Source organism: Amphiura filiformis, chromosome 15 (assembly GCF_039555335.1).
Source record: "Amphiura filiformis chromosome 15, Afil_fr2py, whole genome shotgun sequence".
Classification (NCBI taxonomy): Eukaryota; Metazoa; Echinodermata; class Ophiuroidea; order Amphilepidida; family Amphiuridae; genus Amphiura; species Amphiura filiformis.
The window spans coordinates 42,150,175-42,726,890 of record NC_092642.1 but is presented as its reverse complement, the minus strand read 5'-3'; the positions used below and the strand labels follow the sequence as shown (position 1 = coordinate 42,726,890).

Genomic DNA, 576,716 nt, shown 5'->3' with positions numbered 1-576,716 from the left:
GCTTATTTCAAAAGAGGCAGTTGCTTATGTCAATAAAAGCGGGAGAGACAACACCGCTGTTTTTAATGGCCTAGCGCCCTCTCGTCTTTGATGCATGCCAATCCGAATGACAAAGTCCACTTTTTTCTGTAAAAACGTTGAAAATAAGCTTTAAAATCACAAAAGGCCCGCTTATGAGCATATCGCACCCCAATGCACTTGTGCAGGGCCACAGTGTCGCCCTTCCCTCGTATCAATGTATATCTCCTATTTTGCTTCCTCCTGCCCCCCCCATGATCAGTCTCCCCACTGCCCCCCCGGTCCCCGGTCCCTACTCTCTCCTCTCGAGTTCTTCTCTTTCTAGTCTTTCCGTCTCTCCTCTCCTCTCTTTCTTCCTCACCCCTCCCACTCTCGCTTGTTCAGTCTCAACTTAAGTATCGCCCTCCCTCCCTCCCCCCTCGCGAAATTTATCAGTATGATCCATGACTGAAAATAAGCTCTGCAAAAATAAACATTTAAAATAAACCCGAGTCTTGCATATAGGCCCAACCAATTATCAGATTAGCTTGCCATGAATAGAATAAATTATCTTTGCTCCAATGCAATTCTTTTGTATTGCATTTCAATATAAAACATGATTACCAAATCACCACTTGTACGCGCCTCATTGGGAGATATTTGACTATTTTAGACGCTCGTTTCATCGCCAATATGAAAGACTTTTGCTTATAACTTGGCAACATGGTTAGTATATATTTCAATGCAAGACTTTTTTTACGAGCCACTTACGTCTAGGCGTAAGTGCATATACACCAAACACAAGTCAATTGAAGCCGTACAATTTACCGCGAATTTAAGACCGTAAAATTTAGACTCTTCTTTTGTCTAGATTGGCACCCAACCGCACATCTCAAGGACTTATGTAAAAAATCAATATAACTTACCAAAACGAAAACTGAAATTCATGAGCTTCAAATTTTCAGTAACTAACAAAAGGCTAGAATAAAAGATTGGTCATACCTGGGAGACTACCACTTCAGAATAACAATGACTTACAAAAACTATTACGGATACGGAAACAGAAACTGAAAAGATAAAACGACGGTAAGTATTGTTGGTCGAAGCAGACAAAAAGATCGATTTTCATTATCTACATCAAAATATTATTGGAAAAATAACACCTTGATGTTTTGCAAAACTTCATACTTCGAAAACTTGATTTATTGTTGTTACTGAGTTATGTACGTTTTACAAAAGTGATGCTGTTTTATCCCTTTTTACAACATAACTCGAGAACCACAGGACCTACAAAAGTATATCTGTAAATATAAATGCAATTTTTGCCAAAGCTCACTACCATTCGCAATATGATGTGAACTACCAAATCGCAAATAGTTTGAAATTAACTCCCAGTGTTGCTATAGGTAGGAGATAACTTGCCTGATCAGCAACTATGCCTCTTTTCTGTTATTGATGTTGTTTATCAATTTTTAAATAAATGAGTTCTGGTACAGATTCAATAAAAATGAAAGTACTCACTAGATATATTTCAGTTCCTATCAGGAACCTTGTTCACTCTGCAATGACTGTAGTGTTTCTAGTTGTCGGCAGTCCTTGGTGGCTGTGATGGTGTTGCCACATTTGTAGGACTGCCGACAACTAGAAACACTACAGTCATTGCAGAGTGAACAAGGTTCCTGATAGGAACTGAAATATATCTAGTGAGTACTTTCATTTTTATTGGATCTGTACCAGAACTCATTTATTTAATTTGACTTTGAACGATCCTGATGAATCTCATCAATAATATCAATTTTTGTTTATTTAACCATCAATACTATCACCTGGACATTTCATTTTGAGGGAACTTCTTTTGAATCAAATATTTCAGCCACTTCAACATAAAGTTCAGCCCTACTGTTGGTTGACTAATGTATGTATAATAATAAGTACATTAATTACATATCATTAAATTTATGATGTTTACTTCGAGGATGATTAAATATCAAAAGTTCAAAAAATATGAAATAAAAAACAACAACAATATTTGATATCAGAAGAACATTCCTCGTATTCAGAATGCAATTCGATATGTCTGATGTGTTCTCAGGTCCCACAAAAATACTGTGCAAATGTTGCTATCCGAGCCCTTAACCCAAAGAGAAACGTGTGAAAAACATTCTTTAGGAGATTGATTCATTGATTGATTGATTTTGAACTCCTACGCAGCAACACTTGGCGTTTCCTTTTATTTCTTTTATAATAAACTGCACATTATTGTTAATGTGTATAACCCCATTGGAATGGTCCAAAAATTTGTCTATTTGTACAAACTTAATTATCTCAGTGACGCGTGAACGGATTTGGATTATTTTTGCACCATTCTTTAGCAGACACTTCATGGTTTCTGAATCTTTAAGACATTTTTTATTTTACTGCCGATATTTTAAGTTATGCACCTCTTTCCATAGGGCCTATTTTTATTGAGACCCCCTGTATAACGATTCGTGATACCCAATTGTAGCACATTTGATGTCGTTTAAGAGGCAGAGAATTTTATTTCAATTTTATATACGCCAAAATTTTTTTTTAATTGACCAAGAATAAGGATAGAAAAAACTTTGAAAATTCTATGTGAATATTACATTAGACCCAACCAAAGATTACTGTTTCGTTTTTATGGTAATCTAATCTTTTATTTCCTGAAAAAACATTAAGGGTCTAATGTCGATTATTCACATACTTGATCAAAACATCGAACGTTTATTCAAGAAAAATGGTAGGTTCCTCTATAGTATTTTACTGACCATGGAAATGTACTGACACACGAGCACGTGTCAAAATCGATATAATGTATTGTCCATATAGACGCCCATTTATCATGTTTATTGTTGGATTTTTTTGTATAGGCCTATAGAACACGCATCAGTTAACAACAATTGAGCGCTAATAATACACATTAATGTTTTTAGGTAAATAAAATTCCAAAATATGGTACGTTTTCTACCTTTGCTTGTCACGTGGTAGGCCTATGTTGAAGTTGCGATTATATCTTCAAATATGTTTCAAATAGATTGCAACAAGACAAGTGGCCGAGTGGTCTAAGGCGCTGGGTTCATAGTGTGTCCAAAGTAGTGCGCCGTGAGTTCGAACCCCGCCTCCGCCAAACTTTAATGAAGTAAAATTAAAATTAAAATTTTACTTTTGGTGGTGTGGGCAAGACTGCCTCATCAAATGGCAAATAAGATCTACCCAGGTTATGAACTATAAATTCTTGCTATTCCTGTGATGCATTTGGAAGAAGCGGGCTTTTCAATAAACACCAAAACCAATGGGTACCAAATATTTTAATACAGCCTGTATTTTATTAGAGGAACAGATCACCTGTTTCCGCTTTAAGAAGGGACTCCATTCCTTACCCTTACCCGCTAGTGTGGTATAATTGGTATGTAGTTATAATTGAAGACCGAATTAAAAAGACTAGTTTGCGTGTGACGTCCAGTCAACCAGACCAAAAATTATGCACTGCGCAGGTCAGCACTCAATCACGTCGCGCCTTTGCCATGACGTCAGACGCAAACTAGCCTTTTTTAATTCGGTCTTCAATTATACCTGTGGTATAATTTTTTCTTCTACAGGATGAGAAGAACCAGATTATGACAACAAACGTGTGGCTGAAGCAGGTATTTAAATTGATTTTATGTTGTTAAATATGACACGATCTGATCCAATTGTATCCAGCCAGGTGAGGCGAAATAGTCTTGATGAAGTCAGAGGCGCATCTGACGAAAGCTCGACCACTCACACAGTGACCGTATGTACCGGCACTGTGACACCCGACGACGTACTTATAACTGAAATCTATAATCACTGAGTTATTATCTGTTCCAAGCCCGGTGACACCTCATTACAGAAATTGGACCTGTCGATAGGTTGCAAGAGGGGATAGCCTTTTGCTTGATAAAATCAATATAACTAAGAGTTTTTGGTACTACGAAACACATGGTCACTCACCAATCAATGAATAAATTAAAGACATTTTGAAATCTAATGTACTCGCTACTTGACTTGTTTTTTGTTTTTTATTGAAAGGCTTGGGTTGACTACAGATTGACGTGGAATCCGACTGAACACGAAAATATAACCGTTATACGCGTCCCATCATCCCGAATATGGCTACCAGATCTTGTTCTCTATAACAAGTAAGTTCCAACATGATTACCTGATAATTATATTATGAGGTTGGGGAAAATATTGAGAAACATAAATGAGACATGTGCAAACAGACAAAATGCGACATGTTGCGATGTTATTTAGCGAAGTGATTTTGATTTCAATTTTGTTACGTGTGCAAGAAAACTGATCTGCTAGATTTCTGTAACATTTTGAGTATTTTGAGATATAGCCAAACAAAGGAAGTATTTCCTCTGTTTCCTATTGTTTTGGAAACTCTTTAACTGTTCACATCTTTTGAACTGGTTGTCCAAATCCAATGGGGTTTTCTGCAAAATGTAGCTTTGCAAATGCTTTACAGTCCTGTAAGAAACTGAAAATTGAATGTGTTCGACTTTAGACTGAATTTGCTTGATCACACCACATAGGGTGTCCCAGAAAAAATTACCGGGCAAATAAATTTGGACGTAAGTCAAAAAACAGACATCAGAATCCAAAAATCTAAACATCAGCGTGTAGCCCATCTTATTCTGCATCTTATACGCCAATTTTACTGGAATCAGTTGACTGATCGCGAAGAAATGAGAGATTACATAACGCATGTGTCAATTCACTTCATTCCAAGTTTGAAAGAAAGATCATTCAACACAATGCGCACGAGTAGTTAAACTGTCAATGGGCTTCATATTTGAAATCCTTTTCGTTCTTTTTAAACAACCTGTTTCTTGCAAAACATTTAATTAGGTTTTGTTCAAATTTGAAAACCTGCACGATATTGAAAATGAAAACTTGCATGTGAGATGATGCTCGGTATTTGTAAATATCTTTTTTCGTTAATGTTGAATTAAATGTTGCATGAAGAATACTACATAAAGAATTCCAGCTGGCTTAAAAAATTCTCACACACATATGTTTTCGGAATATTTCCAAGAAATTGTATTGCAAAGTTTAAATCTTTTAAAACTTCAACATTAATGTTGCGTGGTATCAAAAATCACACGTAAAGCTGTAAGCACTTGATCATTGTCATTCTTGGCTCAAAATGTTCTTTGTAAAGTATATTTGCACAGCTTAAAGAATTAAAGTTGGAGAGCTTCCAATTATTGTAGAGATCAAAGTTTTCTCGGACAAACTGTTATTCATCTTCAGTGAAAGCATGAATGACATAACACCGTCTGATTTCAATAGATAATGTGGACTAAATTTAATGAGATACACAAACTTTAGGAAGCGGTGAGCGAGTATGAAAAAAGCGCCTGTTGATCAAACTTGGAATGAACTGCATTGATGCAAGCATTAGGCAATCGTTCATTTCTTCGAAACCAGTCAACCGAATCAAATAAAAGTTTCGTATGTGATGCACAACAAAATAGGATATGCGCTACATTTTGAATTTTTTGATTCTGATGTCTATTTCTCGACTTACGTTCAATTTTATTCACTCGGTAATTTTTTATGGGACACCCTGTATGTTGTTTTTGTTGTTAATTGTAGCAAAGATATGACTTCCAACTTCACAATTACTGTTATCATAGCTTATATGATGCCGCTTAAACTGTTAATAGTGCAAAGTCAAATAAGTCGTGGTTTCAACTAAAAGCTTTATTTTTCATTTCAGCGCTGATGGCAATTATGAGGTCACGCTGATGGTGAAGGCTTTGTTGTACTATTCGGGCGACATATATTGGCTTCCGCCAGCAATCTACAAAAGCTCCTGTAAGATTGATGTCAGATATTTTCCATTTGATCAACAAGAGTGTATCATGAAATTTGGATCATGGACATATGATGGCAACTTGATAGATCTGATATCTATGGGGTCTAGTCCAGAAGGAGGGACTGCCAATGTTGATCTTGAAGATTATTGGGAGTCTGGTGAATGGGATATTGTGGATACGCCTGGGGAAAAACACACAGTGAAATACCCTTGCTGCAAGGAAATTTATACAGACATCACGTTCCATCTTAAAATTCGAAGAAAACCTCTGTTTTATACAGTGAATCTTATATTACCGTGTGTACTCATTTCATTTCTTACTGTTTTGGTATTTTATTTGCCGTCAGATTCAGGAGAGAAAATCACATTGTGTATATCGGTACTTTTGGCACTTACTGTGTTTCTGTTACTGATTGCCGAAATTATTCCTCCAACATCACTTCTTATTCCACTCATCGGACGTTATTTACTATTCACTATGGTTTTGGTGACATTATCTATTGCGATAACAGTTATAGTTTTGAACATTCATTATCGAGGACCCAGCACTCACACAATGCAACCATGGGTGCGAAAAATATTTCTAGAAACACTTCCACCAATATTGTACATGAAGCGACCAAACAAGCCAGAGATTAGGAAAACTAAGCATAGAGACTCAAGAGCTGAAATCAATCCAAATTTATTTGAAATGAAAGAGTTGTACCATCACAAAGAGGTTGAAGCGACGCGAAGTAATGGCAGCGATATGTTTGAAAACCACAACCCAGGAGGGTACAGACTTCGAACACTGTCTGATGACGTAGGTGGAATTAATGCAGAGGCTGCCACGCACTCTGGTTTAAAAAAGTATTCAAAAGAGTTTAAGCAAGCATCTGAAGGTGTGAAATTTATAGCGGACCATCTAAAAAGTGAGGATGCATACAATGCTGTAAGTATGAGCATCTCTAATACAATTAGTACATCTTGGTAATATTTTGATGTATCAATATCAAAAAGAAAATTATCTTGCAAGCGGCAGGAAAGTCTGACAGGGGCATACTCCGACCCAGCAACACAAAAATGTTTTAAAACGTTATAAACGTGTTTGGTTTTATTTAAAACGTTTTAGCATTTAAATTACGGGTTATATAAAGGTCATGAAAACGTTGTTTCAAAACGTTTTATCTGAAACAAAACCGATACAACAATATTTTTTTTAAAACGTTGTACAAATTTTATTGCGAAATATTGTTTGTAAACATTTTGGCAAAATATTTTGTCAATTCTTAAGGAACATTATTTTAGAATGTTTGCATCAAGTGTTCAAAAAATGTTTTATGAATGTTATTAAAACGTTTGTATGCCCTTTATATAACCAGGCATATAAACCTTTTCTGGAAAACGTTTTGTGTTTGCTGGGGATGTATTACAGACGTAAAAATCCATTAGTTAATACGACTATACATGTCAAATAAACTAAATGAAGAGGGGTAAAATGAATGTCTGGATTTGATCACAGAAATTTGAAAAACGGACAGTTACTTGACACTACTTATCTCTTCTGAATGAAGAGGGGGAAATGTATGTCTGCATTTCATCAGAATAAACAAAAAACTGACAGTTACTTGACACTACTTATCTCTTCTGGAAGCTGATCCCACATTGATGGAGCAGACACGGTGGCGGCTTTACTTCCATACGTTGTTGTCTCTGGCGCGGTTGGAACAGTCAAAAGCATAAGTGAGGAGGATCAATGCCCCAATCAAAGCTAATCCTTTGGAATGATCTAATCAATTTAAACGATTACTTTGTTTGGAGTTTTAGACCTGTGTGGATCAGGGTAGTTTTCGACGTTTTGCGCATCTAAAACAAACAAAGTTGCCCAAGCAATTACAACATGTAACATTCTCATTCGTGTCCTTTCTTATTATTTTCCAGATGACAGAAGACTGGAAGTATGTTGCCATGGTGATAGATCGCATCTTCCTCTGGCTATTTTTGATTTGTGTCATCTGTGGTACCAGTGGTATTATATTATCTGCACCGTTAATATTTGCACCAGTTGAAACACAAAAAAGCGCCAAGTGATGTCTTTAATAAACCTTGACAATGTTAGACGGCAGTGACGTCATCAGACTGATCTGTCCTTGCATATAAACTTAAAAATAAATCTTACGATTGGGTAAAAGCTACTGTTTGTACTTAAGAGTCCAGCAACTGATTGGTGACAATTTTTAAAGCAAGGAACAATTAAGCGTTAGTATGTAAATACAATACGTATGTAAAATCAGTATCTAAAAGCTGAATCTGGTACAAAAAATCTCAAATCATCGTGTATGTTATATTCATTCTGGAAAACCTCGTTCATTTGAAGTTAAAAAATGACACAAGGGCTAGCTTAAGGGTTCGGTCACCCAACTTTGCACAGTTTTTTTTTGTGGGTCCTAAGAGCACATTTCATATCAAATAATTTTGATTTTTTAGAATTTGCGATATAACACAAATTTTATGGCAAATAATTAAAAACTAGAAATTGTAGGTCTTTTGGGAAACTTAATGTATATCTTCAATACAAAGGGTTAAAATATTGTCAATTGATGGTCGCTTTTCATCCCAGCTACATACACATATCATTAGATTTATCAAGCTTCCTTCGAGGACTGTTATATTTGCTCACAGGTCCCACGAAAAGCATGATGCAGTCATGTCTACAGTAGAATTCATCTCGACCTTTGCAGGACTTAAACCCCATTAAAAGCTATTAAACCAAGATAACACTCATTGAAGCAGCTCAACTGAATAAATCAGATCTTCTCTGGTTGTGCACAAGTGTCTGTTTTCAATGTGCGACATCGCAATAAAGCTGGTATTATAGCTTCAGTTGGTTAACCGATTATAAAGGAAACGAAAGGAAACAATGGTATGTGTAGCTTTGTTCACGAAATGAGACAAAGACCTGCTTTTTGTTAACCAGCATTCTTCAAAATGAGCAACATAATGATTGTTGACTTAACACGGTTTGGAAATAATTTCTTCATATTTTTGGTGTTATCTGTCGTTTACATATCCTTCCTAAAACACAAAAGTGCGACCCTCTCCAAACATCTAAATTAGCTAAAAATTTAGGACATGTTACAAAACTATATTTTCTAGAACCTATTTAGAATAGTTAAAATGTAGCTTGTACCGTTTTTTTGTGGCATCCTTCAGAAGTGATCGGTCCGATACCAATATTTTCGGTCAAATCTCCATTCAATTAACACGGGGAGTTGGCTAGCTATGCATTGCCCTCATATTTTACAAAAGTGCGACTATTTCTGAACATCTAACCTAGCTGTAATTTTAGGTCATGTTAGAGAAATATATTTGCTAGAAGTTTGGAGAATAGCTAAAATATTGGCTGGTTATTTTTCACACAGTGATGTTAACTAGGCAAGTGCCCATTCTTCCAACGTACATCATTTTTAGAGGTCACGCGTCAATGGTGAGAGCACTGTGTATTGTGTATAGGAAAACGGACAGTAACTGCAGTATGGAATTGTGCTAACGTCGCTATCCGAGCCCTTCATCTTTTTAATCATGTTAATTCTTTATTAACTTTTAATCAAAGTGACGGATCGCTATTGCAAAAAGTTAGAATATAAATTAGCTTCCGATTTAGAATCTGAATGGCACAAGCGGATGTGGATTAAAGGAAGTCTCCGGTAATCACAACATTATGCCTTATAATGTTAACAAATAATCATGAAACACGAATCACGTGCACTGAAAGCCAAACTGGAGTCTAGGTGACTCTAAAAGTAGAGTCCAGCCATTCTGTGACTCTATGTCTAAAATGACTCCATATTGGGAGTCATTTAACTCCCTTGAAGAGTCATAAATTTCTTGACTCCGCTGAAGAGTCACTGTTGATGACTCTACACAGGAGTCATTTGACTCCCAATATAGAGTCATTTTAGACATAGAGTCGCTCCGAAATAATGATACACATAGATGTACATCAAGATACAAATTCAAAGTATAGACCTACCCGAATAGGAGACTTTACTCTGAGTTTCACGCTATTGGTGATTGTCAGACGACACGATGGAGAAAATTTGGCTTGACCACCATCCCCTTGGAATGGGGGAATATACATTCCGTGGTGTCAAGAGCCAAGACATTACAGAATGTGACTCCCTTGAAGAGTCATAAATTTCTTGACTCCGTCGACGACTCTGAATGTAGAGTCAATTGACCCCACAGGTAGAGTCAACTGACTCTACTGTGATAATCAGGTGACTCCTTTGGAGAGTCAGTGCTAGTTTACTCCACTTATAGAGTCACTTGACTCCATTCTGGCTATCAGTGATGGTTTTATATTATTTAAAACAAACTCATATTGACCAGTAAAAACAGCAGACTTTTAACATGCGATATTCAAAATTCTCGGCCACCAAAATTGTCTGAGGCAATGATGTTCCAGCAATGTAATGAAGAGTGATGACGACAATTGAGCACAAATAACCATGACGTCATTGCCCTAGACAATTCCGGCGCAGGAATTTTTAATATCGCGTGTTGAGAGCCGGGTATTTTTTATGGTCAATATCATGTGAGTTTGCTTTAAATAAAACCACGTGTTTTTCTAACATAATTATATGGCACATTATTATGATTGCCGGCGACTTCTTTTAAGGTCTTGAGTCATTTTATATTGAATCATTTTGTATATCATTATGTTCTCATTTTATTGTTTATCGCCCTGTTTTAATCAATTGTAATATATTTAATTGTTGTGAATTTTATAATTTTAGTGGAAAAACAATAACTTTCATATCGTTTGCTTGATGTAATATATCAACACTTTGATATAATGGCCTATTATATCAATATCAATTGATCAAAATGGTGTGTGTTCATAATAAGCGGAGCTGGTCCTGCGCATATATATTCAAAACCGTTAAATAATAATCATTATACAATATATAATATAGTATTAATTGGCTCAGTATAAGCATATTGCCAATGTGTTGTGATTTTTCCGTATGTCTTATTCCGCAAATTTTGATGGATTTTATTTCAAATTGGATTTAGTCCTAGTTCAAACAATCATTTAAAGGTCATATTTTATCAGCTTATTGAGAAAATGTTTTGAAATCATTTCTTAAAAGTTTTAAAAGTTTCGAGCATCTCAAACTTATGTGTGGGTAGAGGAGAACGTATTCCTCATTGGATTTCAAAATCTTCCAAATCTCGGAGACATACTCATAATTTTATTTAATACTAGTAACGTTGATATTAGCATAACCCAGCAAACACAAAAAACGTTTCTAAAACGTTTTAAATAAGTTATATTTTGGGTTTTGGTTTAGGTAAAAACGTTTTAATAACATTAAAATGTCGGGTTATATAAAGGTCATGAAATCGTTTTAAAACGTTTTGTATGAAAATACGTTACAACAATATTTTTCAAATGTTTTCGATTTTTTATCAACACTTAAATAACATTATGTTAAAATATTTGCACCCAGTAAACACAGAAATGTTCTTAAAATGTTTTTTACAAAACGTTTTAATAACATTTAAATGTCGGGTTATATAAAGGTCGTGAAAACATTTTAAAAACGCTATTGTATTGTAAATATTTGGGGCAAACATTTTTTTGCAAAATATTTTGTCAACCCCAAAATAACATTCTGTTTAGAATGATTTGTACCAAGTTTTCAAAAATGTTTTTGGAATGTTATTAAAACGTTTTTATACCCTTTATATAACCCGACATTTAAATGTTTTCTGTAAAACATTTGTGTTTGCTGTGCAGTAATGTTATGAAAACGTTTTATACCATTAATGTACCCTTTATACAACACGACATTTAAACGTTTTCTGACAACCTTTTATAACCATTTGCGAATCATGTCGAAAACGTTTTGTGTTTGCTGGGAATGTAGTAAAATAAAAATAAAATAATCGTATTTTTTCTTTCTGTTGTTGACATTTATGTTCTCAGGCTCGTCCTATGCCGTAGTTGGTATGATGTAAAATCAGGTCATAAAACAATCGAAAGTACACCATCAAATGCCTGTGCACTTGGTCGACACCAGAGCGAGTGCTCGAAATTACGCCACTCAGTCTAGGATAACTACAGTTTGATGACGTGCTTTCAAATTTGGCGCAAATCATTTCACGAAATACGATTTAATGTGCAATAATGTTGAGCCCCCCAATTTCCAAACAGCTCGCCAAAAATTGCTTGCCCCCCCTCTCGGCCTGCCAAAATCCCCCCCTCTCGGCCGGCCAAAAATTCTTTGCCCCCCCCCCTTGCGCATGCCAAATTTTTGGGATCCCAATTTACAAACCTTAAATGGTCTATATACCTGTTGCGAGCAGGAAAATTTGCATATTTAAGCGTTCCCGTACTGTTATCCTAAGCCTTTTTAGAGCGTTTTATTTAAAAGGCGCCCCATGAAGAAAAATCGCTTGCCCCCCCCCTCTCGGCTTGCCAAAAATTGCTTGCCCCCCCCTTTCTGGCTCGCCAAAAATTTCTTGCCCCCCCCCCAATTTTACCCTCCCCCAGGGCTCATAATTATTGCACAGCCCCTGAGAGGTTGCGATTTATTACGCATTGGGCTATTCATTGGGCTATTCTATTTAAAATACACACTACCCCTGTGTGTATATCTGTCACAGGGGGAGTATGAACTTCAAATGGAATTAATGCAGTAGGCAGCCCCATTTAAATTTCATACACCCTCTGAGGAAAAATTTGCCACAGGGGTAGTTTGGATTTTAAATGGAATAGCCCATTGGTGCTTTCGACCGACCGAATTAATATATTATTCAATCATTCTTTATTAATCACATCATAAAAATACATCAAAATTAACAAAAGAATGTACGATCACCCCCAGGACACGCTGAAAACCTGCGTTAGCAGGCCATCAAGCAGGCAGGAGGGCCTTAAAAAGGCAACACAAAACACAATATAAAATACAACTATTATAAAATACAAATGCCAAAAATGTTTTTAACACAGCAAATGAGGACGTGGGGAGAGATGCAAAGCTAGCAGTAAGCAAAGGGGTGGGAGAGCTAGATTTTAAGGTAAGGAGCCGCCTCCCAATGGGGCTCATTACGGGCGTTCCAGATTGTAAAGCTGCTGACTTGCGCAATCTTACTAATCTCCCGGACCAATTGCTTGGAGAATTTGGCTCCTGCGAATTTGAAGGTGTCGTGCAATCTCCCCACGTTCTCACTTGTAACGAGACCCCTTGACCCAATTTCAAAACAGTTCAGGTAACATTTGCAAATAACAATAGCAAAATCGCCACAAAATTGTTAATATTCAATTATATATCATGAACGTCAGTACATCAAATGATTTTGAGATAGTACTGACGGTGTTGAGGTAAGTTTAAACTGGTCACACAACTTAAGAAAAAATTTGACTTACTCAAATTTTCGTCCGTCATCCGACGAGACTTTTTCAAGAGTGGTTGACTGGAGCGGGATTTTGGTCATGTGACTTAGATATGACGTCAGAGTCACATGACAGGATGACAGGTTGGTAGACGGCTGGTAGGTGGTGGCGGCCCCTGTCCTTATTGAGATCTGGGTTGTGAGCGTCGAGCAGCAATGTATATGGATTCTTTCACCCCCCGCTGGAACCATCTAGAGTCTGTATTTAAGATGTCCACTTCTTCAGGCTTGAATTGATGACTATGAGTTTTCATGTGGGACCCAACCGGTGAGCTCTCGCGATTATGTTCTTTCAACCGTTTGCAAAGGGGTCTTTCTGTCTCTCCAATATACCGAGAGTCACAGTCTTCACATTGAATGTCGTAGACAACACATGTACGGTCGGATTTGCTAACTTTGTCTTTAGGACTGACAAGCATATTGCGGATAGTGTTAATAGGCCGGACATGAACAGTTACCCCTGCTTTCCTGATCTTCCTGCTGAGGGCTTCCGTAACCCCTGACGGTATTTTTCTGAATTTCTGCAGCCTTAAGGTATTATATTATCTGCACCTTTAATGTCTGCACCAGTTGAACATTTTGCAGTAACGTCATCAGACTAACCTGTCTTTGCATACGAGACCAGGATCTGTGTTTGGTGTCCATTTTTAAGTAAGGAACAATTAAGCGATAGTATTGAAGGCATTTTTGTTTAATATCTGCGGCTTTGTGTATACAAAGTGCAAAATAATATTGTTACCATAATTACAGCAAACTTTGCTCTTAAATTCACTGTCGCAGAATCCAGAAGCTTATAGAAGCATAATGGAATCAATGACTTTAATAGCAAATATAGCAAATGTTACCGCTTCTTTGCATGTCTTCCTTTATTATTAATGCATAAATCGCTTTACTACAATTAAACTTTTTACATCAACATATCGTTTACCCCAATATTTATGTACTTTCCTTATTGCTATGTATATATGATGTAAATTGTGCATGATGTAATAAAATATTCAAAAATATAAATCTAATAATAGCATAAAAATGTACATTCTTGTAAATGTTAGCCTATTTTACAGCAGTTTGGAAGATACTGTATGTTCAATATGTTACCAATACAGAAGGAATCGAGACACTTGAGTGGTCCTCCAGAAGCCCTGATCTTAACCCCTTGGAGAACCTTTGGGATCAGCTCAAGAGACGAGTCAACATGAAGATAATGGCAGATACATCTCTAGTGGGATTGCGTTGCATCGTTATCAACGAGTGGAATGGGATTGAGCAAGGTAACATTCGACGCCTCATTAGGAGCATGAGACGCCGCGTGGCTGCTGTAAGGGAAGTCAACGGTGGACACACAAAGTGCTGAAAGAAAAAGAGATTAATCTCAACTGAAGCTGGAAGCGGCAATATGATGCCTGAAATGTGTTCAGCAAGTAAACAAATGATATCTGCATGTTTGTGTTCTTTATGCTGGAAACCTGAATAGGCCTTTTTGCAATTTTCATTTTTCAACCTCGTGTTACTTAAACATTTTCTTAGGAGTGTCGTAGGGTAGTGATTGAGGTGTCAAAATGCGCAGGACAATCACCCGCATGTGATTATTTAGCAAATGTACAAAATTAGTCGTTAGATTTTAATTGTGGGTACATTTCCTTACCATAAAGAAACTTTTTTGGCGTAGTGTACATTGCATCCTGTACGAGATGTATAACAACTCTGAAAATATTATAAACATGTTACCTTCACTAAAACTGTATGAAGATTCAAGGCGATATGTTTATGAATCCAATAAAAAGGTAGGTTTTGTCTGATTTTCAATCCAGACACCTGCATATACACTTACACCTTACTTTCACTCAACGAACGCACAAAATAATATGCCTACGCACCCCTGCACATAATAAATTATGTGTCTTTGTTAAACATATAATGGTAAATAATATTACAATAGCTTACAATCAGACTGGGAAAAGAGTCTTGCAAGCAAAAGCAATTCTCGTGATCCACAAATTCCTTCAATTCTGGCTATTCTTAATGCATGTAAATGAAGAATAAATACAAAATATTTTTTGTACACAGGCGGACATCCTACATTCACACAAACAGATACCTACCTGCGTATTTCACAGTGTTGTAGTCGAGAGATCGGCCTTTTCGAGACAAAGGCCCAAACCAGCAGGCCCGAGACCGATACCAAACCGAGACCGATATTGGGCTTGAAGTACAAGTACATGACCAATATTCTTTTATAAGTGTTAATTGACTTAAAATGCGACACAATCAAGCTGAATAAATTTTTACCATGGCTACTAAAATTGGCACAAAATATGACCAAACAGGTTTTCTTTTTTATTTTATTTAATAGGCACTCTATTCTGTAGAGAAGTCAGCTGTTATTGTTAGTTGTGGAGGCAGAGATTTATTATAATACGCTAATAAAAAGTTATTAAAAAATATAATGTATGGTTTATCACAAATACAGTTATTAAATGGAGTAGTTAATTGTGAATTTTGTAAACATTATTTAATTTTGTAAACCACAATCACAAATCTAATCACTCATCAGAATTATGCAGTTGTGTTTAGTCGAGTGTCTTTGAGAAAGGAACGCCGAGTCCTAGACCAAGACCTTGAGACCAAGACTAAGACCAAGACCAAGACCAAGACCAAGATCAAGACCAAGACCAAGACCAAGACCAAGACCAAGACCAAGACCAAGACCAAGTCCAGGTTAAACTGGTCTCGAGACCAGTCCCGTAAGCTATGCAATACTGGTATTTCAGCTCTGGTATAATTGAAAACGATAGCGACCATTGTCGGCCGGCTATGTATTTTAACCGTCAGTCATGCAAAAACAGTCCCTATAGTGGGTTCACTCTCAAACGTAAAAGGATTAAGAATGAACAAATATTGTTTCATAACATACCACTCCTTTAGAATTATTTGTCAAAATTCCGTAATTACGTGTTAAATGAACTTAATAATAATGATAATGGAGGGTTCTTAGTAGGCGCACAATCTTCAAAAGAACTCAAGGCGCACAAACAATAAAGACAAACAAGTTACATATGTGAATCCGGAAAAGCACGAAGAAAAGATGCGTTTTAAGCTGCTCTTTGAATTGAGTAAGCGAATGTATGTTACGGAGGCTGTTTGGAAGCGAATTCCAAACAGCCGGAGCAGCGAAATGAAATGAGCGCTCACCAGCCGATTTAAGATTAACACGGGGAGATTTCAATAATCTTTCAGTAGAAGATCGAAATGATCGAGCTGGTTTGTATGTGCAGAGCGTAGCAGACGGATAAGTTGGTAATGTATCTTCAAAGTGCCGAAAAGCAAGAACAGCTAACTTATACTGAATCCGAAATTCTGAAGGCAGCCAGTGAAGCTCATATATGACGGGGTGATATGCTCATACTTCCTTTTCTTCATGATTAAACGGGCAGCGCAATTTTGTATTCTTTGAAGTCTGTTAAGTTGGTCGGTGGTGATACCAGTCAAGGATGAGTTACAGAAGTCAAGACGAGATGTTATAATTGAATTGACAAGACATGATGTAGCTCTATCAGACAGATAAGGCCGAATACACCCAATACGTCTTAAAGACAAAAATGATGAACGGCAAACTTCACTGATGTGACTGGACATGGATAACGTTTGGTCTAATCTCACCCCAAGGTACTTAACAGACTCCTGTATTATGATATCAGAATTCAAAATTGTGATGGAATTACTAGCAACCTGCTTAACACGAGAAGTGGTGCCCACAATCATAACCTCGGTCTTATCCGTGTTTAGCATTAGCTTATTGCTGTCCATCCAACATAAAATGTCACTGATACATTCCTGAATTGCAATCTTAACTACCTCAAACTTCTCAGGTGGACCACTTTGAAATACAACGGTATCATCGGCATACTTATGGAAAGAGCAATTGTGAAGATTAATGACATCTGAGAGGGATTGGGAATATAATGTAAACAAAACTGGCCCCAATACAGAGCCCTGTGGAATCCCGTACAAAAGTGGGCACGGATTTGATGTAGAGCCATTAACAATGACAGATTGGAATCGTTGCGACACATATGAATGAAACCATTTGAGAACATTGCCACTGATACCGAAAGTGATTTCAAGGCGTCTAAGGAGAATTGAGTGGTCAAGCGTATCAAACGCAGCACTGAGGTCAAGGAGGGCAACGAGTGAGACAAATTTCTCATCAGAGTTTGTAAGCAGGCTGTCCATGACACTCAGTACTGCGGTTTTAACACTATGACCCTTCCTATACGCAGATTGGTTTATTTCTAAGAGGTTATTGTCAAAAAGGTGTTGCTGCAATTGACGAAGAACCACTCTTTCAAGAAGTTTTTAGATAAACGGTAGATTGGATACCGGTCTGAAGTTCTTCAGATTATTATAGTCAAGTCCATGTTTCTTAAGAATGGGAACTACAACAGCCTCTTTAAGTTTAGATGGAACACAACCTGATAGAAAAGACTCATTAATGATGCGAGTGATGAGAGGAACCAGACTCTCGGCACATTGTTTGACAAGATCAGTTGGCAGTGGGTCCAGGATGCAGGTTTTATTGGGCATTTCCTTCATCATAGCAACAATATCCTCTTCACAAACCAGAGAAAAATTATCAAACACTGGCAATTCATCTACAGGAATATTAGATGGAAGGGCACGAGATTTTGATTTGCCCAGAAGCTCACTTGACACATTAAGAAGTTGTTTGGTGGAAAAACCGACAGAGTCTATTTTACTTGCATAGTAGTCTTTCTTCGCGGCAGTAACATGCTTGATAGTATCGTTTCTTGCATTAATATACACCTCTTCGTGAACAGACTGTTTTGTCTTGCGCCAGAGTCGTTCAGCACTTCGTCGTCTACGTCGCGCATTCCTGACTACTGTGGTGAGCCAGGGGCGGATGGTCGGTCCTTAACACTGCGAGTGTTCAACGGAGCATGCTGATCGAGTGTCTGTCGGAGGGTATCATTGTAGGTATCAAGAAGACTATCGACTGTCAAGTTATTCATACCAAGGGACAGCACAGACAAGTCCGCTTTCAGTTGATCCGTATCAATTGCCCTCAGATTTCGTGAGGTCACAACACGTTTAGCAGGAGCAGGTCTTAAGATGATAATCTGTCCTAAAATAGCGAAATGATCCGATATCCCCCGATAAATACGAACATCATTAAAAGTTATAAGAGATCTCTCATTTCATACTACGGCCCAATCAAGAATATGATTTTTAATATGGGTAGGTTTATCTACAAGTTGCAAGAGTTGGAAGTCGGATAACACAGCATTAACGCGTTTCACACAAGATTCATCAGGCTCATCGAAGTGCAGGTTAAAGTCACCAATGAATGACAAATCACTGTTTGAATCTGCGTACGAGGAAAGCATATCGACAAAGTCGCACATGAAACCATTAAAAGTTACATTATTCTTATTGGTATGATGAATTCTATATAAACAAATGCATGTAACTGAAAGTTGGTTAACACACAACTTCATTTCAACACTTTCAAATGAAGAGTAGTTCAACGGAGTAAATTTGACATATCTGGATAAGTTGGATCTAATGATGAAAGCAATTCCACTTCCTCTTTTTCCACAACGTGGGAAAGAGTATGACTTGTAACCATATGGGGTCATTGTACTTTCATATGCCTCATCACCTTCAGCGTATAGCCACGTTTCAGTTAACATTAAGATGTCTAGGTCATTATCGAGGATAATTTCAGAAATGTCAGTAGCCACTTCGCGACATGATTGAGTATTAAAACACATCCATTTCAGATGATCACGATTAATTTCCATAGGCTTACCATTTTTGCGGTGGTAACGTTTACGTGGTAGGCCAGTGCCAATTTCTAGCGATCGAAGTTTGGAAGCCAAATCTTTAGTCAAGCGTGCAGGTTGAATAGCGATCAATTGATCACGATTGTAAGATATTCGTTGATCACGATCAATGATTGATGTCGAATTACTCGGCCTTGGTTCAGCTTGTTGGTCTGGCATGTATAATGGCGTATGCAATATAGAGGTATGCATCGCGAAGAAAATAACACTGCCAGAACCAAGAGATGGTATCGTGCTAGAACCATAAAAGATGACCAGGAGAATGAGACCGCCATGGCAAACCATATATCCAAAATTCACAGAGCAACACACAGTACAAACACCAAAAATAAACGCAAACAGGCGGAGCATGAGATCGCTCAAACCTCGCGACAAACGACCCAATGACCCAGTTGCAGAGCGATCTGTTGATGAGGACCACAAAGTTCGTAAAATTGTCTGAAGTCACTTTTAATGTTTGATAAATCAGGAAATATCCTCGAAATAAAAAAGAAAACTGAAAAAGTTACGTCCGTCTGTTACGGTCTGTAAGATCGCTATTGGATTCGCACAGAGTTCCTTATACATGTATGCCCTAGCATAAATAATTAAGATCTGTCTCTCTTGGTAAGAAAGCTAGCAGTGTCTAGCATATCCATTGTAGAGTTTAGTTACTTTACTGTAAATAAATGACATTTGAGGTGAATGATGTAGTTTGGTATCACGGATCTCTGAATGTCCATTTAAACCAAATGGTGACGTTATAAATCATGATATAATGCCCCCAGAGTATGACTAAAGCTGCATTTATACTCGATCGCTTTCGCAGAAAAGCAATTCGCACGAATACTCAGTGTCTACCTACGTTTCCAGAGCGTCGAGCCGATCAGTCGATACAAATCGCTGAAGCAAGAAGGTGATACCCAAGTACTATAACCTTTGCCGAAAATTCAGCGCTCCGATATAGGCTCTAAACTTTGATAGTGATTTTCCCATATGTGGCCTTACAAAATCGAATCATCCCTTTGTCGAGGACTGCATTGCGGCCACCCTTAATAGTTAACATATTACTATCACAAGACCTGAAGGTGAACTCATGATAATAATGATTGGAATTTGCAGCATATATGCCGTACAAAAAAAAACAACGTGATTGGCCCATTTTCACATTTTGAGATTTCCCAGTGACTATCTCGGACATGCTCTGCAAGATCGACATCACCATCAAGTTCCTGAAATACACAAGTAGCAGTAGCATATCCATGTTATTATAATTTGACAATTCCACAAAATATCTCTATTGTTGGAATACCCATTAGTCACAAATTTTACCTTGCTTTATCTTACTTGTAAGTCGACATCTTGGCATCTTGCTTTCGGACGCAATGTTAGAGCAATAGAGCAATAAGAATTATATTGTTATCCATAAAATGCCTAAGAAAACTATTTTCAACACATTTTTGACACATAGCTTGTTTACAAGCAAGGTGAAATGAATAATTTGATTTCTTTAAACAAATAAATTTAATTTTTATTTTTAACCAACATTTTTAAATTTAATCTCAAGCTTTCCTAAATGTTCTATTTCTCACATCTTTACAGATGATTTCACATTAAAATATGTGCAATTTTACTATTAACACTAACACAAAAATCAACATCTTGGTATTTGGAGCCATGCATAAAACGTTTTTGTTTTCTTTTTTATCATTTTATTGAGTGTCAAAAAAAAAGTGTTACCTTCAAGATTGTTATTGCTTTCTGACTGCTTCTCATCAAGACAGGTAAGGCTACTTGATGAAGGTAGTGCCAACAGTTCTAGCAAATAATGATAATAAAAAAATCTACAATTAGAAGGATATATTATGCAATCATATAAAACAAGTGATCCTTCAAGAACAAGTGTCGGGAAAAAATTAAAACCGACGAAAATCATAAAACAGTTGATGGAAAAGACCATTATTTACCATATTTATTTATGTGATCTATATCACTTCCGAAAAGTATCCGTTTTTACAAAACACAACTTTTACATCTGTCTTTGTTTCATAACTAACATCTTCTTTACATCTACACATTTCACAGTGCCGGGAATAGTGTTCCTCCAAACACGGATGCAGTATTAAATCAATTATTATATCGGCCTATTAAACTTACCATGAGGGTTGCATGACAGTTGCAACTGTTGAGAGCCATCAGAGGTCGTCTTTCCTGTACTGGGTGTGGCGTCACTAGGAAACAATCTCTCTGTGTTATAAATGTGGTGACAGTGATGTTATTCTAAGTTACATGGCAAGTAAAATCAACTTAAAGTGAACTAAAATTGTTTGGAGAATAGCACTACTAACAGAAAAATAAATCGTATAACCATATAATTACCTTGCATGATGTCCATGACAACTTTATAAAGTTCTTCTTTGTCAACTTCCCACAATGCTTCCATAAATCTCACATATGCTTTCACTGATTTCCTTTTCAATATGAAGAGAAGCTGCTCCACCCTTTCTGCACGATCTGCTATACTTTTTATGTTCGCTACATCGCTATCATCCAAATCTCGATGAGATTGTAATTTGCGTATCACTTTTGTCGGTTCAAGATTTTCACAGAGGAACTCGGTAGCAGAACTTAAAATGTACCTCACTATTTCACGTTGTTGTTGGTTATTGGGAGTGCTAGTTATGAAGAAAAATTTTAGTAAAAACCAAACAAGTAACTATATTTTTGACTAGATGATTGTGCCATGTTCAGCATGTGTTCTCGTAAGAGTTTGCTTTACAAGATACAGCTACTTTTATCCGCTATCAATTAGTTTTGCTTTTATTATTATGATAGAAACATATACTAGTAGTTTAAATGTTCATAATTTTATTTTACTAGATACTATAACACGATGGACATTGTATGACAGGTATTTTACATCCAGATCTTATCCAGATTGGAACACGACTACTTGTGATCAATTACCATGAAGAGCATTAAATATGTGGACTTGCTCAAAGAATCTCGTGTGCATGTTACCTGTTTTGCGGAAGAAGAACATATCAAAGTAGATTTGTTTAGTAACAGTAGTGCAACTTTTTCTGAAAGAATCATTTTTGGACAATGTGATTATTTTTTGACCAAAGAAATTGTTTTTAGAAACGGTAAAACTTTGGGAGGATAGAAAATGATTCCTCTATTCGCAGGTTTTTGAATTTTTAAATCAACAAAATTCAAGTCAAGTTATGCAAAGCAATTTTTTCAACCCTTTATATACACTAAGCCAAAAAAGAAACTTTTCACAAGGTCATATCTTAAAATCCTGTCCATCAAAATTAACTAAAATTACACACAGGATTGCCTCAATACTCTACTCTAAACACATGTCAGTAACCAATCAGTTGGCCAACTGACACAACTGACACAACCGCAAAATGCACTGATATGGAACAACATCTTGAACCACATTTACAGCCCTATTGGCACCCAGCAAAAGAAATCTGTGAGAATGGCATCTTGAATCACAGGTCACAGCCAACAATTTTAACAACATTAAGTTAAAAACATTAAAGAGAGTCAAAACAAACTTACCAGGATTATCATGTCACATGTCCAAACAAATAATGAAGTCCTTTAGTAACGGGAAGCATGGGGCAATCTTCCCCAGGATATCATCAGGAACTTGGTTGGAAGCATGAGAAGCAGGTGCACAGCATGCGTGCAAGCGCACGGTGGACATACCCGTTACTAAAGGACTTCATTATTTGTTTGGACATGTGACATGATGATCCTGGTAGGTTTGTGATCTGTTGGTAAGTTTGTGACCTGTGATTCAAGATGCCATTCTCACAAATTTCGTTTACTGGGTGCCAATAGGGCTGTGAATGTGGTCCAGGAAGCTGTTCCATATCAGTGCATTTTGCTATTGTGTCAGTTGGACAACTGCTTGGTTACTGACATGTGTTTAGAGTAGAGTATTGAGGCAATCCTGTGTGTAATTTTAGTTAATTTTCATGGACAGGATTTTAAGATACAACCTTGTGAAAAATTATAAGTTTCTTTTTTGGCTAAGTGTATAAAACTGGATGATCATGATGCTATTCAGTACGATTATAAAGTTTGATTGGAAACGAAGAGAGGTGGATGAAAGCCGATAACACATATAATGCACGATATATTGAGACAGGGGAACACCAGGAAGAGAGATGAAAAGACAAACAAATAGAAAAAAAAGATGTACTTTGTCCATGCATATTGTCCTCCCAAGTTTGACCAAAAGGCAATCTCTGTAGAGAAGTCAACACGTCCTTGCAGGTCTGCTATTATTTTTCAATATTTGTGCCAGACAGAATATCTCTTCCCGGTGAGCTGGTACCATAACGTCATGTCAGGTGAAACCGCCGCCATATTGGCTCTTTGGACTTCTTCCTGCACTTCAATTACAATCACTTGCAGCACGTTATTGTACACCATGTAAGGTAAAGGTAAAGGAGTCGATCCTGTATAAACAGCGATCGGAGTGCCCATCTCTCTTTCATTGGCGATTGGGCCAGACTCCTCCATGTAATCTTGCTATAGGGGGATCGCTACACCTCCTCTACAGCGAGTCTGTTACCTTCCCAGCATTTAAGAATGCCGGTACCCATATAAACACCTGGGTGGAGAGGAGTAATCGAGATAAAGTGCCTTACTCAAGGGCACAACACGATGGCGTCGACGGGGCTCGAACCCGCAACCTTTCGATTATGAGTCAGTGCCCGTTCCGCTAGGCCACCGTGCTCCCTACCATAAGATAGATTAGATGGACAAGCGCTCGGAATGTGTTGCAAACCTCCCTTTCCACCACGTGCGAGACGGTTGCCTAACTTGCCGTGGTATACCAGACGATCATGTTTGCTGGAGTAGGGAGCCATTCACAATACAGATCTCCATAAAAATGAGATTTTCCACAATACTTTACAAGAACTTTGCTGTTCCGTTGATTCTCATATTGTACATGATCCCTGTTTTGAATGACCTAAAGAGCTAGGGAACATCTCTCCTCTGCTACTCGTATCTGTGGGGCAATCAGCTCACGTTGCTCTCTTTCACTGGCAGAAGACTACCACTTGTAGCTTGTCCAACCAACTTGCTCTGTCTGTGTAGCTCCTACCATCACTTTGCGCATGAGTCTGGACTCTTCATCATCCACTGCATTCTCTGCAGTCCACTTCTGCCAGATCTACCCTCAGGTTGGGCGTCTCTAATAACAGAAAGTTCTAGCTTTGTACACTTTAAACATTACTGCGCTACCAGAGACTTCAGCGACATCATCTACTTTGCTTGGCTGTTATGAATAGCTACGTTGGTCAGACTATTGGGAGGTTACAACCATCTCTTCATGAACAGTCACGGTGAGATGCCACATGATTCTCGGCATTAGACCATATTGTGAACACCAAAACTTCAGTTCAGTTTTCTGGGCAGTCCATGTATGTCAATTGCATCCAAGCCCTCTGATATTTGCTTGCCACCGCCTGCACTCTCCTGGGGTCTTTCAATTTTTCAGAATACCACCTTTTAATGCTTTTTACTGGCTGCTCCTGGATTGTTGGAATCTCCTTAACACATAAATCGGTCGTCGACCAGCTTCCCTATCTTGAGAGCCTCCTTGCTGGGATTGAGAAGACTGATAAAAGATCTTCTTTCTCATGAAACATTAACTCCTTCTCAACATATAGAATGATTTGTGTTCATGGCACTTGCATAAAATTAGGGCTTTATTACAAAATTCTATCGCAGCAATGGAGGTAAGTTTTGCAAATTCTCACCTGTTCTAGCTTCCACTAGTGACTTTGTCTTTTCAGAGAACGGTAGGAAGTCTGAGTCTGTAATGAAAGATATGACATGTTATTGTAAACAGGTTCAAATACAATAGCAAATATCTCACTAAAATCAGAGTCACACTAGGATTAAGTATAGGCCCTACCTCTCGAATAAACACATCAAAAAAGAAAGTCCTCATTTGATTGGATGGTCACAACTTTGAGCACAATTAATTAAAAGCAATAAAATCAAGGAAACAGTTCGTTTTATAAAAAACATTTTATAGGATTGATCGAGAAAGAAATTAATGAGTGAATGATATTTGATGTGATACAATAAATTTGTGTAAATGGATGTGTTTGACTGGGTATCGACCATGCAAATGCTCTCCAGATTGGGATATGGTTATTTACCGATCGACGGCACACGATGAGAGACTTCAGGTGAATGGAACATGTTATATGCTATGCAATTTCACATTGTGCAATCTATTTGAATTTGCACTTTCAATTTCAAATTCACAAATTACACAAATTGTATAGATACCATACTGCGGCTAACGAAATTCTCCTCGTATTTATATCAGTTGTATTGCTTATTTAAATATGTTCATAGTTATGACCACCTAATATAAGTGAGAAATCTCCTTTTTAGAGATATTTATATCAATATCGCATAACCAACGGCAAATCCCGCGAAAAAGATTAGAATATAAACTAGAAGGCTATATATTTGTACACAAATACGGCTATACCCGCATGTTATCGGTGTACCCAAACTTACAGTCCTTATTTGCTGAGGACTTAAAATAAAGAAATTGTAAAAAGTCGCCCAATTGGGCAGAAAATGTGTAAAAAGTGAAAGTCCAAGTCACAAGCTTTAATTCTCGCTATTCACAATAAGGGCGCCGCCAGCGGTTTGCGATGTAATCGTGATGTATCATGGGAAAAGGTCGACATCCAAGTCCGCGCAATACGAATATTACCATGCTCTTACATAGGAACACGTGACAATATTTTTTTAGTTTGTCAAAATAAAGGTGTTACACGCGAATCGAGAGTCAATAATACTTAATAATGTGATTTGCGTGTAATACCGTTATATTGACAAACAAACAAATATTGTCACGTGTTCCTATGTAATAGCATGGTAATATTCGTATTGCGCGGACTTGGATGTCGACCTTTTCCCATGATACATCACGATTACATCGCAAACCTGCTGGCGGCGCCCTTATTGTGAATAGCGAGAATTGAATGTAGGTTGCACTGTCGTAGCATTTAAAATAAAGAAATAGTAAAAAGTCCCCTCCCAGGGGAGTCGTCTCTCTTACTCTCCATAGGTTGCTGTTGTCAGTCTCTCTTACTCACAGCGAGGCTATACAATATGATTAGGGGAAACTATTCCAACGGGAGTATGGAAATTAAACGGAACAGCCATTTCAGAGGGAGTATGTAAATTAAACGGAACAGCCTTTTTTGGGGCCATTTCAGAGGGAGTATGTAAATTAAATGGAACAGCCAATGGGTATGTAATTTAACTGGAACAGCCTTAACGCTTCACGCTGGTATTTCCAATTATGATATAATACGGTCTGTCTGTTTAGTCCTACGTGTGTGGGGTGGATGGATGGGTGCGTGCGTGGGTGTTAGTAACAATATAATTCTCAGGTGCTATCTGTGTACAAATTGCTGAGGACTTAAAATATAGAAATTGTAAAAGGTCGTAAAAAAGTGTAAAAATTGAAAGTCCAAGTCACAAGCTTTAATTTCATGCAGGTTGCACTCTCGTAGCACTTAAAATAAAGAACTTGTAAAAAGTCCCCTGCCAGGGGAGTTGTCTCTCCATAGATTGCTGTTGTCAGTCTCTCTTATTCACCGTGAGGCTATGCAATGTGATTAGAGGAAAACTATTCCAGAGGGAGTATGTAAATTAAATGGAACAGCCATTTTAGAGGGAGTATGTAAATTAAACGGAACAGCCTATTTTGGGACCATTTCAGAGGGAGTATGTAAATTAAATAGAACAGCCAATGGGTATGTAATTTAACTGGAACAGACTTAACGCTTCACGCTGGTATTTCCAATTACTAGTATTATATTAATAATTATAATACGGATAGGTCTGTTTAGTCCTACATGTGTAGGGTGGGGGGGGGGTTATGTAGGTGTTAATAACAATATAATTCTCAGGTGCTACTGTGTACAAATTCTGAGCCCGGAAGCTTCTTTATTTGATGAGAAACGGCGGGCCCTTTGTTTTAACATTTGGGGCCATGGGGCCCATAATATTTGACTTATGAGGCCCATGGACATATGTTGAAGTTTAATTCTCTAGTGCTATCAGTAGACTCAAGCTGGGCACTGTAGCTGCTTTATTTACTGAGTAACGGCCGGCCCTATGTTTTAGCGTTTTGGGGCCCTGGGGCCCATATAATGTAATATATGGGGCTCACATGTACATATAACAATGTGATTTTCAGGTGCAATCTGTGTACTAACTCTGAGCCCTAAAGCTGCTTTATTTACAGAGTAACGGCCGGCCCTATGTTTTAGAGTTTGGGGCCCTGGGGCCCATATAATGTAATATACTGGGCTCACATGTACATATAACAATGTGATTTTCAGGTGCAATCTGTGTACTAACTCTGAGCCCTAAAGCTGCTTTATTTACTGAGTAACGACCGGCCCTATGTTTTAGCGTTTGGGGCCCAGGGGCCCATATTATGTGACATATGGGGTACATATATACATATGACAATATAATACTGAAAACCTATCTGTGTACCAAATCTGAGCCCTGTAGCTACTTTATTTGCTGAGAAACGGCCGGCCCTTTGTTTTAACATTTGGGCCCCTGGGGCCTCTAGCCTTGTACATCTGGGGCCAAAATGGGCAAAAGGCACATCTACAATTAAGGGCTTATACATGTGCAACATATGAGCCCTAGTGCCCTTGTAGCTTTAGAGCTAGGTTTGTCAATCTGTTGCCCCATATTTTTAACATTTGGGGCCCTGGGGCCCATAATATATAACATATGGGGCTCATGTATTCTTGTATTTATAGAGTACCTTTGGGACTATCAGTGTACCAACTTATGGCCCTGAGGCTGCTTCATCTGATGAGAATCGGCATGGTTTGTGTTTTACATTTGGGCCCCTGGGGCCCGTGACCTTTGACCTCTGGGGCCGAGATGGGCAAAAGGCACATCTACGGGATAGGGCCCATAAGTGTACCACATATGGGCCCTGGGGCCCTTGTAGTTTTAGCGCTAGCCTTGACAGAATGATGTGTTTGATAGGAGAAGAAGGAGGAGGAGGAGGAGGAGGAGGAGAAGAAACCACAGGATGGGAAGATACCCTGCATGCGCTGCATGCGGGTATAATTGAGAATGTTGGTGTTCCTTCGTATTAATGAATAAAAATAACACAAGTGAAATACCTGACTTTGAAGGGCTTGGTGTCATTTCTTTATTGGCATCTAGATCAGGTTCGGCATCTTCGTCTAAATCTGAAACTTGAGGTGATAGTGACAGCATACATGAAATAAACATGACAGCAGTGTTTTATGAACAAAAGTAAGAAATTCGTCGTCGTTATTAATTTATCCGTTTTTTCTACTCGCATTTCTCGATGCGACAGACGTTAGGTTTCTATGATCAAACACTTGAAACAAATTATTGTATCATTGCATTGTGCTTTCGCTTTTTTTTTTTTTTTTTTTTTTGTATTTGCAAATTGTGATTGCCACTATATACCAAACTAATGTTTTCTTAAAATACACTGTTCCAAAATGTAAGTCCTCCTTAGACATTTTGGTGTAATCCAAAAACTATTATATTTTAATAAAATTTCATAAATGGCTGTATCTCTCAATGAAGATGATAAAAAAGTAGCAACAAAAACTCACTCACTTGATGCATAACCAATCAGTCTATGTTCCAAACTTTAAAATAAGAAAATTGGTCAAGTAGTTTTTGGATTATACCAAAATATCTTAGGGAGAACTTACATTTTTGGAACCGTGTAGTTCTTTATAGCACCCAATAAACTTATGAAATACGTACGTTCATCAATACTTGTGTTACCATGCATCTCGTAGGAAAAATTTGTATTCCTCACGCATGGTTTTGGATCGTCACCTTGGTTACCCCTGATGAATCCATGGATTGAGTCAACCTTTTTCTCGATTTTCTCGTTTTTCACAAAAACAAATTCAGACATGCAATGCGGCATCTCTTGAAACTCCTTTGTGAGTACCACCTATTTGAAAGGGTAAATTATGTTTATCAAATAAACTTGACAATTGACGAAATAAAACACATGATCCAGGGGCGTAGCCAGCTTTCTAGGTCAGGGGGGGGGGGGGCAAACATTTTTTAGGGGGCACAGACGAAAAAAATTGTAGTTGCATCATACAATACATAGAGACTGTATGTCTTCGAGCTTCCTGAAAAGGGCCTTATTGGGATGATGTGCGCGCGTATCGCGAAAAAAATGGTATTTTACACTATTTTCGCCCATTATCCGACTAAAAAAGGGCTTTATTGTTACAATGTGCGCGCGTAGCGCGGAAATTTTTTGTATTTTACACTATTTTGGCCCTGAATTTTGCTAGAAAAGGGCTCTTGCCCTTTTCTTTTCCTTTGCCCTCCTGATTTTCTCTTTCATTTTTTTGTCAGAGGGCACTTTTTCTTTCATTTTTTTGTCAGGGGGCACTCTGCCCCTGCCCCCCCACCCCACCCCCCCCCCGCTGGCTACGCTACTGACATGATCAAGTAACTTTTAATTTCTTCGTTTCTTTAATCAGGCTGATCACTCTCGTGTCCCTTACTTCTTTCAACGCGTCTCTAAAATGTTTGAGTCACACGCTTTCAAAAATTAAATTTCAACCAAACCTAGTAAGAAAAACTGCCGAACCTAGCTGGTTATAGCTACAGAAATAGCTATCAAAAGGTTATCGAAGGAACTCTCTGAACATGCTGTAAATGATTGTTGTTGTTATAACGGTAAGGAGGCCAACCCCGTGACATTTTTATGTCGTTGGAAAATTAACATATCATAAATATCAAAATGCTCAGAAGAGTCAGGAGAATCTTTCTGAGAATTTTCATAAATGACTTCTAATAACCTCTATGAGCATGAGTTATAAGGAACTTGGGCCATGGGTCGGGGGTGCGAACGAAAGAGACATACGCATGTGTTTACCTCATCATTATTTGCCTGGTTCCATTTGTTGGATAAATATGTATCTAATTCCACATGATAGATTAAATCGTGTCCAGTACTAAGATCCAGTAAAAAGGGCTTGGGTGGTGCCCCCTTAACACTGCTAAACTCTGCTTCGGAATCAACAACTTTCTACAGTAATAAAATAATACAGATGTTTGCATGGGTTAGAATGAGAGTGTTTAGCATGTCAATGCTAGTATAAATTATGAGTCCGAAATGACATGTAGACGAACTGGTGGATCCAGGTTTTTGAAAGGGGTCGTTTAAAAATCGACTCGCTCCGATCGCCAAAATTGGTGGACCCATATTTTTATAGGTTTTGAAAAACTGGAGAATTTTATTAAAGATATATTTTCATAAACTAATCATGCTGATACTCACTCCCGTCCACCCCCACGTATGCGCGCTTAAAACTGCGGAAGAAATTACACCCCATGAGCTGCCCGGAACCGCGAGATTCCATATCATTTTCTTATCATTTTTCATCTCTCTCTTTTTTCCTATCCTCCGTCCTATTTTAAGAGAGGGCCCGGGACCCGCACCCAAATGCGTCATGGTCATTACAGACCCGGGTACGGCGCGACAATTAAAATGTATTCGAAATGATTAATATAAAGACGTGACTGCATGACATGGTTGGATATACTGATAGGACTGACCTTCCCGCGACATGTCTGAAACCCCATGCAATTTCACTGCCGAAATGCATCACTACCGCAATACGCCGTAGAAGTGACGTAGTTAATCGGATTAACTACCATAGCAATAGATGAATACAATTTTGACTATACCGCCCTGCACTACAACGTTCACGTGGTAGCGATGCATTGAACCATACATGTCAAAGAAAGGCTGATCGCTCGCACACCACTCCACGCCATACATAAATTCTCTCAGTCACATTTCCCCAATATGAAATTTAAAAAAAGTTAAATTTTAATATTACTTCTATTAAAATTTGGCAGAGGCGGGGTTCGAACTCATGGCGGACCATGCCGCTTTGGATATGCTCTACATGTATGAGCCTAGCGCCTTAGACCACTCGTCCACTTGTCTTGATGGAATCCATTTGAAACTTATTTGAAGATATAATCGCGACTTCAATATAGGCCTACCACGTGACAAGCAAAAGCAGAAAACGTACCATATTTTGGAATTTTATTTGCCTAAAACATTAATGTGTATTAATAGCGCTCAATTGTTGTTAATCCGACAATAATAAATGATAAATGCGCGTCTATATGGACAATACATTATATCGATTTTGACATGTGCTCGCACGGTGTCAGTACATTAGCATGGTCAGTAAAATACTATAGAGGAACCTACCATTTTTCTTGTATACACGTTCGATGTTTTTATCAATTACATAAAAAATCCATTTTAGACCCCAAATGTTTCTTCGGGAAATAAAAGATTAGAATACCATAAAAACGAAACAGTAATCTTTTGCCGGGTCTAATGTTATTTATACATAGAATTTTTAACGTTTTTTCTATCCTTATTCTTGCTCAATTAAAAACATATTTTGGCGTATATAAAATTGAAATAAAATTCTCTGCCTCATAAACGACCTCAAATATGCCACAATTGGGTATCACGAATAGTTATATATGATGTGCAGTTAATATTCATATTTTCTTTTATACAGAGGATGCTTCAGTTTTGACAGGAAAAATATTTTCTTGAAAACCCTCTCACTCGGTTATTTCAAAACAGTAACCACGCTTCCCTAGAATGTGCAATAATTTAGCATTAAAATTTTTCTTATTCTAACAGCAAGCGTTTCTAGAATGAATTATGGCGAAATGTGGTGTAGATCGCTCGCATCTGTAAGATAGGTATCTTTGAAAAGAGCGGTATTGTATTCAATCTATATTTGCTGACATACACAGGAGATTAGTGCAATCTGCTTGTAGTGCAGGGCGGTCTATTCAAAAATTATATTCATCTATTGCTATTTCATTTCATTTCATTTCATTTTATTCGCCAGAAAAACATATAAAATACATATATTGCACATTTTATAAGCACTACATCAAAAACAATTAGATATTTAAAAACGTTTATATAAGCCCCTTGAATAAGTTCATCAGGACTGTTAGATATCATACCATTGGTAAAACCTGCTTCACGAGTCCAACAATTCACTCCCTCTCCAGACGTCCCACCCCCAGACCGGAAGACCCCGTCAGCAACATCGGTGGCGGAACCGGGGGCCAGTGGCCCCTCCACTTTTTTGACCGGGGGCCTGCCTCCCCCCCCCCCCACTTTTAACCCATAATGTGTTGTGTGCTATGGTAGTTAATCCGATTATGACGTCACTTCTACGGCGTATACAATATAGCGGCACGTTTGGACTAACAAAAAAAAATCAAAATGATTCCAAATATATGTAACGCACAATGTCCTCCAACCATTTCGATATGCCTAATAGCAACAACAACAAAACTCGCATATTCATGTCATCCACATCATACGGACGAAGGTCTTATCTCTGAAATCAGCCCCCTCTGTAGACTATGCCATAGTCGAATTTTATTAAAAATATGTTATTATTAGTCATGATAAACCCATTTCGTTGAACTCAAAATTATACTGTTTATTAAAATTAAAGTATTCAATAGTAAAATGGTCATAAAGAGTTACAAATATCAGATAATTAGTGACAATAAAAGTAACTGAATGCAACATTATCTTGCTCACTTTAATACTGAACAATTCTGATTTTGGAATCTACCAGTTTATTGATAGCGAACCCCGAAAATCCGACTATGGACTTTGAATTTTAAGCAGAACTTTACCTTTGGACTTTGCTCTCTAAAAACACACAGTCAAGCATACTTGTTTATCAGTCCATTAACCACAATTCTATTACCCCCACGACCCATTATTCAAAATCGCGCACTGTGATTTGTTGAAACGCGTCACGTGACAGACCATTAATTAGCGATAAAGTGTCAAGGGCAACGAACTTTGTGTTCTTCTATCATCACAGCGCACAGCAGAGCGCACAGCACACCTGCTTATGTAGGGGAGAATGGAATGTCAGGGGTGTGTTATTGTATGTGCACCCCTGCTTATAGGGGAGAATGGAATGTTAGGTTGTGTTATTGGAATGTGCATATGCTTTGGCTACACGTATGCGCTCCACCTTGAGGTAAACAACTTGAAATATTTGGGCAAAAAAATTGATATTTTCTCTTTAAATCGCACTATTTTGTGGTAATAGAATAGAAATAAAGGGTGCTGCATTATCCTTTACACGCAAATAATGTGTCCTCGGCAGTAAAAACGTTTAAATAATGGGTTCGGCTGCGCCTCACCCATTATTTACGTTTTTTACTGCCTCGGACACATTATTTTCATGTAAAGGATCATGCATTACCCTTTATTTCTTAAGTACTAAGCATGGTATAGTACAAGACGCGCTAGATGTTTGATGAGAGATTAACTTTCGCGTCAACACAAAATCGCCGCAAATACCACAGATAGTTGTGTACGGTGTAGTTAATGGTAATGGCGCGGACCCAGAAGATTTTTAAACAATAGCGAGATATGGGCGACCAATCATAAGGCAGATCCATTTAAAGATGCATTACATCATGGCCAATTTTAGTTAGGCCAGAAATTGGCCTAACTCTCCATAGAGTCCCGTGTTAAAAATCTTAACCGCAAGGCAAAGTCAGTAGTCCACTTGGGAAGCTAACAAACAGAGGGAGTGCGGTGACTGAAAAGATCAGATACAGATGCTTAAATGTATTGGCCAGAGTATGCAAAATGGGCAAGTGGACTACGGAGAAGTCTATCCCCTCTGTGGACAGTTTTAAGGCAATCCTCAAGACGCATCTTTTTAATTCTTAGTGTATCTTTTTATTATGTTAATACTGATTATGCACATGTTTGGCATTTGTTTTTAAACATCAGTGCTGCAATATTTTGTTTGTTTATAGATTACTTTTAAGGTGTATAGTTTTTAATATCCAGTGTCATCAATCTTGTAATTTTAATCTGTTGTATTGGTAAATTTCATATTGTTTTTTCTATGTGTGTGCATTTGCTTTTTAGTTGTGGGGCTATTATATTTCATGTCATTGATCAGTTGATGCACACATTTTACAATAAAAGGGTGTCAAACCCCCCATTATTTCACGTTTCATAGAAATAAAGTTGGTCATTAATTTTAGGCTAATTAGACTATCCATAACCCAAAACAAAATTGTTTTTTTTTTGTTGTTGTTGTTGTTGTTCTTTTGCATAGACTACTCAGGGGCCCGGGTCATTTAGAACAATAAAAATGACACACTTTTCAACTAATGTCATTCTTAACATAATGCCTGCAGTTCTTTTGACAGACTTCATTATTTACCCCAACAAAATTGAGCCTTTGTCCTCGGAAGAAAGCTCATTTGTTTCTCGTAACCCAGTAAATCTTAGGATGAATGATTCCGTTAGAACAAGTAGTAACCTTATTCTCCGTGGTGTACTGTTCACCCATACTGTTCCATGGGCAATTGCAATAATTTTGTCTTCATATTTTTTCAAACCACTTAAGCAAATGAACTAAAAACTTGCTTAAATGTATTGATACAACACACCACATGAGAAAATGGAAAAGGTGGTTAGCTTAGCCATGGAGGAGCAATAGTTTGGCATGTCAAATGCAAGTGATTTAATATTGTTTTTCGCTCAATATTTAAATCACCTAACAATGCGCAGCGATGAAGCGGTAAACATGTTCAAATAAAACTCAATTTGACACTAAACACAAATGTAAACTCTATGTACCTTCTCTGCATCCTGTCTGGCTGAATAAATCCTGAGAACTACTTTCCGTGTGGCTTTGGACAATGTTTTCGGTGCCAAGAAAGGTAACATTACCATACGAAAATATGTAGGGGTTTGCCGTCCTGTAATATAATCCATCAATGCTGTGTACCAAGTAAAATGCTTGACTCGAAGCTTTATCACGTTATCTTTCAACTTGATTGTAACTGGTGACTGCTGCATGTGTTTTTCGTCATACAACACTTGCCATGTATTTCTCGGTCCTGTGAAAATGTATTTAATAATATTGCAAAATTGAATTCTGTATGAGTATTAAAACTAGTTATAATTATATGTAAGGTCCTACAGATAATCAGGTTTACTGTATAGGTTCCCCTGATTAAATAAGATAAATAAATAAATTAATTAATTATTTATTTAATCAATTATAAAGTAAAATACATAAACCTTCCAGAAATATTTTCCTATATAGTCTTTTGACTCACCATGTGCATTTGGTTTGGAGATAATGATGACATCACATGTCGTGATGTTGGCTGCTGAATGTTCAAGTGAAATAGTGACTGGTTTGTCAAACTGAAGACCATCTGGTTCACATTGCATAGATGGTCCGATTACCCATTGGTTATCTTGCAGGGGTGGTTCTTGCATCCAGTCAAGGCCAATCGTGATCAGTTTCCCTTGGCCTTTGGGCAGTGCGCCAGGTGGAATTTTGAGTTTTGCACAGGAGCCGTCTATGCTGAGTTGACCCCCACGTTCATCAATATAGGCAGATTTCTTCCACTTGTTGCTCTCTTGCTTTTCAGCAATTGGGGTACTGCCGCCTATAGGTATTCATGATAAGCAAATCATTTAAGGCTGAGTCGGAGCAGAGGTTTAAAACATAGTTTAAAACACAGCTTGCGCTTAAAAAATAAATATTAGGTATTCATATTTGGAAGCCCACTACATTCGGTTCATGCATATTAAAGGGGGATCATAGGGACCCATTTTAATTATTCAATTAAAAACACATTTCATCTATAGATGTTAGTCACAAAACTATTTTTACACAATGATTTCTTTCACACGTATAGAAACCAAAAATGTGAACCTTTATACTACTAGAAAACACGTGTGACGAAGAAGGTGAACCTTTATTACCCTCTTTAAAAATCGTTATAGGGCCTAACTAAAAAGAGTGAATATCTGTGAATCAAATCAGGTTATTAAACCAAGCAAGCAAACGTGGTCAATGTCTTACCATGAAATGGTAAATGTCTTACAATTAAGTATCAATAATGTAACATGGTACCAAAAATAAGATAAATTTCAAACAATATTACCTTTTGTAGAGTATGCCATTGTGGCAGCAAGTCCCACTGCTTTAGGTATACGTTCACCAGTTATTGTTGTGTTTCTATCAACAACTTGCAACATTTCGTCATCATCATGTCTTGCATGTAATGAAAAAGAGCATTGTTGTCTGGCTGTGACGTTACTTAAAGGAGATTCTACATCAGTCCATAATTTTTCACATTGATATAAAATGAAAGATAATGTTGTTATTAGTAGTAGTAGTAGTAGTAGTAGTAGTAGTAGTAGTAGTAGTAGTAGTAGTAGTAGTTGTTGTTGTTGTAGTAGTAGTAGTAGTAGTTGTTGTTGTTGTAGTAGTAGTAGTAGTAGCAGTAGTAGTAGTAGTAGTAGTAGTAGTAGTAGTAGTAGTAGTAGTACGGGTAGTAGTAGTAGTAGTAGTAGTAGTAGTAGTAGTAGTAGTAGTAGTATAATTTCTTTCACACGTATAGAAACCAAATAGTAGTAGTAGTAGTAGTAGTAGTAGTAGTAGTAGTAGTAGTAGTAGTAGTAGTAGTAGTAGTATATCATCATCATAACATCCCTGTATTCACTTTATTTATTACTCTCTATGCACACACTAAAAAAACGTATTGCAACATCCCTGAATGGCTGTGCAATAATTATGAGCCCTGGGGGAGGGTAAAATTGGGGGGGGGGCAAAGAAATTTTTGGCGAGCCGAAAGGGGGCAAGCAATTTTTGGCAAGCCGAGGGAGGGGGGGCAGGGGATTTTGGCACGCATTCATGGGGCGCCTTTTTAATAAAACGCTCTAAAAGGCTTAGGAAAACAGTACGGAAATTTAATTTCCAGTTAGTGTATCAAAAATAAAACCTGTGATTTACGTGACAACAAATAAAATTGTCTTGCAATAGAAATATCATATGGGATACGCGTAGCTGACTTTTTGCTCCGTGGAGCCAAATTGACCAATCATGTTAGAGTTTTTCATTACTCGGAGGTAAATCTGACCAATCAAGTACGACTTACTCATTACTTGAAGCGAATTTATTCATTAAGAATTTGCCAGGCGAGCTTCACGTAGTTGCAAGATATCCTCGGTCACGAAAGTTATGATTCAAAAAGTAGTTTATGAAAAGTACGAACCGACTTATTATTAAGATGGACATGCACTCATAAGAAACTCATACAGTATTTGTACATAACTATATAGCTAGGCCGAGTGGTGGTAAACCATGCACTTCTGCGATCTGCAGTGTATCGCCGGGAGCTAATTTGTACAACTTGCGCGGCGTGGCCTGCGCAATAAACTGTCTGGTATCATGCTTGATACGAGGGAATTCGACCTTTAGCAAACCAGTTCGGATTTACTTTATATACTAGTAGTAGGCCATACATACTGTAGTTACTGTCCGTTTTCCTATACACAATACACAGTGCGCTCACCATTGACGCGTGACCTCTACAAATAGTGTATGTTAGAAGTATAGGCCATTGCCTAGTTAACGTCACTGTGTAAAAATAACCGGCCAATATTTAAAGTATTCCCTGAAATTCTAGAAAATATAGTTTTGTAACATGTCCTAAATTTTTAGCTAATTTAGGTGTTTGGAAATATTGGTACTTTTGTGTTTTAGGAAGGATATGTAAACGACAGATAACACCAACAAATATGAAAAAATAATTTCTAAACCGTGTTAAGTCTGCAAACCATTATTCTTCTAATTTTCAAGAACGCTGGTTAACAATAAGCAGACTATTGTCTCATTTCGTAAACAAAAGCCCACACAGTATTGTTACCTTGCGTTCGCTTTATAATCGTTCACCCAACTGAAACTATAATACCAGCTCATTGCACAAGTAAAACAGAAACAAGTGCAGTGTGTATTTAACCAGAGAAGATCTGATGTAACATAGTTGAGCTGTTTTCAATGAGTGTTATCTTGGTTTAATAGCTTTTAATGGGGTTTAAGTCCTTCAAAGATCGTGGATGAATAGTACTGTAGACATGACTGCATCATGATTATTTTAAAGTCAACAACATTCAACAATCTGATCACCGTGATAGTATGACAGTATCAGTACCGTGGGTGTCAGTGATCCTGGCCTGACACAGTAGACAAACAAACAAACAAACACGCCACACACATGACACGTGCATGCAAGGTAACATTGACAGTGCCGCCGACAAGGGGGGTAACCGGGGGCGTTACCCCGGGGCCCGGGGTCCTAGGGGGCCCGTAAAAAGTGAAGAAAAGATACTTTACTATGGAGCAGTAAAAGCAAGGAAAAGGGACATCACGGGCCCGTAGAAGGTTCAGAATAGATACCTTGCAATTGTGAAGAAAATATACTTTACTATGGGGCAGTAAAAGCAAGGAAACGGACATCACGGGCCCGTAAAGGTTCAGAATAGATACCTTGCAATTAAGGCATATTTTCTTTGCTTTAGGCCTACTATATACGGGTCGACAAAGATTTTATTAGGCCTAAGGTATCTCTTCTTTGCTTTTTACGGGCCCTCCGAGGTCTTTTTTTGTTTCTTTTTATGGGTTCATTATTATCTTTTCTTTGCTTATTAAGCTTTTTTACATACTCACTAATTTGTAAAATTCTCACTAATTTACCACATAGATTAAACTTTATTTCTCCGTCTCGAAAATAATTTCGGAATGATTTCCAAACCTCTTTCTTGAAGCTTCTTGGATGAGAAGATGATAGAGGGCGGGTATTGAACTGAAGGCCTATAGATAATAACATCACTGCTCTTCTCCATCTGACTTATTAGCTCAGTTGGTAGAGCATCGGTCCGGTGATCCGAAGGTCCCAGGTTCAAATCCTGGATAGTCAGTGAAATTTTTTCACTGGCTGTCATTTATGTATGTGTTGACTTGACTTTAAAAAAACCTTGCTCATACTCACTAATGTCTCTTTTCTTTCCTTTACGGGCCTATGGTATCATTTCTTTGCTTTTTACGGGCCCACTACGGTCTCTTTTGTTTGCCTTTACGGGTCCATTATAAGGTCTGTTTTCTTTGCTCTTTTACGACCCATAAAAACCAAACAAAAGTAACGGGCCCGTAAAGGCAAACAAAAAGAGACGTGCATTTTATAAAAAATACAAGATAGCCTTTGAAGCACACACTCTAATAAATATTTCACTTGAATTTACTCTTTGCTTTTGCCAAAATGATCATCCTCGATATAATGAAATCTTCGAGAAATTAGGGGAGTGCAGCTTAATCGTGGGAATCCAAATTGAAAATTTTCGCGCGCTTCGCGCTTTGTGCCCTTAAAATTGGCAATTTTTCGGCGCTTCGCACGGAGTTTGTTTCAATACGTCCAATCTGGGAGCAAAAGTCGCCAATTCGAATTACAAATTTTCGCGCGCTTTGTTCAATTCACCGGTTCATACTTGGATCATTTTAGCTTCAAATTGGCTTTAAATTGGCAAATTTTTTGCATTTTTTGCGCGTGGAAGTTGTTCAGAGAAACTTAATCTGGGAGCAAAATGCCGTTCAAATTGCAAATTTGTGCGCACTTCGCGTGCATTTGTCTCCTTCAATGTTTATATTTGATTATTGGCAGCTAAATATGCTACTTTCACTCCGCTGCAATTATGTTCAAGGAATTTACACCAACCTCCTTCCCCCATAAATTTATGCCACTGTTGCCCCTCCACCCCCCACACACACACACACACACTTATGAAGTCCTGCACCGTCATCACTGATCAAAGGGGCCCGTGTGTTCACATTGCCCCCGGGCCCGTAATGGCTCTCGGCGGCACTGAACATTGACTATACACTAATCAAAAGCTATCAAACAATAGTATTGATCCTGTACAACTGGTCGTGGTTTATTTACATTCGATTCATTTAAAATCCCCATAGTAAACATTCAGTTTGGCAAGAGTTTTCTCTCACTGGAACGAGGATGCATCCACTGGCTCCGCGTAATGAAAAGATCTAACATGATTGGTCAATTTAGCTCCGCGAAGCGAAAAGTAAGCAACGCGTAGCAGCTCCACGTTGTGGCGGTTACGGCCAGCCATATACTGATCATGCGAAAATCGTAAAAACATAGAATAGAAACAGTGTGGCAGGTTCTGTGGGAATCTCAATCGAGTTGCTCGGCCTATCTCGAACAAAATCACCATGCGTAGCTGTTGAAAAACGTGAGGATTCATCGTACTATCACGGCAATTTTTGACACGAAGGTATAGGGATGATGACGGTGTGTGATGTTGCCCTCCAATTTCACCAAATTCATATGCGCCAGGGCGAGAAGGGATTTGAATGTGTATTTTAAAAGTCAAACAAACTTGTACTAAAGTTCGGTAGGTGACAATTACAGTAAATTCAAGATGCTTCGGTTTTATTCAAATGTTCATACGCTGCTGTTCCCATCAACATGCAAACTTTTTGGTACCATAAATTACAGCTATCACATCTTACATCACATTAATGAATCAATGGAATGGAACGGAAGGGTACACCAGCGATGATATCATGGGCTTATTCCAGTGCTTAGAATGACGGGTAGTGGAAATTCGATTAGACTCAAAATATGACGAATGTCACAAAAATGAAATACAATATAATTAAGATGAATATTAAGATGAGTAGTAATAATAATAATAATAATAATAATAATAATAATAATAATAATAATAATAATAATAATAATAATAATAATGATAATGATAATAATAATAATAATAATAATAATAATAATAATAATAATAATAATAATAATAATAATAATAATAATATGAATAATAATAATAATAGTAATAAAAATAATAATAATGATAATAATAATAATAATAATAATAATAATAATAATAATACTAATAATACTAATAATAATAACACTAATAATAATAATAATAATAATAATAATAATAATAACACTAATTATAATAATTATAATAATAATAATAATAACAACAATAATAATAATAATAATAATAATAATAATAATAATAATAATAATAATAATAATAATAATAATAACACTAATAATAATAATAATAATAATAATAATAATAATAATAATAATAATAATAATAATAATAATATATATTAAACAAATAAAACGGGATAACTTTAAAACAAATTTACCTTGGGCCTGGGCTGACTCTTCTAAATCACCGATATCCAACATTTCGTCATACAAGCTTATCCCTATATGAATCAAATCGAGTTATTAAACCATGCAAACGTAGTTAATTTCTTATAATTAAGTATGATATGGTAAATATCTTAATGTCAATTAAGTATTAAATAGAGCTTCGTTGTGTGATTTTGACCTTATTAAAAAGAAGCTAGGATGGTACCACAAAAAACATCATCCACACTTTTTATCTCCATCAAAATGGAGATTCTGCATCAGTTAAATGTCCATAATTTTTCACATTGACCATGGAACATTACATCTTTCTCCGAGTGATTATATTTCGACCATTGCATGATTTCTTTATCCCCTTTACATGACTTCTATTACTTACAGATACTATTTAATGTAGGAAATCCATTTTATTTCATTAACATACCACTATGTTTTGCCGTCACACACTTAACATTTTGTACTCAACTTTTTTCACTCAAAAAATCACTCAATGCAACCGTTAAACAAAAAGTAGCTAACTTAGGCACGGGTTCATCCTTGTTGGTGTGCAAAGAAACCTGAAATCGTTATCTTTAATAAACCAAAACAATTATTTCAATCGGCTCACAATTTTTGACGATATGCCCTCTTTAAGAAATATACCCGTTTGTTACTCTGTCCACTGATGAGGTTTGGCTACATCAAAGATTAAAACGAAACACGGGGGTAATGACATAGATAGATAATAGCATTAGGCGTTGGAACGCTTTGGAATTCACTCTGCTCTTGACGGATGGTACGTCGTTGTCAGTTACGTATCCGACTACTCCATCTGGTAGGCTATTCCAAACGTAAACTGCAGTGTAGATGAAGGTCCTGCCAGTAGATATGGTTCTAGAAACTGGTACTGTGAGAGCATGGCAAGGCATGGACAAGCTGGAGCGGGTAGCTCTTCTGACTACAAATCGTTTTGGTAGCAGTGCCTTCAGTTCTGGTGGGCACAACCTAGTGTGCATTTTGTAGAGGACTGTTGCTGCAGCAACTTGACGTCTAGATATGGAGAGATGTGATGTTCAGCTCTGTAATCGCACACCTATGATTCGAAGGGCCTTAAGCAGAGTTAAATATAACCCACATCCAACCCAAATTCTCGAAATTTCTAGAAATAAAACCAAAACCTCATACCATTGTACAGGGTGAGTAAAAAAAAAGTGCAATAGATAAAAGAACCCAGCCTAGAAACTGGTACTGTGAGAGCATGGCAAGGCATGGACAAGCTGGAGCGGGTAGCTCTTCTGACTACAAATCGTTTTGGTAGCAGTGCCTTCAGTTCTGGTGGGCACAACCTAGTGTGCATTTTGTAGAGGACTGTTGCTGCAGCAACTTGACGTCTAGATATGGAGAGATGTGATGTTCAGCTCTGTAATCGCACACCTATGATTCGAAGGGCCTTAAGCAGAGTTAAATATAACCCACATCCAACCCAAATTCTCGAAATTTCTAGAAATAAAACCAAAACCTCATACCATTGTACAGGGTGAGTAAAAAAAAAGTGCAATAGATAAAAGAACCCAGTTTTATTAAGGGATCTGGAATGAGCGTTTTGAGCGTTTCGACAGTATTTTTTGTGGGACATGAGAGCACATCAGACATATCGAATTGCATTCTGAATACGAAGAATGTCTTTCTGGTATCAAATAATTTTAATTTTTCTTTAAATTCACGATGTAATACAAATTTTATGACAAATTATTAAAATTTGATATTTTTCACATTTTTGATATATAACAGTCCTCGAAGTAATTTTTAAAAATCATATGATATATTCTTAAAGTGTATGTAGCTGCGAAGAAAAGCCGACGATCAATTGAAAATTTTGACCTTTCATATTTCCCAAAAAGACCTAATATTTTTTTGGTGTTTTGGAAAAAAATCCATATCTTCAATACGAAAGGTCAACATTTTCAATTGATCATCGGCTTTTCATCCCACCTACATACACTTTAAGTACATATCATCAGATTTATAAAGTTTACTTCGAGTATTGTTAAATATCAAAAATATCAATTTTAATCATTTACCATAAAATGTGTATTACATTGCGAATTTCAAAAATTCAAAATTATTTGATATCAGTAGGACATTCTTCGTATTCAGAATGCAATTCGATGTCTGATGTGCTCTAATGTCCCACAATAAATACTGTCCAAACGTTCATACCCCATCCCTTCAAGAACCGAGTTGAACCTTTTAGGTTTGAAAACATTTTATATATGATATATTCATCAGCAACCTTGTGTGAAGAAATAAAGGAATAAGCATTTACCGTTTTGTTTTTATGGCACGTTTTATAGCGATACCCAACTTCAATGTTTGTCCAAGAGATATCTAAAATTTGAATGTCAGCGCACTCTGTGTAAGGTAGATTTGGAACAACCGCCATTTTCTAAACCTCATTGGCATTGAAATTAAATGGAGCACCCAAAGTGTTATTGCCCTTGGTCTTTTTTAAGGAAAAGAAACATTATTTGTTGTTATTTTCATTTTACCTTTAATTTAAAGATGTTTATTCTCAATCAAAAACATACAAATTTGTAGGCGGGTTTTTGCAAATGTCAAAATAAAATGCGCACAAATTGAAGTGGAGTGAATTACAAAATATCCAGTAAGTTGGACATATCATGCATATTGGGATTAAAAAACTGGAGTTGGAGTCGAGTGAACTGGATCTGAAGGACTTAAAGTAATGTTAGAAAGTTTGTTTGAACAGAAAAAAAATAAATTAAAATAACGCAAAAATCAACCTTTTTTAAGTTGATGTCAGTTTCAGAGCTGATGCCTTTACCGTACATTGTGTGTTCTCATTCAAAATACATGGTATCTCGTGGACAAATAACGAAATTGGGTATCGCACCAAAAGGACTTATAAAAATTAAACGGTCGTCACGATTCACTTCATATTTTCACAGAAGGTGACTTTTGAGTGTGGCATTTATACATTTTTTTCAATAATGGGAAAGTTTGACTTGGTTCTAGCATAAATATCGATTTTTTGCTCTATTGCACTTTTTTTTTAATCACCCTGTACTTAGTACCAAAGGATGGTTACGAGCCTCTTCTATCAAGTAATACCAAAATAACTACAGCATTCTACAACTGAGGTCACTATGATCAGGGTTGACTATGACGTCAAAATGTAAATGCGCCCTCTCAAACTTGGAAAATATTGGCTAAACAAAACAGGAACAAATATCGATAATCTTTTTTCTTAAAATCGTATAAGCATGCACTTTTTACTGGATTTTTGACTAAATAGGAAAGGACATTAATATTCCAATATAAATATCAAGTTTCAACTTAATATTATATCAGTTGGCCTCACCGAAAAATCCTCTTCGAAGATTGATCGTCCACCCTGGTAGGTCATTTATTATATTAATATTATATTATATTATATTATATTATATTATATTATATTATATTATATTATTATAATTAATATAAATTATAGTAGATAGAATCATCACTTACTTTTGCTTATTCTCTGTTTCACGCAGGATACATTACCGATGACCAACATAGAATGCAATACCTCCTATAATTGCTATTATAGATGATGCATCTGCTTGTGTATCTGGGTCACACATAAATTATAACAATTCAGGCCAACTAAGCTTAGTTTTGTTTTACATTATATACAGTGTATATTATACACTCAAATAGATATACCCCTACACCAGGATTATTGTGGGGTCCAGCATTATGTGTGTATAAAATAGGCCAGTGGTTCTTTCTGGGGTAATTTTCTTATCACACAATTATTGTGGGGTACAAGAAACGTACCACCAATAGTTTGTGGGAAATGTTATTTAACACAGACCCACCTTACTACCCCTGTGAGGTTTGCATTCAATAACTACGGTGTGTAACAAACCAAAACTTCATTTTCTGCCATGTACAATTTGCTCCTTGTTGGTGACAAATTGATGACATCGGTTTATTACCAGATATAAAAGTTCGTAAGCAAAATAACATATATGACACGTACTGACATATTCCCCATAATCTTCAAGGGGTAATTCAATGACCCGTATATAATTCATTTGTCTTATCTTATATTACTAAACATAACTTCTGCTATTATGAATAAATTACAACCTTGTTTTAAACCTTCATCTTTTAAGGTGGTACTACACCCCTTGATAAATTTGTGACTAATTTTGCATTTTTCTCAAAAACTAATAAAACAATGGTAAGAAAAGTTATATATACTATAGGGGCAAGGAATCCAGTTACTACCTGGGAATTTCAGTGACTCAAGACAAGTAGTTATTGATTTATCGATCAAATATTGGTTTTCCCTCATTTTTTACTGTAACTCCACAACTGTTGTCTGTGTTGAAATACAATTTCCAGTGCAGTGTAGTTGTAGTCCTTGCCCCTATAATATACATATCTTACTTGTCGCCAATGCGCTATATTTGAGAAAAAAGAAAAAATAGGCACAAAATTGGCCAGGGGTGTAGTACCACCTTAACAAGATAATTTACATAACGACCATTGTATAATGCATCTTCCAGTATTTTTAAACATAGTAGATATCCTGGTTGATAGGATGAACAAATTTTAATCTTTACCCAGACCAACCAGCGCACATAAACGTTGAAAGAAAAACCAGTGCATCTATAATCAAATTAAGTAATTCTTGGCCACACTGGAACATTGTGGACGCTAGTGGCTCCGCGATAAACACACGCGAATATAGAAGAAAGTATACACGCGCCTTACACTGCGTACACGCTTAGTACACTACATGGACGCAACGCACATGTTCCAGCTTGGCCAAGAATTACTTAATTTGATTATAGCCGGATTCGAAACGGCGACCTTCGTATTACTAACACGACGCTCTGCCAATTGAACCACAGAGGCACACTGGGAAAGAGCGGAAGAGTTTAATCTATTGGTATTAGGTTCGAATGGTGTTCGGTGCATTCCTAGCGAAAGGCATCAGAACTGCATATTTCTAAGAAATATACAAAATATATACTTAGTTCTCTGGGTTGATAGGATGAACAAATTTTAATCTTTACTGACTGCTCTGGGTAAAGATTAAAACGTGTTGGCTGCTCTGGGTAAAGATTAAAATTTGTTCACCCTAAAAAGAAAAAAGCTCTCTTCTGAAATAATTAATAATTAAAATGTAAACATACCTTTATTCTTCAACTGCACACAAATTGTTAAATCGGGTGTATCACAAAGTTGTACTGAAGTATCACAACATAGTATGGTATCATTTTTCGCTGCAAATTGAAATTCACTTTTAAAATTAGAAAGCAGTGGATCAGCATTCACCTCTGTGGAATGTGTAACATTATCACTTTGTGGTTTATCTCCAACTGTCCATTCAAATTCTGATTCTGGTCTTGATCCCATAGCATTACATTCATATGTATATTTGACTCCAAAACCAACAGCAATGGAATCTCCATCATTAACTGGGGTGCGGTCCCCATCCTGGATCCTGGATGTCATACTTACAGTTGGACATACTATAAATAAAGTAAACAAAAAAAGGTGCACTAGGTGTCCTCAATTCTGATGTACAAGGGCAGGGGCGTAGCTAGCTTTCTTGGTCGGGGGGGGGGGGGGGAAACATTTATATTTCACACTATTTTGGCCCATGATCGGGATCAATTTTGGTGGAAAGCGGGCTCCATGGCCTTTTTTGTTTTCCTTTTCCTTCAATCGTCTCTTTCATTTTTTGTCACAGGGGCACTTTTCTCTTTTACTTTTTTTTTTGTCAGGAGGGCACTCTGCCCCCCCCTGCTACGCTGCTGTATAAAGGGGCAATTTAGCTCGATGATATCCTATAAACGTTACGTTGTTAAACTAAAATCGGAGCCAGAGATAAAAAAAATACTATTTTGTGTCTGGCGGCACCTGTCGATCAAATGCAAAAACGACTTGTTTAGGAGTTGTCGTTATTGTTATGATTCAGTTTCGGAACACTGTAAATGTTCTCGTTTTCTCACATAGATGCATAAAGGGGAATATATTTGAAATTGTATAAAGTTTGAAGACAATCCATATCCTAAACCTTGCTTGTTGCTTGTTGCTTCACTTTCCGCTGCTCCGCTTCCCAATTTCGATTCCAATCATCTTTCCACTTGGCTTTCCACCTTTGCTTTTTCCCATGCTCCTCGTCTCACCACGGTTCCCACTTGTCCCAATCCTCGTACTTTTCTCGCATCTCCGCTTCCCACTTTTCCTCGTCCCGCTTTCTCGCTTCACACTTTGTTTTCCACCACGTTTCCCACCCCGCTTCCCGTCGCTCCGCTTTTTGCTCCGCTTCCCTCTTCGCCTCCGCTTTTTGCTTCGCTTCCCTCTTCGCCTCCTCCTCTGCTTTTTGCTTCGCTTTCCGCTTCCGCGCTTCTCGCTATTTGGCTTTCTGCTTCGTCTCCCACTCCGTCGCTCCCCTCGGAGGGCCGTAGTCTTCGCTGCAGGCTCCGCTCCCCTCCAGACCCCTCTTCTCCGCGTTGCGGGGCAGCTCCCGGCGAGACATCGCTCTCGTTCGGCAAAGGGTCCACTTCACGACGTTCTTCCTAGTCTTGATCGAAATCTCTTCGCCCACCGAACAGGCGTAGAGCGAAACCTCCACCGAGTGCAGCCCCTGGCTCGGACGTCGGGGTGCTCGAAAACCTTTCGCAGCCTCTCGTTGCGGCCAGGTGCCCTCCAAAATCCTCTCCAGCACCTCTCCAGCCTCAAAATTTGAAACGATCTTGTTGTAGATCTTGACTCGAATAGCCCCAATTGGAGACCAGGTGTTGGCGGAGAGCTCGTCTGTTAATGGTGCCGGAGAAATCCTGGGTGTAGTCGATGCTGTAGATGCCGTAGCCCAGGCTGTAGAGGTTCTCCTCGAATTTTTCCACGCCCTCGTGCAGCTTTCTAATCGGCACGGTGGAAACGTCGATCTTGGCCACCACGTAGGCGGCGGGGTCGGTCTTTCGCATCCTCTTCCAATTTTCCGAGTTCTCGAATTGGTGTCTCGCTCGATGCGACCGATCGTCTTGCAGATGCTGCCCTTTCCGTCGTAAAGCAGCGTGTGAACAATTCGCACGTGCACAGGTTTCTCGCCAAAAGAGCTTCCGATGCAGGTCTGGATCGCGGCCACCACCTTCTTGGCCTGGCCGGATTCGCCGGTCGAAAGAGTCGCCTTCCTTCCGCGGAGAACCACCTCGGCTCGTTCGAGGTAGCCAAAAACGTAGAGATCGTCTACGAATAGGTCGAGACCCGAGAGCGGTTGCAGCTCCGTCTCGCCCAAGTTCCCGCGGGTGTAGTCCGAAACGAGATTGGAATCGTACGCGTTTTCCAGCAGAATGTGCCGGGCCGCGGACTTGGAGGCTCGAATGCCCATCTCCCGAAAAGAGTGTCGAATCGTTGCGTTCGACATTTCTGCGTTCGCCAATTTTGCGTGTGCCATTTTTTTCTATCGCTATTTATTTCTATACCCAAAAAAATAGGGGGCTCATATAATTTTTGTCTAGGGAAATATCGAAAAATTTGAATATCTAACGTTCTGTAAGAGTTAGCATAACCAAACTAGGTATGTTTGGTAAGAATGACAAAAGGACTCATTTACAGGGGCCAAAATGTCAAAAGGTCAACGAACTTTTTAGAATTAAAGAATGAGCTTTTTTGTGCTGACAGCTTACGAAGCACGCTCCGCTTTTTTTTCTCGTACTTTTCTTTTAATTTAGTACAAATTCTCTTTGTTATTGTCGTAGTATTTCTTCTGATACTCGCGATGCTTCTCTTTGTTTTTTTCATACCTTTCTTTTGAATACCTTACAGTCATCGTATTAATCCCAGCTCTTTACACAGTCCAGATCTGTAACGAGTCTGCAGGGTTGTCAAATTGTAAAACTTAGCAGAATTTTGCATCGTAGAGGACAAAGAGGTGATCCATTTCTAACTTTGTCTCAAGGTAACAACTTCATTTTCTCCTGAAGTCACGGCTGTGTCTTTTTTCTTACAGGATCTTCTTTCTTTCTTCTGTCGACCTTTACATTTGCTCTAGCACTGACATGCGAACACCGATTTTGACCTAATTTGGTCACAATCATTACTGACCATGCCCCTACATGTCACATGAAATTCGTGGGGTCAAAGGTCACGTAAGGGTCACAGGGGTCAAAAACGTGATTTCAACTCAAAATGTTACTTCTCCCACACATTTCGCAGGACAGTAATGCCACTTGCACACATGCATTGTTATTACCCAGTGTCTATAAATCATACACAGATTTCAGGTCAAATGTCATTAAGGGGTCACTTCCGGTAAAAAAGCAAATTCTTTCAAAAAATTTTATTAGCTAAGAAAATTATAGGAGAGTAACATTATATGCACATATGAATAATTTTGACCTAATCTATATGTGGTATTTTTTACTTGGGGTCAAAGGTCGTTAAGGGATCACTTCCGGTATAAAACAAAATACCTTCAAAATGCTACTTCTCCCACAAATTATAAAGGACAGTAATGCCACTTGCACACATGCATTGTTATTACCCAGTGTCTATAAATCATACACAGATTTCAGGTCAAATGTCATTAAGGGGTCACTTCCGGTAAAAAAGCAAATTCTTTCAAAAAATTTTATTAGCTAAGAAAATTATAGGAGAGTAACAGTATATGCACATATGAATAATTTTGACCTAATCTATATGTGGTATTTTTTACTTGGGGTCAAAGGTCGTTAAGGGATCACTTCCGGTATAAAACAAAATACCTTCAAAATGCTACTTCTCCCACAAATTATAAAGGACGGTGATGTAACTTGCACACATGCATTGCTATTACCCAGTGTCTATAAATCATACACAGATTTGAGGTCAATGGTCATTAAGGGGTCACTTCCGGTATAAAACCAAATTCCTTTAAAAATTTGTATTAGCTAAGAAAAACATAGGAGAGTGACGCTATTTGCACACATGAATTATGTTTACCTAATGTATATGTGGTATTTTTTATTTGGGGTCAAATGCCATTAAGGGGTCACTTCCGGTCCAAGACGAAAAACATTCAAAATGTCCCTTCTGTCACAAATAACATGGCAGAGTGATACTATGTGCACACATGCCTGTGGAGTTTTCGTATATTTTGGGATCAAAGGTCATTAAGTGGTCACAACACGGCTGTGTTCGTGGTCTTAAACCACAGCTAAGTCTAGTTCCCCTTGTTTCAGCTGATTAATTCGCTCCTGCTTCACTTTTTCAAGACAAAGAGCGTCGTACAGACGACTCCGTCCTTGGAAGGATTTTTTTTATCCATTCTATATTTTTTATACTACAAAAATTACAAATCATTTTTCACGCCCGCCCGGACGCCTCCAATTTTTTTTTATCACGCCACACGTCGGAAGGTGCTAGTGCATGCTTCTGACAGAAAAATCCCGTTTGGTGAGGGTGCGTGGGGAATACGTGTGTGTTTCTGACAGGAAAATACCGTTTTGGTTGGGGTCTTCAACGACCATTTTTGATGTGCGTTCGAACTGGTCTCCGTGAACAAAATCCGGGACTCGAAGAATAGATGTGTGTTTTCTAACAATAAAAAAATACCGTTTGGTGGGGGTGGGGGAAAATGTCCCAGAAATCCCGTTTGGTGGTATGGAAAATACGTGTGTGTTTCTGACAGAAAAATCCCGTTTTGGTGGGAGGTGGGAAAAATGAGCAAGAGGTAGCATTATCTATCTACTCAGGCGCCAACATTGGGGGGATGATTGTATGGACCATCCCCCTGGGCAAAATATTGGGGGGGGGATTTATCCCCCACCCCCGGGATCTGCGCCTATGGTGCCCCCCAGGAAATAATGAACTCTATTTGAACTTGAAATGGAGTATATGTATACTTACCACTGACATTTGCAACACCATTATCTATGGATTGTGAATCGAGTGTAACAATTTCACACCAATAATTCTTCACATCTTGCTGGTAGTCTACAGACAGTATGGTTAAAATGCCTTCTCCACTATTTCTGTCAAATGTTGCTACCATTCTTCCTGATGTATGGTCATCCCATGTATCAGACACAGGTCGATATGAAAGGAGCATGTCCTCAGGTTTGAATTCATCACCATCTACTTCACTTGCATACCAATTAAACTTTAGGAGGTCTTGTATATAGTCATCAAAACTACATTTCATGGATGTTACTGTTCCACTTAGCATCCATTCAGGTATCTCAGCATTTGCTGCACTTTCCACTGTTTAAAAATTTAAAAAGATTAGTAATTAAAGCCATAATGATAAAATATCACCACTAACGTGGGGACTCGAACCAGTCGCAAACTATGTATTTCATGTGATGAAGTAACATCGATCATTTCCGTAATTTAGACCATACTCTTTTTACAGGTTCTATTAATAGACTCATTCGTAAAAAGGCTGGAAATATGAAGCTCACGCGTAAGCCATATGCAACCATTCTTTGTGCCAACGTCTTGGGCTGATAAAATAAACAAACTATACAGCCTGTCTCAAAACAAAATTGTGCAAGTGAACAGCGCCCTCTCTGGCAATTAGAAAATACCGTTGTGACATAATGCTTAAATCAACGTCAAGGGTGTAGTCTTAGCTCTCAAATACCGTTTGTTCTGTTCAATTTGCTTGTTTTAATCTCGAGATATGTTTAGTTAAAGACGAAAGGGTAAAATCACAATTGTGCCACTTTTACTACATGTAGGGAAGAGGGCTTTACATGTAACAGTGATAGCATCAAGTTTATCAAGAGTTCCTTCGCGAAATCAAAAGAATGCATCAATTACACAATACAATTTTTTTTACTGTTTTATCATGATGCAGGAATGATGATTCTCTTTTTCCACTTACAAGAGATTAAAAGATAAATAAATATTTCACATTCTGCTGTAAACATTGATTTCACATTCTGCTGTTCTGCATGTGCATGGCAATGATTTTATCATGATAAATACTGTTCTTTTAGTCACGTAAGACATGTTTAAAGACAAACAAATATTGCGCACTTATACATGTTATAGGTTAATGAACGCGTATTACTTTGTGGGAGAGATATTAGACAAAATAATGCATGTGTGCTGATGTCAGGGGCAATTTTAACGTGCCTCACTGTCACGTACGTGCCGAGATAAAATATTCGCACAGTGACAATTAACAATCCGTGTAGATATGCTTTAATAGTAGACAATGGTAGAGCCTTTCTTACGGTCACATTCAGGTAAAAATGTCAATTTATTTATTTTTGAAACGCACTCTACTTCATCAACACTTTTATCTCATTGCACGAACGTGACAGTGAGACACGTTAAAATAGCCCCTGTTGATGCGTCTAATGCATGCGCCCCGAAAGGGGGAGTGCATTAGACGCATCAACATCAGCTATCATTGATTTACATGTACAGCTCTCTTCCCTAGTAAAAGTGGCACAATTGTGATTTTACCCTTTCGTTGTTAAATAAACATATCTCGGAATTAGAACAAGCAAATTGAACAGAACAAACGGCATTTGAGAGCTAAGACTGCGCCCGTGACGTTGATGAAAGCATTATGTCACAACGGTATTTTCTGATTGTCATAGAGGTGCTTTTCACTTGCACAATTTTTTTTGAGACAGGCTGTAAATCGGTCTGGGATCGAAGTTGCATTCATGGCGATTTCAACGTGGAAACCTCGGGTTTTTTGCAATAGTATAGCTTCAATTTGGTTAGAAGTTTAAGTGGGGTAGCATGATACAGAATGTTGTGAAACAATGTAGGTAGTCAGATAACGTCTTACAATCAAGATATCGATAATCTAACAAAACACCATTTTTCCATGCGATATTCGCCGAATTAGCCCTTAAAACGGGCTTCTAAAGTTGAATTGATAATACATTTTGGCTCTGATAAATGGTGACATTATTTCTTTAATCGGTTTGTATCGTAGAATAATGCAAACGTTACAAGGAAAAAGCAATTGTTCCGACGTGAAATTTAGGAGGCACACATTTGAGCGCGACCATGTTTTGAACGCATCAACATGGTGCATAAAAGGCTGTAAATGAAAGGTATTTAACGGATAACAAGTAAGTATAAACATATAAGAATAATGTCTATTCGAGGCATCAAAATTTTTCTCATTAGGATATCAATTTTTGAGGAAATCAAAATTGTTTTTATAATGTTTTGCAAATTTCCTTTTACAAATTAAGCGCAAAGCTAACCGTCCAGGGCGTATTATTTTGCTCAAGGCCCTGTGCAGATAGGCAACATGTTAATGTTTTATACACTTTTGTACGTTTCCTTCAGTAACCTTAAGGGACCGTTCATTATTTCCACCGGAGGGGGCCGGGAGAATACATGGGGGTCAGATGGTTTTGGTCAGGCAAAAGGGGGGAGTCATATGGTTTTTTAGTTACTGAAAGGGGGGGGTCAGATGGTTTTGCATCTCAAAAATCCTGGAGCTTCCGGGGGCTTCGCTCCCTGGACCCCCATCTAGGGCATTGCCCCTGGACTCCTGACCATTGGATTTGCGCTTTGCATGTCGGCCGACACTTTGTTCCTAGTCAGGACTTAAGTCTGGCCTTGGAGGAATCTGCTTGTTTTTCACCCCCATTGTGTGAATTCACATAAATTTGCACCAAAACAACATGATTTGGATGCATTTCTGTGTTATTATATAATAGGTTCACAATTACACCCACTTGGCACCACCAAGGGTCTAAATTCTATAATTGTAAACTAATTATTATAATGTCAATTTTTACCAATACACATAGGTCCTATTGAAATTCAATTACAAAATTTGACTAAGCTGTATTACATGTATCACATGTCAACAGTCCGCTGCGGGGGTATTTGTGGGGGGGGGGGGTGTGTGTGTGACACACTATATGTATCTGAGTTGTGGCCAGGGACAAGCAATGACTGGAGAAGTGTCACTAGGTTGCATGTGCCAGCATACATTGTCATCATCATCATCATCGTCTTCATATGATATTATCGTCTTCAATGTGATATTAATAAATTATTCTAAACATCTTTTTAAAAATTGGATAAATGTCGCGGACAAATGTTCAGTGACTGCCAGTAAGTAGTGAACACAACACATACAAACCACAGCCGCCATAGCCCTAATGATGCTGCGTACATGTCTCTGTGCATGTTTTCTCTCTTTCAAGAGTTTAGAAAGCTCCATGAAAGAAGTTTTACACAGTCAAAATATTTATTAAATTATGTATAATCATCAATTATATCATTAAAGATAACAGTATTGATTCTGGGAAGTGACAGATAAATCTAAATAATTTGGTGGATATAGGATATTATGACAGATCACAGATTTGACAGCCCCAATTAATTAGGAAAATGGGCAAAAGTGAAGTCAACAATTTTGAATCAAATTTGAGATCTATTTTGACATTTTTAGATAATCATTTCACATTTTACATGGGACCTTTTGTGTCCAAGTCTGAGCCGAGCCAAGTTTGTTTGTGTCCGAGTCCAACAAAAGTGAACTTGAGTCCGAGTCCGGACTCGAACAATACATCACTGATTTATGGTAAGATGTCACAACCTACTTTATATTCCTTTTAATATTGATGAAGTAGATTTCGCAACTCATTTATTTTACACCAAAGGGCTATTCAACATGCAAGCTGCATTATGTTGAGAACTGGCATAACTTCACTGTGTACCCGAGCTATGTGCTTCACCCAGTATCAACAGGTATATTGAGAAGTTGATGCATATTTACATTTAAGAGACTGAAAATTAATAAATCAGCCGCTTGATAGCTTGATAAATGAAGAAATTAAACTTATTTGACTTTTTACATTCTGTATGATTTGTTTTAATAAATTACAACCTTTTTACAAAAGAAATTTTGAACTCAATGATTTAAATTCATTAAAAGTAGCATTTCATCCAACCCTAAATTGTCAATCAATTTACAGCCGTTTTTGCCTAATTATATATTTTTTAAATAATGAATTGTAATAATTTTGACCCTAAGTTTCCAAACCTGCCACTTGAAAGATTTTTCTTGGTGCAAAAAAAATTAACTTTAATCAATATCATGTGTGGTTTGTTTAGGGACCTGTGGTATTGAAGTACACATACAGGGTGTCAAAAAAGTGCAATAGATCAAAGAATCGATATTTATGCAAGAACCAAGTCAAACTTTACCATTATTGAAAAATGTTATAAATGCCACACTCAAAAGTCACCTTCTGTGAAAATATGAAGTGAATCGCGACTACCGTTAAATTTTTATAAGTCATTTTGCTGTGATACCCAATTTCGTTATTTGTCCACGAGATACCATGTATTTTGAATGCGGGCACACAATGCACGGTAAAGGCATTAGCTTTGAAACTGACATCAACTTAAAAAAGGTTGATTTTGCGTATTTTAATTTCTTTCTTTTTTTCTGTTCAAACAAACTTTCTAACATTACTTTAAGTCCTTCATACCTCACTCGACTCCAACGCCAGGTTTTTAATCCCAATATGTCCAACTTACTGGATATTTTGTAATTCACTCCACTTAAATTTGCGCGCATTTTATTTTGACATTTGAAAAAACCCGCCTACAAATTTGTATGTTTTTGATTGAGAATAAACATCTTTAAAGTAAAGGTAAAAGGAAAATAACAACAAATAATGTTTCTTTTCCTTAAAAAAGACCAAGGGCGATGACACTTTGGGTGCTCATTTAATTTCAATGCCAATGAGGTTAAGAAAATGGCAGTTGTTTCAAATCTACGTTACACAGAGTGCGCTGACATTCAAATTTTAGATGTCTCTTGGACAAACATTAAAATTGGGTATCGCTATAAAATGTGTCATAAAAACAAAACGATACTAGATGCCACAGTAATGTGTTTTACCAAACACGAATATCTATGCCCGTGACCACACCTAACCCCCTTCCCCTATTCACAAACGAAAACTTGGTGAGCACCATGTGAAAGCACTTGTTTTAAGCTTTCATTTGATATACATATAATGCTCATAACACTGGACTGGCCCACACTCTCTGTAATACCCTACCAAGCCTTCACTCTCTTTTATACCCCTATCACACCACCACTCTCTCTAAAACACCACCAGACTGGGCCACACTCTCTCTTATACCCCATCAGACCCTCACTCTCTCTTATACTCCACCACACCATCACTCTCTCTCTCTGAAACACCACAAGACTGGACAACACTCTCTCTAATACCCCACCAGACCCTCACTCTCGATCTCTAATACCCCATCAGACCCTCACTCTCTCTCTCTCTCTTATACTCCATCAGACACTCACTCGCTCTAAAACATCACCAGACTGATCCATACTCTCTCTAATACCCCACCAAGCCTTCACTCTCTTATACTCCATCAGACACTCACTCGCTCTAAAACATCACCAGACTGACCCATACTCTCTCTAATACCCCACCAAGCCTTCACTCTCTCTTATACTCCACTATACACACACTCTCTCTGAAACACCACCAGACTGGACCACACTCTCTCTAATACCCCACCAGACCCTCACTCTCTCCTATACTCCATCAGACACTCACTCGCTCTAAAACACCACCAGACTGGCACACACTCTCTAATACCCTACCAAGCCTTCACTCTCTCTTATACCCCATTAGACCCTCACTCTCTCTAAAACACCACCAGACTGGACCACACTCTCTTTAATATCCCACCCCTTAACCAACCACAACCTTTTGAGGTGGTCCAAAATCAAAAATCAAAATGCCTACACATTCCCTTTTAAGGGAGTTTTTGTCAAGTGACCTTTATCATTGCAAACACAGGGAGCTAACAAAATACTACCTATTGCGCTACACTGTGTTAATAGGTCGTACCTATTTGGCTTTTTAAAGCCTTTAGACTTTGACTTCTGGGGATGCTGCTAATATAAAATACATCAAGGGTCATGGGTCATCATTGTACCAATCAGGAACCCTGAGGGCGCTGTAGTTCTTGAACTAGAGCTGTTTGAAATTTTACACATATTGCTCACTGTAGCCCATTACATTTGACCTCTGGGGTCGATGTTACTGCAGGAAATATCTACGGGTAATGGGTCATCATTGTACCAAGCAAGAACCCTGAGGGCGCTATAGTTCTTGAGCTAAAGTGGTTTAAAAATTTACACATATTGCCCCCTGTAGCCTGTGACCTTTGACCTCTGGAGTCGTGGCTACCATAAGTTACTTCTAGGGGTCATGGGCCATCATTATACTAAGTATGAACCCTGAGGGCGCTATAGTTCTTGGGCTAGAGATGCTTCAAATTTTACACATATTGCCCCCTGTAGCCCATGACCTTTGACCTCTGGGGTCGTGGGTACCATAGGAAATTTCTAGGGGTCATGGGCCATCTATGTACCAAGTTTGGGCCCCGAGGCTACTTTGGTTCTTGAGCTAGAGGAGTGCAAAGGGAGCGTGAGAAGAAGAAGGAGGAGGAGAAGGAGAAGTCGAAGACTAAACACAACAAATACAATATCTATGCCCCGTTGCACGGGCATAGATAAGGAGAAGGAGAAAACTAAACAGAACAAATACAATATCTATGCCCCGTTGCACGGGCATAGATAAGAAGGAGAAGGAAAAGGAGACTAGATGCCACAGTAATGTGTTTTACCAAACACGAATATCTATGCCCGTGACCACACCTAACCCCTTTCCCTAAATAAACGAAAATTGGTGAGCACCATGTGAAAGCACTTGTTTTAAGCTTTCATTTGATATACATGTAATGCTCATTACACTGGACTGGCCCACACTCTCTCTAATACCCTACCAAGCCTTCACTCTCATTTATACCCCCATCAGACCACCACTCTCTCTAAAACACCACCAGACTGGACCACAATCTCTCTTATACCCCATCAGAACCCTCAATCTCTCTTATACTCCACCAGATCATCACTCTCTCTGAAACACCACAAGACTGGACCACACTCTCTCTAATACCCACCAGACCCTCACTCTCTCTAATACCCCACCAGACACTCACTCTCTCTTATACCCCATCAGACACTCGCTCGCTCTAAAACATCACCAGACTGACCCATACTCTCTCTAATCTAATACCCCATCAAGCCTTCACTCTCTCTTATACTCCATCAGGCCCTCACACTCTCTAAAACACCACCAGACTGGACCACACTCTCTCTAATATCCCATCCCTTAATCAACCACACCCCTTGTCCCATCATGACAACCTTTTGAGGTGGTCCAAAATCAAAAATCAAAATGCCTACACATTCCCTTTTAAGGGAGTTTTTGTCAAGTGATCAATTTCCTTGACGTACGATTCAGACCTTTATCATTGCAAACACAGGTAGCTGACAAAATACTACCTATTGCGCTACACTGTGTTAATAAGTCGTACCTATTTTGCTTTTTAAAACCCTTTAGACTTTGACCTCTGGGGATGCGGCTAACATAGAATACATCTAGGGTCATGGGTCATCATTGTACCAAGTATGAACCCTGAGGGCGCTGTAGTTCCTGAGCTAGAGCTGTTTGAAATTTTACACATATTGCCCCCTGTAGCCCATGACCTTTGACCTCTGGGGTCGATGTTACTGCAGAAAATATCTAAGGGTCATGGGCCATCGTTGTACCGAGTATGAACCCTGAGGGCGCTATAGTTCTTGAGCTACAGCTGTTTTAAAAGTTTACACATATTACTCCCTGTAGCCTATGACCTTTGACCTCTGGGGTCGTGGTTACCATAGGTTACATTTAGGGGTCATGGGTCATCATTATACTAAGTATGAACCCTGAGGGCGCTATAGTTCTTGAGCTAGAGCTGTTTGAAATTTTACACATATTGCCCCCTGTAGCCCATGACCTTTGACCTCTGGGGTCGATGTTACTGCAGAAAATATCTAAGGGTCATGGGCCATCGTTGTACCGAGTATGAACCCTGAGGGCGCTATAGTTCTTGAGCTAAAGCTGTTTTAAAAGTTTACACATATTACTCCCTGTAGCCTATGACCTTTGACCTCTGGGGTCGTGGTTACCATAGGTTACATTTAGGGGTCATGGGTCATCATTATACTAAGTATGGGCCCCGAGGCTACTTTAGTTCTTGAGCTAGAGGAGTGCAAAGAAGTGGTCTTAAGGAGAAGGAGGAGAAGGCGAAGACGAAGGAGAAGACTAAACACAACAAATACAATATCTATGCCCCGTTGCACGGGCATAGATAAAATTCTAATTCCTTTATTTCTTCACACAAGGTTGCTGATGAATATATCATATATAAAATGTTTTCAAACCTAAAAGGTTCAACTCGGTTCTTTAATAAAAATGGATTATTTTCTCTATTGCACTTTTTTTGACTCACCCTGTACAAATGTACTAGCTGGAGCATCAGAGCTGGAGCACAGGGGTGGCAGTTTGAACCAAAATCTGTGTACATGCATGTAAAACAAATAATATTGTAAAACACACTTTAAAATACCCGGCGTGGGGTTCTACCTGGTTGCAGGTATATGGGGATGTGGCATGATTTTGGGGTCCTTTTGGAGACCATTATTTCGGGAAAAGTGCCAAATTAGGGTAAATTTGGGTGCTTTTTGTGAAAAATTGGTATACAGCAAGAAGTAGGCATAATTTTTCAGCCTGATGTGGCAGTGACGTAATGCGTTGAGGCAGCTGATCCATGCGCGCATCTATTGCGCGTCTTTAATCACGTGTGTGCGTATGCCAGCGCTTTAAGCGTCCACCAGCTACTTGAAGCTATGTAAATGAAATGCACACTGCTACATCCATAGACATACCACCCAGACCTATGACTGCCCATCCCTGACCGTGGCAGTAGGTGAAGCCACGTATCCAAGTTGATTTTGGTCGGGTAGTCGGACGCTGAGAAATAAGCGTTCATGTCTGGAGAGAAAGACGCGCTCGTTTGCGTGATTGTTACGCCATTATCGCTCGCGTCAAATGCAACATGTTCCATATACGCGAACATATCTACTTGCTTGCGTCCGGGTATGCGTCCTTGTCAAAGTCGTTGCTAAGCAGTGTCGGCTTCACTACGCGAACCAAAGTCATTGGTCTAGGTACTTGTTTGTCTGGGGCTACATCAGGGTGAAAATGGTATTGAGAAAGAGCTTTTAAAGGTCTGTGTGGCACATCCCTAGCCCTGTAATCAAAATTACACCCCCTCCTTTAGGAATACCTTTTCTTGTTTGGTTGGCGTTTGTGTGTGGGGGTGGGGGTCATATGATTTTCATGTAGCTCGGAGGGGGTCATATGGTTTTTATTATCGGAGAAGGGGGATCATATAGTTTTCGGCAGTGATTTTCTTTCTGCTCCCGCCCCCCCCCTCCGGTAGAAATAATGAACGGTCCCTAAGTCTTATTGGTATAACAAGTTTCCAGGGTGTGCGTGTACCGTGTGGTTAAAAATCAAAGCGCCCCAACACACAATTTTATAAACGGAATAAAACAAATTTAAGCATAGTGCAGTTATGTCTACAGTAAATTTTCCATGACCTTTACAACTCTTATCTGGTTTAAGTGCTGTTTGTCAAGTGCCAACAATAACCCAGTGCTAACTAGTTCCATCTACCACAGTCACAGCCAATTAGCGCCTAGAATGGGCCACTTGACTGTCATGGTTACCATTTCCGGTTGGCATCACACTGGTTTGGGCTCTCTCTGACTTGAGTTTCATGCGATCTCTGTCATTTTACTTATCAAGGCGGTCCCCCGTTATTATATTGAATATGCTAATGAATTAAAGGCTGGCATAAAGAGTATAGATCAAGCTTGATTGACAGAAAGTACTAAATTCGTACCTCAAACAGTTTCGCGACACCCGCCGTCCAACTGCGGCAAACCCAGAACGGTTCGTTGAGGTAAAATTAGCATTGAATTTGCACGGGACTTTGGACAAGATTTTGGGTTTTCATTTCTCACACAAATGTATATTCTCCCGTTACCGAAACTTGTATCGGGTTAAAAATACAGAAACATTAAAAAGAATAAGTAATCTCACTATAGAGCAAGTACTAAAATCATAGGTCTTATAATTTTTGATATATGATGCTAACTAGTTGCCGTCCTATACCTACAACACAGCGCTATCAATAGAGGTCAATTACCTACCTATTGTGAGTGCCTCTGTGTTGTGTGTATACAGTAGGCAACAATAACTGCATGATGGGCCTAAGCTTAAGAAACCAAATCTAGTCAAAAGGTTAGAAAATGAGACATTTTGCTCACCATGTAAACACGGCAACCACAAATATGCAACTGCAAATAATATCAACTGCATGACAACCCTATTTATTCCTGGTAGTACTGGTAACTCGAGAGAAAACGTCACGATGCTACGTAGCAGGTCCATGGCTCAAATCTAAAAATATGGCAGTCCGTATTGAATGGTTTTCCGTACGTAGAGTTACCTCATTGTCAAGTGTTTACTTAGTACCAGGGGTGATACTAAATTCACGTTTGTTCTATTAGCAGCCAAAACCAATTACTGTGGTTTGCGAGCTACAAAGTAAGGCAAGGTATCGATCGGTTATGAATAATTCATACTTGACTCCTTGATTGTTATAATTAATGTTGTCACATAAAAGCCGCCGTTAGTTAACTTCGGCTTATCGTGCATGATTCATTTAGAATTGGGTAAGTGAATCATGAGAGTGCTCCGTTCCTCGGAGGGGACGTTAAGCCGTCGGTCCCGAGTTTCCAGGGTATATGTATATCACAGTCAGTTTCGCAAAGGGTATATGTTTACCCCAGACTATCCCAAATCCGCTCCGACGCTGTTTGGATATTCACGATCCAAGTACAGACAAGACGTGCGTTGAAAGCTGTTGCTTGGAAGAAGTGATCTGATTCTGATATTCACCAAAAACAGCGGCACTCTGTGTTTTGCAGAACGCCATGTAAATGACTGAAATAAATAAATAAATAATAATACACCACAAGGATTCACCCGAGCTCTACACTTAAGATGCTAAAAAGTCACGCAAACTTCAAAGTTAACACTTAAAAAATTAACACTGAACAAGTTCGACATGCTTTCCACTTTCGAATACTATATCTGTATGACATTACTAGCGCCCTTTATACTAACATAGCACAAATTTAAATAACAATACGTTATTTTAATAACAGTATGGCACATGCTAATTAACAGTGCCACTTCCTAGAGATTATTTTATGTGTGCACATTGTACGGTCGTACATTGTACATTGTTCAGGCGTATCTTCTGTAAAACCACTCCAATCTAGTTAGATTAGGTTATAAATCTTTGCAACTGGACTTACTGTTTTTGTTGACTACAGTATCACGTCATATCTCTGACGCTTCATCAGGCCTAGTGATGTGAATTGGCTCTGTGTCAAAACACGATGTGGACCGCGGCTAATATCCTTAGAAATACTACAGTAGGAGCCAGTGGCGTAGATTTCTTTTTGACATTGGGGGGATGGGGTTGGAAAAATTTTGGAAATATAATGAATGCAGTACTTTTTGGCGACAGAATAAGTTCATGGTGCAAATGCGCGAAAAAATTTGCTATTTTGACATATCGAATTGCATTCTGAATACGAAGAATGTCCTTCTGATATGAAATAATTTTGATTTTTTGATATGCGCAATTTAATACACACTTTATGGCAAATCATTAAAATTGATATTTTTGATATTTAACAGTACTCAAGTAAACTTTACAAATCTGATGATTTATACTTAAAGTGTATGTAGGTGGGATGAAAAGCCGACGATCAATCGAAAATTTTGACCTTTCGTATTGGAGATATGGATTTTTTTTCCCAAAACACAAAAAAAAAATAGGTCTTTTTGGGAAAAAAATCCATATCTTCAATATGAAAGGTCAACATTTTCAATTGACCGTCGGCTTTTCCTCCCAGCTACATACACTTTAAGAATATATCATTAGATTTATATAATTTACTTCGAGGACTGGTATATATCAAAAATTTGAAAAATATTAAATTTTTATAATTTGTCATAAAATTTGTATTATATTGTGATTTTCAAAAAATGAAAATTATTTGATATCAGAAAGACATGCTTCGTATTCAGAATGCAATTCGATAGGTCTGAGGTGCTCTCATGTCCCTCAAAAAAATACTGTCGAAACGCAATAAACGCTCATTCTGTATTTGTATTACATTTCAAAAATCAAAATTATTTGATATCAGAAGGACATTCTTCGTATTCAGAATGCAATTCGATATGTCTGATGTGCTCTAATGTCCCACAATAAATACTGTCCAAACGTTCATACCCCTTCCCTTAAGTTATGGAAAGTCAAGCATAATTAGAAAGAAAGAAAGAAAGAAAGAAAGAAAGAAAGAAAGAAAGAAAGAAAGAAAGAAAGAAAGAAAGAAAGAAAGAAAGAAAGAAAGAAAGATAGATAGAAAAACTAGTTACTAGTCTATAGCGGCATTGATTTATTTCACGACAGATATCATCTAAGGATAATTTTTTTTTTTTTTTTTTAAAATTTATAAAATACCATAGAAAAATTGCAGAAACCGTATTCCCTCCACCCCGGCAGCCCCTATCATGGTTGCCCCCTCCCTATCCCTGCAACATACATATGGATGACTCACGTGCCACGGTTTCATAGGTTCGTGGTCATTTTGCATGTAGATGATACAACAAGTAGTACGCTTGAGTTCATTTTTGTCTGCATGGCTGTTTCTATTATTAACTTACGCCCTCTGGAATCAAGCCTTGAAAATCCATTGTATTTAACCTTAAGTTATATTATGTTGGTAGACTACTGTCCTAGTCGGTTTGTGCCCCTTCGTCATTATGTTTATTGACGAAAGAGCACAGGCCGACTGACCTGTCAGCACAGGCTGACTAGTATAGGAACTGCCTTCAACGATGGGTTAAAGACCACTAATTATGTATTACACGGGTTTCAATGGGAAAATGCCTAATTTCGGGTGGAATTTTCTCATATTCAGAACTCTCACAGTTCAATGCCACTAATATCAGGTGAAACTATATGATTTAGATGCCAAATGATCAAAAATTCAACATAGGTTGACCTGAGACTTTTCTTGTTTTAACGCACTGAACCGTAAACACCTTAAAATGACAGTGCGCCCTCGAAGCAGATAGTTACAATATGATAGGGCGAATGTTTACTAAAAACCGAAACCGTGCGTATGAATTTTGGTACTATTACAACAAAAATGTCATATAATGAGAGAAAATGTACCATTTTGAAGCATCAAACTCTAAAAAGTACTTTGTTGGCTATATAACTTGATCAATTTCAGCGATTTTAATGCAGTCTTTTCGAATGCCATGAAAACAAATAGTTCCTCGTCGTATTTCAATGTATCGCCCAGGCCTATTAGTGGTCTTTAACCTATATAAGCACAAAAGTGCTCCAATCTCGGGTAAAATGCCATGAATGTAAACATTGACATTTGCAATACATGTTTTAACAAGAAAATTTCTGGAAAACAGCATGAAGAGTAAAATATCAATGGTTTTCGGACACCCTGTATGATGACTGTTTCGCTGTTTTTGCTTCAACCTAGGACTATATCTGGAGATTCGTATCTGCAGCATGTCCTAGCACGATCAGATCAGATTAAGATTGATTTAGGGTTAGTGTTCCGATTTAGGCTTGCTAATTAGTGTTAGAATTGTTGATTAGGGTCAGGTTCGCATTAGGAATAGGGTGTTTTATAGGGCTAGGCTCGTGGATAGGGATAGAGATACGGCTAGGTCCGAGGATTAGATATGGGTTTAAAATAGAGTTATAGATCAAGTAAGGGTTTCGGCTTGAGTTAGGATAGAGTGAGGCCATACATGATGCTGTAGAGGCCCATAGACAACGTGTACACAAAGACTAGGTTTTATTTTACACGCGACTATAGGCCTTGCATGCGCCTTAAAGCTTAAGCAAAATGCCTAGCCTAGGCCTATACTGTATTTACACGTATAGGCCTATGTACGATATTTAGGGCAAGGAAATCACCAACAAAATGTGCATGTGGTTCTTATTAACAAAGTGGCATATCTATATGATCATCAACATTGATTTTTCGTCATCATTAAGCTTTCTATATGTATACGCAGGCAAGCGAAGGTTGTTGAATTAAGAAGCCCTGAAATCACAGAAACCAGCCGTAAACCCAATACTAATGCCACAAGTCCCCCCCCTCAACCCGTTACTACCTCAACGGGTTCTAAAAACATACCTTAGTAGTCGAAGAAGATGCACGTTTTCTTGCCAGGGCAAATACAGTTAAATATTGAGAAATGTAAGCAAAAATAGCTAGAAAAGTCTCCATGACGAATATCAGATCCATAGAATTCAGTGTTTCTATAGGTTAAAGACCACTAATTATGTATTACACGGGTTTCAATGGGAAAATGCCTAATTTCGGGTGGAATTTTCTCATATTCAGAACTCTCACAGTTCAATGCCACTAATATCAGGTGAAACTATATGATTTAGATGCCAAATGATCAAAAATTCAACATAGGTTGACCTGAGACTTTTCTTGTTTTAACGCACTGAACCTTAAACACCTTAAAATGACAGTGCGCCCTCGAAGCAGATAGTTACAATATGATAGGGCGAATGTTTACTAAAAACCGAAACCGTGCGTATGAATTTTGGTACTATTACAACAAAAATGTCATATAATGAGAGAAAATGTACCATTTTGAAGCATCAAACTCTAAAAAGTACTTTGTTGGCTATATAACTTGATCAATTTCAGCGATTTTAATGCAGTCTTTTCGAATGCCATGAAAACAAATAGTTCCTCGTCGTATTTCAATGTATCGCCCAGGCCTATTAGTGGTCTTTAACCGATGTGCCCAAAACTCGACCTATACGGTATATTTACTATAAGCACGCTATATGATTTTCAACAATTATATTATACAGTAGGAGCCTATTTATACACACCTACATCATGTAAGAATTCAAGTTTTTACACCACATAGAATAATAATCAACACACACCCACACAGCAAACACACCGCATTATAACTGGCAAAAGCCCCATACCTTTATACTGACTTTATCATTATAACATTACTACTATTTTTACACTCAATTATTCAAATTAAGTTTCGATGTCTTGTTTGTGTAAATGATAAACTTAAAAAAGATTGATGTGTTTTTTCGCGTCAAGAACGAGTTTCACCTTTAAATAGAAATTCTTTACATTAGGTGCCATTGCCCTAACAGCGAATTGATCACACCTTCAATTCCCTCCCGAGGTTTACTCTGATCTGTCACCGAGATGACCAGATCACCAGGCTGTCATTATACAAAGATTCAGGAAGTGAGTTTTGACTGAGGCAATTAATGGTACAAGTTTGACAGCTCACTGCCAGAGTTATTACCGTTGATTTGCTTGAAAAAGGAGATGAAACATAATCAATTCTTTTAAGGCAATGGCTCCTAATGATTGGTTGGCGAAATAAAACGTAGTCAACGAAAGTTATGGTACACTTCGAAACAGACGTTCTCGATACCATGACGTTAACGCAAAAGCGGACAAACAAGTAAACAAGATCCCAAGGCCTGATATAAGGGTATCATTTCCGCCTAATGTGCTTGATTTTTTCATGACTTTTTTATGTATAAAAATGTGAAAGCACCTGTGTCGGGAATGCATCTCGGATCCAGCTGGCTTGCTCCTTCGTCATTTTAGTGGCGAAGGGGCACGCCGAGACATGTATATAAACTGCTCAAATAAAGAAAGTCCGCAGTCATGTAACCCGTCCTACACCAAAACCTGATCTTGTTATGACAATTTGATTGATACGGTCGTATGCAGAATCTTGTTAGCTCTAATTTGATATCACATTTGCTACCAAACACTCAAAAGTGACAAAGATTGATACCAGTTTATGGCATTTGGTGCATTTTCTAAAGTTGCAAATCAAAACGAAGCACGCGGTCGAAATTGCTTAGCGTGACAATATGGTCAAGCTTGCCTGCCGTCTATCCCCTGTCGATTATCCCAAGTGCGCGCTTTATTCAATTGTAAATTTAAAACGCATGGATTGCTACAGTGCTTTACTGGTGAATACTAGGGCACGATGCCGATCGATATGACCTAGCGGTTGTTTCGGGCTATGTCAATGGTCGCGCTCTGCCATTCACCTCTACAGGTCCGCGTGGTCCATTTTTAATTTGCAACTTTTAAAAATGCACTAAATTTCATATACTGGATCAATCTCTGTGAATTTAGAGTTTTCGGTAGCAAATTTGGTATCAAATTGCAGCTAACAAGATTCTGCACACGACCGTTTCAATCAAATTGTCATAACAAGATCAGGTTTTGGTGTAGGACGTGTTACATGACTGCGGACTTTCTTTATTTGAGGTGTTTATATATATAAGAACTGTCTTCAACGATGAGCTCAAAACTCGGCATTATATGGTATCTACACGCTATAACATCTGATTTTCAACAATTACGGTATTAAAGATCATGTCAGAATCTAAATTTTTACACTACACCAAAACAATAATCAACAACAACAAATCATTTTAACATTTTAACTGACAAAACCATAATTTACGCTGCACTACCGTAGAATTCCGTCTAGAAGCATAATTATGCCTCTAAACGAGGTTTTTTTTAACGAAAGATATGAAAGGCCAATACCCCATATAAATATCAAAAACATTGTATAGTTTGGTCTTACAAATATACATGTTTGTACAGCCGCCTTTATCAGTAATATAGTTGTTCAAACTCCAAATAACGTTTTTGTTGAGAGTGTCTGCCTCTTGTCTCGTGTGTCAAAAAAACCTCGTTTAGAGGCATATATATGCTTGTAGACGGAATGTTACGGTATATCATTATAAAATTACTACTACTTGTATTACAATAAAATTAATCATTAAAGACATATTATAACATTTGCTGAAAAGAACGCCCTCAAAAAATTTAAATTCAGGTTTTTACACGATTGTAATGTACTTTAGTAAACAAAGATTCTCTGCAAAAATCAAGACTTTAGGTGCTGTAGTTTCGTCAAAATCCGAGATTTTCAACGTTTTATCATTACGATAGAAAAGTTACTCGAACGCGTATGCGATGTCAACACAGTACTACGTACACGGCGTGCGGGACACACACAGACACGCCACAGGATCGTACCATATTACAACCGCCGGAGTAACATGCATTGGCGCTAGTTGTAAATTCCAATTTTCTTTGCTTTACCTCACTTGTTTGGCTCAAAATTAAAAGGGGACATATCTGACAGTAAATGCTAACATTTTATTGAAAATGAATACTAATCTATTTTTAAAGAAATGTTATAATATGGCTTTAAATTCAAGTCTCGATTTATTAAAGATAAACATGAAAAATGTATTTGTTTCACGACAAAGACGAGATTTTTCTATAGAGCACGGTGGCATAATGGTTAAGGCACTATACCCATGATCATAGGTTTGTGGGTTCGAACCCTGGCATCGCCAACGTGTTTAGACACTTCCTCGAGTCCGTGGATAACGACTGGTAATGTAGACTATACCATTGTTATTCTATTAAAAACACTTGACGGATCCTTCGAATTTGTAAACATTCTGCCGTCTATCAGATCCGTGCTCTCACTGCTTTGAAATTAGAAAGAGCTTCACCATGGAGACATTTGTAGATATAACAGGATCTTGTACTGAATTCGCTTATTTACAGGGAGCCAATGCAATTCCTGCAAAAGCCGGCAGAGTTCTGGTCTCGGCCACAACTAAAAACTAACCGTGCGGCCTTGTTGTCATGGTTGTGGAGACGCTGTAAACGCTTTAGATCTACTGCACGTGCGCCCAGGAACAGAAAGTTTGCGTGATCAAGGTGCAAGAGGACAAGCACCCTGACAGCATTGTGGCAAGCTTCACGGGTAATGAAGCGACGAATCCTCCAAAGGTTCCTTATATGAAAATTTAAAGATCTACATAGGGAGTTGATTTGGTCAGACATGTTGAGCGGAGCATCACGAATAACGTTCAGGTTCTTAGCTAATGCAGAGGGATAAATGCAGACATCGCTAAGTCTGAGCTCTAGATTGGCAAGATATGGTAAAACACTTTTGCTAACAAAAACGATAAACTCGGTCTTGGCTTGATTGAGTTGGAGTGCATTAGCATCCACCCAGTCATTAATCTTTGATGTACAAGAAGTCAAGCTAGTTAGGGCTCGCTTACAGTCACCCTGAATCTTTGGATCAAAATCAAGGTATAGCTGTATGTCGTCAGCATACACATGAAACATAATACCTTGATCACGTATGATGTCCCCAACAGGGGTTGTGTAAAACTCAGTGAGCCGATGATAGAACTTTGAGAAATGAATATTTCAACATATGATCTCATTTTTGATGGTAACCTTGGTGGTACGATCAGATAAACTAGATAAGAAAGATGCAAACCAACGATTAACAGTCGTTATGATACATCCGATCATGGTTGCCGACCAGCTATCGTAGGATTTTAAAAAGAACCACCTACGTATATAGGCTCCGTGTACTAAGTAGTCGAGTAAAACACTGAAACTTTGATCTGCTGGACACTTTGAAATATTTGCCCACAGTGACTTTTAAGTATTTACTTGAATCAGGACCCTTGTTTTAAGGACACATGCCACTATTATTATTATGATTATAAGTATTATTATTGCTACTATTATTGTTACTATTAACCCTACGGAAAGCTGCTTAGGTTCAACTGCATCTGAAGCATACACTATGCGCTTGACAGGAACTCGGCACATGTTATCCACACTAGATACCTGAATTTGAAGCAGTGGCGATTGTGCGTTCATACCACCTAGACAAGCTTGAAGCACGGGGTCTCGTTTGGCTGGGTTTGTCGACAGTTTAACCTGTATATGTATATACCAGTTTTCACCTGTATCAATCTGAAGAAGAAGAAGAAAAAGACCGGTATAAACCTATGTTTGAGGTACAATGCTGCCCAACTACAGTACAAGTGTGTACCTCTACTATACATGTGATTTCGATGTGTGTACTCTGGAGTACCCACCCAGGTACTCTAGAGTACCAATAAAGCAGCTAGGCAGGCAGTAGTGTACCCCTGGCGCGGTAGCAATGTGAATAGTGTAATTAATTATATGAATATTCATTACAGTATAGGCATATATTTATTGCTTCCATTTTTCTCACCTTGAAGAGAAAGTAGTGATATCCTGCCAATGGATCCGTTCTAATTCGATATTGAACAGGAGTATACTCTGTCAAATTTCGGCGGGATGGTCGATTGAATAAGTCCAGAAGATGTTGTTCAGACTTGAATAGTGATTAATAAAAATAAAAAGAATAACATTCATCAATTATAATTAGCTTTCCCATCAAACTCAAAACGTTTAACAGAAAACGTTTTATTGTCGGGTTATATATTTAAAGATATAATACATTTTAATAACGTTCTAAAATCATTTGTGAAAACTAGATGCTAACGATTTTAACATAATGTTATTAAACCGTTAACAAAATATTTTTGCCAATGTTTGCTGAAACATAGTTTAGATTATTACATTTTGTCAACATTTATAAAATGTTGATGTAGTGTTTTGTTTTTTCATATAAAATATTTTTTGATAAAAAATGTCTGGGTCTGAGAATATACAATACTAAGAAATAATAACCAAAATAAGTTTTGTATTATTTTGGTTTTGGTACATTATGGTGTATGTACCTGCATTAGTATTTTGTTCGCTTCCTCGTAAACATCGACAAGAATGTTCTCAACGTCGCCCACTCTTTCTTCACTCCAAAGAAACGCTGTAAGTAAAATATCAAGAGTGAATTACACTTAATTATGTTGCTGATGATGACAATGATTATGACGATTATAATTAAAAACTTAAATATGACATTGTCAGCCTTTTGTTATAGGTTAATTGCTTCATCATACCTTCGCCATCCATAGCTCGAGGTAATGGCCAATCACCACACTCTGGGAACGAGTCGGGCTTTGGTGGGATAGCTGAAGACTCCCCTCTTTCATCTTTGTCTACATGTATTAGAAGAGACATCCCAAGCTATCAAAGGAATACAGAGAAATATTTTATAGGTACACATGTGCATTCATGTTATCATCAAGATGAAGACTAAAACTAAGAATCAGATTTTGTATTAGTTTCGATCTATAATGAGATGGAGATTAAAGATGAACGGAGAAAAGAACAGAAAAAAAGAATGAAAGAATGAAAGACAGAAAGAAAGAAAGAAAGAAAGAAAGAAAGAAAGAAAGAAAGAAAGAAAGAAAGAAAGAAAGAAAGAAAGAAAGAAAGAAAAAAGAAAGAATAAATTACTTACTGCTAAATGTATTTCGAAATGGCAGTGCAGAAACCACCAGCCGGGATTGTCAGCACGGAATTGAACAACCGTGTATCCGTTGGTAGGTGCAACCATTGTATCTTTCTGTATAGCATCAGAAAGACGTTTCTTCAGTATTTGACCTGCAATGAGACATGGAACAATTATGACAAACTATTAGACAATAATTTGGCGAGTTCAGATGCAAACGCGATCAACGCCATTTTCAAACTTTTTGATATAACATAAAGCCCTATTATACTGTCTTTAAGGTAACTGAAACGTTAAAAGTAGCATATGTTTTATTACTATCATCAGGCAGAACCAATATGCTCTGACAAGTATAAGAACAGCAGCTTTTTCTACAATCCAGGAAAAAAATAGTTGGCACACTTGCACTTAACAATGGAAATGCGTGCCCCATCAAAATTGGAGAGGCGAGTGAAACATGCATGCAATATTATGTGAAGTACAGACTCCTCCTATATCTAACCCTTCCCCACTCCCCATCTTTCAATGTTGGAGGGTCTCACGGACCTGTTGACAACATGGCTTGGTCCGTCATTGAATTAGGGGGAGCGGGGGAAGAGATATACCAAAAGAGAGGCAAAGTGTGCCAACCACTATATATTTACAGAGCATAAGGAAAATAACACAGCAGGCCACACCCACGTTCTGGAGTATTGCCTTATAAACATAGAGCAATCCTCAGTTGCCATGATTATATTTCATCTTCCAGTATTTCTTTACTTAGAGCACATTATGACGTCATACGTTCAAATACCGCAAAAAATCCTGTCATTTGCAAGCATGCGGCATGAAAAACATTTTAAATGATGTGTTTGGCACAGGATGGGCTGTTTACAAAGGCTATGGTAATTGAAGGAGCACGTACCTATATGCATATATGCCATTGGTTTTACTGAATGGTGTAAAAAATTCAAATGGGCAAGTCATACAGGGTGAGTCAAAAAAACTGCAATAGAGCAAAGAATCAATATTTATGTAAGAACCAAGTCGAACCTTCCCAATATTGAACAATTCTATAAATGCTACACTCAATGGCTACCTTCTGTGAAAATATGAAGTGATTCGCGACTACCGTTTTATTTTTATGAGTCCTTTTGCTGCGATACCCAATTTCGTTATTTGTCCACGAAGTACCATGTATTTTAAATGAGAGCACACAGTTCACGGTAAAGACACCAGATCTGAAACTGACATTAACTTAAATAAGGTTGTTTTTGCGTTATTTTAATTTCTTTTTTTTTCTGTTCAAACAAACTTTCTAACATTACTTTAAGTCCTTCATACCTCACTCGACTCCAACACCAGTTTTTGGATATTTTGAAATTCACTCCACTTCAATTTGCGCGCATTTCATTTTGACATTTGAAAAACCCACCTACAAATTTGTACCTTTTTGATAGAGAATAAACATTTTTAAAGTAAAGGTAAAATGAAAATAACAACAAATAATGTTTCTTCTCCTTAAACAAGACCAAGGGCAATAACACGTTGGGTGCTCCATTTTATTTTAATGCCAATGAGGTTAAGAAAATGGCAGTTGTTCCAAACCTACTTAACACAGAGTGGGCTGACATTCAAATTTTAGATGTCTACTGGACAAACATTAAAATTGGGTAGCGCTATAAAATGTGCCATAAAAACAAAACGGTAAATGCTAAATTCTTACTTTTTTCACACAAGGTCACTGATGGATATTAGACTGCTGCCCTCAGTCGTCAACCGTCTGGATTGACGGCTGAGAAAACTACGTGGAAAAAAAGTGACGGATTTTGCAACAGGATTCCTGTGGCATAGAGCATGCGCAGTTGTGTCCAAAATGACCTTTTGACCGAGTTTGTTGTTTTTAGATGTTCAGAGCGCGATCTTGTCACAGCGGCGCGGTACAGCGACGCGGTACACGGGCGCCGCTAGTCAGTCGCGCTACGGCGCGCAACCAAAGTCGCATTGAATAGTTTTCAGAAGTCCGTCATGATATTGGCTGTAAGATAATCAGTCGTCACTACGAAGCATACACAGTACATGCGAAGTGTAGACGGCTGATTGGAATTAGTCTAGATGGATATACCATATATAAAATGTTTTAAAACCTAAAAAGTTCAACTCGGTTCTTAAATAAAAATGGATTCTTTTCTCTATTGCACTTTTTTTTACTCACCCTGTATGTTCGTATGTCAAAAGCACTCAAAATTCTATTACGCCATTAATGTTAATAAATAATTAAGAAAGGAGGTGTCCTAAAGTCATAATAATAAAAGTATAATTAAGCCCTTAAACGATACCTTTGTCATTCATATCTCTAACTTTCTGCATGGTGATATCTCCTTTTTTGATTTTTCCTTCGGCAACAACTCGGTAGTTATATCCATGGAGATGCATTGGATGACAAATACGGGAGTTCACATTCACAAATACTAGCTCAACAACCTGCAAGTTAAGAAATTAATACAAATAATTACACTCGCATTCGGGCTTTAAATATGTTTTGGAAGATTTCCATTGTGTAAGCATCACAACACTACTTACTGTCTACTCAACTAGATTCGAACACAAGGCCTCGCACTTGGCGTATTCGTGGGTACTCATGCGCGTTGGAAATTTCAAGCGAAATATGTAATGATTTCTCCTGAACAAACGCGATTCGCGAAACACACAAAAAGGGTCAATTTTCAAAACACATTCGCAACAAAAAGGAGCTATTTATCTATGAATCAAGTTAAATAATGTGCATTATCAATTATACAGTATTCTAATAGTATTTCTTGAAATTCTTCCTTTGGAAAACAAAAATACGCAAACTTCACTCACTTTTTTTTGTTTTTCCATTTTTATTGCCCTGTACTTGGGACTGGTGGGTGGAGAAAAGTTACAGAAAACCACCAGCCCCCTTCTTCATGTCAGCCATACAATATTATAAACAAATATGCAATTATTCTTTTAAGCCCAAATTAAAGTTTGATATGCAGCTACACTTGTAATTATTGACACCCACCACTCACAATTGCTGTGATGTATACACCACCCAATCTGAAGCCAAGACATAAGAAAAAGAATGGAAAAAAAGCAGAATCTGAACCAGGCCTGACAAAAGCACTCACTTTTGGGGCTTGCCGTAAGCCATTCTGTCCGAAAAGGGGCATCTTTCAAATATCGTTCGCGTTTTAACAAAAAAAAAGAAGGAAGTATTGAAGGACAAAAAATAGCGAAATTGCTAAGGTGTTTTTCCTCTCAAAAATGTTCGCGAAATGAGATGCAAAAGGGGATGTTTTCAAGTTCGCCAACGAGCAGGAGTACCCGCTGATACACGAGTGTGGGAACTGGGGCCTATAAAATATTTCACTTGAAACTGGGGCCTGACCACTAATGAAGACCTTAGCATCGATGGATTTGTATGTTTTTACTTAGAACAAATAATTTTTGGCAGGTCAAAAACGGAGCAAGCAATTTTTAGCAAATATAGTTTGGGCAACGTTTCGATATTATGCCCAAAAAGGTGTAGAAACATGTTCTAAAAACGTTAAAGTGTGAAAAATTCCTGCTTGCTGCGCTTACACCATGCATTATATGATTAGACAATTTGGGTTTTCCACAATATGGCATGTGTAAGGGAGAGCAAACATTTTTACCAAAAAAAGGTGGGACGACTTTTTGGAATGTCCAAAGGGTTGGCAGCCATTTTTTGGCATTTTTCTTATTGAACACTCCATAATAACTCGTAATAACCGTACGTCAGAGATAGGTCAAATTATATCTTTTTTTAAGATATTAAACCCGGATTAACCTTTGACACCATGTTTATGGTATAAATATAATAAGACAATGGAAATTATTACCGTGCCCAGTTTGACATTCAGAACATGGGAGCAGCCACAGTATCCTTCTCCACAGGAATCTATAAATCGTGTTCCTTCAAGTATGGGATCGTTTTCAAGGTCACACCTTTCAAGTCTTTCTAAAGGATGACCAGTTTGCAAAAGGAAAGGCCTTGAAGGCAATCTGAAGGTCACATTGTTGATTCTGGGAAGATTTCTGACAGCAAAGTTCTTACTATCAGTTACAATATGCTGGATCCCAATATAGAATGTTGCTTTTGGTTCGGTCCCTTCCCAGTCCGGTGCAATTGCTGGAAAAATAAAAGAACATCGTCATGTATTTGTTTGTTTTCTAATTTACCCTTATTATTTATATTGACATATTTGTTTTTTCTTACGAACAATAAATTTATCCTGTGAATATTACAAATGTAAAATATCAACCACATCCCTTTGCACTTTGCAAACGAGGTTTGGTATTTTCGAGAACACTGTTCCTATTTCCGGATTAATTATATATATATTATAAGCCATCAAAGTTGTTTATTATTTTTTTAGATCGCTAATTCTAAGGTGTATTTTTGCTTTATTTAGGCCTAATTGTTACCATTTGAGCTGAGCTGGTTGATGAATGCGAGAGCTGGTTCAGTATTGTTATTGTATCTCTCACATGGATCTATGTTTACATCTGGAACATCCGGGGACTCGGCTTCATCTTTCGGTAGTTCTAATTCCGACGCTTCGTAGTGAATAATGGCAAGAGCACTTAGAAATTGACAGCGATCGTCTAGTCCCTATTAAGAAGAAATCGAGACATGAGACACAGTCCAGACGGACAGATTATTATGCGTTTGTTATTATTATTATTATTATTATTATTATTATTATTATTATTATTATTATTATTATTATTATTATTATTATTTATTATTATTATTATTATTAGTATTATTATTATTATTATCATCATCATCATCATCATCATCATCATCATCATCATCATCATCATCATCATCATCATCATCATCATCATAAACAACAAAACAGATAATTGACAACCATCAGCAGATCTACATAATATATACATTATACAAATATCCAAAATAAGATTCATAAAATATAATGTCCATCAAAGAAAATTACCTTAGGTTGCCGAATTCAACTTTCTTGCATACGGAGTCATTTCCTAATCAGAAAATGTATTACTAGTCACATTTCCTAATCTGTCATTGTGCCCGGAATGATTAACTAAATTGTCCAACTCTTGTGACGTGCTTCTTCTTTTTGGCAAGAGGTTATCATAATCACTTCTAACCCCAATGTACCCCATCCACAAAATCAAAAGAGTATGTTGTAATAATCAAGCTTACCTTCACACGCAACCAGTAATTACCAGGTGGCTGATTGGCATGCAAAACAAAATCGTATCTTTCGGCGTTGAAGATGATAAACGATTTGCATGGGAAAGGTTTGGTCGGAGCACCATCAGTAGCAACTATGGTCATATTGTGATCATCGATAGATACGCGCATTGAACACTGTCTTTCAACTGACGCACTGATCAGACGAAAACGAAATCGTTTTCCTTCCTGCACATTGAATTGGCTATATCTTGGTACTTTACAATTTTCAGGATCAGCAACGCCTTCACACCAATGTGTTTTGTCACCAAGCTGTTCTTTGCTACTAAGCTGAGTTTGACCTCCCCTTCCGTTAATCAATATGACATCAGGTCGACTGTCAATATTTGCAGCGCCGTAGAAGTTGGGAACAAAGATATTCACTCCCACTTCATGAGACCAGTCTTGGAGAAAGATGACATGCTCTGGCTTATCGAAATCGTAGTATTGCCAATTTGGTTCATTTTCTTTGGGTTGGCGAACTATTAATGGACCCGCGATTCCATCTCCAGATTGTAAACCAGCATGGGAATGCCACCTGAAATAATCATAACAAAATATAAATTAAACAGTGCCGGGACACACTTTGATCCCGATGGGACCAGGCTCAAGCACACGCCTCTCGCAACTTTGGTCCTGATGGGACCAGGTTCAAGCACAATCCTCTCGCAACAAATTATGTCGGAACCATTTTACACCTAGCCTTGTGGTCAAGAGAGAGAACATTCTTAATCCACGCTCAACTATATTCTTGGATTTTCGGACAAAATATAATAAAAAAGAGTGATTAGTTGGATAATACTGTACCTAATCTCCAGTGGTGTATTTGATGGAAGATTTTTCCAAATTGTTAGTGCTTATACTTTTTGTGATCCAATTGAATTAATACGTACCAGTGAGTTCCGTGAGGATATGCCGTGAAATCGTAGATGAAAGCTTCGTTAATTGGTATTGGACATTGTGTTACCATAAAAGTACCGTCCATATATGGCGTCCCTTCCTGGAACATTCCATGCCAATGTATAGTTACCCCTCCTTGCGGATCCTTGCCCATTTTATTAACAACTTTAACTATGATTTTATCACCTTCACAAACCTACAGAAAGTGCAAAACGTAATAAATAAGCGTAAAGACGATATTACATGTCACGTCATACCAAAACGTCATTGGTCTTTGACTGCCAGTAATGGATCCGTGTTAAACTCGCCCGAAAAAGGAAAGTTGTAACATTATACCTACCATATAGCAAGAAATTTTAATCTCACTCAGATGATACCCATCATTCACACATTTTTATGGGACTTTATACTTATTCTGCTTAAATGTAAGATTAAACCACATGCACCGGACCTGCACCTGAAGGCCGGATACAATCAACACAATAAACAATTTCAACCTTATAACCTTATAGCCAGAATAACCATAATGACTGTAAGGATATTTTCTTTAATTTGAGATATCAGTACGACAAAAGATGGAGAAATACCCAAGTTATGAAACTAAAACCTTTGGAAGGTACAAATTCAAAACACTGAATCATACGCGTCATGAGCTATCACTTTCCGTCAACATGGTCAACATTAATGCTGGTTTCTTACTTTCTGCCGCTTGCCGCTGAATGATGTGACGCTTCATCATGCCGCTTGTACTTTTCTTAAAGCGAAGCGGCACACCGGTCAGCGGCAGCGGCATGACTATGAAAGCCGCTATGATGCCGCTCAGCATAACCAAAATCGTATCTTGTTCTCATACGTCAGAGCGGCACCGCTCTCGAGTTGACTTGAATAATATTGAAGTCCTAGCGATGCTGCCGCTTGTCGCTGGTCACCGTAGCGTTTCTGGTGCAACTGCGCAGTGAAGCAAAATCGTCGTCAGAGCGGCAGGAAAGTATGAAACCAGTATTACCGTACCTAGCCTCATTATCTGCGGCACTCACTATGATTGAACATGTTGAATAAGCCAATCGGGATACAACTTTTGAATCTGTACCTTCTATCGGTTTTAGTTTCATGACTTGGTTATTTCTGTTTATTTTGCCGTCACTAATATCTCAAATTAAAAAAAAAACATCCTTGCGGTCATTATGGTCAACTTGATTTTCGAAATCTGCTCACTTGTTTATTTTACTGACCGAACTGTTTCCCTTACCTGCACCAATGGTCCAGGAACCATCCTATTAACCACTGCGGCTGCGCGTGGAAACCCGTCTAGCGGCATACATTGTGGGCATGTTTGTTCTTGCGTTTCACTGTTGTCGTATGTTTCATTTATCTGGCTATATTGAAAAAGGCAATTCTTGCAGAATTCAGAATTACCCCCGACAAACCATTCAACTTCCCAAACTCCTAAATCGCACGTCATATTTTTAGGCGGGTATTCACATTCTCGATAGCACTCATGATGCAAAGGTGGAGGCCCCGTTTCTAGAATAAAAAAACGAAATTATTGTCGCGATGAATTCACGTAGTGTGTTATTTTATTTAAAATTTTGTGAATATTCGGTTAGGCCTACATTATAAGTTACATTCACTCTTTCACACTTGTTTGGTTTCAGCACAACCATCACCACCAAACCACCACCACAACAACAACCACTACCGTCATTCCATCACCACTACCATCACCACCAAACCACTGCCATTACAAACCCCACGCTCAGCACCTCAACCTACATCACGACGACCACCAGCCATTGATCATGCGCGTTATAATAATATGTATGGGTGTATGTAGGCTGTATTTATGAATGTAAATTGGGCATTTTGCATAGTTGTGGTCCATGCAAAATGTACCACATTGTGTGTGCCCCTTACGGACCAACCTAGGTAAACAAACACACAAACACCACCACCACCACCACCACCACCACCACCACAACAACAACAGAAACACAAACAAACAACCAAACCACCATAGCCATCACGCCTACCATGCACCAGTTGATCGCCATTAAGATCTTACGACTTACGTTTGCAGTAGTTGGAATTAGAATCACAGAGCCAGTCACCCTTAGAAGAGCACGTACTGTAAAGGTATTAAGAATTTATATGTCATCAGCTCGGTATCAATAATATATTCCATCAGGTATAACTTTTGCTTTATTTTAGTTGTTTTAATAATTAGGTTATGTTTGAAGATACAGTATTACTTTTCTCGGACCTCTTAACGCAGCGTTTTCTATGCGATGAAATGGGAGCTAAACTTCTTTCTTTTGTGGAAAGAACATTTAATTAAAAAGCAGCAATAACATTTTTTTAAACCACAAAACTACGAAAGAAAACTCTATGCACTGGTACAATGAGCTTCCATTAGAACCAAGGACTGTGGAAGTGGAGCATTTTGGATATACAACTATTGAAGTCAGCATCACCACCTACAATCTTCAGTCCAACTTTGGACTGTGACTAGTGACTCTGAATTTGAAATTAAAGCTATAATTACTGAAATGATTTAGAGCATAAGGAGCTGAATCTGCTTTACTTTAAAAATGGCGGTTTGGACGTTTTTTGTGCTCCCAGTGAAAATATGCATTTGAAAATCAAGCTGCTGGTTGACATTATATGAAGAAATACTGCATTGTCTCAAGATGTCTGTGCTAAGCCACATGGAAATTAGCTCAAAATCATAGAATAAACTGTTATGGACGAAAGGGACTTACCAAGCATAACAGTCCTTAGTGTCGGTATTGTTTCTCCAGGTGCGTATTCATAATCATTCTCATCAGTACACAAGGCAGATGCTCCTGAATCAATTTGAATTGCAAAAATATCAATCAGTACTAGTATATCATAATCGCTAGTAATCAAACGTTGGTAGCGTTTTTAAAATCGTTACCAGCGTCCAGTCGTTACCAGTGACGTAGCGGCAAAGTTTTTGCGACTTGACATTAGAGCATGCTATAATATCTCACACATTTATGACGACCTGTTGATGGAAAAATCGTTTGGCAACTCCGTTGCCAAGCAGCGATCAACAACAGCTGTTCAACGATCATCACATCAACAGTAGCATTGAGAAAGATGGTAGCTATCGAAATGTCTGCACGTAAGTTTGTTCAGCTAAGATTATTATGAAAACATATACAATTTTCCCGGGACAATTTTATGGAACAGTCCTGATGAATTTATGAGCTTTTCTGATAAACGAGGTTAATTGCTTCACAAAAAAAACATTACGCTCCTAGCATGCCTAGTAATTGCTTAGTATGCTATGTTCATTACGCTATATATACCTCAATGTTTTGACCTGCATATAATTGAAGACTAGTTTGCGTCTGACGTCAGGGCAAAGGCGCGACGTGATTGGTTGCTGACCTGCAAATTACAGCATTTTTGGTTTGGTTGACCGGATGGTTGACATACGCAAACTAGTCTTTTTAATTCGGTCTTCAATTAGGAGTTGGGCCTTTCTTTCTTGAACACCATGATTAAATGTACTTGGAAGACTATTTGGAGAGTGTATTCAATGGTATTTAGGCCTTTCTTTCACACACAAGGAAGAACAGTCTGCTCCAATATAATAACATGTAAAAAAGTGGAGTTGGGCCCTTCTTCCACTTTGGCCATTCAATTACCTTGTTGATTCAGACACCTGACTTTAATTTCATAGTTCCTGCATCTTGAGTCATTCTCTGGATTACAAAGAAACCCCAAACGCCTATCGCATTCTGTAACAAGGGATGGTGTGTTTCCGCCAATTTCCGTGCACTTAATTTCAGCCGGAATTGTACCCACACATAAACCAGTGCTGCAAAATTGAAGTGTAAAATAATATTAATGCAACTAAAGTTTAGATTTGACCAGACGTTTGTGGTTAATTATTTACTGGTTATATGCGTGAGGATACTCAATGATGTACCCGCCAGAAATATCTAAATCCCGCAGTTGTGGCAAAATGTCCTCTCAAAGTGAAAAAAGAAAATAATCCGACAACTCGGATTTGTAAGTGTTTGTTACTTCTTTTTCAAAATCAATTAACATTTTTAGACATATTTTCTTAAATTCTATAATCAAATAATATTCGGTTAACGTTTACACATACTCCCCACAAGTGCCACTCTCTCTCAACATAAATTAATCTAACATTCTTCCGTAACCATGGTAACGATTCATTAACATATGACATGTCTGTGATGTATGGAAAGCATGATATTTACCCACACCTGTTACCATGAATAGCATCCATCTCTCAATTACCCAAATGGTATCAACTAGTATTAGAGCCTGTTAAAATTATATTTAGGCCCCAATATTATCATAGCGATTCATTCAAATGTCTGCGATGTGAAGAACGGAAATCATGGTATCCCCAGATAGCAACACTACGTTGGCCCAACGTTGGGCCAACGTGAGCGAACTGACCTTACCACGTTGGGTCAACGTTGCTTTTCGACGTTGGCCCAACGTGATTTTGGCCAGGCACCCAACCACCACCACGTTGGGCCAACGTTGGGCCAATGTCGAGCCAACTTTGACCCAACCGCAATACAAATGTAATTTGCGACGTTGGATCTTTGATGTTGGGCCAACGTTATTTGACCAACGTTGATCCAACCAATAGCCAACGTTGAGCCAACCATTGGCAAACAAGCCCAATGAGAAAAAAAAATGAAAACAATTAGTTACTTGTGTATACTGTGCTTACTTTAAGTCTTAAATTACCTGGCTCTCTATTTCACAACGAAGACAAATTAACTACCTTAATTTTACACAAGTCACTTACCTTAGTACCTACCGGGATTCGAACCAGGGACCTTCTGTTTAACAGGCTGATGCTCTACCAATTGAGCTAACTGGGATTACATAGTTGAATAAGTGTTTTAAGTTAATATAAGCTATATTTTCATGACTAAACCTGCCAAAGTGCATCTTTTTAGGGATATTGATCAAATTTACTGTGAATATTGATAACATTTTCTATAAATGTTGATTTAAAAAAAAAGTAATATAAAAATAAAATTCTTATTGTTGATTTAATTCCAAAGCAATATTGTTAAATATAATTACATACCTAGGCTATAAGCATTATCATTATTATCATCATCATCATTATTATTATCATTATCACCATTATTATTCATTAGGCCTATTATTATTATTATTATTATTATTATTATTATTATTATTATTTATTATTATTATTGTTATTATTATTATTATTACTATTATTTGATAATATTTAATATTATTATAAGTTTATCTAGTGGGGCTTTTATAGTCTTTATTTAATGTCACTCTTACGCCTTAGTAGTAAAAAGAAAATAATTATAAACATGACAATTTCCATGACTTGAACAACAGTTTATACCATCGTTGGTCCAATGTTGGGATTCCAACCGTTTGTGCGACGACGTTGGCCCAACCTTCACGTAACAACGCGTCATTTTACGACTGGCTGGCTACGTTGGTGCAACGTTGGCATACCGACTATCATTTTAAAGTTGGCACAACAACGTTGGTCCATCCTAGGCTTACCGACCGTCATTTAAAGGTTGGCTTGCTATGTTGGCTTGACGTTGGCATATCGACCATCATTCAAGGTTGGCACAACAACGTTGGCCCAACGTTGGCATACCGACGGTCATTTTAAGGTTGGCTGGCTACGTTGGCTCGACGTTGGCATACCGACTATCATTTAAGGTGGGCACAACAACGTTGGCCCATCGTCGGCTTACCGACCGTCATTTAAAGGTTGGCTTGCTATGTTGGCTCGACGTTGGCATATCGACCATCATTTAAGGTTGGCACAACAACGTTGGCCCAACGTTGGCATACCGACCGTCATTTTAAGGTTGGCTGGCTACGTTGGCTCGACGTTGGCATACCGATCATCATTTAAGGTTGGCACAACAACGTTGGCCCAACATTGGCATGCTGACCGTCATTTTAAGGTTGGCTGGCTACGTTGGCTTGACGTTGGCATACCGACCATAATATAAGGTTGGCATAACAACGTTGACCCAACGTTGGCCTGACGTTCCCATACCAACCATGACTAAAGGTTGGCATGTCAATGTTGGTCCAACGTTGGCTTGGCGTCGGCTTACCGACCGCGACCATGCCGACCATTGCCAACGTTGGGCCAACGTTATCTTGCTATCTGGGTCCATCAACACCTGCTATATTGAATACCATCTATTTCTAATGAAATCACCAAAACGGAATGAACCAGCAGAGAATGTTGAAATCATGATCAATACAAGAATAACATAAATTAAGATTATCCTATACAGTAAGCCAAAAAATTAAGGTACCAGTTAAGTTCACCCCTGTAAATCCTAAACAAAGACATAATTGGAACAAGCGATCAATAGCTGCGTCTTTTAGCTCGAATTTAAGACCTCATTCGTTGACATTGTTTTAAGAAATAAAGACATGACATTCAAAAACTCCAGGAAGATGCCAATTTAAAAGTTGCAGTTTGCTCCATTGCAAGCCCTATTGATTTGTATACAAGGCGTTCTCGAACAATTAGAGAACTAACGCCGTCCTTTAAAACTAGCGTCGTGCTTTCATTGATTAGAACACAAAATTGCAACTTTTGATTTCGTTTCTTCCTTAGATTTGAGATTACCGTTCCTTTAATTCTCAACAAATTTCAACAAAAGCTAAAAAGTACAGGTAGTGGCTGCTTGTTTTAATTTTGACACTATTTGTCTTTGTTAAGGATAGGGTGAGCATAACTGGTTTTAATTCTTTTGCTTACTGTATTTTACTTATATATACCTTTCCTGATAACTTGTAGAGTTGCCTGTTTGTTACCGGATGGATGAATTGGGGTGATGAAAGATGTATATTTATAATTAGCTGGATTATATAATGCATCCGCCAGTGAATCTGGTAGAGAAAAAGTAATAAGGAATAAGTGATCATTGAATAAAAAGTTGTGAGTGACCCTAGTGACCATCAATTACCCAACACATTATGACCAAAGATATGATTAACCTAAAGTTAATAACAGGAGCGTTTACAGGGTGAGTAAAAAAGTGCAGCAAGGCAAATAATCCACCTTATTTTAAAACTTTTTAGATTTTAAATATAAATGATATATTCATTTGTGTGACCTTTATGTGAAAAAATGAAGTAATTAGCATAATACTGTTCTGTTTTTATGACACATTAATACAGCGATACCCAGTTTTAATGTTTGTCCATGAGACCTCTGTCAGCACACTTTATGTAAAGGTAGACGCGTGAACAACTGCCATTTTCTTAACCTTCGATGGCACTGAAGTAGAATGGAACACCCAAAGTGTTACTGCCCCTGGACTTTTCAAGTAGATATTACATTTTGTTGTTATTTTTATACTTACCTTAAAGATGTTCATTCTCTATAAAAGAATGTTTTTCAAATGTCTGCACAATGCATGCAAATTGAAGTGGATTGAATTACAAATTATAAGATTAGGGACCGTTCATAAATACTTTGGTGGGGGGACTGGGCAAAGTGTAGGGGGGGGGGCACAAAAAGTTTGGAGTTGCAGAATGGGGGGACCAAAAGTTTTGGTTACTAAAGGAGGGGGGTCAAAAAGTTTTTAACAAGAAAATACCAAAAGAACAAGAGCATACAAAATTTTTGCGCGCGCATATGTGCCAATAAAGCCCTTTTTTACCCCGATTATGGCTCAAAATAGTGCAAAATAGACCTACATTTTTTGGCACGCTACACGCGCTCATTTCCAGTATCCCATTAAAGCCTTTTTGGAATCTCAAAGACTTTACATGTATGTATTCTACAGTCACCATAAGAAAAAGGTATATGTATGTATCCCACTGATAAAATGATGCAACCAGCATTTTTTTTGTCTTTGACCCAAAATTTATATTTTGCCTCCCTGACCAAGAAAGCTGGCTATGCCCCTGATAAAACAGTATTAAATTGAGTATGTGCCCAGATGTTGCTCTCAATTTCCAGTGGCATAGCGACGGGGGGAAGGTGGGGGCATGTGCCCTGGGCGCCACTCTTAGGAGGCGCCAAATTGACCAATTCAGCATTGATTCTGCGCCCCTCTAAGCGATGAAAGTCAAATTTTTCGCGCGCTTCGCGCACATAAAAGGTCAAAGTCATTTGAAAGATCAATTTAAGACCAATATTCAACTTCATTATAACCAAAATTAATTAATGGTAGGCCCTTTGTGCTCCGGGCGCAATAATTATTTCAAGAATCGGGAGCAACACCCATCCTTAGACCTGGGTGCCACAAGCCCTAGCTACGCCACTGTCAATTTCCCTTTTTTGTGTTACTTTTATTTATTTAATTATTGGTTATAAGAATAAAACATGTATTTTCAAAAAATTAGAATGCATAAATTGAAATTAAACTTCATAAAAGTCACAGCATGTGAAAAACACCTTCAACTTTCATGTTTTTTGGAAACAGGCCTATTATAAATAAATGTATGAACAAACATGCAGGCCTATAAATTGTGACTGAGTTTGCACAAATGGAGTAGCCCCCCTCCCCAGACCTTTTTTTAACCTCATGTAAGGGGGGGGGGGTCAAAAAAGTTTTGTATGTCTAAAGAGGGGGGTCAAAAAAGTTTTATGGTTCTCTGGAGGGGGGTCAAAAAAGTTTTGACTCAAAAATTTCCAAGTGCCCAGCCCCCCCACCAAAGTATTTATGAACGGTCCCTTAAGTTGGACATATTGGGAATAGACAAACTGAAGTTGGAGTCGGATGGGGTATGAAGGAGTTAAGTAATGTTAGAAAGTTTGTTTAAACCGGAGAAAGGAATTGAAAGAAGGCAAAAATCAACCTTGATTTTAGTTAATGTCAGTTTCAGATCTGGTATCTTTATTGCACACTGTGTGCTTTCATTCAAACTACATATTCAAGTTGCCTCTTGGACAAAAAAAATCAAAATTGGGTAGCTGCGTTTTGCTCCCTTTTTCACAAAAGGTGAATATTGAGCATGCGCGTATTTTGGTGGTGGCTTTGGGGACGCAAACCCCGGGGGAAAAAGCAGGGGCGGCTGAAGAAGAAGGGGTGGCATGAAGAATTATTAAAGAAAAAGGGCGAGGCAGAAGGGGTGGCAAGAAAAATTATTAATGAAAAAAGGGCGTAACAATTATGGTAAATGTTTATAATATTGTGCCACGAATGAAACTATACTTCAAAATGAAGAGGCGGCCAAATTTATATTTTCTGCCGCCCCCCCCCCTCCTCCGGGTAGGAGCGGCCACGGTACGCCACTGTTGAGTGTGTTATTTATCGAAACTTTCAACAATATAAAAGTTCATCTTGGTTCTCACGCCCCATTTTTTACTCACCCATATGTTTGAAATTAAGCAATTGGAATATGAATTATACATAAGCATAAGCACTGCAACTTTTACATGCAGAAAATGTTAACCAAACAGGGTTTTTTCTTTCATATCTTGGGATATGTGATTTTTTTTGTCGGAGACTAGGGAAGCGGGTGGACAGGGTGGACGAAGTCCAGGGGCCCAAACGATACCGAAAGTGAAATAAGGGGTGAAAGAGTAAAAAATAAAGGGCTCCACTCTACTCCTTATCTATGGGCCCGGAGGCTCCTAGTGCCGAAGCTTATTACAAAATAACACTGATGAACAATACTGAACATAGCTCTGGAGTATAAATTAACCTTTGGATTAGAGAAGCTTTGAATCCCACTTGCGAGTATGATGATTGATAACACTGCACCTACCTGGAATAGTCTTGCTACATGTAACATTGACGGCGTTTTTAATATCGCAATTGTTTGCCAAAACCTCGAACTCGATAGAACATTCACTTAGTGTCGCTTCATTTCCGTTACACACTACTTCCGGTTCATCACTTGGATTTGGGTTGTAGAAGTCAGTTGCAGCGGTATAACCAAGCTGACGGCATATTACGAGAGATTCGGTAATTCCCCAGCTAGGATTGCACACGTATATCCATTTGCGTTTATCATCATTAAACAATTGAAGGATTCCTTCATTTTCGTGAGGTTTGCTTTCATGTTCAATCAAACGCACGTCACCCTGTACAGCTTTTGCAAGGATAAGAAAGAAAACAATAATAAGTATTATCTTATCCGTGCCTGGAACAACAGTCACTTTTGAAACTCGACCATTTGTAATTCAAATAAGTGCAGCTTAGTGGAATAAAATCGCATCGTGCCGAATAAGGTATCAAAGTACGCAAAACAAAATTTTCCATATATCGACGACATTATTTTGCAATTTAGATTTAGTGTCATTAATATATGGCTTTTGTTTTAAGTGGTCAGACCTCGGAGTTCAGACACTTTTTTTGGGCAGTATATACACCATATGATTCCTGGCGACAGTGCAACATTTTGCTGCACTGGTACTTTGCAGGTACTATAGCGCTGCTACTACCGAGTACCCTATCACGTTGTGGACGACGTAGGTATACTCTGCTACTCTCATGGGAATCCCGTAGTGTAGCCTTAGATGCAGGAGGAAATCAGAAAACCTGTGAAAACGAGTATGGAGTTGAACCCAAATTGTACGTAAAGTCGTAATTGGAACGGCGCGGGACTCGAACCCGAGAACTCAGTGGTGCTAGCGATGACAGAACAGCGCCCCACGAGTGTAAAACGAGAATGATCAAACAATGGGTACATTACTCACCTCCAACTTGGCATTCAACTGCTGAATCTTCAGTATGGTTGGCAAAGCAGTTGTGGGATCCCCATGGATAAAATACGCAATCCACAAGTCTAGATTCAATGCCATCACACCTTACGTTATCCATCCAAATCGGACCTTTTTTGCTACCACTAATATCTTTGTGTTTAAAGGCCTTCAAAGCTGCAGGATAACCTAGCTGACGACATACAACAGCTGCATCATCTAAATCCCAGTAATCGTTGCATACTGTTCCCCATTGGTTATCATGGAATATTTCAACTCGACCACAGCCTTTCTTACTGGTGCATTCATCGCCTGGGTCAACTAGCCGCACGTCGCCTTCGGTTTCACCGTTTACAGAAGTCATCATGGAGATGAAAACGATCACCCAACATAATGGGTGATACCCACCTATTAAAACAATATTTTAAAATTGTAAGAACTATCAAGGTTACTCATAAAATACTGGTACAATCATGGCCTCGTCATCATTCGTGAGCACTTTTCAGCAATTTTCCTCATTACAAGGACTGGACTTCGAATCAATTTCAGTTTAAGAAAGGTATTTTCCAGGGCGACCCTCTTTCACCGTTAATTTTTATCCTCTGCTTTGATCCTATTGTTCAAGACCTCATCGCCAATTCCAATTTTGGTTACGATCTGAATGGTACCAAATTCATCACCACCCCATTTGCTGATGATTTTTGCCTGATCACAAGACATAAGAAAACCCATCAACGTTTCATTAACCGCATCACCGACCATTGTTCTTCAATGGGTCTCAAATTAAAGCCTTCCAAATGCAGATCGTTATCCCTTTCTGCAGACTCCCCCACTTCCATTCTTTTCAACATTGCAGGCGTTGAGGTCCCAACCGTTGAAAATGATTCTCACAAATTTCTTGGTTCCCTCATTACTTTTCGCAACAATTCCTCGGATATTTTTGAATACCTCAAGGACAAAATTTCTTCCGCCCTGGAAAATATCGAAACTTCTGTTATTCGTAACGAATATAAGATTCAAGTTTACACAAGATACTTTCTTCCCTCGTTACGCTACCATTTGACAGTCAATGATCTCTGCTTTTCTCATCTCCAAGCGCTGGACGCTATGTGCAATCGCCATTTGAAAAATGGTTTGGTATTCCAAAACCCGGCACCCTTGCCTTTATTTTCATGCCTAATGGGCTCAACATTCGATCCATTTCTGATCTCTATCTTGAGAGTCATGTGATGACTCATATTTCAATTAGAAATAGAAGTGATGAGCTTGTTAACCACTGCATTGATTCCAAATTGGATAGAGAGCGAAAATGGACTCGGAAGAAATCAGTGACTGTCAGGAGTGAAGAAATATTTAAAGCAGTTGGGGAAAAGTCAAACAAGGTTACCATTCAGAAAACTTCCGCCAAGAAAAAGTTGACCGATTCAATTTCTGAATTTTGGCATAATCATGTTCGTTCTCTTGCAGTGCAAGGACGTTTTTATGATCTCCTTTCCAAGGAATCTTCCTGCACTCTCTGGCGTAGCATCATTTTCAATCTTCCTTCGAGAGTCAGCAAATTTTTGGTTAACGCCCTTGGCGACTCTCTGAACACAAGGGTCAACCTTGCTAGGTGGGGTAAATCTGTTTCCAACAAATGTTTACATTGCTGCAACAAAGAGACTCTCAATCATGTTCTAAATAACTGTAAAGTCTTCCTGGACCAAGGTCGTTATACTTACCGTCATAATAGTGTTCTGAAATATTTTATATCTGTCGCACGAGCTGGCCTCAAAGATTCGGATGCAACCATTTTTCATGACATTCCAGGTGAAGCTGGCTTTACCGGTGTCACTACCATTCCTACTGAATGTTCTCCAACCAACCTCAAACCTGATCTAGTAATTCTTTGGAAAAATCTCAGGAAACTATTGATTGTGGAACTGACAGTTCCCTTTGAGCATGGTATTGACAGGGCCCATCAGTTGAAACTCAATAAGTATGCGCCTCTTATTTCTGATATTCAGGAAAATGATTTTGATGTTACTTACATTCCTGTTGAAGTTGGCTCTAGAGGTTTCATTTCGCAAGATAATGCTGACAGGCTCAAATCATTCACTTCTTTAGTTCACTCCCCGATTTGTTTCAAGGAATTCCGCGACAAGGTTTCCAAATTGTCCATCATTGCCTCTTTTGTCATTTACCATGCCAAAGACGAAAGGTCTTGGGACCAGTGCAATTTGCTCAGTGCATAATGTGATAAATAATGAAATCTTATATCTTTTTATGTCTTTTAATATTGCTATTTCTAGTGCTTATATGTTGTTATACTGTATTTGTCCGCCCTGCATGATCTTTTATACGATCTGTCCTGGGCTTATTGTATTCCTTTATTGTTCAATGGTTTTATATGTATTTTGATAATAAAGTGATTTGATCTCTCTCTTGATGTGTTTGTCTATACAAATTGTATTTTATTATAAAATACAAAGAAACAGAATATCACGTATCACATTTGTCCTAAATTCAAAATGATGACGACTTTCATTCATTCATTCATTCATTCATGTTTTATTTCATATATCACAAAGAATATATACACTCAATGGCATACATAAATATAAAATAACAATATTGGATCGTTGCGACCGTAATACAAGGTGCTTTGAGGTGGTCTGCAACAAGTAAATTGCATAGTAAATTGCCTCGTGTATTTTGGTTTTGGCCATATCGAACCTTTTGCTTTCGAGGAGCGGCGAGGGAGGCAAACACGATGCCGTTGACGTGAAATGCCATGAGCCATTAAGCGTCAACACTGAAGGGGTAATTCCCCTACCTTACTTTACTTCCTTATTGCGCCCCTGTAAGCACGAACAATATGTAAGCACGAACAATATGCTTTGCTTTTTTCAATTTTACTAATATTAACAATACCCTAGTGACGTTAGCTAGCTCATTATGTCTATTACATTTATTGAGCGCCTCACAAAGAGCTGAGCGGTTTACTAATTCTAAACACAACACTATACCTTCATAAATAATTGGAAAACATTGCAATGTATACTTAGCATAAAAAATTAGCTAAAATTTTTCTGGAATAAAAAAAATCATATAGACAATATTGTACTATCGTTTACATAGTAAATAAATAATCATTCATTAATCTTACCCCCTAAACACCGCAACATCTTTCAGTCAGTTGTAGGTTTCCAGCAAGACACGTCTAAACATATCTACCTCATACTAATGCAATAATACCAAATATCATAATATTGCACGCACGTTTCTGATCATGCAACTTCATTGCACGACACGCTCCACAGCTTGTTTGATATACATGTCTGCCATTCAACATGTTAAATAAATGATACGAACTTGATTGTTGGTAAGCTTTGGTGCGTGTGGGGTATATGACTGCATTATATTGTAGAAATGTGTCACTATGGTCACTGCACATTATGAGTCGGTGGTAAATTAACTTACAACGAACAACGAGCTACCGGAGCCACCGATCCAGGAGGGGCATACGCAATCTGACATGACACTGTACTAAACCATTAATCGTAGGTACCTAACAATGACCGCGTCAATACGGGCACTATACCTAGGACCTTAAATTTACCGACAAGTTGCCGACTAACAAGGGCATATAGTAATAGACAATATTTATTATTATTCACATCACACCAGACATGTACTCGAGTCAATTTCATCCGAGTCCGAGCCAGACTGATTCCATTTGTTTTCTGAGTCCGAGCCAAGTCCGAGTCCTTGTGAATCCGAGTCCATTTTCGAGTCCAAGTACGGAGTGCCGGAGTACATGTTGATATCGAAGTTACCGTGACTGGTTTATATTGTTTGTCAACATTAACTCTGGATCAATATGTATATAATTGGACTAGACCAAGAACGGACTCTGCTTTGTGTGTGGGGGGAGGGTGTGTGTGAACCTAATCCTGTTGTGTTCGAATCCGAGTGGACCGTCCATGGTGGAAGAGGGGCACAACGCAACGTAAACGAAGAGCAGGAAGAAGTGTATGGTAGCTTATGGTGGTATATACATAAATAACGTTGTGGTGCAACGACAAATTAAATACATTATGGAAAAATGTATTGTCGTGCATAGTCGATGACATTAGACTTACATTAAATCGTTGTATATATTATACACTGGTAGCACTTCATACAAATATCATCAAGGGAAAAAATTGTTTATTTCTTCGTTATTTCGGAATGCTTAAAAGCTATTTAAAGTTGTTGAGAACCACCTTAGTTGAGGTTTCTGACTACATCCTTACAAACATGTATGCCGGTCATCTTGTAGGAGGCATTTTTATTGATCTCAAGAAGGCCTTCGACACAGTCAGCCATTCTATTCTGCTTCACAAACTCAAATCTTTTGGAATTGCAGGTCTGGAGCTGGATTGGTTTAGTTCATATTTGTATGATAGAAAGCAAGCCACTAAAGTTGGAAATGTTGTTTCTGAATTTGAAATAGTCCAGTATGGGGTGCCTCAAGGATCAATACTTGGCCCTCTCCTTTTCACAATGTATATAAATGATCTCCCCCTTGTTGTTCCTAAGCAAACAAAAATCAACCTTTATGCTGATGACACTGCCATATTTTTCTCAAATTTGTGGATGGAAAGAAATAAACTCACTCTTAATGCAAAAAAGACCAAAACCATGCTCTTTTGCTCAAGTCGTAATATTAGTCAATCTGATGATCTTAGTTTATTTTTGAATAATGATGTCTTGGAAATTGTAAATAAATGTAAATACTTAGGCCTCACTCTGGATCAAAAAATGTGCTGGGAGCCTCACATAAATCAAATTTGTTGTAATGTTTCAAAATATATTGGTCTTCTTTGCAGAATTAGAGAGTGGCTATCAGCTGACAATTTAAATACAATTTACAAAGCTCTTGTGCTTCCCAGACTCGGTTATTGTGACATTGTATGGGGTAACTGCAATTATACTCTCCAGAACAGGATAGAACGTCTTCAGAATCGGGCTGGGAGAGCTATCCTCAGGGTCCCTGTTCGCACACCTTCTTCATTTATTAGGGACAGGCTTGGCTGGAAGCTCCTAAGTGATCGTAGACATGACAACTTATGTATCACTGTCTTTAAATGCCTAGCCGGGCTTGTTCCTATAGGCCTAAATGATGTTTTTACTCTTATTAGAGACAATCATGGCCATAATACAAGAGGTAGCTCTCACGGTAATATAGCTCTCAATTTTAAACCCAGAACTGAAGCTGGAAGACGTTCTTTCCTGTTCGGGGGGGCCAAAGCATGGAATAATCTGAAATCTGATCTGAAATATCCAATACCAACCAATACTTCCATTTTCAAAAACAGGTTTTTAAGTGTGTAATAATATTAGCAATATTTAATAGTGTAATATGACCATTTATGTAATTAAGTAGCAAACCTTTTTAAAAAATTGTGTGAACATGGCCTTAGGCTTGTATTTGGCCAATGCTGCAATCAAAATTTTAGTTTTCAAATGTGTATATACATGTATAATTGAAATGCTGATAAAATTTCTTACTGTATCAATTTTTAGTGTGTTAAAAATCTTCGATTGTTTTATAATTTGAGAAATATGTTTATTTAATTCAAATACTAAATGATGAATTTTCTTGTTATGTAAATTCTATTGTGTCATAAATCTTAAACTGTGTGAATTATTTAGTTTCCAAAACAAGTCTTTTATGCTGTATTTTGGCAAGTATAATGGAAATCTGAAATCTTAAATTTCTTTCTTGAAAAAATTCTGAATTCTGAATTTTATATTTGATAAAAACAATTTGTAGTTAAATTTGATGCGTTGTGTTGGTTATGTATTTTATAATATGTATTTTATAATATGTAAAATATGGGTTAGTTTCCCCATTTTAAATTTTGATTGGGTATGCTTATATATTTATGTATCCTATGTATTTAAATATTTTGTTTCATTATTTTGATGTATTTTAATGTATATTTTTTGTGACCCCTGGGTCTCATGGAAGAACAGAGGATACCTTAAAACATCCACTGAATGAGTAACCCAGGCAAAAGAAGAAATAAAACAAAACAAACAAACAAAACAAACACAACTATTTAGTTATTTTTGATTATTAAAAATGTGTAATGTGTGCGTTATTACCGCAATAGTGTGATACATCGTACCTCATTGCGCTACATAAGATCGTATTATTAAAATATATAAGTCTGGTTCATATTAATTTGATCAGTTATGAGTGTTATCCTTTATGCTCCTAGAAGTGTAATTATGCTTTCTATCAATCAGGTATTCATTGCATACTTACTTTGTTAACGTTTCATGAGGCAGTCATGTCTACAGTAGAATTCATCTCGACCTTTGCAGGACTTAACCCCATTAAAAGCTATTAAACCAAGATAACACTCATTGAAACAGCTCAACTGATTAAATCGGATCTTCTCTGGTTGTGCACAAGTGACTGTTTTCATGTGCGATATCGCAATAAAGCTGGTATTCATAGCTTCAGTTGGGTAACCGATTATAAAGGAAACGAAAGGAAACAATGTTATGTGTGGCTTTGTTCACGAAATCAGACAATGGCGTGCTTTTTTTTTTTTTTTTTCTTGAAAATGAACAACATAATGATTTTTGACTTAACACGGTTTGGAAATAATTTCTTCATATTTTTGGTGTTATCTGTCGTTTACATGTCCTTCCTAAAACACAAAAGTACGACCCTCTCCAAACACCTAAATTAGCTAAAAATTTAGGACATGTTACAAAACTATATTGTCTAGAATTTTAGAAGAGTACTTTTAATATTAGTAGGAGACAACAACTCAGAATGGGCAAATGTAATGGGGAACTATGGATATGGGAACATAAACACCAGAGGTGAAAAGCTGTTAACTTTCTGCGCCACAAACGATCTGTGCCTCACCAACACTATGTTCAAACAAAACAAAGCCAGCAGACAATGGACATGGGAATCCCCTGATCAAAGAACTCATAATAAAATTGACTTTATTATGATCAGCAGCAAATGGAAAGGATGCATTACAAACTCAAGGAGCTTTCCAAGTGCCGATGTGGGATCCGACCACCAACTTGTACTAGCAAACATCCAATTGAAATTCAAGACTAAGTCTAAACCTAAATATCCCAAGCGATATGATGTCTTCAAACTCAAGACTCAAGCTACAAGAGAGAGGTATGAGGTCGAAATTGGGGGTAGTTTTGCCCCATTGCTTGACGATGAAGACACTGACATCAATGACTCATGGGAAGCAATAAAAACAGCTTTCAGCAACACATCAAAGAAGATACTGGGAAACAAAAAGGCTCAACGGCCTAAACCCTGGATAAGCGAGGAGGTCATCAGTTTAAGTGAAGAACGTTCAAAGGTCAAGCAGGAGAAACTGATAGATCCTAGCAAAAAGACAAGGTACAACTACCTCACTAGGGAAATCAAACGGAAAACCAAAGGCTGCAAAGACATCTGGCTGAAAGACCTATGCAGAAATGTAGAGAATGCACACCAGGCTGCAAAGTCAAAAGAGGTGTATTCTACAATAAAGAAAATCACTAACAAACCAACCACCAAAATGCAGACTGTAAAGAACAAAGAAGGAAATATACTAACTGAACTTCAAGATGTGAAAAACCGATGGAGAGAAAATTATGAACAACGTTACAACAACCAAAACCCTATTAATGAAGAGATAGTAAACAGCATCCCACAAATGCCAAGCACAGAAGAGGAGCCAGACATTCTGAAGGATGAGATTACCAGTGCCATAAAAAAGCTCACTGATGGCAAAGCACCTGGATATGACAACGTGACAGTTGAAGAGCTTAAGGCATCGGGTGAAGCAGGTGTCAAAATCCTGCACCGGCTGTGCAACAAAATATGGAAGAATGAAGTCTTCCCAGAGGACTGGGGAAAGGCCGTAATAACACCCATATTCAAGAAAAAAGACAAGCTAGACTGTGCAAACTACAGGGGCATCAGCCTACTGAGCCATGCAGGGAAAGTGTTCACCACCATTCTCCAACGTAGAATCATGAAAAGAGCAGAGGAGGTCATCTCAGAATCCCAAGCTGGCTTTCGACCTGGAAGATCAACAGTCGACCAACTTTTCACCTTACGTCAAATCGCAGAGAAATTCCTTGAGAAAGGCAAGAACCTGTATTGCTGCTACATTGACTTTGAAAAGGCCTTCGACACCATATGGCAGGATGGGCTGTGGAAAGCAATGGGATTCTTCGGCTTCCCAAGTAAGATCATCAGGCTCCTCAAAGCACTATACAGTATATCAAACAGTGCTGTGCGTGTGAATGGCGACCTAACTGAGTGGTTTCACACAACAGTGGGAGTGCGGCAAGGGTGTGTGATATCCCCACAACTCTTCAACATACTTCTTGAACTTGTTATGCTGTACGCAACCCATGACACCGACATAGGAATATTGATCCAGGGACATATGATCTCAAACCTCCGCTTCGCCGATGACATTGTCCTGCTAGCTGACTCTGCTAGTCACCTGCAGACTGCAGTGGACAACGTCTTTCGTAGCAGCTCGAACCTCGGACTGAAGATCAATATTGGTAAAACCGAAGTACAGGTTATCAGCAGCCAAAAAGTCAACCTTAACATCAACATTAATGGCAATCTGCTCAAGCAAGTGGATGAGTTTGTGTACCTGGGAGGCACCATATCTCAGAAGGGCACAAGCAGAGAAGACATCAAACACAGAATAGGAAAAGCTCTAGGAGCAGTCCAAAGACTTCATAGCATATGGAATGCAAAGGACATTCAACAGGCCACCAAAATTGAACTATACAGAGTCCTAGTACTATCTATCCTAATGTATGGAGCCGAAACCTGGACCATCAAGAAAGAAGACGAAAATCGACTCCTAGTCTTTGAAATGATGTGCTTGAGAAAGATCATGGGCGTATCACGACTGGACAGAATACGCAACACCATAATACGGGACACACTTGGACTGAACAACACAATCATTGATAAAATCACCCAAAAAGGATCCGCTTCTTTGGTCACATTCAGCGAATGCGAAATGACAGATACCCCAAAATTGTGATAGAGGGCAATGTACATGGAAAAAGACCACGTGGAAGACCTCCCAAAAGATGGATGGACACTATCAAAACAGACTGCTTGGCTAAAAATATCACCTCCATAGCAGCAGCAGGAAGAATGGCCAAAGACCGAGTGGTATGGCATGGATTCACCATGGATCAGATGGCAAGGCAGAGTGCATCAGCATCCGTGCCGACGCCTTAGGTCAAGGTAGGTCAAGACTTTTAATATTGGCCGGTTATTTTTCACACAGCGACGTTAACTAGGCAATGTACTATTACCTATAACATTAACTAAAACACCAAAGTACGAATATTTCCAAACATCTAAATTAGCTAAAAATTTAGGACATGTTAAAAACTATATTTTCTAGAACTTTAGAAGAGTACTTTTAATATTGGCCGGTTATTTTTCACACAGCGACGTTAACTAGTCATATCCCCATACTGTTAACGTAGGGCTATTTGTAAAGGTCACGCGTCAATGGGAAAGAGCACTGTGTATTGTGTATAGGAAAACGGACAGTAACTGCAGTATGTTGCTTTATTTTATCTGGACCTCTAAGGAGACTAGTACGTATGTATTGAAAGAGTCATCAAACATATATATAAAATAAATAGATAATAATGGTACTTGCTTTTCAAACGATACGAATGTTAATAACTGGTAATAACACATGCATGACAACAAGTCTATAGTGTGACCATGAGACTACACAATATTCAGGACCCAAACCAGGGCGCAGAGCGGTTTCAATTTCTTTTCCACGATTTAAAGATGATGAACACTTTTTAGCAGAAATTTGTGTGAGTCAAATAGGTTAAGTCCAGAAGGTATTGAAAGACTATAATATCATGGTAATAAGAATATTGTTATTTTCATTATTTCTTTAGTAAGTAGTCTGGCAGTAAAAGGCATCAGGATTTGAAATGAATGAGGAAAAATAAATCTTGACAAAAAATACAATGTAAGTCACATAGGCCCTAGCTAAAGTCGAGAAGGTATTAAAAGTCTACAACATCATGGTAACAAGGCTATTGTTATTTTCATTATTTCTTCGGTAAATAGACTGGCTTAAACAAAGGGCATAAGGATTTTAAAAGAAATAAGGAAAAATAATCATGACAAAACAATAAAGTACGGATGAGAGAAGTTTAATTTCACGCAATGCATCTGCTTATGATGACAAAAAATACATTCTGTTCTATGATAAAGAGTTCAATTAATGTTTAATGCATCGGTTTTATTGCTACAATTAGCTGCCATTATTAGCTTTTTTGACATTGCGGTTGCTATTACCAACGACCTCCTTTGTAATTCTTCAATGATCCCTATAGCAACGAGATGATATTGTTGAAACACTAATGAGACTAATAACAGTATTTCTATTTCAAAAGAATGAATCATCCACATGTTAGCGATTTTTGCACCTGCTCGTGTTTTGTAAAATAAAGAAAGAAACGATCCATCTACCTGATTAGATCTAAATGTAACGCCAGACGTAATGAACTGTAACGATATAACGCTTACCTACGTACAATCATTAAAATGTTAATTGCATGTCTACGTAATAGTCTGAATTAAGGTTAGCAACTATTTGAAACTGTTGCGATTTGGTAGTTCACGGCATCTTGCGAATGGTAGTGAGCTTTAGCAAAAATTGTATTGATCATTTCATAGCAAGTGTGTAGAAGAAAGCAAAATATCACAGACATGACAGATAAACTTTTGTAGTTCCTGTGGTTCTTGAGTTTATGCTGTAAAGAGGGCTGAAACACTTTTGTAAAACGTACTCATTAACAACAATAATTCGAACAAGTTTTCAAAGTATATGGTTTGTAGAATGAACATTTGCAAAACATCACAGTGTTATTTTTCAATAATATATTGATTTACATAATGAAAATCGATTTTTTTTTTTTTTTTTTTGGCTGCTTCGACCAACAATACCTCGTTTACCCTTAACGTACCCGGCGGGTCGAGTTTTTCGATCGAACAATCGTGATGCATTTGGCCTGTATTTGCCGCCTTTGTATGAAAAAACAAACAAACAAACAATTGACCAAAAAGCCTAAATGGGATGGGACGCACAAAAAGTGCCACAAGACAAAATCTCACTCAATAATTGTGAGAAAGGTTGCAGCTTCTGAAAAAAGGCACCGAAAAAGGACAAATTTGACAAAATGCACAAAATATTCATCAGATTTTACATTAAAAAGATTAATGAATCCCAAGAGATCTGAGTTTCAGTATAAAACAATTATGATGACAAAGCAATGAAAATAGATCATGAAATATAATCAAAGTTATTTCACAAACAACAACGTGTGCATTGGAACTGGAAAGGCACAAAAGTGTCACTTTGATAAAGACAAGTTTATTTTGAGTGCACATGAAAATATACCAAACGTCTACGGTATCGAAAATTGAACAAAGACACCTGTAAAAGTTATAAAACATTCACAAAACAGGCTGCTGTTCCAGTCTTCTTTCATATTAAAACAAATGAACATGACAGTCAATAGTCTTTATTGACCGAAACTTATGGAACAGTTCACCCACCATGCATTGAGAAAACGACAATAAAAGATGAAATGAGCTGGCAAATGCAGAATTAAAGTCATGAAGAACAATGGTGCCATTCACCAAAGAATATCACTTCTCAAGTTGCAATGAAACGCAAGAACTGATTAAAATAATGTTTATGGCAGAGTAATGAGGGATGATCCACTACGATATTTAATAATATCAGGGTACACAAAGAATGGATGTTTCCCCTCCCTTTTCTGCTTAGTGAACAATTCCATCTTCAGTTAGCAGCCTGGACAACCGATTCTTTAGAAATGCTTAGTCGCGCTGAAAGTCGATCGATACATGTTAAAATCAGCACAATTCAGAGATACACCTTTTTGCTATGAAATTAATTTTCTCGGTCAAATATAAAGCAATATTTTTTTTTTTTCTTCAGTAATGTCAGTTAAAAACTTGGTGCTTGGATATACATTTTTTACAAATCCTGGTGTTAAAATTAAGCATCAAATTGTGTCTTTTAGTGTGATATTTTTGATTTTTATAGGCCTTCAGATCGCACGCGAGCTTTTTACGGAATTCATTTTTTAGCGTCTCAAACTAATATAGTTTGCTAAAGAAAGATATTTCCCACCTCTGTAAAGCACATCGTGTGGGTCTATATATGAAGAGCTTTGTTTCAAAACCCCTTACATCCACTTGCCCAATTTTGAGAACACATCAAAAAATCATCAAAAAAATCACTGATATAAGGGGGTTTTCAACAAAAGCAGTTTTTGGCGGGATGCTCATCCTACCCAAGCATCCCGACAAAAACTGCTTTTGTTGCAAACCCCTATATATCAGTGATTATTTTGATGATTTTTTGATGTGTTCTCAAAATTGGGCAAGTGGATGTAAGGGGTTTTGAAACAAAGCTCTTCATATTATAGTTTTGTTAGAATTTCCGTTTTTATTTTACCCTTTTTCCCTTCATACGTCGAAAATGTCTAACTCAGTACTTTTATCTCGAGAGCAACCAACAGAAATAGTCGATATTTCCTTTGTTGTTTATCCAGGTCAATTTTCCATTGAAAGCAAATTGCCCGACCAGCGATTTGGTAGCCCAAATCCCCAATTTTATGTTCTGGTTAAACATGATCAGTAGGAGCGCTATAGGCCTGGGAATTTCTTTGCTATATTGAAGTTCTAGCAACACTGTAGCCATGCCGGTATTCCTATTAAACCCAGGGATATCGATCCACAATGCTAGTATTAGCCTTAGATTTCACTCGTTGATTTTGAAAAATGGTCAGCCGGCAGTTAAAATAGTGAAATGAAAACGCAAATTCTGACAAAACTATGATATATCGCTCACGGTGATGTGCGTTAGAAAGTTGGGAAAAATCCTTCATTAGCGAACTATCTTACTTTGAAAAGCTAAAAGGTTGATCCAAAAAAAGGCTCGCGGACAGAGTTTAAGCCTATCAAAATCGAAAATCTTACACTAAATGACTAGATTTCACGCCTAAGTTTAACACTAGAATTTGAAAAAAAATACAGTATCAAGCACTACAATTTTTCCTGACATTTACTGAAAAAATGAAAATGATTGCTTTTCATTTGGCCGAGAAAATTAATTTTACATCGAAAAGGTGTAACTAAAAATTTAGCTCATTTCAACACCATATTCGATCGTTTGTATTGCCTCATTAAATGACTGAGTGAGCCTTGCCAAACAAAAGAATCGGTTGTGCAGGCTGCTAACTGTCTTAGCTTTCTGCTTCAATTGAATACCTTTCGAGAGGTCATCGGAAACAAACAGCTTGTTGCTTTGTTACGAATCTTACTTGAACTTCTTGACGCAGGCCTTGAAGACTGTTATCTTGTCTTAGCAAGATGACAGAGCGATATGGATGATCCTGGGTTTTGGTCTAGCCCCTGATCCACCAGCAGCAGAAGCGACATTGAACCTAGCTCTAGTAGTGGGTGTGCGATGGACTCTTTTCATGACAGTTTTCACATACTCCTCAATAAGACCCACAAACTTAGTTAACAGATCTGTTACAGACTCCTTACACTTTTCGTTTTCAATCTCTGGAACACCATGGAGGATAACATTGTTCCGTCTCGACCTATTCTCAAGGTCGTCCAGCTTGTCATCTAATTTCTGAGTGTTATCTTCCAGAACTTTAATTTTACCTTTGGCTTGCAAGACATCAATAAATCTTAATATAAATACAGATTTGGGGTAAAAACAACAATTATGAAGAAGTTTTTATGCAAACGTCAAAGTTCACCGTCGTGTTTATCTCCAATTCATCGTCAAATATTACCCATAATGCACCATGATATGGAATTGCGAACTGGCCAAATTCGATGCCTTTTACCACATAAAGTTACAACGTGACAACCAGACGGTGATGGAAGCGATATCGCCAATTTTGAGGTCGCCATTGGATTAACACATAATCATGAAATCTTCATAAACAATTCTAAATTTGTTATGTGGTGTCAAAGCAAAATTATCTTACTCTAAAACCGTCGGGGTACGACCGTGTACCACACTGCAAGTATGTTAATTTTCCATTTGTAATTGAATATATGAATACAAAAGCCACCTACGTCCATACTTTGGCCAAATTGAGTTAAGCATGGGAAATTGTTGCTATACATAGGCCTGTTATATGCATGAAAGAACAACTCAAATTCATCCTCTGTGTCTATTGGGCATGTGAAAAATAGCATGTATGAAAGAATCACCCAATTCCATGATTTGAGTCTTGTAACACATTGATTGAAATCCAGTATGTATAAAAGTCCACTTGTAACACATTCATTGCTGGAGAATGACTTTTGAACAAAAAATGGGTTTAATAAAGGAAAGTGTGTGGTTTATATTACATGGCAGAATGCTTATCAACATTATACATACCTGTGTGCTTTATTTTGTATTATCTTACTAGTGGTAATCTCATTCTAACATTGTTGTCTTTGTATATGATTCAAAAAACAAAATTTAAAATCCCTGAAATGCTAATCGTCATACCTAATACAGGTTAATCCACTCATTTGCACGTAAAACTTACCATATTGACCAGGTAAATCTAACTGAAGGAATTAAAATGATACACAGGTTTTTCTTTCAAAATAACTTCGCATGGACTTAGGTGGCTTTTGTATTCATGTATTCAATTATTGCTAACCGTGTATTTTGAATGGGGCTGTCAGCCCTGTATCTTCGCCAGCCTCGTACGTCACGTGTTGCGCTTCCTATGCCGCCTGGTGACAACCATTAGGTCAGTCAACAGCGCCCTCCATTATTTTGAGGAGGTTAACTAGTGTTGCATGATCAGCCCACACAAAATAAAGCGCTGTGTGATCACACCACTCCACGCCATACATATATTCTGCCAGTCACATTTCCCCAATATGAAATTTTTTTTTAAAGTAAAATTTTAATTTTAATTTTACTTCATTAAAGTTTGGCGGAGGCGGGGTTCGAACTCACGGCGGCGGACTGCTTTGGCCACACTATGAACCCAGCGCCTTAGACCACTTGGCCACTTATCTTGTTGAAATTCATTTGAAACTTATTTGAAGATATAATCGCAACTTCAACATAGGCCTACCACGTGACAAGCAAAGGCAGAAAACGTACCATATTTTGGAATTTTATTTCAAATAAAAACATTTATGTGTATTATTAGCGCTCAATTGTTGTTAACTGCGTGTTTTATACAAAATAATCCAACGATAAGTATGATAACTGGGCGTCTATATGGACAATACATTATATCGATTTTGACACGTGCTTGTGTCTCAGTACATTTCCATGGTCAGTAAAATACTATAGAGGAAAACCTACCATTTTCTTGTATACACGTTCGATGTTTTGATCAAGTATGTGAATATTCAACATTAGACCCAAATTTTTTTTCAGGAAATAAAAGATTAGATTACCATAAAAACGAAACAGTAATCTTTTGCCGGGTCTAATGTTATTTATACATAGAATTTTCAACGTTTTTCTATCCTTATTCTTGCTCAATTAAAAAAATATTTTGGCGTATATAAAATTGAAATAAAATTCTCTGCCTCATAAACGACATCAAATGTGCCACAATTGGGTATCACGAATTATTATATATGATGTGAAGTTAATTTTCTTTTATACAGAGGATGCTTCAGTTTTGACAGGAAAAATATTTTCTTGAAAACCCTCTCACTCGGTTATTTTAAAAAGGTAACCACGCTTCCCTAGAATGTGCAATAAATTAGCATTAAAATTTTTCTTATTCTAACAGCAGGCGTTTCTAGAATGTATTATGGCGAAATGTGGTGTACTGTGTGATATTACTATTTTGATATGAATGTGGTATGTGGTAAATGTGTTCAGACGTATGTCAGCGTGTAACGTCGGGAACTACTAACTGAAAGATGTGGCGCCTGCGGTATACGCGGTATTTGGGGGGTAAGATTATGATTTATTTACTATTTACTATAACGATAGTCACAGTAGATTGTCTGTAGATTGTAGATGCCTTGATATGATTTGAATCAAAAACCTTAACCATTTATAGGTCATTTTCATTCTAAGTATACATTGCGATGTTTTCCAATTTGGGTGTATATGGTTATTTTTAGAATCAGTAAACCGCTCAGTTCGTAGTGGTTTACTCCCAAATATTTTCACTGATTATTTTAAGAAGAGTAATACCTTCCATTCTTATAGAACCAGGTCAGCTGATCTGTATAGACCTCACAACTTCAGAACAGATCTTGCAAATAACACAATTAAAATACAGGGTCCATTAAGTTGGAATGTTATTGATCTCAGTATTCGTAACTGTAGACTATGCCATAGTCGAATTTTATTAAAAATATGTTATTATTAGTCATGATGAACCCATTTCGTTGAACTCAAAATTATATTGATGTTTATTAAAATTAAAGTATTCAATAGTAAAATGGTCATAAAGAGTTAAAAATATCAGACGATTAGTGACAATAAAAGTAATTGAATGCAACATTATCTTGCATAATTATAACGGCTCACTTTAATACTGAACAATTCTGATTTTGGAATCTACCAGTTTATTGATAGCGAACCCCGAAAATTCGACTTTGAACTTTGAATTGTAAGCAGAACTTTACCCCCTTGACTTTGCTCTCTAAAAACACACTGTCAAGCATACGTGTTTATCAGTCCATTAACCACAAGTACTAAGCATGGACGCGCTAGATGTTTGATGAGAGATTTTAATCCTTTCGCGTCAACACAAAAGCGCCGCAAATACCACAGACAGTTGTTTACGGTGTAGTTAATGGTAATGGCGCGGGCCCAGACGATTTAAACCATAACGAGGTATAGGCGACCAATCACAAGGCAGATCCACTTAAAGATGCATTACATCATGGCCAATTTTAGTTAGGCCAAAAAAATTGATAATTATTTCTTTTTCAAATATTGCTATCCTGAACTGTCCGGGTGTTGAACTCGACAGTTTGTAGTACCAAATACAATGTTTTTCAGAAGTTACCATTTTTTTGCTCTTTCTTTTTTACTCAACATTGAGTAGTTTTTATTTAGTCAAGTTTAAATGAGCTGTTGGAAATTGCTTATCCACAAAATTAGCCCATGTAGTTAAATTCAAATTTTTATTTAGAGTGTATGGTATTACTGAAAATCTGCATAACCGCAGTCAGATCCGAAAGTAAAACTCCTGAAGGTTAGAGTAAAGACCTCATCACGCCAGTATTCAAGAATGAGGGCAGATACAGCCAACTCCAGAGCAATCACCACGCTCTTCACCCCAGGATAGTGTTCTGTCGGCTTTCAGGGCAGAATTTGGCACCATCTGGCGAGAAGCACTTTGGAAATAATGCCTAGATACGACCAATGAATTGACGAAAGCCTGCAGTAAATGCGGGATGGACATTAAACGTTCGAAATGCAAAATCAAGACCCACTAGACATCAAACTTGGCACCACGACAATTGATAATGAGGAAAACTCTGATTTTCTGGGTAGTAACATACCCACACACTCTCAGAACATTGGTTAAAAATTTTAACCAACTACTGATTACTACAACATTACGGTAACCAATCAGTTGGGCAAAGCATGTTGGGCAAAATATAACCAATAGTTGGTTAAACACTATGAATGGGTTCATTTATAACTAGTGTCTACTCCTCGGCGTATATACGGCACGATTTAGGGTGTAAAAAATCGGATGTTTTTTTCTACAGCCTCTAATTTCTATAGAACTAAAAGACTGTTGCCTCACAAAACAATCAATAAAAAAGCAGAAAATATATTAAATACATCAATGCAGCATTGGAAATGGTTGCGACATTGTAACCAGTATTATAAATCATAACAAAGACTGGAGGGAAATATAGTCCAGTTTCGATAAGCAAAAAGGTTTTAATGCCCAACCTAATACATAGACCACTCACAAAATAATAGAAAACATAACATTAAGATTTTTTTTCTCTTTCCTAATAACGATCGCCTCACAAAACCATATAAAACAAAAGATAGCCACTCACAAAAAAATAGAAAACATAACATTTAGATTTTGTTTCTCTCTCCTAAAATTGACCGCCTCACAAAACAGTATAAAACAAAGAAAACTATTCACAAAATAATAGAAGACATAACATTAAGATTTTTTTATTTCCTAAAAACGATCGCCTCACAAAACAATATAAAACGAAAGATATCCACTCACAAAATATTAGAAAACATAACAAATAGTGGTTTTTTACTCTTTCCTAAAAATTAGTGATCGCCTCACAAAACAATACAAAACAAAAGAAATCCAATCACAAAATAATAGAAAACATAACATAGTGGGGTTTTTTTGTATCTCTCTGCAAATGATCACATCAAAAAACAATATGAAACAAAAGATATCCAAGCACAAAATAATAGAAAACATAAAACAGTGTTGTTTGTTTTGCCTCTCCTTCAAAGGATCGCTTCACAAAACAATATAAAACAAAAGAAATCAAATCACAAAATAATACAAAACATAACATATGTGACCCGGCAGCACAAATGAGTTACGGTGTAAAATGTGTACGAAGGTCGTATTCATCGGTAACTTAAGCTGGCCCGACATCTGCCTCATTTTGATAGTCAAAAACTAATCAATAATCCTATTGTTGAAGTGGATAATAAGCTTCTACTTAGATGGCTATAGAACTTTTAATAGCTCTGGTCTTTGTTTGCTTTTGCTAAATCCTGTTCAAGTGGTGGGTTACCAGGCATTGTATTTTGTACAGGTATGCATAACAAAAAATAAACAATGAGAGAACTTTCTGAAACCTCGTTGACTTGGGGATGATTTGAAATGACCGCCAATTATGACTGTTTGATATTTATTGTCAGCAATGTGGAAAAAGAGACACATGTAAAAACGTAAAAAGTATAATTTTGTTGAAGGAGCAAAGTTTAACAAAACATAACCCCGCTTCTGGATATCATTTGAAGTGAAATTATATACCATTATTAAGTTTATGATGTTTATTTTTTAAACACGAAATAAAACAAAATTGACCGGGGGAGTAATTTACGGCTCATTCGCCGTGAACAGCCACATATTGTTATTTTTATCTCTCCTGCAAGTGATCGCCTCACAAAACAATATAAAACAAAAGAAATCCAATCACAAAATAATACAAAACATAACAAAGTGGGTTTTTTTTAACTCTCTTGCAAATTATCGCATCACAAAACAATAAAAAACAAAAGAAATCCAATTGCAAAACATAACATAGTGGGTTTTTTTATCTCTCCTGCAAATGATCGCCTCACAAAACAGTATAAAACAAAAGAAATCCAATCACAAAATAATACAAAACATAGCATAGCGGGTTTTTACCTCTCCTGCAAATGATCGCCTCACAAAACAATATAAAACAAAAGAAATCCAATCACAAAATAATACAAAACATAACATAGTGGGTTTTTTTACCTCTTCTGCAAATGATCGCCTCACAAAACAATATAAAGCAAAAGAAATCCAATCACAAAATAATACAAAACCATAGTGTTATTTTATCTCTCCTGCAAATGATCGACTCACAAAACAATATAAAACAAATGAAATCCAATCACAAAATAATACAAAACATAACATAGTGTTTTTTACCTCTTCTGCAAATGATCGCCTCACAAAATATTATAAAACATAACATAGTGGGTTTTTTTTGTATCTCTCCTGCAAATGGTCGCATCACAAAACAATATGAAACAAAAGAAATCTAATCACAAAATAATAGAAAACATAAAATAGTGTTATTTTATCTCTCCTGCAAATGATCGCCTCACAAAACAATATAAAACAAAACAAATCAAATCACAAAATGATACAAAATATAACATAGTGGGTTTTTTTTATCTCTCCTGCAAGTGATCACCTCACAAAACAATATAAAACAAAAGAAATCCAATCACAAATTAATTCAAAACATAACATAGTGGGGTTTTTTGTATCTCTCCTGCAAATGATCGCATCACAAAACAATATAAAACAAAAGAAATCCAATCACAAAATAATAGAAAACATAAAAAAGTGGGTTTTTTATCTCTCCTGCAAATGATCGCCTAACAAAAGAAATCCAATCACAAAATAATACAAAACATAACATAGTGTTTTTTACCTCTTCTGCAAATGATCGCCTCACAAAACAATATAAAACGAAAGAAATCTAATCACAAAATAATACAAAACATAACATAGTGGGTTTTTTTTCATCTCTCCTGCAAATGATCGCCTCAAAAAACAATATAAAACAAAAGAAATCCAATAACAAAATAATAATAAAAAAACATAACATAGTGTTTTTATCTCTCCTGCAAATGATCGATTTCTTTTGTTTTATATTGTTTAGGAGGCGATCATTTGCAGGAGAGAAAAAAAACCACTATGTTATGTTTTGTTTTATTTTGTAATCAAAAAATAATACAAATCATAACATAGTGGTTTTTATCTCTCATACAAATGATCGCATCACAAAACAATATAAAACAAAAGAAATCTAATCACAAAATAATACAAAACATAGCATAGCGGTTTTTTATCCTTCCTGCAAATTATCGCCTCACAAAACAATATAAAACAAAGAAATCCAATCACAAAATAATATAAAACATAACATAGTGGGTTTTTTTACCTCTTCTGCAAATGATCGCCTCACAAAACCATATAAAACAAAAGAAATCCAATCACAAAATAATACAAAACATAACATAGTGTTATTTTATCTCTCCTGCAAATGATCGCCTCACAAAACAATATAAAACAAAAGAAATCTAATCACAAAATAATAGAAAACATAAAATAGTGTTTTATTATCTCTCCTGCAAATGATCGCCTCACAAAACAATATAAAACAAAGCAAATCAAATCACAAAATGATACAAAATATAACATAGTGTTTTGTTTTTTATCTCTCCTGCAAGTGATCACCTCACAAAACAATATAAAACAAAAGAAATCCAATCACAAAATAATTCAAAACATAACATAGTGGGGTTTTTTTTGTATCTCTCCTGCAAATGGTCGCATCACAAAACAATATAAAACAAAAGAAATCCAATCACAAAATAATAGAAAACATAAAATAGTGGGTTTTTTATCTCTCCTGCAAATGATCGCCTCACAAAACAATATAAAACAAAAGAAATCCAATCACAAAATAATACAAAACATAACATAGTGTTCTTTTTTAACTCTTCTGCAAATGATCGCCTCACAAAATATTATAAAACAAAAAAAATCCAATCACAAAATAGTACAAAACATAACATAGTGTTTTTTACCTCTTCTGCAAATGATCGCCTCACAAAACAATATAAAACGAAAGAAATCCAATCACAAAATAATACAAAACATAACATAGTGGGTTTTTACCTCTCCTGCAAATGATCGCCTCACAAAACAATATAAAACAAAAGAAATCCAATAACAAAATAATTTAAAAAAACCATAACATAGTGTTTTTATCTCTCCTGCAAATGATCGGATTTCTTTGTTTATATTTTTAGGAGGCGATCATTACAGGAGAGATAAAAAACCACTATGTTATGTTTTGTATTATTTTGTGATTACCAAAAATAAAACAAAACATAACATAGTGGTTTTTTATCTCTCATACAAATGATCGCATCACAAAACAATATAAAACAAAAGAAATCTAATCACAAAATAATACAAAACATAGCATAGCGGTTTTTTTATCCCTCCTGCAAATGATCGCCTCACAAAACAATATAAAACAAAAGAAATCCAATCACAAAATAATATAAAACATAACATAGTGGTTTTTTTACCTCTTCTGCAAATGATCGCCTCACAAAACCATATAAAACAAAAGAAATCCAATCACAAAATAATACAAAACATAACATAGTGTTATTTTATCTCTCTTGCAAATGATCGCCTCACAAAACAATATAAAACAAAAGAAATCTAATCACAAAATAATAGAAAACATAAAATAGTGTTTTATTATCTCTCCTGCAAATGATCGCCTCACAAAACAATATAAAACAAAACAAATCAAATCACAAAATGATACAAAATATAACATAGTGGGTTTTTTTTATCTCTCCTGCAAGTGATCACCTCACAAAACAATATAAAACAAAAGAAATCCAATCACAAAATAATTCAAAACATAACATAGTGGGGTTTTTTTTGTATCTCTCCTGCAAATGGTCGCATCACAAAACAATATAAAACAAAAGAAATCCAATCACAAAATAATAGAAAACATAAAATAGTGGGTTTTTTATCTCTCCTGCAAATGATCGCCTCACAAAACAATATAAAACAAAAGAAATCCAATCACAAAATAATACAAAACATAACATAGTGTTCTTTTTTAACTCTTCTGCAAATGATCGCCTCACAAAATATTATAAAACAAAAAAAATCCAATCACAAAATAGTACAAAACATAACATAGTGTTTTTTACCTCTTCTGCAAATGATCGCCTCACAAAACAATATAAAACGAAAGAAATCCAATCACAAAATAATACAAAACATAACATAGTGGGTTTTTTACCTCTCCTGCAAATGATCGCCTCACAAAACAATATAAAACAAAAGAAATCCAATAACAAAATAATTTAAAAAACCATAACATAGTGTTTTTATCTCTCCTGCAAATGATCGATTTCTTTTGTTTTATTTTAGAGGCGATCATTAGAGATAAAAAACCACTATGTTATGTTTTGTATTATTTTGTAATCAAAAAATAAAACAAATCATAACATAGTGGTTTTTTTATCTCTCATACAAATGATCGCATCACAAAACAATATAAAACAAAAGAAATCTAATCACAAAATAATAGAAAACATAGCATAGCGGTTTTTTTATCCCTCCTGCAAATGATCGCCTCACAAAACAATATAAAACAAAAGAAATCCAATCACAAAATAATATAAAACATAACATAGTGGGTTTTTTTACCTCTTCTGCAAATGATCGCCTCACAAAACCATATAAAACAAAAGAAATCCAATCACAAAATAATACAAAACATAACATAGTGTTATTTTATCTCTCTTGCAAATGATCGCCTCACAAAACAATATAAAACAAAAGAAATCCAATCACAAAATTATACAAAACATAACATAGTGGGGTTTTTTTACCTCTTCTGCAAATGATCGCCTCACAAAATATTATAAAACAAAAGAAATCCAATCACAAAATAATACAAAAAATAACATAGTGGTTTTTTTTTACCTCTCCTGCAAATGATCGCCTCACAAAACAATATAAAACAAAAGAAATCCAATCACAAAATAATACAAAACATAACATAGTGGTTTTGTTTTACTTCTCCTGCAAATGATCGCCTCACAAAACAATATAAAACAATAGAAATCCAATAACAAAATAATTTAAAAAAAACTTAACATAGTGTTTTTTATCTCTCCTGCAAATGATCGATTTTTTTGTTTTATATTGTTTTCTAGAACGATCATTTGCAGGAGAGAAAAAAACCCACTATGTTATGTTTTGTTTTATTTTGTAATCAAAAAATAATACAAAACATAACATAGTGGGTTTTTTTGTCTCTCATACAAATGATCGCATCACAAAACAATATAAAACAAAAGAAATCTAATCACAAAATAATACAAAACATAGCATAATGGGTTTTTTTATCTCTCCTGCAAATGATCGCCTCAAAAAAACAATATAAAACAAAAGAAATCCAATCACAAAATAATATAAAACATAACATAGTGGGTCTTTTTTTTACCTCTTCTGCAAATGATCGCCTCACAAAATATTATAAAACAAAAGAAATCCAATCACAAAATAATCCCAACGAAGAGATAACACAAGCAGGAATTAAAATGAGAAGTGAAATTTTCATGTCATGGCATATTCTACAGGTTTTCGTATAAAACAAATTGAGGCTGCTACCTTTATTACACATTTAGTGTACAATCATTTCCACAGATACACACACACAAAAGATTTTTAAAGAGTGCAAAAAGTCACTGTTATTAACTTAGTCTTTTCACAATAATGCTTGGTTTTCATTTGAATACATACTTAAAAATAGACGCGTCTTTTATTACCGGTCCTTTATATATTGTGTTTGTCTGTAGGTAAAGGTTCATGGGTGAATGAAACAACATTGATTGACTTTGTGAAAGTGTGACATAGTATGATCCCTAATTGAGGGATATTTTGATAAATAACACAAGTTGTTATTCATATTTGTTCACTATTTATAAAATGTTCATATTTAGAGATTTAGTTTTAATTATAAATGTATACTAAACAGTATACAAATTGATACCACCAGATATTAAGATATAAAGAGAAAGTTAAAAGGTTCACCCTTATACAGAGTTAAAATCCTGGGGTGAGAAAGTGGAACTTCTCACACATTAAGTTGAGGAGATACATTCCTAAAATGACCATGTCCGCCACGACAGATGGTATGTTCAAAAGTAAGGGCCAAATAGATCCTGCTTTCCGACTATTTGGCTAAATAATCATAAATGTGGTTTTGGCCAAGGAAATAACATGTCAAAATATTATTAATTTAGTCCCCTTCTTGGCCAAGCCTTTCCAGGATTTAGACCATCTCAAGGGACACCACCCACTTTATTGGTGATCTGAATCATACCAGTCATATGATTGGTTGAAAGTTGATATCTAAACCTACTTGGAAGTTTGTGATTGGTCAAGAAAGGTTAGTATCAATCACTGTTAGAAAGCTTCCTATTGGATGAGATTAATTATGATTCCTTCAATAATTGTATGTATATGGAGAGACTTCCTCCCCATCTTTAGTCTACCTTTACATCTTGACTCGTGCAGAGACCACCTGACTGAGGTGGTCGATTAAGAAATAAAGCCATCGAAATGTACAAAGCCGATATGAAGAAATAAATGAGATACGCTTAATGATTGAACTACATCAACTGAGTGTACTTTAGTGCTAATGGCCACGCCCACCACTTCGTTACATGGTGGCAGCGGTGGTGGCAGCGGCGTTTCGATGGCGTTTCGATGGCAATGTTTCATCACTAAGGACTAGGGTTGAGGTTCGACTTATTGGTGACGTGATGGTTTTGTTTTTCACAATAGTCAGGACGACTATGTTTATGATTTGCCGCACCGGCACTATTAATGACCACTGGACTAGAAGTTTGCAAAATTTGATGTTAATTTGATACCACGATCTGGTTTGTTATGACAATTTTGAGAAAATTCAGAAAAATATATAAATTTGATTTCATGAAACATCTTGGACATAGTGTTCCAATGGAAAGTAAAGAAACAAAGTAACAGACTAACTTTAATTATTGTAACAAAATTAAAGAAACATAGTAATGTTTTTAATTTAGAATTTGGTTTATGGAACCTCAAGATTATGTTTCAAAGAAACGAGGAAACAAGTGAAGTGTAACTGTAACAATCAAACAAGAAATCACCTATGAATGAAACTATAAGCAACAATTTAATAGGCTACAAATATTGCCTAGACAAATAAAATGAACATTAAAGAATTAGTGATGTGTATAATACATCACAGTTTAAATTGAGTATTTAATAAGCACCATTTGATTGTTATATTATATTTACTAATGGATAACTTGCTTGCAGTTTGCAAGGGGAAGAATTGGTAATTCTAATGCCATGCCGCTTACGTTAGGCATGAACAGAGACGAGACAATGCATTGCTCCGATTTGAATGAGATAACTTTAAGTTCCAGTTATGAACTATGCCGAATTACCTGAACTATATTTATGCTGCTTATAAAAAACATCTCTGCCAGCTTTTTCCTCCAGAGAACTAGGAACTATGACTATATATTCCATATTATATATCCTATATGGCGACATGCTGCATGAAAAAAAAAAAAAACTGTTCCAGTCAACTTTAAATTGTTAGTGCATGTATAACCTGTGTATCCTGCTTACATGTACTACAACCCAATTTATGTGTAAAATGCTAATACACATATATCTATTTAGCTTGTACAGTATTGCAACCAACTGTAGCTGAACCAAGAGCAAAGGTCATTTTGACCAGGCAGATTTCCATGGCAACAGAGCCAAAATTTTTGACATTTCCAGAAATGTTTTATGCCTTTGTAACAAGACACCATGACTGTAACTACAGGACTCCTTGAACTTTTGTTACACAGAAGTTGTATGTACAGTTAACTTTCTATGACCCATATTTACAAGGGCATAATTTACTATGGTTGCTATGGACGCCGAAGATGAGACCAGCTGCATTCAGACTGTGAACACAGAATTGTACCTATGTGAATATTTTGACATTGATGTTATGTCACAGAACTTTCTACAGAACTTTGCATGTTTAAAATAATGCCTTGAAAATGATAATCGCCTGAACTTGATGTCACGCATTGACTTTTTGTAACTTTTGTTTTCAACTTTAATCTGCCCAGAACAAATCTACTGATGGAAACACCGTTCCATTCTTAGAGAAGGGGCATGTGACATAGTATGATCCCTAATTGAGGATATTTGATAAATAACACAAGTTGTTATTCATATTTGTTCACTATTTATAAAATGTTCATATTTAGAGATTTAGTTTTAATTATAAATGTATATACTAAACAGTATACAACTTTTGATAACACCAGATACTAAGATATAAAGAGAAAGTTAAAAGGTTCACCCTTATACAGAGTTAAAAGTCTGGGGTGAGAAAGTGGAACTTCTCACATAGTAAATTGAGGAGATACATTCCTAAAATGACCATGTCCGCCACGACAGATGGTATGTTTAAAAGTAATGGGCAAATAGATCCTGCTTTCCGACTATTTGGCTAGATAATCATAAATGTGGTTTTGGCCAAGGAAATAACATGTCAAAATTAATTAGTTCCCTTCTTGGCCAAGCCTTTCCCCTTTCCAGGATTTAGACCATCTCAAGGGACACCACCCACTTTATTGGTGATCTGAATCATACCAGTCATATGATTGGTTGAAAGTTGATAACTAAACCTACTTGGATTAAGTTTGTGATTGGTCAGGAAAGTTTAGTACCAATTACTGTTAGAAAGATTCCTATTGGATGAGCTTAATTATGATTCCATCCATAATTGTATGTATATGGAGAGTCTTCCTCTCCATCCTTAGTCTACTTTACATCAGGACTCAGAGACCACCTGTCTGAGGTGGTCGATAAAGATATTTAAACGCCATCGAAATGTATAAAGCCAATATGAAGAAATAAATGAGTTACGCTTATTAAATGATTGAACTACATCAAATGAGTGTACTTTTGTATTATTGCCACGCCACCATCGTTACATGGAGGCAGCGGAAAAGCCAAAGAAGATATTATGTTAAAGATGAAACATTTACGCTGCTACAACTTTGTCACATGGAGGCAGCGGAAAAGTTAGAAGAAATTATGGAAAAGAAGAAACATTAAGTTCCATTGCTACCTACATCGTCACATGGTAGTAGCAGAAAAGAAGATATTTTGAAGACAAAGTGCAGAGGAAGAACTGACTGACCCAAGCAACTAAGGGTAAGTTTCCATATGTATTATAATTTAACAGACATGTGGTGCTATTTAAATAGGAAATTTAAATTAATAGTTTTTAAGTAACCTCTGGTAGTATCATAATTTCTTCATATTGGCTTTATACATTTCGATGGCGTTTAAATATCTTTATCGACCACCTCAGACAGGTGTCGAATTTATACATTTCGATGGCGTTTAAATATCTTTATCGACCACCTCAGACAGGTGGTCTCTGAGTCCTGATGTAAAGTAGACTAAGGATGGAGAGGAAGACTCTCCATATACATACAATTATGGATGGAATCATAATTAAGATATTTTGAAGACAAAGTGCAGAGGAAGAACTGACTGACCCAAGCAACTAAGGGTAAGTTTCCATATGTATTATAATTTAACAGACATGTGGTGCTATTTAAATAGGAAATTTAAATTGATAGTTTTTAAGTAACCTCTGGTAGTATCATAATTTCTTCATATTGGCTTTATACATTTCGATGGCGTTTAAATATCTTTATCGACCACCTCAGACAGGTGTCGAATTTATACATTTCGATGGCGTTTAAATATCTTTATCGACCACCTCAGACAGGTGGTCTCTGAGTCCTGATGTAAAGTAGACTAAGGATGGAGAGGAAGACTCTCCATATACATACAATTATGGATGGAATCATAATTAAGCTCATCCAATAGGAATCTTTCTAACAGTAATTGGTACTAAACTTTCCTGACCAATCACAAACTTAATCCAAGTAGGTTTAGTTATCAACTTTCAACCAATCATATGACTGGTATGATTCAGATCACCAATAAAGTGGGTGGTGTCCCTTGAGATGGTCTAAATCCTGGAAAGGGGAAAGGCTTGGCCAAGAAGGGAACTAATTAATTTTGACATGTTATTTCCTTGGCCAAAACCACATTTATGATTATCTAGCCAAATAGTCGGAAAGCAGGATCTATTTGCCCATTACTTTTAAACATACCATCTGTCGTGGCGGACATAGTCATTTTAGGAATGTATCTCCTCAATTTACTATGTGAGAAGTTCCACTTTCTCACCCCAGACTTTTAACTCTGTATAAGGGTGAACCTTTTAACTTTCTCTTTATATCTTAGTATCTGGTGTTATCAAAAGTTGTATACTGTTTAGTATATACATTTATAATTAAAACTAAATCTCTAAATATGAACATTTTATAAATAGTGAACAAATATGAATAACAACTTGTGTTATTTATCAAATATCCCTCAATTAGGGATCATACTATGTCACATGCCCCCTTCTCTAAGAATGGAACGGTGTTTCCATCAGTAGATTTGTTCTGGGCAGATTAAAGTTGAAAACAAAAGTTACAAAAAGTCAATGCGTGACATCAAGTTCAGGCGATTATCATTTTCAAGGCATTATTTTAAACATGCAAAGTTCTGTAGAAAGTTCTGTGACATAACATCAATGTCAAAATATTCACATAGGTACAATTCTGTGTTCACAGTCTTAATGCAGCTGGTCTCATCTTCGGCGTCCATAGCAACCATAGTAAATTATGCCCTTGTAAATATGGGTCATAGAAAGTTAACTGTACATACAACTTCTGTGTAACAAAAGTTCAAGGAGTCCTGTAGTTACAGTCATGGTGTCTTGTTACAAAGGCATAAAACATTTCTGGAAATGTCGAAAATTTTGGCTCTGTTGCCATGGAAATCTGCCTGGTCAAAATGACCTTTGCTCTTGGTTCAGCTACAGTTGGTTGCAATACTGTACAAGCTAAATAGATATATGTGTATTAGCATTTTACACATAAATTGGGTTGTAGTACATGTAAGCAGGATACACAGGTTATACATGCACTAACAATTAAAAGTTGACTGGAACAGTTTTTTTTTTTTTTTTTCATGCAGCATGTCGCCATATAGGATATATAATATGGAATATATAGTCATAGTTCCTAGTTCTCTGGAGGAAAAAGCTGGCAGAGATGTTTTTTATAAGCAGCATAAATATAGTTCAGGTAATTCGGCATAGTTCATAACTGGAACTTAAAGTTATCTCATTCAAATCGGAGCAATGCATTGTCTCGCCTCTGTTCATGCCTAACGTAAGCGGCATGGCATTAGAATTACCTTCTTCCCCTTGCAAACTGCAAGCAAGTTATCCATTAGTAAATATAATATAACAATCAAATGGTGCTTATTAAATACTCAATTTAAACTGTGATGTATTATACACATCACTAATTCTTTAATGTTCATTTTATTTGTCTAGGCAATATTTGTAGCCTATTAAATTGTTGCTTATAGTTTCATTCATAGGTGATTTCTTGTTTGATTGTTACAGTTACACTTCACTTGTTTCCTCGTTTCTTTGAAACATAATCTTGAGGTTCCATAAACCAAATTCTAAATTAAAAACATTACTATGTTTCTTTAATTTTGTTACAATAATTAAAGTTAGTCTGTTACTTTGTTTCTTTACTTTCCATTGGAACACTATGTCCAAGATGTTTCATGAAATCAAATTTATATATTTTTCTGAATTTTCTCAAAATTGTCATAACAAACCAGATCGTGGTATCAAATTAACATCAAATTTTGCAAACTTCTAGTCCAGTGGTCATTAATAGTGCCGGTGCGGCAAATCATAAACATAGTCGTCCTGACTATTGTGAAAAACAAAACCATACATTTCGATGTTATGTCACAGAACTTTCTACAGAACTTTGCATGTTTAAAATAATGCCTTGAAAATGATAATCGCCTGAACTTGATGTCACGCATTGATTTTACGCTTAATGAATGAGATACGCATCGAAATGTATAAAGCCAATATGAAGAAATAAATGAGTTACGCTTATTAAATGATTGAACTACATCAAATGAGTGTACTTTTGTATTATTGCCACGCCACCATCGTTACATGGAGGCAGCGGAAAAGCCAAAGAAGATATTATGTTAAAGATGAAACATTTACGCTGCTACAACTTTGTCACATGGAGGCAGCGGAAAAGTTAGAAGAAATTATGGAAAAGAAGAAACATTAAGTTCCATTGCTACCTACATCGTCACATGGTAGTAGCAGAAAAGAAGATATTTTGAAGACAAAGTGCAGAGGAAGAACTGACTGACCCAAGCAACTAAGGGTAAGTTTCCATATGTATTATAATTTAACAGACATGTGGTGCTATTTAAATAGGAAATTTAAATTGATAGTTTTTAAGTAACCTCTGGTAATACTTTCACTTTAAGATGTGCTGCACAGGCAACACCACTTGCCCGGCATGTACTAAAATTTGCCACAAAGGCACTAAAGATTTGCCACAAAGGCATGCACTAAAGATTTGTTGCACAGGCAATATGACTTGCCCTGCATATTAAGATTCGCCACAAAGGCACTAAATATTGCCACAAAGGCACCAAAGATTTGCTACACAGGCAATATGACTTGCCCAGCATGTATTAAGATTTGCCACAAAGGCACTAAAGATTTGTTGCACAGGCAATATGACTTGCCCTGCATATTAAGATTTGCCACAAAGACACTAAAAAATCGCCACAAAGGCACAAAAGATTGTTGCACAGGCAATATAACTTGCCCTGCATAAGATTTGCCACAAAGGCACCAAGATGTGTCACAATGCACTACTACTTAAGATTTGGCCACAAAGACACAGTTGTGTTTTAGTATTTTAATAACTTTGTAAGTTTAATTTTGGCAGGATGTATAACCTGCTAGTTTGGACATTTCTTAATATCAATTGACAATGTTTAAACGAAAAGATTTAACGCAAAAACCACTTGCAATTTTTAAGTAAACATCATGATATCGCATAGATATGTTTCAGACATACATGTAGAACAAATGGTGGTCTTGGATTTGGTTCCGTTGTTTTTCACTATAGTCCAGACGACTATGTGATGATGCCGTACAGGCGCTTTTGACCACAGATAAGTCGGTTCTAGAAGTTTTGCAAAATTTGATGTTAATATAAATTCATGATCTGGTTCGAGTTGTGACATTTTGAGTGAAAACATATTAAACATTGATTTCATGCAAAATCAAAGTAAATAATTGGGACAGTGTTCCAATTGAAAGTAAACATTAATGAATAACAAACTCACTTCGATTCTAGAAAAATGAGACCATTCAATGGATTTTATATAAATGATTTATAGAACCTCAAGAAGAATAGGTTTAAAGAAAGAGATTTATGCAGAAACAACATTTCAGGCTGTTAAAATTGCCTAGGAATGGTATTGAATAACTTTTAACAGATAAGAGACCAAAAAGCAAAATTATATAATGATACGACAGAAGAATTTAGAGCAGAATAAGGGCACTATAAACCGCCAGCTCAACAAAATAAGAATAAAAGGCCAAAGTATGCCTGATCTAATGAAAATATTAAATAAGTCAGTTACTTTACCTTGGCAGGATGTACCTGTGAGTTTGGATATTTCAAAATATTAAAAATGCTGATGCAAAGATTGAATGCACAAACCACTTATGATTTTAAGTTAGCCATACGTTAACATATTGCATAGATATGCTTCAGATATAGGTCTGTAAGATGGTCATTTTGGTAACCCCAATTGGGTACAATGTTCATCACTAAGGACTAGGGTTGAGGTTCGACTTATTGGTGACGTGATGGTTTTGTTTTTCACAATAGTCAGGACGACTATGTTTATGATTTGCCGCACCGGCACTATTAATGACCACTGGACTAGAAGTTTGCAAAATTTGATGTTAATTTGATACCACGATCTGGTTTGTTATGACAATTTTGAGAAAATTCAGAAAAATATATAAAAATTGATCTCATGAAACATCTTGGACATAATGTTCCAATGGAAAGTACTTAAGAAACAAAGTAACAGACTGACTTTAATTATTGTAATAAAATTAAAGAAACATAGTAATGTTTTTAATTTAGAATTTGGTTTATTGAACCTCAAGATTATGTTTCAAAGAAACAAGTATAACTGTATAACAATCAAACAAGAAATTACCTATGATGAATGAAACTATAAGCAACATTTAGGCTACCAATATTGCCTAGACGAAATAAATTGAACATTAAAGAATTAGTGATGTGTATAAACTATAATGCATCACAATTTAAATTGAGTATTTAATAAGCACCATTTGATTGTTATATTATATTTACTAATGGATAACTTGCTTGCAGTTTGCAAGGGGAAGAAGGTAATTCTAATGCCATGCCGTTTATACGTTAGGCATGAACAGAGACAATGCATTACTCTGATTTGAATGAGATAACTTTAAGTTCCAGTTAGGAACTATGCTGATTTACCTGAACTATATTTATGCTGCTTATAAAAACATCTCTGCCAGATTTTCCTCCAGAGAACTATGAACTATGACTATATATTCCATATTATATAATCCTATATGGCGACATGCTGAATGACAAAAACTGTTCCAGTCAACTTCAAATTGTTTGTACATGTATAACTTGTGTATCCTGATAACATGTACTACAACCCAGTTTATGTGTAAAATGCTAATACACATATCTATTTAGCTTGTATTCCAACAAACTGTAGCTGAACCAAGAGCAAAGGTCATTTTAACCAGGCAGATTTCCATGGCAACAGAGCCAAATTTTGACATTTCCAGAAATATTTTATGTCTTTGTAACAAGACACCATGACTGTAACTACAGAATTTCTCTGAACACAGAAGTAGTTCAGTTAACTTTGGATGACCCATATTTACAAGGGCATAACTTACTATGGTTGCTATGGACGCCACAGAGGACACTAGCTGCATTCAGACTGTGAACACAGAATTGTACTTATGTGAATATTTTGACACTGATGTTATGTCACAGAACTTTCTACAGAACTTTGCATGTTTAAAATAATGCCTTGAAAATGATAATCGCCTGAACTTGATGTCACGCATTGACTTTTTGTAACTTTTGTTTCCAACTTTAATCTGCCCAGAACAAATCTACTGATGGAAACACCGTTCCATTCTTAGAGAAGGGGGCATGTGACATAGTATGATCCCTAATTGAGGGATATTTGATAAATAACACAAGTTGTTATTCATATTTGTTCACTATTTATAAAATGTTCATATTTAGAGATTTAGTTTTAATTATAAATGTATACTAAACAGTATACAAATTGATACCACCAGATATTAAGATATAAAGAGAAAGTTAAAAGGTTCACCCTTATACAGAGTTAAAATCCTGGGGTGAGAAAGTGGAACTTCTCACACATTAAGTTGAGGAGATACATTCCTAAAATGACCATGTCCGCCACGACAGATGGTATGTTCAAAAGTAAGGGCCAAATAGATCCTGCTTTCCGACTATTTGGCTAAATAATCATAAATGTGGTTTTGGCCAAGGAAATAACATGTCAAAATATTATTAATTGAGTCCCCTTCTTGTCCAAGCCTTTCCAGGATTTAGACCATCTCAAGGGACACCACCCACTTTATTGGTGATCTGAATCATACCAGTCATATGATTGGTTGAAAGTTGATATCTAAACCTACTTGGAAGTTTGTGATTGGTCAAGAAAGGTTAGTATCAATCACTGTTAGAAAGCTTCCTATTGGATGAGATTAATTATGATTCCTTCAATAATTGTATGTATATGGAGAGACTTCCTCCCCATCTTTAGTCTACCTTTACATCTTGACTCGTGCAGAGACCGATTAAGAAATAAAGCCATCGAAATGTACAAAGCCGATATGAAGAAATAAATGAGATACGCTTAATGATTGAACTACATCAACTGAGTGTACTTTAGTGCTAATGGCCACGCCACCACTTCGTTACAGAAAGGAATGTCATATTTTATTACTACATAAGAATGGTGAATTATAGTAGGCCTATATGCATGTCTCAAACTTTAGAATTGGTTGTATTTGAAATTATAGTTTGTGCGATGTTTGATTTCGTGTAGAAGTTATGGTTACTGGTGGTTTGGGTGGGTGCGTCATGAATTATATGTTAGCTACATGCTCAGGTTATAATAATATAATAATATTTGTGTCAAGAAAATCTCAGAGTTAATGCCAGATGTGAATGATACAAATATTAAATGTTTATGAGTACAATCATGACAATGGTAAGAATAATTTCATGAGGCGAATGTAACAGTTCATTCCCCCGAATGAAAATATTCTTTCCATTGAACGAATAAAAACATTCAATATTGGTTTATAAATTCTTTATCTTTATCATGTTTATATTCCACTTAATTTTATAAATCACCAGGAAAACATTGTTGTCATGTATTCTGTACATGATTTTGTTAATTAGGATCAGCTTTCTAGATTTCCAAAAATATAATATTTGTCAGCTTGACTTATTCTCTTGTACACTTAACTGTAATTTTTTTCTTTGGGTAATTATGGCATTTCACGCACCTTTCAGGGTCTTTTCAGGATTAGGCTTACAAGTTGTTGTTACAAAGTTTCTGCAACATTTCGATTTTATAGCGCGGAGCAATATAAAGAGAAGGGAAACCATGGACCTTATTGTGTTATGTCAAATGTAAAGACTGGGGTAGTGAAACTTTTACCCAAAGCGTTTACATTATTTGACCGATAATGAACACTGAAATCACCATTGAAATTGACAATGAACCGATTGAGAAAGTAGATAGTTACAAGTATCTGGGCAAGACAGTCAAAATGGAGGACAACACAAGCGAGGAAGTCTTACTGAGAATCAAGGCTGGCTGGTGTTGTTTTGGCAGGTACAAAGACATCCTTTGGTACAAATGAATGCCGACCCCGGAAATTTCAGGACAATTGTTTTTTTTTTGTATTTTCTCAAATTGAAATTTATTTACAGATTTTTGTGATTTTTTGGGTTATTTAAATTTTTTTTATACAAATACCAACCGACCGACCGACCCTGTTCGCCCGTAGAACAGGGTTTCTCTCCTTCTCGCCTTACTTATAATTTTATAAATATTATTTGTCCCCTCCCCCTTTCCCCAAAACCACCCCTCCCCCCTTTTACACTCATAAATTAATTGTTTTTTTGCTAACTTTCCCCTTCCGTGTAAAGTAAAACTTTATAAGCCGGTTGAATCAAACTGAACAAAATTGATACAATTACAATATAATACCATGACAATAATGTGTATGACGAGATTTAACTTACTAGCTGAATAAACCTCAAACCATGCATCACATACGTGATTGTACGTCAAATTGTCATATAACGTATGAGCGTGATGTATAGTATACGAGTCTTCCTCAACATCTTCCAGCCGGGATGATTAGATCATATAAAGTCATCTACGTGTTTATACTCTAAATTGTACGTCAAAGGGTGACAAAGGGTGTACAGATTACCGATTTAGCATGGGGGACACAAAAAGGTGCTTAAAAACACATTTTGAATTTGTTTTTTGTCCATTTTGATACTTAATTGAATGAGTATGTTGGGGTTGAGGAGGTCGGGCGGGGACATCTAGCCTATTAAGTTCGAGAGGGTGATTATTCCGAAAAGGGCTAAAGTTATATAGTTTAGTCAATTTACGTTAAAATTAGAGTTAAAATTAGGGTCAATATATAGTGGCGGCACTACGGGGGGGGTGGGGGTGGGGGGTGGAAATACTTATCTTGACTCCCAAATAGATAATGACAGCCCCCTAAGTTCCCTATCATCACGTGCAAAAATTATCAAATAACATCATCGGCAGCTATATACTAAGTTCTGACCTTAATGCCAGTAAGAATCACATTTCGTCATCAATATGGCCAATTGCCACGCCCATTTAGCACGGAAATACTGAAATACAAGTTTTTAAATCAGCTCTATCCAGCTTTTCCGTCATCAATTTTTTTTGTCTGTAATGGAAAATCTAAATCAAGAGTGTATGTTTCGCTCAAATTATTTTGCCCTTTGCAATCAATGCCACTATTTTGCAAAAGCAATTTTCCTTGTAACCTGTCATTTTCGCCTATACTTTTGCGTGTGGAATTTGTGTACACCCGGGTACCTTACATCGTTGAACACGGTATGGCCCTGGTATGGCGACTTGTAGATGTCACGTGCGCATTTATAAAAGCGCATTTATATATACACCCGAAGTCCACTGCTAACGAAAGAACTTTCGTTTATAGGGCTTCATCGAACTTTTGGGTTGTTCCCTCTTAATACCCGTGTGATATGACACGATATGACACGGGTCAGCGCGTGTGCATCAACGCGATACGCGTGCTCGCTATTTGAACCAATAGCATAGCAACAACGGGCCTGATCGATTTTATAAGCCCTAGGTAGTTCCGTATAAAATGTAGGATTTAATATGATTAAAATTTGTAATATACTTATGATATTTCTATTTGAATTGAAGTGTTTAAGAATGAGAATAAAGGTATTGTTTTTAGCCGCTGTCGTGCATCTATCGTCTCATATAACACGGGCGACATCATTATTTTTGGTGTAAAACAACCCGGCTTCGCCTCGTTGTTTTACTTAAAATAATGACGTCGCCCGTGTTATATGAGACGATAGATGCACTCCAGCGGCTAAAAACAATACCTTTATTCTCTAAATAGTAGATATTGCTCAATAAAATTGATCGTGTATAATCGTTACAATTAATTTCTTCTGGTACGTCCAGAGTTGCAATGCGTCAATTTGCTTCACACTGTTTACCTGAAAATAAATGATGATTTTTCCCATTTATTTCATCTATTGACAGGAATGCTGGGATACGATACCATAGGCGTAGATCCCGGGAACAATATTTTGCCAGGGGGATGGTTCATACACTCAATCCCCCCAATGTTGACGCCATATTTCACCAGTTTTACTTCAATATACTTCTTTTGTTGCCAACAGGTGCTGGATTCACATTTTTTCGAGAACTTTTTCCCAACTCCATCCCCCCCGATGTCAGCAAGAAATCGACGCCAGTGGACGAGACCGACACAAAATCCGGTAAGAACATAAAATATAATTGTATTTTAATTGTTTGTTAAGTAAAAAAGGCATATTTTGTCATTATTTTGTTTTGATGTCTGGATTTCTTATAAAAAATGTATAAATCTTTTTCGAGCCTAGATGTCTCTCACCTATTATATACCCCAGCCCCGACTCAACACAAAAGTGGCTCACCAATGATTTTTCATCAAATTTACTTCCTTGTTCATGAAAGTTTTCAATACTATAGAATTTCAAACACACCTTTTCATTGACACTTACGGGAAGTTACGGACACAATATAGTGGTATAATTATAGTAAAATTGGCTGATTGTTTACTGTCAAACTCAAAGCCCTGACAGCTCCGAATGTATGATCAATCCTTTAGTCGTTGAACAATTACGCATGGTAAGCAACGGCAAAGATTACGTAAAAAGGCACCACAATAAGATGTCTTAAAGAATGCAGTCTACTTTAAATCATGCCACATGCCGAGCTCCTGACATCCTTCAATATCGTGATGACTTAACTTCGCTCCTTGCCTCAGACATGCCTCAGACATGTCATGTTCTTACCTGATATGCCATACAAGGGATGTCAAATTGATTGACAGGAAGTGTCAAAGGGTCAAGAAGCAGAACTTCCTGTGTGGAGAACAAACGGGCTAATTAACTTGGTCAGAGGTCTTTTTGAATAATCTATTCCATTCAGGAGGAAAGTCCACTCCTTTGTCCCTATTGACATGTCCTACTGAGTACTGACAGTGTATATAAGGCGCATTATCATGTTTATTTAGTTGGTCTGAAAATGGCACTCGCTAGAGTTCCGAAAGCTCAGGCCTCTGAAAAAGATTTCTCTAGGGAAAGATTAAATCTTACTCATTACTGAAAATGTTCGTCAGGGCTGTTATTGAATATTAAAAACTAAATTCATAGTTCTAGTTCAATGAAAAAAGCACCTACTGTAGACGTTTCGAAATCTCGTCAGAGTTCTTTTTCAACACTGGTGTGTTGTTGTGAAGACCTTCTGTTTACCGCTGGTTGTTCAGCAACACGGTTGCCAGTTGGTTTCTTCTTCACAAGATCGTCAAATACGTGGTTACCCTGTCTTGACTGCTTAATGACCTAGGCCCTATGGTTGGGAACGCCATCCATTATGTGGTTAACCATGTTAACTCGAAATTGCTGGATGAGGAGTCTGCCATTACTACAACCCCTATCATGTGCAAACCTAAGATGTAGAAGCGCTATGTCGACGACATACATGAGGTAGTCAATAAAGATACTGTACTACTCCTGTTCAAAGAACATTTGATAAGATTGATGATACTGACTCTATATCAAATATACTTAAGAGCAACAAAAGGATAGGGAAACTACCGCTCTTAGGCACTTTAATAGTTCGTCGTGACGATGACACAGTCCAAGTTATTGGTGTACCGTAAAGCCACCTACACCGACCAATATCTCAATGTCAGTTCCCACCATACGTTACACCAGAAATGGGGACTAATACGCACCCTCATGGACAAAAAAATAAAGCTCTCCACACTTGCAACTATCCATCATGAAGTATCGAGAAAGTGAAACAACAGATTGATATCCTAAAGCAGAAGAGGACTAATAAGAAGGATGAAACCACAAAGTCAAAGAGCCTTATCGTAATTCCATGTGCAGGTAGTATCTGAGCATTGCTAGAACACTTAAGAATTACAACGTCTCCACAACGCACTGTCAGAAACATTATTATGCACCCAAAAGATAAGAGGGATCCGCTTAACACCACGGAGGTAATTTATTCAAAACCTGCATGAATTGCAAAGTGACTTATGTTGGTGAGAAATGTAGAAAGTTCGGCAAACGGCTTGAAAAACACAGGGCAGAGGTAGATGAGACAAGAGCGATCAGAAAAGCTTCGAAATCAATCTGCAGTTAACAAATCAGCAATCACATACCATGTGCTGGAAAAAGACCACATCATAGACTGGGAGGAGGCTAAGATTTTAGGCAAAGCGACGGATACATATTAACATTGGATCAAAGAGGTAGTGAAATTTTTAAATTAGGCAGCACGGCATCACCTTGAACAGACATACCAGTTGGTTTCTTTGTTCCGAAGATCGTCAAATACGTGAGTGAGATTATATTGCGAAAACAGAAGATCATCACAACAACATAATCAGTGTTGAAATACTTCCACAGTAAGTGCTGTTTTACTGGACTAGAATCATTGTATGAATTTTGGGTTAATCATCTTATTCGGATTAGAGCCGAGCGAACCTGAGACTTCATCAGAAATGAAAGAAAACTAAGCGGTCCTTGGAAATTATTAGAGCTTTCTTTATCTGAACTTCATATCGAATCTTAATTGTGATGTTAAGAGTATGGTTTGCAGATTCACTGTAATGCTAATTTTATTGCTTGTAGGTTTTATTTCATGAAATCTGATTTACATCACTCGAAAATCGAAAGAACAATTGTGACGATTGGCTGATATACATACCAATATATGGCTATTTACCTCCAGTCGAAAAATACCTTATTGATATTGCTAGTCTCGGTTCCAAACTGGATTGTGCTCATTCGTCACGAAGGAGAACAAGGCGGCTGAAACAAGAACTTTAATATCTGATCTAGGTCGATAGAGAGCATAGAGATTGAAAAAATAATGGTAACCGCAGGCTACCGAGTCTCTGCCAAATTCAAACAGCACGCTTTTGATTTTGACTAAAACCAAAGTTGACATGCTGCTTAAACTTAATTGTATTTTTGTGCTCACCAAATATTATAGTTGCCCAAAAACATATATTTTGGGTAGATTAAGGATCACTGCATCCATATATCATGACTTTACTTTCAAAATGAGACTTTTCGTCCTGAAAATTGGGCGCGTTGCATGAACGAAAGTATCACACACATTTCAATGGGCAATCTCTGCGTATGGACATCGCGTATAAATTTAGTCAATTTTTAATACATCGCTGTACCTTTATTACAATGATTTGTTACAAACAAAAAGGATCATAATAATAATTAGACTTCCCTTCGTATGTTCATTATCCTTGACTGTCTTTAACATATTGTGAAATGGGCAAATTTTGTGCATTTCAACGATGTATCTACGTTGATTTCGCACGTGGAAAATCTTTAAAAACTGGTTAAATACGTGACCTCGCTTCGATACAGGAGAGTAGTTTGGAATAGATCAACGTACGTCCGATACCTACGATTTGAAATCGCAATCTCTCTATACTCTTTAATTTTCCGCATTAAAGTGTTCCCTAAAATAACTGCATCCTATATGCGTCAGCGAGGGCAGTTTTTTTTTTTCGAAGACTTTGTTTATGTATAATGCAACATCAAAGATTTTTCTTTTTTTTTTCATTAGGCTGCAGTTCGATGAACACGTTGGTACATGCCGCGTGCTAATTCTTATGAGGACTTTATGACATATAAAACATATATAAAACATAAGGTGGGCGTATCTGCCCCGAGGGCAAACACTGCCCGCTCACCCCTGTTGCGTAATCAGGCCTAACCCGGGCTGAGAATAAGTATTGTGGTAAATACCGCCCTCATATGATGAGAGGTCAAAAGGTTGTTACTAAGCAAGCCGCCATCTCTAAGAAATAAAGTTGAAGAGCTCTACTAAAAGTTACAATTAAAGTGTCTTAATTGAAGTCTGAACTATTGGAATAAGATAAAACATATCTTATTAACATGGTGTCATCAGCGAACCTACAGACTCGTGCTTGCAGCAACCCATTTCTCCACGTTTAGCGTTGAACATTTGGACCTCACGTCAGAATCGTGATCACGAACATCGTCGACACATGTGCATGATCTGCAAAATTCTGCATGCACACTCGGACTGACGGTAAACATAGTAAACAGTCATGACATGTTCGCGAATGAAAATTGTGTATATACCAGCGTTACGCCGTACAATTCACGAAATTAGTGTCAGTCAAGATCCATTTGCTCTGCTGTGCATATGCTAAATGTGGGAAATGTTATATTGTGTATGTAGTAGAAAATAATAGAAATTAAGCTGAGCAGCTAATTCAGTGTAAACAATTCAGTTGAAAGTGTTTGAGTCAACTAACACGAGTTTGAGTCAGTTTCTAAAATTGTGTTGATTTCATGATTTGTACTGAGTGAATTATGTGCATAAAGGCTGTATGGAAATGATGTAAACTTTGTGAAGAATAGAACTTACAAGCTCAAGGTGTGCGTATTTACTATTTTACAACTTAAAATAATCATTGTCAACAAGGAAGAGTACATACTGCTGTATCATTAAGAATTTATGCATTTGTCGTAATTTACATGTCAATGAAACATGCCGTCAGATGAAGAGGCTAGCTCATCTGGTGGTGGTCATGGAAATGCTAGTAATACGAACAGTAAAAGACCTCACACACGTGTCCCACTACCACGACCATTAGAATTAAATGGTGATTTAAAGAATAATTGGCGAAAATTCAGACAAACCTGGGACGCATATGAGGTAATAACAGGTCTAGATAGTCAAGAAGACAAAGTTCGTATTGCACATTTCATAGTCGCAATTGGTCAAGATGCCCTGGATGTGCACAATGGTCTACCTTTCAAAGAAGGGGAAGATAAAAATTTCAAAAAGGTATTGGAATTGTGGAAAGACTATTGCGTTGGAAAAACAAACACTACTTTTGAGAGATTCAAATTCTTTAAATGCTGCCAGGAGTCATCTGAATCAATTGATGCATTTTATGTTAGAGTAAGAAAGCTAGCATCATCATGTGCACTAGGCCAATTACAAGAAGAGTTGATACGAGATGTCATAGTGTGTGGAGTTAAAAGTAAGACGGTACAAGAATATCTTCTTCAGGAAAGTGATTTGACACTGGACAAATGTTTAGACATGTGTCGAGCACATGAGGCTTCAAAACACACTCAAAATCAATAACAGGTACAGCTGAAGGTACAGCTGAGGTCAATTTTGTGCAAAGAAAATCAAGAAGAAATTACCAGCCTCAAGATATCCCAGAAATACAGTGCAAATTTTGTGGTACAAAACACAAGCCTAGGAAAATATCTTGTCCAGCATGGGGTAAGAAGTGTAAGAAATGTGGTGAGCATAACCACTTTGCTGACAAATGCCCACCAAAGTCATCACAGGGTAAAGTTGATAAATATCGGTATAGTACCGGTAAACGTGGTAAAGTTCATTATGTGGTAGAATCACAGTCAGAATCTAGTGATTCCGATGTAGATGATGATGAAATTCTCACCCTTTCATTAGTCAATGTTGAACAAAATGGTGAAGTGCATGAAGTATTAGCTGTAAACAGTGATAATGATGACAGTAGTAAATTCAGGAAGAAAATTCTAGCAGTAATGCAGGTAGACAGAAGTCCCTATCCTGTTACAATGCAGATTGACTCTGGGTGTACATGCAATGTTATGCCAGACTACTGTCTACCAGCAGGTACTGTACTAACCAAAAGTGTGAGTAAATTGAAAACATACAATAAGAAGCAGTTACCAGTAGTTGGTACATGTATCACTGAAGTGACAAATCCTAAGAATGGGAAAAAATACAATGTAAGGTTCCAAGTGGTGAAACTAAAGGGAAAATGCAAAAACCATTACTAGGTGCTGTAACAGCGCAGCAGATGGATCTGATAGTAATCAAGAATGAAAATATTGCATTCCCAGAATCTTTTCATGTGCAAGAAATATCACATGAAATAGAAAATCAGGAAGTGACACGTACCGGTGAAAACAAGGCTGACATTTTTCATGATTTCAGTGATGTATTTGAAGGTTTTGGTCATATGCCGGGTGTTGTACATCTTCAAGTAGACAAAGAGGTAGCTCCAGTGATTATGCCTCCTAGAAGAGTGCCTATAGCATTAAAGCAGAAATTAAAAGAAGAGATAGATAGACTTTCAAGTCTTGACATCATCACAAAAGTTGAAGGTCCTTCAGACTGGGTCTCTAGCTTGGTTACAGTAGTAAAACCAAGTGGTAAACTGCGAGTATGTATCGACCCGCAGCAATTAAACCGGGCACTCAAAAGAGAGCATTACCCTCTTCCGGTGATTGAAGATGTACTTCCCCAATTAAGTAAGGTACAAGTGTTCAGTAAGGCTGACTGCAAAGAGGGGTTCCTTCAATGTGAATTGGATGAATCATCGTCAGCACTTACAACGTTTCAGACACCATGGGGACGTTATCGGTATAAACGACTCCCGTTTGGTTTGTCTCCGTCACCGGAATTGTTTCAAGCAAAGCTAGACCAGTGTCTTGACGGTCTAACAGGTATATACACAATCGCAGACGATGTGCTAATAACAGGACAAGGTGACACGCTAACAGAAGCATACCGCGACCATGATCGTAACATGTCAAACTTCCTCCAGCGCTGTCGCGAACAAGGTATCAAGCTAAATCGAGACAAGTTTGAGTTTAAGACAGAACAAATACAGTTCATTGGTCATCTCCTAACTAGACAAGGGTTAAAACCAGATCCTAGCAAAGTCGCAGCTGTAGTAAACATGGAAGCACCAACAGATGTTACCGGCGTTCAACGTTTCATAGGCATGACTAAGTACCTCGCAAAGTTCTTGCCGGACTTGTCTGATCTGACTGAACCGCTTAGAAAGCTAACTCACAAAGGTGAACCATGGCAATGGAGTGATGAACAGTCTCAGGCATTCCAGAACATAAAACAGTGCGTAACTTCTGCACCTATCTTGAAATACTTTGATCCAACAGTAGATACGGAAGGTCAGGGCGATGCTTCCGAAAAGGGACTTGGGTTTGCATTGCTTCAGAATGGTCAACCGGTTACCTACTCGTCTCGAGCACTTACACCAGCGGAAACACGCTACTCCCAGATTGAGAAAGAATTATTAGCGCAGGTGTTTGGACTTGAACGGAACCATCAGTATGTGTATGGCCGTAAAGTGAGACTATGGACAGACCATAAGCCATTGATATCAATAGTACGCAAACCGCTTGCGGCATGCCCCAAACGTTTACAATGTCTGCTTTTACGATTCAAGAACTATGATGTCGAATTATGCTACAAACCTGGAAAAGAAATGTTTATAGCGGATACACTATCGCGAGCGTACCTAAATGACACTCAATGCAGGTCAAGTACCGAAGTAGAAACAGAAAGTGTCCATATGATTGACACATTGCCCATATCCAAGCAGACTTATGAGATTGTTAAGCAGGCTACATCAGAAGATGAGAGCTTAATTGTAGTCCAGAAGTACATCAGAGAAGGATGGCCAGAACACAAACGCGATGTTCAGGCTGTCGCACATCCGTATTTTAATGTACGCGATGAACTTTCAGAACAGGATGGAATAGTATTTCGCGGTGAAAGAGTCGTGATACCAAAGACTGCTAGACCACGAATTCGCGAGAGACTGCACAATTCGCACTCAGGACTGCAGAGTACATTGCGTAGAGCCAAAGACTATGTTTATTGGCCAAACATGAACACAGATTTGAAAGACTATATTGAAAAATGTGACCTGTGTAACACATATCAAGCCATGCAAAGCAAAGAACCACTAATATGCCATGAACTGCCAGAGTATCCATGGCAAAAGATCGGAGTTGACATTTTCACATTGGAAAGTAAGGACTATTTATGCACAGTCGATTATTTTTCGGACTATTATGAGATAGATCCTCTTCCACAGACAAAAGATGCAAAAGCGATCATAAAACGTCTCAAGCGACACATGTCTAGCCACGGAATACCAGCGATACTGATATCAGACAATGGTCCTACTTTCAACTCGAAGGATTTTCAGACTTTCGCACAAGAGTATGACTTTGAGCACGTGACGAGTAGTCCAGAATTTGCTCAAAGCAATGGAAAAGTGGAAAGCGCTATCAAGATTGCAAAGACCCTTATGAGGAAAGCATTCAAGAACAACGAAGACCTAGACTTTGCATTTCTTACTTGGCGCAACACTCCAACACAGGGCATGAATAGCTCACCTGCACAGCGTTTTTACAGTCGTCGCACTAGAACGCAACTTCCAACAATGGAAAGTCTCCTGAAACCTAAAGTACAGACAGACGTAAAAAGCAAGAAGAAACAAAAGCAAGAAAAACAAAAACGCAGCTATGACATACACGCGAAAGAGCTTCCGGAGCTCACAGTAGGACAGGTCGTACGCATGAAGCCACAAAATGGCGCTCATGACAGACGCTGGACCAAAGCAAAGGTATGGGAAAAAGTAAACATACGGTCGTATATAGTAAAAACAGAGGACGGTCGAGACTACAGGCGAAACAGAAAACACCTGAGAGCCAGCGTAGAGGGGTTTGAATCAGAAATCGCATGCAGGAAAGCGCAACGGGAACAGATCACAGTTCAGCAGAACTCGCCAGAATTACATGTAAGCACGCATACAGCTGGAGACAAAGAACATGTAAGCAGTCATACCGGAGAAAAAGAACAGTGTAAACAGCCTGACAAACAAACAGTTGAAACAGACACACAAAAAGAAACAAGCACAGCTGTGAGGCACATAAAGTGGAGATACATGTAAAATAAAGGGCAAAAAAGATCCTTTACAATTGTTATGTTTAGCACAATAGTGCTCTCTTTATTTGTACAAAATGTACATACTGTTGAGTTACATGTAATTTTCAAACAAAATGAAAAAAAAAAAAGGAGAAAAAGACTCTTGACACATTTGTTAGTTAAAAGCACAGTGTGGTACAAAAGTGCTAAATATTGTTTTTGAAGACTGTTATGTAGTTTGTGTTGTAAGTCCAACACATTTAAAAAAAGTTTGCTGTTCAATACTCATCAGCACATGATTTGCTGATTTTATTTTGGAAGTTTCAAAATTCAGCTATTTTGGACTCAGTATTTGAAAGTGTTACTCAAAAACCAAGTGTTGGTTAGTTTTATGGGTTTTAAAGAGTCACTCATTTACAGTTCTGAAGTTTTAACAATTGAGTGTTTAAAAGTTTGTTCAAGGTTATTGTTGGTTGCTCTTTCTATTAAAGAAGGAAAGGTGTTGCGTAATCAGGCCTAACCCGGGCTGAGAATAAGTATTGTGGTAAATACCGCCCTCATATGATGAGAGGTCAAAAGGTTGTTACTAAGCAAGCCGCCATCTCTAAGAAATAAAGTTGAAGAGCTCTACTAAAAGTTACAATTAAAGTGTCTTAATTGAAGTCTGAACTATTGGAATAAGATAAAACATATCTTATTAACAACCCCTATGATAATACTATTTAAAAAAAATAGTAATTGACATCTTCCACTTTTATGTCCAACAGTACACAAATACGAAATCAAGATAAATACGGGCGATTATTTAGGCCAAACAGTAAAGAGCAAAGGCAACGTGTGTGTGCAGCTACATGGCACAAATGGAGCAACGAGTGACAAACACGCATATCGAAGTCGCTTCTTTGCACCAGGATCCACGCAAAATATCAATATTTCTACCACTATACCGGTCGTAGAGCAAGTTGAAGTATGGATTGAACGTACGGGAAATGACTCCAACTTGAGTTGGTTTGTGGAAACAATCGAGTTACGCAACTTAACAGCCCGCGCATTTGGCGATCCTGACGTAACCAAGGTGTTTCCATTCCATCGTTGGATAACAATGAGGCGACAGGTAATAAAATAATATAATACATGTAGTATCACTTTAGTATCACTAAAAAGCCTTAATGTACGATGTCCTTCAAATTTTTTATTTATTATTCTATACTCAAAATGCTGAAATAATACTATTAATAATTGTCGGGAAGGGTTTCTGTCCATTTTGAGCTGAAATAACAAGGTAAGGTGAAAGAAACCCTACTGGTTATTTTGGCCGTTTAATATGCAGTTCTATAGGAGGACATGACTTTATGTCGAACTTTGCTCTGTTGACCTACAAACACAACAAATTTGGCTGATTCCATTTAGGTGCAAGTTGGGATATGTGTAAACATTACTAATATGCCAAATATCAGGTTTGATATAAAATTCGATCGATTGAGCCTATATCATTTTATCATCATTATGTGTTGGATCCAATATTTTCGCACACTTGGATTCTTCAAAACATAATAATGAAGAAAAAAAATGACCAATTTCATACTATAAGATATGGCTTAATTTAAATAAACATGTGATGTTGTTATGCTGTCCTATTGAGAAAGCAATCCACTTAAACAATGTATGGCAACATAATCACGATTATAGAATGCAATATACTTTAGCGCTAACATGTAAATTCAACAAGTTCCATGAAAATCGGAGCAACTTTAATTTTTGACCCCTGTACAACTTGAAAATTGACCATCGACCCCTTTTGGCACATAACTCCCCAATCACAGGTCGTACACGCACACAATTTTCAGTTTTGTGAACGGTTACCTTACAAACAGACGGATAATTAGTTATGCTAATGAGTGAAATCGGGGTATATTTAATTTTTGACCCTGTATAACCCTGTGGGGTCATTTCTGGGGTCATTTTGAGGGTCATAGACTCAAAACGCTTGATCACCACCATTTTTGGATTCAGCAGGTCCAAATTAGTAAAGATACGTAGCTTATCAACTTTTAGTAACAAATGCCTTACGAAACCTGAATTATTGAAATTTTGTCTATAGTCTATATTGGTATTGATGAGATATGTAATTTTTTTTTTCATACACTCTTATGTTAAAGCAACCAATCAGAAAAGCGGTTATAAAAGTACGCGGAGTACATTGATTGTGTATAATCTGCACTCCGTGTACTACGCGCAGTGGTTTCCCACATGTTCGCGTCGCGTAGGATTAATTCATTTTTCGGGCGGGTTGATGCATTTATATTTGGTTCTATTTTCCAACATTTTTACTGAGTGATAATTTTGTTGTAAAAACAGCAAAAATCGGGTGTTTTTTTCTCGTGTATGAAATATGGTTAATAAATGCGAATTACTTGTTGCTGGAGAAATTGTACAAAATAGTGCACTTTTCAGACAGATGTTGATACGTCTAATGCACGCCCTCTTTCGGGGATCGTGCACTATAGGCATTTATTAATCTATATACTTCTAGTGCCCGTTTCTATTCATCGTTATGTATTCTTCTCCCGTGCATTATTTTCGCGAACTACTTCGCGTGCAGGTTTATATAAACCTGCACGCTATAAACCCGCACGCTAAACAATAGATTTTAGATAATACGTGCGCGCTCAAATACTAGAAATACTACTTTCACATTACTATATAACTTATATATAATTAAAGACAGAGATAAATGCTGTCAATTACGATCCTTGATTGGTTTACACAGGTTAATCAGCGCGTAAAAGGAAGACCGATCTATCTGGTGCTGATCGGAGAAAAGGAATAGCAGCAAATGGCGAAAAAGTTCGTACTTTTACAAGGCAAAAAGCAGCTTTTCTAGGCGTTGTGGACATGGTGCCTTCACCAAAGAAAGTTTCTTACTATAAAGCCATACTGCAGTTACTGTCCGTTTTCCTATACACAATACACAGTGCTCTCACCATTGAGCTGTGACCTCTACAAATCGTGCCACGTTAAAAGGATAGGCATTTGCCTAGTTAACGTCAATGTGTGAAAAATAACCGGCCAATATTAAAAGTACTCTCAAAAACTTCTAGCAAATATATTTCTCTAACATGACCTAAAATTACAGCTAGGTTAGATGTTCAGAAATATTCGTACTTTGGTAAAACAGTGAGTAAGGGCAAGGCATAGCTAGCCAAATCCCGTGTTAATTGAATGGAGATTTGACCGAAAATGTTGGTAAACGGACCGCTCACTTCTGAAGAATGCCACACGAAAACGGTACAAGCTACATTTAAAGTACTCTCTGTTCGATCATCATGATGAGTTTTTAAATAGTATGCCGAAATTTGGTACTGTAGGTAATTGACAAAGGGTCGTACTTCGCTGATGAGTAAGTGACAGTGAACATGAAAATCAGGGCCCATAACCCAAGTTAGTAGCTAGTTAGTGGAGGCCGTCACGGGACTGATTATTGATTATTGAAGTGCCTTATTAATAGATACGCACGATTTAGGGCAAGAAAAAAAAAACCGGGACACTTTTGGAGACATCATCATCATCATCATCATCATCATCATCATCATCATCATCATCATCATCATCGACATCATCATCATCATCACTTTCTACATTTTTTCTAAACAACATAGGGCCTACCGTTTTAATAAGATTTTTTTCTTGAAATGCATGTAACTATAATTATTGTTTACAGCGTGATGAAATAAAACATCACGATTTTCATCACAAAACAAATATAATGCATAAGAAATCGTTTGTTTTAGAGCGTGATGATGAAATAAAACATCACGGTTTTCATCACGAAACAAAGTAATACATAAGAAATCGTTTGTTTTAAAGCGTGATGAAATAAAACATCACGATTTTCATCACAAAACAAAGTAATAGGCCTACAAAAGAAATACATTTTTCGAGAGTGATTAAATAAAACATCACGATTTTCATCACGGAACAAAGTAATACATAAGACATCGTTTGTTTGATTGCAATCAACCGCGACAGTTCGTCTCACACACATAACAATGCACTGCGATCAAATAGGTTGATGACTAGACTTGATCCACTAGTCCTTCAACTGCTTACGCACGGTCATCGGGTTGTGCTTGCAGGTGAGGACTGGTAACGATTGCGTTCGAAAAGTGTCGAGCGCACGCACTCATGAATAATTAATTAGTTGTGATCACGTGGGTGTAATAACTTTTTTATGAATGAATTTACTACGAAATACGATGAATGGCAAACAAATAAACAAGATATTTAAAAAAAATAACAAATAAATAAAGTGTTTACTATTTTAACCGTATTTTAAATAATATTATTTCTATTTTATTGACTAAAAAATAATATTACCAAGCAAACCAAGCAAATCAATTCAGTATCCCATTTTAATAAATTTCACTACTTTTTCAACCCAGTTTCCAAGAGATTTTTTTTAGTTTTAGTTTTCACCTTTGACTACCTTTGCCGTACGGCAAGTGTATGACTATGTATGAATATGATCACAGATCTTTTTAGGGTCTGTGGACTATGGTATGACTCAATTTTAAAGATTGAACAATATTAGGTTTGCATGATTTTTCAATATGTGACCCCCCCTTCCGAAGAAAATGACATCCCCCTTAGATTATACCGTTTGTAAGTCATGTATAAATGTGCAGTTGGGAGTGGGCCTAGGACTACGGTACAGGATTGGTAGTCAGTATAGTGTTACGGTACTGTAGTCACAATGTTACGCAACTTACGTCACACAACTAACGTGACGTAACTAACGTTACGTTGCATCGTTAATTTACGCAACATAACTTGCGTTGCTTTGTGCAACTTACGTTGCGTAACTTACGTTGCATTGTGTTGTTAAGTTACGCAACGTAACTTACGTTATGCAACGTAACTTACGTTGCGTTGTTAATTTATGCAACGTAACTTACGTTATGCAACGTAACTTACGTTGCATTGCGTTGTTAAGTTACGCAACGTAAGTTACGTTATGCAACGTAACTTACGTTGCGTTGTTAATTTATGCAACGTAACTTACGTTATACAACGTAACTTACGTTGCGTAACTTACGTTGCATTGTGTTGTTAAGTTACGCAACGTAACTTACGTTATGCAACGTAACTTACGTTGCGTTGTTAATTTATGCAACGTAACTTACGTTATGCAACGTAACTTACGTTGCGTAATTTACGTTGCATTGCGTTGTTAAGTTACCCAACGTAACTGACGTTGCGTCGTGCAACTTATGTTGCGTCGCGCAACTTACGTTGCGTAATGTTAGTTTCGTCACACAACTTACGTCACACAATGTTACGCAACTCACAGTGTTACGCAACTTACGTCACAATGTTACGCAACTTACGTCCTAATAACAGTAGGATAACATTAGGCCCACGGCTGTAGACTACAGCAAGTGTAACACCATGCATACATAACGATACGATGTGTGTATAATAGGCCCAGTCTTAGACTAATGTGTGTATGCGTAGATTACGGCAAGTATAATGCCTGCCCCTGACTGCCTGACAGTACGGTACGATGCATGAGGGCCCAGCCATAGACTACGGTAACTTGTAATGCCTAAATGGTGAAATGCGTGCAAGGCCCAGCCGTCTTGGAAAAGGTTAGGTAAACAGGATTACATGTACCGTACAGAGTCATGGTACTACTACTACTGCTAGGCCTAGCAGGACCAGTATTTTTCTTCTAGGCCTACTCACATTTGAATACTCTGTGGCTAAGCCTAAGCCATAAAGCCCGAGCCTAGGCATTCTAGGCCTAGTCATAATTTTGGGACTCCGTTTTTTGGATCGAGTCTTTGTCTTGTAAAATTGAGACTTGGAGATCCAACCCATGATTTGGCATGAAGACATGAACTTACCTTGAACGGTGAGGCAAGTTACAATGTTGAATGTATTGACAGGTTGGCACTAAACTTCCACAGCGGGATTGACAGTCGTGCAGTGACAAGCATACTCGACTCAGATTCAGACATGACAAACACTGGGACATCGTAATCATGGTAATTTAAATTTGTAAACCAGCACCATCACGATCACACTGTTCATGCTATTCCCCGGTGCTATTCATTGTAGGCCTATTCGTGGTTTGATTTAATATGACATGAAGACCTGGGCGGGTTCAAGAACATGACAACATTCTGCTCTTCGTGCAGCATATTTGTCAATTATGCATGTCTGAATCTGATGTACATGATTGATGTATGCCATCGCATACTCAGGATACTATGTATGTCTATCATGTCATGCCATGGTATGCAATCATCATGATCATTCATGCATTCATGACCATCACGACAATGAATTTTTTTGTCTGTCTTGAGACCGTGCATGACTGAGCTTTCTGTAGTACTTACATGCTTAGATGCCTAGCCTGCACTGACCAATGAATAACATACAAATCACTCGGTGTGTGTACAATCCGTATAGTTGAATTTATCAGGCTGCTTGTTGACAGTGCACATCCAATTCACGAATTGCAAACTAGAAAATGCCGATCGCCGTTTGTTTGGCACAAAAATGCCTCCTATTTTGCTCTAAAAGAACCCATGACTTCAGATAAACGGTCTAAAAGATAACAAGCAACGTCACCTTCAACTTCTCCAGCCAAAGTTTCACCATTGACAATCAGGTTTGAAATTAAACATATTTTGTTGTTTTTTCTATGCACTTTCACACAGACAGGCTGATGGCATGGCATCTCTCTCTCTGCTCTGATTTCACAAAAAAATTAAATTTCATGAATAATTAATCATGTAATCATCTCTTTTACAAGCCCTAATACTGGCCGTACAACAAGTATTGCACAGGCGTCAACGATAATACTGCTGATGAGTTTGACTAGTTTCTATTGAGCTACTGCGCATGCACGCCGGAATTCCGTCGTGAAAACAATAAAATACAAAAGAAATTTCTCGACACTTTTTTGCATGTTTCGTTCTCAGGCCCCGAACGAGAAACGGCCATTTTATTCCGCCATTTTGAATTGTTTCGAGGTCGGGGCCAAGGGACTCAGGCTAGTTGATGACAACATTTGATTGAATGGACTGCACTGCGCCATGATTACGTGCACCGGTTCAAATCCTTTGTTTGGAGCAAATCAATAATTTCACGTACAGCCTCTATGCAAATTAGAGTTTACACACGCTGCAGCTGGGGTAATCGACCGAAGCTGGTTGCCGTTAGTGATCGAATGCATGAGCTTATTTGCTTTATTGAATCGATTTACTGGATTAATTTCCTGTTAACTGGGTTTAATGCCACAAAGGTCGAATCGGGCTTGCCATGGACCATAAGTGCATCATGCCTTAACTTTTGAGATGGTTTGCATGTCGAAAGGTGCAAAATCAACAATAAGGCGCCCGGTTATAAATCCGCGTTCAGCAAGTCATCATCACGACACTTGTAAACAAACCGTGCTCGAGTTTGATTGACAGGTGACGTCAGACGCGATAAATTGTCTTTATCTTTGTCTTTCATTATAACTACGTTCGATATATATACCACCAAAAAAAGTACGAATATACATTCTGTGGTGTTAAAATAGTTATAGGGTATGGTATTTTTTCATGCGCACTTTGTAAATCATAGGTTACAAACTGTTCTATTTTGCAACTATCATTGCCATAAATTATGATTAATGAACTCAAATAAATCAAACATCAAATGAGAATAATCGAGCTTCTATTAATTAGAAAGGGCTAAAAACAGGTGGACAATAATTATACAAGATGACACCATTACAAAATATTCAGCATTTTACAAATGAATTACATGTGGGCCTATATCTAAGATAACATAAACACGCCCGGGAAACACACACTAGCGCATAATATCATGATCATGCTTTATAATACTGAACAAATTGAAAAATTCCACTGCCGTGTGTTTTAACAATATTAGTAGATTTTAAAGTTCAAATTGTAGAACTATAAAGTCCAGTTGATATTGATATATAAGTTTATTCTCTCATCTCCATTCACCGTAGTACTACATGTAGTGGGACGTTAAAATCGATCGTTTTCAGGTCAACTGCTTCAGTGCTCTCTGTGTTCGGAACCACGATATTAAATGATCACAACATAAAGTCAATTGGTTACAAACCATGCGTTACTAAAGTATGTCATATGGCGCAATCGATACCATTGATAGCTAACTTATACAGTGATTGATTTTCTTGACCATGCTACCTGGTCAATGACCTGACGGTGTTTTTTTAATTTAAGATATTTTACCTAATATTCAAACTAATATAATGAATGCAGCAATTAATATCGCCTATTGTTTTAATACACTCAAAGTATATGACGGATAATGTACTCGTGCAAATGCATTCGTCAAGATAATCGCACTTGCCATGGAGTTATTGCATTTAGCTCTCGAGCCTATCGGCTCTCGAGCTAAATGCAATAACTCCACGGCGCGTGCGATTATCTTGACTAATGCATTGCACTCAGTTCATTATCCTTATCATAATCATATCCAGGGGCTGTTTTTACGTGCCTCCTGGCACATTCGTGCGTGCAGTGAGAATGAAAATCTGTGCAGTGAAACTTAAAAAAAACGTGCTTAAAATATTTCTATTCTAGTCTCAGCCCAAAAAATGACCAGGAAATTAAACAAGTTCCTCTAAAAAATAAGACTGGTCAAGTCTGAAAATCCTATATGCAAAAAGGTAATAGTTTGTGGTAATCAGTCAAACATTCATTTGGCGGGGGAAATCAAGCAAACATTGCCCCACAACGACTCTGGCAATGCCCTTTTTGCCCAATTTTTTGGTCACTCGTGAGCGAAAGCCTCTGAACGATAAAATCTGCAGCAGGCGTGGGGGGGGGGAGGTAGTGGACCCAGACGACTTTACCGTACTAGCCAGCTCCATCTACTGGACAGAATTTGACCAGAATCGCCCTGTCCATCTTCTTTTTTTAGACCGTTAACACCTTGATTTGGGGCAAAAATAGTGTAAAGTTGCAAATTACTACAAACGTTTTGCGCGCTCCGTGCGCAATTGTCCCAATAAAACAAGCCAAAAATTATGACCACCAGGAACATTTTCATCGCTGCTCACCCCTGATATGCCACTGGGGACAACAATAAAAAAAAAGCAAGGGCGCAGCCTGTAATGGCATGCAGATCTCGTAATGGGGGCATCTTGATAATCCCTCTGGCTCAATATCTTCTTTTAGACCCATTTTTATGATCAAAACTTACAATACTTATGGCCAAATTAGTGTGAATTAGTGTTACAATCGCGGCTTTTTTACCTGCTTTGGCTGAGTGCCATTATCAAAAATGCAAAACACGAACCAAACACATTTAAAAATGTAAAGTATTGCCCAACCAGTATTTGACCAGGTATTTGCAAGTATTTTGAATGTTTTAAAAGTATTTCCATGTATGTAATGGTATTTCTCGCCAAAGCTGGGACATATACATTTGTTAGTAAATTGAAAACCCTGAATTGGGTTCTTCCAACTATAATTAAAATGTTTCCTTTGCCAATTCCTATATTAGAATATGCACATTAAACATGTTAAAATAATAGAGACCCAATCTAAAGGTATAAAAAGAAAATATGAAATAGGCAATATAATTCTTTTAGCATTGATTATTGGGAATTACATCATGATTGATACTATTTTCAAATTTTCATGCTCAAGGAATAAAAAATTCAAATCATGTTTCAAATCTATTAATTTTAGACAAGCAGCTCATTCATGATTTCAAATTCATTTATTTTTGTAGAAATTGCTCAAAATAATTTTAAGGAATAATAATATAGGCCCTAATGATGAATATGTAAGGCCTACTAGGTGGGCAAAATAATTAACTTGGTGGGCAAATGCCCACCCAGTTTACATGTTATTTACCTCCGTGACATACGTAACATACGGATATAAATTAATTTCTAAAAAAATGCGAATTTGATTGCTGACATATTTTTGGAAATATATGATAAAATAAATGTATAAATTTATGTTTTAGATAAAAAATATTACAAAAATCTTTGTGTTTCAAAATCTCACTGTCAGGTTTCTTGTTTCCATTATTCTTGGTATCAAAACCTTTTCAATGACGCCAATTACGTCATTGAATTTGAAAGTTATGTATACACAAAACAAATATTGTCATATATGCCTACAATAAGCACGAGAATAACGAGGTGTACTTGTTTGTACGCACGGTGCAATGGGACTTTTCGCACGTTTTTGAGACATGTCTACGAAATTTACTTCTTTGACAAATTTAGCCATATAGCCTAATATAATCATCCTTTGGTTAATTCATTGTGTTAAAAAATGTATGACCACTCAAACAAGTGAGGACTTCTTCTGCTGAGGCGTTTATTACTTACCACATAATCCCCACTATTTTGAGAACTGAGCAGTTTGTTTGTTTGACGACATGGTAGAAAAGATTCTCCAGACTCTTCTGAACATTTTGATACAATGTATATGATTTGCCCATTTGAAACATTTGTCCATCTGTCATGGGGCTGGCCCCTATACTGCATGTGGCACTCCATACATAATTTCATATTTGTGAATAAATATTCGCACAAAAAAAACATTGCTCTTTATGTGTTTTTAACATTCATGACAAAAGAGTAAGAAAATTTCAGAAAACAAAATTCTATGGAAGTTTTCCACGTAATATTGAACATGTGATACGGTACTGCCATTCATACGCCAGAAAATGAACATGATTTTCAGCTAAAGCATGATTAAATACAAACACGCCATTTCCATTATATATTTTTTACCCTGGGGTGGTGGTGGTTTTGGATTTTTAACAGATACACGTACACTCTGGTGAAGGAGAATTGCGGTACTAGCCACCACAGATATTGGAACACCAATATCTGTGTAGACACTGACCAGGGTGAAAATGACCAATTCACACAAATCTATGTTAGGCCCCTTATATGGGTATCCAAATCAACAGGCCTGATGCCGGATTGTTGTCTTGTTACGGGTAACATTTTGAGAAGGGAGTCTTTGGTAAATATAAAACAAACTTATGAAGAAAATTACTATTCTGAAAATAAAATTTGAACAAACTTTATCAGTAGTACGAGGTCAAAGGCCAAATCCTGGTCATTCGGAAATACCGCCATTCTGAAAGTTCAACCGGAAATACCGACATTTTGAATCAAGAACAAATATTTCCAAAACAAAATTTCCCCCCCCCCCAAAAAAAAATCGGAAAAAAATCTATTTTTTTTTTTTAATTTCAAAAAAAAAAATCAAAAAAAAAATTTCAAAAAAACAAATTTCAATTTTTTTTAACAAGTGACCTTTGACCCGAAATGATCCTCGCGGGGGTGTTTTTGTTCTAGAAACACCGAATTTTTAAAGCGGAGCGAATTGCGTCAAAAACGCGTAATAGCGTCGTGAAATGCATCAAAGGGTAACAAATTGCGTCAAAAACGCGTAATTGCGAAATTAACTGCGTAATGAAACGCGGCGATGAGCTAGCAATTGTATGGATGTCATTGTTGGTCTAATTCACCTGGGCATTAAAGGTGCATGGTTGTCATTTTCCACGAAAATTAGTATTACACATCATGTGCATAGTCTCATGTATGACATAGGCCTATAACATACATACATAAGATATCCAAATACCACAAAGGCCCAATCATTTATGTGATTTAATATGTTTGGTTTTTTTAAGTTGGTAAGATTTGGGGATGCGATACTTCCGCAAAACGACTCTTACCCACAAAGACGACTAGAAGGAATTCTCCTCGACCGGTTCTGGTACAATTTTTCACACAACGCTGCCGGCTGTATACCCGTAAAGGTAATATAACATGATGACTCATAGGTATCATAAGAACAGATCAACACTTGACATTAAAAAAAATGACGATGGGAATTGTACCCTAGACATCTGCCCTTTACCTATAATATGACATATCGATTTTGGAGAAGTGAAAATATTTTATCAATCATGATTAATTGCACTCGAAATTACCATGATTACAAAGATGTCACAAGTAAAAAAGGTTAGATTGTTAGGTACAACAACTTTTTGGTCCTATAGCGCTATCGGTGACCGAAGAGGTACCGATGGCACTTTTTATCGTACCCTGAACATTTATACAGTGCATTCGTTTTTTATTATTTAGATGAAAAACAATAACACTATGCAACTGTTAATTATTATGCTTGCTACAATTTATTACATCTCCACATGCTCCAGGGAGTGATGTTAAGAGTCATCGGTACCTGAACGGGCACCGATAGTTCTATAGGACCAAATTGGATGTGGTGCCTTATAGGTCGCAATGAAAGTACAGTTCCGTATAATATCGTATCCAATGTTTCATGGCATAATTTATAATGAGTTTTCACTTATTTACCCGTTTAGTAACCGCGAAACCCCGATTAAGAGTGTAAGAATCGACTGTGTACATTACGTTTTGAGCAGAGATTTTACCCGAGCACATTGTCTTCAAGATCACATAATTAGCTAAATTTATCATCGAGTGATGTGCTGTCAATCCAACCTTGTATCCTACTAAATTGTCGTATAGTCAGTTTACATATGGCTCTAAACCCGGCTTATAGAGCAGTTTTTACAGGGTGACTATATTGACGCCCTCTGTTGGTCAACGTTACATTAAGGTTAACCTTGCTTTCTTGCCTTGTGGGCCATCCTATATTGGAACTCCATTTGTAGCACTGCAGAATGGTGAAGTATCAGTTCGCTTTTGGTGAAAAGCCCCAAAATTGGCACAGATGTAGCTCTTTATATGCTTAACAAATTTCGACCCGGGCTAATTTAAATTCATTCCAAAATGGCGGGTAGAGGTCATCGAACTTTATACAGGGAAAATATTGAAAGTTGTTCAAATTGTGTTTTGCAAACAGTGTTCCTCTGGTCATAATTTTGGGGCGTTTAACACAAAGTGCACAATATGTTTGATATGATTCACCATTCTGCAGCACTATAGTTGCAAGTCTTCACAATGGGAGTATCTGGCCTCAGCCCTGTCGAGCTTGCGGCATTGATGTTTTTAAGCCCTGACGGGCTGGGGCCCAGTATCAACAAAAAACAGCAAGGTCGCAATTCCGGCAGGGCAGAGGCCGGCAACTCCCATAGTGAGAACTTGCAACTAGAAGTTCCAATATATAATTTTGTTACGAGTAACACTGACTCAAGGCCAAAATCACTTTTTACCCAAATTCACACGAATGCACAACACAAATTTCAATTAGCTCCTTTCTTGCTATACCCGCATGTGAAGCATGAACGGGTATATTGCCATTCTATGGTTATACCCGCATGTGAAGCATGAACGGGTATATTGCCATTCTATGGTTATACCCGCATGCGAAGCATGAACGGGTATATTGCCATTCTATGGTTTCTTCTCCTCCTCCTCTTCCTCCTCCTCCATCAAACACAACATTCTGTCAAGGCTAGCGCTAAAACTACAAGGGCCACAGGGCCCAGATGTGGTACACTTATGGGCCCTACCCCGTAGATTTATCCTTTGCCCATCTTGGCCCCAGAGGTCAAAGTTCATGGGCCCAGGGGCTCAAATGTAAAAATACAAAGCATGCCGTTTCTCATCAAATGAAGCAGCCTCATGGCCCTGAGTTGGTACACTGATAGCCCCATGGGTACTCTATATAAACAAGTATACATGAGCCCCATATGTCATATATTATGAGCCCCAGGGCCCCAAATGTTAAAATAAGGGGCAACAGATTGACAGAGCTAGCGCTAAAACTACAAGGGCCCCAGGGCCCATATGTGGTACACTTATGGGGTATGGGCCCTACCCCGTAGATATATCCTTTGCACATCTTGGCTCCAGAGGTCAAAGGTCACGGGCCCCAGGAGCCCAAATGTAAAAATACAAAGCATGCTGTTTTTCATTAAATGAAGCAGCCTCGGGGCCCTGAGTTGGTAAACGGATAGATCCAGGGGTACTCTATATATACAAGTATGTCACACCAGGGCCCAAAACGCTAAAATATAGGGCCAGCCGTTACTCAGTAAATAAAGCAGCTACAGTGCCCAGCTTGAGTCTACTGATAGCACTTCAGAATTATACTTTAACATATGTACATGAGCCTCATAAGTCAAATATTATGGGCCCCAGGGCCCCAAATGCTAAAAAAGGGCCGTCCGTTTATCATCAAATAAAGCAGCTTCAGGCCTCAGAGTTTGTACACAGATTGCAGATTGAGAATTATATTGTTAATAACACCCATCGTTAGGACTGTTCCATTTAAATTACATACCTTTGGCTGTTCCATTTAATTTACATACTCTCTCTGAAATGGTCCCAAAATAGCTGTTCCATTTAATTTACATACTCCCTCTGAAATGGCTGTTCCATTTCATTTACATACTCCCTCTGGAATAGCTTTCTCCTAATCAAATTGCGTATTGTGAATTTCAATCCATCAAATTGCATAGCTTCACTGTGAATTAGAGACTGACAACAGCAACCTAAGTCCTCAGCAAATAAGGACTGTAAGTTTGTGTATACCGATAACATGCGGGTATAGCCGTATTTGTGTACAAATATATAGCCTTCTAGTTTCTTCTCCTCCTCCTCCTCCATCAAACACAACATTCTGTCAAGGCTAGCGCTAAAACTACAAGGGCCACAGGGCCCATATGTGGTACACTTATGGGCCCTACCCCGTAGATTTATCCTTTGCCCATCTTGGCCCCAGGGGCCCAAATGTAAAAATACAAAGCATGCCGTTTCTCATCAAATGAAGCAGTCTCAGGGCCCTGAGTTGGTACACTAATAGCCCCCAGGGGTACTCTATTATACAAGTATACATGTATACATATGTCATATATTATGGGCCCCAGGGCCCTAAATGTTAAAATAAGGGGCAACAGATTGACAGAGCTAGCGCTAAAACTACAAGGGCCTCAGGGTCCATATGTGGTACACTTATGGGCCCTACCCCGTAGATTTATCCTTTGCACATCTTGGCCCCTGAGGTCAAAGGTCACGGACCCCAAATGTAAAAATACAAAGCATGCTGTTTCTCATTAAATGAAGCAGCCTCGGGGCCCTGAGTTGGTACACTGATATATCCAGGGGTACTCTATATATACAAGTATACATGAGCCCCACATGTCATATATTATGGGCCCCAGGGCCCTAAATGTTAAAATAAGGGCCAACAAATTGATAAGGCTAGCTATAAAACTACAAGAGCACTAGAGCTCATATGTGGCACATATATGGGCCCTAAGTTGTAAATTGCCTTTTGCCAATTTTGGCCCCAAATGTTTAAGGCTAGGGGCCCCAGAGGCCCAAATGTTAAAACAAAGGGCCGGTCGTTTCTCAGCAAATAAAGGAGCTACAGGGTTTAGATTTGGTACCCTATTAGGTCTTCAGCATTATATTGTTATATGTATATATAAACCCCGTGTGTCACATAATATGGGCCCCAGGGCCCCAAACGTTAAAACATAGGGCCGGCCGTTACTCCGTAAAGAAAGCAGCTACAATGTCCAGCTTGAGTCTGCTGATAGTACTTGAGAATTATATTTCAACATATGCACATGAGCACCATAAGTCAAATATTATGGGCCCCGGGGCCCCAAATGTTAAAGCAAAGGCCCGGCCGTTTTTCATCAAATAAAGCAACTTTAGAGCTCAGAGTTTGTACACAGATTGCACCTGAGAATTATATTGTTATATGTACATATGAGCAGAAAGATTCGAGCCAGGTATACCAACTTGGTGTGGGGAACAAAGACAAAGACAAGATAAAAACTAATGCAGTATGTAAACCAGAATGGTGTACATGCACTGTTACGTCTGCATTAGAAAAATCCAAAACCACAGGGATGGTAGACAAAGTTAACAAAATTACAACCGACGTTTCGAGCAGATAAACTGCTCTTCTTCAGGGACAGACAACAAAATATAAAAGCAAACAACGAAAACTACATACTGTAACTGTAGTTAAAAAACAATGTGGTAAAAATAAAATTCAAAAGGCAAGTTCAAATAGAACTCAGTAGCAAACAAAGCTCAGAGCAAAAAAACACGTCTTACCTCTATGAAAGACGGTTCACTACAATGAGAAACAGGAAAGCAATATAATTATGTAAATGAGCAACACCGCAGGACAATAGGGTATTGTCCTAATTGACAGGATGTAGATATCAAGAGGGGTCGCAGTCAATAGAAGAGGAAGAGAATGAATAGAGAGAGATAAGTGGACTAATGTCACTCAAACTAAAAGAGAGAAGAGTGATATGCATATTACAACCCAAGTATTGTAAGCCTACAAAATACATGTGTTAAAAAATAAATAAAATTTAAAATTTAAAAATTAATTTTGTTTTTTGTTTAAGTTAAATTTGCTGAATAAAACAATAAAGTCGTGGAAGTACTCAAATATTAAAGTGTAGCATGCATACAGAAAAAGAGTAGGTGGGGAGGGGTAGAAAAACAGAGAAAAAGTAAAATATGCAAATGGTCCGCACATGCTGCATGATATGGACCCATGGTCAAGACGAACTCCAGCGCTTCATCGAACTTTGCAACTCATTTCATCGCACAATCAAATTCACTTCGGAATCTTCCACAGACAAGATTCCCTTTCTCGATGTTCTTGTTTCTTTCAAGGATGGCAAACTTCACACTGATCTATACTCTAAGCCCACTGATACCCATCAGTTTCTTCACTGGACCTCATGTCATCCTAAACACACAAAGCATAGTCTTCCATACAGCCTGGCCTTCCGTCTTAACAGGATCTGCTCTTCTCCAGAGACCCTTACCACCAGAACTGCAGAACTTAAGGACTTCTTGAAGGCCAGAGGCTATCCTATAGGTGTCATTGACAGACAAGTCAGCAGAGCCCTTACTATACCCAGATCTGAAGCTCTGAAGCCAAGAGGCTCTGCCTCTAACTCCAGTCCAGAACGGGTCCCCCTTGTGGTTACCTTCCACCCGTCTCTACCTAAGCTGTCTCAAATCCTGAACAAACACTTACCTATCCTTCACTCTTCCAGCAGATGTAAGAAGGCCATACCCAATGTTCCCATGGTGGCCTACAGAAGAAGTGCCAACATAAAGGATATGGTTGTACGTTCTACTCTCCCGCCTGTACAACCTCCTCCCAGAGGCTCATTTACTTGTGGCCAATGCAGATCATGTAAACACACAAGCGTTGATCATCATGATCATATTGATGGACTTGGGCCAGTATCACACACTTATGAAGACACTACATTCACCAGCTCATGTACTGGAGACACTCACACTATCCACAAACATCTCAACTGTCAAACTGATAATGTTGTGTACCTAATTACTTGCACACAATGCCAAAAACAGTACGTAGGAGAAACAAGCCGCACTCTTGAACAACGTCTGGCTGAACACTGTGCCGATGCCCGCCACAACAGAAATACACCTGTTGCCAGACATTTTAATCAACCCGGCCACAATGCACGTAACATCTCAGTTATTTGTATCGACAAACCACCCAAAACTAACAGTACTATGAGGAAGAAGTTAGAGAAGGATTGGATCGCTAAATTACAGACCAGTAACCCTCATGGTATAAACATGAAAGAGTAATTTTCTGCCAGTGTTTCCTTTTAGGCCTATGGATCTTGTTAGCATTTACTATTGGATCTAGGCCTACACGTATTGTACATGCTTGATGTGTCAATTCACATTTGGCTTTCTTACTGTAGGCCTACTTGCTTGTTAATATTTTTCCATCTTTCAGTAGACCATGTATCATTTCCTATTTTGGCATATTTCATGCCAATTAGTAACGGTATTTTACTGTGCTTTGGTTATAGTGATTTTTGGCTTACTTTTATCCGTAGGCCTATACTCATGCTCTGAAGTTAATTATAATTATGTGCGGACCATTTGCATATTTTACTTTTTCTCTGTTTTCTACCCCCCCCACCTACTCTTTTTCTGTATGCATGCTACACTTTAATATTTGAGTACTTCCACGACTTTATTGTTTTATTCAGCAAATTTAACTTAAACAAAAACAAAATTAATTTTTTAATTTTTAATTTTATTTATTTTTTAACACATGTATTTTGTAGGCTTACAATACTTGGGTTGTAATATGCATATCACTCTTCTCTCTTTTAGTTTGAGTGACATTAGTCCACTTATCTCTCTCTATTCATTCTCTTCCTCTTCTATTGACTGCGACCCCTCTTGATATCTACATCCTGTCAATTAGGACAATACCCTATTGTCCTGCGGTGTTGCTCATTTACATAATTATATTGCTTTCCTGTTTCTCATTGTAGTGAACCGTCTTTCATAGAGGTAAGACGTGCTTATTTTGCTCTGAGCTTTGTTTGCTACTGAGTTCTATTTGAACTTGCCTTTTGAATTTTATTTTTACCACACTGCCTCATTTCAAATATATAGTTTTAGTTTTGGTTTTGGTTTTGGTCACGTGGTTTCCTATTGTCCTGCCTAACCACTTGAATCACAAGATATCGAACTCATTGTTTCTACCTTTTGTTTAAAACTAAACATTTGTGGCAGGTAGTTTCGGTTTTGGTTTCAGTTTCTTATAAGTGGTGTGACAAATAAAATTACAGGATTTTCGAGTTACCTGATCTAAGTATACAAAAGAAATGTTTAAATTTCGCAGTGCAATATTCACGAGCAGAGAAGACGAACAAAGCAGTCTACATTTGAAAGCATTGATTTAGTTTGAAAGCATTGACAAGAGACTACGAAATCAGCCTAAGCTGATTTCACTGTGAAAATATATAGACCATCGAAATATTTGCATTCGACATTACAAAAGGGCAACTATTGTAATTGTATAGGTGCTATAAACAAAATCGATTCATGTCCTTAATCCCATGTACCAGAATCGATGGAAGGCCATTATATGACCTCTAATAACCTAATGACTTTTACTGAAGCAATTTTTACTGCAAAAGTAGAAGATAGAGGGAGAAGAGATGTGTGATGTGTGTGTGTGTGTGTGTGTGTGTGTGTTGGGGGGTGGAGGCAAGGGGATATGGGCCGGGAGAGAGAAAACATATGAGAGAGAGCATTGGAAGTGAAAGAGAAGGGGAGCAGAGCTCGAGATGAAGATATCGAATGTAGGGGAGGAGGAGGGGAAAGGGGTAATTTAGGGAAGATGTGGTTATATAGGGAGGGAGCCCCCTCTTAAAGAGGTATGGGTTGTGCTTCCCGGGGATAATAAACTAATTCATAATCAAATCATCTCCATGCATCGTTTATGTTTCATACAAACAAACAAATCCCCCACCCCACCCCATCCTTCAATATACGCGCATGTATATGATTTCTAGGCCTACATGTAGAACTCGTGAGTGTAATATGCCACCTACCGTCGACAGAGAGCATCAACTGTCGTCCGCGGATAGATTTCCGATATCAATCATGATAATAATTATGTTAGCACAATAGGCTATTGTATACTTCTGGTTATATACCCTATACTGTGTCCTCCCAGCATAATAGTGTTATGATTACAGACCAGATCAGCTCTACTTTTTAATCCCTTGATTTTTGGTTTCTGAACAAAAGAGAAACCAAAACTATATATTTGAAATGAGGGACTGTTTTTTAACTACAGTTACAGTATGTAGTTTTCGTTGTTTGCTTTTATATTTTGTTGTCTGTCCCTGAAGAAGAGCAGTTTATCTGCTCGAAACGTCGGTTGTAATTTTGTTAACTTTGTCTACCATCCCTGTGGTTTTGGATTTTTTTCTAATGCAGACGTAACAGTGCATGTACACCATTCTGGTTTACATACTGCATTAGTTTTTATCTTGTCTTTGTCTTTGTTCCCCACACCAAGTTGGTATACCTGGCTCGAATCTTTCTGTTTTTATAAATTCTAGGTATCCTCTTGTATCATCCTTTGATCCTTGGTGTGTTTTGTACCTTGTCCGTTGGAGGCACCATTACCTACTTTGTACATATGAGCCCCATATGTCACACCAGGGCCCAAAGTGCTAAAACATAGGGCCAGCCGTTACTCAGTAAATAAAGCAGCTACAGTGCCCAGCTTGAGTCTACTGATAGCACTTGAGAATTATACTTAAACATGTACATGAGCCTCATAATATTATGTGCCCCAGGGCCCCAAATGCTAAAAAAGGGCCATCCGTTTATCATCAAATAAAGCAGCTTCAGGGCTCAGAGTTTGTACACAGATTGCACCTGAGAATTATATTGTTAATACACCCATCCCATCCCACTCCATACACGTAGGACTAAACAGATTCACAGACAATTGCATAATTATAATATAGATAACATAAACGTTAAGGCTGTTCCAGTTAAATTACATACCCATTGGCTGTTCTATTTAATTTACATACTCCCTCTGGAATGGCCACAAAATAGGCTGTTCCATTTAATTTACATACTCCCTCTGAAATGGCTCTTCCATTTAATTTACATACTCCCTCTGGAATAGCTTTCCCCTAATCAAATTGCATATTGTGAATTTCAATAGCGTATTATAATAATTATAGATGATGATTGGAAATACTATGTGTGAAGCGTTAAGGCTGTTCCAGTTAAATTACATACCCATTGGCTGTTCTATTTAATTTACATACTCCCTCTGGAATGGCCACAAAATAGGCTGTTCCATTTAATTTACATAATCCCTCTGAAATGGCTGTTCCATTTAGTTTACATACTCCCTCTGGAATAGCTTTCCCCTAATCAAATTGCGTATTGTGAATTTCAATCCATTAGTGCATAGCTTCACTGTGAATTAGAGAGACTGACAACAGCAACCTAAGTCCTCAGCAAATAAGGACTGTAAGTTTGTGTACACCGATAACATGCGGCTATAGCCGTATTTGTGTACAAATATATAGCCTTCTAGTTCCTTCTGTGTTTCTTTTTTTCCCATCCTTTCTCTCCTTGTTCAGCGCTTTGATAAATTTTAAAGGCGCTATATAAATATCTGTATGTAGGTGTGTATGTATGTATGTACTGTGGTTTTATATGCAATAAAAGATATGTATATGTATGTATGTTTGATATTTTCAGTGACCAACCCATAACAGGCGACTTTCTTGGTACTCAATTTGATTTCCAATACATCCATCACAGAAAACCCGACCTCCTTATTTGTGATCGTCAGACCATGCAAGCTTTTATTGTTGAAATATCTTGCCCATTTGATGCTTTTGTTAACACATGTTATAACACCAAATTCAATGTATACCAACCGCTCAATGAGCACATCACCCTGGACACACCGTATTCATGCAAAACAATTGTCATTATTATAGGTAGTCTCGGAAGTGTTCACAACAAAGTCACCTCCGGACTAAAAATCCTTGGCTTTTCAAATAGGCGGTGTAAGGCGATCGCTAGATACCTCAGCATTAGCGCAGCCATTGGCTCAAATATTATCTGGAAGCAGCGCGCTCGCACTATTTTGCAGCGATAATGGCTTGCCGATTTGCTGAGGTATCTGGCAATTGTCCCAACCATATTAATATTGGTTTCTCATCATTTTATTCGTCTTTTTCATTGTTGCGTATTTATTGCATTACTATGCTCCGCTTGTATTATATATATTGTATTTTACTGTGGTTTATATGCAATAAAAGATATGAATATGTATGCGTGCGTTTTCACCTACGAACGAGGACACCCACTTGACATTTCACTTATAAACTACAGACACACACAAAAACGAGGACGTCCTCGTTTTTTTAACGCTTGCAGAGGGCGATATACAGCTCAAAATTGCATGGGGGTAGGTCCCCCAATGCCGGTAATATGTCGAGGTCCTCGGTTAGTCGATTAATTGTCATGTTTTCACACAAAAGTCCACGATTAGAATGTGAAAATTCAAATGTATAAGGTCCTCGGTTTTACTGTGAAAAGTTAGGTGTCCTCGTTTGGCGGTGGACACGGGTAGGAGTGTATGTATGTATGTATCTCCTTGCGCTGCTTTCTCCAAAAATAGTGCTTCTTTCACCAATCACTCTTTCTCCAGGAAACAGGCTTCTTTCGGCACTACTCCACTGTATTTGACAGGGGCTAATTTATAGTTTGATCGCTTACCTCTTTCTTTATCAAGGGCAACCTTGAACAATATCGTTTTTGAACACTATTGTTTTTACAGCCTAATGCTTTACGTACGTAAGAATGAATAGACGGGTATAGCATTAAGCAGTATGCAGACTCCGAGTATTAGACGTACAATATTGTATGTAACATATCTACGTTATTTAATCTATTGCCATAATGTTTAAGTTCTAACGAATATTTGATGACGTAAAATCGATAATATGTTACGTATAATATCTGGTAGAAATATATATTATCGATTTTATCGACTTACACTTTACTGGAAATAGAATGGCAATAGATTAAATAACATAGATATGTTACATACAATATTGTACGTCTAATAAAAAGTCTGTATACTACTTTAGGAGCAACCAGCATTATTATTTATGTGTGCATGTGTGCGTATATTGCTTTGAAATTGATGATTGATTTTTAAGTAACTCGTACCTTTTTTAAATGTAATTGTTAATTTGCGTTTCTTTGTTTTTGCAGACCGATCTAAGAACACATTCAGAGCGATTCAGTTCATCTTACTTTAACGTAAGTACTTTCAGGTGTCTTATCTTCTTCATGTATTTAGTACAATGTTAAAATATGAATGGGTTTATTAAATGCACTTAAATATTTGTCCCGGATATTTGTCTATTATGTTAATGATTCTTTCACTTGTTCATAACATTTTTATAGCATGTGTTTAAGAAGCAAGGGTTGCTGAACATTATCAAGGAGAAGTGACTGTCGTTTTTCACACCGCCATGGAAATCCTTACAAGATATTGTCAACATATACGCTCGCCCTCTTCTACATTTTGCCAAACCTGAGGTAAAGGTCACAATACATAGTTACATGCATCATCATCATCATCATCATCATCATCATCATCATCATCATCATCATCATCATTATCATCATCATCATCATCATTATCATCATCATCATCATCATTATCATCATCATTATCATTTATATCATCATCGTTTATCTTCATCTTCATCATCATCATTGTTGTCATCATCGTCGTCGTTGTTGTATTCGTTGTCAGCATGGTCATCTTCACCTCTATTTTATTATCATGACCAACTTCAGAATAATGGTAGTTAAAATATCGAATCTTAAGGTGGTACTATACACCCCTTGATAAGTTTGTGACTATTTTTGCATTTTTCTCAAAAAATAATAACACACTGGTAACAAAAGTTATGTATGTTATAGGGGCAAGGAATCCAGTTACTACACTGGAATTTCAATGACTCAAGACAAGCGGGACATTATTTATGATAAGAAATGAGGTACCGCTAGAATGTACCTCGTTTCTTAACATATAATGAACCACTTGTCTTGAATCACTGAAATTTCAGTAAAGTAATTGGATTCCTTACCCCTATAATATACACAACTTTTGTTACCAGTATGTAGTAATTTTTGGAGAAAAATGCAAAATTAGTCGCAAAATTTATCAGGGGGTGTAGTACCACCTTAACCCCAATATTAATAAAATTTAATATCTGGCGCGCGGAATATGGTGTGTGCAACTACTGCCCAATATAGGGACCAGTATCTAAGTATGTGACAATGATACTGTCAGACGTAAAGCAAGGTACGTGGTTTCCATGACGAGATGAGTGAAGGCTAGACGCTATTCCACCCCGCCGGCGTGCCGACGGCCAATAGGCGCTAGTCAGCAAATCTCCAATTCGGTGAGCCCTGCCATAATTTTTCCTTGGTACGTCTTTTTGGCCCGCTGATTTTGTCATCAAATAGCAAGATAACGGGACGGTAATTATTTCAAATAACCGGTTATACAGGAAGATAGATTATTAAAGTATGAATTTCTGCAATTCATTCTTGTATTGGACTGTTATTATGAGTTTGAGGGCCAATTTTTGAAAAATTTTAAGAAGCCGTGACGTCACACCATTGTTTAAAATATTATTATTTGCCCCTGGGGGACCCACTCAGATATACAGGAGCTAGGTAAACCTGTAATAAACACGTGGGAAAAGGGTCGGTTTTTCGCCATCAGACGGCGTTTTGGGAATAAGGGGTTTCACCCCTGGACATCGCCTCATTATAATTTGTATAATGCTACGTGTGACTTTGTATATATCGTGGCTGGAAAGAGCGGAACCAAACGCTGCTGAAGGGACTGCAGTTATTTGAGTTGAATATATCATCTATATATTTCTAAAATTCCCGTACTTGTTTAAATGTTCTCGTGGTTCAGTGGTAGAATTCTCGCCTGCCACACGGGAGGCCCGGGTTCGATTCCCTTTGTAGTTGTTTCAGTAATTTTCTTTCACGTTCATTTTAACTCCCAAATTATTTATTTTTATGTGAAAATGTATACATTACATTGGGAAATATATTTTGTGCACTTTTTTCTGTAACGGGGCCAATAACAGCTAAAAATACACATCGGCTCGGTAAATAAATTACGTCCAACATATTATAGAGGGCGCTGTAATAATGAAACGCTGAAAACTAAAATAAAGAAATATATACATAAGAGGCGAAATAAATACAAAACAAGACCTTATTTTCTCAAGCATGATACGAGGAACATGAAAAAGAAAAAAAAATGCCCCCTCTACAAAATTAATTAATTAGTTAATTAAAACTACAATAATGAAAACTTTTTTTTTTCATTTGCAAAAATCATAAAATAAATGAAAAATGTGTAATGTACATGATGATATACCGTACACAAAATTAAAAGAAAATATTTCAGGGTAGAATTAAAACAAAAAGAATCGAGATATTTTGTCAAGAATGATGGGCGTAGTGGTATGGCGAATCACAATACGGGAATATGGCAACGGTGCTGCATGTTTCTGGATGCCGGACCATAGTGCAATTCACGCAATGATTGGCTTGCTGATTGTGCTAATTATTCACATTTACGCTGAAAAATATTCTCGTTTTCTCACATAGATGCATAAAGGGGACAATATTTGATATTGTATGTGAGTTTGCAGACAATCCATATCCTAAACCAATAGGGTCACCCACTTTAAATGATCGGCCACTGTCTGCTAAACCTAATACCCTTGAACATAGGCGCAATGGCTACAGAGGGCATAGCTCTGTAGCCATGGCGCACCTATACACCCTAATTCGAAACCACCGCTGCTCACCACAAGCCCAAAAATTATTACTCATCTGAATGTTGTTGAGAACCACATTTTGACCACTATTAACCAGGTTGGGTTTAAGTTTAGATCACTAGGAAGAAAGACCTGAGAGGTGTAAACAACTGGGACTTATTATTATTATTATTATTATTATTATTGTTGTTGTTGTTGTTGTTGTTGTTGTTGTTGCTGTTGTTGTTGCTGTTGTTGTTGTTGGTGTTATTATTATTATTGTTGTTGTTGTTGTTGTTGTTGTTGTTGTTGTTGTTACTTACAGATTGTGGAAAAGCAAATGCTTGCAATCGAAACCAAAAACTGGCCACAACTGGATAAGATGTTTGCGAAGCAACGTTTGACTGGAACGAACCCAATTGTCATTCGAGGTGTTAAATCTTACAAAGATCTGAAAGAACGGTATGTTAGCCTGATCAATATTTATTGTACAAATTATGTTACAATCAGGAAATCTAACGAGAAAAGGACGTACACGAAAATGGAATATTCGCCGTAGAAGTGATGATGTAACAGGATGAACAACCATATCAAGAGGTAAAAACAATTTTTGAATATATCGCCCTGCACTACAAGCAGGTTACACTCGTCCCCTGTGTAGTCCAGTATCTACCAGGTTTTAATGTGCATCCCGCGAGGACTCTACCAAACCAAATTTTTACCTTAATTTTATGGTCCTGTAACACATTCAAGATGTTAACAAAAATATTTTCTGGCACTCCGCCATACTCAAGGTTAAAGGTCAACACAGTGGTCAAATTTCAACGTTGCTCAAATCTGGTTAACAAGCAAGCCAAATGATTCCTCTAATTGCAAGGATTCAGAAAAGGTATAGTTTGACCTACCTGCGACACACCATTCTTGAGTTATAAGCAAAAAGGTCAAATTTGGGGAGGGTGGTCAGTTTTTTTGGCCACACAGGGTCCAAAAATTACAAATGCTCCGATTTGAACAAAATTGGTCTCAAATTACTTGTTATGTAAAAGTTTGGTTTATTTGTTCTGTAATTCTGTTTACTTTCTTTGTTAAAGTGAGTGACTACCTGTTACCTTTTTGGTGTTTTTGGCTATTCCTCCATGATTCATTTCATATTGTATTATCTGATTGTAGTGAATATTTTGATATTTTTAAATGAATGAATGAGTGAGTGAATGAATGAATGAATGAATGAATGAATGAATGAATGAATGAATGAATGAATGAATGAATGAATGAATGAATGAATGAATGAGAGAGATTGACATGATTGAATTACCTTTTTCTCTTATGGTAAAGCACTGATGTTGATTATATAGAAAAGAATTTGCCAAAGGATGAGTATTTGAACGGATTAACAATCCAAGAAGCTATCGGAAGGCAACCTGATCAAAGTGACTGTCGTCTATACATGGTAGATTACACAGACATTCTGAGCCATATAGAATGTAGGAATGGCTTGGTAAGTAATTCAATGCTTATTAACGAGTGAAGGGATAAACAATAGTTTTGTATTTGTAAAATAATCCAAAGACATACAAACCCAGAAGTCGCAAAACGTGATTGAAATGTAATAAAACATCCCTCCACCAAGTTGTACGTTTTAATAATATAAAAGTGTCGAGTCTAGGGAAGATTAGAAAAAAACATTTTAAAATAACTATTATCAACAAATGTAATTATTATTATTATTATTATCATTATTATTATTATTATTATTATCATTATTATTATTATTATTATTATTATTATTATTATTATTATTATTATTATTATTATTATTATTATTATTATTATTATTATTGCTATTATTATTGTTATTATTATTAGTAGTAGTAGTAGTAGTAGTAGTAGTAGTAGTAGTAGTAGTAGTAGTAGTAGTAGTAGTAGTAGTAGTAGTAGTAGTAGTAGTAGTAGTAGTAGTAGTATTATAACACATTTTATAAAGCGCATAAAGTTTAACATGATAAACGTAAAAAACATCTCAATGCGCTAAGCAAAATGATAAAAAACAAACAAACAAAGAGTACTCATTACATTACAAAATAAATAATGTGGAAAAAGAAAGCAATTCTGTACAGGTGGGTTTTTAGCTGCGATTTGAATTGAGCCAGAGTGGGTATTGGGCGGCAACAGCAAAAGCCCGTTCACCGTAGGTCTTTGTTCGGGAACGGACAATTTGGAGATGATCATTGGGATGCATATTACCTGCCCTAAGGCCACGAGGTGGAATATAAAGGCTGATCAATTCAGACAATTATGTAGGAGCAATAACGTGGAACACCATAGGCGTAGATCCCGGGGGGGGGGGGGACCCCCCAATATTTTGCCAGGGGGGGATGGTCCATACAATCATCCCCCCAATGTTGACGCCTGATAATGGGTTTCTGACCAAATTAACCTCATATTTGCCCATTTTAGCCCCAAAAGTGCAAATTTTCGCGCGCTTCGCGCGCATTTAATCTACTTTTACACCATATTTCATCAGTTTAGTATCAAAATAGCAAAAATTTTCCCGCGCTTCGCGCGCATTTATATCATAAACTAATTCTGTCGCCAAAGGGTGCTGGATTGACTATACTTCAAGATTTGTTTCCAGCTTCACCCCCCCCCCCCATGTCAAAAAAGAAATTTACGCCACTGTGGAACATCTTGTACGTGAGGAGAAGGATTTTGAAGTGGATTCTTTCCTCAATTGGGAGCCAGTGAAGTTGGTCGCGAAGAATGGGAGTTATGTGATCCCGCTTTTTGGTTCGAGAAATTAGGCGAGCGGACATGTTTTGGATTCTCTGAGGTTTGTTAATGTCTTTCTGTGGGAGACCGTGGAGGCGAAAATTGGACTGATCTAGCCTGCTGATGACAAAAGCCTGGATGAGTTTGTAAGTGGAGTCCGGGTCAAGGTATTTGCGCAGCTTCCCAATCTTGCTCAATGCAAATGTAGCGCCGCGGCACAAGTTATTGACATGCTTGTCCATCCTAAGATGTTGATCAAAAACTGCACCAAGATTTCTCACTTGGGGTGTAGGATTGACAGCAGCTTCACCCACACTGATAGAAATGAGAAGTGAAATGAATGATTTCTGTTTTGCTATTTTTTTAAACAAGAAAATTAGAGGACATCCATGTTATTTTGTTCTTGACACAATTGTCAATTTTCTAAATAGCGCTGTCCTGATTTTTGACATTGAAACTAATATACAGTTGAGAATCATCTGCAAACTTCATACAGGAGAGTCCATGGGCGGTAATAATGCTCTCCAGGGGGCAGTATAAAGACTAAAATAAATGGGATCACACACCGACCCCTGTGGCATACCATAATCTATCTCTACAGGATGAGATAACACACCATCAACAAGGACACTTTGACTCCTGGTTAGAAGATACGAGGAGAACAAGTTGAGTGCAGAGCCCTGCATCTGAGCAATGACTCTGTTAAAACAAGGATGTCTTAATATTATTCTATACATTTCCTTCCATACCAGAGCTTCCATACATTGATTAAAAAATGTCAACTTTATTATTCTTATTCTCATATTCATCTGACTCGATAGAACAGCCATAAAGTTCGGTACAGTTCAGCCCTTTTCTTCGACACTAATGCAGCGATAGTGTTGTTATGTGGTCATTACTGCAGAATTTACAGAAATCATCCCAGCCATAATGCTGTGGGTCATGGTAACTCTGGATTTGGAACGACATTATTGTACCAAACATCGTCTGGTTGTGCGTTCTCATGTTAGCTGGTACTTAGATGGCGGCAGTCCCTCTGAGTGCGCCTGCCTTTTCTTCAAGAGACACCACCTAACATCTGCTACATTTGTGTGAGGCAAATACAACTTGTAACTAAATGCTTCAATAGTAGACATGGCTGCATCAGATGGTCTTTCTGCTACACCAAGCTGTGAAAATACATACACTATTATGAGCCAAGTTCTTTCAGCGCCTGCCAAAACTATGCTGTTGGCAGTTTTGCCTTGCGAGTATATCCAGTGATGTCTGTCTCCGATAGTGCGTGGAATCCAGATAGAGACGCACCTTTCCCAGTACCAAGGCATATTGTAGATGGGTGCAAGCGGATTATCCTACGTTTTCTGCAACTCCTGTCACAAAAGACGTATCTTTACAGACTTTTGGGTAGAGTCTACCCAGCAAACACAAAACGTTTCGACATCATTCGCCATAAGGTTATAAAAGGTTGGCAGAAAACGTTTAAATGTCGGGTTATAAAAAGGGTATACTAAGAGAATAAAACGTTTTCATAACATTAAAAAACATTTTTGATAATCTTCTGCCCAGCAAACACAAAATGTTTTACAGAAAACGTTTAAATGTCGGGTTATATAAAGGGTATAAAAATGTATTAATAACATCCCAAAAACATTTTTGAAAACTTGATACAAAACATTCTAAACAGAATGTTATTTTGGGGTTGAAAAAATATTTTGCGAAAAATGTTTGCCCAAAATATTTGCAATAACGTTTTCATGACCTTTATATAACCCGACATTAAAGTGTTATTAAAACGTTTTGAAAACAACATTTTAAGAACATTTCTGGGTTTGCTGGGTGCAAATATTTTAACATAATGTTATTTAAGTGTTGACAAAATATTTGGCAAAATGTTTACAAAAATAGTTTACAATATCATTTTGAAACATTTTGAAAATATTGTCGTAGTGTGTTTTCATACAAAACGTTTTTAAACGTTTTCATGACCTTTATATAACCCGACATTTTAATCTTATTAAAACGTTTTTACCTAAACCAAAAGCCAAAATATAACTTATTTAAAACGTTTTTAAAACGTTTTCGTGTTTGCTGGGTATATATGGCTAGGACGAGGATATCTGTATATGTCGAATAAACCTTGAGAGACATGGCACCATTTGCCGTGGCTTTGTGTCTGCTTTTTCCTGGGAGCTTGAGAGACCTTCAGCTTCTATGTGGCTTTTGCTTGGTCTCGCCAAGTAATAACAAAACACTTGCCATTTGCCTTTAGAAAGGATTTTGCTACTTATAAATATATGTGTATGTAGTTCATCTTTAGTCTTCACATGGGCAAACATATCTGCATGCACGTCTTGACAAATGATATATTGTTCAACTTGGTATTGGCTAGTCGTTCTACTTGTTGATGTTTTCAGAGACTCACCGATGTCAATGCGATCGAACACGAAATGCACTCGTACAGTGTACTTTTGCCAGTACCGTTCTTTCAACGCCTGCTAAAACCTCTGCCATACCATCGATGCGATGACTGCAACATATTTTCAGCAGATGTATCAGATTGTGCAGCAATCTCACCATCCATTACCTCAGGCAGTGTATGTATTGTCTTTGGTACTCCTTCAAGGATTGACATTAAGCTAGTCTTGAATGTAGCATGAAGAAAGAAACCAACAGCTACAAACAACTGAACACTTATTGGTGTCCACCGCCTCTCTGAAGTCAATATCTCGTGCTCTCGAAACAATCAGCAAGCGATAAAAGAGTGCCCAATTCTCCCTGAGTTATACCAGCTGATCGCCAATCTTGACTTTCACTTTCATCCACATCTTGAGCTGCAGCTTCGTCATTGGAGCCTACAAATTCACATTTCCTGTTGTGATTCTGTCTTGGGCAAATGTTTCTTTTTCGTTCTCCGTGGTTCTTTTGACATCTTATTGGATTTCGCCATGCATAATTACTTTTGTAAAGAAGTTGATCACTTTGTCACATTCATCTGCAAACAAACTTTCTAAAATGGTTGATGATATATGTAAGGGCAGCAGCATTCTCCTCCTGAAGCTTGGCTGTTGCTTTTATGTGTTCATTGTGTGTTTTTGCTTTAACTGTGTGGTTATACCAGCAACTGTCTATCAGCAACTGTCTCTGCTTGTGTTTCTAAACAAGCAAATTCAAGAATTCAAGAGCAACCAGGAAGAACTTGTGTGTGCAAACTGTTACAAAAGCAATTATACCTAACAAGCTGATACGTCTGCTGCCAAATGTGTTGCAGTCATCGACAGTATAGTTTATCTCTAATCACAAGATACACTAAAACTATTAAAACGAGCTCTGACTTAGCATGCTTAGCAAGCCATTTCATAGAACGACACTGGCAAAAGTACAGTGAGTCGGTGACTATGATGAAGTCCATTTGCATTAAAGATGTAGAAGGTCTCTCAAGTTCCCAAGAAGAAAGCTAATTCTACATTGTATTAATGTCTCAGCATATGGAGCCATGTCCATCTAGATTTATTCCCCAGATACAGATGTCCTAGTCTTAGCCATTAGATGCTACTAGATTTAACAAAATTAATGTAGGCCTAGCAGATATTAGGCGGTGGCTCTTGAAGAGGCTGCCGCCAACTGGAGCTTCACTTGTACCAGACATCCTGAGACAATGATTTGATACAATGATGTTGTTCCAAGTCCAGAGTTACCACGACCCAGCATTATGGCTGGGATGTTATTGATGGAAAATTCCTACCAGTGATGACAACTTTGCCTCCCGCTCCATCCAGCTAGCAGCTGCAGTGACCCATTTGTTGAAGTGTGGATTGTTTAAGTCAAAATGAGACAATAATTGCTGCAAGTGCCGAAGGAATAGACTAAACTACTGTACCAAATTTTGTGACTGTTCTATTGAGTCAAATGAATGTGAAAAAATAATGCGTCCTATATATGTGTATGTATGGGGTTAATTACCATAATACCGTTTAATCCTTGATGTGTTACAAAGCAAGTGTACAAGTAGAAACTGTGTACTGAAAGTTGCAAAGTGAAAGTAAAATGCATTTTCAATTCATTAGTAGTTTACAAATATGTTAGTATTTTTCATGACAGGTGAAGAACTTTATACGACATTCAGAGCCAGAGTCATTGTTATCAATAGACCATAAATGGCAGCCATTTTGAAATTCCACATAGCTGTTAATGTGGATATTACCACTAAAATTAGACTCATAAGATATTCACAACTCCAGTTATAGTCAAAAAGGTTAAAATGGCAGCCATTTTGAAAATCAAGATGGCTGCCAGTCTCATTGTACCCCTAGCAATCTGGCACCATGTTTTTTTTTTAATTTGTTGGTATTGACAATGTGGGTATTACTGCTAAAATGAGACTCCTAGGATATTCACAACTCAAGTTATAGTAAAAATGTTAAAATGGCAGCCATTTTGAAAATCAAGATGGCTGCCACTCTTATTGTTCCTCTTATTGTTGGCACCACGTTTATTGGACTCATAGGTATTGGAAATGTGGGCATTGCCACTAAAACTCAGGTTATAGTAAAAATAAATATGAAAACGGCGGCCATTTTGAAAACCAAGATGGCCGCCCTCTGCCACACCTCATATTTTTCCATCAAGACTTTTCTTGCTCTTTGGAACCTATAGAAGGTATCTAAATGGGTGGGATGTTTTAATCATTAAAATGCACGAAACAATATATCATACCACAGTCTCCCTGACTTTGACGTTTTCTGGTAACGAAGAAAACTAAAAAGGGTTTTTTTTTTCTTTCTTTTCTGGGAAGACAGGGATATAGATATAAAATACATTTATATAATGCCGTTTTCATGCTATATGTAAACGACTGAAAGCAGACAAAGCACGCTTAAAATTAAAGAATTATTTATATAAAGAGTACCATAGACTGTGACAAGATTTTCAGCAGAAATTCAGAAAGATGTCACCAATCAGACATGGTAGAAATAGTGATGTAACAGGATTAATTATCATAGCGATGGGTCAAATCAATTTTTAATGTATTGCAGGGTGCACTCATCATTATAGATAACGTACAAACAGATACGGCTTAGTCCCTCATCATAGTTTTCATGCATTGGCTGGACAAACTTAATGGTATCTTATAAGAAGAGATCATTTTAAAAGAATTTCATTGGCTGAAACCCTAAGGCCTCGTATCCATAGGCTGTTCCCTTGTGGCATGTGCCCTTGTTCCGTGTTTACTTTTTCCCATGTGACCTGCCACACAGACAACGAACCTTTTTTTGCTTAGTGGCCGTATCCATAGGTTGTCTGTGTGGCAGGTCACATGGAAAAAAGTAAACACGGAACAAGGGCACACGCCACAAGGGAACAGCCTATGGATACGAGACCTAAAAGACCATTTCTTATTTAGATTGCAGCTCCAATAGCACTTTTCTTTGTGGACGACGAGAAAAACCTCATGCCGATTGCTATACAACTCTTCAAGCCACATGTTAGAAACAATGCTTCAAGTGATGACAACCCGGTAAGTATAGTGGTCATTACAATAAAAGAGTTTTGGTGGTTCCAGACGCAACGTAGCAAAAGTTTGAAACCACTGGATGACTAAGAACATTTACTATAATAAATAATAATAATAATAATAATAATAATAATAATAATAATAATAATAATAATAATAATAATAATAATAATAATAATAATAATAATAATAATAATAATAAAACTAATAATAATAATAATAATAATAAAACTAATAATAATAATAATAATAATAATAATAATAATTATAATAATAATAATAAATAATAATAATAAGAATAATAATAATAATAATAATAATAATAATAATAATAATAATAATAGATTCCGGCACAAATGAACAGTTTGTAAGAAAGTTTGACAATTTGATTGTACTTTACTGCCTCGAGGAAGGCATACCATACGGACTATACCTAAAATGGCAGTACGCTCACGATTCTGTTGAGAGAAGCATGCTTTGCACTCTAAATTACAAGGATTTAAATATAAAGGTTGTAATTTAAGGTTGTAATTAGGGACTAATCAATTTGAGATTTAAAATTAATCTTATACCTTTGCATTTTAAATCTTACAAATTTAATTTTAAATCTGTAAGATTTAATTTTAAATCTAATACTTCATTGTCCCTAATAATAATCCTTTAGGATTTATTTTAAATCCTTGACATTTAGAGTATGGGCAGCGGCGTATACGTACGAAACCCGATGCCGTGCGGATGGATTTTTATAATATTTCAGCATAAATGTCAAATAATGAGTAATAAAAATTCCTTTAGAAAAGGAATGGGGCGCCCAATGTGAGCTTGGACGTGATATGGTGAATTCCATGGTGTTTAGATTTGGTATTATAATGATTTTTTCTAGGGAAGAGTAGAAGATGATCAAATGCAAGAGAAATGTGTTTGATAGGGGAAGGTGTATGACAGGACTGTTTTGGATGAAATAAATTGAATTGGAAAGCTTGCAAATTATCACCCTGCACTTATTATGGTGTAAGAATCAAATATCACAGGGCTCACTGTAAAAGCTGGTCAGAAAAGGTGGTCAAAAAAGGTGGTCAGAAAAAGGTGGTCAGGTTATGGAAAATCCCCTTGCAAAGTATGAAAGGTAAGAAATTGCTGCACAGTAAGACTGCGGCGTGCTAGAATTACACTGTACATAGGACTGACTGTAGAACAACTTTTGATCCACCTCCCGCTCGTAGGACTACACAGTAAAAGAATCCCACTGTATGACTATACTGACTGTAGGACTACTTTATGTCACCCCACCTTTTTAGGACAACAAAATAAAAAATAAAAAACCCTACACCATAGGACTGTACGGTAATACATGTCTACCAGCAGGTTCTACCAGCAGGTTACTTTTAAGTCACCCCACCTTTGTAGGACTACACAACAAAAAAAAGACCTCCACCATAGGACTTTACGGTAAAATAACATTGAATATATGGATTTTATCATGTAATTAACAAACAAAGGCCATCGGTTTAAGAGGCGTTTTACGACCTCGTTATTGATATTAGGCCAATAAAAAAAATTGTTTGCTTACCCTCAAATGAATTTTCAAAATTGGGTCGGTCGGTCGAGATTTCTTTTTTTTTTTTTTTTTTTTTATTACTAGCAAACTCTACTGTTTGTTTGCTCAATATATGAAAAATCAGACAATTTTGGTGTCAAAATGCATCAACTTACATTACAAAACAACTGAAATGTTGAACACAAGTTCTAAAATATATTTTTTTACATCTTCAGAATGCAACAATTTGAAAAAAAATACAGGATAGGGTCGGTATTCTTATGTACAGTAAATAGAAAAAAAAAAACTTTTTTCTGATTTTCAAAATTAGGGTCGGTCGGTTGAGGGCAGGCAAACATATTTTTTTCCTTATGGTCAACTTGCTCTGGGATCCACAACATGCGCATCTATCAGCACACGGTACTTTAACCCCAATACATTTGTACATTCATTGAATGACTTTAAAACTTTGAGTACAAAAACTCATACTCTGCAACTTAGGTCAAATTTTGCACTATGATTGTTTATTTGAGGTTATTGGACTATGCCATTGAGATTAGGCTATTGTGGTCCATAGTGTTGGTCAACGTCTATCGGGTTCTAAGAGGCTGTAAACTGGTTTAAGACATACATATGTCACGGTTTATTTGGTGTTTTTATACGTTCATTAATTTTGTATTTTAAACAAAGAATATACGCAAATTGTGGTTTTATTTTTAAGCTGGGCATATTTTTAGCAATTGCTAAGTAAATCTTGCAAGAGTGAAATTAGAAGCTTTTCACAAAGTCATGCCAATAAGGTGCCCCCTCCGTTGCGGGCGCCCCAAGAACACATTATTTCAAAGTTCAACCTCCAAAATATTATTAGTAAAGCTAATATGCTTTTCAGGTTTTTCTTCCCAGTGATAAATGCAAATACACCTGGTTATTGGCCCAAATGTGGTTCAATAATGCCGATGCTTCGTACCATCAATCCAATTCACATCTAGCCTTCACCCATCTCGTCATGGAAACCATGTACCTTGCTTTACGTCTGACAGTGTCATTGTCGCATCCCATATTCCGTCTGATGGCTCCGCATTTTCTCTACATGCTCAACATCAACAAGTAAGTGTTTCTTAAATCCAGTGTTACGTACCATAGACATTAGTCATGATATAGCAAAGATGATGATGATGATGATGATGATGATGATGATGATGATGATGATGATGATGGATGATAGCAGAGATAGCATAAAACCGCTTATGCGGGATTGACATTCAATGTTGTTCAAATCTGAGTAACAACCATATGTATTTCTTGCATTATAAGGATTCAGACAAAGCAACAAACAAAGAGTACTCATTACATTGCAAAATAAATAATGTGGAAAAAATATGACATAAGTTAAACAAGGAAAGCAATTCTGTACAGGTGGGTTTATAGTTTAACCTATCTCCGATGTACAGTTCTTGAATGATAGACAAACAGGTCAAAGGTAAAATTTGTGGCTCCACAGGGGTCCAATATTGAATATTCTCCCGTTTTGAATCCTGTGTACCTTTATTGGGGTATTACTTATGTAACCAAACATCCAAAACAATACCAACTATTCTTTCTTTTTTTTCACTAAAAGAACAATTTGCGAGCTGTTCAAAATTTTCAAAATCTGAATGATTTTAGAAAGTAGACCTTTCTAGATACATACTATCAAGCCTTTGAGGTTTTTTTTTTATCATATTTATGTGTTTTTATTTTCAGTTCCATTCCATTTTATTGTGAAAATTCTGGTTATAAAGTCTTATTCAATGAATCAATGAAATTATACCATTTCAGAATTGCCTGGGATTTGCTCCTCAACAAAGATGGATGGGTTGATACCAAGATGACAATTGGAGTCCAGGGAATGCTGGAAATAATTCGGCGTCGTTACCAAGGAACGGATAAAGTTGAACCATGGCGGTTAGATGTGGACGGTTTCTTAGAAGCGGACATCAAGAATCGAGTGGTAGAACACCTGCCTGGATACACATTTCGCGATGACGCGCTGAAATTGCACAAAATCATTGAGACGTATGTGACAGCTATTGTAGATCATCATTACAAAGGTAAAATCCAAATTATACTTCTGAAACTAAGCGTACTTCTCCAGGCTCATCGATTGGGCCCCTATTTGTACGAGGCACAAAATGGCACAGAGATGTGCACATGCGTTCTTTTTCTTTACTAAAGTCTCACAGGCCCTTTCTTTGATTTTTTACCCGCCCCTTAGACCCTGAGGTAACACTATCGCTTAAGCTTACCCCTTCTCTCTGTCGGCAGTATACTGCTAGTCAAAGGATAAATTGAGATTCATTGGTATAACGACACGTGCACATTCCCATGGGCTTCAAACCTATATTACCATTACTTCTTCTGTTCTCCAAGTAACAGATATGAGGGTTTAGATGGTTTATTTACATAAAGGTCGAATGCTTGCATATGAATGGCCGTGAAGGATACTTATTTCCCTCATGCTTACGTAATTCTTGCCTATATTACTTGAAACATGGAAGTAAGTCTCTTACTTCCATGCTTGAAATGAAGACAAGTTTGGTGAAAATGTTGTCGGTCGGGTGAATCACGAATGTTTTGATATCTCCTATTTCTTTATCAAACTCATTACAGATGATGCATCTGTTGAAGAAGATTACGAGATCCAGGCTTGGGCTGAGAAGTTGCACAAGAAAATCGATGAAGGTGGTTGTGGACTGCGGGTAACTTTATGCTTCGAAATACTGATTGTCAATGAGGGAGATGGTTTTTTTTAATTTAGACGTACACAGAACGTGCTACAGGTTCACATTACCAATTTGAACCAATTAGGGGGACCCACCCCTGTTTCCGCCGCCTATGGAGAGGGAAGAGGGAGAGAAAAACAGCTTCTTTTTAATGCGTTTTTCTCATGATTTGATTTAAGGACACGTGATTTGCGCGGAAGAAAACGTAGATTGCGCAGACCTTTTGTGAATTTTTTCAAATTTTGGTGTGTTTTATTTCTTCTAGGGTGTCCCATCCAAACAAGACAACAACGATTCGTCCAAGAAAATTGGCCACTTTTCAAAAAAAAAGTCCTCATCAAGACTGTCACGGCAGTGATCTACACATGCAGCGTGCAGCATGCTGCTGTAAATTTTCTTCAGTATGAAGAATATGGGTTTCCCTTGTACTACCCTGCAATTCTGCATGGAGATCCACCGAGGGATAAGGTAGGTCCCCGTAATCTACAATCCCTGTCAAAATTGTTGGAACACTTTAAGTTAACAAAGGTACTACTTCAAATATACTAAATATACCCCATTCTCCCGATTAATATTGTAATTTTTAATTTGGTCATGTACCCCTAAAGACATTCAACATTGATTGGTAGGGCAGGGAGAGGGTTGTTAAGTTTGTTCGGCTATTATAAGGCGGACTAAATTATATACATAACACCGTGTATTGGAATAGAATTGTGTGCACGCAGTTGGGCGCAGTGTGTTGCGTAATGCGTGACTGGCGAACGCGTATGTGAATTTTGCGAGCGTGAGTTGGGACTTTTTATTGACGCGTGCAGTAAATTTTTTAGTAGTTGGACACGATTCAGACTTCACAACAACGAAAGCGAACTTTTAGTATGTCAAGTGTAACGGAGTAAGGTTTAAACAGTCCTACTTTTACACAGGGGAGGGAGTGCCGAGCACTGCCGAGGAGCTGAAAGTTACCCTTACCAGCACCTTTTGGTGCTGGGTTTCCCATGGGTGTTTTTCCCCAATGGGTGCTCCATTTTGTCAGGTCAGGTCTGGAAACCTGCTACTGGAAACCTGTATCCAGTACAACCTGCTCAGTACAACCTGCTCAGGGTCGAGCTGTCGGCGACTGAACCGGCTCACCCCACCAGTTTCCTTTGGATACTGGTGAGGAGGGTGGCTGAACACCCGGTTGAAACGAAATAAAAGATTCATCTGGAGAGCCAACGGCGGCCATTCAGCAAATCCATTAATGCAGAAGGACCCGGCCACCCACTGCATTTACTTTTGGCCAAGATAGTTTATATGAGAGGTCGCAATCAATGTAGAAACCCGGCATCCAACGGTGGGACCCGCAGGCCAGACGATGCGTCAATGGCTACTGGGGAAGAGGAGCATGTTGTTCCGACTAGGCACAGCTGTAATGACCCAGAGTGTACTGTCGACAATCCTGAGCATGAAAGGAGCAGCATGAACCTGAGAAAACATCAAGTCATAGGACCATGGAATGTTCAAGGTATGACTGCTGGGAAGCTAGAGATCGTTACAAAAAGAATGGGAGAGCAACACATTTGTGTACTGGGCATCTCGGAAACATGGTGGCTCAACCAAGGACGTTTTACTACAGACAACGGATACACATTGATATATTCAGGCAAAGATGAAGGAAAGCGGGAGTTCGGAGTTGGTTTCATCTTGGACAGGAATACAGCTAGATCCTTCCTGGGCTTCAACCCAATCAGCGACAGAATCATCTCTCTCAGACTGCATGGTCACCCTTTCAACATATCAATTGTCCAGGTTTATGCACCAACATCCACTGCATCTGATGAAGCGATGGAAAACTTTTATGGTCAGCTCCAAGTCTGACATCAAATCAAGGTCAATTGAAAAGTTTGGATTGGGAGAAAGAAACGATCGTGGAGACAGTTTGGAAGAGTTTTGTCAGGCAAACGACCTGATTGTTGGAAACACCCTCTTTCAGCAGCACCCTCGCAGACTGTGGACTTGGAGGAGCCCTGGCGGAAATGTGAAAAATCAGATTGACTATATTTTGCTTAAAAGAAGATGGCGCTCTTCATTGTTCAGTGTAAAAACCAGACCAGGAGCAGACTGCGGCAGTGACCACCAGCTACTTGTCGTACGGATGAAGCTGAAACTCAAAGCAAAGAAACGAGTGACACCACCAGTGAGATTTGATGTGGACAAAATCCCAGAGCAATACACAGTTAGTGTGGGGAACCGATTTGAGGCGCTTCTTCGAACGGATGAGGAAGAACTCTCTCCAAACGAATTGTGGGAAGAAATGAAGGAAGCAGTGCTAAGTGCAGCAGAGGAAAACGTCACAAAGAAGAAGAAAAAGAAGCAGCCCTGGATATCTAAGAAGACAATAGAGCTTGCTGATAAGAGACAGGAAGCCAGAAAAAGAGGAGATATGTCAGAATGGAGGAAACAACACAGAGAAGTAACAAAAGCAGTCAGAGCTGATCAACGAGACTTTGTTGAGAGGAAATGTGAGGATATGGAAAAAGCAGGAAACGACTCCAAGAAGGTGTTTGCCTTGGTAAAGGAACTGACTCAAAAACTTCAGCAAGATCTGATGTCATAAATGATAGAAATGGTACCACGCTTACAGAGAGCGAAGACATCAAGACCCGATGGGCAGAATACTGCACTGAGCTTTATGAACAGAAAGTAGAGGAGGAACCCACCATCATTGATTCAGGTGAAATTGACCCTGAACCACCACCCCTACTGGATGAAGTTCGTAAATCAATGAAGGAGATAAAAAATGGGAAATCACCAGGCTGTGATGAGATTCCAGGTGAACTGTGGAAGGCATCTGGTGAGCAAGGTGTGATCATCATGTGGAAGCTATGTGACAAAATCTGGAGGGATGCGGAATGGCCTAAGGACTGGAAGAGAGCAGTATTTATCCCGATACCAAAGAAAGGAAATATCAAAGAGTGCTCAAACCATCGAACCATCAGCCTAATCAGTCACGCCAGCAAGATTCTTCTCAAGATCATCAACAACAGAATGAGACAGAGGCTCGAGACCGAGATAGCAGACGAACAGGCCGGGTTTAGAGCAGGAAGAGGCACCAGGGATCAAATTGTCAATATGCGAAATATCATTGAAAAATGCAGAGGACATTCCATTCCACTCTACCTTTGTTTCATCGACTACAGCAGGGCATTTGACTGTGTCAACCATCAAGACCTTTGGAACATCATGCGGGATATGGGATTCCCCAGTCACGTGGTGAAGCTCATCAGTACGCTATACCAGGATCAGGAATCTTCAGTCAGGACGAGTAGAGGTGACACAGAGTGGTTCCAAATTGGTAGAGGTGTGAGACAAAGGTGCATTTTGTCTCCTCAGCTTTTCAACATCTATGCTGAGAGCATCATGAGAGATGATTGTAGACGCAGGACGAAATGACACAGATGCAAACTTTTCCTCAGAGGGTGATTTCATTGAAGAGGTGGAAAGCTTTGAATTTCTGGGTTCCATCATTAACACCAAAAGTGACTGCACCCAGGAGATAAAACGAAGATTGGCAATAGCTCGAGGTGTAGTCTCAAACCTGACCAAACTGTGGAAACGTAATCTTCCTTCATCCCTCACGGTTCGTTTGCTAAAATCAAATGCATTTGCTGTGGCATCATATGGATCTGAATCCTGGACGATGAAACTATCTGACAGGAAGAGGCTGGATTCTTTTGAGCTGTGGTGCTATCGACGAATCCTGAGGATTCCATGGACTGCGAGGAAAACAAATGAGTGGGTTCTCCAAGAGCTTGGAGTTCAGAAGACCTTGCGAGCCGATATCATTTCTAGAAAGTTATCATACTTTGGCCACATCACCAGACATCACTGTCTTCAGAAAACAGTTGTCCAAGGAATGGTTGAAGGAAAACGCAAGAGAGGCAGACCTGCAGCGAGCTGGCTTGACGACATCAAAATTATCACAGGCCTGAGCATCACTGAGGCTACCAGGGCTGCCGCTGACCGCATTCGATGGCATACTCTCATAAGAACCACACCTGCATACGTGTATGCAATGTGACCTTAGAGAGAGACTTTTACACAAGTTTTCCAACTACTTTTGCCGGTATTGTAACTTCAATAGTGTTCAAACTAACTGCAACATAAAAAATATTTTTTCATACAAAGAATTTCTACTAGATCCCCGGAAGGCCTAATTTGCATAAACCCAAAGATGGTCGATTATGTAGGGGTCGTGTATGATTAAAACCATATATGATTAAAACCATAACAACTTATTCTCTTATCATAATGACTCTGAAAAAAAAATAGTTTGACATATGTACATACTCGTCAACTTCTTGTTACCAAGGTAACCCAGTGAAACTGGTCAATGCCTAATCAGTCCTATTGGTTGTAACCTATTTTGCTGGGGTTTTTTAGTTACCTAAATGTCCTAGATAGTGTAAACTATACTTTTTCTTGATTGCTATTACAAGACGAAACATTTGAGACTATTTTCATCTAAATCGGATAACATTTTCCGTTTTGACCTTTTGACCTCTGTGGTGCCCAACTGTTGACCTTGCTCATAACTCTGGAACGAAAAGTCGTAGATAGCTCAAACTATATATTTCGGAGTCCTGATGACCAGAGTTGCAACCAAGTTTGACTTCTGTATAAACTTTGACCTTGTGATTATAATGTGATTCCACAAATTGCTAACTTTGGCTAATATATTTTTCCTAATAAGCGACCGACTAGAAAAGTATATGCCAATCATGTTGCTTGTATCCCGGGCTTGTATCCCCTTTGGCTCAATAATATTGCGACTCCGAAATTGATTAATCTACAATGCTAGTTATCAAACGCCGTGTCTAAGAGTAACAATTATACGTACTAATTTTGCAGCGTGAAAGGGATGAAGATGATATACTGCAAGCTTTGCCTACAAAGCCCGAAACACTTGGCACAATGAACATCACTGGTCTTCTAAGTCAAAGGGAAACAAAAAAGCTTGGTGACTTTGAAGTCAACTATCAGTTTGATGATGTAGGCAGACAGGCAGTTGAGAGGTAGGTGAAATGCAAAATCCAGATAATAACAATCTCCTGACAAGTTAAATGGGTTACTAGTGCTTCCAACGTTGATTATGGTTAAACAACTAAAAGATAATACATCCAATACTTGGTTGTTATTATGAAAGTTCTAAAGACCCAACAATAGGTTAAAAAAGAAGAATAACAAGTTTAAAAAGGGCAAACTTCGTCGCCGTTGAAACACTAGTCAGCCACGATATCCCACCATAGTTTGCTCTCAATGGACTCTGTTTTGAATTCTCCACTAGACCATTACCCATAATGCATTTTGCTTTTAACCTATATGTAAGTCATAGATATAAAAATGGCGGGCAAGAAGTTTGTACCCTACATGTGTACTCTTACTGGCGAAATTACAGCCTATTTAGCATGTTTAGCCAATGTCAACACGAGGTCATCAGAAGAAATATTTTCCTAACATATTGAATATTCTCGATATGACTCTAACAGAAAGAAAAGTGTAAATGTTCGTCATTTTTTGGAAAACTGATTTTGATATATGAAATATGAAACGTGGCACAATCGTATTCCTTTACTTAAAAATATATGTTAAAATTCCGATTCAATCATTTTTCTGAGCCCAAAATATACAACAGCCTGCCCCACAGAATTGTAACAAGACTCTAATTTTAATGAAAATGTCAGTCTGGGTTTTTGCAAAGGTGTCTTATATTATCCTCTATTATAAAATAAAGTAAAAAAGAGTGAAATTATTAGTGATACCAAGAAACATTAGATTTGACGGTAATGACATTAAGTCTCTCGTAAGAATGTTGTTTGTCGATTGCTTTATACTTAAAAGCTACTTAACTTATGTGTATATACCGGGTGTCCCAAAAAAGGTTACATGTAGATTTTTGAATATATGTTTATAGTTAATAAATATAAACGTAATTTTCATGACATAATCTATGTACCCTCTACTAGCACCCCTGTGAATGTCAAGTTCACAACTTGTGTATTTAGCCCGCATTCCACGCATTCCTGAGCAAGCTGTTTACGTGACATAATGCAACACGAGGTTCATAACCACCGTCACAGCCACCATGCTTTTGGCGGGGCATTTGAGTAGGCTCAGCCATAGCATGGCTATAAATTAAACGTCATGGAAACTTATCCTGAAAGGGCCTCACAAGCAAGATTTACACTAATAGCGGCTAGCATAGGCATGGTTTTGAATATTTGAAAGTCTTAATGCTTAGAAATAATAACATACAAAATAGTTTTGGCCCTTTTCAGTTTCTTAAATTGATTGAATATGTAATTTTTATTCCTAGTTAGGATTAGGATTGTGCTTTTTTTTTACCAAACTCTCAATTGATACCATTTTTTTTGCATTGGTCCCTCCCTATACTGTTTAAGTAATTTAAACATGTTGTTTATTATTACAGCTTTAGAAGTGCGCTTGAAGATTTCGAGAAGGACATCAAGAAGAGGCAGAAGGACACCGATACTAACTACGATGTACTCAATCCAGAAAAAATACCCAATGCTATTAGCATTTAAATCAGGGGAATGACGTGGTGCCTCGTTGTATACGTTGTATATGTTTATTATTAGGGGCTTTTCTGAGGAAAGATTGAGAGATATTGCATAACAATGATAATAAGACAAACAGGAACAAATAAGGCTCAAATCAATTGCTTTCATATTTAAGTGCGCAAGGGGAAGTCTCTAACTTTTAGGTACGCTTCTTTTCATGCAAAGAAATTGAAATCGCCCGACGCATTAATTAATGAGATAACTAGGTTACTAATTAAGTATAATTTACCTCAGAACTACGCAATATTTATTAAATTTCACATAATTTAGTAAATATTACATAGTTCTGAGGTATTTAATTAATATTATGAGGTTCTATACCTACATAACGTTATGTTCGAATTTCACTGTGTGTACACGGGAGAAAACATAAAACACAAACTATATGGAAACGTGCGATTGGTGGTACTTTTATATGTTACAAAAGCATGCAAACACACTTATAGGGGCTGAGATTTCACAAAAATTGCGCCCTCTATTTTGGTCAAAGTCCAGTTTTTAACATGTACGCAATGGTCAGCATTATACTAATCAACCCGGCTCTGAAATCTTAATTCAGTTTCTTTCCTGTAAAAATTCATGATTTTGTAATTAGGTTCTGGATCCGGAACTTAATTATTCCACAACACCTTTTAATGGCAGATAAGAATTAGCGCGGCGCTCACGTTATGTCTCGTATTTATTACTGCACGTTAAGGCTCTTTGAGTAGTCAATCTATCAAAATTAAGGAATAATTTCTCATTTGAATTTTTTTTTTTTTGTAAATTCTCTCAGAACCCCTTTTATATTTTGCTCTCACCAAATCGTTCCTTACTGTGAAAGTGCCATCCCTACATCAATATCATTTTCACATTGACGTTCCCAGGTATCAAACTACTATGTCTTGTTCTGTGTTCATCATTCTCAGATGAGTCCCCTGAAGTAATTGATATAATATGTGTAATAAAAATAATACATTAGAACAGTAGACAGTTTAGCGGTAGGGTTTAACTTTGCTGGTGTACGGTAATATTTGTAAATGTACTCGTATAATATCTTAATGTTTGGTGTATTTTGATAGTTTGCAGATTGTTGTTTAATTAATCTAAACTCCTCAAAAGGTTTGGAAAGATTTTTCAAGCATCTATATCTCAAATTATTTGTGACATGTCCATATCGTGTTGCATATCAATGGACAGCTAATTTATTCCTCTTTACAATTTATTCCACATTTGAAACAATCACCTTTTTACGGCTGAGTACACATCTTGTGAATGTAGTGGGGTCTTAAACAGAATGTGCCAAATTGACCAGTATTCTGTGCTCACACAACACTAGTCACTAAACTCATATAGCAGATGGAAAACCATATGCAGTCACAACAGCCTGGCACCTCCTCCTCATGCAGCTCTCCAGATGGCATTCCATTCTTCAACCAGGATTTGTCCCAGGCCATTCAATGTGGTTGCATTGGCTACTATGGCACGCACAGCACGACCATGCTGGTCCCACAAGTGTTCAATCTCTACTCCCATATTCTGTAGGTAATCGTTGATTTATACTCCGGCTCGGGGAGGGGGATGTTGCCATCTTGGAGGATTGTATTAGGTCCCATATTGCGAAGATTGGGTTGCAGCTTGCTGCACAGAATAATGGTAAATTTGGCACATTCTGTTTGAGACCCAACTACACTCACAAGACGTGTACTCAGCCGTGAAAAAGGTGATTGTTTCAAATGTGGTGTCATTGTAAAGGAAAATAACTTAGCTGTCCATTGATATGCAACACGATATGAGCATGTCACAAATAATCTGACATATAGATGCTTGAAAAAACTTTTAAAAAAACCTTTTTTATAAGTTTATTATAAATTTGACCCGTGGTTGTGAAGAATTACTTGTGTATTAATTCAACAGAGCAAAGTAAACGGCGTTCTTGTTTTCCAAAAAGATTCATTCATATCAATGAATGAATGACATAAAGAAATAAGAAAATAAATGAATGAAATAATGAACGAATGAATGAATAAAAGTATGGAAGAACGAATGAATGAATTAAAGTATGGAAGAACGAAAGGATGATTGAATTTTTTTTTTTTTTTTTTAAAGAAAGGAAGAGAAAAGAATTAAAGAAACAAAAAGGAAGAAATAAATTCAAGAAGGAAAAGAAAAGTAAAGAAGGAGAAGAAGAGCAAGAAAGGAAGAGAAAAGAATTAAAGAAAGAAACAAAAAATATATGAAAGAAAAAATAATAAAGAAAAACTTCAAGAAGGAGAGAAGGAAGAAAGAAAATAAAACCTCAAATAGTGTATAATTTATACCTTTTACCATTAAATTCTATAAATTAAGAACTTAGGGTGCACTCTGGGTCACTCTTAAGTGTGAAATTTTAGACATGGTTTTGCATTGTAACTTTAAAAATAATGATGATAAGTACGTAAAAGTATACATTTTCAGAAAGAAAATGATGGAAGGAATCCAGTACTGCAGATTTCTGCAAAAGGAGCAGTTTTTGAGAAAAGCGCCACATTTGATTTTAATGCCATTTTTTAAAAATTTAATTGTCAATTTAGAGTGACCATGCGCGCCCCTTAAATATATAGGCATACAGAATAAATAATTTTAACAAAATGTAGATATACTACACAGATATTACATGAACAAATATAACATATTATCGTCATAATAATTGCACACCTATTGTGATTATAAAGTAGAATATAAGCGTAATTTGTTTAATATTATGCAGATTTATACTCTCAAAACGTCTCAATTTTAGTCGGAAAGATAGATCATCTTACATAAAGAGAATCTTTCAGTAGGATTCAAACAATGCACCTGAATTAAACTTCAAATATTGTAATAATGCTAAAGTCGAAAGTGCTGCATAAGAATAGATAAAATATAACATCAATCTGTAACTAAAGTCAACTAAACTGGTGATAGTAACTTAATAGAAATGTTCCGATTGTTTTGGTAACGAAATATGTTCAAAAGTGGGCTAATGTTAAATAATAAAATTATTTTATTATTAAATTGGTTTTATTTCTGTGAATGAGCAGCTTATTATGAGTCTCCTTTATATGTATTTAGTGATATGGAAATAAAGAATTTATACATGAATTCCATGTGAGGACATTATTATTTTTATAGTCATAAAACTTCACCGCAACAAGAAAATACATTTGTGACCCGGCAGCACAAATGAGCCGTAAATTCCCTAAATTGTATTCTGAGTTACGGTGTAAAATGTGTACGAAGGTCATATTCATCGGTAACTTAAGCTGGCCCGACATCCGTGTCATTTCGATAGTCAAAACTAATCAATAATCCTATTGTTGAAGTGGATAATAAGCTTCTACCTTAGATGGCTATAGAACTTTTAATAGCTCTGGTCTTTGTTTGCTTATATTGCTAAATCCTGTTCAAGTGGTGGGTTACCAGGCATTGTATTTTGTACAGGTATGCATAACCAACAATTAACAATGAGAGAACTTTCTTAAACCTCGTTGACTTGGGGGTGATTTGAAATGACCGCCAATTATGACTGTTTGATATTTATTGCCAAAAATGTGGAAAAAGAGACACATGTAAAAACGTAAAAGCTATAATTTTGTTGAAGGAGCAAAGTTTAACAAACCATAACCCCGCTTCTGGATATCGTTTGAAGTCAAATGATATACCATTTTAAGTTTATGATGTTTACTTTTTAAACACGAAATAAAACAAAATTGACCGGGGGAGGAATTGACGGCTCATTCGCCGTGGACGGTCACATTTCCTCTAAACACGAAAAAGTTATTTCACTATCATCTTCGTAATGCGAAAAAATATTTTAAAATCGCCCTCAAACACGAAAAAATATTTTAAAATCGCCATCAAACTTGCTCATTATTATTCATTACCTCGTGAAAATGCTAATCAGCAACGTATTTATATGCAAACCGGAAGTGTCCCCGTGATCTTAATCTTGTGACCCGGAAGTCATAACCTTTGACCTCCCTCATGAATATGTAAATGCTGTCCCTGTACAGATGATCCTTACTACTCAGCCTATTGAACAGCATGTGCCAGCGAATCCAAAAACGGTATGAAATGGTTGGAAACCATTGTTTCCTTCTTAGAAAAATAGAGATAGTGTGAGTGTGACCAAAGTTTAGAGAGCACTATGTGCATATATCGTGACATTATGTTCAAAAATGACGGCTTTAGATTCAATATTATCATCAAAAAATGTTACCACTCTGTAACTCGGTAGCAACAAAACCCAACAAAATGTTATTGAAACCAAATGAAAGCTAGAAAATTCGTTTGTCATATTTAAATCAAAGTGGTTCCCCATTCTTTGACCAAAATCAAATCTAGTTTTCCTTCTCATTAATTCGAGTCTATAAATGAAGAGATGGTGCCAATAGGCGCTAATTCCAAAGGCTGCTTGTGTCAAATTCACTTGAATATACAGGGTGTCCCAGAACAAAATACCGAGCGAATAAATTTGGATGTCAGTCGAGAAATAGACATCATAATCCAAACATCAAAACATCAACGTTTAGCCCATCTTATTCTGCATCCTATACATTAATTTTACTGGAATCTGTTCACTGATTGCGAAGAAATGAGCGATTACATAACACATGCGTCAATTCACTTCAAGTTCGAAAGAAAGATCATTCAACACAATGCGCACTATAGTGGTTAACTGTCAATGGGCTTCATGCTTTGTTCTGTGAAATCCTTTTCGTTCTTTTTAAACAATATAATAACGGTATGGATGAGACAAATGGTGTCAATTTTACGATGTTTTGGATGCATGCTTTTTATTTGAAGGAAAAGTTTTTGATTAAAATTATAAAAAAAGGTTTCATAATAAAAAAAATACATTCACTCGTCGGAAATATATACAAAAGTGAAAGCACTTATACATATTTTTTTAAATACCAAAAAGCAATGATGCACATAAAAGTACACACAACTTTTGAGTGTCTATGATACTCAATAATAATATACGGTATTTATAACACCTACTCCATGTAGAACTTTTTACACCACATAAAACAATAAGCAACACACAAAAAGGCGCTTTTTATATACAGGAAAAGTATTTTATCTAAATATTTTAAAATTTGTATTAGTAAACAAGTATTGATTAACATTATTTAAAAAAATCATTATAAAAATACATTCACTCTGCTAAAATATATACAAAGGTGAAAGCACTAACGACATAAGAGTACATTAAAAATCAGGTCATAGAAGCAATGATGCACAAAATAGTACACAAAACACTTGAGCGTCTAATGATACGGTACTTATAACCAAAGAGCTTTTAATAGAAATAGAGTCGCAATAGATTATATAATCTTTTGTTCGTTTGATGCCGATTAGAAGTTGCGACAGGCTATTCATAAAAGTGGTACCATTGTTTCGAAGAAAGGGGTTCCGCCATTAAATTGGTCACTGATCCGGCATCATATTAACGCTCTACACAACAGGCGAGTATCAATAAGTGACCACGCTACAGTCAGGTGTAAGGGCAGTCATGTGTAAAGTGGTACCATTGTAGTCATGTATCCCAAATGTGTGCTTGTGTGGGTCTGAAGACTATAAGGAGGCTTTAGCTGTCGATGCCATCATCTTTACCACCCACCTGACGATAGGCGTTTCATTTAAATAAATTGAATGCTCTTGGTGATCGATAACACATTAGAATGTATGAAGGCTGCCATGTCCAGTCCATATATCTGTATTACACTATAATGGTAATCGGTCTACGTATACATGTAAGTATAAGTATAGGCCTATGAAGGTTGTTTTTAAGAAATTTCCATTTAATCTTATTTTAAGAAGGAGATTGGTATAGAAATAGTGGCGTACCCAAAGAGGGAGGGGTTGGGGAGGGCAGATTCCCATCTGTGAGAAGTCTTGGGAGGGAGGAGGAGGAAGAGGGGAGGAGGGATATGGAGAATGAGAGAGGCTGGAGGAAGGGAGAATTAAAAAAATATAATAAAGACAAGTAGATAAATAGAAATATAAGGAAAATGATGGGAATGAGAGAGGGAGGGTGAGAGGGGACAATGAGAGCGAGGGAGTGATAAAGTGTAGGTCTAGGAAAGAATATGTACAGAGAAGGAAAAGAAAGGAATGATGAATACATTTAATAATAATTATTAGGCCTATATAATAACTAAACACATAACAGCACTGGGCAGCCATTCGACGATGTCAATGCTTTTATTCGTTACGTAATTAAAACGCCCAGTCAGATGTATTTCACACCTACCAAACACAACTCACCCAATTTCGCAAACTGGACGTTGAATGTACACTCTCATGAATATTGATTGGCAACATTTTCCAATATGTCAGCGCTCTAATCGGAAACAATAGAACAATAGACCCTGCAGAGCGTTGCTTATAACAGCTAACACAATACAATATAGGAATCTACTTTTACACTACTTAGATCAATAAGCAACACAAAAATAACATCTCAACACTTTAACAGGCAAAACCATCATACCTTGCTCTAATATTACTACTACCTTTACAATAACATTCAATAAAGTCTAGATTTCTTGTCTGCGTATAAATGAATATGTTTGATGAGCGTCAAGGATGAGTTTATTTGCTAATAACTTGTTGAGAGTGAATTTGTACAAAATATAGAATAATCCATGAAATGTTAATGTGTCTAATGCACAGGGGCAGTAGATGCATGAGCATCTCAGTACAAGTGCATCGAGTTTGTACAATTTCAAGTAATACGCATTTTTAACCAATTTTACACGAGGAAATTTAATTGATATAATTATTGTGGTAGGTAATCGAGTAAATACATTGAAACTTTGATCTGCTGGACGCTTTGAAATATTTGCCCACCGTGACTTAAATATTCACTTTAATGAACGAGAAAACTATCAGCAGCAACACTACAGAAAGCTGGTTGAGTTTCACTGCATCTGAAGCATAAACTATGCGTTTGACAGGAAGTCGGCACATGTTATCCGTACTGGATACCTGAATTTGAAGCAGTGGTGACTGTGCGTTCATACCACCTAGACAAGCTTGAAGCACGGGGTCTCGTTTGGCTGGGTTCGTCGATATTTTCACTTGTATATGTATATACCAGTTTTCACCTGTATCAATCTGTAGAAGAAAAATCATCAGACTGGTATAATAGACCTATGTTTAGCTCTTCGAGGCAGCATAGTAAGTAAGATAGCAGTTAATGAATCATGACAATAATATAGTTTGATCCGCTCGTAATCGGCGGGCCTTATAACATCGCGGATTAATATCAATTTTATTTCGGGAATGTCTTTTGACATCTCGCAAGAAACATCACAAATTATTGATTTAAGTCCTATATTATTGTCTACTTTCTTTAACACAAAAATATAGACCAGACAGGTCAACTATGTCACTCTTAGTATGGGTCTACTTTACGGCGTAGTGATAAATGCCTAACAAAATGATAGTCGATTTCGAAAATCAAGGTAACCGTAATGACCAGTAGCAAAGAGTTTTTCTTTAATTTGAGATATCAGTGACGGTAAATGATGAAGAAATAGCCAAGTTATGAAACTAAACCGATGGAAGGGGGGCGAGTTGGCGCAGCGGTAGTTCCTCTCCACCACTGAGTTTCCGGGTTCAAGCCCCGGCCGTGCCCAAGGACTGTATGTGCATTTTGTTTATCCCGATTCCATGTTCGCTCTCGCAGGTTTTCTCCGGGATCTCCGGTTTCCTCCTGCTTAAAAAAAATCGGTGATTAGTTGTTTGGTTATCAAAACTTCCTTCACCCAATGGAATTTGGGGAGCTGCACAGATAATTGGTGGATTTAACAATCTAAGTGTGGATAGGTCTGCGCCAGGTTCGGCTGCAACTGGCCTAGATGGTGCGATCTGATTGTGATGATTTATAAATTTTGTTTACAAAGTTGCAATTCTCACTTTGCGTCAACGTTTATCGTAGCAAGCCCCATGGCACGCGGCACTCACTATGATTGAATAAGGTTGTTGGCATGTGCACTCGTGACATGCATGATGTGTATTTCGAATCTGTACCTTCTATCGGTTTTAGCTTCATAACTTGGATATTTCTTCATCATTTGCCGTCGTTGATATCCCACATTAAAGAACACAACTTTCCGGGCATTATGATCATCTTGATGGTCACGATTTATGAACTGCTACCGTAAAATGGGGTAACTTCGGTCAGCGGGGTAACTTTGGTCGGTCAAATATATTTTATAAATGGTCATATTTTCGTACAGGAATATTGTTTTTAGTCATATTTGATGTCAATTTGTTAAGAAATATATTTGGAAGCAATAATAGTCGCTCATGTCCAATTTCCTCCAAATTTACGAAAATTTTTGACCAAAAATTAGCATTTTTTTACATTTTTTTTTTCAGAAAAAATAAAAATCGATATTTGTGAGCAAGGATGTGTGCTTGATTAATTTTGCAAGGGGTCAAATGTCATAAAAAACAACAACTTGTCCATATACAGCGAAAATCTATTTTTTTTTATTTTTTTTTCTTCATGGAATGTAATACTCTGACCAAAGTTTCCCCAAATGCGGGGTAACTTTGGTCAGGCTATTTTTTAACCCCTAGGGCACCCTTGCAAAATTATTAAAAAATCTTTTTCAATTTCAAGGTGTAGAAGGAAACCCTAATGTCATAATAAATAGATAATTATAAATATAGTTGGTTTTGTTTGGAAGCAATAGTTTAAAAACTCTTAAAAGTGCCCAAAGTTACCCCATTTTACGGTACCTTTATGGTGGTGACTGTATTATGATAATACATTATGATCTATGCATATTTTTATTATTCCATTTTTCTCACCTTGAAGAGAAAGTAGTGATATCCTGCCAATGGATCCGTTCTAATTCGGTACTGAGCAGTAGTATAATCTGTCAAGTTTCGGCGGATGGACGATTGAACAAGTCCAGAAGATGTTGTTTAGACTTGAATAGTGTTTAATAAAAAATAAAGAGAACAACGTTAATCATAAAATCGTTTTGACAAAAGTGTCTGATTCTGAAAAGTTGGCCGAATGCGTGACACTTTTTTATTTGATTTGACATGATATAACTATGGAAATACATAAATACCAAAAAGCATTGTTATTATTTGTGTATACTATCACATTTATTCCTGACATCTGTTGAAATGAATACATTTATTATAATACACTTGAACACTTGTAACTTTTCAAGCTTGAATATCGTGTCTTTACATTGAATTAATTAATTGTATACTTCTCATACTTAAATGTTATACTATTACGGTACCTGATCTAATATTTTATTTGCTTCCTCATAAACATCAACAGGAATGTCCTCAACGCCGCCCACTCTTTCTTCACTCCAAAGAAACGCTGTAAATGAAATATCAGGAACGAATTACATTTAATTACGTACTTATGTACTTGCGTAATATTTGTTGGTGTGTATTGTATATCTCAATTACTGCCTACATTAATACCAGTTTCAACCAGCGTTTATCAGTGGGAGCTGGTGGCCTGGTGGTGAGGGTATCCGTATAATGATCGTAAGGTCGTGGGTTCGAATCACCGCCGGCACATTCCCTTGGGTTTTTTTTTCAAGTTGGGCTGTTAACCGGTTGGAATTTGTGTTTATTTGTTGTCTTGTTTAATTGTAACACTTTAGGTTACTGTAACTGTTCTTTCTTTCTTATGTGTCTGTGATGATTGATGACGGATTATTACAACGATGATGATGACAAATAAAAACTTAATCACGAGACTAATGTGATAAGTTAGTCGCTTCATTATACCTTCGCCATCGTCAGCTCTAGGAAGTGGCCAATCACCACATTCTGGGAAAGACTCGGGCTTTGGTGGGATAGCTGTAGACTCTCCTCCGTCCTGTTTGTCAACATGTACTATAAGAGACATCCCAAGCTTTCAACGGAATACAAAGAAATATTGCATGTTATACGATGAAGAAGATTAAGAATCGGATTATGTCTTAGTTTGGCTCTACATGTATAATAAGATTGGAGATAAAAAAAAACAGAATAGAACAGCAGAGCAAAGCAGAGTGGAACAGCGCAGAGTAGAGCGAGGCGAGACGAGGCGAGAAGAGACGAGGCGAGAAGAGAGAGAGGCGAGAAGAGAAGAGGCGAGAAGAGAAGAGAAGAGAGAGAAGAGAAGAGAAGAGAAGAGAAGAGAAGAGAAGAGAAGAGAAGAAGAGAAGAGAAGAGAAGAGAAGAGAAGAAGAAGAGAAGAGAAGAAGAGAAGAGAAGAGAAGAGAAGAGAAGAGAAGAGAGAAGAGAAGAGAGGAGAGGAGGGAGAGGAGAGGAGAGGAGAGGAGAGGAGAGGAGAGGAGAGGAGGAGAGAGGAGAAGAGAAGACGTGAACACTTACTGCCAAATGTATTTCGAAATGGCAGTGCAGAAACCACCAGCCGGGATTGTCAGCGCGAAATTGAACAACCGTGTATCCGTTGGTTGGTGCAACCATTGTGTCTTTCTGTATAGCATCAGAAAGATGTTTCTTCACGATTTGGCCTGCAATGAGACATTGAGAAATTGAATATAATATTATAAGTATTTGATACTAATTTGACGAGTTCAGATGCAAAACGCGATAAACGCCATTTTCAAACCTTTTGAGATTTAGGGAGTGTTTATAAACACTTCACTCCTTAATGGGGGAATCAAACAAATTTGAGGGTAAAACGGGGTAAAATGTATTCATTCATTCATATTTTATTTTCATCAATCATCAACATCAATATACAAGTGATAGTATGACAAGGCATGCACATGTTAATTTTTGACGCGCTCCGCGCACATTGATATTATGTATTCAATTGTGTACTATTAAGCACACATTGCAATTTGGGTGTAACAATATGACTCCAATGAGTAATAACTCCAAACGGTCCGGTAGCGGAAAGGGTGTGGCCATCTGCTAGTAATAAGTGCTCTTTTAAACTTCATCATTTATTAATATTATATAATAAAATTTGGCTAACTTTTTGCTGATGTGATTGACGACAATTCCCACCGGGAAAAGCCGTTCTCATCAGGAAAGGTCGCACATAAATCCCCTTCACCCACTAGGGACCCCTGGTAAGTACCTGCTGACCAATTTACATAGCAAATCTGAACAAAGATTTGTTGATCTGACAAGACATCTTTACAAATAACCACATTTTTCAAAACATTTTGCGACGCTTTGCACATTTTTTAATTTGTTGCATAGCCTATTGCGGAAGATTTTATTTATCCATTTAAGTATAAATTTACGAGGCCCATAAGTAGACCCGGAGGGGTGTCATGCTAATTATGCCCTTATTTCGCTGCATAGGCGGAGGCAGCGTGGGATGTGCCGGGGATGTGTCCCCTATAAATTTTACAAAGTAAAGCAATAAATTGCCCTGTGCATGTTCCTTTTTAGCATGAAAAACACTGTGTTTGGGGCCAAAATAGGGTAAAATTAAACAATTTTGCATTGGCCTATCAATTTGCCAAATTCACTTTCACTTTCACTTTCGTGTGGGTCATTGGCATACGTAATTGATCCATTATACTTTTATCAACTCAGATATCGCCATGGCAATTTGAATTTGAATACGATCAGCATTATTTGAATTTACTTGTTCTCAGGCCGCGGTAGAGTAAAATCCGTCTATAATAAATATTGACGTAAAATTCGACGTAATATAAACAACATGGAGCTCCAAAAATGAATAGTTTCCGTTTTATTCTGCAACAACTTCAAGTATTGACAAGATCTCCAACTCATTATCTAACAAAATTACGCATTTTATTTAGACAAGATTGTGATACGTCCCCTCTGACAAGACAAACCTGCGTGTATGTCCAACCTTCACCAACTCACAAGAGACCAGATTTAACCACAGTGTCAAAAACAACAAGGTAGAAACCCCCTATATATAGGCCAATACGATCTAACCCAATAGTAGTACAGATATCATATAATGAAGTACATTTCATTTAATGAAGTAATAATTTTATCCTTTCTCCCATCCTTTCTTTCTTACTTCATCCATTAAGACCTGATTTTCTTTTTAGATGTATTATTTATTTATTTTATGATTTGTGTTTTTAAACATGACATTGTTTTTACTGAATGATGTGGAAAATCAAATTGGCAAGTAATTGACCATAATTATTTTAATAAAATTATAATTCAACGATACCTTTGTCGTTCATATCTCTCACTTTCTGCATGGTGATATCTCCTTTTTTAGTTTTCCTTCGGCAACAACTCGATAGTTATATCCATGGAGATGCAATGGATGACAAATACGAGAGTTCACATTCACAAATACTAGCTCAACAATCTATTAAGAAAGTTAATATAAATAATTGCACTCACATTAGTCAACATTGCGTTATTTGTGCAGGTCGTTTTCAACAGATTTACCACATTCGCCTTGCTATAAACATTGAATTGCGTTATCTGTTGACCTAATGAAAAATGTGTTTTTAGGGGGAAGTGTTAGCTTTCGTTCGATATAAAAAATATTCTGCTTGGATTAAGAGAACCCTTGAGGTTTTGACAAAAACCAATCACAGATTTCTATTTTCACTAGATCTCACACAGCTCTTATGATGCCATGTACTGAACCGCGTGGTAAAACACAGTCTGCGTAGAGTTTCGACTCGCTATGCTTGGAAATTTCTGTGTGCTGTGGTGTATCGAGGTGGAAACTGTGCGTAGATGCATTTATAAGATAATCGTTTTTGTAGTCAAACCTTTTCATATGGCACGTAAGAGACATTTTTTAGAAATTTGACCCCTATATAACATTTTACAACTTGTTGGGAAGCACTTGAAGCCGATTGATTTTTGGACCACCCGGAAGTTATTGCCTATGACCCAGAGCCTATGACCCCCTATATATATAGGCCAACATTTTATAACTCGACATGTCAATTGCTTGAACAATGGAAATTATTACCGTGCCCAGTTTGACATTCAGAACATGGGAGCATCCACAGTATCCTTCTCCACAGGAATCTATAAATCGTGTTCTTTCAAGTATGGGATCGTTTTCAAGGTCGCACCTTTCAAGTCTTTCTAAAGGATGACCAGTTTGCAAAAGGAAAGGTCTTGAAGGCAACCTGAAGGTCACATTGTTGATTCTTGGAAGATTTCTGACAGCAAAGTTTTTATCGGTTACTATATGCTGGATCCCAATATAAAATGTTGCTTTTGGTTCGGTCTCTTCCCAGTCGGGTGCAATTGCTGGAAAAAGAAAAGAAAATCCTCATGTGTTTGTTTTTCTAATTTACCCTAATTGTTTATATTGACACACAATTTTTAGAAATCATGCAGAATAATTTTGTCCTGTGAATATTACAAAGCTATGTACTCCAACTCTAAAAAGTACAATATCAATCACATCAATTTGTACTTTGCTAACGAGGTTTGACATTTTCGAGAACTCTGTTCCTATATCCGGTTTAATTAAGCATATTAAGCATAATTATATATAAGTCATCAAAGTTGTTGTTTTTTCAGATCTCTAAATTCGGCGGAGTCAATTCTAATGTGTATTTTACTGATCTAATTGTTACCATTTGAGCTGAGCTGGTTGATAAATTCGAGAGCTGATTCGGCACCCACATTGCCTTTCTCACATGGATCGATGTTTACTTCTGGAACATCCGGGGACTCGGCTTCATCTTTCGGTATTTCTAATTCCGACGCTTCGTAGTGAATAATAGCATTAGCACTTAGAAATTGACAGCGATCGTCTAGTCCCTATTTAGAAGTAAGGGAGAGACATGAAAGAGAGTCCAGCGCGACAGACATGATACAGACATGCGCACAGCGCGACAGAGAGAGAGGGGAGAGGGGAGAGGGACAATGAGATATCGCCCCTGAGGGGAGAGAGGGGGTATAATAAACTCATGACGACGCGATATAGAGGTATGAGCCTTTTAGTCTTTCACGTCACTGGTTAATTAAAGCAATGATGTGTGATTTGCATAAAGAATAGATTCCTATTTAAGTGTTTGTTTTCACTGATCACATTATCCCCTTTTAATTTCGAGCCAAACAAATGAGGTATAACAAAGAAAATTGCGATTTCATTCCAGCGCCTACGATGCGTGTGCTACGCTCGCCGATCGTAACATGTAATAATACACGGAGCATCGCGTTCGACGTGTGTGTACACATAAGCTGACATCCACGGGAGATGTTAGCAAGCAGTCGATCGATGAACTCTGAATAAAACCGGGTCGACCCGGTTTTAATATAAAAAGTTAAATTTTACTGTTATTAAAGCACTTCAGGCTTAGTCTTTACGTGATATTGTAGTTCACCACTGGGCATTATAATTATGCAAAAAGTAGAAATCTGAGTAAAATTGAGGGCGTCGCTGTGAAGCAAATCACACATTATGGCTTTAAATGTAATTCTATCCAAGACAGGAACACGTTTCAACGTATCATGCGGTGTAGTAGACAGTGGCGTGGCTAATGATGGGGTGGACGAAATCATGGACCGATGTGCAGTCAATTTTAACAAAATTGGCCAACCAAAATATGTGACGTGCTTCTTCCTTTTGGCAATAGGTTATCATAATAGACATAATTTCATCTAACCCCTTTCACAAACATGGCAAAGACAACAGAGTATGTTGTAATCACTAAGCTTACCTTTACACGCAGCCAGTAATTACCAGGTGCCTGATTTGCATGCAAAACAAAATCGTATCTTTCGGCGTTGAAGATGATAAACGATTTGCATGGGAAGGGTTTGGTCGGCGCACCATCAGTTGCAATTATGGTCATATTGTGATCATCGATAGATACGCGCATTGAACATTGTCTTTCAACTGACGCACTGATCAAACGGAACCGAAATCGTTTTCCTTCCTGCACATTGAATTGGCTATATCTTGGTACTTTGCAATTTTTAGGATCAGCAACGCCTTCACACCAATGCGTTTTGTTGCCGAGCTGTATTTTGCTACGAAGCTGAGTGTGGCCTCCCCTTCCGTTAATCAATATGGCATCAGGTCGACTGTCAATATGTGCAGCGCTGTAGAAGTTCGGGACAAATATATTGACTCCCACTTCATGAGACCAGTCTTGAAGAAAGATGACATGCTCTGGCTTATCGAAATCGTAGTGTTCGATATTTGGTTCGTCTTCTTTGGGCTGGCGAACTATCAATGGACCCGCAATTCCATCTCCTGATTGTAAACCAGCATGGGAATGCCACCTTAAAATAATCATAACAAAATAAAAACGCTTGTTAAAACGGTCACTCCGTTATTGCAAGCTATATCACGGAACGAGAAATAGGATAATATTTTTAAGTAGTTATCCCTGCTGATCACCTTTAATCTTCATCGATGTATTTTATGGCAGATTTTTGCACATTTTTTTGTTTGGTTGATCCGGTGGAATTAGTACGTACCAATGAGTTCCGTGAGGATATGCCGTGAAATCGTAGATGAAAGCTTCGTTAATTGGTATTGGACATTGTGTTACCATAAAAGTACCGTCCATATATGGCGTCCCTTCCTGGAACATTCCATGCCAATGTATAGTTACACCGCCTGCCGGATCCTTGCCCATTCTATTAACAACTTTAACTATGACTTGATCACCTTCACAAACCTATAAGAATGCACAACGTATTATATAACTGGTTGGGATGAAGTGATAAAAGAGTTCGGCAGTTGTCGGTCTTCAGCGCGCATATAAGTTGTAGTTCATTCATTTTTAAATAAATCAATACAATGATTGGTTAAATGGTGGCGCCGCGGTACAGGCTCTACCTCACAATCAGAGGGTTGACGGTTCGAGCCCCGGTGGTGCCATCGTGTAGCGCACTTGGGGCAAGACGCTTTACCTCACTTGACTCTCTCTACCCAGGGGTGAAATGGGGAGTTGTTATAAATACTGTCCATTGAGCGCCGCATGACCTGGGAATTGCATGGCAGCTGGCATACTCTAACGACTGCGGAATAAATGTAAAGCGCTTTGATACACGTGAAAGGCGCTGTATAGATGCCAATATTTATTTATTCAAACACGTGCAACAAACTATGCCGAATACGCGATCTTTGTTATCTCGGTACCTGATTGGATGCTCATATATATTCATGTTTAGCTAGTGGCATCTCATCTTTTTCTATGTCTGGCATACTGCAGTTACTGTCCGTTTTCCTATACACAATACACAGTGCTCTCACCATTGACGCGTGACCTCTACAAATGATGTACGTTGGAAGAATGGGCACTTGCCTAGTTAACATCACTGTGTGAAAAATAACCAGCCAATATTTTAGCTATTCTCCAAACTTCTAGCAAATATATTTCTCTAACATGACCTAAAATTACAGCTAGGTTAGATGTTCAGAAATAGTCGCACTTTTGTAAAATAGGGCAAGGCATAGCTGGCCACCTCCCCGTGGGAATTGGATGTAGTTTTGACCGAACACATTGGTATCGGACCGCTCACTTCTGAAGGATGCCACAAAAAAACGGCACAAGCTACATTTTAACTATTCTAAATAGGTTCTAGAAAATATAGTTTTGTAACATGTCCTAAATTTTTAGCTAATTTAGATGTTTGGAGAGGGTCGCACTTTTGTGTTTTAGGAAGGATATGTAAACGACAGATAACACCAAAAATATGAAGAAAATATTTCCAAACCGTGTTAAGTCAACAATCATTATGTTGCTCATTTTGAAGAATGCTGGTTAACAAAAAGCAGGTCTTTGTCTCATTTCGTGAACAAAGGTACACATACCATTGTTTCCTTTCGTTTCCTTTATAATCGGTTACCCAACTGAAGCTATAATACCAGCTTTATTGCGATGTCGCACATTGAAAACAGACACTTGTGCACAACCAGAGAAGATCTGATTTAATCAGTTGAGCTGCTTCAATGAGTGTTATCTTGGTTTAATAGCTTTTAATGGGGTTTAAGTCCTGCAAAGGTCGAGATGAATTCTACTGTAGACATGACTGCATCATGGTATTCTTAAACCCTTACGAAGAATTGTCGGGTTCGCGGATTTTTTTCAAAGTATTTTCAGAGTATTAAACATCTAATATTGATTAATCAAGACCATATCTTTAGCTATCTTTGACCCACGGCGCCACGGGATGCATGTGGGGCAAATGCCCCCTCCCAGCCAGAACTCTTGCCTCTCTCTTGTTCGCCCCCCCCCCCCCCATTAAAAACCTAAAATTTCGAAAATGTCCACTTTTTGCTGCAATTTTGCACAAAATGTGTTGATTTTGCCCCCACCTGAAATTCACTTCTCCCATGCCCTCTACCCCCCCTCCGAAAAACACGCCGCCACTGCTATTATGTAATGGAAATAGCTACTATATCAACACTTTGACCGCTGTAGCTTTCTCTAGGTTCCGAGTATTGTTAACACTTATCTCATGATTTGTAGTTTCTGAACATTATAATGGAATATAATTTCCAATATTAAGGGGGTGACGAATTTTAGATAATTTTTAACAGCATTTTTCACAACGTCACCAAATATTAACCGGTATAACATACCGTAACCAACATGACATTGGTAACGATTCGCCTAATGGCGCATATGGGCTCCCTTGAATTAAAACTGGAATTTTGAGCACAAACTAAAAGTGCCATCCCGTAAAATTCCCAGCAGCACATAATTCTTGGGAGAATTTTCAAAGGATGGAGCTCTATATTTGTACGTGAAATTTACCTTAAGGTATAGGAGCCCATGTGCGCCATTAGTCGAATATTTACGGTATTGTACCACATGGCGCCTAGGTTTTTGTAAGTGTATAATTACGCCCTAAACAGCTAGACCTCTGATTGGATCACACTTTACACACTTCTATAATGTCTGGTAATATTAATAACTTTTACATTCTGTCATTAAAAATAACGCCAAATAGTTCTTTCTGGTGATCGAGTGAAAATGCTCCTGTAAAACTCTTTGAGAGTAAATCTCAATCCACTATCACTCCATTGGCGTTACCACCATGGGAACTTCTTTAGAGTAAATGTCACACGAAATCCCAAGTTCATTAAGAGGGTAAAGTAATACGGATCATTAAGCATGAGTTGGATACATTTCATTTTAACTATTCGTGTGGATAACAATGATCTATGAAACTCAATAGTAACAACCCGCACTAACAATGTCCTGAAAACTATATATAGAACCTGTCTGAAAATTATATAGCATGATTGATCATAGAAAATAGTAAAAGGTACCGAATATTTTAACGCTACCATATCCACTCTGTACCCATACTTGGTTGGTACAATTCCATATGTCCATGCAATGCTAAAATTCAGGGCTCATATGTATAGCTTGTGCCTACAGCACTGCTTTGACTACCCTAGGTAAGGAAGCTGTTGTTGAACTTACCTGAACCAATGGTCCAGGAACCATCCTATTAACCACTGCGGCTGCGCGTGGAAACCCGTCTAGTGGCATACATTGTGGGCATGTTTCGTCTTCGGTTCCATATGTTTCATTTAGTGTGCTGTATTGGAAAAGGCAGTTCTTGCAGAATTCAGAATTACCCCCGACAAACCATTCAACTTCCCAAACTCCAAAATCGCACGTCATATTTTTAGGTGGGTATTCACATTCTCGATAGCACTCATGTTGCAAAGGTGGAGGCCCCGTTTCTAAATAATAGAAAAACGAAATTAACATGTCGCCAAGATATCATGTGTTATATACTTTGCTAAAAAAGTATCCTTACACTTGAAAAAAATTCTTTTTTAAATAGATGCACTATCTAATCCTGCACATTATGACACCCAATTGAATCCAATATGACTTCAACAAGTTAAGTTACAAGCATTTAATTAGCCAAAGGTCCAGTTTTAAAAGTGACAAAGTGACCACCACCACCACAACAATAACAACAAGCGCAACCACAACCACTGCCATCACCACCACCAAAGTTTTGCACCAAACTACCAGTAGGCGGCGGGAGCATAAATCGGGGGGGGGCGAGCATTTTGCTCACGAAATGTCAATTTCAGACTATTAATGAGAATTTTTGACGGGCCAGTGCACGCGAAGCGCAGAAAAAATTGAGCAATTCTACCGTAATCCGTATTATTGTAAGTTGGGCGTTATAAGTAATACATTACATGGCAATACTACCACAAACACCACCCCACCGCTACAAACTCCACCACCACTTCAAACACCACCACCACTATCGTAAACACCAGCACAAACACCACCACCACCGCCACTATAACCACCATCAACATCCGGGCATCTTCCTTTTAGCTATAATGGGCCACCACTCTTTTTTAGGCTATAGCTAGCCTGGCTTGTACATGTTGCACAAGACTGGACCATGGATTTTCCATGCACCCATGCGTGTGTCCCTACGCACCAACTTAGGTAAACAAACACATAAACAAATATCACCGCCATCACAACAACAAAACAAACAAACCACCATAAACACCACCCCAACACCATATTCAAACTAAATAACATTTCAATGCACCATTTAATCGCCATTAAGGGAGTACTACACCCATGACACCCCTGGCCAATTTTGTGCCTATTTTTACATTTTTCTTAAAAATGATAGCGCATTGGTGACAAGTAAGATATGTATATTATAGGGGCAAGAACTACAACTACTGCACTGGAAATTTTATTTCAACACAGACAACAGTTTTGGAGTTATACAGTCAAAAATGAGGAAAACCAATATTTGATCAATAAATCAATAACTACTTGTCTTGAGTTGCTGAATTTTCAGTGCAGTAGTTGTAGTCCCTGCTCCTATAATATACATATCTTACCCTTCACCAATGCGCTATAATTTTTGAGAAAATGCAAAAATAGGCACAAAATTGGCCAGGGGTGTAGTACACCCTTAAGATCTTACGACTTACGTTTGCAGTAGTTGGAATTAGAGTCACAAAGCCAATCACCCTTAGAAGAACACGTGCTGCAAAGATAATGAGAATTTCTATGTCCTCAGCTCGGTATCAAATATTATATCAGGTTACACATATCTTTTGCATTATTTTAGTTAGATTAAAATATCTTTTAAGATACAGTATTCCCAGATCATTAACATTGCTAACGCAGAGTTTCCCTTACGATAAAACGGAGGTTAAACTTGTTTCCTTTGTAGAAAGAAATACCAAATTAAAAAAGCAGCAATGCCAACCACATATTAACTACGAGAGAAAACCCTATGACCCAATGCATTGATCTTCCATTAGTACCGCGGATGATAGAACTGTGGAAATAGAGTTTGTTGGATAGTACTTAAGAAATCATCATAAACATAGTATGTGTTTAAGGGTTTTCCGTCGAAAAAGCGCTCGATCGAACATAATTATTTTGTACCGGACCTCATTTTTGAGGTGGGTCGTGAATACATTGGGTTTATAACAAAATAGGGAGGTCATAATTTTTTAACACCAGGGGGTTATAAAATTATTACTCAAAAATTTCGCATTCTTTCAACTTACAATCAAAATGTACAACAATCTTTAGTTATATCAGAATGTTCGCGCTCCACACCCGTTCTCTTATACTTGCGATCACAATTTTTCCGCGCTCCGCCCACTTTCTGTACACTTACAATTAAAGTTTTTGTGGGCTCCGCGCCCTAGTTCCAACAATGAATAATGTGTCTTGAGTCTGTGTGGGTGGAAGGGGGTGGGTTCATAAAATTTTCTACGCGCGATAGGATACGTGTCGTAAAAAATTTAGCCCACGATAGGGGGGTCATAACAAAATTGACTCCGGTCATATTCATGACCCACCCCCTTCCAAAGAAAATGACAGCCCCCCTAAAGACAAAAATATGACGTTTTAAATATAAGTATAATATCTCTGTAAGTAGAGAAATTAACTTTTTCATATCAAAAATATATGACCTTTTGGGGTCACTGAATGGGCCTTTAATGACGGTTTGGAAGTTTTTTGTGCTTCAAATGAAAATATGCAGATGACAATCTCTTTGCAGGTTTACATTATATGACGAACTGCATTACTTCAAGATGTATGTGCGTAGCCACATGGAAAACAAGGAACTTAGCTCAAAGGCATAGAATAAAACATTATGGACGAAAAAGACTTACCACGCATAACAGTCCTTAGTGTCGGGTATTGCTTCTCCTGGTGCGTATTCATAATCATTCTCATCATCAGTACACAAGGCAGGTGCTCCTGAATCAATTTGGATTGTAAAAATATCAATTCGTACTTCGGACAATATCTGTTCACAACAAAACCATATTAGTTAAACTACGCCATAGACTAATAGCTGAATAACGTACAGACCGTTCAACAACAAGTAACTTCCCCGTGCTTTGTATTCAATGAGAATTCTCGTATATACACGAATCCGACTTGACACATTTCTACATCTCACTGTGGGCCATAGATGGGGGCCTTTCATCCATTTTACGCGACGCCAGTATAACAGGCGTGCAGCGTTTACCGCTCCCGTGACGTGGCGCAAGTGCTACCCGCTCCGATGAGCTCGCGATAGTGGGCGTCTTGGATCGCAATCCAAACGAACTAAACTAGTTTGGCGCGGAAGGCCCCCAGCTATGACCGACTTAAACCTGTCCATCACTTGGCTCGTCGGATTTGTCTATAAATAAAATGCATGAGGACCGATCGTCCAATCGATCCTGTCTAACAAATCACGCATGCCTTGCGTCCTTTCGTATTTACGCGCGCGGAAAAATAAGCGGTAAATATGTCAAATTTGTGCGTAGCAGTTTCATATGCCGCACTTCATGGAACGATTGGCCCTCATTAACAGATGATGCTGGGACTTTGCCAGTTGATGATTCGTCTGTAGTTATGATCTGTGCACACCTAGGAATTGTCATTACACTACAGATTCCTCCAAGCTTTAAGCAATTCTTCTTGATAGCTTTAGCTCGAAAAAATTATTTCCCTGTCCCTAAAATGCCACCAGTTTACCAGTTACCAGTCATACGTAAGGCAATATGTGATCTGCTACCGCGAAATGAGAATAAAGTAGCAAGTTGGTAGTTCTAAGACATCCTAGCTGCTGAGTTGATGTTCTTTGTTCGCCGCACACCTATACAAACCAGCAGTATGTCCTCCGCGAATGGCCCATTGTGGTCCCATTTACAAAGGCCACACAGACATACTGTTGGCTAGAACAGGTGCGTGTGAAACAAAGAACACCAACGCAGCAGCCAGGACGTCTCGAAACTACTAACTTGCGACTTTACGCTCATTTCGTGGTAGTCGGTCACATATATGACCCAGATGGGAAATTAGTTACATCAAATGAACTTGTTTAGTCCAGCTATCCAGAATGTGACCTTCGCTTGGTGCAAATGATTGTCTGGGGTATCCATTATTATCCTCTGTTTCGGCTAAAACTTTGATTAAATAGGATTGATTTGTAATGTATTTATATTTTTACCAGAGGATGATTTAAGGACGCCCCATCATGCACTGCAAACGTGTTATCACTAGAGTTTCAACTGCCACTTTACTTTTCAAATCCCATTGAATTCTGTGCAAAAGATGTTGTTTAAGAATTGTGCGTGTGTCATTATTACTTGGTCGATTTCAGAACAAAAGTGATGTATGCATAAAGGATAATTCACACCTTCTGTAGGTAACATAAAATGTGAAATCGATCAGCATTTTGAATGCGTTTTTATTGTAAATATATCAGTCCAAATTCAAATTTAACCATGCCCGTCAATGCAATGTGCGAGCAGTGGTGTCATGTTCACTCACACAGCTATGCTAACCGCAAGTACATGTGCGTGTGTCATTATTACTTGGTCGATTTCAGAACAAAAGTGATGTATGCATAAAGGATAATTCACACCTTCTGTAGGTAACATAAAATGTGAAATCGATCAGCATTTTGAATGCGTTTTTATTGTAAATATATCAGTCCAAATTCAAATTTAACCATGCCCGTCAATGCAATGTGCGAGCAGTGGTGTCATGTTCACTCACACAGCTATGCTAACCGCAAGTCAACACAGTGGCGTGGTGGGAAGTGCTTAAATCATCTAAAAAATAGCTGAAAAGTGAATTGAATCAATATGATTTTGTAATATTTTAGATTCCCTTTCAGAAGATTATCCTAATTATTTACCTTCTTGATCTGGATTCGGACACCTGATCTTGATAGTATAGTTCCTGCAGCCTGTGTCATTCTCTGGATTACAAAGAAAACCCAAACGCCTATCGCATTTTGTAACAAGTGATGGTGTCTCGGGGGTTAGTGTAGTTCCACCAATACACGTAATTTCAGCCGGAATAGCACCCACACATACATCAATGCTGCAAATTTGAAGTGTAAATTAGTATCAATGCACAAGTATCTTTAGAATGCAACTAAAGTTAAGATTTACCAGACTTTCGTTGTTATTTTCTGTTTTTATGCATGAGGATAGACAATGATGTACCCGGCAGGAATGTCTCAACCCTTATTCCATGATTGTATGGGTGTACATCACAATCAGAGTAAAAATACTAATGGCAACTTAAAACTTCTTTTGATGCAAGTATTGCTTCCATCATGATTAATACAGGAATAGAATAAATTAAGATTATCTTTTCAGTTATACCTTTCTCTGATAACTTGTAGAGTTGTCTGTTTGTTATCAAATGCACCCATTCCGGTGCTGAAAGATGTATATTTATAATTAGCTGGATTATACAATGCATCAGCCAGGGAATCTGGGAGGGAAAAGGTAAATAATTATTGAAGAAAAGGTTGTCAAAAAACGTGACACAATTAACATAATTATTAGGGATTTATAACCTCAAGTTAATAAAAGGAGTTTTTGTGTTTGAAATTGAGCAGTTGGAATACATATGCATGAGACCATCGGTAGCTGGATGATGCAACTAATAGTTATTACATAAGCAGGGTGTTAAATACAACCCGTCCGCCCGTCCGAGACGGGCTACTTTGTCTTTGGACGGGCTATTTTTCTAACCAGCCCGTCCGACGTACGCCCTGAAATACTGCCACTATAACTAGTAGTGGCGTACCGACCGCCGAAATACCGGCAGCACGAAATTGGGCAAATTTATGATGTTTATCTTCCGTTTGGCCTTTTTAGGCCACAATTATCCTTATTTTTGCCCATTTCAGCATTAAAATGGCAAATTCACACATATAGTCATTTTGGTAGTGGGTCAGCTGGACGATTTTGAAATTTTGCCCACCTTAGAAATGTGGTCCAATGATAACTAGACACTAAGACAGTGCCCCGAGTACCGGTATATCAAAACCAAAATTGCACATAAAGTATATGGACGGGTTACTTGCAGGCTGGACAGGTTACTTTTAGGAGCAGCTTGTCCTGCGGACAAGTTGCTTTTTTGACATAAACGTTGTATTATCACGTTCTACATAACCAAACAGCTTTTGTCTTTCATTATCTTGGGATACATGTAAGTGGCGTGATCTTTTCGGAGGCTAGTGAAGCTTATTATATACAAGTTAACATTGGTGAACATGCAAGTGTAATATTTAGTTCTGGAGTAATGAGCCTTCAGACTAGAGAACCTTTGAATCGCACTTGCGAGTATACTGATAATACTGCACCTACCTGGAATAGTCTTGCTACATGTAACATTGACGGCGTTTTTAATATCACAATTGTTTGCCAAAACTTCGAACTCGATAGAACATTCACTTAGTGTCGCTTCATTTCCTTTACACACCACTTCCGGTTCATCACTTGGATTTGGGTTGTAGAAGTCAGTTGCAGCGGTGTAACCAAGCTGACGGCATACTACGAGAGATTCGGTAATTCCCCAACTAGGATTGCACACGTATATCCATTTGCTTTTATCACCATTAAACAATTGAAGGATTCCTTCATTTTCGTGAGGTTTGCTTTCATGTTCAATCAAACGCACGTCACCCTGTACAGCTGTTGTAATGAGGAGATGAATGAAAACAATATAAGTATTACCTCACTTCGGTTGACTTCAGCTGGACTACAGCTACTAAAGTTCTACTAATAATGCATTCATGGAAACGGTCATGAAGATTAGGAATAAATGGACCAATTCGATAAATATGTCTAAATTGGGCATCCAGTGGATTTCAATATATTGATGAAGCAACTTACCTGAAGTCGAAACTTTATTGGTAAATGCATTCGTGTATATATATACGTACATATTATGTATAGTTTTAGATGCAGGAGGAAACCAAAGAACCTGGAGAAAACCCGCGAGAGCGAGTATGGACTGGAAACCAAATTGCACATAAAGTCGAAGTTTATTTTATTTATTATTATTATTTTTGAACGGACCCGAGATCTCAGGGAAAAGCGAGGGGAGGACAGAATAGCTCACCTCGAATGTAAAGAGGGAATGATCAAATTACTGGGTAGATTACTTACCACCAACTTGGCATTCAACTGCTGAATCTTCTGTATGGTTGGCAAAGCAGTTGTGGGATCCCCATGGATAAAATACGCAATCCACAAGTCTAGATTCAATGCCATCACACCTTACGTTATCCATCCAAATCGGACCTTTTTTACTACCACTAACATCTTTGTGTTTAAAGGCTTTCAAAGCTGCAGGATAACCTAGTTGACGACATACAACAGTCGCATCATCTAAATCCCAGTAATCGTTGCATACTGTTCCCCATTGGGTGTCGTGGAATATTTCAACTCGACCACAGCCTTTCTTACTGGTGCATTCATCGCCTGGGTCAACTAGCCGCACGTCGCCTTCGGTTTCACCGTTTACAGAAGTCATCATGGAGAAGAAAACGATCACGCAACATAGTGGATGATACCCAACTCGGTTGACTATTTGATTTAAAAAAGTCAAAATTTCAAAACAAGATAAACAATCGAGTATACAAATGACATGTCTACCAGCCGCGAATCTTAAAATGCTGGCCCATGCGATTTCTCAGCCATGTCACTGCAACCTGTAACCTCAAGCAGACTTGATCAAAATGTGTTTCTTTGGTGCTTTACTTTGACGCCGTAGTTGATATTGTGTGGTTTTCTTTACCTACTTATAAAATCAATAATTCATGCCAGGAGCTATGTACGTTATGCCTGCAGATTGACATTTTTAACACGAGGACACAAATACGAACACACAGAGAGATACGGCGTCAGGGTGAAAGGTCATGTGATGTGTCAAAGATTTTTGTGACTTCAAATACTACATGATTGTATTTCATATCTTATACCTGTCACGCATTTTCTTCGTATTACTGAAAGTAAGTTCGACATTACTATATAGCAAAAGGCCATTCCCTTATCAAATTATATAGAAGACTTTCTTGGAAAAAGACACCGCTGCCTGTCGGAATCACAGTATTAATTGACCCATTTCTGGCCGAAAGCCGTCGTGACCTTTCTAGAAGACGTTTTTAAAACGTCTTCTAGAAAGGTCGACTAAAACTTAAAACTTCTTCAACAAGTACGCTTCGCTAAACTTATGAAACATTTATGTGGTGACCTCAATCACATGGGACAAGTAAGATTTGTTGTGAATTATTCATAACCGATTGATATCTTGTGTCACTTTGTTGAGAGCAAACCAACAAAATTCGTCATAAGTGTGACTACAAAAACCGTACAAAACCCTGCTCTTATATATTCAACATAGCTTAACCCATGAAGCACAAATCAGTCAATAGAAGTAGGCTGATTTGTTTTTATTGGTTAAGTACAAGTAAAGACATGATGGAAGTATAAGAGTATGTAAGAGCAACCAGTTGGTGGGCGTTAGATACTGTTGAACATGGGACTCCTGATTGCAGTTGAAAGTGTTTGTATACAGTAAGCAAAAGAACCCGGCAAAAGAATTAAGGTAGCAGTTGTGTTCACCCCTGTATATCATACATAAAGACAATTGTGTCAAAATTAAAACATGCAGCCGATGCCTGTACTTTTTAGGTCTGATTTAAGACCTTATTTGTTGAAATTGGTTGAGAATTAAAGAAACGGTGATCTAAAACCTAATGAAGATACGAAATAAAAAGTTGCACTTTTGTGTTCTAATCAATGAAAGCACGATGCTAGTTTCTCGTGCTAATCAATGAAAGCACAACGCTAGTTCTCTTGTTCGCGAACGCTTTGTGTACAAATCAATAGGACATGCAATGTGGCAAACTGCAACTTTTATATTTACATCTTCCTTGGGTTTTTGGATCATCGTGTCTTTATTTCTTAAACAATATCAACGAATGAGGTCTTAAATTCAAGCTAAAAGATGCAGCTATTGGCTGTTGATTCCTATTATGACACATTATGTCTTTGTTTAGGATATACAGGGGGTGAACATAACTGGTACCTTAATTATTTGGCTTACTGTATTTACCGTCTATGCAGAAAGGGCGGGAGAAAGGGTAACTTACTTCATTATATGAAATAATATGATATCTGCACTTTAATTAGCATAGGATTAGATCTCATACTTCCCTTATTGGGCTATTATATTTGAATCCACACTACCCCTGTGGAAGATTTTGGAAACATCTTTCACAGGGGGAGTATGTTTTTCAAATGTAATTGGTCATGATGAATCATTTTGAAACCCCTACTCCCTCTGTATTATGGCTTCGCCTATATCATTTACAACTGGAGTGAATATTTGAAATATAAGTTACCCAATTTATCTAGTCTAATCAAAATTCATACTCCCTCTGTGGAAGATTTCAGCTAAATCTTTCACAGGGGTAGTGTGGATTTTAAATTTAATAGCCCATTGTTTTGGACAATGTGGTTTGTCTAATTACATTACAGTATATTATTGTCATTTATTGAGCGCCTCACTACAAACTGGGCGGTTTACTGATTCTAGCTAAACATAGCCACATACGATGATACACGTACCTTCATAAATAATTGGAAAACATCGCGATGTATTCTTAAAAATGAGCTAAATGGTTCAGGTTTTCGATTCAAATCATATCAAGACAACTACAATAATGTACTATGACTTTCGTTTATATAGTAAGTAGTAAATATATCATAATCTTACCCCCCAAATACCGCCACATCTTTCAGTCAGTAGTTAGCGACGAGACACTGACATACGTCTGAACATATTTCACCGCTTTATTTTGTGTGAGCTGATCATTCATGCATGTCACAAATCTCCTCAAATTATTGTTCAGCTATACTCTTTGTTAATATCCACAATTCAATACATTACGAACTTGATTGTTGGCGAGATTTGGAGCGTGCATGGTACATGTCTGTATTATATTGTAATTTATGTAAGAAATTAGTCACCATGCTCACATGCACTGCACATTAATAGACATGTTTAGAGACATTATACATGTACAGTAACGTATGTTCGGTGGTAATTTTAATAAATGTACCTTCAACGAGCAAAAAGGGCCACCGATCCAGGAGGAACAAAATTTCCCTATCGTCCTGCTGACCCTCTGCTAAAAACACTCCTCAAAGCAGAACCGTTTTCACATATGCTTACATGATGTGCTACACATTTTTATCGTCCATGCCCTTAGCTTAGTGCAAATCGTAGTGTCCAGTCCATTATGACACATAGCATTGTGATAAAGTGTGCCAAATTTGGTTGTAATACCTGCTTCCGTTTTAAAGATATCAGGCAAAAAAAATTAGATGACATTATTTTTGACAAAATTGGTGAATCACTTCAACATGGGTATAGGCTACTTCAAAATTAATACGCACCATATGCACACCTCTGGATCAATGTATAAGGTAGTTATTAATTTTTGGTTTTTGGTCAGTCATGCACCCCGGGAGACATCCGGTTGGACGGGGAGGGTTGTAGTAGTATATAGTATTCAGACTTTACAAGTGGCAACACTAGGAATGTTTTTTCGGTGGAATGGGGGAGGGGGGTAAAGTGAATTTCAGGGGGGGGGGAGCAAAATATTTATATTTAAAGGAAATCTTTGGTAATCACAACATTATGTTAGAAAAAAATCAAGCACGAATCGCGTATTTAAAACAAACTCATATTAACTATAAAACGAATAAAACTGCCGGCTCTCAATACGCGATATTCAAAATCCCGCGCCGAAATTGCCTGTGGCAATGACGTCATGGTTATTTGTGCTCAATTGTTGTCAGCCTTCTTTGTGTTACAGGCAATTGCGGTGCCCGGGAAATTTGAATATCGCGTGGTAAAAGACGGCTGTTTTCATTCGTTTTTATGGTCAATATGAGTTTGTTTTAACCACGTGATTCGTGCTTGATAATTATTTTTCTAACATACAAGGCATAATGTTGTGATTGCCGGAGTGTCCCTTTAATAGTCCTACTTTTACACAAGTGTTTCAACTACTTTTGTCCAGGATTGTCGGTCTTCTGCCCGCGGTATTTGTTTGTATGGAATGTCGGCGCAGAGACTCCACCAGGGCCCCTATGGCCTTGATGTTATGAAAAGTGCATACTGCTGCTCGAGGCATTTATTTGTATGGAATGTCGGTGCAAAGTTCCCATTTGACCTTCAAAAAGAATGTCATTTATTCCCTTCTTAGCAAACACTTGTTGCTGGGCATCCATTTTGGACAGTTCGTTTGCCCACGCCTTTGCTAACTGAAGATGTTCATTATCATGTTGACTGAGACGTTTACAAGCTAGAGACAGAAGTTCCTCATGCGGATCATCATTCTTAGTGGTCTTCCTCTTCATGCGATTCTTTGATTTATCAATAGGTGCACTATGCGTTGTCTCTGCGACATCGACCTATAAATGAAATAGAAATATTAATTTAAATGATGGGTTTGTATTTTTGTAGGCGTTTCTTTTGTTCTGTTGTTTCAGGTACCAAACACAAAGGATGAATGGAGCAAAAAAAATAAGCAACGCTTTCGAGCAGCAATGGAATTTACCAAACTGTTTGGGATCTATAGATGGCATACATGTCAGACAGTATACGGATTCTGAGCTGTGACACTATATTCAATCCCTGTATAAAAAGTGAGTTCACTTCACTTCGGCAGTTTGATTGACTCATCGGCAGTTTAATTTACAGTTGCTATGCACTTCGAGTTCATTGTAAAATTTACGTACTTGTATACGGTTGTGATACGGACTTATCCCGTATTTGTTACATAGGCCTAGTGGGAAACCGATTACTACCCATGAGCTACTAACATGTGTAGGAGTATTCGCTGTAGAAGTCACGTCATAATCGGATTAACTACCATAGCAATAGATGAATACAACGTTTGACTATATCGCCCTGCACTACAAGCAGGTTGCACTCATCACATGTGTATATCTGCAATCATATATTGAATACAATACCGCTCTTTTCAAAAAATACTAATTTTACAGGTGCGAGTGATCAGCATAATATGAATATTCTATAGATTTATGATCCATATCTTTATCCCTGTTCTCTGAGATCTATGGTTCAAAGCCCTGGTTCAAAGCATAGGTACCGCGTGAACGTTGTAGTAAAGGGCGATAAAGTCATAGCCTTAGGTCACTTATACAGCGAATAGCATGGTAAAAATAACATGATTGTCCCTTGTCTCGGTACCAGCCGGTTTGTGTTCCAGGCTCCGTCGCTAAACAAACCGTCTGGCGACAAGTAGTGAAATGACGATCGCTGATTGGTTAATGAATTTCCGAACAACGCTGTTTCAATTGGCTATAGGAGGTGACTTGTGTATAAAATAGACACTAAACGTCATAGGTCCCCACTATTTTAAAATGCCGCAACTGCAAAATATAGGCCTACGTTAGCTTAGCAGCCACTGCGGCGCCAATCGTCTAATAATTATCGCCTTTCATGTCAGCGACTCGCAGCGCGTACTCACGTACATTATGTGGATTAATGGAACCGCATAGCTGTCCATCAACCGCTGCATGCGCTGAAGCCCAGAGCTGATTGATAGCCAATTTTTATCTTAACATTGTATGATGATGATGATGATTGGCCAATCAGAAAAGACGTACTATGAGGTTGTCGCCAGACGATTTGTACGAAGGAGCACAAACAAGATTATCCCTTGCACCAAATACTCACCATGCCATCCTCTTCTTCGCTGACTTCGGCTTTTACCTCAATAATACTGGATGTGGCTAGTGTGTCCTGGTCTTGCAAGAAACTCATTGCATCAAAGTACCAAAGGCTTGATTCATAGATTTTATCCCCGCTAACACCCAACCTCGCTGAATCTTGCGCCTTTTTAAATTCCTTTCTGTAATTCGTTCGAAGAGAATTAATTTTTTTCTTCGCATCCTCCATCGTAGCTTCATGGTATCTTTCTCTGTATTTAGCAAGTAAGATCTCATACGCTGCATTCTTTTGATTTTTGTCACGATATTCTTTGCTTTTAACCTTCCATAGCGTTGTAAGTTGACGGTATACTTGAATCCACCCAAGAATAAAATGTCTATCTGCCTGTTTAGCCTGAGCCATTGCCATTTTCATGTTATGCCTGTATGATGACTACATGCAGACTGAGAGCGAATATTCTCTGTTGAGACATGTACAATAGTATTGATTGTAATAATACACGGGACAATATTATTGCCCTAACGTCAATAAAATCAAACTAGATTAGATCTCTATTGCGCACGCCATCAGTATCGCAGTTACCATGGTTACGATCAATGATATTGCGCAGAGATATTGTCAATAAAATTGATCGTGTATGGCCCAGCGGACTGAAGCCGCTATGCGGTCCATACACTAAACGTTCAGTTTTATTGAGCAATATCAAAGATCCTGATACAAAATATATCCACTCTGGAAACTCTCTGAATAAAATATAATTTGGTGAACTTCATATAAATGAACGGTTTTATTGAGCCGAGAGCGCGAAATATGGACAAGTGTTTCAGGGAAATTTGCACTTGATTGTCTTTAAAATTAATCTATTACTGGCAGTAAAATTACCATAACTCGCGAACGCGTTGCTCGATCTACATGATTTTTTTCAGTAATTAAAAACAAATTATAGCTCTCATTTCCTGGTTACTAAAATTATCGGGTTTTTTTTGTAAATTAAATTTTTGTAGGTGTCCAAACGGTGCTGTGTACACATTATTTAAGGCATATTTGACACCTGGTTACTATTTTTATCTCAAAATCTCACCTTTGAAACAATTTAAAAACTCATCACAAGTTAACCTATTACTATTTATTAGAAATATATTGTTCATCTGTATTAGATCTATTATTTCATGAACGAAAGCAAAACATCAGAAGGTGAAGTAATTTCAATTTGGATTTATTGCAACAAAATGCATAGGCAGTTATTAGGCCTCTGAATTTCAATATATGACCTCCTTACATGTTATATACACCCTTTTGCTGATAAGCTGTTGACACATAAATTAATATTTCCCATTCATTCGGATGAGAAAATGTTCAATTCTTATCGTTTTGAAAGAATTCTTAATTTAAGGGGGTACTACACCCCTGGCCAATGTTGTGCCTATTTTTTACATTTTTCTCAACATTTATAGCGCATTGGTGACAAGTAAGATATGTATGTTGTAGGGGCAAGGACTACAGCTACTGCACTGAAAATTCAGCAACTCAAAGCAAGTAGTTATTGATTTATTGATCAAATATTGGTTTTCCCTCATTTTTGACTGTAACCCCACAACTGTTGTTTGTGCTGAAATAAAATTACCAGTGCAGTAGTTGTAGTCCTTGCCCCTATGATATACATATCTAACTTGTCACCAATGCGCTATAATTTTTGAGAAAAATGCAAAAATAGGCACAAAATTGGGCAGGGGTGTAGTATCCCCTTAAGTTTCCACTAGTGATAATTGCTTAGACCAAGACGAATCAATCAATGTAGGAATCGTTATAAAGACTGGTTGCATTTACGTCATGTATAACAGAAATATTGTAACATCTTATCTGATGTTTCTTCTACCAAATGTCAGTCACTTATCGCCCGGCTTATCGCCTTCATTATTATTGGGAAATTTGTTTACGGATCTCTTCCTTTTGATACGGTTACGGTTCCTTTCTTTTATATAGTGTAAGTACATTATACTAACTTTAATCAACACAAACATAACGCTGCAATATAAGGTCTGTTTCTGTTCATTGCATCGCGCTCCGTCTTTCGATTCTAAAATCACCTTTAATCGCCACAAATTCTGCTAAAAACAGGAAATATATGCTGACTTCTACAAAATCGTTCATATATTCCCGGTCAAAATTGTTGAAACACATATTAACATTTATTATGTCTTGCGTGAATAGTTAAGATGACACCTTTTACTTTTCGCTGTCGTAATGCACGTTAGTAACCATTGGTTACTGGTCCAAGCCTGGGCTCATACACCTATTCCGAATTTTGATATGCCATAGGCTTTGTGTTGTGATCATTTCGATCAGTGGTTCGTAACAAAGAATGCGTGAGCCAGTTGACCTAGCAACGGTCATATTCTAAAGTGCACTACGACAGCGATATGGGGAGGTTGATAGTAGTATAGGATTCAGACTTTACAATTATGAATTTTAGTATGTCAAGTATGGAAAGTGGACTAAAACCACAACCAATTGAGATCAAAAATTTAGTGTCACTAAACCAAGGCTTCTTCGCCAGACCACAACCACCAAGTTAGTACCAAGTTAGTATTACGCATAGTGCAGTTATGCTGCACAGCAAACATGATTCGACCTTTGCAGTACTTATACCTGGTTAACAGGAAATTACTCCAGCAAAATCAATCGATAAAGTCTAGTCCATCCTCCATATTGAATGGTGGGCTGCACTTATGCCCAAATATGTCACTTGCCAATCAATAATCACCCACTTGAAATCCACTGACTCTCTCCACTGACCAAAGTTATGGACAGATGTGGGAGTTGTTTTTTACATATCAGGGGAGGTACGACCATTTGCAGATGCCCCACCTACTCTCAGTTTTTAGCCTGCATGTAATGTATACATTGTTCTTGATTGACAGCAAGTACAAAAAATATCCGTCAAGTGGTTTAGTTTTAATGCCCTTCGGAAGAGAGCGGTCCACAAAATGAGTGATAGTCACTAACAGTTGAAAGGGGATTTTGCAGGCCATGCCGTGCCCTTCCTTGCTAAAACACAAAAGTGCGAATATTTCCAAACATTTAACAAATTAGCTATAGATTTAGGACATGTTACAAAACTATATTTTCTAGAATTTCAGAGACTACAAAAAATATTGGCCGGATAGTTTTCACACAATGACGTTAACAAGGCAATGCCCTATAACTCTAACATACACTGTTTGTAGAGGTCACACGTTAATGGTGAGAGCACTGTGTATTTTGTATAGGAAAATGGGCAGTAACTGCAGTATGGAAAGTACGGTTAATAGTCCTACTTTTACACAATTGTTCCAACTACTTTTGACCAGGATTGTCGCTACTGCCCGAGGCATTTATTTGTATGGAATGTCGGTGAAGAATTCCCATCAGGGCCTCAGCTGTAATAAAAGACAGAGATAACGATTAATCGCTATCGCGTCTGACGTCATCTGTCCTTCCGATCCTTGATTGGTTAATAGCGCGTAAAAGGAAGGTCGATTTATCTGGTGCCGGTCGAAGAAAAGGAATAGCAGAAAATGGCGGAAAATTACGTACTTTTACAAGGCAAAAAGCAACTTTTCTAGGCATTGTTGACATGATGCCTTCGGGAAAGAAAGTTTCCTACTATAACTTTTTAGATGGTTTGTATGTTTGATGGTGTAAATTAGCAATAAGGTGCCCGGTTTTACCGCCGCGTTCAGCAACTCATATCATCACGAGACTTGTAAACAAACAGTGCTCGAGTTTGATTGACAGATGACGTCAGACGCGATTTAGTCTTTTTTTTAATCTGAAAAATCTCTGTCATTATACCTTGATATTATTAAAAATGAATAGTGCTGCCCGGAGCATTTATTTGTATGGAATGTCGGTGCAGAGTTCCCATTTGACCTTCAAAAAGAATGTCATTTATTCCCTTCTTGGCAAACACTTGTTGCTGGGGATCCATTTTGGACAGTTCGTTTGCCCACGCCTTTGCTAACTGAAGATGTTCATTATCATGTTGACTGAGACGTTTACAAGCTAGAGACAGAAGTTCCTCACGCGGATCATCATTCTTAGTGGTCTTCCTTTTCATGCTATTCTTTGGTTTATAAATAGGTGTACTTTGCTGGCCCATGCGATTATCCGGACACGTCACTGCAACCTGTGACTCTACGACATCGACCTATAAAAAAAATAGAAAGATTAAATTTAATGATGGTTTTTATTTTTATAGAAGTTTCTTTCGTTATTCTGTCAGTTGGCGAACACAGAGGATGAAAGAAGCCAGCAGGTAAAGCTTTCGAACAACACTGGAAGTTTCGTGACTATTTGGGATCTATAGACCTTTTTCCCTCTATCCCACAATGCACTATTCCAGGGGGGTATGACGTAGTTCATCAACCTCATAGATCGTGTGCATCCGATGGTCTTTGCCATACCTTTGCAATTATTTTGTCTTAATATGGGCATACTGATTCCATATATGCGGATTATCGTAAAGGCCATCGATGTTACTAATTATGCAATTATTGAATACACGAGTGATTTTCATCTCCGAAAAAAAAGTGAAACGGACGCCGACAAAATATCACGGCGTGTCCCGTCATTAGTTTATCACCATTAGGTCTATAAAATGTATACAAAGTTAGGTTTCAATAGCAGGAAACTTTTTTGGGTGATGACACCATGTTCATAAGGCATAAAAATGTTGTTTTTGCCCCCGAAAGGTATTAGTGATCGCGGCGCCATTATCGTGATTATCGGGGATTCCTTTTTTGTGATGAAGGCACCAGCCGAAATGTCCGTATTCCAGAATGTAATGAACTTAACTCTGTACACCCCCGGGGAGATGATGTAGTTTGACACTCATACCCCCTGGAATAGTGCATGATGGGAAAGAGGGAAAAAGGTCTATAGGCAAACATTAGGCCAAGTAAAAATAAAAATATGTTTCTCGTCCGGCTTTTTAAAAATTAGGAAGATGAGGGGCTTTTTATTTTCTATTTTTTATTGGAAAACGACGCTAAATACCTGTATTTGGCACCATATTTGGGGTATTCGACATACAGATTGATATCTGTGAAAAAGGAGGAGGCCCTTTTTATTTTATTGTTTTGAGAGGTAGGACCCTCTAGTGATCACAAAACTCTTCTTAAATGATGTATTATGCATTCACAAAGCCGTAAAATGATTTTCAACTTCTGAAACATCTTTTTGAAGTTATAACTGAAAGTTTACAAAATAAAAAGAAATTTGAAAAATCTTCAAAAAAGGAGGAGGGCGCGGACGAGAAACATGTATTTTTTTACTCGGCCTTACTTGCAAACAGTGCACTAAGTAAGCCAGCTGGATCAGAATCATTTTATATAGGTCCAAACACAACTTTACCCAATTTCTCAAAAGTTAATATCTCAAAATTGAAATGTTTTTTGCAAATTCATAAAGACCATCTTAAAGATAAAGAAAAAGGATTGCTTCGTATCATCACAAAATAATCGATAGATATTGATTATTTACTGGATGTAAGAACATGAATAGAACAAAAATACGTGCAAAACTTTTTCCAAATAACTTTGTGCTGAACAGTTAGTAATTTTACAGATTTTCATATTAGGCTGTTTTGTCAAAACTTGGAATTTATTACGCAATACACTGTAACTTCTATTAGAAACGTCCAATCTTATAATCTAAAATTCCTAAGAAAGCTAACTATACAGGGTGTCCCAGAATGATTTATACCGGAAAAGTTGTTTTCTTTTAGACATGAAGAGCATTAGAAGATTTTTTTTAGATTTTAGAAATTGAACGTTTCTTATAAAAGTTACAGGATATTACGTAAAGGTGAATTCCAAGTTTTGACAAAACTACCTATTTTGAAAACCTGTAAAATAACTAACTGTTCAGCAAAATTCACCTTTGCCGGTATAGATCATTCTGGGACACCCTGTATTTCAGAGATCGATATTTTTGTCCAGAAAAGGCTTCAACGGTAACCCTTGCCTGTTTTTCATTCGAGAAACAAAGTTGCTTCGTACATGACATATGATTTTTTTTTTCAGAAAGGTGCAGAGTCGGTCATCTGAATTAGGCATAAATTCTGGTGTTAAAATACTTAACTCGCCATTATTCACCTGTCAAAATTGCCTAACTCACCCCAAAATCTGCTTTGATTGATCAATGTCTATGGCATTATTACATGCTAAGGGACCGTTCATTATTTCCACCGGAGGGGGGGCCGGGAGAATACATGGGGGGGTCAGATGGTTTTTGTCAGGCAAAAGGGGGGGGTCAGATGGTTTTTTAGTTATTGAAAGGGGGGTCAGATGGTTTTGCATCTCAAACATCCTAGAGCTTCCGGGGGCTTCGCCCCCTGGACCCCCATCTGGAACATTGCCCCATGACCCCTGACCAGTAAATTTGCGCTTTGCATGTCGGCCGACACTTTGGTCCTAGTCCGGACTTATTAAAGTCGGGCCTCACCTGTTTTTCACCTGCCACGGTGTGAATTGACATAAATTTGCACAAAGTAAGTAATTTATTATAACATTTTGAAAAAATGGGTCATTGGGTAAAACATTCCAAAAAATGGAGAAAAATTCTAGATTTTGCCAAATGTCAAATGTACAATACAAATTTGCTGAAATAAGAGAATTTTGACCCATATTTCATAAATATACATGTACACTGCCATTTTCGTAATAGAGAATTGCAAGCTGCTGCACAGTAATGCTGTGGTCAGACTCTTCTTTGTTCTTTTACTATAAAACCCCACCCCACACAGGTGTCATTTCCATACCCTAGTTAAACTACAAAGACTCGCCCAAACCACCATGACAGTAAACTTGGGCAATGTATTCAAATACATTATAGAAAAATAACATCATCATCATCATCATCATTATGACAACAAATTTTGAATCACATTTGAGATCTATTTTGACATTTTTAGATAATCATTTCACATTTTACATGGATCTAATTGGACCTTCTGTGTCCAAGTTTGAGTCGAACCGAGTCTGTTGGTGTCCGAGTCCGGCAAAAAGTGGACTTGAGTCCAATTGATACATCAACATATAGGCGTAGATCCCCCAATATTTTGCCAGGGGATGCTCCATACAATCATCCCCCAATGTTGACGCCTGAATATAGGTTTCTGACCACATATTTGCCCATTTTAGCCCAAAAAGTGCAAATTTCCTCTTTTGCACCATATTTCATCAGTTTAGCTTTAAAATATCAAAAATTTTCGAGCGCTTTGCGCGCATTTGAACCATAAACTTATTTTGCCACCAAAAGGTGCTGGATTCACTATACTTTTTTCCAACCCCACCCCCCCATGTCAAAAAGAAATCTATGCCACTGTACATCACTGATTTATGGTAAGATGTCACTACTTTTTATTCCTTTTATTAAAAGGCATAATTTTTCAGTCTGATATGTGGCAGTGACGTGATGCGTTGAGGCAGCTGATCCATGCGAGCATCTATTGCGCGTCATTGCGCATGTGCATACTTCAGCGCTTAAAGTGTCCACTAGCTACTTGAAGCTGTGCCTATAAATGAATGCACAATGACATGGTACAGATGCGAGAAAGTCAGCATTCAAAGGTCTGTGTGGCACATCCCTGTATTAACCAAAATTACAAAGACCCCACACTTCTGCAGCATGCAGCAATACTTTCTATTTTGGTTGGTGGGGGGGTCATATGATTTTCATGTAGCTCGGAGGGGGGGTCATATGATTTTTATTATCGGAGAAGGGGGGTCATATAGTTTTCGGCAGTGACTTTCTGTCTGCTCCCGGCCCCCCCTCCGGTAGAAATAATGAACGGTCCCTAATAGAGACATGTTTAGGCAAATAGCAAATAGCAGCTTTGGCTAAAAAGCAGGATTGACGTTATGCCGTGTTGTGAATGGTAAGATATGTAAATTACATGTACATGTCCAGGGGTACATGTAGGCCCCTACATGTAAGTTACATATACATGTACATGTAAATTATATGCACATGTACATGTAAATTACATGATAGTTGCGTGATGAGTGGACGCTTCTCCACATGCCGAAGGTAGATTTCACCGCTTCTTAGGGTTTCGCCTGAATGATTTGATTTGTGATCTAATAATTTTGTGACATTGTCCCTTCCACCAAATACTCACCACGTCATCCTCTTCTTCGCGGACTTCGGCTTTTACCTCAATAGTACTTCTGGATGTGGCTGGTGTTTGCAGATGGTCTTGCAAGAAACTCATGGCATCAAAGTACCAAAGGCTTGGTTTGTTGAATTCATCCACGCCTGCGCCAACATCCGACCTCGCTGAATCTTGTGCCTTTTTCAATGCCTTTCTGTAATTCGTTCGAAGAGAATTAATTTTATTCTTTGCATCCTCCTTCGTAGCTTGAGGGTATCTCTCTCTGTATTTAGCAAGTAAGATATCATACGCTGCATTCTTTTGATTTTGGTCACGATATTCCTTGCTGTTAAACTTCCATAGCGCTGGAAGTTCACGATATACTTGAATCCACTCAAAAATAAAATGTCTTTCTTCCTGTTTAGACTGCCAAGCCATTTTGATGCTACCTGTATGATTACTACATGCAGACTGTCAGGTTATTTGTACAGTAGCATTATGCGGCATATACACGATCAATTTGATTGATCAATATCAAAAACCCTGGATACAAGAAGGGATACAATAATCTGCAATATTGTGCACTGTACATGCGAACATCAATAACGATTTTACTGTCCAACCGTCAATAAAATCAAACTAGATTAGATCTCGTCAAACAAATTGAAGAGAAATATTATCCTGCATAGTATTGACCAATCAAATTGATTATGTATGGGCCGTATTAGAAAATGTCAGTCGCCAATCAATATTCATGAGAGTGTGCAGTACAATCGAATCAGCCTCCCGTTTTGGGGAACTTGTTTTTGGCAGATGTGAAATATCTTCTGACTGGGTGTTTTAACGCATAAAGGCTTTGGTTTAATAATAATAATAATAATAACACTAATAATAATAATAACCACTAATAATAATAATAATAATAACACTAATAATAATAATAATAATAATAATAATAATAATAATAATAATAATAATAATAATAATAATAATAATAATAATAATAATAATAATAATATAATAATAATAATAATAATAATAATAATAATAATAATAATTTTTGACAAGTTATTAGAAATTGTTTTTCGTTTTTTATTTTAAGTGTTGACCAAATATTTGGCAACATTTTGAAAACAAAACGTTTTAAAACGTTTTCATGATCCGACATAACCCGACATTTTATGTTATTAAAACGTTTTTACCAAAACCAAAAGCCCAAAATATAAACGTTTAAAACATTTTAAAAACATTGTGTGTTTGCTGGTATATGTCCTGATTTCTAGAAATATCCTCATATCATGATAATCCCTTTAGTAATAAAATTATACGCCACTTGTACGTTAAACACAGATCGATTTACGCTAGGTTCATATTGGTGCGTATTCATGGCGGTACATGACGGTCGCTGAGCTTTATGTGCTTGCGACGATTCAAACTCCGCCTTAATCAGGCTGCGTATGAAAACAAAAAGTACCACATGGGTGCTTTCACATGACCGTTTTTTTATCACTTACGATGGCACTTACAAGAAAAGGGCAAGAAACCCAAGCCTGGAGTGCATGACACCACAGATATGTGTTCCAATATCTGTGATGACACCCTATTATTAGTTATATGCCTTGTCCGAAATTTCGAAAGATCAGTGCATCACTAGGGCCTAGGCGTAAGTTACCGACAATACCACTTTGGACTAAGAAAATACCATGAACCCGACTGTAGAAAATGATTGACAACTATCATGATGCAGTCATGTCTACAGTAGAATTCATCTCGACCTTTGCAGGACTTAACCCCATTAAAAGCTATTAAACCAAGATAACACTCATTGAAACAGCTCAACTGATTAAATCGGATCTTCTCTGGTTGTGCACAAGTGTCTGTTTTCATGTGCGATATCGCAATAAAGCTGGTATTATAGCTTCAGTTGGGTAACCGATTATAAAGGAAACAATGGTATGTGTACCTTTGTTCACGAAATGAGACAATTGCCTGCTTTTTGTAAACCAGCATTCTTGAAAATGAGCAACATAATGATTGTTGACTTAACACGGTTTGGAAATAATTTCTTCATATTTTTGGTGTTATCTGTCGTTTACATATCCTTCCTAAAACACAAAAGTGCGACCCTCTCCAAACACCTAAATTAGCTAAAAATTTAGGACATGTTACAAAACTATATTGTCTAGAATTTTAGAAGAGTACTTTTAATATTGGCCGGTTATTTTTCACACAGCGACGTTAACTAGGCAATGTACTATTACCTATAACATTAACTAAAACACCAAAGTACGAATATTTCCAAACATCTAAATTAGCTAAAAATTTAGGACATGTTAAAAACTATATTTTCTAGAACTTTAGAAGAGTACTTTTAATATTGGCCGGTTATTTTTCACACAGCGACGTTAACTAGTCATATCCCCATACTTTTAACGTAGGGCTATTTGTAGAGGTCACGCGTCAATGGGAAAGAGCACTGTGTATTACATTAGCAGGGTCACGTGACACAAAACTTCGGACGCTCTGACAGGTTGCATATCAATCTTCTGTCACAGTTCAATAACAGAGATTCAAGAGTGAAGCTAAAGCAGCAGGCAGAGTTGGGGGTATGAGGCTATTATTGAGTTAGTTTCCAATATTCTAATAAAGTTTGGTTATTTCTTCATCATGTAGGCTTAATTTACACGAAATTAGGATTAGGGTTAGGGTTAGGGTTATTAGAAGGATAATGGTTAGGTTTGGGTTCGGATTAGCGTATACGAAATCATTTACGTGGAGTATCAACTTAAGATTTTTTTTTTTTTTTTTTTTTTTTTTTTTTTTAAGTTATTAAGCATATATAAAGATTTTTAAAAACGAGTTTGAAGAAAATTTATCTTCGAGTCCCAATTTTTTTCTTGAGAAAAGGCAGTTTTGTGATTTTTCTTCCATAGATGACAATGTTAAAACTATTTTTGTTTTTATCCGTTTGTCAAAATGGAGACTCGGATGGCTTTCAAAATAGAGTACCACGTGCCCACGGACATGATGATTGATATAAAAAGTTTGAAATTGACAACCAAAATCCGAAATATTTTTCATTTTATACCAAGAGATTTTCCAATTCAGAACAAAATATTTGATGTGCATTTTACGAAAAATGTCAATTTTAAGCTGTTGAAATCCAAAACGGAAACAAATTTCGTTCCTTCAGGTTGCAAGAGATACGATGTGCATAGAAATGGTCAAAGAGTGTGCTTTTCTAGCACTTTGGAGAAAATCATATTTTCAAATTAATGCAGATATCCCGTTTTGTCGGTTGCGTAGGTCTATACATTTTTAAACATTGGATATTGATAAACTAATGATTGATGATCGATAATTGATTATCAATAATTGATTATCGATAATTGATTATCTATAATTGATTATCGATAATCGATAATTAATTAGCCATAATTAATTCCACGCACAACCCCCCCCCCATACCCAGAAGGAAATCATCCTTAGCGATTCCCAGTTTTGTCGGTTGCGTAGGCCTATAATTTTTTGTTAAATGATTGATTATCGATTATTGATTATCTATAATCGATAATTGATTATCGATAATCAAAAACCCTCACCCCAGTATCCACAAGGATATCATCCTTAGCCATTTGAACATGAGAGTCGGTTGCTAGGCCTATAAATTGTTCAACATTGAATAATTGTTAAATGATTGATTATCGATTATTGATTATCTATAATCGATAATTGATTATCGATAATCAATACCCCTCACCCCCCAGTATCCACAAGGATATCATCCTTAGCCATTTGAACATGAGAGTCTGTTTCATCATTTGCGTGTTAGGGTTTAGAATTTAACTGAACGTTGATCACTGATTGATCATTGATTATCGGTTATCGACTATCTATAATTATATCTCCTCCCCCACCCACACCAACTCAAACACTACTTAACTATGGCATCTACTAGCGTGGTCGGAAATGGTTCTGCATTATGAAATATTTTTTTTTGGGGGGGGGGAATAAATAAATGGGCTATTACAGAAATTAACGGCACCTACCCTATAGAAGACTTGGGATTCCCAAAATAAAATTTTTTTGATTTACGAGGTCAGATGTGTCAAATTTGTCTTCTATAGGGTATGTACCTTTTATTTCTGGAATAGCCCATTGTGTATAGGAAAACGGACAGTAACTGCAGTATGTTACAATTCCGGAATTTTAAGGATTCCTGACTGACGTACTTGTTATCGCAGGCGATTTCCATCGATACGCATTAAAACACATCGTGGATAAAGACACTGACGTAACCACTCCCCCCCCCTCCTTCCTCAACTTGTACTGTCAAAGTGCCCCTCCAACGACGGACCTGAAATATGTTAGCCTTGGTAGTCCAATTCTATTCACTTCTGAAGATGAAAAAATCGTTACTATTATTTCAATAACAATATAATGGAGGTAATTGCTTAGACCAAGACGAATCAATCAATGTTGGAATCGTTAAATGACTGGTTGCTATTAAGTCATGTATAACAGAGAAATATTGTAATATTTCATCTCATGTTTCTTGGGGTTTCTTTTCTACCCAATATCAGTGGTTTATCGTCTTCAGAAACTTGTTTGCGGATCTCTTCCTTTTGACAAGATACTATTCCATTCTTTGAAAATAATTGTAAGTATTACAGTTGCACTACTTCAACGCAAACATAAAGCTACACTTTAGTGTCTTAATGTCTTACTTTCACTATTACTGTTGATTAACTGTTGATCGTAAATAGCATGTAATGTAGGCCTCTTCCTAATACATTTTGTATAATTTAGTACGTGGAAAAATATTTCTTCCATGTTTAGGCCTCGTAGTACTGTCCATTTTGTCGCGCTCAGCCTCAGTTTCTTGTTTAATCTTAGGAGCCGATTTATTTATTCTTCTTATTTGTTCCAAAGTATTCTTGTTCTTATTTGTTCAATCTTTCGATGGGAGAATGTCGTTTATGTACAGAACTATGTAAACTAGTGCAATTGGTAATGTGTACCAGTGATGTGCCAGCCGGGTGTGCCAGGACTTCTTGTCAGGAAGGGGGCAAAGAAAAAATGACCAGTAGTGAGCTTGAGTTCGGCCACAGAAGCTCACAGATACTTAAATATCTGTGGTTCGGCCCAATTGTACTGGATATCTGCGTGCACAGGGTATGAAAATAATGTCAGTTCATATTATTTGAAGTGAATAAGAAAATTATCCTGGGAAAATTACATATTCTTTAAGGGCATGTATGTATGCATCATGTGTGTTTTATGTGTGTGTGGTTGATATTATCATACGAAGACCCCATATCACATGGGGGAGTAACAGGAAATCGACTAAAATCGTCCAGATTGCTATCATTTGCAACACAGTCATGTAAAATCAAATTTCTGTAAATTCAAAATTGCTTAAAATTATGCTACATTGTAACCGATCACTGCAAATCTTGCTAAATTGTGACCGATCACTTCAAATCGTTCTAAATTTTGATAATTTTGTGGCAAATTTTACAATTGTTTTTTCAACAAAAAAATCGTTACTGTAAATTGCCTAAAATTGTGCTACATTGTAAGCGATCGCTGCAAATCTTGCCGAATTATCACTACAAATAGCTACAAATCGTTAAAATTATGTTTTGGGTTTTTTTTTCCAAATTTTGATCAATCTGCTAAAAATCGCCTAATAAATCGCTATAAAATCTGCTAAGAAACAAGAAATATGTGATAAATTAGCAGAAATTCTGCTAAATATGTGCGATTTACCGTTTTCCCCCCAAGTGACATGGGCCCATACAATAGGCATTCCATGATTTCATACTAGTGAGGGGAAAAGGAACTGTGATCCCACTATCCTAAAAATGAAGTGAATTACGGAAGGCTTAAAATATATTCGAGTTATTTTGATATTATGAACACAAATATGATGTAGGCAGGCCTACTCATCATTAATAGTAGTCACATCCCATGTGCTATTGTAAAACGCGTTTTTTCTTCTTGCAGTTGAACTCAAAGCCCGGGAATCCGATTACAGTATTTATCACAGGCTTCAATCATATCAATTTTAGGTACAAAACACAATGCGGACAAAATCTGACCACTCATCTTAAAAAAAAACTGACATGACATGACAAAAAGTATCAGCATCACCTTAAGTGAACGATCACTGTACACTGGTACAGTAGCACTATGAAGTGACTGATTCTATTCATTACGCTATGGCGTCCGGTAACCATGGTCATACAGATTCCAAAGAAGTAATCGATACAATTATTATCTCGAAATTTGGCATCTTATCAATCAAATTCAAATGTCACGTCAACTGAATCTTTTTCACTGAATAGTGACGATCTGTAGACGTGATAAACGCCGTCTGATTCCAGGGGCACTCTTTGATCTTCAAAGATCTGTAATTAAATCACACGGAATGTCTCAGCTGTTATCGTTTTGGTTAAGAATTTCGATTTCTACTTTGGTGACAAAACATTCGTCAAATCATAGACCCTGGAAGATTCTATGGTCAAATATGAACTAGCACGACGCTCTAACCAAACGAGCGACAGAGACACACTTTTTTACCATTCGTCAAATTATGTCAATTTTCTCCGTGTCTCACGTGATCTATCGACGCCACCTGAATCAGTCATCTGATGATACCGATGGTGTCGGACACAAAACAAAAAATGCAAGTTCCAGTTTTTGATTACATTTTGTACTTTTTATGTCTGATTCCGTTATTTCTTTTTCATTTCGACAGAGACGATGTCACTTGCTTATTTCACATGATTATGGGAAACGCACTCATGTCAAATCTTTGAAACACCTTATAGGACAACGACTGGTATTGAAGACCAAGATGAAACCACTCTATATTGTAACAACTTTAACGTTAGGATTACTAGTGACATTAACAGGTAAGAGGAATCTGGAGACAGACAGACAGACAGACAATCGGACAGACAGAACTTTGGTTTATGTGAGGTATGTCAGCTGAAATCGACAAGATAACGCTGACGATTGGCCAGGGCAAGTGACCTGGTGATGGAGGTAGCCAGATAGCGAGTCGGGCATTTTACAGGACAGACAAGTATAGGCCTACCCGACAATCGGGCGTAACCCTTATCGGAACCGACTGTATCGTTTCTTTTATAAAACTGTAATAATTAATCATAGACGTAAACATGAACTGTATTTGAAAAAGACATGCCAGTTGCAGATACATAATGGCCCAATAACGTTCGACCCTGAAGACTGCAACAACATCGTCATATAGTATATACATGTAAGTTTTTGTCTCTTTGTTCTTATGTAGGTATTGACGCATCGAGAGCACAGAAGGCCCTGTTTCGTCATCTTTTTCAAGACTATAATCCCCGCATTCGACCTGTTGAGAATGACACGGAGACGCTTTTAGTTGAGTTCGGCTTGTCAATGTCACAACTCATTGATGTCGTAAGTTAATATCAGTGAATATTGACCTTTTCGGTAAAATATCATAATTCATTGCTGTTAGACCTGACACACCGACATCGCCCGGTTAATAATTACATTATACAGCCAGAGACACTGAAATGAATACCCGGGATCGATACACGTAAATGTGCTATGCACGATTGATTTTCAGACGATAAATCTTTGGATACCGGGGTAGAAAATGATAAATATCTCCCGTAAATGATTTCGTATAAAGAAACCAGATCTGGTTCCTTGCACTTGAACATATGTTCAACGGATATGATAGTCGTTAGCTTGCGTCTTGAGAAAGAAGCGTGCGTCTTGAACTCATAAACTGACAAACATATTCTGATTTTCTGATGTGAGCACTCACTCACATGGCGTATACATGTTCACCCCCACACAGAGGTCACACACAGCGTAGTGTGAGCTGTACTCATATGGCGTATACAAGCTCACTTACACACTAGAGAAGTCAATTACCGAGGTATTGACAGTCACTGACAGTAGCCTTAGTCGGGATGTCCCTCGGCTCATTATGTGTCTTAAAGGTCGGAACAAAATGGCCATGCGTGGCTGTGGATTCAACCTACAATGGCGATTTCTGCCATGAAGATATTGGGGCGATGACACTGTGCCTGAGATGTTGTCATTTGACGTCACGCCGACTTGCATTGCACAGTAGCGATGTCCGGGAGCGATGTTCGTTAAACGATGTGCGCATCTGAGACGAAAATACCTAGGTATTAGGTATTTTCGTCTCAGGTGCGCATCGGCGTGACGTCAAATGACGACATATCAGGTCTAAACGTAATGGATTATGGGATTTACTAAAAGATCAATTCCGGGAATCGGGCGGGAATCTTGGGATTGGATTTGGTAGGACCAAATATGCGGCTGGGATATTTCAAAACCATTCCTCTAGAATATATCAAATTTGACAAAAAAGATATTAAACAATACTAATTTTTGATTATTCCTGTGTAAAATTACGGTAAATATGTCCAGTTCTTGAAAATGATCGCAAATTTTGCGGGGACAAAACCAAGAAATAATCTGCACTTTTTCCAGACTTTTGGAGAAAATTGTGAAGAACACCCCATCTCTAAACTTGGTTGATTGTGCGGCAGAAATACACACTTCGGGTGTTCTGTAAAGGTGTTCAATGCATGGGCAATGTCTGTGTAATTTCCCAGCCCGTTTCAATCACATTTAATTTAACCTGGTTATTGTAATTATTGGCTATTAATTTTTGTTTTTCTTGTACACTGTTTTTCAGGATGAAAAGAATCAAATTATTACAACATGTGTCTGGCTGAAACAGGTAATGATTTTGCTGATACTTTGAGAGTACGGTATGACTTTGACATTCATATAGATTAGTTTCAGAAGACTGAACAGGTCTATCGTCAATGTGTCATTAGGCCTACAGAAAATATTGATATGAAAATGTACTATAGGTAGACAGAACTGAATATTTGAATGATTTATTATGTTATTAATGAGAGTTCTCTGATGGTCTAAGATTTTTTTAAATCATGCAAGACAAAAGACCCCGCAAAAACACTTGGAGCATGGAGGAAGTCTCAAAGCGAATTATACCAAAATGTTTATCAAAATATTAAAACAACAACGGCTTGGCAAGTCGGTTTGTTAAAAAGATTTGATGTGTACATGAAATGTATTCTTTCCCTCGAGTAGGCAAAGGAAGAAAAACTCATCCTTGAACAGGATTTGAACCTGGGACCTCTTACTACAATCCCGGTCATAATTGTTCCAACACTTTAACATTGGAACTCACTTCCCCAGTCTATCAAATCTTGTAGTTCAGTACCATCTTTCAAATCCAACTCTAAAAAAATCCTCATCAGCACATTATGTACAACACTGATTAGCCTACACCTGCAGTTGTTTTTGGGGTTTTTTTTCCTCTTCTCATTTGTCAGGATCTATTTCATAAAATTAATTCAGTATATATGTTCCACATCAGATCGGACCCGTTTGTCTGTCTGTTTGTATTGTTCCAGTCTTTAGTTATTATTATTATTGTTATTTTGTTATATTAAAATTATGCTATTTTATCAATTTTGTCAGCTCGCTTGGCCTTGTAGGCAGATTATCACTTTTGCATTTAATTGTTTTTTGCTCTGCAGAACTATACACCATTTACCATGTTAATTTATCATTGCATTAAATATCTTGGTGTAGATTTAATTTACAAAATATTACATTAAATAGTTACCTGCTATGTAAGTTATAACTTAGCTCATTATATAGACTCGTTGCAAGTGCACGTGCAATCATGTGCTTATGCTTTCACCCGGGCTAAATACATTTTTGTTATTAATGTACCGTAATACCGTAGAAACCCGTCTATAAGGAATAGAAGCGACTGTGATGATAGCATATTTCACGCTAGCGCCCTCCACAATATTATATCATTATGGAATTTGAGCAAATCATTTACCGACACAAGCAGGTATACAATGTATTATTTTATCTTTATTTCGCATCTCACGAGCATAGCTCACTTGGCAAGGCATAAGACTTTGGTTCTTTAGATCAGAAGATGGTGAGTTCGAGCCTCATCACGGTCACACAAACTTTTATAAACAAAATATTGTTCAAACTATATTTTCTTGCATTTTCTAAAGACTCCTTTCGTGATCATTTTTTTTTCATATTTAGTTTAATTTATTCTATTGTTTTTCTTTTATTGTTTCTTTTCTTTGTCTTTTTTCTTGTTTAATTTTATTTTTTCTTTATTTTTCTTTGATTCATATAATATTGGCAGGATAAGGAGAGGAGGGAACTAAAGACCCATTCAGTGATTTGCTCATCCGGACGATCGTAAAAATCATCAAAATTCACCTTTGTCATTGTCATAGATGTGGTAACATAGCCTGCTAGTGGTTCAGCAGAAAACCGTGTGACACATAATATACATTTGGCTACATTTTATTATACGATAAATACGAATTTATTAAACATGGTAACAAATATTCTCTAGCAGATCGGTTATACGATGGAACTGGTAGGCATAGGCCTATTATAAATTCGGGATATTAAATATCTTCCTGACGAGACAGATCTGCGCATGTGGTCAAAGACGATTCCTTAATAGCCACAGACCGTCCGCTGGAATTAGTTGAACATGAACCATTCGCTATGGCTGTTGGTCAGACCTCTCATCTCTCCACATCGATTGTGACCTATAATCCCCGACATTGCCCTTATGAACTCACATCCTCCTGTTTTATTCCAATACGCTGGCGAAGTTACGTAATAATCGGATTAACTACCATAGCAATAGGTGAAAACAATTTTTGAATATACCGCGTTATACACTGATACGTTCAGACGGTACCTCTTCATTGAACCATATCATGCTGCACCTGTAAGATCTTTGAAAAGACCAGTATTGTATTCAATCTATGATTGCAGACATAAGCTGTGTTCACACATGCACTTATTACCGGTAATATTTTATCTAGGCTTATGTCTGATCGAATTAAATATTTCCGCTAATCCCTTAGCGCGTCCACATTTGTCGGCAATAGCGCTATACGCTGTCGAAGTTACGTAATAATCGGATTAACTACCATAGCAATAGGAGAATCATGATGATTGCTTGCACCTGTAAGATAAGTATCTTTGAAAAGACCAGTATTGTATTCAATCTATATGTTCAAAATTGTTTTCACCTATTGCTATGGTAATTAATCCGATAAATTGCGTAACTTCGCCAGCGTATGTCCGACGTGTTATGTCCGATAAGCCTATTACCGGTCATAAATCCTCCTTTCTACATGAGCATCATCAGAAAATTTAACCCGATTTTAAATTTTTTCGCTGAAAATTCACTTTCAATAAACGCCCCTCTTTAGAAAAAATTACAGACAATGCGGTAGGTATGTCATGTAAGAAAAATGCAAATTACAAAGTTCCAAAATTCAGACCAATTTTGTATTTACGTAGGTTCTATTATTATTATTATTATTATTATTATTATTTATATTATTATTATTATAATTATTATTATTATTATTGTTATTATTATTATTATTATTATTTTAGTTTGACAAAGTAGTCCTATTTTACAGTAGACTTTTACAGCTCTATATCGCATTTTATACATGTAGGCCCTACATGGTGGACATCTTTGAAAAAATGACAAAAATAAAAAAAATAACAGACTCCCATCATCATGCTATTTTTTTTTTCTTGGGGGGGGTCCCAAATTTACAAAAAGTCGGCTTCAAGAAAATTGCGACCTCCCTATTTCGTCAGCAAATATTTTATGACCCCCACCGTTTGCACCCCCCCCCAACAGGCATCAGTCTTTTGGAATAAAATAAACACACTATCTGAAGTCATGTTGTGTTGTGACTCCCTACATTTTGGTCATCAAAAATATTTTATGACACCCCTTATTTTTCTTTCCGTATATTTGGGACCCCCTAATCATCTTATAAAATCCAATTACATGCCTTTCTGTTATCATGCTTATGGCTTAATAAATGTCATCTCCATCTACTTCCATGACCATACGGCCCCCCCACACACTGAGCCCTCTGGAGTGTTTACATTTGCTACCCCCCCTGGAAACTCGTGTAGGTCATCCCTATAAGGATGGTCAATTGCTCCTGCTCTGAACTTTTTACCCGATCATGGAGGGTGCGATGGAGAGTTTTCAGTGCCTTTATCTTAGCATGTATCTGCTCACCCGACCGTATGGGGAATCCCCCTTGTCATGTAATAGCGTGGCTATCTCTTCCCAAAGCTTTTTTTTTTATCCCAGAAATACTTTCCGTGTCTCTCCAAATTTTGAGGATAGCCAATGTTCCCTTGTCATTCCAATATTGTATTTATATTAATATTTGCAGCTGCAGCCATGATGACATCACGCAGTAAATTACGCTGCTCAGTGGCGTAGATTTCTTTTTGACATTGGGGGGATGGAGTTGGAAAAAAAATTCAAGTATAGTCAATCCAGCACCTTTTGGCGACAGAATAAGTTTTTGGTTCAATTGTGCGCGAAGCGCGTGATAAATTTTGTATTTTGAAGCTAAACTGATGAAATAATGGTGTAAAAGTAGAATAAATGCGCGCGAAGCGCGCGAAAATTTGCACTTTGGGGGCAAAGAATGGGCAAATAATGAGGTTAATTTTGGTCAGAAACCCATTATCAGGTGTCAACATTGGCGGGGGGGGTGATTGTATGGACCATCCCCCTGGCAAAATATTGGGGGATTTATCCTCCCCCCATCCCCCGGGATCTACGCCTATGACTCTGCTTCAAATTTTGCGCGAGTGATGTACTCACAGTTATATCCGACAGCCCAATAGTGCTGCATGTCCACACGTAATTACTATTACCGGACGTAACGTTTCGATCGGTCTTAACAGCTCTTAACCCTGGTCATCTTCAGCCTTAAGTTTTCGGATTTAAAGCACATTACGTCGGATATAGTAAATTTTTTTTTTATATCCGACGCTCATTCACACTGCCACTTATACCCGATACTATTACCGACGTAATTTAAGTCCGACTGTGTGAACAAATTGTCGGATTTAAAGCACATTACATCGGATATAGTAAATTTTTTTTATATCCGACGCTCATTCACACTGCCACTTATATCCGATACTATTACCGACGTAATTTAAGACCGGTAATAAGTGATTTAAGTCCGACTGTGTGAACACGACTATACACAGTACATGTGATGAGTGTAACTTGCTTGTAGCGCAGCGCGATATATTCAAAATTGTTTTCACCTATTGCTATGGTAATTAATCCGATTAATTACGCAACTTCACCAGCGTATAATGGCCGAATAAATTCTGACCATCACTTGGCTTGTTGGATTCGTCTATACTACAATTCGCTGTCGAAGTGACGTAATAATAGCAATAACTACCATCAAGCAGATTGCACTAATCACCCGCGTATGTCACCAAACATAGATTGAATACCACTCTTTTCATAAATACTAATCTTACATGGCGAGTGATTAGCATTTCTTTGACAACAGTGGTTTAATGCATAGGTGCCACGTGAACGATGAAGTGCAGGGCTATATATTCGAAATTGTATTCATCAATTGCTATGGTAGTTAATCCGATTAATTACGTCACATCGACAGCGAATAGCCTATAGTATGGGTTCAAGTGGAACAAAAAATAGTGTATGTCCATTGCTAGCTATGGTAATTAATCATGTTAGTGTCAGGAGGGTGAAAGTGCATAGGAACAATGCCGGAAACTACGTCACGCTATTGTTCGACCTAGGCTACATATTTTTAACGCATGCGTGTTCGTCAATACAGCTTTAGACTCCTCCACCTTCGCAACACGGTACGTGGAGTGACTGGAATCACACTGACGGCGGAGGAGAATACTAGCTGGTCAAACAGTTTAATTCTATCAAGCATATGATACCTAAACAATCATCGTCATTTGATCTATTTACTACAGAATATACTCAAAATATAATTTTAAAATAGTAAACCTGTTAACTTATATATTTGTGTACTAAAATATAAGGACACGTGAATAAAATCATGTCGAAGACAAAATGGCCGCTAATCCGCCTATTGTGAGACCTAGGATACATATTTCGAAAGAGGGCAGCAGACTAGGATGCCTATCCCTTTGTCTATTATTCCTGTTAGTGTTTACATCACTACTTCGGTGAAGACAAGAGAAGTGTGCCTTCTCTACCAACGCCTGTGATATAACAGGTGCAAGCGAAACAAAATTGAATGACCAGAATAGTTTCCTTTGTCAGATGAATTGATTGAAGTTTTTGAAGACACTCTATTCTTGATGGGACAATAGATTCAAATATGGAATAATTATTATTCCTCATCTATTTTTTTTTTATTGAAAAAACTGCAATTGTGGCAACAGAACAATATTTATTTTGATTTCATTTCAAGTAGAAACAAAATCGTGCTTAAGCCAAAAACGCACCCTACCTACCATTCCTCAAGAATTGGGATGGCATAAAGGTGCAACATAGGTTTTTATTGCAAAGACGAGGACAGACAAGTAGTTACAACACATTTGTCTAACCGTGGGTTTCGCTATTATTAAGAATAAATGCTTTTACTAGTTTCTATAAAACCACAAAATTACTAAAAAAACTATTAAAAAACTAAAAAACAAAAACAAAAACAAACAAAAACACCTAAAATTAAAAGTAGAAAGGTAGATTTGAAGAAAGATAAAAAGAACATGTCAAAAGTTAAAATTAAACGAGAATGAAAAAACGGAACCGGTGCCCGGACCATGCTCTCTTCAGCATGTCTTCAGTTCCAAAGTCTGACGCTCTATCAATTGAGCTATACGATCCTGATATACGAAACAGTCGTTATTATGTCAATACAATTGATTGGTGTTACAACATACTTAGATGGAATGCATAGCCACCCAGTGCCAGTATATATTTGCTCAAACTCCAAATACAACAAGCAACCAATTTTATTGAGGGCGTTTCTTAGGTATATCCTTGTAGACGGGGTTTTACGGTATAGTACTGTAATGCCATGCCTGAACTGTTTTATATTATAATGGGATTTTACAACCCCTTTACACCTACTGTGTAGGTTTGGTTGTTATTTTCACCATCATTACTCATTGATTTATAATTGAAAGCTTAGCTCTTTTGATAATAAGTTTAATATACCTAACCCACAAGGCATATATCTTGCTATTGTATTTATTATTATTCTAAAATTTTGTTTATCATAATTATTTAATACTAACTTTTGTAAAGGGTGCCACAACAACACGCTCTGCGTTCAGTGGCATCCTCATCATTTTCACCATATTATACGATGTTTGTAAAAGCTTTTTTATATTGTAATTATTTAATGGATGGAATTTGATGAAATAAAACTGAACTGAACTGAACTGGGTACCTCAAATATGCCCCCATTCCCCCTGATCAATGTTGTTGGTTGTTTTTTTGGTCATGAACCCCTAGATTGGTGGGGCAGGGGGAGGGTTGTAGTAGTAGGAAATGGTTCAGACTTCACGTCAAATAAAGCGAAATTTTAATATGTCAAGTATATCAGAAATACGGTCTCAAACAGTCCTATACTTTGACACAAGTGTTCGAACGACTATGTCCGGGATTGTATAGATCTCGAGCACAAAGTAACTGTTAATCACCACATCAGAGTGTTTATTTTTCTAAAACATTTAAGAATTTACAGTGCATACGAATTTGTCAGCACTTTATTTAGTATCTTTTAATTAATCTAAAGACTTCACAAAAGTGACTCAGTCGGTAGAAATACGTATTTAAATTCGGAACTATAATGAAATCTCAAAGATAAAGACAATTTATCGCGTCTGACGTCACCTGTCAATCAAACTCGAGCACGGTTTGTTTACAAGTGTCGTGATGATGACTTGCTGAACGCGGATTTATAACCGGGCGCCGTGTTGTTAATTTTGCACCTTTCGACATGCAAACCATCTCAAAAGTTCGGTCCTTATAGTAGGAAACTTTCATAACCGAAGGCACCATGTCCACAATGCCTAGAAAAGCTGCTTTTTGCCTTGTAAAAGTACGGAATTTTTCGCCATTTGCTGCTATTCCTTTTCTCCGATCAGCACCAGATAGATCGATCTTCCTTTTACGCGCTGATTAACCTGTTTTAACCAATCAAGGATCGTAATTGACAGTGACATCAGACGCGATAAATTGCATTTATCTTTGTCTTTAATTATATTAATCGTAACACAATATTTTATCATAAAAAAGGTGGTATGTAGCCCTACGCGCATGCGCATTCGCAATTAATTTTTGATACCGCATTCGCACAATTTCGTTCAATGTTAACAACCCAGCAGTATTTTTTGGCAACTTTAGAGAACCACTGGACCTATTCTGAAGTGCTAACATCATTCACAGGTCATTTCAAAAAAATTTGAACAAAAATTACAGTTTGTTATCCTTAATATGTAAACGATTAACTAGTGTCAACCTCTTCATATATCACATATTATAGATGCATTGGTTTTCCATGCATTTATAATATGTGCTACATGAAGAGGTAAATATTGCTTAATGGTTTGCATATTAAAAATAACAAACTGTAATTTGTTCGTAATTTCTTCCAATTTTTTTTTTTTTTTTTGTGAATGATCCTTATTTATTTTATTTTTTTGCTTTTTCAAAATCGGATTTTTCCGATTTTTGTGACCTTTGACCTCAAAAATCGTAACGAATCCGATTAAATCGGAACGGTTGGCACCCAGGAAACACAAAACGTTTTCTACGTCATTCGCAAAAGGTTATAAAAGGTTGTCAGAAAACGTTTAAATGTCGGGTTATATAAAGGGTATATTAAGAGTATAAAACGTTTTCATGACCTTAAAAACATTTTTGATTATCTACTGCTCAGCAAACAAAAATGTTTTACAGAAAACGTTTAAATGTCGGGTTATACAAAGGGTATAAAACGTTTTAATAACATTCCAAAAACATTCTTGAAAACTTTATACAAAACATTCTAAACATAATGTTATTTTGGGGTTGAAAAAATATTTTGCGAAAAATGTTTGCCCAAAATATTTGCAATAACGTTTTAAAAACGTTTTCATGACCTTTATGAAAATATAACCCGACATTTAAGTTATCATGACCTTTATATAACCCGACATTTTAATGTTATTAAAACGTTTTTACCTAAACCAAAAGCCAAAATATAACTTATTTAAAACGATTTTAAAACGTTTTTGTGTTTGCTGGGCAGGCATGTTACTAATGTAGTTCTAAAGCTTTAGACGTACGTTTTTGTATCGTCTGCGCTCCTTTTAGGGAAGTCTTTATTAGCACGGTTTTTTTTCCACTTTTACAGGCGTGGACAGATTCTCGACTGACATGGGATCCTAGTGAATTTGCAAACATAAACGTTCTTCAAGTGCCTTCGGAAAAGCTCTGGATTCCTGATATTGTACTCTTCAACAAGTAGGTGTTTTTCGATATTTAGGTAGACCTACTAGGTTCATTTATGGAATAGCAGGTTGCATACTATTTGACATACGAGACATACTTATACCTAATGTTTGCCACTCCTGTTATACACCTCTGATTATTTTGAGAATAAAGCGCAGCTTGTCACTGGAGCGGTGTAACGTAATTTCCGTAAACCTAGCCCGATTTCAGCTCTTACCTATAGGTACAGGTATAGATGGGAACAGCCAATAGTCCATGGAAGAAGTAAGACTCTTACTTCCATGATTATCAAAGAGTCATTGGTTCAATTAAAAAGGTTAAAGTTAAGGGTTAGGGCATTGTAGGTTATATTACAGTTAGAGATACTATATGTTAGGGTTAAGATTACCATAGGGTTAGTGTTAGGAATATACAGGTTAGGGTTATAGGCTTAGAGTTGTGGACCTTAGGTTTTGGGTTATAGGGCTATGGTTACAGTACCGTAAAGATTCGCCTAATGGCGCACTTGGGCTCCTTAGTGCCTTGGCGTAAATTTCATGCGCAAATAGGGAGCTCCTTCTCTGGTTCCGTACCCTTTTTGCTGATGGAAATTTTACGGGAGAGCACTTTTAAGTTGTGCCTAAAATTCCACTTATGTCAAGTGAGCCCATAGCGCCATTAGGCGAATCTTCACGGTATGCAGGCTTTAGGGTATTTAAGGGTAAGAATTAACTAAGTCGATGGGTTTTAAGATTGACGACCCCTCTGACTAGCAATCTTATAACCAGGTACTTATAGTAGATAGGCCTATGCATAATAAATAGGCAAGGATATATTACAGTCCAAAATCTTATTGTTTCTCATTGTTTTATTATTTTGTTCTTTGCAGCGCTGATGGCAGATATGAAGTAACGTTAAGAACAAACGTCTTATTGTACCCAATGGGCTATCTTTATTGGCTACCTCCCGCAATTTTCAAAAGTTCCTGTGACATTGACGTAAGGTATTTCCCATTAGACCAACAAGTGTGTGACATGAAGTTCGGCTCTTGGACATACAACGGCGGCATGGTCGAACTAATACCAATGGCTCCAAGAGTAGATTTGGAAGATTACTGGGAATCTGGTGAATGGGATATCGTCGATAGTCCCACGACGAAAAATATCATCAAGTATCCATCTCGCAATGAGATATACTCTGACATAACTGTAAATCTTGTGATTCGAAGGAAACCTCTGTTTTATATAGTATACCTTATATTACCGTGTATACTCATTTCATGCCTTACTATTTTGGTATTTTATCTCCCGTCGGATTCACAAGAACGAATCACCCTATGTATCTCCATACTTTTGGCGCTTATAGTGTTTCTACTCTTGCTCGCTGATATCATTCCCACATCCTCGGTTCTTGTTCCTCTCATCGGACGATATCTATTATTTACCATGAGTTTAGTATCATTGTCAATTATAATGTGCGTCATAATTTTAAACATTCATTTTCGGAAACCTACCACTCATATAATGTCACCATTTATGAGAAAGTTGTTTCTAGAAACACTTCCGCCGATTTTTTACATGACACGCCCTACCAGACGATTATCGGAACAAACTCGTTCCAAGGAATCGCAATCATCTTCCTCGTCATCAAGCTTCGAGATGAATGACCTGCAACTAGGAAGCACATCAAGTAGTGGATGTTCTGTTAATCAACAAAATCATCACCATGAAAATGTCAAATCTGTGAAGTTTTCCGAGATTATCGGGCATGTTGACAGTGGAAATGAATCGGCCTGTTCCGATCATGTTAACAAACCGAACAACAAGAAGAAAGGGTACCAGAAGGAATTTAAACAAACTGTTTCAATCATGAGAAGTATCGCCAATTATATGAAAGCAGAAGAGAAATATGATACCGTAAGTTTGCAGTGTTACACTACACTACATACCGTAAAGATTCGCCTAATGGCGCCCATGAGCTCCCTTGGCATAACTGGAATTTTAGGAACATACTTAAAATCCCACCAACAAATAAGGACCCTTAATTCTCGTTGGGAATGTTTTCAGAGAAAAGGGCTCTCTATTTGTTCGTGAAATTTACTCCAAAGCGAATGAGCCTAAGTGCGCCATATAGGCATGTCTTTACGGTAAGCATTTGTGTCGTTTGTGCCTTCTTTATCATGTTTATTTACGAGATATTTGTAGACCACCAAGCGTAATTAAGGGGCTATAGGAATGCGTCAACCATACACAAGACTAAACACTAAAAAAGATCATACTAAAAGATCGGAGAGGTGTTGCAAGTGATTTGCAACAAGATAAAAGCAATTCAAAATTTTACCCCTGGACTCCTGTATAGTGTCCCTTTAAAATGAGCATTTTGTACATGCAGTGGATTCGAACTCGGCACCATCCAATTGACCAAAAACACGTCTCGGATCTGTTAGTGTATTATATTATCCTGTGTATGGTTTCTTTACTAAGAGGTGTGCAGGCGCCATTGTTCTAATGGAAGGCGTCTTTTCACATTACGTTTTGTTACCTGGAGAGATCATTGATCATGTCTCACCTCCTTTTTCAACCAAATCGACGGTAATAACTCTTGTAGTTCTTGTAGTGAGTGATCAACATTTAACCACATATTGCCTCCCGCAAAACTCACTTCCTGGGAACTAAATACCACACAAGGTCATTTTTATGTAACTCATTGACCTATTTGTGTTATATACTGCCTCTAGCTATAATGACATCCTTGTGATCTGGTCATTCATTTACAGATACGAACCTCGGGAGGGAATTCAATTTTTGATCAATTCTCTCATAGTGAAACGTAATGACGACGATTTTGTCATCCAGAGCCCATACTGCGCTTTATTCCGTACAGTAGGGCATACACGTATAGAGGGACATACTACGGGCTGTATGCATTGTAATGTATACAAAAATTAGGGTTCGGAACAGTAACCTCCGGTCGTGCACTGTCTTACCAATGATCAAGTCAGTGCTGACTTCCATCGCTCCATGGCTCCATATTCTTCAATAACAAACCTTGTATTATGTACTTTAATAAAAAAAATAGGAACTGCAGTAAACTTCCCGCAAACATCATTATAATTATTTTTTTACATTTTTTTCTTGCTCCCCTCTACAGGTTGTTGATGAATGGAAATACGTTGCCATGGTTCTAGATCGCATCTGTCTATGGGTATTTCTTATCTTCGTCATTTGTGGTACCTGTGGTATTATTATGTCAAGCCCGTCCATCTTCATGCCAAAGGTGACTCAGGAAAGTGCTTGAGTCGAGTACCTTGATTTGTCTATTTCACCTTGGCCATGTTGGCAGAAAAAAGTGAGGCCCACCGGATGCAGAACACTAGGATCCACAACATGCTCATCTATCAGGGCACATTTCTTTAACCCCAATACAGTTGCACATTCATTGAATGACCTTTGGAAATTTGGGTACACAAACTCATACTCTGCAACTTGAGGTCAAATTGTGCTCTCTGATTGTTTAGTTGAGGTTATTGAACTATGGCATTGGGATGAGGCCATTGTGGTCCATAGTGGAAGCAGATGTCATCGTAGTGGTTTCGAACGTAACGAGACTTTTAACAGATTAAAAAGTGCACTGGTCTCGCAAACCAGAGGTCGGCGGTTCGAATCCCGCTTCAACCAAATTTTCTTTGCTCTCCTTCTTCATTTCATATTATAAGCTGATCAGTTTCTCTGTACATATTGTTTACTAAAGGTATTTAAAAGTCGCATCTTCACTGATCACTTTAATATACTTCCCGGGTTGTAGCATCCTTGTAGTTTAGTGTGTATGGTGGACGTGATCTATTAATTTTAGATTGGATATAGAAGAATAAATTTCAACACCACGATAGTAATATTATTATACTATTGTACGACAAACATGACAAACATATTGTTGGTCTTGAAAAATCAAAACAGGGAAAACCAAGCGGGACTTGCAGCCTGTATTCCAAAACCGTTTTGGTTGTTCAGCAATGTCATAAAGATTTTATAATGACTGTCAAGTTTAGGCTTATCCACACAGAAATCTATTAATTTTAGATTGGATATAGAAGAATTTCAACACTACGAAAGTCATATTATTATAAATTGTGCAACAAACATGACAAACATATTGATGGTCTTGAAAATCAAAATGAATTATTGTTGCATGATGAAAAAACAGAGAAAACCAAGCGGGACTTGCAGCCTGTCTTCCAAAACCGCTTTGGCTGTTCAGCAGTGGACGTACAGTAGGAATTTTCCTAACAAAATCTTTGGTATATAGTGGGAATTAAAAAAAATGTTTCCGTTCAAAAATAACTTTTATTCTCTGGTTGATTTTAATTGAAATAACCAAAAACTTGGTTCGGTTCAGTATGGATTTTAGGACACTTTTTGTAAGGAGCAGCTGAATCTGGAAAGCACACGGTGGCGTGCGTGCATGTATGCTGCACGGTGTCAGTGATGTTTGTTTGTTTGTTTGTCTGATTGTTTGTGGGTGTTGGGAGAGGATGTGTGGTGCCGCAATACCAATCTTTACAAAGCAGTTCGTTTTCAGTTAACATGTGTGCAATGATGAGTTTTGAAGACATAATTTGTAAATAAATTAAAAAATCCAAATACCGTCTCGTCTTTCTCATTTCTGAAATTTTATTATAATTTTGATGACGATGATGATGATGATGATGATGATGATGATGATGACGATGTTGGTAAGGATTTTGATGATGGTCATAGGCTTAGGAACCGGTGGGGCTTGCGGGAGCTCAGCCCCCTCAATAATTTGGGACTGGGGGATCACCCCCCCCCCCAAATAATCAAGATAAAGTAAAAAATATGACCAGATATGGGTGTTTTTGACCTATTTTTTGCACAAAATTCCTGACACTGAGGGGTCAACCCCCTTCGGCACCCCAATAAAAAGGGTAAACAATTTTTTATGGTATGGTCAGCCCCTCCCCCACCCCACCCCCATGTTGAAAATCTTCCTAAGCCAATGTGCGGTTGATGTTGATGAGGCTTTTGATGATGATGATATTGATGATGAACAACGTCGATATATACTTATGATGATGTTACTGATGACGAAGATGATATAATGCTGGTATCGATGACGATGATGACATTGATGATAATTAAACTGAAAGTCACTTTGCCCAATAACTTTCTTGCTATTTTCCGTTGGAGTTCGTCATTAAGTCTGTTCCTTTGAATTCCGCACAGTGTCATCGCCCCGATATCTTCATGGTAGAAATCGCCATGGTAGGTTGAATCCACAGCCACGAAAGGTCATTTTATTCCGACCTTATGAGACGCATATAATTAGCCAAGTGACCTGACTAAGGCTACTGACAATAGCCGGGGTAATTGATTTCTCGCTGTGTGAGTAAGCTTGTATACGACATTGCGGTCAATGGTCATACTGCCTCCACTGGAGTAGTGAGTGCAGCTATAGCCTGCGCGCTGTAGTCCATACAGGACCAACGCAATATAAAATTAGCGATTTTGGTCAGATTTTGAGTTCAAGACTCACGGCCGTTTCTCAAAGCGCAAACTAACGACTATCATATCTGTTCAACACGTATTTTCAAGTGTATGAGACGAGATCTGGTTTCTTGAGACGAAATCATTTACGGGAGATATTCATCATTTTCTAACCCGGTATCCGAAGATTTTCGTCTGATATCAAAATCGTGCATAGCAATTCACGTATACACGTGTATTCATTTTAGTGTCTCTGCACCAAATAATTATTAGCCAGGCGATGTCGGTGTGTTCCGTAGAATTAATCAAATTAATAACGTCATCGCGGCATTTATTGAACGGGTCAACACTGTAGAAAACTTTTGGAAGTGTACTTAGACTATTCTTTAGTAAAATTATAAAGCCCGAGAAAATTCAACTTTTTACCTTTTTGCTCATAACTCGGGAATGATAAATCGTAGATAGGTCAAACTATTCATATTCTGAATCGGTGTGGCCAGAGGAATGTTTTGCATGGGTTAGGGCTGGGTTATTACTCTTTGATGTTGAACTGCTCGAAATAGTCCCAACGTTCATGCAACATTGTTCTGTTATTATCAAATTTATAGAGTTGAATGATGTTTCCTAAACTTCGTCAGCAATTAGCATTCACCGCAGCTGAAATACACTTGCAATGTACCGATTTTTTGAACATGAGAGGAGCTTAAAATATGGCTTTTAAAAGTGGTACGCGTACTCCGCTAAACGTTTGAATGGCCGTCAGGTCAAATGTTATAAACTAACGGTGCAAAACAACTGCGCGGATTGGTTGTTCTAAAACTCACGTTGTTTCTTTGTGTACAGTAAGTTTATAACATTTGGCCCCAGGGGCCATTCAAACTTTCTGAGTGCGTATATAATTATACTACTTTTCAGAGGCATATTTTTTTAAGTTCCTCCCACTTTCGAACCTGGTCAATAGATTATAAGTGCATGCATTTCAGATCTGACAAACACTTATTGGTATTAAGGTTCAGTAAATATCACCTCAAATCTTTAATAAATTTGATAATATCAGAATATTCTTGCTCAAATTCAGAAATTTTACCCCCACAAAAATACAGTCTCCTTAAATCCGCCATTTTAAGCTCATTCAGGGGGGCGCAACACTAAATCACTACGCATTTTATGTAAGAACGAAATTCGGCTAATATAGTCCATAGTGAGTATGAGATTGTAGCGACCATATCTACCGACATGTTCACTTTAAATCACTTAATATCAGCTCATATGAATTCGACAAGTGTCTTCAATGATAACATGCAGAAAAAAACGGACATTTTATCTCAAAAGCAATTCTCTGTGGCGGATGAAGACAACTTCCGATTTTGAAATGTGAGTGGTGAATTCAATATATTTTTAGGCCATATTTTTGGCACCGCGAAATAGCGAAAAAAGTCAACGGTCATCGATATATGCCGACAAAAGTTTTGGAATCTACAGAAACAGAGCTTTAATTTGATACCAAATTTATTTTGCCAAGTATTGCAGGGACGCCAGGAATGGCGCTCGAAGTAGGCCAAAATCACACGTTATCCTATGGGACGCTTATTTAGTGTTGCGCCCCCTTCACTACATTATGAGCGTCATAATGTAAACTAATGGAAAGCACATTTTCTGTCAAACAATTTCTTTACACCATCTCCCGACACACCCCAATTAATATTTACCCCGTGCGGTTTATGCAGACCCCTTCCAGGTCAGTCTTGGAATTTTGAGAAAAAAATATTCCATACTAAATGTCAAGTCTGTATAATATACTATCTTAGCCGCTTATGGGAATTTAAAGTCATGGTATGACTTGAACTGAATCCATGTAAGTTGGGACATGTGTCAACATTACAAACATGCCAAAATATTGACCAAACTCATTTTCAAAAGATCTTACATTTATGATCAAAGTTAAAAGAAGAAAAAAAAAAACACGAAAACGAAAGGCTTCAGTGAATGAGAAATGGATGAGGTGGGTTAGAGTGGGGTATACGTATAACACATGAATCTGGATAGTCCGACGGGTAGGACCTGGTTTTTTTTTCTAAGTTACCAACTATTCTCTGACTCTGATCGCTCAAGAAATATTAACCACAAGAAATCCACTAACCGCCCCTCCCGAAAAAGGGCGGCGCGGCGCGGTCACTGGACTTTCGCGATTCGCCTTTCTTGCGCCACTAGAAAAAAGGTCCTACTCGTCGGACTAAATCTGGATAGTCAGAGGGCCCTACATCTTAGTCTTGCCCAGGGCCCTGAAAAGGTGAAAATGGTTAATCCGGCCCTGAATCGTTGTGCAAAACGTTTCAAGGAGACAAACAATTACAAATCCTGGGTCCTATTTCATAAAGCTTCTATTCAAGATTAATTTTAAGTATTCATCTTAAATTACTAAGAAAGATTCATATGCAATCTGAAATGAGCGTTTTGAGCGTTTCGACAGTATTTTTGTGGATATGAGAGCACATCAGACATATCGAATTGCATTCTGAATACGAAGAATGTCTTTCATCAAATAATTTTCATTTTTTGAAATTCACGATGTAATACCAATTTTATGACAAATTATTAAAATTTGATATATTTCACATTTTTGATATATAACAGTCCTCGAAGTAAATTTTATAAATCTAATGATATATTCTTTAAGAGGCAGTCTCCCTTATTATGTACGGATTTGCGATACAAAAAAAATAGAATTGTCTCTAAAAAATAATTTTGGCATATATTAGCACCAACTCGCATGTAAAATATGAGCGTGCACAGCGCCCTCGTTCAGCTTGAAAAAATTCTTGAAATTTCAGCCTCTCTGAGCCTTACTTGCAAATGGTAAACTTTGGAGGTGCATAACATTGTGCGCCATCATTATCCCAACCTGCATTTTGCATTTTTTTATATTACCAAATCGTTACATTACAAAACCAAGAAAAAAAAATTGGGATCTTGATGGCGCACAAAATCAACAAATCAATGATTTGATGAAAAGCGCCCTCGTGCAAACTTCAAAGCATCATAACGGGCTGCGCCATCAAGATCCCAAGTCCGAACAAGTTTGAAATTAAAGACCTCCATGGCAAGTTTCATTTTTCAGAAAAAATTTTTTGGGATTTCATTGGCGCACCGAGTTAACAGAGGTCAAAGGTCAAAATTTCCTATTTTCGCACATATTTGCATGCCTGTATTATTGCGCGCCAAAGTCACCTGACCCTCCGAATAGCATTTCATCAAAGAAGAGTTAATTCTCTGCAAGAACTGAAAAAATTAGCTTGGGATCTCTTGATCTTCATATTTTTCTGATTTTTTGAAAATGGACTTAGCCTCATTTTGGAGGTCAATTTGACTTCTTTTTCCCACTCGCTGCACAATGTGGGCTTTTTAATACATCAAAAAAAGATGCGCCAACAAGATCCCAATTTTATTTTTCATCGTCTAGCTTCTTTGGCGACCAGTATAAGTAGACAAAAAACAAGCAACAGCTAATTGGGATCATGTGGGCGCACTAATATAAAGAGGTCAAAGGTCAAGCTTTGTGCCAAAGTGATGCATATTTGCCTATGTGCAGCACGAAAGTGGAACTTTGACCCGCAATAAAAATGTGCGCCAACAAGATCCCATCTTACTTTTTGGATGATTGGATAAAGGGGCTTATGTATAACTGATAACAAGTAAAAAAAAAGGGGGATCATGTGGGCGCACTAATTCAATAGAGGTCAAAGTTCATACTTTGTGCTGAATTGGCATTACTTTGCCTATGTGCAGCACAAAAGTAGAACTTTGACCCGCAATAAAAATGTGCGCCAACAAGATCCCATCTTACTTTTTGGATGATTGGATAAAGGGGCTTATGTATAACTGATAACAAGTAAAAAAAAGTGGGATCATGTGGGCGCACTAATTCAATAGAGGTCAAAGTTCATACTTCATACAAAATTAACCGATTTTTAGCCTAAAGTTGCCGAATTCAGCAACCTTTCACTCAAATTTTGCAAAATATGACAAAGTATTTTGACAAAAATTTTTTTTACTCTCACCAACTCTATGAGACATGTCTGGTGATCCCCATTGAAAAAAAAATTCGGCACAAAGTATGAACTTTGACCTCTATTGAATTAGTGCGCCCACATGATCCCACTTTTTTTTTACTTGTTATTAGTTATACATAAGCCCCTTTATCCAATCATCCAAAAAGTAAGATGGGATCTTGTTGGCGCAAATTTTTATTGCGGGTCAAAGTTCCACTTTTGTGCTGCACATAGGCAAAATAATGCCAATTCGGCACAAAGTATGAACTTTGACCTCTATTGAATTAGTGCGCCCACATGATCCCACTTTTTTTTACTTGTTATCAGTTATACATAAGCCCCTTTATCCAATCATCCAAAAAGTAAGATGGGATCTTGTTGGCGCACATTTTTATTGCGGGTCAAAGTTCCACTTTCGTGCTGCACATAGGCAAATATGCATCACTTTGGCACAAAGCTTGACCTTTGACCTCTTTTATATTAGTGCGCCCACGTGATCCCAATTAGCTGTTGCTTGTGTTTTATCTACTGGTCGCCAAAGAAGCTAGACGATGAAAAAATAAAATTGGGATCTTGTTGGCGCATCTTTTTGTGATGCAGTAAAAAGCCCACATTGTGCTGCGCGTCATTGACAATGTTCGAGTGGGAAAGAGGTCAAATTGACCTCCAAAATGAGGCTAAGTCCATTTTCAAAAAATCAGAAAAATATGAAGATCAAGAGATCCCAAGCTAATTTTTTCAGTTCTTGCAGAGAATTACCTCTTCTTTGATGAAATGCTATTCGGAGAGTCAGGTGACGTTGGCGCGCGATAATACAGGCATGCAAATATGTGCGAAAATAGGACATTTTGACCTTTGACCTCTGTTAACTCGGTGCGCCAACGAAATCCCAAAAAATTTTTGCTGAAAATGAAACTTGCCATGGAGGTCTTTAATTTCAAACTTGTTCGGACTTGGGATCTTGATGGCGCAGCCCTTTATGATGCTTTAAAGTTTGCACGAGGGCGCTTTTCATCAAATCATTGGATTTGCTGATTTTGTGCGCCATTAAGATCCCAATTTTTTTTCTTGGTTTTTGTAATGTAACCATTTGGTACTTTAAAAAATGCAAAATGCAGGTTGGGATGATGATGGCGCACGATGTTATGCACCTCCAAAGTTTACCATTTGCAAGTAAGGCTCAGAGAGGCTGAAATTTCAAGAATTTTTTCAAGCTGAACGAGGGCGCTGTGCACGCTCATATTTTACATGTGAGTTGTTGTTGCTAATATGTACCAAAATTATTTTTTAGAGACAATTCTATTTTTTTTTTATCACAACCCCCTTATTCATGTACATAATAAGGGAGACTGGCTCTTAAGTGTATGTAGGTGGGATGAAAAGCCGACGATCAATTGAAAATGTTGACCTTTTATATTGAAGATACGGATTTTTTTCCCCAAAAGACCTATTTTTTTTGGTGTTTTGGGGAAAAAATCCATATCTTCAATACGAAAGGTCAAAATTTTCAATTGATCGTCGGCTTTTCATCCCACCTACCTACATACACTTTAAGTATAAATCATCAGATTTATAAAGTTTACTTGGAGTACTGTTAAATATCAAAAATATCAATTTTTAATCATTTGCCATAAAATGTGTACTACATTGCGAATTTCAAAAAATCAAAATTATTTGATATCAGAAGGACATTCTTCGTATTCAGAATGCAATTCGATATGTCTGATGTGCTCTCATGTCCCACAATAAATACTGTCCAAACGTTCATACCCCTTCCCTTAAGATGATCTTAAAGTTTTATGAAATAGGACCCTTGTGTAGATTAGGCCTATATGGGAGAAACTAGACTAACTAGTATTAGTATTAGACCGCGTTAATATATAGCGCTATTCATTACGAGTAGATTTTTGTTTTCTTTTCGATATGTTTGCCTGTAGTATCATTTTATTTATACTCCTTGTCAAAAAAAACTCCCTCCCCGTCAAACGTATTAGTTGTGAATAATTGTCGCCTATTTAAAGCCGAACAAACTTTAACAGCGTCAATATCCATGGACTGTGAACAGTCCATGGTCAATCCTTGATCAAATCATGGACGTAGTACTTAACTTATTTAGTACGTCCATGATCAAATCAGCGTATCTTTTTTAACCAGCAGTATTTTTACCGTTATATTTGCATGGTAGTATGTACTTTTTCTTGATATTGATCAGACAATTCAGATGGAACTTATTATTTTCCTACATTGCCTAAGGGTTTGGTAACCCCCTTTCGTCAACTTTGAAAATCGTTAAGGGTCTGGGAGATTATTATTGATTACTTGAGAACATAACATCGTTGTCATTGTGTTTGCAGTATGACACTTTTTATTTGCGCCATGATTATTGATTATTGATCAAATCATGGAAACAGTAGATCAGGGTTACCAAACCAGCGATTTTGTAGTACAAATGGGTGACTTTTGGAGATTTTCCACGCGACTTTTGATCATTTCCTGTGCTATAGAAACCAATGGTTTAGAAACAAATTGGACGATTTTTCAACATTGGCTCCGCGACTTTTCATAGTTTCCATCCCATTATAGAAACCAATGGTTAAGATAAAACTGGGCGACTTTTTGATGATTTAACGCACAATTTGGGCTGAAATTTGTTGGCAAGTTTGACAATGATCAAATGTAACGGTCATGTGAGTGACAGCGAATTAAATTATTGTCTTCTTGTTCTGGATGCTTTACCATGTTTACCTTAGGAATATAGGAAAACACTAAAATATATAGCTGTACGACGCATCATCAAACTTACGATATCTACAACGAATGGTAAGTAATAACTCATTAAATGAACAAAGGAAATTATTGTGTGACATTAATAATGTTCAGAGAACTTACATGACAAAGATGTTGTATAAATTATGATGACACCAAGAATCTTACTTTTAAAATTTGGTATTAACAACATCTCAAATACTACTGATTGTACAAACGTATTGCCATGTTAAATGAACAAAAGTAAATAAAATAAATTGTGTGACATTAATTATTTCATTGTTCAGAGAGCTTTATGACAAAGATGTTGTATAAATTATGACAGCAAACATCTTACTTTTAGAATTTGGTATTAACAACATCTCAAATACTACTGATAGTACAAACATATTGCCATGTTAAATGAACAAAAGTAAATTAAATAAATTGTGTGGCATTAATTATTTCATTGTTCAGAGAGCTTTATGACAAAGATGTTGTATAAATTATGACAGCAAACATCTTACTTTTAGAATTTGGTATTAACAACATCTCAAATACTACTGATAGTACAAACATATTGCCATGTTAAATGAACAAAAGTAAATTAAATAAATTGTGTGGCATTAATTATTTCATTGTTCAGAGAGCTTTATGACAAAGATGTTGTATAAATGATGACAGCAAACATCTTACTTTTAGAATTTGGTATTAACAACATCTCAAATACTATAGTAAAAGCGTATTGATTGATTAAGGTTTGCCTGACGTATAATGTCTTTAGAATTAGGAAACCTTCATGCATAAACAGCCAATTCGATTGAGATCAAACCAGGAAAGTTGAACTTCCGACTTAAAAATAATGGTGTTATCATGGACGTATATAACATTAATGTTGTCCACGATGATCCTGCAAGTAATATTTTTATTAACAAATATATCGGAATAAAGAAAAGACGTATATAGATTCCCGGCGTAGATTTTATATTTTAGTATTCCACAATATTTAATATTCTTATCAGATCCCATTGTCATTCCTAATATAATATCAGATATTATAATACTTTTGGAGCGTCCATAGTTACCATGGAAGCCATTGTCACTGTTGAGTACGGAAACATTTTCATCATTGTGACCCGATCAGTCAAGCAAAACAAGAAATACATGTACTTGATAATGTCGCCAAAGTCTGTCTCGGGCCAAAGTTTTGAATTATAAGTTTTGGGTTGATTTACCAATTTAGTAAAAATCCCGGGTAAAAATTAATTGTTTTTATTAGTACTTAAAATACCCAATGTTTCCGGCTATATATATTGCTTTCATTCGATACATTTTGAAGGAATTTATTTGAAATTAAAGAGTCGATCACGGCCACCCACCTTTGCACAGTATTTTTGTTGTGGGGCCTGAGAACACATCAGCCACACCAAATTGCATTCTGAATACGAGAACGTCTTTTTGATGTTGTTGTGGTTCAACAACTTCAAGAGTTGTTGTTGTTGTTGTTGTTGTCTATTATTTATTATTTTTATTGTTTATTATTATTCATTACTGTTATCATTTTTGTTTTTGTTGTTGTTATTATTATTATTGTTATTATTGTTAATATTATTATCATTATTATACTGAAAGGGAAATGACAATTCTTTTCAACATATTTGATGCCCGTAAAGGGGTTGTGTTACCCTTTATATGAGCATTGTGACTCATATTATCCACAGACCCTCTCCACAATTATAAACTGGACTTACAAACTGCTTGAATACTATGTCTATTGACACATTAACATATAGATTTAAATAATTTCCAAAAGGTTATTTGATCATTTGCTAATTAATAATGGAAAACAACTGCCACCATTAATGGTAACAATGTTTCAGCCTTGTAATGATTTTACATGTTCGATTGTTTTTGTTCTAGGAAAAACGATTGGTCATAATGAGCGCGGAAAATTAATGATGAATATCGGTCATGTCCTTTCGATACCCTTGGAACATCTTTTTGATAGATTTTGTGCAGAATTCTTTAATATGTTTTTTATGATTTACAATATTATGTACATTAATTTTAAAAGTGTTTATTTAAAGTGGGCCTATTTGGTAAATACAATGTAAATAAATAAATGAATAAATAAATAAATAAATAAATAAATAAATAAATAAATAAATAAATAAATAAATAAATAAATAAATAAATATGTAAATATGTAAATAAATAAATAAAATAAATAAATATGTAAATAAATAAATAAATAACTGAATAAAAATAAATAAATAAATAAATAAATAAATAAATAAATGAATAAAAATAAATAAATAAATAAATAAATAAATATGGAGATAGTATCCTTAAAACAAAAATTACGATATTATGAATCAACCAGTAGCTCTGCAGCACTACCTTAAAGGAAAAGCATTGGAACACTCATTTATAAAGCGTAATTGGTATATCAATCATCATCATGATGATTATAACCGGTGATGTCAAATTATTTGACTATTATTAATACTAATAATAGTACATACGAGGTCGGTCATTATTATATTATTATGACAAGACAAAGATTAAAATATAATTTTGAAGACGATTGAGTTTAAAGATCACCTAATAATATTAATAATGTCACTGTTTCTCAAATCCAAATTGCACTTTCATGGACAGGTTGCTTGAGAGTGCTATGATATATAGCTGGTGTTCTGATATACGACGCGACACTTGATGTACTTGTCTACGACGCCTGGTAACAACGTTTAACCTGGTGACAACCGGGGTGACAACGGAAGACTGAAATGGGGCTCTTTTACATCACAACATGTTTGCTGCTTATGGTGGCCAAAGGTAAGATTTGTAAAATTCAAACAAAATGACAGGAACTAATTATTCCTGTTTGAAATGAAAATATCATGCTATTTGGCAGCATGTAGCCCGTGGTAGCGGAGGGGTCCGTAGCACCCGTCTTTGCCTGTTTGCTAGTGCTGTGATGATGATGATGATGATGATGAAATTAATGACGATGATGTCCACATTTATAGAGATGTTTTTGGTGTTTGCTTGTCGTTTTTGTTATTGGGGAACAATTTCCCCAATTTTACGACATAATCATCCCGCAAAAAGTCCGCCGAAAAGGACAGGACACTCTAAAGGACGAGGGGGCCTTTGACCAACTCATCACGCCTTCTACGGTGCATCTTGTTGCATATAAAAAGAAGCAGTCAGATGTGATGAGTTGCCAGTCTGATGAAACCACTAGTGTAGTGGTGAAACGTTACTAAAACGTCAGTAAATCACCATCGTTTTTAGTTGGAATTGTTCATAGCGAACAAAATTCACAACGAAGATACACCGTTTTACATTAGAGTAAACATGGTCGCCATTGTTCTAGGCTGCTGAAAAATATCGAGGGTTCAGAACCAGAAAGCCGTAACTCACTATTCTCTTGGTCGGGCTGACGTCACAAAGGGGAAATAGCCTTGTAAAACCAGTGTGCGCATGTGCAGTTCCCTTTCTCAAGCTGGTTGCTATCCGCGCGCTTGTGCAAAGGGGACGAAGCCCGGGACGAAGGGGACAATGTTCCCGGATGTCCGACCGAGTGAATGACCACCTCTCACAAAATGAGCATAAAGTTGGCTGCTTGCTTTGGTCTTTTGTTTTCTATTGAATTTTGTCATGATTAATGGACTGTATCTTCTATAGTGCCCTGGCAACTTTATACTCATTTTGTGAGAGCAGGGTGATTGTGAGTTTATGATTTCTGGCTCTCAACCCTCGATATAAAACTTTAAACACGTTTTCTTCGTACCTTTGCGTTTGCAGGCGGCGACGCGTCCATAGACGAAGAGCGTCTTGTGCATGATCTATTTCACGACTATAATAAACTAATACGGCCTGTCCAGAATAATTCAGAAGTTCTACTCGTAGAATTTGGGCTGACTATGTCACAGCTGATAGACGTGGTAAGGACTGTATTGTAATGAGTCATCGAACATTTAATGCTAAAATGGGCCAAAATACTTTGTACTGGACTGAGAGTTATACTATCCTAGGGCAAGGAGTTGACTACAATACTGCCAGTGCAGATCCATAATACTGAATATATATAGAAGAAAAAGATCAGACCTTCCCAATTTAGACAGTTTAAATTAAAAACCCTTTTTCTGATAAAATGTTCAGACTCCATATTCTCCGACAACCCCTATCTAAATCGAATCAAATTAAGTCACTGACTGAACAAGTTAAAGGAACATGATGAAGTTAAGTCACTGAAAAAGACGGGTGAGTCAACTTCATTCAAATCATATCATATCCAGTGTCAGCATTTTTATGATTTGCCAACATTTTATCTCCATAAATGTAAAGGAGAATATTCTGATCATCATCCCATCCACTTTTTGGTATATATTAGAGATTCTGGTACCACTGGAAAGTCCAGATTGTTCTCATCGATCGTGTGAAATATTAGGGCTGAAAGGTGCTTTGTTAAGATTTTGTGAGCCAAAATGTGTCTAAAGTGGTTATTTTTCACTCATGATCATGAATTGGACCTTCAAATACACGTTTTGGTTTCCAAATTATATAGGTGTTGGATCAAAGCATTGAGTTCTATGGATCAAGGTCTGCTAATGTGGAAATAGCATTTGATGAGATCGGGCCATACTCCTTTAATAATAGACTGTGAAAGGATGAGAAAAATATGCATAGGAGATACACAATAAGAATATTGAAAATTGGTCTCTCGGGTGCCATGCAGTAAGATTTGTTTTTATATTAACTTTTATCCATAATTTTTCTTTCAGGATGAAAAGAATCAAATTATCACTACAAATGTCTGGCTGAAACAGGTAATGTTGAAGATATTCATTAAGGGATGGATCGGTCACTCAGCTTTGCACAGTATTTTTGTGGGACCTGAGAGGACATCAGATACACCAAATTGCATTCTGAATACGAGGGATGTCCTCCTGCTATATCAAATAGATTTTTTGAAATTTGCGATATAATACAAATTTTATGGCAAAATATTTTTTTTAAATGATATTTTTGATTTTAACAGCCTTGAACTTTGAAGAAACTTTATAAATCTAATGCTATATGTACTTATGTATGTAGCTGGCAGGAAAAGCCGTTCATCATGTGAAAATTTTGACCTTTCATATTGAAGATATATACATACATGAAGTTTCCCAAAAGACCTACACTTTTTAGGTCTTTTATGAAAAACCATTTAGGCATACCGTATGTCTTCAATATGAAAGGTCAAAGTTTTCATAGATTGGACGGCTTTTCATCCCAGCTACATACACTTTAAGTACATATCATTAGATTTATAAAGTTTACTTCGAGGACTGTTAAATGTCAAAATATAATGTTTTAATAATTTGCTATAACATTTGTATATCGTGAATTCAAAAAAAAAATCGTAAGTTATTTGATATCAGAAATCAGAAGGACATTCCTCGTGTTCAGAATACAATTTGGTGCGTCTGGCATGTCTGATGTCACGTGCTCTCAGGTCCCACTGCAAACGTCGTTATCCGAGCCCTTAAAATCAGTATATTATAATAAAATTTCATATTTTATTTTCTTCTCCTTTATACATCCTCATCCTCCCTCTTCTCAAGTTCTTCAAACTTCCTCTTCCTCCTCCTCCTCTTCTTCTTTCTTCTTACTTCTTCTTTGACTTCTTCTTCTACACTTCTTCCATCTTCTTCTGCGCTTCTTTTCCTTCTCCCTATTCATTTTCATTTCAAATTACTTTCTTTCCCTTTCATTTTCTCAGCGTTTATCAATGCTCTTTACCATGATGCCCAATGCATTCTGCAATCATTATATTTTTCAAATTTTATCAATGCAGGCTTGGACAGATTACAGATTAGCGTGGAACCCAGCAGAATATGGAAATATTTCCAGCATTCGAATATCTCCAGACTATATGTGGCTTCCACATATTGTACTCTTCAACAAGTAAGTACGGTATACTTGCTAATTTCGGGTGGTTTTCCCGAATTGCAACAGCTATCCATATCCTCCTGTCCTACATACTAGTTGCCAGGCAGTTGTTTCCAGACCAGTCACCTTGAGCACACAAGGAATGGAACGGTCTACCAGGGTGTCTTGCCGTGCTCCATGCTAGGGTGTCCAATTGATCAGATTGGTGACATGTTCACTCTTACCCCTGAAGCAATGTCCAGCGGAGCGTGTCCTTCTCTCTCTGATTGATCTTCTCTGAGAGTCTCCATACAGCTCTTTGTTCCCGGGTCTTTGTTACTTATGTGCTGCTGCTCGCAGTAGAGGTTGTACACTGCCCTAAGCATTTGGGTATAGCAGCCATCCAGCTCTTAGTAGTTTGGGATACAGGCTTCCCATCCGTATAACACAGACTTCACTGTTGCATTAAAAACCCGCAGTTTGAAAAGTATACACAGTTCCAATATTCTAAGATTCAATGGTATCAACCGCACGGTTTTAGAATGTGTAAGGGTGTGTGAACTGTGATGCGTTCTGGTAGGGTGGGGTGTGGTTGAATGTGTGAGGGTGGATACGGTATGTGGAGTGAGTGCGTGTTCATCCAGATAGTTGGAATGTGTTGCGTGGTATGGTGTGGTGTGGTGTGGTGTGGTATGGTATGGTGTGGTGTAGAGAGTGGATGTGGAGATGTGCGCGAGTATGGGGTGCGTGAGCGTCATACGGTCATATAAAGAGGTCTGATGGATGTGATGCTGCGTGTTGCGGTATGACGGTGTGTGTGGAGGTGGGGTGCAGTGTTGGGGTGGGTGCGTGAGTACGGTGGGGTGGGTGTGTTGTGGGGTACATTACACGTCATGTATACAATGTCTTCAGTTGTGTTTTGGATGTTAGGTGCGGTGTGTAGTGCGTGCATGTTTGTATAGTGCATGTGAGTGTCGGTTTTTCTTTCTGTCTGCCTGTATGCGTACCACTGTGTGTATTTGGTGACTGTGCAACTTGTGTATCTCATTGTCTCTGGTATAAGAAATTCGTAAGAACGGTAAAGTAACCATGTGTTCATGTATTACATTAGTTGATTAAATGTAATTATTATGTGTCTTTCCGTTTGATCATTTTCAGTGCTGATGGTACGTACGAAGTAACGTTACGTACAAATTGTCTAGTCTACAGCAGCGGTTACGTCTACTGGCTACCACCTGCAATCTACCAGAGTTCCTGTCTGATTGATGTCGAGTACTTCCCTTTTGACGAACAAGAATGCAGTATGAAGTTCGGTTCCTGGACATACAATGGTTTTCTAATAGATATTGTTCCAATGACTGAAAAAGTGACGCTAGAAGATTACTGGGAATCTGGTGAATGGGTCATAATAAACAGTCCGGTATCCAAAAATGCTATCAGATATCCATGTTGTGAGGAGATCTATCGGGATATCACAGTTAATCTAATCATTCGCAGGAAACCTCTTTTTTACACAGTGAATTTGATCGTACCATGCGTACTTATTTCACTCCTTACTGTTTTGGTGTTTTATCTACCGTCAGATTCGGGAGAGAAAATCACATTGTGTATCTCCGTGTTTCTCGCATTAACTGTGTTCTTATTGCTGATTGCGGATATCATACCGGCTTCGTCGCTTATTATACCACTCATTGGTCGATACTTGCTATTCACTATGTTGCTGGTGACTTTATCCATTATTATCACCGTCGTTGTTTTAAACATTCATTATAGGCTTCCAAGTACTCATATTATGTCACCATGGATGAGAAAACTCTTTCTTGAAATACTCCCGCCACTTTTATACATGAAACGGCCGGTCCAATTAAGAAATAAATTTTATGACGATGAACCGACAAGAGCTGCTCCAAATCACTTTGAAATGAAGGATATTGATCAACAGGATGTAGAAGCGAAAAGACGTAGCAATGGAATAACCATCTTTGATTTTCATCATTCCGATGGCTACAATACATTACGACCACGCCCTGCTAACGGTAACGCCATACACTCACGCCCAGTAGAGTGTAAAGCTTTGCGACCCCGTCATGTAGAGAAGGAGGCCATTACAACAGATTCTGATAGCTCCAAGTCAGCTGGTGTGAAAAAGTACTCACGCGAATTTAAGATGGCTAATGATCGGGTGAAATTTATAGTGAACCACATCAAGGACGAAGATGACTACGATGATGTAAGTTAGGGAGGGTCAATGGGCTAGTCCATTTTTAAACTCCTCACTACCCTTGTGCAAGAATAGCTAAAGTCGTCCACACGGTTCCACACTTCCAGACAGTTGGGTATCTTCCATTTGAAATACACACTCAAGTTGTGGAAGATATAGGTAAAGCTATAATACAGGGGAGTATAGGTTTCACAATGATTAAGGCAGTACTACACCCACTGATAACTTTTGTGACTAATTTTGCATTTTTTTCTCATTATATAACTACACACTGGTAACAAAAGTTAATTTTAATAGGAGGGTAAGGTATCCAATTACTTCGCTGAAATTTCATTGATTCAAGACAAGTGGTTCATTATATGTGTTAAGAAATGAGGTACATTCTAGCGGTACCTTTTTTCTTATCATAAATAACGTACTGCTTTTCTTGAGTCACTGAAATCCAGTGCAGTAACTGGGTTCCTTGACCCTATAATATACATAACTTTTGTTACCAGTGTGTTATTATTATTTTTTGAGAAAATGCAAAAATAGTCACAAATTTATCAAGGGGTGTAGTACCACCTTAACACTGACCAATTACATTTGAAGATCATACTCCCCCTGTGGAAGATATTTCAAAAATCTTCCACAGGGGTAGTGTGGAGTTCAAATGGAATAGCCTAATACAATGGGCAAAGTGAAATATGGGGGATCTAAAAATTATGGCGTTTGTTAAATCTTTTGAATACAAATAATAGATTGTTAAGGGGGTACTACACCCCTGGCCAATTTTGTGCCTATTTTTGCATTTTTCTCAAAAATTATAGCACATTGGTGACAAGTAAGATATGGATATTATAGGGGCAAGGACTACCACTACTGCACTGAAAATTCAGCAACTCAAGACAAGTAGTTATTGATTTATTGATCAAATATTGGTTTTCCCTCATTTTTGACTGTAACTCCACAACTGTTGTCTGTGCTGAAATAAAATGTCCAGTGCAGTAGCTGTAGTCCTTGCCCCTATAATATACATATCTTACTTGTCCCCAATGCGCTATAATTTTTGAGAAAAATGAAAAAATAGGCACAAAATTGGGCAGGGGTGTAGTACCCCCTTAACGCAATTGTAAGCGAGTCAGTGCGGAGAGATATGCCAAGCCCTATTTCCCACTCGTTTTCTAATACCGTTTACTTTTTCCTTTTTTCGCAGGCAATTGAAGAATGGAATTATGTCGCTGCTGTTATCGATCGCTTATGTCTTTGGCTGTTTCTGATTATGGTCATCTGTGGCACATGTGGTATGATTCTAAAAGCCCCGTTGATTTTTGTGCCTCTTCCAGCTCTATCATATTAACACATACTGATGACAGAGTCTGCATAGTGCCGAATTACCACTTCGAATTTCCCAGAACTTCAAGCATTGAAGTTGCATGCATTTCTTACTAAAATGAGCTCAGACGCCGCCGACAAATTATGAAGACCTAAGTTGAGTGTCGTGTCCAACAACACTGCTGTATAAGACTGAATAAATTTTTGTTTACACAAAAGCAGACTTTTACTTACGATTGACGGTTTCGTCCATCATGGTCGATAGACATCTTCAAAGTGATGATGGTTATTCTCACTTCAGGTTTGCCGACTGTAGATAGTATAACGAGGGGCCACTTTTTAAGTCACTTATTATACGATCCCCTCCTGACTGATTAAAATACACCATCTACAGTCGGGATCCGGCAAACCAGAGTGGGGATCAACCATCATATTCGTCTTACGTCTTATTTATACGTCCCAGCTGTGTGAAGCTCCGCTTAAAAAGAATAGATTCCTATTTAAACATTAATTTTCACTGATCTTGTCCCCTTTTTTTTTTTTTTTAAACAAATGAGGTAGAAAATTGCTATTTCATTCCAGCTCCTACAATGCATGTATTAGCTCGCCGATTGTTATTGAGCGGAGCTTCACGCAGCTGGGACGTATAAATACGTAAAACGAATAGCGATATATACACAGTTTTTGGCGGCAGTGCACATGCACGAGACGTGTTAGCCATCACTCGATCTAAGAACTCGGAATAAAACCGAAGATAATTATGCAGATTTAATATAAAAACTCAAATTTTACTGTATTTAATGCACTTCGGGCTAATAGTTTTTCATGGTATTTTAGTACACCATTGGGCATTACAATCATGCAAAAAGTAGAAATTCGAGAAAAGTTAAGGGCGTCGATGTGGGGCAAATCACCGTATTATGGCTTTAATAAAATCAGGTGATTCCCAGATTTGAATCGTGGACTCATGCTAACATCTGAGATTCTCAGGATAATACGTTTTAAGTATTTTAAGTAGTTTTAAAAAACTACTAAGACACTGCGAACTGATAATAATAACAAAATTTGATTAAATGCCTTAATGTTCAAATGGTGCTCAGAAAGTTTGTACAGCGGGTCTCGGAATACACTAGGGCATAATTGACATCGAAACTTAAAAATGGTGAAAATTGGTGATTAGGGCTGCAGCTGTGGCTGTAAATTATGAATGTTCAGAACTTACTGATATGTAATTATTTGCCACTTATTTTGGTGTTATGAAATACCGGGTGAAGTGAATTAGACTGTTTATAATTGTCAAACAATGACTACTCGTGGCTGTTTCATTGGTATAATTATATTACTTTATTGATGAGTCTTTACACTACCATCACGACACCGTCCATTATTATGCTTTGATGAATCCAAGTGTGTGAAAATATTGGATCCAACACATAATAATGATAAAATTGGATGCTTTACGCCCATATTTATTGGTCGAGCTATGAGTTTTAAAAATATTGGACTCGACAACCTCTCGTCCAATATATTAAAACTCATAGCTCGACCAATAAATATGGGCTCAATTGATGCAATTTTATATCAGTATTGGTTTTAGATATGTTTTGTACGTAGGGAAAATATCATTAAACAAAAGAAGGCAATTGCGTGTAAATAATAGTCTTCTTTATCAGTCGATTATTTTTAAACTATGTTTTATTCAGGTATTTTTTCCGTTTTTACTGTCTTTGACTGGTTTTTCAAACTATAATCCAGAATACCATGACATGTGGTCTATTCCAGTTGAAATCCATCTCATATGGAAGACCATGATGCAGTCTACAGTAGAATTCATCTCGACCTTTGCAGGACTTAAACCCAAAAGCTATTAAACCAAGATAACACTCATTGAAACAGCTCAACTGATTAAATCGGATCTTCTCTGGTTGTGCACAAGTGTCTGTTTTAAATGTGCGATATCGCAATAAAGCTGGTATTATAGCTTCAGTTGGGTAACCGATTATAAAGGAAACGAAAGGAAACAATGGTATGTGTACCTTTGTTCACGAAATGAGACAATGGCGTGCTTTTTGTAAACCAGCATTCTTGAAAATGAGCAACATAATGATTGTTGACTTAACACGGTTTGGAAATAATTTCTTCATATTTTTGGTGTTATCTGTCGTTTACATATCCTTCCTAAAACACAAAAGTGCGACCCTCTCCAAACACCTAAATTAGCTAAAAATTTAGGACATGTTACAAAACTATATTGTCTAGAATTTTAGAAGAGTACATTTAATATTGGCCGGTTATTTTTCACACAGCGACGTTAACTAGGCAATGTACTATTACCTATAACATTAACTAAAACACCAAAGTACGCATATTTCCAAACATCTAAATTAGCTGAAAATTTAGGACATGTTACAAAACTATATTTTCTAGAACTTTAGAAGAGTACTTTTAATATTGGCCGGTTATTTTTCAAACAGCGACGTTAAGTAGGCATATCCCCATACTTTTAACGTAGGCTATTTGTAGAGGTCACGCGTCAATGGGAAAGAGCACTGTGAAAACGGACAGTAACTGCAGTATGCTTGACCTCAATCTCCCACACAATGGTGTATATTTTATATTGACTCGCCCATTTAGGTAACCCCATTTAAAATTCACATTCCCTTTGTGGAAGATTAATGTCATGTCTTTCATAGGGGGGGTGTATGGATTTCAACTGGAATTGCCCATGTGCCTATTAGGACTACTCCAAATCTGCATAATGTTCACAAGACAAGACTATATGTATTGAAGGGTGCACACCAGTAAATATAGTCCCCATTGACTTTCTGTACAATCAGGGTCCGAGAAAACGTCATTTTCATGACCTGAGAGCGACTCAGCTCTTCAAAAATTACACTTTCTGCAAGTTGAAGGTCAGCACAGATCCTGGAAAGACGGAGTCCAGTGACTTTTCGCAAGAAAATTGCCGACTAGATCACTCTGTAGCCCACACCGCTTACGCTAGCTAACAAATAGCTCGGTGTTTCTAAAATGTAAAACATATTGAAAGTTTAGACAAATCTTCATAAAAAGTCGGATCCTGCTCATTTTTTATATACAATCTATTACCCAGGTCTAAATGAGGAATAAATATGAAAGTTGGGTTTTAAATCTTTTCTAATGTATTTTATTTTTGGCAATTATGACACACAAAATTATGCTACATTGACTGCTTTCCTGAGGTACAGTTTGTCCGCCCTTTCAAACAAATCACCCTGTTCTACTGCAGACGGTGATTGAAGAATCTTTCAATTCCATTCGTCCCTGGGTCGATTCATAATACGATGCGCCTCCAGCGTTTGCTGGGAAGAGGTCAAAATACGCCGGTGCACAGTGTCAGATGTGATGAGTTGCCAGTCTGATGAAACCACTAGTGTAGTGGTGAAACATTGCTAAAACGTCAGTAAATCACCATCGTTTTTAGTTGGAATTGTTCATAGCGAACAAAATTCACAACGAAGATACACCGTTTTACATTAGAGTAAACATGGTCGCCATTGTTCTAGGCTGCTGAAAAATATCGAGGGTTCAGAACCAGAAAGCTGTAACTCACTATTCTCTTGGTCGGGCTGACGTCACAAAGGGGAAATAGCCTTGTAAAACCAGTGTGCGCATGTGCAGTTCCCCTTTCTCAAGCTGGTTGCTATCCGCGCGCTTGTGCAAAGGGGACGAAGGGGACAATGTTCCCGGATGTCCGACCGAGTGAATGACCACCTCTCACAAAATGAGCATAAAGTTGGCTCCTTGCTTTGGTCTTTTGTTTTCTATTGAATTTTGTCATGATTAATGGACTGTATCTTCTATAGTGCCCTGGCAACTTTATACTCATTTTGTGAGAGCAGGGTGATTGTGAGTTTATGATTTCTGGCTCTCAACCCTCGATATAAAACTTTAAACACGTTTTCTTCGTACCTTTGCGTTTGCAGGCGGCGACGCGTCCACAGACGAAGAGCGTCTTGTGCATGATCTATTTCACGACTATAATAAACTAATACGGCCTGTCCAGAATAATTCAGAGGTTCTACTCGTAGAATTTGGGCTGACTATGTCACAGCTGATAGACGTGGTGAGAACTGTATTGTAATGAGTCATCAAACATTTAATGCTATAAAATGGGCACTGGACTAGGACTTATCTAAGTATCCTTGGGCATGTTGGGCAAGGAGTTGATTCCAATACTGCTAGTGCAGATCCATAATACTGAATAGAAGAAAAATATCAGACCCTCCCAAATGAGACAAAATTAGACCCCCCCTTTTTTTCTCTCTCTCTCTGCTAAAATGTTCAGACCCGCTTCATATTCTCCGACTACCCCTACCAAAGTATATGAAAGCATTTTATTCAGCTTGATCGAATCAAGTTGAGTCACTGCCTGAATATGATGAAGTTAAGTCACTGAAAAAAGTCTGGTGAGTCACCTTCAATCATTTCATACCATTTATCCAGTGTCAGTATATTTAGGCTCGATATATATTGTGTAAAGAATTGCCATTAAGAAAAGATTTGTCAACATTTTATCTCTTAAATGTAAAAGAAGATGGTATGATCATCATTCCCATCCACTTTGTGCATGGTATTAGAGATTCTGGTACCAGTGGAAGCCCAGATTGTTCTCATCGATCGTGTGAAATATTAGGGCTGAAAGGTGCTTTATTAAGATTTTGCGAGCCAAAATGTGTCTAAAGTGGGTTATTTTTCACTCATGATCATGAATTGGACCTTCAAATACACGTTTTGGTTTCCAAATTATATAGGTGTTGGATCAAAGCATTGAGTTCTATGGATCAAGGTCTGCTAATGTGGAAATAGCATTTGATGAGATCGGGCCATACTCCTTTAATAATAGACTGTGAAAGGATGAGAAAAATATGCATAGTAGATACACAATAAGAATATTGAAAATTAGTCTCTCGGGTGCCATGCAGTAAGATTTGTTTTTATATTAACTTTTATCCATAATTTTTCTTTTTTCTTTCAGGATGAAAAGAATCAAATTATCACTACAAATGTCTGGCTGAAACAGGTAATGTTGAAGATATTCATTAAGGGATGGATCGGTCACTCACCTTTGCACAGTATTTTTGTGGGACCTGAGAGGACATCAGATACACCAAATTGCATTCTGAATACGAGGAATGTCCTCCTGATATCAAATAGTTTAGATTTTTTGAAATTTGCGATATAATACAAATTTTATGGCAAAATATTTTTTTTTAATGATATTTTTTTTAAATTTAACAGTCCTCGAACTTTGAAGAAACTTTATAAATCTAATGCTATATGTACTTATGTATGTAGCTGGCAGAAAAAGCCGTTCATCATGTGAAAATTTTGACCTTTCATATTGAAGATATATACATACATGAAGTTTCCCAAAAGACATACACTTTTTAGGTCTTTTATGAAAAACCATTTAGGCATATCACCGCATATGTCTTCAATATGAAAGGTCAAAGTTTTCATAGATTGGACGGCTTTTCATCCCAGCTACATACACTTTAAGTACATATCATTAGATTTATAAAGTTTACTTCGAGGACTGTTAAATGTCAAAAATATAATGTTTTAATAATTTGCTATAACATTTGTATATCGTGAATTCAAAAAAAAATCGTAAGTTATTTGATATCAGAAATCAGAAGGACATTCCTCGTGTTCAGAATACAATTTGGTGCGTCTGGCATGTCTGATGTCACGTGCTCTCAGGTCCCACTGCAAACGTCGTTATCCGAGCCCTTAAAATCAGTATATTATAATAAATTTTCATATTTTATTTTCTTCTCCTTTATACATCCTCATCCTCCCTCTTCTCAAGTTCTTCAAACTTTCTCTTCCTCCTCCTCCTCTTCTTCATTCTTCTTACTTCTTCTTTGACTTCTTCTTCTACACTTCTTCCATCTTCTTCTGCGCTTCTTTTCCTTCTCCCTCTTCATTTTCATTTCAAATTACTTTCTTTCCCTTTCATTTTCTCAGCGTTTATCAATGCTCTTTACCATGATGCCCAATGCATTCTGCAATCATTATATTTTTCAAATTTTATCAATGCAGGCTTGGACAGATTACAGATTAGCGTGGAACCCAGCAGAATATGGAAATATTTCCAGCATTCGAATATCTCCAGACTATATGTGGCTTCCACATATTGTACTCTTCAACAAGTAAGTACGGTATACTTGCTAATTTCGGGTGGTTTTCCCGAATTGCAACAGCTATCCATATCCTCCTGTCCTACATACTAGTTGCCAGGCAGTTGTTTCCAGACCAGTCACCTTGAGCACACAAGGAATGGAACGGTCTACCAGGGTGTCTTGCCGTGCTCCATGCTAGGGTGTCCAATTGATCAGATTGGTGACATGTTCACTCTTACCCCTGAAGCAATGTCCAGCGGAGCGTGTCCTTCTCTCTCTGATTGATCTTCTCTGAGAGTCTCCATACAGCTCTTTGTTCCCGGGTCTTTGTTACTTATGTGCTGCTCGCAGTAGAGGTTGTACACTGCCCTAAGCATTTGGGTATAGCAGCCATCCAGCTCTTAGTAGTTTGGGATACAGGCTTCCCATCCGTATAACACAGACTTCACTGTTGCATTAAAAACCCGCAGTTTGAAAAGTATACACAGTTCCAATATTCTAAGATTCAATGGTATCAACCGCACGGTTTTAGAATGTGTAAGGGTGTGTGAACTGTGATGCGTTGTGGTAGGGTGGGGTGGGGTGTGGTTGAATGTGTGAGGGTGGATACGGTATGTGGAGTGAGTGCGTGTTCATCCAGATAGTTGGAATGTGTTGCGTGGTATGGTATGGTATGGTGTGGTGTAGAGAGTGGATGTGGAGATGTGCGCGAGTATGGGGTGCGTGAGCGTCATACGGTCATATAAAGAGGTCTGATGGATGTGATGCTGCGTGTTGCGGTATGACGGTGTGTGTGGAGGTGGGGTGCAGTGTTGGGGTGGGTGCGTGAGTACGGTGGGGTGGGTGTGTTGTGGGGTACATTACACGTCATGTATACAATGTCTTCAGTTGTGTTTTGGATGTTAGGTGCGGTGTGTAGTGCGTGCATGTTTGTATAGTGCATGTGAGTGTCGGTTTGTCTTTCTGTCTGCCTGTATGCGTACCACTGTGTGTATTTGGTGACTGTGCAACTTGTGTATCTCATTGTCTCTGGTATAAGAAATTCGTAAGAACGGTAAAGTAACCATGTGTTCATGTATTACATTAGTTGATTAAATGTAATTATTATGTGTCTTTCCGTTTGATCATTTTCAGTGCTGATGGTACGTACGAAGTAACGTTACGTACAAATTGTCTAGTCTACAGCAGCGGTTACGTCTACTGGCTACCACCTGCAATCTACCAGAGTTCCTGTCTGATTGATGTCGAGTACTTCCTTTTGACGAACAAGAATGCAGTATGAAGTTCGGTTCCTGGACATACAATGGTTTTCTAATAGATATTGTTCCAATGACTGAAAAAGTGACGCTAGAAGATTACTGGGAATCTGGTGAATGGGTCATAATAAACAGTCCGGTATCCAAAAATGCTATCAGATATCCATGTTGTGAGGAGATCTATCGGGATATCACAGTTAATCTAATCATTCGCAGGAAACCTCTTTTTACACAGTGAATTTGATCGTACCATGCGTACTTATTTCACTCCTTACTGTTTTGGTGTTTTATCTACCGTCAGATTCGGGAGAGAAAATCACATTGTGTATCTCCGTGTTTCTCGCATTAACTGTGTTCTTATTGCTGATTGCAGATATCATACCGGCTTCATCGCTTATTATACCACTCATTGGTCGATACTTGCTATTCACTATGTTGCTGGTGACTTTATCCATTATTATCACCGTCGTTGTTTTAAACATTCATTATAGGCTTCCAAGTACTCATATTATGTCACCATGGATGAGAAAACTCTTTCTTGAAATACTCCCGCCACTTTTATACATGAAACGGCCGGTACAATTAAGAAATAAATTTTATGACGACGAACCGACAAGACCTGCTACGAATCACTTTGAAATGAAGGATATTGATCAACGGGATGTAGAAGCGAAAAGACGTAGCAATGGAATAACCATCTTTGATTTTCATCATTCCGATGGCTACAATACATTACGACCACGCCCTGCTAACGGTAACGCCACACACTCACGTCCAGTAGATTGTAAGGCTTTGCGACCCCGTCATGTAGAGAAGGAGGCCATTACAACAGATTCTGATAGCTCCAAGTCAGCTGGTGTGAAAAAGTACTCACGTGAATTTAAGATGGCTAATGATCGGGTGAAATTTATAGTGAACCACATCAAGGACGAAGATGACTACGATGATGTAAGTTAGGGAGGGGCAATGGGCTAGTCCTTTTTTAAACGCCACACTACGCATGTGCAAGATTTAGCTAAAGTCTTCCACACGGGCTTCCACATCCACAGAGGGAGTATGAATTTCAAGTAGAATAGACAGTTGGGTATCTTCCATTTGAAATACTCACTCAAGTTGTGGAAGATATAGGTAAATCTATAATACAGGGGGAGTATGGGTTTCACAATGATTAAGGCAGTACTACACCCACTGATACATTTTGTGACTAATTTTGCATTTTTCTCAAAAAATAACTACACACTGGTAACAAAGGTTATGTATATTATAGGGGCAAGGAATCCAATTACTTCACTGAAATTTCAGTGATTCAAGACAAGTAGTTCATTATATGTGTTAAGAAATGAGGTACATTCTAGCGGTACCTTTTTTCTTATCATAAATAACGTACTGCTTTTCTTGAGTCACTGAAATCCAGTGCAGTAACTGGGTTCCTTGACCCTATAATATACATAACTTTGTTACCAGTGTGTTATTATTATTTTTTGAGAAAATGCAAAAATAGTCACAAATTTATCAAGGGGTGTAGTACCACCTTAACACTGACCAATTACATTTGAAGATCATACTCCCCCTGTGGAAGATATTTCCAAAATCTTCCACAGGGGTAGTGTGGAGTTCAAATGGAATAGCCTAATACAATGGGCAAAGTGAAATATGGGGGATCTAAAAATTATGGCGTTTGTTAAATCTTTTGAATACAAATAATAGATTGTTAAGGGGGTACTACACCCCTGGCCAATTTTATGCCTATTTTTGCATTTTTCTCAAAAATTATAGCACATTGGTGACAAGTAAGATATGGATATTATAGGGCAAGGACTACCACTACTGCACTGAAAATTCAGCAACTCAAGACAAGTAGTTATTGATTTATTGATCAAATATTGGTTTTCCCTCATTTTTGACTGTAACTCCACAACTGTTGTCTGTGCTGAAATAAAATTTCCAGTGCAGTAGCTGTAGTCCTTGCCCCTATAATATACATATCTTACTTGTCCCCAATGCGCTATAATTTTTGAGAAAAATGAAAAAATAGGCACAAAATTGGGCAGGGGTGTAGTACCCCCTTAACGCAATTGTAAGCGAGTCAGTGCGGAGAGATATGCCAAGCCATATTTCCCACTCGTTTTCTAATACCGTTTTCTTTTTCCTTTTTTCGCAGGCAATTGAAGAATGGAATTATGTCGCTGCTGTTATCGATCGCTTATGTCTTTGGCTGTTTCTGATTATGGTCATCTGTGGCACATGTGGTATGATTCTAAAAGCCCCGTTGATTTTTGTGCCTCTTCCAGCTCTATCATATTAACACATACTGATGACAGAGTCTGCATAGTGCCGAATTACCACTTCGGGAATTTCCCAGAACTTCAAGCATTGAAGTTGCATGCATTTCTTACTAAAATGAGCTCAGACGCCGCCGACAAATTATGAAGACCTAAGTTGAGTGTCGTGTCCAACAACACTGCTGTATAAGACTGAATAAATTTTAGTTTACACAAAAGGCGACTTTTACTTACGATTGACGGTTTCGTCCATCATGGTCGATAGACATCTTCAAAGTGATGATGGTTATTCTCACTTCAGGTTTGCCGACTGTAGATAGTATAACGAGGGCCACTTTTTAAGTCACTTATTATACGATCCCCTCCTGACTGATTAAAATACACCATCTACAGTCGGGATCCGGCAAACCAGAGTGGGGATCAACCATCATATTCGTCTTACGTCTTATTTATACGTCCCAGCTGTGTGAAGCTCCGCTTAAGAAGAATAGATTCCTATTTAAACATTAATTTTCACTGATCTTGTCCCCTTTTAATTTCGAGCCAAACAAATGAGGTAGAAAATTGCTATTTCATTCCAGCTCCTACAATGCATGTATTAGCTCGCCGATTGTTATTGAGCGGAGCTTCACGCAGCTGGGACGTATAAATACGTAAAACGAATAGCGATATATACACAGTTTTTGGCGGCAGTGCACATGCACGAGACGTGTTAGCCATCACTCGATCTAAGAACTCGGAATAAAACCGAAGATAATTATGCAGATTTAATATAAAAACTTAAATTTTACTGTATTTAATGCACTTCGGGCTAATAGTTTTTCATGGTATTTTAGTACACCATTGGGCATTACAATCATGCAAAAAGTAGAAATTCGAGAAAAGTTAAGGGCGTCGATGTGGGGCAAATCACCGTATTATGGCTTTAATGAAATCAGGTGATTCCCAGATTTGAATCGTGGACTCATGCTAACATCTGAGATTCTCAGGATAATACGTTTTAAGTATTTTAAGTAGTTTTAAAAAACTACTAAGACACTGCGAACTGATAATAATAACAAAATTTGATTAAATGCCTTAAGGGATCTAAAATGAGCGTTTATTGCGTTTCGACAGTATTTTTGTGGGACATGAGAGCACCTCAGACCTATCGAATTGCATTCTGAATACGAAGCATGTCTTTCTGATATCAAATAATTTTCATTTTTGAAAATCACAATATAATACAAATTTTATGACAAATTATAAAAATTTGATATTTTTTCAAAATTTTGATATTTAACAGTCCTCGAAGTAAATTATATAAATCTAATGACGTTTTCTTAAAGTGTATGTAGCAGGGAGGAAAAAGCCGACGGTCAATTGAAAATTTTGACCTTTCATATTGAAGATATGGATTTTTTCCCAAAAGACCTAATTTTTTTGGTGTTTTGGGAAAAAAAATCCATATCTTCAATAAGAAAGGTCAAAATTTTCAATTGATCGTCGGCTTTTCATCCCACCTACATACACTTTAAGTATAAATCATCAGATTTATAAAGTTTACTTCAACTACATGTACTGTTAAATATCAAAAATATCAATTTTTAATGATTTGCCATAAAATGTGTATTAAATTGCGAATTTTAAAAATCAAAATTATTTGATATCAGAATGACATTCTTCGTATTCAGAATGCAATTCGATATGTCTGATGTGCTCTAATGTCCCACAATAAATACTGTCCAAACGTTCATACCCCAGCCCTTAATGTTCAAATGGTGCTCAGAAAGTTTGTACAGCGGGTCTCGGAATACACTAGGGCATAATTGACATCGAAACTTAAAAATGGTGAAAATTGGTGATTATGGCTGCAGCTGTGGCTGTAAATTATGAATGTTCAGAACTTACTGATATGTAATTATTTGCCACTTATTTTGGTGTTATGAAATACCGGGTGAAGTGAATTAGACTGTTTATAATTGTCAAACAATGACTACTCGTGGCTGTTTCATTGGTATAATTATATCACTTTATTGATGAGTCTTTACACTACCATCACGACACCGTCCATTATTATGCTTTGATGAATCCAAGTGTGTGAAAATATTGGATCCAACACATAATAATGATAAAATTGGATGTTTTACGGCCAATATTTATTGGTGTCGCTATGAGTTTTAAAATATTGGACTCGACAACCTCTCGTCCAATATATTAAAACTCATAGCTCGACCAATAAATATGGGCTCAATTGATGCAATTTTATATCAGTATTGGTTTTAGATATGTTTTGTACGTAGGGAAAATATCATTAAACAAAAGAAGGCAATTGCGTGTAAATAATAGTCTTCTTTATCAGTCGATTATTTTAAAACTATGTTTTATTCAGGTATTTTTTCCGTTTTTACTGTCTTTGACTGGTTTTTAATACACACGTCATTCAAACTATAATCCAGAATACCATGACATGTGGTCTATTCCAGTTGAAATCCATCTCATATGGAAGACCATGATGCAGTCATGTCTACAGTAGAATTCATCTCGACCTTTGCAGGACTTAAACCCAAAAGCTATTAAACCAAGATAACACTCATTGAAACAGCTCAACTGATTAAATCGGATCTTCTCTGGTTGTGCACAAGTGTCTGTTTTAAATGTGCAATATCGCAATAAAGCTGGTATTATAGCTTCAGTTGGGTAACCGATTATAAAGGAAACGAAAGGAAACAATGGTATGTGTACCTTTGTTCACGAAATGAGACAATGGCGTGCTTTTTGTAAACCAGCATTCTTGAAAATGAGCAACATAATGATTGTTGACTTAACACGGTTTGGAAATAATTTCTTCATATTTTTGGTGTTATCTGTCGTTTACATATCCTTCCTAAAACACAAAAGTGCGACCCTCTCCAAACACCTAAATTAGCTAAAAATTTAGGACATGTTACAAAACTATATTGTCTAGAATTTTAGAAGAGTACTTTTAATATTGGCCGGTTATTTTTCACACAGCGACGTTAACTAGGCAATGTACTATTACCTATAACATTAACTAAAACACCAAAGTACGCATATTTCCAAACATCTAAATTAGCTAAAAATTTAGGACATGTTACAAAACTATATTTTCTAGAACTTTAGAAGAGTACTTTTAATATTGGCCGGTTATTGTTCAAACAGCGACGTTAAGTAGGCATATCCCCATACTTTTAACGTAGGCTATTTGTAGAGGTCACGCGTCAATGGGAAAGAGCACTGTGAAAACGGACAGTAACTGCAGTATGCTTGACCTCAATCTCCCACACAATGGTGTATATTTTGTATTGACTCGCCCATTTAGGTAACCCCATTTAAAAATTCACATTCCCTTTGTGGAAGATTAATGTCATGTCTTTCATAGGGGGGGTGTATGGATTTCAACTGGAATTGCCCATGTGCCTATTAGGACTACTCCAAATCTGCATAATGTTCACAAGACAAGACTATATGTATTGAAGGGTGCACACCAGTAAATATAGTCCCCATTGACTTTCTGTACAATCAGGGTCCGAGAAAACGTCATTTTCATGACCTGAGAGCGACTCAGCTCTTCAAAAATTACACTTTCTGCAAGTTGAAGGTCAGCACAGATCCTGGAAAGACGGAGTCCAGTGACTTTTCGCAAGAAAATTGCCGACTAGATCACCCTGTAGCCCACACCGCTTACGCTAGCTAACAAATAGCTCGGTGTTTCTAAAATGTAAAAATATTGAAAGTTTAGACAAATCTTCATAAAAAGTCGGATCCTGCTCATTTTTTATATACAATCTATTACCCAGGTCTAAATGAGGAATAAATATGAAAGTTGGGTTTTAAATCTTTTCTAATGTATTTTATTTTTGGCAATTATGACACACAAAATTATGCTACATTGACTGCTTTCCTGAGGTACAGTTTGTCCGCCCTTTCAAACAAATCACCCTGTTCTACTGCAGACGGTGATTGAAGAATCTTTCAATTCCATTCGTCCCTTGGTCGATTCATAATACGATGCGCCTCCAGCGTTTGCTGGGAAGAGGTCAAAATACGCCGGTGCACAGTGTCATCGCCCCGATATCTTCATGGCAGAAATCGCCATGGTAGGTTGAATCCACCGCCACGCATGGCCATTTTGTTCCGACCTGTTTAATAGTTTTGAGACGCATAATGGGCCGAAGGACATCTGACTAAGGCTACTGACAATTGCCCGGTGACTGACCTCGCTGTGTGTGAGTCGAGCATGGTACGCCATAGGTCATATTCTTTTAGACTACCCACGATTGGCCTATACACTGCGCTATATAATTCGGCACATATAAAATCAGAATTATTGTCAGTTTTTGAGTTCAAGACGCAAGCTAACGACTATCATATCTGTTCAACACATATATTCAAGTGCAAGGAACCACGCCTGGTTTCTTTAGACGAAATCATTTACGGGAGATAAACATCATTTTCTACCCCGGTATCCAAAGATTTTAGTCTGAATATCAAAATCGTGCATAGCACATTCACGTGTATTGATCCCGGGTATTGATTTTAATATCTCTGGCGTACCAAATAATTATTAGCCAGGCGATGTCGGTGTGCGGTGCATATCGGGAAAATGTCGACATCCAAAGTCCGTGTAATACGAATACAACACAGGAACATAATGTCATTGTGTGTTTAAATGTCAATATCATGATATAACGATGTTACACGCGAATACGTGGTAAAACAGTAATTTATAGTAGATCCATTTTCTATCTATTGATCACACGGAAAATGGTCCAGCAAGCGCAACCACTGGCGGCTCATCGTATTGTGATTGTGAATCTCCGGCCCGAATTGCCCTGTTATACTTGGCAGACTGTAGAATCTTTCAATCTGTGCGACGACAAAGACCAACTACGTCCCCTTTTGGGATAACTGTGTACTTGTGGCGTATTCCTCAAACTCCCTCTACACTGAAGTACAAATTGACAACGCTCGCGTATACAGCGGGTAAACAGTGCGCCGTGCTGCGTCTCTGCTGAAGTATGCGTGCCTTCAAAGTCGGCACAATGTGTGCGTCCGCGTCGGTACTTTGTACTTCAGAGTAGACTGACTGTACTGGTATGTGTAACACCTTCGTGTCCTGCACTTGCAATATCTCTGATTTCCAAATGCTATAATTTGACAGCTTTTATAACTAGTTTTTCACATCATAATGATATAAATCTCTACAGGAAACCTCGAGTTTGTTTTTGTTTTCCCCTTTTATATCACATACAAATGTGGAACTCCCCTCTTGTCTCTAATTAAACACTTGACCTCATGTTCTAATTAGATCCTTCCCAAATATTTCACATTGCAGTAATGCACTAGGGAATTCCCTTCAGGGTTTGCCCCTATCATGACCGTAATACACATAGATTAGAGAATTTCCCAGAACAAGAATTTCGCGCCGAAATTGCCCAGTGCAATTACGTCCCAGTAATACAATTAAGGCTAACAATTAAGCACGCGTAACCATGACGTCGTTGCACTGGACAATTTCGGCGCAAGAATTTTGAATATCGCGTGTTGAGAGTCGGCTGTTTTATTAGTTTTAGGATCAATATGAGTTTGTTTTAAAAAAAATTAATGTGATCCGTGCTTGATAATTATTTTGAGAACATATAATATAACTCTAACTCTAACCCTAATACTAACCCTAACCCTAAACCCAACCCTTATTCTATATTCGGACTAGCGAACCTCCGGATTAGCGAACTTAATTTGATTTTTGGACTAGCGACCCTTCGGAATAGAGAACCTTCGGACTAGCGATCCTTCGGACTAGAGAGAAGTCACGGCATATTTAGCCAAAGTGCATTTATTCGTGACTTCTCTCTAGTCCGAAGGGTCGCTATAGTCCGAAAAACAAATTAAGTTCCGCGCTAATCCGAAGGTTCGCTAGTCCGAATATAGAATAATGGTTTAGGGTTTGGGTTTGGGTTTGGGTTAGCGAGCCTTATTCTATATTCGGACTAGAGAACCCGATATTCGTACTAGCGAACCATTTTAAGAATTAGGACTAGCGAATGGTAAATTACGTGTTCGGACTAGCGAACCTTCGGACTAGGGAATCGTTGGACTAGAGACAAGCTACATGAGTCACTAACCAGCACTTCCCTGTCACCAACAAGTAGGACCACTATACTGTCTACCCACAGATATTGGTCTACCCTACCCACCAACCGCTCAATTCCACTCACCGAGGCGCCAGCCGGTCTTTACTATAGTGTCAGAGGTCATATGGCATGGTTTTTCATTTTTGCTTTCAATTGGATGGAAAATATGTCGGCTTTGGAGCAAAGGTATATTGTGATGTGGCGGGAGTTTTAAAAACACGAGCCCTGAACAAAATATGATGCCCGCGCATACTGCCAGGCAAAAAACAATGGAAATTGTGTTGACGTCAGAAGTCAACTCATCTACCATATATTGTGGCTCAGTATTAAAAATTTGATCAAATTCAGGAAGTGCAATACTGTCCTCTATTTATCTGCCACAGAAGTTACGAAGTTGTTGTAAACAGTCACATTTTGTTGCTAGAAGTAAAAGAAAACACCCTTTTTTATATTTCCCTATGAATACAAGATTGCAAAAGTCACTTTTTCTGTGTGCCGTTTTTATACTGAGCCACTTTTATCGATAAACCAGGTTTTCAACCCATAAGCCTAGTTGTTCGATTTACATTATACAATCAGTTTTAATTCTCTTGTAATTTGTTTCCAACATTCGGAATACGACAGAAAATTAACGGAATAAAGATTCCCTTTTTTAAGCTGGAAGTAGAAATTGACAAGCCACATTTAAAAATGATTAATATACCCATGTAAAGGTCTGATTTAAATACTCCTGTAATTTGCGATTTAAGGGTTGGTAATACTGGCGTAACATCTCCAGAACCATTTCGTCTATTTCCGGATGTTTCCTCCCTTTAGTTTTGATCCAGTCTGATACACATTTCCTGTCTGGTCGTTCTGTGATGTTGGGACAGTAAAACATTCCATTGGCATCCAATTGAAAATGATCTTCCTGAAAAAATGGCGTGAGACCAAGACCCGATTCCAGTTCCTTTAAAGCAAAAGCAGGATTTTTCTTGAAATTGTCACCATCAACAACAACCACTCTGTGTCTACCAAACTTATTAACAAGCCACTGAATATAACCCATGTAAATGCCTTTCGTGATAAGGATATTACTTGTATTCAGATTGCCATCATGAGTTGTGATAGTTTGTTCGAAAGTAGGGAGCAATTCATAGTTTTTATAAACTTTAATGGTCCTGTATTCGTTTTCGCCGACTCGTTCATTTCGATAAGTCAACGGGAAGGGTCCGAAAGAAAGATCTTGCACATGAAGATAATCGGAAAGAGCCCTCGCAATCGGATCTCGAAGAATTACGATAATTTTCAATGCCTTATCAGGTGAGAAGAAAGTTTCATATGCGTGAAAATCGTATTGAAACTCAGCGACAATCTTTTGTTTAGGTGAAGTCAGTGGCATCCTGCTTGCCCATCGTCTCAAAGTCTCATTCACAGAAAATTCGTCACGTGCTTCTAAGTTCATTGGTTGACCTATGACCTCAACTTCTGGATGGAGATCTAAGAAGTATCTCAATGCACCCGTCCCGCATTTCTTCACACCAATGATCACAACAGACGGAAGCCGACGTTCACATCCCAATTTCTTTAGCTGCTTTTTGGCTTCTCCATTCGTGTTTCCCCTTCGAACATATAGCAAGATAACGATACACTTGTCTTTGGTGTAGTCTGAACAACTTCTCTAATTCGCTTGATATCAGGTACATTTCCATATGTGACGTTCGTCTGTATAACTTCTTGAACAATTGCCTTGATATCACGTACATAGTTTCCAGGCGAATTTGGATATGCTGGATAGATATAAACGAAGAAAATCCACGCAGCAGTGGTGCTGAAGATTAAATAAAGCACAGTTTTCGCTCTTAGAGATCGTTTGAAATTCATGACTGCGTGTAATTCAATATTTAAGACGCTCTACACAGTTTCTGCTATGTGGCTTACTTCCCTAACAACCTGAAACATTATATCACTTGTGCAGTATTTACACACACTTAATATCTTAAGTAGAATTAACGTGATTTGGAGTTAGGGACGCACCATTCAATTTCCAGGGGCTGTTATATTTTTTAAGGGAAATTGACTCACTAAACAAACGTGAAAAGAAACCACATTGCTCACTATCACTAACTTGAACTACTGTGAATGCAATAATACATGAAAGTAATATTTACAAACCCGGCCAAATAAAAAACTTCAAAAAATAGTCACCAAAGATATCGAAAAACACACATTTTGCTCTAAACCCAACTCGCAGCAGCCCCTCTGAAAGTTATATGGTACGACGTCCTTTAAATAAAGAGAGACTTATTTGACATCAAGTATGTCAAAGCCTTGGCTATAAGTGTTGGTTTGCTCTTAGATTATTTGTTCTATATCATTCAATCATAGTTTTGAATGGGTATCAAAACATTCGGTCCAACTGAGAGATGTTACAAATTTGTAAAAGCCCTTTTGTTAATGAAAGTGGAAAGAGAAAGATGGAAAGAGGAAGGTCTGAAGTTGGTACTATTAGGAGATGTGAGCTAATTTGCATAACATAATACATACAATTCAACATAACATCTCACATAATAAAATATGCTTCCCCCATCTGCCTGCGATATGCAGAATAAGAAAAAAGCTTACATAAAAATGAAAAAATAATTGCAATTACAATTTTACAAGATTCCAAGAAGTTCCGTTGTTTTCCCATCAAAAACGTTGGCTCCATTATCAAATAAGTTGCATGTAGTTCATTGCTTTGTGTTTTGAAATAGTGAATAAAAGTGAATAAAACAATGAAAATAATGATATTATACGCATGAGATGACTACAAATTTTGTGCGGCGACGCGCTTCTAAAATCAAGCATCACATTTCACTTCTTCAGTTCAAAACCCGGTTCAAATGGGCCTCCTTTGTATTTAAAATCCACACTACCCCTGCGGAAGATTTTAGAAATATTTCCCACAGGGGGAGTATGTATTTCAAATGGAATGAACACATTAGTAGCTCCATTTGAAACACACCCTCTCTCAGTGAGCATGGTGAGAGATTCAGGTTGAATTTGTCTCAGAGGGTGTGTGAAATTCACATGGAGCTGGCTAATGTGGTCATTCCATTTGAAATTCATACTCCCACTGTGGAAGATATTTCCAAAATCTTCCACAGGGGTAGTGTGGATTTTAAATGGAATGGCCCAATTGGGCATCACCTGGATTGTGCAAAAATGAATTTGAATTAATCCCGGTAATAACATCTGTGTAGTATGCACCGGAATAAGTCGCAGAACTCAAGAGAAGATAAAGTCCATTAAACATGACAAAATTTAATAGAAAGGAAATTCTGAAGGAAATTTTGATTTTGAAGACCAAAGCATTCTAACATGTTTGGTATGATTTTAACATTATGCAGTCATGTCTACAGCAGAATTCACCACGACCTTTGCAGGACTTAAACCCCATTAAACCAAGATAAACCTCATAGAAAACAGCTCAACTATGTTAAATCAAGGATGTGTCTCATAGCCCTGGTTAAATCCATAAACATATGTTTCTGATTTACCTGTGCGATATTTCAATGTGCTGTGATGAAATAGGTATTATAATTTCAGTTGGATGCACCATTACAAAGCAAACGCACACTACAATCCTGAGCTTGGCCTTTGTTTCCGAAATGAGAACAATAGTCTGCTTATTGTTATCCAGTCATGTTGATGGTACACCTCGAGTCAAACTTGTCACAGTTATTGTGATCGTATCACACAGGTAAATGAGAAACATGTGATTTTGGACTTAACACGGTTTGGAAAAAATTTTTCCATTTTTTAGCTCCCTATCGGGCAGTCAGAACTTCATATTTGGGAGGGCTCGACAACAATCTTCCCAAAACCGCATTTTAATTATTTTTAGATGGCCATAGAGGGAAAGAATTGAAGATTTTTACAGCTTCTATGGCGAAAATTGATCAAACCGATCACACGATGGTGCTCGTTCGAAGTTGGAGCTATCGCGAGTCAGCTGTTGAGCACAATTTGCCATTGAAATTACACGTCCGACTGTTATGAAATTTTGGAAGACTCTCTTCGGGAAAACAGCACGACAACAGCTTTCCTGTGACATTTTTTACTTCAAATTGTAGTATGTTAAGGATGAACATTATAATTTACATGTGAGCTTCTATGGCTAATATTGGGTGAAGGGTTTTCCCACCAGCCCACTAACTAGTCCATTGTCTATACCTACAGTACAGTGAGTGAGCTAGAGGTCAATCATCAATTGGAGCGCTGTGTCTGCACTGAATAGGAAAAACGGACAGTAACTGCATAATGAAGGGTATAAAATATGGATTTCATATCAACTTTATACTCATTTTGTTAGAACAGGTCACAAATGTGCATTAGTATTTTTATTATCGGTCCAAAAACCTGGTTTCCGATCGAACAACCTGGTTTATCGAGAATAATTAGTGCACAAACCAGCTTTATCGGTCGATAAGGGTTAGCTATCGGTTTTATCAACGACAAAAAGCCAGGTTTATCGGCATATAAGGTCATGTTTTTTATACTGGGCACCTAAGAAGGGCGGCTCTTAGACATTGGTCTTTCAATTTCTGAAACAAAAATTAATGATTTTCATTTGTACTAATTACTGTAACTCGTTAAGTCTAATTAGTCAGGGGTGGCTCATGTGGCGGAGGATCATGTGGCGGAGGATCACAATGCTGTACAATGGTGATCCTCCGCCACATGATCTTCAATAAACATTATTGATGGATTTCTACTTGTTTCTGTACTTGATCTCAGCCAAGTGATATCATGTTTAGCATTCATTGCCTCAGTATTTTGATAATTAGAGAATTAAAAATTACTAATTACTTGTTGCTACATAATAAAGTTCGTTGACCTCTGGCCCATTTCACGGTTAGGCGCCACTTTTGGTGAAAAAAACTCGAAATTTTCAAAATGTATTAAATTTCATTTAATGAAGGTTTTTTTCCAAAAAGACCAAATTTTCATAAAAATATAATTTCCCAGCTTAAATCTCTCTACTTCTTGAAGAAAATTATGATTTATTATCTCATGTTATGTAATTTTTTAACAAATTTGATAAATATTGAGTAGTGAATATTTATACTTTGACTGTCCAATACATATATAATAGAGATTTAAAATAAACAAGTGTGTCATAGGCTCTCTTCTGACCAAATTTGGGTAACTTTTGTTGTGTAATGACAAATTTATGGCCACTTAAATGTAATTTTTGTGGTTTAAAACTGGAAATTGACATGAAAAGGTTTACTCAACAATTTTAATAATCAATGAATGACTCTGATATTTCACAGCTTTGAAGGTCATCGGGTAATGTTCACAATTAATATCAGCCAGTTTGAAAACACAGGTCAAATTCAAGATTCTGATGTTTGTGCAATTTTGGATGTGACTGATGTCAATGTGAACGGAAACCACACACTGTAAAGCAGAGTATATTTCAGAAAATAATGATTCAACAAGTTTTCACACCCCCAGTAAATTAAATGGGATATATTGAAACATATCAACCTGTGTTAGTGTTCATTTTAAAACATTGTTTACAATTTATAGAAGCGGATGTGACATTTTCAATTGTGAACAGAATATTTCATTATTACAAACAGTTTGCTTGTCAAAAATATAAGCTTTAAGCACTTATAACACATATCTTTTGTTAGATTCTATTGAATTGAGCAATGCTAAAATGTTTTTCCTGACCCTTTATATTTTTGACAAGCAATATGTTTATACTAGAGTCAACAGACGCTGAATACAAGCCGCAATTTGACCCCTATAACTTGACCCCTGGGTTACGGATGGGGTCAATTGCTCTTGCATTGTGCTTAGGATGTCATAAGAAATATTCCTGGTGAATTTCAGCTTAATCGGAACTTAAACATGGATTTTGATTTTTTTAAATTTTTGATTGACCTTTTGACCCCTTAATGACCTTTGACCTCAATGAAAAAAAACCTTATGTACACCGACAAAATGCATTGTTCCAGTTTTAATTAAAAAATTCAACTATGTTCAGTTGTTGAGATAAAAATTCTTGAAGTTATCTAGCTAAAAACAGGAAGTGACCCCTTAATGACCTTTGACACCCAAAATAAAAATACCGTGCATACATCAGGTAACACTAATTAATGTATGTTGGTTATATTATTCTGGTCTGTTTACATTTTGAGATAAAATTTTTTTGAACATTTCTGATAATTTTGGTTTTGACCGGAAGTAACCCCTTAATGACCTTTGACCCCAAAACTGTAGGCATCCTAAAGACCCTGGCTAGTAGCAATGCATGTGTGCTAATGGCGACTCTCTGCTATGTAATTTGTAAAGACAGTGATTTTTTGAATATTTTTTAGACTTTGACCGGAAATGACCCCTTAATGACCTTTGACCCCTTATCTGAGCACACCCTATAGACACCGACTAAAGTCGAGTCACATGATATAACCATGTTCTCATCGCATGAAATTTGTGGAAGGAGTAGCATTTTTTTGTGAAATCACATTTTTGACCATTATAGCTAGGTCAAAGGTCACAGTCAGGTCAAAGTCAAATGAAACGTTTGACCTAGTCCAATGGTCATTTGGCTCAAGTATGGTTGAAATCTGTCAAACCATAAGAGAGCTAGGGCGAAACGTGGCAAGTCACGCAAAATGTCACGAGTTGCCAGAAGAAGAAGAAGAATTGGGAAGAGACAGAACAAGCCGACGTTCGTCGTCGGCTTGTAAATACTGAAATATTCCGTTCACAATTGAAAATGTCACATCCGCTTCTGTAAATTGTATACAAAACTGTCCCCTAAAGACAATCAACAAAGCCATGAAATAATCATATGTGACATGTATGAAATAATAAACCTATTTTAGAAAGTAAAATATCATGTTGTTTAAGTATTTTGACCTAAAAACTACTAATTTTGAGGATGTGACATGTGAATGGAAATTGAAGCTTTTTGAGTCCCCTGTCACAATTAAAGAAGGCATACTGAATTAAAGATTTGGTGTGCCTTTTGATCCCCCACAAACCTGTAATGAAAAAACTTCAAACTGGCATCCTAGTCCCATTCCTGTCTTAGTTCTTTGAAGAAACTATTTTGGATGTGACAGGTACCATGGGATGTGACACATGTGAACGGAAACTTTGAAATGACATCTGTAAGCTAAGTTGATGAAGGAGTTTTCATTAAATGGTGTCATTAGATAGCTCATAGCAGCAGATTTTTAAAAATCAAGGAGAAAAAATTCTACCAAATTATTTGTTAATAAATTATACTATTTGGAAAATTAATCGGATGTGACAAAACTGTGAACGGAATTTGTTGGCAAAAATTCAAAATATCGCTGTATCTACATATTAAGAGCAACAAGTGTAATTTGTTCAACAAATAGTAACAAGACTCTGAACTTTACTAAAACACACTAGTTTGCCATTCTTGTAAAGTATTAGTTGATCTATTCCACATTGAATATGGTACATAGATGTGAACGGAAAATGTCACATCCGAATTCAGAAATTTAAATGGTTCTCATGCTAGTTTAACTGACAACTACAACTTTGTTCATGTATGGCTGTATAGTGCAACTTGTTCACTACATTAAAACAACAAAAGCAGCTGGTAGGCTCAACATAGTTAAAAATGGCAGCATTGGAAAATAAATGTCTGTTTCCAGGTTGGTAGTAAAATGTGGTTTTGACCACTTCTTACCCCTGTGCGCCCTGAAAGATAAAAGCAGAAAGGCCGATTAAGCTAGTGGAGGTAGGTCATACAGAGACAATGAAAAATCACCAACAGTCAATTCTGTAACCCCATTATTTTTTACACACCAGGCCAGATATGTTGAAAATCAAAAAGTGGCGCCTAACCGTGAAATGGGCCCTCTATGTATTTAATAGGGATTTAATGTAGGCAACATTCAAAAGAATGCTACGGACAAACGAAACATGATAAAAGGCTCAAATTTCTTAAGCAGACCTTGGTTGTGATCCTCTTTACTTCAGTAAACTAAAAACTAGTAAAACATAGAAAGTTTGCGACAAATCTGAAAGAGCGCCCTCATGCTCAATTTTGATCCAAAAAGTCCATTTTTACGAAAACGCTTTGTCGAATTCTCTTTTAACTTTCAAAACTGGATTGTTGAGCTTATTGTATACATCTAGTTACATGCCTCAATCATGCAAATTTGCATCTCCAGTGCCAGATAAGGGGTGTTTTAAAGAAATTTATATAAATATTGACATATTTTTGACCACCCTGTATCTACATAATTGAAGTACTTGACCGCTAAAAGTTCCATATGGCTAGGTGGGCAATTAAGTTAACTATGTTAAACATGTGTCAAAACTTTACATTATCAATGTACATCGAGGGGTGACACCCCTAACTGAATTAATATTTTCATACTTATATTGCTTGTTACATCCTGTATATTATATGGGTCACCCTGTATAATTACTCCCATTGTATGGTTTCTGAAATCGTCTGAGTATGCTCTCAGAATATATACATGTACTTTTATTGGGTTTTAATGTAAACTTTTGAAGTTATAGTACCAAACCTGTAAAAGCATGTGATTTGTTTGAAAATACACATGCAACGTAACTGGTGTCCAACATAAAAAACATGACCATAACAGGTTTATTGATCGACGGGTTTATGCCACTGGGCTATTCCAGAAATTAATGGCACCCCCCAAAAGACATGTAAATTTGTACCATAAATTTTGGGGAATTCCCAGACCAAAATGTTATCCAAAAAAAATGGGAATTTTGACAATAAAATGATTTAAAAATTGGGAAGTCCCAGTGTCCCTAAAGAAGATTTTTGCCAAAATTTTTGTTTTGGGAATTCCCAAGACTAAAATAAAATGGTGTGTTTTTCTTGGGAATTCCCATGTCTTTTCTTAGGGTTGTGATAATAATGACCTCTTATTTTGGCGAGTTTAAAACAGGATTTTGGACCAAAAAACTGGTTTCTGGAACAAAAAAAATTGTTTATCAATTAAAAACCCCGGTATATGTATTTGAAGTTTTAAAACCCGGTTTATTGTTGGTAAAACCTGGTTTCTCAAGAATAATTGCATATTTAAATATTTGGCTTGCCGTAGACTACCCCGTAGTCCACTTGCCCATTGTGCATACTCTGGATATTGTATTTAAGCTTAAAACTCTGATTTAATTAATGTGTGCACAATTGATAGATTTTCACATCTGATCTTTTCAGTCACCCTACTCCCTCTCTTTGTTAGCTTCCCAAGTAGACTACTGACTTTGCCTTGTGGTTAAGATTTTAACACGGGACTCTATGGAGAGTTAGGCCAATTTCTGGCCTAACTAAAATTAACCATGATGTAATGCATCTTTAAATGGATCTGCCTTTTGATTGGTTGCCCATATCTCGCTATGGTTTAAATCTTCTGGGCCCGCGCCATTACCATTAACTACACCGTACGCAACTGTCTCTGGTATTTGCGGCGCTTTTGTATTGACGCGAAAGTTAATCTCTCATCAAACATCTAGCGCGTACTTGTGGTTAATGGACTGATAAACAAGTATGCTTGACAGTGTGTTTTTTAGAGCAAAGTCCAGGGGTAAAGTTCTGCTTACAATTCAAAGTCCATAGTCGAATTTTCGGAGTTCGCTATCAATAAACTGGTAGATTCCAAAATCAGAATTGTTCAGTATTAAAGTGAGCCATTATAATTATGCAAGATAATGTTGCATTCAATTACTTTTATTGTCACTAATCATCTGATATTTTTAACTCTTTATGACCATTTTACTATTGAATACTTTAATTTTAATAAACATCAGTATAATTTTGAGTTCAACGAAATGGGTTCATCATGACTAATAATAACATATTTTTAATAAAATTCGACTATGGCATAGTCTAGGCTTGCCGCGGTAAGCAAATTGTGCAATTGATCGATAAACCAGGTTTATCGGTCGAAAACTCGGTTTTTCAGTCAATCGAACAACCTGTTTATCGAGAATCGGTCGATAAACTAGGTCACAAAACCTTACTTTTATGGACGAGAAACCAGGCTTTTTGAACGATGAACCTGGTTTATCGATTAATTGCACATCTGTATAATTATCTGTTTATTTCTCGAGAATAAAGGCACAAATGGTAAATATAAACCAGGTTCTCGGAAAATTCGGAGAGGAAGGAATCATTTTTCTTATGTTTGGATCAAACGTTTTCAACTTTAATCATAAATCATATTTATCAGCCGAATCACCTGGTTTCTAGATCCAACAACTTGGTTAAGGGGGTACTACACCCCTGCCCAATTTTGTGACCATTTTTGCATGTTTCTCAAAAAATATAGCGCATTGGGGACAAGTAAGATATGTATATTATACGGGCAAGGACTACAAATACTGCACTGGAAATTTTGTTTCAGCACAGACAACAGTTGTGGAGTTACAGTCAAAAATGAGGAAAACCAATATTTGATCAATAAATCAATAACTACTTGCTTTGAGTTGCTGAATTTTCAGTACAGTAGTTGTAGTCCTTGCCCCTATAATATACATATCTTACTTGTCACCAATGTGCTATAATTTTGAGAAAAATGCAAAATAGATCAAAATTGGGCAGGGGTGTAGTACCCCCCTTAACTTGGTTTATTGAGAATTGCACAAACCAGTTTTATTGATCGATAAACTAGGTTTTGATCAAGAAATGAAGTTTTTGATCAATAAATCAGGTTTTTTAACCAATAAACTTGGTTTATCGACCACACCGATGATCCTGCACGGGTTAACTTATCGATTAATTGCACATTGGTGCACTTATTCGCAAGAAACCAGGTGTTTGATCGAAAAACATGTTTGTTTGTTTTTTTAGATCGAAATACCCGGCATCTTGCGGGGAAATCTGGTTTCTCGATCGATAAACCAGGTTTTAAACCAAAAAGTTATCATTGCACAATCAGTTTTATTTCTCTTACGACATTTTACAATACGGAGTGTCCATCTCTCTTTCGTTAGCGATTAGGCCAGATTCCACCGTGAATGTTGCTGTGGTTCATCGCCACACCTCCACATCGAGTCTGTTACCTTCCCAGCATTTGAGAACGCCGGTACCCATTTATACACCTGGGTGGAGAAGAGTATCGAGATAAAGTGCCTTGCTCAAGGGTACAACACGATGGTGTCGCCGGGGCTCGAACCCGCAACCTTCCGATCATGAGTCGGGCCCGTTCCGCTTGGCCACCGTAGTTCATAATACGTTTGGAATACGACAGAAAAGTAACTGAATCTCGCTTTTGCAGAACATAAGCCGGCACTACAAATTGACAAGCCACATTTATAAATGGTAACTATTATACCCATGTGAAGTTCTGATTTAAAAACTCCTGTAATTTGTGATTGAAGGGTCGGTAATACTCGCGTAACATCTCCAGAACCGATTCGTCTATTTCCGGATGTTTTCTTCCTTTAGTTTTGATCGAATCTGACATACATTTCCTGTCTGGTCGTTCTGGGATGTTGGGACAGTAAAACATTCCATTGACATCCAATTGAAAATGATCTTCCTGAAAAAATGGTGTGAGACCAAGACCCGATTCCAGTTCCTTTAAAACGAAAGCAGGATTTTTCTTGAAATTGTCACCATCAACAACAACCACTCTGTGTCTTCCAAACTTATCAACAAGCCACTGAATATAACCCATGTAAATGCCCCTCCAGATTATGATGTTACTTGCATTCAGCTTGCCATCATGACTTGTGATTGTTTGTTCGAAAGTAGGGAGCAATTCATAGTTTTTATAAACTTTAATGGTCCTGTATTCGTTGTCGCTGACTCGTTCATTTCGATAGGTCAACGGGAAGGATCCGAAAGAAAGATCTTGCACATGAAGATAATCAGAAACAGCCCTCGCAATCGGATCTCGAAGAATTACGATAATTTTCAATGCCTTATCAGGTGAGAAGAAAGTTTCATATGCGTGAAAATCGTATTGAAACTCAGCGACAATCTTTTGTTTAGGTGAAGTCAGTGGCATCCTGCTTGCCCATCGTCTCAAAGTCTCATTCACAGAAAATTCGTCACGTGCTTCTAAGTTCATTGGTTGACCTATGACCTCAACTTCTGGATGGAGATCTAAGTAGTATCTCAATGCACCCGTCCCACATTTCTTCACACCAATGATCACAAAAGACGGAAGCCGACGTTTACAACTTAGTTTCTTTAGCTGCTTTTTTGGCTTCTCCGTTCGTGTTTCCCCTTTGTACATATAGCAAGATAAAGAAACACTTGTCTTTGGTGTAGTCTGTATAACTTCTCTAGTTGCCTTGATATCACATGGTACATAGTTTCCAGACGAATTTGGATTTGTTGGATAGACATAAACGAAGAAAATCCACGCAACAGTGGTGTTGAGGATTATATAAAGCAGAGTTTTACTTTTTGCTCCTACAAATGGATTGGAATTCATGGTAGCCTGGTGTGTATTATTCAACTTTTAAGCTTAAGATAACCTACACAGTATCTGATATGACTTACGTGCCTAACAACCTGAAACATTATTTGACTTATAATTGTTTAGACTAAGTATTTAATTACACACATTTAATAGGCCTATATAACGTACATTTAGGGACGCACAATTAAATGTCTAGGGGCTATTTGTTTTTTGGGGGAAACACTTCACCCACTAAATGAACGCCAAAAACCATTTGCCTATCATTAAAACACTTGAAACACTTAAACACTAGGCTAGTTTCAAAAAAAAAACCAAAAAAAAAACACGCCGCCGAAAATGTCGAAAAACATACACTTTTCCCTGACACCAACTTGCAGCAGCCTCTCTGGACAATGCTGGAAATCTAATAGTGCGTCCCTTAACGAGAGATTTTCAAAGTCTTGTCAACATGGTCAAGTACTTTTACTTAACAACACTTACTTTTCTATTGTTTGTTCTGTCATTCAATCATAATGGGTATCTAAACATTCGTCCAAAGAAATGCAAACAGAACTTTTAGGGAAGCAGGTCGGATGCAAAAAGCCCGCTTGTTTTTCTATAACCAACAACGGTCCCCAGGCAACGGTCGCACAACATTTCAGTAAGCGGAAGGTATGAAGTTTGTATATAGCCGTCTACAACGTTTTGCATGGCTTATGCATACAATTTTACATAAAATTCAACATAGCATCTCACATGAAAAAATTACTCCGGGGGTCCGGATATGACGTCACAGGCATCGGTCATCTCCTTTGCTGCTCCCGCGAAAATTTAATATAAATCTTCGCAAATCTCTTTTCTTGTTTGCCATCCAATGTTGTTTTCGATGGATTTATGTCCCATTATACCCAGTCCACCCTCGTTGGTATGATTTGTTGGATAATTCATGCGTGAACTTCAATTTTGGAGACTTTTTCCTTCATTGTGACGTACTTCAGAGTGACGTACTACCAATGACTACCTGTTTGCTGTTGTTTACATCGACTGGTCACTTGCAATAATATACAAACATTCCCACATCTTGTGAACTACGGTAGGAACTTTCCATTATCATGATTATTCGAAATGATGTCAACCAGAACTATGAAACACCACCATGTTCTTATGTGCGCTGTGATAGCGGTTTCGATCCTGCTATTTATCCACAATCTGATTGTTGTAACTGATAAACCATTATCACTCACTGAGACGAAACCTGTCTCGCATGAAGGGTTTCCATCATGGCCCTTCAACATTTCCCAATACTTTAAGGTTACAGAAAGAGACGTATAAAAAACGTATAAAAGACGTATAAAGTTGTTCTCTAAAACAGAGTTTTCTCAGTATAATCAAATATCGCAGCGAGTGAAATGTTGATGCATTGGATGTAGCTTAACATTTTTGTGTGTGTTATATACAAATTATTAGAATAAATTTGAAAATCCTTCGTTTAAAGCATTTTTACCCACCATGTTCACAAGATCAAAAACACGTTCCATGAGGTTTTTTTCAAATGTGCGCTCCGTATAAATCCACACCGAGCGATTGTTTTCTTCTTTTTCGTATTGTATTACAAATCGATCAAAGAAATAATGTTGCCATGGGGAAGAACCAAATACAGTACCGATTAAATTTTAAAAGCCCGTTTTGGGGGAAATTTTGGAGAATTTGCTTGAGAAAAAGCTGGTTTGTGAAATTATCGATATCTTGATTACGAGACGTTAATTTAGACATCTGAATACCTACATTATTTCTCAACATTCTGCCAATTGCTATTCCATTTGATTTTCACTCCAAATTGAAGCTAGTTTTGCAAAAAAACGAGGTTTTCCTCCATCAGTTCGTTCAAAATTTCAGCGCCGACATGCGTGTTTATTCTAAGAGCCATAATGCGGACGCGATTGTAATCATGTAATTGCATCCAATTATAGTTATATCATCCGCTTTGAGAACAGTCAATTGCGTAAGCTGATCTATGGCCGAGTGGATAGAGCGTTGGACTGGGAATCTAATATGAACTATTTTTGTGGGTTCGAGTCTCCGTGTGGCTGAATTTTCTTTTTTTTCTCTTTTCTCATTTTTACTTCCTTTCTTTCCTCTTTTCTTTCTCCCTTTCTTTTTTCTTTTCTTTTTTTTTCATTTCTTTCTTTCTTTCTTTCTTTCTTTATCGTTCATTTTCTTTCTCTCTCTTTCTTTCTTTTTCACTATTTCTTTATTCTTTCTTGCTCCTTTCTTTTTAGTTTTATTTGATTGATTCGCTGAGTGCAGTGAATCGTGATTGATTGTTTTTCACTTTATATAATTCAGAAATTTGTAGGCCTGCTAAGTCTGTCTTGTTGATTTTCATCCCAAATTCGATTTACAAATAATTGCTTTTTGATATTGTTGTTGTTGCCTACCCTTACATTGTATAAATCAGGGGAATAGCAGCATTGATTTCATCAAAGATATCAAGGCTATAAAGTCAAAATCAACACATTTTCCAGGGCGTAGCTTGACGAAGTGCCCCCAATCAATTAAAAAATTTATAAAATCCTTGTGAAAATTGCCGAAAACGGCTTGTGCCACCCCCCGGCATCCGAGCTCCGAGCACGAGCTAAGCCAAGTTTCATAGCCTTTTCATGTCTTGACCGTGGATCGATATTCTATTGTAAGTAGGCCTACGGCCTGGTACGCTTGTTCATTTTCTGCATGGCTGTTTCTGTTATGAACTTACGCCCCTCTGAAATCAAGCGCATACAGAAACTGGAAATGATACAAAGAAGAGCAGCGCGGTTTTGCACCAACAACTACAGGAACACCCCGGGCACTGTCACAGATATTCTCAACAAATTGAATTGGCCAACACTACAGCACAGAAGAAAAACGTCACGACTCATCACAATGCACAAGATTCAGCACCAAGAAATATCTGTTCCAATCCCAAACTACATACAAAGACAATCTGCCACTCGCACTCGTCAGTTTCATCCTGCTAAATTTCGTGTTATGGGTCCATCCTCCAACACCTACAAATTCAGCTTTTTCCCTCGCACAATACCGGAATGGAATGATCTGCCCTCTTCGTTAATTGATTGCACAAAGTTGAGCCTCTTCAAAGCAGGACTCTGTAATATTACTTTTTAATTTGTTGTTTAATTACCTTTTCTGAGCCGTGTCTTTTGACGACCGGTGTCGGCAATCATGTTCTTAGTCAGATATTGCCTTTATGGCAACTTTACTAAGTATTGTTGTAGATGTAGATGTGTAGATGCATGAAAAACTCTCGGCTAACCTTAATACCCGTAACACAAGCATGCCAAACATGTGCTTTTCCCGATCACTACAATCTGAAGTATACCACTAGTATGCATACATGGGATTTGGAATCTGCAAACCTGAGGTATATTTACTTGTACAAATATTGTGCATCAGTAAACACAATCATGTCAATCGAATCTATTATTATTAATCATGATCATGTTGATGTTGATTATGAGTCGCACACACTTGTGACCATCATGTTTCCCTTGAATTATACTGAGATTGGTATGCGTACAAGTAGCCTTATTCCAACCACTGAGCAGTCTGAAGGGATAAGAAATTTGCTGTCTCTTGTGACTCTCTACTTAGACTACTACTTGTACAACCATCTCGGTGCTCAGTCACAGCTTGATATAAATCATCACAACCTCCTTTCCAATTCAAATCTTCTGGAATTATGGAGCTTAAACATGTCTGTTAGTGCTGCCAAAAAACAAAGTTGCTCAACCAATGTTTGGAATTTCAATTCCTCAAATATTACCCATCTGCTGCTGATTTTGTTACTCAGCGGCCAAGTTGAGACAAACCCAGGCCCATCTACTGTTGAGTTCCCTTGTGGCATATGCCAGGCTGATGTTGATGACAATGCCAAAGCCATGTTATGTGAAAACTGCCAATTCTGGTGTCACATTAAATGTGTTGGACCGTCTGTCTGACCACTGTTATCGTGATTTTATGAACCAATCTAGCAGCTTTGCTTGGATCTGCTACAAATGTGGTTCCCCAAACTTTGATAGTTCCTTATTTGGTACGAGGTCGATTGAAGTGTCAAATCCCTTTTCCTCATTGAACGAGTCAAGTTTTGATGAGTGTGAGGTTTTGTTGAGTGCTACACATCCACGCACTTCCACTCCCACGGATACATGTACCTCGAACCTGAGGTCACTCAGATTTACACCACCGAAAAACCATAAAAACAAAGTCAAAGTTATGATAGTCAATTGTGACGGTCTAAAGGGCATGAAGAAACAAGCTGCATTTAGAGCAGCAGTTGAACACCACAATCCTGATGTAATGCTTGGGTGCGAATCCAAGATCAGCCCTGACCATGCAACCTATTCCATTTTCCCAGAAAATTATTCGATCTATAGAAAGGATAGAAATATAAATGGAGGAGGTGTCTTCCTAGCCACAAAAGATAACCTGATATCAACTGACATGCCTGAAATGGACGCAAACTGTGAAATTGTGTGGGCTAGTCTTCAATTTTCAAACTCCAAACCACTCTTCCTAGCCAGTTATTATGGCCCCCAAGTTAATAATAAAAGTAAGGCGCTGGATGAACTGGCAAACTCACTTAGCACAATGCTCTCCAAACACAAGTCAAGATTCCCAAATGTCATCATTGGAGGGGATTTTAATTACCCAGACATTGACTGGGACACATGGTCATCAACAAACCCCAAAACAGCTGGTGTTCATAGAAGTTTTCTAAATTTCTTCTTAGAAAACTCGCTTGCCCAATTGGTGACGAAAGTTACCCGTCCTGTGTCAAATAGCATCCTTGACCTGATTGTTACCACAAACCCACAAATTATCAGTGATGTTGAAGTTAGTCCCGGTATCTCTGACCATAGTATCGTAACCTTCAACATAAATCTCAAACCCAAACAGCAATCCAAACCACCCAGGAAAATTTACAATTTCCTCAGGGCTGATGATGTTGAAAACTTGAAACAAAATGTTAAAGAACACACACAGGAGTTCCTAGCCTCTGTCCCCCAAAATAACAGTGTGGACACAAACTGGGAAAAAATTAGAGACAATCTAACTGAAGCAATGAATGCTCATGTTCCCTCAAAAATGAGCAGTGGGAAACGACATCTTCCCTGGGTAACACCTGACATAAAACGCCAAATGAGAAAGAGGGATAAGCTACACTGTCGTGCCAGGAAGCAACAAAACAGCACTTCCTGGAAGCTTTTCCGCCAGTACAGAAACAAAGTTGCATCAACAGTCCATAGTGCCCATGAGGATTATGTTAACAATGTAGTTGGTAACAGCCTGTCTGAGAGTCCCAAAAAATTCTGGTCGTACGTCAAAATGATGCGTACAGAAAACCTTGGCATTCCAACCCTGATGACATCAACCAAACTCTGCACCACTGACCAAGACAAGGCAACTGCACTCAACTCACATTTTCAATCTGTGTTCACCCAAGAGACTGATACATGTAGTATACCACAAAAAGGTATTTCACCATATCCATCCATTTCGAAGCTCATAATTGGAGTTGAAGGCGTTGAAAAGCAGTTATCATCTTTAAACCCAACTAAAGCATGTGGCCCAGATGAGATACCACCCAGACTCCTCAAGACAGTTGCACCTGAACTTGCACCGGCACTTTGCTTTCTCTTCCAACAATCATATGACACTGGCGTAGTTCCCTCTCAATGGAAACAAGCACTTGTTACAGGCATATTCAAAAAAGGTCAAAAATCAGATCCTGCGAATTATCGCCCGATTTCACTTACAAGTTTGTGTTGTAAAGTTATGGAGCATGTGCTTTTAAGTCACCTAGCCAGACATCTGAACAGCAACAGTATCCTACTGGACTCGCAGCATGGGTTCCGCGAAAAACTGTCTACCGTGACACATTTGATCACATCCTGTCACGACTGGGCACGCACCCTTCAACAACGTGGGCAAGTTGATGTTATCCTCCTAGATTTCAGCAAGGCATTTGACAAAGTACCCCATCTGCGCCTGTATGCCAAGCTGGAATTCTACGGCATCGGAGGTTCAACACTGACATGGATCAACTCCTTCCTTAATAACAGAAGCCAGGCAGTTTCGGTAAATGGGTCCCACTCACCCTGGGGGAAAGTAACATCAGGAGTACCCCAGGGCTCCGTGCTTGGACCAGCCTTGTTCTTACTCTACATTAATGACATCCAGGAGGAAATCAGTTCTAGTATGCGCTTTTTTGCTGACGACAGCATCGTATACAGAGATATTGTGAGTCCTGACGATCACCAAGTACTCCAGAAAGACCTCAATGAGCTTGCAAATTGGTCCTCAAAATGGCTTATGCACTTCAATGTGGGTAAATGTGCCCTCCTCCAAATAACTAACAAACGCAAAACCAGCCTCTTTGATTATACCATCCTGGGTCAGCCTCTTGCTAGAGTCGATCAACATGAGTATCTTGGAGTTACAATATCCAGTAAACTTCGATGAGATGCACACTGCAACAAAATCACGCAGAAGGCTAACCGCACCCTTGGTCTGATACGTCGCACCCTATCACCATGTTCTCAAGAGGTCAAGGCCAGAGCATACCAAGCCCTAGTCCGCCCTCAAATTGAATACGCATCAGAAGCTTGGAATCCGCATACCATCACCACTGTGGACCGCCTTGAACGTGTTCAACGGGCAGCGGCACGATTCGTTTTCCGAGACTACCGCAGAACAACATCCGTATCGGCACTAATTAACACCATGGGCTGGGACTCACTGCACAACAGGCGTTTAGCTGCTCAACTGTCCATGTTTTACAAGATACATTATGGCCTGGTAAACATCCAGTTCCCCACCATCATCCAACCAGCTACATACTTCAGCAGACATGACCACCAACTTAAGTTCAAGCTACCAGAAGCAACAATAGACAGCTATAAGTTCTCCTTTTATCCACGCACCGTGAGACTCTGGAACCAACTACCAACTCCTGCAGTATTGGCTCCTTCACTACCAGCCTTCCAGGAAGTCAGCCTGCCGGCCATCCAGCAGATGAGGCTTCCTGTTGGTGCCAAGCTGCTGTAGTTCACCAATCCTTGTATATAATGCACCCTCAGTTCATCACCAGTCTTGGTTTCGTCATTTTGTTACAGTCTTCACCTTATCTTCACCCTTGTTTCTGCACCCTTGCCTGTGACTTCACTTCTGCACCAAGTCCCAGTATAGCTGATGCTGCATAGGGATAGCACCTTTGAAGATTGAAGATTGAAGACATGGAGAGTAAGGCCTAGTAAAAAAAACATGTTTAGCGTCCCCTCCCGCTTCCTTTTTTGAAGATTCTTAAATTTTCTTTTTTATTTTATAAAATTTCAGTTAAAACTTTTCAATGAAGAAGTTCGATCAGTTCTATAGCCTTCTATAGCCTTACAAATGTATAAGAAGCACTTCAGTAAAGTTTTGTGATCAGAAGAGGGGCATAACCTACCAGAAGAACACAATTTTTAAAAAGACCTTTTTTTTTCTAAGTATCATAGAGCAAAAAAGCCCTCCTCCTTCCTTAATCTTCAAAAACCTGGACCCTAAACATTTTTTTTCATTCGATCTAAGAATCAAATTTCTTCACGATCGTTTAGGTTGCAAATAACGAATAATGTGAAATGTTTATTCCAAATTTGCATAAAAATTATGAAATTTTACAATACCGTTGTTTTCCTATCAAAAACGCTGGCTCCATTATCAACGTTGCATGTAGTTCATTGCTTTGTGTCTTGAAACAGTGAATCATTATGCGCTAAATTATTATACGCTAAAACATTGGCACATATTTTTAACAGGTCGATATGCCTCTAAAATCAAGCATCACATTTTAATAATTCAGTCCAAATTAGGCAGAACGTCAACATTGTTACTGCAAGATCTCTTTTTTGACGCGTGGTGGTTGGTATCATGATGATGGTTGCAGTGGCGTAACTACCGGGGGGCAGAGGGGGGCAACGTGCCCCGGGCGCTACCCTTAGGGGGTGCCAAATTGACCAATTCAGCATCGAATTCTCCAAGCGATGAAATTAGTGGTAGGCCTTATTTGTCCAAAAATTTGTCCGCGCAAATGTTTCAAAAATTGCCCGCGTCTAAGATTTCTCGGGGGGGGGGGAGTAGGGGCGCAAATTTTGTTTCTTGCCCCAGGCGCTACCAAACCTAGTTACGCCGCTGGATGGTTGTACAGCAGGGGCGTAGGCAGCTTTCTTGTGGGTGGGGTGCAAATAACACAAAATTGACGGAGATTGGTCTATATTTGGAATTGAAAAAAAATAGCCTCACACACAATCATACACTCTATATAAAAATAGTACAAATTACTCAATGCTGAGTTTATTTATTTATTTATTTATTTGTTTATTTATTTATTTCTTCTTTATCCTGGGGCAAGCAATCAGTGACCAGCACTGTTCTCCCTTGCTGCCCCAGGATACAACACGGAAAACAACAAACATATTTAAAAATACACATAGAAATAATAAATAAAATAAAAATTAATTCATTACCTATACATACTAGCTACAAGAAATTGAAATAACATAAGATTACATTTACAAAATGATGCAAAAGAGTAAGAAAATGTTTGAAATTACCCCAAAAAATTGGGAACAGAGCAATAAACAAAATGGAACCCAATGTTTTACTCAATATGAGTATAATGTGATCAACATTGAGTTTAATTCAGTCATTTTGCTGCTCTGCTTTTTTGTTCTTTTTACTCAACAGTTGAGTTATAATTATTTGCAGTGCATGAATGCAACTCATCTGCCATTCCTCTCACAGTTTCATTAAAGTTGAATGAAGTTCAATGGTTTTTATTAAATACATACAAAATAGTTTTACAAAATATATATTTCGCATTTTAAAACATCACAAATACAAAAACAACACAAGTTAATTTAAAATTCATTCAGTCAGTCATTTAATCATTCATTCATTCATTCTTCATTCAACAATTCATTCATTCATTCCTCCATTCATTCATTCATTCATTCTTCATTCATTCAACAATTCATTCATTCATTTATCCATTCATTCATTCATTCTTCATTCATTCTTCATTCATTCATTCATTCATTGTTAACCTATTGCACTTTGCAGCATTACAATTTAAAGCCATAACTTGTGATTTACAGCGTCGACGCCTTCAATTTTTCTCGAATTTCTACTTTTCTATCAATCTGTACTAAAATACCATGTGAAAGATTAAGCCTGAAGTGAAATTTAAAGTCTTCACGAGTTCAGAAGTGTTCGTTACCGGTATGCTGATTCTTTTCAAACTCCGGTCTCGTATGATATCTCATTCTGAATTTTTACTTCAACCTTGAAAAAGAAAAGAAAATACAAAAAGTAAGATGGTGAGAAGGTGGACTTGATAATAAAAATTCCCTTTAAAAGGGAAGGCCAGCCTCAATGCAGAAGAGGTCTTGTAAATAGTTTGGGTCACCGTGAAAGGCATTTTTAGGATCACGCTTACATCCATGTTACATGACAGTTCACCAAACCATCAATGGTGAGAACATGCACACTGAAACAGCAAAAAACATTAACTCCCAAAAAGGGTAACACATTTAGGTTAGAGAAGCCAACACTGAAACTTTTTGATGTTGAATCATCATTATGAATATAATGCATGTGCAACTTATCTGGTTGCCGAATTTTAATTATGTGCTGCTGTTGGCTCGGGGTGTGGTGGGTATAATCCTGATTATGTGCAAAAGTCTATATTTTTGCTGCATTGAAAGTCTACCAGTATCCCACGGTATTCTTGCTTGACAGTCCGGAATCTGGAAAGTCTACATTGTAATTGACTTCGTGTGCGATCATAAAAGACTTCCTTACATCTACTCTGGTGCGACGCGTGCTCAAAACATTGACATATCGTGTATGAGACAGAATGGGGTTGCGCATCCTGCACAAGAACATATAAACACAATGGGGGAACGATTGCTCTCTACAAGAGGAAACTGAATATAATTAATAAGAAAGAAAGAACAGTTTACCAACCCAAAGTGTTACAATTAAACAAGACAACAAATAAACACAAATCCCGCTCTTGTATTATGCTGGGGAAACGATTAGGCATCAGTAATGATATTCTGTACTTGTGTATTTGCGTATGTTTGTGTGTATTGTATACCTCGACTGCTATAGTACCCAGTTTTAACCACCGTTTATCAGTGGGAGCTGGTGGCCTAATGGCCCTAATGGATAAGGCGTCCGTCTGGTGATCGGAAGGTCGTGGGTTCGAATCTCATGCTGCCACGTTCCCTGGCTTTTTTTTCAAGTTAGGTTGTGTGCCGAACGGGATTTGCGTTTATTTGTTGTCTTGTTTAATTGTAACACTTTGGGTTGGTAAACTGTTCTTTCTTTCATATCGAGTATGGTTAATGAAATCGTGCGGGTGCATGTGTATAATAAGGGACTGATACTGACGACAAAAATATAGACGTATAGCAACTTATATCTATCTACTTACATGCTTAAAATTATCATCTTTCTGTGATGGCATATGATCTGCAACAGCGTCATGAAGTGTTAGGTACATCCGATCTAAGCCAATCGCTTCCTTCTTGTTTAATGTAGCAGATTTAAGCAATGACTGTCGCACAGTTTCTGAATCAAAGATGTTGTCAGAAAGCGATACAAACAGAATTTAGAAATCAAATCAACAAAATGTGTTAAATATGACAATAAAAGACCTTAAATATGACCATGATGACATCTAAACTTTTTTTAAGTGTAAAATTTCTGATTAAATTTCTCCAACCCTGTCAAAAGAGGAGTCAAAATTCAATTTTAAAAGTTTGCTCTTGGTCGGGCTCATTGTATATTTATAGGAGCGGCCATTTAAACCGGGATTTAAACGTATTTTAAATTACTTATGGATGTCCAGTACAAAGACTAGTTCCCATTCCAGCTACAGATACAGTCCTTCACGCATCATTTGATTCTCAGGTTCAAGTGGATTATTTTTCCACCGACGAAGGCTGCATTTTTTTTCAATTTTAAAGTATAACTTTATAATACAGAGTTGGTGGAAAAAATATTTTTCTTACTCATCAGTAAGGCGAAATGGGGTTTTTTATCTCACTATAGTGGGCAAAGTTTTTATTTAAAAACTTCCCCCCTTCCCCTGGAAATCAAATGCTGCGCCCTTACTCCTTTCATAAAGTAAAGTAAGGTAAAGGAGGCGAACCTGTATAACAGTGAACGGAGTGCCCATCTCTCTTTCATTGGCGATTGGGCCGGACTCCTCGATGTAATGTTGCTGTATGGGGATCGCTACACCTCCTCCACAGCGAGTCTGTTACCTTCCCAGCATTTAAGAATGCCGGTATCCATTTATACACCTGGGTGGAGAGGAGTAATCGAGATAAAGTACCTTACTCAAGGGCACAACACGATGGTATCGCCGGGGCTCGAACCCGCAAACCTTCCGATTATGAGTCGGAGCCCGTTCCGCTCGGCCACCGTGTTCCTTTCGTACTTCACTTCATCTGTTTTGTTTTTTATAGACGAATCCAACGAGCCAAGTCATGGTCAGGATGTGGTCGGCCATTATTGGGTCCCCACAGCACCAAACTGGTGTTGTAACTGCCCAGTTGGGTGGATTAAAGCCGCTTAAAAATCTATGTTAGATTCTTTTGTGTTATAAACTGACATCATTCTTTTGTCTACGTGTAACATGGGTGATAGAATGCAGTTTAAAATACCCTCCAAGGCCGCACCATTTCACATTTTAGGTGAGATGGAGCCGACGGGGACCCAGCTTTGGCTGTCATTGAGGTGTAGGAATGCGTGCAATTGGATTCGTCTATATTCCATTCGGACGTGAGCCCAGTATTGTGCAGAAAGCATCTTTATTGGTTAACCGAAAAAGGTAGATGTCTCATTTAAGACAGAAACATCACCATATGCTAATTAGGGTTAGGGGTTAGAGGTTAGGGGTTAGGGTTAGGGGTTAGAGGTTAGGATACTTACCTTTGCAATTGGCTAACACGACACGTATGTCCACTTTATCATAGTCTGTAATGAGTGTTTGCAGTGTCTTTACACCTACTGTATCGATGTAATTGAACATGCAGCAATCAATGATAATAGTTTGAACTTGATGGACATTATTGCGTGGTTCCTCATCACAGTGGCTCTATATAGCAGGGAAAACCCCAAATAAAACAAACAAAAAAACATCGATTAAAATTTCTCATTTTTAGAAATGTCAGCCGAGATAAACAGAAAAATTAGACTAATGGTTAATTCAAACCCGGCTGGCACCTAAAAATGTTACACAAAAAGCGTAACTAGAGCAGATAGACCGATGTGGCCTCTCTACTAAATGGAGAGATTGCTGATTCCAAAAGTCGCAATGATGAGTGCCCTTTTACAGGAGGGTGGTCAAACAGAAATCAGAATCACTTCAATGGACATCCACTTTCTATCGCTGCTGTTCACGTGATATCGTTGTCTGCATTCTGGTCATTATCAGGCACCCGATATCAGGAAAACTTACATTATAATCGGGCAACGGTCCATTATACACTTGGATTATAATTGAGCACCCGATATCAGGAAAACGTGCATTATAATTAAGTACTTGATATTAACGTTTTTACAACTTTTGAATTAGTGAACTCTTTCATTTACGAGGGTCATTCAAAAAGTTCGACCTGTTGGGTCATAACTTTTGTTTTGTTAAAGGTAGCTACTTGCAAATTTGCATACATATAGTTCGTAGTGTCACCTACAGGTGGTGAAAACATCATGCCAAGACCATTTTCAAATTTTTATTGGTGACCTGAAAACCACAGTAAGATATGGTTCACCGGAAACGGTCAAAATATGTACAATATTTACAAAGGCGTCTCGAGTACAGTGTGTTGAAGATCCCATAATTACTCTATTTGGTCATGTTATACAGTAAAAACTGTATAAATCATAAGAATAATCATAAAATTATATGTACTGGTTAAAAGGTTGCCATAAACTGAAAATGATGGACATTAATATGCACAAAACTAATAGAACAAATAGCCAGTATAATAAAATTAGTATAAATGACCAAAAACAGAGTTTATGAAGATATTGACTTTAATGAAACATGGTGTAAAATGGTGGCATTATGTCGCTTTCTTTGGAATAAAATACCACAATAGATCACAAAGGGAAGTAAATTTACTTTTTTTGACTGAAAAATGTGTTATAGTAGCTTGAACTTTTGTATTTTATCTAAAGGCGCAGCTAGAAAAGTCACGCTGTACGGATGGACACTATGCTGATTATCATTACCTTAGATATTACAAGATATCCCTCCAAAAAGTGGAATTCTGGGTAATTTCTGTCTATCAAAATTTTACTTTTTCAGTCACAGATGATGTTTTGGACTGTAAGGTGTATATTCATTCAAACTTTATATTGTTACTTATATGATTTTTTTGTATAAAGAGGGAAGTTCGTACACTGGCTGCACGCATGTTTTCAAGTGCAATATCCAAAGATGTGTCACCGTTTCCGGTGTACCATATCTTACGGTGTTTTTCAGGTCACCTACAAAAATCTGAAAATGGTCTTGGCATAATTTTTTCACCACCTGTAGGTGACACTACAAACTATATGTATGCAAATTTGCAAGTAGCTACCTTTAACACAACAAAAGTTATGACCCAACAGGTAGAACTTTTTGAATGACCCTCGTATGTGTGCTCATTCAAACATGAAGTCAACTACATCAAGTATGAAATCGGTGTCTTTATTGCTATATGAGTCTGCTGATGCAAAACAACTTGAAGAAATACTTTCTGAAATATAGTAACAAATCCAAATGGGTAGTTATTTTTGTTTTACTCTTTATATCACTTACATATTCCAACTTCTTGTTTATATCTCCTTTATGCTTAGCTATCAGAAGTTTTTGAGGATTGATTCCGACTTTTTGAAATAAAGAGTTCTTGAAGTTGTCAGCATTGATGAAGCAGAGTGAGGATGAAAAGCAGAATATCTTAATTCCCGGAATTTCACGAGCCTGTATAAAAATAAATCAAAATCGTCAAGTTAATATTTGATCAATGAGCATCAGATCGCTGTGAGTTTGGCAGACTGCTGAATATCGATTCGTCACTTTGTTAAATTTACTGTATCGTTAAATGAAGTCTCGGGCAATCACAACATTATGGCTTATATGTTAGAAAAATAATAATCAAGCACGAATCACGTGGTTTTATTCAAAACAAACTCATATTGACCTTAAAAACAGCCGTTTCTCACCACGCGAAATTTCCCGGGCACCGAAATTGTCCGTGACGTCACAATAACACAGTGAATGCTGACGACAATTGAGCACAAATAACCATGACGTCATTGTAATTTCGGCGCGGGAATTTTGAATATTGTGTGTTGAGAGCCGGCTGTTTTTATTCGTTTATTCGTTTTTATTCTTACATTATTTGGATACATTATCTGCTACATGTATATCCATACATTCAGTGTCTTAAAAGCTATAGCCCTACTGAGCTCAGTAGGCCTATAGTTTTCTAACTTTATAGAGGTCTACTTTATATGCTTAACCTGCATTATAACCACCATTCTAGTTTATTCTTAACCAATAAGGTTTTGAATAATGTACGTCGTTGGTGTTCGTGTTGATAATGTACTCATTTCAATGGCACAGTTCAATATTAAACCCAACTTCATCAGGGTCAAAGAACGTGAAGGGCCGTGTGTCCATGTCTGGACAGATGAGAATGTTTGACATCCTACCGGAAAAATATACAAGATTGTGAAACTTACATCAGGAACCCTGGCGACATCCCTGTAGATATCTGTATTAGGTATAGCACCAATAATTGAACTGTTAGGTATTTGGGTCCTGAGAACGATGGTGACGAGAGCGATGCCGACACCGCAGAGTAAACCAAGATCAACGCCAAGAAGACACACACACAGAAACGTTAACAACCATATTGCCTGTAAAATGACGGGAAAAGAAGCAGAATGTAAGACATCGGCGTATTAACCAGGATTTTTTCCCATATAGGAGCCGATGGGTCTTTCAAAGGGGGTGGCAACAAAACATTTTACGAAAATGGTAAAAAAGGCCTACAAATCTAAAATAGGTACAATTCTGGTTTACCCTGAGCAACCTGTGTTTTAGGGTTAGGGTTAAGGTTAGGATTAGGATTAGGTTAGGATTACACTGCAAAAACAAGTGTTTATATTTAAACTACATATTGTGTTTATCAGAGCAACACTTAATAAACACATAATTCATGTTAATGGTCTAACACTAATGTTAATTTTTCTAACACTAATGTTCATAAATTAACACTTGGTGTTATATTACAAACATTAGTGTTTGTAATATAACACCAAGTGTTAATTTATGAACATTAGTGTTAGACCATTAACATGAATTATGTGTTTATTAAGTGTTGCTCTGATAAACACAATATGGTGTTTAAATATAAACACTTGTTTTTGCAGTGTAGGGTTAGGGTTGTGCGCAGGGTATACCAGAATACACCACTGTTGTAAAATGACAATTGAAGATGCTTGGGTTTCTATATTTTGTTCAGGACAAATGTTATCGACATTTTTGCTTGTGGATATTACTCACATAGACATCCATTTTAGGATATAATTTTGATACAGTTTAACGATTTTTTAAATCGACACTTCGTTTATTATCAATTATAGGCCTATGTGATACTCACAAAATCCACGTTGTTAACTTTCCAGAGAAGAGGTAGGTCTTTTATTTGTCTGAGTATACCACGTAATGCAACAACTATGATAGCTCCAAGAATACACTGCCAATAAAAAACAGATGCATGAAATGAGGACTACGACACACAACGACAACAGGAAGTTTAAAAACGATGAGTCAATTATGAGAAGAGAAAATTTGAATTATGTAACACATGCCGTATTATCTTTCCTTACTCCCGATTCCAGTAAAATACAGCCCTCATCTTAGGGATTAAAAATGTTAATTATCCTGATTTGCCAAGTGAAACACATTTGGAATTCTCTGGGGGAAGGGGGGTAAAAACATGCAATTGTGTATGTTTTTCTTACTAGCGGTCACAATCTTCAAAGACTTGACATAAATCTAAGCATTCAGAATCTTGAGTGTAGGCCACGATATTACTCTTAATTTTACTATTTCATGTTACTTTTTAAAACTCGTATTAGATTGATTGATTTTTCATCCTAAAAAGTACATTCTATTACCCCCACGACCCATTATTCAAAATCGCGCACTGTGATTTGTTGAAACGCGTCACGTGACAGACCATTAATTAGCGATAAAGTGTCAAGGGCAACGAACTTTATGTTCTTCTATCATCACAGCGCACAGCAGAGCGCACAGCACACCTGCTTATGTAGGGGAGAATGGAATGTCAGGGGTGTGTTATTGTATGTGCATACCTGCTTATTTAATTATGGGGAGAATGGAATGTTAGGTTGTGTTATTGGAATGTGCATACGCTTTGGCTACGCGTGTGCGCTCCACCTTGAGGTAAACAACTTGAAATATTTGGGCAAAAAAATTGATATTTTCTCTTTAAATCACACTATTTTGTGGTAATAGAATAGAAATAAAGGGTGCAGCATTATCCTTTACACGCAAATAATGTGTCCTCGGCAGTAAAACGTTTAAATAATGGGTTCGGCTGCGCCTCACCCATTATTTACGTTTTTACTGCCTCGACACATTATTTTCGTGTAAAGGATCATGCATTACCCTTTATTTCTTAATTAATTGGTCCATATTTCCAGGAATTGGCCATATATCAAAATTTAGGATTAAACTATGTCCTATTTGGAAAAACAGGATAACATTTTTTAATCCAAAAACAATAAGTAACTTTGCTCACTGCTTTATCATAAGCCCTACTATGCCAATTTATCTATTTCTTTTATTCTCTCTTTAAAATTTTGTCTTTCTGTTAATTTCTTGTATATATTACTCCCGTTTTCTTCATCTTCATATTTTATTTTATTCATCTTCATATTATATTTTCTTTGTTTTTGGTTCGGTTTTGTTTCTTACCTGAGGAAGTTGTGAGAACAGAGGCCCAAGTCGAAGTAGAATCACAACAACAACAAGTGCCGATATGATGCCTGCCAACTGCGGAATCAAATATTTAGTTAAAACAATACTTGTTAATCAAATAAGTACAAGGCTGATATAACGACCCATATACACAATGCAGTATCTTATCTCTTCTCTATTTGTCATTGAAAATGACATTGAATATTTAATATTTCAACACTCTTGTAAAATGAATAATAAGAAAACAAATGGTGCTAAATTATAGTCGCGCGTACATTTTGTGCCCAAATTGAGAATAGGCGGGAGCATTTCATCGTGACTCCTGCTGTAACGCAACCAGATCGATGGTAACAAGGGTAATAATATCTCATTTCAAATCGAAGGAAGTGAAAATGCTAACTTCGTTAAAGGCAGAGATAATGTGATGCCTAATGTTAAAGTGTAGCCAGTTTCGGAAAAAGTTTGTAATGATAGATGTTTAAACTACATACACTATATTATACATTATTACCTTATTCTAATACGTATAATGTGGACATAATTCCACTTTTTTGAGCACTCTGCAGATGATCATCGTACAAGGTGATGATTAATTTTGTAGATCAAAACAGCTCAGATTGTAAGCAAACCATATTTACCTGTGTTTTCCCTCCAGATCCTTCTTGAACTGCAGTACGTGACATAGAAGTAGCATGAGGGAAGCACCTAAAGAATGACCCGAAGATGTGACAGCTACCGTATGCTATCAGCTCCTGCAAGGCGACATGAATGACAATTAAAGGAATTGATGCGGCAATTAAACTTTTCTGAAAAGGTTAAAATTTGTGATGAAAAAAGTTTTATGGTTAAAGGTGTGTCGCCCATGTGACTTGATGACTTGACTAAGTTTCACATAGTGACGTATAATATTAGAACTAGCTATATCCGATACTAGTTATTCCTTTTTAACTACGTGTATTAAAGATACAGTTTAGTAGTTTGAACCTTAAACTTAAATTTCAAATGGAATCGGGCCAATTAGAGATAATAATAATAATAATAATAATAATTTATTTCTTATATAGCGCAGTACAATATAATATCTCAAAGCGCTTTACAATATACATGATAATAACACATTATACAAATTTAAACATGGAAAGCAAATATATAAATTACACTGGTTAAAAAGTATGCACATATTTAAAAACCAATTAACATGATTAAGAACAATAATTAAAACCTACATGTATACCAAAACACTGCAAAAAGATAAGCTAACATTGCACATTTAACGAGCGCAAGTACACTGAAACAAACCAAAAAATTATGTGCAAGGTAAAGCTTAAGTAATCATTTAAAAATACAGCATAATTAATTACACATGAAAAAAACAGTATCAAAACGCAGTGGAGGAGTATCGACTCCGTTATTAATAACATATCACTCCGAAACGTTTTTCTAGGAAACATTTACAACTATGTGTTGCAACCGACGGATTGATTGATTGATTGATTGATTGATTGATTGATTGATTGATTGGATGATTGATTGATTGATTGATTGATTGATTGATCGATTGGTTGATTGATTGATTGGTTGATTGATTGATTGATTGATTGATTGATTGATTGATTGATTGATTGATTGATTGATTGATTGACTGATTGATTGATTGATTGATTGATTGATAACTTACCTGATTTGCTTCAACTTCGTATTCATGTTTCTTGGCAAATAATTGGGCCATAGAAATAGAGATAGCGAAACCGACAATAGCCATGGCAAATGCACTACCAAATAATGACATAGAACCTCGTAAAGAAGGTACGGTGGGTACAGGTACTCTGGAAAAAAGGGTCATTAAGTGGAATCAATTTATACCATTATTATGCAAGATGCGTGGTCACCTCGATCCTGCGTATCTGTATATTCTGATGATGTAGAAAGTGATTTCGTCCTCAGGAGCAAAGTTTTTCTTGTCCCTTTCTCCCTATCCTTTTCTCTCACATGACATCATTTCCTCAAGTTTGATAGTCATTTATTTCCTAGGAGGAGCTTTGCTCCCTTTCCGCTCTCCCATGCATGCACTTCTGCATTCCGATTATCTTATGATTAGAATGTGACTAGAGTGTATTCTTGTTCAGCATGAGTTATCATCCAGCCTTTAGACAATGTTTTACCGTTATGCCCAGGACATGGGGAGGGGCACACCCCCATCCCACCGCCCTCATACACCCCCCCAACACCCATATAATTTTAGTAAGTAAACGTGTAACATTCAGTAGCATTGGCGATCTTGGCCCTGGAAATATAACATTCAGTAGCAATGGTGTAATATTAGCATCATTTAAACCTACCCTGTTGGAATATCTCCAACCACTGACAGATTGTATCTCGACTCGAACCTTCCTAAAAATGACGCCAGAGTCGCACAGATCACCTGTCAATGATGAAAAAAAAACTATATCTATTAGAGGAGATCTGTTGCCAGAATAAGTCAGAGAACCATGAAATTTGGCGTTTGGAAACAAACAAATGAAAATATTTTTAAGGTTTTGGTTTTGTTATTGTTGTTGTTATTGTTGTTGTTGTTGTTGTTGCGGGTAACTAAATAAAATTACAGCATAACTCTACCCTATATCAAATGAGTGAATGTTCTTAGTCATCCAGTAGTTTCAAACAGAGTTTTGGAATTAAATCACGTGACCAGTCCAACGGGTCAGTTGCCTGATGAAGTCTGGTGGTTCCAGACGAAACGTCGCAATATAGTTGCAAAAAGTAAGTTCCAGTATTAGATTTAATTCCAAAACTCTCTACCCTATATCGTTACTGAAATATCGCTCTTTTTTAAATTAAGAGTTTACCTCACAACTGACTCAAAATATAACCAATACTTATGTGAAAATTGAAATCGGAGCAACACGCCCTTGGAATAATCGTCCACTGCAAATACGTCCCTTCATACTTACTACAAATAATTCTGATGGTATTGGTAGTTTCTTTCCTTTGCGTCCTTCTCTTCTACACCACGATTTATGAGCTTGTAGATCATTCATTTCAGCTATCAATATCAGCATCATGAGGGCTAGAACCGACATTATAACAGCACACGGATTGGTTTGTTTCAACTTGGTAAATAATTCGATGTACGTCTATAAAAAGGGTAAAACACGAACATTATTTTCATGATGATAAAAATGAAAGCAAATTAGAGGCAATAACTATAAAAACAAGAAGAAAATAATTAAAGAGTTTAACTTCAACACTACACTATTTTACGCTCACGGAACATTTTCACTATTTCGACTAGCGTCTTCAGCAGATGGTGATGCTGTGATGATATCTTGTCTACAATCGGGATATCCTTCACTGACACTACACTGATTGTAGACAAGATATTATCACATCATCTGAAGACGCTAGTCGAACTAGTGCATAGGGCCTGCACTTTGGCTCGACATTTGAAAGGGGCGTGAATTCATTTTTGGATACGCCCCTATTATAATTAGGTAATACTCGACTCACACACATTCCCTATATTAATATGTATATACATGTACCACATGTAGTCAATCTGTCTGCTTTATCTGTATTGTGCCCCTTCTTATAAAGCAAATACGGTAGTTAAACACGATTTCATCAAACATTATAACAATAGCTCTTTTACAGTGTGCAATCATCCCGGGCAATAATTGGGCAATAATAGAGGATGTGCGTGAAATTATTGACTGGCTCCATACAAAGGAATTGAACCGGTTTCCTTCACCGTAATCATGGCACAATGCAGTGCATTCAATCAAACGTTGTCGTCAACCTAGAGCGTGTTTATAGTGAGACAATCTTTGCGTTATTTAGCTAAACTACCTCGTAGTCTAGATTTGCAATGGTTAGTAAAACATAAACAAATATAGACTGCGTGGCAGTCCAGCTAAATACCGCATAATCTGGCTCACTATAAACACGCTCCTATTTGATCGTATTTGTGCATTTGTTATGTGTGTGAGACGAGCTGTCGCGGTAGATTGCAATTCAGTATCGAAGTTACGTAATGTTACTATGCCAACGGGATCACGCGCCAGAGTAATGAACTACGATCGAAACAATCACCACACAAAGTATATGGTACTCGAAGGATATAAAAATAGCGTGATCCGGTAACCAAGAGAATTACGTAACCACTTCGATGCTGAATAGCTTGTAATCATGCTTTTGTTGAATGAATTTGAGTACTCCGCCATATTTACGGTATGATACGTCATAATCTAGGTGATTATTTGCATTGGATATCTTGAATACGCTGGTGAGGTTGTGTAATAATCGGATTAATACTATAACAGTAGGTGAATACAAGTTTTGAATATATCGCGTTGCAAAGCCCCATTCAGTGATCCCAGCGAAAGTGAAAAAAAAAATCAAATTGTTATTTTTATAAAAAAATTTAATGAAAAAAATTGGCACAAAACCCAAGAAAACGGCAGTATTGACGAAGTTGAAGCCCCATTCAAATACATGTAGCTAATTTATATATACTGTCAGTATATAAATTACAGATTCACGTAAATGCATTATTTTTGCCTACACGGCTTAGGGCTGAACCACTAGCAGAAGACACCAAGTTGATGTTTTATGACCTTTGACATTCTTTTGTGGCGAGTGACATGGTCAGTTCAATTCACGCCGATTGTCCTTGACAGGTTTAACTCTGCTTCGGTGGTCATGAAAGAATTCAAAAGATAACCTCTGCCCCAACAATCCCAAGCAATTGTCTGAAACTGCTCTTCGGATGATGTATCATAAGAACTCAGTCGTCAAATGATGATAGTCATATAATGACCAAAAGATTATTACTGACTATATCACTGAAGACTGAGTTCCGCAGTCTTGTACAAAATCTGAATTTTGATGATTTTTACGATCGTCCGGATGAAAAAAAATCACTGAATGGGCCGTTAGTTCCCTCCTCTCCTTACACTGGCAATATGGATCAAAGAAAAAAAAAGAAAGAAAAAAAAGAAAACAAGAAAAAAAAAAACAGACAAAGAAAAGAAACAATAAAAGAAAAAACAAATATGAAAAGTTCGAACAATATTTGGTTTATAAAATTAATGTGACCGTGATGAGGCTCGAACTCACCACCTTCCGATTTAAAGTTCGAAGCGCTAGTGTACCAAATTCTGATGCCTTACCAAGTGAGCTGTGCTCCTGAGATACAAAATAAAATAAAATACTACACTGTATACCTGCTTGTGTCGGTAAATGATTTGCTCAAATTCCATAATGGTACAGTGCAACAGAGCAAAAATGCCCAAAATTTAAAAGCTATATAATTTATGACCACTATACACTACACATAAAAATACTAATACAAGGGAATTTCAACGTAAGAATCCAAACAATTAAGTACCAACATGCACAGCTTTGTCCTTATATCACATTTGGGTTTTAAACAAAATGTTATCAAACCTCTACTGTGATTGGCAGCTGCATAAGGCATCTCTTTGATAGCTGATCATGGCCATCCATTCAGCAAGTGGCTACTAACTGACCTTGACAGGCTTGAATGGCTTGACAGGCTAAAGAACTAAATGCATTCTGCAAAATGCGCTCTGACCAATTTATAAAGCATTTCATTAGCTTTAATTTGACATATTGTTTGACATATTTGGAATTATGGTAAATCATTAAATAAAATATTTATTAATTAATCAATTATGTCAATTATTTAAAAATTTAATGCAAATATGCATATTTTCTCTGACAGAATTGTAGGATTTGACAAGAGGCATCTTTCTTGTAAGTTTGATTCTTATAACATACCGGTATCGTATTGCGTCCCGTTATAGTTGCAGAAAAAAAATACGCGTGCAGGACACACATACGCACACACCCCCACACACACCCCCACCCAGAGGATCGTACCGTTTTACAATCTTATAACATTCATTGGCGCTAGTAGTAGTAAATTTTCTTTGCTTTACCTCACTTGTTAAAATTAAAAGGGGACATATCTAGCTGACAGTAAAAGCTTACATTTTATGGAAATTATGTTTAACTATTTGCTTAAACAGCACAAAACAGATAAAGCAGACAAATTTACTATATATAGGCCTATACATGTATGGTATCATGCCAGTGACTGTTTAAGAATATAACATTAGATTTATGATATTTACTTCGAGGACTGTTATTTATCAAAAATGTGAAAAATATCAAATTTTAATAATTTGTCATAAAATTTGTATTATGTCGTGAATTTCAAACAATGAAATTTATTTGATATCAGAAAGACATTCTTCGTATTCAGAATGCAATTCGATATGTCTGATGTGCTCTCATGTCCCACAAAAATACTATCGAAACGCTCAAAACGCTCATTCCAGATCCCTTAATTTGGTTAATTTTCTTTTCTTGTTTTCTTTCTTTATTTTTCTTTGATTTATATTGCCAGGGTAAGGAGAGGGAACTAAAGGCCCATTCAGTGATTTTTTGATTTTTTTTCATCCCGACGATCGTAAAAATCATCAAAATTTAGATTTTGGATACTAGACTGCGGAACTCAGTCTTCAATGATAGTCAGTAATTTTTATATTTTGGACATTATTATGACTATCATTTGAGGACTGAGTTCTTATGATCCGAGGAGCAGTTTCAGACAATTGCTTGGGATTATTGGGGCAGAGGTTATCTTTTGAATTCTTTCATGACCACTGAAGCATAGTCAAACCTGTCAAGGACACTCGGCGTGAATTGAAAGACCATGTCACTCGCCACAAAAGAATGTCAAAGGTCATAAAACACCACTTTTGTGTCTTCTGCTATCTAAAGGCCTATGGCTGATTTTGTACCTTTCGTCATTGTCATAGATGTGCTAACATAGCTTGCTAGTGCAGTGGTTCAGCCGAAAACCGTGTGTCTAAGACAAAAAATAATGCATTTACGTGAGTCTGTAATTTACATACCGGTACTGACAGTATATAAATTAGCTACATGTATTTGAATGCGGCTTCAACTTCGTCAATACTGTCGTTTTCCTGTTGTTGTTTTTTTGCCATTTGTTTTTCATCAAAAAAATTTATAAACGTAACAATTTGATTTTTTTTTCACTTTCGCTGGGATCACTGAATGGGACTTTATAGCGCGGATTATTCAAAACTTGTTTTTACCTACTGCTATATAGTATTAATCCGATTATTACATAATTTCGCCAGCGTATTCAAGACATAGGTTATGTAGGGATAAACTGTACATGGGTATAGAAGCCCTGCATGCTTTTATCGATTGGCTTCAAACAAAGGATTTGAACCGGTGTCCTTCACCGTAATCACGGCGCAGTAGCCTACAGTCCATTCAATCAAATGTTGTCAGTGTGCGAGACGAACGATGTATAAATCTGGAGGTCACATCATCACTTATCATGTTTATTGTAAAAAGTTTGTCCAATGCATATACTGTGTGTATTGTTCCCGGGTATTGTCAATACAGTCAAGCAAACAGGTATTATATTTTGAAAAGGCCGCTATAGTATATTCACAGGGGTGTCTTGAATGGCCAATCATATGGGACATAATCAAATTGCAGTGACTGCTTCCTTTGTTACCACATGTCAGTCATCTTGTGATTATTGGACCATGTAAACCTGCAAAAAACGAGCCAAAGTGCAGGCCCTATGGAAAACGTTCCGTGAGCGAAAAATAGTGTAGTGTTGAAGTTAAACTCTTTAATCATTTTATCTACCACTACGTATGAATATCCACTCGTATTTAGAAGAAAATAATTACAATAATAGCAAGAAGAACAACGACGTTCATAAAAGTGTGATAATCAAAATAATTTGATTGTTAACTGTTCAAGTTCAAGTTCAAGTTTATTCATCAATCAATAAAATATACATCATATATAATATTAATTGTTGCTTTATATGTCCGATAACACAAGATAGGCGAGGTCTGCTTGTTCACTGTTGACAAGGGGCAGTCTTCAGTAAACGGCTCTTTTCAGAGCCACCAAATACGTTTACATTAACAGATATGCGAGGTCTGCTTGTCCACTGTTCTCTTTGAATAGCATCTTTTGCATGCAGACTTAGTTCAGTTATACTAATTAAGTTTTGTCAAAAATGACAAGGATCACGAAGTCAACAGTGTAAAATAATCAAGTTTATATACTTACATACACCAGAGTAATGACTCCGGTTCGTCTGGTAGTTTTAATTCCAAGAAGTTTGGGAAATTGACTGGTGAATACGTGTACGGCTGCTCCGGTAGTAAATCCGCGCACTAATGGTTCTGAGAGATAGTTGGTCACGAAACCAAGTCTCAATACACCCATAAGAGTCTGAAATATGTAATAATAATTGGTTAAGTCTTGATCGCAGTTTTGTTGCTGATAACGCTGTAAGTATGTTGTTTTTCATTTTGATAACCGATTTAACCGGGCTTTCAACCTTATACATGTCATAGTTTAGCATGCAGTCTCGTTCGTCACGCAACGTGTGTCCTATCCCGCCTGCATGATATCGATGTTACCCATCAACGACAGCAAAGTGCCAATTATAAAAAAGGTCTATGTTGAATATTGAAGTGGTTTCAATTTCAGAAAAGTGTTTGATCAAACCTACACTAACCTGAATAATGCCCACAAGTAAACACAAAGAAGTAGCAATTTGCACTCTGAGCATTGTGTTATCTTCAGCTGAAATTCCCGACGTCATTTCTGCCATTTCGGATGTACCATTATTGATATTACTTAATTCCACGTCTATGACTGCATCTATAGCATTGCCAATCATGATGCTGACCACAGCCCATGTACCTAAATCGCGTTTCATTTGACATGTTTAAAAGAAAAAGTTAAAAATTTGAATATCGAATGAAGCTTTTACGAAGCATAGAATAGTCCTGGACTATGATACGCTTGCGTCGTTTAAGGAATCGGAATCGGATAGCAAAGTTTGAACGGGGTTTTTTTTTCACCTGAGAGCACACATCAAATTGCACTCTGAATACGAGGAATGGCCTTATGGTATCAAATGCCTAAAAAATAGATCTTTTTGGGAAAAAATTTATATCTTCAATACGATAGGTCAATGTTTTTAATTGACGGCTTTTCCTCCCGCATAGTTCTTCTGGGTGAACCAAACCTGCCTGGTTATCAAATTAATCAGTAGCAAGGTTATCTCTGAATTCAACAGGTGCTAATTGATGCAGAGATAACCTTGTCACTGATTAATTTGACTGATAACCGTGCAATGCAGGTTTGGTTCACGCAGAAGAACTTCTCTGGCGGGGCTTCCTATGAGGTTCAGGTTAGAGCTATTTTTAAATAACTTTTCTTGATTTTAAAGAGGATCTTCGGCAATCAATCATAACATTAGGCCTATGCCTGATATGTTAGAAAAATAATTATCAAGCACAAAACAATTTCATATTGACAGATTGACCATAAAAACAGTCGGTTCTCAACACGAGATATTCAAAATTCCTGCGCCGAAATTGTCTAAGTGCAATGGTTATTTGTGCTCAATTGTCGTCAGCCTTCATTGTAATACTGGGACGTCACTGCACTCGACAATTTCAGCGCCCAGGAATTTTGAATATCGCGTGTTGAGTACTGAATGTTTGAGTTTGTTTTAAATATTTTTCTTACATATAAGGCATAACGTTGTGATTGCCGGAGACTTCCTTTAATATAAGGTATCGCGCAAAACGGAACTGTGGGAAAAACGATAACCCCATCATAACAGCAGGAATTTGGCAAGCGCAAATTAGACAGTAATTCAGATTTGAAATTTGTTTGATACGAGAAAGGCTCCTTTAATTTCTTCTTATTTTGAAATGGGCTGTTCCATTTAAAATCCACACTACCCCTGTGGAAGATTTTGGAAATATCTGCCACAGGAGGAGTATGTTTTTCGAATTAATGTAAATGGTCACAGCTAATCATTTTGATACCCATACTCCCTCATATTTATGGCTTTTCCTATATCTTCCACAACTGGAGTGAGTATTTCAAATGGAAGTTACCCACTGTCTAACTTGTACTCCTCCCATGTAGAGGACATTAACTAAATCTTCCACAGGGTAGTGTGGATTTTAAATGGAATAACCCAATATTGATATTTCAATATAGGGGTGATATTTCACTTACCAATTGATATATGCTTTGAAGTACCCAATACTGCATAGAGTATTACTGGAAAGAAAGCTGAGTATAAGCCGTAAACAGCTGGAACCGTTGCCAAAAGAGCATAGGCCATCTCTGGAATAAACAAACCAAAACGAGTCAATCATGTTTTAAAAAGGAATAGGGCAACCAGGGATCAATTAGGGCAATCAAGGCAATCAGGGATCAATAGGGCAATCAGGGGATTGATCCCTGAGTCAGGAACTCATCAAAATAATATGTGAGATAGTTGGTGTGTTACCAACTATCTCAGTTACCAACTATCTCACGTATTTGATGAGTTCCTGACTCAGGGATCAAGCAAATCCTTTGATGGAAAACAGACTGGCAACTATTAAGATCAACACTGGAACTACTTCTAGCGTCGGTTGCCAATAGCAGTCACTACCCATCAAGTGTTGATAAAGACAACAGGTGTTGTTGAAACGTACACAAGTAAGTGAACATTCTGGATCGATCAGATACAAAGAACTTTGTTAACCAATATCGTTGCAACTTCCGCTAATAATCAAATGTGATTACACTAGCCAAAAAAAACCCCGCAAACATGAAATATCTTCGACATTATAGAACCCAGGACTTCAGGTTAACCTACCTTGTGGTATTCTCATCACAGCTGTAGTAAGTCCAGAAATCACATCTCCAATAATATCCTTCCTCCAATTATATTCTTTTAGCCATCCTATGATAGGGAAGAACTTGAGTACAGCGAGGCACAGTCCATGACCACTTATGGACAGGTTACTGGTACACGATCGTCGTAATTTTGCTGTCGCTGAAGAATCTGAGGTGCTAATACGATATCCTTCTTGGAAAGTTTCCTCCGTAAATATCGGTCTGGTTATGGTGATTTGTTTCCGATATCTGGCTTCGTTGTCACATTGCATTGATATAATATCCAAATCACAGTCAGATCGTCCTTTCATGTCCCCAGCCATATTGAATGTTTTCAACGCTATAATAAAATGACAAAAAAATAATATCGATTATTTAGATATTCGATTCTCACAAAAAAGGACATAAAATGCAACTTTTACTAAAACCAATTTCACCGTCAAAAAAGAATTTATATTATTAATGCAGCATCTCGTGTCACTTTCGGTGGGTTCTTTCAGAAAATGTTGGAATATTATTTTGCATTTTTACTATAAATGGAGAAGAATTCGTGCCTTAAATGTATTTGCGGTTTTATTAACTAATCCAAAGCAAATGTTCCACATCCGGGTCCACATAACACACAATTTTTTCAACATTTTTTAATCAATTCCAAATAAGGTCTATACGGTATACCAGAAAAGATTTAAATAATATTGAATCTTGTTAACCTTGACCAATGTTGACACATTTTGTGATGTCACCCTGCAAATAAGGCCTAAAAAGTGTTTGATTGGCGTAACCCGACCGACCTTAAAAATAAGCCCCGCGACCCTAGACTTTATTTATTTTTGCCACAAAAAAAAAAAAAAAAAAGGAAAAAAATAAAAAGAAAATAAAAATAAAAAAGAAAGACAGAAAAAGGTTCAACGGCCTTTATCATAAATGCAATTTACAGCAAAGCATGTGTATAAAAAAATGTTTTAAAAAACGGCTACCGACCTACCCTAATTTTTTTCTGTTACGCCAATAAGGCTCTTCACAATTAATTCTTAGTTTCCTGTTTCAAGTTTGAAAATAAAGGACGAGGCGACTTTTAATTATTAATTATTAATTATCTATTACTTTCTTTATTTTGAAAATATGGTCGTGACTATTATCAACAGTCCATTTGGTCATTTTGACTAAGACTAAAAACAGATATTAGCAAATAAAAGTAATTAAAAAGTCAATTAAAAGATGAAAATACCTAAATAAAAATAAAATAATTAAATATTTTTCCATTCTTGATTTTGGACGCGCGAGGGAAACAGGAAACTAAGGATCAATTGTAATTGGCCTAAAACAATTTTTTAGGATTATTATATGATTCTTTTTTTGTTCCATGCGGAACAATTTGATACCATTTACATCACGGTGTACACAGTCGGTAGAAGCGGAGCACGCCACCGTCCCTTTACCCTGTGCCTCCTCCTTTTTAACCAGAAAGATGGTGTTTTGTGCCAAAATAGGGTAAGATTGCAAAATTGCACACTGGTTCATTAGATAGCAAATTCATTACCATCTTCATTTTGGGCAAAAATAGTTTGAAATTTTAATTGTTGACTTAAAAGTCAAAAATTGTACATCAGAAAGACGACTGTTAACAAAATTCGATCATTAATCGGCACGTCCCCTCCATCCGTGCCCTTTTGACACTACGCCACTAATGGTATTCGTAGTCTCGCATCAACAAGGGCAAAATAAAGCAAAATGACGATGATGTAGGTCCCGTGTAGGCCTATGTAGGTTTCACGTGCATGTCAAACAGCCGATTTAAGCATGGTTCCGTCTCGAATGCAAAAACGCGACAGAATTAAATTGGCCCAACTGCCATCTTTGACCGAGTAAACTCAACACGCACATCGCACACCCCCACACCCCACCCACAAAAAAAACCCAAAAAAACCCCAGTGATTTATACACATGATTGTAGGCCTACATATGATTGTAAATAATTTTGATTGTAATTATTGTAATATAGACCTATATACATAAGTTTGATCTTGTGTACATGTGTGTGAGGGTATATTATGTGTGATATGGGGGTGAGTAAGGGTGAGAGGGATGAGAGCGTAGGGGTGGGGGTGAGTGGGCTGTGTATCTTTTATACATTGTACATTATTTAATATTTATATTGATTACTATGAGTTATTGTTGTTGTTGTTTGAAATGTATTTTTTGTCTTTTATATGAACGCACCGCCAATTTAGGCGTGTGCCGCTGATTCAAAAGCGTCTGTTCAAATAAATAAATAAAATAAAATAAAATAAATAAAATATAGTGCGTTGCGCACAGGCACAACGCCTAGACGTTGATCAACAAGCCTCAGCACACTTTAGTAGGCCTACAGGTTGTCGATGTCGCTCACCACCATGGCCCCATATCATTCCATAAACCATTAACAACAGCAACAACACGGGGATTTTGCGCACACCCTACTTACATTCCATAAATGACCATCGCAACCAGGATCAGCTTCTCGAGTTTCGTTCGGGTTAGTACAACGAGACAATTAGCAGTAAGTTCCGTGTCCAGTGGAATTTCAAGCTAACTCAATTTTTCCACTACCGTACTAAACCACCGCCAGGGTTCGAACCCGCAACCTCTACCATATTAAGTTGAACGCCTACATATGTAATCGACCGCGGAACTCTAGTCAACACTGATAAGGATTCATTTATCGTTAATATGACTATAATAGTGATTATATCAAGTGTGTCCAACTTACGTGTATGGTAGCCGCTGATTTTAGTACTGAAAGGTAGAAATTGACTAATATCCGTGTAACAACATATCCCCTTGTGGTCGGATATAAAGTTACTTCCTCTTTAACAAAATGTATGTGATAATGAAATTATTATACTCTATTCCGAGTATTCGGTTGCGTACCATGTTCCAAATTATTCGATTTCGGTTTGATAAAGTTGAAGGTCATGATCAATAATTCATTTGTTCAGTAAATAACAGCAACAGCAGGCATGCGCTATAAGGTTTTTGATCCGCTCGATCGACGACTTCACGTCAAGGCTTGACGAACCTACAGTAATTTGTTTACCCGGGGCTCACATTTTTATACATTTATCATGTATTCTCAAATCCTGTGGGCACATCGTAAATTTTTGATATGCTCCCCGGAATTTTCAGGTCTTTGGGAGCTAACGGCGCTTGTAAGCAGTAAGGGTGTTTTTTGGAGCTGAGAACAGTCAAACTGATCAAGGGTCTTTCTTTTATTTCTGAAAGACTTTCCTAATACACGTTCTGCTACAGATAGGCCTATAACTATTTTCTGTGATAGGCCCTAAATAATTATATCTTCATTAGATATTACAAAATACATGAAACATTATTTCGTAACACGCATTCTAAAAAAATAATCATGATGCATCATTGAATGCTGGATATAAAAAGGCTTAAATGATTAGGCAGGTGATAAAAATTTTGTAGAAATTTAGTAGAAAGAAATAGATAAAGATCCGGGACGGGTAAATAAGAAAGAAAAAAATCAAAACATGATTTATGTAAACTAGAAAGAGATGAAGATTGACAACGCGGCGGGCCGGCGGCTATAATGATTGACCGATAAAAATAAAAAATCCTAAATGTATTTAAAAGAATCTTCTGCATTACATATGTCCGCTCTAAATGCTATCTTCAGTAGATAGCGAAATAAAAAATCTTGAAACAAAAGATTTTCACAACACGACGCGTTCTGCTAAATTTATGAATAGGCCTACGTTTCCGTATACGCCATAATGCTATCTTCATTAGATAGCAAAAAACAACAACATAAAACATCAACATGTCAAAAGATAGGGGTCTATTCATACGTAGGCCTATGTTTAGCATTTTGCATTTTTATCGTCCAATTATCATTATAGCCAGCCCGCCGCATCATCAAACTTCAATTATTTTCTGTATCAGTAAATCATGCTATCTTCAGTAGATAACCATTTTGAACGGGACTCATATGTACATGTATAGCCTAAAATTATAATAAAAAGAGAAAAATGCTCTGACATAGGGGGCTATAATTATTGGCCGATAAATATAAATTCTAAATGTATTAAGTATAATCTTCTGTGTTCTGCAGGCCCGCCCTGCATGATGTATTCAGTATAGAGAGCGAAAAACAACGCATAAAACTAAAGACATTCACTGGCATGCGGTCTGCTAATTGCTTAATGTAAATATGAATTAATTTCTGCATGTATTAGGCCTATATCATAAGTGCTATAAGTGCGAAAAATATGAAACATAAAAATGATTTTTGATGCTTAAATAAGCAATCTTGTGTCTTGCTTTGTAGATATAATCAAGAGACAATTATTTATGACGTCACAATAATTAATGGTGTGTTGAACTCCAATTTCAGGTATTGACATTTGACATGCGCAAATCACTGGTCTTTATTTTTGTCATTAAATTGTGCAATGAACCTCGAGACTGTGGGGACCAAATCAGACAAAAGAAAGTATTGTGACTAATAATTGCTTGTTTAGTAGATTTTAAACGGATGACTTAATTTGTTTCTGTTAATAATGATAATTCCACTGCTTGTGAAGAGAATTGGGTATAGCATAATAGAGATAGGCCTATACTCCATATTTGAGACTATTTTTAATGCCTGTGAACCAATGGCATAGCTATAGGACCTTTTCAGAGACTGGGGGCGGGGGGCACGGAGTGGCAAGGCAACTTGTAAGGGGCAAATGTAAGCATTTTAATGTTTAGATCCTAAACACACTTCATATGATTATGTGTGTGACTATGTAAATTGGTAAAATGCAAATGTAAAAAAAAAATCTGCCCTAATTTTACATGGGCCCCATCAAAAGTTTCATGAAAAACATTTCTGAAACCAAATACTTTAAAAAAGAATAAAAAGAATATGTCGTTTGGTCATCGATTAATATCTCGATGATTTGATAAGCACGTCTTGTTTTTCATCAGTAAATCCGCTTTTTAATCAGACAACATCGCAAATTTGGTCGATTCTCCAACATTCAATCTGTCCACCTGCGTACATGGATCGAACCCTGGATTCGATCCCTGTACACATTCGATGGGTGTAGGCCTACCACTAGTCCGAATAATCAGACTCAGAACAAAATATTAATTTCTGACATGATCGTGTAAACAAACCAGGAGGTCGAAATCGTCCTCCTCGCCGAATACGAAAAGTCAGCGTAATAGTACGGCACTGGCCTACCACCTGCGTTATAAAGCAATCTTGACAAAAGGTCCACTTTATTAACTCGGTGATATAAGGCGTTCAACAAGTCCAAAAAAGGTCACATTTTAGGAGGTTTAAGCCCGGGGTTTAAGGTTAGCCGAGAGTTTTTCATGCGCTTGATTTCAGAGGGGCGTAAGTTCATAACAGAAACAGCCATGCAGAAAATGAACAAGCGTACTGGGACGTAGGCCTACTTACAATAGAATATTGATTGATCCACGGTCAATACATGAAACTTGGCTTAGCTCGTGCCCGGAGCTCGTGAGTCGGGGGCGGGCGGGGGGGGGTTACATGAGGGGCGACATGCCGGGTCGGATGCCGGGGGAGGGGTACAAGCCATTTTCGGCAATTTCATAAGGATTTTATAAATTTTAAAATTGATTGGGGCACTTCGTCAAGCTACGCCCTGGAAAATGTGTTGATTTTGAATTTATAGACGAATCCAAGTAGCCAAGTCATGGTCAGGATTTGGTCGGACATCTTTGGGTAGCCGCTAGCACCAACCTGGTGCTTTGAGCGTCCAATTGTGCAAATAAAAGCCGCCTAACACCTAGAGAAGATGCAAGGATGAGGAGGGTTAATAGAATAAAAGCTAATAATATATATAATGGATATAATTCCGCAGGTAATCCCGTCGCATCTATTCATACAGCGCACTGAATGGTCTATTGTTCTATTGTGTCCGATTTGAGCGCTGACATATTGGAAAATGTTGCCAATCAATATTCATGAGAGTGTACATTCAACGTCCAATTTTCGAAATTGGGTGACTTGTGCTTGGCAGGTGTAAAATACATCTGACTGGGCGTTTTAAATACGTAACGCATAAAGGCATTGACATCATCGAATGGCTGCCTATAGTGCTGTTAGTGTTAGGCCTTTGTGGGGGGGCTGTGTTTAGTTTCTATAATAATTATTATAAGGCCTACATTTATTTGTTATTCCTTTCTTTTCCTTTCTCTGTACTTATTCTTTCCTTGCTAAAGTATCACTCCCTCTTCTTATCTCCCTTCCTTCTCCATCCCCTCATACTTTTTGTCCCTCTTTCTCTCTTCCTCCAGCCCCATCTCATTCTTCATGTCCCCTCCTCCACCTCTTCCTCCCTCATCCCCTCCCAAGACCTCTCACAACAGAGCTGCCCCCCCTTCAGTACGCCACTGTTTATGACATGCTCCTTCTTAAGATAAAATAAAATATGTCAATTTGTGAAACAACTTTAATATAGGCCTATACCGGTATACTTATTATATGTTACATGTAGGCCTATACGTAGCTATTACCATTATACAGTAATAGACATGCAGACATGGCAGCCTTGATATGTAATCATTCAGCAAGCGCATTCAATTTATTTAAATGAAGCACCTACAGTCAGTGGGGTGACAACGAACTGCATCAGCGGCTAATGTGTGCCTTTTGAGCTTACGGCTACTCAATTACACCCTTGAGTGGTATAACAACAAAAGGTACTTTTCGTTATAGTAAGCGCTTTCACGCGACTTTCGTTTGATCACTTATTGACAGTAGTCTGCTAGGTAAAGCGTTAATACACTGTCTGGTCAGCTTACCGATTTAATGGTGGAAGCCCTTTGTCCCAAACAAAAGGTACCTTTCGATGAATAGCTTCTCAGGTTTCAAATCGGCACAAGTGTACAATGCGTTACATAATCTATTGCCTCTCCATTCTTAATAGCTCCATGTATTCATACATATAGTCCTTTTGTTCGCAAGTACATCAATGCATATACCGCGTGTAGTTAATCCGATTATTATGTCACTTCAACAGCGAATAGACCATGCTGTGTGTTTTGTCGAAGGGAACTGTATTGTGTTATTCCTTTGTCTGCCTGTGTTTTCGCGGAAGGTGTAAAACGGGTGATGGAATGCAGTTTAAAATTTCCGCCAAGGCCGAATCATTTCACATTTTGAGTGCATTGTAGCCGACGGCTACCCAACTAAAGGCTGCTAGTCAGGTGTAGGAATGCGTGAATTTAGATTCGTCTATAGCCTTGATATCTTTGAGGAAATAAATCAATGCTGCTATTCCCCTGATTACAATGTAATAGGGTACAACAATAACATCAACAACAATATCAAAAAGCAATTATTTGCAAATCGAATTTGGGAAGAATATTCAAAAAGACAGACTTAGCAGGCCAACAAATTTCTGAATTACATAAAGTGAAAAACAATCAATCACGATTCACTGCAGTCAGCGAATCAATCAAATAAAACTAAAAAGAAAGGAGCAAGAAAGAATAAAGAAATAGTGAAAAAGAAAGAAAGAGAGAGAGAGAAAAAAAAAAAAAAAAAAGAAAGTAAGAAAGAAACAGAAAGGAAAGAAAGAAAGAAATGGAAAAAAAAGAAAAAAGAGAGAAAGAAAAGGGAAAGAAAGGAAGTAAAAATGAGAAAAGAGAGAAAAAGGAAAGAAAATTCAGCCACATGGGGACTCGAACCCACAAAAATTTTTCATAACAGATTCCCAGTCCAACGCTCTATCCACTAGACCATACATCAGCTTACGCAATTTTTATTCTCGAAGCGGATATGTAACTATAATTTGATGTAATTATTTGATTACAATCGCGTCCGCACAATGGCTCTTAGAATAAACACGCATGTCGGCGCTGAAATTTTGAACGAACTGATGGAGGAAAACCTCGTTTTTTGCAATACTAGCTTCAATTTGGAGTGAAAATCAAATGGGATAGCAATTGGCAGAATGTTGAGAAATAATGTAGGTATTCAGATGTCTAAATTAACGCCCCGTTATCAAGATATCGATAATTTCACAAAACATTTTTTTCTCAGACAAGATTCTCGAAAATGTTACCCAAAAACGGGCTTTTAAAATTTGATCGGTACTGTATTTGGTTCTTCCCCATGGCAACATTATTTCTTTAATCGATTTGTAGAAAAAAAAAAAAAAAGGAGAAAACAATCACTCGGCGTGGTTTTATACGGAGCGAACATTTGAAAAAACTGCATGGAACGTGTTTTTGATCTTGTGAACATGGTGCGTAAAAATGATTTAAACGAAGGATTTTCAAACGGATTCTAAATTTTTTTATAAACACACAAAAATAATGTAAAGATACATCCATGCACCAACATTTGACCCACTGCGATATTTGATTGCTGAGAAAACGCGGTTTTAGAGAACAACTTTATACGTCTTTTATACGTTTTTTATACGTTTCTTCGTGTAACCTTAAGCGCACTGACTTTGTATTCGGTAAGGGTCCACTTTTTGGAAGCCCCGCTCCCCCCCCCCCCACACACCCCGCCCACACCCAAAAAATCTGTACACGGACCTGTCATTGACAGAGCGCGAAACTCAAATGAAAACGTTAGTCATTTGGCCATGACTATATCATTTACTGAATTATAAATTATTTTTGTAATGTTTTGTCCAACTTACCTATATGTAACAGAGTCGCCGTAACCAAATATCAAGGTGAGAAATTGACTTCTTCGGGACAACACTCCTTGTGGTCGAATATCTCTCCAAATTCTCGAAACGTTCGAGGCGTTAAGCGTTCTGTTAAACACGGTGCAATAGACGTTTGTTGTGGATAGTGCGATGTTTAGTTCCGGAGTGAAGTTCACATTTATTCGGTTTTATAACTGGAATCATGCTGTTATGATTCATTGTTAAATAATGTTTAAATACCATAACAGGTGAAATCGATTAACAGTGAATTGCAATTGCGTAAACACGATCGATCGACCAAAAATGTGTGTACAATAACCCAGGGTGATTTAAAATGAACTGTAACCAACTTCAAAAATTAAAATAAAATACTTCCCGACATGTAAATAATTTGTGTTTGTAAGCTGTAACAGGATAGTAATGTTTCCTATTATATTGGTGAAAAAATCATGTCTTTACCTCTAATGTTTTTTGGAAAACACACCAAAAACGATGTTGCACACGGATGAGTATTTTATTCAAACTATCTGTTCTACAGCATTTTGCTCACTCAACTGCCCTCAGACACTTTCAGTTCAACATAAATTGCGCATGTTTATTTTAAAATGAAAATAAGATAAATTGATAAATAAATACAATTAAAATTAAATACATTTAAATAATTTTATATTGCAAGCTGTAATAGGGTAGTAGGCTATGTTTCCTATTATTGGTGAAAAGATCAGGTCTCAGTTACGAGTGTATGGAAATTGCACCAGCACCATTTCTATTTGAATTCAAATTTCCCTCTACAATTTCAAATGAACGGGTCCTTTGTTCTACATGTATTATTTAACATGTAATCTTTGCAAACCTGACATTCTAATTGAATATCAATATTATTGATTTATGCGAAATAACATTTGTCTTTGTTTTGCTGTACATGTACGTAGTCATGATATAGTTGCATTTTGTTACTGCGGTTGAGAACACGGATAAACTTAGTTCCGTGTCAATTAGCTCGAGATTCGGCTAAAATACAGGTTTACATTTACTATCTTACATTATCTTGCTGTATTTCAGCTAGAGCTCCAAACGACAAGCTTCCGGGTTTTTTTTGGAGAACAATACTGTTACGTAAGATGAAGAAGAAACCCGCCTCGGAGCCCGCCCTACTCATTATTTCATTGTACTTATTGCAATTTGCCTCCACACATTACGTAATCAACACAAAGCTTTTGTGAGGATTAGTGAGTGGATAAGAAATTGACAGTGGAGGATACGAAGGACACGCCGATTGTTAGTTGTCAATCATGAATTGCCGCAACGTATTAATATTTTACTGCATGGCATTCCGCAAACACCAAGACAAATTATGCCGTATTTTTCCAAAGATCATCTCATATGAAGTAAGCTGAATGCGATCTGTACTTTTGTAACATTCCGATCGCTTTTGATCACCTATTATCGGCGAATTTGCTTGAAAACACGTGAGTTCATGTTGTGTAAACATGATTAGCATAGACACAAATGAAATTACGATGCAATACAATGCAATTTGAATGCGCAGCAGATCTATAGAAATAACGTTGCCCGGTTTTATGCAGAATTAGACCCTGTCTGGTGTCAATGGGTTTTTAGCGGGTTCGCCGTCGGACAAGTTTAGAACTGTCAAGCTTTCGTCAGGAGTAGCTCCGACTTCTTCAGGATAAAAGTACCTAAGAATGAGACATGTAGACCGCCCCTTACCTACTAATGGCTCTGAAAAGAGCCGTTCACTGAAGACTGCCCCTTGTCAACAGATAACAAGCAGACCTCGCCTATCTGCTAAATTTATAGGTTTGGTGGCTCTGAAAAGAGCCGTTCACCGAAGACTGCCCCTTGTCAACAGAAAACAAGCAGACCTCGCCTATCTGCTAAATTTAAAGATGGCTCTGAAAAGAGCCGTTCACTGAAGACTGCCCCTTGTCAACAGAAATCAAGCAGACCTCGCCTATCTGCTAAATTTAAAGGTTTGGTGGCTCTGAAAAGAGCCGTTCGCTGAAGACTGCCCCTTGTCAAAAGAAACTTGACAAGCAGACCTCGCCTAGGGGGGAAGGTGGGGCATAACGGAACACTTAACTTCGAGGATGCTCTGTGACGTCACCATAAGTAATATGACTGTAAAAAGTATATGTTCAGTTGAAGTTTGTATTTACCTTTAATATACCATTAACCAATATAACTTGAATCTTACAATTTTTAAAAAAATGAAGAAATATTTTCAAAAAAATAAATCCGTTTTGCCCCACTATCGGGGCAAAACGGAACCCCTATGGGGCAAAACGGCACCCTGGGTGTAAACTTATATCAGTAGTTCCATCGGTAGGCCCTAGGCCTAGTTATATGTAGGCCTATATTCAGTTACAATATTAAGTGGGCCTACCATCTCTGTGGAGTGAGTGGTTAACTTCTTATAGACTTATAGTAGGCCTATAATATGTATGACCAATATTTGATTAGAAAGAAATATTAAGTAGGCCTACCCATCTCTGTGGAGTAAGTTAACTTTTAATCATTAATTCTATCTGTAGGCCTAGTTTAATATGCCTATGTTTCAGCAAAGTGTTTACCATGCTCGAGTAGGCCCCTAGATAACGCCTACATTTCCTTGAGTGAATACGTATTATGTCCAATTGGGGCAAAACGGAACCCATCTGTGGGGCAAAACGCCCGGGGCAAAACGGAACTCTGTTCCGTTTTGCCCCATACCTGATTTTTTAGGAATAGGTTGCATGCATAATACATTGTAGCATATAGGCCATGCAGTTCATACAGCTCAAAGCTAGTACCTTAGTGTTTACAATATACACAATTAATTGAGAATCCGATATTAATGAAGTAAAATTTCCGCGCATTAAACATCTACATATCTTACGTCAGAGAGGTTGTAATTTTTTGACTCGATCTTGCTCGGAAGTCAGTAGATTGTTTCAGATCAAATTTTGTGTGGCCATACTTGTGTTCCTCAATATAATTTGCATAGACGGCAGTATTGCCAAGGCCTATTTTTCCGTTGGGTCCGTTTTGCCCCGGGGGTCCGTTATGCCCCACCTTCCCCCTATCTGCTAAATTTAAAGGTTTAGTGGCTCTGAAAAGAGCCGTTAATTGAAGAATGCCCCTTGTCAACAGAAAACAAGTAGACCTCGCCTATCTGCTAAATTTAAAGGTTCGGTGGCTCTGAAAAGAGCCGTTCACTGACGACTGTTCCTTGTCAAAAGAAAACAAGCAGACCTCGCCTATCTGCTAAATTTAAAGGTTTCAGATTTTATTTTTAGAATGTTGCAACAATTTGTTTGTCAAAAGTGATTCTTGAGCTAAAATGTGACGGGGGGGGGGGATCAAAAATGTGATCACTTATAAAGCTCCATGCTTTTGGCCCTTCTAAGCTACCGTTAAATTATTGGCGACATAAATCAACTTTTTTCGGTCAACACTTCCGCCCTAATAAGCTACCGTAAAAATAGTCTCATCTCATCCATTCCCTCCAACCATTGCTTGGCTATATTAGCGGCGCAGTTCTGAGATGAGGCAGTTAAATACGGCAGCGTGATCACCGACACGGGATCGGAGCAACAAAATGAGGGTGGAAAAATGCTATTTCTGCTCTGGTCCATTATATCCTGGACATGGAATCCAATTTGTCAGGAACGATAGTAAGGTAGGGGAATCAAATTGATGTCAGTATTATATATGAGTGCGAGATTTCATGGTATTGACGGATTTGAGTGCCAGAAAACATCGTGTCTACGCGTCCAGGCTGTTGAATTCGGCAACCACCATTGACCATGTTGCACAATCAGTGACAATAAACACCATTTTACACACCACTGTGTTCTTTTATAGAAATTAAATTGTTGTAGACTACTAGTATTTTTATGAAAATTTTACTACTAGTATTTTTTATTTAAAGTAGAATTTGACCGGGAGGATTAAATACAAACATAGTCGATCTCGTAGACAATTTTTATTTTATAGACGTTCGCTTTTTGTAGACATATCTCTGGCTAACTCTGCTTGAAGAAAAGGTATAACATTGTGAAGATAGGACATCCAGGTCCTACTCTGCTATGTTTGGCTGAGTAACGTGTACAGTGATTTCTGATCTCAGGTAGAATTTTGTAAGCTGCTACATACAAGAATCTGTGTGGAATATCGCAGATATTTTAAAATAGCATTTTAATATCGTACACACAGTAGGCCTACAGGCAATCCTCACATTTTGATTTACTTTAGGAAGTGAAATGCATCTTTAATATTTGTCAAATTTAAAACTGAATGACTCTCCTTTTGTAATTTTTAAACATTTTTTCCAGATATTTAAATTTTGTCGTGGAAAATGTCACAAAGCTTTCAAGAAGAAGCGTAATCCTCGTAAGGTGAAATGGACCAAGGCTTTCAGAAAATCGGCCGGAAAAGAACTGGCTGTGGTATGTATAGCTTGAGCTGCATGAATAGCATCTATTTCGAGGGCTCATCACAACACTGCAGGGTTGGCGTGATTTAAATAAGTTGATTTTAAATCACGATTTAAATTGCGATTTTCCCATGATTTAACCAAAGTTTTTTCTTTGAAAATTTCACATGTAAAACATGTTTTGATTTTTTACCACATAAGATTGCGCATATGTTTAGCATTCCACTGGCCTTTTTTGTCTCATGGTGTAGCAGTTCTTGTAATAAAAAAATGATTTTAAAAAAAATCTGATTTTTAAAGGTGGTACCACACCCCTTGATAAATTTGTGACTATTTTTGCATTTTTCTCAAAAAATAATAACACACTGGTAACAAAAGTTATATATAATAGGGGCAAGGAGTCCAGTTAGTGTCTCAAGATAAGCATTACATTATTGATGAAAAGAATAGAGGTGCTGCTAGAATTCATTTCTTTTAAATAATGAACCACTTGTGTTGGGCATGGCTTGTGCAAGAGATTGATATTTATATTGCGAAGACCACATGAAGACCAAATCAATTGTGCCGCAGATGACAAACATTTGTATTTTTCTTTCTTTTACTGTCATATTGTGAAGTGCCAAATAGTGGAAGTGTTAGGGCTCATATTGAAATACCCTACCACGTTTTCACACAGAAAGAAGGCAGGATTCCCATCGCTAAGCGCACGCCTCAGGAAAGCTTGGTCATAAAACGGAAGGATTATGCATCAGTGATACACCCTGCCCAGGATTTTAACAAAAGAAGGCTAGCACAGGAAAGCTGCAGGATGGCGCACACCTTCCTGTGTAAGGGAATTTTAATATGAGCCCTTAGTTCAATACCTTTAGAAAATATTTCTCTGTGATGACTCATGTTGATTTTGGCTAAATATGTTGTATTTTCAAGGGTACATGATTCCGCTTGATTCATATATTGTGCACCAATTTGACCCCCTAGCTTACCGAATAAATACTGCAGTTTTCCAATCTTGATTTGAAAAGGTCTATAGGCTTATATTTTAGATGTAGATGTGGTGTTAAGTTTCTCTGTTCTTCATTATCAATTGCAACATTTTTTTATTATTTTTTCAGGATAATTCCTTTGAATTTGAGAAAAGAAGAAATATTCCAGTGAAATATAGCAGAGAGTTATGGCAGAAGACAATAAAGGCTATGGCCAGAGTTGAGGAGATTAAAACAAGGCGACAAGATCAGTATATTATCAACAGGTAAGTGGTCATTTCAAAGGGGGGGCAACCGTCACTCAGAAGACCCGTTACTCAGAAGGCCTACTCAGAAAACCCATCACCCACAAGGTCTGCTGTTCAGAATTCTGAAGAGCGGGCTTGTTTTCATTTAAAATGACTTACTAACCAAAAGACCAGTTAATCAGGAGGCCCGCTACTCAAAAAATATTTTCTGAGTAGCGGGGCTTCTGATTAACAAGACCTTTGCAGAATCACACCCTCTATTCAGACAACCCGCCACTCAGAAAACCCCGATCTCAGGGTTAGGGCTAAGGTCGGGGCTAGGGTAAAGGTTAGGGCTAACTCAGTTCTTTCAAATAATTAAAACAGCCCACTAGTCAGAATTCTGAATGGTGGGCATTCTGAGTAGCGGATCTTCTGGGTAACAGATACAGCCCGCTAGTCAGAAAACCCGCTAGTCAGAAAAAACAATTATGAGTAGCAGGACTTTTACATAAAATACAACAAAAAGCCCACTATTCAGAAAGTCTGTTATTCAGAAGCCCCCCTACTCAGAAAACTAGCAGGCCTTCTGAATAATGGATCTTCTGACGTTATCGAGGGTTCAGTGCACCACTGCCCTTAGCTCTTAATCAGAGCCCTTGTGATATGAACTAAGTCCAGTTTAGTGACTTGGACACAAAGCATGCACAAACCTTCTGAGGTCCTGAGACTGCCCCTCTCCTCCGATCATGAAATATTTAGTGACCGCTGAGAGCCCTCATGATATGACAAAACTCCAGTCTAGTGACTAGGGTACAAACCATGCACATACACCCTCAGATCACCAGAGGTCCTGAAACTGCCCCTCCCCTCTGATGGTGTAATATTTAGTGACCGCTGCCAGGTAATTCACTAGCACATCTAGAACAGCTCAGAGAGGGTAGGTCATGGTTTTCACATTTTGTTTTTAAGATAACAACTTTATTGAGGACTCATATCAAGGCACAGAAGCTGAGCTGCACTGCCAGCCACATGGCCATTTTGAGAAAAAGATAGGAAGATTTGTTCATATACATGTACTGTACAACCATATGATGAGGCCTTGTTATACTGTAAATTCTGTAATGTAACTTTGAAAGGGTGTGTTATGGAGATGATGCTGAAAGATAATTTTTTTTTCTGAAATTATGTTTTTTCTTTTGTTTCTTCCAGATTAAAGAAGGGCAAGGCTCTAAGGAAAGAACGAGACATCAAGGAGGTGAAAGAAAGCATCCATTTGATAAAGTCTCCTGCAGCAGGTGAGTCTATAATATCCATGTGTCAAGGCTGTACTGTTATATATTTCAAAATCAATATTTCCGACTTCGGTCTGATTTTGTTTGATCACATCACATCACATATGTGACCATCCTCCACAACTGAGCCCGGATGTCGCCAGTGCCACTATTGAATTATGCTCCATTGAACTTAACAATAAACAATAGGAAACAAAGGATTTATTGACTGTTTTATTGATTTTTCACTACTTAAATGTCAAGTACTATAATAGACATGATATACATAATTTTAAAGCTAATTTCAAGCAGAATATTTTGGTTGAATATCTCAAAAATGATGATTGGCGACTTCAGGGCTCAGTTGTGCTGGATGGTCACATATAGTCAAATAGGCATGTAGACATCTACATCAAAAAGTCATGTCAAGTGAAGACAGCTGTAGCTATTCATTGTTTGAATTAGGAAATATATTAATTTCGAACTCCTATTTCAATATGTTTTATGAGAAAAATATGAGCTTTCACCTGATACCAAAATCTTCAATTTGATGGAATTATGTGGAAAAATAAAAGTAGTAAATTTCAATTTGTAAAACAGTCTGGTCCATGGAGGCCAAAGGAGGCGTTTTTGAAAATTGGGTTAGGATAATTATTACCTTATTATATACAAACATTAGGTTAACCATTATCATATACTGAAAACACCAAAGGTCTAACATACTTGATTCTCAAGATTTTCTTGTGTATTTTCTTGGTTTTTTTACTATATATTTTTGCCTTTCAAATTTCGCTGCCTTTGGTCTCCATAGACGAGATCGTGTTGCAGATAAGAAACTTGTGTTTCATTCCAAATTTTTTAATTTTTTTTAAATTTTCACCTTTCAGGTCTCAAGAGGAAAGAAGAGGAGAAACTTGTCCAAGTTGTGGCAGAAAAGGATACAGAGACCAAGATGGAGGAGAGCTAGTTGTAAAACAGAGAACTTTGTATATATTTATTTGTATTTCAACACACGGAACTCGTAAAATGGAGGCACAAGTAACAAATAGGTGTACGAATATGGTTACTTGATAAACCTGGTTATCAGTTAACCTGCACACCTACAATTTTGGCTCCCATTTGTGACAGTTCAATAAAGCATGCCAGCATAACAGCTTTACTTTTTCACTGTACGTACCTTTGAACGGATACGCCATCTTGCTACCGAAACAAGGTCCTCCCTGCAAACTCATGGGCAAAGAGTGCATTTTTGTTTCTCACGCTTTTCTAGTAACAAGCCAGAAGGCTTTTCCAAACTTCTGAAGCATATTCCTTGGTACAGTTGAATGGGCTGAAGTGGGGAATTGCATTATAAACCAGCATTTACTTTCAAGACTGGTTGGTATTTTTATGACAACTTTGGAATGGTACTCTGGGAATGGTACCTTCAAACAAGGTACAATTGTTCATGTGTATAGATAAGGCCTAAAGGTACTAGATTTATGTGGAAACAATTGAATAAAAAATGTTGCTGAACCACCAACTGACCAAAAAAACAATTTAAAAAAAAAAAAAATTATTTGTATGCCTGATGCCTCCCACTTGACAAAAAGATCCACTCTTCCTGGTAACAGTTTTTAAAATGTACCCATGTAGGTCCAAGTATGAAAGAAAAGTTAACAGACGTACCACTTTTTGATGCTAAACTTGTCAAAATTGCAACACAGTAAATATTTGGTTTGGGGTTAAGTCCAATTTGGGTTATATTTTTCTTGTGGGGTTGGGTAAGGTCAATATTTCGGAAATTTCGCACCCTGGAAAAAGGTCCAGGCTGTGTAGATTTTATGTCGTAAATATAACAAGGCAGTGAAAATGCCTTGTTAATGCTTTGGAAAAGTTACAAGACTTTGGACCTCTACCATTGCCCGAATAGGGGACACAATTGGTGACCTCATACTATGGCACAAAAGAACTACTGCATGCCCAGAATTTACCTGGTGTAGCAGAGCAAATACTCTCCATTTTAGATTTCAGCTTGTATGGCACAATTTTTCATAAATGCTAAGAACATTACCTTAATCCCTTTTCGCTAAGTAAGTAAATTGAACCCTGTGCATGCCATACATGTAGTGGAGTAAATGAGCCTGTCAAATAATATCATAGGAGTAAAAAACAGGTTCTTGTGAAAGAAAATGTAGAAATGGCAAAACACAAGGAAATAAAACAGAAGATTGTAATTCAAAGAATTAAGTTGTCTGATTTATTTATTTTCCTGTAAATCTCCCTACCCAATCAACTGTAATGTGGCGTTCTCTATTAGGGTGGCCCAAAGAGACTGGACCCAAGGGGACCGATTCAAAATTGTCATGTGTAATGCTATGGCGAATCTAGCATTATTGGTTAGTCGCACATGAACTTGGAAGTGCAAAATGCCTTCAGCATTTATCGGCCAAAGCCTGAAAAGGAATAACTGGAATCTTAAGCTTGAACATTAAGGTTTGTGCAAGCAGTGCTTAGCATTCTTTTTTGGCCCTGCATGTTGCATGCGCAACAAACTACCACACCAGGCTCATACCAAAATAATCCAGGTAAATCACTATTTTTGCCCTCCATGAGTGACATACAAACATGACAGAGTTGGTACTCTTTGGTTCTACACGAGGTGCCCGTGGGGGCTTCTCAAGTTTGGTTTGGGTAGGGGTATGCTGCTGAGGATCTGAAGGGATACCCATCAATATACCAATTTTGTAGAAAATTTGGCCTTCAATATACCCAAATTCACAATTTTGCTAAATTTAGCACAAATTGTCTTTATTTTTACAAATTGTCCTCCAAATTCTGGGGAAATTTTAAAAATGCTGACTACAGGGAGGCAATCCAAAAAAATTAAGACAACTTTGAAAAAAGACCCATCCATATACCAAAACTGGCCTAGAAAAAGGGTCATTGATATACCAAAAGGCTGAAAATGCTACCCATGTTTGTGGCACATCCCCATTCGGTCCCAGCTTCAACCTCATTGGGTGGTCACAAATCTTCAATTTTGGCTGATAGCTGGCTATTCAAAATTATATTGACACAATCTAATCAAACTAGGCCAAAGAAATGAATTATGTCAATTTTGAATATGTACAGACTATTATAGCCCTTTGCAACAATGTCTAATACTCTTTATGCCAATTTTCTTAATTTATTCCCCTAATCTAATTACCCATATTCCGTTTCCCCCCAACTTGCTTATGTGAAAATAACACATATCCCACATACCGTACCTATGTAATCTGAATGTTGAGCCACGTTCCATTGCATTACCCCTCCCAATTTACCCTTTTTGGCCTGGTTGGATCAGATCATGTCACATTGTGGTATTCCAGTTGAAGTCCATGTACCCCCTATTGAAGATATGTGGTGTAGATTTCAAATGGAGCCACACATTCAGGTAACCCTATTTGAAATTTGCACTCCCTGTGTGGAAGATAAAGGCCATGTCAGGACCGCGACACTCCGGCACTTGTTGGAAGACATATGGTACAGCAGGCAGTACATGTACAATGTGATTCTCTCATTTATAATTAGGATTACGTCATTGCCAGAGCTTGTTTATTTGTTCATTAGAATGATTGACAGCGGTGGGCGGACTTATACTCTAAAAATGTGATTCTCGGATAAATTATAGGTCACTAGGTCAATTCGGACCGTCTCTTCCTCAGATCTCTTATGTAGGACTCTATGGTATCTTCTCATTACACGATCGTAGGAAGACTTGGCCGGCGACGACGCTTGCGAATTGCCTGTCTTCAGCTGCGGTATAGCACGGTATAGGCAGTTTGTAGAGAGTGTCCTATCTCTATATTAAAGGATCTCTGGCCATGTCCTCCATGATTTCATCATAAATACGGTAGCCCATTTTCCTGCAAATATTTATGAAAACTGCAAAACAATGAAACATGCAAGAGAACCAGCCATAATTGTCATACTTGGATATTTCCAATTACTTTATTAAATACTTCACAGAATACTCGGTTTCTACGACTCTGTGGACACTGGGTAACTATGTCTTACATTTTCCAGTTGATGTTGTGGACACTGTAACTACATGTTATGTTCTTAAGTAAGTTTTGCAAAGTAAATTCCAGTAAATAGAGACCTTGCGAAATGAAGCTACTTTAACTTTAACGTCTAGAGGATTATAGAGGATTATGTATTCAAAACACTTTGTTTTGAATACATAATCTTCTATAATCCTCTAGACATTAAAGGAGTATTTTGTGATCCTAGCATCCTCTTTTTATGACATTTTTCAGTACATATCCACGAAAAAAGCATATTCCCAAAATTTCAGTTGATTCTGATTTTGCGTTTGCGAGTTATGCATGATTATGTGTATTACACTGCTCCATAGACAATACGTTGTAATTTCGTTCTGGTGCACCAGAACGAAATTCAAATTTCGCGATATCTTTGCTAAACGAATTAATCTGCAAGAAATATTTTGTACATAAACATTATGTAGCCAGAGTATTCCAGTGATATAAAAATCTCAACTTTTTTTTGAGAAAAGTGGGGGATGAGGCTGTGGATCACGAAATGCCCTTTAAAGTTAAAGTAACTTCATTTCGCAAGGTCTCTATTAACAAATTGTGACTTTATCTGCAATCAGCTCAAGCACATACTGCAATACAGCCATACATAGAAATGAAGGTATTTTAACCAGTCTTACTACATATCCACATGCACAATATCAAGATGCAGTCCCTGAACACCGTAAATCTTCCAGGAAGTCCAACACTGTTGTCTTGACACACTGGATTTATCAAATACTATCGATCTGAGATCTTACGCATCTGGCAATAACAATGTACCCATGCATACTGACATTTTCACTTCATATCTACTGGAACAGGCTCAACCACAATTTATTCACCTGAATATATAAATTACTGCATATTGATGGAATGTTGTCCAGATACAATATACAGGGGTGTGAGAGTTCCTCTTTTCAGCTGATTTCCTCCTTTTTGAAAAACTTTTTGTGCCAAAATTTCAGCTTTTTCTTATATTTTCAGCCTATTTTTGACAGTTTACTGTGATTTCATGCTGTTTTCCTCGTTTTTTGCCTGTGGCCTCTCACACCTCTGAATAGTGTTAGTTATAATAGCCAACATAACATTGACAAAGTGTCAACCATCGCTTGATCTGTGTCAAGACCCTATATTACTTCCTACAAAAGTGCATGAAATGTTGATTTTAAAATTGATGATGAAAAGCAGTTCAATAAAAGCAAATTAAGGCAATATCGCAGAAGTTGCTTAGCCAATCGATCATTTAGAAATCGCTATTAACTTGTTTTTTGTTTGCTTGCTGTGGTAAAACAAATTAAATTGAAACTTGATGCATTTTTGGGCAAATGATAAAAACTGCTAGTCCTTTCACACAGACTTTAATTATGACATGTTTGGGGCTCGAGCAAACTGACATATGAAAATTTTGAGAGAGAAAAAAATCAGGACTCAGCAGGGATTGAACCCTGGTGGCTGGATTACCGGTCCAGAGTCTAACCACTGTACTACTTGCGTTCACAGTAGGTAATCTCAAATTAAGCCCACTTTTTTCTCTCTCAAAATTGTCATATGTCAATTTGCTCGAGCCCCAAACATGTCATTTATATCATAATTTCTCAGGCTTGCATCGTTTATTTCCGATCCTCGCATATATTAATTTGTCTCGCATTGTCTTACGCCCTGTTAGGGTGAAACATATAGGCCGCCCCTTCATTATCTAGACTCTAATTATATTACACCTCTTGACCTCAAAATTGCAGGGGCCTTGAATTTTACTTTGTGTTGCCAGGAATTTGTGTTAACAGGTCATTGTAATAATATGCTTGGAACATTTTAGTTTTATCAAGTAGGTTCCACACTACCTCCATGATTATTTTGGCCACATCATGGCTGACCAATACTACTGTGGACATCATCAACAGGAGCCTCCATGTCATACTGGAATCTTCTTGAATTGACAATAATTGGAAACACTATTATATCCTACAGATAATAATATTCATGATTACAATGAATTTGAAGAGCTTTTGTATTTTAAATTCAAACTAATTTCAATGGCAACTAGTTTAATAGCTTTTGCTCAATGTTTTTGTTATTACTTAAATACAGTTTTTGAGATCATTGTTTTTATAAAAGACAACAATATGTACCGGTAGTTACACAATAAAATACCACCATCATCAAGCTGACAGGAACTATTTAAATAAATAAACCATGTATAAAGAGTTTTTGATAAATAAAAGTGATTAAAATGTATTCTAAAATTGTTTTTCATTTCAGCTATAAATTATCTAGAATACATAACGCTATGGCAAAACATTGCAAAAACTAATTAATGATTGTTTACGAAAAACTCTGTATGGATGTGACGAGATGTGTACACAACAAAACTCCCCCACAGGCTTCTATGGTACTTCTTCAGAATGCAATTCGATATGTCTGATTTGCTCTCATGTCCCACAAAAAATACTGTCGAAACGCTCATTTTCCACTGTAAAATTGAACCACATATAGTGGTAATGGTACCTATAAAACAACCTCATCAAGTATATATAAACTCATCAGTTTCTTCTTTTTCCAAAACAAGACAAAATATTCCTCACTGGGGATGTTCCTTTTTTAATGGAATAGCCCAATTCTGGCCTATTTGGTACTGATCATAGTGTTTATATGGGGAAAAACCTGTGGAGGAAATCTTGTGTACAAAGTGCTACATTTCCCTATCTGAAGATTCAATATTGCTAATGATGTACAATAGGTGCAAAATTTTACTACGGCTACTATTGGTGTTTAAATAAATTACAAAAAAAAAATACAAACTTGGATCCCTCAAAGACAAATAATTTTCAAAATTTTATACAAAAATAGAGCTGCAACCAATCAAGGGTTTGCCTCTACCAAATAGAAGACAGACTGAAAAGGCTATTCCAGTTGAAATCCATACACCCCCTATGGGTGTAGATTTCAAATGGAGCCACCCTTCCAGGTAACCCCATTTGAAATTCCCACTCCCTACATGAAAGATTAAGGTCACATTTTCCATTGAGGGTGTATGAATCTCAAATACAATAGCCCTATATAGAAGTTCTGGGATACTACTATTCTTCTCCGAGTCCATAATAAGTACAATTAAATCCATCAAGGCACACATGATCACGATACTTTGAACAGAAACAGGTTTTATAGTTTTGATGACGATGCTGATGATGTCCGCGGTAACCTTCACGACTTGGATTCAACAAAATGCCACATGTCAACTGCAAGATAAAATAGAAACAATGCAATGAAAGTGAAAGCTTTTACGGATTGGCAAATTATATGTTAGTGACTATTGTTTCATTCCTTACCTAACACCCTTCCTGATTTTTAGCGAAGGAAAGTAAAACGTACGGAAGGGAGCAAGGCATTAATTATCCAGAGGGGTGCCCAGGTGTCATTTGGACACCCTGTTTTCAATTTAGACACCCTAAAATTCTCATTTTTATAATGAGTGAATAGGAAGTGGACACCCTGATTTTGTAGAATAAGGTATTTTGGACACCCTAAAGACACCCCTCTGCCTAATGCCTTGGAAGGAGAAAGTAGATGAAGAGAAAGGTTGTTTGCTTTGGTCCAGTCTCGAACCACAGACCCCTCGGGTGGTGAACAAGACCTTTTTTCCCTTCAGTGAGGCCTACTTTAACCCTAATTGTCCTTATCGGATCCGATCATTTTTCAAAGCTTTTAGAGTACCGAAGTGTGATGTCATAAAATATATTTTTTTGCATTTCAACATTTTCATGACCATATTTCAGTAGAACATGATGAAAAACATCCACAGTCCAAATTTGGTGGGAATCGGATCATGAGGGCCGAGATATGGCATGAATACCTAATAAGCCCATAGAAATCAGTGTAAATTGGCCTGGTTCATAACTCTTTGGAACCAGGTCAATTTACACTGATTTCAATGGGGCTAATTAGGTATTCATGCGGCCACATCTCGGCCCCTCATGATTCGATTCCCACCAAATTTGGACTGTGGTTGTTTTTCATCATGCTCCAACGATACATGGTATTCAAAATGCTGAAATGCAAAAAAGTTTTCTGTAACGTCATCACTTCGGTACTCTATACCAATACTGATTTTCATAACTTGTGCCAGAAAAAAAGCAGTCAAAATTACATAAGCTACAACCCCGTAAAGGTATAATTACAATAATTCCAGCAGAGAATCTGAAGGCAATTTTTGATATGACCCATGCAACATGATATTAACCAATCCAACTTTTTAAATGTGTAAGGTTGGTCATAATAAAACCAAATTTGTGGAAAAAATTTAAAACTGGTTGTAAATATCATGACTCCAGAGTTCAAAGGTCTAGTATATATGTAATGTGACACGATCTTGTCCATGGGGGCCAAAGACGGCTTTTTTGAAACTGAAAGTAAAAATATGGAGTTAAAAACTATAAAATACATAAGAAAATAGGCATGAAAAAACCTCATAACTTTAGGACCAAATCTGCTAGACCTTGGTGTTTTCAGTAAATGATAGCCTATTGTATGTATGTATAATGCAATAATTACACTAAAATGTCTCCTTTGGCCCCCATGGACCAGATCGTGTCACATATGGTTATAGGCCAAGAAAGAAGTATACAAAATAGTGTGTATATCCTTGGGAAAACAACTTGGAATATTTCAAACTAAAAATTATGGCCATGAACTGCCGAGTGGCACAGAAAGCCAGTAAGTGATTGCTCTTTCAGCCAGTTTTCAGGCAATTGCCCGATTCAGCTCTGTTATTCCAAATATCCACAATCTTGTTTATTTTCACCCCGTTTTGAAGCTTATAGCCTAAATTTGCGCACTTTTTCAGGCTTTTCCTGCAAAGTTACTTCAGACCACTGGCATCCTTGTCTTTCTACAAAAGCAAGATAAGCAAAGCACTGGGATTTTATCATTCTCCTGTGAAAGCCTTTTATAGTCCTCTATTTTTCTTAGAGTATTATTTTACTATAATAATCTATAAGGCTTACCTGAGCTAGGGACATCATTAGCAGGACCAGCAGGAGGAGCCTGGAAGGAGGAATGATAACAACAAATTGAGTGAATTAATTACTCCCAAATATTCATTATGGGGTTTACAAACTTGTCATTTCAAATCTCTTGTACTGTGCAAATACAGCATCCATGTTAGCAAAACACAGATTTACACAGATACTCTCAGACCTAGGTAGGCCTGGACACGGGCCTGGGCATCGCAAGCGTTTTCCATATTGTGATATAAGGCGGGAAAAACCCACAATATCAACCCTAACACAATTTTTTTAAAGCTTCAAAACAACTTGAGCACGCAAAAATATGACCTATGAAAATCACTCAACTGTGAGACTATCGCAACCAACTTGTAAGGCACAATATTGCGGTGCCTTTAAACACAGGTGTATGTACCTCGCGTTGTGTCAATGCATGGTTCATTGTTGGTGACGTAAGCAAATGTGAACATAAACGCATAATGTCAATTTGGTGTCATTCAAGAGTGCCAAAGTTGCATCATGTGACATTGCAAGTTTATGTACATGTACCATGTTCACGTTGAGTTCCCTAATGTTGTCTATTATAATTATACATGTAGTATAACACTTACTGCTTCCAGTATGCTCTCGGCTGTTGGTGCATCAATCATATGGGCACTGCTGGCTACATTCACATTCTCACTGCAAGTACAATTAAACAACATACATTTAGACATGTATACTTGTATGTACCTTTTTTGTTGTTTAGATTCTCTATTATATATTTTACTCTTAATTCAGTAAATGTTGCTATGTTTCTCTTTGCATTACCATTTTCACACATTTAAACCCTGTAACAAAGTACATGTATGGTTCCACTACTTGGTAAATTGGGTTGTAACAAGTCACCAAAATTCAGGTCGGATCAAGTCATTTGGACTCCTTTTTAGCTCCAGTCAAGTCACTCGAGTTACTGTACACAAATTCAATAGGGTTGAGTCACCGATTGTTACTGGAGTTGATCACCTCATTTTACCTCCAGTAACAAGTTTCATGACTTGTTGTAAACCTTTTGATAAAAGAAATTATACTTTGTGTGTGCAACTCAGACACAAGTAAAGCCGATAGTTTAAGTGCAGAGCGAATGTATGTAGTTGCACCTAAGCCTAGCGCTATAGTCCTATTCAGCTTATTACTATAATGTATTGTTATAGTGATGACAAATAGGTATTAATTCAGTACTGTCTCAATCCCATCCTGGTGCTGCCTGGGACTGGAGGTACTCAAGTTTGGTTTGGGTAGGGTGAATGTGCCACTGACAATTTGAAAGTGGACCCATCGCTATATACAAAAAGTCACAAATTTCTGTCCAATTTCATGCAAATTATCAAAGTTTTTACTGCTTTTCCCAAAAAATTTCAAAAAAATTGGCTACAGTTAGGCAAAATTCGGCTATTTTTTTTACAGAAAATTGACCTAGAAAAAGGGATCATTGATATATCAAATGGGCGAAAATAGGCCCAATGTTTGCGGCACATCCCCATATGGCGATTTGTATCGAGTACCCCCCTCCGGGTTCAAAGGCTAAGCACATATATGATCTGTTGGTCCTGGAGAAAGTAAACCTATTTTGAAATCCACACAGCTGTTGTCCACTTGGCTTGCTCAAGACAGTAGCATCCACGCCTTCCACGGGTCATACACATCGCCTTTGATCCCACATAGCGTGGACCCTACTCTCTTGAGAAATCCAAATGGACTATAGATGATTATGGCACCATAACAAGACCCAGCAGCCATGGAATGATAGTAGACTTACCAGGATAAACCACCAGCATCAGCCTTGCCTTGCATAAGTTTCTGCCACTGCTCATGAGTTTGTTGAATCACGTTCAATGCAAATGCCTTCAAGATAAAATGTCATATGAAGATAAATTAACAAAATATCATAAGTATCAAACAACATTTTTTATAATTTTGACAATTTGAGCAAAAGATTGATAGGTTTGCACATTGCAAGCCACAATCTTGATGCCACTTGTGAATGACACAGTGCAGGTTTACAAACATAGGGAATCCAAAGGTTGGATCTATACATTGAGATTCCTGGAACATACACATGCATCCTTGACGTCCACATACCTCCAACATAACCTACATTTAACATGCACTAGGGCCTAATGAAGGCATAAGCATACCAGATAATAACTGTACTTGCCAAAGTACATGGAGAAATCTTGTGATCAACTGCTCCGCAGGAAGGAAGGATGATGATTATGAATGAAACTTATTACATGTACATGTTAGTGGAAATCAGCCGATTGAGTTATCTATGATCAAATTACTCAATCAAGAAAACCACATCACCACAAATGGTTGACATTGCTGAACAAGGTCATCGCACTTCCAGCAGCTTAAGGGATCTAAAATGAGCGTTTATTGCGTTTCGACAGTATTTTTTGTGGGACATGAGACCACCTCAGACCTATCGAATTGCATTCTGAATGTTAATTTTCATTTTTGAAAATCACAGTATAATACAAATTTTATGACAAATTATAAAAATTTGATATTTTTCAAATTTTTGATATATTACAGTACTGTTAAATATCAAAAATATCGATTTTCAATGATTTGCCATAAAATGTGTATTAAATTGCGAATTTCAAAAAATCAAAATTATTTGATATCAGAATGACATTCTTCAGTATTCAGAATGCAATTCGATATGTCTGATGTGCTCTAATGTCCCAAAATAAATACTGTCCAAACGCTCATACCCCAGCCCTTAAGGGTAGACGAGGTATTGTTGGTCGAAGCAACCTAAAAATCGATTTGCATTATCTAGATCAATATATTATTGAAAATTAACACCTGGATGTTTTGCAAAAGTTCATTCTACAAATCGTATACTTTGCAAACTTGTTTAATTTATTGTTGTTAATGAGTTATGTACGTTTTACATAAGTGTTGTTGTTTCAGCCCTCTTTGCAACATAACTCAAGAACCGCAGCACCTATAAAAGTATATCTGTGATATGTTAATTCTTCTACACGCTCGCTATGAATTGAGCAATGCAGTTTTTGCCAAAGCTTATTGCCTTTCGTAAGATGCTGTGAACTACCAAATCACAACAGTTTAAAATTATTAATAACCTTAATGTAATGAAATAGTCTGATTGCATGTGTGTAGTCTACGACATGCAATGTGAAGATTGCGACTCATGGTACATTGGGGAGACAGAAAGGCCCGTATATGCAAACAGTTGAAAGAACACAAATCATGAGAGCTTTCCAGTTTGGTCACACATGAAAACTCAAGTCATCAATTTAAACTGGAAGAAGTGGACATCTTAAACACAGACTCTAGAAGGTTCCAGCGGGGCGTGAAAGAATCCATATATTGCTGCTTATAACCCGGATCTTAATAAGGACAAGGGCTGCCACCACTTACCAGCCATCTACCAATTTGTCATCATGTCTTGTAACTCTGATGTGATATCCAAATCACATGACCAAAATTTTGCTCCAGTCAACCACTCTTGAAAATTTTTTTTTTCTTGTTGCGTGACCAGTTTAAATTTAACTCATTACCCCTATACTTTCTTCTTGAGTTTGGCAGTGCTGTAGGAGTGTAATGTAACTGGTCGAAGTATCAAATCTTTTTTTTTGTTTGTTTAACCAATCCGTCTGGGTGGACACACACTTGAAGCACTAACGTAATCCCAGACACATACATTTAGTCCAAAACCTCAACTTTGTGACCATCTCTGGCTAATAAGGTTTGACGGTTGATTCTACGGACCATTCAGAAAAAAAATAGCCCCCATTCCCTTGCAAAAATCCCAGCATTTTTCGCTAGTGGCCAAAAAGTCACTTTTTCAGGCAAGTCGACCCTAAGGATTTTGACATAACTTTTCACAAATCCAAGATGGCGCTGACAACAATTGGTACGCGAGGTGTTATCCCACTTCTGGGGGATGCCGACAGACATCCCTGCTGATCAGGTCGCCTTTCGTCACACTGACTTAGCTCAGTCCATCACAGGAAATCCATACTCATATAAGATGGTCTGGGACATGTGCATCGAATGCACCATGAACAAGGGCAGCAAAATGAAGTCTGGCTAGCTCTCCATCCTCCAGAATAACAAGCAGCTGATGGTGCACTCTAGGAAGGTGAACAATGTAGCACAGACCGGGGCGGCTCATAACGCCTTGGTAAACCGAAAAGCAGCCAAAAGAAAGCATGTAGAATGTGGCCCCAAATGGATATGAGGATATGAGCAGTGTGCACAGGACCTGATCGCATATATGCATGAGTTTAGCCCCTTTCTGTTCGACCCATCCTCACATATCCTCCGCACCCTACAGTCAGCCATGCCTGCTTATGATGAGCTTATAATTGCAGACGTCTTATCGCATTGCTGAAACATCCGTGTTATCAAGGAGTGTATGGCCTATTCAACTCCAATACAGGAAGACACAGAAGAGCAAGCAAGCTCATCTAGAGACTGTATCTGTAATCTGTACATCTACAAGAACCCTACATCACTCCACTCTCATCCACATAGTATGATATGATATATGGCAACTCCATCAGCAGAAGATCAACAAAAGCAAGATGGCACCCCATATAAATGGTCGGTCTACAAGGTATCATTCATCATCCTTACCAGTCATGGTGATGTTGAACATATCAACGACCCGTAAGATGCACCAAACCCAACTAAAGATTACAAGCGAGACCTTCGGTTACAGGGTAAGGCACATATATCCACAACACCTACATAAAATTGATCAACACTTTCCCTTCTTCCAAAGTGTTCACAACACTGCTGTGTAGTGTCATTAACAAGAGGTGGTTGCACAAACTGATATGCACCTACCTGACAGACCTTGCAGAGAGCGACCAGTCCGAGGCTGACAGAGTCCTCTTTTCCATTTACGCAGTTCTGTGCAAGTCAGGCTACAGTGGCCCTGTTGCCATCAATGCCATTGTTTATGTCACAACAGCTTTTTTATTTTTTAAGCCGATTATAAGCTGAACAAATTAAGCTGGATAGCCGATCTACTCACCTTATCCTTGGGTTTGGATTCAAAGGCAAATTCATTCTCTGGTTTGCCATCTGGTACCTTGTAAATTCTGAACCAATGGAAAGTATTCTGTATTGGGAAAATAAATGCATAATTGGGTTAGTCAAATTAAAAGCTAAAATACCTTTGTCTATGGACAAAATTGGACATTTTCAGTGCTGTTACAAGGATAATTTGAAATAAATAAAACTATGAATATTTTTCCCAGCAGGAGGCTACAAATGAATGTAGTATCCAAAATTCGAAAGTGGAAGGAAAGGAAAAACACATTACTTCCCTTTTGCTTGTTTATACAACACACAACAATAGACCCAAAGAGTACCAACTCAAAATTGCCCTTTGTGTAAAGCTAGATGGTAAACATGCCATATTGGTTTGTCGCCCATGGAGGGGCAAAAAATATACCTCTGGCATTTATCGGCAAGATCCCGAAATTGAATAATTATTTGCATCTTTAAGCTTGAGCCTTACAAAGGTTTGACATGCAGCCCTTAGTACTTGTTTTTTGTCACAACTTGTTGCATGCAGAATAAGGCTGGCATTTTCGGTCGGGTAAACGGTACCGCCGAGATTTCATTACCGGGTAGGAAATACCCTCCCGGTACTCGAATTAAAAAAAAAAAAAAAAAAGTTTTTATTTTTTAGGTTTTGTAGTGTCCCTGGACCTAGACCTAAATGCTAGGATCATTCATGGTTGACCTAAAAAAAAAAAAAAAAAAAAAATGATTATTTAAAATTTATTAATGATTTCAAAATGCATTCAAATTCAATACATTTTGAAATCATTAATAGACTATGACATGAATACAAATTATCAATTTTCATATAAAAAATAACAAAATATCTTGAACATTTTTTTTTTTTTTTTTTTTTTTTAGGTCAACCATGAATGATTCTGGCATTTAGGTCTAGGTCCAGAGACACTACAAAACCGAAAAAATAAAAACTTTTTTTTTTTTTTTTTTGCAATTTAGATAAACCGATTACCCGACTGAAAAATGTGCCGGGTACCCGGTACAAAATTACCCGAAAATGCCAGGCCTAATGCAGAATGCAAAAAATGCACTTTGAATTAAATTTTGCCAGGCACATATATCAAAATAATCCGGCCAGAACTTGACTCTACCTCATTGTTCAGAAAAATGACCTTTCTTACCTGTAAAAATCCAGGCATCTCTTTCTCTATATCACCAATATCTGTAAGTTACAAGATTGAAAAATGATTTCTTTGGGGTTTTTCCCTTTAACAAAATCATGTTAATACAAACATACCAACAAAACAAGACAGACTGCATACAGCAACACTAATAATACCAGCATCAGCATGACAATTATGTTAATTTGCCCAATCAAAACGATGCACTTGTCGGCTGCTACATGTGTCTCATTTCACATAATAGCTCGGAATAAATACCAGACTCATCTCAAGTAGTAGTCGCTTCAAATCATCCCCAAGTCACATGGTTAAGGAATGTTATCTGTATTCATAAACCATGGGGTTAATTAACCTCCACTTGAGATGAGTCTGGTATTTATTCAGGGTCGATTTAGCCACTGGCCCGGGCCAGTAGTTTCCTCGTTGGGCCAGGAGATTTTCCCACTGGATGGCCCAGTGGGCAGTGGGCTTGTTGGGATTTTGGCATAATTATGAATTTATCACACATGTTACAATATTAGCAACAAATCTGGGCCAGTGGATTTGCCCTTGGGTCAGCTGTAGAAGGGCCACCCGATATTGGTCCTTATGTATTGTCTACCCCTGTTTATTCCTAGCTATTATGTGAAATGAAAAACATTGGCTGCTACATGTTGTTTGATATGGATGTACACATTTGTCAGTATTTTGCATATTACACAAAGAATTGAGATTTTGAGAAAAAATAAAAACATTTGTTGTTTCTGGACGGACAATTTAAATAACAAACACCAATTAAAATAAGGGTGGGATAACATGGCAGGACACATGTGTTGTTAATTATATCTCCCCATATTATTATTTATATCACATCATTATCAACGTACTATTAAAAAAGCAACATAAAAAAATGCTCTCCCACTATTTTTTCTATATGCAATATACAAGTCTCTACTGTGGGTTTATTCACAGCTGTATGGTGACTCACGATGCTAATATGTTAATTTGGTCACCAATGGTGATAGTAACAAGTGATGAATATGCAAGGAAACTTCAGTTCAATTCTGTAAGCTATCATGGGGACATGATATAATGGCAAAATATTTATTGAGATGAGGTAAACTCATGCATATTCAGTAAGGCTAGCTCATGCATATCCGGTGTGTAATATATCATAAATTGCATGGATGAGAATAAAATCATCCAGGGGAAATTTGCCCATTAACAAAATTTTTACTTTTTTCTCCCAATTTCCCAATTCCCCAGTGAAGTGGTTACATAACTCCCTGGTAACTGGATCACACACCTTTTTGAATGGGTAGAACATGCTATATAGAATTTCATGATTTCAAAACTAACCATTTAATTTGTGGGCTAAAGGATCCTTCACATCTATTACCAGAATCTTCCAATCAGTTTCACCTATGTGCAAAGAGAAAAACAACACATAAAATTTAAAAGAACTTTTTGAAAACTTGATGCAAAACATTTTAAAATTGCTTTCCAAGACATTTAAATGTTACTAAAATGTTTTGACCAAAAGCAAAACATGTTTATAACGTTTTAAGAACATCTTTGCTTTTGCTACATGTAGGTAGTGGGCTGCCCACAATATTCTTGCTGGTGTTAAAAGAAAGTTGATATTAAATTGTACCCATTTGGTGCACAATTTTAATTTTTTATGTTATTTTTTCAAATAGCATACCAACAATTTCATTTTGTATAAATTTTGGTCGAGCTGGCCCATGCCTCCGCTTGAAATTCAGATCTATATGGATGCAGCTACAGTACCAATGTTAACCTACACTATCATAAACCAACAGTACTTTTATGATAAGGAAACATACCTTCATCAATGAGTGCAAGGGTGCCGAGTACTTTCACTTGTATTACATCACCTTGTTTGGCTATCTGTATTGGGAACCAAGTAATATACAGCACTAAAACATATTGAATGTTTCTGATAATACCTACACAAATGTGATAACATCTATCATACTAATATGCAATGTGTAAAAATAACGCCTGTCGGCACATCGCGATGAACTACTTTATCATCAGATGTGCCATTTTCCTATCCAGCCCAGTCTTCAGTGGTTATACTCCTTTTACAGTCTTGTAGACTAAACTAGGAGTGGTGGTGGCCAATGACCTATCAGCCGGTGCGGTGAAACTCAAGGTGCCAGAAACGAAATCACGAAGTGCCATAAGGTGAAGAAGTATATACAAGGTGCTGGTGCTACAATAGATTGGCTTAACAACGGACGCCTTGAAAACCGGACATAATTGTGGTACAAAAGGAAATCCCCTAACAGGCATAAAGGCCCAAGAACTGGGGATCCTAAACTCAAAATACACATTGCACAATACTAGAGGAAAAGTAAATTACTGTATTCGTTCCATTAACCACCCAGGGTGCTTAACAAAATCATTTTGGGTGGGCGCTTAAGTTTTTCATTGTTTAGACCAACATGATGTAAAAAAGGCCCAAAATATTCCATCATCAACATCAGTGTGTCATATGTTTCAGACCATGATTCAGATTTTCATGGGCAGTGAATAAACTAATACCAGTTTGCTTGTTGTAAAGTCACTGGGTGGGTGCTTATAGGGGCATGTGCGGTTAATGGAACGAATACGGTAATTAATGTTAAAATGATCAAAATTGCATTACTACAGCTGTATATCATATTGCACCACATTTTTGCTAAGAAAATCAGGTAAGACAAATATTATTGGGCATAATATAACCGGGCTCGCATCCCTTTGCTAAACAAAATAGCCAAATTGTTATTCAATCACACAAACATATGTCATTATATACACAATTATTGCTAATACAAATAAAACTAAATTATGCCCTGATAATTATTGCACATGGGGTGATTAAATTGCAAGAAAATTATGCATTAATATAAAATTGAAAAGGATTGATGATTGTCATTGTATGATCAGGCATGTCCCATGTACTGCAAAATGCTGTGAAAAAATGTTGGACTGAAAATGTTGGTATTGTCTAAATTTGGAATGAGAGTTGGGCAGTTTGAAGATATATGAATAGGAGGAATGGAAATTTGTATGAGGAAGTTGTAATCTAAATTATCAATCTTTTACTGTTGGTGTTCATAACAAATGCACAGAGACTGCTTTCAGTGTTCTCTTTCAAACCACGATCACAGGAGATAATTGCAAAATTAGAGGTGTTATCGACACGTTCAAATTTCAAAATTTGTCAGGGAAAAATATGACAATCGACACGTTGACACTCTTTTTTCTTTTCGTAAAGTGTCGAAAAGAGATAGTTAATTTTGATGTACGATTTAGGGTCATGTCAATGATAATATGACATATACAACAATCAATAACACCTTTATGCAAAATATTGACTCTTTCTTGATGACAGCTCAAGGAAATGTTAATAAAGGTCAATTTTACAAATGATTTACTTTGTGAGTGGGTTGGACCAAATCCATGCACTGGCATTCTGTGTTTGACACACTGACATTGGTTTATTGACTATTACTAGTAGGTCAAACTGTGCCAGAGATTAAGAGAATTGGTTTTGTCAAATACATGAAAACAAATTATATTTGGATATCAATCTTTGAATCATGTTCAATGTTCAATTGTTCATTAAAGATAAACAGTTGCTTATATAAAAATGCTTTCGGGTAAAGACAATGATCTAATACGATAATATACAGTTGTCTCAGTATGTTCATGAAAAATGGTTTTGTCAAATACAGGGTGTCCCAGAATGATTTATACCGTGTTTGAACAAAATATCCAAAATATATAGTCAACAGTGTATCTAATTTTAATAAGTGCTATACAATGCCACACATGTCTCCTACTTATTCTGTGACTTTCATGGAAATAGCTTGGTTTTGGCGTGACATTGCTATTACTGAAAATGGATGAAAACTGCATGTGTGTAATTTACAGTGCAAAGGCATCACAACACATGGATCCTTTATCACCATCGTCCAGCCGCACTGTGCAATATATTGGAGAAATCCTATATTTTTGATAGGAAATACACCAAATTTGGCACAGATGTAGAGCTTACAGTGCTAAATAATTCTTGATATGGGATTAAGTGAAACATTTCAATATGACATCAGATATTTAGGTTGAAAAACTTACATTTCATGTGATGATTTTACCACAATGTTTACCCAAAATGTCATTATTACAGAGGATATAACTTCCTCAAGGATCCTCCGCGGTAAATTTTAATCTTCGTTACATAACTTGGGGTTTACCCAGGGACATAAATGCATGATGTGACACTGAGGACGAACCTTCTCTATACTTTTATGAAAAATCCATCTCTGCCGGTATTTTAAATGATGAAACTCACACACCTCAATAATAATTGTCTTCAAAACTGCCGCCAAAGAAAGAATAGTTTAAGGTTACTCAAGCGTAGCTAATCCTTTATTCCATACAATGATTGCTTCGTAACATCATAAATAAATGATAGATATCGACTATTTAGTAGAAGTAAGAACAGGACACAGCAATATACTGCATAACATTACTTTGTGCTGAGCGGTTAGTAATTTTACAGATTTTCAAAATAGGTTGCTTTGTCAAAACTTGGAATTCACCATTTTTACGCAATCCTCTATAACTTCTACTAGAAACGTCCAAATTTTAAAACCTAAAAAATCTGAGAAAGCTAAATGTATGTAGAACTTACAATGCAAAACAATATGACTAATACAAATGCCGTTCAGACCTAAAAAATTCCATCTTTCTCGGTATAAATCATTCTGGGACACCCTGTACATGGAAACACAACTCTGAATGTTGAATGTTCAATCAAAATAAACAGTAGCTTCTTCTGCAAAAACAACATTGATCCAATAAAATCCACCTTCGTTGGAGTGCTTAGCTGTGCTAATTGAAAAAAAAACCCACAAAATTATACATTCCAAGCATACATGTAAAGCTAAATGTAAACAATAACTAACTGGTTAAAATTAATTGTACATATACCTACCCTATGTCCAATTTCACACACATCCAATGGATCGTTGTCTCCTTTGCATTTGGTGTTCTCATCTGTGTGAGATGGATCCTCCCAAGTCTGTGAATACAAATCAAAAATGTCAATGTTGCCATTATCAAAATTGAAATTTTATTATACAGGATATTTAAAATATTTAAAAATATTTGTTAAGGAAGAGGAAAAGCCATTTTGGTAGAAAAACTTATTCTTTCAGCAATATACCATATGGAGCTAAATGATAGGTACCATTGTAAAAATATCATATTCACAATATAAATGGTTATGATTTTGTTGTTGTTTGTGCTCAGCTTAAATAAAAGTGAAAATGTGACAAGCATAGTTTAGTCTGACAAGCATAATTTAATCCTATTTGTGTATCAACACACACACCCCACCTCCAAAAATCCACAAAACCCACCCACCCCACACATAACATGATAGGTTATGCTTTCAGATTTCATACCACCAAATAGAATTATTATATCGTTGTGCGCCCTTAATTTCACTTCTTAGAAAAACCCATGCATTCTCAATTTAAGCATTAAAATGAGCAGAAATTTGCATAATCTTAGCCAAATTTGGATTGGTCATGATTAGTAATATTATTTCCTGCAAGTGTACCACAGATGGGGTAGATCAAATAACTTTTAATGATTTTAAGCAGCCTTTTCTTTACAGAAACACTGGCATGGTTTTGCCTGTAAAATAGGCAATTCCCAGACATCGTAGACTTCGAGGGCCAGTCGTAAAAAATAATGATGGTCAACCTATATTTTTTCCCAGCCAGAGGGATCAGGCAAGGGCTGATTTCAACCATCATAGCTGTCGCTTAAAACTGAGTCGCTCCTGTGAAGAAAAATGACGTTTTCTTAAGGCAAATTTAGCACATGGTCGCATGTCATAAGTTGGGTACAATTTCCATTACATGGTCAAAAATGACAAAAAATGTATTTTTTGATATGTTGTATATATTGACAACCTCTAACAATTACCACCACTTTTAACCTTAGCACATGCTTAATTTTTGAGATAATGCTTAATTACTAACTAATTAATACACAGCTCGTTTATGTAAATCTCAATTTTCAAATGCATTTTTCTCAAATCGGACCTCAATTACAAAAATGACTGTAAAATTTTTATTTTATGCAAGAATGTCATCAGATTTGGAAGATATGTTCTCAATACATTAATGCTTGAAATGAACTATTTAAAATAATTGTACGTATGTTAATTACGTTGTGGAGGTCAATGACCTTTTACGAGTAATTAGCGAGATGGTTATTCTATTATTGAGGAAATGAATATCAAGAAGAGAAATGTACATTAGCATATTGCTAAAAATACTGAAATTCAAGTATGGTTTCATTAACAAGAGCACCAATGGCGCTGTGGCTCTGTGCTTTTTTGAATGTGAAAGTAATTGCAGTCGAATGTGCAACAGGTGAAATCATATACATTGTATGTGCCAGATCACACGCAATCATACATCTTGCTGGTTGGTAGCTATATCTTATTTGCAGAGCATAATACATCCATCAATAAGTTTCATATCCACATGAGGTTTTAGTAATTTGACCACAGATGACCCTGAGTGACCTTGGATGACCCCAAAATGACATTCCAAAAATTTGGCTTGAAATGTTGACTGTACCCACCAAGTTTCATGCCCATGCGAGTTTTTAGTAACTTAACCTCAGATGACCCCTGGGTGACCTCGGATGACCCGAAATGACCTTCCAAAAATTTGACTCTAAATGTTGACTGTACCCACAAAGTTTCATGCCCATACAACAGTTTTTAGTAATTTGACCTCAGATGACCCCTTGGTGACCTCAGATGACCCCAAAATAACCGTCTGAAAATTTGACTCTAAATGTTAAGTGTACCCACCAAGTTTCATGCCCATACAAGTTTTTAGTAATTTGACCTCAGGTGACCCCTTGGTGACCTTGGATGACCCCGAAATGACCGTCCGATAATTTGACTCTAAATGTTGACTGTACCCACCAAGTTTCATGCCCATACGAGTTTTTAGTAATTTGACCTCAGATGACCCCTTGGTGACCTTGGATGACCCCGAAATTACCTTCCGAAACTTTGACTCATAATGTTAAGTGTATCCATCAAGTTTCATGCTCATACGACAGTTTTAGTAATTTGACCTCGGATGACCCCTAAGTGACCTCGGATGACCCCAAAATGACCGTCAGAAAATTTGACTCTAAATGTTAACTGTACCCACCAAGTTTCATGCCCATACGACAGTTTTTAGTAATTTGACCTTAGATGACCCCTGGATGACCTCGAGTGACCTTCACCCACTAACCAATACAAACTTGTTCTGTCTGGGGTCAAGATGCACCCGCCCACCAAGTTTGAAGAATGTGCAACCCCTAGTCTCCGAGAAAAAAGGTTTTTGCATATTATGCATAAATTATGCAAATTAGGTAGGTAATTACCATATTTTGCACTGAAAATCGAATCAGGTCGAGATCCTCTGGTCATGCTACCCCCACCACGTTTCATCATCATAGGGCTTAGCATTCTTACAGATCCCCAGAAACAGCTTCACAAGGCGGATTTCTTCAGATTTCCAACCATTTTGTAGAAGCGTTCCCGCATAAATTATGCAACTTAACAACTAAATGCGCATACTTTTCACCAAAAACTAATCAGGTGATCAGCAGGTGTGTATCATTCCTGTCACAAGGTTTCGTTACCATGCACCGCTATCAATTTGCGCTGATATTCGCATAAATTATGCAAATTAGCTATGTTAATTTGCATATTTTCACCGAAAACATACAATTACGGAGCAAACTTGGATACCCTTCCTCCCACCAAGTAGCGTCCCGTAGGTCTTACGGTTCCCCAGATACAGCTCCGGACAAACATTCGGACATCCCACCCCCACACACAGACGGAAATAGTGATTACTAAGTCCCATCCTGAACAAAGTTCAGAAATGAAATTTTATCAATTTGCGCTGATTTTTGCATAAATTAGCTATGTTAATTTGCATTATTTTTCACCGAAAACATACAATTACGGAGCAAACTTAGATACCCTTCCTCCCACCAAGTAGCGTCCACGTACTGCGTAGCCGTAGGTCTTACAGTTTCCCAGATACAGCTCCAGACGGACACACGGACATCCACACCCCCGGACAGACAGAAATACTGAGGCGAGACAAAAATGAAATTTTATAACAAATTTTTGTGACTTGAGATCATTTGCATTTTTTTTTTAAACACCAAAACTGTTCTGTCCTGACATGTCTGTTGTGTCATGTGTGTTGAACCCGGTCCAACCGAACAATCGTAAGTTCTGTTCGGATCTGGAATCTGCCTGGTCTGGATGCTGTACTCCGATTAAGCAGGACTAGCCTACATCACATCAGTGTTTATTTCTGATAGATTTCACTTCATGATTTTTTCTTCAATTTCATCACTTACGAAAGTACAAAAGTAGACAATCTAGTAGTCAGTATAACCTCGGAGCAGTTCGTGTGAGACCTACGTACATGGAATAGTAGTACATGGCTTCCGAATTTGGAACTTCACATGTTCAACTTGTCATGCCGGTCGAGTCCCGCGTTTACAACTAAAATCAAACCACTTCTATATTAAAGTCATAATGTACGATCTTATAATATGAATTTGGTTAATTTTATTCAAACCTGATTTTTTGCATATTTGTAATGTTTACACATGTCACAACTTGCACCTAAATGGAATCAGCCAAATTTGTTGTGTTTGTAGGTAAACAGAGCAAAAGTTAGACATAAAGTCATAATTCAAAAAATTATGCCTTCATGTACGCCCATAGACCTTCGTCTTAAACGGCCAAAATAACAAGCAGTGTTTCTTTCACGTTACCTCGTTATTTCAGCTCAAAATGGACAGAAACCATTCCCAATCATTATTACTAGTATTATTTCAGCATTTTGAGTATATAATGACAAATTTAAAATTTGAAGGAAATTGTACATTAAGCCTTTAAGTCCATCGCTGAATTTTACAAATAACTTAAATAAACATCTTTATATTTAATTAAAAAAATATTATGGTATGCTCGTAAATGCTTCGAATGACATTTACCAGAAGCTCATGAGCTCAGAATGGTAAACAAACTAGCGTATTTTCACCTCGATTATGCACCGTAGCTCTCTGTGGTTGAGTTTGCAAGGTCAGTGGGTCAGTGAACTTAGTCTCCTATGCAGCCAGTTTGGTTACGCTCCCTCCACAAAAATGTTTGTGTGGAAGGGCGGAACCAAACTGGCTGCTAAGACTACTGCAAGAATCGATCAATCACACAAAACTGTTTGCTGATTGGTTCAGAAATGGTGATGTCATCAATCAAGAAAAACTAATCGATTTATTGGTTCAAAATAGCCTCATAGAAAAGTACTGAAGTTTGTTGAGCATCGCAGCTTATCGGTAAAAACGTGACCTTTAACAAAAAAATCGGCACAGTGCTTTTCGTACTGCACTTGCGCAAGCCAAATAGTCCCCAGAAAAGTCATTTGTTCAGATTTATTCGGGATTTATTCAAGATTCAGACATGTTCTTGACTATTTTTTGACATTCCTTACCTATCTCTTTATTTAAATTATAAAGAAATAGTGAAGAAAAGTTAAGAAGTAGTCAAATAATTTCCGATCTGAACTAAATCTTAAGAAATGTACCTCCATTGGTTTCCGTCTGTATTACGCATCTTAAATTATACAGACCAGAATAATCTCTAGCACACACAGGGAACCAAGATATAACTCGATTATCGTGACTATTTTTGTCTTTTTACCCAAAAATAATACTTTTATCGCCTGAATTTCAATAAAATCTGGAGTGCAATCGATTCAAAATAACTTAGCCAAACTTAGAAACGAAACTTAAGTCTTCATGTCACGCATTAAATGATCCTTAGCATAAAAACCAACAGCGTATTGTGGCCTGAAAATGAATGCTAGTTAGTTGCATGACAAAGGCACTGATAAGCTCCGCTCAGAGCCAAAAATGGAACATATAACCCTTTAAGGTGGTACTACACCCCTTGATAAATTTGTGAATATTTTTGCATTTTTTTCAAAAAATAATATCACACTGCCACTGGTAACAAAAGTTATGTACATGTATATTATAGGGTAAGGAATCCAGTTACTACACTGGAATTTCAGTGACTCAAGACAAGCGGTACGTTATTTATGATAAGAAAAGAGGTACCGCTAGAATGTACCTCGTTTCTTAACATATTGAACCCCTTGTCTTGAATCACTGAAATTTCAGTGAAGTAATTGGATTTCGTGCCCCTATATAATATACATATAACTTTTGTTACCAGTGTGTAGTTACTTATTTGAGAAAAATGCAAAATTAGTCACAAAATTTATCAAGGGGTGTAGTACCACCTTAAGTAGTCAGTGATTGTTTTAGTTGTACAAATTCAACATTCAGAGCTGTCAATACATCATACCCTCACTAGATTTGAAAAAGTAACCAGTAGCTTTGACATGCTGACATGTGAATTTTCACATAGGCCCTATTGCACACTCCCGCATCCGCCTGCTCCACATCCGCCTGCTCCTCCACCCCTGGCATTTTTCATTTCAACTGATGTGATTTTTTTACTTAATGATGTATAATTATATGCTTCAGTAGACTGAAAGAGTATAAAATTAGGCTTAAAATGAGGTATCAGTCACTGCTGTAGGATATGGGGTTACGGAAAGCCAATCAAATTTGTATCGCAATTTTCTGAAAAGTGTAATCCCTCCACCCTTTTTGCATACCCAACTTATGACATGCGACCACATATCTCTATGGGACTCTGATTTGGTGGTGTGAGATCTGAATGGAGCTGTGTGTGCGAGTCTCAACTTTTGATTGAGCAAGTTAGCCCTGTTCCAAATTTGCGTTTGCATCCACCGAAGAAGTGCATTGACTGAATTTATGTAATTAAAGGCTAAAATTGAAGAGAACTGCAACATTTGCTACAAATATACCAGTGCTAAGGCGAGTTATGACCCGAAATGCGTGTTTGAGTGAAAGATTCCATTTCGTAGTGTGACTTAGGCCCATGCAATGTTTACAATCATAATATTTTGTAAGCTTACATCATCAATGGCATGCAATGACTCTGTGCCAGATAGAGAAGACATCAGTATGGTGCTAGGGTACTGGTCGGAACTCATGAAATAGGCGCCTGGATCAGGTAAGCTTACGGTTTCGTGTGTGTGTTGGGGGGTAGGCTAAACTTATGATTCCACTACTGGTAACCCATGTAATGTTTACAATCATGATGGTATGCAGTGACTCAGTGCCAGATGGAGAAGACATCAGTATATGGTGGCACATGGGCTAGGGCACTGGTTGGAGCTCATAAAATGTGCCCATGGATCAGGTATTAAAGCTTATGGGGGGGGGTAGACTTAAGATTTCACTAATAGGTCATATAATTCAAAACTTATAATTCAGGCATTGTGGACATGTTCTTCTTTGTTTCTGTGTGTCTGCCTGGCTTCTTGTCCCTCTTGACTGTAAATTGCTGAAAGCCTAAGTCTTGGTGAACTTTTAACATGGTAAGTACAATGCTATCTTCAGTAGATAGCAGATGTCAGAGACACAATGATTCTGCTTGAATTTTTTTTTTTAACCAGCTTCTTGCTCAAATTATGCTAAAAATAAGTTAATTAGATTAAAATAGTCTGAAATTAAGGACAATCAGAAACATGTTGGATAATTCATGAAGTGCCAAGTTAAATAAGCAACAGTGAAGAAAATTAGTCATTAATTACAAGGCTCATAATTGAAATTCCAATATTTTTACTGATTTTTTTCCAAAGCGATTGGTAAACCACTTCATGGCAAGAAAACAATTCAATGACATACCACACATTAACCAGGTAACCATTGGTAACCTACCTGAGGAAAAGCTCCATAGTTCCAGATATAGCCATGATGAGGGAAACAGTTTTTGACATAGCGTATGTTGCCTTTCTTCACATCTTGCTTGATTGGATTCATCTTCTCTGTGGTGTTGATCTGATGAACAAAAATGTAACACAAAGAATATTCACTTGGGCAATGTCAACATTAATTAGTCAGGGTCCGATTCACATTCAGTTTCATCCATTCAATTATACATGTAAACATAATACAGAATGATAGTTTCTTTTGACAGAGTAGTGCGGAACATTTTAAATTATATGAGAACCAGTGGGTGAGGATGCCACTAAACGCACAGCGTGATGTTGTGGCACCCCAAGGTCTTAGCCAGCTATGCGTCCACCCGTCTAATCTAATTTTAGACGGGTGGATTTAATGGATTTTACAGATGTGATAGCTCTAAAACAGATGATTTTAAGGTTATATGAACTTGAGGCTAATTCAGAGTGACATGTAAAGGCCAAATCAGGACATATTTGACCCCAGTGACCCTGCCATGGGTATAGACAAGTTGTTTTATATTTGAGGGTCAAATTTTGGCATCTGCTTGGATGGGTGGTTTCTGATTTCTGGCTAAGACTCTGTGGCACCCTACATGTATGTATGTATATATACATAATGTTTCAATTATACAATACTAAATAAAGCAAAACAAATTTAATACATTAGAAAAAACGAACAAAGACAAACAAGCCTTGTAAGTAGAGAAATTACAAGATTTATCAATGCAACATTCGACAAAAGTATACAATGCATAAATAAGAAACAATTTTGTAACCAGTAGGCATATCTAGAATATTAATTCATTGGCCTGTGTAATGTAAGCATTGGCCTGTGGCCAGAAACATCTAATTTCATGTTGATCCTATCATTGAGTTAACCCGGTGCGGCCAGGTGATTTGAAGATAGATACATATAACTGGCTCAAAATAAGCTAAGGTGTCATAAAAGTGTAACACACAATTATTTTTCCAGCTCTTTTCTTTTGGTCTCCAACCAGGTTTAAATTATAGTATGCACATATATCGTTCATAATACACTAAAAGAAAGATAAGTTATAGACCATTTACTTCACAAATTTAATTTTCTAGCCCTTTATGTGCGTTATATTTGACAGACACAATTTTGATGATTTTCTGCAATCAAATAAAAATTTATAAAGTATTACATAAGGTATTTTGTGGTTATTTAGGTGTAGGACCTACAGCAACTGATTGTGGAAAAAAATGTGTCCAAATATTACAATAAGGAGGATAAATTGTTATAAATAAAATATGTGTGTCTGTCAAGCCATAACATACATAAGATGTCTGTCAAATGTAACATACAGAATAATAATTTGGCAAAAACAGTAGTTCAAGATGGGAAATTGAATAAAGATCACATGCAGTTTATAAATCACATGTTTTAAAACACTTTTATAAACTCTAAACTATCATCATAATGTGAACATCAAGTGATTTTTAATTTTTTTAAACGTATTGCGTATGTTACTTTTGACAGACACATACAAATCTAGCGTATGTTACTTATGCGTACAAATGTTTGACAGACAACACTTAACAATGGATTGTGTCATCAAAAAGCTTCTCCTCACAAAGTGATAGTGCCGCAAAGCTAGGTGGAGCTAAATGCTATGTCATGTAGCATAATTAGCTGTATCACCCTAGTTTAGCAGGAATTACAGCACCGTCTTGCGTATGTTATTATTTGACAGACATTTCAAGAAAAATTTTAAAATTGTTATATGTTCAAAAAAGATGGCAGCCACTTACAAATTGATTATAATATGGAGAAATGAAGTTATTTACAATAGATTTACCCTTTAGTTTATGCTTCAAGTCTTTGTTTATAAAAAACTGAGGGACTTCAAAATCAATCTAAAGTTTGACAGACAATAGTAACATACATAAGGCAAACTTTTAAATCCTTTTTTGATCTCTTAACTTAGAATTCATAATGCCTCTTTCTGTTTTTTTGATTGGTTTACTGCACCATTTTGGGAAACAGGTCACATGAATTTCTATAAGGATCCATAAAAAAAATTAAAAGCTGTTGAAAAAGGTGTCTCTTGGCATGTTACAAATAAAAGTGTAAAAATAGGCATTTTTACAGCTATTTTTTATTATTTTTATTATTTAGAGTGAAGTAATTTTACTTAAGGTTGGTCTGAACCCTGGAATTATGAAAACTTTCGGGCCTCATAACTGCTAAATTATTGGTCTAAAGAATATAAAAGTATACATTTTTAGAATGGAAATGACTTGATGAATTCATCTGTGAGGTCCAATTTGGGCCAAAATGCTCATTTTGGAGAAAATCCCAAAAACTGGTTTTTGGCCCAAATTTTTTTACGTAAGCGTAACAAAAAAAATTGTGTGGCCAAAATTTTTTTTATTAATTTTAAAAACTAGATAAAAATATCTAGGGAGCGTTTTTCATTTTTTTGAATTTTGACCAACTTCACCAAAAATATTTGAAATTTGGGGAAAATCAGGCTTTTTATGATTTTTTGAAAATTTTACATTTTTAACCAATTTTGGTAAAAATTTCTCAAAGTTAAAAAAAATTAAAAAAAATAAAAAAACGGTCCGTTGATATTTTTATCTAGTTTTTAAAAATTAATAAAAATTTTTTTGGCCAAACAATTTTTTTTTGTTACGTTAGACGAAAAAAATTTGGGCCAAAAACCCATTTTTGGGATTTTCTCAAAATGAGCATTTTGGCCCAAATTAGACCTCACAGATGAATTCAGCAAGTCATTTCCAGTCTAAAATGTATACTTTTATATTCTTTAGACTAATAATTTAGCAGTTATGAAGCCCAAAGTTTCCATAATTCCAGGGTTAAGACCACCCTTAAATTGTGTATGCTATGTCTTTACTACCTAAACTTGCCACTAAACTAGCAAATATTCCATTTCTATAATTATTATTTTAAAAAAAAGATGTCAAAATATATGGCTATAATATGACACCTTAGCATATTTTGAGCCAACTTAAGAGCTGGCCTGGTGGTGGTGGGGGGGGGGGCAGTTGATTTGAAGATAGAGCTGACCCAGTGGTCTTGGAACACAAGACACAATATTGTCATTAGGAACTGATTTGTTTTAATTGGGTCTTGAGAACTATTTTTTACAGGTTTGGGGGTCTTAGGAACTGAAATTTGCTAAAAATTGAGGCAATACAGCTGAAAAAATGAAATTTGAAGATCTATAAGAGCTGGCCCGGTGGGGGGCAGTTGATTTGAAGATAGAGCTGACCCAGTGGTCTTGGAACACAAGACGCAATATTGTCATTAGGAACTGATTTGTTTTAATTGGGTCTTGAGAACTATTTTTTACAGGTTTGGGGGTCTTGGGAACTGAAATTTGCTAAAAATTGAGGCAATACAGCTGAAATAAAAATTCCTTTAAAAAAGGAATGGGGCGCCCAATGTGAGTTGGACGGGATATGATGATCATGATATGATGAGAAATGCTTCATGGAATGAAGCTTTCGTGTCAATTTGCGATTATGTGGGGTGGGCAGGAGTTCTGTTTTGGGGCCTATTGTAGTGAGGATATTGCTTTGGATATTGAATATTGTTGAATTTCGTTATGCAGGGCCTAGGGTATATGATGGATAGTATACAAGACACAAATAAGTAAGCTTCCCCCTAGTCATCTATACACACTCATTCTTGTCACACGACGCATTTCCACAAAGTCATGTAAACGTAATTTCGTTTTTCACCCGACCTCCGTCCAGAAACAATCCTGAAATGTTGCAAACCTGGGGTCGGCGCAACTCATGCCAGTTTATCCTAAGGTATACTCTGTGTCTTTTGTAGCCAACCCTGTGGCTAAGAGAGGCTAGGAAATACTAATACAAAAAAATCATACCCTCCTTTCATATCAAACAATTCCAAGAAATTGACAGGCCTGTTAAATCAAGGGTAAGATCGATCGTTATTCTTCATGAAATGGGCACAGCCCATTTTTATGTTATTAATTCTGCTAAAAATTAATTAATAAATAACAAAATTACGTCATAATTATGACTTTAAATGGTCCATAGAACTCTATTTTAAACGGACAAAATAGCCATTGGGGTTTCTGTCACTTTACCTTGCTAGGAACCCTTCCCAGCAGTTAGGCATATTACAATAAATATTATTTCATTCAGCATTTTGGGTTAACACTAACAAAATGACGTAGGCCTAAATCGTACATTATTGCTTTAAACTGCCCAACAACTGTGAACCACGAGTCAAAAATCGCCTAATAGGGCTACCATATCAGCGGGGTTGGCAACTCTGGTTGCAAATACACTTCTGACCTTCAACACAGTCATGTCTTTCAATTTATTCCTTTCTCTGCTGACCATAATTGAAATTAGTTAATTAATGTTTTTATCAGAGATAGTCACCACAAAGATACTGAGTTGTGTTCAAATATTTTTGGTCAAGCACATAAACCAATTAGTGATTTCATGATTGGTCAGTGGTTGTTTTGTTTGGTTTAAGGATTAGGTGTGAAAAGGTCACGGCCCTGTTGCTATTGCAATCACTATGGACCACAATGGCCTCATTCCAATGGCATATTATCAATAACCTCAATTAAACAATCATAGTGCAAAATTTGACCTTAAGTTGCAGAGTATGAGTTTTTTTACTCACATTTTCAAAGGTCATTCAATGAATGCACAAGGGCTATTTCATTATAAATGACACGTTCACAAAAATGGCTTTTATCATATCTGGTTGATATAATTAGGGTGATAATGCAGTGTTATTAACTTAATTCTAAGTATGCCACAAACTACAAGCTACATGAGCATTTTTACAGAATTCTGTCTATTTTTGTATAAAAAATTGCCAAAAGGTACATTTTAACCCAATTTTGGAGTCCCATTTCATTTTGCCCATGTATTCTGAATTAATTCTTTGAAAAATTAGGTACATTCTATGGCAATGTGCTTGTTGCAATGAAAATATGATATGTGTGGAACATCATGCAAGTTGAATGGTGAAAATTGGTGCAAAATGTTAAAATTCAGAGATTCTTGCAAAATTGGCATTTTATGCGTTAAATAAAAAAATGAGTGTCCTCTCCAATTCATGCCTCCATTTTTGTTAACATTAAAGAGGAAATATAAACCCTTACCCTACCTGTATAATCTGTGTTATATTACCAATTGATGGGACAGGGCACTGATTGAGGAATTCATTTATTTTACATACAGTAGACCACTTGTTCTTGATACCACAGTTCCGCGTTAAAAATTTGTCCTCTCCAGAACTGAAGTTAATTACTAATTGTTGAAATAAGAAGGATTATAATGTGAAATTTGTAGAGGAAGAGTGGTCTTCCTTCTACCAAGGTGGCACATGATTTGGTATTTGTTGCATTTTTGCAAGCCTGTATCCACGATTCTGTTTGCAATTTAACAAATGTCCTCTCCAGCACAATTATGTCATTTCCATGAATTGGTAAACAAACTAAAAAATAAAAATTTCAAAGAGCCAAACCCACAAGAAATTTTTGCATTTTATTGCAAATTATGCTTACAAACCACTTTAGTGTTCAAATTATTGTCCAGTTGTTGAGAACACATATGATATTATTCTGCATTGAACTTGGTTAGCTAAAATTGCAATATTCCTAATTTAACCAGAATATTAACCCTGTTTGTAGTGGATTTTAAATGCTGGGGATCTTTTATGCAATAATATTGATGCAATAATATTGATGCAGCTATTTCTAAAGTTAAAGTATGCTTTATTATGTGTTAAAAAATGTGTCCTATCCAGAACAAATGACACAGGAGGGGACTTTTATTTTAGGTTTTCCATGACTAGTACAACAGATTGACGCAGAATACTCACTTATGCATCAGTGTAGCTATTGGGCAGGACAAAATGACTATTTCATGAATTTTTCATGTGAAGATAAAGTTTATCCTTAAAATATGTAGTAATTTTGCACCATTTATCTGGATTAGTATCAATTTACTAATTGTTTTATATTGAAACTGGCATATTTAAGACACTGAAGTGTAAAGGAACATACAACAATTATTACAGACTAAATATGAATAAGTATGAACCCAATGTTGGTTACATATACTCTTTCAAAGTTGTGTATTAAATTGTTTAAAAAATGTCCCTCCAGACGGCAGCTATGTTTTGCACAGCAAAAATTCAATTTAATTTTTTTAATGGTTCCTGAGGGTTTGACGCTCTAATATTTTGAGAATTATTGACACACCATCTGAACTTTGAAATGATAATGAATTTGCATGAAATAAATGAGTTTGAATTTTGACCCCTTTTGGGACTCAATGTTGTCATTTATAATGAAATAGCCCACAAATGTATTGGGGTTAAAGAACTGTGCCCTGATAGATGAGCATGTTGTAGATTCTTCACACTGTAAACAACTAGTTCATGTGCAAACATGTTCAAAACATAATTAGAAAGGTCTAATGTCACCGCTCTATCGGGTTCTAAGAGGCGGTAAACTGGTTTAAACCATACCTGACCATACAAAGGTCACGGTTTATTTGGTGTTTTTATAAGTCCATTAATTTTGTATTTTTTTAAAACAAAAAATATACGCACAACATTTTATCCCGTGCATATCAGAAAACAATAATAAAATAAAATCCAAGCATTATTGTGGTTTTATTTCTAAGCTAAGCTGGGCATACTTTTAAGCAAAACAGCAAAAGCTAAATCTAGCAAGACCGAAATTAGAAGCTTTTTGCAAAGTCAAGCCTAATAATGGGGCCGCCGCCGTATTAACGGGCGCCCCAAAAAATGAAATTTGAAGATCTATAAGAGCTGGCCCGGTGGGGGGGGCAGTTGATTTGAAGATAGAGCTGACCCAGTGGTCTTGGAACACAAGACGCAATATTGTCATTAGGAACTGATTTGTTTTAATTGGGTCTTGAGAACTATTTTTTACAGGTTTGGGGGTCTTGGGAACTGAAATTTGCTAAACATTGAGGCAATACAGCTGAAAAAATGAAATTTTTTGGCAAGCTTGGGTACCAATAATTGAAATTGTCAGTTTTGTTACTCAATGTCAGTATTATCCTTTCAGACTGCGGGTCTTAATAAATGGGTCAGTAGAGAGCATGACCTAGGTGTTTGAACTCAAATATTGGGATAAATAAAGGTGACATACAAAAGGAATGGTATGGATGGGTTTTATAAAGGAGATCCCATGGTTTGGGTTGTTAATTCTGCCCCACATGTACATTATTTCTCACAAGAAAGGGCAACACCTAAAAATTTTGTTTTGACATATTATTGGCCTTCACTCAAGAACTGCAAGACCTACAATGTGTACGGAAATGCAATTATTAGCTTTTTTGACTCATTTCCTATGAGACCATTGTACATGTAAAACTGGGAAAAAATGGCTTCTGCCCTCCCAATCACCTTTAGAACTAAGCCATGGTCCAACACTACTAGATGAAAATAATTCCAATGGGCGTCTTCCAACTTACCTCCATTTTAGCATTGGTCCATCGGGGCACTTCCACCACCATGTTGAACACTGTTTTCTGTGAAATAAAATTATGAACTAATTTAATACTGGTATTCCATTATAACCCACACATGATGTCTTTAAATGTGTAAGCAGCCCTCGAATTAACCCACGGCACCGACGGCATATTGCCGTGGGTGCCCACCCCCATTGCCGTAATGCCCTCAAAATATGTCCTTTACCGACGGCAGTCACTTGCCGTGCCCCTAAATGAAGTTGCCGTGAGTGCCCTAGCCGGCCGGCCCTGCCCCTTCATTATAAAATCGAAAACAAGTACTGGTTAAATCCCCGCAAAATTGTGGAAAATTAAATCGAAAATCTTGAACATGATCGCTATTTTGAGCATCGTAACCCAGCTATCAATCACAGTATACACAATAGTTTGTTGTGAATTAATATTCATTACCCCTACGTAAGCTTACATATTCAGCCAATCACATCGGCTTTTATACATTATCTGGTTGCTATTCATTTACTCGATTGGTCAGAGAAATACCTTCAAAGTACTATCGACCAATCAGAAACGCTGTTAGTAACTAAAGCTTCCTCGACCTCGTGAACAAAATCTGAGCGCTGGTCAAATCAATTGTTCTCTCGATTATCAAACATTGACTTCCCATTGCAAACCGATGGCGATACCCTTCCGGTATCGTCTTATCATGTACATGGTCGCATGTCATAAGTTGGGTATGCAAAAAGGGTGGAGGGATTACATTTTTCGGAAAATTGTGTTACAAATTTGATTGGCTTTCCGTAACCCCATAGCCTACAGCAGTGGTTGATACCTCATTTTAAGCCTAATTTTATACTCTTTCAGTCTACTGAAGCATATAATAATACATTATTCAATAAAAAAATCACATCAGTTGAAACGAAAAATGCCAGGGGTGGAGGAGCAGGCGGATGTGGAGCAGGCGAATGCGGGAGTGTGCAATATAGGGCCTATGTGAAAATTCACATGTCAGCATGTCAAAACTACTGGTTACTTTTTCAAATCTTGTGAGGGTATGATGTATTGACAGCTTTGAATGTTGAATTTGTACAACTAAAACAATTACTGACTACTTAAGGTGGTACTACCTCTACAATTACCCCCTGATAAATTTTTTGACTAATTTTGCATTTTTCTCAAAAAGTAACTACACACTGGTAACAAAAGTTATGTATATTATAGGGGTAAGGACTCCAATTACTTCACTGAAATTTCAGTGATTCAAGACAAGGGTTCATTATATATGTTAAGAAATGAGGTACATTCTAGCAGTACCTCTTTTCTTATCATAAATAACAAACCGCTTGTCTTGAGTCACTGGAATTCAAGTGTAGTAACTGGATTCCTTACCCCTATAATATACATAACTTTTGTTACCAGTGTGTTATTATTTTTTGAGAAAAATGCAAAAATAGTCACAAATTTATCAACAGGTGTAGCGCCACCTTAAAGGGTTATATGTTCCATTTTTGTAATTTTTGATGAAATCCTAGTTGAATTTTAGTATTTTTAGCAACATGCTAATGTACATTTCTCTTCTTGATATTCATTTCCTCAATAATAGAATAACCGTCTCGCTAATTACTCGTAAAAAGGTCATTGACCTTCACAATGTAATTAACATACGTACAATTATTTTAAATAGTTCATTTGAAGCATTAATGTATTGAGAACATATCCTCCAAATCTGATGACATTCTTGCATAAAATAAAAAATTTACAGGAGTCATTTATGTAATTGAGGTCCGATTTGAGAAAAATGCATTTGAAAATTGAGATTTACATAGACGCCTGTGTATTAATTAATTAGTAATTAAGCATTATCTCATAAATAAGCACGTGTTATGATTAATAATGGTGTTAATTATTAGAGGTTGTCAATATATACAACATATCAAAAAATACATTTTTTGTCATTTTTGACCATGTAATGGAAATTGTACCCAACTTATGACATGCGACCACATGTGAGCCCATCTCTAGATATGTTTTGCACGAAATAGTTTTTATCCCGGCGAATTTGATCAATATTATTACCAAAGTTACAGCTGTTTCATCGCTGTTTCGAGTCAGTTTTGCAGCTCAGAACTAGGGATCACAAAATTAAACTGTTGATTTTTGATTGCTTTTTATTATAAAGCAGGTTTTTTAAGCAATCAGGTTAGTTTTAGTGTAAAGTTGAGAGTCAAATTTTACTTTGGTGTCAAATAATTCAGCTGACGGTAATGCATCTACATGTATTCGCTTTTGAAAAATTGCCTTGGTGCCCTTCTCAAATTTTCAACAGTTGCCTTGATGCCCTTTTGAAATATTACAAATTGCCGTGCTGCCTTGCCTTTTCAGTGAAAATCCACGGCAATTATCAACTTGCCCTAAAAAAGTTGCCGTGCCCCTTCAGATCCTTAATTCGAGGGCTGTGTGTAAGGGGTGATACAATAATTATGTGTACCCCGGGTGGCAAGGCATTTAGCCAGAAGGTTGTCTTTAGGGTGTCCAAAATGGTCAAAAATACCTTATTCTACAAAATCAGGTTATCCACTTCCTATTCACTCCATTATAAAAATCAGAATTTTAGGGTGTCCAAATTGAAAACAGGGTGTCCAAATGACACCTGGACACCCCTCTGACTAATGCCTTGCCGGGTGGTGAATTGGGGGGAAAAGATTTTTTGGCAGGCCAAAAGGGGAGGGGGGCATTTCTTGGCATGTCGAAAGCAAAGGGGGAGACAAGTGATGTTTAGCAGGTCGAAGGGGGGGGGGGAGGGTTCCTGCTCACTGCGTTTACATATGGTTTAAGACAATTTAAGATTTAATAAAATAAAAAATTATTTGATTTCATCAGGACAGGGTTATAGCTAGGCAAATTTTTGTGCCTGGTAAAATTTATATGAAATGGTAAAAAATTTGAATTTTGATAAGAAAATTGCTAACTTTTATACTGATTGTTCATTGATTTTGAATCATTTGAGACTGGAGTGCCGGGTATTTGGGCTCAAAATTAACTTGAGTGCCGGGTGGAAATTAAGAGTGCCGGGCAGGGCCGCTCGCCACCGCTCCAGGGTAGCTACAAACCTGCATCCGGACATTCCTCGTATTCAATTTGATGTGTCTGATGTGCAAAAATACTGTGCATTCTTCAATGAAAAAAAAAAATCAGAAAATTACAGGAAGATTGGGCAATGTTTTCATATTGGTCATATTTCATAACGTGGGATTTTCCCCTAAATCATGTCATTATAAACAACCTAGGCACCGGAGTTTTGCGCGGTTCGCGCAAAAGCGCACATTTTCGCGCATTTGGGTGTCCAAAGCGCATTTTGGGTTCCATCGAGAATGTTCACGATTTTGACCCATCGATAAGCTTAAAGTTAAAACTTGCGATTTTATGCCCGAAATCGGCAGCATTTACAAGAAAATTCACGCAATATTGGTTCTAACTTCACTTATGTACATCAAAATACAAATAACGATCATTAAACCAAGCATAATGTGGGAAATTTGCCCTTGCTTTACGACATTTCGATCGACGATTTGTGATGGTCGCCATCTTTATTTTTTATTTTTTCCAGAAACTGGAAATGAACCGGAAGTCGTTCGTAATTGATTGACAGGCCATGGTTTTACCGATGTTTTTCTCGTGTTTTGCATTGATAACATGGGATCACGCATTTTAGCGCATTTTGACCTATTTTGTGGCGCATTTTGAAAAAGTGGCCAGCGCATTTTGCCGTTTTAAATCGCGCGAAACTCCGGTGCCTATAAACAACCTAATATTGCATGATTGTGAACCACTCCCATTATTGCAACACACTCACATGGATTTCCTTACGATAGATACTCTGGACAGATTTTGTTATTGCAAACATTGGGTTTTCCCCTGAATGTCATCCATGTAATAAACAAACTAAATTGCATTTTTTCCAAGAATAAAACTATTGCATGATCATGTTTGGGAATTCCCCTACATATGAGGATATGCATCACAATAATGTAACATCTAGTAAATGTTGAAGTTTTTTTATGTGGATACTGGGGCACCAGGCTGGGACCTTGTTTACCCTTATACATTTTAATTTGGCCAGGACAGGCCCATTTTCTAGGCCCACAATTCAATTGTATGAACATAATATGTAAACTGGTAAAACTTACCTCAGTGTTAGCATACAATGGAATGTCATGGAATGGTGAAACAACAGTGCCTTTGGGGCCCTCTGCAAAACAATTAGATTTTAGAAGAAAGAATGTGTCATTATTACAATATTAGTATATTTATTTAACTAAAGGCCTTGCCGTTTGAGGCCAGCGATCGCTCTCGCTCGCCACCGCTCACCCAAACTCCATTTCTAGTGAGCGATCTATTTTCCACTCGCCATAGACTATATTATATATCGCTCGCTGAATACCCCAAAATCAGCCATTCGCGCACATTTCAACATAAATACCGTCTTAAGGAGGTACTACACCCCTGGCCAATTTTGTGCCTATTTTTGCATTTTTCTCAAACATTTTAGCACATTGGTGACAAGTAAGATATGTATATAATAGGGGCAAGGACTACAACTACTGTACTGAATATTCAGCAACTAAAAGCAAGTAGTTATTGATTTATTGATCAAATATTGGTTTTCCCTCATTTTTGAATGTAACTCCACAACTGTTGTCTGTACTGAAATAAAATTTCCAGTGCAGTGGTTGTAGTCCCTGCCCCTATAATATACATATCTTACTTGTCCCCAATGCGCTATAATTTTTGAGAAAATGCAAAATAGGCACAAAATTGGGCAGGGTGTAAAATACCTATAAGACCAAGCTCTACTTAAATACGATACCCAAATTAGTGGTATTTGTGCAATTTCGACCACTCACCTAGCATCATGCTAGCGAGTGATAAACCACTCGCAAGGCTCCCGCTAGCCTTCAAAAACTCTGCGTCCGATCCCACGCACAACTGTAAAACCTGGTCGCGATTTTAGGCGCTAGCGCCCTAAAAGCAACACCTTTTGATGTATAGTACCATTTTTTCAAATTTTTATATAAATTTTACCGCCCTTTTTTCTGTACTATTTCTTTTTGCCGCCCCTTCGTTTGTTTTTGCCGCCCTGTTTTTGCCTTCCTTCTTCTTCCGCCGCCCTTCATTTTGGCCGCCCCTGCTTTTACCGGGGAGGCTCGTGCCCCAAAGCCCCCACCCCAAAAAATATGTGCATGTCCGGGTCACCGGTCAACCAGTCAATGAATGAAAAATTCTTACGGCAGCGAGATCGTGATAAGCTTTTGCTCAAACACGAGCAAAAATACAACTTTTTAAACTATCACACGTACATCATTTTAAACGTAATTTGTTATTGACAAGAATGTTTAACATAAATCTTTAAAATCTCATCACTTCATCAGGAATCTGAAAGGAAATAGTCAAAATATTTGCATCAAACTGCGATGTAAATTGTGTAATGCGATGCAATACCCATGATACCGGCAATCGGGTGCCCTGGGGGCTTTGTAAAATTGTAGGGGAGATTGGGGTTAGTTGGAACGCGGGGTAAGTTGAAACATTGTATTTTTTTCTGACACAAAAAATTAATTTGGTAAAATACTGGCACCTAGTAATAGGTATTAGTAAGGGTCATCCACCAAATTAGCAACAGCACTGATGCCCCACCAGTGTTAGCTTGAGAACGGAATATCTGTTTTTTGACTTACTGACTAATTTTTATACCCCTTAGAAAAGATGCTTTATCTCCATGTTGTTTGAAGATTCAGGGGATTATTTTTTTAGTATCATAAGTACTAGTAGTAAGTCCCAGAATAATGTTAAATAAAAGTTTTATTGTATTTCTTATTTTGTGTAATGAACTTTGAAATGTAAAAATAGGCATCGGGGTTAGTTGAAACTTTTGAGGTGGGGTTATGCACTTATCAAGTCTTTCCCCTGCCCTGGGGGACCCGGGACTAGCGGGGACTTAGCCGGGGAAGTACATTTTGCCAGCGTGACATCCCGGCACTGACCCGTTAAAGTCCCGCCTCACGGGCATACATTTTCTGTACATCCCCGCTATGACTTGGCCCCGCTAGCCGGGCTACAGTGTGACAATCCCGGCACAATCCCCGACCCCATGGGCCGGGACTTGCGTTAAAACAATGTACAATCCGGGCTATGCCCCGGCCCATCTTGCAGAGTTTAATATACCTGTGTCGATTATTGAATGAACGACATTATAGGCCTAATAAAAAAAAAGATCGATTGGATTATTTGGATAGCAGTGATCGTACACAACACGGCCGATTTAATAGTGCATGCCGATAATTTAAAAGACATCTACATGTTTAAGCTTTAACTTACATGCAGACGCAAGGATTTAAACAAAATAAAGTGTTTAAAAAAAAGTAGACTTTCATTTATAGATGCACGAAATTGGTTTTAATATAATATTGGTTTCTTATAACAAGTAATTACCCCACTCCTCAGTTTGCTTTGTAGCGCCACAATCATGAAAATAGTGCATTACAGAAGAGTATGCATGTCAAAATCGGCAGTTCTTGGTATACGGTACCGGGTATTGATGTTTTTTAATGGTGTGACTTCTTCGTGAAAGTCCCGCTATGTCCCGGCAGTGCGGGGAAAAAATTGTGCACCCGGCAAAAGCCCGCTAACATGAATGATTGGCCCGGCATAGCGGGACGATCTACTGTACATCCCGCCAAGTCCCGCTAACTTCCCGGCCTGCGGGCAATGATTTTGTGTACATCCCGGCTCGTCCCGGCATGTTCCCGCTATGTCCCGGTCCCCCAGGGCCGGGAAAGACTTGATAAGTGCATTAGTTGACACATGTATGAAAATCGCATAGAAAAATATGGTTAAATATTTGACTTTTTAAAAATTTGTAACATGTTTACCATTTCTTCAATATTGCTTTAATATGGTTAAAAAGCAATAATACAAGCAAAAGGTGCACACAGAAAGTACATTTTATAATATTTTAGGCTTCTCATATTTTGATCCATGGTGACACTCGTCACCTTGTGTCCAAAGTATTGACCCGCACTCCCACTTATTTATTTACGGTATTCATTTTTTCACACTGATTGTATGTTAAAGGGTGCCTTCAAGGGAAGTATAACCCTAACAACACAATAATAATTATTTTGAAATTTTTACAAGCCGTGTTTCAACTAACCCCACCCTATGTTTCAACTTACCCCAGGGGTGGGGTTAGTTGAAACACTTTTTTCAAATTTTCAAATTGGATTATATGAATAATCATAAGCAGGTCCAATAAAGTTTAAGGCTGTATTTGTAGCATGTATAATGTATATGTTTATACTGATATGGTTAGTGTTTCTTGAAAGTAATCGGTTTGCGTTAAAGGCCCTTTCAGTGATTTCACAGGAACATTAAAAAAAATGGAAATTTGTCAGAGTTGCTTAGAAATAAAGAATAAGTCTACAGAATTTCATTAAACCACTTTTCCCCTGAATACATCGACAAATTAGTCAAAAACAGAAGTTTTAGAAAGGTTTTCTACTTCAACTCAGATCGACTCGAGAAAATCGAGATATTCGTACAGTCGCCACCAATCGACTGGAAAAACTTCCTAGTCCAGTGTTTCTAACACGGGGAAGTAGAGTCTAAATTGATTTAAAACAGACGCTTAATTTTTGTAGTAGAAAACAAAATAAGCAATTAAAGGTCACCGAGGCAAACTAACGGTCAATTCAAATATGAAAAACAGTTAAAATTGTGTATTTTGTTTAAAATAGTAGCTACTGATGTAATAAGTAGTAGAAACAATACGCAACGCGTGTTAGTACGTGGAGAGTGAGCTTCTTTCGATCTCGAGTCGGACTTTTTGTACTGTCAGTATCAAAAGTCCAGAATCATGCAAATGCTTTATTTTGTCTAAAATACACGGCTTTCGACCGAACCACTAGCAGGCTATGTTAGCACATCTATGCCAATTACAAAGGTACCAAAATCAGAATTTTGATGATTTTTACGATCGTCCGGATGAGCAAATCGCTGAATGGGCCTTTAAAAAGACGATTTTGTGAAAAATGTTTCAACTAACCCCAATCTCCCCTATTCTCTGTTGCCCAACACATTTAAAAGTTAATGTACATGTACGGACGCACAAAAAATAATTTTGTGGGCTGCGCATTCCCCGACCAGGTTTTACAGTTGTGCATCCGATCGGACACAGAGTTTTTGAAGGCTAGCGGGAGCCTTGGTTTTACGGTGTCCGTGGCGTGATGAACATGATGAACAACAGTGAAACATGACTGAATCCCTAAAATTCATGACCCAGCATTATGATTATATATGCATGCATATATATCATACATTGTACATGTATACCATCAGTCCATCACGATCAATAAACCATCATATAAATCATGTATGTATGTAAATCCTAAAATTGTAATCATGAATTATCTTGGAATATCTCAATCTTTACAAGTTGAGTTGACATTCTCTAATCATCGAGATAAAAAATCTATTTTTCATCTTGATCATTGATGCTCTAACTTCTAATCTTGTAAAATTGCAATTCATTTTTTATCTTAATATCTTATCTTATCTATCAATCATCTAGCCAAATGTAGCTAGAGGAGCCCTTAAAATGAGATATAATTTAATAATTTTACAAGTATTCATCATGAAATTATTAATAATTATTTAGCTCCACTGCTCCAGATACTTGAATCATCAACATTGAATTGATTGATCAATCATGCAAATTGCAATGGACTTACTGAAAAACATCCGATATTCTAGCGAATTCGGCGATCCTCGTTCCACAACGGAGTATGCCATTGCAGCTGATGTTCTCAACGTGGATGCACTGCAAAGTAATGGAGATGTTAACTTTGATTTAAACAGATGCTCTCCCCAGTGAGGTTTTGGACAGGATAATGCAGTGTTTTGCCGCAGAGAAATTGATCCGACACGCAAAACACCCCCAATGATCAGAATTCGTAAAGCAGACATGTGGCGTGAATGGCTCATTCATGAATGAAAAGAAAGATAACGGCAGCACGGTATAGGCATTTACGAACGGGACACTTGTGCGGTACCGTGCTGCAAGTTGTGTCAATTTAAAAGGTCAAATTTCGCTGAAACCAAAGTTCTTTCGATCACTTTAGCATGAAGTAGAGAAATAGTAGCAAATGGGACAACGGGGATTACTCAGGTCAAATTTTGGACGTCCTTTTCGCGTGTGATTGCACTGCATGCTGTAAACAAGCATAACTCAGTGCTCAATAAATTTCCATTTTTTCAGTTGTTACAAGTCTTAGAATAAAACAGAAACATGGTAAGTAATTTTCGAAATCTTGTGATACATGTGTTCAAAAATTACCGTAATTAAGATTAATGTTCAGTAACAAATTTATCACCTAAATAAATAAATTGATTCACACACTGCACATTGCATTGATGATCATGTACAGTAGTCCGAATAATCAGACCCAGAACAAAATATTAATTTCTGACCGTGATCGTGTACTGGGTCTGAACTGTTTCCATATGAAATCTTGATGGCAAATTGGACAATAGAAGCACATGGTTCTACGTGACAGCGTTTTAATCCCTATTCAGGTTACGTGAATCACGCTATTGTCATTGTGGACCATCCTTCTGTTCTGATATTGAGTGTTTGGACAAGCGGAACGGTTTTTTGTCTACCTCTCTGTTTGTAAACAAACCAGGAGGTCGAAATCGTCCTCCTCGCCGAATAAGAAAGTCAGCGTAATAGTACGGCACTGATGATCATGATGACATTTCAATCATGATTTATTGAAATCCATGTTCATACATATTACGCGCTATATAACAGCATACGTGATTGGCCGAGCTTTCCGGTTGTAAACAAGCCGCGCTAGAACGAATAGACGTGCGCACGTGAGCAGGATATACGCACACATGCTAGCGAGCTAAAAATATTTTACGCAAAGCATGAGTGATGTTCGCGCGCGTCCAAAAAACACGGTGCCGTGGACTGAGGCTGAGCCTGAGCACGTAAACGTTTTCTTACAATTAGCGATGAAAATAATTAGTAGTTTTTAGTCTAAAATGACAGTATTTTTTAGTTGTGGATGAAAATAACAGCACGAAGAATGTTAGTCATGTATGAACGGGGTTCATTCATATATTTTCATCACATGACTACATTGTAAAGTAAACGCTTTTTATGAATTATGCCCTCGTTTTAATAGTCATGAAAATATGAATGAACCCGTAAATGAAATCTTGATGACGCATTCAGCATAATGCATGAATTCTGAGCAAGGAACTGCATGGTCCCCCTGTCAACCAAAGAATTGTTTTTCAACTTAATGTTGATTTTATGTATTAAAGGCCGGGACGGAGCTACGTCATGCCGGTGAAAACAACCAAGTACCAGTGAAAACAAACAGTGCTCAGATCAATCAAATTAGCTCACTGGACCGTGCATGCTTGGAATGTTTTGTTTTTGAGCTGCAAGTTGCCAGGAAAATTTGCTAAAAATAACCCAAGTCCGCCCTCACCTATAATATTGCTCCATCATATTTATCTGAACTCCTTTCAAATTATAAATGTTCCCACTTGTACTCTTTGATCTGGAAACATGCAACTTCTTCGAGAAACAAAATCCAACCACACATGGGGTGACAGATCATTTGCAATTGCAGCTCCACGTCTATGGAATGAACTATATTAGAACTGCTAAAAATGTAACTGTGTTTAAAAGATGTTAAAAACTCATATGATGTCAGAGTCTGAGTCATGCTGTTTTATTTTCCTTGATTTTGCATCTACATGTAGTTTCTTTGTCTTTTGTTCAGTTTTTTTTGTTTCAGTGCCTTGAGTGGCAATGAGCGCTCTTGATTGAGTGGATATGTGCCATATCGCTATACTTATTATTAATATTCTGTATTTTTCTGGAATAGGGAGTAGTTCATGTCGCAACATTATGTTATATCACTCACTGATATTTTAACTTTACATCTACAGCCTCAGAACGAACACATAGAACTTCACAGGAAGCGATATGGCTATCGCTTGGATTACTTTGAGAGGAAGTAAGTAAAAAGAAATGTACTTGCTCAATGCTCAGTATGTTATAGTATTTAAAGCCATTAAATGTAAAAAAACTAAAAGGCCACAGATTAGTTATGTGTGCCCTTTTTATTTCCAGAGCTGAACAAATTGGGTAAAACTTTGTATTTGGCCCTGAAAAATCAAACACAAATCTTGAAATGAGTTTGGTCCTCTGTGGCCTGCCAGCAAATATAATTGTGAACCCTTGACCTACCTCCTTGATTTTTGCGGGGTACATTAGTCCATAAAAGTATGTTACAGTTGCGTAAAATTAAAAAAAGACAGTTGAAGGTGTGTTCCTCAGCAAAATGTTGCAATATTGCTTTAATAACATACTTTATTGTATTTCCAGGCGGAAGAAGGAGGCCAGGGAGCCCAAACGATTAGCCAAGAAAGCAAAACAACTCACAGGCATTAAGTAAGTATCTTTCAGTTTCGCTCTTTATAAAATTCAGTGATCAGCAGGTTTTATAAGATGCTTAAAAATGGAAAATAAAAACAAACGACGTATGATTAAAATGTGAAAAAAGCATTGTAAGTCAGGGACTGTCTTTTGGAATTTGCAGGAGAGCATTAAATAGCTCTTCTGGAGCCTTCAAGGAGAGCTGTTTAGAGCATTTACAATAGAATGTAAGGAGAGAATGGTCAACTAAGGAGAGCTAAAATCACTCTCCTATATCAGATTTAAGGAGAGCAGTAGAGAGCGATTGCTCTTGTTCTCCTCAATAGGCAGTCCCTGCTAAGTAAAATGTTTGTGGTGTAAAGCTTGATAGCATAGTTACAGAACAGGTTGGATTCAGCCAGCATATTTATGAGACAACAGGTCTACAATGTTAACTGATCTAAGATGCAGTCTTTGACATTGACAATTGTGGGCAAGTTACACAGATCTTTTGATGATGTGTCAGGGAGTTTTTTTGGAGAATTTGGAAATATCTGCCACAGGAGGAGTATGAATTTCAAATGGAATGAGCACATGAGGCAGGTCCATTTGAATTTCATACACCCTTTGAAAGATTACAATCTGAATCTTCCACAGATGGAGGGTGAGTTTCAAATGGAGCTGCCTAATGCGCTCATTTCATTTGAAATTCGTACTCCCTGTAGAAGATATTTCCAAAATCTTCCACAGGGGGAGTGTGGATTATAAAAGAAAAAGCCCAATGAATACAAATTATGAACTTGAGTCCATTTTCATTATAAAATTGTATTACTCCCAGTATTAACATATGGAGCAAACATATTCGGAGTTTGGGATTCAAATGCTATTATAGTTCCCAACTGCAGCACCTCTAGATTTTGAATATATATAATGATATGATACATAAAATTGCATCATGTAAAATGGTGTCCTTGTAATTGTGGCAAGCTTTTCAATTTTCATGTTACTCTTGATCAATATTATTTTGTTCCAGAGAGTGGCAAGATAACTATTTTTATGTATTTAACTTATTACAGAGCCAAGTTGTTCAACAAGAAGCGTCATGCAGAGAAAATACAGATGAAGAAAACGTAAGTGTGAAATATTACAACAACAAAATAAAAGTTATGTACCGGTACATGTACTTGTTGCAAAGAAATGATAGTGTGTGGGTGCATTTGCCCAGCGTTATTTATAAGGACTACAACTTAACAACTAGGGGTGTGATTTTCGGTAATTTTGTGCCCGGTACCAGCGCATTTTTCGGCGGTACCGAAATTGCAACAACAAAAACAGATTTAAAAAAAAAAAAAAATTTTCAAAGTTTTTTTTCGGTTTTGTAGTGTCTCTGGACCTAGACCTAAATGCTAGGATCATGGTTGACCTAAAAAAAAAATTGAATTTTGCACATTGTTTTGTGTTTTTAATATGAAAATTGATACATAGGCCTAGTTTTCATGTCATACTCTATTAATGATATTAAAATGCATTCAAATTCAATTTTTTTTTTTTTTTTTAAATTTCGGGTACCCGGGCAGGGAATTTCCTGCCCGGGTAATAGGATCATCGGGCGGGACTCGAATTCCCGGAACTCACTCACACCCTTATTAACAACACACTGATATGAAGAGGACATGAGGACCTAATATCAGGTCCCCTGGAGAAAGTTTTTGTTTCCAGATTAGAAATGGCAGCTCCCCATCGTAGGCAAAATGTCATTTCCAATGGCATTTCAAGGACTTTTTTTTCAGCATTACTGATTTTTTGAGACTTTTATGATAACAAATCAACAAACAGAAGACAATTTGCATGTTGATTTCTTTTAATTTGATTTTTGTGGGGTGGAGGTGTCTGTTTGTTGTGTGAAGATAAAATAACTTGCATTCTGAGATTTCTTTGCCTTTTTTTCAAGGAGCATGTTCGACTTCGTTATCAAATAATTGATGTCTAAATTTGTTTAATGCCCAACACATTATCTTTTACTTCAGTATTAAAATGCATGAGGAGAGCTTAACAAAGAAACGCACAGATGAAGAAGTACCTGAGGGCGCTGTTCCAGCCTATCTGCTGGACAGGGAGGGTCAGTCACGAGCCAAGGTCTTGTCAAATATGGTAAAACAGAAGAGGAAAGAGAAAGCTGGCAAATGGGACGTACCAATACCCAAAGTGAGAGGCCAGAGTGAGGCAGAGGTCTTCAAGGTCATCAAAACAGGCAAAAGGAAAGGTCAGTCGCAGTTCTATTTATTAGGCTTAAAGCATTACTCCAGAATACTTGTGTACCCTAATATTAACACTCACCCTAAGCTTAAACCTGAACTTGCCTTAAATCCTAACCTAACCCTAACACTAAATCATGATCTTAACTAAATCTTGATTCTAACACTAAATCATGATCTTACCAATAATTCAAATGCCACGATATTTTGATGGTGAAAGTGTGTCTACAGTTGAAAACCAAAAAGCAGGCAGACAACACAGAAGACGATACCGAGAGTGACCAACCCGACAATGGGGCCAATGACAATACCAGCAATAGTGCCACCAGATACAAATGGTGCCAATGACAGTACCAGCAATAGCACCACCAGATACAGACTAAAAATATTTAACAATATTTTCATGTTTTTTCGAAACAGAAATTGGTCAAATAAAATGTTTTTAAGCTTCACTCATTATCGCCATTATCGCGATACATTTTGCTGGCGATATACGATATTGAAAAAGTGGCGATGGAACATGCCTAATGCAAACCCTAGCCCCAACCCTAACTCTAAAAACAGTGCATTTATGGTTCCACTGTGTCTCTGCTTGACCAACTTGAATAATATGTTTATAATGTGCATTATATATTTTTTCAGGCAAATCATGGAAGAGAATGGTTACCAAGGTAACATATGTTGGTGAAGGATTCACAAGAAAACCACCCAAATTTGAAAGATTCATCAGACCCATGGTAAGTATTGCTTATTAAATCGAAAAGGTTTTTTAAAAATGTGAAAAACAATGTACTTTTACAATGTACTATAAAGCCAAACTACTAGGTTTCAATGCACTAACATATTGTTACTGATCACATGGACTCATTTGGGATACAGTTCTGAAAATTTACAAACCCATGTCATCATATAAAATTAGCTTTCATGTAATATTCATTCTTCCATGAAGTATCTCAACTTTTCCAGCTAGTTCAGTATGTTTGATGGGGAAAACAAAACTGTTTTAAAAGATTCCAATAATTGATTTTGGATAGACATCTATGTCGAGATTGCTCCAATACAATCTGATTGGTATTTGGTATCTGTTTATTGAAAATATGCTTCTTCCGATATGATCATGCAACATAACTCTTCAAAATGACCAGAAATTGTAATTTTATGACATTTTTTATTTATGATACTGATTTTTACAAAGCTACAAAATATTGAGGGATCCTATCATTTTGATGTGGCAGCCTTGTACATAACCACTGGAAATTGAAGTGTACCAATCCTTTTGATACAGTCTGTAACAATGAAACAAACTATACCACTGGAATTTACTTGATAGCTTGTAACAAGAAATGCAGAGCTACACACCCACCCATCAACCCCGGGTACTCAGTTCAAATGACCATACGGGACGTGCACGCAAACATGGGTAGCATTTTCGGCCTTCTGGTATATCAATGACCCTTCAAAGCCTATTTTGGTATATGAATGGGTCCTTTTTTCAAAATTTTCTCAATTTTTTTGAAAAACAGCCAATTTTTTCCTTAATTTAGCAAAAATTTGCAAAATTTAAAAACTAAGACAATTTTGGTTAAATTTGGCGAAAATTTTGACTTTTGGTATATCAATGGGTCCAAATTTCTTGAAAAATTGGTATATTTATGGGTCCACTTCCAAAATCTCAGCGGCACGTCCCTACCAAAACCAAACTTGAGTACCCCCCGCCCCGGGCCCTCAACCTACCAGTGTCTCATCACCCCAACCCCCTTTCCCTCCTCTTCCCACACACACACCTGATATTCTGAGCTTATCTATTTTTTCTCCTTCCAGGCACTTCGATTCAAGAAAGCACACGTCACACATCCAGAACTAAAAGCCACATTCTGTTTACCCATCATTGGGGTCAAGAAGAACCCCAGCTCACCCATGTATACATCACTAGGGGTCATCACTAAAGGAACAATTATTGAGGTTAGTATGGGGTCTAAATTATTAATGTGTCTTGGGGTACAGTAAGCAGCAAATCCATTAATGTGTGCTGAGGCCTGTGTGTTAATATACATGTGTGTAGCGCACTGTTATAAATGACTGCCCTGTAAAGGAATGAACTTGTTCCTTTTTCAAGAAACTGATTGGTTTGTGATGGCTGTACAATGTTGATTGGACCTAATGTTGTCTTGAGACTAAAACTTGGTACAAGCAGTAAAGTCAGATAATAAGTCAGTTTAATGTTTTCAATGTACACAGCCTGAGGGAGATAAACAGCCTAGAACTCGCTGCATATCTCAAAAGGTGAAGTCGGAGAGTAAGTCATCATAACACTTGCGTACGTGCCAAATAACATTGACTCGGCATAGTGAAAAAAATACTGAAAAAAGTTGCAATTGAACAGTGAAAGGGAACTCTGGTCAGTCAAACCCGATTCACACAACTGTCCAGGGGAGAAATTGGATTATTTATGCAATCATTCAATGTTCCAGTATTGAGGTCTGAACATTGTCGTTGGCAGGAAAAACCTCCTATGTGCTTGTGGCCCCTGAACATGTTTAAAACAAAACTGCCAACAGGTTACATAGGAGGTTTTGCTTTAAACATGTTCAGGGGCCAATGAGATATTAGGAGGTTTTTCCTGCCCAACGACGACATGTACAGTTGCTATTTCACCAAATTATTCAAAAGGCTTATTGTTAATATTGTTGCTTTGATTTGATAAACTTGATTATATTACTAGGGATGACCAATGAACCATCAACTTGATTAGAACACTCCCATAGACATGCAGGGAGCTCAACTGTGCACTGCTTGCACAGACATTTCTAAATTGAGCTCATTCTTTTATTTTTCATAATTTTTCTGTAAAAATTGGGGATGTTAATGCCAATTATGTTTTGTAACTATCTTGCAAATTACAGCAACATAACTTATTTCATTTTCCTGTAAGTGCGAGTCAAAATTTGTCCATCACCACAGTGCGCTTAATTGCCAGTGGCTGAGTTCAGCACTGCTCAAGAATGGCACAAAATATTCATGTCAATAAGATCAGGTGAACAATGTGGCCTACTGAGCTGTAATTTGGCAGAGTTGCCAGTAATACCTCTATCATACTCTCTGTAAAAAGGTTAAAAAATTGAACAAGTGGATCTCGAGTTACAAATTAAATCACCAGCTTCCCTTTGGAATTTCCATACTCCTTTCGAATCATGCTAAGAAGACACCTTTCTGAACATAAATGTGAAGTTTCGTGCTCAATCGATGTATTGTTCACCTGATTTCAACCCTAAACGTTTTCTTATATTTAGGCCTATACCATCTACAACTTGCTGCTGGCTATACCTTGTTTAGAACTTTCAAAAGAAGTACCTGAATGTGCAACCATAACTGTTTCAAAATAGCCCTTGAAAGTCATGCAGCTAACTTCGAGGTCATGCATTGAATTGTATTGAATAAGGAATACTATGGGAACCAGCACCTTTTGTTAGAAGTCACACATGAGCATGAGTGAAGTGGATAACCTCTATTGTTGTGAATGAGTCAATGACCTTCAATGACACTTAAGATTTTCTTTGCATACACCTACTAATTGGTCATATTAAACCCAATAACATTGAAATTTTTGGTTGTGAAAAAAAAGTTCACCTGTACTTAGTGCAATTTTGATTTTGTGCCATATCGGCCATCTTGGATGATTTTTGCCAAATGTTCTCTAAATGCATGATTTCAATGCCTCGGTTTGAAAAAATAATTTATGCCATTGACTAGTAAAGTGCCATAACATAATAAACCCCTTTGATACTTTCACACTATGCTTGTTTCATGTTTGCATATATGTTAAAATAAAGAAATATATTAAGGTAAATATATGCTTATGCCAATTTTGCTCCCAATTGCTATTTTTGGACCTTGTCATTTCATTTCGCTCCAATGACCGGTCAGAATGGGAAACTTTGAAAATTCATAATTCAAAAGTTTTTGACCGATTTTGACCATTTAACCACCAAAATACTTCTATTGATGAGTTCTATCCAGAAAACGATCTTTTGTAGCAATAGGGGCAACATGAAATCTTGATGGTTATCCCTAATATTACCCTCTATGTACTTTCTTTCTTTATTTGCAGATAAATGTCAGTGAACTTGGTTTAGTAACACAAGGGGGTAAAGTAATTTGGGGTAAGTATTCGGATATCAAAGTGTGTGGCATATAAGATATTGAGTCCCAAATTTTTAAATATTGCTCTACAGGCTGTTTAGGATCAGAGGATGTTTAAAGACATTCCCATAACCCAATGGGGTTTCTGACCTTGTATGTCTGGCTTTTGTACATATGTGGCACAGTTGATCATACCTTGCATTGGGATTGTGTGCAAATATTTGGTGTTTTCATCCTTTTATTTAACGTTCAAAACATTGAGACTTAAGAATAAAATTAATGCAGTGGGACAATATGAATGTTTCCTGTAAGAAAGTCAAATATAAGTTATAAGTCTCAACTATTAGCTTGTTGGCTGCAGTTTTAAAATTACACTTTTGTGTGTGTGGCAATTGGGACTTTGCCTTTAAAATTAGGTTATATTGATCAAATTTCCCAATCATAGTGCATTGTAGGAATGCCTTTAAGCCTCCTCTGGTTTAGGATACAACATACACTATTTCAAAGCACTGTGAGAAAAATAAATTTGAGCTATACATGTATGAGTTTATTTTCCATTATTTACAAATGAAAATGGTGGAAGAAAAAGAGACCACTATAAATGAGTAAATGCAAAATGCTATCTACTGGGGATAGCACTTTTACGAATTAGAATTCTTTCAAAACATATTTCTATTGAAAAATGCACTTTAAGAAAAATTTAAACTGTTATCTTCTGAAGATAGCACTTTATGTTATGAAATTTGCAAACTGCTATTTACTGAAGATAGCACTGTATGGTGTGTCATGAAATGCAAACTTCTGTCTACTGAAGATAGTACTGTATGTCATGAAAAATGCAAACTTATTTACTGGCGATAGCACACGGTCATGGAAAATGCAAAGTGCTATCTACTGAAGATAGCACAATATCATGAAAATGCTAACTGCTATCTACTGAAGATAATTAGTAATGTACGTCATGAAAAATGCAAACTGTTATCTGCTGAAGATAGCACTCTATCATGAAAAATGCTAACTGCTATCTACTGAAGATAATTAGTAATGTACGTCATGAAAAATGCGAACTGTTATCTGCTGAAGATAGCACTGTATCATGAAAATGCAAACCGCTATCTTCTGAAGATTGCACTGTATCATGAAAATGCAAATGGCTATCTACTGAAGATAGCACAATATCATGAAAAATGCTAACTGCTATTTACTGAAGATAATTAGTAATGTACGTCATGAAAAATGCAAACTTATTTACTGGCGATAGCACACGGTCATGGAAAATGCAAAGTGCTATCTACTGAAGATAGCATTATGTCATGAAAAATGCAAACTGCTATCTTCTGAAGATTGCACTGTATCATGAAAAATGCAAATGGCTATCTACTGAAGATAGCACAATATCATGAAAATGCTAACTGCTATCTACTGAAGATAATTAGTAATGTACGTCATGAAAAATGCGAACTGTTATCTGCTGAAGATAGCACTGTATCATGAAAAATGCAAACCGCTATCTTCTGAAGATTGCACTGTATCATGAAAATGCAAATGGCTATCTACTGAAGATAGCACAATATCATGAAAAATGCTAACTGCTATTTACTGAAGATAATTAGTAATGTACGTCATGAAAAATGCAAACTTATTTACTGGCGATAGCACACGGTCATGGAAAATGCAAAGTGCTATCTACTGAAGATAGCACTATGTCATGAAAAATGCAAACTGCTATCTTCTGAAGATTGCACTGTATCATGAAAAATGCAAATGGCTATCTACTGAAGATAGCACAATATCATGAAAAATGCTAACTGCTATCTACTGAAGATAATTAGTAATGTACGTCATGAAAAATGCGAACTGTTATCTGCTGAAGATAGCACTGTATCATGAAAAATGCAAACCGCTATCTTCTGAAGATTGCACTGTATCATGAAAAATGCAAATGGCTATCTACTGAAGATAGCACAATATCATGAAAAATGCTAACTGCTATTTACTGAAGATAATTAGTAATGTACGTCATGAAAAATGCAAACTTATTTACTGGCGATAGCACACGGTCATGGAAAATGCAAAGTGCTATCTACTGAAGATAGCACTATGTCATGAAAATGCAAACTGCTATCTTCTGAAGATTGCACTGTATCATGAAAAATGCAAATGGCTATCTACTGAAGATAGCACAATATCATGAAAAATGCTAAATGCTATCTACTGAAGATAATTAGTAATGTACGTCATGAAAAATGCGAACTGTTATCTGCTGAAGATAACACTGTATCGTGAATAATGCAATCGGATATCTTCTGAAGATTGCACTGTATCATGAAAATGCAAATGGCTATCTACTGAAGATAGCACAATATCATGAAAAATGCTAACTGCTATTTACTGAAGATAATTAGTAATGTACGTCATGGAAAATGCAAACTGTTATCTGCTGAAGATAGCACTCTATCATGAAAAATGCAAACTGCTATCTTCTGAAGATTGCACTGTATCATGAAAAATGCAAATGGCTATCTACTGAAGATAGCACAATATCATGAAAAATGCAAACTGCTATTTACTGAAGATAATTAGTAATGTATGTCATGAAAAATGCAAACTGTTATCTTCTGAAGATAGCACTGAATGTCATGAAAAACCCAAACTGCTATCTACTGAAAATAGCTCTGTATGTCATAAAATATGCAAACTGCTATCTTCCTACAATAGAACTGTATATCGTGAAAATGCAAACTGCTATCTGCTGAAGATAGCATTGTATGTCATGAAAATGTAAACTGCAATCTACTTTGTCATGATCCAAACTGTTGTCTACTGAAGATAGCACTGGATGTCCGATGTCATGAAAAATCAAAGCAAGTAATCTGCTATATGCTGAAGATAGCGCTGCATGTCATTATAATGCAAACTGCTAAAGATAGCACTGTATGTAATGAAAAATGCAAACTGCTATCTACTGAAGATAGCTGTGTATGTCATGAAAAATGCAAACTGCTATCTACTGAAGATAGCACTGTATGATATGAAAATTGCATATTGCTATAATGCTATCTACTGAAGATAGCATTGTATGTCATGAAAAATGCAACTTGCTATCTACTGAAGATAGCACTGTATATCATGAAAAATGCAAACTGCTATCTACTGAAGATAGCACTGTACATCAGTACATGTCATGAAAATTGAAAACTGCTATCTGTTGAAAATACACCGTATGCCATGAAAAATGGAAACTGCTATCTACTGAGATAGCACTGTATGTCATTAAAAAATTCAAACTGATATCTACTGAAGATAGCACTGTTTTTCATGAAAAATGCAACTGCTATCTACTGAAGATAGCACTGAATGTTATGAAAAATGCAAACTGCTATCTACTAAAGGTAATACTTTGTGTCATGAGAAATGCAAACTGCTATCTGAAGTTAGCATTGTATGCTACTGAAGATAGCATTATAGCATTGTATGTCATGCAAACTGTTAATGAAGATGGCACTGTATGTCATGAAAAATACAAACTTCTACTAGCTACTGAAGATAGCAAAGTGTCATGCAAACTGCTGTCTGCTGAAGATAGCACTGTATGTCGTAAAAAATGTTCAAGTGCTGCAAAAGATAGCACTTGACTGTATCACAAACATGTGAACTGCTGCGCTAAATCTACTAAAGATAGCATTGTAACATCCAAATGCAAATTGCTATCTACTGAAGATAGCACGGTCATAAAAACATCAGAAGTTCTACTGAAAATATCACAAACATGCAAATTGCAAATTCAAACTGCATGAAAAATGCAATACCGGTATGCTATCTACTGAAGATAGCATTATCAATACTATTTACCTGTCATAATTTACTCACCACTAACATTCTGGTTGGGTTTGAATTTTGGATTGGTAGTATGTTTTGTACCTCATTTTCAAAATGATACAAAGTACGCTCTACCAACACCTTCCATAGTAAGTTGTAATGTTTCAAGTAAAGTTTTATTCAAGCCTGTAGAGTCAATGTTATTGCTATCGCTTACATTCGTTAATTCTGATCATTTTTGGCAAGCTGTTACGCACCATTGTTCAAATGGGTCAAATTATGCGATACATTATGCGACAATTTTCACCTTATTTACTAGTAATGTTGAATAATTATTATAGTCATCTAATAATTTATTTCCCATCTTGTTTATCATAGTAGAAATTTAGATGTAATAAGGCCCACCGGGAATAGCTGCCATGTATCATATTTTTAGGTGTGTACAATATAGAATGCAAAAATTGTCAAATGCCAATAGGGCAGCTATTGCAGATAGGTCTAACCCCTCAAAATTGTGATCCTATGTATTTTGCTATATTATTATTGCTATTGTTGTCGATCTGTATTACTATGTTGCATGTATTGTTCTTGTTGCCATTGTCGTCAGTGGCATTGGCCCATTCCATTTAAAATCCGCACTACCCCTGTGGAAATTTTGGAATATCTTCCCTAGGGGGAGTATGAATTTCAAATGGAATGACCGCATTAGCCAGCTCCATTTGAATTTCATACACCCTCTGAGAAAGATTCAACCTGAATCTCTCACTGAGGGAGGGTGAGTTTCAAATGGAGCTGCTAATGTGTTCATTCCATTTAAAATACATACTCCCACTGTAGAAGATATTTCCAAAATCTTCCACAGGGGTAGTGTGAATTTTAAATGGAATGGCTCATTGTCATTATTGTTATTGTTGTATCTAAAGTTATCATCTTTTATTTTCTTCTCATTTACAGGAAAATACGCTCAGGTGACCAACAATCCAGAGAATGATGGCTGCATCAATGCAGTATTACTTGTATAAACATTCAGGAAAAAACAAATAATTGACTTTCGGAAGTAACAGGAACAGGACATTCAGATTTCCACAACTTACTAAGCAACTTTTACCCTTGAGATTCAAAGCATGAATTCAATGAAAAAAACAAAACAAGAAATATAGGAAAGAAGCAAAGGATACATAGAAGTCTGATAAGTATCTTTTGAGAGAGACAGTTTCAACAGAATGCTAAGAGTATTACCAATATGACTTTGGAGATTGTTCCAACCTCGGACCAGCAACAGAGAATGTGTTGTCTCCACCTTAGCATGTTGCTCAGATGGTGCAAAGCTCCAGTCATCAGAATAATGCTTCCTTGTGTATGTGATTTAGAACACAGTTTGATATCAAATGGTACTTATTTGATACCAGTGTTATCTTGATATTTTTTTGCTATTGGTATCAAATATGACTTATTTGATTAAATTGTTACCTTGTTAATTCCTATTTTGCCATAAACTGGGGTCAAGTTAGCTCCCAACTGCCACTTTGGCTTTGTCACAAAGTGAGACAATTGCAAAATCTAAAATTTTGTCCCGGTATTTGGAGCCCTGCCTCCCGCGGTGTGTAAGCCACTGGTCATATTACAAAAGCAACAGTATTTGATAGAGTGGCAGTCCTCTATGTTTGTCCGACTGTATAATTATTTTAACCACATTATAAAATGCAGTTTTTATTGAACATAACAATTTGCACACTGGATGGAAAGAAAAAAGTATGCAGTTGTGGAAGTGTTCAGCAGCGAACTTTTTGATTGGTATTACCTTCATGTAAGCATTCTCGGGAGTTAGCCTTGTATCAAGGTGGTAAAATCTTGACAATAGGCTAATTTTGTGTATTACATAAAGGATATGCCTTTTTTACTTGAACATGTATTTGTATAAACATTGCAAGCTTGTTGAGTAGAATTCATTGACTGAATTTGTGTTTATGGAAAGACTTGTAACAAATATTTTATTTATAAGATGAATAAAGAAAAATGGAAATTTATATCAAGTTGTATATGTTTTATTCTTGTGCTATATTCCAGAGTCTTAGTATATTTAATTTGATTCCAACAATCACAAGCAGATGCCCTCCCTCCCTCCCCTCTGTGAACATCCTATTAAATTTACAAATCATGTAAACTCAAGATTGTCTGTTAGGGATCTGTAAATTTTAGCCTCACAGCACACTGTTTCAAAATGTGAATTTGGGAAGTGCTGATCATGGTTAGGCCCAATTTACAAAAAAAAATGTGTTATCTGTAAAGCAGTATTCAGACTTTTTATTGTACGTACAATATTGTATGCAACATATCTACGTTGTTTAATCTATTGCCATTCTATTTCCAGTAATGTTTAAGTTCTAACGAATGTTTGATGACGTAAAATCGATAATATATTTCTACTAGATATTACATGTAACATATTATCGATTTTTCGTCATCAAACATTTGTTAGAACTTAAACATTACTGGAAATAGAATGGCAATAGATAAAATAACGTAGATATGTTGCATACAATATTGTACGTACAATACTCGGAGTCTGTGGAGCGCTTGACTGAGCAGTAATTGTATGTATTCATTTTTCTTAATTTGAGAAATCCTTTATAGGCAAATATAATACTTTCAATTTTTAGCTCATTTGCGCCAGCAAATGAACTATAGTCGTAGTCTAGATTTTTCTGTTTTTTACTTTCTCTTGCTACATCATTTGAGTAATGGAGCTGGTAATTTGAGGGAGCGATCTTTGCATGATTGTTCATGATTGTTACTTATTTAGCTAGGAAAATTTGGATGGAAAGTGTGATTTTTGGAGCATTTTGTTCCGAAAATTTTTACCAAATTTCAGAGAATAGTCTCCTTTGCAGACTGTTTGTCATGCTGATCATATTACAAACACTGTTCAAACTCCTTGTTCTTGAGATGCTGTGGCATTTTGTAAAAGAGATGTAACAGAATTTTGCTTCAATGTTTGCTTTTCAGTGTTGCTTTGCCGGACCAATAGTACATTCGGCAAGTCAATAGATAAAGCACCAATTTGGGCTTGTGCTGTCTATAGGCCCCTACTTCTGTGCACGAGCCATGAGCAAGCAGTGGCTCAAATTCTCCCAATTGTGCATAATCAGAACTATATCATTGGTACTGAGATCTGACCTCGAATCATGATTAGCTGACAAGATAGCAGCCTTTATGTAAACAAATGCTTTGTCTGGTACATTTAAGGCTATACTGTTATGGGGTTTTTTTTTTTTATTTTGGATGAAGTTGTTCAAGAGTTTAGGTAGATATGAAATGTGCTGGATAAGTATTTTGTTTATGGATGAAATTTGCTGGAATCAACGAAATCTGGCGAATGGCCCATTTTCAGTCCAAATTGACACCTAACACATTCAAATCGGTTAAAATTTGACGAAAATAGGATATTTTCTTTTGAATTAATACTTGTCCAATTGATTTTGTCATATCAATCGAATGACAATAAAATTCCTAGAAGGCAAAGTTTCATAATACCAGTTATACCACATCCATACATCCCTGGTATATTCAGAAACGGATTTTACTATCAATGCATATTATTGACTATACATTGTAGACATGAGCAAGGTCATGTTTTTGTAGCATCAGCAGGTAGTACAGATAACCAAATTACACGCTAATTAAATCTGAACATACAATTAAAAAACCGCTTATTTTGAAAACAGATAATACTCTGTCATTATTTATGGAGAGGGCGCACCACCAAATCACTCCACGATTTATGTACCAGTGAAATTCGGTTAAAATAGTCCACCGCTTATTTCAGCTTGTTGCGGCTTTATTTTCTATAGATATTGTCAAAATTCGCTCGCTTTTCAGCTCATTTGCTTCCGACAAGTGTCTGCATGAAAGAATCTGAGAAAAAATCCCAATATTTTATTTCAGAGGTGAAGTTTTGGCGCGAATTTGAACAACGTCCGTTTCAAAAATTGAGTGATTTTTTAGGGTTAAATTTGCACCTTTTTTCTTTTTTTTTTAATAGCAAAAAAAGTAGATGGTCACCAATATATTCTGTTAAAAGAATAATATTCTACACGTGATAAGCTTTAATTTGATACCAAACTTTTGATCTATATTACGTTTTTGCAGTGACAAAACGCCATCCAAACGTGCGTATTTTCCTGTGTTATCCAATGGCGCAATCATTGGTGGTGCGCTCTCTGGAAGGAATTTAATGGAAATGCGCTCAATGAAATAATTAATATATTAAACATACATTTTGTTTTGTTTTATCAAATTTTAGGACATTATTTGACATATTCAATTTACTCAGAAAATGCAAGATTTGATTGAGTAATCATGCAGTCTTTTTGATTTAATTTGCTTGTAAGCACTGTTGTAACTAAATCCTGTTATCTGCCCAGCAATGTTTGCTTATCTTAAGGTGGCTGTGTACTCTCAGATATGCATGTAGTAAAAGTGCAATAACTTTGTAATTATTCGCGCAAGATATATAAAAGTATACATTTTTATGAAGGCAAGACATCAATAAATCTTAATATAAATACAGATTTGGGGTAAAAACAACAATTATGAAGAAAATATAAAAAAGTGAGTTTTGGCAATATTTGTTAGGTACATCATAACAAAAAAAACACTCTTTCCAAAATATTTTATTTTGTTTTTAGCTCAATCTTGAGGCTCCATTCCAAAAACGGTTTTTTTATTTTTTTTTTATTGGCCTTATTTTTTGAGATATTGACCATATAAGGCATCAAATTGAACTTTTTAAAATTCACAAACGCCTATTTGCACAAAATGATGCCTAAAATCATAAATAGACCAAAATATAAAAAAATGAGAAAACCGTTTCTTGAGTCGATCATGCTTTTTACGATGATCATATTTGCTTACCTATAGATGTTGTATTTATTGAGTTATCGTGTACCTAAATCGTCATTTTACCGAGAAAATGAACATTGAAAGAATGGCCGTTGAAGTTTAAAGTGGTGACATTATGCACTTTCATCGAATCTTACAGGAGAATGCGGCAGTTTTCGCTTTTCTACCTTATATAACGTGAACATCGGGTAAATCCACAGCCCCTTGAGAGGTTTGAGCGAAATCCATTCATAACTTGATATTTAAATCGGGGGAAAGAACTTGAAAAAACCCACATTTTATCAGCTAAAACTGAGCCATTTGACCGCTAGGTTTTTGTGAAATCAGTGCTTCCGTGGTGCTTCCATAAGATGCGCCACAAGCATGTAGATATCTGGCTTATGTATGCGTAGCGTGATTTGTGCGTTAACAAATTGCGCGACACATAACGCGATGCGCTGTTATGCTGCGTACCCTGCTGGTACAACAAAGATTTTCTTTCCTTTTCAATTTCAAATACGAGTGGAATAGTGAAATAAAATCCTTAAAATATTGCAGTTGGAGTTTACAAATCTGGATTTTCATTCCTTGTATTTATAAAAAACATAACAAAGTACAAACTTATCAAAAAAGCTCAATTTTGCGAAAGAAACCATGTCTAGAGTACACAGCCGCGTTAATTGGAACACTAATGGTGTGGTATAATCTGTTATTAAATAGGCCTTTGATAGACAGTGATATTGATTTGAAAACGAGTTACTTGCTGGTGAGTTATATAAGCCAGAGTCGGGATGTTGGAATCATTATGCCTCAAATCACTGATTTATTGTAAGATCAGTGCAGAGTAGATTAGATACGAAAATGGAAAGTTAAGACAAATTACTATACACCTGATGCATGAACTAATACTGATTTTGAGGTTTGACAATACTTAAATGTGTTTTTCAAAGTTGGCAGCCCTATATACATGGCTATACATGGCTATACATGGCTATACATAGCTATACATGGCTATACATGGATATGACATGGTTACAGATGGCTATACATAGCAATAGCTATTAGCTATACATACATGTAGCTATGCATGGCTATACGTGGCCATACATTAGCTATCCATGGCTATACATAGCTATCCATGGCTATACATAGCTATACATGGCTATACATACCGTATTTCGTCAAATTACATTTTCCCAAGGGGGGGGGGGGCGTTTATTAGAGGTCATTTTTAGCACGACAATTCCCGTTAAAATCATTAGGTAAGCTTAAAAGTCACGCTAAAATGACGAACTATGAACTTTTGACACTGACTTTTGGTTCACTTCCGGGTTTCTAATCCAGATTTTCGCCAATTATTGACGCTATTATTGACCATGTGCGCAACTTCGTAAGCTTACTACACAAGATAGCATGGAAATATCTGCATTTTTGAAACATCTTGGTTGAAAAAAGTGGTGGGGGCGTTTATTTGAGGGGGGCGACTATTTGACGAAATACGGTAGATATGCATGGCTATACATAGCTATGCATGACTATACATAGCTATGCATGGCTATACATAGCTATACATAGGTATGCATGGCTATACATAGTGTAACGCGGCTGGGCCGCGGTGGTGAATACTGAGAATCCGGAACCTGGAACGACTGGACAAAAAGACAAACTGTACGAAATGCCATCTAAAATGGTGAACTACTGTTATAGCTAATTTCACGGGAGCTTTCGACTGATGCCAGCTTGTGATGTCTATCAGTTTGGCAATTGAGCAATTTAGGCCAATCAGAAGTCAAATTTCTTTGTGATATAAAAATCAATAAATAAATTCAGAAAATAATAGGCTTCAGCCTATTTAATTAATTTTGAAGTCACTGGCAGATTTTCCACGTACTTTCCTTGATTCTGCTTAAGATAGAACTGCACAATTGATAGAATAAACTGGAAGTTCCTTTCTAATTCATAAAACGACGAGTGTGCCTTTAATCCATAACACCTAAATTCAGAGCCACCATCTGCATGGCATGCATGCACATCATAATGCAAGGCTAAGCTTAGCCTTTCTTGAAGACTAGGAACTTCCCCTTTTATATTCTATCGTAATTAAATTAAGATGATTACCCGGGATGATTAAACCATTGTTTAACAGTCACGATGAACCAAGATGTCCAAGAGAAGCAGAAGGCCCAAGAGCCTAAGTAAGCTTAAACTTTCCAGGCCACCTACAGGCGCTAAAAGTTTCAAGGCAGCAGCCTAGGCCACCTAAGCTTACCGATTTATGACGATTTGTGACTGTAAAGAATGCTAAAAATGGTGCAGTTCTATAGGCCTATCTTCGAGGGAGACAATTAAGCATTCATGGGAACCAAAAATTATTAAACTACGAAGTGGAGAAAGCTAGGCTAGCCTTGAAAAAGGCTCGAAGATGACAACCCACTTTACACTGCTGACATGGCTGCATGTCGTCTGCTACATTTTGACCATCATTTTTGGCTGAAAGTTCCCATAAATTGCATTAAAATGTCTTCCACATCGAAGCTGAAATTTAGTGAACCAATGTCAAGGAAAGCGAGGCTACGGCAGTGAGTGGCAATCACTTCCAATGCCCGATGAGTCTCATTTCAAATCTGCTGTGACAGAGCTGACCAGGGGCGTGACTGCCCCTGGCATCGTCAAACCAAAAAGTGAGCAATTTTGGCGAGCAGCCGCTTTTATAGTGAGCAATTTATCGCGAAAACACGCACAAAACGAGAGTTGAGTGAGCAGAAAAATCACTTTCCTTGCTCGCGAGCAATTTATCGTCTTTTCTCGTGAGCAATAAAACAGCACATTCTGCTCACGAGAACTCACTCACCGAAAAGGTTTCTGATTGACTGAAAAACATGAAAAACGAACGCGGCGCAAACCCAGACAAGCGAGAATCCGACCATAGACATCCCCAGACGGGGTCGATCTCCAGAATAAAAAGCGAGTTGCCAGGGCCGCAAATTTGACAGAATCTTTACTAGATTCAGAGAATTACACCCAAAATCGACAAAGAACTGGCAACTAGTAAACAAATCAAAACTTTCCCAGATCGAAAATATGCACGAAACAAATCATTTTAAATCAATTAATTTGAGCTGAAATTCAATTCAGATTTCAATAAAAGTAATTTTGATAGTATTTCCACCTGTGCTTTACAATAAACTTTTATTAATTTGCACAATAAAAGAATTTGGGTCATGAAAATCTGGCGACCAAAATCAGTGACTGGTGAGTAATACAATACTCTTCATTCAGTAAGCTTATAAAAATGCATGACCAGAACATCGAAATCGAGGACGAATCAAAATTGATCAAATTTGGTTATAAAATCATGATAACTAGTCCAAGAGAGATAGGTACGTGTAACAATACAAAATAAGACCATAAGCCTCACACGAGCTCAAATAACCAATTTTTAGAGAATGAGCGAAAATCCATTTTCGTTACAATAGGTATGCATGGCTATACATAGCTATGCATGGCATTCCTGACCATAACCCATAACAAATGAGCTACAGCACCATTGGTGCTCTTGTTTTTTATATCCAAACTTCAGAAACCACCAATGTGAAATAATTTTGCTATTTAAGTTATAACTATATAACTATAACTTTGATGAATGATGTTATTTGCCTGAAAAGGTCCTATCCTTTTATGTATAGTGTTCAATTGTGCCACTTTAGGGGGTCTTCGTATGGTGAGACCAAGGTCAAAGGGTGGCTTGGGGTCACGATTTTTGAAATGATGGTATACAGTATACTATTAAAGGAATAGGAAAACATCAGTTTAATAGGCTTTTAATTTTGTGGGTTCCCCAAATATGCAATGGGATAGCGGAAGAGGGGAGGGCATAATTTTAAAGAGGTTATTTGTGGGGATATTGACAAACTAGTATTAGGTGATGTGAGGGTTGGGGGCACAGTGTGATGAAAATGGTTTAAAAAAACCTTAAAATATCAGGTCTGGAGGATGGATGTTCCACAGGGGGAGCAGCTTCTCCCCAGCAAGCACAAAACGTTTTCAACATCATTTGCAAAAGGTTATATAATAAAAATTCCCTCAATGTAGAAGAGGTCTTGTAATTAGTTTTGGTCACTATGAAAGGCATTTTTAGGATCACGGCTTACATCCATGTTACATGACAGTCCACCAAACCATCAATGATGAGAACATGTACACTGAAACAGCAGAAAACATTAACTCCTAATCTCCTGTCAACTCTTTAATTCATTATTGTTCATTATTGTTGATTCATTATTGTTCTCCAAATTGTTCTGTTCTGTTTTGTTTTTTGTTTTTTTGTCTTTTCAGCTTTTTACCCACGATATCTCAATTTCCAATTTTTAATACCATAACTTACGAACTCAATATCTTCGCTTAGGAATGCCCGATTTTTATTGGGGAAAACTGCGTTGTGGAGCAAAATAGCTCTTTATGTAAAAGCCTCAAAATTTATAAGCTGCCCAAAAGATGTCTGTTTTTGACATGATACGCCACATTTCTTAAAGACCCATTCAGTGATTCCAGAGCAAGAGTAAAAAATTAAAAGTGTATATAAATTGCTTAAAAGAGAAGGATAAGTCATTCAAATTGTCATTTGGTATTTTTGAAATGCCAACTTTGGCAAAAAACGAAGAAAACAGCAGTAGGCCTACTGGTGAAGTTGAAGCCCCACCATTCAAATACATGTAGCTAATTTAGACACTGTCAGTATCTAAAAAATATACAGATTCGTGTAAAATGTCTTATTTTGTCTTAAATAGGCCTACACGGCTTTCGGCTGAACCATTCGCAGGCTATGTTATCTAATAACAAAGGTACCAAAATTTTGATGATTTTTACGATCGTCCGGATGAGCAAATCACTGAATGGGCCTTTAATATTAATAATAGATAAGCTGCCTTTAAAAATATTATTGACAATGTTGAGAGTAGGAATTACCTTGAAAAATGTCTCAAAATACAAGATGCCATGCAGTTAATATTCCGGTCTGAAAGGATCAGACAATATTTTAAACAATAACATGATTAATAACATCATAAACCCAAATCGTGAAAAAATCACCCCGGGCAGATTTTTGGCTAATTCTCCATTTACGATTCTGCCCAAAAGTGTCTGCTTTCGATATACCACGTCACAAATACACTGCACTGACTGCAGGTTTCAGTTAATTCGCCATATAACACGATATAAACTCACCTTACATGTACATTTTATTTTAAAATAATTTGATATTAATTCGCAATGTATAGTTTACTATGATAGATGGTGGCAAGCACATTTATAAAGGTCTGATTACTCACTGCAATCTTCACTCTTGTGTGTTTTCTCTTCAATAATTTTGTTGAATGTAAGTTTATGAATCAAATAAAAAAGATAGAAAGTAGCTTCACTTACGTTATGTGTTATTTATAATAAAGAAGTTATTAAATTAATAAAATAAGACAATTTATTTATCTATCAGTGCATGTCAAATGGGGTACATTGTTCAATACTATATGCATAAATTATGCCCATATTATAGCTAGGCCCTAAAAACTTTATTTTGCATCGGATTTTTCCCGTTGAAAAGACAAAACTGATGTTTATGATAGCAACCATTTCATCAATAACATTTTGAGTCATTTTTATCCATAAAACGACACAGGATATGATAGATAACTACTTTCACATCAATATGGTCCATATGATCACAGATTGTTGAGAATCTGTGATATGATCCGGGGATATGATGAAGATTTTGATTCTATAGATCTGTTATCAACATGATATCACGCTGTTCAGTGGTCAAGGAGTAAGGACCCCGGTCAAGGACACTGATATGACATCATAGGTGATGTCAGATTTTCTTCTGCTGACCATATGATGCTATATATATAAACTATTATTGTTACATTTAGGCCTTTAAACTTTTAAAGTCATAATTAATTAGTTCAAACATAACTTTGGTAATACTCACTCGTTTTCGTTCGTTGAAACGGCAAAACATACTTACTTTTCCTAACAAATCGAATTAAAATATTTTTAAAAAATTTAACCACAAAAAGTAAAAAAAAAATCATTCCAATACCACTAAAATATAATCTCTTGAGTAAACTGACCCCAAACCTGAAACAGGTACCAGCCCCGAATGGGCTGGCGAAAAGGTTGTCAGAAAATGTTTAAAGCCATATTAATGTACGATCTTATAATATGAAATTTTTTTCAAACCTGATTTTTTTGCATATTTGTAATGTTTACACATGTCCCAACTTGCACCTAAATGGATTCGGCCAAATGTGTTGTCTTTGTAGGTCAACAGATCAAAGTTATGATAAAATAAGTTAAGAGTAAAAATTATGATAATATGTCCTCCCATAGAACTGCATGTTAAATGGCCAAAATAACCAGTGGGGTTTCTCTTTACCTTGTTATTTTAACTTGAAATGGACAGCAACTCTTCCCGTCAGTTATTACTAATATTATTTCAACATTTTGAATAAAGAATAACAAAATTAAAATTTGACGAAAATCGTACATTAAGGCTTAAAATATCAGGTTATATTAAGGGATGGGGTATGAACGTTTGAACAGTAGGCCCTATTTATTGTTGGACATTAGAGCACATCAGACATATCGAATTGCATTCTGAATACGAAGAATGTCCTGATATCAAATAATTTTGATTTTTTGAAATTCGAACACATTTTATGGGAAATGATTAAAAATTGATATTTTTGATATTTAACAGTACTTGAAGTAAACTTTATAAATCTGATAATTTATACTTAAAGTGTATGTAGGTGGGATGAAAAGCCGACGATCAATTGAAAATTTTAACCTTTCGTATTGAAGATATGGATTTTTTTCCCCAAAACACCAAAAAAAAAGGTCTTTTGTGGGAAAAATCCATATCTTCAATATGAAAGGTCAAAATTTTCAATTGATCGTCGGCTTTTTCCTCCCAGCTACATACACTTTAAGAATATATCATTAGATTTATAAAATTTACTTGGAGGACTGTTATGTATCAAAATGTGACAAATATCAAATTTTGATAATTTGTCATAAAATTTGTATTATATCGTGAATTTCAAAAATGGAAAATTATTTGATATCAGAAAGACATTCTTCGTATTCAGAATGCAATTCGATATGTCTGATGTGCTCTCATGTCTTCATAATATTAAAAAGCATTTTCTGATAATCTACTGCCCAGCATACACAAAATGTATTACAGAAAACATTTAAATGTCGGTTATATAGGCCTAATAGCATTTTAATAGCATTCCAAAACATTTTTGAATACTTGATACAAAACATTCTATACAGAAAGTTAATTTGGGATTGAAAAAATATTTTGCCAAAAATATTTGCCAAAAATATTTGCAATAACGTTTTAAAAACGTTTTCATGACCTTTATATAACCCGACATGTTAGATATTAAAACGTTTTGTAAAAAACATTTTAAGAATATTTCCGTGTTTGCTGGGTGCAAATATTTTAACATAATGTTATTTTTAATGGTTTTGAAAAAAAAAATTAGAACATTTCTATGTTTGCTGGGCGCAAATATTTTAACATAATGTTATTTTTAATGGTTTTGAAAAAAAAAATTTAGAACATTTCTATGTTTGCTGGGCGCAAATATTTTAAGTGTTGACAAAATATTTGGCAAAAATGTTTGCAAAAATAGTTTCGGATAACATTTTGAAAACATTTTAAAAATATGGTTGCAGTGTGTTTCATACAAAACGTTTTCATTAATTTTATATAACCCGACATTTTAATGTTATTAAAACGTTTTTACCTAAACCAAAAGCAAATATAACTTATTTCCGTTTTTAAAACGTTTTTGTGTTTGCTGGGTCCCATCCTTGTTAGCTATGCCACTGCTCCACCATGGAATTCCATTGGCCATCAGGTGGAACATAAACATTTTAAAAGTTTGAACAAAATAGAAAGATCAAACGAACATAATACAGCTGAAAAAGCTTATAATGTTCCTCTAATAAACTGGGGTATCCTGGTCATAGGTTGACAGTGAATGACCAGATTCCCCTCTAGAGAGAAGTTCATTCACAAATTAATATTGGTGAATTTCAATACAGCATGTATATACACAATAGGTGTGAGTGTGTAGGTGCCTGCCCTATATAAAATGTTTTTATCTCCATTTTACAGCAACCTGTAGTAGTCATAGTTACACTGATGTATATGGTCATTGAAGTTGCACCCCAGTGCTCCTTTTGTTTTTAGTTCTCTATGTTGAGTGTGTTAAACACTCAATGACTGCCAATCCATATAGTTCTGATCTGTGCAGCATTTTGATACTATTTGTTATCCATGTTGCAGTTTATACTCCATAATGTTCTGTCCTTTTTCTGGCACGCACACTTCTGCGACTAGCTGTTGCATCCTCCACCGTAGGCCTATTATTTTGTTTGTTCTCAGGTTGGTTTGAATTTTCCTTTGTAGATTTCTTACTTGTTGGAACTGAAACTACAGGTATAGGAGCATCAATTTCCATTGACTTCTGCAAAAGTTTGTCTGTCTTTGTACTGATTTTCAGTTTACTATTAGGTTTCTTTGTACTCCGCTTAGTGTGAGTAGTCCCTGTTGCAATTCGACTTAGTTCATTATCAGATTTGCTAGAATTTTGGTCAGGTTCAGGCAACACATCACCGTTATCTTGTTCAATCACCTGAATTGGTGAATTCTCCTTTGGTGCTGGTGACTTGCTGTCTATGCCGTCCTTTAAGGCATCTCTCAATTTCCGAACCCAGTCAGGCATTTCATCGCTGAGATAGGGTTTAAGTCGATTGTGATGAAGCAGCCGCCGCCTTCCTCTTGGTTTTGCGCATATCTCGAACAGAAGGTCACTACATTTCCTTGTTACTACACATGGACCGACCCATTTGTGTGGATTCAGTTTAGGGCTTTTTCCCTTCTGTTTGGTGCTGTCAAGATGGTAAACAAGGTCTCCGACATTATAATTATTCGTGGATATTCGTGCATCATAGTCTCTCTTCTGTCGTTCACCGGCTTTTGCCATATTTTCCCGAACAAGCTGGTAAATCCTCTGCATTGTGTCAGCATGATTTGCAACATATTCACTTTCATTCACTGGTGTGGAAAGATCTGTTTCGTGTTCATGTAAGATAGGCCCATAAAGTAGGTCCATGGGAGCATTAGTTTCTCGGCCTAACATCAACATATTCGGTGAGAACCCTGTAGCCTCATGTAGACAACTTCTGTATGCTGATGTTAGCAAAGGTACATTCACATCCCATTGACGCTGCTCCTGATCCACATATGCTGAGATGAGAGTTACTAATGTGTGGTTGAAACGCTCAATCATTGCATTACCAATTGGATGGTATGAGGAAGTCCTTGTCTTGTGGATATCTAGTACTTTGCATAGCTGCTGGAACAATTCCGATTCGAATGATCGCCCTTGGTCAGAATGCAGCTCGAGTGGTAGACCGAAGCGAGAGAAGAATTCCTTGGTTAGTTTGTCAGCTATCGTTTTGGCTGTCTGGTCCGGCATGGCATACGCTTCTATCCACCGTGTAAAACAATCACCGACTACTAAGATGTATTTATTTCATTCATCCGAGATCGGAAAGGGTCCACAGACATCAATACAAACTCTATCCATTGGTGCACCCACACGGTAGTCTTTCATGGCAGCTCTTGGGGTCTTACTTGGTCTCTTTCTTGCACCACATGAAGCGCATTTCTTCACCCATACATATACCGTTTCCTTCATTTTGTACCAGTAAAATAACCGCTTGATCTTGCTGAGTGTCTTCTTTGTCCCCAGGTGTCCTGATGTCACAGGGTTGTGTGCAGAATGTACAATCTCATTTTGCAGTTTCTTGGGAACCACCAACAAAAGCTTTGCTTGATTACTGCCCTTCTCAATATGATGCTTGAAAAGCACTCCGTCCACCAACTTAAGCTGATCCCATAGCAACCATAAGTTCCTACACACTGGGCTTTTGTCATGAATTACTTCACGACTTGGTCTATCTGGACTTTGGTTAAGGCTTTTGATGATAGGCTCCAAATCTGCATCTTCTTCTTGTATCTCCTTGAGCTTGTCATATGTATAACCTTCAATCCATGTCGCCCTAACACCACAGCCTTTAATATCAGTTTCTTCTTGATGGATTCTATAGCCCGTTGCATCCTCATCGCTATTTATACAAGTTATTGGTTTCACTGGTCTAGTGGTAAACTTCAAGCAATCCTGATTAACACCATTTGCATCTGTACTAGGTATTTTTGTTGTGATAGCTGCACTGAGTGAGTGATGAGAGATGTTAGTGTCACAAGTTTGGTGTTTCACTCTCAAGATTGGCTTCTTGATGGAGGATGATTGTTCACTCTTTGTTGTTTTATAGGGAGTTGGAGGTATGATGAAATCACATTTGCCGCAATCTTGGTCAACTTGATTAAATGAAGAGTCTTGAAGTGCATATAAGTCTTCATCTTTGTTATTTTTCCTGTTTGTCACTGGGGAAGTATGATCTTCTTCTTGATCCGTCATTGTGTAATGAATGCATCTGACATTCACCGACATCATATCATCTAGTTCAAAAAAGTCCGACCACATTTTGTGTTTCTTATGACATTTGTCACATCCTCCGCATGGTAATTCAGCTAGAATGGTTTGACCATCATAACAATTGCAGTCATCTGGGTCACATGGAATTCTGCTTAAACTGTCTGCATTTAAGTGCTTCTTGCCACTTCGATGAACTATTTTGAAGATAAATTGAGTCAAGATTTCAATCCACCTCGCCATCTGATCTTCTGGTTCTTTGAATGACATCACCCATCGGAGAGCGCTATGGTCAGTCCGTATGAGAAACTCCCTACCCAACAAGTAATGACGGAAGTACCACACATAGAATACCACTGCCAAAAGTTCACGACGAGTTGTACAGTAGCGTCGTTGAGTTTTAGTCATGGTTTTACTTGCATATGCAATTGGGCGCTCTAACTTTTCCTGTTGTTTTTCGCTCCATTGTATCTGAGAAAGGGTCGCACCTATTGCTGTGTTGGAAGCATCTGTGTCCAGAACAAATTTGTCATGGCTGTTTGGGTAGGCCATGACTTGGTCACTCATTAAAACTTCTTTAAGTTTCTGAAATGCTACTTGACACTCATCATCCCAAGAAAATACATGTCCAGCTTCCAGTAACCGGTTAAGAGGATGGGCAATTTGAGCATATCCTTGTATAAATCGTCGGTAGTAACTTGTTATTCCCAAGAAAGATCTAACTTCTGTGAGGTTCTTAGGTACTGGCCAATTGCTAATAGCGTCAACCTTTGCCGAGTCGGTCTTCACTCCGTCTTGGGTTACTATGTGTCCCAAAAATGCTACTTCTGTCTTGAGTAAATTACATTTGCTTGGTTTGAGCTTTAAACCAGCTTTCTTGAGTCGATAGAAAACTTCTTCCAAGTGTCCCAAATGGCTAGAGACAGAGGGGGAAAAGACAATAAGATCGTCGATGTAGATGAGCAGAGTCTTCCATTGAAGTTTGCGAAATATCAACTCCATACAGCGAGTAAAACTTGCTGGCGCCCCACATAAGCCAAATGGCATGGTGACATATTCGTACAACCCTCCTCTGGTTACAACCGCTGTTTTAGGTCGGTCAGATTCCTTCACTTCGATTTGCCAATACCCTGACTGCATGTCAAGAGTAGAAAAAAACTTAGCATCTCCCAAGCAGTCCAGACACTCGCTTATTTTAGGCAAAGGATATGCGCACTTCTTGGTCAAATCATTGACGCGGCGATAATCCACGCAAGCGCGAACTCCTCCGCATTTCTTCCTGACATAGACAAGTGCTGATGCCCATGGTGATGTGGAAGGTCTGAGCACCCCTGCATCTAGTTGCTGTTGAATAACCTTTTCTTCTTCACCTGCGAATGCCATTGGAGGCCTGCGTGGTGCTGATTTGACTGGTAGAGCATCCCCAGTGTCAATTTCATGTTGTATGACCGAAGTTCTTCCCAAGTCAGTAGGTGATGTAGCGAAACAGTCGATATTGTTATTCAATAGTCTTGCCAAATTGACTTGCTGCTCACTATCAAGATCTATACAACTTCTCTGATATAACTCTTGCAGATCCTCACACCAGGAACTAATGTTGACATCAGAACTCTCCATACTATTACTCTTTAATCTGCCCATTTCCTCAACTTTTGACTTGTCATTTGGGTGCACATGAACATTACACACAGGGAATCTGATTTCCTCTTTTTCATCTTTGTACTTTTCGCTGTGTTCTGCTTCTGCTAACACATGTTCTATAGAGTCAACTTCATCAACATACCCAAGTGTAGTTCCCTTGTACAAAACAATGTCCTCATTAGTCGGATTCATAACTCTCACTGGTATTCCCACGTCTTGTCTTTTAGTGTCGATAAGGGAGTTTCCAATTATCAGGCTTATATCATCATCATCTTTATACATCTTATTAACAGAATAACGAGAGCTGGGCTCAACCACTCCGTGACGGGTTCCAAATTGCTTAAAATCGGCTTTTCCTTCAACCACACACTCGCTAAGTGCTGGTATTGTTGTCTGCTCCACCAGACTTACTCTTGTCGCTTTCGGGGGTCCCATCTGAACTTCACACGTGGTCCATTGACCATTAATTCGTACTCCTCTTCGTGCCTCAAAGGCACAATCGAAATAATATAAGAAGTCAAACCCCAGTAGTCCCTCATCTTGGATCGGTGCGACGTAAACTTCCCACACAAATGTTTGAGAGCCAATTTTCAACTTTACTTCAGCTATCCCATCGACAGCTATACACTTCTCGTCTGCTGCTTCCAGCTTTACTTTCATACATGGTTTAAGACATGGTTTTAGACCGTCAGGTATTCTGTTAAAAAGGCGTGTTGACATGATGGTAACTGCAGCACCAGTGTCCACAGGTATTTTGGTAGATGCCCCATGAATTTGTACTGGTAATAATGCAGAAACTCCAAACTTATCAATTTGTCGTCTTATCGGTATCTTGGTATACTCCTTGACCGTACCTTGGCCATCAGGCACGGTCACTGGAAGTCTCCCGCCGCGTAATTTCCATTTCCGGTGACTACTGCACTATGTTGCCCACTGCTGGTTTCACTGGTAGCTTGGTTGAGGGTAGACCTAATAGGTGATGGTCTTTGGTTGTTTTGCTGGCTGGGTACAGATTGTGGTGGCCACTGTTGTTGAGGGTGTGGTCGGATGTCATTCCCATTTGACTGTTGTAGGCGTGGCTGCATTGGGTGTGGTTGTGATGGTTCTGGTCTTGCCCATGGCTGTGATGTCTGTTGTTGTGGCGGGTGAGGACACTGTCTTGAATAGTGTCCCGGCTCATTGCAGTTATAACATCTGGGAGGTCCTGATTGTCTTCTCGGTCCAGATGGTCTATTATTAAATCGTCTTGGTCGTTGGAGAGCTGCCAACTGTTCCATTTTTTCCTCGATCTTGGCAGCCAGCTCTCTTTCTAGTCGTCTAGCTACTTCCTCTTCAAACCGTTGAAATCTAGAGTCTGTCAGGTCATGAGGGCTCTCAGAAACACCTTCAAAGTGGACCGCCCGTATCGGATTTCTTCTTGGCTTCATGCAGTCTTCAATGTCAATGTATCTCTCGACACAATCTCTTGCCTCATCTAATGTGCTGGGGTTCTGATTCCCCACAGTTCTGATCATGCCGGGATCCCCCAAGTTCCTGATGAAATACTCAACTTCCATCTCACTTCTTGTATCCTCATCTATGCTTGGCCAAGCATGCCTTACATAGAAACAGATGTTAGTCGCATATTCAGCCAGGGAGTCCTTTTGGTTGTATTTCATGGCGTCAAGTTTTGCGATGTAACTAGATGGCGTGTGATGTTCTCCGAACCGTTGACGAAGCGCTTTCAACAGTTTAGTATAAGAGCTCCTTGTAGTCTCGTCACACATGTTGTAAACAAACTGTGATGCCTCATCAGTCACATGGTGTAACAGGCGAAGTCTTTTAGTCTCGTCATCCCATCCAGAGTACTCTGCCATACTCTGAAACTGTGCAATGAAACCTTCCCAATTTTTCCCATTGAACAATTTTGGTTTTGGCATTGGTACTTGGAATTTTGTTGTGTTATTTCCTTGCTGCGAGAAAGTATTGCCAGTCTTTGATGACTGCGCAGTTGGTTGTGTATATCTAATGCTGAATGTTTTGGCTTCTTCCAGGGATTGAGCTGCCTCTGTTTGTGCCATTCTGACCTCTGAATCCATCCTTTTCATTTCCTCATCTGCTGCTTTCCTAAAATGCCTTTCTCTGTTTTCTTGTTCTTGCAGAGCTGACTGCACCTGTAATTTCTCTGCCTGAAGTTGCTCTATTTGCCTATCTTTTAACCTGGCTACCTCCTCTGTCTTTTGTTTTAGATTAATAATTTCATCTTGTAGCTCTACATTGTGTGCCATAAGTCTATCATTTTGCAGAGTTTTTGACTTGTCGATATCCACCATATTTTGTTCCAAACATGCAATCTTTTCTTGCTTTGCTTCCTCTGACTTGTGTTTGTCCTCCAGTTGTACTTGTAAATGACCCAGTTGTGCTTGTAACTCATTATTTCTCCCAATTAGTATTTTCTTTTCTTTCGCCAGCTCGTTTCTTTCTTCCTCCAACTGAGTTGCTTCTTCATCTAAGGCTTGTATTTCTTGATCTTTCTTATTAATGATGTGTTGCTGGTCAATGACCTTTTGACCCTTCTCTTTCAGAGCTGCCTTGAGCTGTTGAATTTCTTCTCTCATTGCCTTATTTTCTTCTTTTGACTCTTTAGTTTCTTCTTTCCTTGCTTTGTTTTCATCTTCTAACTCATTAATCTTCCCTCTTTGTTCATCTTCTATTTTCTCTCTATCAGCTTTCAATTCTTTCATCTTCACTTCCACAACTTGATTCTTCCCTTCTAGCTCTTTTATTTTTGTCCTGTCAGCTTCACTCTTCTCTTCCAACTCTTTTATTTTTGTTCTATCAGCTTCACTCTTATGCCTATCAGCTTTGCTCTTATCTTCTAGCTCCTTTATTTGTCTTCTTAATTGCTGAATTTGGTCATCATATTGATCATCCAAATCATCTTCTACAGTTGGCCCTGATTGCCTCTTTTTACGTCCAGGCATGATGAATTATTATTGGTAGCGTGTCTTTAAAAGGCCTATCTCGATTTAGTGTTGTAGCTCTTATCCCACCGCTGCCACCAGTGTTGGGTTCTTGAATATAGAGAATGACTAGTAAAGAAGTCTCACACACACAAGCTGTAGGTTACTATATAGAGTTATTATTGTTCAGTGTATCTACACACAGAGTGAATGACATAGATGTTGTCTGGTCAAAAGCTAAGCTCTGAATGAATCTCAGCTCTGATCCACTGCTCCTTATATACACTTTTGGGCTCTGCTGGGGCCCGCTAAAGCGTGGGTGGAGTCTGTGTTGAGTATGGAATTATGGGCACACATCCTGGTATGAGTCATCCCGCAATAATGGGAGGACTCATCCCGCAAAATAATGTGGGCCCGCTAAATAACGGATGACTCATCCCGCAATAACGGATGAGCCCGCTAAGCAATAACAGGATGAGCCCGCTAAGCAATAACGGATGAGCCCGCTAAGCAATAACGGATGAGCCCGCTAAGCAATAACGGGATGAGCCCGCTAAGCAATAACGGGATGAGCCCGCTAAGCAATAACGGGATGAGCCCGCGAAATAGTTGGGGTTGTGCAAGAAACATAGAAATTGATAAATACCCCATCTGAGATCTCAACAATATGAAATTTTTTTCAAACCTGATTTTTTTGCATATTTGTAATGTTTACACATGTCCCAACTTGCACCTAAATGGATTCGGCCAAATGTGTTGTCTTTGTAGGTCAACAGATCAAAGTTATGATAAAATAAGTTAAGAGTAAAAATTATGATAATATGTCCTCCCATAGAACTGCATGTTAAATGGCCAAAATAACCAGTGGGGTTTCTCTTTACCTTGTTATTTTAACTTGAAATGGACAGCAACTCTTCCCGTCAGTTATTACTAATATTATTTCAACATTTTGAATAAAGAATAACAAAATTAAAATTTGACGAAAATCGTACATTAAGGCTTAACATATCAGGTTATATTAAGGGATGGGGTATGAACGTTTGGACAGTAGGCCCTATTTATTGTTGGACATTAGAGCACATCAGACATATCGAATTGCATTCTGAATACGAAGAATGTCCTGATATCAAATAATTTTGATTTTTTGAAATTCGAAATGTAATACACATTTTATGGGAAATGATTAAAATTGATATTTTGATATTTAACAGTACTTGAAGTAAACTTTATAAATCTGATAATTTATACTTAAAGTGTATGTAGGTGGGATGAAAAGCCGACGATCATTTGAAAATTTTAACCTTTCGTATTGAAGATATGGATTTTTTTCCCAAAAAACCAAAAAAAAAAGGTCTTTTGTGGGAAAAATCCATATCTTCAATATGAAAGGTCAAAATTTTCAATTGATCGTCGGCTTTTCCTCCCAGCTACATACACTTTAAGAATATATCATTAGATTTATAAAATTTACTTGGAGGACTGTTATGTATCAAAAATGTGACAAATATCAAATTTTGATAATTTGTCATAAAATTTGTATTATATCGTGAATTTCAAAAAATGGAAAATTATTTGATATCAGAAAGACATTCTTCGTATTCAGAATGCAATTCGATATGTCTGATGTGCTCTCATGTCCCACAAAAAATACTGTCGAAACGCCCAAAACGTGCATTCTATATCCCTCAAGGGTATAAAACGTTTTCATAATATTAAAAAGCATTTTCTGATAATCTACTGCCCAGCATACACAAAATGTATTACAGAAAACATTTAAATGTCGGTTATATAGGCCTAATAGCATTTTAATAGCATTCCAAAACATTTTTGAATACTTGATACAAAACATTCTATACAGAAAGTTAATTTGGGATTGAAAAATATTTTGCCAAAATATTTGCCAAAAATATTTGCAATAACGTTTTAAAAACGTTTTCATGACCTTTATATAACCCGACATGTTAGATATTAAAACGTTTTGTAAAAAACATTTTAAGAATATTTCCGTGTTTGCTGGGTGCAAATATTTTAACATAATGTTATTTTTAATGGTTTTGAAAAAAAATTAGAACATTTCTATGTTTGCTGGGCGCAAATATTTTAACATAATGTTATTTTTAATGGTTTTGAAAAAAAATTTAGAACATTTCTATGTTTGCTGGGCGCAAATATTTTAAGTGTTGACAAAATATTTGGCAAAAAATGTTTGCAAAAATAGTTTCGGATAACATTTTGAAAACATTTTAAAAATATGGTTGCAGTGTGTTTCATACAAAACGTTTTCATTAATTTTATATAACCCGACATTTTAATGTTATTAAAACGTTTTTACCTAAACCAAAAGCAAATATAACTTATTTCCGTTTTTAAAACGTTTTTGTGTTTGCTGGGTCCCATCCTTGTTAGCTATGCCACTGCTCCACCATGGAATTCCATTGGCCATCAGGTGGAACATAAACATTTTAAAAGTTTGAACAAAATAGAAAGATCAAACGAACATAATACAGCTGAAAAAGTATGGTAACAACGGCAACCAGATAAATTTTTGGGAAAGTACAATTGATTTTTTTTTTAAATAGACAACTTCCGTCATGATATATTAAAGGGTTTTTTTGTTGTTGTTGTTTTTGTTTTTGTTGTTGTTTTTGGTGTGTTTTTTTCCCCTTTCTTTCTTTTTCATCATACGCTTAATTCCAAAACTTTTTTTTCTGGGAAACACTCACTTCAAAAACTTTTCTGGGAAAAGCAAGTCACCCATGAAAAACTAAATAGTTAAAACACCTGTCACCCCCAATTACCACTATTTTTCGTAGCACTACCCCCTCATTGGTAGAAATGAAATCGGGAATCCACCTGCCAATTAAGTGGTGTTTTTAAATGAAACAAAACTTTATTTAATATAATTGAAAAAAAGCCTGATATAAATATGAGTCACTGCTTAAATTCATAATTCATTAATGGTGAGCTAGTAACATTATAATTCCTTCTTATTATCTTTTATTTACTGTGAAAATTATTATTGGACATAAAGTTATTAAAAATTAGATACTAAAATCTAGAACAACTAAAACTGGTAGCGCAAGACGCCGGAAGCTAAACAATGATAGTGATTTTCAGATGCGATGGAGTGAGAAAGTCACTGAGATGGAATAACAGTTTACGAATTTCTTTATTTTGATTTTGATGTAATGACAGTAGATGTCAGTGCAGGATATTCATAAGAGCTCTAAGAACATCATATTGTAAGTGCTGTTATTTTCATTTGTTCTTTTTATTGTGTAATCTTCGTGTAGTTTGAGTAAGCTTAAAAAATTATCAGTCACAGTGAATGATCATCATGATCATATGGTGATGGTCATGATGTAGTTAACTTAGGCCAAATTGGTCAAGCTGGGAGATTCCACGTTTGTTGATAGAAAGACAGCTTAGGCTAATAGAAATTGGCACTCCATTCGTGGTGGATAATAATAAAGTTTAAAACATGTAAGCCTAGCCTATGTCCGGCACTTAGGCAGGGTGATTCTTTGTTGGATTAGAAAATTTGATCCTATTTGTGACCTCTTTCCTTTTCTCACAAGTCTGAAACATCGAGTCGTACCGTCCATGCGAACTTGGATGTAAGCTTAAAGGTCCACAATCGTTGGCCTGGTCAACTGGCGACCTTGTCCTTATTAATAGATCACACTCCTGTATACTTATATACTTGTCTGGACTTAGGTGGTGTCTGGACTGACATGCCCTGGGCCACATAACTAAATTATGTAGTTAATTATTCCAGATGTGTTGGTGGACCTTTAAGCGAGTTTAGGCCTACACGTTGACGCAAATTCAAGAAAGTAGAAAACTTGGAAGTATGACTACATGTATATCCCGGGATTATATCTGCCTCTGTATTTTGCAAACTAAAACAAGAATAGGGCCTACTCTATTAAATAAATACGAGAATGAGAGTAGGCCTATGACTGAATTAAGTTAGATGCCAAGTCAAGACACTGAAACTGGTAAGGCGTGGCAAAGTCGATTTTGAGTTTCCCGTCGCCCGCCCGCACTTCATTTTCGGGCCCGCACTTGAATTCATTATTGCGATTTTCAAAAATAAAATAAAAACTTATCATTTTTACCAAAAAAGCGATGAAAAGCCGTGCATTTTAGTGGAAAAATCAAATTCAAAACATCGATTTCGCTACGGCAGTAAACTCATTGCGGCCGGTTGATTGGCGATGTGATAGTGATAGCCTAGATCCTGTAGGCCCGGTTCGCAACGCTTTGTAAAATGTTGACGTCGCAGTCCTTTTCCCGCGCATGCGTATCATATACTGGACTGAAAGACTAATGCTGTCATTGACAGATCAATGATTCTACAGTGCTGTTCGCGAAATCGCACAATGAATAGTGATGTTTGTGCGAATTAAAAAAAAAATATATTGATTCTGGTATTTTTGAATTTCTTTTCATAAATATCAATCATATATTTTAAAATAGTACTTGGTATCGTTTTACATTAATTTTACTGTACAAAAATGGCAAAATTTATATATTTCAACTCTGCTCTATTGTGACACTGTTGCACGAAATATGCGGTCGAACAAAAATATTTTTCAATATCTGATTTTTTATTCTACAGTGCTGTTTGTGACTTTGCACAATATCGTTGTTTTTGGTAATTAAAGAAATATATTAATACTGTTAATTTTATATTTGTTGTCCCGATTGATCAATTATTTATTTTTAAATAGTATTCGACATAGTTTTAAATTAAATTTAATAAACAAAAAGAGCAAACAATTATATATTTCAACTCCGTTGTGTTTATGACATTGCTGCAAGAACTATGCGGTATTCAACATCAACAAAACACGCTGTGGGGGTTTCCCTTTAATTTTGTTGGCGCAAGATTCGATATGGAGTTGTAAAACTTACCAATTCATGAATTGCAATTGTTTCAGTATTTGATTTCAATTTGATGGGACTTTGCTGACGTTTGTATTAAAGATTTGTCATGTACATATCAATTAAGATATGCGACAGTGGTCGTACTGTCATGCAGTGGACGATATCGCATGTCAACGTCAACTGGATAATAGTAGGCCTACTTAAATCACACAAAATTTATAAATAAATAAGAATAATAGTAAAAAGAAAGGAATTGGTATCAATTTTGACCATGCAGCCTCTTTGCAAGTTTATATCTTTGGTTAAACATCCTTTGAGTGAGTGAGCGGTAAATAACAACATGTTTTACACTCGCATTTTGTCATATAATGAAAGTCACATGAATAATGAATAATGAATAATGAATAATGAAAAAGTTACCTCACTTGTTTTCAAAAATTATGTGACGGGAAACTCAAAATCGATTGTTCGGGGCCTAAAAGTCACACCGGCGCTTGCACAAAGTTATGAATGAATGCCGTACAATGGTTATACTCATCACATGTATATCGCCATGGTCGGGGCACGTATGTAGGGCTATTTGCATGCTTGTCATGGGTCGACCTGGCTAAAAATCCTGGCGCTTATGGGCCTAATGTGGCAACCCAAAATTTACGGTCGACCTGGGAGAAAACGATTTACAATAACTTAGGTGGTCTATCGTGTGCGATACGCTATTTTTGGTCGACCTGGGATTTTTTTCTCCCAGCTTGACCCAAAACGCTTAACTTAGGTCATGTTGGTACCTAGTCTCGCCAGCAGCAGCAAGACTTCAGTCTTTATCATAAACATAATGACATCTACATTTACGGACCTAGAGTCTATGGTTACAGTTACTGGAACTAGATGGTACCCAGAACACGATCATGTCAGAAATTAATATTTTGTTCTGGGACTGGGTCTGATTATTCGGACTAGATGGTACCGTATTCAAGATGTCAAATGCTTACACTAACACTGTGACCTGATGTGACTCCACTGTACGTTGTACCAGAGATAAAACAAAGTAGTGGGATATGACTGCTCAATATAAAAGTAATTTAATTAAGTATGGGAGCCGCCATTGCCCTGCCATCGTGTAGGCCTGGAACACTTACCGCGATTTCCACAGGCTATATCGCGTCCGTGCTCTGTGTTGAGTCATGAAAATTACCCGTAAAATTGCGGCATGCTGCATCCACGGTTAGATTTTTTCAATAGTGCATTTTTTTTCAAATTATGTTGAACAGCATTTTTAATACTTTTAATTATATTTTTAGCGCATCCGTGAACTTAATTTATCAAATACATTGAATCAACCAACAATCCCGCTATCCGGGCCAAGATTTATACAAGAAAAATACTGTTTCAATCGTGAAAATTAACCTCAATTTCGCATCTACACGTAAGTAGGCATGTTCATAAAATTTTGAAATTTAATAAATTCATCTAAAATTGCTTTCATTAAAAAGAGAATCATTTAACGTAAAAAATGAGGGGTCAATCATGTATAGGCCTATATATAATTGGCAATGTTATGAGGAAAAGTATGCTCGCCTGAATGTCCCAAAATGGGCCAAATTGTGTGTCCCAGCATTATCAATGGCTTCCTATGTCATAACATGTGTGTATGTACTTTATGGCTAAATTTTTGAGCACGAAGGGCCATTTTACAAAACTTTCGCAAATGTTTCATGAAATGTGGCTTTCATTTATAATAGTATCAAATATTATTCAAATGCAGATTTTTTTTAAATCATGCTACATTGGAGTTTTGAGGGTCAAAATCCAAATTTTCTTCATTTTCCTATTGGATTACACAGTTAAGACAGGATCTTGGTGCACAAGTAAGCTTAATGAAGCCCGCCCTCACATGTTCAAAATGTGATCATGTCTAATGTAAGACTTGTCAGATATCGTTGTGATTTACCCCCGATTATTGACAGTTGGGAACGCGTACTGTACGCGATGATGCTGAACGCGTAGCCATGGTAGCCGGGTGCTAAAGTGGGTGCTAAAAACCCAAATGGCAGCCTCCATGCGTGTACCGGGGGGTGCTAAAGTGGAACCAAAACAACAGCGGGAATCGTGTGTTAAATCGACATAGCAAAAGAACAGGAGGGATCAGCGAAATTCACTGTCAAACCTCTGGTTGTACTATGTTGTAGCAGTGTCTCATATTTCTGGTTGTAGTATCAATAATGTATACCGTACCCAACTCTCTGTTATGCCATCTGATCTACAAGCTGTATACATGATCATGAATATAAAGTAGGCACCCAGGGGTGGAATTTCGCGGGAGTCTGAGAGTCGACTCTCGCAGAGACTCCCGTAAAATCCTATTGCGAGAGTCCATGTGGACTCTCGCTGGAAATGATCGGATAAGCGAACTTAAGTTTAACTTCAACACGTCTTAAAACTCAAAGCCTGCAAAATATAAAGGAAAAGTCGCCAAAGATGCAATGAAATATGGAAGTGAGAGTATGATGACACATAAAAACTTAACTTTGTTAGTTTGTTTGAATGCATTTTACGTAGGCCTACATATAATACCTTTTGGACTCCCGCAAGATTGTACAACAAGAATCCATTTACGGGAATCCATGGACTCTCGCAAAACTCTCTTGCGAGAATCCACTTGGACTCCTGTGGCACTTTACGAAATTCCACCCCTGGGCACCGGTATATTATAGGTACCGCCGGTTCCGGTACGGTATATTAAAGGGGAATTCAAATTTGTATCAAACAACCACATCATTTTATATCAACTTGAAGCCATTGAGAAAAGAAAGTCAAAACTGAAAACCGTTTTGCGCTTTCCGTTTTAAAGTTAACATCTTGTCAAAGATTGACATTCATCAAAAACGTTCAGCCAACATGCATCAATTGCAAAACATAAAGCATATAGTCACTTACACTTACAGTTTGTGTATCTGTGTGGATACTGCACAACTCTCTGTGCGGAACAAGACGAGCAGGAATTGGTGTGCGTCTGTATGTAGATGCTTTAGTCTTGCTTTACAAATGTAGGTATGCTTGCACAGCTGCTTTGAAGCTGGTTGAGTCTTGAATTTGGATGATTGATTGAGGTACTGGTAGTTGATTCCAGTCTATTAGTTTTGGGGAAGTACAATGTATGAATATTTGTAACAATCCTTGGCACAAGTGATGATCTGGTATGAATCAGAGTGAGTATGCTGAGATTGACGCAGGCTTGGTTTACAGGTGTTCAACCGGCATGGCTAGGAGGCCCTGTCTGGCTTTGTGGAGAATACATAACCTGTTGGCAGTTCTTCTACAATGTACCAAGAAGAACTGGACCAAGATTTGATCGGGGTTTGATGGGGGAGAGTAGGCTTACGCCTACCCCATATATTTCCAATGTCTGTCTAGTTGTGATTTGAAGGAGTTTGTTGTCTTGGCATTAACAACGTAGGTTGGCAATGTAAGTTCCAATGAAAACAACTCTCTGTGTCTGTGAAAAGAAATCTTGTCTGCTCCTGAGTGCTTTGTGTAGCCTTGGTTTGAACAGCTTCTGAACAGCTTCCTCTAAAATCCTCTTGTGTCTGTGGTTGCTAGCTTGAAGAACCTGTCTTGGTCCACTCTCTCAAATTGGTTCAAGATCTTGAATGTTTCGATGAAGTCACCCCTACAGTTGTAAGTCTTCTTTGCTCCAAGGTATAAAGCTTCAGGTTTTGGAAGTCTTTCCTCATAGGTCATGTCTGTAATATCTGGGACCAACCTAGTACCGTACCGTAGCTCTCCTTTGGACTTTTTCCAGAGTGGTGATATCTTTCTTTTTTAAAATCCTGGACTCCAAGCTGGAACACAGTATTCCAGGTGTGGTCTGATGTAAGCTTTGTAAAGTATGGTGAAGCTCCTCTGTTGATGATGTCAAGTTCAAGTTGTCAAGTAGAATACATGTACTTCTCAATGCCTTACTAGGGTCAAGGGAGAAGGATTATGGTGTTTGCTGCCTGAAGCGATGACGATACTATACTGAGTGTGGAGTATTGTAGTGATTTGTGACTTCTTTCTTGAATTGCTTAGTTGACTTGATGGTTATTTCGTTGGGGAGTTGATTCCAGTCCTTTATTGATTTTGGAAAATACGTAAGAATGTACCCAGCACTCAGTCTTTGGTTCCGGTTGGGCATTGGTATGCCTTACTGTAAAGATGTTTGGTACAGCGGTTTACCGGCTGAAGAATTGTTTCTTCCGGGATGGCAGCCTGTCCATTGGCGATCTTATGCATCATGGTGACCCTTGCTACCTTCCTCATACTACTACATGTATATCTGTTCAAGAGAGTCCCAACCCAATGTTGAGATCATGTTGCTTGGACTCTCTCTGCTGTAAGGCAGTGACTCAAGCCCGGATGTTCGGGTACCCGCCCGTTTTTTCCCTACGGATTACCCGATTAATTTTTTTTTCCGGCTTTGTAGTGTCCCTGGACCTAGAGCTAAATGCTAGGAAAAAAAAGAAGTTGGTCTGTAGATTAATTGAGTTTTCGTCGACACACAGTGCTCCAGGAGCCCTATAACTTTGTTGCTGAAAGTTTAGGGCTTAGTGGTGTGTGGGTAGGCCTACATGTACATATATATTAAACCGGAGTATTAATCTGTGGAGTGAAGGGGAAGGTGGTTTTAGCTCCAAGTATTTACCCAGAGATGGAACCCAGACTGTGGGACAGTCTAATTATCAGACATATACAGGGGTAGCGCTAGGTTCTCAAACAAGGGGTCAAAAATTGCACATTTTTGAAAACTATGGATCCCAAACAATAGAAATAAGGGGTCAAAATGACCCTCCTCTAAATGGTAATCCTGTGCGCCAAAAGCTAAAAGAATGCGCCTATGACCCCATGGCGCAAGTTAGCGCTACCCCTGGACATATAAATTGTCTTTTTAACACAGGAAATATTGTATTCTAATCCGATCTAATCTACATCATAATCCCATTTTAAATATTATATCATATGTACTGTATAGTAACAAATCTGGATTTACACATAGAATTCAGTGGGCCATGTCGGTTATTGACTCATTATAATACTGTATAAACATTTTACTAATGCTGTGATCCTGTAATGATTGCAGTTGGGCATTAACCCTAACCCAGAGATGTCCAGAAGCCCTGCACTGTCTACTTTTTAGGACAAATTAAAAAAAAATGTGTTGAAAAATAGATAAACACACACACACAAGTACAATGTGATGTGGTAAAGCTTGCTGCTAATGCTGTAGCAATTTGTCACCTCCCCCCTCCCTTTAAATTTTTTTAAAATCCTCCCCCAGCCCGATTCTCATTAGATCTGCCTGCCGGCTACTCTGGCTACTCTGTAACTTTGGGATATCTGAGCACCCGTCTAAATACCACAAAACACCACAGGTGGGGATGCACAGGGCACCTCCAACCAAACCCCACTCAGAAGATCTGAGCAGGGTTCGCAGATTTTTGCCACAGGTGGAAAAAATCACGGTTTTTACCGCTTGGCAAAAACAGTTTTTCCAGTTTTTGCCTGCAAAAATGACAAAAACTAAAAAAGTGACTTATAGATCAGTTTTTTCATCTCAAAACAAATTATTAAGTTACAAAAATAATTTCCTGAGTGTAAAAAGGCCAGATTTTGTATATTTGTAAGTAACATATAGAAATTAAAGGCATTTATTTTCACTGCTCGAGTCAAGAGCATTAAAACCGATATGCGGCATATATCAAATTCAAAACGTTTTCATTTTAAGGACTTGATGAGACAAAAAATATGTTGAATGATTCATTAAAAGTTCTGTGTTACTGTTTAATATTTGAGTGACTATAAGTGAGCTTTTGCCGGTTTAAACCGGGCAAAAACTGGCAAAAATATGTTTTTGCCAGTTTTTGCCACCCTTGCCGGCAGAAACAGGTTTTTGCCGGCAAAAACCGAACCCTGGATCTGAGGTTTGGCAATGCAAAAATGTGTATACAACTTTTTCAGAGGTCTTTTAGTCGTGAGCAGGTTTTATTCCCTACATTGTCATAAACATTCAAATTGAGGTCACAGTTACAGTATTTCTACATTGTACCTCACCTCTCATTCGCTCACAACGCCCACCCATCCTGGATCCATTGTCTTCAATTGTTTTAGCACCATCCTTATACTCCATATACACAGTTAAAAAATAAATGTTAACACTTTGAATAAAAAATAGTATACCCCACCATGCACCCATAAATGCACCGATTACTCCTCCTATACATTGAAACAAAATGCCCTCACACCCACAAAACTCGTAAGGATGAAATCAAAACTCGACCGCCAGTTGACTGGCGGTTGAACTGTGTTCCATTGTTCATCCCTAAGTCAAGTATACAAGCAACCAACCACCAATTTACGATACTACATACATGTACAATTGTACATCCCTAAGAGGGGTACAAAAAATGTATTTTAAAGATACTCCAAATTGTAAGAACAAAACAATAACAAATTTTTTCACGTACAGTAGAAAAGCTCTACAATAGGCCTACTTATCGGCTTCCGCATTTATAATGTGCTTGTAATTCAAAAAAGTGCATACATGTACCGTGATTCGTCCCCGAGTATAGTCCCACGCTTCGTATAGTCCCACCCCCATTTTTCAAAAATTCCAGAAATTGTAAAAAAAAAAAAAAAAAATAAAATTTAAGATTTTTTTTCCGGTTTTGGAGTGTCCCTGGACCTAGACCTAGATGCTAGGATCATTCATGGTTGACCTAAAAAAAAAAAAAGAAAAAATTATTCACTCTATAAAATGATATCAAAATGCAATCAAATTCAAGGCATTTTGAAATCAATAATAGAGTATGACATGAATACAATTTTTTATTTTTTTTTGAAATTTGAGTATAATCCCACCCCCCAATTGTGAAAAATTTTCACCTAAAAAACGGGTGGGACTATACTCGGACCAATACGGTATATGATATTAATTTACTGGTATATTTTTCCTTTTGTAGGATAGTGCAGACCACTATGCAGACTATACAGTACCTCAGGATAACATCCATGCTGTAAACCATGTTTAGAAAACTGACCAAGAAAACTCCCAGGGACAAGGAGGTGAGTTATTGTGACCAAAGAGTTCAGACCCAAGGAGTACCTACTCTGCAATGTTTGCTGTACATATTGCTCATTGATGGGCAAAATAGTGTTAATACAGATTATTTTGCCCTGGGCAAGTAAATTTCACTTTGTACTTGCATTTTTGCATATTTTCAAAAACTGGCGCACGCATTTTACTCTCAAAAACAGCGCATTTTCCCTATGCTCAATCTAATGTATTGTGCCAATAACATGTTTGATTTTGAGGTTTGCCTATACATGCCGTCTCCAAGCATGGCCAACCAATATGGTGGATTTACCATTAGATAGCATTATGTGTGGGTCTAATATCTGTGATTCTGTGATTGCGACTGCAAACATTTGTGACCATCCATGACGAATATGATGAATATCTTAGGTTATTAAACAGTTGAACTTGAAATCTAATGCCCTTGTTGATTTTTGGTGAGTGGGAAGGAAGGAAGAAAGAAAGAAGAACAGAAAACTTTTCTCGGGTGCAGGTTTGAACCACAGACCCCTCATTTCAGTCTTTCTTATAAATTTTCAGTCTTTCTTATAAACTACCCCCCTCCCATTAGACCTCAAATTTTAATTTGTTGGGACATCCAATTTCAAGGCCAGCATTGGGCAAAGACAAAGAAGGGCAAAGTTGACAATGATCTGGGGCACCAAGGCCAAAACTTCCCTGAAATTTGAGCCCAACGATCAATATTGGGGTTACGGTTAGGAATGTCAGGGAACATGGAGTGGGTGAATCTATCTGTTTTAAAATGCAGTATGTTTTCATTATTAGGATTTATGCCGTGCATCCACATAGTTGCTCCTGACCTAAACCACACGCGCTGGATGCGGGTTGCTAAACAGTGGTGAACGATGGTGAAACATGATTGAATCCTTTTCAACAATGAAAACAAGCTAAAGATGGTCTAACTAATCCACATGATTATTTCATGAGGAATGTCAGTTTAAAGTCATTGTCAGTTTTTGCCACTCAACATTACAAGAAGATTCATGATTTCTCTGAGCAATAAAACTACAGGCAATGTTTCGCCACTTCCTCCAAAATAATGAATTCAACATGTAAGGCCAAATAAAAAAAATACATGTTTAGCGTCCAGGTTTTTGAAAAATAAGGAAGGAGGAGGTTTTTTTTTTTTTTTTAATGGTTCAAAACCTCTATTTGGTCCGTATTATACACTGCGATACCTGGAAAAATAGGAGGAGTCCTTTTTTATTTTGTTTTTCTGGTAGGTTATGCCACTCTACTGATCACACTTTCCTGAGTTGCTTCTTACACATCTGTAAGGCTATAGAACTTCACAAACTTCTTCATTAGAAAGTTATAACTGAAATTTTAGAAAATTTAAGGATCTTCAAAAAAGGAAGCGAGGGGACACTAAACATGTTTCTTTTTTTACTCGGCCTAAACGTGCATACGAACACAAGTACTACTTCCAGGCATGACAAATTTTAACATGTAATGCATATATAATGCTTGCTTTTGTTACTTTGTGTATACGCTACTTTACAAGTGTGGATTTATCACTGACAATTGTTTGTTGCTTTTGTAGAAGGGTTGTTGAATTCCATATTGCTCAAAATGCTCACACATGAAATAAAGCATTCAATGATTAGGCCAAGTAAAAATAAAAACATGTTTCTTGTCCAGGTTTTTAAAAATTAGGAGGATGAGGGGCTTTTTATTTTCTATTTTTTATTGGAAAACGACGCTAAATACCTGTATTTGACACTATATTTTGGGTATTCGATATACAGATTGATATCTGAGAAAAAGGAGGAGGCCCTTTTTATTTTATTGTTTTGAGAGGTGGACCCCTCCCCGGTACCCCAGGTCAACATAAAAAGTGGTAACCATGTGTGTTCTAAATTTCGCAGAAAAGGGGTATTTTGTTGACTGAAATCGCGGACATGAAATCGCGAAAAAAGGGGGTATTCTGAGCATTGTCTCCGAAATTTAAAAAAAGGGTATTTCACAGGTTCCTCTGTACACAAAACTTGAGGATTGTTCCTCTTTGGTTCATTTTCAATTAAAATCAGTATACAGGCATTGTAATTACCCCAGTTAATAACACAGGATCATCTGGGAGTACAACAGACACAAAGTAATGTTCATACTTGCACATTTTGTACTTAATATATTAAAATATTTGGAGTCATTGAAAAAGGGGTGTCTGGAAATCTTCTCATTGAAAACCTTGAAAAAGGGGTATTTTTACCCTGATTTTGTCAGTGATTTGGCAAAAAAGGGGGTAAAATCAATGAAAAATCAGTGAAAAGGGGGTTTTGAAAAAGGAAGAACACACATGGTTACCACTTTTTATGTTGACCTGGGGTACCGGGGACCCCTCTAGTGATCACAAAACTCTTAAAAATGATGTATTATGCATTTACAAAGCTGTAAAATAAGTTTCAACTTCTGAAACATCTTTTTCAACAAGTTATAACTGCAAGTTTACAAAATAAAAAGAAATTTGAAAAATCTTCAAAAAATGAGGAGGGCGCGGACGAGAAACATGTATTTTTTTTTTACTCGGCTTTAAAATGTCTAGAGTGAACAGTCCGTGAAAAAAGCTTTCTTGACTGCAAAGTGCAACACTGTAATTTGTGTTTATTCATCTCACACAGAAAGTCACAATTCTGTGAAGCAGAAATAATTAGCGAATAATTCTACTCAATCCAATTAATTGTTAGTAGCTGTCATCTAGTAGAGTTTATGACCCCTGTAAGTGTAATAATATTGATTTCTGATGCTGTAGATTAGCATTCTACCCAGGTAGGGGCTATTTTAAGAACTTTCTTGTTGAGGTGTGTAATTATTTACCCAATTAAATGGTTATTTCTTTGTTAGGAAAATTATATAAAAGCTAAATATCAGAATAAAGTTGTGGTAAAAACAAAATACATGTATACATCATATGTTGTACTTGTAGGCCATTTGGAAATCGGAAACCGCTCTGATGCCTGTGCACAAAAAGTAAATTGGAAAAGAGCCCTTTTTTTTTATTGAGGTTTGAAAGTGATACTTTTGAAAAGAAATTCTGGGAAGGCTTTCACTCTCTTTGATTCTTGAATCTCATTATGGCCAATGGCCATGTGAGCCCTTTACCTGAAATCTGAAACTACTAAAAAAAATATATGTGCCCAAAAAGAGTTTACACTTGGAAAAGAGCCCAAATCTTTTTTAAGGTTTGATTCTACTACTTAAAATCCTTTACAAAGAACTTGAAGCCTTTCATCTTTGATATTGATGGCTACATGTATGAGCCCTTTGCCTGAATCCCAAAACTGCTCCCGCTGCATTAAAAGCACCAGGGACTAATAAGTTGGTATGTTTTCTTTGTAAAGTGGAGCCTAGAACCAGTTAAGGTGTGAATTGTGATACCTATTTATTTATATAAAAGATCTGAATATCTGTCAATACTTTATAGGCTCAATTTTTCACAATACAAATATTTTTTATAAACTCAATTATTTTATAAGTTTAACTGGAATTGATTTGTACATATTTATCAGGATATTTCTACCATGGGAGGGCAATGTCCTGCCTGTAATATGGATATATGACGCAAGATGACAATGTATTTTAGAAATAGGTGTTAAGTTATTAAGTCATAATAAGTTTGGGATGGGGCAATTTTGTGCCTAAATCAATATTAGTATTACACAAGTGGTAAGAAATTAAGGTGGTACTACACCCCTGATAAATTTTGTGACTAATTTTGCATTTTTCTCAAAAATAACTACACACTGGTAACAAAAGTTATGTATATTATAGGGGCAAGGAATCCAATTCACTGAAATTTCAGTGATTCAAGACAAGTGGTTCATTATATATATTTAAGAAATGGGGTCTAGCGGTACCTCTTTTCTTATCATAAATAATGTACCGCTTTTCTTGAGTCACTGAAATTCCAGTGTAGTAAGTTATTGGATTCCTTGCCCCTATAATATAAATAACTTTTGTTACCGTACCAGTGTGTTATTATTTCTTGAGAAAAATGCAAAAATAGTCACAAATTTATCAAAGGGTGTTGTACCACCTTAAAGATAGAAACTTTTATGGGCGTGGTTGTATTGTCCTTGTAACACCAAAAATGATTCATAAACTTTTTGGAGGTTCTCAATAATCAATTGTTCAATTCAGTCGCCAGTAGTTTAGACACAGGGTAATAAAATCAGTTAAATAACAGTAAGTATATATAATTTGATAAATTATGTTATAAATGTCACAAAAGTCACATTATTTTATTTATGAGGATCAGACATATTATTTAAGGTAGGATTACTTTTCAAAAAAGCGTAGATCATGTGAAAAATCTACTTCCGTCAAAAGCTTAGAAGTGTATTATGTACAAATCCCTAAATGAATAATATATTAGTGATAGGTTAATGCTTCTGTTATTTATAGTGTTAACATTCTCTGTGTGCAATGTAAATATTATTACCATACATGAATGCACTTAGTGCAATGACCTATGGGAGCAGAGTCTTGTTTTATGTTATATTTATTTCATATACTGTGTATACTTTTGTCTGTATGTGTGTTTTCTATTTTTCCTCATAATGGTCATTTTGGTACTTCTGACTGATCATGCAATTATAGTTACATGTATGTATCATAGATATTTTTTTATTTTTGCACCTTCCTTAACCCTTTGACACTAACCCTACAATGTATAACCTCAAGCAGGGGTACTATGAAAATTAAAAACAATTTTCACTAACTGATCATCCTGAGTCCTTGATAATTTTCAATTCAACTGACTTCATGATGAAAGTATAGTAATAGTAGTGCTCCCACGGTCATTAGCGCCAGTCCACCCCCCCCTAAGATTGACACCCATGCCTGCATGTGGTAGTATTTTCTTGGTAGATCAGTGGCATGGAAATTTGTGATGTGATTTGAAAAGTGTACCAGGACAGTTGTTTAGTGCTTGTCCATACAGATAAGAAGATTCAGATCTCACACCACCAAATCAGAGTCCCATAGAGATATGTGCTAAATTTGCCTTAAGAAAACGTCATTTTTTCTTCACAGGAGCGACTCAGTTTTAAGCGACAGCTATGATGGTTGAAATCAGCCCTTGCCTGATCCCTCTGGCTGGGAAAAAATATAGGTTGACCGTCATTATTTTTTACGACTGGCCCTCAAGTCTCATAGATGTCTGGGAATTGCCTATTTTACAGGCAAAACCATGCCAGTGTTTCTGTAAAGAAAGGCTGCTTAAAATCATTAAAAGTTATTTGATCTCGCCCATCTGTGGTACACTTGCAGGAAATAATATTACTAATCATGACCAATCCAAATTTGGCTAAAATTATGCAAATTTCTGCTCATTTTAATGCTTAAATTGAGAATACATGGTTTTTTCTAAGAAGTGAAATTAAGGGTGCACAACGATATAATTCTATTTGGTGGTGTGAAATCTGAATGATCCAACATGTTTCTGATTGTCCTTAATTTCAGACTATTTTAATCTAATTAACTTATTTTTAGCATAATTTGAGCAAGAAGCTGGTTAAAAAAAATTTCAAGCAGAATCATTGTGTCTCTGACATGTGCTATCTACTGAAGATAGCATTGTGATTACCAAGTTAAAAGTTCACCAAGACTTAGGCTTTCAGAAATTTACAGTCAAGAGGGACAAGAAGCCAGGCAGACACACAGAAACAAAGAAGAACATGTCCACAATGCCTGAATTATAAGTGTTGAATTATATGACCTATTAATAGTGAAATCTTAAGTCTACCCCCCCCCCCCATAAGCTTACCTGATCCATGGGCACATTTTATGAGCTCCAACCAGTGCCCTAGCCCACGTGCCACCATAAACTGATGTATTCTCCATCTGGTACTGAGTCACTGCATACCATCATGATTGTAAACATTACATGGGTTACCAGTAGTGGAATCATAAGCTTAGCCTACCCCCCCCCCCCCAACAGACACACACAAACCGTAAGCTTACCTGATCCAGGCGCCTATTTCATGAGTTCCGACCAGTACCCTAGCACCATACTGATGTCTTCTATCTGCCACTGTGTCATTACATGCCATTGATGATTTAAGCTTACCAAATATTATGATTGTAAACATTGCATGGGCCAAAGTCACTCTACTGAAATGGAATCTTTCACTCAAACACACATTTCGGGTCAAAACTCACCTTAGCACTGGTATATTTGTAGCAAATGTTGCAGTTCTCTTCAATTTTAGCCTTTAATTACATAAATTCAGTCAATGCACTTCTTCGGTGGATGCAAACGCAAATTTGGAACAGGGCTAACTTGCTCAATCAAAAGTTGAGACTCACACACACAGCTCCATTCAGATCTCACACCACCAAATCAGAGTCCCATAGAGATATGTGCTAAATTTGCCTTAAGAAAACGCTATTTTTCTTCACAGGAGCGACTCAGTTTTAAGCGACAGCTATGATGGTTGAAATCAGCCCTTGCCTGATCCCAAAAACTGGAAAAAAATATAGGTTGACCGTCATTATTTTTTTACGACTGGCCCTCGAAGTCTCGATGTCTGGGAATTGCCTATTTTACAGGCAAAACCATGCCAGTGTTTCTGTAAAGAAAAGGCTGCTTAAAATCATTAAAAGTTATTTGATCTCGCCCATCTGTGGTACACTTGCAGGAAATAATATTACTAATCATGACCAATCCAAATTTGGCTAAAATTATGCAAATTTCTGCTCATTTTAATGCTTAAATTGAGAATACATGGTTTTTTCTAAGAAGTGAAATTAAGGGTGCACAACGATATAATTCTATTTGGTGGTGTGAAATCTGAATCAGTAACTCAAACCTCAAGTTTGGGTGTGCCCTTCAGACCAACCTTGTGTGTTATATTTTAATGATTTTCACTTTAAATTGTATCATTTGATGATGCATTGAAATAATGATCATTGATTTGTAAGATAAAATCAATGTTTATTTCTAATCTCTATTATACAATTGACAAGGTTATTCTTAGTATTTGTTGCCTATGGTTCTAGTAATTAAATATGAAGGAAGGTATTTCATTTCATTTCACTTATTTAGGAATCAATCAAGGATAAAAACACAAAAGTAAACATGAAAGTGCAGTTAATTCCAGTGAGATCCTTGGGCCACGATATTATATCTATTTAAAAAAATGGATTGCACTTTCATTTACATGTACATGTAGAAGAATTAATATTTACAACATAATAATAATATGGTCATTTAAGGACAGCTAAAAATCACTCTCCTACATCAGATTTAAGGAGAGCAGTACTGCTCTCTCTCTCCTCAAAAGGTAGTCCCTGCCCAAAATGGCGTGGTTTTAAGAAAACACCACTTTTTAAAAGACCGAATATATGTTACTTCAGGACTGCAATTTAAGTACTGGTAGTATAAAATTGAACAGAATCAATATTTCTACAAAGGAAACCCATTTCCACCACTTTGCTGTAGATCTTTGTATTATTTTTTATTATCAATATAGGGCCAATTTATTGACACTATGCTTCAAGATCAATGCAGTATATAATTATGAAAAACACTTTCTTTTTATTGGGAAACAATTGAAATATCAATAAAGATTCCTTTATGATTAAATGTTAACTGGCAACTTGACAATACAAAAAAAATTAAGTGTGTTTTGTTCGGGGGGATAATAAGCACTGACATGAAAATGTGATACAGGTGTGTGCGGTGTGCACAGCGGTCAAGGGTCCCATTTTCAGGCTCCCTGGCTGTTTTGAAGATGCCCCACTTCGGGATCATGTTCAAATTCTCAAGTCCCATTGGAGTAAAACTCCAGCTCTTTAACCGCAATTTGGCAAGATTTCATAGCTCCACAACCATGTTTTGGCCCAACTTTAGTTCATTTGTACCCAAATATTTCGGTTCTGTGGCCCGTATGCTCACCCGTACTAAAATGAAAGTTTGGCGGCCCCTGGGTTTACATGAATCTTTCACATCACATTCAGATATAAAAACCAGACATTATAAGTAAAATAAAAAACATGTTTCACGTCCGGGTTTTTGAAAAAAAAAGGAGGAAGAGGGGGCTTTTTATTTTTATTTTTTTTATCGCAAAATCGGTGTGAATACCCATGATTAGAGCTGTTTTAGCATATACAATAATGCCTGGAAAAAGGAGGAGGCCTCTTTTTATTTCTTGTTCTGAGAGATAGGCCCCTCTAACTATCAAAAAACCTTATAAAAGCGTTTCTTGTATATTAGTAAGGCTATAGAAAGCATTTCTACTTCCTAGACATATTTTTTGAAAAGTTATAATTGAATTTCACAAAATAAAAATAAAATTGAAGAAACTTCAAAAAAGGAAGCGGGAGGGGACATGAAACATGTTTATTTTTTTATTTGGCCTAATTAAACCTGCTATATGGGAAACTATAAAAGTTTATATCAATTATCATAACATGAATTTGAACCTATGAACTTGAGATTCCATACATGTATAATAATGATTGCCTTGAAGCTTTACTGATTCATCACTTTGCCGCAGTGTTTGCGTATATTGTATATTATGTTTCTTGTAAATAATCAATTTTTCCACCATTTGTTATTTCATTACACAGGGAGAGTGGAGCAAACATGATGACAAGGTGTTACTCGCCATCCAAGCTGGAGATGTGGAGAAGCTTCAATCAGCGCTGTCCAAGAAGGGCACATCGGCAATCAAAATGGACCCTGATGGCAAAGTGCCGTAAGTGTTTTAAGGTGGTGCGGACAGCACCGAAGTAGTGCAATTTATCCTTTGTTTAAAACTGCACATAAATATCCTAGCACAGAAAGGAGTAATACAGCTTTATTCCATAAGCTGATTGATTCCTGAAAGGAGTCTTTATCACTTAAGGATTCACCCAATTCCACTGGATTTTGTTCATTTTTTTAACAATTCCAATGAAAAATGAAGATGTTAAATCATGTTTTGGTGATGTTTCACCACTACACTAGTGGTTCCATCAGACTGGTAACCCATCACATCTGATTGTTTCCTTTTATATGTAACAGTTGGTGAAAGATGTTGTTGAGTGCATACCGTATTCATTTTGGGTGGGCGCTTATTTTTTCACATTGTTTAGGCCAACAAGACGTAAAAAAGGCCCAAAGTATTCATCTATCATCATCAGTGTGTCATATGTTTCAGACCATGATTCAGATTTGCATGGGCAGTTAATAAACTAATATCAGTTTGCTTGTTGTAAAGTCACCGGATGGGTGCTTATATTGTAAAGTCACCAGATGGGCGCTTATAAGGCGGTTAATGGAACAAATATGGTACCTGTACAATGTAGACCTTGTTTAGAGTGGTACATATAGGCCTCTCGATCTTGTTTAGAGTGGTCCTACGCACTCAGCAACATAAAATGTGAGTTTAAACATAGATCTTCATTTTACTTTGAAATTGTTCAAAATGAGTGAACAAAATCCACACTTGAAATTAACATTCCTAATGAGCTTGTTCAAAGGAAAGACTATAAGACACCCAATTTCTAAATTTAATTGAAAAGGCACCCAGAATTGCACTTTTGTCAAATTTACCGGAGAAATCATCTGATTAGATGATTGCCAACTTGATTGACCACAAAATGTAGCGGCTTCTTCTCAGGCGCAGGAAGCCATTCAAAAATTGCTCAATTGTACAGGTAAAAATTGCTCAATTATAAGGGTAAGCAACCATGTGGCAAATTATACTGGGAGTGTCATTATGAATCCACTACAAGCTGTCAGGATCCATCAGTATTACATCATAGTACAGGCAACCCTTTTGTACTAGATTGGTTAAACGCCTGCATATTGGTGCAATATAAATAAAACATAATTACCCAACATTTTTTCATTCTATATTATTTTTGCAATGGTCATGAAAAAGAACATCTTCAGTCCAGGAGGGGGGAGGTACTCAAGTTTGGATTGGGTAGAGGTATGCTGCTGAGAATTTGAAAGTGGACCCATCAAAATTTGGACCAATTGATATACCAAAAGTCAAAATTTTTGGCCAAATTTAACACAAATTGTTTTTACAACTTTACAATTGTGGGGAAATTTCAAAATTTTGGCAACAGTGATTCAAAATTGGGCTATTTTCGGGGAAAAATTGAGAAAATTTTGAAAAAAGGACCCATCCATATGCCAAAATTGGGCTAGAAAATGGGGACATGGATATACCAAAAGGCTGAAAATGTTACCCATGTTTGTGGCACGTTCCCGTATGGTCATTTGTAATGAGTCCCTCTGGATCTTCAGTGAATAGATTTGCTTAAAAAATCCAGCATTAGAAGAATTTGTACATGTTTAAAAAATATATTAAACCATAAAAATTAATTGTGCAATAAATATTGTTTTTATACTAGTGTGATGTGGCATTATGAAATGTTTATGGCACGGTATAAAAAGTAACTGTTGCATTACATAGGATGAGTATAGCCATTAGATAACACAGTAATTACTACATTGCTCAAAGTTGACTGTATTTATGAATCATAAAATTGGATATGACAGATATTGCAACAGTAGGGTTTTTAGGGGCAGTAAAAGAATTGTGTAGAAGAACATGGAATTTTGATGGATTATTTATATGGGGGGGGGGGGAGGGGAGGTGCATTCAAATTTTTTAGCAAAAACATGAATTCTTCTATATGTCCTCATATAAATATTGATTGCCCCCCCCCCCCTCCCTTTGTAGTCATCATTTAATCTGAGAATTTGAACTTCAGGACACAGTTTCCATTTTAGTTAAGGGCTCAGTGGGATAGCGACCTTTTCACATATTTATTGTGGGACCTGAGAGCACATTGTCAGGCATATCGAATTGCATTTTGAAAACAAGGAATGTCCTTCTGATATCAAATAATTTTGATTTTTTTTTTAATTTGCTGAATTTTCTGAATCCATTGTATGGTAAAATATTGCCTGTTAATATGTTACATTTTGAATCCAATTTTAATATGTATATCATTTTATTGATATATTGTTTATCATGTGGGGTTTTTGTATGTTTTTTATTCTCTTTTTCTCAAAACTGCATTTTCTGCTTTTCATTGTAATTCTGTTTTTTTTATTCACAGAAAATCTGCAACACAGAAAACTCTGGGCTTTAATTTTAGTGAAAATTAAATCATTCCAAGAATGAAATGTTGACATTCAAAATCAAATATTGTGCGGAACGGTTCTAACTCCTGGGGACAAAATTCTTAACTGAAAATCACTTGTGAAATGAAAATCAATGATGAAATGAAAAGATAATTGTTCTTCTACATAACTTCATGTATAGCAGACACCAAGTACTTGACGCTAATATCAAAATGATCAATTATAGACAAACAAAGCTGTTTGTCATATTTTCTTTGTACGAAATAAGGATGGTACTTAAGGCACTTAACTGAAAAGTTAAGAGATCCTAGTGAAAGTGTGATATTTGAGAAGTCAGAACAAGCCTGCAATTATAAGCTTTCATTGGACTCCATTGTTGCCATATGGTATCGCAGCAACCTGGATCCTACTGGAAGAGGGGATCAAAACAATTTCAGACTGTAAAATGTATGGGATCAAAATTTTTATAAATAAAAATTCCCTTTAAAAGGGAAAGCCAGCCTCAATGTAGAAGAGGTCTTGTAATTAGTTTTGGTCAATGTGAAAGGCATTTTTAGGATCACGGCTTACTACATCCATGTTACATGACAGTCCACCAAACCATCAACGGTGAGAAGATGTACACTGAAACTGCAGAAAACATTAACTCCTAATCTCCTGTCAACTCCTTAATTCATTATTGTTCATTATTATTAATTCATTATTGTTCTCTAAATTGTTCTGTTCTGGTTTTATTTGTCTTTTCAGCTTTTTACCCACGATATTTCAATTTCCAATTTTTTAATACCATAACTTACGAACTCAATTTCTTCGCTTAGGAATGTCCGATTTTATTGGGGGAAACGGCGTTGTGGAGCAAAATAGCTCTTTATGTGAAAGCCTAGCCTCCAAATTTATAAGCTGTCCAAAAGATGTCTGTTTTTGACATGATACGCCACATTCTTAAAGACCCATTCAGTGATCCCAGTGCAAGAGTAAAAAAATTAAAATTGTTTATAAATTGCTTAAAAGAGAAGGATAGGCCTAAGTCATTCAAATTGTCATTTGGTATTTTTGAAATGCCAAATTTGCAAAAAAATGAAGAAAACAGCAGTACTGACGAAGTTCAAGCCATTCAAATACTTGTAGCTAATTTTAGATACTGTCAGTATCTAAAAATACAGATTCGTGTAAAATGTCTTATTTTGTCTTAAATAGGCCTACACGGCTTTTGGCTGAACCATTCGCAGACTTAGCACATCTATGTAATAACAAAGGTACGGTACCAAACTTTTGATGATTTTTACGATCGTACGGATGAGCAAATCACTGAATGGGCCTTTAATATTAATAATAGATAAGCTGGCTTTAAAAATATTATTGACAATGTTGAGAGTAGGAATTACCTTGAAAATGTCTCAAAAATACAACATGCCAGTTATATGCCGGTCTGAAACGATCAGACAATATTTTAAACATTAATAACATCATAAACCCAAATCGTGAAAAAAATCACCCGGTAGATTTTTGGCTATTTCTCCATTTACGATCCTGCCCAAAAGTGTCTGCTTTCGATATACCACGTCACAAATACTACACTGCACTGACTGCAGGTTTTAGTTAAAAGGGCATTTCGTGATCCACAGCATCATCCCCTAACTTTTCTCAAAAAAAAGTTGAGATTTTTATATCACTGGAAACCTCTGGCTACATAATGTTTATGTACAAAATATTTCTTGCAGATTAATTTGTTAGCAAAGTAATCGTGAAATTTGAATTTCGTTCTGGTATACCAGAACAAAATTGCAACACATTGTGTACACATAACCATGCATAACTCGTAAAAGGCAAAATCGGAATCAACTGAAATTTTTTAGAATAAGCTTTTTTGTGGATATCTACTGAAAAATGTCATAAAAAGAGGATGCTAGGATCACGAAATACTCCTTAAATTCGCCATATAACATAATATAAACTCACCTTACATGTACATTTTTTATTTTAAAATAATTTGATATTAATTCGCAATGTATAGTTTACTATATGATAGATGGTGGCAAGAACATTTATAAAGGACTGATTACTCACTGCAATCTTCACTCTTGTGTGTTTTGACTGTAAGTTTATGAATCAAATAAAAAGATAGAAAGTAGCTTCACTTATGTTATGTGTCATTTTATTTATAACATAGAAGTTATTAAATTAATAAAGTAAGACAATTTATTTATCTATAAGTGCATGTCAAATGGGTACATTGTTCAATACTATAGGCCTACATGCATAAATTATGCCCATATTATAGTTAGGCCCTAAAAACTTTATATTGCATCGGATTTTTCCCGTTGAAAAGGCAAAACTGATGTTCATGATAGCAACTATTTCATCAATAGCATTTTGAGTCATTTTTATTCATAAAACGACACAGGATAGGATAGATAATTCCAATTCCTTAATATCATGTGCTTGCCACTATCTACTTTATAGTAAACTATATACATTGCGAAATAATATAAAATTATTTTAAAATAAAATGTGCATGTAAGTTGAGTTAACATAGCTAATTAACTAACAACTGCAGTGTATTTCTTGATTTTAATAATAAGCATGGGTAAAAAGCAGTAAAGACAAAAATACAGAACAATTTGGAGTAATGAATTAAAGAGTTGACAGGAGTTATAGGAGTTAATGTTTTTGCTGTTTCAGTGTGCATGTTCTCACCATTGATGGTTTGGTGAACTGTCATGTAACATGGATGTAAGCGTGATCCTAAAAATGCCTTTCACGGTGACCCAAACTATTTACAAGACCTCTTCTGCATTGAGGCTGGCCTTCCCTTTTAAAGGAATTTTATTATCCATAAAACGACACAGGATAGGATAGATAATTACTTTGACATCAATATGGTCCATATGATGAAGATTTTGATTCTTAGATCTGTTATCAACATGATATCACGCTGTTCAGTGGTCAGTCTTGCGTATTTTTGGGGGGCTTTGAGGCGTAGCCCCGGGATCAAAGTAGGGGCGGCAAAAAGCGAAGGCGGCGGAAGAAGAAGGCGGCAAAAACAGGGGCGGCAAAAAGCGAAGTGGGCGGCAAAACGAATTAGCAAAGAAAAAGGCGCAAAAAATTGAAAAAAGCATAAAAACTTTGAAAAACGGTTGCTTTTGGGATGCTAGCGCCTGAAATCCTTTTTTTTTTTTTTTTTTTTTTTTTTTTTTTTGCTCTTCACTTTTTCAAACGTCCGTGAAAAAATTGGGTCAACCTTTTCGGCTGTTAAGGAAGGGACGGCAAAATTGTTTCTTCTTCAGCCCCACGGGGTTGGGGCGACCACGGTACGCCACTGAGGACCCCGGGTCAAAGACACTGAAATGACATACTTTTCTTCTGCTGACCATATGATGCTGTATAGTAACTATTATTGTTACATTTTAGGCCTATACCTAAAACTTTTAAAGTCATATTAATTCAAACATAACTTTGGTAATGCTCACTCGTTTTCATTCGTTGAAACGGCAAAACATACTTACTTTTCCTTACACATCAATTAAAATATTTTTAAAAAATTCAACCACAAAAAGTTTTAACAAAAAGTCATTCCAATACCAATAAAAATTAATCTCTTGAGTAAACTGACCCCATCCCAGAAACAGGTACCAGCCCGATGGGCTGGCGAAAATGAATAAGATTGTATAAAAAGGGAATCAAAATCCCCCCACCACTACCAAAGTGTTTATGAATACTCCCTTAGAAGCTGTCTGTTAATAGTGACCTTGGCATTCATTGTATTTTTGTGTAGGGCATACCACTGAAGGTAAGCATGTTCCCTATGAGAGGGTAACGATAAGTGAGGGGTGCGTCATTTGCTCGAAGAGAGAATGTTAATACATACATACATTATAAGCGCTGACAAATTGAGCACTCAGATGTCGCCAGGTCCGCACGCTGTACCGGCGCCAGCGGAATACAAGTACGCTTAGAGGGCACATCAGGCATGGAATATTCCATGTGTTATTTTATGGTGTAGGGTTTCTGCAACTTGAGTAAAAGTTGTATGAAAGCTACTGGGGGTCAGTACTCTGTAGGTATTAACAAGAAATGACTTGGAAAGGGACATTGTGCTGAATATTGAACATTTTCTCAAGTGTTTGTCACACAGTGCAAACTTACAAGAAAGATTGTAGACATTTTGGAATAAATCAATTATTCAAGTGATGATTTGTTTGATAAAGGTCCATCTGTCCTTCTTTTGCATATAGCTATATATTTGTCAGAGGGGGCAAGTTCAGAGTAAGGGGAAAGTTCAGAGGTTTTGGCCCGTGGAGGGGGGTCACTCCCATTGTGGCCTGTCTGCGATAATGAAAACGCGTAAAAAGGGTAGTTTTTCGTGGGTAAGCACGATACGCGCGTAACGTGTTTAGGGTGTCAAAAACTTGAAATATTGGAAAAAAGGGTAGCAAAATTGCAATTGCTAATACACGGAAATGAAATTTAGGGTATGAAATTTGATGCAAGGAATAAAATCCCTGTTTAGGGTGTGAAAGCACCTGTTTAAGGTATTGTTTTAGCCAAGGGTTAAATCCTTGTTTAGGGTGCTTTTCAAAAGTTGATTATCGCGGATGGTGTACAGGCCACAATGGGAGTGACCCTCCGGGGTTTTGGAAAAAAGCAAATGGATTAGATTAGCAGGAATGAGAATTTCCCTATTCAAACAGGAATTCCTGGGGGGGGGGCAAATTTCTGTATTTCTATTTATCCTGTTTTGGAGCATTTTTGCCAGATTTTACACGCTTTTTCAATTGTTTCCAGAATTTTCATGTTTTTTCATTGAAATGTACATTTTTTGATATTCTCATGCCATGACTAGGAAATCCAGACTCTGCAATGTTTGGGTGTCGCTCATGCTGGGGAAAATAGAGTAGGCCTACATGCAGATTATTTCACCAGTGCCTCCATGAACACTGACTGTGTGCTTTTTTGTGTGCTTTTTTGTGAAGTTCTATACATGTTGATTATTACTATACTTGCCTGAGCATTTTACTTGTACGCTCATACATGTAGATATTAAAAAGGCATCATTTTTATTTGATCTCAAACCTTTGCTGAAAGACTAAAATTTTTCTCTTAATGTGTCATTTGTTTGTTATTCTTCACACAAACAAAAATGAGATCCCAGCTAGAAAAAAAAATAAAGACACTTTTTGGCTCACTGACTGTTATTGGCATACCCAGTATTGTGATTGTTGTAGAGTACAATGTACTACAGGTATTTCATTAATCAGCCAGTCAGTCGTGAAGTCAAGCAAGCGCTGCTGTGTGTGAAAGTAATTGTGCATGACAACCAGTGCATTAGGCATGAGAATTCTCAGGCTTTTGCCTGAATTCAGGCAGATTTGTTGTCCAAATTTACGCATTTTTAATATTAATTTTTTTAGCCTGTTTCGGTCCATTTAAGGCCAAATTCACACGCTTTTTGAGACAGTCTGCAAAAAAAAGCCTTTCTCATGCCTTGTGCACTTAACGATCCATGGACAATCATGCATTCTGATTAGTTCATGACATTCCTGGTAACTTGTAGAGCTATAAATTTTTTTATTTCTAAACATGAAAAATTATGACACTTTCAAATTATCATGCCAAAGCAGTGAACTTGCATATAAATTATTGCAACATATGAAGTAGATCAAAGATAATGTGGATCACAAAATAGCATGTGTTTTGAACCAGCACATTTCAGTAAAAAGTCAGTTAAAATACCGGTTACGGTTCGCTATCTCTAAGGACAGCTATCTCTAAGGTTTGCTATCCCTAAGGTTCGTTATCACTAATTACGAAAAAGGTCCACTATACCTAAGGTTCGATATCACTAATTTTGAAAAAGGTTCGGTATTCCTAAGGTTCGATATCACTAATTTTAAATAAGGTTCGCTATCTCTAATTTTAAATAAGGTCCGCTATCACTAATTTATTGAAGGTTCGCTATATCTCTAAGGTTCGCTATCACTATTTTAAAATAAGGTCCGCTATCTCTAATTTTAACAATCCCGGTATCCCTAAGGTTCGCTATCTCTAATTTCAAATAAGGTCCGCTATCTCTAAGGTTCGCTATCTCTAAGGTTCGCTATCACTAATTTCAAATAAGGTTCGCTATCTCTAATTTCAAACAAGGTTCGCTATCTCTAATTTCAAATCAGGCTCGCTATCTCTAATAAGGTTCGCTATCTCTAATTTTAAATAAGGTTCGCTATCTCTAATTTTAAATAAGGTTCGCTATCTCTAATTTTAAATAAGGTATAGATAGCGGACCTTATTTGAAATTAGAGATATCAGACCTTATTTAAAATTAAAGATAGCGGACCTTTTTTAAAATTAGAGATAGCGGACCTTTTCAAATTAGAGATAGCGGACCTTATTTAAAATTAGAGATAGTGGACCTTATTTAAGATTAGTGATAATCTAACCTTAGGTATAGCGCACCTAATCAAAATTAGTGATAGCGAACCTTAGAGATAGCGAACCTTAATTAATTAGGGATAGCGAACCCTAAACAAAATTAGTGATAGCGAACCTTAGGTATAGCGGACCTTTATTGCAATTAGTGATAACAAACCTTAGAGATAGCGAACCTTCAATAAATTAGTGATAGCGGACCTTATTCAAAATTAGTGATAGCGAACCTTATTTTAAATTAGTGATAGCGAACCTTATTTATAATTAGTGATATCGAACCTTAGAACTAGCGAACCTTATTCTAAATTAGTGATATCGAACCTTAGTAGCGGACCTTTTTTAGGTATAGCGAACCCTTTTCTCTATTAGAGATAGCGGGATTCTGATCTCCATAGACTTTACACGTTAATGATAGCGAACCTTAGAGATAGCAAACCTTAGAGATAGCGGTCCTTAGAGATAGCGGGATGTCACCAAAATACCAGTATTTAACTCCAATTTCTATTGGCAATTCAAATAATATGGAGTAAAAAACAAAATACATAGGAAAATACACATCACAAAACCTCTTTAACTTTAGAACCAAGGGACCGTTCACAAACACTTGTTAGGGAGGGGCCTGATGCAAATAGGGGGGCCCTTAAATGTGTGACCCTCCTAAGGGGGGGGGGGCTGAAAAAAATGACCACAAATTTTCCTGGGAAATTGAGTTAATATGCTTTTCTATGGGGTTGACCCATAGTTTTCATGTCAAAAAGAGGGGGGGTCCTGAAATTTATGAGATCTCAAAAGGGAGGGTCCGAAAAATTTTCACGATGAAATTATTTTGCATCAGGTCCCCCCTAACAAGTGTTTGTGAACGGTCCCCAAGTATGCGAGACCTTTGGTGCTTTCAGTACATGTATATGATAGCTTAATGTTACTACAAGGTAATAATTATAGTAACTCAATTTTCAAAAATGCCTCCTTTGAAAGATAAAATGATTTTGTATATGTGTGGTCTAACAGTAGAACCCAGGCCTCATGATCGTGAGATTGTGTGTTAGAGCCCAGCTTCGGTGGCCATGCGTAACTTATTTTGATCTAAACTATTGTACAGAGTTTCTTTGAGATTTCCTATAACCCAATAAGCCGTTCAAGCTCATTAGTGGCTGGCCTCACGACTGACTGTTATTGCTTCTTTCAGGAACTTTTCAACAGTAATTTATCCAAATTTATATCAATGGTTTAATAAAAGACCTCCTACCTGGCTGTTCTTTTCTTGTTTTACTTTCCGTTAATGGTCATTGATTTCACAATAAATGCATTTAGTTATAATGTGTTGTGCAGTTACATGAGTTTTTGTTGCTTATTATTGATTTCTATAATTTAATTGATTTGAGCAAATTGATTGCCACATGCAATGTTTATATTTTGGGATCTAGTCCAATTGTGTTGGGAATTGGGTACAATGTAGCAGACAGTCATAAATTTTTTTTTAAAGTCATATAATGACCAAAATAAAGCTCAAAATTTTGTAATTTAATTGATTTGATTTGAGCAAACTCATTGCCATATGCTATGTTCATATTTTGGGATCTAGTTCAATTGTGGAAGGCATTGGGTACAATGTAACAATGATGTCATAAAGAATCACTGAATGAGTAAAAATATTGTATTTGAGTCAAATATTATTTTATAGATTGTTTTATCACGCAGTTTTCTTTGCTTGTTTCATTTTTATTCAGGTTACATGAAGCTGCGAGGCTTGGGCAAGATGGCTGCTTAGAAGTGATGCTTGCAACTGGTGTCAACATAGGGGTGGCAGATACACATGGTATGTATGAAGATCAAATCAGTTACAAAATATTAGAACTTAAGGGGTGGGGTATGAACCTTTGGACAGTATTTATTGTGGGACATTAGAGCACATCAGACATATCAATTGCATTCTGAATACTGAAAAATGTCCTGATGATATCAAATAATTTTGATTTTTTGAAATTAGCAATGTAATACACATTTTATGGCAAATGATTAAAATTGATATTTTTGATATTTAACAGTACTGAAGACAACTTTATAAATCTGATGATTTATACTTAAAGTGTATGTAGGTGGGATGAAAAGTCGACGATCAATTGAAAATTTTGACCTTTTCATTATTGAAGATATGGATTTTTTCCCAAAACACCAACAAAAATTAGGTCTTTTTGGGGAAAAAATCCATATCTTCAATATGAAAGGTCAAAATTTTCAATTGACTGTCGGCTTTTCCTCCCAGCTACATACACTTTAAGAATATGTCATTAGATTTATAAAATTTATTTCGAGGACTTATATATCAAAAATGTGAAAAATATCAAATTTTAATAATTTGTCATAAAATTTGTATTATATCGTGAATTTCAAAAATGAAAATTATTTGATATCAGAAAGACATTCTTCGTATTCAGAATACAATTCGATATGGCTGATGTGCTCTCATGTCCCACAAAAAATACTGTCGAAATGCTAAAACGCTCATTCCAGATCCCTTAACATAGCCCCATATTTGTAGCACATTGTTGGAAGCTGAAACCAAAACCTGTTAATCATAAACTTGAAATTTGTGGGAGAGTGTGGGTCAGTGTTTAGAATTCATGCATCTGGTGCAAGAGGTCTTAGGTTTGATTCCCAGCGGTGGAAAGCTTGCTGGGATATTGACCTGGAAAAATAAAGTATGCATTTAATTGACAACATCTGTAGATTAAATTCAGACTTTCACTTTCCAAATGGTGTATGTAGAGTTGGGTATGAACCATGAGATAATTCTGTTCTTTGGAGGGGATGTTAAGCTGTCAGTCCCATGTACAGAAGAGCTATAACTGTACCCTAATCTGGCCCGTAGGCTGCCTATTGAGAATCCGTGACCTAGCACCAAAAGTATATTTTCTGATTTCATTGCTTATTTGTTTTGTCTGTAGGCCTAACTCCATTACATTACACTGCAATGGGAGGCTTTGTAACGCCAACACAGAGACTGCTGCATGCAAGAGCCTCAGTCAGAGCTAAAGATTTGTCGGACAAATCACCATTACACTATGCAGGTAAGGGTTAAATCAGGCGACATATACAGACCTAACTCCATTAGTTCTTGCTCGCGGTTTGAACTTCGCTGTCACTTCGCTCGCGGTTTGAACTTCGCTGTCACTGAGGAGGAAGTTCCGGTAGTTGAATTCATCACCGCTACAGAGTCTGCATGTCGGAATTTACCAGAGACTCAAGCGAATGAATTGCGTTCCAAAGTTGTGAATCTCGTTAGTAAACCAAAGAAAATTGATTCTAACATCAGTAAAGACGAAAGGAAAGCGCTTCAGGACTTAAGGACAGATCAGTCTATTCGTATTTTACCTGCCGATAAAGGCCGTTTGTGTGTGATTTTGGATACCACTGAATATCATCAAAAGTGTGAAGCCTTGCTCGGAGATACCAACACATACAAGAAGTTAGGAAAACGGGATCCTACCTCCAGATACAAGAAAAATCTTGTGTCAGTACTGCAGGACATTGAAAATGAAGGTGCCATAAACAGGGTCGAGTATCGGAAGTTGTACCCAACTGCTGAAAATTCCCCTAAGTTTTATGGTCTACCTAAGGTGCACAAACCGAACACTCCTTTGCGCCCAATAGTCAGCTGCATTGGCTCCATCACCTATAATTGTTCCAAATTAGTTGCGGACATTTTATCACCTCTTGTCGGAAAAACCAAACACCACATTTCCAATTCGCAGCAATTTGTCAAACTTATTAAAGATCAAAGAGTAGAGGAGGATGAAGAGCTAAGATCGTATGACGTAAGTGCCTTGTTCACGTCCGTCCCGGTTGACAAAGCACTTCGGATTGTACGCCCCGCCTAGAACAGGATAGTGCCCTCGGCGATAGAACTGAATTGTCACCTGACCAGATAGTTAGACTCTGTGAAGCTTGTCTTAAACAGTATTTTGTCTACAATGGAGAGTATTACGAACAGTTACATGGTGCGCCATGGGCCTTCCACTTTCTCCGATACTGTGTGACATTTACATGGAAGATCTTGAACAGAGAGCTATTGAGACAGCGCCCCACCCCCTCTGTGGTGGTTTCGCTATGTAGATGACACCCATTGTAAACTTAAGAAGTGTCACTCTCAAGAATTCACTGATCATCTCAATTCGCTGGATAAGGACATTCAATTTACCACTGAAGGAGAAGAGAATAACTCGCTTGCCTTTCTAGATACGCTCACCGTTATTCAACCAGACAGATCCACCAAAGTAACCATCTATCGCAAGAGTACACACACGGATCAATATCTGAATTTCGCCTCGAATCACCCCATTGATCATAAACTGGAGTCATCCGAACTTTGTACCATAGGGCTGATACTGTAGTCACTAACCACCAGGATCGCGAGGACGAAAAATCTCATGTCAACAATGCTCTAGCGAAATGTGGATATCCCAAATGGGCACTGGATAAAGCGAATCAACCAAAATCTCACAAAACGCGTGGACGTGGGCGATAAACGCCTAATAAAGGCCACGTGAGTGCTACCCTACATCAAAGGCACCTCTGAAGCTATTAGAAGGACATTTAGCAATTACGGTGTCAGCGTGTTCTTCAAACCAACTCGCACACTAAGACAAATCCTAGTGTCACCAAAGGACAAGACAGAAAAGAAAGACATTACAGGTCCGGTATATTACATCCCATGCCAGGGCAAAACTATAACCGGACAGTGCAAAGAATCTTATATTGGTGAAACTGAACGCTCCTTAAAAACACGGTTTCAGGAACATAGGAGGCCCAGCAGTACAGCATCAGAGGTCTCAAACCACATCCATATCGAGTCTCCTGGACATTTTGTGGACTTGGATAAAGTTCACATACTTGATAGGGACAGCAGGTGGTTCCAACGTGGAGTCAAGGAAGCAGTTCACATCAAAGCCAACCAACCATCTCTCAACAAAGAGGGGGGCCGGTTCAAACTCTCAGGAGTCTCACGAGTCTGTTATCAGGTCAAAGGTCAAAAGATCACGACCTGATACAGTCACTCACTCGCTGATGAAAGATGGAGTACCATCTGAAAATTCCGAGGTAGGAATTAATTCCTTGTGTTTGGATCAAACGTTTAAATCAAAATCTAACTCCATTACATTACACTGCAATGGGAGGCTTTGTAACGCCAACACAGAGACTGCTGCATGCAAGAGCCTCAGTCAGAGCTAAAGATTTGTCGGACAAATCACCATTACACTATGCAGGTAAGGGATAACAATACTAAATCAGGCGATACCTACAGGCCTAACTCCATTCATTATATAGGCTTTTTAGCCTGGCTTGAGCATTTTGTTTGAGCCTGGTCCCATCAGGACTCAAGCGTGTCTCCACATGGAGCGACTGTTTAAACAAACAAACAAACAAACATTACACTGCAATGGGAGGCTTTGTAACACCAACACAGAGACTGCTTCATGCTAGAGCCTCAGTCAGAGCTAAAGATTTGTCAGACAAATCACCATTACACTATGCAGGTAAGGGATAACAATACTAAATCAGGCGACATCTACAGGCCTAACTCCATTACATTACACTGCAATGGGAGGCTTTGCGCCAACACAGAGACTGCTGCATGCAAGAGCCTCAGTCAGAGCTAAAGATTTGTCAGACAAATCACCATTACACTATGCAGGTAAGGGATAACAATACTAAATCAGGCGACATCTACAGGCCTAACTCCATTACATTACACTGCAATGGGAGGCTTTGCGCCAACACAGAGACTGCTGCATGCAAGAGCCTCAGTCAGAGCTAAAGATTTGTCGGACAAATCACCATTACACTATGCAGGTAAGGGTTAAATCAGGCGACATATACAGACCTAACTCCATTACATTACACTGCAATGGGAGGCTTTGTAACGCCAACACAGAGACTGCTGCATGCAAGAGCCTCAGTCAGAGCTAAAGATTTGTCGGACAAATCACCATTACACTATGCAGGTAAGGGATAACAATACTAAATCAGGCGATACCTACAGGCCTAACTCCATTCATTATATAGGCTTTTTAGCCTGGCTTGAGCATTTTGTTTGAGCCTGGTCCCATCAGGACTCAAGTGTGTCTCCACATGGAGCGACCGTTTAAACAAACAAACAAACAAACATTACACTGCAATGGGAGGCTTTGTAACACCAACACAGAGACTGCTTCATGCTAGAGCCTCAGTCAGAGCTAAAGATTTGTCGGACAAATCACCATTACACTATGCAGGTAAGGGATAACAATACTAAATCAGGCGACATCTACAGGCCTAACTCCATTACATTACACTGCAATGGGAGGCTTTGTAACGCCAACACAGAGACTGCTTCATGCTAGAGCCTCAGTCAGAGCTAAAGATTTGTCGGACAAATCACCATTACACTATGCAGGTAAGGGATAACAATACTAAATCAGGCGACATCTACAGGCCTAACTCCATTACATTACACTGCAATGGGAGGCTTTGTAACACCAACACAGAGACTGCTTCATGCTAGAGCCTCAGTCAGAGCTAAAGATTTGTCAGACAAATCACCATTACACTAACTATGCAGGTAGGAGTTAACATCACTAAATCAAGCTTACTATTGTAAAAATTTCATTTGAATGAACACAGCTGCCCACAGCGTGATGTTTGCCTGTGTACACTGTGTGATGAAGTTGAACACCCATTGTGGGTAGCACGGAAGTTAATATCCAAGGTCTTATGGTTGTGTTATATTTTGAAATATGCTATGTATTCGGGTTGGATTATGTACAGGTTTTGGGAGTTTTGTTCATTCCAATGAAATTTTCACCATAAATCAAGCTGTATCTTAAAGAGGTATTCAGTTATTTAATTTTAAAAGCCAAAAATGAAAGATCAACATGATGTGAACAATTGTGACTGGACACTACGAATGAGCCGTAAACTCGACAAATTGTATTCTGAGTTACAGTGTAAAATGTGTGTGCAGGTCGTATTCATAGCTATCTCAATTCGGTGCGACAAGTATCTCATCAAACACTGTTTAAACCAATCAATAATCCTATTGCTGAAGAGGATAATCAGCTTCTACCTATTTATATTTAAATAGTTCTTATCTTTGTTTGCTTTGGCTAAATCATGTTCAAGTGGTGGATAACAAAGCATTGTATTTTGTCTAGGTATGTATAACCAACAATTAACAATGAGAGGACATTCCTGAACTTCGTTGACTTGGGGATGATTTGAAATGACCGCCAATTATGACTGTTTGATATTTATTACCAGAAATGTGGAAAAAGAGACACATGTAGAACCGAAACAAGGTACAATTTTGTTGAAGGAACAGAGTTCAACAAACCATAACCCCGCTTCTGGATATCGTTTGAAGTCAAATGATATACATGTACCATTTTAAAGCTTATGATATATTTTTCTAAACACGAAATAAAACAAAATTGACTGGGGGCCGACTTTACGGCTGGTTTGTGGTGTCCACTCACAATTTGTGATTAAAAAATCTGACCTGCTTCTAAATTTGACTCAAAGCTTTTTTCTTTGTATATTTTCTAAGTGAAATAGAGCACCTTCAAATTAAATAGTACATGTGAGCTCTAATTTTAACCTGTTGTTTTTGTTGCTTATTATTATTATTATTTCAGTTCTTGGTGGTCATTTAGAAGTGACACAAATCCTGTTGGATGCCAAAGGAGAAATAGATGCAAAGGAAGAGGTATGATAATGAATTTTATTTACTTATACCCATGTACCATTGGGGTATTCCAGTTGAAATCCATATACCCCTGTAGAAGATGTGACCTTAATCTCCCACACAGGGAGTGTAGATTTCAAATGGATTCACCCACAGGTAACCCCATTTGAAATTCACACTCCCTGTGTGAGAGATTAAGGTAATATCTTCCATAGGGGGTGTATAGGTTTCAGTTGGAACAGCATGAACTTGGACATGGTCACAATGTCAGTCGTGTGTCTATGTCCTATTTAAACAATTATATCAAGGAGAAATGAAGAATTATTGTTTTGCTGTAATTTCTGATTTTTATCAATTTTGGACATAGCCAGTTGAGTTCTGAATCTAAGCCCTCAATATGTGTGAGTGTGTCGATAGATGTGAATATGTTATACCAGCGCTTCCCAAACTTTGGGTCGTGAACCAAAAGTGGGTCGCAAAAAGCACTTCATCAGGTAGTCACAGACGCTTTAATGTAAAGAAAAAGTTTTAAAAATAAATAAAACGTAAGGCATTTGACCTTTTCTAGGTCAAATATTTACAGAAATAAATGCCCCAATTTTACCCAACTGGATCCAAAATTTAAAATTCTTTTGAAATTTTGTGAAATTTTTTGCAAAATTGTTTTTAAATTTAGCCCAAAATATGGGCTTCAGGTATAAAAGTGGGCAAAATTTGGAAAATTGGTATTAATTTGGTCCTCTTTAAGATTCTGTGAAGCACGCACATAAACAGACATGCACTTCAAATAATTTTGGTAAATAACAACATTGTATTATGTTGTGGGTCGCGCCATGTTTTTCTTGTGAAGTTTGGGCCATGGTAAAAAAAGTTTGGGAAGCCCTGAATTATACATTATTTTTTATGTCTGTCCGAGTCTGGTTTTTGTATTTGACAACCTGAATACAGTCAGTCTACTTTGAAGTACGAAGTACTGACGCGGACGCACACATTATGCCAACTTTAAAGGCACGCATACATCCAGCAGAGACGCAGCACTGCGCACTGTTTACTCACTGTTTATGCGCGCATTGTCACTTTGTACTTCAGATTGGACAAACTGTAGTCATGAATTTCCTGCTTTCTTTTTTTCAGTATGGCAAAACACCACTAATGATAGCATCACAACAGGGCCATGTGGCTCTTTGCAGAGAACTTATTGAGAGAGGTGCCAATGTCAATGCGCAAGAACAATTACTCAAGTAAGTGCCATGAGAAATAATTCCCAAATGGTTTAAATGGAGGAACCAAATCTCAGATATGGACTGAAATAGTAAACCTATACTATTTTTGACCTTAACGAGTATATATAGGCTGGCATCTTTGCGGGCAATTTTTTGTTCTCCATAACAACTTTTAATTCTCAGCCTTGATTTTCCGCTCAATTCGGGGATTTATTCTCCTCTCCAGACTGCAAACAATTTTAGCTGCTGTGGAAGATGCTTGCGGAAAATGGGCGCCAGAATCTGAAGCAAGCGAAAAACACCTATCATACGTCACACTATGGCCTGTCCTTATCGGTTACTAAACCAAGTCTCATAATTATGTACTTCATATTTGTGACATGATCAAGGGGAATGAGTCACATGTTGACCCTGATCGAAAAATTAGTTTTACATAATGTTTCTAAAGAGGACATTTAGAGCTTTCAGGAACTGAAAACCCAATGTTGATACGACTTTTTGTTGCGAAATTACATCAGTTTATCAATGGCTGAAAACAATATAAAACAAAACAATTTTAACACTTTCTTTGCCAATATCTCAAAATCGATATTAGCGACATCCAACTCATTTCCCTTGATCGTGTCACATTTTGTTTATCCTTTGTGTTTTTGCTAATAGGACTTCCCTGATGCTTGCATGTGAGCATGCTCATAGTGAAGTAGTTGATTTGTTGATCAAGCGTGGTGCAAGAGCCGATTTACATGATGCTCAGGGATTTGATGCGGCATATTATGCAGAGGCCAGTGGTCAGGAGGATGTCAAAAGTCATTTGGAAGCAGCGCCCTCTGTGGCAACATGGGATGTTGGTAAGTGATATCTGAAGTGATAACAGGGCTGTCAACTCTCACGCATTGGCCATGAGTCTCACGCATTGGGTCACTTTCTCACGGTCTCACGCCAAGGTAGTATAATCTCACGCCTAAAAGTAAATCTCATGCAAAAAGCTGAAAATTTAGTAAAATCTCACGCATCGCCATGAATAAATTGTTGTTCCTACCCCCCCCCCACCCCCCGCTTTTCACATTCTCGAGCGCCGTAGCTCAAATAATCATGGGTCAAAATGAACATTGAAGTCGGCAAATCCCGGTACGCCTCTGTTTCACGCCAAGCAATTCCAAAAAGTTGACAGCCCTGGTGATAAACAAAACATTTGATGTGTATTTTGTTTTCTTGAAGGTCTGAAATAATATATGATACAAAGGCCCTAGGTCATCAAGGCTATAACACCAGATGCTGTAAACTGGTGTTATTTTTTAGTCTGGATTAGGTTCAATTAATGCAATATGCATTTATTTGAAAAATCACAATATGCATGTTTGACCCATCTTGAAAACTAGAGAATACTTTAGTTTCAATAGGTCTGAAATTCTGTCAAATCCTCTCATAGGTGATAATATTGCCAATTAACTTAAGTGCATATTTCAGGCTCACAGGAGTAAAGAGAAAGGTGGCATCCTTTGAAAAAGGGGTAGAAAAAGTGGGCCTCAAATGTTGGCACTTACCCTATGGAGAGTTATAAGTTGGTAAGCATATACATGTAGCGTGTCTTGTCTCAAGTTGAGAGTAAGGCCATGTTGGATTTTGCAGTGGCATGTTCAAATCGGTCGCTAACCTAATCCCGCAGGTTGTATACACATGCATAGAAGGGCGATTTATCCATACGGTGGTGACACAACTGCATAAATGCACCGATTCGAATCTGCCACTGCGAAATGCAACATGGCATTACTCTTAACTTGAGGCAAGACCTACTATTAGTTGTAATACTGCTGTTATTTGCCTGTGTGTCAAGTTTTGAACTGTGAGTAAATTTTACCGAAATAAAGGCCCTCATAAAACAAAATTTGAATGGTTCTGCACTATTCCATTTCAAATCCACACCCCCATAGAAATTTTAGCTAAAGTCTTCCACAGAAGGTGTATTGGTTTCAAATACAATAGACAATTGGGTAATTCTCACTCCATTTGTGGAAGATGATAGCCATATACAGAGGGAGAATGGGTTTCAAAATAAATAACCCTGGCCAATTCCATTTGAAAAACATCCCTTCCCTCTGTGGAAGACTTCTTAAATCTTACACAAGTCTATGGCATATTTCAAATTAAATGGCACAATGCTGGCAGGCAAGTTATGAAGCACAGCAGAAAGTTACAGACCTGAAACTTCTCAACTTTTTTTGTTGCTCAAATTTCCATATTTTCTTCACTTTTCAGCCCAATTTGAGCTATTTACCCCCCAATTTCACACTGTTTTGTTAACTTTTTGGTCACAAAATGTCAGTCTCATGTCTGAAGTTGAGTTATGAGAAATTGGTCTTGAATATAAATCAAATGTTGTTCCTGGATATTTTTCACCCTATCCAGGTGATGATGATGAAGATGACAATGAGCCCAAAGCAGATGCAGTGGACTATATTGCTGAGTTCAAAGTTACCAATGAAAGAAGTGAATCACCTGTAACAGTACTATCACAACAAGAGGTTGGTTTGATGCATAAATTTAGTCTTATCTAACCTAATCTCATCTAGTCTAATTTAATCTTATCTGATTTATTCTAAGAATGAGGGAACCTATATGCTTATATGTGACATGATCAAGGGAAATGAGTCGAATGTCGCTAATATTGATTTTGAGATAATGGCAAAGAAAGTGTTAAAATTCTTTTGTTTTATATTGTTTTCAGCGATTGATAAATTGATGTAAGTTGGCAAAGAAAAGTTGTATCAACATGGGGTTTTCAGTTTCTGAAAGCTTCAAATGTCCTCTTTGTCGACCAGGGTCAACATATGACTCATTCCCTTGATCATGTCACATATGTCTTATCTCAAATTGAGAGAAACGCAATGATAGATTTTGCAGTGGCAGATTCTAATCGTGTGCGCTAACCTATCCTGTGTGGCTTGTACACACACATACAAGAGGACATTTGTCACCAGCGTAAAAATCTCTGAAATTCCACTATTTGGGACAAAATTTCCCAATGTTATGTAAAGTTTCAGATTTTGATCCCTTCTGCCTGAAATTTACTTTGCTCACCCCTTACTCCTCTTGAAAAAAATTGTGGCACTGCTACTGCTGAAAGTCAATTTTTCTCTCTTTTAACTTCAGATAAAGGAAGTCAAGCAGTCAAATGGGTTATCAAGAGATGATAGTAATGAAATCAAGGTGAGTCATGTGTCAAAGAAATTAGATGGGGAGAGCTTGGCATCTGTCATGTGTGTCACTCATGGAGGCGAAAAGTAGTGTCCTCTGAGTTTTCTTCATGTGCCTGACAAATTTCAAGTGTTTTCTTGCAATCTTGGTGTAATGTTTTGTGCCAATTACACAGAGTAGGTGCTATATTGGCAGCTATGTAATACTCATGTATTAAGATGCCAATTGTTGTTCCATTACGGCCTTTGCTGAAAATGCCCGAGGTGTACTATTTGTAGTCAGTGGTGATGTGAACGCAGGTGGTCTTTTTAGGAGGTACAGAGAGCCTAAATTTGGCAAAGAAAATACGCTGATTTTGCAGATTTAAGGGGGTGATGCCCCCATCCAGCATTCACCACTGTCCATGAGCAACTTTCCAACATGGAGTGATACTTGGGACTGATTTCTTTTGTTTATTTGCTGAGGAGTCTTAAACAATATTGATATGGACTACTCGCCAAACAAAAAGCACGCAAACAGGTTCTCATTCATCATAGACTCAACTGCAATTTGCATACAGATGATAGAAATGTATTCATGGTTGCTTTTGAAATACATAAGTCCCAGACAATGTTGTATTGTAGCTGAACGTGTTGAGGTAGGTTACATGCGTACTTTGTGGAAGCTCAGATAGCTTGGATACAATATCGTATTTGATGATTATACAGATTGGTTGTGTGTACATTACAGCATCATAAACATGTGTGCACATAATGATCTGTTCACAAATTAATTATACCCACATTAGTTGTCTTTACAAAAAAATAGTTCAGTTTTCCTACAAAAAAGGAATCAATCTAAAACCATTAATCACTCCAATTATCCCCTGCTGATTGCCTATTAATAAAGTTGTCAACAGAGTGTGAAAAGTGCCCAACAGGTTCCATAATAACATCATAACATTTTTCTATCAGTTGGTTTACCCACTGTTGTTTATTATTCGGGTGGGTCTGGCCGGCTGGGAGTGAAATTAGCCAAATGGGGATAATTTCCAGTAATTAGGCTTGGTTTTATGTCCTTTTTCGTAGAATCTGTATAATTCAGTGATAAGGACTGTGTGCATACTGAACATACTCTCATTTATCCATCATTGACCTGACCTCATTCTTAAAGATTTTCCTTTGAATCTTATTGTAATACTATATATATAGGAATTGGAAGAAGAGAATGAGGTGTTGAATGAAGAGTTGAGACAGGTCAACTTAGATCACAAGAAAGCAGTAGACAGAATAGCATCAATGGAGCAACACATTCAACAGTTAACATCGGTAAGTCATGTTAACTGTAACAAATGATTACAAAATTAAGTAAACATCCGCCTTGGCCAACGCTGAGCAGGTGTCTTTGATGACTGGGTTATTCCATTTGAAATCCTTACACCCCCTAATGGAAGACATGACCTTAATCCCTTAATCTCCCACACAGGGTGTGTAGATTTGAAATGGGAAAGGTCATATCTTCCATAGGGGTGTGTGGATTTCAACTGGATTAGCCCATTCTTATTTTAGGTTGAGTAGTATCCCTTTACTGAGATGGCTTTCCACATCTTTCTGTCCTGCATTACTGTCCCATTGCTTGAGTCCACTAATTTGGAGTCTGCTTTCCATGCCTTCCTATTTTAGCACAAACTTGCTTGAAAATTGCAAATTGTTCTTCAGTGTCTATATACTAGGCTTATATGTGACCATCCACCACAAAGTGGTAGTAAAGTCGGCTCTAAGTCATTTTCTGTTTATTGCCGATTTTGACAGAATGCGCTTTCAGCTTTAAAATGACACCTCAACCAGCTTCATCCGACATCTGGAAGTGAAGTTCTGGTTCATCAGAGGACAAATTCCTAATATTCTTTACATAGAAATCCATATACTGTTTTTGATTGTATCTCAAAATGGAAAATGCCGACTTTACGACCAGTTTGTGGTGGATGGGCACATATATGATTACAAATTACCACAACTAGCGGGATACCCACGCTTCGCGCGGGTCCCCGCTAGATGAGTAAATGGGAGCGTTCACTATAACAGGAAGAATTACTGAACAGGTAGAATCATTGAAAAGGTACATTTTATTTATCTAAATCTGTCTCTTCTTACATTTTCTTTTTTAGTTTCTTCTGCTTAGCTTGTGATTTTCCGTTTCCATGTTATTTATTTATTTAACCCGCTCCCAATATTTTCTAAATCTGTTCTTTCTTACATTTCCCTTTTAGCATCTTTTTTTTTTATTTGCTGCTTGTGATTTCCCGTTTCCATATTTTTTTACTTTCTGTTCTCATTATTTTAGCTTCTTTTTTTTCTTACATTTCCTGATTAGTTTCTTTCCTTCTTTGTTTCGTTCCCGTTTCATTTAGTTACTTTAACCTGTTGGCCTAATTACTCGTACCTTTTTGTCCTCATTTAAATTTTATTTTTCTTTATAGTACCGCTTCATGTTGTTTATACAACACTCATCTTTTCCCGTATTTATTACGTCCTCTCATAGCGTGTCTGCGGACGTGTTCACCCGGTATCCTGTGACCCGTCCATGTACCTTTTTGTCCTTTATTTTTCCTTCTTTCCGTATTATCATGTCCACTGGTCTCTGGCTCGCAAGTCGTGTGGCTCTGCGCCGCGTTCTGCTGCTGAATTTGCGTAATGCGATTACGCGACGCTGGCGCTTGCCGACGCTGCTGCCGGGCCAGCTGCAGTGACGCTGTAGGCTGGTAACCGATTTTCATAACAAAAGCCCCGTTTTTACCCATATTTTCACGGTTTTTGCAGCCAATTCTTGGCCGTTTTCAACCAAATTTTCGCATTACTGTCTCAGTATATGTTTCAATGTCCCGTATGAATTTGGCGACATTTGGATCGAAACTGACGGAGCCTTTATACACATAGATAGATAGATAGATACAACATTAGCCTATTTATAGTAAGATTAAACAAGCATGTGATTCTTTAAATTGGCAAAGGTCTGAAATTTGATGATCTGAAAATAAGCACATTTGCAGTGCGTATTACAACTAATCTATATTGTATCCCTTGATTGTTTTTGCTTGTAGGGTGTCAAGGAGAATTCACATAACAAGGAATATGAAAATGAGGTTGGTGTGTTAGTTATATTTTATATTTTAAAACCTAAATTTTAACACAATGACATGAGTCTGCTATGTGCAACATTTTAAAAAGTGCCTGTGTAAGGTATAGCAAGGCCGTATAAAATTATTTTTTTGTTTCTCATCCCCTCCTGCCTCAATTTCTGGGACTTTTCAGATTTTTTTCTTAGATTTTCAAAACATATAAGACTTTGGAATGCTGTAGGAAAACTGTACAGATAAGTTTATGAGAATACAAGGATCACTACTGTCAAGTCTTTTTGTATTACTCTAGGGGGTTTATCCCGCAGAGAATGGCACATAAAAAAAAAAAGAAAAGAAAACAGGCCTCTTTGTTTTCATTGAGCTACTGTTGGAAAAGACTGAAAACTACCAACAATGCTAATTTTACGTCAATTGAAGAAGTAAAAAACAATTTATGAAAATCATCTGGACTAGAACAAAAAAAAAAAAATTCTGTGACCTAACTTGGGTGTTTCCAGCCATTTTGGAAAGTGACCTCATTTGTTGAAAGTTAGACCACTCATTACCCAATGTCAAAATCATGTCACTTGTCCAAACTTCTTCCTGGGTAGCCTTACAAATCCACATTGGGGGACCCCTGATCTGATCTAACCATTTTCAAAGTGACCACAGAGAACAGTCTCAGAATTACCCTGCCCCTGTATACCATGTAAACTTGTCATATTGGTTTGTCATGCATTGGAGACCAAACTAGTGCACCTTTGACATTTATAGGCACAAGGCCACAACATCTTTTGATTTGAGTCTTAAGCTGAATTTATACTAGATCGCTTTTGCAGAAAGTGATTCTCACACATGCTCAGTGTTTACTTCCATTTCCAGAGCATCAAGCCGATCAATCGATTCAAATTGCTGAGGCAATAACGACGTCGCTTTTGCAAGTTGAAGAAATCTCAACTTCTCAGCGATATTGCTTGACACATGAATGCGTCAACCAATCATATACAACCAACTGGATCTATTTTTTTGCTACTTAATTATTGACAGCAACTGATGTTTTAAAAATGTATTTTGTGGCATTTAGAATATTTTAATTGTCGTCTGCAATCGCTAACACCATAATAAGTATAAATGCAATAGCGACAAGCGATGCATCACAAAATTCGGGTATTTCCCATCACTTTCCAAAAGCGCTTCATCGCTTGTGTGTTACAAAGATTTTCCCATAATCCAGAAGTACACTATTTGCCCTCCATGAGTGACACACAAACATGGTGGAGTCGGTTCTCCTTGGATCTAATCTCTTTGCCATTTATAGTCATCCCATATGTGACATGGTATATCGAAAGCAGACACTTTTGGGCAGGATTGTAAATGGAGAATAGCCAAAAATTGGCCCGGGGTGATTTTTTCACAATTTGGGTGTTTTGCAAATTTGTGATGTTAATGGTGTTTAAAATATTGTCTGATAGTTTCAGACCAGAATATAACTGGCATCTTGTATTTTTTCAGACATTTTTCAAGGTCATTCCTACTCTTAACATTGTCAATAATATTTTGAAAGGCCGATATCTCAATTTCCAATTTTATAATGCCATAACTTACAAATTCAATATCTTCGCTTAGGAATGTCTGATTACATTTGGGAAAATGGCGTTGTGGAGCAAAATACCTCTATATTTAACATACGTAAAAACCTCAAAATTGATAACCTGCCCAAAAGTGTCTGTTTTTGACATGACACGTCACATATAATATTTATGTAACATGTTAAATTGTAATGTTTATCCTACAGCTTGAAACAGTGAAAGCTCAATTAGCTAAAGAAAAAACGAGAAACACAGAAGCCAACGAAGAATTATCAGCACTCAGGGCCAGACTAGAGTCTGATGTAAGTAGATGATTTACAGTCATCACCTCATTGGGCTATTCCATTTAAAATCCACATTACCCCTGTGGAAGATTTCGGAAATATCTGCCACAGGGGGAGTATGAATTATAAATGGAATGAACACATTCCAGCTCCATTTGAATTTTGTACACTCTCTGAGTAAGATTTAACCTGAATTTTCCATTGAGGGAGGGTGAATTTCAAACGAAGCTGCTAATGTGTCATTCTATTTGAAATTCATACTCCCCCTAAGATATTTCCAAAATCTTCAACAGGGGTATAATTGAAGACCGAATTAAAAAGACTAGTTTGCGTATGACGTCCTGTCAATCAGACCAAAAATGCCATACTGCGCAGGTCAGCAACCAATCACGGCGCGCCTTTGTCATGACGTCAGACACAAATTCGTCTTTTTAATTCGGTCTTTAATTATAGTGTGGATTTAAAATGGAATAGCCCCTTTAGCTTATAATGTTAATTCACTAGCAATATCATTAAGAGTCCACAACATAAGAATTTGAATGGGTAGTCAAGCCTCAGTTGTTTGGAATGGGTGTATGGGTAACAATCATCAAGATATCAATTTGTATACCATTCAATTGAAAATATTTACTATTGATTATTTTCACTATCTCACGCGATGCTACCTTGGCAACACTGACAAACGTGAGAGTATAGCGAGCACATTGACCACCTTGACTCTCCAATTATAGGTGTAGGTAAAGCCTTGTTGAATGGAACAGTCCATATTTCACCGCATGAAAATATTCTTACCATTGTACTCATAAACATTCAATATTTGTATACTTCCATTTTGTGTTTTCCCCTCCTGTTTTAGGGTGGAATTACAGATGATGATGGAGATGATGCAGACAACGATAGCTGGGGTGACAGTGATGGAGGAGACCTCTTTGACTTACCATGTAAGATTATCTGTGATTTAATTAATCAAAACCAAAAGGGATTGATAAGGTCAGGCAGTTGGTCAGCACGGTGTCTTTTGTAATAGATTGCTTCATGGCATTGGTTGTTTTTGCTAGGATTTGGCTGTTCTATCTCATGCCCTCTGGGACGAAGGGGACGGCTTATTATTGCGCTCAATAGGGGGAATAAAAAAACATGCTATAAAATAACTACCTCTTGATAAAATACTCAGAAAAGTTCGATTTTTTTATCAGGGAAATCAACTTCCAATAATTGCAAAAGAAAAGGCAAATTGGTATTTTCTGTGCTGAGAAAATTGAATGGAACAGAAAAGCCTTGTACAAATCGATAGTGATTTTGCGAGGATGTCCCCTTTGACAGATGTGAGAAATGGGTAAGTGCAATAGATGGAACAACCCCGACCGAGAGAATAGTGAGATGTAGACACAATTGTGTGCAATCATTGCCCCTTTTTTTTGCCTATGAGCAAGAAAATATATCAAAAATGTGTAACGAAGCAGAAAGTCTTAAAGGGAATCTTTCAGAACAAATGTAGCCTCCCTCTGGAATTAATAAAAGTTTTGAAATGTAAAAAAAATGAAATGAAACTTAGCTTAAATTCATTTATTTTTTCAGTTTTAGCCTAGACATAGAAGTTATATCATTCATGAAGCAACCTTTTGGAATGGGGTATTCCAGTTGAAATTTATAACCTCTGTGGAAGAAATTACTTTAATCTCCCACACAGGTGTGTAGAGTGCAATTCACCCATTCAGGTAACCCAAATTGAAATTCACTCTCCCTTTGTAGGAGATTGAAGTCATATCTTCCATAGAGGTGTATGGATTTCAACCAGAATACCCCCAATCCATCTTCACATTGTGTGAAACTGGAGTGGGCACAAGTGAAATAAATCCATTGTTTTCTTTTGTTGACAGCTACTGGTATGTCCCCTGGCAAAGTAAAAGTTCTCAAAAAGAACACCAGCAGGACTAGATCTGCAGGATCAGACAGCAAAATTATTGGCAAGCTAGAAACTCAGGTGGCTGACTTGGAACAGGAGAATGAAGATCTTAAAAGGAGACTAGAGGTAAACAGGGTTGCCAAACCTGCAATTTGGTAGCCCAATTGGGCGACTTTTGAAAAAAAAATTTACAATGGGCAATATCCTGTCCCATAGAAATCAATAGTAAAAAAATGGGGCAACCTTTCAATATTGTCTGCCATGACTTCTGGTAGTTTCCTGGTCCTGGTCCTGAACCAATGGTAAAGAGAATAATCGGGAGACCTTTTAATTGTTTGACCTGCGATTTGGGCTGCAATTTTTTAATAACCTTGGAAGTGAGTTAGGTTAGTGTTTTAATAGCTATACCATGTTTCACTTGCAAGTTTGGTTGTGACATAGGTGCATATTTTGGTTATGTCGAATTGCCAGAATTTACCTTATTCCCCAGAGCGTGTGTACACACATGCAAGGGTGATTTGTTGACACACTTAAAATGCAGCTGTGTAGAGACACTGATGTCACTACCAAACTCCAGACAAGAGGTACTCTGTATACCTTACAGTACAACATTACTGAAGTAATGAGAAAAAATGCAGTTTTGGTGAAGAAAAATGGGGGATCTGGTCATATCCCTTTAAAACAGGCAGTTTTATCCAAATGATGGAAACTGTAAATTCCCACTAATACGAAATCATGAATTATTTTACAGGAAATACACAACATTTGGCACAGATGTAGAGCTTAAATGCTGATTTTAACCACAGTTTTTACCCAGAATGTCATTATACAGAGGATATGACTTGCTGAAGGAAACTTGCTGCAAATATAATTTTCACTATTATATCTTTGTGCTGAACGGGTAGTCATTTTTCAGATTTTCAAAATAGGTTGCTTTGTCAAAACTTGGAATTCACCACTTTTACGCAAGGCTATTCATATCTAACAATATTAAACTTTCCCAGTATAGATCGGTCTTGGACACCCTGTAGAATGCAATGATGAAAACAATTTTCATAAAAAGTCTACAAAATTGCAAAATGTGTGAGCAAAAATGGGATTTTTTTTATCAAGAAGTAGAATTGATATTTAGTATTTACAAGTGAGAGAAGAGGAGAGGGGTAAAGGCTGTCATTGCCCTGCTTGGCTATCCTAGCAACACCACCAAAGTGTAGAGTTAATACATCAATATCTAAACTGAGACCATTTTTCTTCTTTCTTTCTTTTTACCCAATAGTTTGGCAATACAGAAACAATTCCTCTGTCAGAATACGAAGACCTCAGGAAAAGCTCAGAGTCTAGAATCACTAATCTTGAAGAAGAAATAGCCGATTTGAAAGATGAGTTGCAGGAGAGAAATAATAAGATGGTACCTGCAGATGAATATGAACAATTACAGAAGAGTAATAAGAGGGAGTCTCGCATCATGCAGGAACAGCTTGCCATGCTGGCTGATGAAATGGCTAGTACAACAGAAAAGGTAATACTTATTGTTTCTTAATAAGGCTTAACAGTGAGATGTAGGAAATGTACCTGTCTTTTTAATGCTCTAAGACTGCTGTAACTAATATACTTGTATTCAGATTCTCAAACTGAATCTGTGATTGTGTGTTCTTTAGATACATGTATTATTGGAAAGCAAGTTGTGTGTGCACTTGGACCTGGTAGGCCAACCTTTATAGTGTTACTCCTATTTCATACAATGTGGGCAAAATTCAATGGGAGTAACAAGAGTCATACTATGAAGTCTGATAGGCAAGGTCTGCTTGTTCTCTGTTGATAAGGGGCAGTCTTCAGTGAACGGCTCTTTCAGAGCCACCAAAACCTTTAACATCAGCAGATAGGCGAGACCTGCTTGTTCTCTGTTGACAAGAGACAGTCTTCAGTGGACGGCTCTTTCAGAGCCACCAGTAGGCAAGGGGCAGCCTACATGTCTCATTCGTAGGTACTTTGTCATGAAGAAGTCGGAGCTACTCCTGACGAAAGCTTGACAGTTCTGAACTTGTCCGATGTAGAACCTGCTAAAAAACATACCAATTGTTATGAACTCCCGTCATAAAAGCCTATCCTACAATTTACATACTCTGAAGATTGACTTACCTTGATCTGAGGCATTGATATGGGTGGGTCATACTCTCTTGCCATCTGATCCACGATATATGATTGAATTCAGTGATGTCTCAGTTAAGTAGTTTGGGAGCAGTGGGGCAATTTGAAATGTTGCCCGTGTAGGCCTATACCACTAAATTGTATTATGGAAGCCAGAAACTCTTTTTTTTTTTTTTTTTTTCAACGCAAATAATTTTAACAACATCAACATCAAGGAAACCAAATTCATCAAGATACATCCTAGTTTGGTAGAGGGGTACAAGAAGTGGCACATATCAAACTTGAGGAGAAGCAGGCTCAACAGGGATGGAGGGCATTTCTACATGCCAGCCATGTACATCTCTCTTTGAGTCGTGTAGAACCTTTTGGTGCTATTGTCTCAGGAGGTGCCTCTCAAACATGCTCCCAACATGATTTGAAAGTTCCCTACAGTTCATGGGCAGAGTGCATGACCATCATAAGTGCAATGCAATGTAATAATAGCTGCCTTATGTAAAACACCTTTACTGTAAATTGTTGTTGTTTTGTATTAATTTCCTGATAACCACTAAGCTAACCTAAGATATAGGGTTGTTGTCAAGTAGAATTTTCATTGTCAACAATCGTCAAATCTCAAGATCCGACATCGGCAAGTTGTCGACAAAGCAATACATCAATAAAGTCCAAATATTAAGTTCAGAGACCACATTATGCATCATTTATTTACATCAAAATGTGTTATTAATTAAAAGCAATTGGCAGCTATTACATTCTACTGCACTTAGATTGGTTTTATACCTGTGTGAATCAGAAAATTGTCTAATCACAAATAATTGTACATAGTGTATTTTTTTTTATTCATACCCAGCTTGCACATGTCACAGATAATAATGATCGATTGAAAAGAAGCATGTCCATGAATAGTAGCCAGCAGTTGAAGGATTTGTTACGAGAAAAATCCGAACTAGAAGGAGCCATCAATAAATACACAGTAAGCATGGCTGATCAGTCAGAGGAGACTCAAAGACTCCACAAAAAATGCCAGCAGACGGTGGCGGAGAAAAAGCAGCTGCAAGATCAACTCACTCAGCAAAGTGAAGTGATACAAACAAAAACGCAGGAATATGAAACTCTCGAAAAGGAATGTGTGAGGTTACAAAATATGATAAGTAAACAATCTAAAGCTATCGCTACTCAGAACGATAAAGCGCGGAAAAATAAACAGACTCTTGTGGACTTGATGAGCGAAAAAGAGACGCTAGCTGAAGAATTGCACAGGCTGAAGAGAGATGATCATGGGAATGGAGATGAGGGGAGTGTAAGTAAAGCCAAGTACGATGAAGTGATGGAGGAGAATAGGACTTTAAAAGAGACAGTTTCGTCTCAGGAAGGTACCTTGCAAGGTAGCCAAGGAGACCGAGACAGGTTGGATTTCTTGACGAAAGAAAATTGGAGATTACAGGGTGCTCTTAGGCGACAAGAAGATGCAATGTCAAAGAAACACGCCGAACTGAAACGATATAAAAAACTTGCGCAAGCTCAGGGAGATAAAGATGTGGAAGAATTTTCAACATATGTAGAAGAATTAGACGCTGAAAATTTGAAGCTTCAAGAAGAGCTTGATCAGTGTAAAATTGAGTTACGAGGGAGGGACGAGGATGCGAAGAAATTTGCCGAACTCAAAAGTGAAAATGAGCGATTACGAGAGGACGCTAGACCCAAAGGGATAGCAGATACAACTGCAGATAAAAAGAGGTATAAGACGGTTCTTGAGGAGAATGCAAAGTTGAAAGATGAACTGAAGAAACAGAAAGAGGCTACTAGCCATGTGAATGGAATGCCAGAGAAAGATGAGAAGAGGTTACAGAAGGAAGTAGATGATCTCAATGGGAAGCTTATGGAAACTGTCAGGGTGTACAGAGCTCATCTGTTATGTGCTGTGCAGGTAGGTTGCAAATTTGAGAATTTTTAATCATATATTTAAGATTTATGTGAAAAATAATGGGCTATTCCATTTAAAATCCAGGCACCCCCATGTAAAACATGACCTTATTAATCTCTGATGCAGGGAGTGTGAATTTCAAATGAGTCAGCCATTCAAAGAACCCAAAATAACACTCCCTGTGTGGAAGATTAAGGGCATGTCTTCCATAGGGGGTATATGGATTTCAACCAGAATAGCCCAGCACAAAGTGGATCAGGGTAGGTAGTTGATTAACTCATCTTACACTCCCTTAACCTGGTTTAATTCCCATAAAGTACATGAAGTGTTAAATACCTCAGGGGGAGTTACTTGGGATATCATTTGGTATGAATGCTCATCACAAAAAAATATCCAAAAGGGTCAATTTTGACCTGCTGGCATTGACGACGTCTTAGTAGGAAAAGGGGTACTTTTAAGGGTAATCTCTGATGTTTAGAATTGTAATTTCAACCAGTCTTCGACGTTAAGGGTCACTTATTCACAGAGTGTTCGTCATAAGGTGGATTCATAACCTCCGCGTATCACGCCATATGTGTGTCCCAATCAAATTGGTCGTTAGATGATTTACGCACACCGCTGGTAATACCGCGCGGAGGCTATTGATATCCATCAATGACCTCCGCGTATGCTTACGCGGTACAATGACTTCCGCGTAGTGCGCATCTGTTGCGCCGAACACTTCACGCGCACGCGCAACTACCATATTTGCACATAGCGTGTTGCGCAGTGCTGTAATTGGTAAGTCCGTTTTAGCCTGTTCGACTTTTTGAAGGGCGAAATATACGTTTTGATAAAAATTGTTTATTTCAACAAATTTCAGAGAATAAAATCTTGAGATTTGGTTGAGTGATGAGTTAAAAATGACGGTTATGAATTCGGTTAATAACTTTGCATCAGTTATATGTCGGGCATTGTGAAAAATCTAAACATTTTGCTTTGGACCTTGGAATATCCCGAGGGGCGCATTCCTCGGTTCCAAAGGCAAAATGTTTAGATTTTTCACAATGCCCTCCAAATAACTAATGCGCAGTTATTAACCTATAAATAGAATGGTTCTAGAGATGGTACTTGGGTACAAAGTACTAAACCAAAAGAAAGAAAATGAATGAATGTAGTTCCAGTGTATTCTCTTTATTAGTGCTCATATTAAGTGAGAAAATCATCATTACACATTACGCTATTTAGGGGTCCGTTTTAGTGTCTTCCACCAATTAGGGGTAACATTTCTAATATCTTACGCCAACTAGGGGTGAAATTTGCTACCCCTGAATACGGGGTCAAATCTTGAGATGTTGTGACAAGCATGGGTACCACTTTATTATTCGAGTGAGCCCCCCCCCCCCCCATGAAATCATTGTCCTTTCTCTTCGTTATTGCAGTCTTTGTTGTATTGTAGTAGGGATGACCAATGAACCATCAACTTGATTAGAACACTCCCATAGACATGCAGGGAGCTCAACTGTGCACTGCTTGCACAGACATTTCTAAATTGAGCTCATTCTTTTATTTTCATAATTTTTCTGTAAAAATTGGGGATGTTAATGCCAATTATGTTTTGTAACTATCTTGCAAATTACAGCAACATAACTTATTTCATTTTCCTGTAAGTGCGAGTCAAAATTGGTCCATCGCCACAGTGCGCGTAATTGCCAGTGGCTGAGTTCAGCACTGCTCAAGAATGGCACAAAATATTCATGTCAATAAGATCAGGTGAACAACGTGGCCTACTGAGCTGTAATTTGGCAGAGTTGCCAGTAATACCTCTATCATACCCTCTGTAAAAAGGAAAAAAATTGAACAAGTAGATCTCGAGTTACAAATTAAATCACCAGCTTCCCTTTGGAATTTCTATACTCCTTTCGAATCATGCTAAGAAGACACCTTTCTAAACATAAATGTGAAGTTTCGTGCTCATTCGATGTATTGTTCACCTGATTTCAACCCTAAACGTTTTCTTATATTTAGGCCTATAACATCTACAACTTGCTGCTGGCTATACCTTGTTTAGGACTTTCAAAAGAAGTACCTGAATGTGCAACCATAACTGTTTCAAAATAGCCCGCTAAAAGTCATGCAGCTAACTTCGAGGTCATGCATTGAATTGTATTGAAAAGGAATACTACGGGAACCAGCACCTTTTGTTAGAAGTCACACATGAGCATGATTGTGGATAACCTATTCAAAGTATGCTCTATTGTTGTGAATGAGTCAATGACCTTCAATGACACTTAAGATTTTCTTTGCATACACCTACTAATTGGTTATATTAAACCCAATAATTAACATTGACATTTTTGGTTGTGAAAAAAAAAGTTCACCTGTACTTAGTGCAATTTTGATTTTGTGCCATATCGGCCATCTTGGATGATTTTTGCCAAATGTTCTCTAAATGCATGATTTCAATGCCTCGGTTTGAAAAAATAATTTATGCCATTGACTAGTAAAGTGCCATTTCATAAGAAACCCTTTGATACTTTCACAATATGTTGTTTCATGTTTGCATATATGTTAAAATAAAGAAATATATAAAGGTAAATATATGCTTATGCCAATTTTGCTCCCAATTGCTATTTTTGGACCTTGTCATTTCATTTCGTTCCAATGACCGGTCAGAATGGGAAACTTTGAAAATTCATAATTCAAAAGTTTTTGACCGATTTTGACCATTTAACCACCAAAATACTTCTATTGATGAGTTCTATCCAGAAAACGATCTTTTGTAGCAATAGGGGCAACATGAAATTTTGATGGTTATCCCTAATTGTAGCAATGATAGTCATTTGTTACATAAATGTACTTCTCAATCAGGCCAGAAAAAATCATTTTCTAAAGAAGAGTAAGCCAAATTTCCTACCATTTCTTATGTATTCCTTTAATTGGGAAAGCAAAATGGCGGTGTGTAATTAGTGGTTGTCATTATTTTCTCCACTCCCTTATTCAGAGATGCCACTTGATGTTGTCCAAACTAGTGCACCTGCGGCTGTGAGAGCCCGGATGCTGTGAGAGCACTGGCATGATAGCGATACTGTTTGACCCCAGATGACCTTTGACCTCGGTGTATTTTTTTTCATGCTCCCCTCATATGAAGGATTCCACCTATCAAATTTAGCCCCTACATGACCTCTGACCTCAATTTTGTTTTTGCGCATATATTCCCCTCGTATCAAGGATTCCACTCACCAAGTTTGAGCCCGAAAGGACAAAGTTTGAAATCCACGACCTTTGACCTTTAACCTCGGATGACATCCATATGTTTTTCATGCTCCCCTCCATACGAAGGTTTCTACCCACCATGTTTGAGCCCGATAGGACAAAGTTTGAAATGCATGACCTTTGACCTCAAATGACCTCCATATAACGTTTTGCATGCTCCCCTCATACAAAGGATTCCACCCACCAAGTTTGAGCCCGATCGGACAAAGTTTGAAATTTGACCCCTCCGTAATGACCTTTGACCTCGATTTTATTTCGGGCATACATTTCCCTCGTATCAAGGATCCCAGCCACAAGTTTGGGCCCGATCGGACAAAGTTTGAAATTTTGACCTTTGACCTTGACCTACGATGACCTTCAAAACTACACGGTCAACATGCTTTTCCCAATACCTATCTATATCCGAAATTTCAGCGCGATGCGTTAAAGCACGGCGCAACGCATAGCCGGACAGACAGACAGACAACAGACAGAGACCGCTTATTATTTTAGTATAGTAGATTTCATCCTGAAAAACACCAAATCCTGAAAATGCACTTTTCCCTATCCTTTTGCACAGGAAGGATAGAGCAAAAATTTCTGAAATTGTTCAATTTTCTTCAAAATTTCTAAAATCAAGAAATTTCCTGAAAAGTGGCATCTGTGCTTGTTATCCGCCTTTTATATTGAAATCGAAAAGTTTTCACAACGTCGATTTATTCCTAATGATTCTAAGATTAAGAGAAAAAATAATCATAACATTGAACATGCATGTAACCTGTTATTATCTGTTAGTAAACCTCTTCCAATATTTTGTTTTTCAGGGTAACTTGGATCCCGAAGTAAAGATGGCTTTGATGGAGATCGTCAAACTGCGTAACAATGGTCACTCAGTGGCTTGAATACAGTACCAATTACGATATATGCAAGTTTGGAAGGATTAAGGTATTCTTAAAAAACAAAGTTTAGCAATAGTAACAGTATTGTGTGTGCCACAACTCCTTTTTCCATGTGTTTAGGCTAAACAAAAAAAACTTATGTCCCAAAGCCCATGGCAGTTTCACAAATGAATGCGGAATGTCTTTTTTTTTTTTTTAATAGATTTTTAAAACTTAATTTTGAATTAAAATGTCATTTTCAAGTGCAAAAAAACACAGAATAAAATTGTGGTTGATTTACACATTGCATGAATTGTTTTATACCTAACAATGAGAGTATTGATTAAAGAAAATTTTCTTCCAATTATGTCTCAGAATTTCATCATTTTACGGCAACAAAAATGAATTTGCCATTTCAGCTGACATGGACGCGTTATGAAAAATTAATGCACACAGCGACTTTGAGACAGGTTTTTTTGTTTGGCCTTAGTGAAATTTAAACCAATTGACAAAGTAAATTGTTGCTTGCTCACCTGAGAGCTATCACTATGTGACACTATTGCTTGGTCTCTATGTGTGGATTGGTGAATGATGATACTTGTGTCAGAGGTCATCATACAGTGAATAGAGGTCACTGGTCTTTAGACTCTTTGACTCTATAGACTCTTTTCCAGATGGTGATATTTTCAGAGATTACTGAAATGGTGACACCAAAGACATGGCATTCAGTCGTGACTATTTCAGTTGAAATTCATACACGTAAAACTTTCATAATCTTCATCTTCCACATAGAGAAATCTACATCCCCTGTGCGGGACATTAAGGCCAATCCATAGGTGATGTATGGATTACACCTGGAATACCACACTGTGATTATAACAGTACTATATGTACCCCATCACCTTTATTCAGTTTACGCTGAAATTGTACTGCAGTCGCTATAGCAACAACTGGCGGATGACCAATGAGCTTTTATAACAGAAAGTTTGATATACTTAACTGATTTATATATAATATGTCTTGTACATCGATAAGAAGGTAAGATTAGCATTACTTGGTTCAATCAAGTATGTATTCAGACCAAAATAAAGAATGTTTGCTTGTCCATAGGCACTTTAACCCTAATGCCCCAGGGGCTTTTTTGGTGATGGGAAGGGAAAGAAGGAAGGAATAAAGAGAGAAAACAAAGAAAGAAGTTGTTTGCTCTGGGTGGGATTCGAACCCGAGACCCCTCGCATGCCAAGCACTTGGTCTGCAACACTTTGCCACAGGTCTTGGGCTTCGCTGGCTATATATCACTTAAGGTGATTGCGTCATCACACCACGTGAGATGCACGCACGAACAGCGCATATATCAAGTAGTATTTTGTAGTACCTGGGAGTGTTAGGGCCAAGTGATAGATTGGTCAGTCGCAAATTTGTTTTCCTTTTACTTGAAAACTACAGTGTCTATGACAGTCTTGCTGGTATTCAGTTTAATGTAGAAGAAAGAACACTCTCAGACTAAATAAAGTAAATTAATACACATAATAAAGGCATACTACACATGTTCAATAGTGGCAATGGCCACATTGAACTTTTTTGATTTATAAAATTGTAATGTCAAAACACTAAGTTTTGCCAGGTGATTTTTAAGATGCAGAAAATATTTTTAGCATCTTGTCCGACGATTTTTGTTTCAAATCATTTGTAATTTTCAAAGATAATATTTGAAAAAAGTTTTTCTGTAAAAAAATTTCTTCAGTTGGAACATTTGGGACTGTTGGTCGTACAAGGAAAAGCAAACCTTTTTTTTTGGCTTCACATTGCTTCAGTTGTTCAGATACATTCTGCTTATTAACATAATTTATGTACATCTAGAAAAACAGGATGCCAGGGTACCATCTCTTTGTTTTAAAGAACTTCCATTGCATGAAGTAAAGTGAAACAGACACAGGCTGACAAACAAAAATAAAACAAGCAACAGTGTTTAAATCTCAATTGACCATTTCGGTTAATCCAATAAGCCTTTGCGGCTACACCTGAGATATGGTCATTTGACGTCAAGCCGATCTGCGCTGATGCACACATCATTTATCAAACATCGTTACTGCGAATTTCAAGTCATAAATATATTTCATAAATGTATACCATTAGACACAAGAGTTGCTATGTTTGCCGTTTCAGCTGAATTGTAAATCTAATCTAAGACTACCATTGGGCGAATCCAGTTAAAATCCATACACCACTATGGAAGACATGACATTAAGCTTCCACACAGGGAGTGTAAATTTCAAATGGGGTTACCTGAATGGATGACTCCATTTGAGATCTATACCCCCTGTGTGGGAGATTAAGGTTGTGTCTTCCACAGGGGGTGTATGGATTTCAACTGGAATTGCCCAACCTTTGGTACAGAGCAATAATGGTAATTAGTCAATTTTCAAAGTTTTTGCTGTGAGTGAATCGGATTGTGTCACAAATTATTTCAGTGCGGATTAAATGGATTTTAATACTTCTTCCTCAAACCAGACAAACAGTAAAAAGATAACATTTACCTCATTCTTATTTTGTAGGTGGCCTCTGGTTCACTTCAAGTTCGGTAGTGATGTACGCGCTGAGTATACACACACTCGTACAGGGTCGGTTTGTCAGCACGCTTGCAGCATAACCGCGAAAAAGCATTGACGTCACTATCGGAACTTGAGGTGAATCAAATTATATATATTTCTTCCATGCAGGAAAAATTATCTAAAATTCATCTAAAATTATTGCTAGTAGTATTTGTCATGAGTGCAGGTCATTATGTGTAATGCTGTTTGGTAGATTTTTTATTACAAAACATTATTTTTGTAAAATACATTTTCAAAAGTCACAAGGTGTGGTAAGAGAATATTCCAAGCCATTTCGACAACATACTTATAGTAGGTCAGCTATCTACTGCCACCGTACACCCCTAGCGGGATCCTCCGACTTGGTCAGGGTGACATGCCATATGGCCTGGTAAACAAGAAAAATGATGTACAAAGCAAAAATTTTGGGATGCATAGATTTGCAGTGACGTCATTTTGATGACGCCATCAAATTTTGAGAAAAATGTGTCAAATGTACCGAAATATTTTTTTTGCCTGATAACATAGCAAATGTACTCATCTTTGCATTTATTGGTATTAGAAATAAAAATATTGTTTTCACAAATGTGTTCTGAGTGTGCCACTTTCTCTTTCTTCATTGACTTGTGTACAAAAGTCTAAATTAAAACGTGATTTTCTCGATTCGCGATTTTTTGTTGTTTTTGGACACAGAAAAGTTGTCTATTTTCTCTGACGCAGATACTTTTCAGTAAATTATTCAATCATTTTAGCTAAGTTTACAAACATTGGGATGTATTAACCAAGAAAATGTCTGATTTGTTTTTAAAAAAATACATAAAGGGTTCCTTTCGGGCGAAAAATGATGACGTCATCAAATTTGGCCAATAAGGGAAAAATTACCAAATTCAGTTTCTCACCAGAATATGTAGATATTATAAGAATCTTTCGTTTTAACATCATTCGAGTCATAAATGCAGTTTATAAAAGATATGCAAGCTTAAATATAATTAATTTTACATAGATCTGTATACAAAAATTGAATTTGAAATGCATATTTCTCGAATTCTTATTTTTCATCCCTAGAACCACTGCTAACCCAGTTTTCCTTTTCCGCTTATGCACATATCAAATGCAACCCCGGCCCCTGGGGACCCGGGGGTGGTCCGGGACTTGACATCATGTGACCCGGGATTTGACTCAAAGTGTGTCCCGGGGGGAGCCGGGTGTTGGCCGGGACTGGTATAAGAATTGACGTCGGCCAAAACCCCGGGAAATTGGGCTGGGACTTTACCCGAGGAGGGCCGGGATTATGTCGTAACTTACCCGGGGTTTTCCAACAAGTAAAATGGGCCGTAAACATGGCCGTGGTTTGCTAGTAAAGGATGCTCGCATTTATAGGCCGGGGAATCCTATCACTTGGCCGTACTTGACCCTTGGATGTATATTAATAATCAACTGAGTCGCCACATTAATAATGTTACTGTTCATATAAATCCATTCCAAAACGAAATCTTGGCTGTTGTTTCCAAATTTTGCAGTAGGCCATGTATCTGCTATTTTACCGGTGCTCTAAAGTTAGCATGTTTATCTAGACCACACTGGCTTCTTGACATGCACGTGCAAACGAGAGCCTGCTATACGCTTATTTATGCCAAATCTATTGGTTGTTTATTTTTTTACGTTATTTTTTAAAAGTATTAACCACCCGCCGAGAGTAAAGTTAAATATTATTAGGCCTACACTCAAAAACAAAACTGACCGTGATAATAAAAGTATCCATGATACTTTTGTGACATCTGCGATCGACTGCTACATGGCCATAATACGTAATAGAAGACTATACATGCACTATAGGTAGTGTACATGTTCTTTAAAAAATAATTATAGGCGTATGATATAAAAATTGAATTCAATGTCTTGTGTTAATATACAGATTTTCAAAACTATAATATATTTTCATGTTGGAGCGTTTAACAATATTATTAATCACAAATCGTTGAAAGGGTGTTTTAAATAATATGCACGTTAGAGCCCGTGCGTTGATACTCAAACAGTATAAAGCAAATAGGCCTCACACCTAATAGAAAGGAAAGGAAAGAATTACGCTGCTCTACGCTAGTGACGAGAATCTAGGTAGCCTAATTTCGTTTATCGTTTTCAGATGTTCCGTAACAAGGTGAGTAACTGATGTACTTGCAATGGAACACACATGTACTAGGCATATATTTTAAGCGTTTGAATTCACCAGCATGTCCAGAACTCGGCAGTCCATTGGAGACATACCTGCATGCCGAATATTGAACCCGCATGACAAGATTGCCGCGATTTTAAAACCATATTAAGATCCAGGCCTATATCCGATGCTCAGGGCCGGGAACTTGGGCCGAGGAATACCCGGGTTTGCATCGGTTTGCATCGATATTCGCCCGGGGCCGGGAGTGGCTGAGAGTTTTGCCCGGTGGGTCCGGGACTGGCCAGGTGTTTACCGGGACTTGAACTTTTAAACCCCAAATCCACGGCCCACGACCCGGCCATCCCCGGGTCCCCAGGGGCCGGGGTTGCATTTGATATGTGCATTAGTCCTATAGACTGGAAGAGGCCCTTAAAATCAAGCACAGAGTGTTTAAGATGTGAATGGACACGTTCAGGTATTGGAGAGGGGCACAGTTTGGTACAGGAGCATTGATGACGTCACCCGCTTACCTCACATATTAAGCTCCAAGCTCCACTTCATCTACATACCTTATTACCGTAATATTATTTCTTTCTTGCGCGATCGATCTCTCCCCAGGCTCTTTTATCCTGAATTTTATCTCATTTCTTGAAATCGTCTCATATTCGCAATAAAATTAGATACATATGACCCTTACAGCTTTCCGTATATTCAAAGACTGCCCGCTTCAGTGCGATAATCTCTGGACATGTATGTAGACCTGGGCAAAATATATAGTGAATTCATCAAAATGTGTGTACTGACCGACATTAATAACGTAACCTGTTTCATAGAAAATGATTAAAAACACCACGCCTGCTTTATATATGAAGTAGCATTTATTATATGAAGGATGTTTATAGGGGTTGAATTAAGTAAAAACTAATTAATGCTTATAAGAGCACAAATTGATGGAGTTGATCATCGTGATGAAGGCCAGCGATTGCGCCCATCATTTTGTGCCAAGAAAACTTCTTCGAATGAAGAATTATACATGCTGGAAGGTGCGAGTTGGGGAGAAGAGTTTGGGTCCTGGACTGGAATTTTGGATTGAAGATCTTTGCTATTCTCTGGTAGGAAGACAGGTAAGCATAAGCACAGTATTTGTGGATTATAAATTCGTTTACAAGAGATAATATTCTTAAACCCTATTTGCGTAAATCGATACACAGTGTGCATGTGCTAATATAAGTAATACAAGTTCCCCTAGCGGTCTGTTAGCTATAAACATGACCATTTGCAGTTGAAATATCGTGTTATGAGTGATTAATCACACAGGAGACGTAGCAATGATGACCAGAATAAGCGGGAATGATCTTTTTGTCTGTGAGGCGCAGATGCCGGAAGAAATATCTTAAGAAAGATACAGAGTACAGAACGAGACGAAGTGCTGAAGAATCTTCTGAGCAAAATGAACTGATGGATGCCCACAGGACGGCATTTTCTGCTGTTTGTATGCCCAAGCATGTTCTAATCTGCATGACGTTGAGACATCTATTCAGAAGTGCCCAACTTATCACTATGTTGAATAGATTATGTCATTCCGAGAATTATGATTATTGGAAACGGCTATTGCAGAGGCGTTAGAACAGTCATCATCTTTGGTGTCCGACCAGATTGTAAGAAACCCAGAATGCACATCCCTATTTCATTCAGATTTTGACAACTTTGACCAAAACCTAAATTCCTTATCAGGAAAAGCGTCAATACACACAGCGCATGGTATCATGCTTCAAGAAGTTGCAGACGTTGATAGTTCTGGTGGAACACGTCTAGAAGCATCAATTATTCCCAAGACCGGTGCCCGGTCGATGAATGCATACAGCCTTCTGAATCTCTTCCCGCATGTTATGTAACACGCCGAAAGAGCCCGAGTTATGAAGTGGAGCAATGGGAGTACCCAAACGGTAAAGATGCAATGATGTCAGCAATGATGGAAAATGAAGTTTGGATGCTGCTAAGGCCATTGAATGGGAAAGCTGGACAAGATCAGACCATACCAGGATGGAATGGGTTTGTCTCGTCGACTGGAATAAGACCGACTAATCTGACGACCATTGATTACTATCCTGTAATCAACTACCCCATTACAGATTATGAGACAGTACAAGAATGTCTTCGATATTCAGAGGCTACAAGAAGTAGGTCAGAAGTACGTCATTACTACTTTTGACTTAGGCGTCTGCATGAAAGCGTATCCTCTGTTGTTCAACAACCCAACTAGATACACAAACCACATTGTAATGATCGGCACATTCCATACTTTCTGTGCCTACCTGAAAATGGTAGGGAAGAAGATGTACGGGTCTGGCATAGCTAATGTTTTTACTTGAGGCTGGACGAACGACCGTCCAAAGAGGCCTTGGATGCAGTGCTTAATGACAATCTCTTACAGGAGTATGTATAAATGACTTCAACAGATACAAAGACGACATCAGACGTGGAAAGCTTGGAAAGACGGCTCAATTTTGGATGTCTTATATGGATCATATTTGGCTAAAGTATAAGCAGATGCTACTGCTGAACCAATATCTGTAGAGTTATATACCAAATATGACTGATACTTTCCTCTTGATCTTAGTTGGGTGAACGATACCTTGGTAGAATATTCAGCACTGTTTTCAATTTTACGTTTGAACTTTTCACTTCGGTATTTGGGATTTGGGAACTTCTTTTTTCTAGACTTGAAATATAGATTTTCTGCAGATCGCTTAATTTCACCACATGACTGTTACCCAATATGTCATCATCAATTACAGTGCAAACAGCAGAAAATGCCGTCCTGTGGGCATCCATCAGTTCATTTTGCTCTGAGGATTCTTCAGCACTTCGTCTCGCTCTGTACCCTGTATCTTTCTTAAGATATTTTTTCCGCATGATGGATGAAACTGCGCTCACAGGCAAAAAGATCATACCCGCTTATTCTGGTCATCATTGCTACGTCTCCTGTGTTTTTGGCAACCACTTCTATCGTTGTTCCACCACCGAACTCAAACTTGCTTGTAGGTTCTGTTGTCCACACTCCTTTAACTTTAACATGCTTCCGGTCTTGCTTCCTACAAAATATACAGTCAGGTTTAAATATGGTGCTTTCTTTACATTCACCACTTTGTCTACTTGATGGCTCAGTTGGTTCTGACGTAGAAGTACCAGGATCAGTCTTGTTTCACCGACTAATCTTACGAGGTCTTTTTCTTCGTCAATATCGTAATCTTTATCATATGCACTATTACGCTTTCTTGAAGGCACATTGCTGGACACTTTCCCACTTCTAAGTTCCATTATGATTGCAATGAAGGTAGACCACTAGAAGTTGGGTAGTAACATTCTGGAATATAAAATCGCGAACAGTATCTTAGAAAATATTCTGGTTAAATTGTACATCAATCCTATTTCAGTTAATCAAACCCGTTTGCTGTAATATGTCACTTTGATTGTCCGATAAGGCTTTCCGTAATCAAAAAATTATTTGGGACTCCAGTATTTATATACGTTTCCATCATGATTACTATTTTGTAGGCCTAATGCACTTAAGCCAATGCTCAACAATAACAAAAAAATGTGATTAATCACTCATAATACGATATTTCAACTGCAAATGGTCATGTTTATAGCTAACAGACCGCTAGGGGAACTTGTATTACTTATATTAGCACATGCACACTGTGTATCGATTTACGCAAATAGGGTTTAAGAATATTATCTCTTGTAATTTATAATCCACGAATACTGTGCTTAGGCTTACCTGTATTCCTACCAGAGAATAGCAAAGATCTTCAATCCAAAATTCCAGTCCAGGACCCAAACTCTTCTCCCCAACTCGCACCTTCCAGCATGTATAATTCTTCATTCGAAGAAGTTTTCTTGGCACAAAATGATGGGCGCAATCGCTGGCCTTCATCACGATGATCAACTCCATCAATTTGTGCTCTTATAAGCATTAATTATTATTTTACTTAATTCAAACCCTATAAACATCCTTCATATAATAAATGCTACTTCATATATAAAGCAGGCGTGGTGTTTTTAATCATTTTCTATGAAACATGTTACGTTATTAATGTAAGTACACACATTTTGATGAATTCACTATATATTTTGCCCAGGTCTACATACATGTCCAGAGATTATCGCACTGAAGCGGACAGTCTTTGAATATACGGAAAGCTGTAAGGGTCATATGTATCTAATTTTATTGCGAATATGAGACGATTTCAAGAAATGAGATAAAATTCAGGATATGAGAGATGAGATCGATCGCGCAAGAAAGAAATAATATTACGGTAATAAGGTATGTAGATGAAAAGGAGCTTGGAGCTTAATATGTGAGGTAAGCGGTGACGCATCAATGCTCCTGTACCAAACTGTGCCCCTCTCCAATACCTGAACGTGTCCATTCACATCTTAAACACTCTGTGCTTGATTTTAAGGGCCTCTTCCAGTCTATAGGACTAAGCGGAAAAGGAAAACTGGGTTAGCAGTGGTTCTAGGGATGAAAAATAAGAATTCGAGAAATATGCATTTCAAATTCAATTTTTGTATACAGATCTATGTAAAATTAATTATATTTAAGCTTGCCTATCTTTTATAAACTGCATTAATGACTCCGAATGATGTTAAAACGAAAGATTCTTATAATATCTACATATTCTGGTGAGAAACTGAATTTCGGTAATTTTTCCCCTTATTGGCCAAATTTGATGACGTCATCATTTTTCGCCCGAAAGGAACCCTTTATGTAATTTTTTTGAAACAAATCAGACATTTTCTTGGTTAATACATCCCAATGTTTGTAAAATTAGCTAAAATGATTGAATAATTTACTGAAAAGTATCTCAAGGCCAGAGAAAATAGACAACTTTTCTGTGTCCAAAAACAACAAAAATCGCGAATCGAGAAAAATCACGCTTTTAATTTAGACCTTTGTACACAAGTCAATGAAGAAAGAGAAAGTGGCACACTCAGAACACATTTGTAAAAACAATATTTTTATTTCTAATACCAATAAATGCAAAGATGAGTACATTTGCTATGTTATCAGGCAAAAAACATATTTCTGTACATTTGACACATTTTTTTCAAAAATTTGATGACGTCATCAAAATGACGTCACTGCGCCTATGCATCCCAAAATTTTTGCTTTGTACATAATTTTTCTTGTTTACCAGGCCATATGGCATGTCACCCTGACCAAGTCGGAGGATCCCGCTAGGGGTGTACGGTGGCAGTAGATAGCTGACCTACTATTAATCAACAATATTTTAAGTCCTAACAACGAATCAGAAATAAAGTTTACTACAATTTTGACTCAAATTCAACATTTCTTCCGATGTCAGGTTATGTATTTTGATGCAACATAATTTTCATCTGCACAGAGGCTTAGCCAAAGGACAATGACATAACCGCTCTCAAATCAATAGTACAATGGCATATCAGTACTGGCTCTCAAATCAATAGAGATGACAGGTGCTAAGCATGGTACAACACTTGTGTCTATCAGTTCTGCTTGGTTACGCAGACACTCCCTATATAGTCTGCAATGAATATAGATTGTCTTATTGATGAGTAGCGATGTCATCGCCACATTTCAGGTAGCAGATGTCTCTCCAGTGATGCCAACACCGTGCTTTAGGCGCACAATTGGGCTACTTGGTGATCATGTACCGCTACTCAAAAAACCATGCCGGCTACTTACCTAAAATTGGGCTACGTTTGTAAGTGTCAGGCTGCTGCAGTAATTTCCTGTATTTTCCTTTCAATTTGGCCAAATTTTAAAGGTTGCAAGTCACTGAAGCTCCAAAGTTTAATAACAGTGGGTTTTGTGACCATTTATTAATTGGTCAGTGACTTCCTATTAGTACCGGAATTTTTAAAGTCAAGTTCTTTTTCGCCCAATTTGGGGATTTACGTTCCAGATTAGGGTAAAACCGTCCAAATCTCCAGTTTTTTATCTTAAAAATTGGGCTACTTCAGAGTCATTCACTGTGGCCTGGTGAGCCTATTTGCCGTGCCTTAAGTTTTGGCAACACTGGGGACATCACCATTTCTTTATTGAAATTCAAGTAAAATTAACTGCGTCAAAATTAAATGCCAATTCTACATTTTTGGTAACATGTTTGGAAAATCTAAACTTCCCATTTATTGTTAAGCCTTTAGATAAGGTTGGATTAAGTATGTTCTTGAAATGGTGTTAATAGCTGTTCTTACAATACTTCTACTTAACAGTTCCTTCAATATTACATACAGCATCTCTGCCATTGTGACAGTAGGCAGGAGCATGCTGTCAGAAAACTGAAATGGGTCAAATATACATTTGTGTATAAAAACATAATAGTGTTTAAAAATGATTTTGGCAAAATGTGTTATTCTGCCTGAGTAGGTTTTCATGCTGGCAGTCTAGTTAGCATGCATATAGTGAGCAAAGGGCAGGTTGTGTCAAGCTAAGGTGGTACTACACCCCTTGATAAATTTTGTGAATAATTTTGCATTTTTCTCAAAAAATTACTATACACTGGTAACGTAAGTTATGTATATTATAGGGGCAAAGAATCCAATTACTTCAATGAAATTTCAGTGATTCAAGACAAATGGTTCATTATATATGTTCTGAAATGAGGTACGTTCTAGCGGTGCCTTTTTTCTTATCATAAATAACATTCCGCTTGTCTTGAGTCACTGAAATTCCAGTGTAGTAACTTGATTCCTTACCCCTATAATATACAGAACTTTTGTTACCAGTGTGTTATTATTTTTTAAGAAAAATGCAAAAATAGTCACACATTTTTCAAGGGGTGTAGTACCACCTTAAACATGGCATTCAGTATTGTAAGATAGCATATAATTATAATGCCAATTAAGGTCATCCATTGATACGTGTGTTTTACTGAGTATTTTACTGAAACACTTTCAGGTGCCTTGTTTACACTGATACCTTGAAACAATGGGCCAAACAAGACAATTATTTATATATTTACTGTATTCTTACCCATAACCATACATACATATTCAAGAGTATAGGTAGAAACAAATATGTTATTTCCTAGCCTTTATAGAATTATGTTTTGTTATGTAATTTAGTGGTTTTTATGTGAAGATGAAACCAAAATGTCTGCTGCCTTGTGAGAAAGTCTTAATTAGATCATGATCAATTAATGACTGAAATATCATCATGATAAAGATGTGTAAATTAATTCATGATATGTGACCCGATCCAGTCCACTCAGGCTAAAATCATAGTTTTTCAAAATAGAGTTATCAGGTTTATATAGCAACAAATTCCCTTTCTATCAGTCCAAACACCATGTTTAATATAACTAATTTGGTTGCAAAGTTTACAACATTTTTACTTGTTCATAGTCTATGACTAACTATATATAACCTATTTCTGGCTTTATCTCGGTGTCGTATTTGCAGACATTAGCATGAGTGAAATAAATCGGGTCACATATGAAAGTCCTTGATCAGATTGACAGCCTCATCTCCTGACATTCCTCATCATTATTGAGATTTTGGTATCATATGATATAATAGATCAAGTACTTGGTTTCCATGATCAACTCTAGCATTGGGGACCTAAAGAGAACAAAAAAACACTAGCCTGGCAGCATTCTGGAAACTGGAACACCTTTGGAGAAGCCCATTCCTGCCATTTCTAAATAGCATTCTGAAATCTGACATTCCAAATGGATGTAATTCCAAAGCAAGTTAAACCACAGTGGATTGATCAGTCGCATCAACGAAAGCCTGATTTAGGAACACTTGCTTCAATGCTACAATGTAGTTAGTGATTACTGATTATAATACAGTAATTTGTTTATCATAACCAAATTTAAGACTTTCATGTAAGGTGAACAGGGCTGAAAATTTTACGACAAAATTGTGATGAGAAAATTAAGTGTTACACTTTTAAAGAAAAAGTTTTTAGTATGATTTGTTGGTATCAACTCATTTAATCTTATGGTATTTTAGTAGCTGAACCTGTATAATAGTGTAAAAACTCGATAGTTATATATATGTGCTTACTATCGAGCGCTTTAAAAACATGCAAACATGAAGTGCCCCGTCCACAAAAGTGTAAAGGGTTTTGAGCAAATTATTGAAGTAAACCTGCAAATTTGTGTCTCAACCCCATTAGCTCAGTTGGTGAAGCGCTGGACTTTGGTACAATTTCATGTTTTCAAAACCGCTCGATAGGAAACACATATGCTAACTATCGAGTTTTTACAATAGAAATGTATTCAATTATAGACTTGACCTGCTATCTTTGAGGCTACATGTATGCTAAGAGGTTATCATTTCTATACAAATATTTAGTGTATTCAACATATTTATTCTTTTGCAAGTCTGTTGCCATATGTTTGTTATTATTCATGTATGCCACTACAATGTATTGTATTTGTATTCATCAGTTCTATATGCACACATACGTTGAAAGTATTCTACTGGCAGTGTTTTTGTCAACTTTATGGTTTTTAAACCAGTTATATTATGCACACGTAGTACCTTGATTTAGATGTGGTGCTGAATAAGTCATCGAAGCTGAATTATCTAAATATAATTATCTGTATCACTGCCATATAATTTAGATGGCAGAAGGCACGCCCATATATAGCTTTATAATATATCGCTTAAGTTTGTTCGGCTTTTATTAGGCAGAAATTATTCGGTTTTTGTTACTGTGCGAGTCAATAAAGTCCAGACTCATACTCGTGTAAATTTACATAAGCATGTGCTGGTCACGCATTAAGCAACGCGCAACTATACTAAAATGCAGTAAACCTTTGACGAGCGCGTATTGTAAGGATACATCGCGTATTTACTGCGTTGCACGCACTTGTCTCTGATTGGCTGCTAAGGCGATATGTTGTTGCTGAGTGGAAATTTATGAATGAACTGTGCACCTTACGAGTTGTTAGCGCCGAATTTGCAACATCACGGTAGTCGCGCTTGTCAAAGGTTTGCTGCATTTGAGTATAGCGTAAGCATTGCGGCCAACCGCGTGCATGCCATTCTATATCAATACAGTGTTGTGAGTCTTATTTTTTCTGCCTTATATAAATCGAACAAACTTTAGGTAAATCTTGAATATTGGATTATCATTCTATCAGAAGCAGGTGAGGCTAAGTAAAACATGCATCAAGAGCTGTTAAGAGCTTGTGTTGGTACAATTTGGGGTTTACCACAGGATTATAACCAGAGAACCTGGACTCAACTGCTATCTTGAGACCGGCATGGTGCAAAAATTGGGGGTATTCAGTTACATTCATGGTAATTGTTATGTGAGCATGGCATCGCATACAAGATGCATTTTAGAAACGTACTTGATGCGACCTGTGTGCAATAGCCATTACGCTTCAGATGAGATGCAGAATTGTTTTCGTTCGTTTGTGCGCACCATTGGATGGACTATTGTATGTGGGTATAGAGTCGGGGCCCCTCTGCTTTTAATTCTGTGGGGTTTACAATACGTTTGAAACATAAGCTGTGTGAGCTTTCCCTTGGAGAGACCTGGGCCAGGTCAGCAATGACACCTCCATGGTTCTGGATGATGTTATGTTTTTGAAGATCAGGCAAACCGAGACATAATAAAAAAATCAGACTCGGCGGGGATCGAACCCCGAACCTCGCAATTACTGGTCACGAGTTATACCAGTGCACTACCTGAGTTCACAGGTACTCCCAACCATGATTGCATACTCTCTTACTGTGTCTTAGCAGCCAACTATATTATTATTTTTGATTAACTCATTTGTATTCCATTTAGACTGATTATTTAGATAGATTGTCTAACATCATTTGTATGGACTCTATGTACGGTACTAATTTTCCAATATCATAGTTCTACTTATATATTGGTCTACTACATTGTATTTCTGTTTCAGGGCAGTAGTTTTCTGAATAAAATGATCAATTGGTATAAATTTAATTTAATTATAATCATCATTGAAAACAAAAAGGTACTTATGACTTAATTAAATGACCAACTGTCATGATCAATTGTGTGATTTACAGTACTTAATTTGAATACTAAATAATAGTAATTATGGTTCATTGACGAGATCATTTTTTGCCCCCATCATAGGTAACATACTTGACCATTTTCATCAAATTGGGCTATTCCATTTAAAATCCACACTACCCCTGTAGCAGATTTTGGAAATAACCTCCACAGAGGGAGTATGTTTTTCAAATGTAATTGGCCAGGGTTAATTAATCATTTTGAAACCCATACACCCCCTGTATTATGGCTTTACCTATATCTTCCACAAATGGAGTGAGTATTTCAATTGGAAGTTACCCAATTGGCAATTTTATTCAAAACTTATACGCCCTCTGTGGAAGACTTTAATAGCTAAATCTTCCACAGGGATAGTGTGGATTTTAAATGGAATAGCCCATTTAGGGGATCCAGGATCTATTGAAGATAACCATGTCCAAAATAGATGAATTTGTACAACAAAATTCTGGCACAGCATATACTTCTAGGCATGATTGATTCCTATGTTGTAGGATAGGGGCATGTTTTCAGATAGAGAAAGATAACTATTAAATACATATAATATTGATTTGAGTATTTGCTTAAAGTCATAATGTACGATCTTATAATATGAATTTGGTTAATTTTTTTCAAACCTGATTTTTTGGCATATTTGTAATGTTTACACATGTCACAACTTGCACCTAAATGGCATCAGCCAAATTTGTTGTGTTTGTAGGTAAACACAGCAAAGTTCGACATAAAGTCATAATTCAAGAAATTATGACTTTAACATGCAGTTCTATGGGCGGACATAAACGGCCAAAATAACAAGCAGTGTTTCTTTCACGTTACCTCGTTATTTCAGCTCAAAATGGACAGAAACCATTCCCGATCATTATTACCGTATTGGTCCGGTATAGTCCCACCCGTTTTTTATGTGAAAATTTTTCACAATTGGGGGTGGGATTATACTCAATTTCAAAAAAAAAAAAAATGATGCTAGGATCATTCATGGTTGACCTAAAAAAAAAATTTCAAGATATTTTGTATTTTTAATATGAAAATTGATACTTTGTTTTCATGTCATACTCTATTAATGATTTCAAAATGCATTCAAATTCAATGCATTTTGAAATCATTAATAGAGTATGACATGAATACAAATTATCAATTTTCATATTAAAAATACAAAATATCTTGAATTTTTTTTTTTTTTTTACAATTTCTGAAATTTTTCAAAAATGGGGGTGGGATTATACTCGAACGTGGGACTATACTCGGACGAATACGGTACTAGTATTATTTCAGCATTTTGAGTATATAATGACAAATTTAAAATTTGAAGGAAATCGTACATTAAGCCTTTAACTGAAATAATGTTTCAAAATCATGATGACAAAATTAGTAGTAGAGCGAAGCAAAATATTTGTAAAATACAGGGCATCTCAAAATGATAAGTACATACGATCTTTTCAAAGATATCTCGGTATGAATCAAATTTTTTGCAATGTTATGTTTAAAGCAAAAGATAGTTCTTGACTATTTGTGTCATGCATATCAAGGAAAAGATACAGTTAACCTGACAATGTAAACAGTCACGGTGTCGGGTGCAACTTCATGTGGGTCGGTACTATAGGGAAAATATTTAATTCTCGATCACGAGAACCAACTTGGGTACGCACAGGTATTTGTGTCGTGCGTACTATGCAAAGACCGGCGCTTACAGCACAAACCCAGCTTTTGAGAACCCAGCTTTTTTGAGAATTGACCAATCACACGGTCGATGCTAGGCAAGGTCAAGGTTTGGTCATGCAGGTTGCACGATCGCTTTATTCTATGCAAAGTACACTGACACAGAATGTACATCCTCTCATGATCGAAAATTAGTTATTTTGTCTATAATCACTACCCACAATGCATATCTTCCCAGGCTGATTTGCTATTCAGTGCAACATGGGTCGAAAGTGACAAAAATTACAACCGCGGATTAATTCGTTTGATGGGTATTTACACTGCATGGGCTGAATTTGATTCCAAATTTGCATTCAGGAAAATCAAATTTGTTTAATTATGCCCCTGTGTATCGTTACGGCAGGTAAACACAAATTCAACGTGTTAGTTTACATCAGCGAAAAGTCGTAATTAATGACAACTTATTCAAAATTCACTTAAAATGAATAATGATGCAAGTCATCATTGGAATTGCGACTTTTGAAGTATACTGCGCCAAAAAAGGATCCTTACACTTGGAAAAATAATCACAATTTCAAAACTGAACAATATTGAGGTTAATCCTGCACATTATGACACCACATTGAATCCAATGTGACCTCGAAGAAGTAAAGTTACAAGCAATTGAATAGACGAAGGTCCAGTTTTTAAAGTGACAAACTGGCCTATACAGGGCGCAAAAAAAATTCCAAAAAGGGCAACAAAGAGAAAACACAGTTTCTTCAATGAAGCTTTATTTAAAGCAGTTTTATTTCAGTTTTGACTTCTCTGAACTTTTTATTTGTTAGTTCTTTTGTTTCAGTTTTCTTTTCTTCCTTTTGTTTTAAATTAAAGGCACGCATAAATCAGCCATTCACCACTCTCAAACCAGATGTCTAGTCCGTGGAGTTTTGAATATGGCAGTTTGTCACTTTCAAAACTGGACCTTCGTCTAATCAAATGCTTGTAACTTTACATCTTGAAGTCACATTGGATTCAATGTGGTGTCATAATGTGCAGAATTAGATGGTATATTTAAAAAACCCAAATTAACCTCAATATTGTTCAGTTCTGAAATTGTGATTATACTTTTTTGGCGCAGATAATTAATTACTACTGTACCTGTTTACACTTATGATACAAATTAAGTCGATTATGACTTTTGTGAAATAGATTACGACATTTGCCCAATGTAAACAGGGTATGAGTTTGATTGACAGGTGATGCAGAGAGAAACTTACAATTTTTCACAAGGTCATATCTTGAAATCCTGTCCATCAAATTGAACCAAAATTACACACAGGTTTACTTCAATACTCTACTCTTAACACATGTCAGTAACCAAGCAGTTATCCAACTGACACAATAGCAAAATTTACTGACATGGAACAGCTTCCTGGACCACATTCACAGCCCATCCCTGTTTCATGAAAAAAGTGTATGAAAAGCAGAAAGCAGCACCGTTTTATCATCTGTGCAAGGATCTTTTGTGCATTCTCACAGATTTTTTGTGCTGGGTGCCAAATGTTGGGCTGTGAAAGTGGAGGAAGTCCAGGAAGCTGTCCCATGACAGTGCATTTTGCTGTTGTGTCAGTTGGACAACTGCTTGGTTACTGACATGTGTTTTGAGTAGAGTATTAAAGTAATCCTGTGTGTAATTTTGGTTCATTTTGATTGACAGTATTTTAAGATATGACCTTGTGATTCACATGTTGTAAAAAATTACAAGTTTCTTATTGAGCTCAGTTTAGTATCTTTAATTCCGACTCATTATTATAGTTTTCTCCTTTTGAAATATTGAGGGGTCAGTACAAGGAGGCCCATCTGCAATTATAGCTGCCAGGTGTCATAGCTTTAGATGTGTACAGAATACAGAAATAATATTGTTAAGTGTCTATATAAGGCAGCTATTGAAGGTACAATGGTTTCAATGGCAAAACTGTTTAAACCTCTGAAATAAATGTGACGTGTCATGTCAAAAGGAGACACTTTTGGGCAGGTTATCAATTTCAAGGTTTTTACATATCTTAAATAAAGAGATATTTTGCTCCAAAACACTGTTTTCCCCAATGAAATCGGATATTCCTAAGCGAAGATATTGAGTTCGTAAGCTATATAGTATTTATAAAATTGGAAATTGAGATATCGGCCTCTAATAATATTATTGACAATGTTGAGAGTAGGAATTACCTTGTCTCAAAAATGTAAGATGTCAGTTATATTCCGGTCTGAAACTATCGGACAATATTTTTAACATTAATATCATCACAAATTCGCAACAAACCCAAATTGTTAAAAAATCACCCCGGGCAGATTTTTGGCTATTTCTCCATTTACGATCCTGCCCAAAAGTGTCTCCTTTTGACATGACACATCACAAATTGTAACTTCAGACGTTTTTTGAATGAAAACAAAATATGCAAAAGTTTTCTATATTTTTTGTATGTTTCTTGTACATGAAGAACTTTTTTGTACATAATATGTATTTTTGTGTTAATTTGGTGGTGCCTGTTTATTACATTATTGGTTTTGTGTACTTTTGTAACAAAAACATTAAATATTAAATACTGTTAAATTGTAACAGTACATTGATAACTTATATGATTGTTTCCAGTTTGCTTTTTAGGGATAGATTTGCCGGATCAACTTTGAATTTTGTATTTTACTGGCCATCCATGCCAGTGAGATTGTAAAAACCACTGGCCTAGCAATTAATTTACTAGTAAGTCCAAGCTTTCTCAATATTTTCTACTGCAAAATAATGAAAAAATGTTGTCTGAGTTCTCCAATTTAGGCAAAAGAAATTTGAATAATTATAGGTTAATGAACACGTATTACTTGATGGGAGAGAAATTAGACTAAATAATGCATGTTCATGCGTCTAATGCATGAGATCCAAAGGGGGGGAGTGCATTAGGCGCATCAACATCAGTGCAAGTGCATTATTTTGTCCAATTTCTCGAGCAACAAGTAATATGCGTTCATTCGCCTATTTCATACACAAGAAACATTATAAAATTGTCACCAGAAGTGTTGGAAAATACAAGCAAATATAAATGTACTAATCCGCAAGACAAATTAATGCGTCCGAAAGCACTGCGGTTAGTACGTGGAGTGCGCACCCGTGCATATATACACAATGCATGGTTTGGATTTTCTAACGCTTGCTCTGATTGGTTCTCGCTAAGTATACTCTGGTTGCTCTACGAAAAAGGAATAACTATAATCCCTCCAATTATCCCCTGCTGCTGATGCCCTATTATATAACTATCAACATGGTGTGAAAAGTGTGCCAACAGATTCCATAATACCATTATTACATAACAATTTTCTATCTGGCTTGTCTACTGTGGTTTATCATTGGGGTGGGCTTGTCCAGCTGGGAATGAAATTGGCCAAAGGGGGTAATACTAGTAATTGGTCCTGGATAAACATCCTTTTTCATAGAGCAAGAAGACTCTAAGAGTGTATGAACATAGATGATGTAAAATTTATAATTTGTGTTATTCAAATTTCTTTTATTGTGTTGTCTGTCCAGTTCTAGTGCTTTTTATCTCTTCATTTACATCCAAGAGCTGGTTTTTACACTTACCATAGAGCTGGTCTCTGCCCCTTGAAAAAAGAAAGTTTAGGTCTTTCTGAAACATTGGCTTTTTAACTTTGTGTATTTATATGTCTTACCCCCATTGGATGTTGTGTGACATTTCTGCTGTATTTAAAGTTACATGTTAAAGTTTGTTCGGTTTATATAAGGCGGAAAAAATACAACTCATAACGCTGTGTATTGATATGATACAGAATGTCATATACGCATTTGGGCGCAATGCTTACACTGGTTGTGCATTGCGTAATGCGTGACTAGTGCACGCTTATGTGAATTTATGTGAGCGTTAATTGGGACTTTATTGATGCGCGCAGTAACAAACGCCGAAAATTTCCGCCCTACGTTGCTGTGGAGCAAATCACACATTATGGCTTTAATTGGAAAAACCTGAGAATCTTCTGTTAAAATAATCTTTCCTTAACTCTAGCTGTCTCATCTCAAGTTGAGAGTAACACCATTTTGGATTTTGCAGTGCAGATTCGAATCCTAATCCCACGGGGTATGTGCACTCGTAGAACGGCAATTTGTCCATACGCTGACCACTGCATAAATGCACTGATTCGATTCAGCCACTGTGAAATCCAACATGGCATTATATCGTTATGAATTCGGCAGACGGCCGAATCCGGATTCGGCTTTTGGTAAATTCATTTTACGCATGCATTACATTTGAATTAGAGAACAAGAGATCAATGCTGTACATAATAGAGGGCAGCATATCAATTTTTTAACGGAGATCAGATGATAACAGCATAATACGTAATCAAAAGAGGGCGACATACAGGGTTAGCTAACGGTGCATCGCAGTGCAGTCAACGACGATAACCGTTAAAAAATCGACATGCTGCCCTCTATAGGTAAATCATAGCTCCCTTGTTCTCTAATTCAAAAATAATGCATGCGTAAAATGAATTTACCAAAAGGCAAATCTGGATTCGACCGTCTGCCGAATTCATAACGATATATAATCTCAACTTCAGGCAAAACACATAACTGAACTGTTCCACAAATTGATCACACAAATTTAACAAAACAATTGCATTTAAAAGGGCATTTCGTGATCCACAGCCTCATCCCCCCACTTTTCTCAGAAAAAGTTGAGATTTTTATACCACTGGAATCCTCTAGCTACATAATGTGTATGTACCAAATATTTCTTGCAGATTAATTCGTTTAGCAAAAATATCATTTAATTTAAATTACGTTCTGGTATACCAGAACGAAATTACAACATTGTCTATGGAGCAGTGTAATACGCATAATCATGCATAACTCGCAAACGCAAAATCGGAATCAACTGACATTTTGGGAATACGGTTTTTTGTGGATATCTACTGAAAAATGTCATAAAAAGAGGATGCTAGGATCACGAAATCCTCCTTTAACGCGGCTGTGTACTCTAGCCATTGTTTCTTTCTCAAAATTGAGTTTTTATGATATGTTTGTACCTTATTATGTTTTTTATAAATACAAGGAATGAAAATCCAGATTTGTAAACTCCAACTGCAATATTTTAAGGATTTTATTTCACTATTCCACTTTCGTGTTTGAAATTGAAAAGGAAAGAAAATCTTTGTTGTACCAGCAAGTTACACGCCAAGAACAACTCATCGCGTATGCGTGTCGTGCAATTTGTTAACGCACAAATACGCGGACGCTTATCTGCATGCGCGGCGCATCTTATGGAAACACCACGGAAGCACTGATTTCACAAAAACCTAGTGGTCAAATGGCTCCGCTTTTAGCTGATAAAATGTGGGTTTTTTCAAGTTCTTTCCCCGATTTAAATATCAAGTTATGAATGGATTTCGCTCAAACTTCTCAAGGGGCTGTGGATTTACCCGATGTTCACGTAATATAAGTTACAAAAGCGAAAACTGTCGCATTCTCCTGTGAGATTCGATGAAAGTGCAAAATGTGACCACTTTAAACTTCAACGCCATTATTTCAATGTTCATTTTCTCGGTAAAATGACGATTTAGGTACACGATAACTCAATAAATACAGCATCTATAGGTAAGCAAATATGATCATCGTAAAAAGCATGATCGACTCAAGAAACGGTTTCCTCTTTTTTTTATATTTTGGGTCTATTTCCGATTTTGGGCATCATTTTGTGCAAATAGGCGTTTTTGAATTTTAAAAAGTTCATTTTGATGCCTTATATGGTCAATATCTCAAAAAATAAGGCCAATATCAAAAAAATAAAAAAACCGTTTTTGGAATTGAGCCTCAAGATTGAGCTAAAAACAAAATAAAATATTTTGGAAAGAGTGTTTTTTTGTTATGATGTACCTAACAAATATTGCCAAAAACTCACTTTTTTGTGATTTTCTTCAAAATTGTTGTTTTTACCCCAAATCTGTATTTATATTAAGATTTATTGATGTCTTGCCTTCATAAAAATGTATACTTTTATATGTTTTGAGCGAATAATTACAAAGTTATTGCACTTTTACTACATGCATGTCTGAGAGTACACAGCCACCTTAAGTTGTACTGTGTTAACTTTTGAATAAACAATGCTTACAAAGCTATGCATTTTAAATACATCAACACATCATTTTATTAAATATTAAACACTATCATAGGAGTATTGAAACTCACACCAAATATTGAGTATTGAAACTCATAACATTCCTGAGTATTGAAACTCACACCAAATACTGAGTATTGAAACTCATAACATTCCTGAGTATTGAAACTCACACCATATACTGAGTACTGAAACTCAAAACATTCCTGAGTATTGAAACTCACACCATATACTGAGTATTGAAACTCATAACATTCCTGAGTATTGAAACTCACACCAAATACTGAGTATTGAAACTCATAACATTCCTGAGTATTGAAACTCACACCATATACTGAGTACTGAAACTCAAAACATTCCTGAGTATTGAAACTCACACCATATACTGAGTATTGAAACTCATAACATTCCTGAGTATTGAAACTCACACCAAATACTGAGTATTGAAACTCATAACATTCCTGAGTATTAAAACTCACACCAAATACTGAGTATTGAAACTCATAACATTCCTGAGTATTGAAACTCACACCAAATACTGAGTATTGAAACTCATAACATTCCTGAGTATTGAAACTCACACCAAATACTGAGTATTGAAACTCATAACATTCCTGAGTTTTGAAACTCACACCAAATACTGAGTACTGAAACTCAAAACATTCCTGAGTATTGAAACTCACACCAAATACTGAGTATTGAAACTCATAACATTCCTGAGTATTGAAACTCACACCAAATACTGAGTATTGAAACTCAAAACATTACTGAGTATTGAAACTCACACCAAATACTGAGTATTGAAACTCATACATTCCTGAGTATTGATACTCACACCAAATACTGAGTATTGAAACTCATCATTCCTGAGTATTGAAACTCACACACAATACTGAGTATTGAAACTCATAACATTCCTGAGTATTGAACTCACACCAAATACTGAATATTGAAATTCATAACATTCCTGAGTATTGAAACTCACACTAAATACTGAGTATTGAAACTCATCATTCCTGAGTATTGAAACTCACACCAAATACTGAGTATTGAAACTCATAACATTCCTGAGTATTGAAACTCACACTAAATACTGAGTATTGAAACTCATCATTCCTGAGTATTGAAACTCACACCAAATACTGAGTATTGAAACTCATAACATTACTGAGTATTGAAACTCACACCAAATACTGAGTATTGAAACTCATAACATTCCTGAGTATTGAACTCAAATTGAAACTATCAGTTGAGTAAACCCTAAATGATCCATTTACCTGGTAACGATGGGCAATAAAAAAATCAATAAAAAAGTTCATGGCAATCAAACTCCGACAAGACACATGATTTGGTTAGCATAGTGTAACTAGGGTGGCGCCTTCCCTAGTTACACTATGGCGCGCTGCTAACCAATCGCGGGCCTCGGGAAGTTTGATTGACAGGATAAATTAAAATGACCTAAATGGGACCAATAACTGTTAAATGAACTAAATGTATGAAAAGAACTTGATTAAAAATGAACCTAAATGTATGAAATGAATGTGAATAAAAATGAGCCTAAATGAGTCTGAATGTGATAAATGAACCGAAAATGAGAAATGAGCTGAAATATGACAAATGAAAGTAAATGAAAAATCTAAATGTACCAGGTAAATGGATCAAAATGTAACCTAAAAATGAACCTAAATGTGACGATATGAACCTAAATGATGGCCTAAATGTGAAAATGAACCTATGATATGATAATAATGAACCTAAATGAAAAATGAGCATATGATAAATGAACCTGAATGACAGCCTAAACCTGATGATGAAATTAAATGATGACCTAAATGTGAAAATGAACCTAAATGAAAGATGAGCGGAAATATGATAAAAGATGAACCTGAATGATGACCTAAACCTGATGATGAAATTAAATGATGGCCTAAATGTGAAAATGAACCTAAATGAAAGATGAGTGTAAATATGATAAATGAACCTGAATGATGGCCTAAACCTGATAATGAACTTAAATGATGACCTAAATGTGAAAATGAACCTAAATGAAAGATGAGCATAAATATGATAAATGAACCTGAATGATGGCCTAAACCTGATAATGAACTTAAATGATGACCTAAATGTGAAAATGAACCTGAATGATGGCCTAAATGTGAATGAAAAAAAAATGAGCCTGAATATGACAAATGAACCTAAATGAAAAAGTGAATGCAAGAATTAAACAAAAGTTAAATTAACAAATGAACAAAATGTAAAATGAATACAAATTCTACTCAACCGATAGTTCAATTGAAATAGGAAAATGCAAAACCAGTAAAACCAGAAAAATGTTAAAACACAAATTCAAATCCAAGTGTCGATCGGTAAACAAAATTAACCTGAATATAAATGTAACGGGATAAATGAATCCCAGCCCCCCCCCTAGTGAAAGTTTAACATTGAGATTGTGCAGCCGCTTCTGAAGAAGCTGCTGCACTGCTGCTGCAACTGTATGAAGCTGTAGCTGCATCCCTGGAGAAAATATTCTGTCCAATTTCCTTGATTTTGGTAGCATCCTCTGGGAACCTTTCCATAACCTTATTGATATCTTCCATGGAAATAGTAACGAGATCAACTTGAGTCAGAGCCTTGATGGTTTTGCTGCGTGGTGTATCGTTCAGCAGATTGATGTCATCAAAGTAGTCGCCCTCCTTAAGGATGCATTCAACAGCAGTTGGATCCCTCTCAGATATTACGTTCACCTGTGCATAAATAAAGGAAGTTTCTTTGAATTAATAATTGAGCAAGCAGAAGAAAGAAGTTAAAAGAATAAATTCTTATTATAGTAATCTGCTTCCACATTACTACTTTTTGTTTTTCTTGTTTCTTCTTCAACTTTGTAAATTAAAAATTGCAAACTGTGGTAAGTTTATGAAAGAGAGGATTTATTTGCTGGGGAAAATTGTCTTCAGAAATATCAGACAAGTCAGATGTTACAAATTGAAAATCCAATATAAACTTCTAGCGAACATGAAAATATGCAAAAAAGCAGAAGAAGATGAAGAAGAAGGAGGGGAAGAGCAAGAAAAATCAAAAACAAAAGAATCGCTTTAATTGTGTAGAACTGTAAGGAATTGCTATGGAGGAGAGGAGAGGAGAAGAAGAGGGGTGGAAAAGAGGAGAGGAGAAATAGACAATATATTAGGGTTCAATATGTGATAACTCACCTGTCCTTTGTGGATGATATACATCTCATCACCAATATCACCTTCATCCACAATGTCATCACCAGCTCGAAGGATGACTTCATTCAGGCAAAGAGAGATGTCGCGGAAAAATGCTTCGCTACAATCCTTAAACAGGCGCAACTGTTGGAGAGAGGAGATATGAAAAAAGCACTAATTTGATGGTGTGTTTTAAACAGTACACATTCACTCAGAAACATAGCTATTGAATCTGACAGACCCAAAGACTAAAATATAACATGCAGGCTTCATGGTTGCAAAATGATTTCTGTCAATTAACGCTTTGCGTGCTAGGTTTCAACAATGTCCAAGTTTTGAGGAATTTTCTCAAAATATCAAGAGCTATCTCAAGAACCTCTGAACCAATACTAGACTTGTTTGTACTCATTTTAATGCATTTTTCATGCTGATTCCAAATATGGTCATGAAAATTTACAATTCTGATATTTTTGAATTTGTAAACAAATATTTGAAGCTTGGACTCAATGAAGTCTCCAATGTTAGGAATCAGCTTGACTCCCTTGCATTTTAGTAACCATGCATTAGAAGGTACCACTATATCTTCATGCTTACATTTCTAAGATGTTTTCCATAAATATCCAAGGCAAGTTCTGTCCTCATGCAGAAGGGGAGGTTCTTAAAGAGGTCCAATTGGCTCACACCCCTGTCAATAAAAGAATATATTACACTTGATTAAAAGATGTACAATACTAGTGATATAACCAGAATTTCTAAGTGGGGGCTGGGGAGGGGACAAAGAAGACACCTATCTTTTTATTGGTTGGGATGGGGTAGACATCTTGATTGCTTGGGGGCAGTGAAGTCCCCTCAATTTCAACATTTGCTGTGGAAAAACTTTATAATACCATGTGGCTCTTTGTGTGTGGGCTTAGAATCATGACTTCCAAATTGGGACTTTAAACCAAATCAGTGTCAAAAGAAGACCTAGATTACTGCTTTCTAAAGTACATTATGGCTAGTGTTAACCCCCTGGGCTCTACTGGTCATCTAACAGCATTTTGGCCAATCGGCAGGTAGTTCTCATGGGGTTAAGAACGTTAATGAATGGCAAAATTAAAAAAAAGGTTTGTCTCAAAGCTCTCCAAGTCTGAAAATTGTTCAAATGTGAAAAAACCTCTTAAGTCCTATTCTACTCTATGAAGTGTTGTATTGAACAATAAAATTATGCTGCTGTTGTATTGAAGTGACGTAATCTAAGAGCAGATGTCTAAAATTGTCAAAACGGCATTATCGAATTTGGCCTAACTTGAAAAAAAGGCATACTTACTTGTTGCGTAACCAGAGGTAGTCGAAATATTCGATGACGTTCTCTTTCAACTCTTCATCCACCTGGTTCTCATCCAATTCACGCTGCAATCAAAAACAAGATGTCATATATTTTATTCGACATAATTTTAAAAAAATGCTAATGTATTTGACTTGATACAGGTCTCAAGCGCTTAAGCAGCCAATCACGAATGTGCACTGCTGCAATATCACAGATAAAGTTGAACAAAATCCAATTTCATCGCGGACCGAAATTTCCACCGCGCGAAGAGAATTTTCACCGCCGGACTCGTAAAAACGGACTTTAGGCATGTCATTGAAAGTGCTCAATAACAATTTTTTATATTCTGAAAGTTAAACAGAGCATTTTGCAAGGAAACAACGTTTTAACTTTGGGAGCATACTCATTACCCGGGACTCATTAATGCTCTGCTTGCTAGTCATAGGCTTCAACATTAAAAGTCAAAGTTTTGAGATATTTTGTCAAAATATCAAAAGCTATCATAAGAACCACTGAACTGATACTAGGCTTGTTTGTACTCATTTTAATCCATTTTTCATGCTGATTCCAAATATGGTTATGAAAATTTACAATTCCAAAACTGTTGAATTTAAAAAAAAATATTGAAACTTGTCGTCTGCAGTCTGAGAAGGTTAACAACAAAAATAATCAAGTCTGTTTTTAAATAAGAATGGAGTATCTACATAAGGGCAATTCCAAGCAAAAGTGGACATGACTCAAAAAAATGAAATTGGCAATATATATTTCTTTTAACTTTTATATTATTCCAAACAGATGTAAGGTTCAAGTTATAAACTTTTTTCGGCATTTTTCTAACATTTTGGGTTTTTTTTAAAGTTTCTTTGGAGAGTGTATTTTAAGTGAAAAACTCCTGTTCAACTTAGATATTTTCCAAGTGGGCCTATTTTATTAAACATGGGCACTTTTCTTTTAAATTGGATACATTTTATATCTCTGAAATATGGTCTTCAAGAAACATCCAACACATTTTAAATAATCCCCCACTAATTTTTTTTTTTTTCATTGCGTTTTCATAGCACTAAATATGGCGTAGCACGGGTTACCGAAAGGTGCATTTTTTTATTTTTTTTCAAAATGTTGGCAATGTAATTGATGCCACTTATTATTTTCCTTCTACTAGTAGTGCCTTGAGTAAAAATAAGAAATTAATATACAAAACACTATCCATCACATAATAATGACCCATTAAAAACTGTAGCATGAGTTACCAGTAGCACGAGTTACCGATGTAGCACGAGTTACCATAGCCCACTTCCCCCTGTACCAGCAAAGGTAATGCAAAATCTACCACTTGGCAGCAATAGAGGATCTCCCAACTACATGAATATGCATTTATATGTGACCATGATATTGGTAACAGCTTTCTAGCAGCAGTGTAGCCAGTGTGGGGGAAGGGGGCAGTCTGCCCCATGACAAACTAGAATTATGCAGTTCGTAATTAAGGTGCCCATACACACACACACAAAAGTGTGTAAATAACAAAGGTTTGTAAATAAAAAATAATATGCAATATGCAAATAAGCTCATTAATATTCATAAATATGCAAATAACATGACACAAAATTATACAGCACATCAGGCCACCATATCCAACCAAACCAAGTTTGAAGTTGATTGGTTATTGTGTTTATAATGCTGCAAAGTGGATTAATGAAAATGTAGGCAAAATTTGTAAATAAGCTCATTAATATTCATAAATATGCAAATAACATAACACAAAACTACACAGCACATCAAGCCACCATTATTCTATCACCATACCGGTACCAAGTTTGTAGTTATTGTGTTGGAGCTGTACAGTGGATTAATGAATTTGCTTCTGCCCGGACAGCCAAACAAAGAAAGAAAGAAAGAAACAACCAGGCAACCACACATGTGTGGGGGCCAAAAATTAAAGAGAAAAGTGACCTCCTGTCGCAGGAAAATTAAAGTAAAAATATGGAAGGCAAAGATAGAGATAAGATTCAAGGAGCCAGTTTCGACCCCGATCATGTGCCAAAATAGTGTAAATTTATTTATACCAAATTTGTGCACACACCAATAAAGTCCTTTTTTTTTAAAAGCTCAAAGACTTTACATTGTACAGTCTCTCTAAAAAAACATGCTATTTAGCATATATCCCACTATCAATACCTGGTCAAAATGATGCAACCAAAATTTTTAGCCCTCCACCCCCTAGGATGTAGCCTAAGAACCAATCAATTAATATGGGCCTCATGGAAGAACAGAGGATACCTTAAAACATCCACTGAATGAGTAACCGAGGCAAAAGAAGAAATAAAACAAACAAAATAGATACTGGAAATCCTGAGATTAACAGCCACAGTGACATTGTTGATACTGAGATTTGTATAGTTCTGAGATTTGTATTGGAAATTGGTTTGTTGTTGAGTGTAATGAGGCTCATTTTCCAGCTTAGTGAAGTGATTGAAATCGGGCAAACTAGAGTATTTGCACCAAGCAGGAAATGGTCTCAACCAAAAGATGACCAAACATTCTATAACTCAGAAAGCAATTTTTAAAAAACTTACAGAACAAATAACCATGAACATTACAAGTTTTGTGAGGGAATTTAGAGTCAAATAACATGGAAGTAAAAGTTTTATCAATTGTTGACTGTTCAATTTAACTGTTTAAATTTAAGCCCTAGAATAAAATATCCAAACAGGATCAAGCAAGGCGTATGTAAGGCTGGGATGTTTGTATGTAATGTGTGTGTACATTGTATGCTGGTACATACACTGAATAGTGTTATTTGTACATAGATGGGTTATTTGGGGGGTTATTTGTACATATATTGAGTTATTTGATCATTACACCAGTTGTTGAGGAATTGTTATCAAAAAAAAATAGACATTTAGATGAACAATACCATTTTATATATGGCGGACAAACTGTAGCACGAGTTACCGTAGTACGAGTTACCATGTTTTTGCCAGTCAATGTAAAACTATGAGGGGCACAACTTTTTAAGGTATACCAAAACAAACCTTATTATAGCAATTACTTATCATATAATCAATAAGGCTTTAGTGTTTTTTGTTTTAGCACGCCATCAAAATAAAAATGAGTGATTTTTAAGCATGTCCTCTGCTCGTAGCACGAGTTACCGATTTTTACAGCTGTCCCATACATACAAAAGTTGATATCCTGAATTAGCAATACTATGAGGATCTAGCCTTGAATGTTGGGTATTAAAATACAAAAATACAGATTCCAATCAAATCAATTTAAAAGCTGGAGCACAAAGTATGTAAAAGGACGCCATAAAGTGTAGCACGAGTTACCGTGGAATTGCCCATAACAACATTTTCACAATTTTGGGTTTTACTGGGGGCAACAGGGGGAAAGAGTTCTGACTGGGGTAAATTGCCCCCACCCCATTGCACCACCATTGCCCGCGCTAGCACTGAGCGCAACTTGTTGACTAGTCTTACCTTCACGTTCTCGAGCTCCTTCTCATAGGCTACTCGCTGGTTGTCTCTGTTAGCGAGGGTTGAGGCAATGTTGCCAAGAACTGTACCTACCAGGAGCTGTCCCAAGATCATTACGAAACTGGCAAACACTGTTTGGGTGAACATGAAAAGACATAATTTTAAATGCTTTAGTCATCATCCACTGAAGAAAACACACGATACGACTGTGAAGATTGTATCTCATGTCAAATTCCACATGCATGACATAAGTAAGCTTGGAGACAGGTCTCTGATAGGCCAAATACACTTACATAATGAATTATTTGAGCTGTTTTATAAAATTGGGTCAATTTGACCGATTTATGCTCATTATGCTCATTATATGTGATGCTGTCAACACGTCACTAGCTAAACAACTTTTAAGTTAAAATAGTGCAGCTATTCATTATAACCTAATCCAAAACGGGGAAGAAATAATCAAACTAAGATTTCAAATCGAAATTATTTGGATTAAGGATATGGAGTTTCAAGGGGTTAAAAATTTCTTTTCTTTCTCTTCTTCATTCCTGCAATTTCTTTCCTGTTCCTCGCCTCTCTTAGCTTTTGTCTTTTCCCCTCAGAAATGTGTGCCACATATGCTCCTATGTGGATCCACCTCTGTTGTGTGTGCAGTGACATTACCATGCAGTTTATGTAAGTTTATTCCATTTAAAATCCACACTACCCCTGTGGAAGATTCTGGAAATATCTTTCACAGAGGGAGTATGAATTTCAAATGGAATGAAAACATAACCCTTACCAAACACAACTGCCTAATAGACAGTTAATAGGCAGTTCATAGGCAGTTGAAGACAAATGACTGCCTAATCAAACTATCAACAAGAAGTTGCTGGAAAATTAGGCAGTTGAAGGCCTGTGACTTAGGCAGTCAAAGAGCTTGACAGATATGAAGGTCTATGATAGGCAGTCACTATATGAAGCTCTAATACTTTGATTTTTTATCTAATCAAAATGAAGCTCTAATACTTATGATTTTTTCATCATCAAAATGAAGCTCTAAATGAAGCTCTAATAGGCAGTCAGACCTAATAGACAGTCAGAAGCTAATTTGCATAAGTCATGACCGGTCACATGATCACCAACTGCCATTTCAAATTTGCTGTCATGGATTCAACAAGCTGTTCTTTAGATGGTGGTGTTTTAATGGTCTCTTCACACAAATCATTTATTCTTTATGGGAAATTTTATACTACAGATGACTAGTCTATACACATGTTGATGCACAGGTAAATTAAAGGTTTGCAGGATTGCATTGCAAGCAGTATAAATGTTGTAAGCTTATCAACTGTATGTACAGATAATGTGTGCACAGGCTGCTGAATTTTGCAGTATGCACTTGCATGTATCCAAAATTAGTTTTCTGTGATAACCTTGCTTTCTAGCAACTGCAAATTGGATTCATATCATTGGCAATAACTGATAGCCTACATCTAAAAGGTTGGGGATCGTAGGTATAATAGTGGTACAATATGCCGCAAAGTATAGCATGTGGTGTACTGATGGCCCCGGGTTGGCACCTAGGAATCGGGCTAGGAATCTGAAACTTTAATTGTTCGGGCCTTGGATTTTAGTTTTGCATTTTACTTCGTGTTATCATGTCATTATGGTGTACAATTTATGCTTTGGACTCAAAATCATTTAGTGTTAATCAGGAACAGGGCTGTCAACTCTCACACCTATACTTGTAGCGCAGTCTAAACGAGGAGACAGAAAAGCATAGTGTGTGAAGTGTATTAAACTGTGCACACTTTATACAAAACGAGGAGTTTTCACAGGAATGTGAGGACTGAGGAGGTGTGTGAGGAGAACTTAACTGTAGCACAAATACAATTATGGATCTCCTTGAATTGAAATGCCGGAAAAGACATCCTAACCCCCCCCCCTAGGGTTCTCCACTTTTAGAAGATCCTTGAATTACTGCTTTTTGGGTCTAACCTCCTTGAATTCCTGTGTTTGTAACCACTCAACTCCTGGTTTCGCATTGGCCGCAAGTCTCACGCATTGGGTCACTTTCTCACGGTCTCACGGCAGGATAGTATAATCTCACTCCTAGGTAGTAAATCTCACGCAAAACTCTGGAAACAGTGGCGTAACTAGACATTTTCATTTGGGGGGGCAAGCGGGGAAAACATAATAAATGAGGGGGCAGGAATCCAGCACCTTTTGGCGACAAAAGTAGTGTATGGTACAAATGCGCGCGAAGCACACGAAAAATTTTGGCATATTGAAGCTAAACTGGTGACATATGGTAAAAAAAGTTGAATAAATGCGTGCGAAGGGTGCAAATTTGTGTTTTTTAAAGTTAAAATGACCAGATATGAGGTTCATTAATAACTCGCAGAAGTAGGCCTACTTGAACTTTTTCATTTGGGGGGGCAAACAGGGGCAAGGGTTCAAAATGCCCCCCCTCGCTGGTTACGCCACTGGCTGGAAAATGAGTAAAATCTCACGTGTATCATCAAAATAATTTGTTAATCCTAGGTCTGATGGAGCCTTCAAGGAGAGCTGTTTTATAGTGCATTTACAATAGAATGTAAGGAGAAAATGGTCAACTAAGGAGAGCTAAAAATCACTCTCCTATATCGGATTTAAGGAGAGCAGCTAGAGTGATTGCTCTCATACTCCCCTCAAAAGGCATGTCCCTGCAACTGCTTGGATTAGAGCTTCATCTGAGGCAGTCAACTGCCTAATTTAGAGCTTCATTTGACTGCCTAAATTAAAGCTTCATTAGAGACTGTCGACTGCCTAAATTAGAGCTTCATTTTAGGCAGTCAACTGCCTAAATTAGTGCTTCTTTTGAGGTTGATGACTGCCTAAATTAGAGCTTCATTTGAGGTGAACTGCCTAAATTAGAGCTGAAGGTGAAGGTCTAAGAACTGCCTATAGTGCTTCATTTTGCCCATTTTACAGGTCTAGGTACTGCCTATGTGCTTTCAGGTCTATATAGAGCTTCATATATCAACAGCTTCAAGTGACTGCCTGTATTAACTGCTTAACAGACTGCCTAATAACTGCCTAATGAAGGCTTTCATTTCGGTAAGGGAAGGCAGCTCCATTTGAATTTCATACACTCTCTGAGAAAAATTCACCTGAACCTTCCACTGAGAGAGGGCGAGTTACAAATGAAGCTGCCAATGTGTTCATTCCATTTGAAATTCATACTTTCTCTGAAAGATATTTCCAAAATCTTCCACAGGGGTGGTGTGGATTTTAAATAGAATAGCCCATTGTGTAACTCACCCTCCCTCAGTGGAAGATTCAGATTGAATCTTTCTCAGAGGGTGTATGAAATTCAAATGGAGTTATGTAATATTCCATTTGAAATTATACTCCCTCTGTGAAAGATATTTCCAAAATCTTCCACAGGGGTGGTGTGGATTTAAAATGGAATAGCCCATTGTGTAACTCATCCTCCCTCAGTGGAAGATTCAGGTTGAATCTTCCTCAGAGGGTGTATGAAATTCAAATGGAGTTGCGTAATATTCCATTTAAAATTCATACTCCCTCTGTGAAAGAAGTCTTCCACAAGGGTAGTGTGGATTTTAAATAGAATAGCCAATTGTGGTTTGTTGTTACTTACACATTTCTTCAAAACTGTGAGCAGTGATATCCCCGTAACCAGTTGATGTGATTGTGGCCACGCACCAGTAGATGGAATCGGTGTATCTTTCACCCGTCACCGCCACACCCTCATATTCTAGCAACAAACAACAAAACATGAAGATTATTCAGCAAAATAAAAGATAAAAAGTCTGACTGTTTTCATTTATATAAGGGATGCATTTGTGTGGTACTGAGAGGGATTTAGCTAAAAAAAGCAAAGGCCAACCTGACTCCGGCTAAAAAATCTAACAAAACTATGAGTATGAGGAACAGATGTCAAATTTGCATCAAATCAATCTAATTTTGGACTAAATGTGTTGTCTGCCCATCAGACTCCAACTTCTGCAACTACTTACCAATTAAGCACAGACATGTAACCAGAATTTAATTTGGGGGAGCTGATTTTGAACAAGTGGACTTGGGGGCAGATTTTGAAAAAGTGGACAGAGGGCAGATTTTGAAAAGGTGGACAGTTTTTTTTAATTTGGACCTTTTTTGACCAAAAAGGCATAAAAAACCAGAATTTAATTTGGGGGAGCTGATTTTGAAAAAGTCATAAAAAACCTTTTTGTGTAAAAAGGTAGCTTTTTTGGCCTTTTGGTAATTTGCCCCCCCCCCCCTAGTTAAGGGGGTGATTAAGCCTTCATTTCTTCAAAATGTATGTACAGGGCAAGCCTCTATAGTGGATTGATAAAAACCAGTTGGACACACCATCTATGCCAAACACAATTTTGGTTATATGTAGCCAAGGTCAAATTAAAGCACTTGTGTGTTCATTTACAGGACTGCAAGTTGGGACTTTATTTGAAGGGTGTATCAGCAAAACATATATCAGAACAAAATTCAACACAGTGGCCTATGGAGCAGCGTAATACTCGCAAACTCAGAATTAACTGAAATGTTGGGAATAAGCTTTTTTCGTGGATATCTATTGAAAAATGTCATAAAAAAAGAGGATGCTAGGATCACAAAATCCTCATTTAAGTCTTTAAAAGCATCACCATTTATTGATCACAAGACTTGATTTGAATGTTTGGTATGTAAACACCAAATAACAGGAACTGGTCATATACACCAATCCGAGAAGCGTTTACTGTATTTGGCCCTCTATTGACGGCAACACAGATGTACCAGAGCGGGAGATTTAATTAAGTAATTCAATACTCATGATTGTGTATTGAATATCACTGTTGTGTACAATTCCCGGTACAATACTATATAGCACAAAATAAATAATGGATGGAACCCCCGACCTCGGGACACCGCAGTTTTACATCGGGGACACCGCAGTAATGGCGAAGTCGGATAGGTGTATACCAAAGGTATCATTGGTGGTAAACCATGGAGGGTATAAACTGCACCCTTTTGTACGCAACACCTTGCAGTGGCTCCGACACTCCCAATAATTTTTTGAGGCTATAGAAAAGTACTATTGCCCCTCCAATAATTTGGGCCAGGTGCCATTGCCCCCCTCCCCCATCTGACTTGGATTTGCACCTACCTTGAAACGTGACCCATGATTTTTCCTTGCATTCGCCAGATGGACAAGCGATGAAATGCCAGATGCAAGCACAGAAATGAATGATAAGCATGACAAATATCAGCATCTTGGTCAAACGCACTTTCAGCACGCTGGATGGATGAGAAAAACAATTGTTAGTGAATGGATTTATCAGGATTATAGAGAAAATTCAAATTGATAGACCAAATAAAAAAGGTATGTCTCAAAGCTCACATGCGCATTTGGAAAATCATGCGATTTGGAAAAAAAAAAAGAAATGTGGATTTTTTTTTTATTTAAAAAAAAAACAAATTTAGTTTTTCCGGAAAAATTCAGAGAAAATCAGATTTTTTTTCTCAAAACACCATAAAATTACAAAGTCGGGAATAGAAAAACTTTGAGGAAAATTGGTATTGACATTCAGTGGCGGCGCCAGGAATTATGTTTTCCAGGGGAGCATTGGGGGCAAAGTGAATTATAGGGGTGAGGCAAAATCAATCAATTTTGTGCAAAATTGCTGCAAAAAGTGGAAATTTTCAACAAAGGGGGGGCATGAGTTCTGACTGGGGGAATTTCCCCCATGCCCCTGCCACTGTTGACATTGGACTGCAATATCCCAGCAAACACAAAACGTTTTCGACATCATTCGCAAAAGGTTATAAAAGGTTGTCAGAAAACGTTTAAATGTCGGGTTATATAAAGGGTATATTAAGAGTATAAAACGTTTTCATAACCTTTAAAAACATTTTTGATAATCTACTGCTCAGCAAACAAAAATGTTTTACAGAAAAGCGTTTAAATGTCGGGTTATATAAAGGGTATAAAAACGTTTTAATAACATTCCAAAAACATTCTTGAAAACTTAATACAAAATATTCTAAACAGAATGTTATTTTGGGGTTGAAAAAATATTTTATGCGAAAATGTTTGCCCAAAATATTTTCAATAACGTTTTAAAAACGTTTTCATGACCTTTATATAACCCGACATTTAAATATTATTAAAAGGTTTTGAAAAAACATTTTAAGAACATTTCTGTGTTTGCTGGGTTCAAACATTTAGGATTCAATCATGTTTCACCGTTGTTCATCACCGTTTAACAACTTCGCGTCCGGCGCGTCTGCGTGGTTTACTTCAGCGAGGGCAGCTTTAGCTGCCCGGCGAAGTAAACCACGCAGACTTACGCGGCATTGACGCTGAAGTTGTTAAACGGTGATGAACAACGGTGAAACATGATTGAATCCTTTCAACAACGAATAGAAGCTAAAGATCATATAATTCACGATTATTTTCCGAGGAAATGTCAGTTAATCATTGTCACTACGTCTTACAAAAACTTCGATGATTTCTCTGTTAATATCAGCAATAAAACTACAGAATAAAACGGCAAAGCTTAGCCGCTACCTTAAAAATACTGAATTCAACTTGTAAGCTTGCATACGCACAAAGGTTCCAGGCATGACAAATTTTCTGGCGCTCTCGCGTAACGCTGTAGTCTCGCTTCGCGTTCACAGATACGCTACAGTAAAAGTGTGGATTCATCACGGTTTAACAACGGTTGGCTCCTGTACAAAGGTATAGGAGGAGTTGTTGAATTTGACATAATGTTATTTAAGTATTGACACAATATTTGGCAAAAATGTTTGCAAAAATAGTTTACAATAACATTTTTTGAAAACATTGTTGTAGTGTGTTTTCATACAAAACGTTTTAAAACGTTATCATGACCTTTATATAACCCGACATTTTAATGTTATAAAAACGTTTTCACATAAACCAAAAGTCAAAATATAACTTATTCAAAACGTTTTTAAAACGTTTTTGTGTTTGCTGGGATGCCAATGAATCTCAAACTTACACAATGTCAAGTTGCTGTTCCCACTGTGAGAAATAGTGCTGCACGCGAATCAAACGGATCAGTCGGGTGAATCGGATGTAGGTGAATACTGCGAATCTGGAGCCAACAGGGGCAAATACTGCGAAGATTTCAAACGGAATTGTTGGAACGATGTCTAATGCAAATCCACTGAAACTCTTTAAGTAGAGTTTGTACACTTTATCGAAGTTCAATTCCAGTTCGCCGTATTGATCTGCCTGGGTGACGTGAAACTTCACAAAGATCTAGAAAAAGAAGCGAATTTTCTTTTTTGTAAATTATTTTTCATTTTTAGAAAGCGGTTTTAACAGACTCAATAGCTATATTGATTTTGCTGTGTAATTTAGCTCAAAGAGGAGGAGGAAAGAGTAAACAATGTTGTAATTATTGTAAAGGAGGCATTCATATGAATTGCTTCCGTGCCACTGCTCAAGCCAACATGGCTAAAAACTCCATGAAAAAAGGCATTTTTTTTTTTTTCGTTCAAAGTTTATCTGAAAGTGTATTAACTACTTCAGTTTATAATATACATTTCATATTTTTGAAAAAATATCTCGCCCGGCATTTTGTCCAAACATCATACAAGTCTGTGATTTTTTCTGTGCGTTGTCACGATTTTGCTAAGAAATAACGCTTTGCTTTGGGGAAATGTTGTTGTTTACAACTTGTAACTTAGTAATCCTACTTCCTATCGCTTCCGTTCACAGGATAAATTAAACTTCCTACCCGTCTTCTAAAATTCATTTTGATTGGATGAAGTTAATCATCGGCAAATCTCAATTCTAAATTCTTGTTCAATCGAAATAGAGTTAAGCAAATCCATAAAGCGCATTGAGTTACACATGGTTGGCCTTTTCTTACAGTTCGCTGCAGACTTCTTTCGTGTGCTGTGCATTAACCTAGAAAAAATCTTACAAAACCACTGCGCATGCATGCATTGCATGTGTCAAGCATGATGCAATCAACCTAAGTCATGTCAGGGTTGTTTGATTTAAAATCTTACAAAACCACTGCGCATGCATGCATTGCACGTGTCAAGCATGATGCAATCAACCTAAGTCATGTCAGGGTTGTTTGATTTAAATCATGCCGATTTAAATTATTATTAATATTTATTTAAATTATAAGGGCTGAGAAGCTGAATATGGGCTGGTAAATATCCCAACATTTGCTGCTTTGGCAGATTTAAAGCCATATTATAACATTTGCTGAGGAAGATGCCCTCAATATTTTTCAAAATTCTGTTTTTAACACAATTATATTGTACTTTATTACTTATACTAATCTATTTTGTATGAAAATGTTATAATATGGCTTTAATGGGGCTCACTCCGCCACACAAATTTGCCAGTGCAATGTTACACCAACTGCCAGACAATCAATTGGTAAGTTTTTAGCAGGTTCATCATCGGATAGGTTTAGAACTGTCATGCTTTCGTCAGGAGTAGCTCTGACTTCTTCAGACAAAGTACCTAAGAATGAGACATGTAGGCTGCTCCTTGCCTACATGTGGCTCTGCCAGACAATACTTACCTCAAACATGAAGACAAGCTCAAACAGGTAGATGAGAGCCAGGACCCACGCGCTGTCATACTGGTAGGCAGCCTGAACGATAATTTTATAAAAGATTATATATATGATCACTAATCATAACACTAATCATGGCGTGTCCGTCCCTCTGTCAACACGCTTATCGCGCGTCTGCTGCTCACTAACGCTGGGCTCATGTGCGCATCGCTAGCGAAGCGGTCCGCTATCGTGTGCGAAAGGGTGCGCTATCGCGTAGTCGCAGAGTACCGACGGGCACAGTGAAAGCAGTGTGGCTAATCGTGCAGGTGCATCTTATCGGATCAATAGGCCTATTTTCAACACAATACGGCACACGTGCCTATTACAGCAGAACATGACTATTTCCGGGGTGCAAATGACTATTTCCGGGGTGCAAATGATTTTTTTCCATAGGTAACATTTGAATAGGAGAAACTTGGAGATAGTCCTATCACGAGAACCATGCCACCCGAGAACCGCGAAATCAAGTGTGCCCACAAGCATTAAGTTTTCTGAAAGAATAAGCAACTGTACTGAAGGCTTTACTTGTTTTAAATATCATTTATAGGCCCCATGTCACATGGGAACGGGAAATTGCTCAAAATCAACAGTTGCTGGAAATTACAGTAAATTATCTACGAATCATGTTAAATTTCGATAAATCACAGCAAATTGAGATAAATTTTACAAATATTATTTCAAATTTTGATCGAACGCCTAAAATCACCAAAAAATTTGCTAAACACTACAAAATGGCCTATTTAAAATAAATATAACAGCATAGTATTCAAATTTTAAAACTGACCAACTGCCTACCTGAAAGATAGTCAGCATTGATGTGAAGACAACCAGGACAAAGGTGATGTTGTACAGGATACGAAGGCGGAAACTGCTTGGATCAATGACAACTTGGTTAGCCTTTTGCAGACGACGCAAGAATGGTTCTCTGTCAGGGGTGTTTATTTCAACGCTTTGGTCATCAATCTCCATCTGCACTTGAACATCCTCCTTGGACTTCTTTGAAGCTGAGAGTGGTGTAGAGAGTGATAGCAACACATTTTAAGAAAAACAAATCAAATAAACAAAATGTTGTGGGGAAAGCCTGTGAAATGTAAGATTCCATGAGAAATATTTTTATAAACCATTTTTAACATACTGGGTACATTAACTTAATTTGTATATTTTGTCCGTTTCTTACAATTTTCAATAGTTATTATCCATCAGGACATCAAGTGAAATTTGATGAAAACAAATTTAACATATTAAAAATTGATCATTTAGGTTTGATAAGTTGATGATATCACAAATAACGGTTCTAAGTTTAGATGCCCCAAAACCAAAATATAATGTGCTTGGTTCTTCCGGTATCTCTGAAGAATATTTGTCATTAACCCTAATGCTACAAAACAATACAGCAGGATAAGACCGTGCATCCCAAGTGATCCGATTGCTCATTCTTAGTCAGCAGGAGTGGTCTAGTTCGTAGACACATAATCTGATTGGGCAATCGCATGGTTTTGGGTGCCGTCTATAAAGCCGTAGATGACCCCACGTCATCATGAGTGTTGATAACGCGTAACACGCTTGTAGAGGTGCGCGTATGTATCGTGTTGTATGCGTAGACTACTGTGGAATATGCGCACGCGCTAGCAGTACGCGCAGCAGAATATTGTAAACAAGTTTGATCATTTTATAATAAGGGGAGTGTTTATGAGGGCAACTTAGTTTTTGCTTAAAAAATAGTTTACAGTTATTAAAATAATATTCAACTGACTAAGAATGAGAATAAACGATAGGAATTTTTTTTTTACTATCCTCTACTTATGATAGACGACAGGCAGGTCCAATATTTTTATCGTAGTGGATGCCGGCTGCTACTCAAAATATTGGACCTGCCTGTCGTCTATCACACGGTAGAGGATAGTAAAAACAAAAATTCCTATTGTTTATTCTCTAAATCTTGCCCAACTAGGTATGGAAACATTGACCGGGCAACGTTCACACGCAGGGGTAGCGCTAACTTGCGCCATGGGGTCATAGGCGCATTCTTTTAGCTTTTGGCGCACAAAATTACCAATTAGTGGTTGCTAAAGGGTCATTTGAACCCTTTATTTCTATTGTTTTGGATCCATAGTTTCACATAATTTCACATTTTTGATCCCTTGTTTGAAAACCTAGTGCTACCCCTGTTCACACGTGTCGCTTGCTATAGCCATTCTGCCGGTTGGCACCTGTGGGGTCGGCGGATCAAATCCTGGGCGGGGAAAGCAACTATTCCCTTCATCTTCTTCCTTCCTTCCCTCTCACCAAAAAGCAATTTGGGAGTTAGGGTTAAGGAAACTGAATATTTATAGACATTAAAAAAAGAAAGAAATGGAAACGATGTCATTTTGATCCATTTCTGATGACAGTCATTACAATCATACCTAATTATTGTCAGGGTTGTTTGATTTAAATCACACCGATTTTTTTTTTTAAATCACTGATTTAAATCAACTTTTTTTCATTTTTTACCATTTTTGATAAATGTAAGTTAATTTCTTTCTTAAATTGACTGCTTTACTTCATTTCTGATGTTTCTACAACTTTTGGATACAATTAAAATACCTCTATGATGTCACTTTATCTATTGCTAAAAATTCATCTTCAAGGTGCAGAATTCAACAGGTTTTTCCTCATGATTTTTTGCCAAATTTTTTCTTTGAATTTTTTTCATGTAAAAACATGTTTTGAATTTGTGTAAATACCTGATAGTATTGCGTATATGTCTAGCATTCCACTGGTCTCTTTTGAATTTATTATGGGGTATAGCAGTTCTTGGAATTAATTTTTTTTTTAATCGATTTAAATTTGTAAAAAAAATCTGATTTAAAATTTTTTTTAAATCAGATTTTTTTGGATTAAAAAAAAAAATCATCAACCCTGATTATTGTCAATCAATACAAACCTTTGGCCTTGGTATTATTGTTGGCACTCGTATTGTTGTCCTGTTCCTTCTTCTATAAAAAAAATAACAAAAATGAGACTTTTGAGATTACGACAGGTTCACAAATTGAGGATATGAAGATATAGACTGAGCAAATGTGCTGTAGCGTAGCAAGCGGGGGTGGGGGTGGGGGGAGGTGTTTAATTTAAAGCCATATTATAACATTTCCACAAGAAATAGAATTATATTTTTTGGGTATAAAATGTTAGTTTTCACTGTCATATGTCCTCTTTTAATTTGGGCCCAAACAGAAGAGGCAATACAAAGAAAATTGCTATATATAATAATACCAGCGCATATGTGGCCAATGCGAGCCACTCATTCAAATGTGAGTGGTGTCGGATCTTTTGATATGTCACAAATGTCCGCACGCCATGTACGTACTGTGTTATGGACATCGCGTACATGTTCGACTAATATTTCCATCGTGATAATAAAACGACAGTTCCTGCGTTTTATTCAAAAAAACTACAACACCTAGAGTCTTGATTTTTGCAGGGTATGTTAGTTTACTAAAGTACATAACCATGATAACAATCCTGTAAAAAACAGAATTTTGAAAAATATTGAGGGCATCCTCCTCAGCAAATGTTATAATATGGCTTTAATTATAATTTTTTTCCAATTTATCAGTAAGTGAGGAAATAATCTGAGAGTTTGTTTTTACATAATTTTGCCAAATTGCTCCCTCAAGTGATCAACACACAGCAGAATATGACCTAACTCGTCGGCAACGCCTACAAAATAGAACCACAAGACTTATAACGATGGTTGGCCGTGATACATCTAGTGCCCCTCTGTTACGCCATCTTCATTGGCTACCGATCCGTAAGCGTATCGAAGCTATTGGTCATCACATACAATTGTGTCAACTCACAAGCCCCGGAATACCTGCAAGAACTGATCACATTTCGCAAACCAAAGCACGCCACTCGTTCATCACTTGACAGAACACTTCTCATTGTTCCAAAAACCAGGACTCTCACCGGTGACAAAGCGTTTCAAACCACAGGTCCTCGTCTATGGAATTCTCTTCCAATCAACATACAGGCCAAAACATTGGACATCTTCAAAACCAATTTAAAAACTCAATTGTTTGCTTATCTGGTAATTGTATGTTTATAATGTTGAATGCATTGATTATTGTTTTATTATTATTATATATGTGTTCTTTTTTTGGAAAACGCTGTGGTCCTTGGAGGGTGCTATATAAATGCTTGGTTGTATAGTATTGTATTGTATAATAAGTAAATTTGATCATATCTCATGTTTATTTCATAAAACATTACAAATAACTTGTTTGTTAAGTGTTAATGGCACCTCCCAGTGCGTAGCGTGGGTCATCACATTGGGGGGCCACCGACCATGATTGGGGGGCACCAAGTCTGATTGAGGGCACAAGCCGTTTTTCTGGCAATTTTCCTATGTGATTTTCTCATTTTTTGCAATGGATGGGGGGGGGGGGGCATGTGCCAACGCCCCGCGTGCCCCTATTACGCTACGACACTGGCATCTCCAGTGTTGTGTTATATTTGTACAGTTTCTGCATTGTACAGCCTCATCATTACAACAATTGTACAACATAACATTATGTGAAACAACAGATTTGGCTTTCGCATTTGTCATCTTCACAGGGTTAATTACAACTTTTTATGTTAGTTTTCCAAAAATGCCAAAATTGAATTTGGATGGGTTTTGTTTGGTAAATCACTATTTGTCCTTTTAAATCTTATACAGTTTGTCCACTCTGAAGTACAAAGTGACAATGCGCGCGTATAACAGTGCGTAGTGCTGCGTCTCTGCTGCAGGTATGCATGCCTTCAAAGTCGGTACAATGTGTGCGTCTGTGTCTGTACTTTGTACTTCAGAGTAGACTGACTGTAGTCACTTACGTCATCCGACGGTGGCATCCAAGCTATCCTTGGCATGGGCCCGACATACTTTGCATCGTCATCATCATCAGATTCCTTGGATGTTACTCGTTGTGGCTGTGGCTCAACATTCTTAGGTGTCACTTGCGGCCGTGGCTCAGCGGTCACTCCTGCAATTTGCTCTCTTGATTCAAAGAACTTCACACGATCTTCGACCAATGATCCCTTAGATGTTGCTTTTGCAGTAGGTTGCTCACTCTGTTCAGTTGGTTGCTCACTCGGTTCAAAGACCTTCATAAGACTTTCGATCTTAGATGTTTTACCTGCTACAGGTGGCTGTGGCTCGACTTTGATCATCAGGGTCTGGGGTGCAGTAGCGGTGGTAGCAAAGTGAACAAATGTGATCAAAGTGATTCATGATGTAGGTGTGACCATTTCAAACTTTTTCTTACAATTACCAGTTATTTAATGGTATCATAGTGATCTGTTGTAATCCAGCAATGCCAATTTATCATTCAACAAAAAATACTTTAAAGTGGATTTACATCATTACAGTAAGAGAATGGGGTTAGGTTAAAGCCATATTATAACATTTGCTGAGGTGAACGCCCTCAAAAAATTTTTTAATTCAGGTTTTTACACGATTGTAATGTACTTTAGTAAACAAAGATTCTCTGCAAAAATCAAGACTTTAGGTGCTGTAGTTTTGTCAAAATCCGAGATTTTGAATAAACCGCCTGAATCAGCGTTTTATTATTACTATAGAAATATTAGTCGAACGCGTATGCGATGTCAACACAGTACTACGTACACGGCGTGCAGGACACACGCCAGAGGGTTGTACCATATTACATCCGCCGGCGTGACATGCATTGGCGCTAGTTGCAAATTCGATTTTCTTTGCTTTACCTCACTTGTTCGGCTCAAAATTAAAAGGGACATATCTGACAGTAAATGCTAATATTTTATTGAAAATTAATACTAATCTATTTTTAAAGAAATGTTATAATATGGCTTTAATTGTTAGGCGAGTCAGTGAGTGGTTGATCGAGTGAGGAAGTGGTTGGTTGGGTTTGAGCAAGCAAGCTAGCAAGAGAGGATTGGGTAATGGAGGGTGAGTGAGTGCATTAGGGAGGAGGAATAAGGCCTTAAAAAAATTGTTTGATTGGCGTAACATGAAAAAAAAATAGGGTAGGTTGGTCGGCATTTAAAAAAAAAAATTTTACACACATTTTTAAGCTGAAAATCACGATTTTTTTTTTTTTTTAAATTTTTTTACAAAAAAATAAGAAAAAAGTCTAGGGTCGGTCAGGTTACACCAATCAAACATAATTTTTACATGAACTACAATTTTGCCAAAGTCAAAGTTATTAAAAATTGTTTAAAATGATCGACTCTAAATCATGTTCTAAGCTCAACCTAGTTCAAAAAAGTTTTATATTTTATCCATAGACAGTTTCTGATTGCAAGACGTAAAACCTACCGGCTTTGGTGAAGCTCCAGGTGTAACAGAAGCACCAGATGGCCTTGCAATAACAGAGGCCGCAGACGAAGCAGACAGTTGTGATGCAACAGATGCAGATGGTGATGCAGCAGCCAATGGTGTTTGAGATTCTTTGGCCGCATTTTGCATGCGAACAGCTACAATTCGCTCTTCGACAACGTCAAGGACTTGTTGCTTTATGGATGGATAGCCAAGAAACACTTGATCCAAGTCGTCCTTCTTCAGGATGTACACGTCGCAGTTGGTCTGAGCTCTGGGTGCAAAAAATATGTCAAAGTTAGATTTTATCAATTGCATTAAAATGCTGTAATATTATAACTTATTATTAAAACAGGTTATGCATGTGCTCTGTTTCCACACAACCATAATTATGATCATTGGACCATCAAAAAATAGACATGGTCCTGTTCTGTTCATGTTCTGTTTTCTATCTTACATTGAGGCCTACCACACAGTGTCATCGCCCCGATATCTTCATGGCAGAAATCGCCATGGTAGGTTGAATCCACCGCCACACATGCATGGCCATTTTGTATCGACCTGTTTAATAGTTTTGAGTCACATAATGGGCCGAAGGACATCTTGACTAAGGCTACTGACAATAGCCCCGATTAGCTTGGTGACTGACCTTGCTAGTGTGTGAGTGGAGCATTGACGCCTTAGGTCATATGCCTTTAGACTACCTTCACGATTGGCCTATACACTGCGCTATATAATTCGGCACATATAAATCAGAATTATAGTCAGTTTTTGACTCAAGACGCAAGCTAACGACTATCATATCTGTTCAAAATATATATTCAAGTGCAAGGAACCACATCTGGTTTCTTTATACGAAATCATTGAGGCCTACCACACAGTGTCATCGCCCCGATATCTTCATGGCAGAAATCGCCATGGTAGGTTGAATCCACCGCCACACATGCATGGCCATTTTGTATCGACCTGTTTAATAGTTTTGAGTCACATAATGGGCCGAAGGACATCTTGACTAAGGCTACTGACAATAGCCCGATTAGCTTGGTGACTGACCTTGCTAGTGTGTGAGTGGAGCATTGACGCCTTAGGTCATATGCCTTTAGACTACCTTCACGATTGGCCTATACACTGCGCTATATAATTCGGCACATATAAATCAGAATTATAGTCAGTTTTTGACTCAAGACGCAAGCTAACGACTATCATATCTGTTCAAAATATATATTCAAGTGCAAGGAACCACATCTGGTTTCTTTATACGAAATCATTTACGGGAGATATTCATATTTTCTACCCCGGTATCCAAAGATTTTCTTCTCATGTCAAACTCGTGCATAGCAAATTCACGTGTATCGATCCCGGGTATTTATTTTAGTATCTCTGCTGACAAAGTAATTATTAGCCAGGCGATGTCGGTGTGTACCATTAAAACAATGTATTTGCAAATTTTGAGTTGTATTGTTCCAGCAGTTTGAAATGAGAAGTAATAACATGTATAACAATATATCCCCATAAGATACATATTTGCGGTCATGGTTGCCACAATTCACCACATTTTTGTTCACACATCTAAACGAAACATATCGCCGGCCATATCACATACTGACATATTCGACATTTTAAAGAAAATTGGAACATTAGTTTGTTATGTTCTACTCTATATATTCACTACAAAACATGCCTCAAAGTGGCTGAATTAGTAAGAAGAACAGCAAAATTGTCATTAGTCCTTTTCACATATTGACATATTTTATTTAATATTGATTTTTTGCACAATAAGTTATGCTCTGGTAGTAATGTGTAAATCACATTGAAAATATCGTATATTTCCACTATTCTTAACCAGGTTTTAATCGACAATAATATTTTAATCAAGAGAGTGCAGGAAATGAAAATCTCTAAATTTTCAAATTTGATTTTCATGAAAGGCATATTTTACAAATACGTCACTGTGTGATACGGCTGACGATATTTCGGGTGTTAAATTTTACTGGTATATTGGATAAAATATGAGCTTGATGGAGAAAGGTTTGACGTGAGGTTAATTACCTGACGGATGCAGTTCGAGGGCAATTCTTGAGGAGGCTGATTTCTCCAAAGAATCTTCCAGGGTGCATGGTGGCAAAGACCATCGTTGCATCTTCTGAGACCACATCTACACAGCCGCGGTGGATGAAAAACATCTAAGGATTGACAAGAAAAGAGACAGTACCAAATAAAGTTGGTTGAAACTTAACTATTTCATCAGCAAACTAAGCATTACAAGACACAAAGCTGTTCAAAGTATGCAGTTAAGAATGAAAAATGTACTTACATGTTCACCATGATCGAATTTCCTCACCACATAGTCACCTTCCATGAAGTAGATGGGTGTGATACGGGAAGCCAAAGTTTTTATAAAGCATTCATCGGTCCTTTGAACATTGGTACCTATATTAAATATGAAAATACAATATTGAAAGGAATAGACAGAAAACAGTGAGATTATGAGGAAAGAAAGTCAAGGCTATATTAATTGCTAAACAGATATTCGATTTTACATTGAGAGCAGACAGCTACAAAATCAGCGCAAATATTTGCGTCCGAAGTAAATATGCAGTATCTGATTTCTCACTCTTACAGTCTTTTAACTTTATCAGAAGCAGATTGATGCCAAAATACCGGCCTCCCACAGAATTTACTATGTAACTTTACTTGTACAGCATTGAAAAAGACCTGCTCATGACATCTCATGATCCAAAATCTGTGTACACATCTGGAGATGACCACGGGCAGATCCAGCGATAGCACAGATGGACTATCCCCAGGGACTATCATAATCAGTGGACTTGCACCATGGGCACTAAATAGGATGAAGTCACTGGAATTTTGAAATCACTTGATTTGTGCCATCTCACATGGGCCCTAAGCTCTTGCATAAGTCTTTCCACGAAAAAAAACCCAACTGTACATTTAATCAATCACATTAATTTTGTTATCAGGTGATGTGGAAGAAGAACCATACTAGGGGCAGATAAAAGAGGGAGAGAGGAAAGAGGGAGAAGAGGGATGTGAATTGAAGTGGGAACAGAGGAAAGAAGGAGAGGCTAAGGGACAACAAAGAAAAAGTTGATTAAAATTAACTAAATGAAAAGACTGATCAATCTATATAAATAAAAGGAAGTTGCTAAATCTTGTTCACGAATAGGTTCCGAGATGCTTTGACTTTCAGCTCTGATTTATTAGTACATTGATCGGGTACATATTGCCATTAAACCATCTGACGTTCATTTTTGCAAAACTATTCAATCACTATGGAAATAACAAAAAAAATGGTCGGTTGCTAGGCCGTTGAGGTCAATAACCTTATGGGTCAGGTCAGGACAGCAAACACGTCAAATGCAAGCGGTGTTCAACACACACGGTAAGTGGCGAGTCACGCACCTGCGCGTACACGGCACCATGGTTTCATGTGCATGCCGCTCATGGTATGGACGCACTTAATGTTGGCTTACCACGCGTAGGCCTAGGTGTGTATGTGACTACTTCTTCTCTGAGACAGTGGCGGATCCAGGAATTTGGGAAATGGGGGGCACACTCGAAGTTTTTGCCGCCACCTTTTTGATGGAAACTTGGTCAAAGTAAAGACCTCGAAGCCATTTCGTGGAGATCATTGCGTATGTAAGCTGATGAAAAGGGGTTCATTGGGTGACAGATTTGCAAAAAAACTTTTCAGAGGGAATGTTAAAATGTAGCCAACAGGGACAGAACGGTCGTTCAACTGTTCAGTATACCCCGAAAAGGTTAAATGTCAGGGGGTGGGTGAAAGTTCCATTTAGGAAATTCTGCGGCCCTCCCCGCAATTAAATCCTGGCAATAATATAGGCCTAGCTATTAACAACGCTGAATGGCTTAAAATGTTTTGCAGCAACTTTTAAACATGTTGCTTACATGTTTTATACTATAGGCCTAACCCGAAATTGAAACGTTTTCTAGCAACCTCTTCTAACCTTAATGTTTTATGTTTGTTGGGATAAAGTTAAAATAAATCATTTTGTCACGAGCTGTTTCAAAAGTAATCTAAGGGATTGAGTGAGCAACAACATCATCACAGGTCTGGATATTATGATTATCAAGCTAACATGATCATTACTATACTGGATGAATAAGATGATCTACACCAAGACACCATGATTATCATCACCGTTTACCATGTTTACTAACCTCTTCCGTTTACTAACCGTTCCCGTTTACCCAACTAGCGGGGACCCGCGCGCTAGTTGTTAATAAATAAGGGAGTTGGCATATGCAAATTGAATTTATTTACGAACCGCGAAAGACAGGTGACCGCTTGTCATACACAAATTCACAGACGACCATACTCTCCACAAAATATTGATCAGCTGTTTGAACTTCCAATAGAGAACTGCATGCAGTTGGAAAATCACTGTTTTTCAAGTCTATTACATTATCATTCAAACCAAACGAAAATTCAGTTCAACAATCAAACATTGTGGTTCTTTCTCATCTTCTATGATTGAAATGGGCTATTCCATTTCAAATCTACACTTCCCCTGTGGAAGATTTTGGAAATATCTTTCACAGAGGGAGTATGAATTTCAAATGGAATGAATGCATTGGCAGCTCCATTTGTAACTCACCCTCCCTCAGTGGAAGACTCAGGTTGAATCTTTCTCAGAGAGTGTATGAAATAAGGAGCTGCCTAATGTGTTCATTCCATTTAAATTTCATACTCCCTCTGCGAAAGATATTTCCAAAATCTTCCACAGGTGTAGTGTGGATTTTAAATGGACTAGCCAAATTCATCTTACCTCCTCTATGATGTCTTTGTACAAAGCCACGGACACGTCAGCCTTCAGTGTTGGCGTCAATCCATCAAACAAACTTTCCGGGTCAATTCCGTTGGTCCTCAGCCACATGTACTGGTAACGCTTGCCGATTCGTTGTTTGAGCACTGGGTTAACCTTTTTGTTCTACAACCAATCAATATCACATCAAAAAATCAAAAAGATCGTCATCTTACTATAAATAGGGGAATGTTGTGACTATCTATCTATCTATCTATCTATGTATGAAGATCGAAAGGCTCCGTCAGTTTCGATCCAAATGTCGCCAAATTCATACGGGAGATCGAGGAATATACGGGAATGTCCTGTTATTAATTTGGTTGGAAACGCGTCAAGAATTGGCTGCAAAAACAGTGAAAATATGGGTAAAAAGCGGGGTTTTTGTTATGAAAATCAGTTGCCAGCCTACGGCGTCACTGCAGCTGGTCGGCAGCGCGTCGGCGCCCAGCGTGCGTATGTCGCACTACGCCAATCTTGTGAGTAAGCGGCGCGAGAGCCACCTGACGCCGACGCTGCTGCCGATTCGTTGTTTGAGCACTGGGTTAACCTTTTTGTTCTACAATCAATCAATATCACATCAAATAATCAAAAAGATCATCATAAAATACAAAGAGCACCATTTTATTAATGTGTACCAAGTTTGTGAAAATATTTTCATATGTTTCAAGTTTGTACAAACATCCATTGGATTTTAGTCCAAGATTTGAAGTTTCAAAATTGCAAGCCTTTAAATACAAGTAAGGTGATCAAACAAATTATGAGCACTTTAAGAGTAATTGAAATAGACGATGTGTCTTCTATCCGGGGGGGGTTACTCAGTACAAATGACCATACAGGGACGTGCCGCAAACATGGGTAGCATTTTCGCCTGTTTGGCACATCAATGACCCCTTTTTGGTATGGATGGGTCCTTTTTTCAGAAATGTTTTGGAAAATAGTCCAATTTTGCCTCACTGTAGTCAAAATTTTTGAAATTTCCCAAAATTAATGGGGAAAGTTGAAAAATTAAAACAATTTATGTTAAATTTGGTGGAAAATTTTCAATTTTGGTATATTGATGGGTCCAAATTTCTTGAAAATTGGTACATTTGATTGGTTGACTTTCAAATTCTCAGCGGCACACCCCTACCCAAACCAAATTTGAGTACACCCCCTGCATATCATATGGCAATAATATGTGACATACTTACATTCATGTATCTGTTAGCTGAAACAATTTTCTCTTGGTAGTCTGCTCGCTGTGAATCAGCGTTAGCCATGCTGGCAGCGACACTAGCAATGATGTACCCAAAGTAGAGCATTCCGAAGAGCATGGTAAAGACAGCAATGGACATCTAAGCAAAGACAAATGGCCACAATGGAATTAACCTAAGGTGTCTGAGTATAGGGTTGAACAATTATTATATAAGCAGTAAAACCATATTGTAACATTTCCATAAAAATAATAGATTCATATTTCTTGTCCATAACATGTTAGCTTTTACTATCAGAAATGTCCACTTTTAATTTTGAGCAGAACAACTGAGGTAAAGCAAAGAAAATTGGAATTTACTACAGTGCCGGTGTCACCAATGCATATCGCTTGGTCCGTCGTGCTACGACACGGTCTTTTGATGTGTGTATGATTATCCTGCACACCATGCATGTACATACTGTGTCATGAACATCGCTTACGTGTTCAACTAATATTTCCATCGTAATTACAAAACTGCAGCACCTAAAGTCTTGATTTTTGCAGGGTATGTTAGTTTAATGAAGTACATTATAACTGTGTAAAAAACAGAATTTTAAAAAATTTTGAATGCGTCCTAAGTCCATGTTTTTTAATTTTTTATATTGCATTAAAGGGGCATTTAGTGATCCGCAGCCTCATCCCCACTTTTCCCAAAAAAGTTGAGATTTTTACACCACTGGATACCTCTGGCTACATAATGTTTATGTACCAAATATTTCTTGCAGATTAATTCGTTTAGCAAAAATATCGCCAAATTTGAATTTCGTTCTGGTGCACCAGAACGAAATTACAACGCATTGTCTATGGAGCAGTGTAATACACATAATCATGCATAACTCGCATAAGCGCAAAATCGGAATCAACTGAAATTTTGGAAATAAGCTTTTTTCGTGGATATCTACTGAAAAATGTCATAAAAAGAGGATGCTAGGATCACGAAATCCTCCTTTAACAAAGAAAGGAATAACTACAATCCCATTCAGACATGATCATACCACTATAAAGTTTCTCACCTCAGTCCCGTTGTTAGGGTAAGCGACGATGTCACCATAACCGACAAGTGCGCCAGTAGCAGAAGACCAGTAGAGACTAACAACGTACAGCTGCATGGGTGTCATATTAACTGAAAAGAATATGGTCAACAAGCATTAACACTCTCCAAGCCGGTGTCGACTGCACACGACAAGTTCCACATTTTATTTAAAAATTCAAAAATTTCAGAATTGTGCAATTGAAAAATGAGCACAAATAAGCCTTGTATTGGTTTAGTGGTTCTTTAGATAGTTCTTGATATTTTGAGAAAAACTTGAGACTTCACGTTGAAGTCTATGGCCAGCATGCGGAACATTAAGGGATGTTTACCCACAAAATCTTCAATGGAAGAAATTAAGATTGTTAGGTTAATTATAGGCATAGATACTGGGGGATAAATCCTCCCCAATATTTTGCCAGGGGGGATGGTCCATACAATCAACCGCCCAATGTTGACACCTATATGTGGGTTTCTGACAAAATTAACCATATAAAGCCCCCCAAAAGTGCAAATTTTTGCATGCATCACACAAATTTACTCCACTTTTGAACCATATTTCATCATTTTAGCTTCAAAATGGCAAAATTTTTCACGCGCTTTGCGCACATTTGTACAATAAACGTTTTCTGTCACCAAAGTACTGGATTCACTATACTTCAATATTTTTTTCCAACCCCATCCCCCCAATGTCAAAAAGAAATGCCACTGAGGTTAATTAGTATAGTAGCACTTATAAGTACCGTAACCACCCGGTATAAGCCCACCTTGACTATAAGCCCATCCCCTATTTTTCAAAACATTCTGGGAACAAGGGTGCACTCAGGTATAAGCCCAGTACTAAATTTTGGCCAAGTTCTTAAATCAAATCAATGCTTTGCTCTCATATTTAAGAACAAATATAAAAAAATATCAGTTGATAATTAACATTCCACACTTATAATTTTAAGAAATTGACATAGATGATAGAAATTACTGATACATTGGGCATATACAAATGGGGGATGATTGTTCTTATTTTTAAATTCATGCACTAGCCCTTCCCCGGTTATAAGCCCACCCCCATTTTTGAAGTGAAATCTGCCATCTAGGGGGTGGGCTTATACCCGAGTGGTTACGGTAGTAGCTAGTAGTTGTTCTTTAAGCTGGTAAAAAGTGATTTCTGGTAGCTTAATCTGTTGCTACAACTCAATGAGTTTACTGACTCTATAGGAAGAGAGAAGCCCACTATATGTGACCGGACACTACGAATCAGCCGTAAAGTCGGCCCCGGTCAATTTTGTTTTATTTCGTGTTTAGAAAATAGATATCATAAGCTTTAAAATGGTATATCATTTATGATATCCAGAAGCAGGGTTATGGTTTTTTGAACTCTGCTCTTTCAACAAAATGATACCTTTTTTTGGTTCTACATGTGTATCCTTTTCCACATTGCTGGTAATAAATATCATACAGTCATAATTTGCGGTCATTTCAAATCATCCTTAATTCAACAAGGTTCAGGTATGTCCTCGCATTGTTAATTGTTGGTTATACATACCTAGACAAAATACAATGCTTTGTATAACCCACCACTTGTACAGGATTTAACTAAAGCAAACAAAGACTAGAACTATTTAAGGATTCTATAATAGAAATAGGTAGATTATTATCCTCTTCAGCAATAGGATTATTGATTGGTTTAAACACTATCAAATGAGAAACATGTCACCCCAAATTGAGGTACCTATGAAAGATACAAAATGAAACCATTGCCATACCCATACCGGATTATATTACTCGCCAATCAATGAAAATAACAAGGCAATACCATCCTGCCAAATTCAGAGTTGTCAAAACCAACAGCAACGTTTATAAATACAGCTTTTATCCTCGTACAATACAGGACTGGAACGACCTCCTTCAAACATCCTCAACATAACCAGCACTGAAAGTTTCAAAGCAGCTAGTTCCGACCACATTATGAAGTAACCCATTTTGTTTCTTTTTTGTATGTGTTTTGTTCATCCAAATCCATCATTCCTATCTCAATTAGATATTGCTTTTTGCAACGTTGAGTATTTTGTAGATGTAGAGAAATACGACCTTCACACACATTTTACACTGTAACTCAGAATACAATTTGCCGACTTTACGGCTTATTTGTAGTGTACGGCCACATATAGATGCAAAGCAGGTACATACCGAAGTCGTCAATTTTCATGATCCAGGTATTGCTGGCACAATAGTGAACACCGACATGGTGAAGTTCTCCCGATCAAGGGCTACATGGTCGACTCCGTCGAAACCGACTAGTGGACATGCTTGCATGAACCACGCACAAGCCATGGTATGGAAGAACAGAATCAGGTAGAAGAAAAACTTGACTTGTCTGGATTGGAGGAAACAGAATCAAACACAACTAGACATAGCTGTGGTCTAAGACCACAAACACAGCTGTGTTGTGACCCCTTAATGACCTTTGACCCAAAATATATGAAAACCCCATAGACATTGGCTAATGTCAATGCATGTGTGCACGTGGCATCACTTTGCCATGTTATTTGTGACAGAAGAAGCATTTTGAAGGTTTTGTCTCAGACCGGAAGTGACATCAATTCATGTGTGAATGAACTGTCACTGTGCTATGTTTTTCTTGGCTGATAAATTTTTTTGAAGTTGTTTAGTTTTATACAGGAAGTGAACCCTTAATGACCTTTGACCCCAAATAAAAAATACCACATATACACTGGCTAACCACAATTCATGTGTGAACATACTGTTACTGTGCTATGTTTTTCTTAGCTAATAAAAATTTTTGAAGGTATTTCTTTTTATACCGGAAGTGACCCCTTAATGACCTTTGACTCCAAATCTATGTACACCCCATAGACACTAGGTAATAACAATGCATGTGTGCAAGTGGCATCACTGTCCTATGTAATTTGTGGAAGATGGCTAGAACGCAGTGATCTTATTTCAACAGGCTTGTCAAAAAGTAGCAATTCAACTAAAAAAATGCAAATTAGCATCGAGACATCACTGATGTGTTTTAAAAACACACTAAAGATTTGAAAACTTTTAAAACTTAACTAACTATAAAGTATAAGTTTAAATGAGACAATTCTGACTTTCATGACAGTAAATCTCAAGTTTGGATCATGTTTTACATGTTTTATTGACCATGTTAAAGCCATATTGTAACATTTCCATAAAAAATAGATTAGTATTTCTTTTCAATAAAATATTAGCTTCTACTAACAGATATTGGCCCTTTTAATTTTGAGCAGACCAACTGAGGTAAAGCAAAGAAATTGGAATTTACTACCAGCGCCGATGTCACCAATATAATGCATGTCAATCCGGCGGTTGTGCTACACAACATGATCCTTTGATGTCCCATACTGTGTTATGAAGGCTCTAAGTGTCTTGTAGCCCATACTGTGTCCCGTACTGTGTTATGAACATCGTGTACACTGTACTTGTTCAACTAACATTGATGATTAAACGATGGTTCCAGCGTTAGAGATTTTTGACAAAACTAGTACTACAGCACTTATTTTTATAATAGTCTTGATTTTTGCAGGGTATGTTAGTATAAAGTACAATATAATCATGTAAAAAACAGAATTTTGACAAATATTGAGGACATCCGCCTCAGCAAATGTTACAATATGACTTTAAATAGATACTATATTACGTACTTCACCATTGCAGTGTCAATATGCAGATTTCCCTCCAGGTAGTTGAATGCCAGTGGCTGAAAAAAAAAAAAGATATCTATTCATTTCAGGTACCAAAAGTTAAACCCATAAAATATAGTAGTGATATGACAACAAACTGTACACTAAACAAACATCAAAGATGAAATCATGACATTTTTAATTACTTTTTTGTAGCAATTGTATCACATTTCATTTTTTATTTCAGAAATACAGAATAAAAATGAAGTTTTTAGAAAAAAAAAATCAACAAATTGGTGGGTTTTTTTTCAAGTTTTTTTTGTTTTACAAGAAATATGCAATCAATAAATCCTATGAAAATCAAACTATAAGTTAAAAAAAACTTATTAAGTTCATAATATCTACATTTAACAGGCAACTTCCAAGGGGGGCAAGAGGGGGACAAGACTTCTCAGGGGCATCTACACCCCTCACTATGCCATTGATGTAACTTACTCTGTACTGATTTGACCTTTAAGGGCAGAGTAATGGGAGAGAACATGGACCTTTTCGAGCATAATTATTTTTGAATTGTATGTCTAAAGTATATAAAACTATACATTTTTGGAAAGGAAATGAGGCAAGGAATCCCATGGTGACGTCAGATTTGTTCAAAAATCTCGAGTTGTTTGAAAAAATCACAAAAATGCACTTTTTTACCCCAATTTTTTTGTGACAACTTGAAAAAAATTCCGTTCGGAGTAAACATTTTTTAGTTACTTTTTCATGGAGAAGAGACATGAACTTAGGGAAGGTTTTTATATTTTTTGAAATTCGTCTTATTTTTCAAATATTGCAAAAAACATGTGAAAAAAGCACTTTTCTCACTCTATTAAGCTAAAATTGCACATAATGGTGTATATTTTTGTTTAAAACAAATATTTTGAAAAAATGAGAAAACCTTCCCTAGACTTTGATTGGCTCTAAACGATAGTGCAAAAAGTTTACCTTTATCTTTCATATTTTTCGAGTTATCTTGTCACAAAAATCGTACAATATTGTCAAAAATGAACTCTGAGAAATCGACGTTTTAGTAAAAAAATGTCAAATTTATGCACAAAACGTCCTTATATTTTTAAACGGCAAGACTTTCACGCTTGTAAAAGCTGTATCTGGTGTGTGGTCTAAATATGCATCTTTTTGCACCAATGAATCTATAATGTCTGCTTTTAGTGCGCCCAAATCCAAAATAATTAAAAAATCTAAGTGGCTTTTTCACTGCAAATTTTTGTTTTGTTTACATCACATTTGCTGGCGTTAACAACATACCGAATGCGCCTTGACTCGTTGGACATACAGCGCAGAGAGTTAACGCCCGGCGTCACGCCGACGCGAATCGCCATATAATCACAATATTTCGCATTCGCAAGCATTTCTGACTCATTATTTCCGCCAATTTACTAAGCTGTCTTGAGCCATGTGACTTTTTAGAGTTAAAAGAGTGAAATAAACTCAAGCAAAAATACTGAATAAATATTAGCAAGTTGTATTTTATCAGTTTCAAGTGAAAGAATACATCTTAGTGTTGATAAATATCGAGAAATCTCAAATTCGGGCGTGGACGAATGTGTCTTCCATTACTCTGGCCTTAAGTTAAATGATCTCCTTTTACTTATTAAAATAAAGCACTTGTGTGCAATTACTACAGATGTAAGGTCCTGATTGGACTGATTTCATTAAATGTGCAAGTGGTTAAATTTTGGACCAACCAATTGAGAGGATTGTTTTATTCAAAGCAACAATAAACGATCAAGCTCATTGGTTGAATGATAAACATTTTTCGTCGCCATGGGCTGCAGCGCTAATGACCTAAATCACACACTTGAACTCAATTATGATGTAAATGTGTTCATTAAACAAAATGCAATCATTATCAGGATGACGATAACACTAATATGAAGACACAATGGTACTGGGTTAGTTTTAGGGTATAATTAGGATAATTAAAGTAATAATTATAAAAACAATGCAGATAGTGATTTTTAGGAAACTAATGAAACTATGGGTTTAGCTAATTGCTGTGAAAACAGTCTGGTCCGACTGCCTGATCAGGAAATACTGCCGAGTCAGGCAGCATGTTGCCTGCGCAGGCAGCATGTTGCCTGCGCAGGCAGCACAGGCTTTGGTAACCATTCCGAAGTTTGACAGACAAAGGACTAACTTGTTCATGGTGATTTTATAAAAGACCGGTGGAAATTTTACTTTGACACACATGAGCTACATGTAAGTTGACAATTTTTCACCGGGCGAAAAAAAATTCCGCCGGGATAACAATAACAATTTCTAACGGTTTTTAAAAAATTTGATTTAAATATGCAAATTATCTTTATTTTAACTAAAATTGATGAAAAAATACTACTGATTGTACATCCATTGATAATTTTATATATTTTACCTACTTCTTTACTCTAAATCAAGAAATAACGATATATAAAAAAAATGCTCTATTTGAAATAGAGCATTGCATTGTCAGGATACCATGTTGCCTGCAAGAGGCAACATGCTGCCTGACTTCGGCATTATTTCCTGATCAGGCAGTCGGACCGGACTGGAAAAGGGAAGAAGAAAATCCTGGTGATAAGAGTCAGAAAGGGGTCAAAATTGTTGTATTGGGTCAGTCAGTGACAATATAAACAATTTTTATCAATTAGCTCCCAAACAGTCTTAAGTATGGCTTCAAAGCGTTCTCAGCTTTGATTTGAGTGGGGATGTGCAGCTGGGACTCTGAAAAACTGCCTCAGACTTAAAGTCAAATTTGACAAAAAACAGACTCAAAATTATACCAATTTTCAGAAAAAAAGTCCGCAAATTTTGCTCAAAAACAATGAAAAACTGGCACTTTTTTGAGAAAATCAGTGTGTGCCACTGCTGGTCAATTATGAGTTGTCAATTCAAATTACATTCACATAACATTTTAATAGTGCAATTGTGAAATCATTTATGGTTATCATTCTGTAATTGTAATTGACAAATTGTATTTAACCCCAAAAGTGGAGTGCTTTCTCAATTTTTTCTTCAAATCATTATTGGGCAAGGACTCATATTGGGATATTCCATTTCAAATCGACATTACCCCTGTGGAAGATTTAGTTAAAGTCTTCCACAGAGGGAGTATAAATTATGAATAGAATTTCCATTTGAAATACTCACTTTAGTTGTGGAAGATATAGGTAAAACCATAATATAGGGGGAGTATGGGTTTCAAAATGATTAACTCTGACCAATTACATTTGAAAAACCTACTCCCCCTGTGAAAGATATTTCCAAAATCTTCCACAGGGGTAGTGTGGATTTCAACTGGAATAGCCCATTGTTGAACTTTTGACCGATTGATTTGGTATCTCTCTATGGCAGTTTCAAAACAGCATCTTTTCAGGACAATACTATCGCAATGGACAATGGGATGCGGTTGCAGGGTAGCACAGCCATTTAGGCCTACTTTTAGGCCTACAAGCTGATACAAGCTGATACATGCATAATATGCTGTGATCCTATAAGGGTTTTATGTTTGTTGTCACTTACCACTCGATACAACTGGATTAGACGGTTGAAACGCAGAACGGCATAGATGTGAATTGCTTCAGCTACAGTGATAACATAGGAATGAGTGATTGGGAGTGAGTGCGTGAGTGAGCAAGTGAGTTAGAGAACAAGCAAGCAAATGAGTAATAAGCATAAGCAAGGAATCATGATGAGTTGGGGTGCATCTGAATGAGTGAGCAAGGTATCATGCTGTAAGTTTAGGTGAGTAACTGAATAAGTGAGTGAGACGTAACTATACTAATTCTAATCAAATGTAATAGTTATAATAATTCAAAATCACACACAACAATTAAAGAGATAATCAGTATTTATCTGAATCAGAATACTGTCAAATTAATGAAACATCAGATTATGGCATTTTTAGAACAAACATAAATATGGAAATAACAAACATGAAGGCAATTTAGTACAGAAAACATATGGCATTTAACATGAGGGTACAAATAAAAAAGTTGCAATGATGAAATAAGCGTAAGTTATTAATGTTATTAAGATCAAGTCACAGATCATTTAGTAGAGCAGTTCTAAGATAAACTATTTTATACAGAAAATCCCTATTGTCACTTTATAAAGATTTTACTTACGGCTCCAGGCTCGAATGGCAAAATACGCGATGATTTCTATCGGGAGGCAGGCAATCAGGTCTACAATGAAGGTGTTTCTGTTTTTGATGATCGCAAAAGACAAGGAAAACAATTAGGACTTTGAAAATCTAAGGAATCCATACAAAAGTGCAGAAGACATCAATGAAAAGAATGCGATGCATAAATATTGTGACAAACTGAGAAAAGTTAGCTGATAAAATGGTTCGTATGACATATTAACCGTAACACGGAACATGTTTTTTTGCTATCGGAAGGTAGAGAAGGAACATGGCCATACACACCATGGCAGTTACAAGTTTGCTATTATCAACATCTTGGTTAAAAAAACATGGTCAATGATGAACAAAGATTTCGCTTGGTACCCCCCCCCCCCCGCCCCGGAATTGACCCTTGGACCCCGAGTGCCAAGCACACGATCACCGACCTCATGCCATGTGGGTTTTGCTGGCCCAGCCAGCGATTCAGTGAGCATATGATTTAGGGTGATTGCATTTCTTTGTCAGATTTTATAGAGTTGGGGTTAATACATAGGCCTTATAATGGAAAAATATGTTTTGAATAACCCTAACACAAACCATGGTTTTGTGCTATCGGAAGAGAGAGAAAGAACAAAAAATGAAAGAAGATGAACATAGATTTCAATTAGTACCCCCGGGAATTGACCTTAGGACCCCTCGGATGCGATGCACACTATCACCGACCTCATGCCACAGGGGTTTCAGGTAGCATATGACTCAGCGCTTTACATGGAATGCATGCATGCGCAAAAGTTTTCTTTGTAAGATTTTATAGAGATAGGGTTAATGCACTATCCACCATCACATAGTGAACATGGCCCGGGGGGGTCACTCTCATTGTGGCCTGTACACCATCCGCGATAAAAAAAAAACGCGTAAAAAGGGTAGTTTTTCGTGGGTAGGCACGATACGCACGTATCGTGTTTAGGGTGTCAAAAACATGAAAAAAAAAAAAAAAGGGTAGCAAAATTGCAATTGCTAATACGCGGAAATGAAATTTAGGGTATGAAATTGGATGCAAGGAATAAAATCCCTGTTTAGGGTGTGGAAACAGGCGTGTGTTACCTGTTTAGGGTATCGTTTTAGCCAAGGGTTAAATCCTTGTTTAGGGTGCTTTTCAAAAGTTGATTATCGCGGATGGTGTACAGGCCACAATGGGAGTGACCCCCCGGGACATGGCCATACACATACCATGGCAGTTACAAGGTTGCTATCAACATCTTGGTTTTAAAAAAACATGGTCAATGATGAAATGTGGTCAAACAATAGTGACACGCCAGACTATGAACAGAGCCCATGGTGAAGACAATATTGCAATGCACAAGACATTGCGAAAACACTACTGATAACGCAATTGTAATCAATGCCAAATATAATGTGACCTGAGTCCAAGATACTAAAATAGCAAAACTTACTTCATGTAGCGCTTTGCCGTTGCCACAGGATGGGTAATCAGCAAGCCTCGGTCGTCGTAGTAAGCCCAGTGAAAGCGGTAGTACCTAAGAGTAAAATACAGCATAAGTTTAAGAAAAAGAAGTGATGCATATGTCCCCATTTTGTTTTCAAACACAAGCTCTGTCACCCAGACCCCTTAAATTTCCACTCAAGGATATGAACCCAAAGGCCCTTATTTTTCAACTTGAACAGCAAAAAATAATTTATCACTGATTGTGTTACTTATTTTGAAAAAAACAACAACAACAACAACAAAGCCATTTGAATCCATTTGGAACTACTGTTCTGGTTCTCACTCAAAGACCCCCATTTGTTTGTTTTTTAAAAGGTCATGTTCTCACCAATGTCCCCCACCCATTAGGTTCAAACAGTGTGTCTTTCACCCAATGACCCCACACACTGTTTACATTTTGCTCTCACTGAACATGAAGCTTGTATAGACCAGGATCTTAGCTAGGAATTGAGGTTTGTCCATCATTTGAATAAAATTGCCTGTCCTATTTTGACCTTTCAAACATTTACCAGACTTCTACAGCCTGGTTTATTAAAGAGACACATTATAATATAGCATCTGTCAAAGGCATTAATTTTGCCCGTCCCAGGAACAAAAATGACGGCCAGCTAGCTAAGACACAGGTATAGACTAGATTCAAGCACCAAATGCCCTTAAAGTGTCAGCCCTAGACAGGGGTGTGAGTGACCACAGATAAAAAAAAGTCTGTTCCTATACTTTTTGTACATAGGAAGTGCAGAAAAAGAGATAAAAATCAGGATCAAAGTCTGAATTCAGATTTTAATCTGAACTCTCACACTCCTGCCTACACCTATCCATTTCATATTTAAGTGTCCTCCCCCACATGGTTTAATCAAAACAAAGAACAGCGACAAAAGTACTTACACATCTACAAGGCAGACAAAGTCCAGAACATAACAGATCGCCCAAAGATAAGGACTCATGTGGACGAATGCTGCTTGGAATAGGTATAAGATTGCCAACATCAAAGCGATCATCACCCGGCAAACTTCCCAAACCTGTGCATTGAATCCTTCTGGTATAATTGTCATCCTGTCACACATGGGAACAAAGAATAACGATGTTGGACACAGGACACAGGACACGTCAAATGGTGTTGCACATATTTTTGCTTTTCCACATGTGTATAGCATTTAATTTAAATCAACCATTTGTGGTTCATATAATGCAAAATGCCGTCAGATTAAGGATGAGCACAATTTATGTTGTGATGTTCCGTCATACATTCTTCCAACCCTGCTTAGTACATTAGTGTGTTATTTGAAGAAAAAATGATAACTATTATTTGTCATTAGTTAAGGCTTTTGCTAAATGTGGTTCTCCTTAGGCTGAACCAGCAAACTAAGGGTTTAACTCACATCAAATTAAGTTATGCACCTCTGACTGAAGGTAAGAGACTTCAGAAACGTTAGCTACTGTGTTATGCTACCGTAAAAACTTGATAGTTAGCATATGTGCTTACTATCGAGCACTTTTAAAAACATGAAATTGTACCAAAGTCCGGCGTTTTACCAACTGAGACACAAATTTGCAGGTTTACTTGTTCATATATAACTATGTGTATCAATGATTTGCTCAAAACGCTTTACACTTTTGTGGATGGGGCACTTCATGTTTGCATGTTTTAAAAGCGCTCGATAGTAAGCACATAATATGCTAATCGATAGTAAGCACATATGCTATCGATAGTAAGCATGGTAAGCACATATGCTAACTATCAAGTTTTTACGGTATTCTACTCACTTTAGGAGAAATTTGCTCATGAAGCGAGAGAAGCAACCCAACTGCTCGAATGGTACATCGTGGATTTCCTTTTCTTGCCTGTTTGTTATCAAAATACACAAGTTAACAATGTTATTAACGATGAACTTCTTGTTACCATACACTCTTTCCTGAAATTTAAGGAGTAACAAAATGTTAACAATTTTGTACTTTTTTTTTGCTTTTCATCTATGTGGCAAACATTACTGATGTAACCACAGAATTAGAGAAAAAGAAACCCGGGACTCAACCGCCATCTAGATACAGGCATGGAGCAAAAATTTTCGGTTTCCCACGGAATGTGCTCAAGTCCCGGTTCTCCTACTCTTTTTTTGTGGATTAACAAGGAAACTTAAGATTAATATTAAATGGAGATGTTTGTGGATCATGCTGGGAACAACATTTTCATATACTTTGACAAGCACCAAAATAAAGGTAATTTTTTAGCTTCTTATTTTTCTATACTTGTAAAAATAGATCCATTTTCTGTGTAATACTTATCCAATTTTATTAAATAAAGCTGCCGACTTATAAAATCCATTTCGCCCAGTATTACAGATGCAATATGGATCTACAGAGGACTGTCTATTTAGTACTGGTCAATGCATATTTGTGAATCAGAAATATAATTCCTTTGATCTAACAGTCTATAATACCAAATTTATTAATTTGTTTTAAATAATTCATTGATGCTAGCACTGGTGGCATCCATTTTTGCTTGTAGACATGATGTCTGGAAAGGTGACCTCCATGCTGTGGGTGGTCTTCCTGTGCTTTTGAATGGAATTTTAAATTAAGTTTTCCATAACATATTAAGAATTTAGAGACCCCCTGTTGTATGATAAACTAGCAGGTAAGTAAGTTTTGTGGAACTTTCATGAAAATTCTTTTCTGTGTGTATGGTCCATCACTTGTCACTTTGTAGTCTTGTAACATAGTCTAATGGCGTGGCCCATGGCCACTTGATGAATTGTTTAATTCGAATTAATCAATTCGATGTTATAGACTGTCAAAAATGTTCATAACTTGATCTAAGCTTATACCCTTCAAGTTGTTTGAAAAACTTTGCACTTTTCTTCTTTCCACTTGTCGGTTGGTTGTCATGTCCCTCGTCATTCGGAAGATCTGCAATGGCTGTTTATAAAAATTAAACAAAACGTATATTTAACATTATGAAATTTCCAGGAATGAAAACAAGCACTGACATAATTTCCTAAAACTGCTTCAACATTTCCTGAAAACGTGTATTTCCCTATATTTTGTACAAAGAAGATCCAAGCAAAATTTCTGAAATCAGGAAATATCCTGAAGATTTACATCCCTGAATGTCTGAATGTGAAACATAATATGTTTTACCAACTTTAACAACTTTTAACAATCTCATTTCACATAATAGCTATAGAAAAATTATCAAATTCGTGTACATCGTGGAACATACTCTTTGTGTGGCTGTGCGTAGTAAGCAGTTGTACACAGATAGCCTCGCTAAGATGGACGCGTAGAGTAGCGTTGTATGCGCGTGTAGTTAGCATGATTAGTCGCGGAGTAACAAGCGTAGTTGAATGTTCCACGATGTACACAAATTTAATATTTTTTCTATAGGAATAAATACCAGACTCATCTCAAGTGGAGGCACTTCAAATCATCCCCAACTGACATGGTTATGGAATGTTCTCTGTTTTAATAAGCCATGTGACTTGGGGATGACCTCCACTTGAAATGAGTCTGGTATTTATTCCCAGTTATTATGTGAAATGAAACACGTGTAGCAGCCGACAAGTGCATCCTTTTGATATGGATGTACACATTTATGTTGTTTATTTCCTGTTACTAAATCAATCTGCATTTCATGTAGGAATTTAATTCAGGCAATGAAGTCCACAGTGTAGTGGAGATAATGTAGTGGGGCCATCTGGTGGACAGTTCCCGTGGACACTGAACTTTGGAAGTGACGGTATGTGCCTGTCAATAGGCCCCTCTTTTGAAGTCGACTAGACCCGATGACCCCCTTTTTTAAAAGTCAATGACCCCCTTTTTTCTAGAATAGCATCATCAAAATGCCACAAAATAATGCCGAAACTTTCAAATTCTCTTATTTCAAGAAATTTGTATTGGAAATTTGGAAAATTTGAAACAAGAAAATAAAATTTTGCTCCATTTTTTCAAAAATTTTCTACCAGATGACCCCTTTTTTGAAATCTTATACCCAATGACCCCCTTTTTTCAAAGTATATACCCAATGACCCCCTTTTTAATTTTGTTTGTACCCAATGACCCCCCTTTTTTAAATAACGTTTTGTACCCGATAGGCCCCTACTTCGCGACTCCGGTAGGCACATACCTGTAACTTTAAAAGTTGAGTGCCTCCCGGGGGACAGTTACTGTGGTATTGAAAATGGTGTGGAAACCTTGCAAATTCCAGAAGTGTAGCCAGCAGGGGGACCCCCCCCCCCTGCCCACACACCTAAAATGGTGACGGAGAAGCGGAAAATGGGGACGAAAAGAAGGGGAGAAAAGAGAGAGAAAAGGGGAACAGCATAAACATAGGGATGATACTAACATTTGCCCCCTAACTAACAATGCTGGCTACACACCTGGCAAATTCAGTGTATTTCTATGAGATGTTGAATTAGGGGTCTGTGCCACTCCCTTTCTTAGAGAGATAGGAATTGTTCATCAGGCCTTGATGACCAAATAGTCATCTATACTGTCAACCCATCAACTTCCTTACTTTTAGGATTGCCTCCGGCAGTGGCAAGTTCATCTTCACTGACAACATGCTGAAGTTCCTTCTGAAAGGTCTTATTTTCTTCAATTTCCTTGATTTGACTGAAAGAGATATTACATAACATACATGATGCACATTTCCACATCATTTCACTAAGCTTTTTCTAACAGTTTTAAAAAAATGTGATTTAAATATGCAAATTACCTTTATTTTAGCTAAAATTGATGAAAAAATACTACTGATTGTACATCCATTGATAATTTTATATATTTTAACTACTTCTTTACTCTAAACCAAGAAATAACGGTATATTAAAAGATGCTCTATTTGAAATAGAGCATTGCATTGTGCCTGCGCAGGCAACATGCTGCCTGACTCGGCAGTATTTCCTGATCAGGCAGTCAGACCGGACTGACTGGTAACTAAGTAGTGGTTGATATTTCATAATCAACTTTGTAATTAATTTTTACATACTTTTTAATCAAAGGGAAATCCTTGAGAACTTCATCAAAGTCGGCATGTTGGAGCATCAGAACATCCACGTGGGAGACAGCTTGCACGGTAGTACTGCGCTCGCCTCCAAACATGAAAGAAAATTCACCAAAGAAATCGCCAGGTCCGATAGTTGCTGTAGCCTTTGTCGAATCTTTAGAAAGCACCTTTGATGTTAAAATAAAAATATATGGACACAAGATTTTAATTAATTGTTATTGTTAATTAGTTATTACTTTACTTTCAAGTATTTAGAAGGGCATTTCATGATCCACAGCCTCATCCCCCAACTTTTCTCAAAAATGTTGAGATTTCATACAACTGGAAACCTCTAGTATCTATGTACAAATAATTTCTTGCAGATTAATTTATTAAGAAAAAATATCATCAAATTTGAATTACGTTCTGGTGTACCAGAATGAAATTACAACAGTGGCTAATGGAGCAGTGTAATACACATAATCATGCATTAACTCGCATAAGCAAAAATCGGAATCAACCAAAATTTTTGGAATAGGCTTTTTCGTGGATATCTACTGAAAAATTTCACAAAATACTCCTTTAAAGGGGCATGGTCTGATTTTATCATATTCTGTTTTCTAACTTGAAGCCCTGGGGTTGAGGCCTACCATTAAAACGATATGTTTCCAAATTTTGAGTTACATTGCTCCGGCGGTTTTGAAAAAACAACGTGCATAGCAATGACTCATAGGATACTAAACACTTTCAGATGTGGGGTCTATTGCCATTTTGTCTAATACCATTTCGTCTAATTCCCGTTTAGTCTATATTTAATTGGTCTATTACCAGAAAGGCTAATTGCCACTTAGTCTAATAATCATATAGTCTAATATCTATTTAGTCTAACATTGTTTGATCTAATAACCGGTATGTCTACTAACCATATAGTCTAATAACCATTTGGTCTAATATTTCTTCAATAACCATTTGGTCTAATAACCGTTTGGTCTAATAACCGTTAGGTCTAATACTCGTATGGTCTAATAACCATTTAGTCTAATACAATTTCGTCTATTTATTAATAAACTAAATGCTTGGAAGACTAAAATGGTTTGTAGACCAAATGGGTATTAGACCAAATGGTTATTAGACCTTTTGGTTATAGACCAAATGGGTATTAGACTAAATGGTTGTTAGACTAAATGGTTTTAGACTTAATGGTTATTAGACTAAATGGTTATCGAACCAAATGGTTATCGGACCAAATGGTTATAGGACCAAATGATTATTGGACGTAGTGGAGATAGACCTAATGGGTTTAGACGAAATGGATGTAGACGAAATGGATATTAGACCAAATGGTATTAGACCAAATAGCAAATCCCCAGATGTGGTTACCACAATTCACCACATTTTTATTCACATCATCTAAACAAAACATATCTCTGGGATTAAATTTGACGGGGGGTAATTTAACAAATCAAGGCAAGTGTACATTTTGGTGAAGCAATCATAGCTTAAGGTGGTATTGGAGGCATTTTCTAGAAATTAGGAAAGGCTTATTAATATGTAATTTTTGCCAATATTTTACTAAAAATCATGCATAAATGTTCAGGGTACTTTTATTTTGCATACTTTTGCCCTGAAACTTGGTCAAAGTGTAATATGTTCTATTGTATTATATAGTGAAGCCACCCTCTAATTTGCATATTTGCATAATCAATGAGCTAATTTGCATAAATGCTAATTATGCAAATTAGGGGGCAGCTTCATTATATAATACATTAGAACATATTAGAAACACTTTGACCAAGTTTCAAGGCAAAAGTATGCAAAATAAAAGTACCCTGAACATTTATGCATGGATTTTAGCAAAATATTATAAAAATTATATGTTAATGAGCTTCTCCAGTCATTTTAGCTCATTAACTTAATTGGTTATTGATAAAAACAATAAGATACAAAGAAAATATAAATTGATATATTTTGAAAACCGTATGTCCAATTTGCTTCAAACTAAAGGCATATTGATAAGTGTGCTTTGCTCTACTCAATTAATCTGTTTAAAACATGCTTAGAACACTTCCATAATGCCTAAAATACCACCTGCATCAGTAACACACCTCACAACGACCTTTCTGGATCAGATACATCTCACGGGTTTTATCCCCCTGGGTGATGATTTTGTCTCCGGTGAATAGATGTAGTGATGGGTCTTCACAGCAAGCTGTCGAAGGAAAGCTTCATCACAGTCCTTAAACAGGGGTACCTAATGAACATAAGAACGGCTTAACTGAATGTGCATAGTTATTGCATCAATAGCTAACAATATGTACATGTGCATACGCCGTAGAAGTGACATCATAATCGGATTAACTACCATAGCAATGAATACAATTTTTGAATATACCGCGCTGCACTGCAGCAGGTTGCACTCATATGGTTGAATCCAACCAAAAGTGTCCACGGGCCAAAAATAAAAGTCCAAAATAAAAATGCCTCCACAATTTTTTCCTTTTGCCCATTGATTGATGGCATGTTGGCCTTATAGGAACCAAAAGTGCCATCACTAATCTTGAAAAATAAATCCAGGACGTGTGATAGTAAATGTGACATCAAAACCCAATGTTACCTACTGAATACCACAAGGATGCTTTCACTATCGCAATACTAATCAACCTAAAACAAATGGAATATTCCCATTAACACTTTTTTCGTAATGTAGACCACGGGTGTCAGGAAAATGCTAACTCAACCAGAAAATATTTGTTTTTATTTTTATAACGCGATCAATATGATCTTAGTCAATTTATGCTAGTTTATTTTTGAAAATGAAGTTTAGGTCAGTTTCTGTATTTTATTTATCAAATGAGTATGAATCAATTTACATATTGTATAAGAAAGAGTAGGATGTCTGTTTTCAGGAATATTAGGAATTATACGCATATACCTAACGCTTTACAAAATGATAGGTGAAGAAAGCCGGGTATTCGTAGGTAACATGAGCGATTTAACAATATCTATATTAAGTTTAGAGGTTCAAATTTTGATATTATGATAATGAATGAATAAAATAGTAGTTTTTAGATCTCTTTTAGATGGTACGTTCAAATGAATAAGTGCTTTTACCTTAGATCAAATTTTTTTAATGCTTTTAGCAAGATTTTGAACACTTCATTTTGATATACAAGTAGTCAAACAGCAAATTTACATAATAAACAATTGTTGAATGAATCCGTATATGGGTAATAATATTGTCCGGGGGTACCGCTTAATGTTTTTGACAATTGATTTCCATTGGTAGGGACACTTAACTTCATTACACATGTCATGTATTATGCTGTATTCGTAAGTAACATTTCAGTATTTGTGGGTAAGAATTAGACTTTTGGTGGATATCGCAATCAAATCTTCATTTTATAAAGCACTTTGAATGTATTATTTTCTTTATGTGCGTTTATTGATACTTGAGACCCTATCATGTATATTTAATGTCGGTTCACAGTGGTTGAAAGAGGGTTAAAGTAAGAAACAAAGGCACTAAAGTGACATTAATTTGCTTAATTGCACACAAATCGCTTAAAACCGTTATTGCAGACTTGTGAAGTCCATCTTGGAGTCAGTTACGTCTTGTGGCCTTTCGTTTGAGAGCAACTATAATTAGCTTTATACTAGGGTCCACCACTGTGTTGTCTAGATCATGAGACAATGAGAAAAGTAGTTTTTGTCCATGGTATTCGTAGGTAAACTTAGCAAAAACGCGTCAAAAGTTACCTTCGAATAAACCAATTTGGACACAAATTACTCAGAAACCAGAAGGTTGGTAAACGTTTAAAATGAAACACACATGACAGCTGACAAATCCAAGTATTTATCCCTTCTAATCTTTTTTCGAATCTGATTTTTCTTTCAAATGAGCAGACCGTCGTCTATTTCAGTACATATTTTTCAACAATTAAGCCGCATTCAGTTTTGCATGGTGGGCATGTATGTGAATTCGCAACTTTCATTGACATATGATTTGATAGCAAACATACGGGCCTTCGTTATGTACCAATATGGGCATTGGCATGAATGGCAGTGTTTCACAATACTGTCTTGATGTCAAATTGTATTCGTAGGTAACATTCGGTTACCGAAATTTACCTACGAATACTTGCTTTTATTGTCACATCTCAGAAAAATATAAAAGCAGGCTATTGAAACTTGGTAGAAATAAAGTGTGTATTACCCTGCACCTATTGCTTAACTATTGTTTACTATTCTCTCAGTTTGTGGAAATGACACAGCTTTTAACATGTATTCGGAGGTAATGCATATTTTTTACCAAACCTACCTTTGTGCCATTTAGAATTTCTGGCAGCTAAACACAATAATAAAGATGTCCGAATGCAATGCATTTCAGTATTGGACATATCAAAGCTTGTATCAATTATGCATTTATTAGTGATTTCCATTTTTAAAGATATATCTAGTGCTATGAAAAATTGTATTCGTAGGTAATGTAAAAAATACCACTCAAAAAATTATCACAAAAATTCATAATTATGTACAAATATGTGAAAAATTGAACAGGCAATCTTTGAATACACACCTTTCAGGAAATCAATTTAGATTCAATCCAATGACTTCTTTTCATAACTGATTTAGATGTTTTTAAAAATACTTTAAGAAATATTTTGAAAAAATGGGTAAAAATAGCGTGTTTTGGGGTCTCTGTGTCTAAGTTTTTCACAGAAGGGGGTCTTATTATATATTGTGTGAAGCGTATGATCAAGGCGAATAAACACAATACAAAAACGAATGCCAATTGATTAATACTTTTAAGTTATGGCCCTGAACATGCCGTGTACACTTTTCGTTGGATTCGACCATATAATAGATAATAATCATACAATAGATTGAATACAATACCGCTCTTTTCAAAGAGACTAATCTTACAGGTGCAAAGTGATTAGCATTTCTTTGACATCTATGGTTCAATACATCGGTACCGCATGAATTATAGTGCGGGGCAATATAGCCAAAATTGTATTCATCTATTGCTATGGTAGTTAATCCGATTAACTATGTCACTTCTACGGCGTATAAACTCATGCACAGTGGGTTCTTTAATCATGTTAATGTTGCATATTGTTTGTTGTGTGAACCCCTTCCATAAGCATAGTTTTATGATCATGTGCCCGCAGCCCTTTATAAGATTAAGAACTTGTGCCAGCTGCCATAATACAAGGCTGCCAGGGCAAATGTGCTTTTAAGTTTCATCTTATCAATTCATCTTTATGCAGGCGTAGCATCAGGGGTGTACTTTTTTGGCCACTAGCCAGTTGGGTAGGTAACTCATAAAAGTAACCAGCCCGACAGAAATGTTGCCAACCTGACATTTGCCTGAATCAGAGTACTATTAAGAAGGCACACTTTACACAAAAAATATAACTTACTGTGGCAGATCCCAGAGCTAGCTCAGGTGGCTCAACTCATGGTTATGATATTGCCAGTTTATTATCCTCAATTTCTTACCCTCTAGGCAGGCGGGTACCTTTGAAAATTTACCTGCCTGACAGCAAAGTCCCGGCCCTGGTGTTCGGGCAGGGATTTTAATTACATCCCTGCTTAGCATTAACCCTAAAGGCCTATGGGCTTTTTGGCGACGGGAAGGGAAAGAAGCCCGGAAAGAAGGAAGGAATAAAGAGAGAAAACAAAGAAAGAAGTTGTTTGCTCTGGGTGGGATTCAAACCCGAAACCCCTCGCATGCCAAGCACTGGGTCAGCGACACTTTGCCACAGGTCTTGGGCTTCGCTGGCCAGCAAAAGCGTGCCTATATATATCACTTAGGGCTATTGCGTCATCACACCACGTGGCATGCCACGCACGAACAGCGCATATCAAGTAGTATTTTGTAGTACACGGTACGGTTAGGGGTAAGGAAGCATATATTGAGTTTCGATAGTGGTATAACCTAACCCTAACGGCCTAAGGGCTTTTTGGCAATGGGAAGGGAAAGAAAGAAGGAATAAAGAGAGAAAACAAAAAAAAAGTTGTTTGCTCTGGGTGGGATTCGAACCCGAGACCCCTTGCACAGGTCTTGGGCTTCGCTGGCCAGCGAAACCGTGCCTATATATCACTTAGGGAGATTGCGTCATCCCTGCAAACACAAAAACGTTTTTAAAACGTTTTAAATAAGTTATATTTTGAGTTTTGGTTTAAGTAAAAACGTTTTAATAACATTAAAATGTCGGGTTATATAAAGGTCATGAAATCGTTTTAAAACGTTTTGTATGAAAACACACTACAACAATAGTTTTAAAATGTTTTCGAAATGTCATTGTAAACTATTTTTGCAAACATTTTTGGCCAAATATTTTGTCAACACTCAATTAACATTATGTTAAAATATTTGCACCCAGCAAACACAGAAATGTTCTTAAAATGTTTTTTACAAAACGTTTTAATAACATTTAAATGTCGGGTTATATAAAGGTCGTGAAAACATTTTAAAAACGTTATTGTAAATATTTTGGGCAAACATTTTTGCAAAATATTTTTCAACCCCAAAATAACATTCTGTTTAGAATGATTTGTACCAAGTTTTCAAAATGTTTTTGGAATGTTATTAAAACGTTTTTATACCCTTTATATAACCCGACATTTTAATGTTTTCTGCAAAACATTTGTGTTTGTTGTGCAGTAAATTACAAACAAATGTTATTTAATGTTATGAAAACGTTTTATACCATTAATGTACCCTTTATTTAACCCGACATTTAAACGTTTTCTGACAACCTTTTATAACCTTTTGCGAATAATGTCGAAAACGTTTTGTGTTTGCTGGGATCACACCACGTGGCATGCAAGCACGAACAGCATATATCAAGTAGTATTTTGTAGTACACTGTACGGTTAGGGTTAAGAAAAGTCCTTGAAAGGGTTCCAGGCCCCAAATGCAGCTTTATTTTGATAGGATAAAGTGGGAGGGTTACATCTCTTTGAAATGATTCACAAGTCATGAAGTGTCACACAGAGTGGTTCAAAATAACATAACATTAATAGCTCAATGATTTAAGGATTCATTCATGTTTCACTGTTCTTCATCACCATTTAACAATGATGTGTCTGTGCCGACTGCATTGTTTACATTGCGAAGGCAAAGTAAACCATGCAGATGTTTCGGAAAGAGTTGTTATAACTTGGTTCACTCATATGAATTTGTTGACCCTCTATTTTAAATAGCGGTTGCCTTTGTTTGCTTTGGCTAAATCCTGTTCAAGTGGTGTGTTACAAAGCATTGTATTTTGTCACATATAACCAACAATTAACAAGAGAGGACCTCGTTGACTTGGGGAATTTGAAATGACCGCCAATTATAAATGTTTGATTTTATTACCAGCAATGTGGAAAAAGATACACATGTAGAACCGAAAAAAGGTACTAATTTGTTGCAGGAGCAAAGTTCAACAAACCATAACCCCACTTCTGGATATCGTTTGAAGTCAAATGATATACCATTTTAAAGCTTATAATATATATTTTCTAAACATGAAATAAAACTAAATTGACCGGGGGAGGAATTTACGGCTCATTCGTATAGTGTACGGTATTTCAATCCAAATTTTGTACTTTGAAGTTTATGAAACTCAACCAAGCTTACTTTTTTCTCAAGAATATTTTGTACCATATTCTAAATTCATATAAAGAAATTCAAAACAGAAAAAAGTAAAACTTAATGAGATATGCGAGCCGACGTACGGGCGAAATACACACGAAACACACGCTAAAGCAATGCGGTTGCTGAATAAATCTATATACTTGCGATTGGAGTAGAAATTCTAAAAGTCATGTTTTGGGGTGGTTTAGTTAAAGAAAATGAAACTGGTACATTCGGCAACAGATAAAGTTTTTAATGATGTATCGGCAAAAATGCTAGGACAATGGGCTGAAAAACGGCAGGCTAAAAAGTGAAAAAAAGGGCATTTTTGACTGGTTTCGGAAATGGGAAGTTGTTGCCTTTTAGCAGTGAAACTTGAGTGGACATCACAAATTCATATGTCAAGTTTGATAGTGACGTTAATGCTGTTTTGCTATTGCAAGCATGCCGACAAACCACCCCTGTACGAATACGTGTACACTCAGGGCGTTTAACTTTATGCATGCGATTTGATACTGTGGCAAGCGAAATACACACATACGTCACTACCGAATTTGAGGTGAACCAAATTATAAATGGTACTGAACAACTGTGAAACATAATTTAATCCATTTCAACAACGACAAATAAAATGATCGTTAATCATTGATTGTTAATTAACAGCGTTTGCAAATATAATATTAAATAAATTAACATAGGCCTGTAAATAATGAGCTGTGCTAAAATCGGCAAAAAAACACCAGTACAATTTTCAAACCAGCAATGTTTAGCAGCTTTCTTCATTCAACCACTGAATTTAAATATTTTAAGCGTGGGTTCATCACCTTTCAACAACGGCACGCTCTGTTATAAAGAAATAGGAAGAGTGGTTGAAATTTTAAGTACCATTATTAGTAGTTTGAAATAACTGTCACTATAAATGGCAAAAAATTTTTACCGCAACAAAATTAAATGGCTCAAAAACTGTCACAAAAAGTGGTTCAAAATAACATGAAATTAAAGTGAGGAAGTGACAAGTGCGGAACATACCGGTAATTATAACAGTTTGATGAGTTTCTAGAACAGGGTTCAAGAAAATCCCCAGATGGAAAATTAACTGGCAACACCAAGACCTATGCTGGAGATACATCTAGCATCGGTTGCCAGTAGGAATCACTCATCATCAAGTGTTGACAAAGGCAACAGTGTTGCTGAAACATACACTCTATCGATCTTGACGAATTTGTTCAACCAAATTATAATAGTAATTTGAAATAACTGTCACTATAAATGGCAAAAAAAAATTACCGCAACAAAATTAAATGGCTCAAAAACTGTCACAAAAAGTGGTTCAAAATAACATGAAATTAAAGTGAGCAAGTGACAAGTGAGGAACATATAACATTACCTGCTCAAACAATTCCTTGGTCTCAAAGTAGGCGACATCTTCTTGCAATGTCATAGGCATGTCATACGTCAGCCGTTGTCCTCCAGGGGTGTGAACTCCCCTGAAAAAATAAGTTAAACCATTAATATATTGTCATTTGGTCATCAAAAAATTAGTCTGGATTAGGACTGTGCTAATGTGCTATGGTAAATCTACCATATTCCATTCTCACACGAGGGGGTATCCAAAAGTTTTTGACATCACCCAGAAGTAAAAGAGCTATACCGATGAAATTTTGTCAGTGTAATCACTGGTCCTTATGTACATTATGGTCCAAAAATGGTCTCATAAGTATGTTTACTTTCTTCACAGGTGGCGCTAGAAGGGAAGTTTTTCATGATAAGATCCTCCACTTTCTTGAGTTTTTTCACTGTGGCCGCATCATCCGTAAGTGATGGACGTCCACTTCTCGGCTCATCTGTGAGGGACATGTGGCCAGTTTGGAAATTCCTTTTTCAAAAAGAAATAGTGCCATATGATGGGCAATCATCACCGTAGATAGCTTTCATTTCATCATAGATTTTCTGAGCATTGTAGGCCTAACCCTTCAAATGCAGGAACTTAATCATGCTGCGTGCCTCAATTTTCACCATCTTGCAGGTTATGCGCCTACTGCCCATCTATGTATTCTACTTACTCGTTCTCCTTGAAGGAGATGTTCTTCTCATTAATCACATGGGCCTGGATCTCAGCACTCAAATTGTGCTCTTTCATGAAAATTTTGACGGCAGACAACTTACTGCGTCAAGATGATAAATGGATGATGTATTCTACTTATTCGTTCTCCTTGAAGGAGATGTTCTTCTCATTAATCACATGGGCCTGGATCTCAGCACTCAAATTGTGCTCTTTCATGAAAATCTTGACGGCAGACAACTTACTGCGTCAAGATGATAAATGGATGATGTATTCTACTTACTCGTTCTCCTTGAAGGAGATGTTCTTCTCATTAATCACACGGGCCTGGATCTCAGCACTCAAATTGTGCTCTTTCATGAAAATCTTGACGGCAGACAACTTACTGCGTCAAGATGATAAATGGATGATGTATTCTACTTACTCGTTCTCCTTGAAGGAGATGTTCTTCTCATTAATCACATGGGCCTGGATCTCAGCACTCAAATTGTGCTCTTTCATGAAAATCTTGAAGGCAGACAACTTACTGCGTCAAGATGATAAATGGATGATGTATTCTACTTACTCGTTCTCCTTGAAGGAGATGTTCTTTTCATTAATCACACGGTCCTGGATCTCAGCACTCAAATTGTGCTCTTTCATGAAAATCTTGACGGCAGACAACTTACTGCGTCAAGATGATAAATGGATGATGTATTCTACTTACTCGTTCTCCTTGAAGGAGATGTTCTTCTCATTAATCACACGGTCCTGGATCTCAGCACTCAAACTGTGGTCTTTCATGAAAATCTTGACGGCGGACAACTTCTGTAGATATTTAACCCTGGAAATAATTCAATCACAATTCCATTAAGTATAGTTGTGTGCATTAGTGCCAATCCAGCTTAAAATATGGTGGAGGGGACAATCAGCCCGAATTTTCAGTGGCTGAAAAGAACAATTTGAAATTGAGATAAAGGCAAAAATATGGAGTAAAAAACAATAAAATACAGGAGAAAATAGACATTACAAAACTTCATAACTTTAGAACCAAGTATGCTAAACCTTTGGGTTTTTCAGTATATGAAAGCCTAATCTTCGTATAAGGTAATGATAAGGTAAATCAATTTTCAAAAATGCCTCCTTTGGCCTCCATGGACCAGATCGTGTCACTAATGTCCTATAATAAAATTAAAGCAGGTAGAACATTCAAACGCAAAAAAAAAAAGCGAAAACTGAGGGAGACATAAACATATTGACTCAAGTGACCCCCACCCCCAAACCCCCTTCCGGAGACAACGACTGGCCCATCAGACTAGAGTCTCACCTGTACAAATCCAAGTTGGTCACTGTGGCTGCAACAGCGGACAAAATAAAACCAGAGAGAAGCATACCGCCAACCTGTATACAGATTGTAATGCTGTAGGTTGGCAAGGAATGTGGTAGTATATCACCATAGCCTGTGCTTGTCATCGTAGCAGCTGTAAAGTAGACCGCAATCAGATATTCCATTTCGGTGGATACTTCATGTTCGTGGTCGTCAGTGGGCCGTTCGCTCAAAGCCTTTATGTCCTAAACGTGAAAGGAAAACTTACGTTACTTATACGGTGCACGGTATTCCAATTAAAATCCATACTACCCCTGTGGAAGATTTTGAAAATATCTGCCACAGGGGGATTTCAAATGGCATGAATGGATGAGCATATTAGGCAGCTCCATTTGAATTTTATACACCCTCAGAAAAAGATTCAACCTGAATCTTCCCCTGAGGGAGAGTGAGTTTCAAACAGAGCTGCTAATATGTGACCGTCCATCGCTAAACGCTTCGTAAAATTCGGCAAATGTGATTTTGAGTTTAGGCCTACAAGTCAAAATGTTCATGAAAGTCTAAAGGCTAAAGTGTGTTAAGTTCGACTAACCATAACTCTGCTTCTAGATATCGTAAGAAGTCAAATGATGCATCATTTTAAAGCTTATGACATATATGCCTACTTTCTAAATATGAAATAAATAAATAATTTTCTGCTCGTAATTTTGTCAAAACCATCACAGGTTTAATAAAGAGCGACAAAGAAGCGTATCTTGGACACATATTGGCTGAAAAATGAAACAAATAGGCACAATTTGTACAGATTATGGGGACTTTGTTACGGGTTACAATTTTAGACCACGGAATCTTCACTTCAGCAGTTCAGTGCTTCGGCAAGAAATCGCCAGACAGTGTCTGCCATGTAACGGGCGTTTTGTAACTTTTATTTTCAATTAATCTCCAAGAAAATCATCACTTAAAGCGCAAAAAATTGTGACCCAGCATGTGTGAAGTTCGACTAACCATAACTCCGCTTCCGAATATCGTAAGAAGTCAAATGATGCATCATTTTAAAGCTTATGATATATACTTTATAAACATGAAACTCCGTTTGTGGTGGACGGTCACATATGTTAATTCCATTTGAAATTCATACTCCACCTGTTGAAGATATTTCCTAAATCTTCCACAGGAGTAGTGTGGATTTTAAATGAAATAGCCCAATGATTTTAAAGAAAACATCTAAGAATATAATAGTTATGATTGATGTGCTTATTCTGGTGAGGCAAATACATATATTTAAAACAACAACAACAACAACAACAACAACAACAACAACAACAACAACAACAACAACAACAACAACAACAACAACAACAACAATAGTAATTTTTAGGCATAAACCCACAAGCCACAGCATACTTTACTGAAAATGAGTACCAACAACAACAACAACAACAACAACAACAACAACAACAACAACAACAACAACAACAACAAACAACAACAACAACAACAACAACAACAACAATAGTAATTTTTAGGCATAAACCCACAGCATACTTTACTGAAAATGAGTACTAACCACTGATCTGAGACACCATGTAAACCATTACCAACAATCAGGGGCTAGCAAGTATAAGAAGCAAATACCCTATACATACCACAATAATCTGCCTCCAAGTTCTCGAGACCTTATTCTCGTAAGGCCCGAAGTACATAAACGATATGTAATGATACAGGCATCTTTGTACTTAGGGCATATGTAATGATACAGGCATCTTTGTACTTAGGGCTTTCTGGCTCTCTCTGTGGCTATAACCTGATTATGGCTAAATAATCATAAGGTGCCCAGTGTTGTAAGAATTATTTTGGAACCAAACCTCCTTTTGTCCAAAAAATGCACTTAGGGATTTTGGCTCTGACCTCTCAACAAGCATTTAGTTCCTTGTCCAGGGGAAAAATGTTTGCCCAATAATTCATGAAAATAAACAGGGACTGTGCTGGGGCTCGGAGTCGACACAGCACCGACTGAGCTACATTGACTATTAAAGTAGTGTATGAATGTCTTTAGCACTTTCAGTGTAGAAGCCTTTCCGCAACAGGTTACAATTAAAAAAAGGGTCCTTTGGTGATAGGTCTTTAAAAAAAAGAGGGTATTCTTTTTTTTACCCCTGGGCATGAAGTGCATAGTACCACGCACATGAACACCAATGTGTGTATACCACAACGTACAGGGTGAATTTGCCAAGACGCTGGAGACCGATAGAGACGTCAAGATCCAATTCCTTTTTGGCAAAGTAGTTGTTAAGCTGAAATCAAGTAAATCACATTCCAAATCAAGTTCATAAATAATATATTTTTCAAATATTTGCATGTTAGCATGAGGAAAAAAAGTGATTATCCTAAAAAATAAATATAATAAAAATACACATTCATAGCAGACAAGCATAAGACACATTGTCGTCTGCAATCACATACTGAAGTATCTCAAAAGGCTGCCTTGTGTGATTTTTATTATCAATGTTGTATTTCATATTGTTATTGTATATTTCAGCATGCTTCTTTCTTTTATGAATAGACATGAGATTTTTGCCTCAAAAGAGGGGGGGCAAACTGGGGAAAGAAAAATATTTGGGGGGGTGGGGGCAAATGCCCCACCTCTTCACTTAGGGATTCAATCATGTTTCACCGTTGTTCATCACCGTTTAACAACGATGCGTCAGCGTCGTCTGCGTGGTTTACTTTCAGCGAGGGCAGCTTTAGCTGCCCGAGCGAAGTAAACCACGCAGACGCTAACACGGACGCGAAGTTGTTAAACGGTGATGAACAACGGTGAAACATGATTGAATCCTTTCAACAACGAAAAGAAGCTAAAGATCGTATAATTCACGATTATTTCACGGGGAAATGTTAGTTAATCATTGTCACTAACAGCCTTACAAAAACTTCGATGATTTCTCTGTTAATATCATCAATACAACTACAGAATAAAACGGCAAAATTTAGCCGCTATCTGAAAATACTGAATTCAACTTGTAAGCTTGCATACGCACAAAGGTTCCAGGCATGACAAATTTTACGCGCTCTCGTGTAACGCGTAGTCTCGCTCGCGTTCACGTATACGCTTCAGTAAAAGTGTGGATTCATCACGGATTAACAACGGTTGGCTCCTGTACAAAGGTATAGGAGGAGTTGTTGAAATTCTTTTCAATCCTGATACTAATAATTGATAGCCCTACAAATGTTTTTCTTATGCCAAGATCTTGTTTTGGGCCTACACCGTGGCTCTACATCAGTGCTGAAAAACCTGCACTAAACTTACATGCCAAATTTTGACAATTCGATTCAGTACCAGCACATAGACATAGCTAGTGCGCACTGAGCAACAGGATACTGCACAGCAAATATCTGAAGCGGTAGTGCTGCCAATAGGTCAAAGACGAATGCCCGTGATTGGATGTAATTAGCACGGATTGTCTTGAAATCTCTGTTGGTGCCTGGTGAATAAGAACAATTAAAAATATTACAAACTTTTCACAAAAAGAATATCCTAACAAGGAGGAGGTAGAGCATACACTGCAAAAATATATTTTACTCAACAGTGAGTAAAAAGGTCACAACATTGAGTAACTCATTTGTTGAGTTGTGACCTATATGAGCTCAATATTGAGTAATTTTTTACTTAACTGTTGAGCTCTGACCTTTTTACTCTGTGTTGAGTAAAATATTTTTTGCAGTGTAGGGGAATACAAAATAACAGAAAATCCTACTATTTTGGGCCAAAATGTTTCACTTTTGTCCCCCATATTTTATGTCCCAGCAAGTTGTCACCACTGGGGATTGAACCCATGACCTCATGCAATCAGAGGCGAGTGTCCTAACCACCGCACAAAAAAGTCAATTTCATAAAGCAAGTTTTCTATATCACTGCACATGCATTACAACAGTCTGCCCATCTTAATATCAGGCATGTGACTGCACATTCCTAAAAAAAACCCTGAAAATGGATATGAAATTAGGCAAAAAGTACCCAAAATAGTTTTAAAACTGGAAATTTTCATGCCTGTAATAATCACTAATATGCTACATTATTTTCAAGCTAATATCAGGGATTGAACCCAGGATCACATGCAACCAGAGGGGATTGAGTGTTCTAACCACCGCCCAAAATAGTCAATTTCATAAAGCAAGTTTTCAATTCTATTCGCAATAAGGGCACCGCCAGCGGTTTCTTGATGTAATCGTGATGTATCATGGGAAAATCGTGATGTATCATGGGAAAAGGTCGACATCAAGTCCGCATAATCTGAATATTACCATGCTATTACATAGGAACATGTGACAATATTTTTTAGTTTGTCAATATAACGGTATTACACGCAAATCGATAGAGAAAAAATTAATTGTGCACATTTCAAATCACATTATTAAGTATTATTGAGTATCGATTCGCGTGTAACACCTTTATTTTGACAAACTAAAAGAATATTGTCACGTGTTCCTATGTAATAGCATGGTAATATTTGTATTGCGCGGACTTGGATGTCGACCTTTTCCCATGATACATCACGATTACATCGCAAACCGCTGGCGGCGCCCTTATTGCGAATAGCGAGAATTGGTTCATGTTTTAAGATAAGAGACGATGATCCTGGGAGATGATGTACGAAGACTATTCTTCATTATGAAATTGACAATGGGTAAAGCCATTATTTTCCGGAAAAACTGAAAAATTCACAGAATTCGGGGTTTGCTCACGGAAATTTTAAAATGCCACAAAATAGTGAAAAACTGTGTAAAATTTCTAACTTTTGTGTTGATTTGCAAAAAAAGAAAAGAAAAGTGATTATTTAGCAGTAATCAACCATTAAACAATCCATTCTAGCATTAATTCTAGGCCTACGATGCAAGATTCTGGCCATACTACAGTAAAAGGTATGACAAAATACACATTTGTTTTAACATTTCAATGCTTTCAGCTTTATAGTGGAAAACTATTGTAACACGGAGAAATCGTGGCTTTAACAATGGGTATACGGCTTATGAAAAAAAAATGGTAGAATTGGTCTTTCCATAACATAAAGATAGTAGTTCTTATTCATCAGTAGTCATGTTCACACGGTCAGACATAATAAGTGACTTATTACTGGTAATAAGTGGCTTAAGTCCGAACACAGCTAGTGAACTTACCATTTGGTGTAACTGGAGCAATCCTTAGTCGGAAGAAGATGTCCAAGATCATGACGGCATCACAGAAGAATACAAGGCAGTACATCCTCAATGTGATATGAGGCTGATCCCGTCTTATTTTACCTACAAAGTCAACCCATAGAGATTAGATCAAAGACAACCAACTCAGCACTACCCTAGTGTATAAGAGAGCGCACCACCCATGGACGAAAAAGATAACAGAGTGCGTACAAGCAGTCAAAGTCTCAGCATCACCCGCTGATTTTAACCGAATTTCACTGATACATAAAATGTGACCATCCACCACAACTGAGCCCGGATGCCTCCAATTTCACACAATGACCTCAAAATAGATGGTGCGCAGTTATTATTGTCTAAAATCAGATGTTAATATTTCGCTTTTCATATACTATACATAGGGGTGTACTCCCCGTTGGTGTTTACGACAATGTTGAACGATCCCTTTACGTAGTACACTACTAACTTACCCGTGAAACTTGCAGCATATGGATAGAGTATGCAAACAAGAGTGGTCAAACTGAGGATCATATACTCCCAGTATTTCACCACTTTTCCGTTAGACACAAAGTACCAGTCAAATTGTCGCAAGTCCTTGATGCAGTCTGCAACCCATTTGCGGAAACGGGCTAGTCGTCCACCTGCCACCTGTTATGGGTGGGAAAAAAATAAGATTTAATATTTCTGCAGTTTCATTTTTCCTCTCCGAGTCGTATCGATATCATCATGCAGTTGTTAGGGAGCGGTCATTATTTACACCAGAGGGAATAGAGGATTTTAGGGTGAGCAAGAGCATAGACATACCACCTAGACCTATGACTCCCCATCCCTTGCCACAGCGGGAGGTGAAGCCCCATATCCAAGGTGATATTGACGGATTGACGGGGTTACTAGGCGCAGAGATATATCGCGTACATTCTGACGTGCTCATTGCGTGGTTACTGCGCAGTTATCGCCCGCGTCAAATGCAACATGTTCCGTAGACGCGAAAAATCTGCTTGCTTGCGCTCGGGTATGCGTCCTTGTCAAAGTCGTTGCTAAGCAGTGTCGGCTTCACTACGCGAGTCAAAGTCATTGGTCTAGGTTCTCATTTGTCTGGGAGCAAGAGGGGGGAATGCAAAATTTTTTGCCAGGAAAGAGGGGAGAATGTTAAATTTTAAATGAAGAAATTTCATAAAATAAGGGGGAAATGCAGAAATTTTGAAAGGAAGTGAAGGCGGAACATAACATTTTACGTCAAAAACAATTGAAATCCTCCAATTCTCCCCGGCATAAATAGTGACCGGTCCCTTGTATTGGTGTTGTTGCAATGGAAAAATCAAGACCGGACCAGTGACCTGCTGGTTGACTGTACTTGAATGGCTAGTACTGATTATGCCTGTGGTACTGGTAGTCACATTTTAACTGACCTAATTTAGTCTATTTATTAACACTATAATTTTGTATCACAATACGCTGGCGAAGTGATGTAATAATCGGATTAACTACCATAGCAATAGGTGCAATTTTTGAATATACTGCACTGCACTGGTACATTAACACGGTACCTCTGTATTGAACTATATCATGCTGATCACTTGCACCTTTGAAAAGACCGGTGTTGCATTCAATCTATAATCGCAGACATACACAGGTGATGAGTGCAACCGGCTTGTAGTGCAGCACGATATATTCAAATTTGTTTTCACCTATTGCTATGGTAGTTGATCCGATATGTTGCGTCACTTCGCCAGCGTATTGTAAATGCATCTTCAGGGGCGGATCCAGGAATTTTCAATAGAGGGGGCGCTGTCGGCGCCCACATAAAGTCAGGCGCCGCTCTGCAAAAATACATATAGTCCAGTCAAAGTGGGGTTTGACTCACCACTGCACTAATTGCAACAGAATTTTTTTCACTGCTATGAATGTCAGAGATGTCTCCTGAACAGCATACAAGAATTATACTAAAATATACTTGGTGGAAAGGTAGTTTTTGGCGGGAAAAGGTCATACAGGGGTCAAATTTCAAAATCGCTCCAATCATTTTAAAAACTATACTAAATTATTCCACTAGTCATAAGGATTCAGAAAAAATATAGTTTGCCATATCTGTGATGTACGGTTCTTGAGTTATAACCGAAAAGGTCAAATGTTGGGTTCAACAGAGGTCAAAAAACTAAAAATTGTCTGATTTGAACCAAAATGGTCTCAAATTGTTCGTCTTGCAAACATAATTCATTTAAAGAATATTTGCACTGTTTAGGTTGTTTAATTACATGCGTAACATCGAAAACTAGGTTGGAGTCAATAGAGTTCAATGGTCAATAACCTCTTTTACCCTGCTAACTAGGTAACGAAACATCCAAGATATGGCAAACTATTCTTATTTTGGAGTGTTTTTAAAGGACGAACACAGCGAGACCATTTTTAAGGAGATCGGAGCATTATTTCAAAGATGACCCATGTACGTGTAGCCCAAAATTTGACCTTTGACCTTTTTGCTTATAACTTGAGAATGGTACATCACTGATATGACAAACTATACTTTTTCTGAATCCTTAAGTCTAGAGGAATGCTTTGGTATAGTTTTCAAAAAGATTAAAGCAATTTTGAAATTTGACCCCTGTATGACCTTTTCCCGCCAAAAACTACCTTTCCACCAAGTATATGTTAGTATATTTTTGGTATGATGTTCAGGGGACATCTCTAAAATGTATAAAAGTGAAAAAAAATCTGTTGCAATTAGTGGTGGGTGACACCACAAATTTGTTTAGATTGACTGGACTAATAGTCAGGTGCCGATCTGCAAAAAATAGAGGGGGCGCGCCCCCTCTAAATCCGCCCCTGATCTTCAAATCTCATTGCATTCTCATCCAGGAACTTCAAGAATGTGCATCTAATATATATGTAGAGTCCTGAGCTTTTTTATAAATTAATATTTTTTCTTAATTTGTTATCCTTTTTACATCATCATTGTCTGCATCAACATCGTCATCTTTATCATCATCATCGCCATCATCATCTTCAGCATTATCATTAACATCTTCGTCGTCATCATCATCATGGTTATCATAATTGCCATCTTTATCATTATTAATTATCATTGTCGTCATCATCATCAGCAGCATCATCATCATCGTCGCTGTCATCATCATCATCGACATCATCATCATAATTATCTTCATCTTCCTCATAATCATATTTACCTCAGCGGATGTTGCAGTGGAAGCAGAATCATCATCTAAAAGAAATACATTCAAAGAAAAAAGTGAATGCTTAATGGATCCACAAACTGATACCGGTACTACAAAATACTCCTTCCCGCTTGTTTTATTTTAAGAAAAAGTATATAACAACATTTTAAGAAGGAAGAAAGAAAAACATTCCAGTTTCTGAACCCCATTTTGGCCTATGTCGCAAAACTGCCCTTGCCAACATCAATTTCTTTTAATCCTGTTGATTCTATTATAAAAGTCGAGACCATTCTCCTTTATAGAATGTAGTTCTTTAAGTTCATCATTAATAAATCAAAATGTTTTCTAAATGTTTATAAGTCAAATAAAACTTTGTAGATGTTGGTGTTTTGGTACCACAATTGCACATACCAGGGTCGTCAAGTTGGATAACGGTAAAGGACATCCTGGTCTCAGCCTTTTTCAGGGCCTCCATCTCTTCACCTTTTATCAGGCGGGTGTCAGCAACTGTTGTAAGGTACTGATGAGCTGAAATGGTACATGTACATGGAATCACAGTGATGAAATTAATTGTTATTTATACAATGCCTTAATTTGATATATTAAACCTAAATCCACGATTTCTCTGTGTTACAAAATTTAAAATCTGTGCTACAAATTGGGAGATTTCCGTGATTTTCTGTTTTTGATTTGATTTGATTTGATTTGATTTGTTCGGGTTTTTACAACCCTGGATAACCCAAGAAAGCCTCTATTGAAGCTTATTTCCATTGGGGTCCATTTGAACACCGGGCGGGTTGGGAACAGTCAGGGGTTAACACCCTACTCTTTTCAAACTGGCTGCGAGATACATGTACAGGTATGGCTCTCTGTACACGGGACCGACGGCTTAACATCCCTCCGAAGGACGGAGTACTTTCATGATTCATTTACCCAATTCTAAATGAACCATGGGAGAGCGGAAGTCTGAATTTAATCTACAGAAGTTGCCAATTAATTTCAGACTTTTTTTTCCAAGTCAATATCCCAGCAAATCGCCACCGCCGAATCGAACCCGGGACCTCATGCACTAAAGGCAAGTACCCTAACCATTGCGCCACGCTCTCCCCTTCCACTATAAAGCACTGAAAAGTTAAAACAAACATGTTTTAAAAGTGTATTTTGTCTTACATTTTACTGTAGTATTGGCCAGAATCTTGCATCGTAAGCCTAGAATTAATGCTAGAATGGATTATTTAATGGTTGATTACTGCTAAATAATCATTTTTCTTTGTTTTATTTTGCAAATCAACACAAAAGTTGGAAATTTTACAGTTTTTTACTATTTTGTGGCATTTTCAAATTTCCTTGAGCAAACCCTGAATTCCATGAATTTTCTGTTTTCCGTATCGTGGAGAAATGATGGCTTTAATTAATGACAAGGGGGATGGTATAATAGTAGGCATGTCCACTAAAAATTGAAGTACTTTTAATTTGATGAAAGAAACATTTTGGCATTTAAATAATCTTAATCAGACGTTTCATTCCAGAGATATGGCCTTTTGAGTGTCACAGTTTATACAGGGCTGCTAGAACATATTAAAAAGTTAAAGTCCAAAAAGGAATACTAACAGAAAGCGCAATATTAAGGTGCTTTTTCTTAATGTATTTATTAACTAGCGGTATCTGGAACATTATATTTGCTTATAACAACATGAAATAAGATCATCCTGAGAATTTAAGCAATTTTGTTGACATACAACAAAAAATATAAGACCTCAAAACCCATGGTTTGTTTGGTGGAACCTCAAGTATGATCAAATGAATAGCGGCAGTCTTAAACATTGTTCAATCTTTTAAGGTCAGCACATTTTATCTTCAAAAATGATTATATTTCATCATGACATATAAGTTTGGTAACATTAATCACTACCAATTTTGAGAAATTTGCTCCAACTCAAAGGTTATCTTTACTACATTGAGGGTACAGAACACAAAATAGCTTTTCATAGACTTTACGTGCAAAATAGGGGTCACATTTTAGACCATAAGTCGAGTTACGTCTTACTTTGAAATATATATTTGATATCATCTTAAGGGCTGGGGTATGAACGTTTGGACAGTATTTATTTTGGGACATTAGAGCACATCAGACATATCGAATTGCATTCTGAATACGAAGAATGTCATTCTGATATCAAATAATTTTGTTTTTTTGAAATTCGAAATTTAATACACATTTTATGGCAAATCAATAAAATTGATATTTTTGATATTTAACAGTACTTGAAGTAAACTTTATAAATCTGATGATTTATACTTAAAGTGTATGTAGTTGGGATGAAACGCCGACGCTCAATTAAAAATTTTTACCTTTCGTATTGAAGATATGGATTTTTTTTCCCAAAACACCCAAAAAAATTAGGTCTTTTTGGGAAAAAATCCATATCTTCAATATGAAAGGTCAAAATTTTCAATTGACCGTCCGGCTTTTCCTCCTGCTACATACACTTTAAGAATATGTCATTAGATTTATATAATTTACTTCGAGGACTGTTATATATCAAAAATTTGAAAAATATCAAATTTTTATAATTTGTCATAAAATTTGTATTATATTGTGATTTTCAAAAATGAAAATTATTTGATATCAGAAAGACATGCTTCAGTATTCAGAATGCAATTCGATAGGTCTGAGGTGCTCTCATGTCCCACAAAAAATACTGTCGAAACGTTAAATAAACGCCATTTTTTTAGATCCCTTAATCAGAACAAAATTCTGCATAACATATCTGAAAATGACACAACATTTTAGGTCTACTTTTTGAGAAAAATAGCGCTATATAAAAAGGCCTGATTTTCCCGTGTTTACGTCCGACTGCTAACCGTGTTTTGACCTCGTGTGTTCATGCGCTCATCATCGTAAACATCACTTAAATTTTCGCGTTTTCTGTTCAAATTAGTAGAGATCACATTCACAAGTTTTAGCAAAACATGATTTTCAACACTAAAATTGTTAATATTGTACCGATTTTGCACAATTTGTATGCAAAGTTGCGACTATAGGCGTGATAAACTTTTGCCGGAAACTGCTTCACAGGCGGATTTAGTGGTATGAACCCTTGAGTAATATACTGTTTGTGCATGGAAGCCATGTGGGTAGCTTATCTAAAATGGACATGGTGGTCAGAAGTGCATAATTTGAGATGGGTTTTGGAAGGCTTCAACATTCTTTAATTTCTTAACATCCTGCACATTTTGTCTTCAAAAATGGTTAAATTTTATGATTATGTAAGTTTGCTTGTCTGAATCAATCCAAATTCGCAGATACTAGCGTTTCAACACCTGATGCACAGAATGGTGTCACTTCAACCTGTATAATTCTCATCTCATTAACTTTTTCTTGAAAAAAGGTTGATCTCTTGATAAAGGAAGGTCCTCTCTATTTGCTGACCAATCAGGAAAAAGTTTGGTTAATGTTTTCTGGTGGAATCAGGAATTTCTTGAAACCCCTGTAATAGGTATAAATTGGGCCAATGCAAGTACTGTATACCATTTAACAGGTCTGGGACTTCCTGCATTGAGTTGTGTTTGCATAGACAATACATGGGTGAGTACGAGTGCACACATACAGTAAATGGGAAACTGTTCTAGCAGCAAATGTATTGACAGTGGACATCCCTAATATTAGTCTGGATTCCTCTCAGCCAGGAATAGTAAAAATTTCATTTGAATGAACAATCAAATGAAATTTTTACCAGTTGTCATGTTTATAATCCTTCATGTAATTTCACACAAAATTAGGGCCAGGATTACGATTAGCTTACACAATATAATAAAGATTCCCTGTTGTCATACACAAATACTAACACAAAATTTTATGAAACATCACCGATTAACTATAATACAAATAATACTTATGCACTCACCACCAGGATAGTGTACAAGAACGCTGTTCAGATCAGCCCTATCCAACATCATCAGATCACAGTGAGTACCGGCTCGGACGTTATGAAAGCGAGGCAGGGTCTTGACCAGATGGACCTAGATTATAATTAATTATATTACAATACAAGCACTTATACAGTAGTATGCAAAGCACACTACATGCATAAGGTCTTACAACATCAGAGTTTGAATAATATCAACAAGAGCAGAGAAAAAAACAAGCAAATGAAAAATGGAGCAAAACAAATTAAATAGAAAACAAGTGGCTAAGAACATTTGTTCAATATTGCAGCTATATACAAATAAAAACAGCCGGCTCTCAACACGCGATATTCAAAATTCCCGGGCACCGAAATTGCCCATGGCAATGACACATGGCAATGACATCATGATTATTTGTGCTCTATTGTCGTCAGCCTTCATTGTGTTACTGTGACGTCATTGCCACAGCCAATTTTGGTGCCCGGGAAATTTGAATATCACGTGGTGAGAGACGGCTGTTTTTATGATCAATATGAGTTGAATAAAACCATGTGATTTGTTCTTGATAATTATTTTTCTAATATATAAGGCATAATGTTGTAATTACCAAAGACTAAATTCTAAATATCATTTTGTTCATTCTGTTGTTAATGTATGTTGGGCTATTAATAGGGGGGTCACACTAAAATTAAGATGTCTTTAAATACTCTTTAAACTTAGCTTATTTGAAAGATCTTGTGCAGAAACTGAGAAAACTTTTTATTTGGTTCAAATCCGATGAACGGTTTTCGAGATATGATTGAAAACGTTATTCCGATAAATGACCAAATTCTTGCAAAAATAGGCAAATATCGGACAAAAGTGATAAATCGCATTTTAAAAATGCTTTATTTCACATATCAATCCAATTCAGACTCTGGTTTCATCAAATATCAACTCTATGTCTTGAGGTTGAACCCCTAAAATAAAATAAAAAGCATGAGATAGATCAAAATTTTGTGAAAAATACACTCCGAAAATGCAAAAAAGCTTGAAATTAAGCAACGGTTATCTACCAAAAATTGGTATCACAGAGCAAAATAGCAAGTTTAGGACACCCTCAGATCATAAATATGAATTGCTAATGTCCATATTCATGTTAAATCAACTATAAGGATTGAGGTTGTACCACTAAAATAACAAGAAGCATCAGATATATCAAAATGTTGTGAGAAATGCCCTCCAAAATGGGTAAAATCTCAAAATTGAGCAACCATCGCATATCTGAAAAAAGTGGCTTCACAGAGCAAAATAGCAAGTTTCGGGCACCCTCAGATTGTAAATATGAATTTCTAATGTCCATATTCATGTTAAAACAACTCTTGAGACTTGAGGTTGAACCACTAAAATAAAAAAAAACATTGGGTATATCACAGTATTTTGAAAATTGCAGTCCAAAAATGAAAAAATCTTAATATTTGCTTTTATTAAGGGACACTTCCTATGGGAAAACGCACACGTTTTTAGGGAAAATGCCTTAAAAACAAAGTTTTTGTTAGCTTGCCATTTAACATTCCAAACGTCACAGAAATAAGATATTGGTATCAAAATAAAGATGTGTTACTCATTATGCAGAAATAACAACTTAGAAATAGCTTGCACATTTCGCACAGTGTAGGAAATCTCTTTTTCCAAAGTGACCAAATGAGATTTTCACTCTTGGAAGACATTTCCTATGGGAAAATGCACACGTTTTGCAGAAAAAAAAAGGTAAAATTTGAAATTGATCGTAGAAATAAGATATTGGTATCAAAAAAAAGGTGTGTTACTCATTATCCAGAAATAACAACTTAGAAATAGCTTGCACATTTCGCACAATGTAGGAAATCTCATTTTCCAAAGTGACTTTATGAAATTTGCTTGCGGTGTATGATATCAGTAATTCAGTATTGATAGAATGCGTATTCCTATCTTGTCAAAAGCCACCATGGAATTTTTTTAGTGGCTCAAATTACCAAAACAAACATTTTTTTAATCTACACATATTGATTATCAATGTAAAAAACAAGTAAGAGTGCTGGAATGAATAAAATAAATATTTTTTCTTAATCAAAAATGACTAGTATTCATAGATCTGAGTCAATTTGCACTGTGCAAGACCAGATTTAGCTGATGTGTGACCCCCCTACTATTAATAGTTCACATTTGAACTTAATATATTTATTTATTTTCAAAATACCAATTCAGTTCAGTAACCACTGACAAACAATTGTGATATAAGGTCCTGATGAAACATATTGCGTAACAAAAATGTCATCATAATGACTTCAACACAAATGCACTGTATTATACAATGAGAAGGGTGTTATCATCAACTCTGGGCATCAACTTGTGTTTTTTCTCATCACACATAGCCACATCTCTTCCAAAGTCAGGGACTTTTCAAGGATTTCTATCAAGAAAAACTCAAAGCACTTCCCTGCTAACACCACAATGTTGTTAGCAACATTGTTACAACTTCGTAGCAACATTATGTCAAATGACGTGTGTTACTTGGTCTCTCCCATTGCCGGTCGACATGTTAATATATTTTTGGCATACTTTGGCGTTAACTGTCCTTTCTGTGACCAAGCAATTTGCGGTAGCTGTTGTCCAATAATCATCAGATGTTGCCTGCCTTCTTGAAGGCTGACAAATCATATCCATGATCAGTTCCAGAAGTGGGTAAGTGATAAGTGCAATAGCTGCCATGTAAAAATGAGTACAATATAATACTGGGTGTAAATTGCCAAATGTTCCGCAACTCTTGCTCTTACCCACTTCTGGCACTGAGCAGTCAAATTGTGTATTGTACTTCATCCAGTAACTTTGTGATTATCTCACAAATTTATATTACAAAAAAAAATCACACCAAACAAGCATCTGACACATTATGTCTGCTCATTTTGTTGTCTTTATTTCCAAGGACTGGGCAGACAAGATTCAAGCATAAGACACATATATTTCTGCCCATTTGTTGTCTTTATTTCCAAGGACAGGGCAGACAAGATTCATACCAGACAAGCATAACTTTAAGATTAATAAAAATCTTAGTGTACAACTCTCTTCTGAGCCGGCTGACACCGTCTGGTGTCAGTGGCTCAGAATAGCCAAGAGCGCCCCCACATGCCAAATATTGGGGCTGAAAACGTCCAAGAGAATACTGGATGAAAGCTTCCTCTCGGTAAGCAATTTCAAGTTTGTGAAAAAAGTTAAACAAAAAACAAGAATACTTTTTGGGATATGCCTGTAAGGCCATCATGTGACACAATTGGAAGCTAAAAAGGCAGCAAATTTAAAATTGAGATAAAGTAAAAACTATGGAGTAAAAAACCCCAATAAAATACATAAAATAAGCATCACAAAACTTCATAACTTTAGAACCAAGTATGCTAGACCTTTGGTGTTTCAGTAAATAATAGCCTTATGTTTGTATAAGATGGTAACTGTGTTTTCAAAAATGCCTCCTTTGGTCTCCATGGACATGATAATGCATCTAAAACACTGTCTTTCTAAACAAAAATCAAATCAATGACTTTCAAGCATTTTCTATTACAATTTTTCCTCAAAAATCATTTCAAGGATTTTCAATGGCCTTTCATCATGTTTGAAGACTTTGATGACTTCCAAAGCATCGAAATGTGAATTTTGTTTTCAAGGACTTTTAAGGACTTTTTGGTTTTTCATATCTGCATAAAACCTGTAAAACATTACACTCTTAAAAACAACAGCAAATCAAAGTAAGTTCTCAACCTAAATATTCAAATTTGCAGGTAGCTTACCTCTCCAAAGAGTTCTCCGAAAAGAGCCGTTCACTGAAGACTGCTCCTTGTCAACAGAAAACAAGCAGACTTTGCCTATATGCTAAATCTAAAGGTTTGTTGGCCCTGAAAAAGAGCTGTTCACTGAAGAGTGCCCCTTGTCAACAGAGAACATGTAGACTGCATATACTGTAATAGAAGTATACGGCTTACCAGGAACCGTTTGGTCACTCATGGACCGATTGATTGATTGTATGCACGATGAGCGTTTATATCAGTTCTCATCCTAAATATTCAAATTTGCAGGTAGCTTACCTCTCCAAAGAGTTCTCCAGATCTCAAGATGTTCACGGTGTCCCTCTGATATTTTGGGTCCAAAACCTATAAAACAATATTCCCAATGCAAATATTTACAAACACCTTATACTTGTAACCTAAAAGATGCTGTGTGATGCAACCAAATTGCAACTTCAAGTCAAAACTACAATCAGATAAACACGCGTATCTATAATACCACATCACAAAGGCATTCTTTTCAGCTCTTTTCCGGAGGGTACTCAAGTTTGGTTCGGGTAGGGGATGTGCTGCTAGAAATTGAAAGTGGACCCATCCATACTAATTTTTCAAGAAATTTTCACACCATCGCTTTACCCAAATTCAAATTTTTTGGCCATTTAATGCAAATTGCCAAAATTTTAGGCAAATTTCTAAACATTTTGACAACAGTTAGGCATAATTGGCTATTTTAAATTTAAATTAAGAAAATTATGAAAACTTACCCATTCCTAAAACTGGCCCATTATTATCTACAAATGACTAAAAATGAGACTTACATTTGCGATACATACTTATATTGTCATTTGTACTGAGCAGTCCCCTCCCCATGATTCCTGGCAGTGCTACATAATAGGATAACATTAAATGCATGCATTGGACGTTATATCTTAGTTGAAAGCATATAATGGCATCTATTTGGTAATGGATGGATGACAGTGGCGTAGCCAGGGGGAGTAAAGGGGGAAGCTTTACCACTCCCCCCGGATGATGGCCACCCTGAATGTTTTTACCATTTTCGTCAAAGTTGCCCCCCTCAAAATTGCCCACCCTCTGAAAAAGTATTGACTACAGTCAGTCTACTCTGAAGTACAAAGTACCGACGCGGACGCACACATTATGCCGACTTTGAAGGCACGCATACCTGTAGCTGAGACGCAGCGCTGCGAACTGTTTATGCGCTTTATACGCCGCATCGTTTTCACTTTGTACTTCAGAGTGGACAAACTGTACGCGTATGCCACTGATGGACAGATATCAAAAAGGTGCAGCTCGATCATCTTCATCTTTAATCCTTCAACAATATGAAATGTGTGAATTAGGGACGCACCAGTTGATACTAGTGGGGGATAGGAAGTTGGGGTCGGGGGAAGAAAAGAAATTTTTTCGGCGGCGAAGTTTTTTTTTTTTTAATTTCATGCATAATATACACAGTTAGGTGGGGAAAGGTTTTTTTTTTTAGTGTTGGTGGGGAAAGTTTTTTTTTGCTCATGTAGTGGGTGAAGTTTTTTTTTTTTGAAAAACTTCCTACCCCCACCCTGAGAATCTAATGGTGCGTCCCTTAGCCAGCTAAAATGATTGAAATGTCACATACCTCAAGCTCTCCACGGTGCACGTAATACATGCTGGTAGTGATGTCATTGTGATCAATAATGAGCTGATTTGGGAGAAAGAAAGCAGGCTTCATCACCACAGACAGCATCCTAATAATTCCAGGGTTAATACCCTTGAACATGGTTGCCTGGAAAAAATGTTAACAAATTACAGATTACAATAAATTTATTGAAAGGCTTCAATTTGCTATGTTTCCCATAAACATCCACTACAACCAACCATGATAGTCTAAAGCCCGGGGTCTAAAGACCATTATATAATAAAAAATAAATGCGGTCAAACATTGAAATCTATGGTTGTTTTAACAACAAAAGTTTTCAGAGACATGGAACCAGTGGAGGCACCACAGGGGGGGGGGGGCACAAATGCCCCCCGTCAGAACTCTTGCTCCCAGTAAAAACCCAAAATTGCAACTTTTTGGGGCAATTTTGTGCATGATGATTGCATTGTTGGTACTCCTCAAGGTCATAATGAGGCCTCTCTTTAATAATTTTGTTGATTTTTTTTATTTAAATCAATTTTTTTGGATTTTTTATTCCAAGAACTGCTATACCCCATGATAAAGTCAAAAGAGTACCAGTGGAATGCTAGTCATATGCACAATCCTACCAGGTATTTACTAAAAAATCAAAATATGTTTTTACATGTGAAAATTTCAACAACAAAAAATTTGGTAAAATCATGGGGGAAAAAAACCAAGCAATAGAGGTATCATAGAGGTATTTTTAAAATTGTATCCAAAAGTGGTAGGAATGAAGTAAAACAGTCATTGTAAGAAAGAAATTAACTTATATTTATCAAAAAAGTTAAAAATTAAAAAAAGTTGATTTAAATCAGTGATTTAAAAAAAAAATCAAGTGATTTAAATCGGTGTGATCTAAAACAAACAACCCTGACAGTAATTCATGATTTTATGATAAAATTTTTGTCATTTTATGTATTTTATTCCACCATGTCTCCTCACCTTGTCCAAGATGAATCGGTTGGCACTGTGAGTCACTTCTGCACGAAACGTTATCGGCAGCTTGTTCAAGAGTCCTTGATCCGTTACTCCTCTCTTACGGAACCAGAGGTACTTGTAGTAATCGATGACGCCTTCTCCCATTGCTGGGGGTACCCTAGCCTTCCGCTGTTAAAGAATAAAGGACCAAATGATAGGTTAGTTTGAGATTATCTACCGTAAAACCTCGTCTACAATCATATGGAGTGTTTTTGATGAAATATTAATTAATACGAAACCGTAAATATGCCAATGCAAAAGATTGATCTTACAATAACACTTGTTTGTATATGCTTGTATCGGTAATTTATTTGCTCAAACTTCACAATGTTATAATTTTGTCGATAGATGGCGCCTGAATTAATTTAGCTTTAATCAAAATTTCTCTATATGCTTATACTTTATAGACGAGGTTTTACGGTATATGGCAATTCAATTATGACTAAAATCAATTTAATTATCAAGATGTTTGGGATCATGCATATACTCAAACACCACCAAATATCAAAAAAAAATTACAACTTGTACAGTATAATTATGTATTATTACATAAGTGGCATTTTAAAATGAACATCCAATATCTTGTATTTTTTTCTCATTATAATCTACATTTTGTACCCCAACTAATCCCCGGGAACAAATCCCAACAAAACACTATAGTGTTAGACGGTCACCTACCATCTTTTTCTTAATCACATTCAGACGATGGGTGTATTGTGCTCTTTCAATGTCCGCGTTGGTAAGTTGGGACGCTATTCCACCAAGAATGATGCCAAAGAAGACAGTAATTCCCATCAACATAGAAAAGATCGAATACCACTTCTCTGCGATGGTAACTGGTCGTAAGTCACCATACCTGTGATAAAAGGGCATAATAAATTACCGAGTTGGAAAACTTTTCGTGATAAAAACACGAATGGTGGTGATGCATTTGAAAATTGCATTCTTGCAAGTTGCAATGCTAATCATTCACCGAGTTACGCTACATATTTACCTCAAATTTTTCAATCTTACTCTTAGCGATTAAAGTCCAAAAGTAAGTAAAAACAGCCTAAAATACTGAAATGCCCTGAGCCTACGGGTGTCTCCCTATCTTTTTCAGGCTTTAACCTTTTTCTCGTATTTGAAACTTTCATCAAATGTAATGACTTCGGCGATGCAATATTGCATATTTTGCGTCGCCATCGACTGACGAACGGACATTGACCCAGGAGAGTTTGTTGACACCTTGACACACATGACTTATTTACTTGCTGTATTTCCACAGGGCGCACATTCCTGATTATTTGCATATTTTCAAGTTTCATTACTTTATCCAGGGTCCAAAAAATACTCTATGGTTACTAGTGTGTATATCTTAAGCATCACTGTTTGCGCATGACTGTTTGTGCGAGTATGGCAACGCCCACAGGTTGCATTTTTTTTCGTGAGTCATGTCTCTAAATAAATGGTCAAACGGTACGTGTTAACTCGACAAGCTCCAAATCATAAGTGAAGTTGCGCAGCGGTAGACTGGCCCACGCGCACACTCCTCTCACATGCCAGTCCACCCAGCAACAACACTGACCAATCAGGGATTGGCGACGTAAAAGTGCCACTTAATTATTCTAGCACTCACCAGATAGGCCCGGTACCTGTAAAACATCCAATGCACAAAAATTCATCACTTACCCTACAGACGTGGCAGTTGTCACAGCCCAATAGAGGGAGATAATGTAGGCTCGCGAGGTTGTAGTGCTCGGAATCTCAATAGCTGCAACAACATGTAAGGAGAAGCTCTGATATATATAACTAATAACTATAACTATAAGCACGGTGGCCCAAAGGTTAGGGTGCGAGCTTCATAATCAAAAGGTTGCGGGTTCGAGCCCCACCACGGCCAGTATGTTGCATCCTTGAGCAAGATAGCTTAATTCCCAATTGCTTCACTCCACCCAGGTGTAAAATGGGGAGCTGATGGGGTAATCATAATCTAAGTTGCTGAGAGTACTTGCGCATCAGTTGCGGACTTTGTGAAGCGGAAATGATTCTGATATTATCCTAATGGCAGCGGAATAATTGTTGAAGTGTGCTGATAATTAGGTCATGTCTAGCTGAAGCGCACAATAAATCAAACAACATTTATTTTTATTTATTTTATTTATAACTATACCCCATTGAAACACACATAAAATAACAAGTATTGAATTTGCAGGTGCACTATGTGTTACCCCCTGTCCTGCTGAAACTGGAGGTCTATAGTATGTAGCTCATTTTGTTATGTCCATGAAAGTGAACAAAAAATTTCATAAATAGCAAATTGTTGAATACACACTCACAGAAGATTCATGAACTATGTGACTTGAGGACAATTTGAAGTAACGTCCACTTGAGATGAGTTCATTATTTAATCCCAAAGAGACACATAGCAGCCAAAAGTGCATCCTTTTAATATAGATGTACACTGTACACATAATGAATTGACTACAATGCACAACTGAATTCAATTTAAAACTGTTACAAAATACAAATTGTCATGCCTACCGTGTCCAAAGTTGAAAGTCACAGCCCAAGATTCGGGCCGGCAGGTCAGGTCCATGTGGTCATGTTTGCCAGGGCAACCAAGCGAGTACCATCCACAGCCCATAAGATGGAGTACTAGGCTAGCAATGGTGAGGAATTTACACACCATCAAGCCCTTCACATTGGTGCCAAGGCGGGATCCCAGAGTCTCTGCGGTGGTGAAACAAAACAAAATTAAAGCAATTATATTACAGCATAGGCCATGTGTTTGAAGGCCTAGGATTAGGGAGTGTTCATAAATACTTTGGTGGGGTTGGAAAATATGGAGGGGATGAAAAAAATGTTGGGTCCTAAAAATGGGGAATAAAAAAAAATCAGTCCTTTTAGGCCGGGGGATCAAAAAGTTTGAGGGTAAATGTCCGGGGTAACATGTATGACAAGGCATGCACATTCCAAATTTTTTGTGCGCTCCACGCGCATGAATGTTCAGTGTTTCAATTTTGTACTATCAAGCTTCAAATCAACAAAATTTGCACACTTTACAATTTGGGTGAAACACTATGATGCCAATGAGTAGTAACTCGAAACGGTAATTTTTAGCTAATGAGTTAATAATAACATTATATTTTTGGTTTCTTTTTTAGGACATTAAGGGGGGTGGGGGTCAACGATTTTTTGATGTCCAAGGTTCCAACTTACACTCCCTTACACTTACAGTATTAAACCCTCTTAAAAAAGGAAGTCGCTAAATCTTGTCCGCGAGCAGGCTCCGAGATGCCTTGACTTTCAGCTCTGATTTATTCGTACATTGATAGTGTACATATTGCCATTAAACCATCTGACGTTTATTTTTGCAAAACTATTCAATCACTATGGAAATAACAACAAAAATGGTCGGTTGCTAGGCCGTTGAGGTCAATAACCTTATGGGTCGTGTCATGACAGCAAACGCATCAAATTTGTCCAACACGCGTGGTAAGTTGCGAGTCACGCACCTGCATAATGAATATGGACAATTATGTGACTTAATGTTGGCTTACTGCGCTTAGGCCTACATATGAGTACCGGTACGTGACTGACTGCTTCTCTGAGACAGTGGCGGATCCAGGAATTTGGAAAAAGGGGGGGGGCACACTCAAAGTTTTTCCCGCCACCTTTTTGAATGGCCACGAAGCACCATTGTGTCGCACACCGTGCAGGGGGTTGTGTCCCCTCAGAATTGGAAACTTGGTCAAAGTAAAGGCCTTGAAGCCATTTTGGGGGGATCCTTGGGTGTAAGCTGATGAAAAAAGGGGTCATTGGGTGACAGATTTGCAAAAAATCCCACTTTTTAGAGGAATGTTAAAATGTAGCCAATTGGAATAGGGACTGAATTAGTCGTTCAACTGTTCAGTATTGCCCGAAAAGGCTAAATGTTAGGGGGTGGGTGAGCCCACTTTAGGGGAACTGGATGAATAATCTACACCCAGACACCATGATTATCATCACCGTTTACCATATTTACTAACCAATGCCGATTCTTAATCCGAATAAAAAGCCTTGTACTGTAGGCCCATACACATGATACATGCTACATGCTTCAGCAACCAATGAGCAGCCTAGCCTAGGCATGCTAGGCCTAAGCTACATTACAATTACTAGCATGACTAGGCCTCAGTATTTTTTATTTTCAATTATATTGTCACGTGATTGTGTACTTACTGAAGTATACGAACACGGCATAGAGTCGAATAAGCCGGTTGCTCCTGAAGACAGCCACATACTTCATTGAAATCAATGCAGGGCTGAGGGCAATACACTCCAACGGAACCATGGTCAAAATATCCACGAAGAACGTCGCGGACTTCAAGTAGTGACGTCTGATCTTATTCCGATCCGTGATGACAATTCCCTTGTCGTAGTAAGGGAGGAAGAACTTCACCGCGATATTGATGATATATATCACATCCATTCCATAGACAATGAACCACATTGCCCTTATTCGACTGTCGAATGCCCACAGGAACGAATTCAGGAAAACGTCGACTATGATACTCAAAACAACCAGGACTTGCCATGTTTGAACAAGCCTGGAGTTCGGGCCGAGTTGACGATTCAGGCACCGAAACAGACGTCGATCCTCAGCATTTTCGCCGGGCTCATACGTCATATCCACCTTAGTGGAATTCGCTTGGGAACCGTCACCCATCACCTATACAAGATGAGGGATCAGGCTGAAGCTTAAAGATAAATCGCAAACCAAAATAAGCAGATTAAGTCTGTAACTCTCAGAGAGAAATTACAGAACCACCCCTACACCACGAAGGTACAGGAGCTCCACTGTTTTGTTTTTCGCAATACCGCGGCAACATCTGCGTAATTGGTTTCCAGGGAGGGTACAATTTGAATACGCATACGCGTTGAATTGCGCACCAATGAAATGTTTTGTACGATCATGCGCGCCGCGGGGAAGTACCGTGCTCAAAATGGTACGCTCTCGGCCATTGGTCAGTGATGCAGTGCACGACACAGTTCTCTAAAAAGGACACTATAAATATTCATCATGCATACGTCATCGTTTACGTTTTGAATGTAACTGTGATTATCCAGGCGGGTATCCAGGGACTTTTTTACCAATTATAATGCCGGCTGAAGGGGGGGGGGGCAGTGGCCTAGCTGCCGGGGGGAGGGGCAGGGGGGAAATTTCCCCTGGCAAAAATTGCCTATTTGAGAAAAAAAGGTAGGAAAGAAAGACGGAAGGAAAAAGGAATGAAGGAAAGGAAGGCAGTTGGGAGGAAGTAATCGAAGGAAGGAAAGAAACAAGAAAAGGAAGGAAAGAATGAAAGAAGGATGGATGGAAGGAAAGAAGATAGGAAACAAAGGAAGGAAGTTGGAAGGAAGGAAAATATGAAGGAAAGAAAGGAAAAGGGAAAGAGTGAAGGATGGAAGGAAGAAAAGGAGAGAAGAAAGGAAAGCAGGGAAGAATGAAGGAAGGAAAAGGAAAAAACTGAAGCAAAGGAAGAATGATGGAAGAAACGTTGGAAGGAAAGAAGGAAGGAAAGAAAGAATGAAGGAAAGAAGGATGGAAGGAAAAAAGAAGGTAAGAAGGATGGAAAGAAAGAAGGAATGAAGGTTAGAAAGAAGGAAGGAAAGAAAGAATGAAAATAGAATGAAGCAAAGGATGAAGGAAGGAAAGATGGAACGGGGGGAGGAAAAAGGAAGGGAAGAAGGAAGGAAAGAAGAAAGGAAAGAAAGAAGGCAGGAAGGAAAGTAAGAAGGAAGCTTGGAAGGAAGGAAAACGGAAGGGAAGAAGGAAGGAAGGAACCAAAGAAAGAAGATATGAAGTAAAGAAGGAAGGAAATAAGGATAAAGAAATGAAAGAAGGAAAGAAAGAAAGAAGGAAACAGGAAGGAAAGAAGAAAGGAAGGCAGGAAAGAAAGAAGGGAGGAAAAAAGAATGAAGGAAAGGAAAGGAAGTTGGGAGGAAGGAAATCTTCCTTTCCTTCTTTCCAACTTCCTTTCCTACCTTCTTTCATTCCATTCATCCTTCCTTCCTTCCATCCTTTTTTCCTTCCTTCTTTCCTTCCAACGTTTCTTCCATCATTCTTCCTTTGCTTCAGTTTTTTCCTTTTCCTTCCTTCTTTCCTTCCACCGTTTCTTACATCTTTCCTTCCTTCCACCTTTTGCTTCCGTTTTATTCCTTTTCCTTCCTTCCTTCCTTACTTCCATCCATCCTTCCTTCATTCTTTCCTGATTTCCTTCCTTCTTTTCGTCCTTCTTTCCTTCTTTCATTTATTCCTTGTTTTTTCCTTCCTTCTTTCCTTCCTTCAATTTTTCTTCTTTTAATCTTCCTTCTTTCCTTCCTTCTTTCTATGTACCAATTCATAAATGCAGTGAATATATTAAATGTGCGCGTGTTCAGTAGGCCCCTACTGCATGTCCAAAAAAGCCTGCATGGCTGACATAACGACCGTGCATTGCGGTCACTGATCTAGAGATCAGTGGTTGCGGTATTGCCATGCCGTGATGTCAGCTTTAATTATCTCGAGATAAAAAAGATCTCGAGATCTTCACATTCCCGGCTTCACATTACCCCGAGATAAATATCTCGAGATATTACAAGTTTTCGAGATCTTAACATTATCCCGAGATAAAGATCTCGAGATCTTCACATTATCCCGAGATAAAAAATATTTCGAGATAATCACATTATCCCGAGATAAATATCTCATTAAGATATGCCTTATATTTAATACCATTACACTGGTATGTAATGTGTTGTTTGTACTGTTTACCCCGCATGACTGCTCATATCCATAAGTACCAGACTTGAGTCCTGTTTATCAGGGACAGTCTGTGTAGCTCAGTGGTAAGAGCGCTCGCCCGACAAGCGAGAGGTCTGGGGTTCGAGTCCCCGCACAGGCAGGCATGTCCAGAGTTTTTACTCTGGTATATCTGCCTATGCATGTAATGTTTCCATTTGTAAATTCATGTTTAATTGTGCTAGTGTGCGATGCGTAATTCTTCTTTCCCCACCATATTATAGGTTGTAACTGAACAGATATATAACTAGTGGGTTTTTGTTAAATATAAGCGTTCACAAAAATAATACAAACAAAAGATATTTAACCGCAAGTAGTCTTTAAACCAGCTAATACTTGACCATACCAGCTGAGTGATGAATCATCATGTTAAAGACTGATATGAAAATGGTGATTTTAAAAACACCAAAATGTCAGTAAGAGCCTTGTAATTCTGAGGTCACCATTTCCGTCTAAATGGCAAAATATTAAATTTTTAATCTTTGCTGAAAACAAAAAGATACCCTATATCTATATGGCAGAAAAGGACGTGTAGACCTAATGTTAATGTCAAATTTGGGCTTTCACTATTCATTTTGTGGTTATACTGCCCTCCGGCGTTCAGAAAGTTTTTCGATTTGTTTTGATTGTCAATCTATCGATATTCAGATTTGTTTTGACATTGATCGATGTATTGTCCCTTCGGTGTTAAATTTGGCATGCTGAGTTACCTAGAGGAACCAAGTTTTTAACCGTTTTCTACCGCATTATGGCCACGTCTGCTAATATGAACCAAGAATATAGTATACAATGAATTAGAGAAGCTTCTGAGTGAGTTATTTTAAGCCAGCAATTAGAAAAGGAGTATAAATCGGTGGATTTTGGTAACTATCAACAGCATCAATTACACATCAGTTTGTGGAGCCCATGGGCATCTACATTCTAAGTTAAAAACTTGTATGAATTTAATGAAATTCGCCGTGAAGGGACTTGCCAGTTGGTACATGTTATTAATAACTGAATACCAGAACATGTACGTTACAGTGTGGACCATGAAATGTATTCGTATGATGTAAAACAGCCGTACCATAGTCACGAAAAACGAGGCTGTAAATCGTGGACCATTCCCGGGCAAATGTCAAATAAATATTGCCATTTTGTGTAGCCAGAAACGTGGTTTGAGCATGAACAATTGGTGGCGCTGCTGACACAGCCAACCCAGACGGTGCCAGACAGGATTTATAGTAAACATCCTACTTAATTGACTTCAGCAATTAAGAATGTACCGGTATACGTGAACATTATGAGATTGAAGTTAGTACCGTACCAGTAGCAGTACAAAAATTATTGTGAGCCAGTAAGCTTCATGCATTAGGACATGAAAGCTAAAAAGACGAACTGAAGAGTCAGTTGGTACAAGTTGAAGCATCAAAAGCTAGCACGTATAATTCCTAAATCCAGTTATGGCAGAAGGTTACGATGATCAATATGATAATGTTGGTGGAGCTCACAGCGTATGGGGACATCCTAGTCCTACGCAGGAATTTAGGCCTGAAGTTCCGCCAATTAGAAAGGGAGTAAGTGCAGATATAATTGATGGCGAATGGCAATCGGAGGACAGTGTCTTCACTCGCCAACAACAAAGAAAAAGACCACAAAGTAATGTATCAAAAACAGAAATGACAAAAGTAATGGACGAAAATAAAGAATTAATGGTACTCGCTAAGGCAGCTGTCATGAGAGAAAGATGTGAATATTTAATGAAGAAAACAGACAGTAACGTCAGCGCCGGTGATATACAACCTGAAGATAGTGTTTCCCAGGTAAACCGAACAAGATATAGAAATGCAAGTAGTGTGTCATCGAGTACTAGTAGGTCAGAAAGGGCTAAAGCAATGAAGAAAGAAATAGAACTAACCGCTAAAGCCGCTGTCTTGAAGAAGAACCATGAGTATGAGATGAAAAAACAAGAGCTAGAAAGGCAGTTAAAAGAAGAAGAATATAAAAGACAGGAAATGCAAATTACTGCAGAACTGGAAGTAGCAAAAGCTATATCTGAGTTGTTCATGAGTGGAGAAGAAAAATCTGCCATTACAAGCGTACCAGGCCAACAACAAGCATGGCAACAACAGGTACCAGGTCAGCAAGTGCAGCAACAACAGCAAGTGCAGCAACAACAGCAAGTGCAGCAACAACAGCAAGTGCAGCAACAACAGCAAGTGCAGCAACAACAGCAAGTGCAGCAACAACAGGTACCAAGCCAACAACAAGTGCAGCAACAACAGCAAGTGCAGCAACAACGGCAAGTGCAGCAACAACAGCAAGTGCAGCAACAACAGCAAGTGCAGCAACAACAGCAAGTGCAGCAACAACAGGTACCAAGCCAACAACAAGTGCAGCAACAACAGCAAGTGCAGCAACAACGGCAAGTGCAGCAACAACAGCAAGTGCAGCAACAACAAGTACCGGACCAACAACAAGCGTGGCAACAACACGTACCAAGCCAACAACAAGTGCAGCAACAACAGCAAGTGCAGCAACAACAGCAAGTGCAGCAACAACAGCAAGTGCAGCAACAACAGGTACCAAGCCAACAACAAGTGCAGCAACAACAGCAAGTGCAGCAACAACGGCAAGTGCAGCAACAACAGCAAGTGCAGCAACAACAGCAAGTGCAGCAACAACAGCAAGTGCAGCAACAACAGGTACCAAGCCAACAACAAGTGCAGCAACAACAGCAAGTGCAGCAACAACGGCAAGTGCAGCAACAACAGCAAGTGCAGCAACAACAGCAAGTGCAGCAACAACAGCAAGTGCAGCAACAACAGGTACCAAGCCAACAACAAGTGCAGCAACAACAGCAAGTGCAGCAACAACGGCAAGTGCAGCAACAACAGCAAGTGCAGCAACAACAAGTACCGGACCAACAACAAGCGTGGCAACAACACGTACCAAGCCAACAACAAGTGCAGCAACAACAGCAAGTGCAGCAACAACAGCAAGTGCAGCAACAACAGGTACCAAGCCAACAACAAGTGCAGCAACAACAGCAAGTGCAGCAACAATGGCAAGTGCAGCAACAACAGCAAGTGCAGCAACAACAGCAAGTGCAGCAACAACAGCAAGTGCAGCAACAACAGGTACCAAGCCAACAACAAGTGCAGCAACAACAGCAAGTGCAGCAACAACGGCAAGTGCAGCAACAACAGCAAGTGCAGCAACAACAAGTACCGGACCAACAACAAGTGCAGCAACAACAGCAAGTGCAGCAACAACAGCAAGTGCAGCAACAACAAGTACCGGACCAACAACAAGCATGGCAACAACAGGTACCAGGCCAACAACAAGTGTGGCAACAACAAGTACCAGGCCAACAACAAGCGTGGCAACAACAAGTACCAGACCAACAACAACTGTGGCAACAACAAGTACCAGGCCAACAAGTGTGGCAACAAGTACCAAATAGTACTGATGATGCTATAATAAACACTATTTCAAGTATGCTCTTACAGCAGCATATGATGACTTCCTTGCCAAAAAGGGAATTGACACCCTACAACGGAGATCCTCTACAATTTTGCACCTTTATGCAGGCATTTAGATACAGTGTAGAGGGTAAGACAAGCAATGATATGGACCGACTATACTACTTGGAGCAGTATACAAGTGGAGAGCCCAACAGGATTGTTAAGGGGTTCTTAAATAGAGGTCCAAATGCATATCAAGAAGCCAAGCAATCATTAACTGCGAAGTTTGGTAACAAGTATGTTATTAAAGAAGCTTTCAAACGCAAGGCTGAAAATTGGCCAGATGTGAAGAAGGATGATGCTCCGTCTTGGTTAAAGTTTTCCATCTTTTTGGGAGAATATTTGAATACAATGCAAGACCTGAATTTTGCCCATGAGGTGGACCACTCTGGTACTGTGAAATGTCTAATGAACAAACTGCCATATAGTGTGAGGAATCAATGGAGAATTTTGGCGGACAAAGTGATGCAAGAACAAGCCAGAGTAGCAGGGTTTGGAGAGTTCGTGAAGTTTATAGATAAGCAAAATAGGATAGTGAGTAATCCACTATATGGAAACATTGGAAGCACTCCCAAACAGCCATCTAAGACCAGCAAGGCGAGAGGCATAAATTTGGCAACACATGTCGATGAAGCCAAGAAATCTCCGTCTACTTGGTGCTACAGTTGTGACAACAAATCACACAATATTCAAGACTGTAGAGTTCTCCAGAAGAAGCCATACGAAGAGAGAATGACAAGCATTAGAAAAATGCGTCTTTGTTTCGGATGTCTAAAGAAAGCTTCTCATCAAGCCAAGGACTGCACGAAAAGGCTGAAATGCAAGACGTGCAAACGGAGTCATCCTACTGTGTTACACAGGGAAAGGAAACCACCTGAGAAAAAACCTGAAGAAAAACCTGTTGATGCTTCCACATCATGTGGTTTAACTGGTGCCGGAGGTTTCACGTCAGCCATGTCAGTTGTACCCGTAATGGTAAAGTCTAAGGTGACGGGTAAAGAGACCTCGACATATGCTCTTCTTGACAATAAGAGCACCGCTGTGTTCTGTGCTGAAAGTTTGAAAAACAGACTTGGTGCACATGGAACAAAATCTAGGATTCAGTATACAGACAATGAATGGTGTGAAAAATGTGAACACCATCAAGTTGCACGGCTTGGAAGTAGCAGATGAGAATGGTGATAATAGCATTGAGTTACCGGAAGCATATATACAAGACAATATACCAGTGAATACAGAAGACTTGGTGACTCAGAGAGATCTTGAACCATGGTCATATCTTTGTGCAATCAAAGTTCCTGAAGTCAAACACAAAGTAGAGCTGCTAATAGGAAACAATGTACCACAAGCATTGGAGCCAATTAAAGTCATTCATAGCCAAGATGGTGGCCCGTTAAGCCAGTCAAACCTCACTTGGTTGGGAAATACATGGACTTATAAAGAGAGTGACTGTACCAAGGGAATCAGTACACAGGATTTGTGTGCTTAGTTCAGAAGACAGAGCAGACTTAAATCAGAAGATGACCAGCATGTTCAATCAAGATTTCAGTGAAAGAAGTAAGGAAGACATGCTAGAACCTTCCATTGAAGATCAGCGCTTCATGGGCATGGTAACTGAGTCCACAAGGCTGGTTGATGGGCATTATGAAATTGCTCTGCCACTGAGAGATAGAAATAAAGCTATGGTTGATAACAGAGTGCAAGCACTCAAGAGAGCCGAGCACTTGAAGAGGAAGCTTGATAAGAATCCACAGTTCAAGGAAGATTACAAGAACTTCATGGAAGATGTAATAAACAGTGATTATGCAGAAAGGGTCCCTAGTGAGCAGTTAGAAGTAGAAGATGGAAAGAAGTGGTATGTACCACACCATGGTGTGTACCACCCAGCAAAACAAAAACTTAGAGTGGTATACGACTGTGCTGTCACATACAAAGGTTGCTGTCTCAATGACGAGTTAATACAGGGGCCGGATCTTACAAACACATTGTTAGGAGTTCTGCTGAGATTTAGGCAAGAACCAATTGCTCTAATGGCTGATATTCAGGGAATGTTTTCGCAAGTAAGAGTGCCCAGAGCAGATATGGATTATCTACGATTCCTGTGGTGGCCAGGATGTATTACGAACCAACCTTTAGAAGAGTATCGGATGAAAGTTCACATATTTGGTGCCACATCTTCACCAGCTTGTTCCAACTACGCACTCCACAGAACTGTAGCAGACAATCAGCAGCATTATAGCAAGCAAGCCTGTGATACAGTGAGGCGTAACTTCTACGTTGACGATTGTTTACAATCTGTGTCGACAGTGAGTGATGGAGTATGTTTAACCAAAGATCTCATCTCAATCTGTGCGCAAGGTGGATTTAGACTTACTAAGTGGATCTCAAATAATCGTGAAGTTTTGGAGTCAATTCCAAAGGAGGAGCGAGCTAAAGAAGTGAAAGAGTTAAACCTGGAGTGCGATACTTTGCCTTCAGAAAGAGCTCTTGGCTTACAGTGGCAGGTGGAGGCAGATACATTGGGATTCAAGATTGCTGTTAAAGACCGTCCAGTTACGAGAAGAGGCATCTTATCCATTGTTAGTTCGGTATATGATCCACTGGGGCTCGTTTCACCTGCAGTGTTGCCTGCCAAGAAGATCATCCAAGATCTGTGCAAACTAAAACTAGGCTGGGATGAAGAAATCCCATTGGAGCATCAGAAACGGTGGAATCAATGGTTGGCAGAGTTACCTATTCTGTCAACATGCGCAGTAAGCAGGTGTCTCAAGCCAGCAGAATTTGGAAAACCGACCAATATACAACTTCACAACTTTTCTGACGCCAGCGAGTTTGGTTATGGTGTAGTCGCCTATATGCGATTGCAGAATAGCATTGGAGAGATACATACATCACTTGTGATGTCAAAGTCAAGAGTTGCTCCAACAAAACAAGTGTCTATACCAAGGCTTGAATTAACAGCTGCCACGGTAGCAGTACGCATGAGTAACATGATCCTCAGGGAGATAGAAATGCCAATAGACAATATCTACTTCTGGACAGACAGCACCACTGTGCTTAGTTACATCGCCAATGAAAGGACAAGATACCACACATTCGTAGCAAATCGTGTAGGAGAAATACGTGAGAACACAAAGGTGTCACAATGGTACTATGTGCCTACCAAAGTTAACCCAGCTGACATCTGCTCACGGGGTCAAAGTGTGAAGAAGTTTGTTGACAATTCTAATTGGATTAGTGGCCCAGAATTTCTCAAAGACTCAGAGACTGAATGGCCAGTTCGAGATGTAAACTTACAAATAGAACCAGATGATCCTGAAGTAAAGAAGAACATGATAGTACATGCAGTACAAGTTGACAAGCCAGATGAGCCTTATGAAACTTTTGCTCAATTCTTTGGGCATTACTCAGATTACCACAAGCTGAAGAGAGCTGTGGCATGGCTGCTCAGATTGAAGAAGCTTCTTAGTCAAAGAAAGACACATCAGCAGACAGTGACAGGTACAGAGGAGAGTAAGGGTGATGAATTCACAACAAAGCAAGATCTAACAGTGCAAGAAATCCATGACGAGAACACGCCATCCTGCGTATTGAGCAGCACAAGTATTTTGCCAAAGAAATCAAATTGCTTTCCAACAGAAATGAAGTACCAACAGCTAACAAAGACAAACTTGATCAAGAATCACATGGTATCAAAGTACATGTGACAGTCCAGAAATCTAGTCCAATTTACAGATTGGACCCCAAGTTGGAAGACGGATTGCTTAGAGTAGGTGGTAGACTCACGAAGAGCAGCATCACTGACAGAAGAAGCGAAGTATCCAGTTATATTACCAAGAAACTCATATGTGTCAGAGTTGATTCTCGTCAAATCCATGAAAGCACAGGGCACTGTGGTAGAAACCACATGCTAGCAAATTTGCAACAACACTACTGGATTCTAGGTGCAAACTCAGCAGCACGGAAGCTAATCAATAGATGCATCATATGCAGGAAGCAGCGTGCAAAGAGACAGGTACAGAAAATGGCTGACTTGCCAGAAGACCGTCTACAGCCTGAGGAACCTCCCTTTACAAGGGTAGGGATGGATTTCTTTGGTCCAGTTCAAGTTAAGCATGGAAGAAGCATCCTGAAACGTTATGGTGTAGTCTTCACATGTTTGGCGATACGTGCAGTACACATAGAGAAAGCTGATTCATTAGACACGGATTCATGTATCGCTGCAATAAGAAGATTTGTAGCCAGGAGGGGTCAGGTGAAGATCATAAGAAGTGATAACGGAACCAACATAGTTGGAGCTCAAAGAGAGTTAAGTAAAGAAATCAGTCAATGGAATCAGAAGAAAATCTCTGACGACCTGTTACAGAACAATATCGAATGGAAGTTCAACCCACCTGGGCGTCGCATTTAGGGGTATCTGGGAACGCCAGATAAGAACTATCCGCAAGTTGATGGTCATGCTGTCCAAGGAACAAACCCTATCAGATGAGAGTCTGCAAACATTATTTTGTGAGGTAGAATCTATCATAAACAGCCGTCCATTGACACTGGTCTCCGGAGATGCACAAGATTTAGAACCTTTGACTCCCAATCACCTGTTACTACTCAAGACACACCAGAACCTTTCCCCTGTCCTTCCAGAGAACACAGGTATGTGTGTACGCAAGCGATGGAAGCAAGTACAATACCTAGCAGATGTCTTTTGGCGCAGATGGTTAAAGGAATATCTGCCTCAACTTCATTCAAGACAAAAGTGGATTCTTCCACAGAGAAATCTGAAGACAGGAGACATTGTCTTAATAGTCAATGAAACAGCACCAAGAAACACATGGCTTACTGGAAGAGTCGTGGAAACTTTACCGGACAACCAAGGTTATGTACGGCAAGTGAAATTAAAGACAAAGACCAGCGTGCTTACCAGACCAGTACACAAGCTTTGCCTATTGTTGGAAGCAGATGGTACGCAGCAGGTCAATGAAACAATGAAATCAAACATCAACAAAGAAATAGCAGGAAATCAAGATCAGGAAGATGAAGAAATCAATCACAAAGCTGGTGAAACAAGATTAAGATCAAGGCCAGTCAAACCAAGAAAGATACTTGATTTGTAAAGAACTTTGCTATGTTGAACAGTTTGAATGAACAATGAGACACATGATAATGGAATTAGTGAGCAGTATACATGTAAATAGCAAATGCATGTATGTACTACAAGTACAGTACAAATGCAACTACCAGTTTCAATAACCATTGGCGACAAGCTAGCTTATGCAGCCGGTGGTCTAGCAAGTGACGTGTAGCCTATGGTCTAGCAAGTGATGTGTAGCCTGTGGTTTTACAAGTGACAATTAAATGTGTAGCCTGTGGTCTAGCAAGTGACGTGTAGCCTGTGGTTTTACAAGTGACAATTAAATATGTAGCCTGTGGTCTAGCAAGTGACGTGTAGCCTGTGGTTTTACAAGTGACAATTAAATATGTAGCCTGTGGTCTAGCAAGTGACGTGTAGCCTGTGGTTTTACAAGTGACAATTAAATGTGTAGCCTATGGTCTAGCAAGTGACGTGTAGCCTGTGGTTTTACAAGTGACAATTAAATATGTAGCCTGTGGTCTAGCAAGTGACGTGTAGCCTATGGTCTAGCAAGTGATGTGTAGCATGTGGTTTTGCAAGTGACAATTAAATATGTAGCCTGTGGTCTAGCAAGTGACGTGCAACCTTTGGTCTTGCAAGTGACGCTACAAGTAATTCCCACAATGTTACATCCTTTTGGTCTTGCAAGTGGCGCTTCTACAAGTAATTCCCACAATGTTACATCCCCTTGGTCTTGCAAGTGACGCAATAAGTTGCCCCATAACGTTACATCCATTTGGTCTATAAGTGGCGCAATGAGTTGTCCCCATGTTACATCCCTTTGGATGATGTGTGGAACTGTCCTCATCCCTGAAACTTAAAACATTGTGATGTAGCAAATGATGTCTGAACTCTTTCATCCTGCAAAGTTATAAAAGTTTGACTAATGAAAGCAGCAAATTAGCAACAATGTGTTGGATTCACCATGATGTCTACTTGATCAGAAGTTGGGAGCCAGGATCTTCACAATCAGCCAGGGCTGGGATTTCATGTGCCAAGTGGAGTTTTTCAGCGGTGTGTGTGTGTGTGTGGGAACCAAGTGTGCAGCAGCTGATGGACATTTATGTCATTATTTGAAGCTAAAAATTAGCATTCTCTAGATGTGTTGCTCGCTCGCTTTTTTGAACCCAATTTATCAAGTGCTAAAAATGGTCAGGACACCTTTTCAGATGAGAAAACTTTTGCTTATTGTACATGTTCTCATGTGCTGAACATTGAGATGTCTGTTGACTTTAAATGACTGCATAATATATGTAATTGGATATTATACCATCCAATTCAGTGATTTTGTGAACAAATAGAACATTAACACCATGTGATTTCCACATGTAAAATTTTCCCAGTGAAGCAATCAGTAATTGTCTAAATCAAGACATTTTTTGAAACATGTTAACTATTTGACATTCATTTTTCTGTCAAACCAAAGGTTTTTATTTGGAGACCTTTTGAGAATTTTGATTGCTTGTTTTATAGTTTACTTCATTGATTCTAGGGATTTTTCAATATCAGATTAAGCACAACCCAAAAACTTAGTTGTGCATTCTAAACCTTTTGGCAATCATTATTTGGCATGATTGCACTTTGTTGTTTGCAACACAACCAAAAACATGGTTGTGAGTTTTGAAATTTTAGGCAATCATTTGATATTGCATTGTGTTTAGAGTTACAAAAACCAGTTTTTCAGTTTTGTCAGTTTCCCATGAAGAAATTCGGCATGCAAAATAGTGTCATTTTTAGTTGAATTGACTTGTGGACACAATCGTCAATTAGGGGCGGAATGTTAATGCCAAATTTGGGCTTTCACTATTCATTTTGTGGTTATACTGCCCTCCGGCGTTCAGAAAGTTTTTCGATTTGTTTTGATTGTCAATCTATCGATATTCAGATTTGTTATGACATTGATCGATGTATTGTCCCTTCGGTGTTAAATTTGGCATGCTGAGTTACCTAGAGGAACCAAGTTTTTAACCGTTTTCTACCGCATTATGGCCACGTCTGCTAATATGAACCAAGAATATAGTATACAATGAATTAGAGAAGCTTCTGAGTGAGTTATTTTAAGCCAGCAATTAGAAAAGGAGTATAAATCGGTGGATTTTGGTAACTATCAACAGCATCAATTACACATCAGTTTGTGGAGCCCATGGGCATCTACACCTAATTAGGAAAAATGTTGTAATCAGAGTCAGACCATTTTTGCCGGTTCGAAGCACAATCAAACGTATGGATGAGTGATATCTAACCAAAA

At 37.2% G+C, this 576,716-nt stretch overlaps 22 protein-coding genes, 2 non-coding genes and 2 pseudogenes across 28 annotated transcripts; 11 read left to right on the top strand and 15 right to left on the bottom strand.

The window, feature by feature from the left end:
- The first annotated feature begins 3,691 nt into the window (after window positions 1-3,691).
- Window positions 3,692-7,939, top strand: LOC140170974 (neuronal acetylcholine receptor subunit alpha-3-like). Its single transcript, XM_072194164.1, has 4 exons — window positions 3,692-3,793; window positions 4,072-4,181; window positions 5,771-6,800; window positions 7,790-7,939. The coding sequence occupies exons 1-4, from the start codon at window positions 3,692-3,694 to the stop codon at window positions 7,937-7,939; spliced, it is 1,392 nt and encodes a 463-aa protein (XP_072050265.1).
- A 14,175-nt stretch (window positions 7,940-22,114) lies between these two features.
- On the bottom strand, window positions 22,115-51,574 carry LOC140170973 (uncharacterized). The gene is made up of 11 exons (XM_072194163.1): window positions 51,280-51,574; window positions 46,578-46,916; window positions 41,379-41,441; window positions 36,286-36,453; window positions 35,446-35,784; window positions 34,961-35,223; window positions 30,149-30,301; window positions 29,008-29,203; window positions 28,383-28,457; window positions 24,948-25,004; window positions 22,115-22,176 (listed from the first exon to the last, which is right to left on the bottom strand). The coding sequence occupies exons 1-11, from the start codon at window positions 51,572-51,574 to the stop codon at window positions 22,115-22,117; spliced, it is 2,010 nt and encodes a 669-aa protein (XP_072050264.1).
- Window positions 39,030-39,103, top strand: Trnat-ggu (transfer RNA threonine (anticodon GGU)). The gene has a single exon. It is a non-coding gene; the product is annotated as a tRNA-Thr (tRNA).
- Window positions 51,575-67,777: 16,203 nt separating the features above from the next.
- LOC140171670 (uncharacterized) lies at window positions 67,778-207,187 on the bottom strand. Its single transcript, XM_072194963.1, has 18 exons — window positions 207,118-207,187; window positions 204,504-204,923; window positions 203,700-204,026; window positions 202,707-202,818; window positions 202,232-202,419; window positions 200,208-200,295; window positions 79,944-79,999; window positions 79,124-79,398; window positions 77,868-78,070; window positions 76,945-77,512; window positions 76,182-76,368; window positions 75,596-75,885; window positions 74,045-74,189; window positions 71,736-71,878; window positions 71,332-71,458; window positions 71,113-71,198; window positions 70,581-70,703; window positions 67,778-70,315 (listed from the first exon to the last, which is right to left on the bottom strand). Exons 1-18 carry the CDS (start codon window positions 207,134-207,136, stop codon window positions 69,995-69,997), a joined length of 3,678 nt encoding a protein of 1,225 aa, XP_072051064.1. The 5' UTR covers window positions 207,137-207,187; the 3' UTR covers window positions 67,778-69,994.
- Window positions 84,686-88,983, bottom strand: LOC140172002 (lysyl oxidase homolog 2-like). The gene is made up of 3 exons (XM_072195349.1): window positions 88,577-88,983; window positions 87,643-87,969; window positions 84,686-84,810 (listed from the first exon to the last, which is right to left on the bottom strand). The coding sequence occupies exons 1-3, from the start codon at window positions 88,944-88,946 to the stop codon at window positions 84,686-84,688; spliced, it is 822 nt and encodes a 273-aa protein (XP_072051450.1). The 5' UTR covers window positions 88,947-88,983.
- LOC140171667 (allene oxide synthase-lipoxygenase protein-like) lies at window positions 104,516-180,870 on the top strand (annotated as a pseudogene).
- On the bottom strand, window positions 185,510-191,433 carry LOC140171671 (uncharacterized). The gene is made up of 6 exons (XM_072194964.1): window positions 191,295-191,433; window positions 189,491-189,633; window positions 188,900-189,026; window positions 188,395-188,480; window positions 187,946-188,067; window positions 185,510-186,238 (listed from the first exon to the last, which is right to left on the bottom strand). Exons 1-5 carry the CDS (start codon window positions 191,323-191,325, stop codon window positions 188,017-188,019), a joined length of 438 nt encoding a protein of 145 aa, XP_072051065.1. The 5' UTR covers window positions 191,326-191,433; the 3' UTR covers window positions 185,510-186,238; window positions 187,946-188,016.
- A 6-nt stretch (window positions 207,188-207,193) lies between the features above and the next one.
- LOC140171669 (uncharacterized) lies at window positions 207,194-210,581 on the bottom strand. Its single transcript, XM_072194962.1, has 2 exons — window positions 210,115-210,581; window positions 207,194-208,823 (listed from the first exon to the last, which is right to left on the bottom strand). Exons 1-2 carry the CDS (start codon window positions 210,520-210,522, stop codon window positions 208,512-208,514), a joined length of 720 nt encoding a protein of 239 aa, XP_072051063.1. The 5' UTR covers window positions 210,523-210,581; the 3' UTR covers window positions 207,194-208,511.
- A 3,344-nt stretch (window positions 210,582-213,925) lies between these two features.
- On the bottom strand, window positions 213,926-218,719 carry LOC140171666 (uncharacterized). Its single transcript, XM_072194961.1, has 2 exons — window positions 218,273-218,719; window positions 213,926-214,297 (listed from the first exon to the last, which is right to left on the bottom strand). The coding sequence occupies exons 1-2, from the start codon at window positions 218,681-218,683 to the stop codon at window positions 213,953-213,955; spliced, it is 756 nt and encodes a 251-aa protein (XP_072051062.1). The 5' UTR covers window positions 218,684-218,719; the 3' UTR covers window positions 213,926-213,952.
- A 4,092-nt stretch (window positions 218,720-222,811) lies between these two features.
- On the top strand, window positions 222,812-238,992 carry LOC140171665 (neuronal acetylcholine receptor subunit alpha-3-like). Its single transcript, XM_072194960.1, has 7 exons — window positions 222,812-222,905; window positions 225,009-225,165; window positions 225,564-225,703; window positions 226,986-227,030; window positions 235,585-235,694; window positions 236,551-237,577; window positions 238,812-238,992. Exons 2-7 carry the CDS (start codon window positions 225,108-225,110, stop codon window positions 238,956-238,958), a joined length of 1,527 nt encoding a protein of 508 aa, XP_072051061.1. The 5' UTR covers window positions 222,812-222,905; window positions 225,009-225,107; the 3' UTR covers window positions 238,959-238,992.
- Window positions 238,993-247,677: 8,685 nt separating this feature from the next.
- On the top strand, window positions 247,678-268,241 carry LOC140171664 (neuronal acetylcholine receptor subunit alpha-3-like; annotated as a pseudogene).
- A 5,714-nt stretch (window positions 268,242-273,955) lies between these two features.
- Window positions 273,956-275,202, bottom strand: LOC140170971 (heparan sulfate glucosamine 3-O-sulfotransferase 1-like). The gene is made up of 2 exons (XM_072194162.1): window positions 275,182-275,202; window positions 273,956-274,921 (listed from the first exon to the last, which is right to left on the bottom strand). The coding sequence occupies exons 1-2, from the start codon at window positions 275,200-275,202 to the stop codon at window positions 273,956-273,958; spliced, it is 987 nt and encodes a 328-aa protein (XP_072050263.1).
- A 9,303-nt stretch (window positions 275,203-284,505) lies between these two features.
- LOC140170970 (heparan sulfate glucosamine 3-O-sulfotransferase 1-like) lies at window positions 284,506-285,707 on the bottom strand. Its single transcript, XM_072194161.1, has one exon. The coding sequence runs from the start codon at window positions 285,705-285,707 to the stop codon at window positions 284,592-284,594; it is 1,116 nt and encodes a 371-aa protein (XP_072050262.1). The 3' UTR covers window positions 284,506-284,591.
- Window positions 285,708-294,123: 8,416 nt separating this feature from the next.
- Window positions 294,124-423,644, bottom strand: LOC140171659 (prestin-like). 2 transcript variants are annotated; one of them, XM_072194954.1, is made up of 16 exons: window positions 423,626-423,644; window positions 313,547-313,906; window positions 312,916-313,026; window positions 311,393-311,580; window positions 310,939-311,103; window positions 305,739-305,921; window positions 305,127-305,209; window positions 304,466-304,613; window positions 303,426-303,539; window positions 302,785-302,862; window positions 301,442-301,537; window positions 300,519-300,695; window positions 299,593-299,754; window positions 297,717-297,882; window positions 296,212-296,348; window positions 294,124-295,055 (listed from the first exon to the last, which is right to left on the bottom strand). In XM_072194954.1, exons 2-16 carry the CDS (start codon window positions 313,887-313,889, stop codon window positions 295,008-295,010), a joined length of 2,199 nt encoding a protein of 732 aa, XP_072051055.1. In that variant the 5' UTR covers window positions 313,890-313,906; window positions 423,626-423,644; the 3' UTR covers window positions 294,124-295,007. The 2 variants fall into 2 exon arrangements, with proteins under 2 accessions (XP_072051055.1, XP_072051054.1); XM_072194953.1 differs by lacking the exon at window positions 423,626-423,644 and adding an exon at window positions 316,031-316,223.
- LOC140171663 (probable ribosome biogenesis protein RLP24) lies at window positions 325,788-330,641 on the top strand. Its single transcript, XM_072194959.1, has 5 exons — window positions 325,788-325,932; window positions 326,588-326,701; window positions 327,801-327,937; window positions 329,111-329,196; window positions 330,060-330,641. The coding sequence occupies exons 1-5, from the start codon at window positions 325,852-325,854 to the stop codon at window positions 330,137-330,139; spliced, it is 498 nt and encodes a 165-aa protein (XP_072051060.1). The 5' UTR covers window positions 325,788-325,851; the 3' UTR covers window positions 330,140-330,641.
- Window positions 335,424-372,962, bottom strand: LOC140171660 (uncharacterized). The gene is made up of 13 exons (XM_072194955.1): window positions 372,683-372,962; window positions 368,084-368,145; window positions 363,903-363,959; window positions 356,383-356,502; window positions 349,451-349,537; window positions 346,290-346,353; window positions 345,802-345,864; window positions 344,464-344,504; window positions 343,290-343,376; window positions 340,032-340,117; window positions 338,845-338,914; window positions 338,234-338,273; window positions 335,424-336,469 (listed from the first exon to the last, which is right to left on the bottom strand). The coding sequence occupies exons 1-13, from the start codon at window positions 372,933-372,935 to the stop codon at window positions 336,435-336,437; spliced, it is 1,065 nt and encodes a 354-aa protein (XP_072051056.1). The 5' UTR covers window positions 372,936-372,962; the 3' UTR covers window positions 335,424-336,434.
- LOC140171662 (ribosome biogenesis protein NSA2 homolog) lies at window positions 373,093-387,631 on the top strand. The gene is made up of 9 exons (XM_072194958.1): window positions 373,093-373,242; window positions 374,922-374,989; window positions 375,361-375,426; window positions 376,467-376,520; window positions 377,418-377,653; window positions 378,288-378,382; window positions 379,467-379,607; window positions 381,754-381,805; window positions 386,559-387,631. The coding sequence occupies exons 1-9, from the start codon at window positions 373,240-373,242 to the stop codon at window positions 386,624-386,626; spliced, it is 783 nt and encodes a 260-aa protein (XP_072051059.1). The 5' UTR covers window positions 373,093-373,239; the 3' UTR covers window positions 386,627-387,631.
- LOC140171656 (uncharacterized) lies at window positions 408,343-463,907 on the top strand. Of its 2 annotated transcripts, XM_072194950.1 has the most exons (18): window positions 408,343-408,884; window positions 417,531-417,633; window positions 426,236-426,363; window positions 436,907-436,995; window positions 438,125-438,247; window positions 442,850-442,920; window positions 444,034-444,140; window positions 444,783-444,970; window positions 446,529-446,644; window positions 447,273-447,329; window positions 448,508-448,624; window positions 450,397-450,438; window positions 452,210-452,305; window positions 453,144-453,228; window positions 454,168-454,319; window positions 455,470-455,712; window positions 457,189-458,265; window positions 462,321-463,907. In XM_072194950.1, the coding sequence occupies exons 2-18, from the start codon at window positions 417,592-417,594 to the stop codon at window positions 462,396-462,398; spliced, it is 2,811 nt and encodes a 936-aa protein (XP_072051051.1). In that variant the 5' UTR covers window positions 408,343-408,884; window positions 417,531-417,591; the 3' UTR covers window positions 462,399-463,907. The 2 variants fall into 2 exon arrangements, with proteins under 2 accessions (XP_072051051.1, XP_072051050.1); XM_072194949.1 differs by lacking the exons at window positions 408,343-408,884; window positions 417,531-417,633; window positions 426,236-426,363; window positions 436,907-436,995; window positions 438,125-438,247 and adding an exon at window positions 441,495-441,612.
- A 21,823-nt stretch (window positions 463,908-485,730) lies between these two features.
- LOC140171657 (potassium voltage-gated channel unc-103-like) lies at window positions 485,731-512,795 on the bottom strand. 3 transcript variants are annotated; one of them, XR_011861628.1, is made up of 17 exons: window positions 512,701-512,795; window positions 510,204-510,319; window positions 509,939-510,072; window positions 507,890-508,163; window positions 506,428-506,769; window positions 504,497-504,548; window positions 502,366-502,574; window positions 501,535-501,606; window positions 499,984-500,246; window positions 498,126-498,256; window positions 496,602-496,718; window positions 492,983-493,110; window positions 489,504-489,586; window positions 488,789-488,879; window positions 488,198-488,338; window positions 486,835-487,732; window positions 485,731-486,720 (listed from the first exon to the last, which is right to left on the bottom strand). XR_011861628.1 is itself a non-coding variant. In XM_072194951.1 (16 exons), exons 2-16 carry the CDS (start codon window positions 510,246-510,248, stop codon window positions 487,424-487,426), a joined length of 2,391 nt encoding a protein of 796 aa, XP_072051052.1. In that variant the 5' UTR covers window positions 510,249-510,319; window positions 512,701-512,795; the 3' UTR covers window positions 486,732-487,423. The 3 variants fall into 3 exon arrangements, 2 of the variants coding, with proteins under 2 accessions (XP_072051052.1, XP_072051053.1); XM_072194951.1 differs by lacking the exon at window positions 485,731-486,720 and having other exon boundaries at window positions 486,732-487,732; XM_072194952.1 differs by lacking the exons at window positions 485,731-486,720; window positions 506,428-506,769 and having other exon boundaries at window positions 486,732-487,732.
- LOC140170969 (cyclic nucleotide-gated channel cone photoreceptor subunit alpha-like) lies at window positions 510,284-517,273 on the bottom strand. Its single transcript, XM_072194160.1, has 6 exons — window positions 517,185-517,273; window positions 514,984-515,093; window positions 513,927-514,070; window positions 513,242-513,292; window positions 512,701-512,862; window positions 510,284-510,319 (listed from the first exon to the last, which is right to left on the bottom strand). Exons 1-6 carry the CDS (start codon window positions 517,201-517,203, stop codon window positions 510,284-510,286), a joined length of 522 nt encoding a protein of 173 aa, XP_072050261.1. The 5' UTR covers window positions 517,204-517,273.
- Window positions 517,269-539,091, bottom strand: LOC140171661 (uncharacterized). The gene is made up of 12 exons (XM_072194957.1): window positions 539,006-539,091; window positions 538,330-538,429; window positions 531,421-531,566; window positions 529,319-529,503; window positions 528,848-528,945; window positions 527,160-527,250; window positions 526,099-526,176; window positions 525,220-525,387; window positions 524,282-524,365; window positions 522,829-522,905; window positions 518,684-518,739; window positions 517,269-517,371 (listed from the first exon to the last, which is right to left on the bottom strand). Exons 3-11 carry the CDS (start codon window positions 531,448-531,450, stop codon window positions 518,699-518,701), a joined length of 852 nt encoding a protein of 283 aa, XP_072051058.1. The 5' UTR covers window positions 531,451-531,566; window positions 538,330-538,429; window positions 539,006-539,091; the 3' UTR covers window positions 517,269-517,371; window positions 518,684-518,698.
- A 3,379-nt stretch (window positions 539,092-542,470) lies between these two features.
- On the bottom strand, window positions 542,471-558,145 carry LOC140172223 (voltage-gated inwardly rectifying potassium channel KCNH7-like). The gene is made up of 9 exons (XM_072195533.1): window positions 558,013-558,145; window positions 556,680-556,745; window positions 552,585-552,699; window positions 549,088-549,204; window positions 548,689-548,723; window positions 545,974-546,151; window positions 545,486-545,608; window positions 543,618-543,792; window positions 542,471-542,604 (listed from the first exon to the last, which is right to left on the bottom strand). Exons 1-8 carry the CDS (start codon window positions 558,118-558,120, stop codon window positions 543,641-543,643), a joined length of 894 nt encoding a protein of 297 aa, XP_072051634.1. The 5' UTR covers window positions 558,121-558,145; the 3' UTR covers window positions 542,471-542,604; window positions 543,618-543,640.
- Window positions 558,146-558,960: 815 nt separating this feature from the next.
- LOC140170967 (cyclic nucleotide-gated channel alpha-3-like) lies at window positions 558,961-563,830 on the bottom strand. Its single transcript, XM_072194159.1, has 5 exons — window positions 563,236-563,830; window positions 561,556-561,744; window positions 560,704-560,785; window positions 559,711-559,888; window positions 558,961-559,161 (listed from the first exon to the last, which is right to left on the bottom strand). The coding sequence occupies exons 1-5, from the start codon at window positions 563,720-563,722 to the stop codon at window positions 558,961-558,963; spliced, it is 1,137 nt and encodes a 378-aa protein (XP_072050260.1). The 5' UTR covers window positions 563,723-563,830.
- A 2,034-nt stretch (window positions 563,831-565,864) lies between these two features.
- Window positions 565,865-565,937, top strand: Trnav-gac (transfer RNA valine (anticodon GAC)). Its single transcript has one exon. It is a non-coding gene; the product is annotated as a tRNA-Val (tRNA).
- Window positions 565,938-570,860: 4,923 nt separating this feature from the next.
- Window positions 570,861-573,751, top strand: LOC140170966 (uncharacterized). Its single transcript, XM_072194158.1, has 2 exons — window positions 570,861-572,878; window positions 572,980-573,751. Exons 1-2 carry the CDS (start codon window positions 570,861-570,863, stop codon window positions 573,749-573,751), a joined length of 2,790 nt encoding a protein of 929 aa, XP_072050259.1.
- A 46-nt stretch (window positions 573,752-573,797) lies between these two features.
- Window positions 573,798-574,451, top strand: LOC140170965 (uncharacterized). The gene has a single exon (XM_072194157.1). It carries the CDS (start codon window positions 573,798-573,800, stop codon window positions 574,449-574,451), a length of 654 nt encoding a protein of 217 aa, XP_072050258.1.
- Window positions 574,452-576,716: the final 2,265 nt, after the last annotated feature.

Bases quoted from the DNA above. Each gene is read 5' to 3' on its own strand.
- LOC140170974 (XM_072194164.1), top strand. From the start codon at position 3,692: ATGACACGATCTGATCCAATTGTATCCAGCCAGGTGAGGCGAAATAGT. The intron at 4,182-5,770 runs GTAAGTTCCAAC...TTTTCATTTCAG, and splicing joins GATCTTGTTCTCTATAACAA to CGCTGATGGCAATTATGAGG. The intron at 6,801-7,789 runs GTAAGTATGAGC...ATTATTTTCCAG, and splicing joins GTGAGGATGCATACAATGCT to ATGACAGAAGACTGGAAGTA.
- LOC140170973 (XM_072194163.1), bottom strand. From the start codon at position 51,574: ATGAAATGTAGTTTTGATGACTATATACAAGACCTCCTAAAGTTTAAT. The intron at 36,454-41,378 runs GTAAATTTGTTT...GGACTGATGTAG, and splicing joins AGAGTCAGCCCAGGCCCAAG to AATCTCCTTTAAGTAACGTC. The intron at 30,302-34,960 runs GTACATAGAGTT...TTATTACTGTAG, and splicing joins CCAGACAGGATGCAGAGAAG to AAAGTTGTTGATTCCGAAGC.
- LOC140172002 (XM_072195349.1), bottom strand. From the start codon at position 88,946: ATGATGACTTCTGTAAACGGTGAAACCGAAGGCGACGTGCGGCTAGTT. The intron at 87,970-88,576 runs GTGAGTAATGTA...TCCTTGCAAAAG, and splicing joins AGTTGAATGCCAAGTTGGAG to CTGTACAGGGTGACGTGCGT. The intron at 84,811-87,642 runs GTAGGTGCAGTG...TTTCTCTACCAG, and splicing joins ATGTAGCAAGACTATTCCAG to ATTCACTGGCGGATGCATTA.
- LOC140171671 (XM_072194964.1), bottom strand. From the start codon at position 191,325: ATGCAGAAAGTGAGAGATATGAACGACAAAG. The intron at 189,027-189,490 runs GTAAGTGTTCAC...TTCCGTTGAAAG, and splicing joins ATTTCGAAATACATTTGGCA to CTTGGGATGTCTCTTATAGT. The intron at 188,068-188,394 runs GTACCGTAATAG...ACACTATTCAAG, and splicing joins CAAATAAAATATTAGATCAG to TCTAAACAACATCTTCTGGA.
- LOC140171670 (XM_072194963.1), bottom strand. The intron at 70,704-71,112 runs GTACATACACCA...TCACTATTCAAG, and splicing joins CGAACAAAATACTAATGCAG to TCTGAACAACATCTTCTGGA. The intron at 70,316-70,580 runs GTGAGAAAAATG...CTTCTTCTTCAG, and splicing joins ATCACTACTTTCTCTTCAAG to ATTGATACAGGTGAAAACTG.
- LOC140171669 (XM_072194962.1), bottom strand. From the start codon at position 210,522: ATGAAAATGGCAATGGCTCAGGCTAAACAGGCAGATAGACATTTTATT. The intron at 208,824-210,114 runs GTGAGTATTTGG...TTTCATTTATAG, and splicing joins GCGAAGAAGAGGATGGCATG to GTCGATGTCGCAGAGACAAC.
- LOC140171666 (XM_072194961.1), bottom strand. From the start codon at position 218,683: ATGGCTTGGCAGTCTAAACAGGAAGAAAGACATTTTATTTTTGAGTGG. The intron at 214,298-218,272 runs GTGAGTATTTGG...TTTTTTTTATAG, and splicing joins GCGAAGAAGAGGATGACGTG to GTCGATGTCGTAGAGTCACA.
- LOC140171665 (XM_072194960.1), top strand. From the start codon at position 225,108: ATGAAACCACTCTATATTGTAACAACTTTAACGTTAGGATTACTAGTG. The intron at 225,704-226,985 runs GTAAGTTAATAT...ACTGTTTTTCAG, and splicing joins TGTCACAACTCATTGATGTC to GATGAAAAGAATCAAATTAT. The intron at 227,031-235,584 runs GTAATGATTTTG...CCACTTTTACAG, and splicing joins CATGTGTCTGGCTGAAACAG to GCGTGGACAGATTCTCGACT.
- LOC140170971 (XM_072194162.1), bottom strand. From the start codon at position 275,202: ATGTTTCAGGTTGTTAGGGAA. The intron at 274,922-275,181 runs GTAAGCCACATA...CAAGCGAATTAG, and splicing joins TGTTTCAGGTTGTTAGGGAA to AGAAGTTGTTCAGACTACAC.
- LOC140170970 (XM_072194161.1), bottom strand. From the start codon at position 285,707: ATGAATTCCAATCCATTTGTAGGAGCAAAAAGTAAAACTCTGCTTTAT.
- LOC140171659 (XM_072194953.1), bottom strand. The intron at 313,027-313,546 runs GTAGGTTAACCT...TGTTTATTCCAG, and splicing joins TGTGATGAGAATACCACAAG to AGATGGCCTATGCTCTTTTG. The intron at 311,581-312,915 runs GTAAGTGAAATA...AACGCGATTTAG, and splicing joins TTCAAAGCATATATCAATTG to GTACATGGGCTGTGGTCAGC.
- LOC140171663 (XM_072194959.1), top strand. From the start codon at position 325,852: ATGAGGGTGGAAAAATGCTATTTCTGCTCTGGTCCATTATATCCTGGA. The intron at 327,938-329,110 runs GTAAGTGGTCAT...TGTTTCTTCCAG, and splicing joins GATCAGTATATTATCAACAG to ATTAAAGAAGGGCAAGGCTC. The intron at 329,197-330,059 runs GTGAGTCTATAA...TTCACCTTTCAG, and splicing joins GATAAAGTCTCCTGCAGCAG to GTCTCAAGAGGAAAGAAGAG.
- LOC140171660 (XM_072194955.1), bottom strand. From the start codon at position 372,935: ATGAGCCATTCACGCCACATGTCTGCTTTACGAATTCTGATCATTGGG. The intron at 363,960-368,083 runs GTAAGTTTTACC...TTTATTTCACAG, and splicing joins CATTGTATGCTAACACTGAG to AAAACAGTGTTCAACATGGT. The intron at 338,915-340,031 runs GTAAGTCTACTA...TTGTACTTGCAG, and splicing joins GATGCTGGTGGTTTATCCTG to TGAGAATGTGAATGTAGCCA.
- LOC140171662 (XM_072194958.1), top strand. The intron at 376,521-377,417 runs GTAAGTGTGAAA...CTTTTACTTCAG, and splicing joins AAAATACAGATGAAGAAAAC to TATTAAAATGCATGAGGAGA. The intron at 381,806-386,558 runs GTAAGTATTCGG...TCTCATTTACAG, and splicing joins AGGGGGTAAAGTAATTTGGG to GAAAATACGCTCAGGTGACC.
- LOC140171656 (XM_072194950.1), top strand. From the start codon at position 417,592: ATGTTTAGAAAACTGACCAAGAAAACTCCCAGGGACAAGGAG. The intron at 450,439-452,209 runs GTTGGTGTGTTA...TTTATCCTACAG, and splicing joins ACAAGGAATATGAAAATGAG to CTTGAAACAGTGAAAGCTCA. The intron at 458,266-462,320 runs GTAGGTTGCAAA...TTTGTTTTTCAG, and splicing joins ATCTGTTATGTGCTGTGCAG to GGTAACTTGGATCCCGAAGT.
- LOC140171657 (XM_072194951.1), bottom strand. From the start codon at position 510,248: ATGGAAGGTGACTATGTGGTGAGGAAATTCGATCATGGTGAACAT. The intron at 496,719-498,125 runs GTAGGTGCAAAT...GTTTGTTGCTAG, and splicing joins ATCATGGGTCACGTTTCAAG to AATATGAGGGTGTGGCGGTG. The intron at 493,111-496,601 runs GTAAGTAACAAC...TCACCCAAACAG, and splicing joins TCACAGTTTTGAAGAAATGT to TGTTTGCCAGTTTCGTAATG.
- LOC140170969 (XM_072194160.1), bottom strand. The intron at 514,071-514,983 runs GTGAGAAACTTT...GTCTTTGCTTAG, and splicing joins ACCCTAACAACGGGACTGAG to ATGTCCATTGCTGTCTTTAC. The intron at 510,320-512,700 runs GTAAGATGAATT...TATTTAATATAG, and splicing joins ACAAAGACATCATAGAGGAG to GTACCAATGTTCAAAGGACC.
- LOC140171661 (XM_072194957.1), bottom strand. From the start codon at position 531,450: ATGTATCTGATCCAGAAAGGTCGTTGTGAG. The intron at 528,946-529,318 runs GTATGTAAAAAT...TATCTCTTTCAG, and splicing joins GATTTCCCTTTGATTAAAAA to TCAAATCAAGGAAATTGAAG. The intron at 527,251-528,847 runs GTAAGGAAGTTG...TTTTATAAACAG, and splicing joins TGCCGGAGGCAATCCTAAAA to CCATTGCAGATCTTCCGAAT.
- LOC140172223 (XM_072195533.1), bottom strand. From the start codon at position 558,120: ATGCTGTCTGTGGTGATGAAGCCTGCTTTCTTTCTCCCAAATCAGCTC. The intron at 552,700-556,679 runs GTAAGCTACCTG...ATTATAATCTAG, and splicing joins CTGGAGAACTCTTTGGAGAG to GTCCATCTGGTCAAGACCCT. The intron at 545,609-545,973 runs GTAAGTTAGTAG...TTGACTTTGTAG, and splicing joins ATATGCTGCAAGTTTCACGG to GTAAAATAAGACGGGATCAG.
- LOC140170967 (XM_072194159.1), bottom strand. From the start codon at position 563,722: ATGGGTGACGGTTCCCAAGCGAATTCCACTAAGGTGGATATGACGTAT. The intron at 560,786-561,555 runs GTAGGCATGACA...ATGTTGTTGCAG, and splicing joins GACTTTCAACTTTGGACACG to CTATTGAGATTCCGAGCACT. The intron at 559,889-560,703 runs GTAAGTGATGAA...CTTTTATCACAG, and splicing joins ACAACTGCCACGTCTGTAGG to GTATGGTGACTTACGACCAG.
- LOC140170966 (XM_072194158.1), top strand. From the start codon at position 570,861: ATGACCAGCATGTTCAATCAAGATTTCAGTGAAAGAAGTAAGGAAGAC. The intron at 572,879-572,979 runs GCAAGATCTAAC...GCTTTCCAACAG, and splicing joins GGTGATGAATTCACAACAAA to AAATGAAGTACCAACAGCTA.
- LOC140170965 (XM_072194157.1), top strand. From the start codon at position 573,798: ATGCTGTCCAAGGAACAAACCCTATCAGATGAGAGTCTGCAAACATTA.